Below are 521058 nucleotides of genomic sequence, written 5' to 3'. Positions count from 1 at the left end.
TTGCTGATCAGCTGCGTCTTTAATCTTCCCCCTCGACTTCCCTTCAGGGAACTTGCAGAGTCTCAGGTCTCTGATCCAACCTAAGGCGATTACAAGTTCATGCCTCCCAGTTTTTTTTTTAAATTACATTTCAGACCCTTAGGCCCAAAGAGAAGACACCTGGAAAACAGATGGTCTTAGAAACTCATTGAGCAGCTTAAAAACAATTCAAATGAGCTTCACTCTTGAGCTGAGGTGTTTATTAGCTGTATGTTCCTGCAGTCCAGAGAGCAGGTACATGGGGGCTTTCATATCAAATCATGAGAGAAACTTTGAACTGCCTCACACTTTTAAGAAAGACCTCAGCATAAATTAGCTAATCGCAATTTTGTGAGAGAAATTAGCAATAAAAAAGGAAATAGCTTTCCACAGAGTTTTCCTAGAAGCCATACATGGTAAGTCCAACCTCCTGTTTCATTTGCTCAGACCCAGAGTCACCGAGATATCACAGAGTCTTTGACCATGAAACAGAAGTCTGGTGCTCTGTAGCAGACCGACCCTCCTTCTTATGGAAAGTATGGGTGTTGGATGGCTACCGTGTCCCGGGACAAGGGCTGGGTGCTCGGGGTGGAGACGGAACTGGTTCCTCAAGTGGGGCTGGTCTCTTGTGTCACGAAGGCTTTTGTCTGCCCTGAGGCTCCACCTGCTCTCAGCCTGTTTACAGCTAAAATCATCACCCTCTTCCTTTGCCTTGCAAGCAACAGAAATGCATTAAAAGTAAACTGTAGAAAATTGGGTTACAGAGATAGAGGGAGCCTTGTCACACCCAAGGACAAGAACAGTCAAGCCTCAAGGGGGAAGAGAGCCAGAACGTGGAAATCACGCGAAACCAGGGCGGCCCAGCCCCTCTGCCACCGGCATCGCTCCACAGTCTCTCTGGAGACCCACGGCTGTTCATCCCTGGTCCTCTTCACTCCCCGTCTCTGTCTCTCTGTCTCCCCGTCTCTGTCTCTCTGTCTCTGTCTCTCCTCTCTGTCTCTGTCTCCCCATCTCTGTCTCTCTGTCTCCCTGTCTCACTCTGTCTCCCCATCTCTGTCTCCCCGTCTCTGTCTCTCTGTTTCTGTCTCCCCCTCTGTCTCTCTCACTGCCGTTTTGCTCAGCTTCTCAACCATGGGGCAGGAGATGGTTGCTCCTTTGTTCCCAGAGTTTTCTGTCCTCCCAGTTCAAGTTCTAACCGAATCTGTTCAGTGACTTCAGCTTCAATTCCAAAGTCCCAGCAGAAAATGTCTTACTGATACAGTCCAGCTGTGAATTGAATATAAACAGAAGCGTCTCCTGTGACGCCGAGCCCTGGCTCCACCAGCAATGTAGCAGATCACTGGGGGTGCTGACCAGATGTAGGACCTTGATCATGTAACCTGCCTCTGTGACTCCTTTTCTTTATCTATAGTTGCCTTCAGTTCAGTTGCTCAGTCGTGTCTGACTCTTTGTGATCCCATGAATTGCAGCATGCCAGGCTGCCCTGTCCATCACTAACTCCCGGAGTTTACTCAAACTCATGTTCATTGAGTCACTGACACCATCCAACCATCTCATCCTCTGTCGTCCCCTTCTCCTTCTGCCCCCAATCCTCCCAGCATCAGGGTCTTTCCCAATGAGTGAGTTCTTCGCATCAGGTGGCCAAAGTATTGGATTTCAGCTTCAGGATCAGTCCTTCCAATGAACACTCAGGACTGATCTCCTTCAGAATGGACTGGTTGGATCTCCTTGCAGTCCAAGGGACTCTCAAGAGTCTTCTCCAACACCACAGTTCAAAAGCATCCATTCTTCAGCACTCAACTCCCTTCATAATCCAACTCTCACATCCATACATAACCACTGGAAAAACCATAGCTTTGACTAGATGGACCTTTGTTGGCAAAGTAATATCTCTGCTTTTTAATATGCTGTCTAGGTTGGTCATAGCTTTTCTTCCAAGGAGCAAGGGTCTTTTAATTTCAAGGCTGCAGTCACTATCTGCAATGATTTTGGAGCCCCCCAAAATAAAATCTGTCACTGTTTCCATTGTTTCCCCATCTATTTGCCATGAAGTGATGGGACCAGATGCCATGATCTTAACTTTCTGAATGTTGAGTTTTAAGCCAACTTTTTCACTCTCCTCTTTCACTTTCATCAAGAGGCTTTTTAGTTCTTCTTCACTTTCTGCCATAAGGCTGGTGTCATCTGCATATCTGAGATTATTGATATTTCTCCCAGCAATCTTGATTCCAGTTTGTGCTTCTTCCAGCCCAGCGTTTCTCATGATGTACTCTGCATAGAAGTTAAATAAGCAGGGTGACAGTGTACAGCCTTGACGTACTCCTTTCCCAATTTGGAACCAGTCCATTGTTCCGTGTCTGGTTCTAACTGTTGCTTCTTGACCTGCATACAGTATCTCAGGAGGCAGGTCAGGTGGTCTGAGATGGGTAAAGAATCTGCCTGCAATGTAGGAGATGCAGGAGACTTGGGTTCAACCCCTGGGTCAGGAAGATCACTTGGAGGAGGGCATGGCCACCCACTCCAGTATTCTTGCTTGGAAAATCCCATGGACAGAGGAGCCTGGTGGGCTACAGTCCACTGGATACAGAGTCGGACGTGACTGAAGCGACGAGCACACACACACACTCACATGTATGACAGATTCTCTTTGCTGCACACTGAGCACACACACACACTCACATGTGTGACAGATTCGCTTTGCACACCAGAAACTAACTCAACATGGTCCGTCAACTACACTCCAAGAAAAACTCAAAAAACAAAAAATCATAGCAATTCTCCCAGAGTTTCTGTGAGGATTAAATGAGATGATGCAGATAAGAAATTTTCACAGCCTGGGCACAGAATACGCCTCGATAAGCTATTCCTATTCCTGCCATCCTCAGGTTATTTCGAGTCCAGCTGCCTGAGCAGGTTTTCTCAAGGAAGCATGGGTGCAGCTGTTGGGTCCCCGGGTACAGCGGGTCAGACCCTGGAAACCCAGCAGCCCATTTGTGTCAATATTCTGTCCAGCGCAGGGTCCCACCTGCACACCTGCTGCCTCATATGTTCTCTAAACTCTCCTCCAGCAAATCTTCTTGGAAGTTTCCAGAAAACAGCCTCGCCAACACCACTTTCTCGCCCATCCACCGGGGTGGATCTGAGGCCTCCTCGCTGTCGATGCACTTGTGACCCTGGAGCCGGTGCCATTGCCCTGCAGGGGCACCCTGGGGAAGAGCACTGCCCCGCGAGGAGGACAGCTGGCCATGTGCCCGCAGGACCGCTGTGCCCCCCAGGTGCTCCTGGCGCTCGTGGACACCCCCGCCGGGCTCCCTGCTCTGGAGACACCCCAGTGTCCACACCGCACAGACAGATGCCCACAGTGACCACGTCCCTGCTGTGGAATCTGGTGTCCAGCTAGAGTCCTTCCACCACTGACTTGCTGCTGACCAGCTGGTAAGTTAGTTAAACTCCTTGAGCTCCAGCACCTTCTGCAAAAGAATACTGACCCCCTTAGAGACATGGTGAAGAGTCACTGAGCTGGTGTACCCAGTCTTAGAGATTTCTGATTTCTGGAAATGGCAAAGCAGTTTACAGCAGACTGACCTGCCCGCCAGCATCGGTTATGAGCTTCAGACACAAGACAGGATGGGCTATTCTGAGGCACCAGAGCGCAGAGGCAGACGCAGAGAAGACTCAGCTCTTGAAGAGAAGAGACGCCCCGGACGGAGTGAGGAGCCACCTTTACCCAGTCTGTCCCCCTCTTCACAGGCCCTTCTTCACAGGTCCAGGGACTGGAGGCCGAGCAAGAGCAGGGGCAGTGGGGGCATCCCTGCAGAGGGCAGAGCTTGGGGCGGGCAGTGCAGGACCCGGAGGAGGAGGGAAGCCCAGGCAGAGCAGGATCACAGGGCGGGTTGGTTTCCTGCCAGGAGTTCCACTTTCATTCTTCACATCAACATTTTCAACAGGAACACAAGCCAACCTAGAATTTCTACAGCACGTCACCCACAGTGCCCTATCTAAGACGGTAAGTACTTTACATGAAAAGAACCAGGAAAATGTGACCTAGTCAATAAGGCAGATTCACTCATGACCCCAAATGAAAAAATAACAGATATGAGTGTGTGTGAGTGAGTGTGAAAGTCATTCAGTTGTGTCTGACTCTTTGCAACCCCATGGACTGTCCATGGGATTCTCCAAGCCAGAATACTGGAGTGGGTAGCCTTTCCCTTCTCCAGGGGATCTCCCCAACCCAGAGATCAAAGCCAGGTCTCCCTAATTGCAGGCGGATTCTTTACCAGCTGAGCCACCAGGGAAATAGCAGATACATTAAAACAATTTGCAGGAAAAGATACACAGATAAAAAGAAGTTTAGGAGAGAAATAGAAATTCTAAATAAATAAATATATCTCCTAGAACTGAATGTTCAATATCTGAAATTTTAAAGAAACCTCCGCAATGTGGAACATTTCAGTATCAATGACCTTGAAGACAGATAATCTCAACAGAAATTATCCAAAATGAAGAACTGGAGAAAATAATTCAAAAAAGAAAAAGATGAAAGCAATGAATAGAGTCGCAGTTACATGTGAGAGCTTCAAACAATCTAATCTGTATGTGATCTGTCTGGAGACTCTGTTTAGAGTCCTAGCAGCAAAGAAAAGAGAAAATGGGACGGAAAAAAAGTTTGAAAAAATGTTGTTCAAAATTAGTCCTAATTTGATTAAAAACCTCAGTCTCCAGATATTTAAGATGATCAAGTCCCAAGAGGGTTAAATATAATAAAACCACACCTTAGCACCTCATCCTCAAGTTGTTAAAAACTAATAAGGACGAGAAAAATAAAATAACCGGAGGAGAAAAAGTCCTAATATGCTGCGTTCTCATCACTAACATTGGAGGCCAGAATAAAGTGGAATGACATCAGTGAAGTGCTGAGAGAAAAATGTAAATTCTGAAAGTCTCAGCCCCATGAAAACACTTTCAAAAATGGAGGCAAAATAAAGATTCCATCCCACGGGCACAAGATTGTCACGCTGCATGCACATTCTAGAGAAACCCACTGGCGATTGTGCCGACCACGAGGAGGGGCCCCAGTGAGGAAGGAGACCCTCCCCACAGGCGGGTCGGAAAGAAGGGGCAGACACGTCCAGGGACCGCGAGCACAGAGCCTGCCGCCAGAGGGGCAGGGGCCTGCCGCCGCTCACCGAGAGAGGCAGGGGTTTCACAGAAGTGCGGTTTCGCTTTAATCTTATTTTTGTTCTAAGAAGATGAACTGAAAGCACTGGGTTACGTTTGAGTCCACTTGAAAGGATAAAGAGAAATGACATTTCTTTCCTGTTTGTGTTTACATTGTTAGATTCACATTTTTATTGGAATATAGTTGCCTTACGATTTGCCGCATTAGATCCCGCTGTGCAACAGCATGAATCAGCTGCAAGCATACAAGTATCCCCTCCCTGTGAGCCTCCCTTCCCCCAACCCCACTGCTCTAGGTCTCAGAGCGGCGAGCTGAGCTCCCCGTGCTATGCTGAGGCATATTGTACACACAGGCGTGTCTGCCTGTGTGTCAAAGCCGCCCTGGCAGTGTGTCTGCCCCATCGCTCCCTGCCATGTCCAGAGCCCTCGCTCTGCATCTCCGCCTCTGTGCCTGCCCTGCAAATAGGCGCGTCAGAGCTGCTCCTCTCGAGTCCGTATGTCAGAAAGTGAAGTCGCTCAGTCATGTCTGACTCTTTGCCACCCCATGGACTGTAGCTCCAGGCTCTTCCATCCCTGGGACTCTCCAGGCAGGAATGCTGGAGTGGACTGCTATTTCCTTGTCCATCCGCATATATTAATATATGTTAATATATGATGTTTGTTTTTCTCTTTGACTTCACTCTGTATGATAGGCTCTAGATACAATGGAATATTACTTGGCCATAAAAAGGAACAAAATTGAGTCAGTTGAAGTGATGTGGGTGAACCTAGACTCACTCCTGTTACAAAAATAAAGCTGATCTGGTCCCTCTGCATCCAGGACCCCCACCCCACCCCGTCTGAACCTCTCTCGCCCGTCCTCCCCAGGAGGGGGCAGGGCAGGGTGACAAGCAGGCAGGGAGGAAGATACCTTTTCACTCATTACATTGTGTTCATCTCTTTTTGAAGCTAAAAGCTTAGTGATCTGCCTTCTCCATCATCACTGGGTCAGGCTGATAAAAGTCTCTCCTCCTACACAGTGTGTTCAGTCCCCAGGGCTGCTCTAACAAGATGAACAGAAGGCGCCTTAAACAGCAGAAAAGTCCTTTCTCAAAGCCCTTCCAGCTGTCGGCAGGGCCGCTTTCTGCTGAGGCCTCTCCTTGGCTGGCAGAGGCCGCCTTCTCCCTGCGTGTCTGTGTCCTGATCTTCCCTCATGAGGACACCAGGCTCGTTGGATTAGGATCCACCCTAAAGACCTCCTTTTAGCTTCATCACCTCTGTGAAAATCCTCTACCAAACAGAACCACATGTGAGGCCGAGTGTTAGGACGGCATCCTACGGAAGGTGGGCGTGGAGCACGGTCCCACCCAAAGCACCGAGAGCAGGGCAGCTCCGCCGGACCCAGAGAGTCTGTCCATCCTCGCGAGACACGGCCCACGCCACTGGCTCAGGCCAACTCCATCTTTCAAGCTCAAGGCTCCCGATCGTACTCTCCAGACTTCTGCACGACGCAGGGGCCGCTTCAAAACTCCCAGCGTATTCGGAACGGCTCTTCTAGTTTTCCCTGTGAAAAGCCTGTGGCTCAGAGGCTGATCTTATCGAAAGGCTGTGTCAGCACAAACCTCCTGGATTTGCCCAGTGAGGCGGGGGGCGGGGGGGCTCTGGAGGAAGCCATGCGGTGTTGAGAAGAAGCTGGGCTGCAGCTCCTCTTTTTGGTACCAAGAGGATACCCAACACCCTTTATAGTCTTGTTTTGCAGCTTAAATTGTATACTCCCCAAGTCCCTAGCTGAATAAATGCATAGAATTAGGGATGGGGGTGTGTGACTTTGAATAAGGCTGGCTCTGCTCTGTGAAATTCTATATGGCTTTGTCAGGGACCTAGACAGTTGTTCTTGCCCCAAACGATGGTTTGATTCTCACATTAAACTTTTAGTTTGATAGAGGGCCAAAGAGCGCAGACTCAGGAATCTGAAATGACCCATTTCCCGGGCAGGCCCCCAGTGAAGTCAGTGGCCCGTGGGAGGTGGACAGGGCCGGGCCGCAGCATCTGGGGTCTCCTTGGGGAGCAGGCATGGTTCTCACATATGCTGTGATGCGGAAATAGGAGAGAGCCTGGAAACCACTGATGCTTTCGCGGGGGCATCACAGGGGGGCTTCTGCCCAGGTGTCCTCAGGCCTGGGACGCCTCACGGCTCAGGGAGAAAGGGCCCGGCACAAGCAGGCACTTCCGTCAGAGGCCGAGCCCCTGGGCAGCTGTTCCCAGACTGGACTCCTGCCCTGCGTGCTCAGAGCACAGAGCCTGCGGGGGGACCCTCCAGAAAACAGGAAGGACGTCCTCCCTGTGACCACAGGCCTGAGACTCCTCGGCATCCCCACGGGTGCATTCCCGAGAATTAAGATGGTACCTCGGGGAAGGGACAGAGACACTGCTCCGGCCAAGGGCCAAGACGGAGTGAGCACCTCTTGTCTGCAGGGGAGCTGTCTGTGTGCCCACTGGGGACAGAGGGAGCAGGGTGCAGGGAGGGGGGTCTCAGGCCTTCCCCATCACCAGCCCTCCCGGGGGCCCACTCCCCCCAGTTCCTCCCTCCCTGGGAACCACAGGCGGCCTCAGGCTCCCTCCTCTGCCGGTTATGGGATGTGGGCTTCCAGGCAGCTGCACGTCCTCCGCCCGTCTGCAGGGGGCTCCCCCTCTATGGCCACATAGACCGTATGAGCCAGCCTGCTGCTTCCACTGATGTCCACCTGCCCTGGGGTGGGGGCGGCCCTGCAGGGGTTCCCCCGGATGAAGCAGAGGGTCTCCAGGCCAGGGTGGTGGCCGCTGCAGTTTGAGCAGAACGTGTGGGATGCACTTGCTTTATCTCACTGCAGAGGTTTCACCTAAAGGACAAGTTTCTAAGTGAAAATCCCAGACCCACGCAAGCCTGATGTTTGCTATTTGAAGGCAAAGAAACCACAGTGAGGGCTAAATTGGCCTCTTCTCATGGAACGCACACACACGTGCTCCAGGACCTTTCAGAAGGAGCTGCAGGTGGGCCCGTGGGCCCAACATGAAGTCCTGGATTTAACGTCTACTTTAGGAGGAGGAAATCTGAGGCTTGGAATTCCAGACTCACGGACTCTTGCAGCAAGAAAGGACCTGAAGTCAAGGGACCAGCGGGCAACTCCAGGGTCCCAGGTCCCCAGTCCTGGGCTCTAGCAGCCCCGTCACTTTCCATCAGAGCCCAGGGAAAGCAGGCGGTTGCTTCTCCAGGCGTGCAGAGCTCCTGCTGGCATCGCGGGCCCGCCTGAGGGCCCCTAGGGGCTCAGTGATGGTGCTAAGGAGGATGACCTGGTTTACCCAGCACAGGGAGTCATCACCTCTCTCCTGTCTCAGAGGCCACACCCATGCCCTCGGCATCTCCTTGCCCATCCCGCAGCCTGAAGGGAACCAGGTCACCCCCATGACTTGCTCAGGGCCTCGGTCTGGCCCCTGCACTGGGTCTGGCGCCCAGACATCTGACAGTGGTGGGACGGGTCGGTCTCTTATGCACAAGGGCTCCCAGGGCACCAGACAGCAGAACCCGCCTGGAACCCAGTCCGTGCCCCTCCTTCATGCACAAACACAAGCTCCCTCAGGAGGTATCGAGCGTAGGGGAGACCAGGGCCTGCCTCCCAGGATGCCAGGGTGAGACAGGAGCCTCGGAGCCCAGGAGGCCAGGGCATCCCTGTCCCCCGCTCCTCTGTGGGTGCCTTGTGGTGAGGGGAGGGCCGAGCCTGCCCGGCTTTCCAGGCCCTGACACCAGGACCTTCGGGTGTGCTGGGGCCCCGCGTTCTGTCCCCTGACACGTGTGGGGCCATAGAGAGGCAGGAACAGGCAGGTCTCTGGCCCCCTGCCCCTCGGTAGAGCGAGAGGCGGGCCCCCAGCTCACAGGCAAACGGGCGCCTGGCACTCGAAGCCTGGATCCAGAAGCCTGAGGAGGTGGCCACTGCGGCAGTTGGATGTGGGACATCCTCCCCGGAGTGGGAACGTGGGGCCAACAGCACCCCCACCCTGCCCCCACGGCACCCCCCCTGCTGTGCTCAGGAGCCCACCCCCAGGGAGGGGCTGCTCGTGTCTCCCCGGCAGGCAGCATTGCATGACCGTCCCCTGGACAGGGCGCGAGCTGGCCGGCCCCAGGCTCGGCTCCATCCCCGAGGCCCAGCCTTAATCCAGTGCTCCTGCCACATGGCTGGGCCCCCTCGGAGCAGAGACCCTGCGGCGGTTGGGATTGGGGCTCCGGGTGCACCCTCCTCCAGGTCCAGGATCTGCCCACAGGGGTCTCCTGTCCCCGCGCAGACCCTGGGGCCGGTTACGCCAGGGCAGGTGCGAGGCAGTCCACCCTGGAGCGGACGCCTGCACCGCCGCCTTCTTGCTCCCCCAAGCCCACGGTTCCCTGGACTTGGCCACACAAACACGCTCTTCACTTTACAGCGTCCATGGCACCGGGCGTGGGGCAGCCGGCGCGGCCCCCACGGCCCCGTCTCCCGGGCAGCCGTGCATCCTGCTCCTTCGAGGTGGAATCTGCGACCCCGCCCTAAAGGCATTCACGGCCCACCCCGCCCGGGACACAGCCTCGGCAGAAAGCGGGGTGTCGTCAGGCAGGAGATCACCGGGCCCCTGTGAACCCACTCATGGCTCCCAGCTCTCCTCCCCCAGGAGTGGCTGGTGACCGGAAGGCTGGGACACACGCATCCCCCCCCCCCCCGCCGCCGCCACCAGCACAGCTCAGGCTGCGGGGGGAGGGCCCTGGAGAGACGGCCAGGAGGAAGGCCTTCCTGCCCGGGGCGCTCCTGCCCTCTCTACCCATCTCTCCCACCGAAGGTGGGGCAGCCACCTGGGCAGAGACCCCTGGGCTGAGCCCGGCGGGGCGGGTCTCTCTGCAGTGGCTGTCGGCTGCTTTGTGCGGGCTCCACCGTGCAGGGGCCTGCGGCAACCCTCCTGACAAAGGCGGCCCCCACAGCGGGGCCAGGACCCCCTTCTTGGGTTCTGTGTCTCAGCCAGGAGCCACCGCTCCTTAGAGTTCTCTTCACTTTAAGACTCCAATCCCCCTTAGTTAGTAATCCTTTACATTAAGTTTCCCTGTTCACTTTGTTAAGTGGTTTCTGCCTCCTGGTTGCATCCTGGCTGATACGTGGGCCAAATAGCTACCATTTTCCCCAGAGAAACAGCACTGGCTTTTGTCTGGACCCCAAAGTCAGACAGAGAAGGACATGGCAGCCCACTCCAGTGTTTTTGCCTGGAAACTCCCACAGACAGAGGAGCCTGGCAGGCTACAGTCCGTGGGGCGTCAGAGAGTCAGATGTGACTGACCTCAGAAGTCAGACAGAAAAGAGCAGGCAAGTGCTCCAGGGAGGAGAGGCGCTTACTCCAACTCAGCCTGCGTGAAGGGCCTTCTGGTTCCTCAGCTGCTTGGATGGACACTCAGCTTCCACTGGCCTGAGTGAGGCCGGCAGACTGGACAGGCCGGGGGAGGAGTCCCAGGGTGCTGGGGCACAACAGAGAGGACATCTAAGAATTTCTGAGTGATTTAAACCAACAGAATGCAGAGCAGAGCCTTGCAAAGACAAAACTGCTGCTGCAAAGTTGCTTCAGTCGTGTCCGACTCTGTGCGACCCCATAGACAGCCGCCCATCAGGCTCCACCATCCCTGGGGTTCTCCAGGCAAGAACACTGGAGTGGGTTGCCATTTCCTTCTCCAATGCATGAAAGTGAAAAGTGAAAGTGAAGTCGCCCAGTCGTGCCCGACTCTTAGCGACCCCATGGACTGCAGCCCACCAGGCTCCTCCATCCATGGGATTTTCCAGGCAAGAGTACTGGAGTGGGGTGCCAGTGCCTTCTCCAAGACAAAACTGGCCCCAGGTAAATAGCAGGGAGGGAACACAGCCCCACCCATCAACAGAAAATTGGATTAAACGCCCATCAGAACAAGACCCAGTTTCCCCCTCAGTCAGTCTCTCCCATCAGGAAGCTTCCATAAGCCTCTTTTCCTTCTCCATCAGAGGGCAGAGTGACTGAAAACCACAATCACAGAAAACTAACCAATCTGATCACATGGACCACAGCCTTGTCTAACTCAATGAAACTATGAGCCATGCCATGCAGGACCACCCAAGACCAATGGGTCATGGTGGAGAGTTCTGACAAAATGTGGTCCACTGGAGACGGGAATGGCAAACCACTTCAGTATTCTTGCCTTGAGAACCCCATAAACAGCATGAAAAGGCAAAAAGATAGGACACTGAAAGATGAACTCCCCAGGTCAGTAGGTGCCCAAAATGCTACTGGAAATCAGTGGAGAAATAACTCCAGAAAGAATGAAGAGGCGGAGCCAAAGCAAAAACAATACCCAGTTGTGGATGTGACTGGTGATAGAAGCAAGGTCCGATGCTGTAAAGAGCAATATTGCATAGGAACCTGGAATGTTAGATCCATGAATCAAGGCAAATTCGAAGTGGTCAAACAAGAGATGGCAAGAGTGAATGTTGACATTCTAGGAATCAGTGAACTAAAATGGACTGGAATGGGTGAATTTAACTCAGATGACAATTATATCTACTATTGTGGGGAGGAATCCCTTAGAAGAAATGGAGTAGCCATCATAGTCAACAAAAAGTCTGAAATGCAGTACTTGGATGCAATCTCAAAAATGACAGAATGATCTCTGTTTCCAAGCAAACCATTCAGTGTCACGGTAATCCAAGTCTATGCCCCAACCAGTAACGCTGAAGAAGCTGAAGTTGAACGGTTCTATGAAGACCTACAAGACCTTCTAGAACTAACACCCAAAAAAGATGTCCTTTTCATTATAGGGGACTGGAAAGCAATAGTAGGAAGTCAAGAAACACCTGGAGTAACTGGTAAATTTGGCCTTGGAGTACAGAATGAAGCAAGGCAAAGGATAATAGAGTTCTGCCAAGAGAACGCACTGGTCAGAGCAAACACCCTCATACAACAACACAAGAGAAGATTCTACACATGGACATCACCAAATGGTCAACACCGAAATCAGATTGATTATATTCTTTGCAGTCAAAGATGGAGAAGCTCTATATAGTCAGCAAAAACAAAACTGGGAGCTGACTGTAGCTCAGATCATGAACTCCTTATTGCCAAATTCAGACTTAAATTGAAGAAAGTAGGGAAAAAAACCAGACCATCCAGGTAAGACCTAAATCAAATCTCTTATGATTATACAGTGGAAGTAAAGAATAGTTTCAAGAGATCAGATCTGACAGACAGAGTGCCTGATGAACTATGGACAGAGGTTCGTGACATTGTACAGGAGACAGGGAGCAAGACCATCCTCAAGAAAAAGAAATGCAAAAAAGCAAAAGGACTGTCTGAAGAGGCCTTACAAATAGCTACAAAAGGAAGAGAAGTGAAAAGCAAAGGAGAAAAGGAAAGATAAACCCATTTGAATGCAGAGTTCCAAAGAATAGCAAGGGGAGATAAGAAAGCCTTCCTCAGTGATCAGTGCAAAGAAATAGTGGGAAACAACAGAATGGGAAAGGCTAGAGATCTCTTCAAGAAAATAGAAATACCAAGGGAACATTTCATGCAAAGATGGGCTCAATAAAGGACCTAACAGAAGCTGAAGATATTAAGAAGAGGTGGCAAGAATACACAGAAGAACTGTACAAAAAAGATCTTCGCAACAAGTGGTGCTGGGAAATCTGGTCAACCACTTGTAAAAGAATGAAACTAGACCACTTTCTAACACCATACACAAAAATAAACTCAAAATGGATTAAAGATCTAAACGTAAGACCAGAAACTATAAAACTCCTAGAGGAGAACATAGGCAAAACACTCTCCGACATACATCACAGCAGGATCCTCTATGACCCACCTCCCAGAATATTGGAAATAAAAGCAAAAATAAACAAATGGGACCTAATTAACCTTAAAAGCTTCTGCACATCAAAGGAAACTATTAGCAAGGTGAAAAGACAGCCTTCAGAATGGGAGAAAATAATAGCAAATGAAACAACCGACAAACAACTAATCTCAAAAATATACAAGCAACTCCTACAGCTCAACTCCAGAAAAATAAATGACCCAATCAAAAAATGGGCCAAAGAACTAAATAGACATTTCTCCAAATAAGACATACAGATGGCTAACAAACACATGAAAAGATGCTCAACATCACTCATTATCAGAGAAATGCAAATCAAAACCACTATGAGGTACCATTTCACACCAGTCAGAATGGCTGCGATCCAAAAGTCTACAAATAATAAATGCTGGAGAGGGTGTGGAGAAAAGGGAACCCTCTTACACTGTTGGTGGGAATGCAAACTAGTACAGCCACTATGGAGAACAGTGTGGAGATTCCTTAAAAAACTGGAAATAGAACTGCCTTATGATCCAGCAATCCCACTGCTGGGCATACACACTGAGGAAACCAGAAGGGAAAGAGACACGTGTACCCCAATGTTCATCGCAGCACTGTTTATAATAGCCAGGACATGGAAGCAACCTAGATGTCCATCAGCAGATGAATGGATAAGAAAGCTGTGGTACATATACACAATGGAGTATTACTCAGCCATTAAAAAGAATTCATTTGAATCAGTTCTAATGAGGTGGATGAAACTGGAGCCTATTATACAGAGTGAAGTAAGCCAGAAGGAAAAACACCAATACAGTATACTAACGCATATATATGGAATTTAGAAAGATGGTAACAATAACCCTGTGTACGAGACAGCAAAAGAGACACTGATGTATAGAACAGTCTTATGGACTCTGTGGGAGAGGGAGAGGGTGGGAAGATTTGGGAGAATGGCATTGAAACATGTAAAATATCATGTAAGAAACGAGTTGCCAGTCCAGGTTCGATGCACGATACTGGATGCTTGGGGCTAGTGCACTGGGACGACCCAGAGGGATGGTATGGGGAGGGAGGAGGGATGAGGGTTCAGGATGGGGAGCACATGTATACCTGTGGCGGATTCATTTTGATATTTGGCAAAACTAATACAATTATGTAAAGTTTAAAAATAAAATAAAATTTAAAAAAAAAAAAAAAAGATCTTCACGACCCAGATAATTAACAATGGTATAAAGACCTAGTGCAACCAAAAATTAATTAATTAACAAAAATAAAAGCATGGTTATGCTGGGACTCTACCTACGTTCACCCAAATGAGCAAAACAGACTTTCATCTAAAGTGAAAATACTATTGCTAGCATGGATATGTCGTATAGTTCTATATTTAATTTTTATTTGATTATAAAATTTCATTTACCGTTTTTTATCTTAGGAACCCAAGGGCTGTTTAACATAGACATTTATGGGGTCTCACAGAGTCGGACACAACTGAAGCGACTTAGCAGCAGCTGCAGCAAAGTTACTCTGAGGCCATTTAAGTAGTTGGTGTTAAGTGAGCATGAATTTACAGTTCCGTAAACATCCTCTGGAACTGCTTAGGACACAGTGCCGCAAAGCAAGCTGAGAAATTCAAGCCTCGTCGCGTCATTTTTTCCTGATCAAGAAAGAGTGCTTTTCTCTTTGCCAACCTAAGTTAGTAAGCCTGACCATTATATTAAAAAGTTCTGACGGATCAGTCTGCATCTTTTGCCAGAGACTCTGAAATGGCTTCCCTGGTGACTTGGTTGGTAAAGAATCTGCCTGCAATGCAGGAGACCCCGGTTCAATTCCTGGGTCAGTAAGATCCTCTGGAAAAGGGATGGGCTGCACACTCAGTATTCTTGGGCTTCCCTGGTGGCTCAGCTGATAAAAAACCCATGGACTTGGGGTCGCAAAGAGCCGGACACGACTGAGCGACGTGCGCTTTCACTGCAGCAGGAGAAAGATAAACATGGCCCCCGCCCTTACCGAGTGAGGGAAGCACGTCCATTATTTGAGCAGCACGGACTCTGAGAGTTGCTGGGGTGCAGGGAGGCCTGAGCTGAGGCCTGGGGCTTTTCGGGTCGGGAGAAGTCTCCTTGAGGAAGGGATACTCAGGCTGAGCTTCAAGGTTGGGCAGGAGGCGAGGGGTGGACAGAGGATAAAGGGGCTGACCCGGGGGTTCCCAGGCTCCAGCTGGGGTCACTGCTCTGCGGTGACACCAGCACTTCCATCAGGGGACACGGGGAAGGAAAGGCGGGATGGCTACCCCAAAGCGTGGTTGGGGCAGCCTGGTAATGGGAGGAGGCAGGGGGCGGGGTTCTGAAGCCTCCATCATCAGGGAAACCAGAACAGTGGGGTTTCACTTCCAGCGTCTTCCAGGGATGAGAGGGGCTGACAGGGGTGTGACAGTTAAGCTCAGTTTCAGGACCGAGAGGACCAGTGTTAGTCACTCACCCGTGTCAGAGTATCACGGATGCCAGCCCTCTGTCAGCAGGTTAATGGAAGGAGTCAGACGTAAGTGGTGAAACCTGCTGAAGTGCCCTTCCCCCATAACCCGTGTCTGACTCTGGGGAACATTTCTGAACATGGATTCTCAGATGCACAAAACACTCTGCGAAAATGCAAAGAAAAGCACTTGTCGGCCCAGTCTTCAGATCTCAGCGAGGAAGTTCTCCCGTGTTTGGGAGCATCAGCCTTCTGAGACGCTCTGAGCTCACCCTGCAAGACCAGAGCAACATTAAACCTGGAAGAAGCATGTTTCTTGGAACATTTGTTAAAATAAGAAAATCATGTGTATTCTTTTTTATTAATCTGTAATGCTTCAACCTAATTCAAAGCAAATGTATGAAAACCCAGAGCTCGTGTGTAAGGGAAAGGTCATCTCAAGGAGTCTTAGAGGTGATCCTGTATTTAAGCCAGTGGCCAGGGCGAGGATTCTTGAAACCCTTGTAGGACCGATGGGTGTGGAGCAGGCGGCCGCCGTCCTCAGCTTCCCAGGACAGCGCCGTTCCACCCTGTGGTCACCAGGTGATCGTCAGTATCACCCTTTCAGTCTGAAATGTGCCTGAGTTTAGACAGCAAAGCACGTCTTGATCTAGAGCTGGGGATTGATCTTGGGGATCTTCAAGCAACGGTTGCTCGGGGTGGCTGCAGGGAGAGCCGGGGGCCAGGTGGGCACATGCCAGCCAGCTGCCCTCTCGTCCCCCGGGCCATCCCCGTCACAGGGGCCAGGCGAGGCCAAGGGTCTGTGGGCGGCACTGAGGGTTCACGGCCCCAGAGGGGCCCCGGCGCCCCGTCCCAAGTGAGAAGCAGCGGAAGAGTCCAGCGCACGTGGGGACGCAGCTCCCGGGCCCCACGTCCCCTCAGGCCAGCACCACAGGCTCTGAGCCTCAGGCTCCCCCATCGCGGCCCTTCTGAGCCGCAGCCTGGCCCAGCCTGCAGGCGTGGAACAGAGCAGAGAGGGAGGCAGGGGAGAGCCAAATCCTCGAGATTCAGGAAGGGCGCAGGGTCCGGAGAACGCTCCTCGTGCGGAGCACCGCACTCTCCCGGGAGGAGACTTAGGGAGCAGTGGATCCGCCTGCCCCATCTGGTCCAAGTTCAGACCCTGGTCCGGGCTCCTCTGGCTGTGGCCTGCCCTGTCCTTACTCTCCTGGGGACCCGGCCCAGTGGGGCTGCGCTCGAGCTCAGTCCCAGGCCACGTGCCTGCAGCAGCACGAGGAGGGCGTTTCCTCGGCCCAGAACCGTGCAGGCGGCCATTCTGAGGGCTCCCTCCAGCCCTGCCACGCTCAGAGCCACGGGCTTGCGGCCCTCGTGGGGACTGGGATCGTGGGCGTGGACAGCACATGCACGTGCACGCAGGGACGCCTGTGCCCGTGGCCCAGGCTCAGGGGCGGCAGGGCTTTCCAGGGTGCCCTGTGCACATGTAAAATCCAGCCTTGAGCGCGTGCAGATTCAGTGTTCCTGGGCCCGTGGGGTTTGAGCAGCGGCCACTCGGGGCCACGTGGCCTCTGCCACGTGGAGAGGGGATGCTCTTCTCCTGCGGCCCCTCCCCAGGTGCCTTCTCCAGCAAATCCCAAGCGGGGCCTTTCCCAGAAGGCAGGCCAGCCCCCCATCCTCAGGAGCCCCTGCTCAGCTCCAGGGCCCAGCCCTGAAACCCAGGTGGCTCACGGGACCCCTGAACTGTGACCCCGAGTCCCAGGGTGCACACTGTCGGTGCCCCATCTTTAAGCCCAGAGGCACCTGGTCTGACCTGCAGAGCCGCCGTCCAGGCGCCGGTCCCGGCCTAGAGTCCCCAGGTCCCAGGCTCTCCTCCCCAGGCGTGTCCTCAGCCTCCCCCGGGCTCCTGTCTGGGGAAGATGTGATCATCAGTGAGTGATGACCACTTCGACCCAGGGGCCCAGGAGGAGGGGACGAGCGCACCCTCTCTGCAGGAGAAGACTGCCCCCGGGGGCCCAGGCGGAGGCGGATCGGTTCTCATGCTGTGACCTGGCGCTGGATGCGGGCCAGGCCCGTGTCTTCTCCAGGGCACCTCGGGCTGCGGTCCTCAAACACAGCTTTTCAGTCGTCGTTTCCACCGTGAAACTTCACATCGTGTGTAACCCAGAACACGGCTGTCGACCCTGTGATTCTCGGTCGCTGGCGTTTTCCAGTCCTGCCTCTATGAACGTGCACTGGACCAAGCTTTAAGGGGCACCAGCATTTTCATCACCCACTCCAGTGTTCTTGCCTGGAGAATCCCAGGGACGGGGAGCCTGGTGGCCTGCCGTCTGTGGGGTTGCACAGAGTCAGACACGACTGAAGCGGCTTAGCAGCAGCAGCGGCATTTTCCTCTGATCTGTTGTTTTCAGCCACCTCTGCTGTGGCGGAGTCCCCACCTTGTGACGCTCTGGCTCGGACCCTGTCCCATTCAGGGGGTGCGCGGGCTCACTCCCCTGACACTGGACAGTCAGACACAACTGCTTTCTTCCACAGAATTACTTCCTCGAGTTGAATTTCCACAAGTGACTCGAGTCTGCCCATAGGTATAACCGTTTTCCAACTTGGTTTTGAAAAAGCTTTTAACAATATACAACTAACGTGAGCATTTTTTACAAAAACTACAACCTTGCTAGGAGTTAAATTAGCTTTTGCTGACTTTTTTAGTAGCTAAAAAAATAACAAAAAAGATAAACTCAAAGGTCTTTCCATTTCTTTGATGATTAGTGAAGTTTTTGTTTCCCTTAAACTTCATGTGGGCTTCCCTGGTGGCTCAGAGGAAGTGTCTGCCTACAATGCAGGAAACCCAGGTTCAATCCTTGGGCAGGAACATCCTTTGGAGAAGGAAATGGCAACCCACTCCAGTATTCTTGCCTGGAGAATCCCATGGACAGAGGAGCCTGGTGGGCTACAGTCCATGGGGTTGCAAAGAGTCGGACACAACTGAGCAACTTCAGTTTCTTTCAAACTTCATGCATTTTTAAAATAGCCCATGGCTACACCTTCATGCACTTTCTCTAGGTTCTGCTTCTTCAAAGCAAAGAATTCCAGTGAGGCCCGAGGGGGTGGAGAGAATGGGGATCCCATGCACAGCCTGTGGCTAACTTCCCAGGGCCGGTGGGCACACTGCGAGCTCTCCCAGCCCAGAGACAGCAGGAGCTGGAGCCAGGAGCAGAGACGTCGCCTCCGGGGGGGGAGAGGAGGCGGGTGAACCCCTCCCTCCCTGGGTGTGGGCGGCTGTGTTGCCACCTGATCCCGCCCGCCTGCGCCTCCTGTGGTCTCCCAGGTCCCGCCAGCATGGTCCCCGTTCCTCGTCACCTGCCCCCAGACGTTAGCTCTCCCTGCACAGCCGTTTAGCCCCCAGAGGCCACACTTCCAGTGCACACCACCCGGCTCTTCCCAGGGAGTGGCTCAGGCTTACAGCCTTTCTTTTTTCCAGCTTTACAGAGATACAGTTGACATAAGACACGGGGTAAGCTGAAGGCGTAGGACGTGGTGACTCGACACCCTTATACGCTGCCTACGATTACCACTGGATCTTGTGCAGGAAGTTCCAGCTGGAGCCGGTGGGGACACTGGTGCCTGAACGCAGGCCATAACGGACTTCCGAGGGGAGGGGGGAGACCAAAGAGGAGGGGGAACCTTTAGGTTAAAAGAGACTTTAAATACATCAATCAATTCCAATGTGTGGGGCTTACTGGGATCCCGACTCAAACAAACATGCTACCAAAGATTACGACACTTTTGATACAATGAGAAATTTGAACATTTGCTGGATATATAGTCAAAGCTATGGTTTTTCCAATAGTCATATACAGGTGTGAGTTGGACCATAAAGAAGGCTGAGCACCAAAGATTTTATGCTTTCAAACTGTGGTGCTGGAGAAGACTCTTGAGAATCCCCTAGACATCAAGGAGATCAAACCAGTCAGTCTTAAAGGAAATCAACCCTGAATACTCATTGGAAGGACTGATGCTGAAGCTGAAGCTCCAGTCCTTTGGCCACCTGATGCAAAGAGCCAATTCACTGGAAAAGAGAACTTTGTTCACATGCAGTGGAACCAAATCTCGACCAAAGAGAAGAGAGAAGCTACTTGGAGTTTATTGATATTTCTGACGCAAGCTTCCACCTTCCCTGCTGTTGCTCCAGCAGAAATCTGATCTGTCTCCTGATAACCAACTGGAAAACTCCCCTCCCCCAGGGATTGCTCCTCACCCAGAACCCCGGCCTGTGGCCCCGGGTCCTCTCTGCAGGGTGTGGGTCTTCTTTCCCCGGCCAGATCCCTTACAGAGTTACTCAGCATGGCTTTTCACCACACACATTTCTGCTGTAAATTGTATTTCCATTTTCCTGCCGGCATCTCCTTTTGGGTGGGGTCTCTCACCACAAGGTCGCCACGTCACCTGGTCGTGACATTTCCTTCACCTGCCTCCCTCTTTCCCTCCATCTCTCAGGAGCTGAGTTTCCAGCAAGAGGAAGTTTCCTTCTGATTCAGTAAATTGATGTAAGAGAAGAGCTGTTTTGACTAGGATTTATTTACTTTGATGCCTTTTCCAGCTGTGATCCGAATTCAAGGGCTCCTTTTTGAGTTCCCTCTGTGTGTCAGACCCTCCAAAGAAACAATGGTCCCGTTCAAAGTGAAAATGCTTGATTCTTCTTCGTCCCAGAAATATGAGCATCTGAGGGAAAGTCCAAGAGAAGGTTTGCTTTCTTGGTTTAAGCTTGCTGTTACATAGAATGGTATGCAGATTTTAAGATTTTGAATTTTGTGTCTTATTCCTTTTGAGCTGTTATAACAAAATGCCATAGACTGAGCTACTTATAAACATCGGACATTTATCGCTCATAGTTCTGGAGGCTGGAAGGCGGGGTCAGGTGAGGCCCCACCAGAAATTCAGACTGGCGGCTTCTCACTGGATTCTCACGTGGCGGAGGGTGAGGGAGTCCGTGGGGCCTCCTGTAAGAGCATGAATCCCTCCCCTGAGGGTCTGTCCTCGGACACGGTCACCTCCAAAGGCCTCGGCTCCTTCCACCTTCACACTTGGAATTAGGTTTTCAACATAGCAAGCTTGGCGGACATAAGCATTCAGACCATAGCAAAAATATGATGGTTTACTTAGTCCTTCATCTCAGTCTCTGGAATAAGGATGAACAGATGGACGGCTGTAGATAAATAGATAATAGATAAACAGATAAAAAGGTTATAGGTGGGTAATAGCCAAATAAAAGAGAGACCCACAGAGAGACAGCTAATGGGATCATAAAATGAAAGTCTTGCTCAGTCTCCGTAAGTTACTGGTGAGGAGACTAAAGCTCAGGAAACGGGCCCCTGGTTCCCTAGTAACACCTAGACCCAGGGCTCCCGACACCCCAGGCAGGGTCCCTCGTGGCCACTCTGCCTGTTCCCACTGGAGCCAGTCCAGTTAAACTGGGACCCTGCAGGGCTGCAGCGCTGAGTCCCTGGGCCCCGGGCAGCAAAGGCAGGTCTCCGGCTCACAGCTGATTGATAGCTGGTCTACAGGAGGGCTCCTGGTTGCTGCAGCCAGTCGGGGCCACTGCCCTAGGGGCATCTCAGCGCATCCAAGCCCCTCGCTGCCAGGGAGGACTCACCCAGGCCTGGCACGGCTTGTCACACCTCCGTGGAGGAGCACTAGGGCCGCTGCCTCTCCTGCGGGGGGAGCATCCACTCATGCTTTGCTGTGTGTTACGGAGGCGGGGGCGGGACACGGACCACGGACTGTTACAAAGGTGGGGGCGGGGCAAGGACGATGCACCTGTTACAAAGGTGGGGGCAGGGCACGGACCACGCACCTGTTACAAAGGTGGGGGCGGGGCAAGGACGATGCACCTGTTACAAAGGTGGGGGCGGGGCAAGGCTGATGCACCTGTTACAAAGGTGGGGGCGGGGCACGGACCACGCACCTGTTACAAAGGTGGGGGCGGGGCAAGGACGATGCACCTGTTACAAAGGTGGGGGGGCACGGACCACGCACCTGTTACAAAGGTGGAGGCGGGGCAAGGATGATGCACCTGTTACAAAGGTGGGGGTGGGGCAAGGATGATGCACCTGTTACAAAGGTGGGGGCGGGGCATGGACCACGCAGCTGTTACAAAGGTGGGGGTGGGGCACGGACCACGCACCTGTTACAAAGGTGGGGGCGGGGCACGGACCACGCACCTGTTACAAAGGTGGGGGCGGGGCACGGACCACGCAGCTGCACTACCTTTCTCAGGATGACTCAGAGTTCGGTTCTGGGGCTGGGGCCTTGGGAAATCAAAACCCCAAGTCACAAGGAGCGCTTGGCATTTCTAGTTGCCTCTTTGTCTTCCAATCTGTGGCTTTACAACCTTAAAGCCTTCGTGCTGTGGCCATGAAGAAAAGTCTGTCTCTACATTTTTAGAGCATGCAATGTCGTCAGCTGCACGGATGGCCACAAGTCCTCCAGAGACTTCAAAAAATATGTATGTCTCTTTGTTTCAGGCTTCCCTGGTGGATCAGCGGTAAAGAACACGCCTGCCAATGCAGAAGACACGGGTTCGATCCCTGGTCGGGAAGATCCCCTGGAGAAGGAAATGCAACCCACTCCAGAGTTCTTGCCTGGACAATACCATGGACAGAGGAGCTACAGTCCATGGGGTCACAAAGAGTTCTTTGTTTGCTGTAGTCTTGGGGTCTCATAGACTCAAGCCCATTGGCTTTCAGAACTGATGCTTGGGGAGTCTCTCCCTCATTTGAATGTCTTAGAAGTTGGTGTGCTTGTTGGGAAGTGCAAACCCTTGCTCCCCCCACTGGACAGAGAGGAGCCAGGGCAGGGCTGATGGCGAGAGGGTGTCCGGCCTCCCCTGGCAGCTCAGTGGGCACCGTCTTATTCGTTCCCCGATGTGCAGGGGCACTCAGCTTGCTTCTGGGTTTCTTCTCGATGGAACTGCTCTGTGGATAGCTGTGCAGTTGAGGAAGGGGTCTTGGGAGTTTCCTCCATCGTCATCTTGGATTAGAACCCAAAACGAGTCCTATATTTTTACTGCATGGTGAATCATTCATATTCAAAAGCTGAAGTACAGGAAGAAGGGCACGATGAGAGTTGAGGTGACCGAGGCGTGCTGTGCTCTGTGCACTCAGTCACCTCGTGTCCCTGCCGACACCCTTCCCGTGTGCTGCCCTGCACCCCGGGCGCTGGGAGCTAGAGCTCTCCAATCCCCGCATCGAGTGCTCAACAGCGCTTCAGGCCCGGGCGCTGGGAGCTAGAGTTCTCCAATCCCCGCATTGAGTGCTCGATGGCGCTTCAGGCCCGGGCGCTGGGAGCTAGAGCTCTCCAATCCCCGCGTCGAGTGCTCGATGGCGCTTCAGGCCCCACCGTTTAAAACCCGAATGCGAGTTTGCAGGTCTGTTTCTAATACTTCGCCCATCGTGGGGGTGTCTGAGCCCTCGGTATCAGCAGTGCCTACTTGCTGGCATCTGGGACTTTGCAGAGCACGGCCGAGGGCACGTGTTTGGCCGGCGTGACTCTGGATCCCGCAGCACCAGCAGGATCTCCTAGGGGAGGTTCCTGGTGGCACCAGCTGGGATGGCTCAGAGCCTGCTGCCACCCTGCCCCCGCCCGGGCGAGGTCCACTGTGGCAGAGGAGGCGGCCGTGTCCTCAGTTCACAGGGTGGCTTTGGATGGCGCTTCTAGAAGGTCAGCTGGCATCTGTTCCTTGGGGATCCAGGAAGAGTCTGGAAACCACGCGCCATCCTGTAACGAGTCCCCTTCTGCTCGCACTCGCTGGAGTGAGTCCGCCGTCAGCCAGCGGACCAGGCAACACCCCGGGAAGGCCTCGTGGTGATGCCTTTTCATTCGGATCCCTCTCTGACTAAACCAAGTCCCCACACGTGGGTCGAAAATGTTTTATTCATTCTCCTCAGCCAAACCGCAGGCTTCCCCCATTACAAATGCAACTTGAGATTTACCCTCCATGAAGCCATTTTAGATGAGTTCAAAAACACATCCCATTTCCTCTGAAACTGTAACTTAGACACTTAGCAATGGCTCTCTGGGGACCCAAAGAGCATTAATCAGTTTCAGAACCAGAGTCAGCATGCCTCCCCTGGGAAGCATTTTTCACGAGAAGTAAAGAGTACTTTGACCTCAGCCGGCCAGATGAAGACTTAAAAGCTGGAGCTGAAGGCTGGGGTGGCGGAACGTGTGCAAACTCACTCCTCTGGCCTTTCAAGCTATTTCTCTTCCTGTTTCCTCATCTCTCCTCTTCCCACAGTTCTGGCAATTGGCAGCAGAACTAGATGCAAGTTAATCACACCAGTGACGGGATTTTTTTTCCCAAAAAAAAGGTCCAGATCTGTCAGCAAAGGTGTCAGGAGGCCCTGGAGTCAGAGCCGCCTCCTGAGTCAGTCTGCTCCAAGTGGCAGGTGCCGGGGCGGAGGGGGCAGGTGACCCCCCTGCGGGCACACAGCACCCCGCAGGGCCCTCTGCTTTCCCGGGAGGTGTCTCTGTCCACTTCTCAGCTGCAGACTCTCCACCTGGCCCAGAGCAGAGGCAGATAAGGATGCAGAAGCAAAGTCACCGACAGTCCTAAAGAGAAACTTGCAAAGGAAAACTAAATGGAGAGACAGCATGCCAGCAAACCAAAGAGAGACAACTTAAGATGCGTGAACTGGACTTCTCTTTGACTATGATTTCCAAAGTCACTGCCTTTTTCCTTTTAACCTGTAATTGCCTCACTCAGAAGTGATGTCATGACCCCTTGATTAACCACACTGTTGGGCTTTGGCAGTGGAACCAGCAATTGTGAAAATGAGAAGCGAGTCAGAAAGAGGAACAAACATCGTATATTAACACAAATATGTGGAATCTAAGAAAGCAGCACACGTGAACCCATTTGCAGGAACAGAGACGCAGACGTAGAGAAGGGACTTGTGGACACGCGCACGGGGAGGTGGGAGATCAGGGTAGGCATAGACAGACCATCGTGCACGGAACAGCTAGTGGGAGGCTAGTGGGAGGCGGCTGCGCAGCACGGGGGCTGTGGGGGGGGGGGAGGGGCGGGAGGAGGGAGGAGGGGGGAGGGGCGGGAGGAGGGAGAGAACGTATGTACACATATAGCTAGTGGGAGGCGGCTGTACAGCACGGGGGGCTGTGGGGCGGGGGGAGGGGCGGGAGGTGGGAGGAGGGGGGGGAGGGGCAGGAGGAGGGAGAGAACGTATGTAACATATGGCCGATTCACATCGCTGTACAGCAGAGACTAACACAACATTGTAAAGCGATTATATCCCAATAAAAAGTTTAAAAAATAAAAGAAACCATAATCCATGTAAAACCTTAAAAAGAGATAATAATTGACATTAATAATGTCATCTACAGTTTGATATATTTTACAATAATAAAGAAAAATGCAAAGCATTTTTAGTTAATTGGTTAGTTAATCCTACTTGTTTGTGGGTCCTTTTCAAAGCTGAATAGTCTTTCAATAATAAAACTAACACTTTTTCTAGCAACTCAAGAAGTAATGAAGTGCCACTAAGCCAATGTTTGGGATTTGGAACTAAACTTAATCTGTAGAGATTCCTTAATTGGAAGGTTGTCTTCCTTGCAGGGGACACTAACCTGTTCCTACTTTAATTATTCTTTCCTTTGATGAGCAGATTGTAGTACATGACTTTTTGTTCACACGTCTCACCAGGATCAACTAGATATTTAAAGATATTAAAAGAACTTAAATATTTCCAAAAACAGGCATTTTGGACATTCTCAGCACTTCTATTACTTCCCATCTATGATGTGATAACCACTGAGAAGTAGAAAGTCTCTTGGGCACTCTGGCTTGGTAATGCCCAGGGAGGTCCCCATGACAAGGACAAGCTAATGAGGCGTATGTATCAACCTGGCATCGAGGAGTCCACCACCGTCCCAAGGCGTCTGCTCTTGCAAGACGTGGTAGAAACAAAGGGTGCGTGCCATGAAAAATAAGGGCTTCACTCCTGCAACTCCATCTTCAGAAAAAAGGCAATTCCTGAGGAAGCTGTAAAAGGTGCTTGATACAAATGCCGCATCGCACAGCTGGAGCTGCGCCCAGTTACGGCCCCTTGAAGGCAAAGATCCAGATACGTGTTTTTGAATTGTCTTTAGAAGGAAAAAAAAACCCGTTGTCCTTTTTATTAAAAAAATAAAGTTTGGTAACTAACACGTATTAAACTCATATTTTGCATGCTGCACATGTGAAAGTGCATGCGTTCCTGAAATGTCTTAACACTTCTGGAAATGTGTGAGGACGCACCTCTGGAGCCTCCTTTCTCTTCATCTTCAGAGACAGAAGTTTCCCTGAAATGCGGGGAGCATCGTTTTAAAGAAAAGGCTCCTTCCCCGGGCTCTCAGGAGTGGCTGCCCGCTGCTGGGATTGTGTGGTCGTGGGTTCTCCCTCTCCGTGCAGGAGAGAGGACAGCAGTCCGGGCGGAAGTCACCTCCTCTTCAACCAGGGGACGAATCAGGGTGACAATTGTCCCCGGTGCCCATCCCCAGTGCCTGTCCCCAGCGCCTGCGAGATCGTTTCTCTGCTCACGGGGGTCCCAGGAATTAGCCATAAGTGCAGATACCTGTAGGGCTCACCCTCCATGCCAGGCCTGCCTCGCCACGTGGGACCTCATGCAGTCCTGGGAGGCAGGCCAGTCACCCCCCGTGTGCCCTGAGCACCCGAGGCTGAGGGACTGCTAACCTGCCCTCGGTGAAGCTGCCCAGGACAGCCCAGGCCTTCTGTGCCAGCCACACCACCGCCTTTGGTGATGGCCCTGACCACCGCTCGCCCACATTACTCTCCCACCAGACCAAATGCAAGCAGCACCCTGAAACGCGAAATCAGAATAATGATTACAAAGCCAAACACCACCAACATGCAAACCATGTGTTTTTAGCACTCAGCTCACACTGGAGACTTTTCTACAGTGCATTTCCTTTAAAGAGCTCTATAAGGTACTTACGAATTCAGACGGCATATCTACTTAACTCATAATCAAACACTTTCCAGCATTTATTTTTAGGTCAAGTCTACTGTATCATGAAATATTTAAACTTCCCCTGCAAATAAAAAGGAGCTACTTAATTTTACATTTGAAATATTTGAGATTTGCCATGACATATAATAAAAACATTTCCCCAGCCAAGACAGTACCTCCCAGAAAATTAAACTTATCTTTCTTCACCATAAGTATTGCCTTAAAAGCACTAAACACTGAAGAAAAACAGAGTTAAAAAGAATGGAAGAAGGAATGGATTCCTTGTTTTTATAACTGACATGACACACAAACAGGCTTCAAGTATCAATAAGAAAATCAGACAAGGTCCGCTCTATTGCTTCCTTATTTTCTTCTAGATTTGAATTGGAAATATATTAAATACAAACAAAAAGCACCCTTCACTCAATTCAATTTTCAATATTTTTATATAAACTCCCACCAAATACCCACTTCCTCCAATTACTTTGAAGTAAAAATAGGGTATATCATTTCATATAAAAATGCTCCCATGGCATTTAAAAATAGCTGTTTGGGGGGGAAAAACAGCTGCACTACAATGATCACATCTAAAGAAAAACGAGCGCCTCCTCCCGCACGGCCACACGCGCAGCCGGCGCTCGTCTCTCTGACCGTCTCAGGGCCTCTCCTCACGGCTGCTCAGTAGTGTCTGAGGTCCACACGGCGTACGGCTGACTCGTTCCACCTACAGTTTCCCCTTCTTTTTCCTTGAAGGGTCTTTGTTGAAGAAACCGGGGCTTTTGTCTTGCAGCAGCATCCATGCTGTGACTTTGCTGACTGCATGCAGTGGTGTCATTTAAATGTCCTGAACTTCGTGTAACTGGTAGTTCAATTTAGACCCTTTCTGAGATTGAGCGTTGCCCCTCCTGAGACCGTTCAGCTGTGTGATTTTTCCTTCCTTTCAAAAAGAACAAATGGATTCCGTGACCTCGATACTACGTAATGCACAGCTACTGCGAAGGAGGACTTTTTCTGGGCAAGTCTTTGTGGGGAGGATACACAGTGTCTCACATGGTCGGAAGGAAAGAGAGCCTACAGACCTTCGAGTCCAGCAGACCCCGTGGACGAGCCCCCACCTACGAGTTAGGCAACCTTGAGCCTGGTGTCTGTAACTCGGTTCTTGCTTTGTAAATAGGAACAACGATGCCTTCCCTAAAAGGCTGCTGTGAGGCTAGAGAGAGTCCCACAGCAGGCGCTGAGCGCACCTGGGTTTCTACGTGGCCGCTCTCACCGATCAGCGCTTCTGCTCCGGCGCCCGGGGCTCCCCGGCGCCCCGCCCCGCCCCGCACTGACCGCGTGCGCTCGGGGCTCCCGCCCCCGGGCCTTTCCGGGAGGCCCCGCCCCAGGCGGAGCGCCCCTAGCTAGCTCCTCCGTGCGTGCACTGCCTCTTCAGTTATCAGGACCGATCAAGCCTCGAAAACGCGAGCTACCCACAGATGAGTCCTCCGTGCTTTTATTTAATGTTGTTTTGAATAAAACTTGAAGCCGTGAGTTGCAGGAAGTGAAAACAGGACGCCAGAGAGAAGCGACCACCCCCGGGCTGACCGTAGCGGCCTGTCGAGTGCACGGCTCTGTGCGTAGTGCAGGACCCGGACGCAGTGCGGTTCTGGGGACAGGCTGTCAGGGGTCACCATGAACGGCCACGAAGGCCAAGCGCCCACAGGGCTCTACTCTACGGCCGTGAGTTGCCGAGGGGTCTAACGGCCCACGTCACCCCACATCACGGGGAGGCTTCGTTCACCTTCACGGGGACGACCTGCAGAGGGCGCGAGCACACACGGGCACGGGGTGCCCTTCGCCGCTGTTGGGACACGTCACGCTTTGTGTTAGAAACCAGCATCAGGATCGCCAGACTACTTAGAAACTTGACCACGGATGCTGTTTGAGGGAAAGAACACAGTCAGCTTCTGCCACTGCTTAGGAAGCAAAATGGAAGACCTCACAGTTTCATCATTTTCTAACCTTCCCAGCTATGGGCCTCCCACAAGCAAAGTCATCCATCTGTTCCCCAAGCAATGGAACCACCTGTGTCTCCACTAACCAGATCACTGGCAATAAAGGGGAGATGGTCCTTAGACCACTCAGACCCACTGCCTGGGGCTGAGGATGACACTGGCCTTCCCTGTGGCACAGGGCACACGGGAAGGTGGATGTCGGTGTTTAGTCCCTAGCTGTGTCTGACTCTTTGGCCATCCCACGGACTGTAGCCTGCCAGGCTCCTCTGACCATGGGATTCTGCAGCCAGGAATATTGGAGTCCGTTGTCATTTCCTCCTCCAGGGGATCTTCTGGACCCAGGGATCGAACCCACATCTCCTGCATTGTTAGGCAGGTTCTTTTTAACGCTGAGCCACCAGGAGCGGAGGCATGGAACAATCCTCATCAGACTGTTTACCCTGCCCACCACGGCCCAGGTGGCACAAGTGGTAGAGAGACCGCCTGCCAGCGCAGGAGACGTAAGAGATGTGGGTTTGATCCCTGGGTTGGGAAGGTCCCCTGGAGGAGGGCATGGCAGCCCACTCCAGTCTTCTTGCCTGGAGAATCCTATGGACAGAGGAGCCTGGTGGGCTACAGTCCGTGGGGTCTCACAGAGTCAGACAGGACTGAAGCGACTTACCACATATGCACCACGGTCTGAGTGCCCACTCCCAGTGGACGCGCCACAGGCCTCACATGGGGTGAGCCCAGCGGTGTGACCCTGGCCCTCTCCTGCCACCATGATGGGCTGAGGGCCGCAGCCTCGGCACTGGAGAGTCTCAGTCTGCATGACGGGCCTTCAACAGATGGACAGGTGGTGCTCACTGTTTTGTGGAGTGGTGGGGCCCTTCATCAGATGGACAGTCAGCAGGTCATGTTTGCTGTTCTGTTCGGAAGATTCCTCACTGGGTATAGAGGGCAGTGCCCGTGGCAGAGGGGGCAGGACCAGGACCTGGCTGGCCCAGACCCGCCCAGCCTCGAGCAGTTTCGGGGCCAGCACCACAGTCCTCCTGGCTGGTGCCCTGCCTGCAGGAAGACACCGCAAGGCGTCCCCAGGCCCCCGGGCCGCTAGAAACACAGGGCGATCCGAGCCTCCTCAGGCACCTGGACGTGCCCACCTGGTCCCGTGAGGGAGTCCTTCCCCCCCAGTTCCACCTCAGGTCTATCTCAGCACCAGCCCCACCCCCTCCGTTGCAGCTGCGTGGAGGCCCTGGGCTTGCCCCCTGTGTCCAGGCAACAACCACCCCTCATCCACGGGAGGGACGTGGGGTGACCCCACCATGGGGCTCCCACTCCTGCTCACTACCCCTCTGTGGGAGTGGAGGCTGGGTTCTGGTGACAGAACAGAGCTGGGGCCATCAGACCCCCAGGCCCTGTGTCAGCCCAGTGGTGCTGGGTCATCTCATGGCTCATGCAGATGCCGCCCTGCACTGGGGAAAGGTTCAACGGTGCATCAGGTTTCTAGGAAACAGAAGAAGCTGACAGTCCCGCCAGCCCCAGCCTGGGGCCGCGAGCAGCTCAGCGCAGGGAAAGAGCCTCCTGTTCTCACGGGCAACGATGTCTCTACCTGGGACTCCGGGAGGTTTGGGCGATGAGCATCTCCATCAGAAAGGACACCAAAGCCGCAAAGCGCCAGCCGCCCACCTGACACCGACTCCCCTGCAGTCCCGGAGGCCGAGTCTCAGGGCTTCAGCCCCTGGGTGCTCACTCTCAAGGAGGATGGAATTCCAGGATCACCGAGAGTTCTCTTTCAAAAACAACCACCCAGACGCCTCATTCTAAAGCCGTTTTCATGCCCAGAGCTCTGCCTGCCCAGGACAGGACAGCACCTCCCCGTCCAGAGTGGGTGGGGTGGGGCCTGGGGTTCCCGGGGGAGCGTTGCTGTGCTCCCCGCGATGGGAAGGAGGGGTCTTGATGAGTAAAGCGTGTGTTTCCACGGGGCTTGGAGATGCCGTTTCTGGGTGAGGTCAGAGCCATCTGTCTTGTTTTCTGTGAGCTTCTGGTCCCAGCGGGGATGGAAATGAAAACCCCACTTTTAATGCCAGTTATGATCCACACACTGCAGGGTCTCAGCCTGGGATTTAGAAACCAAACCATGGAAACAGTCTGAAATGCTGTGTTCAAGGTCAGTCTGCCAGCCTAGGGTCCCTTCTAGGACAGAGCGCTGAAGACACCAGCAGAGACAGCGACTTTCTGCACAACAGCGACGTTGCACAGTTAGGACAAGGCTGTTCACAGCCTCCAAGTCCTGGGCTGAGATCAGCACTTCCATCTGCAGACTGCCCAGCAGTTTCTACAGACTTCCTCCTCGGACTCAGACCCTCAGCTCTGAGTTTCCTACACATCATTTAGGGGCAAGCCTGTCGCTTTGGCTGTGTTTCTGTGACCAGCTGCCGGTCTCACTCAGAGCACCCGCAGTCAGTCACCCTCTCTGGTGTCCAGAGTGTTCAGTATTCGTGAGGTCCAAGGATGGGTCCAAAGGCCCAAATAAAGAAGAATATCTGAAAGCAGGAATCAAAAGAAAAAGAATAAACGGTTGTGACTCTGAGTTTTGCCATCAAAGCACTTGGAAAGGCCCCCAAATCCGATGTTATTTTTCCAAGCTGTGGTCCTCATGGTGTTGTCCGAAAAGTGTCAGAAGGATCCGGGGAGGGATGGAAGGCCCTTGGTACCGTCCGTGCCAAGATGTCCCTGGAAGAAGCGGCAGTGAGTCCGGGTGGAAAGCAGGAATTAGCCCTGGGAGGCTGGGCCGGGGGTCTGGATGCCCACGTGGGCAGTGACAGCGACCTTCGGAGGTGAAGCCCGTGTGTGGCGCAGAGCAGCCTGGCTTTCAGAGACATTAGCGGGACTCATCTCTTCATTTACGCTTTATTATTTCACATAGAAATCCCTGGTTCTGAACAACCCAAAGAGGGCAACACAAGAGGAAGCGCCGGAGCTGTGAGGAGTGAGGACTGAAAATACCACGCTTTAGAAAAGGAAACCTACCACTGTTTTCTGCATTTCTTCACTGGAATTTATTACTCATCCAAGCACAACAGATAATTGAGTGGAGTATTCTGCCATGTCTCCAAAAACAATACGGCCACATGTCCGAAATTCCACCATTTCCAAAACCTCATCTCATCCGTAAAGGTCCCTCTATGGTAACCATCTCGTACCAAATAAATCCTGCTGTTGTCACTGAATAGCATGGTTCTTTCCATTTCACATGTGGGCTCCGAACAGGCCATAAATCCATTGATGAATTAGTCAGATTCTGACCACGGTTCTTTCCACAAAGGCGAGGCGAGCTATGATGAATTTAAGCCCAGTGGCCTGCACAGGAAAAATCCCACAAACTCCCTCTTCATAAATTGAGGATGAGGCATGTGGGAGGCGGGGCGGGGCGCCCAGCGCTTCTTGCTGACACCCAGACCCTGGGGTCATTTATTAGCTGTTCGGACCAGTGGCTGGGGAAGTGTGTCCTGCCTGGGTCTGGCCCAGTCTGCCCGCAGCCGCCTGGGCCGTGGTCCAGTCACAGGGCTTCTGGGGCTCGGAGCCGGGGCCCTGAAGGAGGACCTGGGGGTCTCCTGCTGCGGGGCCCCATGGTTTTACCTTCAGTTTGCGGGAGGCAGGGGAGAAGGTGAGACAGTGTGCTGGAAGAAACAGGCAGAAAGGAAGGGAGAGAAGCTGTTTCCGGATGACAGGGGAGAGGGGCGTCTCTCCACCCTGAGGTGACTCAGCCTCTCTGGCTCCCAGGGAGATGCGGCAGGCCAGCCTGGCCCCCTGACAGCAGAGAGCCTGTGCAGTGCGCCTCCCCCGGCCGGGCCGCGAGAGCCCCGCGTTGGCTTGTCCTCACTGGGAACCCCGCGAGAGGGAGGGGAGGGGAGAGTGGCCGCATCGCTGTTCAGCTCTGCTCGCCCGACCGGCACGGAGAAACAATGGGGAGATGACTCGGAGGAAGCAGAGGTTCGGGGAGCGGCCTGGGCGCAGTGCTGAGCGGCGAGGCGCTGATAGACAGGTGAGGTCGCTGACTCACAGAAAGGGTTTTAAAAGCCTCATGCTGCCCTGGGTGTGACACTGCGCCTGACAAGGCCCTCTTTATTCCGTGGGGCCCAGCCCTTCGTACAGCCTCAGAGGAGACCGCAGACGGGCTGGAGCACCCCAAGTTCAGAGGCGCCTTGGGAACACGGGAACCCTTCCAGGAAAGAGCCGCAGAGTGAGTTACGGGCTGCGAGGGGCGCTCCACGGGGTGGGTCAGCAGCGGTGAGGAGCCCCCGAGTCAGCGCAGTGGCTCCGGGTCCTCCACGGCCAGCACAGCGGATGGTGACCACCCCCCGGCCCCGCGAAGGTGCTTCCGCCCCAGAACCGGGACTGCAGTCCACACCCGGGCTCTCCACTAAAGAGCCAGTAGTGTAATTATAACCACAGCCCCAGAGGCCACGGCTGCTCCCAGAGACAGTCCACAGAGGGGCGAGCCAGGCAGAGGGGGCCGGGTCAGTGCGGGCGCCCGGCCAGGCCTCTGAGCCCCCTCCCACCCAGGCCTTCCCCGCCGCATCGATGCTCCTGCCTCATTCACCACTTCAGCCCGGGAGGAGAGAGATGGCACAGCAGTACTCCCTCGAGGCCCGAGTGACCCTGCAGACCAGCCTCAACACCACTGGGTCCCTGAAGACGGTGCACCCTGCAGACTCCCTGCAGGTCTCAGGAGAGGCCGCGGAGGGCACTGCCTCAGCCCTGCCCACTTGCCGCCCCGCCTGGAGCGCAGACAGCAGCCAGAGTCAGAGGCCAAGGATGCGGACTTTTGGACCCCGAGTCTGTCCTCGTCCTGAGCCTGTCTTCTCCTCTTACCCCTCAGAATACAACTTCAAGATGTTCCTGAAGAACATGGAGGAAGAATTTCTAAATGGAAGGACACACCACGTGTCTGATATGAAGACTCTGCATCACAAGATGCCAACTCCAAGTTCATGCAACCAAATACGAATACATCTCGGTTTTTAAAGGGGCCTGTTTCTGGAACGAGACAAGTAAATCTAAAATCTGTATGAAGAAGAGGAAAGAGAATCAAGACAATCCCGAGCAGAAAGGTGGGGGCATTATTATTGGTTTTCTTGGACGCAATGACTGTGTAAGAAAACGTCCAGGTTTCAGGAGGGCCAAGCTGACGTGCTGTCTCACACACACACGCACGCACACTCACACACGCACGCACACTCACACACGCACGCACACTCACACACGCACGCACACTCACACACGCACACACACTCACACACGCACACACACTCACACACGCACGCATACTCACACACGCACGCACACTCACACACGCACGCACACTCACACACGCACGCACACTCACACACGCACACACACTCACACACGCACGCACACGCAGCTAGGGCAGAGGTGGAAACTGCTATCCGCTGTTGGCTTTAGCGGGTGGATACAGAGGGATACCGTCTGATCCTTCAGGGCTTCCCTGGTGGCTCAGATGGTAAAGAATCTGCCTGCAATGTAGAAGATCCATGTTTGATCCCTGGGTGGGGAAGATCCCCTGGAGGAAATGGCAACCCACTCCAGTGTTCTTGCCTGGAGAATCCCATGGACAGAGAAGCCTGGTGAGCTACAGTCCATGGGGTCACAAAGAGTTGGACACGACTGAGCGACTCACACACACACACACACACACACACACGGGTGATCAGGGCGCTATTCTTTTGATGATTTATTTATTCATAATAGAGAGTTGAAAAAAGTACACGATAAACTAAAGTCCAAAGACAAATGACAAACTGGGAAAAACTGTCTGTAACTTACCTCCTGGACAAGGTGAGTCTTACTCACACATAAAGAAGCTCTGTAAATCGTGAGGAAAAAGTTCCATAACCAGATGGGAAGTGGGCAAAGGAAAAAACCGCTCACCAAGAAACAGAAAACATGAAAAAATATTCACTCTCCTTTGAAAGAAATTTAAATTAAAACTGCACTGAGGGCTTCCCTGGTGGCTCAGTGGATAAGAATCTACCTGCCAATGTGGGGCATGTGGGTTCAATCCCTGGTCTGGGAAGATGACACATGCCACTGAGCAGCTAAGCCCGTGCACCACAACTCCTGAGGCTACGCCCCACAACTTGCAAAATCCGGGAGCCTGGAGCCCCTGCTTTGCACCAAGAGAAGCCCCCATAAAAAAGAAGCGCCCCTGTTCACCAAAACTAGAGAACACCCCACAAAGCAACAAAGACCTAGTGCAAAAAAAACACAAAACTGCACTGAGTCAACAAGCCTCGTGTATGTTGTTGGCAGACCCCCCAAGTTTAGGGACAGGGGGTGCGGCCGGCGGGGCGGGGCCTCCACACCCCTCACAGGCACTGACTCAGGCCTGACCACCTGACGTCAGGGAATCCAGCCTGTGGACGCCCCTGCACACACAGAACGAGGCTTCCAAGGGGATTGCTGAAAAGCTGTTTGTTCTAGCAGACGACTGACAACACCTCTGTGTGGGGTTAACCAACCTGGGCATGCCAGGCGCCTCTGGAGGGCGCTCCCACGCACTGAGGAGAGGTCAGCAGAACACAACAGGGAGTGAGATTAATACTACACTGTTGGGGGGGTAAAAAGAAGAAAAATAAGAACATGTTTTATTTGCTTGTATTAGATCCAACCAGTCCATTCTGAAGGAGATCAGCCCCGGGATTTCTTTGGAAGGAATGATGCTAAAGCTGAAACTCCAGTACTTTGGCCACCTCATGCGAAGAGTTGACTCATTGGAAAAGACTCTGATGCTGGGAGGGATTGGGGGCAGGAGGAGAAGGGGACGACAGAGGATGAGATGGCTGGATGGCATCACTGACTCGATGGACGTGAGTCTTAGTGAACTCCAGGAGTTGGTGTTGGACAGGGAGGCCTGGCGTGCTGTGATTCTTGGGGTCGCAAAGAGTCGGACACGACTGAGGGACTGATCTGATCTGATCTGATCTGATCTACAGTGAACTATCAGGAGGACGAGGCATCACAACCTGCCCTAGACAAACACACAAGCGAGCAGAAGCAGCTGCTCAGTTGCTGAGGTTGGGGAGGAGGCCAGCGACCTGGGCAGGAAAGAGACTTCTCCATGTCTGCCTTTTTACATCTTGGTTCTGCTTAAACCAAGCTTGAGGGTCACCTATTCAACCACACACACAAAATTAATGTAAAAGAAAAAAAAGTCTTCAAGAACTTCTGATTTTTAGGTAAGGCTTTCATAACTGCTGGAGAAACAGTTTGAAGATTCTTCCATGTGTGGTCCAGGCAACACCCGGGCCTCGGTCACCTCCTTTAAACTGTGCAGAATAACGAGCCTGCTGCCCGCCTGGTGAGCCTGGCCACTGCGGAGGACGACTGGACCATTCTCGTCTCCAGGGCCTGGAAGCGTGGAGTAGGCTCTGCAGGCTCCGTCAGCTCCCCCGGGCTCTGCGTGTGAACACACAGCCCGGCTTCTCCCAGGGCCTGGCACCACGCATGGCGCCCACAGCCTCGTTTCCTGAGAATTCCTGAACAAATATGGACGCGTGAAGACCAGGGGAGCGAGTGCATTGACTGCCCTTCGGGATGAGTGAGGAGAAGTGCCTCCACCCCTCGTGCGGCGCGCCCGCGCCCTCTGGAGCCAGCTGACGCCAGGAGGCCACACACGGCGAGCCTGGTCCTTCCCATCTTCAGGGGAGAGCTGCCGAGGGCCTGGGCTGCGAGCGGGGAGCCAGGCCCAGGGACAGCCACAGCCTCCCCTGGAGGCCGCCTGCCCGGGCTGAGGCGGACCAGAGCTGTCCTTCGGGAGGACAGCCTGGGCCGCCCTGGAGCTGACAGGGGATGGCGGGGGGACAGGGGCAGCCCTGGTCCTGATGCCCCCATGGCTCCCCGGCACGTAAAGCTCTGTCGGAAGAGAACGGCACCTGCCACGAGGCGCACGCAGCCCAGGGACATGGATGGAGGAGGAGCGGCAGGAGGCGGGGCCTTCCGATCCTCCAGGAGGAGCCCACCTGTGACCCCGAAGGTTGACCCGGGCCCCTGCTCAGCCCGCAGGATGGCCCAGAGCCCAAGCGCCCTGCATCCCTGGCCCCGCCCCCTGCCCAGGGCCGGGCCACCTTCGAGTGGACGCCCCCGTCACAGCCCAGAGCCCCCAGGGATACATCGATCTGAGTTCCTAAATACCCATCCGTCCCCCTCCTTGCCCGCAACTTCATAGCTCTTTCTGTTTTCATTTTATGAAATAACATTCTGCTGACACTATGTTATTTAAATACAGAAATTTTGAGAGTTCAGTTTTTCCAAGTCGGGAAGTGTTAGTGGGAACGTGCCGCTCCGAGGCCTTCTGGAGAGAGCTGCAGGCAGACAGGCCTCCTGGCCAGGTGCCCTTGGGACCAGGGCTCACCTAGGCCTGGCAGCCCGAGATTTCTCCAGAAGGCTGAAGGGGACGGAGCTGCTGACCAGCCACTGACCGGCACCAGCAAACCTGCAACCAGGTGGCGGGTGAGCTCAGCCCCTGGCCTCGGCTCCACTCACAGCGTCTGCCCTCCCTTCGTGACCCGGGACTCCCGCTGCTGCCCAGGACACGCGAACATGGCTCTTTGTCAGGTCAGGACCAGGACAAGACCCGCTCAGAGCATCCTGGACAGAAGAGCAAAGCTTGGGGACTGGGTGGGGAGGCACGTCTCCCATCGCGACGGAAGGGCCTAGCTCCCCCTGCTGAGTCAGAGGTGCCCCAGACTCGCCTTCTGGCTCGGACCCCTACTCCCGATCCTGAAGCAGCGAGTGTGTGCCTCGGACCACCGAGTCCTGACCGGTGAGCTTCTCCTGGCACGTAACCAAGCGGGGAGAGACGGGTTCGCACCAGCCAGACCGAGGGCCTGTGTGTGCACGGTGTGTGTCGGTGGCTGGTGTGCGAGTGTGTGAATGTGAGAGATGTACAGGGACCCAGCACCTCTTGAGTGGCTGGGTCACATTCTGAATTCCCGGTGAACCGAAGCCAAACGGGTCAGATAAAGAATCTGTTTTCACCGACTCACGGAAGGCTTAATTGCTCTGGCAGAAACTTCCCAAGAAGTTTACCTTTGGGCAGACACGGCCCAGCACCAGACAGGAGGTTTCAGTCCTGAAGAGCAGACGGTCGTGAGCAGGTGATTAAAGTGGCTGGGACACTCGGCTGCCCCCGAGGGCCCGGCCTCTGCCCGCACGTGCAAGGGGGTGGACCGCAGCCTAGGGGCATGGTCCCCGCGTCCCCGGCGGGGGGCTCGGCTCACCTGGGTTAACTCCCAGGGTTAAGTCCCAGGAAGGGGCCTGAGAGCTGAGGTGAAGCGACTGCGGGAGCAGCGGGGCAGACTTCACGATGCCCCTTCCAGACCCACCCCACGTAGGGGACCCTCCCCGATCACGATCCCGCGAGAGTCTGACCCAGACCCACCTCACGTAGGGAACCTTCCCCGATCACGATCCCGCGAGAGTCTGACACAGAGGATCGCCGTGTGGCCAAGTGCAGAGCACAAGCGCGTGATGTCCTGGAACAACTGCTGACTTGGGCCGAGAAACGGAGACACGAGGCCATTCCCAGACCTGTGGCCGCAAGAGCGCGCTTGCCAGAACCTTCCAGATGAAGCACGCAGGAAGGCTGCACTCCATGCCACCGCCGCACGGGCTCAAGTCTCCATCTCAGTTTGCACATGTCATCAGCAGAGAAAATTCCTTCTGAAAACTGAGAGCGCCCACACCTGCCGTTGGCTGAGTCGTCGCCGGCCACGTCGTCACGGCATGTCCGGGCAGAGCCAGCCTCTGGAGAGACGGCCGACCACGAGGCCAGGGCTGCCCTGCGGCCACGACCGCCAGTGACAGAGGCCGCCTGTCCTCCCCGCCTCCCTCTGGCCGGACACCGTCACACGTACCTTTTCAGCACGTTCACGTGATCCCCAACAATCAAGAGTCGACTCCACTCAGAACCCCTGTCCTGAACTCTGCCAACACCCAGCCACTGTCCGGGGTGATCCTGGCCCCGGGAACGTGTCTGAGACCCGGTGGCTGCATGGATGCCGTCCAACCATCAGTTTAGAAGTCTGCCAACCGAGCAGAAGTTCTTCTCATTCACACTGCTGCCCCATGCCCGCCAGAGCACCCAGCACGCAGGACGCGTGGATCGTACCGTTTTCAGGCTTTTCCTGTGTGCAGACACGGCCAGTGCCCGCCCTTGCGTCACACCAAGGTAGAGAGGGGCTGCCTCTCCCCCAAAAGCCCACTTTGGGGCGATGTTGTAGAGTCTCCTCTGTGGTCCAGGTCTTCCCTTGTGGCTCAGCTGGTAAAGAATCCACCTACAATGCAGGAGACTTGGGTTTGATCCCTGGGTTGGGAAGATCCTCTGGAGAAGGGAAAGGCTACCCACTCCAGGATTCTGGCTTGGAAAATCCCTTGGACAGAGGAGCCTGGCGGGCTACAGTCCATGGGGTCACAAAGAGTCAGACACGACTGAGCGACTTCACTCCTGCTTCTGTGGTCCAGCTGTGCAGGCGACCCTGACCCATAAGAAGTGCTAGGGGAGAGGGAAGCCACAGTGTTTGGGCACAGTGATTACCTGACCGCCCGTGCCCAGCTTCACTGTGCTCGAGGAGCCTGAGACACCTGTGCGTGGTGGCTGAGCTGGGACCACGGTCAGCACGGCGTGGAGACAAGACCAAAGGCACCGGGTTCCTCTCCCCTCCTGGCACCCCAGCCCCAGTCCAAGACCAAAGGCCCGGGGCTCCTCTTCCTCCTGGCACCCCCAGCCCTGTTCCACACGTTGCCCACTCCCAGCGCCTGTTTGCAGCCAGGGCTTGACAAATACTTCTGTGAGACCACCAGGCACAGTGTGCCGTCTGCCATCAGGACAGACAGATGCGGGAGAGACGGCGCTGACCATCTCAGGCAGCCTCCTTCCCCGTGGAAGCAGCCCCGGAGCCCACGCCCTGGGTCCCGCCTCTTCCCTGGACGTGCCCCGTGCAGCCGGGGTCCCACCCGGCCTCTGCAGGAGCGTTCCCCAAGAGGGAACCAGAGAACAGCAGTCTGGGAGATGCTCCACGGTTGGCCTGTGTGGGACGCACACACCTCATGGGATTCCAACCTGTGCTGGAGGCGCTGAGGAGGCCTGCAGGGGAGAGACGAGCTTGGCTCTGCACAGAGCGTCCCCAGTCACCCAGCTGCACTGCCCAGGTGACCCGAGACCTGGAGGTCTCACTTCAGGGCTGGTGCCTGATGGGGACGTGCCAGCCCGGCTCTGAGAGGAGAAGAGCGGAAGTCTCTGCTCCTGCAGCTTTTGATCTCCAGTGCCCCTCCCCTCACACATACACCAACACACAGCAACACACACAGAGCAACACACACACCAACACACATGCCAACACATATACCAACACACACACCCAGACAGCAACACACACACCAACACATACACCAACACACACATAGCAACACACACACACAGCAACACATACACTGACACACACACCCCCACACACACATTGACACACACAGCAACACACACACCTCGACACACAGAACAACACACACCAACACTCACACCAACACACACCAACACACACACCTCGACACACACCGAGCAACACACACACACCAACACACACACACACAGCAACACACAGTGCAACACACAGCAACACACTCACACCAACACTCACACACCAACACACACACTCACACCAACACACACTGACACACAGCACTACACACACACCCCAACACTCAATCACACACAGAAACACAAACACTCACACCAATGCATACACACAGCAACACACACACAGCAACATACACACACAGCAATACACACACCAGCACTCATACCAATACACACACCCCAACACACACACACAGCAACACACACACACCAACACTCACACCAATATACACACACACCTACACCCATACCAACACGCACACACCGATACACAGCAACATACCAACAGACACACACACCAACACCCACACCAACACACACACACCAACACTCACACCAATATACACACATACCTACACCCACACCAACACCCACACACCGATACACAGCAACATACCAACAGACACACACACCAACACCCACACCAACACACACACACCAACACACACACACCCAGCAAGATTTACTGTTGTTCAGTGGCTCAGTCGTTTGTGACTCTCTGCAACCCCATGGACTGTAGCACACCAGACTTCCCTGTCCATCACTATCTCCCAGAGTTTGCTAAACTCATGTCCGTCGAGTCGGTGATGCCACCCAACCATCTCCTCCTCTATCGCCCCTTTGTCCTCCTGCAAGGTTAATTTTGCTCAATCTGGTAAAAAAAAAAAAAAAAAAAAAAAAACCTACCTGCTGCTAGACTCAGCCCAGAAAGAGAAGTTCACAGCCCGATAAGTCTGACGTTCGGGCTCCTTCAGTGGAAAGTCACCCTCCAAAAGCCCTTTATGGTCAGGTACCCCTACTCCCAGGAGCCGCATGCTTCTTCCATGACGTGACGATCGTGCGGCTATAAAGAGACACGTTCCGAGTCTGAAACACATTTTTCCTTTGAACTGATGGAAAGATCCTTAGGCGATTTTGAGAGCGGGGCCCAGGATTTGCAAGGAGAAAAGTGATGCAGAAGGCTTCTCTGCTTGGCTCGTCAAACACACGTAGGAGCTCAGGAGAAACAGGCTCAGGGTCTGCTTCCCCAGACTCATCAGCCTCAGGAGAGGTCCCCCTCAGGAGAGGGTTCTGGAAGCCTGGCGGGGCTGCTCACACCAGGCGGACAGCGCTCGAGACGCCTGTGGCCCCTGTGTGTCTGCGTGCACCTCAGCCCCAGAGCAAAGGGCGCCGGGCCCTGTCAGCACCTTTGTCCAGAGAAGCCGGCCTCCGAGTCCTGCTTCCAGGGAGGAAGCCCCAGGTAGGTGCCCCTGCCAGCCCCACATCCCCACCTGCCAAACACACTCCTGCTCCTCCGGCGGCAAAGGTGGGTGTGGCAGAGGATGAGCACTTTCTCTGGGGGAGGCAGGGGAGGCAGCAGAGGGATTCTCTCTTCCTGTGGAGTGTCAGCAAAGGCTGATTCCTGGGGCCTGGGGTCCAGCTACAGGAACAAGGGGACGCCCCCGACTTGACGGCTCTTCATTCTGCTCAGTCACTGAGAGCCGCAAGATGAGTGTGGCTGAATCCAGGTCTGCGTGCGTGCGTGCGTGCATGCGTGCGTGCGTGCATGCGTGCGTGCGTGTGTGTAGATATGATTTTTTAAATGTTTTTGTGTCACTGTCTTCAAAAGAAAGCAAAAAGCAAGGTGCAGGCACAGAAACGACTGTCAGGCCCGTAAAGTCGGTGCTGCCGGGGCAGGGTCAGCAGCTACGGGCTCCCTTGCAGCCACTCAGCCTGTCCCCTGGACACCGTGTCCACCAGGAGGTCTGCCGGGGTCTCTCGCGGGCTGTGTCTGCCCCCGGCTTCCCCAGCAGCTCTCAGGTCTGTGAACCCAAGAGCGCAGAGCTGAGGCAGGGAGTGTTGAACGTCTGCACTTGAATATGGCTGAACCCTTCTGACTGACAGACATACGTGTATCATGAGTTCTACACGAGTCAACACGCTGAGGAAACCTGTCCAGAGTCGGTTCTTCGTGAAATCGGAGGAAGGTGGGAGAGCCCCGTTTTCTCTCTCTTTTCGGAAGGGCAAGAGCTCTGTGGTCTGGCAGCCTCCTCCCGAAGCCCGTGGAAGCGGGAGCAGGTAGCGAACGTTCCCAGGAGACCGACGGAGCTGAGAGCAACCTGCGGCTGGGGGAGAACAATGAGCTTTATGTTCTTCCAGGACAAATCACACACTTTCCCTGGCTCATAAAGGCTTTTTATATAACCTCGCTCTGGCACTGCCTGGGCAGAGAGAGCCCGCCGGGAGGTAACCACATCCCCAGGGCGCCAGATGCCCTCGGAACCGGTTCACCCAGCTCACAGCACCCAGGGGCGTCTGCCTGGGCTCGTCCCCACCTGGAATCAGAGCTTCACACTGGCGAGGGCCGCTGCGGCCAGGGGTGGAAGGACAGACCGCCAGGCACCCGACGCCTCGGCCACAGTGACGGCGACCTGTGCAGCCACCAGCCCAGGAGACCTTCCCGAGTGGCCGTGACCCACATGTGCTTCTGCCCACCCCATCACCGAGGGTGTTATACCACGTCCTGGCCACCTTTATGACTTAGAAGTGAAAATTCAGACCCTTCTCCCTTAGAATCTTTTTGCTGGAGATGCTGAATTAGTGGTTCCGTCTTCCTCTCGGCACAGACAGCTGTGGTCCCCACCAACACCAGGGCTGCCCACTAGGGCCTCTACCCACTGGCCGTTCCAGCAGACAGACAGTCCCCCCTGCAGAGCCCTGCTCTGGGCAAAGCAGAAGAGGAAGAAAAGGCCCGGCCAGCATGGGGATGACCCGGAGACGTGTTTCTGATGACGCTGTGAGCCAGTGTCCCGGGAAGGTGGACTCAGGGACTCAGAGGTGAGCGTGAGCCCCATGCAATTATTCCAGGAATCCTTCCAGATGGTCATGAACACCTTTGTTACGCAGATTTGTTACTACTCGTGCTAAAACAGCAATACTGTTAATTAGCATCGGGCTTCCCTGGTAGCTCAATTGGGTAAGAATCCACCTGCAATGCAGGAGATTCCTGGGTCGGGAAGATCCGCTGGAGAAGGGATAGGCTACCCACTCCACTGTCCTTGGGCTTCCCTTGTGGCTCAGCTGGTAAAGAATCCGGGGGACCTGGGTTTGATCCCTGGGTTCGATCCCTTGATTATCATCAAGTATTAATCGCCATGTTAAAACCATCACTTGAATTAACTAATCTGGCCACCATGGCCCCTGTAGTTGAGGTTTTTCCAAGGCCTGGGTTTCCAGGTAATGCATCCAGATGGTCAGCTGCCCGGAGGGCTGGTTTAGGGGATCCCCTCGGAGTGGCCCACTGAGGGGAAGGGCCCCCACAGGGTCTTTCACTGTGTCTGGAACTGCGTCGGGGGAGGGGATGACCGCCACGTGCCCCTCAGATGTCCCTGAAGAGCCTGGTGCCGTGGGGGCTGGGCCCCAGGCACAGACTTGGCAGTGGGCACCAGGGGACAGAGGGCTTGGGGGCACAGTCAGCCCCTCGTCGTTTCGAGTCTGCCTGGGCCTGGCCCCTGGGGCACAGGGACTAGAGCTGTAGGGCTGCTCTAAGGAGGCTGGCAGGGTTTGCAGGAGGTTGGGGGGGAGGGCAGAGTGCAGGAGGTAGGGCGAGTGCCCGGCACACTGCTCTAAGGAGGCTGGCAGGGTTTGCAGGAGGTCGGGGGGGAGGGGGGTGCAGAGTGCAGGAGGCAGAGCGAGTGCCCGGCACACACCTTGAGCCTGGCTGGCCTCGGCCACCTCGCACAGGTGCTCTTGGGTCTGGAGACGGATGGGCCAGGGAAGCAGGCAAAGGGCGTCCAGCTCACTCATAGATTTCCTGCACACCTTACAGAAACAGACCCACCAAAACGGACCCCAGCGTCACTTGACATTCAGCGGCCCCTTCTCCATAACGAGCTGGAGTCGGTGTAAGGACCCAGCTGCAAAGATGCCTGGACCACTGCCTGCGGAACCCCCTTGGAAGGCCTCCGGCCGGCAAACAGCCTGAAACCCCCAGCCGGCTCGGCCTACTCCCGCCCGCAGTCTCCGCGTCCGCCGCGCGGTGGCGCCAGAGCTCCACCGGCCCCGCGGCCGGACCGGAGGCCCGCAGGGAGCTGAGACCGCGGGAACCTGCGCTTATGGATCCACGAGGGAACAGTTGGCATCAGTGCACGAAAAGCCGTGATAACTGCATGTGCAAAGTGTGGCCAAAATGTGGAACCTACCGTTAGTTTTTAACTCCAGGTCCAGAACCAGGCATCACACTGGGTGTGTCTAAAGCAAGCTGGTCCTGGACTTGTAATGACCTCTCCTCCCTGTGGGCTGAAGGGCAGCAGGACAGGGCGGGCTGCTGCGCGGCTGACATCACACAGGGGCTCTTCTTCCCAGAAAACAGCTCCGGGGGGCGCTCAGCAGCCCGCCTGCCCAGAGTTGGGAGCCCCCCAAATCCTGCTTTCCCTGGGAAGCCAGAGTCATTTGCCCTGAGCCTCCCAGAGAGACACACGCACGCGTGCGCACACACACACACACCAGCCCAGAAAAACCAGAAGAGCAGCTCGGGAGCAGTGGGCCCTCCCCCAGGCTCCCCTCTCCGCCCAGCCCCCCACAAGCTCAGAGATAAGACTCAGGCAGAACCAGAGGTAAATCAATACCCTCCAGCTTCCCCCCACCACCCTCCTTGTCTGCATGTTAACTTGCAGCCCCTTCATTTGAGAATCGGCAAATGTTATATAAACGATTTACCATTTTAAAGGTGTGATAACATCAGAGCGGAGGGAGATAAAGGGCTTTACTGAAACCCTACGCCCACGGAGCTGCAGCAGCGAGGCTCTCCGCCTTCCCAGGGCTGTGGGCCTGTGTTTATCTCTCCCTCTCACCAAATGACTCTGGGCCATTTACACCTCTCACGACACCCACTTCCCCTCTTCCCACACCCCGCTGGAGGCCCTCTGCCTGCCCCACACTTGTTCCTTGGAATTTCCAGACTGGCTGACAGCAGCTTCCTTCCAGGATCGCTCCTCCTGAGGACACGACTGCCTCCATCTCGAGTCACAAACAGCCCTTTCCAGATTCCGCTTCCCCACTTCAGAGTTTAAAACCTGCATCGTCAGATGTTAAAGACACGCTGAGCTGGAAGGAAACGTCACTCCACTACTCTGGCCACCGTTTCCATTCTGCATTTTCTTTGACATTCTTTGTCCAAGGGAACCATCACCATGTCATATCTGCACGGTGCTCCTAATGATGACCTTTCACGATCCTGTTAAGTTGACGTTCTCATTCATGGGCAGCCAACTTGCTTCCAAAAGCTTTGCTTCAAAGTTTGCACTGTTGAAAAGCTTAACACCCTTAACACCCACTCGCAGTGTGGTAGCTGCGTTGTCCGTGGACGTTTACGATCGAGTATCTGCTGCAGAATACGGAGGCGTTTCCCCCTAGACTTGGGAGCTCTGTCTCCTCTGAAGCTCAGCGAGAAGGCTCAGACGCATTCCATCGCCAGCACTGGCCTTCAGGCCCCTCTGCCCGCGGTCAGTCCTCCGTGGCCAGTCAAGCTCTTCATCTGCAGAAACAGACTTGAACACACAGTCCCGTCGGTGTGCGCTGGTCGGAGCAGAAACCTGAAAGTCCAATGGCTTTAACCAGACGCTCAGAGACCCAACCGCTATTTGTAATCACCGTTCTTCGATTTCCTGTATTTACAGTTGACTTTTTCAAAGGCATTCCAAGGGTTCTCCATTGAGATCATTTGATAAAAATCTGTCTTCTAAGTAAAAGACACATGTTATTCTCCTTTGGGGACAAAGTAAACCGAGGCACAGCTCAGCACTGGTGCGGGCATTCCGCCCGCTGGGAGCCGCGGGCCTCGGCTATGTGGCCCTGCCGTCGGGGTGCTCTGGACTCCCCTCTGCGGCTGATACCCCGACTTGAAGGGGGGAAGCTTTGCTCCTCCGACAGACACGGCTCACAGGGCTCAGCCATCCGTTCCACTGAAAAAATTGGGAGAAGTTGCCTTTTTCCACAAGCATCCTGCCTGCACTTCATCATGTGTATTATTTTGGATCTGCTTCAAAAAGAAAAATGGCCTTTCATGGTGCACACCGAATGTGGGCAGAAATTGGGCCAGGCAGATGCACAGCTCCACACTGAGACGGAAACTATTCGCCAGGAACACCCACATTCGAGGCAGGAGAGGGCGTGGGCCCTGCAGACAGAGTGCGGGGGTGACCCCTGCCTAGTGGCTGCTCCCAGGTGGACCCCATTGGCCAAGTGGCCCATAGGACCCTGTCCCCAGCAGACGGCCCCGCCTTCCACCCGCAGGAAGACCCCAAAGATTCCCTGCGTTGGTGCGAACCCTGCCTTCTATGGGAGCACATATTGCTCAGAGCTCATGTCTGGCCGGGCAGCTGCCCGGGGAGCCCTGCTTCCCCTCAAATTATCTTCTGCTCCTGACAAGAGCCTGGTTCCCACTGCACCAGCTTCAGGGTGTCTGATGCCAGCGTGCTGACCTTGCCACCCGACCTGGACCTGCCGCAGGAGGTGGTGGGGGGGCTCTTTCCTCCCCTCCACGTGGGTCCCTCCATCTCCACCAGCCCCCACACCCCCGCCTGTCCCCCAGGGCACAGAGAGAAGTGGGCGCTACAGAAGCAACTTGAGGTGAAGTATTAGAGTTCACGTGTCTTTTGAAAAAAGAAAAAAAAAGGGGGGGCATGCTTGAACAAAAATACCCTTCCCCCCCCCACAAAGAAAGAAAGTCCAGCCAGCACGGAGAAGGCCAGCCCCGAACCTCCCGTCTGTCCCCTTTGTGGGGCTCAGCCAGAACCACACAGCCACAGCCGTCCTGCCTTTTAACAGAAGGTGGAACCCACAAAAAGCCCATCAAATCTCTTCCTCAACAACCTGGTCTCTAAGTCCTTCTCTGACCTCACCTCCATTCTCTCCTGCCACACTCCACCCGCAGCTAATCGCAAATGTTAAATACAATGTAAAATGGCCAGAAGTGGGCACAGAGGTGGATGATGAGCTGAATCTGCAGACATAAACTCACGTGGATTAGTCACAAGTCAGACTTTTCCCAAGGCAGAGAACAAGTGGTGTGCCCACGGCCTTTATTCTCCGCCTGATGTACACACTTGCAGCACGGGTTTATCTGCTGGACAAAACGGAAGCTATACTGACCTTGGAAAAGCAGACCCAGGCCCAGCAGAGAAAAGCGTTTTTAAAGGGACGTGACCGAGAACTTCGAAGCCAGCACTTGACCTGTGTTTAATGTAACTTTGATCTGCTAGGGGACGCTTTCCGCTTACCTACTTGGAAAACGTTTGGCAGTGCTGGAAAAGAAAGCACCACTGTCCTTTCATGAGATTTACGACAGGCTGTCAGCACCGTCTGATAATTGAACCTCCTTGAAATCAGCAAAGCTATAGAGATACCATCAGGAAGGCTGATGTTCCAGCAGTGAGAGGAGGAAAAGGAGAGTCAGAAAAGCTTGTTTACTTCATTGAACGCATAATCGAGGAACACTCGAACGCTGCCAAACGGAGGAGGAGCGTGAAACACAGATTCTTCAAGTCAAAGGCAATGGGACTGCAGTGCACTAGCCCTGTCTTTTAAAACGTCCAACGACAAGCTAGAATGGACGAAGCGCTACAGTCTGGCTGAGCCTGAGCCCGTTCCAGAAAAAACAGTTGACGTGGATGACGGTGATGTTTACTAGAAAACTCACTCACTTCCAGCAGGCAGGGGACAACGTGACCGATACGAGCCGAACTTGTGGCTGCGTTTGCCTTGATGTGAGAGGGCGCGGCCCGTTTGTTTTCCTATTATGTAAAACCCCTGCTCGACTCCTGCCAAAACATTTTCCCAGTGACATGTCTGTCTGCCTTTGGACGGGTTCCTTACTAAAACAAATATACCAAACAAACCATCTTTGATAGCTGGGACTCATAAAGGCGAACAATGAGAGCTACTATGGGCTGTTTAAGATGGCACCGGGCACCACGCAGTTACCACACAGACGGGGCACTCCACACGGCGGGCTGGGCCGGCTCCCAGGAGTCCCAGCTGTGAGCAACGTGCTCTTTCTTGGCAATAACTGAGGTTCCCCCCACCCCCACCTTGTGGGCAGTGAGTGGTCTTCTCCCTAATAAGTCACAGCGTGTATATATGTTGTCTGCTTTAGAGGAGAGATAAGTATAAAAACAAACTATTATTACAAGCACACACTCAAATGAAAAGAGAACGTCTCCTAAGACGATACTGGCACCCTATAAAAGTGTAATTTAACCTTATCTAATCTGGAGCCCATTTCATCACAGGGATGGCCAATAATGTAAACCTTTGTGTGAGAGGCTGCGGAGAGGCCTCTCCCGGGACCGGCTGCTCAAGACCGGCGGTGCAGAGCGGCGTCCCGGGACGGGAGGTGAGAAAATGATGGATGAGCCGGGGTAGCGCCGGCAAAAATGGCCGAGAGGAGCGTTTCCTCTTCCCATCTGTTCAGGAAGGACGTCAGCGAGACAGACTAAACACATGCTCTGGTGCGGGACTCTGCGTGCGCCCCTGCGCACACAGACGGCACCCGGGGGGGCAGACGCCCTCGCCGGCTGCTCGTGAAGGGAAGCAGGACCGTCCCAGGCTGTCGCCAGAGCTGGCCAGTGGTGGCTGGCGTCCCCGGGGAGTCTGGCCTAAGGTGCCCGCCCCTGCCACGGCCACTGGCTGGGGGGACGCGCCCGCCAGAGCTGGGACTGCAGGCCATTCCTGGGAAGACAGAGGGAGTCCTGCCCCAGAAGGGCCCCCAGGCACCACGGGCCCAGGACACATTGCTACCCTGTCCCCGGGAGAGCAGAGCCCCAGCGCTACAGAAGCACCTCCCCCTCCCCCTTCCCACCCCACCCCACCCCTACCCTAACCCCTCACCACCCTTATTCGCTGGGGACTCTGCAAATCTTGGCTGGGAGTTGGGGCTCACCCACTTCAGAAGCAGGTGACCCAAGCCTCAGGCTTACCCTCTGAGACGTGACAGCCAGGTAGTACCCTCATGGGGTCGTGGAGGTCTGAGGCCCTGTGCCCCTGCCTCACCCTCCCGAGTCTCCGAGGGCACAGAGTGATGGGCCGGGGTTCCCAGCAGTGCCCTGAGCTCTCCCAGCCTGCAAGGCCCTGCTGGCTGCTCCTCCTGACGGTTAGGACCAGCCATGACGGGGACTGGAAAGAGCACCTCGCCTTCCATGCGCCTGTTTCCAGGAGAATGGTCCTGGGACACCCACGTGGATGGGAGACCCAGGGGAGGAGCCAGGGCGGCCCTCGGGCACGAGAGCGCCTGTTGGCCAGCACAGGGCCATCTGTGATCGCAGCAGACACGGGACCCTGGGGTGGACGTGTTCCCCGTAGTGACCTCCACAGAGGTGTCCAGCCCAGGTGATGCATCTCTCTGCTGGGAATACTCTGAACAAGGACACCTCCGTATGTCTGCCGATTACACGGGTTAGCCCACCTACCAACGACCTGAGAAACACGCTTTAACATCTGAAATCATCAGACTTAACACAGATGAGGTTTAATAGTTTACTGTCTTCTCTCGGGGGCAGATAAGCCACATACGTTATCGCAAAGGGCACCTTAGCACCAAGAGACACAGCAGAGGGATGGCGCGCGACCCAGCAAGTCACCTAAGCCCAGCCTCCTCCCGTGAGAGGCACAGAGGACGGCACCCACGCCAGGATTCAGCGGGAATGGCACTCTCGGCCCTGGACAGGACAACCCTGAATCCCCGGCTCCCCACCCCTGACCGGGTCCACCTGCCGCCCCCGCCAGGCCTGCCGGAGGAGGCCAGCTTTGGGGCGTGGAGAGATTTTCTCATTCTGGCTGGGGTCTTTGTGATCCCAAGCAAAGCGGACCTCGGTACAAGTCAGTCACAAGTTTGTCGCCATCAAGTTTAACTCGAGTCAACCACTGGCCTTAAAAGATCCGGGAGCGACCACAGTGACTACACCTTGGCTGTTCTCCTTTCAGACGTGTGTTCCCACCCACATTCTGTGGACACTTGCCCTGATTCGCTGTAGTTTATCTTTCCTTAAATTTTCATTTCCAAACTAAACAGCCCTGACACGAGTGCATCCCTCCATGCCCAGCGTCTCGCAGGGCTCCACCCGGGCCGCATCCGCGCGCCGTCTGTGTGCGGGGCTCCGGTGGAAATTCGCACAGGGCTGGCGTCCGCGCTGAAGCCAGCGGCCCCACCACCCCCGCCCTGTTCTCCAAATCGATTCTTTGGGGGTTCAGTTTTTTGGTAATTAAGACTAAGGAGCGGTTAAAAAACAGAAGTACTTTTTCCTGGAAACCAGAGGTCTTCATTTGCAACTTTTATTGGCAAACCTGGCTGCCAGTAAATACATTCCTTGGCATCTCCCAGAATGTAGCTCACTTGCCGAAAAGGCCCTTCTTTCTCTGTAACGTGTCCATCAATTAAAGGGGCCGCTGGGAGGAATGCGGCCGGGGCTGCCAGCCTCCAGCCTGGTCGCCTAGGGTCCCTGGAACAAAGGCCCCCAGGCCTGTGCCGGGAGTCTGAGCCGGTCCCTCCAAGGGGCCTGTCGGCCGACTCTTTCCGCGGGCACGCTGGCGAGCTTACGGGGTGCGAGGGCCAGGAGCCGGGCTGGCGGGCCCTCCGCCTGGCGATGAGGCCTTCCACGGGACCCCTTCCGCAGAGACCCCTCCCTGGGCTGCGCTGAGGGGCTGGGCCGGGGCGCCGAGGCGCGTCGGGTCGCCCAGGGGCGGCCGCGGGCGGCAGGGGGCGCTCGGGGCGCGCGCAGAGCCGAGCCGGAGCCGGACGGCCAGAGCCCCGCGCAGCGGGCGGCTTGGCCGGGGGACCTGCGCCCCCCGGTTCAGAGCTCCCGCCTCAGGTGCGGACCCCCGACCCCCCTGCTTCCCTGCCCAGCGCCCTAGCGGCCACGGAGGGAAGTCTGTGGGCCCCGCCGAGCCGCACTCCCCAGTGCGGACGCACACGGCGATCCGGAGGCTGGCTGCCCGGAGCCGGTGCCGGCCGGGCCCGCCCGGAAAGTGTGGACGGCGGGCTGGGCCGAGGACCCCACGGCCGCCCGGGAGCTTGGGGAGCAGGCCGGCCGCGCCCTGGGCCGGGTGGATGGAGCGTCCCGGGTCCCTGGCCGCGGGCTCGCAGAGGGGCCGGGGAGTTGGGGCTCGGGCTCCTCAGGCCGCTCCCGAGCGGTCTGGTTCTGCGCGTGGGGCTCCCGAACCGGACTGGAGAGCAGGGGAGCCGTCCCGGGACGAGGCCCCGCCGCCAAGAGGTGCGGCCAACTCCTCCCCGCTGCGGGGCCTGCTGGCCCTCGGGTCTGTCTGCACACAGAGGCCTTTCCTCCGACACCCGGAGCCCACACGTGGGTCGGAAGGCGCCCGTGCGCCGCGTCTCTGTCGTCCGCACCGCGCACCTGGGGCCCCGCGGGTCGTCGGCCCTTGCAGGCCAGGCTGCTCCCAAGTCTCAGTGGGGACCCGGGTGGGAAGAACCTGAGTGGAGACTGGTACTTTCCGTTCATCCATGCTTAACATGTTATTTTCATCCTGGATGGCTAAGGAGAGGAGGCAGTTGTCTTCTCCACCCACCTCTGCCAGGACGAAGGAAGCCCCCAGCATGCACAGCCAGGACCGTGGGTAAAGCTCCCCTCCTGTCCTGTAGCCCCTTCTAGGCACTCAGCTCGCTCTGCGCCCCAGAAACGTTCTGGGAATCCAGCATTCTCTGCGACCAGAAGCAGGTGGGCCAAGCCCAGGCAATCCTGAGCAGGTGTGGGCACACTCCTGCAACTAAGAGTAATTAGTGGGACGGCTGTCGTGGGGACTGGGGGGCATTGAATTCCCGTCACATGAACCTCCTGTGGAGGCCGCCCTTAGGACAGCAGCTCCACAGTCCGGTCAGTCACAGGCATCACTTTGTCATCAGATTGTTTTCGATTTTTAAAATCGAAAAACAAACACACTTTTTATTTATCATAAGAATGATTTTTCTACTAAGCAGGGGACTGAGACAGGAAGACTGCATTAACAGAACAAGTACTCCGAAGCCCCCCGAAGAGAGAATTCCATCTTCCAGAAGGCTGGGAGTCTTCCCCCCCTGCCATATGCAGATGTCCAGTGCTCCCTGCCCGTCCTGCCTGTCCGAGAGTCTGATAACGAATAAGGATCACTGCCGGCGCGTATCCTCCCCCACCCCTGGACTTCAGCTCTTCCTGAAGGAGGCCATGTGGAGAACTTCCACAGGAACCTAAATAGCGTGAAGACACCCCAAAACGGACCTGGCTACAATTGCTTCAGTGACTTCAGTCTAGTGGGGCGACTTCGGGTCCCACTGTCCATGAAGTGTGCAGCGTCCCCCCATCCTGGGCTGACTGCCAACCAGCTTTTCTTGACGCCCCCTGTAACCGTCCTCAGACCAGCCCCGACCTGCACCCCCAGGGGCCAGCTTCCCCGCAGGGCACCCGCTGAGCCAGCCGGATCCGCTGGACACTGGGCGGAGGGGCCTGCTTGTGTCTGGGGAGGATCAATGTCCGGGGCTGGGGTGGGGGGGCAGGGGCGCTGGAAAGTTCCCGACAGGGTCTCTGGAGGACAATGCCAGGAACTTGGGCTGAACTTACAGCCCATTGGGAATTCTTTTCTGGGCCGGGGATCCCTGCCCCCTCCCGGATCCCTATTCCCTTTATCACGACATGAAAAGAAGCTGCCCTCCCCAGTTCCCGGTGCCCAGCAGGGGGTCACCCCTCCCCCTCTTCCTGCGGTGTCACCAGGTCCCAGTTGGGCATTTCCTGCAGGGCCAGCCCCCTCTCCCTTCCTCACGGAGTCCTGTTTTGGGGAAGGCTGTGACGCCCCTCCCCAGAGCTAAGACCCCCTCGAGGGGCCCAGGAATTGTGAAGCCCCCACCCTCCGCGCCGGCGGGTCAGGGAAGGGATGGGGCCAGGAAGGTCAGCGACCATCCGAGGAAACACATCCATTACCGCTGTCGCCCTCAGACCTGCAGGTCGCAGCCGCGAGGTGTCAGAAAAACAGCGAAGGTTTCCTGCGAAGGCATTTCTGCCAGTTAAGGTCGTGGGGACAGTGAACTATGCAGGGGGCATCAGAAACCCTGACCGAAAATAAAAAGCTTCACCCCATTCCCTGAAGACTTCGTTTCTGTGCCTTCGTGTCCACATACCACCACCACCGACAATAGTAACAGAAGTCAAGTACTTGAAATACAATCAAGCCGTTTTGTGGAGGTTTGCTTCCGAGGAAGCTTATAAAACACAAACGCAAATATCTTTTCCTGGCGAATATCCAGAGCGGGACCAGGGAAAGTTGATCTTCGTAAACCGCACCCTCCTTTATCCCCCGCGCGTCAGAAACTCATTTCACAACGGCCACTTTCATCCCCGAAGCGGCCCAGCAAGGCCGGCTGTCGGATTTGCAGTTTACGTAAGGACCTCTTTCCACCTCTCGGGCCTCGGAGCCGGGAGCAGAGAGGCCGCGCGGGCCGGGCAGTGCGCACCACGTCTCCCGCGCGAGCCGCGGGCCCCCGCGCGGGGAAACCCGCGAGTCTCCATGGCCGCGTTGGTGCCCGCGCACCGCGAGCCGTGGAAACGCAGTTTAAAGGCCGAAGTCGCCAGAGGCCGAGGCATTCGGGGCGACCGCTGACTTCCTCGGCCTCCAGGCTGCTCTGAAACCGGGGCGCCTACAAGGCCTCGGTCAAGGCAGCGGATTCCGGCGGGACGCGGGAGGGTGCTGGACACCAACCCACTGTTCGCTGCTCCTCCCTCCCCACGGGGTGTTCAGGAGCACCGAGCCTCTGCCCGTAACTCAGGGTTTCGAGGCGGCAGAGACGCGGCCTGGGGGGTGCCCGGGAAGCAGGCCTGAGCGGCCCAGGAGCTCTGCAGGCCGCGCGGCGCTGGGAGCCGGGCTTCGGGGAGGTGCCGCCGGCTCGGGAGGAGCAGATACCCCCGTTTCTCCACGTCAGGGTCCACTCGGAAAGCCAACAGTTTAACACCGCACAGGCCGGCGCCCTGATACTGAGCGCAGCTGTGGCTGGGGCTGTGGAGGAAGCCAGACTCGAGCCGGGAAGCCAAAGGGCTCCCAACACATCCTGGCAGTTCCAGACTGTCCGGAACCGGGGTGGAGGCGTGAGGGGCGCCCTGCGGCTCTTCAGAGCCCCCGAGGCGCGTAGTTCCTCAGGAGAGGGCCCGGGGGGCCGCTCCATGTTGGCCGAAGTGCAGAAAGCCCCGCAGGCCCGGAGGCCGGCTCCTTTCTGCCCTCCATCCCAGACCCCAGAAGCCGCAAGCCGCAAGTCTAGGGTCCCCCGGACCCTCGAAGGCCCTGCAGGTGCGATTCTGAACGCCCCCCCCCCCAACCCGTTAGCTTTGCAAGCGGCAGCCACGCGGGGCGGGGAAGGAGGTAGCCGTCTTTACTCGTCACCACCGGCTCTCGTCAGAGTTCGCAGCCCGAATCCTCCTTTGGGCCGAAAGGTGCCGGCCTCCCCCAGAGGCGGCCCTGTCCGTGAACCCGAGGAGCCTAGGGACGCCCAGGCTCCAGGAGCGTGCGCTGCAGACCCCCGCCGCCAAGGCGGCCCCAAGCTCTTGGCAAGGCCCCATGTCCCCCTCCCTTGTTTACTGGGGAGGGGTCGCGGGAACAGTGAGGTGGGAGCAACAACTCTGCTCCCACCCAGAACAGACTACAGTTCCGGCCGGCCTTGCTGTCGGACTCAGAACTGTGCCTTTTTGTAACCCTGCTCAGGACTGGAGAACTTCCAGGTTGGGGGGACTGGGGACTTCTGGGAACCCGGGGAGAAGGATGACCAGGAGTGGAGGGGAAGGGAGAATAGGGGAGGAGAGAATAGGGGAGGGGAGCAGAGGGGAGAATAGGATAGGAGAGGGGAGAGGAGGGGAGGGGAGGGGAGGGGAGGAAGAGTGTGGGGGGAGCAGGGGAGAATAGCGGAGGGGGGACAGATCGGGGAGAGTAGGTTTGAGGGAGTACGGAGGAGTAGAGGAGGGGGAAGAAGGGAGCGGGAGGGAGAAGAAGGAGGGGGAGGGGAAAGGAGGGGGAGGGGGAGGGGAAAGGAGGGGAGGGGAGGGGAAAGGAGGGGAGGGGAAGGAGGGGAGGGAATAAGGGAGGGGGAGGGGGAAGGAGGGGGGAGGGGGAAGGAGGGGGAGGGGGAAGGAGGGGGGAGGGGGAAGAAGGGGGGAGGGGGAAGGAGGGGGGAGGGGAGCGGGGAGGGGAGGGGGAGCGGGGAGGGGAGGAGGAGCAGCCTGGGAAACCGGGGCGCCAGGTCGGCGAGGAGGGGCCGGGAGAGTGCGGGAATGGGAGAGTCGGGGCCCCAGGACGCCGTGACATCCGGGCGCAGCGGACGAGGAAGGGTCTGCGCGGGGACAGGAGGGCCCGGCCGGGCCGCGGGAACAATGGGCGTCCAGCGCAGGGCCCGGGGCGGGGAAAGGGCCCGGCGAGGGCGGCGGGCGCGGGGGCCCACGGCCGAGGGCGCCGGCGCGGGTGCGGGCAGGGACGCGGGAGCGGGGCCGGCGGGCGGGCGCGCGTGTGGCCAGCCCGCGGTCCTCCGCGGCGGGGCGCGGGCCGGCCCGCTCGGCCTCCGGCTCCTTCGGAGGCGTTCCCGCCTCCCATTGGCCGCCGCAGCCGGGACGGGGCGGGGCCCCGCGGCCCGGAAAAAATGTAACTGCGTAAAAAAGTCCTCGCCTGGGTGACGGATGCTCAAAAGTTCAGGAGTTTTCCCAATGCTTCCTTAAGCGGCCGGCGCGCGCGAGACTGAGAAAGGTGACGCGGCCCGGGCCGGGGCCGGCGCGCTGCCCCCGCCCGCTCCTCTGGCCGCCCCGCCGGCGGCTGGGGCTCAGCCTCCGCGAGGCGCAGGCGGCGCGGCGGGCCGGGCTTCGGCTTGTTTTCCAGCCGGGGCTCCGCGCTCCCGCTCCCGCCGGGAAGCCGCGGCGCGCGATCCAGGCCGTCGGCCGCGTCCTCGTCCGGCCCTCTCTGCCGGCCCGAGGCGCCCCGGAGCCGGGCGCGCGCAGGGGAGGCGGCGGCCCGGCACCGGCCCGCGGGCCCGGACTCGGACTGGGCGGCCGGCCCGGCGAGGGCGGGGGGCGGCGGCGGCGAGCGGGGCCATGCAGGCGCGCTACTCCGTGTCCAGCCCCAACTCCCTGGGAGTGGTGCCCTACCTCGGCGGCGAGCAGAGCTACTACCGCGCTGCAGCGGCGGCAGCGGGGGGCGGCTACACGGCCATGCCGGCCCCCATGAGCGTGTACTCGCACCCGGCGCATGCTGAGCAGTACCCGGGCGGCATGGCCCGCGCCTACGGGCCCTACACGCCGCAGCCGCAGCCCAAGGACATGGTGAAGCCGCCCTACAGCTACATCGCGCTCATCACCATGGCCATCCAGAACGCGCCGGACAAGAAGATCACCCTGAACGGCATCTACCAGTTCATCATGGATCGCTTCCCCTTCTACCGGGACAACAAGCAGGGCTGGCAGAACAGCATCCGCCACAACCTCTCGCTCAACGAGTGCTTCGTCAAGGTGCCGCGCGACGACAAGAAGCCGGGCAAGGGCAGCTACTGGACGCTCGACCCGGACTCCTACAACATGTTCGAGAACGGCAGCTTCCTGCGGCGGCGGCGGCGCTTCAAGAAGAAGGACGCCGTGAAGGACAAGGAGGAGAAGGACCGGCTGCACCTCAAAGAGCCTCCGCCGCCGCCGCCGCCGCCGCCGCCGCCGGCCGGCCGCCAGCCCGCGCCTGCGCCCCCCGAGCAGGCCGACGGCGCGCCGCCCGGGGCGCAGCCCCCGCCCGTGCGCATCCAGGACATCAAGACCGAGAACGGTACGTGCCCCTCGCCGCCCCAGCCCCTGTCCCCGGCCGCCGCCCTGGGCAGCGGCAGCAGCGGCGCCGCCGCGGTGCCCAAAATCGAAAGCCCCGACAGCAGCAGCAGCAGCCTGTCCAGCGGGGGCAGCCCCCCCGGCGGCCTGCCGGCGGCGCGGCCGCTGAGCCTGGACGGCGCGGAGCCCGGCCCGCCGCCCGCGCCCGCGCCCGCGCACAGCCAGGGCTTCAGCGTGGACAACATCATGACGTCGCTGCGGGGGTCGCCGCAGGGCGCGGCCGCCGAGCTGGGATCCGGCCTCCTGGCCCCGGCCGCCGCGTCCTCGCGCGCGGGCCTCGCGCCTCCGCTGGCGCTCGGCGCCTACTCGCCAGGCCAGAGCTCGCTGTACGGCTCGCCCTGCAGCCAGAGCCCCGGCGCGGGCGGCGCGGGCGCGGGCGGCGGGGCGGGGGGCGCCGGGACCTACCACTGTAACCTGCAGGCCATGAGCCTGTACGCGGCCGGGGAGCGCGGCGGCGGCCACGTGCAGGGCGCGCCGGCGGGCGCCGGAGGCTCCTCGGTGGACGACCCTCTGCCCGACTACTCCCTGCCCCCGGCCACCAGCAGCAGCTCCTCGTCCCTGGGCCACGGCGGCGGCGGCCAGGAGGCCGGCCACCACCCCGCAGCCCACCAAGGCCGCCTGGCCTCGTGGTACCTGAACCAGGCGGGTGGGGACCTGGGGCACCTGGCCAGCGCGGCGGCGGCGGCCGCGGGCTACCCGGGCCAGCAGCAGAACTTCCACTCGGTGCGGGAGATGTTTGAGTCGCAGCGGATCGGCCTGAACAACTCGCCGGTAAATGGGAACAGCAGCTGTCAGATGGCCTTCCCTTCCGGCCAGTCCCTGTACCGCACGTCCGGGGCCTTCGTCTACGACTGCAGCAAGTTCTGACCCCCGCCTCCGCCCCGCCTGCCTCTCAGCCTGACCGAACCGAACCCCGGAGCAGGATCAGCCAAAAGGACCCTCAGCGCAAAAGCGAAACCAAAAACCCAGTGCGTAAAACGTCCACCAAACCAGCAAACAGAAGCCCTCCACACTTTCAAGTCACCAGCATGAAGAAAAGGCTTTCTTCTCTTAGAAGATGGATTCGGAGCCACCTCCACTTTGCTTTATCTAAACAAACAGAACCGTAAACTGTTTTGTACAGAGACAGCAGAGTCATGGTTTGTTAAAGGGCAGTGTTACTCCAGATAACACGTAAGTTTCTTCCTCTTTTCAGAGAACACCTCTCCTCCTCCTGCCCTGTCTCTTGTTCTCTCACCTGTAAGATATTATTTTATCCTCTATTGAAAGGAGGGAGGAAGTCCCCGTACATGGAAATGGCTTTCTTTTTATTCCTGGACTTGTTTTAAAATGTAAATTGCAACATAGTAATTTATTTTTAATTTGTAGTTGGATGTCGTGGACCAAACGCCAGAAAGTGTTTCCAAAACCTGACGTTAAATTGCCTGAAACTTTAAACTGTGCTTTTTTGATTATGAAAAGGGAAACTGTATTAATCTTATTCTATCATCTTTGCTTTCTTTTTGTTGAGCATATTCATTGTTTATTAATAAATTACCATTCAGTTTGAATGAGACCTATATGTCTGGATACTTTAATACAGCCTTAATTCTTAGGAGAAAAAGATTTCAGAGATTAAAACACTAGAAATTACCAATTCTCCTCCTAAATCTCTGAAAAAAAAAGTAGAGACATCCTCTGACTATTCCTGGTCAAATTACGCGTGTAAGTCTCTTTTTGTTTAGATTTATTTTTTTCCTGCGGCATCTTTTGCAAAAGTACTATATAGTCAGCTTGCTTTGTGGCTAGTAAAAAGAGATTTTCCTAAACATATCTGAGTTGGCATATACACAAATGCATTTTCTCAGTAATGACAACAGGATTTGGAAATTTCAAGCCCATGAATCAGCGGCAGTCTCACCACAGTGATACCTGTGTGTGGAGAGGTAGCTGTGCCTTCAGATACACATTTGAATATTTGGCTTGTGTATCACTTAAAAAACTGTCGTACATACCAGACATCCCTGTGAGCCAAATGCTGGATGAATTTTCTTCCTGTTAATTTCACTCCATTTTAAGAGGGGGATAAAAAAACCTAGCTTTTAAATGTGTGTATATAAGTCATCCACATCTACAATCCTTCATGTCCAATGTAGGATTGATTTTTATTTTAATGTACTGCGGGTTGGAAAGGGATATTTAATCTTTGGGAAAACTATTTTAGAAGATATGCTTGTAGAACAATTATTTTGGGGGAAAAGATTTAAAGCAATAAGGAGAGGGAAGGAGCGCGAAGCAGGGTGTTTTAATCCAGGCGGTTTCTTTTCAGTCCCGTTTTTCTTGTTAATTTACAGTTAAACTTATGGGGCAGCCCGCTAGCCCCTCCTTTTGTAAATAACCCAGGAAATGTAATAAATTCATTATCTTTGGGTGATCTGCCCTGTCGATCAGACTCTGGGGAGCTGCGATTTGATTCCAGACTTTCAGGGCCTTTCCGTTTGTTCTCGAGATAATACAGTTCCCTGCTATCTGCCGCTCGATCTAGGGGCAACACTTAGCAGTAATTGCTGTTGCTTGTTGTCAAAATTTGATCATTGTTAAAGGATTGCTGCAAATAAATACACTCTACTTCCAGTCAAAAACTGCTTTACACGGCCTCTGATTTGCTGGGTCCCGGGCTCAGAGTCGAGCCGGGAGGCGCGGGGCGCGGCGTCCCCGGGGGCAGGCCACGGGGACCGGCCTCCCCGCCGCGCGGCCTCCGAGTTGCAGCCCTGGGCCGGGCGGTCTGGCGCCTCCCGGGAGCCCCCGTTTGGGAGTGAAGGGGAAGGATCCGGGGGCAAACCGCCTGGCTCCCGCGTGGCCCATTCGTGGGAACCGAGAGCGGAGCCGGGCTGGCGGACAAAGGGGCCGCGGCGGCGCGGGGCCGGCCCCGAGGGAAGCGGCCGCAGGTGGCCAGCGGCCGGGTCCGCAGGACGCGGAGCGCCCCCACAGGCCCCCAGGCGGGCTTCGGGAACCGAGCCCTCCGGCCTCAGCCGCCCCGATTTTCTGAGCGGTGGGCGGCCGTGTGGACCCGGCTCTACCCGGCCTCGGGACCGGACGCTTCTCCGCTAATTAGGGGGAAGACGCGTCCCGGGCGCTCAGCGCCCACGGCCCCTCAGCGCCCACGGCCCCTCCTCTCCGCCCGGCTGGGTCGGGCGCCAGGAGAGCCGCGCAGAGGCGCCGCTGGCCGGGTCCGAGGCGGGCGGGCCCACCGCGCCTCTGTGCGTGGCGCGGGGCTGCGGTCCCGCGCCGCGCCCGCCGCTTTGTCTGGAGGACGCACGTGCGTTCGTCCAGCGCGCGGCGGCCCCGGGGCCACGGGCAGGCCCCGCCGCCGGTGCCCCGCGCGCCCTGGCCGGCCTGGCAGCCTCGGCCTGGCCTGTCGGCCGGCGCTGGGCCCGGGCGGCCTCTCCGCTGGGCCGCGTCCCCTCTTGGCGCGCGCGTCCCGTTCGCGGAGTCCGCTGGGCAGCTAGAGCCGCTCCTCGGGCAGGGGGCGTCCCCGCGGCCTCGGGGCCCGGCCTCGACCCGCCTTCGGTGCTCGGCTGCGAGGGTGGAAGAGAGCTGGCCGGCCCGGCGGCGCTTGCGACCCGGCTCGTCCTTCTCGCCCGGAGTCCCTGGGCTGGAGAGGGAGCCCGGCGCGGCGCTCTGGCTTCTGGAGGAGGCCGGCGGGCAGCCCCGGCCCAAGCAGGGGAGCGCTTGCCTGCTTGCTCCCCAGGGAAGCCTCAACAGTCCCTTCTGCCTTTTCGATCCCAGCGTTTGAAAGTTAGGGCTTTAAGACATGCGTCGAGGAAGGTGCTTGGGTTGCATTGTAGGCAGAGAAAAGAGTTTTCTCTACAGGAGTGGCCCAGGGCGTTGTTCAGAAGCTGTGTTGGCACAGAAGGGTGCAGGGCCTGGTCCTGAGGCTGATGTTAGATCCCCTTATGTGGCGTGTTCTGCTCTCGGGACATTTTGGCTTCTCGGATACAGTTTAAGGCCGACTCTGCCACCTGATCCTTGGGAGGTTGGGGCTCTTTATTCTGGAGGGACCCCGAGTTGTTCCTTAGTGCTTTGCACATTTGATTGAAACTGTTACAGCAACAAGGATAATTTTGCTGTGAGGTATTCTAAGAGAAACTCGCTCATGTTTGAACAAATAGCACAGTTTGGAATTAGCCTGGGACATCACACAGGACCCAGTGGGGGGGCTGGGCTCGTTTGGAAGCCCGTCTCTGTGGGAAGCCCGAGGAAAGTCAGTCTTCTTGTCCTGTGTGTGGCAGTGGGCACTTCTTAGCAGTTTCTACAGGGACAGGCAATTCTCGGGCGTGCTGCCTGCCACATCCAGGCTTGCATTTGGCGCGTCACACGGTGGTGGGTGCTGTTCTCCAGGGTGATGTAGGTTACAGGCCATTCCCACCAGACTGCATGCAAACAAGGACACGTTTTACAATCCATCGTGCCCGCAGCTTGTGTCGTTAGTGATGGAGGGCTGCAGGCGAATAAGGCTCGATTGTGCTGGTGGCCCTCAAGCCCTTGGCTGTTTCCTGCAGGGTCAGAAGCAAGGTCAGGAAACAAGCCTGCCTTCCAGCCCTGTGGCTCTCCTGAACTTTGATAGGTGAAGAGAGACGGGGGCCTTCGCCCCCTTCCCTGTTGCCTTTGGAGCGGTCTCGGTTCGTAAGGTGGAGAGCCCTCCGTTTTGCTGTGGATGGCACGGTGCTGGCCTGGCTGCCCGGGTGGGAGGTGGCACCCCGTGGGCCCAGGCCGTGCCCTGTTGTTGGCGGCAGTGGGAGTGATAGTTTCTTTCCACAGTCACCCCACGCCCGGAGCTTCTGGGGGGCTGTTTGCCCTGGAGCTCAGTGCCTAGCGTGGGGATGGCCTGCCTGGTGTTGCTGAGTCTTCGGGCTCCTGTGGACTCATTTTGTAGATCTGTTCCTGAAGCCATTAGGCCTTCCCACCGGGTCATAAACAAATGTCGCTTTAGGGGCAAGATTGATGGTGGACACGTAAGAAAGCGGGCGGGCGGGTGAGAATCTGATTCTGTGCGAATGGTTCTTCAGCCAGGCAGGGAGCTTTGGGGGAGGTCGAGAGAAAAAGGACCCAGAGACTGTATCAGAGTGTTCACCCCAGGAACCCCGGGGGAGGGGGGTGATGCACAGCCTGATTGATTCAGGGGATGGCCAAGGCAAAAAAAAAAAAAAAAAAAAACCCTTCGACATGTGCTTGGGGCTGAAATGCCAGTTTCAAGACCCCATTTTCCTGAAAGTTACTATTTCAATTTATAAGGAGGCCAAGAGGTTCCTTGAAAAGAGCTGTTTATTAATGGCATTTCAGTCACACCTAAACACAGCCTTCCTCTGACACCGGAGTATCGGGCCCTCTGCTCCGGGTCCCCCTTTGGTGGCGAATCCATCGTCAGCACGCAGCTCTGCTGTCTCGGTTTCTGCCCCCGCACCCCCCTCTATCCTCCCCTTCTCCCGCCCTCATCCCCCCAGGCCTCCGCAGACGCCTGGGGGCCGAAGCCCCTCCTGGGAGGGTTCCCACCCAGCAGGGCTGCCTTTCGTGTCCACCGCGCTGGGCCTGGGCCGGATGTGGCTGCCGGCTGGCGAGCAGGCCTTGGACGCCTGGCCCCAGGGAGCAGGACAGGCTGGTTCCAGGTCCAGATCTGGTTGGAAAAGGGGCGATGGTTAATCCAAGGAATTCTAGCTCCGAACCCCATTCAGAGGAATGAAAAGCGCTTCCCCATGACGTTCTCCACGGGATTAGGAGTGGAAAATTGAGCGAAATGGACCATGTCCGCCTTGTTGGAAACCAGACTACGGCCTAGGGAGCAGGAGGGCAGCCTAAGACCTTCGCTGCGCTGTTCCTTCTCACCCGGTTCCAGAGAAGTCTCTGCTTCACATTATTTTGTTGTTGTTGACTTGATTTTTTCCCTCACTGATTTCAAATTTGCAGCATATTGAGCTTATTAGAGGGGATGCCGTGGGCTCTGGGATCTCCTGGCCTACAGGCGGGAGTCTTCAGCAGGAGAGAAGGGCGGAGCTCCTGGAGGAGACCAAGACAGCTCAGAGTGGCTGGCGGGGACCCTGCGGGACTCCGGCGCCTCCCCAGGCCCACTGCTCCTCCAGGTGGCTCCCACCTCCCTCCCCCCTACAGAGCACCTCCTGTCTCTGCCTTTGGTTCCTCCAAGCCGCTGCTGTCCCCGGGGCCACTCCCAGGAAGGACCTGTGTGGGCTGCTCCTTTGCCCCCCGAGTCAGCACAGCTCAGTGCTACTTGGGTGGCCCTGGGACTGCATTTCGGGAGCCCAGGGAGTGAGTGAGCAGTGGGCAGGCAGCCAAAGCTGTGGGCCTCCTCCCTGAGCGGGTGGTGGCACCCCAGGCTTGGCCTCAGGGGCAGAGGAGGCCTCCCCTGGGCGCAGGCTGGAGGTTGGTCGCCAAGGCTCCGAGTTGGAGGCTGGGGAGTGAAGGGCTTTGCTGCAGGGCTTTGGGGACGATTTACATGACAGATGAGAGGGAGAGGAGACAGACCCTTCCCTCCGCCATCACCCACCCCTGGGAAAAGGCAGGAAAACCAACGCTTTTAGCGCCATTAACTCCTAAGGCCTCTGCTTTCCCTTCAGTATAAAGGTTGGTCCCTGGGCCCGAGGCAGCGCGGGTCCCTTAGTGGCTACACTTGGGAACATCGGGCAGGAGTGCGAATCGCGTGTTTAGGAAGCGATCGGATTCTCAAAAAAATCTGAGAGTGGAGGGAAGACGAGGACTGTGTCCCCTGCGCAGAGAGAGCCCCGCGTCCCTGGCCGCGGACACGGGAGCGAGCCGGTGCGCGAGTGCGCAGCGCCTGGATTCCCGCTGGGCGGGGGCTGCCCCAGGGTCTTCCGTGCGGCCCGAGGGCCTTTCGTCGTGGTCACCCCGCAGGAGATGCGCTGGACCTGGCATTTGGCGTTAGGTCCCAGCGGGCGGCGGCGGAGGGGCCGTGGAGGAGACGCGGAGGCCCCACTGTGGCTCCCGGGCTGGCCGTCTGGGAGCCAGACACCCCTGAGGCGTCTGCGCGCGGCGTCGGGGAGGCCGGGCCGCGGCGTCCAGCGGGTCTGGTGACTGAGAACCCGCCCGCCGCCGCAGCTTCGCAGGCTGTTCCCGGGAGAGGGTCGGGGGCCGCGGGGAGAAGCAGCGCGACAGGAAGCCCTCGCTGGACGGCCTCCTCGCCATAACAAGCCGAACTCCAGCCGGGGTCCTGCTTCCCCGCAAACGGCCCTGCCGCGCCCGGCCGCCCCTCCTGCCCCAGGGGGCCTCGCGGTGGGCCCAGGCCTCGGATCGGAGCCGCCTTCCTCGGAATCCCGTGGCGGCCGCCGCCGCGGTTCGCCGCCGCTGGGCGTTTGGGGCCTCGGCTTCTGAGCATCGCATCTCGCGCGCCTTGGGCGCTCGGCGCGGGGCTGAGCCGTGCGGTCCGTCCTTAACTGCGGTTCTCCCGCGTCCTCCACTAGGCCTGCGCTCGCGGTGCTGGGACACTGCGGGGTGTGGGGGTCCCGCCACCCGCGCTGGGGGAGGGGCGCCTGACCCCCGGCGGCCCGGCGGTAGGTGTGGCAGCCGCGGACCCCGCATCCACGTCGGGGATCCTTCGTACAGCAGCTTCCGCGCCCGGCGCCTGGTCCCCGAATCCAGAGATCAAAGAGGGGTAGCTGAGAGCGGGGCGACCCGTGCCTGCGACCCCTGACCCTGGAGGGAGGGTGGGAGCCGGGGTCGGGGGTCAGGCCGCGGTCGCTGGCCTCCCTGCGGGGCCGCTCCCCCGGCAGAGACGATGGGGCCCGGCCGTGGTGCCCGGGACGGGCCAGCGGAACATCCCGCGGCGGGCCCAGGAAACTGAACGGCTGGAGAGGCGGTCGCGGGCTGATCGTGGTGGCACTGCCCGGACCCGGGGACCGCGGGTCAGCGACGCCGGGCGCCAGGGAAGGGGCGCTGGATGCTTCGGCCCAGCCGTCACTGACGCACGAAAAAAAAACTGCCATTTTTGGAGAGGTGTGGGTGGCGTGTTTGGCTGTGGAGGTGTTTGAAAAACCCCCGTCCAGGCACACAATCCTGCAGTAAATCTGGTGACTCCCCTCCCCCAACCCGGACATCACCGACCCCAAAGGCTGCTCCTTGTGGAAAACAGATGGCTTGGGAACTTGGACTTGCACACTTCTTAAATCAGAGAATACCGGGCTGGAACTGCTGGTGCAAACCTACCTGGAGTGCTTTGAGGCTTTTTTGGGGGGCTTCAAAATGATTTGTAAACAATGCATTTATGGTTATTTTGAAACAAAAGTTGGAGATATCGCCTTCTGCTTCCCTGGTGGCTCAGATGGTAAAGAATTTGCCTGCAGTGTGGGAGACCTGGGTTCAATCCCTGGATTGGGAGGGCATGGCACCCCACTCCAGTCTTCTTGCCTGGAGAATCCCACGGACAGAGGAGCCTGGTGGGCTACAGTCCATGGGGTCGCAAAGAGTCGGACACGACTGAGCGACTAAGCACAGCACTGAGCTTTAATAACAAGCGGAAGGTCTCATTCCCCAGCAGCGCACTGACCACCCCCGAGTCTGTCATCTTGATGGCTGGCGTGTCCCAGCCTGGAGTCCAGCTCCTGAAGGACCCGCCTCAAGGGGAGGCTAACCCCCAAGCCCTCTAGTCCTTCCCTCTCAGGCCCAGCCTGTGTGTCCACATTCACCCCTGGACAGCTGGAGGGGCAAAAGGCTTTCGGGGCCGCCCTCCCTCCCTCCGTCCCGCAAGGACAGTGCACAGTCTGCCACCGTCCGGCAGGTGGGGTGGAACCGAGGCCACGGCTGTCTGGTACCCCCCGCGGGCTTCGTGGCTCATGGGGGCGCCAGTGTGGGCCTGACGCCTCTGCTCTCATATAGGAGCGTAAAGCTTAACATTCTTAGTTTCCACTTGAAAAATCAAGGTGGAAGATAATTTATCACATCTAAAATGAATACTCAAAGCTGGCAGAGGAGAGAAAAGGGGGAAAGTAAATTTGTTGAAATTGAAGCGAGACTTAAGGTAGAAGAAACCCTTTAATAAGAATTGTCTTGAAGGATGTCTAAGTGAAATTCACAGCACAGAAAGAAAGCGCAGAGATACTCAAGCAGACCTGTTCTCTTTCCACCCTCTTAAGCACACACGGGGAGGTCAGGAAGCCAGATTACCCCCTCCCCATCTAAAACACGGGAAAAGAGAGAAGGCTGCAATCCAAATACTTCTTGTGTCCTTGAAGCCCGATGCTCCAGGCCATTTTGAGAGTAATTTAACCCCAGGGCACCACCGAAGTCCTGCTAACCCCCTGCCTGGACCCCCTCCAGTGCTCACTGAGGAGCCGCTGCGTAGCAAGCCACGGAGCCCTGGGAGCCAGTGTGAGGCGGGCTGGAGGGTTCAGGGGGTCAGAGGAAGAGGAGGAGGGGGTCTGCCCACCACATCGAGGCCAAGGGCAATGTGTGTGAAGGTGTGTGTTTGTGAGATGTTTAAGACTGTGTTTGTGACAGCGGGTTTGCATTGTGTGTGTGTGTGTGTGTGTGAGCTGGCGTGTCTGTTGGTGTGTGTTTGTATTTGTGTTTGCCTGTGTGAGAGTGTGTGCGCGTGTGTGCCCACCAGCCTGCCTAGTCCTGGAGGCCCAGCTTTCCGGGGACCATCTGTTTCCAATTAGCAGAGTCCCGATTGGGAGAAGGCCTGTCCTGGGGCAGCTCCCGAGCCCAAGGCCCGGGTGGGCCGGATCAGGCCCCGGTTCTGCTCCATGGGAGCCAGGCTCTCACAACTGGAGCAGCCACACAAAGAGCCCTCTCTCCAGCCACCAGCCTGGAGCCCAGGTCCTCCCCAGATCATAAACCTGCTCGTGAAGACATTCAGAAATAGTTCAGCCCCGCTCACAAGCATGTGCAAAGGCTGGAATTCCATTTGCTGTAAAGTTTTATTTTCCTTGGAGGGGGAGTGAGGGGGAGAGGAGTCCTGACCTAATTTGTTCTGGGGCAAAATACGGCCTCTCAGGCAAAGGACCCACCCGTACACGAACGCTTGCTTGGTGCGGGTGAATTCCACACGTGTGTGTCCACCTGCCTAACGCTGTACAGACACGCTGTTCACGTCTTAGGAGCACACGTGGTGAAAGCCTGGCCGCTGAACGACGCTCTCAGCAAAACCGGATTTCTGATTAAGCTCGTGTGGTTCACGTGCATACATTAGGCACTAAATATAAACCGGCTGAATGACTAAATAAAAATTAGATTTAAAAAGTGATCTAGTACTGAGAGGAGGTTGGAAATAAGTAGTGTGTGTAAGACTCTAGACCACAAGCAAAGGCCTGGGCTCAGAGACCTCTGGGTCACCCAGGGGCCTGGCATGGAATGTTCCAGCAATATTTACCTTCCTTCAAGTTTCTTCTTCTAACTCTCCCTGTTTCTCAAGCCTTCTTTTGAGATGGTGGGAGCCCTGTGGGTTCTAATTATAGCTGTAGACCAGAGCTGCTGTGAATGCTGCCTTTCTGCAGGACCTGGCTTTCCAGACCGGCTGCACAGAGCGGCTTATTGTCACCAGGAGGGGACGGCAGTGTCGCCGCTCAGATTCAGGAGGGCGTGCGGCCCGGCGGGCTCAGGCCCGAGACCCTCCAGGGCGTGGATCTGGGTGACTTTTTGTTTGGGGTCCTTACAGGTGCTGCTTTATCACTTGGAGACAGTATCCACAGGCGCTGTGTTAATGCTGATTAAGAGAAAGGCTCTTTTTAATAAGAAAAGAGAAAAACCCTTTGAAAGCCCCACGATTTCAGTTGTCTGGGATATAATTTCAAGTGAAGCGAATAAGTGATTTAAAACATCGTGATTCCAAACCCGATCAGAGGAGGAAAGGGAATCGGCCGGGCCCTTCCCGGCTGCCGCAAACCTCGGCCAGCCCGGGTCCCGGCCCCGCCCGGCGCTCAGGCGTTGGGGTTGGTCTTCATGAGCTCCACGTCGGCCTCCACCATCTCCCGCACCAGCTCCTGCGGGCAGGGCGTGGGCGCGTGTCACGGGGAGCCCCGGCCCCCGGCCCCTGGGCCCTCCTCACCCACCCCGAACCCCCCGCCACCACCCCCGACCCTGGGGGCCCCTCCCGCCTGGCCGGAGCCCCGGAGACTCACTCACATCAAAGGCGACCCGAGGCTTCCAGCTGAGCTTCTGCCTGGCTTTGGAGCAGTCTCCCTGCAGAAAGTCCTGCGGGCGGGATGGGGGGCACACGGTCGGGCGGGCGGTGGCGGCCTCGGCCGGTCACCCACGGCCCCGCAGCCGTGCAGGCGCAGCTGGGCGGGTCCCCGCGCAGCCCCGAGTCCCGCCCCGGGGCGCTCTGAGGGCCTTCTGGGCCTCACCGAGGACAGGGGTCGTGTCCCCCGCCCCCCGCGGTGCTTGCTTCCCGGCTCCTCTCCCTTCCCGGCTCCCAGCCAAGCCCCTTCCCTCCCCCTCCCTCCTGCCCCCTCCCTCCCCCCCCTGCCTCCCCCAACTCCCCCTCCCTCCCCTCCCCTGCCTCCCCCAACTCCCTCTCCCAGCTCTCGCAGTCCCCACCCAACACCTGACCCGCAGGAATTGGGTCTCTGAGCCGCCCCCTCTTTACTGACCCCCACTGCTGCCCTCAGAGCTGAGGTCCAGGTTATTCTGTCAGTCCTGTTCCTTCCTTGGAAATGCTGATCTCAGGGCTTCTCCTCACCGCGCCCCTGCCCCAGCTCCCCCCACCCAGGGCCCCGGCTCCTCTGCCCCTTCCCCGCCCCCGGTCCCACTGCGGCTCATTTGCTCAGTGGTGAGCTTCTCTCCCCAGCTGACAGGGTCTTATCAAAATATAAAAACACATAAAAGAGGGCAAGATGACTCAACCAGTCCCGCTGGGCCTCCCTGGACAGGGAGGGGCTGGGAACCTCCGGGCTGTCCTGCTTGGCCTGCCTGGGAAGGGAACCGGGGGAGAGTCGAGAGAGCCCACCCACCCGGCCCAGCGGAGCGCCCCCTGCCCACGACTGATGGATGGGAGGATGAGAAATGAGAATGTCAAGATGCTTCCAAAAAGAAAGTGAGGGCAGAAGGAGGGAGGAGAGAGAGAGGGAAGAAAAAGGAGAGAGAGAGGCTCTGAAACAGACCAAGCTGCGTGAGCACCCCAGGCCCCAGGGAAGACATTCTCCCAGCCACATGGAGTACTAAAGGACAGCCTCAAACCACCGCAGCGAGGAGCCTAACGGATGCTCAAGCTGCAGCTGAAATGTTTCTGCCCCATGTCAGTCAACTCAGGCTCTGGAAGGTGGATCCCACAGGCAGGCCAGGGGCGGGTGGGACCTCTGTGCTCACCCCAGCCCGGCCCGACGCACTCGGCCTGGCCCCACGTCTGCACTGTCTGCCGGGGGCTGTTCCAGCATGGCCCTTCCAGCGGCTCTCCACCACCCAGCCCCACATTCAGGCTGGGCTCAAGCAAGCTCCCAAAGGGCTTCACTGAAGGGCTGCCTTGGCCTCCAGCATTAATAATAGTCAAACAAGTTACTTCTGCTGGCCCTGAAAGTCCATGTGCAGAGTCCTCAGGAAAAGTAGGGTGCAGATATTATTGATTAGCAATTTAACACAGTGCTACATGGAGCTGGAAATATATGCGGAAAAACGAGTGAATTTATTTTTCTCTCCTTTCCCCGAGTAAACGTGTCTAGACTTCGAGGCTACTTCTGTTGGAGAAGAGAGTCACACAAAGACATACATTCTGCCTGTGTCCCCAGCGGGAGCTGTGAAACGTGGCCCCTGGAAGCAGAGCCCCAGGCTCTGCGGTGGTCACGCTCGGCTTGCGGGGTGCCGCCATCCACCCCACACCTGCCATGGCCTCCAGCCTGCGAGGGTGCAGAGCCCCAAAGCCCGTGCCTCTCTGCTGGCTGCAGGCGGCTCAGAAAGGGCGCTCTGCATTGAAACTCTGTTTCCTGCATTTTCCTACAAGCAGCTCCTAATTTAAAAACAAGTAGGGGACGACAATTAAGGAAGAAGAAAAATGGCTTTCAAAAGCTCAGAAACAGACGTGCTACCGTGCAAGGGTTTCATTGAAACCAGAGACGCACCAGTAAAACTTCCCGATGCAGTTCTGAGCCCAGCTCCCACATTCCAGCCCGGCAGCTAGCTTTTGCCTTCTGCCAAGGCGCTGTCTCCCTGAAATTTAATTAGACCGAGAGATCCTGTGAAGGAAAAGGATGAGGTTCCATTAAAACAAAACGTCGGCTCTGGACGCCAGCTGCTGTGTCCGAGCTGACACCTAGACCGGCCCCTTCTACGGAAGACAGGGACACGTGGCTTGTTTTATGCTCAACCCCTCTTGAGGGGCTTTCCTGCTTGTCCCCAGTGAGTCCGTTAGGGAAAAGGTAAACAGCTGGGCCCGCAAGGTTTGGGGCCCGGGCTGGGGTACTCGAGGCTGGCCAGTGGGGAGGGAATGTGGGGCCCGGGGCTGGGGGGCAGGCCCAGCATCCTTCCCAGCCGCAAACCCTCCCCACTCGCGTGGGATCGGCTCTGAGGACAGGTGGGGAACCAGCCGTGTGCTTTGCTCTCTGCTTCTCTTCTGACAGTTCAGTCCCTCCTTTATTTATAGGCTTAAAGCCTTAGTATGACAACAGCGGCCGGAGCTGAAGGGACGTGATGATTTTATGTACAGTTTTCCCAAACGCACGCTGTGCACTGGGTGGTCTGGACCTTTTCTTTAGGAGGGAGACAGGACGGCTCTGGGAAAAATGTGAGGCGTTTCTATGTGAAGACCACGTTTCCTGAGCTCCGGCTCTGCGTGTCCTCCCGTCTCCACGGCTGTTCCTTAGGTGAGCACTGCAGTTTCAGCCTGTGATTTATTCTTGTCGGATTCAATTAGGGTTGGCTGAGCGGGTCCCAGCGGCAGGGCGGCACAGACGCCCGTGTGCAGACGCCCCTGCTCTTCCGGGTCCGCAGATTCCGGGGCCGCCTTCAGGGCTCGTCCTCCGACGGCGGGGTCCAGCCCAGAGGCCGAGGGCCCGAGTGCCCGTGGGCGGAGTAGCAGACCCACGCGGGTAGGAAGCGTGTTTTGCTGCAGTAATTTTTCTGGCTTTCCTGGTTTCTGTCCTTGTTACAGTAACGTGATAAAGGGCCAGGCCTGATCCTGGAAAAGTCATCAGGCTGGTTCCTGAGCCCCCAGCAGTCAGCACAGAGCCGGAGAGCAGGCCCGCGCTGCCGGCCGCCACCTCACCAGACCGCTTTCCGCGCCGGGGGCGTCTCTTCTCTGCCAGGATGAGGACCCACCTCCAGTGGGTGGCCTCCCCGCCTCCCCTGTGCTCCGGTCAGTGTTCAGCACACTCAGCCCTCGGCCGCCCACCCGCTTTCCTGGAAATCACCCGGGGAAAGCTGTGAGGCAGAGTCTGTCACATTTCTTTCTAAAGTTCATGCTCTCATTTCTTTTTCTTGCTCTTTCACTGAAGTTACGTTAGGAAAATTTTTAATACGAAAGTTAACATCCATTTTATTTTCAAGTGGCGCGTCTCCTTAACAGGGCTTTCCGAAGGGCATCGGTTTGGGTGGAGAACAGCCAAGGGTGGGCGCTCTTCGGGCAGGAGGCTGCTAAACGCCCACAGCGCACCCAGCAAGAGCTGGACTCCAGCCTGTGACTGAGAAGGGGCAGACGGCCCGGACCGTTGAGGCTGAGCCACCTTCCAGGACCTGAGAGCCGAGCGTGAGGACTGCTCCAGATTCATCAGCTTCCTTCCACTTTGCTTAAAAAAGCAAAACTGAGGAATGGCTGAGGCTCCCAGGGAATAAAAGAATGCCAGTGAATGTGGTTCCTCGTGTAACTCGATGCTAATGCCTTCCTCTTGGGGAAATGCTCCTTTTTAGAAAGACAAAACTGCTCACAATGACAGCAGCAATGGACAGTCAGTGGGAAACACTGGCCCAGTCCAGGCTGGAGACGCGCAGCTGAGAGTCAGCGAGAGTGAGGAAAAGGGCCGAGCGGGGACCTTCCCCCAGAAAGCCCGCAGGAGAGCCTGCCTCCTGGGGGCTGGTTCAACGCCTCCTGCTCTCATGTCCTTAGCTGTGAACCGTCCCAGAGAGGCGGGGAGCGCAGCGTGGGGAGCACCGCTCACCCCCAGGACCCCCGCCATGGGCACCCACGGAACTGAAGCCCGGCCTCCCCTCTAACAACAGGGCTGATAAGAGATGAGGAGAAAACAGCGGGTGTCTGGTCTGCTCAGGAAGCGGCCTCAGAGGGGCTGTCCGTCAGTGGGCTGCCGTCGGGCCCTGAACAATGCTGGGCTCTCCCGCGCGGAAATCCAGTCCTCAGCACCGCCCCGCCACCTCTGACCCTGGAGATACGGGGCAGCCGGTGGGGCAGAGAGAGCAGCCTGCCCAGAGACACTGGCACCTCTGCTGGGGGCTGCGGGTGGGGCCTTGGGACATGCGTCCCGGCCCCAGGGCTTGGGGGGGGCGGCACCTGAGCGGGTCCCCAGGAAGCTTCTGGGCTGGGAACCACGATTTGTCATTTGGAATGAGCTCCTGAGAGCTACCAAACCCAGGCCTGCAAGGCCACCTCCCCGTGCACCCCAGACAGGGGTGAAGGCATCTACCTAACGCGCAGCGCTTTCTAGAAAAATGAACGAGAACACAGACTTCCTGACACGTCCACTTCTAAATTCGTAAATAAAGCCTATGGTGGTAAACAGAAAAAGTGTTTGCTTTATAAATGGAGAAGCCAATTAACAGCATTTATAGTGCAGCCTACGTAGAGATGTCTGTTTTCATTTGTATTTTGAAAATACGGGTAGCAGAAAGAGAAATGTGGTTAGGACGGAGGGGAGAGGCCGTCAGACTATTGCTACAGTGGAATATGGGATGAAGCGCACCAAGTTCCTTGGAAACAGAGCTGGAGCAGACGTGGTAGAGACAGTCCTTTCAGGCTGAGGTGAGCATGGGGGCCCTCTCCTTGCGGAGTGGACACACGCCCGGGACCCAGGCTGGCTTCTGTCCCCAATGCCAGCCCCGGGCGCCCCCTCACAGCCGCATGCCCTCCCAGGGCAGAGGAGCGGGCCCCAGAGAGGCCAGCCCACCCGCCTCCGGGCCTGGCTCACCCGGGCTCAGTCTGTGCCCGGTTTCTCTCTCTTTCTTGCCTGTGCTGGCCCTCGCTGGGGTGCAGGGCCTGCCTGCTAACTGTGGTGGAGGCACCCTGCTGCAGAGCACGGCTGCGCTGTGGCGTGCAGCTTAGCTGCTCTGCGGCACGCGTGGGATCTCCCTGACCCGGGGATCGAACCCACACCTCCTGCTTCGGCAGGAGGCCCCTCTACCACCGAGCCCCCAGGGAAGCCCCTGAGCCTGCTTTCTCAAAGCTGCGCCCAGGTTGCTCTGAAGGCGCCAGTGAGGCGGGGGGTGAGCATGGCTGCACGCGCCCTGGTGAGGCGCCTCCTCCCCACCCCGGCCCGCTCCCTTCTCTGTCGGCTGTCCTCCAGGATCCGAGGTGCTTCCAGGGGATGACAGCCCCAGGAGAGCGTGGTCAGTCCTGCCGCGGGAGCCTCTGGACCCTGACGCCCTCCCTGACGATCACTCTGAGCGGTGGAGGCGGGGCCGCTGGAGGTGGCAACACAGGGCTGGTGCACGAGAGGGAGATAAGACTGTCGGTGAGCTCAGCACATCCCAGGCTTCAAAGCCAGCAGCGTCTTTGTCGGAAATGACTGGTTACTGTTAATAACTGGGTCGAGGGTGTGAAGATTACCCAGGCTGGGAGGAGGTGACACAAAGCCCGCAGAAAGGAGATAAAGCGCCTTTAAGTGGACGATTAGAGGGGCTGACTCTGCTGGCTGGCGGCCCCTGGAGCACGAGGCTGGGCGGCTCTGCCTCTGCCGTTGAGGCCCTTCTACCCTCCACGTGCTGCAGGTACACCAGCTAAGTAAACCTCGAGACGATCCAAATGCAACTCGGGAGATCCTGGATCTGCTTCAGGAGGCCCCTTTCCTGGGCACGGAAGCACCTGACAAGCACCGGGGGGCGGAGGCCAGCTCTGTGTTCGCTCACCTGCAGCCTGACGCGGGTGGGGCACCCCTCAGCAAGGAGGCCGAGGCTGGCCACCAGGGACCCGCACGTGCAGAGGAGGGCTGCTTCCTTCCCCGTTGTGAGGGGACCTGCTGGGCCCTAGACACCCACCCCCTCCCTGCCCCCGATTAGTACAATGAATACGGGCTTCCCAGGTGGCCCTAGGGGTAAAGAACCTGCCTGCTGTTGCAGGAGACGTAAGAGATACGGGTTTGATCCCTGGGTCTGGAAGATCCCCTGGAGGAGGGCATGGCAACCCACTCCAGTACTCCTGCCTGGTGGGCGACAGTCCATGGGGTCGCGGAGAATCGGACACGACTTAGCAACTGAGCACAGCACGGCATCGATGAATGTTGTGGATACAGGGAGGCACCTGGAGCACGGGAAGGAGGCTTCTTCCTTTGGGTTTTTCTCAATGTGAAGAGCACGTCAGGCTACTCGCCTTCAGGAAACCCCGCTTCCATAACCCTCCCGCCCGCCTCCTTCTCACCCCAAACAGAAATGACACGGCACTCACGCAAACACGCATTCCCTCGCTGACCTGTGAAGAAATGCTGGGGCTAGCCCGGCCACGGGCCACATCCAGATTCTTGCTTTTAGGCTGTTTCTCTGGGGAGTTTCTCGGTTGAGGGAAACTTAGGACAACTGCTTCGACACTTGTTAGTCAGGTTTCTGAGAAGCGTGGCGGAAGGCGTGCATGAGGACGGACGTCACGTCTGACCGTCCATTCTTTCGCTTTCCTGGCAGCGGGAGGTTTACCAGGTTGAGAGGCAGCCACGCTGCCCGGTTACCTGGGGTTTTCCTTTTCTGTTTTTGTAAGAGAAATAGAAGCCCTCCCTGAACACGGCCACAGAGACGCTTAGACACGACAACGTGACGGACGTCATGGAGCCCCCTGGGGGTCGGGCGCCGGACCGGAAGGCGCAGGGCCCTCAGCAGGACGAGCCCGCCCAGAAAACACAGCAAGAACGTGCTCTGTGGACAGTCGTCTGAGGGGCAGAGCGCTCTGAGCAACACAGACGAAGCTGAGCAGCGGGACCCACGGTGTGCGGCAGTGCCGGGTGACCAGATGGCCAGAAGCACGCTCACGGTCCACCGTGCGGGAGGTTCTGTCCCAGCAACGGAACTGGCGGTGCTGGGAAGGAGACGGCCACGGCCGGTGGGCGGGGAGGGCGGCGGTACAGAAGGTGTGTGCTCGCCAAAGCGCCGGTCTGCCCCCTTCGGATCCGTGCATTTCGGCTGCCTCTGCGGCTCAGCCTTGGAGCAGTGTGGCCTCGGGGGAGTCCCTCAGTGTCCCCGAGCCTCAGGGTTTCAGTCTGTGAAGCGGGGAGAACGTCGCCCGCCAGGCAAGGCCCGTGAGGGTCAGGATCCGGGTGGCGTCGGCCGGCGTGCCTCTAAGGTCGCAGTCCATGGGAGCAGCAGACCGGCTGTCATCACCGAGGTGGGGGAGCGGCGCTTCCGGCTTCCTGCAGTGACATCAGGGATGGAGCGTCCTCTCCGCGCAGGGGCTGTCTCACAGCTTTGCTTTTATAGTTCTGTCACTTTGACCTGCACCCCAACCAAACTTCTATTTTTAGATCATAATTTTTGAATAATGGTAACCGATTTTATATTTAATTTTCCCCCAGTTATTGTAACCATCTCACACGCTGTTGACTGTTACCAAACCTTTACTGCCTCAGACGCTGGGGGGGCAGTAGCGGGCATGACGAAGCCCTGTCCTGAGCCTCGGTGTCAACAGGAGGGCCCGTCAAGGGGGCGGGACGTGTGACTAAGCCCTTTGAGGCCACAGGGGGTTCAGGGCAGAAGTCTAGGAGGAGGGGGGCTTGAAGAACAGTGGGAGGTCCTCCCTGGAGCGGTGACGTTCATCAGTGATTTGATGCTGAGAGAAGCGCAAGCAGAGCCCTTGGGTCTCGGGGACGGAGAGAAGGCCCCCGACTCTGCACAGGGCGTCCAGGGGGGCAGAGCCCAGAGGAGCTGGCGACACCCTGACGTCCGGGGAATTCCCATCATGGGGCCCAGGCCCTTGGCAGCAAAGCCACGTGGTCACGTGGCTTTATTCAGTGGTCGCTGACGGCCCCTTAGAGGACGTGCAGCTATGAACTGGCCACCTCGGCGTGCTGTGGTTTGAAAGTCTGCTTTCTGATGCCCATGTGATTTTTGAAAGTAAGTATGGGGTTGACTTCTAGCTCTGTGTCTTACAAGGGTGAGTGCGTTCTTCTCCCCTGGAGACTCACACACATCCCCCTTCCCTCCTAAAATCTGCCAGTCTTTGCTGTGCTTGAGCCTCTGAACCTGGGAACATCTGGCCACTCTTGGGGGCCGAGGTCTGGACAACCGCCCTGCAGAGTCAGGACCATGCCCTACGGGTGGGCGGGTCACGTCACCCCCCAGGCCTGCCGGGCAGAGGGCAGGGCCCAGCGCTGCGCCAGCACCCACTGTGGGGGTGAGGAAGGAAGGGCTGACCCTCCCCTGGTCCAGCGAGAACACAGTGGACCTCTCCTGGGCCACGGGCTCCTCTTCTGCCAGAAGCTCTTGCAAGGACGGGACGCAGCACCGCAACCTGCTTGAGTTTGACTGTTTCCACCCCAGTTCTCTGTGAGGCTGTGATGTAAAGCTCCGCCAGCCGGTTCCACTTCAAGATTCATGGCCTTGATCAGCCTCCAGTGGAGTTCAGAGACTCTCGTTCCTCGGGCCCCGGGTCTCTGAGCACAAGCTCGCTGGTTTCTCTGACCTCAGCAGGAGCGGTGGGAGATGGTGGAGGCAGGGGGGATGGTGGGCACGCAGATGACCGTAGACGGTGGCAGCCAGGACCAGGGGGTGTGCTGAGGATGCCAGGTGGAGGGATGCAGTGGACATGACCCGCTCCCAGGGGAGAGAGACAGAAGACTCGCCAGGAACTGGGCGGGGGGTGGGGAGGGTGGGCGGGGAGGGGCGGGGGCGGGATTCGGGGAGAACACCCGTGGGAGGGGGCTCCAGTGAGCGCCTCTCACTGCTTCCAGAGAAGGCGCTACCAACGAAGTTCCAGAGTCTCGTTTTATCGGTATGCCCTGACTTCAGACAGCGCCTCTTTTTCAAGGACACGTCTCCTTTTCATGATGATGACGCAGAGGCTCTTCCAGAAGATGGCTTTTGTAAAATCACCTGTGATCGCCTCTATGGCTCTGAGGAACACACTAGCTTGTTCTGAATCTTGATTCGATGTCAGACTCTGGGTGGAGGAGGTCTGGTTCACCCCACGGGGGAAGCAGGCCCACAGCACCGTCCACACCCCACCGGCAGGCAGCCTCGCTGTGCCCAGCCCAAGCAAGCAGAGGGTTAAGCCAGCGGTGTCCACGTGTCCTACCGACACGTCCCCTCAGCCTGCGGCTGGCTGCAGCAGGAGGCGGGGGGGAACCTTTCACATGACATCATAAAAGCCTGATTTATCGCCAGCTACCAAACATCTAGAAAACCATAACATCCTTTCAGGAAAACGCAGTGGAAGATAATCAGGCTGACTTTGATGGAAGCTTTGGCGGCGACTCCGTGTGGCTGGCTGTCCTGGAATCCAGGCAGAGACTGTTTGCAGCCGCTGAGGCTGGGGTCCGAGCTGTGTGCTGCCTGCGGCCAAGAGAAAACAGGAGCCTGTGTCGCCCTCTGCCAGCGTGCCCGAGTGCTTCAGTGCGTGTGAGAGTCATTTGGAAACGCCAGCCGTGCCCACACGGGAGGAATCACGAATCACGGGTGGTGGGCACCACCTGTGTCACACGACCCCACACGTCCCTCCCGGGACCCCGCTGTGCACGCTGCGTTGTGTTCCCAGAGTGTGCACCCCATCTAAGAGGAGCTGTCATCCTTAGTAACCAAGGGGCCAAGAGGTGCTCGGAGGTGTCCAGGAAGCCCAGGGCCGGCCTCCTCCTGCATGAACGTCCGACCTCCGACTGTTGCTCCTGTGCAGTAACTGGGTCAGATCTCCAGGCAGGAGCCGTGTCTCCTCTGACGTGTCTGCAAACAGACCCCGGAAAGGCGAGCACAGGCGGGCGAGAGCCTCTCAGGGGCTGGGGTGGTCGTCCAGGACTCCGGCCACAGCAAATCCACACCACCTGTTGGCACAGACCGTGGCCCGCCTTGGCCCAGCGACGCCTCCTCTGAAGGTCGTGGGTCTCTGGGGTTTGGGAGGACGGACGGGAGGACTCTGCTCTTGCTGGTTTTGCTGCTTCCCCCACAGAGTGTAGCTTGGACTCTTTGCAGGATCACGGGCGACTGAATGGGACCATGAGAAGGTTCCTGGGAGACTGGGGCTCCGTGCGGCCCCCAGACAGGAGAGGTCAGAGGCGCTCAGCCTGGCTCCGAGCTGTCAGCCTGCAGAGGGGCCTCCGGGCACATGGAGCTGCCCTGACCCACCACTGCCAGCGCCCCCACCCCCCCACCCCCCACTTGAGTTCCTGACAAAAAAGTGCTGCCCCGACCCCCCAGGGCCAGCAGAGGATGGCCGGGTGGGCGCGGGGCCAGCCTCGCTCGCAGAGCTGGGGCAGAAACTCCCAGCTTGGGCTGTTCGCAGAGGGTGGGAGCGGCACTGGGGTCCCTCCGTCTGTGGGTGGGAACACAGGCAACTTAGAGCCAGTGTCCCGGGGGGTGAGGGGCCTGGGTGGGAGCACCCCTGTGGCTGAGACTCAGCGGTAGACACGGGGCACACAGAGTGGTCGGGACACGGGCACGCAAGCCAGCACCTGGGGTCACTCATGGGGTTGCGGGTGGGGGCCATCGGGGCTGGGGGGCCAGGGGACAGGCCGGGCTCTGCAGTCAGGGTGTCAGGGCTGAGTCCTGAAGATCAGGTGTCCCACCTCAGGCCGCAGAGGGCAGGACAAGCCCTCCCCCTTAGAGGGCTCAGCTCTCCATCCGGACCCAGCCCACCCACCTAGCCCCAGGACGCGCCGCCACAGAACCCCAGGAGCGTGGGGCTGCAGCGCCTTCGGCCTCCCCCAGGGAAAGGCAGTCTGTCTGTCCCAGCCCCGACCACAGCCTTGAATGAGTGCTTTCCCCAGTGACCGCCCAGGGGAGGCTACCTGCAAGACTAACCACACTTGCCCCCGACTTGATAACAGGCCCGGAGCGCTGAAATGCGGGCGATGGCTTGGGGCCGGTCACCTCTCCTTGCAGGTTTTCCCAGGAGCGTTCTTTAGATGGGACGACCTAAGCGGTGCTTGTTCCGAGGGGAACCTCATGTCTCTACCATCCCGCGCATCACGGCGTCCACCCCGAGCGGGGAAGGCCTCTCTCTGCGGCGTGGGGTTCTGAGTGGCTCGTGTGTTTCAGGCTGCCTGCGGAGCAGCACTCAGCACTGTGGGAGGTGCTGTGTCTTATCTTATGTCTCTCTGCAGAGCTGCTCCATGAGGCACAGTCTAACCTTATAGCTAGCGGCACCACGATTCAGATTTTATACGGGAGAAATCCACGGCAAGCGTCAGCTCTGATAACCCACGTGCCTTGCCGTTACAGTGACGTTTCGGACCCCTGGTAAGAAAACGCAGTTGGATTTTCCTCGATCCTTTATTGCCTCCTCAGTAAAAACGCAGAGCAGCCGCACAGAGTCATCAGGACTTTTAGTTTTGCGATACTTTAATTCATGGGTCGCTGAGCTAATTACCACTCCCAAATGATAAAACATCGTAACTACTGACAATTTTAAATGAAAGTGTTTTCGTGAAGCAGCTGCATTTTATAGGCCTGTGTGCAGACTGACTGTGAAACACACTGGCTGCTGCCTCTGTGTGGAGCTTCCCGCTGACGGAGGACCTAACACATGGACCGGCTTCTCAGAGTTCTCCGAATTCGCTGCTCTAAAGTCACGGCTAAGGGCTATAAAAGCAACATGGTACAAAGTCAGAAATAAGGAGATCGTGCCCTAACTTTAAGGCATCCTCTTAAAGTCTCGAAATGTAATTACAATTCTTGCTTAAAGTGTCAACTTATAGTCCTGTCTATGAAACACCACGCATGTGCAGGGGCCGGTCACCTCTGCTTGCAGGTCACGGGGCTGGGCCCCCCGGCGCGGGAGGCGTGCACCCTCCGCCTCAGAGTCCGGACCCCACGAGTCTGTGACGCCCCCTCGGCAGCAAGTGCAGGAGAGAATCACGCGCTCCTCGGGGATCGCAGCCTCGTCCTGACTCAGCCCGAGTCCCAAGGACACGCCATTCACTCCCCAACAGATGGGAGAACTCAGTTTCAGAGGTCAGCTCAGGGGTCAGAATATCTGATGACGTCTCAGCCTCTAAATGTAACAGTTACGCTAGGCCAGCAGCATCCGACCTTCCGGGAGCACGGCTGACACCGCGTTTCAGCCTTCCTGATACGATGGCCCTTCACCTACGATCCTGGAGGAGTGACTCCTGTCCTGCACCACGACGGCAGGCTGCCCCAGAGCAGGTGTGGCCGCCCGGGGCTCCTGCCTGTCTCCACACCTCCCCAGGTGGCCGGAGGGCATCTCCTGCTCAGTCAGGCCAGGGATACAGACCCGGGGATGGTCTCATCCAGGGCCACAGACCCGGGGGACCCTCTCAGCCAGGGCCACAGACCCGGGGGACCCTCTCAGCCAGGGCCGCAGACCCGGGGGACCCTCTCAGCCAGGGCCACAGACCCGCGGCAGTCTTCCCAACCACCTCTTCCTTAGACTGAAGGCAAGTTTCTCATATCCTTCCTATAAAGATATTTATGTTGCTTCAAAGATGGCCCTGATATGTCACTGTCCTGATGGCTTTTTAAGAAAATAGCTCTAAGCCGTCTTGTTTCTTTACGCGGGTTTTCTAAGAGTTTTCCCAGCTCATCTTTCAGAGAGCCCTCAAAAGCCTTTATTAAAGTAGGAACTGGCATTCTGTCCAGTCTCCTGGCCTGGGACCCTGCCCCCCTTATGGGAAGGGTCCCTGTCTGGTGCTGGCTCTGCAGTGGTCCCCTAGGCCCCAGCGTCCTTGGGGGTGCAGGAGGGACTGAGGCTGAGGGCTCTGCCCCAACCCACTCTGCAGACTCCAGGGTCACCCACACGATGAGCTGCTCCCCGGCGTCCCTCTGAGAACACCTCCCGAGCCGAGGACACCCCCAGTGACACACTCCTGTCTCTCCCTGGAAACGGAAGAGGCCCTTGGAAGCACCTGCCCTTCCCGGTGCCCCCAGGACATGGGTGCTGTGCCCCCACCATTGTGACCAGGCAGACCCAGGACTGCTCTGGAGACCCCGACACGGCCCCGGCATTTTACCTACAAGTCAGATAATACACGAGCGGAGAAAAATGCCCACCAGACTCACCATCTCTTAAAGAGATGCCTTAAAGAGCTGCCACAGTCTTGTCAGATGGAAGACCGGACACGTGAACGGAGCAGGAAAACACCCAGTGGGGGACGTGCCCCCCGGGGAGCGTGCCCTCCACGGAGCATGCTCTCCAGGGAACGTGCCCCCCGGGGAGCGTGCCCTCCGGGACAGGGCCAGGTCGGCGGGGTGGGTGGGTGGGCAGGAGGGTGGGCCCGAAGCCACTGGCCTGGCCTCTGTGGGTGAAATCCAGGCTGAGCCCTGCAGGGCGCCCCTGGGAGGGGATCTGGTCTGAGCGGTGCTGGCGGCGCTGCGCTCCTCTGTCCAGTGGGGCTGGCTGCCCCGGGCCTGTCCACGCACGCCGGTGGCCCACATCACCCCAGCCTGTCCCCACCGCATCTGCGCTCACCCCTGTCCTGCAGAGGAGGATGCCTGGTGAGAGGCCCAGGACGCCAGGCTGACGGGGGCTCCTGAGCACGGCCGACCCTGCTGCCTGCGCGGCCCCGCTGGCATTTCTGGTCTGAGCAGACGAGGGACTGACAGGCAAAGAGACGGTCTCCTGAAGGCCCCTCTGAGGTGCTCCAGGAACTCCATTCCTGGGCCCTGGGTCCCCGAAGCTCCACTGAGGGTGCACTGCTCCCCTGGGTGCAGGGGCCTCTGTCTCTGCCCATGCTAACCACAGGCGCAGACTCAGGCCTTCAGTTAGGGTCACAGGCCTGACTCAGCACCCACAATTCCAAGGAGGACCTCTGGGGCCTGCTGGTTAGCCTTCGGCGGAGCGAGGTGGGGGGCTGGATGCGACCAGGTGTCAGGAGGCCGCCCCGTGAGCCGTGTCCAGCCTTGTCCCTCTGTCCTGCACACGCTGCTGCACAGATGCCCTTCCTCCCAAGCACGCGGCGGCAGAGACCCTGCGCTGCACCGTCGCTGGCCTGCCGGCCTCTTGCCCACACCCGCCGCCTGTCCATGCCTGTGCGTTGACGATGCACAGACAGACACACACACACACGCTGCGCCGGCCGCCTCCCACAGCTGCCCAGGTCACCTGCCTGGTCTAAGCACCGCCCCCCGGCTTGTGCGTCTCACTCGAACCATCCAATCTACCTCCAGTGCACAGGCCCACCAGGCTTTTGGCTCCCGACTCCTGTGCGCTCAGGTCAGTCTCCCGGGGGCTCCAAGAGCTGCTCAGACGTGGTTTCCTCCTCTGACCCTCAAGGTATCACCTTGACTGATGCCCTCAGCTGCTGTCACTTCTCATCTCGGTTCTGACTTATTCATAAACTGTGCTTATCATTCAAACTTGGCTATAGCCCACTCTAGGAAAAGAATTTTTCCTTTGCTCTATGATCAAAGATGGTGCTGTGTTTATAACGGGGCTTCAAAAACGAGTGCAGAAGCTACAAACGTAGGGAAAGACATCCCATGCTCACGGATTGGAAGATGTAATACGTTTAGAGGAAAATACCACCAAAGAATCTACACAGCTCTATGTGATCCCTATTAGAACCCCAAGGGAAGGTTTTTTTTTTTCCCCCAGAAATAAGAATCTGTCCTAAAATTCATATGAAATTGCAAGGGTCTGGTAATAGACAAAGGACTCTTTAAAGAGAAGAACAAAGTTGCAAGTGTCCCACTCCCTGATTTCAAAACTTATTACTGAGGTATGGTAGTCTGTGCTGTGTGGTTCTGGAATAAGACAGACGGGTAAACCAACACAGTAGCGCACAGACCTCAGGGAGGAACCGCTGCATACGTGGCCGAATGACGAAATGGCCAGAAGGAAGCACAAGGGGGAAGATTTACGACCCTGGACGTGGCGACAGCTCCTTGGATATGACATCAAAATTCAAGACTTCTGGATGTCAAAGGACACCATGAACGGGGGGACACACCGCAATGGAGAAGGAATCTGCAAACTGCATCCGAGAAGGGCTCAGACCCAGAATAGACTCAGAACTCCCACAGCACAGCACCAGCGGAGCAAACACCCGACTGAAAAACGGGCAGCGGGCTTGCACAGATGTTTCTTCAAAGAAGACACACAGATGGGCAAGGAGCAAATGAAAAGATGCTCAACGTCACTGAAGTATGGAAACACAAACCAACCACACGGGACACTGCTTCACTCCCATTCAGATGGTTCCATTAAAACAAACACAGCAACTGAGCATGACAAGGGCCGGCAAGGCTGTGGGGAAACGGGCACCCTGGCACCCTGGCATCCTGCTGGTGGGAGCATAAATGGTGCAGGCACCGTGGAGAACAGTAAGGAGACGCCTTAAAAACAACAGATTCTATACATGACCCAGCGGTTCTACTTCCACTTCTGGGTGTCTATCCAAGAGAACTGAGAGCAGCGTCTTGAACAGACACTGGCACACCCATGTTCGTAGAAGCATCACCCACAATGGGCAGAAGGTGGAAGCAACCCCAATGCCCAATGAAGGAGGATGGATGAACAAGGGGTGGTCCACACACAGAGCGGAACATCACTGAGGCTTCAAGAGGGCGGGAATCCTGACCCAGGATGCACCGTGGATGGACTCTGGGGACACTGTGCTCAGAGGAACGAGCCAGATACAGAAGGTCAAATACTACCCGACTCCACGCACATGTGGTCCGTGGAGGAGTCACATGCATGGGGACAGAAACTAGGGCTGTGGGCTTCAGGGGCTGGGGCGGGGGAGTGGCAGGTGATCGCTTAGTGGGGACCGGGTGTCAGTTCTGGGGGAGGAAGGGGTTCCAGAAGCACAGAGGTGATAGCTGTGAAGGTAATTAAGGCCACAGGACTCCCACTTGAAAACGGTTAACATGGCAACGTTTAGGTATACTTAACCACAAAACTCCATCAGTACCCAATTTAAGAAACGAACAAACCACTTCTATCTAGAATCACTAAGTTGCCTTTATCATTCAGAAGCTGACACACCTGAGCCTGGGCTCCAGGTGGTACCTGAGCCTCGAGCCTTGTGTCCCCGGAGTCCAGCACGGGGCTGGGACGCCACGAGACTGGTCACTGAGCTAAAAAAGGAGCAGGACCGACATGCACAGCCTGGCCCCCTTTCCCGGGGGTCCGGCCGCTCACTGCACTATTTCATGTTCAACTGACACGTGTGTGTGTATCCTTTTAAGTGAAGAATTTCCCTACTTAAGTAAAATATTTATATTAGCTTTCTTTTAAGGTTGAAAGCCCTTAATATTTTAAACACAAAACTAGAATGAAAGCTGCGACGGTGTCTGTTCGTGCGGCCCGAGGGCGTTGGGTCTGCCCACGCGTATCAGGGCCTGGTGGCCAATGGCCACAGTCAGGGTCACAGGTCAGTGTCCGGCCGGGGCCCCCGGGGAGGGAGCGGTCTGTGCAGCCTGCGCTCTGTGCTGTCTCCCAGGGGACACAGGCGCAGGGTGCCGTGGGTGAGCACGGCCCCGTCAGCGGGCATCCCCTGAAGCCGCAGTGCCATCTGGCCCCAGGCCAGGCCCCACTGGGTGGGTGGCGCGGTCCCCACCCCGAGGACTCGTCGTGTCCTGATGCAGGTCCTAATCAGCACCTCAAGGACGTGCGTTTGCGACGCACACCCACGCTTCCCGCCTCACGAGCGGCGGCCCCGCTCAGCGTCCCGGCAGTGAGGTCCACAGCAGAGCCTCAGCCCGCCTGCCGCTGACTCCAGGGCCTAGGGGGAGTCTGAAGGTCTTCACACAGAACCGGAAGGAGCGGGGCTCATGGATCCGGAGGCTCACAGCACCCACCGCCCAGAAGAGGCAGGGCCGGTGGGACCCTGGACACCCCGCGGACACTGCGGGCACTTCTCCAGACAAGCAGAGGACGCAGGGGACGATGGTGTGTCTGTGCTGAAAGTCTGGGCGGGAAGCTGGGTAGAGGCCGGACTCTGCCTGTCTGATCCACAGCTGCCCGCTCCCCGCATCCACCCTGGAGTGTGAGAGGCAGGCGACACGACATCACAGAACAGGACAGCAAAGTGAAAGCCCAGACCCGCCGTGAAGTCCTTGTGCAACAGACACAACCACAGAGCACACACGGACGCAGCGCCTGAGCTCTCAGCGAGCTGCGTGGACACTCGGGTGTGAGCGGCCCCGTCCGTCCAGCTGGGGCCCAGGGCTGCGTGGACACTCGGGTGTGAGCGGCCCCATCCGTCCAGCTGGGGCCCAGGGCTGCGTGGACACTCGGGTGTGAGCGGCCCCGTCTGTCCAGCTGGGGCCCAGGGCTTCCTGGGGAGACTCGGGTGTGAGGGGCGCCCGTCTGTCCAGCTGGGGCCCAGGGCTTCCTGGGGACACTCAGGTGTGAGGGGCGCCCGTCTGTCCAGCCAGGCCCAGGGCTGTGTGGACACTTGGGTGTGAGCGGCCCCCATCTGTCCAGCTGGGGCCCAGGGCTTCTTGTGGACACTCGGGTATGAGCAGCCCCTGTCTGTCCATCTGGGCCCAGGGCTCCATGTGATTGGTACTGGCCATGGTGCACGGCCCTCTTCTCTCGTCTCGACCTTGAGACGTGGCCTGAGGAGACCGCAGGGCCCAGCAGGCGGTTTCCACTCTGCCCCTGAGCAGCGCCACCTGAGGAGGCAAGGTGACCCCCTGCACATGATGCAACCCCCCTGCCCACCCCGCTTCTAGGAGACTGCAGGAGCCCCTGGGTGGCCAGTGCTTGGCAGCGGCCCCACCAGCATCCCTCCAGGTCGCGAATCCACTGCAGCGGGCTGCACCGCAGGCCGAGGCTGTGAGAGCCGGTGGTCAGCAATGACCGGCCGGCCAGCGCCCAGGAGGGTCCAGCAGCCCTCGGGGATGGTCATCAGGCACCTGAACACGTGGCCAGCGTTGCGTCCTCAAAGCACCACACGCGTGGTAACTACCGAGCCTCACGGTGCCCTGCGGCATGGCCACGGTCAGCTCCACTGGACACAGGAGGAAACGGGCCGGCTGAGCGGGCTGCTGGAGGCCGCACGCCACGCCGGGAGTGGGTGGGGACGTGACTCAGGGCACCTGACCCTGGTCTCTCGGGGTACTGGGTGCCGTCAGCTGGCTCACCTCACTGGGGCCTTCCTGCCCGGCCAGGGGGCCGGGAAGCAAGAAGCAGGGCGACAGCTGACTGTCCGCGCCCGCCCCTCCTCTGGCTGGTCGGCCTGACGCGCAGGGGACCCTCTGCCACGGTGGGCCTGCGTGCAGTGGACCCCCATCAATTGAACAGAGGCTCCTGGAAGAGGGGGGAGGGGCAGGGACACGCAGCAAAGCGCCCTTCGAGAGGCCCCGGCAGCGGAGATTACACGCGGCCAGCTTTCCATGTCGTGCCACTGTGATTGCAGACAGCAGCTGCCGAGCAGTCCCAGGACGCCGGACCCTGGGGCCAGAGGCCCCTCTGGGCTGGACTCCCACCGGGGGAGTGGGGGGAGTCAGCCCGCAACGCCCCCCGCTCCTGGGGTCACAGCATCCCTGGAATCTGGCCCTGGAGGACAGTAGAGTGCAGAACAAACCTCTTCTCGACAGCATGGACCTTGGCCCCTGGTCAGTGATCCCCTGGCTGAGCCACAGTCGTCCCAGGGGCGCCCCCGGGGAAGGGCCCCAGCAGGTCAGGGCTCAGCTGGACAAGGACACACGCAGTGCCCTCGTGGGGCTAACCTCAGCCCCACCCGGAGGCCGGTCTGGGGGGCCGCCGTGTGAGGGGCAGAGCAGGAGGAAGCAGGGCTGCTCCGGCCACTGCCTGCAGGCGGCCGCCCCTCCTGATCTGCCTGGACCACCGTTCAGGACCGAGGGTTGCCCTGGGCCTCTCCGCCCACCATTAAATCCCGTTCAATCACAGAGGCGAACGCAGTCATGCTGGGCAGCCAGATGCTATCGCCGCAGACCCTCCTCGTAAACCACGGTGAAACCGGAGAGCTTGATGAGCGCGGCTAAGCAGCTGCACCTCTGACCCGACCGCGTTACCCCGGCCCCATCAATCCCGCGTCAGCATAAGCAGTGTTCCCAGGGCCCCTCGCCACGACAGCGCTGAGCCGCGGCTGACAGCCTGAACGTTTTCTAACAGCAATCGTGTCCTACAACACCAAGGGGATTTGCCCGGTATCTGGGGCTCTATAAAACCATGTGAACATGCTGAAAGAATTAGAGCCTTTAAGGATGAAACATGGATGGTGACGGTGCTTTCTGGAGGGGCTGCGACGGCAGCACAGGGTGGGCGAGGTGGGCTGCACGTCTCCGTTTCCCAGGCGACACACTGCTATCACGTTTCGCCTCCTCAGGTGTGTGTGCTCCGGCAGGTCCAGCCCTCTGTGACCCCATGGACTGCAGCCCCAGGCTCCTCTGTCCATGGGGATTCTCCAGGCAAGAACACTGGGGTGGGTGGCCATGCCCTCCTCCAGGGGATCTTCGTGACCCGGGCATCGACCCTCTGTCTCCGGCGTCTCCTGCCTTGGCAGGCGGGTTCTTCACCTCTGTGCCACCTGGGGAGCCCTGTGGGTGCTTAAGTGGCCATTCAAAAAACACATGTGTCCCACTTGTCAGGGGTTTGGACATTTCAAAAGGACGGGACGCACGTCGTCCTGGGTAGGTTCTCCTGACTGTGCGCAGACCCTGAGGAAACATCCCCGGGGTCCCCATCTCTGCTCGAGGCTGAAGCTCGGGGGAGCCAGGGCCACGTGTGCGGCCAGGACGAATGAGGAGAGGCTGCCACCTGTCACCTGTTTCCTGACATCACAAACGGGTGAGACTTGGGTTCCTGTGAGATGCGAGGGGGTAGTTACGATGTGAATGTATTTATGAATACCCTCCAGGTAATGCTATTTCAAAAGAGAACACCAACCTTGGGAATATCTGTTTACTTTTTTTTTCACTTTGAATAAAAATAGTATTTAGTCACTTTGTGGCTTAGCTTCCAAATAAGGAGGATGCTGTTGCTTTTTATTAAGATACTAAAATAGCACGTAGGTAAGCACATAAATGTAAGATTTATAAACCCTAACAGAGTGCTTTGAAAAATATGTTATCAAGATGATTTAAAAACATCTTTGCAGTTTAAATTCTAAAAAAAATAGGTAGAAAATGTGAATGTTTTCAGAGACATGGGGGGAGAAAAGGGACCCAACATCAGAGCAGAACATTACCAGTAACGCAAGTGCTATTAACCTAGAGATAAGTGGGAACGTGTGCTGCTCTTAGCAACATGCCACTGAGTTTCGCTGAGGCCCGAGCACCAGGAATCAGCCCAGGAGGACAGATCCCGAGAGGCCACGGGGTCCTCATGCTGACCCCGACGTCAGTGGGGTCACTGAGGCCCGCGGAAGCGCAGAAGCTTCGTGAGCCGCATTAAAAGAATTGTATTTTTATTTTCTCAGAAGGAGTGGACTGACTGGATGTGTACTCTGTGAGGCCAGCGTGGAGGGGGAGCCCGCTCAGCTCAGCGCCCCGGGGGACACGTCCAGGCCCTGGGGGACATGTCCAGGCTCCCAGAGGACACGTCCAGGCTCCCAGGGGACACGTCCAGGCCCCGGGGGACACGTCCAGGCTCCCAGAGGACACGTCCAGGCTCCCAGGGGACACGTCCAGGCCCCAGGGGACACGTCCGGGCCCCAGGGACACGTCTGGGCCCCTGCAGGCCCTTCTGGGCACAGGCCGTCCCTGAAGCCGCGTCAGGGTCTTCGGCCTCTGAGACTCTTCCTAGCTTTTGGATCAACGTTTGTTTGGAGGGAAAGATGGCTTTGTTATAAACCTGCTCTCTGCCACTGAAATAAACAGAAACTGCGCGGTGTGCTTGGCTGCCTAAATGAAGTGTGTGTGTGGGGTGGGTTCGGAATGACCCCAGGGAGGTGAGGAAGCCTCTGGTAGAAGGGAGGTCGGCAGCCGGGGCCGTCACAGCCTGTCTGGCGATGGCAGGGGGCTGCCGGGACCCCTGCCCCGAGAGCCAGAGGGCTCCTCAGGGGCGCCCCCAGCGTTACTATGCCCCGCAGACCCACCCGAGCCCGGGAGGATCACAGGTCCTCTCTGGTCACCGAGAGGAGCTGCTGCAGGGTGGGGGGCGGGCGGGTGTTCAGAGCTGCCCTGACCGGGAACAGGGGGCAGATGTGGGCCACTCCTCTAGCTCTTACAGACCAAGGGCTTCTGGGGCTCCTCCCACCTGATCGGGGGCTTTGGGAGACCCGTGGGTGGTCAGAGGACCCCTTCCCGGGGAACACATGCCGGAACGGGGGTCTGTCCCTCCCAAGGCATCACGGCGGGTAGCTGACGCTCGGTTTCTCTTCATGAACGAGTAGGTCGGATATCTAAATGGAACTGGTTTGTCCAGACTGGACGAGACAGAGAAAACACATATCCATATGAGAAGTTAGAACATTCTGCAGGTTGGCTTCATAATTACAAGGACATTTACAACGAGGGAAGCTATGTGGACAGAAATGCTGGATGCAGAGACCTCCGGAGGTAAGAGCCCCTCAGTGATACCGCAGATACTCATCTCCGCACGTCTCCTGTCTTCAGCTCTGTTTTTAGTCTTTGCTCTGCATTCCACTGTTCCAAAAGCCGAAGTCACCGGCGGGTCAGCCCATGGCCCGGGGTGCGTACCTCACACATCTGAACAAAACGGGTCTTTGCTCTGAACGTGAAAACTCTTGCTCTGAGGCGGGCTGCTGGGAGCCCCGCCCCCCAGCTCTGCCCTCCGGGGCGGGGGTGGCCGCTCCCCGCGGTTCTGCTGTCAGGGCCCGGCTGGCAGGCTTCTCCAAGCGAGACAATGAGTGCCTCTGCCCACGGCTCACCCCCACCCACGCGGGCCTCCAGGAGGTTTGCACAGTCGGACAAAGGTCTGAGGGCTGCCTCCTGCCCACCCCAGGCCAGCAGGCGAGGGCCCACTGCACCAGCGCCCTGAATCCACCGCTCCCCAGGCCTGTGGAGGCGCCGGGCCTGGGGTGCCCCCTGCCCTCCTCTAGGAGGTGCCTACGGGCTGCCTTGCCCTCCACACCCTGTTCAGAAGAAGCCACAACCCCAGGCCGTGTTCGCGGCCGGCGGCTCTCCTGAGAAGCCAGGGTGACCAGGAGGGATTGGGCCGAGGGCCCCCCGACTCCCTAGACCCCGGCAGGCGGTCCTGGGTCCGGGGCTTAGTCACGGGTGCGAGCCGCTGAGGAGGGGACGGAGTCCCGGGATAAGTGGCGGCAGCTCTGCTGCTCTGCTGACTCCGGAGGGAGCACTCCACGGTTCCGAGTGTGACTCCGGAGGGAGCACTCCACGGTTCCGAGTGTGACTCCGGAGGGAGCACTCCACGGTTCCGAGTGTGACTCCGGAGGGAGCACTCCACGGTTCCGAGTGTGACTCCGGAGGGAGCACTCCACGGTTCCGAGTGAGTACAGGTTACAGATGGGAGAAGCACAGCTCCAGCGCCAGCACGTGCTGCTGCTCCGTGCTTCCCCAGAAGTGTGTTCTGTCCTGGATCTGATGATGCCACGTACCGCCCATCAGGAGAAGACCCTGATGCTGAGGGCAGGAGGAGGGGGCGACAGAGGACAAGAGGGCATTTTCCAGTGCCTGGTCTCCGTGATCAGACGTGGACAAAAAATTCAGAGACGGATCCTGAGGGTCCCTGGAGACAGCAGACGCGAAGGCTGCGTGTGCAGCGGACGGGAGAGGAGAGGGCCTGTTCGGCCACCAGGCTCCGTGTCCCCAGGAGGAGCAGGCCCCTCCCCACGCCCAGGTGCGCCCCATCTCTTGCAGGCTCTCTCCCCACCTTGGGCATCTGGGGCTGGACAGAGCGCCTCCCCCAGGTCCCTCCCTGGCGAGTTGAGAGGACGGGTCGGTGCTGGCTCTGCAGCCCCCACGCCTGGCCAGACACCTTGGTGGGATTCGAAGGCACCACCCCATCCCTAACCCCGTGTTCTTAAACATGAAACGCACTGCCCATCAGCCCACAGCAGCTGACCACCCTGGTTTTGAACTTCGGCGAAAACACATGAGGTTCGGGGTTTGAGAGGGCCTCTCTGGCTTCGGGCCATCGCTAGCATCCTGACATCCGCAGTGTCCCCTTGGCCATCCCAGGCGTCAGGGCTGCGCCCCTGGACGCACCGGAGCCCCCAATGCTCCGGCCCCCTCCCGCCCACCCTCCACCGCTTCCTTGGTTCCACAAGGCTCCATGTTTCTTCCTTTGATTTCTCTTCAGCTCCGTTGTCAAAGGGCCTTTTAAAAAGTAGACTCCTTTTGAGAGCAGTTTTCATTTTGCAGAAACATGACACAGAAGGTAGACGGGGCCCCTGAGCCCCTCCTCCACCTGCCCTGCACGACCTCCCCTGCGGACATCGTACTTACAACTGGGACCAAGACCCGCGCACTGACTCCAGTCCCTGCTGGGGGCTGTGGTCCTCTGGGCTCTGACAGACGCGCGACCTCTCCTCGCCAACACACAGGCTTATACAGAGTAATCCTACCTCCTTAAAAAATAAAACCCCGCACTCCACCTAGTGTGCCACACACGCGCGTGTGCTCGGCTGTGCCCGACTCTGCCACCCCATGGACTGCAGCCCACCAGGCTCCTCTGTCCATGGGCTTCTCCAGGCAAGAATACTGGAGTGGGCTGTCCTTTCCTCCTCCAGGGGATCTTCCTGACCCAGGGCTCAAGCCCACGTCTCTAGCGTCCTGCATTGGCGGGCAGATGCTTTACCATAGGCGCCACCTGGGAAGCCAGTCTATCACACACCCTCCCTTCATCCCTGGGAACCACAGACCTCTTCACCGTGCCCACAGCTCCGCCTCTCTGGGGTGGCAGGGAGCTGGGATCGCACCCTTTCAGAGTGGCTTCGTTCACTTGACAACATGCAGTTGTTTCTTCCCCAAGGGTTTCCTTCCCGTGCTGGTTGACACTCTGCTGTGTGGATGGACCGTGATCCATCCATTCACCTACTGGAGGATGTCCTGCTTCCATCTGTGGGGATTGGCTATAAACAATGATGTGCAGCTTTTATGGGGACATAAGTTCCAACTCAGAGGGGCGACTGCCTTTTAAGGAAGTGCACACCTTCCCCAGAGTGGCCGCAGCATTCTGCTTTCCCACCAGCAGGGACTGAGGGCCCTGCCACGCCACCTTGTCAGCAGGTGATGTCTGGATGCTCAGTGTTCTCAGAGGTGTGCAGAGGCGCGTCTGGGTGGCTTTGACTTGCATTTCCCTAATGGCGTAAGATGCTGGGCCTCTTTTCATGTGCTTATTTGCTATCTGTGTATCTCCTTTGGTAAGGTGTCTGCTTGGACATTTTGCCTATTTTTAAATTGGGTTCTTCATCTCCTTATTGTTGAATGTTAAGAGTTCTTTGTATATTTTGGATATAATTTTTTAAATTATTATTATTATCAGAGATGGGTTTTGCAAAGATTCTTCCAAGTCTGTATCTTTTTTCCCCCTCAACAGTGTCTTTCACAAAGCGCAAGTTTTCACTCTTGGTGACGGCTCTTTCCTGAAGCACGAGTTTCACTCTTGGTGACGGCTCTTTCCTGCAGCACGAGTTTCACTCTTGGTGGGGCCACTGAGGAACTCTTCTTTCTTGGGCTGTGCTTTTGGTGTCAACTGAAAACTCCAAGGTCACCAAATCGTCTAGATTTTCTCCTGCATTATTGCCCAGAAGTTCCCTGGTTTTGCATTTTGCGTCGAGGTCTGCGGCCCGGCTCGGCCTGCCTTCTGTGATGGGTGCAAGGTCTGTTTAACTTGCTGTCTTTTTCTGTGGCTGTCCGGCTGTTTCTGTGCTGTCAGCTGAGAAGACCGTCCTTTCTCCACGGGGACGCCTCCCTCCGTCAGAGACGAGCTGACCGTACGTATGAGGGTCTGCTCCCGTGTGCTGGCATCACTGCGGCTGCTGGAGCTGTGACCGCTCTCTGACTGAGTTCTTCTTCAGTGCTGTGGTGGCTTTTCTGAGGGTTTAGCCTTTCTGTATAATCTTTAGAACCACTCTGTCAACACCCATAACACACATCTTATATTATTTTTCTTCTTTATGAAGAAGTTGGTTTAACTCCATTTTTTGCAAGGTATGTCTACTGGTGACAAATTCCATTAATTTCTATTTATTTGAAAAAGTCTTTATTTCTCATTTGCTTTTGACTGATAATGTCGCTACATACAGCATTCTATGCTTTTTTTTTTCCCAACTGTTTAAATATTTCACTTCAGTCGTTGCATGCATGGTTTCTGAGGAGAAATCTGACATAATTCTTGTCCTTGTTCCTCAATAGATAAGGTGTTTTTTTCCTCTCTGACTTCTTTCAAGATTTTTTCTTTGTCTTTTATTTTCTGCATTTTGAATATGACACATGCAACCACAAACATCTTGGTATTTATTTTGCTTGGTGCTCTCTGACCTTCCTGGATCTGTGGTTTGGTGTCTGTCATTACTTGTGGGAACTTCTCAGCCATCCTTGCTTCAAATACTTCTTCCATTCTCCTCTCTCTTCCTTCTCGACCTGGTTCCCAGGGCATGCACGCCGCGCCTGTTGTAACTGACCCACAACCCTTAGACACTCTGTTCCGGTTTCCCTTCTTCCTTCTCGGCCTTTTCAGCCGTGGACCTTTCCACTGATGTGTGTTCAGGCTTGCTGGTTGCTGCCTTGGTCCTGAGTCGACCTATGAGCCCATCAGAGGTGTTCTTCATTCTGTCACAGAGCCTCTGATTGCTGGCATTTCCTCTGCCTCCTTCTTAGATGCCCACCTGCCTCCTCACGTTGCTCATCTGTTCCTGTGTGGTGTCCACTCTGTCCACTACAGCCCTCAGAATGCCGATCATGGCTATCTTAATTTAAAGTCTGAGGATCCCCAGATCTCATTCATGTCTGAGACTGGTTCTGATGCTTGCTTTGCCTCTTCAGCCTGTGCTTTTCACATTTCAGCATATCCTGTAGCTGAAATCTGGACATGATGCGTTGGATGAAAGGAACTACGGTGCATGGGCCTCCAGTGTGAGGCCTGTGTGGGTCTGGCTCGGGGCAGGCTGTGTTGTCTGACGCAGCTGCGGGTACCAGAGGCCACCGCCTCCCTGGGTCCTTGGCCAAAGCCTCCCGGGTGTCTCTGGGTTTCCCTAGCGACTCCTCCTTAAGCAGGGTCCGAGCCTCGCAGTTTCTCCAGCTGTGGCCCCGTGTCGTCACACAGGGCCTGCTGGTGCGGTACAGGAAGGGCCCGTGCAGCCCGAGGCTTGGCACTCACTCTGTGTCCCTTGCTGTGCCCTTCACTAGCGGCCCTCACTTTCCTCCTCGGCTGCAGGAGACCAGAGGGCTCTCGGGCTCTCGGGGCTGAGGTGGGTGCTTCCTTCCCCCACATCGTCAGCTTCCCTGGAGGGAAGGGGCCCGAGGGCTCTGGGCACTTTGGACACTGGTGACTCTCCCCCTCTGTCCCCGCCCCACCAAAGGCCAGCCCCTCCTCTCCCATCCTGAGCACAGCGGGGCCCTCACAGGCATCTGGGCCCCACATGCTGCGTTCCTCACTCAGCCTCCAGCAACCAGCCAGTCACCCTTTTCACGTGTGGGGCTGGCCCTGTAGAAGGGTCCATCCTGGTCAGCTCTGTGTTCAAGCCCTCTCCCCTGCGTGGGGACACCATTTCGTCCTGTGACCTCACCGTCCTGATGGATCTAAGAACAGCTACAGACTTTCAGCTGGTTCAGCTTATTTCCTTCTTGTGAGGACACTTGTCGGGGTGGAAACTGGAAGTGAGTTAAGTGGAATTTTATTTATTCTCCTTCCCAACTGGACACAGCTTGGACCAAACATGGAAAGGTACCACAGAAAGGCAGGGGCAGGTAGAACATTCTAACTGAGGACTCAGTCAGAGGCAAGAAGATTAAACCAGATTTTATAATTATTTTCCCACATGACATATTTATAAATTCCTATAAGGAGGGATTTCCTTGTGCCAAAATACACTTGCAGGCATTTCTTTTGGTTATTTAAACTATCATAGAAATCACTTACAAAATCTTCATCTACACCAGCAAGGTAGCACAGCCCACAGAGCAGTGTCAGTGAGCACCACGAGGGTTTCTTTCTTTGCTTAAAACAAGCATCCATCGCAGCATTTTCTAACACCTGGAACATGGTGGCCAAGTAACACATGGCCTCAGCGGGAGCTGTTTACCAAACCACCTGAGACAAAGCAGCTTTCCAATAGATGTGCACAGCCCCCAGGGTGTGCGTGCACACTCACTGTGCACAGACACTCCTGCTCTCAGAGCAGCCAGGCTCTGCCCTGACGCCAGGACACGTGTGTCCTGGAGGAGCAGCCCCTGGGCGAAGCCCCCTGTGCACAAGGGTCCCAGACCCACCGGTGGGAGGGAGGCTGGGACACCCTCCTCACTGAGGCCGGTGAGCTGTTCCCAGTCCCGGGGTGGTTGGGAAAGAGCTCCAAAGTATAAATAGAGCCCAGGACAAGGACTATATTTACTTAGGGGTGACTACAGCACAGAATAATTTAGGTCAGCTGACGCAAGAGCTGAGAGGCTGAACCGTGACAGCAACTGCCCCAGGTCCCCGCGGTCACCCAGCCAGGCGGGGCTGCCCGCGGTTCGGTCGCTGGCCTGCGCAGCTCTGCTCTGTCCTCCCCACCCTGGCTGATGCGGGCCCGACAGGGTGAGTTTCCGGCCCGTGAGCGGCCCCCGCGGTAACGACGGGCCCTGTGGGTGAGCCTCCTGTACCTGTGCTGCGGGGCCTGGGCAGAGCCTCCGAGGGCGGGTCTGGCCACTGCCTGTTGCCGTGTTCAGTGTGACCCCTATTTTGATAATGTACAGAGTGTTTTACTGCAGTCAAATAATATATTGAGCTCTCACAACAGCAAACTGCAGGAACTTCAAAGGGATTCCAGTCCAACTGGAACCATCACTGCAAAACAAATTTCAGCCTTATCGTTAGCCAGACCACGAAGGGGCCGAGACGGTGCCAAAGAAAATGCTCTCAGAATCTCCTCTATACATCACCTTTGAGCAATTAACTGGTCTCCTGGAGACGAGGGGGAAAGAAAGGAAGGAAAACAAAATGAAAGACTGACAATGGGATATATTGTTCTTGGATGTGTGGTGTGGATAGGCCGTCGCAAATGCACAGATACCTGCCGGACTGATCACTGATTTCGTCTTGTCTGTGACTGCAGTCAAAGGCCGGTGCTGTGGATGAAACCACACTCTCTGCAGACGGCATCTGTGGCTGCTTGCGGGGCAGAGGTCCTCCTGCCTACGATCCCCAGCGCCCTCAGAGCAGGCTGCTCTTGACAGTGGGCACGGTTGCCAGGTCTCAACGTGGCCTCTGCTCAGGATGCAGTTCTCTGTGCCAATGTGAATTCCAGAACTGTGGGCCCTCTGCCACCCTGAAGCCCCCAAAGAGATATGGCATGGCTCTGGGCAGCCAGCTGCATGGGCAGGACCAGGAAGTGAGCAGTATTGGCCACACCGGGGCCTGGCCCCTCAGGACTGAATCATCCGGGGTCTCAGTTGCAGGTATTGAGGGCCTTCGGTCAGTGACAGGCCACGAGTTCTGTCCTCTTGACCCTCTGTCTTCTGCGTGCGTACAGCCCAAGGTCGTCAGACTCCAGCTCTGATTCTGACTGTGGCTCCGTGTCCCCCCTTGGGAGCCAAGTTGGGTCAGGATGTCACCTCAGTAAGGCCCGCTGAGGTCGTCGTGTTCAATGCAAGGGATCTGCCAGGGCCGCGCGGAGCCATGAGAAGCAGCGGACGGTCTCCATGCTGGTCTCTCCGAGGGAGCTCCGGCCCCGAGCCTCCCCCTCTGAACGGACACCTGCCGGGGGTGCCCGGCACACTCCTCACTCTGACACCCACACAAGCCAGCCCTGTACACGCCTCCCAGAAAGCTGCTCCTCATGCAGTTGCTGGCGAGAGGCCTCCTGAAGAAAAGCCCCGCAAGTGCACGGGAGACCATTTGACACTTGGTTTGTTCCGTCTGGTGGTTCACACTCAGGGCTGCCTCCTTGGGGCGGGGGTCGGAAAGGAGAGAAGCAAAAGACACGTGCACACACATGCACACTCACATACGTACACACACACGCATAGACACACATGCACATGCTCACATACACACACAGTCACACGCACACAGACACACGTGCAAACACATTCGAGTGCACATGCAGACACACTCAGACACACACACGCACACACAGACACCCTCTCTCACATACCCCGGGGAGATGATGGATGCAGGGCATGTGTCAGCATGGGCAGGAATGTGTGTGCGCCCGCTGCGTGGCCGTGTGCTGCCCCAAGACGGGCCGGCACTTGCCGCCGTGTGACAAGGCCTCTGCTTGACGGATGCATGCGGCCGTGCACCGCAGGGTCTGTCACGCTGTTGTACAAGCCCTCAGCCTGCCGTCGCTGAGCTGCAGCATGCAGGGCCTGATGGGGCCGGGAGACGCGGCCTGCATGTGCGGCGTCCTCATGTGGACGGAGGCCGTGGCTCTGCGGACGGGGTGCGGAGGGGAGCTGGGGCAGGGCCCCACGGGCTGCGGACTCGCAGGCCCACCTGCCTTCCGGGTCTCTGGTCACCTCAATGATGGGCTGGAAGGCGAGGAAGGTGAACCTGACGTTCAAGCACCCGTGGGGCACGGTCCCGCGGAAGAGCCTTCTCCCGACATGAAGAGGAGGGCGGTGGATGCGGACTCAGACAGCGGCTCGCGCTCCGGACGCTCACCTGCGAGGACCCAGCCTCCACCACCGCTACCTTCTGGGCTTAGGAGACGTTCTCTTCCGAAACCACCGTGCTGTCTAAACACCGACAATTTACCTTTCCAAGATGTGCAGTTGGGAGAAATGTGACGAGATTCACTTATTTATTCTCTAACTTATTCTAAGGCAGAACAAAGAAAAGGGAAGAAGCAGTCATGTCCAGAATAATCTCGGTGCACTCTAATGTCATCCACTTAGGAGAACAGCAGCGCTGAGTCAGGGTCCAGCGAGGCTGCCCCCCTGCCGCTAGGAGACGCGGGTGGCAGCACAGAAAGAGGTCATCATCAGCAGGATTTGGGGAATAGAGGCTTCAGACACGAGCACTGTTCCCACCTCACCTGGCTTGCCCTGAATGTATTTTCACTGAAGTGAAAGGTTCCTTTAATCCTTTTGATCCCGTTTCCTATGCACAGCCCATGAGGAGAAGCCAGAGACACTGGGCTTCTCAAACGTGACTAGTCCTCTTTCACTCATCCTAAACCCTCAGTTGATCCACGCAAGCATTTCCAGCTTCGACATCAGCTCACTTTACAGAAGCCTCACCAGACCCGGGGCAGCGTAAGTGGAGCTGCGAGCTCGCAGCACGCGGCCTGCATGCGTCACGCGGCCTTCCACGCCTCAGTCTCCTTGTGTGTAAAATGAGAACAGGACCTATGACGCTTGATTTATGGTGTCGTCGAGGAGGGACTGAGATAACGCATGACCAACCGGAGGTGGGGTCGAGGGAACTCTCAGACACCCTGCTGGGCAGGTGTCTCAGGGCACACACGGTGACCTGGGGCGACAGCTCGGCGGGGCCTAAGAAACACACTGCCCTCGTGAGCCCCTCCCGGGCGTCCGCCTGCCCCTCATGACCCCTCCCGGGCGTCCGCCTGCCCCTCGTGACCCCTCCCGGGCGTCCGCCTGCCCCTCGTGAGCCCCTCCTGGGCGTCTATCTGCCCCTCGTGAGCCCCTCCCGGGCATCCACCTGCCCCTGGTGACCCCTCCTGGGCGTCTATCTGCCCCTCGTGAGCCCCTCCCGGGCGTCCGCCTGCCCCTCGTGAGCCCCTCCCGGCTGTCTGCCCAACAGACACACACGGGAGCCCACAGAAGCCTCGGCGTGACGTCCACACGGGCAGCACCCCGCCCGCCCCAGAGGAAGCTGCCGGCTGTGGGGGCCCGTGGGGCGGGTGCAGGGACAGAGCCCAGGTAGACGGGGCCTCGCTCCCGCCTTCTGAGGGCCCCACAGGCAAGTTCCAGGGGAAGGCTCCCTTCTGGTGATGGTCAGAACGACGGCTGATGTGGTCAAAAAGCAGGCAAGGGACCCCGCAGAGGGGCCGTAGAAGCCCCCAGGCGGCAGACACGCTCTGCGTCTCTGTGGCGGCCACACACCCTAGTGTCACCGAAACTCAGGGGAGCAAGTGGTCTGTTTCGCTACACCTCGGGCGGCCGACCGTGGAGCTGGCCCCGAGGAGGCTGTGACGTCCCCTCTCGAGTCCTGTCTCCTGGAACCACAGCCCCATCATGCCGCGTTCCTGCCGCCAGCGCGGGCCTGCCGAGCTGACCTCAGGCCTGAGCACAGCGTCCCCCCACTTCCTTCTGACACACGCCCGCCCTCCCGTTCTTTATCTTTGACTGTTCGCCTCCATCCCCCTGCCCCACAATCAAAGTGGGCACCCCTAAGAAGTGAGGTAGGGGTGCCAAGCGTGATTCCTCTGGCTTTCGAGTGGCCCTGAGGCTCCTGGGGCTGAGGCTGGGCCCGTGGACGCAGGGCCACGAAGCTGGGGCGGACTCTGCCTATCCAGCTTAGCCTTGCACGGCTCCAGGGTCAGCTGGATACAGATAGTACAGGTCTTGGTTTGCTAAGTGAGTTTAGTAATAAGGTTAAAAAACACCCTGTTTAACCCTAGAAAGTAGTCAGAAGGCTGCTGGCGCCGTGCTCCCCGCCTGTCCTTGTGTTCAGAGGACTGGCTTGTGTCCCCCCGGGCGGCGGGCTCCGTCCCGGCCACTCTCCTCTCCACGTGGGTCTCCCCGCTTTCTTGTGGGGTGGGCCGTGGGCACAGGCAGGCCTGATGGAGCAGGTGGACAGGAGCCAAGGGCCTGGAAGTCAAGGGAGGCGTGTGGCTGCTTCACCCAACACACGGGGCTTCCTGAGGGTCAGCTTTGCAGCCTCGCCCCCGGCCGCCTGCTCCTGAACACGCCCGAGGCCCGACCCTGCATCCCGCTCTGGGTGATACTGCCACAAGGCACGGCACGGGCCACCACTCTCTCCTCAGAGCATCCCCGGGGCCTCGGCTTGAGGGGGAGCGGAGCCCCGCGACCTCAGGCTCCACAATCTGAAACCCAAAACGACGCCACTCTTTCCTGCACGCCGTGTGGAGCGTCCAGTGGGTGTTATGACTTGTCTGGTTCCCACAGAAAGAGGACTCCTGCCAAACATTTGCAATCTGCGCTGGAGTGTGCAATCAGGAAGGCCGCACCCAGTGGCCAGGGCACGGCTGCAGGGCGAGGAGGCGGCTGTTCCGAGGCCAGAGGGGCACGTTGGTCCAGGGCAGGAAGCCACGAGCTGGGCCTTGTCCTCCGGGAGCCTCCTCTCCCGAGACCCCAGCAGGCCCGCGTCTCTCTCCGCACCCGCTGCCCAGCAAGTGGCTTCCTCTCGAGTGTGGTCACCGAGGATGCGGTATTTGCATCCCTCTGGAGCATCTGGGCAGACAGGCCCCAGTTTGCTGTGTTTACATCAGAAGCCAGGCTGGGCTGCTCTGCTGTGCACACGGCCTTCTCTCTGCCCCTCAGAGAAGCGCCCCATGCTGCTCTCTAAGGCAGCACCGGCTCCGCGTGTGTGAGATGAATCGACGGCCCTGCATTCCAGGGCTGGCTTCACTGCTCAGAAGGGGTAAAACCAGTCACTACCCTGGCGTTCAGTAACATAAAGGGCTAAACAAATTAATCTATCGTCCTGGGACACAAGAGCAACTTTTTAGTGAGATTATTTTTTTAAGGTAGGAAAGCTGAATTTTACTTTTTATAGTCAGATAATAGCTACCCGCAGCGCCACCTGTTGAAACACCACAGCATTTCACTTCCTCCACCCAAAGAATATTGACTTTACAGAAGAGAAAAATGTTTGGAATCAGCGGTAGAAATGGAACTTGATGGGGTTTCAGTCCAGCCCTAGTTTCAGGCAAAGTTGTGGCTGTGATTATTTCCAAGATGAGAGGAAAACGGCTGTCTGTGAAGCCCTCCCCGCACCAGCGCCCTCCCACCTGCTGGACGATGTGGTCCCTCCGCGATGAACAACCACGGCGCTCAGTGGATCTCCGCGCGGTCCGCGGCTCTGCGGTAGGTCAGGAGGGCAGGGACAGGCAGACATGGTCTCCCGCTTCTCTGGACAACTGGAGTCGGGGCTGGGAGGCCCAGGAGCCACCCTACCGCAAGGAGGACCGGCCCGGCCTCCAGGTCCAGAGCTGGCCCCAGGTCAGAGAGGTGGTGAGCACCACGGCCATGACCGGAATCCCAGCCCAGACCCAGTGCTGCCCTGCAGTCCTGCCCTTCCACGGCAAGCAGGGCCGGCCCGCAGGCAGCGGGCCAGAGCGTCAGGCCCTGGCCAGCGCCCAGGCCGCAGAGGTGGCGGGGGGTGAGCTGCGGGGGCGCTGCTGCTTCTCGGGGGCTCCGGGGACAGATGCAGAGCCCAGGGCAGGAAGGAGCCACCCTGCCCTCGGGCGCCCTGGGGACTGGCCTGCAGCATCACGGAGGCCTGAAGCGTCAGGAGGCGGAGGGCGTGGGGCAGGGGCCTGGCTCAGCGAGGGGCGGGCCATGGGCACCTCGAGGCGCGCTCTCAGCAGGAGGGGAGGTGGGGACAGAGCCCTCCGCTCGCTTCTGGGCCAGGCTGGCTCCGGCTGTCATCTGGAGAAGCAGCTGAGGGCAGGAGTGCCCGCCCTGAGGAAGCTGCGGGGCCCAGCAGGGGCTGCGGGGAGGGGAGAGGTGAGCTGGATCCAGGTTCAGTTCCCAAAGAAAGGAGCACAGAGGGCCGTGGCTGATGGAGGAGGTGCGGATGCAAGACGGGGCCGGGCTTCAGCGAAAATAACCGCCATGTGTGTGTCAGGTGTGGGAGCCTCACCTTGGAGGTGTATGCGGTTTGGGGGCGGTGCTTTCTCCAACTTCAGGGGTCCACTCGAGAAACGCGAACTTATTAAGGCCATCAGCTCCCCATGTGGACGCAGGATGGGATGCCACGGAAGGACCCTGACTCATGGCACCCGCGCTGGAGACCACCCGCGGCAGACGCCGGGGCGGGGGGGGGGGCGGGGGGGTACCTGCGCCGCCGAGGCCGCGTCTGTGAGCATGGCTTCCTTCTAACAGCTCTGAGGGCCACGGAGACGCACGGCTGTGCGATGGGCCTCCTGCGCCCTCATCAGCTCCAGGGGCCGGTACAGCCTGAGCTGTCCAGCCAGACGCCCGCCCAGCTGTGATCCCCATCCACCCCAGGTCCCGCCCACCCCAGGCCCCGTCCGGAGCCACTGGGAGACCAGAGGAAGGGGTGACGGGCACCCAGGGGCCCCGGGGCTGGGTGGGCTGCACACACAGAGGGGTGCCCCCACCCCGTTCCTCTTCCCTTGACTGTGCCCCGCGCCCAGAGGCCGCACGCCTGAGCAAGCCAGCCCATAAAGTCACTTAACTGCAGGCCTCCGACACAACTCTGCGATGAGCCCTTAAAAGCTTTCACTGGCGGTTATACAGCGACTTCTATCTGAATGAAGTGTCTCATGACTCACGTCACTGAGCAGTGGAGCGGTCAGGACGCGCCCCCTGAGTCACGGCAGGTGGAACAGAGCGCAAGAGGGACTGAGAAGCTACCCTCCCGCTTGCATCAGAGACGAGTGCGTCCTGTGACCTATGACCCGGGGGTCGGGAAGGAAGGGGAACCCGATGCTGGGACCCGGGCAGGTGAGCTGCACGTCCGCGCCCGGCCCATCGCTCGCACAGGCAACCCCCCATCCCTTTCCAGGCGTTCTTCGGTCCCCGGTGCCTCTCCACCACCCACAAGCTGCCTGAGCATGGCACCTGTCCGCCCCAGTGTCCGGCCAGCGGGCACTCCCTAACTGACCCCTGAAAACTAACACACTTAAATTAGAGCCGAGATCTTCAGTCGGGTGGACTGGACTGGGCCTAATGAATGAGACTCAGCGTTTCTATCTGCACAGAGAGCAGAAGGCCAAGCCAGGAACTGACCACACAAGACCCGTAAGCAGACGGCTTCAGCTGCACACTCGTACACAGGTGGTTCTGCTACAGGCGTCTCCGTGCAGCCGCGGGCTGCGCCCCAGCCTTGGTGCATGTGTTCCTGCAGCGTCTACAGGGCAGGGCGGGGAGCCGCTCTGGGGCTTCACTTCACGCTCCGCGGCTCACGGCCCAGGTATACATACGGCTTCCTTGTCAGCTCTGCCCCTCGTGAGCCCTGTGACGCGTCCGCTTTTTCCCTGGCTTGTGCTACACGATCGTGAGACTCCTCTGGGCTGTTTTCTCCCTACTTCTTATGCTTGAGGTTTGTGGAGCTTTTTACATCTGTGAGCTTAGCGTTTTCATGAAATTTGAAAAAAATGTGTTATTTCTTCATGTGTTTATTTAATTCTCCTCTCTTCGCTGTGACCCCAGCTACTAGCACATCTGGGCACTTAAAGCTGCCCTGGAGAGCTGACACTGCTTGTTTCCTGGAAAATTCTTTCTGTGTTTCATCTCAAGGGTCTTCAGGGGCACTGGGCTCTTCCTCTGTAGAGCAGTCGCCCCTTAATTCCATCTGATGTGACTTTCACATCGGACATGGCGGGTTTCATCTCTGCAAGTCCAGCTGTCTTCTCCACATCCTCCGTCCAGCTTCTCGGCCTGTGGGGCAGGGTTTCACGTGGCTTAGCGTCTGGTGCCCCGGCCACAAGTGTCAACATCCGGGTCACGTCTCGTTGGTTTTGGTGGACTCTGCTCTTCACTGTGGACATACTGTCCTGCTTCTTTGCAAACCAGTGATTTTCGGTTGGATGTCATCCATCGTGAAGCTCCCCTTGTGAGGTGGTATTTCTATATTGTTACAAATACTACTGAACTTCATTTTGCGGTATATCCCTAGGTCGCCTGAAAACAGGGTGGTCCTTGGGGTCTTCCTTTTCAGATCTGTTAGGCAGGTCTGGAACGGCGCCCAGGGCGGGGCCAGTGGATCCCCCGCCTCAGAGGCGGGACCCCCGGACTCTTAGCCGCGGCCTGTGGACGCTGCACTCTCCTAGCCTGGCTGGGGGGAGCCTGTCCCCAGCCCGTGTGAACGCCTGCGCTCCCACCCTTGGGGTGGTTATTCCCAGCCTCGATGGCTTCCTCACACGTGTGCAGGTGGCTTCTGTCTGCTTCAGAGAAAACGCCAAACATAAAGTTCTGTCACCAGGAAGTACGGTCTCCCAGCGACTCCTGTTCCTCACTAGCCGAGCTCCACGCTGAGCCGGCCGTGCTGACCTCCACCACCGCACTTTCATCCTCGCAACAACTCTACAGTAAAACACGGTTCCCCCTTCACGCGTGGAGAGGTGACGGGGCTGATTAGTGTCCGGGCTGAGAGGTGAGCGTCAGCTCCTCTGATTTGCAAGCCTGCGCTCTGCTCCTGGCTCTCCTGAACAGACTGAAGAGAAGACCACGGGCCACAGGGAACGTGCGGGAGCAAGCATGGGATCATGAGGTGTGGCCCCTCCTGAGAGCGGAAAACGCAGAACGGCAGCAGCACCCTGTTTCATTCATGGAGGGGGCCTCTGGGGCTTCCCAGGCGGTGCTAAAGAGCCCGCCTGCAAGTGCGGAGACACAACACGGGATCCATCCCCGGGTCGGGAAGAGCCCCTGGAGGAGGGCACGGCAACCCGCTCCAGGATTCTTGCCTGGAGAATCCCATGGACAGAGGAGTGGGCTATAGTCCACGGGGTGGCAAAGAGTTGGACACGACTGAATGACTCACACACACAAGGGCACAAGGGCCTCTGACTGGGAGGGCCTCGTGACTTTGTCCATCCCCGAGAAAGGAAGACACTGCCCATTAAACCAGGACATGGCGCTTTACTTAGTAAAACTAAACTTTAAATGCTAAAAAATAAATTTCAGGATTTGTCAAAATTTTAATAAAAATGAAACAAAATATAAAGACTGAGACTTAATGTTGTTTAGGATCATAAGTAGTCACCTGATCTCAATTTTAGACTTGTTAAAATTTTACAAAATACACAGTAAAATCAATTACCTAGAGAGTGACATTAACTGGTACCTACCACCCACCACTGTTGCCCTGAGCCGCAACACTGAGGGGCGGCGTCCTGGTCTGCAGTTCAGAGGAACGGAGGCGCAGAGAGGCCCGGGGCCCAGCCAGGGTCACCCAGCTGGTAAAAGGTGGTGCCTGGTTTTGCTACTTCTAATATGCTTGTTTGAAATAAGTCTGTCTTATTACCTTCTGTGTTTCCTGCCGACATGTCAGTCCTGTGTGTGTGAGCACCTGTGTGTCAGCATGCACACGTATCCCGGGGGCCGTGGGAGTCAAGTGCAGTCGATGGAGACCAGTGGAAACAGCATCAACGAATGTTGGCGAGACGGGATGTCTCATCTGCCCATAGCCCAGCGAGTGAACAATCATCCACGGGCCTTACATAAACTCAGAAAGAGCCTGAAGATTGTTTACCGTGGCCATCGCCGGTTTTCACATTAGAGTACACAACTGTTCAAAGGAACAGCCTCTGCCGGTTCTGCAGACGCCACTTAGGTGCTGTTTAATCGCTCAGTCGCATCTGACTGTGACCCCGTGGACTGTATGTAGCCTGCAAGGCTCCTCTGTCCATGGGACTCTCCAGGCAGGAACCCTGGAGTGGGCTACCATGCCCTCTGCAGGGAATCCTCCCGACCCAGGGATCACAGCTGCCTCTCTGATGTCTCCTGCACTGGCAGGCAGGTTCTTTACCACTAGCCCCAACTGGGAAGCCCCAGAACCCCTCAGTTCTGCACAAACCAGGAGGGCTGGTCACCCTGTCAGTCACAAACTGAACTAGGAATCAAACAGAAAACCTGGGGCTGGCTTCTCATAAGATACTCCTAAACACAGACGATGCGCCAGCCAGAGCCGCTGCACCGCGCGTTCCCAGCCAGCAGTTCTGAATGTGGTCCCCGGGCCAGCAGCACCTACAAGCACATTAAGTAAGCGTGGGCACCAGCAGACCCCGAGTCACACTCCAGGGACGAGGCCCAGGAAGAATCTGGGCTTTACGGAGCCACAGGTCCCAAGACTGGGACAGGGACACGTCAGGGCGACCCCATCAGCTGCCTGCCTCTCAGGCCCCCGGTCCAGAAGACACAGCTTCAGCACTGTCCTCTGCTGATGGAGACGCCCCCCCGCCCCACCAAGCCAGACGCTTCCTCACCCTTTCCCACAGGGAGGCCCGCAGGTGTGTATTCTTTCACAGGGAGGCCCGCAGATGTGCACTCTTTCACAGGGAGCCCGCAGATGTGCACTCTTTCACAGGGAGGCCCGCAGGTGTGCACTCTTTCCGCAGGGAGGCCCGCAGATGTGCACTCTTTCACAGGGAGCCCGCAGATGTGCACTCTTTCACAGGGAGGCCCGCAGGTGTGCACTCTTCCCACAGGGAGGCCCGCAGGTGTGCACTCTTCCCGCAGGGAGGCCCGCAGGTGTGCACTCTTTCCACAGGGAGGCCCGCAGGTGTGCACTCTTCCCACAGGGAGGCCCGCAGGTGTGCACTCTTTCACAGGGAGGCCCGCAGGTGTGCACTCTTTCACAGGGAGGCCCACAGGTGTGCACTCTTTCCACAGGGAGGCCCGCAGGTGTGCACTCTTTCACAGGGAGGCCCGCAGGTGTGCACTCTTTCACAGGGAGGCCCACAGGTGTGCACTCTTTCCACAGGGAGGCCCACAGGTGTGCACTCTTTCACAGGGAGGCCCGCAGGTGTGCACTCTTTCACAGGGAGGCCCGCAGGTGTGCACTCTTTCACAGGGAGCCCGCAGGTGTGCACTCTTTCACAGGGAGGCCCGCAGGTGTGCACTCTTCCCACAGGGAGGCCCGCAGGTGTGCACTCTTTCACAGGGAGCCCCGCAGGTGTGCACTCTTTCACAGGGAGGCCCGCAGGTGTGCACTCTTCCCGCAGGGAGGCCCGCAGGTGTGCACTCTTCCCACAGGGAGGCCCGCAGGCGTGCACTCTTTCACAGGGAGGCCGCAGGTGTGCACTCTTCCCGCAGGGGGGCCCGCAGGTGTGCACTCTTCCCGCAGGTGTGCACTCTTCCCACAGGGAGGCCCGCAGGTGTGTACTCTTCCCACAGGGAGGCCCGCAGGTGTGCACTCTTCCCACAGGGAGGCCCGCAGGTGTGCACTCTTTCCGCAGGGAGGCCCGCAGGTGTGCACTCTTCCCGCAGGGAGGCCCGCAGGTGTGCACTCCTTTTCCACAGGGAGCCCGCAGGTGTGCCTCTCTCAGAAAAGCTGGACTGCCAGCTCATCCAGCTTGCCCGTCTATCCTAAGTCTCTCTTTGGAAGCTGGCATTTAATTCAAGACACTTTGTATTGAACAACCATGGCAGAAACTGTACCACACATAGAAGTGCAGGAAGAGGAAACTTTCTTCGGGGAAAACCTTCATGGGATTTCCTTTTCACGAAGCCTCCAGCTCCAACAGCCCCTGGCTGCATCGTCCCCCACCCCACAGAGGACCATTTCCAAACCTAAAGACAGGTCCATGCAATTTAAGGAGAAATGCTGAAATTTAGGAGACATGAACAATATGCCATTTTCTAACAGGTTCTTCGTGATGACAAAATTTAAAATAGAGTAATTTACTACATTCTATTTTTTTTAGATTACGTCATCAAACCCAAGGACACTGGCTCAGAAGTCTTCTCATTTTAAAATTACATGTAAATATTAATTATACGCAATTAATAAGTTTACTTATAAATGAGTGTCTTCCTTTCAATACTCTGTAAATGTCTCTTCCTTTCTATAAGCTTACATAAGCTCCTTAAAGTGAATTAGTTTGCTTACTAATGATGGGCATGACAAATCACTTTATTTGCAGCAAAATATGTTCTGATTCAAAGAGAACCCGTTCTTCATGTCATATATGGCTGGACTCTGCGGTCCACTGTCTCTAAATGCCCAGGACGTCATAACTTAGAGGAGACCGCTCGGCCATCTCTCAGGGCAGGAGGCAGTTGGCATCTCTTACAACTTCCTGGCTTACAACTTTCCAATGTCTCTTGCCGTCAACTGGGCACGGAAACACTTACAGCGGGTGGTTTGTGGATAAGAGAGTAGTATTTTAGCAGTTAAGTGACTCTCAAGTTTCAGTACCTCTCAAATGTTGTTTACCCAAAATTTCAATATTATTATTGGTTGGGAAGAGGGGGAATTAAAAGTACATCCCCACGCGCCACCAGAAGCACGTCTCTCTAACCACACTCCTGGTTATGAGGAAGGGGAGCCAGTCAGCGGGTTTCGAGGTCAAGACTCGGGCAGAGCCGATGGTGACCTCACGGGCCCACCCGCGTCCGCTCCCGGAGACCTCTGGGCCTTGGGATGGCCTGGGCGGGGGTGAAGCTGCCCAGGGACATGCAAGCCTCCCGGGGGCCCTCTCCTGGTCCTCACGGGGGCCTGCTGGCACCGAGGCTCTGTCCTTCCCCCACCCACTCCACAGAGAAACAGCCCTGCCCGTGTGTGGAGGCACAGCTCAGGGTTTCTGATCTGTGTTTTGGGCACGTCACTGGGACAATGGCTTTGGGTGGGCAGGGCTGGGCCCAGTGTCACTTGAAACACAGCTTCTGGGCGGAAGAGTTTCCAGGTGCCTGTCAGAGGAAGAGGGAGAAAGAGGACTCTGGGGGCCGTGCTGTGACCAGGCCTCTTCCCAACTTCCAGGCCCTGACCTACTCTGATTCTCCCCGACTCCCAGGAACGGACCCTAGGACTGAGACCAGCACCCCCGAGGGGGAGGCTGGGGCGCTGACAGGCACGGGCACAGGGCTCCGGAGGCGGTCTGAGGACTTCCCGGGAGGATAATCGCGCAATTTACACTAATGGGCGTCTTTGATGGTGAGATGGCAACACACGTCACGCACGTAAATTTCACCCCCAGCAGTCGTGTGCAGTTTGGGACAATCATCCCTCAATTAGGACGCGGGACGGCGCTGAGTCGGGAAGACGATGACGGAGCCCAAGGTGCCATTCCAGCAGCAGCCTTCTCTTAGGACGCGGGACGGCGCTGAGTCAGGGGAGATGATGACGGAGCCCAAGGTGCCATTCCAGCAGCAGCCTTCTCTTTCAGCCTCTGCATGTCTGACCCCCGGGGGGTTCCTTGTGCTGTTTACTGTCCACAAATAAACTAAAACCTCTGCCGCTGGTTTATGTAAACAATACCTGTGAAAACCACAGCCTAACCTGCCGTCCCGTGAGGGCCAGGGCACAAAAACGTCACACAGACAGACAACGGAGCAGAAGTAATGACCGACAGTCAACTCAGGTTTCAAATAAACCATCACTGTAGGGTCTGTGACACAGACCACCAAGTGTAAGGGGATCAAAAATAAAGTCCAGCTGCCTGGAAAGATTATAAAGATGAAGAAGGAAGACAGAAAAGAGGCTGAATTACTTAAAAAGAAAAAAGAGCAATATCATGAAAAATGCAGACAAGGAAAGGAGAGTGTTTTCAGTAAGCAGTGGGTGGTTCCGTTTGGATTTCAGCAGAGGTTGGGGGCAGAATCACCTAAATATTACTTAACTGAGGAGAGGAGCAACTGAGTCAGAGGACTGACATCAACCTGAGCAGGTGTGCAAAGGCGTTTCTGCTGAAAGCCACAGCCACAGGGTCTGTGTGTGTGCTCAGTCACTCAGTCGTATCTGACTCTTTGTGACCCCATGGACTGCAGCCAGCCAGGCTCCTCTGTCTATGGGATTCTCCAGGCAAGAATACTGGGGTGGTTTGCCATTTCCTCCTCCAGGGGCTCTTCCTGACCCAGGGATCAAACCCAAGCCTCCTGCATCTCCTGTATTGGCAGGTGAATTCTTCACCACTGAGCCACCTGGGAAGCCCAGGATCTGTGTTTATTCCAGAGCAGTAAGGCTGTGAACATGAGGCTTCTCAGCACCCCGGCCTGGGTGTGAGGTGGCTGGGTGGGAGGAAGGTGATAGCACTGGACGCTCTCAATGGACAGGCAGCAGCTGTGCTTCACACTCAGCCAGACGTGACAGTGACGGCCTTTTGATAAATAAATAGAGAATCCACAATCAGAACGGGGCCTCAGCCCCTGCTGTCCCGGAGGGATGAGCGCCCTGCTCTCACAGGCAGGTTCCGGTGGAGCTGTCCTTACTCCCTCGGGATCGGCGAGGGGCGGCTGGGCCCACGTGGCGACGGGGCCAGGCTCTCACAGCCCACCCTGGGCTGTCTTCTCACGTGTCTTCCCAAGGCCTCCCTGAGCAGCGGGGGCGGACACGAGGCCAGAGTGGCAGCACCCACTGCATCTGCAGGGCAGCTGGGAGGGGCTGATTCACAAAGAGAGCGAGTCACAGCCACCAACCCGAGGACCGGCTCCACATCCATGGACACACAAACCACGTGCCCGGGGACAAGCCAGGGCAGGCTCCACGGCCACGGACGTGCACGCTGCGTCCACCGAGGGGCCAGGGCAGGCTGCACACCCCCGGACAAACACGCCACGTCCACAGGTGAGCAGACGTGTGGCAAGGGCTCCTCTCTCACCTCGGTGTGTGGCAACAGCACAAGGACCTCACAGGGAATCACAACTGTTCTTTCTAATCCACACGCTCGCTCTCTCTTCGTCTCGCTGTCGTCTGATCCATGAGTCCTTAGAATTCTGGTTTCTTCACTCTGTCATTGCAAGTTAACATTTTTAGCAAGAGAGCCATCTTCAGTGAGGCCACTCCTCTTCATCTGGGAAACACGGCATTAATAAGAACTGTGTCTGGGAACTTGCTTCAGAGAGTCTATCCAAAGCCCAGTCCAATGCATCTGACTGAAATTTTCATCAAAATTGGTCACAGAGAGGAAGACACTGCAAGCGGTCACCCCGCAGCGACTGGCCAGTGGTCAGATGACCTTGTCAAAGGGGGGCCTCAGAGGAAGAGGGACTCAGTGGGGCTTAAGGATGACATGGTTTTGAGGCTCACGACAGCAGGAACAGGATGGAAGAGAGTCCAAGTGCAGGGAGGAGAGGGCGAGGCGTGAGGGGAGGAGGGTTGAGCGCTGCCCGCTGGCAGAGCACTTGCTGTGGGGGTCTGGGAGGGCCCCAGGCGCCAGCGTCTCCACGTGGGAGGAAGTGGTCCCTGCTCCAGGACACCCTCTGGGCCTCTCTGTAAAGCCACAATCGCCCCCTTGATCTTGGCCCCCGCCTGCTGTCCCTCAGAAACACCGCACGTGCAGTCTGGCCCCGCCCACGGTGGCCCACATCTGTGTTCTCCGTGTTTTCAAGGGTGTGCATGATCAAACTTTCAACTGACAGCTAACTAGAATCTTCCATTTCTTCTTTCTCCTCAAAGTGATTAACAATGTGTTTCCCAAACAACAGAAAACGCTGTGACCCAGCAATTGTTCCACATGATCAACTCAGTGTTTTCTTCCAGAACACCCAGACCCTGAAGCCCCTGGAAGGAGCACAGCTCTGTGAACGCCGTGACTTTATTCAGGCTTCTGAGCCTGGAACCACAAGGGAACAAGTGTGTGCACTGTTTGATCAGCTGCAGGAGCGCAGCAGCCCATGCAGCTTCCAGGCTGGGAGTGGTGTCGGGCCCAAGATGTGCGCAGGGACCGGTTTCTGCAGGAGCGGGTGGGGCGGGTGACAGGAAGGTGGTGGATGGCTGCCCAGCATCTCCTGTGGCAGCTGACTTCCAGCCTGCCGGCAAGGCTGCAGTTCCGGGGGTGGCCGTGGAACACGCTGGGCCCCAGGGCCTGGCACGGAGAAGAAGAGAATCAGAGTAGAAACTCATCTTTCCCCAGGACCATCGGTCCAGAAGCAGTGTGGGCAGTGAAGCAGAGCGTGACTGTTTCCGCCCTAAGCCGTCGGGCAACAAAACCAGGCACACACTACAGGAAACCTCAGGAGCCGATGGCTCAGAGAAGCCTTTGAGATGGCCTCTGATAACTAATGACTCCACGGGCGTACACGACGATGCTGACGGTGATAATTAACCATGATGACAGTAATAAAAGCGATAACAGGTGGTGCGAAGCACCTTATACTTAGACGAGCCTTTCATCCTCAGGAACTAAACGCTCTGCATCCCGCCTCGCGGGCACATCAGTTTGAAAGTAGGTCTCTGCTCAACCCTGAAATTCAGTCTGCCAGGACTGGGGCTGGGCACTGCCTGCCAGCTCACGTCACCTCTTTGGCATCAGCCCTTTATCCCTCTGAAGAGTCTGGTCTCCTGGACCTTGGACACAAATGCTTCCTCAGCTGGGTTTCTAAGACTGACCTCCTGCACCCACAGATGCCTGCCTGCAGGGGACCAACTCTTGCTCACGACCCCCTCCTCTAAATGCCACTCAACGCTCCTCGTGCACATCAGGCCCCAAACCCCCCTCCACAGCAGGCCCCTAGGCCCAGCGCCAGCTCAAGGACCTGAAATCGTGCCAGAGCTCAGCGCCCTGCACCTGCCCCACGAACGGAGTGCCTGGGTCCTCGGGGAATCCCGATGGGGTGAGGTCCCCCTCCTGCACCGCACGCCCTCATGTGCTGCCTGTCCTGTGGCACCGATCCCACCTGCTCTGGCCCCGCGATCTCTGTTTGTGAAGTCCTGGCACCTGCCACTGTCCGGCTGCCACCTCCCAGTCCAGCGAGCACCTCGCTGGCCTGCTCTGGACCAGCTTCCACTCCATCCCCTTGTCTACGGCCGAAGACCCTGCTTCATCTGCCTGGACATTCCTCATGGGCGGCGAGGACTCGCTTCCACGGCAGGGATCCAGTGAGCGTGGCTTCAGGATGAAACCTCTAAGGCCTCAGTCGGACAGAGACAGTCCACTCTACATGTGCTGCTACGTCTTCTGAGAAGCTGAAGGTGTGGATGTGGCGAGTGCACTAAGGGATCCCTATCATATAAGATCAGATCAGATCAGTCGCTCAGTCGTGTCTGACTCTTTGCGACCCCATGAATCGCAGCACACCAGGCCTCCCTGTCCATCACCAACTCCCGGAGTTCACTCAGACTCACGTCCATCAAGTCAGTGATGCCATCCAGCCATCTCATCCTCTGTCGTCCCCTTCTCCTCCTGCCCCCAATCCCTCCCAGCATCAGAGTCTTTTCCAATGAGTCAACTCTTCGCATGAGGTGGCCAAAGTACTGGAGTTTCAGCTTTAGCACCATTCCTTCCAAAGAAATCCCAGGACTGATCTCCTTCAGAATGGACTGGTTGGATCTCCTTGCAGTCCAAGGGACTCTCAAGAGTCTTCTCCAACACCACAGTTCAAAAGCATTAATTCTTCGGCGCTCAGCCTTCTTCACAGTCCAACTCTCACATCCATACATGACCACAGGAAAAACCATAGCCTTGACTAGACGAACCTTTGTTGGCAAAGTAATGTCTCTGCTTTTGAATATCCTATCTAGGTTGGTCATAACCTTCCTTCCAAGGAGTAAGCGTCTTTTAATTTCATGGCTGCAGTCACCATCTGTAGTGATTTTGGAGCCCAGAAAAACAAAGTCTGACATTGTTTCCACTGTTTCCCCATCTATATCCCATGAAGTGATGGGACTGGATGCCATGATCTTTGTTTTCTGAATGTTGAGCTTTAAGCCAACTTTTTCACTGTCCTCTTTTACTTTCATCAAGAGGCTTTTGAGTTCCTCTTCACTTTCTGCCATAAGGGTGGTGTCATCTGCATATCTGAGGTTACTGATATTTCTCCTGGCAATCTTGATTCCAGTTTGTGTTTCTTCCAGTCCAGCGTTTCTCATGATGTACTCTGCATAGAAGTTAAATAAACAGGGTGACAATATACAGCCTTGACCAACTCCTTTTCCTATTTGGAACCAGTCTGTTGTTCCATGTCCAGTTCTAACTGTTGCTTCCTGACCTGCATACAAATTTCTCAAGAGGCAGATCAGGTGGTCTGGTATTCCCATCTCTTTCAGAATTTTCCACAGTTTATTGTGATCCACACAGTCAAAGGCTTTGGCATAGTCAATAAAACAGAAATAGATGTTTTTCTGGAACTCTCTTGCTTTTTCTATGATCCAGTGGATGTTGGCAATTTGATCTCTGGTTCCTCTGCCTTTTCTAAAACCAGCTTGAATATCAGGAAGTTCACGATTCACATATTGCTGAAGCCTGGCTTGGAGAATTTTGAGCATTACTTTACTAGCGTGTGAGATGAGTGCAATTATGCGGTGGTTTGAGCATTCTTTGGCATTGCCTTTCTTTGGGATTGGAATGAAAGCTGACCTTTTCCAGTCCTGTGGTCACTGCTGAGTTTTCCAAATTTGCTGGCATATTGAGTGCAGCACTTTCACAGCACCATCTTTCAGGATTTGGAATAGCTCAACTGGAACTCCATCACCTCCACTAGCTTTGTTCGTAGTGATGCTTTCTAAGGCCCACTTGACTTCACATTCCAGGATGTCTGGCTCTAGGCCAGTGATCACACCATCGTGATTATCTGGGTCGTGAAGATCTTTTTTGTACAGTTCTTCTATGTATTCTTGCCACCTCTTCTTAATATCTTCTGCTTCTGTTAGGTCCATACCATTTCTGTCCTTTATCGAGCTCATCTTTGCATGAAATGTTCCTTTGGTATCTCTGATTTTCTTGACGAGATCCCTAGTCTTTCCCATTCTGTTGTTTTCCTCTATTTCTTTGCATTGATCGCTGAGGAAGGCTTTCTTATCTCTTCTTGCCATTCTTTGGAACTCTGCATTCAGATGTTTATGTCTTTCCTTTTCTCCTTTGCTTTTCACTTCTCTTCTTTTCACAGCTATTTGTAAGGCCTCCCCAGACAGCCATTTTGCTTTTTGCATTTCTTTTCCATGGGAATGGTCTTGATCCCTGTCTCCTGTACAATGTCACGAACCTCATTCCATAGTTCATCAGGCACTCTATCTATCAGATCTAGGCCCTTAAATCTATTTCTCACTTCCACTGTATAATCATAAGGGATTTGATTTAGGTCATACCTGAATGGTCTAGTGGTTTTCCCTACTTTCTTCACTTTCAGTCTGAATTTGGCAATAAGGAGTTCATGGTCTGAGCCACAGTCAGCTCCTGGTCTTGTTTTTGCTGACTGTATAGAGCTTCTCCATCTTTGGCTGCAAAGAATATAATCAATCTGATTTTGGTGTTGACCATCTGGTGATGTCCATGTATAGAGTCTTCTCTTGTGTTGTTGGAAGAGGGTGTTTGTTATGATCAGTGCATTTTCTTGGCAAAACTCTATTAGTCTTTGCCCTGCTTCATTCTGTACTCCAAGGCCAAATTTGCCTGTTACTCCAGGTGTTTCTTGACTTCCTACTTTTGCATTCCAGTCCCCTATAATGAAAAGGACATCTTTTTTGGGTGTTAGTTCTAAAAGGTCTTGTAGGTCTTCATAAAACCATTCAACTTCAGCTTCTTCAGCGTTACTGGTTGGGGCATAGACTTGGATTACTGTGATAGTGAACGGTTTGCCCTGAAGACAAACAGAGAGCATTCTGTTGTTTTTGAGATTGCATCCAAGTACTGCATTTCAGACTCTTTTGTTAACCATGATGGCCACTCCATTTCTTCTGAGGGATTCCTGCCCACAGTCGTAGATATAATGGTCATCTGAGTTAAATTCACCCATTCCAGTCCATTTGAGTTCGCTGATTCCTAGAATGTCGACATTCACTCTTGCCATCTCGTGTTTGACCACTTCCAATTTGCCTTGATTCATGGACCTGACATTCCAGGTTCCTATGCAATATTGCTCTTTACAGCATCGGACCTTGCTTCTATCACCAGTCACATCCACAGCTGGGTATTGTTTTTGCTTCGGCTCCATCCCTTCATTCTTTCTGGAGTTATTTCTCCACTGATCTCCAGTAGCATGTTGGGCATCTACTGACCTGGGGAATTTCTCTTTCAGTATCCTATCATTTTGCCTTTTCATACTGTTCATGGGGTTCTCAAGGCGAGAATACTGGAGTGGTTTGCCATTCCCTTCCCCAGTGGACTGCATTCTGTCAGATCTCTCCACCATGACTCGCCCATCTTGGGTTGCCCCACGGGCATGGCTTAGTTTCATTGAGTTAGACAAGGCTGTGGTCCTAGTGTGATTAGATTGACTAGTTTTCTGTGAGTATGGTTTCAGTGTGTTTGCCCTCTGATGGCCTCTTGCAACATCTACCGTCTTACTTGGGTTTCTCTTACCTTGGGCGTGCGGTATCTCTTCACGGCTGCTCCAGCAAAGCGCAGCCATTGCTCCTTACCTTGGACGAGGGGTATCTCCTCACTGCCGCCCTTCCTGACCTTCAACGTGGGATAGCTCCTCTAGGCCCTCTTGCGCCCTCACAGCCACGGCTCCTTGGACGTGGGGTTGGTCCTCCCGGCCGCCGCCCCTGGCCTCAGGCCGAGGTCAGGGGCGGCGGTCGGGAGAAGATACCCCATGCCCCAAGCCCGAGGCCAGGGGCGACGGGTAGGAGGAGCTACCCCACGCCCCTAAGCCTGAGGGATCCCTATAGTGAACCCTAAAAGCTGCAGAGCCTCTCAGCGGCTGGGTGCTGACCTGTTCCTTAGTTTAGGCGTTCTTACACCAGGTTTAGGAGGCGGACACTTCTGACTTACCTGGGAAACCTGTCATGCGTTAGGAATGTGCAGACCAGCATTCCTAATGCAGGTTGATCATTCGTTACACCAATAGGGGTTCCTCTAAAATCTGTACCTTCTTCCCCCCAAAGCTGAATGGCACCGTTCTGATCCAGGTCTAATCATGAACCCTTCAAGGAGCAACAGGAGGAAGTCGGGGGCACTGTGGTCGGGACACAACTACTATTTCATTAGATACAAACACTCTTGAGGGGTGGGCAGCCAGGGAGGAGCTCAGGCTTTAGGAGGAGTGTCCTGCCCGGGGGTCCTGCACGGAGGAGGCCAGGCGGCAGTCCGGCTGAGACTCGAGTGCAGACAGCGAGGTGCACGGCCCTCGTGGGTCCGTCCCTGGAAGGAGAGGGGCAGAGGGGCAGCGCAGTTAAGGAGGGACACAAAGCTTAGGGGGCGGAGCCTGGGAGGGCGGAGCCTGGGAGGGCGGCTTAAGTACGTAAACAGTGGTTCCGAGACATGAACTCCTTATAAACACGAGTGGTGAGAAGGTCAGGGAGTAATTACAAAGAGGAAGCTCCGTCCGAAGCGACGCACTGCTGACAGCATCCACGCCACTGCACCTGGCGGTTACGAGAGGGCGGACACTGAGCCGGGAGCCCAGCAGCTCCTCTTCTGGTCCTGGCAGAGACGGGGCTCGCCCTTCGTCCGCCAGGCCAGCTTCCTCTTCCCCGGCCCCACAAAGGGCAGGAGGGCGGCAGTGGGGGATGAGGGCCCTGGGGGTCAGAGGACCAGGACTGAGCGATGGGGGGCCTCCAGGGGGGCTGGGGAAGACGGAGCCACGGGGAAGGCAGGGTCCCGCTTCCTGCCGGGGCGGGAGCACAGACTCGGGGAAGAGGGGCCTTTTCAAGACCCCCGCTGCGGCCTGGGGTGGCTCTGGGCGAAGGTCTAACTGGTATTTATACAAGTCCTCTGATGACAGATCAGATTCCTGAGGTCTGGAAAGTGTTACCCTGCATTATTCTAAACAGGGCTACGAGATAGAACAAGCAATTATGGGCCATTTAACTTAACATCATTTACAGAAAAATATTAGGAAAAGTTTGCAGAGGGGACAACTCGACAAGCGTGTGGTAATTTGATTAGAAACAGGCCACATGTTTCTGCTGAAGGAAGGTGTTGTTTTAACTGGCTTTGCCTTCTTTGAAGTTACTGCTTTCCCAGATCTAGATTTTAACTCAGGACTTTTTTCTAATATCTATAAAGAATGGGAATAACATAATGTATCTAGGTAAAGAAAGCAAAAGCCAGTCACAGTGGCGGATGTTGGAAATACCACATCAAGAAAAGTCCATGTTAGAGACAAACAGGACAGGGAGGAAAATCCAGCTCCATCGTCAGTGGGGTTTAAAGATATTTTTTCATGAAAAATAGGTGCTTTCAAATTTGGTCTGTGAATGCATTTCCCATGACATTTCTTAAAGTGCTCTCCAGAAAAAAAAAAAAAAGGCAGTTTTTGGTTTGTTTGTTTCACTGAAAAAAAGAAAATCTTAGCTTTTCTTTAAGTGAACTGACCATTTGGTGTGATTAACAATTGCCACGTTGGGATGAATACTTCTTAATCCAATCTTTGTGAGTTTCCTAAGTTAAAAATTTTCAGACAAAAAGAAAACATCTTTGTTATTATTTTAAATTAAGTAATAAATCAATGTTAATTTTCTCATATTTACATGATAATTCTATATCCCTGAATCGCTATTGAATTTTCAGAGACAGGGTCAGAAAGGATAAAAATCAAAATAAATAAAGAATAAAGAAATCAAAGCACATAGTAAAACGTTTGCTAGAGGCCTTGATTGTATCATGTCACTGACTTGTTAGCAGTTAACATGCACAATCCTTCAGCAATGTCAGTCTGTCTTTCAAAAGGCAGTCGGCTTGAGTAACTGACCTGTTATTCCCACCTACACTCCCCATGGCGATGGGGTGTGTGTGTCGTCCATGCTCGATTCTTAGGGTCTAACACAGGGTTTGGCAAATATTTGCTGAAAGAATGACTAACACTAACAGCATCAGTGCTGGGTGTTGTGCTGGGCACCACTGTTCTAATGGGCGGTTTGTGGAACTGATTATTACTTCCACAACAATTCTTTGAAAGAAGCTTGACGATTAACTCCATTTTTAAAGACAGGCAGACAGACCCACGGAGGAGTAGCAGGCTCGAGGTCGCCTGTCCGTGATGGGCAGTTTCTGAACTCAGGCCGCCTCGCCTGCAGCCCAACACTGCTTCTTCCGGGCCACGGACGCCAGGGCTCCGCGTAGCATGCACCCAGAGAGACCAGCAGAGGAGGGGAGCCCAGTCTTCACAGGGCGGTCATCAACCCTGGGAAATGTAAAGCCCAGTTTCCAGAATCAAGTTCACCACCCGAGGCAAACAACTAAACATTCAGGGGAAGCCCAGAGAGACCCAGAACAGGACTCCGCTCAGCTCTAAGTGGACGCCAGCATCCTGAGCTCAGACACACACTTTCAGGACTTCCATGCAGAGCGGGAGCGGGACCAAGGAGCCCACCGCGGTGAGATCAACAGGGGAAGGTCCCCGGCTGGGAGTTCTGCTCCACACAGAACTGCTGGTGGGCTCCCTGGGGCTCATGCTGGGCTCTGCTGGGTAAACAGCCTTCCTTGGTCTGAATCTTATTCACAAAACGACACAAATCTGTGCCTCCCGTTAGTCTTCCTTGCGGACGCTGCTGTTCTGGGGCCTGCTGTGTCCTGACAGCCTGCCCCCATGTTTCCTGTCTGGCATTTCCCCCTGGCAGTCTCTCTGGAAGCAATGGACCCTAAGATGATCTAGTTCTGCGGTTAGCTCTGAGGTGTGTGAGGTGCTGAAGACACAGGACAAAGTGGCCAGGGGAAGGAGCTTTTCTAGAACCTGAGGAGGGAGGAGCCTGTGGCCCCCGAAGATGGACCTGACCACAGACAAGGCAGGCCACCGCCGGCCCCGGGGGGCTCCACGGCCCCCACGCCCAGTGCTTCTCAGGCCTCGTCCCAGCGACCCCCCCGGCTGCTGGTCAGGGCCCAGACCCAAGTGCAAGCTCGCGCCGCGGCTCTGGGTCTGGTCCCCTTTCACCTGGAGGAACACTGCGCCCGGGGCAGCTCTGCCTCAGCCTGTCAGACTGCTCGGTTCTGGGAAAGCTGCTGTGCTGAGGAATGAGGTGAAAAGTTGAGCCTCACTGCACATGCCCCACGGAGCCCTGAGTGGGGCGGGGAGGACAGGCTCCCGCAGCAGTCACGGGGGCCTGGGGGCGACAGATGGGCGAGAGGAGCCCACGGAGCCTGGTGGCGCCCTCAGGCTCAGACGCCCTCTGTGGACAGACCTGCAGAGCAGGTACCACCACGGCGTCCGCGGGAACAAAAGGACGGACTGACGCGGAGCTTCGGCAGGAAAGATGGCCCACGGGGGCTTCGAAAACCGACTCGTGAGCCCTAGGCTCCTCTGCTCTCTCATGCCATGTCCCCACCAAGCCCCAGGGTCCCCAGGTGAGGCTGACAGCCAAGCTGCTGGTAACGGCCTCCTGGCTTCGGAAAGAAGGCCCAGGGTGACGGTGTCACAGGCGGAGGGCTGGCCCCGTCCACTCCCACTGTGAGATGACAACTCTCGTCGCAAGCTGGGACACAGGCTGCCCGTTTAGGCTCCAGAGATACGCCAGCCTGCGGCGTCTCTGGGCCCGGGGGTGGGGGGCGGCGGGTGTGGGCTCCAGGGCAGGGCCCCCTGCTGCGTCAGCAGGGCTGCCCCGGCCCCTCCCGGCGCACATCCCCTGCCGGCACACCCACTCCCGGCACAGCGCGCCATTGTTCGCCGCCGTCAGAGGCCGCCCCGCCCGGCCGGACAGCCCTGCACACTTCCTCTCCTCGCTGTCCCGCCCAAGTGGACGGCAACGCCGCCTCTCCTTTGTCTGAAACAAGACCGTCTGACGGGTGATCACCGGAGACACGTTCACTTTCAATCTTCCTTCGCGGGGCTTTCCTGACCTCAGAAAGGTGGCGCGGCAGGCAGGAATTTGGTTCAAAACACAGGTCGAACAGGTTCCAGGGTAACGTGTTCACAGTTAACACACATTTCATTTGGGAACCACCACATTTGAACACCTCTCTCAAGACGCTGCTTTCTATCACCCCAGATCCGTCCCTTTAAAACACTGAGTTTCGGCCTGAGTGAAGGTGGCCCATGTTTAAGTGGCAACACCCAGCCAGGAATTCTTAGACAGTGGGGGAAGCGGGGCGCTGCGCCCTGACACCAACCAGCTGCTTCTCCAGACAGGAGCCCCTGCACGCAGGGACCACACACCATCCACCCACCCACCCACCAACCGGCACCGACGCTGAGTTTACAGGAGCCCCTGCACGCAGGGACCACGCACCATCCACCCACCCACCCGCCAACCGGCACCGACGCCGAGTTTACAGGAGCCCCTGCACGCAGGGACCACGCACCATCCACCCACCCACCCGCCAACCGGCACCGACGCCGAGTTTACAGGAACCCCTACGCGCAGGGACCACGCACCATCCACCCACCCACCCACCAACCGGCACCGACGCCGAGTTTACAGGAGCCCCTGCACGCAGAGACCACGCACTATCCACCCACCCACCCACCAACCGGCACCGACGCCGAGTTTGTTATCGTCTGAGATAGGAAGAGAGTCCTCCTCAAAGAGTTCACAGTTTGGAGAAAAACATGTTAAGAAATGAGTTTAACAAGCTGTTATACATGTTATAATATGGTATGTAGAGCGTATACTGTAGATCCAAGAGAAAAAATTGGAAGCTCAGTGATGGTTAGTACACTGGCCAGAAAAGGCTTCACACCCACGACTATACTTGAGCTGAGGCTCAAAAAGGCTCACACGGCTCAGGTTTGTGTGTGCACGTGTGTGTGACTGTGTGTGCATGTGTGTGTATGTGAGTGCACGTGTGTGACAGTGTGAATACATGTGGTTGTGTGCATCTGTTCATGCGAGTGTTTGAGTACATGTGTATGCAAGTGAGTGCATGTGTATGTGACTCAGTACATTTGACTGTGTGTGTGAGTGCATGCATGTGCATATGAGTGTGTGTGAGAGTGCATGTGAGTGTGTTTGTGAACGTGTGCGGGTGCGTGTGCACTGGGGCCTCCAGACCCTGCAGGTCACCGGGCACTGGGAAGGCGGACATCCCGCAGGTTCTAGGACTCAGCCATCAAGCAGGCCTAACCTTGACGGGCCTGCCTTTGACCGGAGTCTCCATTTCTGAAACCAACCCTTCCCTGGGTATGAGCTACCCCTGCTCTCCTTTATACAGCAGTGCATCCTGTGCCAAGAATAGCACCCCAAATTCGCCTCCTAGGGCTCTGGTCTGGGTAAGGCGCTAGGGTGGCAGACTGCCCAGCGCGGGGCTGGGCAGCCTGGCCGTGGCGTCCAGGGACGACCTCCCAGGAGTGGCCAGTGAAGACACGGCCGAGAGTCTTACCACTTCAGTGGGCCGGTAGTACTTGAGGTCCACAGTCACGTGAATTTTGCCGGTCTCTTTACATCTGCCCACTTCGTTTTCATTCTTCCCTTCCCACCTGGAAAGGAGATAAAGACTTAGTCATCAGCACCTGGTTGCTTGGGAGCACTGGCCAGGGTGCCCGGCGGAGCATGGAAGCGCGTTAACTCAGGAGCGCAGGCCAACGCTAACCCGCAGCCTTAGGGCCTTCCCAGATCCATTTCAAAAGTCAGGGCTTGCCCCGCCTCGTTAGAGACAATCAGAAGTGAGACCTCAGTGAAGAGATTAGCCAGAATAAGGAATTCAGCAATTTTCAGGGCTCTCAAAGACTGTGCTTCTTTAGACTATCCTTGATAAAGTCAATTATTATGAAGTAATCGCTTCTGTCTCCCCCGCCCCCCCCCTTCTTTTTTTTGAGTTTTAGGTGTATTTATTGTAATTTTAACGCATTCCAATTTGGAACAAATTTCATGTCCTAATTAACTGTTCACATCATCCCGGTATTACATACCAGTCACCTTGCTGTACCCAGGCAGCCACAGGCCCCAGTGACAAATCCCAGGTGACTAAACCTCCAAAAACTGTAACGACTCGGTCACTTCCTGCTAAGAAAGGGTCTGCCAGCCTCTCCTCCTCTTACTCAGCCGCGAGGCTCTGTGGACTCGTTTTCCTCTGTAAACACCCACAGTCACCCACCCTTCAGGGTCCCAGGCACAGCCCCCACTGTCACGAGTCCAGGAGGCAAGTGTACGCGTTTCAACATTGGCTTCTCGCTGGAGTTCCATTTTACATTCTCACTTTTACAGAAACAAAGACTCTGGCTTAGAGCTGACCTCTGCATTTCCACAAACCAATACTCAAACAACAAAAACATACTATATAATTTTAATTATTTTCACAAATGAAACTTTTTGGCAAAGAAGGGAATACGTTGCAGGGTAACGTTTGACTCCAATACTTGATCTCAGATCTTTGCTCTATCGGCGGGCAAAGAGTCCTATTACAGGGCAGTCCTGTGCCCCCGACCAGCCACAGGGGGCTTGGAGGGAAGACCAGAGTATCACACTGGCCACTGGGCCACGCGCATTATAGGTGTCGTTGAAGATGGACAGCAAACGTTGATCGCAGTTGTATTCTGGACAGAGGTCGGGTATCAGAGACATAAAGCGGCATCACAAGCTTTATTTCTGATCGACCATCCGGAGATTCTGTGTTTAAATCACTTTCTGACAGCACGGGGATCACATTTCATCGTTGGAGAAATAATCAGTTTGTGAGTACGCTGGGCTTGCCCACAGACTAAAGGCAAATATGAAAAACATCCCACAACACACAGAGAGTTACAGCAGATTATGTTGAACGAACTGGCATTTTCCATGAATTTTCTATTGATTAACTGACTCAAGAAAGGGTGTTTGGCTATTTACTTATTTGGTTTATTTTCTTACCCTTGCCTAGACTTACTTGGCAGGCTCAGAGCTAAGCCTTTGGAACACTCACCTGGACATGCTTTAGCCTAAAGGTGCCGTGAGAGGGGAAGCCTGGGACCCCAGGTGGTTGGAGACCAAGCCTCAGCCCTCAGCCAGCGTCCACAGCACGGGAGGGCAGCTGCAGACCAAGCCTCAGCCAGCGTCCACAGCACGGGAGGGCAGCTGGTGAAGTCAAGGTTCCCAAAGATCGCCTATGTAGCTCTAAAGGCGTCGTTTCCGCGGGCCCTCTCTGTGGGAGCGTTTCTAGTCAACGAAAGGACAGTTGTTCCTCACGAGCATGTTTTAGTTTTATTTTTGTTCACATTTCACACTTGCAAAGAGAAGCAAGCTCACATTCCTTCCTGACGCATCTCAGCAAGTGCTCACCCACACGTAACGTGCACGGGCCACGCTCAAGCGGGAACATGGGCACGCACGACACCACCCCCGCGTGTCTGGACCAGGGGCTGGGGGACTTTTTCTACAGAGCTAGAAACGGACTGTCTCAGACTTTGCCATAAGCTAAGGCTCTGGTACATATTATTCCTTCTTCTCTTTCCCAATACCATCTTTTTTTTTTTTTTTTAAACTACCATTTAGAACAGTAGAAACATCCTTGGAGAACAGGAGAACACAGGCCTTGCTGGGGTTCTGGCATGCAGACCAGTCGTCCGCCGGGTCCAGGGGACGAGTCAGGGACACATCCTCAGCCTCAGCCCTGGGAGGGCATCCGGTTCCGTCCACACCGGCGGGCCAACAGCAGGCTTAGGGTGACCTTCCCCGACAACATGGGCTCGCTGGGCGAGGTGTGGTCCTGGGCCAACATCAGCACTTGTTGCAGCAGCTGAAGTGGGAGCAGCTGGGGAAGGGCCTGCCTGGCAGAACCGAGCAGGCACCTCGGGCGCCTGCAGGGTGAGCTGCCCACACGGAGGTCTCCTCTGCCCCACGCTGCCGGCCGGCCTGGAGGGGCGTCCGTGGCCACGGCTAGGAGCGAAGGGCTCAGAGCAGGACGGAGCCACAGAGCCACTTTCTGGTCTGCTCCAGGCAGAGGCAGAAGCTTCGGCCAAAGGCCAGGAAGCCTTGGGTTGCAACAGTACACGGAGCGCAGCATTCACCAGCGAGACGCAAGGGCAGACCCGCCCTAACAGGTGACTCTGCGCAGAGCGGGCCTGTGCGCGGCTGGTGGGGAGTGAGGATCCCGCTGCTCGGCAGGAGCGCATCCTGCTCACTGGGATGGCGCTCACCATGTGGGATCCCGCAGACTTGAACGGTGAGGTCAACTGCTGGCTCCTAAGGAGTGCTAAGAGCCCAAGACAGCACTGAGAACAGATCTGAGCGCCACATGGCGAGACGAGGGGCAGCTCACACCTCCCTACCCAGGAGCCCCTCTGAGGAGCAGGCGGGGTGAAGCGAGCAGGGACCCCCAGAACCTACAGGGGTCCCTGCAGGAAGCGCTGCTGGAGCGGGGTGGGTGGGGCCAGGAGGTCGGCAGCAGAGGCCCCGGGTGGCTTGGGAGAGGCAGCAGCTCTGGACGGGAGGCTGGCTGCACCCTCTTCTCCTCCTTCCCGACCCACCTGCAGACATGGGTCAGTCTACAAGGGCTGGACCGCGGAGAGAAGAGATGACCTGCATCAAGCAGACAGACGAGCATGAAGGACGGGGGAGGAGCCCCGAAAACAGGCTCACGAGTGGGCAGTGGGTAGGTGGAGCCGGGCAGCCCCAGGTGCTCAGGACGGAGGGGCTCGGTTCCTCCAGAAGCAGGCTGGGGCCCAGACCCCCGGGGCCACATTACCAGGCGGCAGGCTCAGCATTCCTGTGATGGTGGCAGGAGGGACGGCCCTGCGCCCCCGAGGCGGGGTCCCCACGCAGAGAGCACATAGGTGGGCTGTACCTGAGCTCTGGGCACCTTTGGCCCCCAGGGGGTGTGGGGGTCAGGGTACCTCTTTCTAGGAGTGAGGTGGAGGTCAGGCTGGCCCCTTCTGGCGGGGAGGCTAGGGACACCCTCTGGGCTCCATTCTCCAAGCAAACAGCCCTTCAGAGCCCCCAGAGTGACCAGGAGCCCCTGAGCTCTAGGTCCTAGAAACCCCAACCAGCTTTTAGGCCCCCACTTTCAAATATGAGCCAAACACTAAGGCTTGCCAGACACGTGAGGAAAACCACACATATGGAGACAAGAGATCACAAGAGGCAAACTGAAACAGAGCAACTTGGAGGCGACAGAACAAGCGGGAGGTAAGTGACAGGAGAACAGACGGACAGGTTCCAGGCGCCCCCGAGAAGAGCCGCACAGTGACACGGTCCCAGGGGGCAAAAATAAGACACTGTATAAAATAAGGACGATTTGAAAACAAAAGATGCAGGGATTGGAAAAAATCCAGAAGAATTCAAGAAAAGATTTTGAAGACAAAATTGAGGTAATTTCTCAGAAAGTAGAGCAAAAAGACATAGTTATGAAAAAGGAAGATAAAATCAGAAGATGGCCTCAAGAGGTCAGTATAATAGGATTTTCAGAAAGAGAGTGAAGGAAATAATTGTCTTCATATAAATGAAGAAAATGGATCAGAGCAGAAGAACAGACATTTCCAGACAGAAAGGGCCCCACCGAGTACCCAGACGCCAGGTGGGACTAGCGGCCCACGGCACGGGGTTTCAGAACATGGGACAGGGTCGGGAGTGGGGCTCGGCCTCTGGAAGCAGTGCCTTCCAAGTCCTGAAAGAAGGCTGTTTCCAACCAAGAAATGAACGCCGGCCCCTCATTCATGCCGACGACAGAAGAGACATGCTTTCAGATGCTCTGGTCTCAGGAAACCAAACCACGAGGTTTTAAAAAGATGTCGGAAAACAGGGGCTGCCAAGTGTCCACCTGTCCAGGCGGGGTCAGGTGACAAGGTGGCAGAGGGGCCGCTCCAGGCGACACGCCCGGGGGAGCCCGGGGCTGATGGGGCAGGCGAGGGACGGTCCTACGGGAAACGGGGCAAATGCAGAGAAACACGACTGTCGGTCTACGACGAGTGGGTGCCAGGGGCCCCTGGAGCGCACACGGGGTCCGTCCTGACGCTGCGACGTGTCTGTCACGGCTCTGAGAGATGGGGGGGGCGGAGCGCGGGATGCGGGGTGCAAGGGACGGAGCCTCGTCCTGAGCAACAGGCCAGGACAGAAGCCGCAAGTGGAGCAGAGCACAGCCTGGAGTCACAGAAGGGAAAGGCCAGTGACGCGGTGGACGGGCTCCCAGGAAGAGGTGGCAGACACGGGCAGGGCGGAGGCAGACCCCAGACGGCCCAGGCTGGATGGGCTCCCGGGGGCACGGAGAGCAAGCGAAGGGTGGGCCGGGCGGGGACGCTGCGCGAGGAGAGCTGGGCCCTGCGCCTCTGCGAGCCGGCACGGGAGGAAGGGCCTCTCGGTGGGAGGACTGGGACGGCCTCGATGCTGGGGAAGGAGCTGAAGGCAGAGGAGGCAGGGTGGTCTGTGCGCACGGAGGCGGCAGCTGGAGCCTCTGGTCCGTGGAGCGTCCGTGCCAGACGCGGACGGGGGAAGCGGGACTCCGGAGGGCTTCGGGGCGCGAAGGGGGCTCCCAGGGCCCTTGCAGAGTCTCCCCTCCACCCCTCAGCCAGGGTCACTGCCACTGACTCTGGCTCCCGCTGCCACGCCTTGTGAACCAATAACCAACCACAACACAAGGGCTAAACTTTAACCCTCGTGCCTGGGTTCCGGAAGAGGGCTGCCATGGGACTCATCCCCGGGGCTTCCACACCAGGCTGGGTGTGGCACCCAGGCGCACAGTCTGCGGCCTGCATGGGGGGAGGCGTCTGGGGGCTGAGTGGGGAGCGGAGGCCACTGGGGAACGTGAGAGGAGAGCGAGCAGCTTCCCCTCCGTCCCCTCCCCCACTGCAGGCGTCCTCTGCCAGGGGGCGGGGGTAATTATCAGCATCTCCTCTGCATCCCTCATCACCAGCATCACTCAGCTCAGTTCAGTCTCAGTCGAGTCCAACTCTTTGTGACCCCATGGTCTGCAGCACCCCAGGCCTCCCTGTCCATCACCAACTCCCGGAGTCCACTCAAACTCTTGTCCGTCGAGTCGGTGATGCCATCCAACCATCTCATCCTCTGTCGTCCCCTCTCCTCCTGCCCCCAATCCTTCCCAGCATCAGGGTCTTTTCCAATGAGTCAGCTCTTCACATCAAGTGGCCAAAGTATTGGGGCTTCAGCTTCAGCATCAGTCCTTCCAATGAGTATTCAGGACTGATCTCCTTTGGGATGGACTGGTTGGATCTCCTTGCGTTGAAGGAACTCTCACGAGTATCACTGGCATCTATTAAATGGAGAACAGTCTCCTTTCACACTGTCCTCTGTCAGCTTCACCTGCAGGACCTCTGACGGGGGTGATTAGTTCCATGGACAGGGCCCGTGTGGTCCATTCGAGGCCGAATGAGGTGGCTCAAGAGATGAAGTGAGAGAGACTAGGGGCAGCCCCCGCAGCGTGAGCCGAGAGCGGAGGAACACTCAGACCCCCGGAGGCCTCGCTGTGCGCCGCGGGCACCTGCGCCGAGGAAGCACCTGGGCAGCGGCCTGATGGGCAGGTGGGTGGTGATCGGGAGGGGAGAGCCTTGAGCCCCTGGGCGTCCCCAGCAGCTCCTCCGCTCCCGGCCGAGATTGCTCGTCTGCCCCCCACCCCCTTGTCCTCGCCACGGGCCCTGCGTGCCGGGCACTGAGCTGAGCCGGGGCTGAGGGCCCAGGTCTCTGTCCTCCAGGGGCCTCTAGCCTGGCGGCCACACAGGGCAGCGAAAGAGCGGCGGGGTCAGAGGACCAGGCGGCACCCGGCAGGAGCAGCCACGGCCGGGCAGGGCCCTGGGAAGGTCTCCTAGCCGAGACCCCGCAGACAGGCGTGGAGCCCCGGTCCTCGCCCCTCCCCACCACTGCCCACCTGCCCGGAGCAGCCAGGCTGGTCCCGGCCACGGCTGGGTGACTGAGCGGCCTCCGCGCCGGTTCTCAGGCCTCTCCACCACATGGGGGCCTCCTCCTCAGAGCTCCCAGCCTCGTCTCCAGCGTCGACTCCACCTCCCTGCCGACAGCACTCCAATCTCGGTCACGCGGCTGTTACTTCGGAAGTGATGATACAACAGGCTTGCGTGATACCCACATCTGTTTGCATAGATTTGTAAATAATGGCTTCTCCTTATCACTGCATTAAAGCCTGCGCTTCTCAAGGGCAAGCAACGGTCTTGGTTATTTTGGGTGAGTTTGGCTCTGAGAGTAAAAAGGAAGAAGAAAACATGCTGGGAGCACGTGGGTGGAGCACCTGCTCTGTGTTCAGGTCAAAGCCCGTTTCATCAGGTAACTTACAGAGGCAGCAGTCACTCTGAGATCTGATGGATCCCTAGTTAAAGAAAGTAACTGACCTGCTATCCAGAGGATTGCATCAACCGTCCGTGAGAGTTAGCGAGGGCTGCCCCGGCCTCCAAGGCAGACAGCATCAGAGCTGCGTGCACTGCTCATTCAAACACCTGCCACTTCAGTTGAAGCTCATATCGCTTTAGCTGCTATATTTTGTTTATTTTTTTAAATGGGTTAAAACCGTAAGTATCTCAGAAGTTCATATAAACATAAAATGAGGGCTTAGCTTTCTCAAGTGAGGAGATTCCGTCTCAGCAGTGAGTGGAGGCTGGTAAGCAGGGTCCAGTCTCCACACGGACACTTCGGGAGGAGGCTCGGGTCTGCTCAGAGTGTCTCCTCCAAGTTCTCAAGGGGCCCAACCCACGCTCACTTCTCTCCCAGCTCCACAGAAGACGCCAAGTGACGCTATCTCCACCCCTCAGCGTCTGAGAGTTCACTCAACTTGGCTAGACGGTGTGAATGTCAGAGAGGGCAGCCGCAGGCCATCGCGGGGAGCTGGAGCTCCGGGGCGGGGCTGCTGAGAGGAGACGTGGGCCAGCGCGGCCCCAAACATGCGCAAACGTGCGGAACCTTCCAGAGAAAGAAGGCAGACCCCGGACGTTCCTTTGCCTGACTCCGCTCAAGTAGAACCCTAACATACAAGTGAAGAAACTTCCTCAGAAGCAACACACTGGAAGGGTGGGGTTTTCCCACAGAGCAACTTGACAGTCAAGGTTCAGTACATACAACAGGAGGGCTCACAGCAGACACCCGGCCACGGGACACGGGCTTGCTCCTGGGGCCCTGACACCCGGCCACAGGACACAGGCTCGCTCCTGGGGCCCTGACACCCGGACACGGGACACGGGCTCGCTCCTGGGGCCCTGACACCCGGCCACAGGACACAGGCTTGCTCCTGGGGCCCTGACACCCGGCCACGGGACACAGGCTCGCTCCTGGGGCCTGACACCCGGCCAAGGGACACGGGCTCGCCCCTGGGGCCTGACACCCGGCCACGGGACACGGGCTTGCTCCTGGGGCCCTGACACACAGACACGGGCTCGCCCCTGGGGCCTGACACCCGGACACGGGACACGGGCTCGCCCCTGGGGCCTGACACCCGGACATGGGACATGGGCTCGCTCCTGGGGCCTGACACCCGGACATGGGCTCGCTCCTGGGGCCTTGACACCCGGACACGGGACACGGGCTCGTCCCTGGGGCCTGACACCCAGACACGGGCTCGCTCCTGGGGCCCTGACACCTGGACATGGGACATGGGCTCGCTCCTGGGGCCCTGACACCCGGCCACGGGACACGGGCTCGCTCCTGGGGCCCTGACACCCGGACACGGGACACGGGCTCGCCCCTGGGGCCTGACACCTGGACACGGGCTCGCTCCTGGGGCCCTGACGCCCGGACACGGGCTCGCTCCTGGGGCCCTGACACCTGGACATGGGACATGGGCTCGCTCCTGGGGCCCTGACACCCGGCCACGGGACACGGGCTCGTTCCTGGGGCCCTGACACCTGGACACGGGACATGGGCTCGCTCCTGGGACCCTGACACCCAGCCACGGGACATGGGCTCGCTCCTGGGGCCCTGACACCCAGCCACGGGACATGGGCTCGCTCCTGGGGCCCTGACACCCGGCCATGGGACACGGGCTCGCTCCTGGGGCTCTGACACCCGGACACGGGCTCGCTCCTGGAGCTCTGACACCCGGACACGGGACACGGGCTTGCTCCTGGGGCCCTGACACCCGGACATGGGCTCACTCCTGGAGCTCTGACACCCGGCCACGGGACACGGGCTCGCTCCTGGGGCCCTGAGACTCAGACACGGGACATGGGCTTGCTCCTGGGACACCCCCAACCCCACCTGCCTGCAGTCCCCTCTGCGTCCTCCGAGCCCACGGGCCAGAAGCCTCACACACCAACCCACACCCCGCCTCCCCCGGCCCCATCCCCCGCCCCAAGAAACAATCCCTAATTAGGGGAAGAATGTGCACGAACACAAAATGCTTGTTATCTCAGCCAGGAGGCGCTTAGAAATGAGTTTCTTTTTAAACGTATAATAAGGGTTGCCCTTGTTGTTTTGACTGAAAATATAGATACGATACCGCAAACTATGATAAATATTTCCACTGGCGAAACGCCGCCCCCACCACAGCAGCATGCGGTGGTTTTCTCATGGTTGCAGGCTGTTTCTACAACTCTCCTCTCAAAATTTAACAAGATTAATGACAGAAAATTAGTCAAGACAAGTATTGGCCTGTTTGGTTTATGCATCACTTCAAGTGCAAGAAAAAAGCACTTCCTTTTCACGTTACTTATTACCTAATAAGTAATAAGGGGACAGGGAAGCGAGAGGCAAGACTTAACACCGACAACAACCCCGAGAACAACCCCGAGAACACAGCCTCCTCCAAATGCACACATGTACACACACAGGCACACACACACACACGCATGCACACACATGCACATAGACACATATATACACACAGACACTCACAGACGCATAGATACACACACAGACACAGACACACAGATACACAAACAGGCACAGAGATACACATATAGACACACACATACACACACTCTCAGGCATTCACATAGATACACACATACCCACACAGATGCACATACCACACTCACACACACGCACTGCACACAGACGCACACTCACACGAGGAGCGCTGCTCTGACCTGGATTACGCGTGTGGCTAGGTTTTATTAGCATGAATACTACACATTGAAAAAAATAAGAATTTATATATTTCATGCCCCACAACTTTTGGAGTTTAAGACAATGTCAATAAAATGTCAAACTTTATTCCATAAGAAAATGTAAACAAAAAGCGTACCTATTTTTAGAAAAAAGACGTGAAGTTACCTCCACTGTGGAGCGAAGGGCAGTCACTGTTTCTACAGTATTCACTCTAATAAGAACCTTGGAGGTTTATTTAAAGCAATATGGATTTTGAATTAAAAGGGTATTTAAAAACTCAATCCTGACACACGAGACCCATGATACATTTGCAAATCACCAAAGAATATGGATAATTTTCTTGAAACATGCACTATCTTCTTTAACAATGAAGTAGAGGGCATGGAGATGATCCAGATGACTCATTTGCCTGCATATTCTCTTATGTCCTCTTGCTTTTTTTTTCACTTATGTTCCAGCTCCCAGCATTGTATTTAAAATGAAAACGCCAACACATCTGCCTTCCTGTTCCTTATCTCTTCTAATGAATGTAATTAGTCTCCTGCACAATGTTTTCATGCAAAACAAATATATAAGTCTGGTAGTTAAGAAAGAAAATGCAGGTGAATTAAAAAATAATGACACCGAAGATGAGTCTATGGAATTTTTGACATAGAACGTGATTCTATGGGTGGAATTTTTGCTCCCCCTTCTACAGTCTGGAAGCATAATCACCTAAAGTCCGCTACAAACGGGGATGCTGGTCTTGGGTTTACAAACCTTCACCTTCTCTCGGGATCCAAGGGCCAAATGTTTTAAAGGCAAAGTATTACAGGAAAGCACGTGAAGTGTTTCCCAAAAGATGGGCTCCTGGATTTTCTCCCATTTCCAAGGCTGTTTTTGACAGATTGCCATTAAAAGTTTTGAGGTAAGGGAACTACTATATAGATTAAGTGGCTGGAAGAACTGACTTCTACACAACTGTGGAACCGAGTCCCCATCAGTTCAGAGATGACTGACATGTTTCTTGGGCTCCCAGGAGACTTCCATCAAAGCCTGGCTCTCCTCTCGCTCTACAGACCAGGGTTCTGGACCCCCTGGCTCTTGTGCCCTGGAGACCCCCATCAGTTCTTGGTCAATCTCTTTCCACTTTGGAAAAAAAAAACAGGTAGGGACGCCTCCAGCTGTTCAGAACTCTATGTCTCCCCAAGAGCAATCCAAAGTCACTGGAGGCAGGAACGGGGTGTGCAGAGAGTTTCTTCTGTCTCAATTTATCAGATAATAAACTCAGTCCAATGTCTGTTCAATTCAACTAGCACTTAAGCAATTGCTGGAGGCATGAGGGCAGAAAGAAAGAGAGAAGGAACCAAGCCGGTTGCAGGTGCTCCCTGGACGACAGTCCTCATGGAAAAACCTAGAGAGTCTAGGCTTTTCATTTTACAGCAATCTGCCCTCATTCCCACCCTGCATGCCACACACAGACACGCAATCCAACTCTCAACTTTCAAATATTCGTTTTCCGTTACCGACTCATGAAAATGTCGATTTATTTACCAACTGTCTGCCACTGTGCGGGGCAGGATGCAAGGTTCAGAAAGGACCCAAAGCAGGTTCGGCCTCGAGCAGAGAATGCCCAGTCCGCCAGGGAGGGTAAAGTCCCAGGTGACCTAAGATCGCGGTCAGAAGGGGCGATGGCTCGGATGTGGCGACTGTCGGGTCCACCTTGGGCCTGAGGTTCTGTGATCGCCCAGGCTCTGCTGCTCAGAGTGGGGTCCAGGGGCCAGCAGCCCCCACATCTGGCATCCTGGGGGTCCCGTTAGATGCTCAGGCCCCGCCCAGACCTACCAGATCCCCAAGTGCTTCTCAGCAGTTAGCATTGGAGGACTTGTGCTCCACGGGAGACAGGCCAGCCGAAAGATGCCCTAACTCTGATGGTAGGTGAGTTACTCCTGGAGAGCAGGGGTGTTCTCATCACAGCCACAGCCCCCCGGGGCTGGAGCTGAGGGCCTGTCCTCTCCCTCCCTGCCCGCCTCTCTGCTGAGCACGCCCGTAGGCTCCTCCTGGTCACATGAATGTGAGGCGTTGGTGGGACTCGACTGTTTGGAGTCCCAGACATAGCATCAGTTGCCCGCTCTTACTGGTTCCATGCTTTGCTGTCCCTAGCATTCACTGTAGACAAATGTCACTTTCCATCAACACCGTTTCCTCACGAACAGCAAAAACGGCAGAGCACCCGATGCTCCAGCCCGCCGTTCCGCGTGCTGACACGTTTCGCCTGCTCCCCTCCCTGAGAGGCAGGCCCTCACCTCATCTCGGGGTGGGCGGGGTGGGGGCGGTGGGGCCAGGGCCAGGCCCAGGGAGGGGGCAGTGAAGCGGGGGCCAGGCTCGGGAGCGGGGGCGGTGGAGCAGGGGCCAGGCCTGGGGCCGCGCGTGGAGCCCCTCATCCGACGCCATGGCACACTGCGTGCTGAGAGTCCTGGGAGAGGGAGCCGGTGGCGACGGGGAAGGGGCCCTCCAGGCCCAGCTCCAGCTTGGTGTTTCCCTTGCCTGTCGCTGCCTGGCGTCTGACTGTTCGGAATCCGTTCCCAAGGAGGCATGGTCGGCCCGTCAGAAGGCCAGCTGCAGCGGGGCCGGCCCGGAGCGGTCCCGACTCTCCGGCCTGCTCCAGCTGAGATTGGAATGCTGCTCATGGGGCCCGGAGACGATCCAGGGAAGGAAATTGGAAAGAAAACAAACAATTGAATGCAACTTGCAGACAGCGTTCAGAGAGCCATCGTGATTTCATTATCTGGCCCTGAGAAGGAATTCTGTGTCTCAGCCATGCTGTGAGAGCGCGCATCGCTGGCGCTCTGTTCCCACGCCCGGCCACGCGGACTCGGGGCACAGGTGGCCGCCGGGCAGGAGGCTCGGCTGGGGGCGCAGGGCGGTGCTCCGGTGTCTCGGGCCATCGGCACTCACACCCGCTCTCTTCCTGGGAGATTCGGGAAAACGTTTTGGTTTTCGACACTCAAAGGTGATGCTGAATACCACTGAAGCCTCCGCTGGTGGCTTGCTCTGTCATCTGGAACGGCGTGAAGGCCCCTCCTGAGATCTGCCGTGGGTTCTAGCGAGACTACGCCGGGCCTTCCTGCCGCCTCTGGGGATGCGGACGCAGGCTGCAGCGGGGCTCCGAGGGACAGAGGGCACTCCCAGCTGGCAGTCCACGCGGCTCTGTTGTTCAAGTAGGATTTCGATACAGGATCATCTTAAGAAGCGCTGGGTTAAACAACGCCACCCAGACTCCTCACTGGTGATTCTCCAGGAGGGGTTGTAACATCCAGATGAACTGGACACAGGCGCTCTTCTAAGGCATTTCCTCTCTGTGGAAGTCTCAGTGTGTGCAGGTCTGTTGTAGGTACTTTAAAAAAGGCGTTAGCCCAGGGGACCAGGGACAGAAGGCTGAACACAAGATGCCGTCTCCAAAGTGGGAGAACCGCACTGAATCCACAGGCTGATCCCAGGAGAGCTGCGCCTTCCCAGGCCCTGCAGCCACGGACGCGGCGCACCTCCCCACTCGCGCTTTTCTGGTCTCTCCATCGATGTCTTTTAGGTTCCAGTGTGCACGTTCTTTCATGTACTTTATTAAGTTCATCTCTATTTCATTTTTCGGATTCTACTCTAAATGGTATTGTGCTTTTTTTTTTTTAATTCAATTCCCTGTTGTTGAAGGGCAGTACACAGAAAGACAGTTGACTTCAGTACGTAGCCCTTGTATCCCGTGATGCTGCTAAATGCACTTGTTAGTTTTCCTGGCTTTTTGGGTAATTACTTATGTTTCCTATGTACTCCATCAAGCCATCTGTGAATAAGATAGATACACATCTTTCTTTCATTCCTTTTTCTTTTTTTTCTTGTGGCTAAGATCCAGGACAATGTGGAAATGGTTTGACAAAAGCAGACAGCCTTGCCCTGAGCTCCACTTTTAGAAGAAAAGCATTCAGTGTCTCCACATTAACTATGATGTTAACTGTTAGTTTTTCTCAAAGACCATTTATCAGCTTGAGGAAATTTCCTTCAATTTCTAGTGTGTTGAAATTAATTTTTAAAAATAATAGTTGTTAAATTTTATCAAATGTCTTTTCTGCCTCTATTGAAAAAAAATACGGCTTCTTTGTTTTCTTAATATGTTGAATTATGTTCATTTTCAAATGTTAAACCAACCTTGCATTCCTAGAATAAACCCCACTCTGCCGTGGTGTACCGACTTTTTATATATGGATAATTTCAATTTGCTAATATTCTGTTACTATTTTTGGTTTCTATGCTCACTGGAAATACTAGTCAGTATTTTTCTTTTCATGTAACATTTTTATTTTTAGCATCAGGGTAATATTGGCCTCATCAAATGAAGTAGGAAGTATTCTCTCTTCTAAGTGAGTGTTAGGAAGGAAGGGAGTGTTTTCTTCGTTAAACATTAAAAATTCAGTTCTTTAAATACACATGGAACTACCACAATTTATAGATTTTGAATCAGGTTTGCAATTTGTGTCTTTCATGCATTTGCCCATTTTCTCTAATTTGAAAAAGTCACTGGCAAAAATCTGTTCATAGTATTTCCTTACCATTCTGTCAACGTCTGTGGGACTTGTAGGGATGATAACTCTTTTTTTCCTACTATGCATAATTTGTCATCTCTTTTTTTCCTGGACAGAGGTTTATCCACGTTTTGGTTGTATGATTTTCCCCATTATTTTCCTGTTTTCTATTTCATTTATCTCTATTTTTATCTTTGTCGTTTCCTTCTTTCTGTTTGCGCTGGGTTTAACGTGCTGTTCTTTGTCAAGCTTAAGATGGAAGCTGGGCTAACTGGTTCGGGCTCTTTCTTGCGTTTTAACATCAGTGTTCACAGCCACACGCTGCTCTCTAAGCACTGCTTCGGCAGCGCCCCACACATTCTGGTAGGCTGCTTGCATTTTCATTTAATTCATAATCTATTCTGAATTCCCTTGGGATTTCCTTTTTTGACCTGTGAGTTATTGAGAAGCGTGTCAGGTGGTAAGCTCCAGAAATACCAGTTAGGTCAAGGAAGTTTTCTTCTGTATCTGCAGAGGCTTTGTCTACTTGTACTGCAGTTACAAAGAAAGGCGTGCTGGCGTACACAGACATAGAGTTGTCTTTTTTCCTGTCGATTCTGTCGGTATTCTGGAGCACCTATAACTCGGTGTATATACATTTAAAATCGTTATGCCTTTATGAAGAATCAACCCCTTTAAAATACGAAAGGGCTCTTTATTCCTTCTAAGTAAATGAAGTCTATTTCATCCCATATAAATACAGCCACTCCAGTTTCCTTATGGGTAGTATCTGGATGTTTTTTTTTATCTTTTTACTTTTAAGCTATCTATATGTTTATATATAAAATGTGTCTCATGTCAGTAGCATACTGCTTTTTTATCAAGTCCAACTTTATCGCTCTTTTGATTGGAGAAGCCCCGTCTGCTGTTTGCTCTCGCCCCTCTTTTCCAGCTTCTTTTAGATGAGTGGTTCCCTTGCATTTTGACTCCAGCGTTGGCTCGTGGCTATTTTTCATTTTGTTTCGTTTTAGTAGTTTCTCCAGAGTGTGCAGCACATACTTTAACTAATTGCAGTCTGTCTTCAAATAATTTCATGCCAATTCCCATCTGGTGTCAGAATCTTACAACAATATGATGATGCAATGCTTCCGTCCCGTCCCCGCTCTCAGAGCTGCTGCTGTCGCACAATTTATTTATATATGTATTAGAAACCACAAATGCATTGCTGTTATTTGTACTTTCAACAGTCAATTACTTTTCAAAGAAATTTTAAAGTGAGGGAAAAAACTTATATTTTCCCACATTTTGGCTACTTCTCCTGTTCTTCATTCTTCTGTTTTCCTTCCATCTAAATGTTTTGCTGGTGACGAACCCTCACAACCTCTGCCTATCTGGAAAGTCTTTAACTCGCCTCCATTTCCGAGATGGTGTCCCCGGGCACAGACCTCGAGGCTTAGGTTTCTTTCTGCAATTTAAGGATGCTGCTACAAGGTCTTCTTGCCTTGCATAGTTTCTGATACCAAAGCTTTCTTATTTTTGTTCCCCTCAACATAATTGTACTTTTAAAGTTTTCTCTTTAGCATTTATTTTCAGTAATTTGGGAAACTTGGGGCTGTTATTTAATTCTTTTCCTGTGCCCTCTCCCCACTTTTTCCCCAAGACTCTGATTATACACGTTAGGTTGTCTGATTTTGTCTCACAGGTTAATCAAATCAAACTCAGTTTTTTCCCTCCAGTCTGTTTCTTCCTGTGCTTCATTTTGGATTATTTCTAGTACAACATGTATAAGTTTACTAGCTTTTCTCCTGCAGCGTCTACTCTGTTCTCAATGCCAACAGTGAGGTTTCATTTCAGATACTTTATTTTTCATCTCTAAAGGTTGCATTTGGCTCTTATAAAAAATACACACATTTCCTTATCTCTCCTCACTATACTCATGTTTTTCTTAATACATTTGACCGTTGCAGTGGCTGCCTCACCTTCCCTGTGAGCTCATACCACTGTCTTCATAATCTGTCAGTCTGTTTTTGTTGATGGATTTTCCTCTTGGTTTTAGGTCATTTCCCACTTGGTGACACTCCTGCTAATTTTTGATTGAATGCTGAACGTTAAGAAAATTATGCGTCTGAGTCTAGACTTTACTGCCTTTCTTTGAAGAACACAGGGCTTTGCAGTGGTTGCAGGCTCAGTGACTTGTGAGCCCTGGAAGTCTGTGCGTCAGCTCCGCTGGCCTGGCCCTAGAGGAGCCTCCACTCAGGGTCACCCCACCTCCGAGCTCGGGCCTTCTGGGGACTCACTCCGTCCTCTGAGCAACAAGCGAGGTGGCTCGGTGGCGGCTGCAGCTCGCGAGCCTCCCGGCCTCAGGAACGCCCGGAGAAGCCTTCAGTCCCATGCCCGGGTAGTTTCCTGTCCAAGCCTGTGGAGTCTCCTCGTGTTTGGCAGGAGCTCAGCGGGATCCTGACGCACATTTCTGGAGCTCCTTTGCTTGCAGATGGCACCTTTCTAGAACCCGTCCACACCATCCACAGCCCCGGGCTCTGAGCCCTGACCCCCGTCTTCTCTGCAGGCGCGCCTCTTCCTCCCTCCCAGGTGGAGGCCATGCCTCCAGGAAGCCGGGTCCTGCAGGGCTCGCCTCGCTGGTTCCTTTCCTACCGGGGCCCACGGCCCTGCACTGCCGGTGCCGAAAGCTGTTCTATGTGTTTCATAGTCTCCTAGTTTTTCAAGGCAGAGGTTTAACCGAATTTCTGTTATTCCGTCATAGTTAGAAGTGGAAGTCCTTTCTTATATTTTAAAACTAAACCTTGGGAAAATATTTGGCAGATCCTCAAGAAGTTAAACACAGAGTTACCATAAGACCCAGAAATTCTACTCTTTAGGCTTTTACCCCCAAAGAACTGAAAGCAGGGACTCAGATACTTGTATGTTCACAGCAGCACAGCTCACAATAGCTGAAGAGGAGCAACCCAGCTGTTACAACAGATAGATGAGCAACACGTGGTCCAACCGCACAACGGAATATTACTCAGCCTTAAAAAGGAGCGACATGCTGACGCAAGTTACAACAGGGACGGACCTTGAGGACATCAGGTCCAGTGAGACGAGCTCGTCACAGAAGGACAGAAACTGTCATTCCACTTACACGAGGTCCCTGGGGTCCTCCAACTCAGAGACTGAAGCAGAACTTTTGTTGCTGGGGCTGGGGGAGGGGTGGAGAGCAGGTGTTTAATGGAGACGGAGCTTCCGGGTGGGGAGGCGGGCGGGCTCTGGGGACGGTGCTGTTGGTCGCGACTGTGAGTGCACTTAATGCCACTGACTCGTGGCCCCAAACGACGGAAATGGGAGACCCTATGCCATACACGGGCTTCCCAGGTGGCGCTGGTGGTAAAGAACCCGCCCGCCAGTGCAGGAGACACAGGAAACATGGGGTTCGATCCCTGGGTTGGGAAGATCCCCTGGAGAAGGGCATGGCCACCCACCCCAGTTTTCTCGCCTGGAGAATCCCATGGACAGAGGAGCCTGGTGAGCCACAGTCCATGGGGTCCCAGTGTCAGACACGACTGAGAGACCAGGCACGCATGCACGTTACACATACCCTCAATAAAACAATCACGGAAAAAGAGGCTTCCGTCTATAATGCTGCTGCTGCTGCTGCTGAGTCGCTTCAGTCGTGTCCGACCCCATACACGGCTGCCCCCCGGGGCTCCCCCGTCCCTGGGATTCTCCAGGTAAGAACACTGGAGTGGGTTGCCATTTCCTTCTCCAATGCATGAAAGTGAAAGGTGAAAGTGAAGTCGCTCAGTTGTGTCCGACTCTTAGCGACCTCATGGACTGCAGCCTACCAGGCTCCTCCGTCCATGGGATTTTCCAGGCAAGAGTACTGGAGTGGGGTGTCATTGCCTTCTCCGTCTATAAGACTGCCCCTAAATCTTCCAACAAAAATCTGACTTCAAGATTTGTGTAATTAACAAGTGGATGAAGTGTGTGGATTGTTCTGGTATGAGGGGTAGTGCTGGCTGAGGACCTCAGTGAGACCCACGAACTGGATGCTGCTCACAGCCCAGTGGGATCTCCCGGCCGCCCTGTGCCCACGCTCGACAGTGTCGCTGGTCACGGGGAAAGCACACGGGGTCCATGGGATGGGGCCTCGGGTCAGCAGCCCACTCTCAGTGCTTCAGAGAAAAAGGTTTTGCTGGTAGTATGTTTGAAATTGACCTGTAAAGTTTTGTGGTTTCAAAAATTTTAAATATATAGTGAAAGTATTAAAAACAGAGACTGTATAATGTTCTCACATTGATCTGTTTAGAGGAATTAGTGACAGTAAAATCCCAGTAAAGCATGTATAAACCACGGTACAAAATTTGAAGTTAAAAAATTAAAGAGCTTAAAATCATACTTAAAAATTAAAAAGATAAACTTCTGAAAGACTGAGCTTAGGCGGTGTCAGCGGGACAAAGCATCTGCTTCCTGCTCTAGAAGGGCAGGGGAGAGGCAGACTGCAGGCAGGCAGAGGGGCGCCCGTGAGGCCTACTCACACGATGGTCTTCCCGATGTGCAGAAACGACTTCTCCACGAACTCCCGCACGCTGTGGACCTCCCCCGTGGCGATGACGAAGTCCTCGGGCTCGTCCTTCTGCAGCATGAGCCACATGGCCTGAGGAGAGAGGCGGAGCGGGTGAGAGCTGCACGCTGCCCTAGAGACAGTCAGGGCAGCACGCGCACCCCCGCCGGGCCATGCCGACAACCCTCATACTGAGCCCCCAGGAAGCCCGACACACACACACATCCACGCAAGTGCGTAACTGAACCACCTTGCTGCACACCTGAAACCAAGAAAGCGGAAATCAACCTCAATAAAATGTTTTCATCACTCGCACCCACGTGTTTTTTTTTAACTTATTAATTTATTTTAATTGGAGGCTAATTACTTTATAATATTGTGGGTTTTGCCATACACTGACATGAATCAGCCATGGGCGTACATGTGTCCCCCTGTCCCGAAGCCCCTTCCCACCTCCCTCCCCATCCCAACCCTCTGGGTTGTCCCACTGTACCAGGGACCCCCATTTTAAATAAAGCAGGTAAAAGCAGTAGGCGCCCCCTTAGAACACAGAGCCCACTGGCAGGTACACTCAACTTTTGCTTTCACATTGAAAGAGAACTGTTGGTTGGTGTCTCCCTGGCTGCTGTTAGACAAGCTGACAAATACATTTCTGAGGTCAACGGAGCAGCTAATTTTCTTTTAGAAGATGCAATCAACAAAGTTCAATTCTTCTTTATCCATCTGAATTTACGGTAGCCTTCTAAAAAATACAATCGTGGTTATATCTCCTGTGCTCGAAATTTTTTCTCGCGACTATTTTGCATTTTGGGCCTACTTCCAGACTGTCTTCAATCGTATTTTTGTCCTACGGAAGAGGAGACTTCTGGCCGTTTCACATGCCGTGGCGCTGCAGCTCATGTGGCGGTAAGCGGGGTGATGGAGACAGCCCGCGTCAGGGACGCAGTGAGACGCCAGATGAGGGCGTCCTGCAGGACAGGGCTTTGTTCACGGCCACAGACTGCAGAAAGACCGGCGGTTTCATGCTGTATTATAGTTAATGAACTCAGCTGCAAGACTTTTTAAAATTTTATTTTTATTTATTTGGCTGCACTGTGTCTTATGTGAGACATGTGGGGTCTTTTCCCTGACCAAGGATCGAACCTGAGCCCCCCTGCATTAGGAGTTCAGAGTCTTAGCCACTGGAGCACAAGGGGAGTCCCAGTTGTAACACTTCAAAAATTTTATATGAGTTATATTAATAATAGAGCTTGACCGGTTTTAAAAAGGCACAGAATGCAAGCTCTTCTCTTCATCATGATGGCACGCCTGGCCTGGGAAGCTTGTGCTTCAGTGGCCCTCGCAGTGTCGGGGCTGGGGCCCCGCACCCTGGCTGTCCGCTCCTCGGGGGTGCCCTGCTCGTGGGCACCCGCGCAGGTCGGGCCCTCCTGGTGTCTCTTGCAGGAGCCTCCCAGCCTGCCTGCCTTCCTCCCGTGGCCTGACGCAGCAGTCTCCTGGGTCTCCCTGGGGCGATGGCTCCCACGCTGACTTCACTGCAGCCACCTCCCCGATGAAGGGACCATCCCGCCTCCCAAACACACGAGCTGGGGCACAGATGCAGTGAGCACACACATGCGCACACACACTTTCTTCAAAATACTTTCAAAGTTTTTAGGAAAAATCAAATTATGCTCCTGGATAGAATTTCTATTTGAACGTTTTTCTGAGGGATTAGTATATACACTTAAGTGTGTTTTACTCAAATTTCCATTCTAAAAATAACATTTCAAATGGGTCTTTCAGGACTGCTCAGCTTATTTTATTTCTTTTGAACACTATGTTGGGGCTCAAATGGTTTTGAAAAAAATCATATTTTGAATCATGTGAAAGAAAGTGAGGACAGCTAAAAACAAAAGGAGAGCACATGGTGACTGGCCGGGGCTGGGCCACGTGAAGCGTGGGTACCGGCCCCGGGGCGGGCTCGTCCCCGCCGGGAACCCGGGGTCACCAGGAGCCTGTCCCTTCGCTGGACTGAACGCCAAGAATCTGCCCTCTTCTTTTCCAGCAGACCGTCCGTGGCCTCTGACCTGCCGTCTAGGCATTTCCTGTGAAGTTCATACTGTCCCAGACTGCAGTCTGGGAATGGGAAGGGAAAGGATATACAACTCCAGATTTATTTGTTATTCCTGAGCAGTTTACTGGTCTTAACAGAGGGAAAGGGCTTTGTCTGAACTTCCACTGAGCATAGCGGATGGTCCTTGACTGGTGACGGGGGCCGGGTGACACCCGGGTCAGCAGGCGAGCGAGCTCATGTCTGGAGTGGCCGCGGTCAGCGCTCTGCCCCCAGGTCGCGGCAGGCAGCCCACAGGGATGCTCGCCCAGCCCGACACAAGGGCCCCTGAGTGGGAAGCGATGGCCCGGCCTCTGCACATAGCTGGGCACGGTGACCTGGTCCACTTCTCCCTGGACAGACGGTGCGGCTGAGCAGGGTCCACCTCCACATGCCTTCCTGATCACGGGCAGGAGGGGTGACCCGTGATCGGCCCGCGGCTTCCGACACAGAAATGCTCCAGAGGGGACAGGCTTCAGACATCAGGGTCCAGCCCCATCTCTCCAGGTACGAGGGGCCCCATGAGGATACAACAGACGTACCCACGTCCTCACACACTCATCACCTCCGCCCTGACCTGATCACCAGGGCAGATGAAAACCTCGCCTGCTTCTCACGTTTTCACCTGTCCCACGGGGAGGAAAGACGCCAGTGCAGGGGCGCACCGAGGCTGGAAATTCCTCCGCAGAGAACCGTCCCTTGATGGCAAATGGACCCTTCAGCTGTCCAGCCGCATCTCATGGCACATGGAGTCGGGGAGACCTGACCCAGGTCACTGACATCGGAGGGCCAAGTCTAGATGGTTATAGATATTCACTCCATCTGGAAGTGTGTTTTCTTATAACCATACAATTAACCTAGCTATTTTACAAATCTGATTACAGAAGTCAAAATAAAACTTTGATTTAAAAAATTTTCAAAAAAAAAAAAAGAACCCTAAAGCCCTCCTCTCCCACGCCTGCTTGTTGGATGTTCAGGTCACGGACACGTAAGTCCGGGGAGGGGCCCCGCCTCCCTGGGCGCGGGGCTCGGGCGGCTCCCACTGGGCCAGTGGAGAACAGCTACAGTGCACCGCTGGCCAGCGGCCCGATTCCGCACACGCCCTTCAGAGCGCGGGGTGTGTTTGTCTCCAGAACCTGGGTTCGGCGGTTGCTTCCACCTCGCCGTTAACCTCCGGCTTGGTATCCAAGCCACAGACACTTATTAACTGAGCTGTCATCCGTGAATAACGAGATGTGTTAATCAAGGTTCTGTTTAACTCTGTCCAGTGGACTGCTGCGTCTCAGCCTTGTGCCTGTGTGGTGTGCTTCATGGGCCCCCGTCATGGAAACGGTGTAAACATACACACATGCTTACAAACACACACGCATGTACACACATACATACACACATGTACATAAAACAGCGGAGAAAGCCCGCAAACTATTTCTACTGAAAATCAGAGTCATTTGAGAAATGGAGATAAAATTCCCCGTAGAATGTTCTAAGTGTGGAACTAGGCACATGCATTTTCTTTAAGTTCATTCAGTAGCTGTCTCCATGACGACAGCCTGGTGTTCTTAGCTTGAATCAGGACGTCGAGGAGTCCTGGGCAAGGCTGGGTCTTATGTTTGTGGGACCCACAGCGGGAGGTTGAAGGCTACCCCAGGGTCGGGGGAGCACCCCTTACTCTGACATAGTTGGGGAACAAATACAACTACGTTGAGAAAATCATTTGGCATAAAATCAAAACCTCAATCTAGTAATTTCTTCATGGGCAAAAATACTGAGGCTTGTCGAGTCCTTTGATTAAGGGCCTTTTAGACATTTTAAAGATACAAACTTACTAGACAGGAAAAAAATCATTAGATCATAAATTAAAAAAAAACCCCAAATAATAGAACAAACTTAGAAGGCTCTCTAGCTCTCGCTACGAACGGTCATTCAACACTGGTACCGACGCTCTGAAATGGACTGGGCCAGCAGTGCCCTGCCCTGGCGTTTGTTCCAGCCACACCCACGGACCTGCGAGGTCCGAGGCGGGGGAACCACAGCCTGGTCGCCCTAGTCCTAGGGAATCTCCCTGACCCGGTGTGTCTGGAGCGCCGTCTGCTCTCTGTACACGGGAGCCAGGTACCACGGCCGTCCCTCCTCTGCTCTCCGCGGACCCTCCGGCCGTCCCTCCTCTGCTCTCCGCGGACGCTCCGTCTCTGTTTTCCCGGGCGCAGCAACCACGCGCGTGCAGGGCCTCTCCTCCTCTCAGGTCTGTTGCGAGCTGCCCGGTCACATTCATGCTTGTTCTTTTCCACATTCTTTTATCTGATTTCCTTTTGCTTGTTCCTTTGATTGTTTCTAATAACATTTATTTAAATTTTCTTTCTAGTGTGGCTGCAACATCGTGAGTGATTTTCTCTTGTCCACGCCGTTCCTGACTACTTCAGCTCAGCTCTTTCGTTCATTTCATTTATTTCCTTCAAGTGTGGAATCTGCAAACATTTTCTTAAAGGGCCAGAGAGTAAACACTTGAGGTTTCTGAGCCACAGGCTGAACCACAAGCACTCAGCTCTGCGGCCGGAGCTCCGAAGGGCCACGACAGCTCAGGGACAGCCTGTGCGGCTGCACTGCTACAGAACCGGCGCCTGGCCCACCGACGCTTACCTGTCCACCTTGGCTTCTAGCAAACAGAACCGGACTGTGCTGCCTGTAGTTCCTCTGGATCCTGGTATTTTCCTCTGACGCTGCTGCTTGCGGTCAGCGTGCATGCCTGCCTGCGTGTGGGGCCCTCGTATTCCCCGGCAACCCCGTCCCCAGGCCACTCCCCTTTCCCACTGTTATTATTTGCTGCAGAACCGCATGAGGAAGAGCAGAAAAGCACAGGGTGGGCCTGCTGCCCCCTCAAGGTTCTCCCCAGACACTCTCTCCAGAACCACTACACTCCCCACTGGGGCACACTTCCCCTCTCTTCCCAGCATCGGGCTGGGGAGCGTGGCCACTGGGCAGCCTGGCCGCAAATCAGTCTGCATCCTCGGCCCAGAGGCCCAGCCTGACAGGGAACCTGGTGTCTCCTGCAGCAAACAGTGGGCACTGACTGGACATTCTCTAGCCCTCCGTAACCCTCATGGCAGAAAGTGGAGAAGAACTAAGGAGCCTCTTAATGAAACAGAAAGAGGAGAGCAAAAAAGTTGGCTTAAAACTCAACATTCAAAAGATGAAGATCATGGCATCCAGTCCCATCACTTCATGGCAAATAGATGGGGAAACAATGGCAACAGTGACAGACTTTATTTTCTTGGCTCCAAAATCATTGCAGATGGTGACTGCAGCCATGAAATTCAAAGACACTTGCTCCTTGGAAGAAAGGGTATGGCCAACCTAGCCAGCATATTAAAAAGCAGAGACATTACTTTGCCAGCAAAGGTCCATCTAGTCAAAGCTATGGTTTTTCCAGTAGACAGGTACAGATGTGACAGTTGGATTATAAAGAAAGCCGAGCTCCGAAGAATTGATGCTTTTGAACTGTGGTGTTGAAGAAGATTCTTGAGAAGACCTCAGACTGCAAGGAGATCCAACCAGTCAACCCTAAAGGAGATCAGTCCTGAATGTTCATTGGAAGGACTGTTGCTGAAGCTGAAGCTCCAGTACTCTGGCCACCTGATGCGAAGAGCTGACTCACTGGAAAAGACCTGATGCTGGGAAAGACTGAAGGTGGAAGGAGAAGGGGACGACAGAGGATGAGATGGTTAGATGGCGTTACCGACTCAATGGACATGAGTTTGAGTAAACCCCGGGAGCTGGTGATGGACAGGGAGGCCTGGTGTGCTGCACTGCATGGGGTTGTGAAGAGTCGGACTCGACTGAGCGATTGAACTGAACTGAACCATACGTAATATCATTCTGTGGGGCTTTTAGGATTGAAGACTAAGCTGAGCAAATTCTAGAGCCAGACATGCATGCCCAGCACAGCATACTCGGAGTGGGTGCATCAGGTTACGTGACCATGTAAACAGTGTAAGAAAGAACCACGACGGAAGATGCAAAACTAACAATGGCACCCTGGCCTCGAGCTGCTCAGGACTCAGAGTTCGGCAGCAGGACTGGGGCGGCGGCTGCGCCCTGCTCCCGGGCTGCGGGCCAAGTGGCCTGACCGCCTGGTCCTCGCGCTGGACACACCCGCTCTCCTGCACCTGCCCTGCCTCCGTGGCCTCCCGGCCAGTCTGCCCCCACCTCCTCAGAAAACAGAAGCTGCAAGGCCTCCTCTGGCCTTGTGAGGCCTTGGCCTGGAGTGACCCAGTGTCCCCCCACTCTGTGGACAGGCTCAGCCCAATCCCAACAAAGGGGAAACACCGCCGTGAGAAGTCAAGTTGCACAGTGAGAGGCACTCGGGGTGAGAGGGCGGTCCTGTGATGACCGGAGCTTCAGCTAGTGGGTCAGCACCGCAGTGGAACTCCGTGCTTGCCTTTAACAGCGGCATGGCTGGCTCTGCCGCCGCGTCTCTGCTCAGCACTGTTTGCCTTTAACACCCTGTCAGGCCCCCGAGAGGGACAGGAGCCCGGGAGTCAGGCTTGGCGGCCCAGCCCAGGCTCCCGGACTGTCACAACACGCTTCCCAGAAGTGCTGCTTCCTGGAGCCCAGCCGCCTACCTGGACCAGGTGCTTCCAATTACCTGCTCCCACGCGCACGGCCTGCGAGCCACCCAAACCCGCTCCTGGCTCAGCGGGGCCGCCAGGAGCTGTGGGCTCGGGGCAGGAAGTGACTCCACACCCATGGCCACCTGCCGGCCGCCCTGGCTGCCCGTGGCTCCCTCGCAGAAGCCAGCCCTGACTTCCCAGTGACCTTCCCCTCCAGCCCGTCCTGACCACCTGGCCCTGCCCCTCGGCTGACTCTGACCTCTGGAATCCAGCTTCTGGGCTGGTCCTGGGCGCCCACGAATGGCAGGCGTGAGTCTCACCACCCCAATAACCATTGTCACTGGTAAATAAACCCATAAACACATCAGGGTATGTGCACTAGGGAAATACAGATTGTACTTTCTTTACAAGCTCAGTTTCCTTAAAACAGTGCTGCCCCAACAGCAGTATGATACAAGCCACACATGCAACTTAGGTTTTTCTATGAGCTACAATGAAAAAGGTGGGAAAAGTGAAGCTTGTTTCAATGTCTTAGAACGCCCCACGCGGCACCTTGTCATTTCAGCACAGAACACCCTCAAGGTATTTCACGCTACTTGTCCACGCAGGGCCCTGGCACTCCTACTGTGGTCACAGCACCCCTGAGTTCAGACAGGCATCCCTCACATGCTCAGGCCTGGTGGGCGCCTGCTGGGCATAGGCGGCAGAGCCGTCCCGGGGGAGGAGAGCTGAGTGGGCAGCGCCTCGTCCTGCTGCTCTGCCTGCAGGCCCAGGAGGTGGCCGCCCCGCTGGCGGCACAGCTGCAGGACTGACCTCTCGTCCCTCCCTCGTCACGGCCTCCACGCCGCCTGCCTCTTCCTGGAGTGACCTCACCGGTGAAGACAGACCTTGAAAAGTCGTCCCATAGCTCCCGGCTGATGACCATCAAACACGTGAAAGCTTGCGTCGTGACTGTCAGATGGGCAGCGATTCCCTCCCCACCCACCCCGTGGGGACAGCGGGGAGTGAAGACCCAGAGGACTCTGATAGGCACGATGGCGCTGAGCGCTCAGAGAGAAGGCTGGCTGCTCGAAGCAAATCTGGGTGCCTCAGAGTCACCCAGAAGGGGCCTGTGCACCCTGTGGGCCTCCACCAGCCCCCGTGAGGCTGACCCCGCAGCCTGAACACCTGTACTTTAACAGGTTCCTGGGAGGTTGCCAGCGCCAGTGTGGGAACCACAAGGAGAATCCAGGCTTGTTGAGGGGCTCAGACGTGGAGTCAGATCACCTGGGTTAGACCCCCATTCCAGGAATCACTGGGTAACTTTTCAAAAGTTGCCTAATCTTCCAGCACTTCAGAAAAATGAGAATAAATGGTGCTGGCCTCAGAGGGCTGCTTTTAGGATTAAATTAGTTAATATCCCTGGTGGCTCAGCTGGTAAAGAATCCACCCGCAATGCGGGAGACATTGGGTTTGATCCCTTGGTTGGGAAGATCCCCTGGTGAAGGGAAAGGCTACCCACTCCAGTATTCTGACCTGGAGAATTACATGGACTGTATAGTCCGTGGGGTTGCAAAGAGTCAGACACGACTGAGCGACTTTCACTTTTCACTTTCATGAAAACTGCCGGGAACAGGGGCTGGGGAAGAGTGAGTGCTCGAGGACTGTGGTTTACCGTGACGACAATGCTGACTACATAGCTGGCGAGGGCTCCTGGTATCTGGAGACGTCAGCTCCTCTCCAGGAGGGGAGAGTAGAGGGTGGAGAGGATTTAATCCCAGTTCTGTTAGTCAGAGCCACAGACTTTCATAGCTGGAAGGGACTTCGAGGTACCGCCATTCAATTCCACTCATTTAGAAGGTGGGCTAGCAGCTGAGAGCAAGGAGGCGGGGTGACCCGTCTGAAGCCACACAGCAGTTCAGCTGGCGGCGGGACGAGAGGCTGCACCCCTGTTCATTCCTCCTCCAGGCGCACTCTGCTCCCACACGCCTTCCTGTGGGAGCGCCACACACGGCTGCTAGGAAGCCCGCGTGGGCCTCTGTGCGCCCGCCCGGGGACTCGACCTGCTGGTCGGCAAGCATTCACGGGGGCCCTCAAGGTGCCGGCCTGGAGGACGCAGGGCGGGGAGGGTGGGCAGACACGGCAGATGCCCTGTCGGGCTCAGGGACGTCCACACTTTATGCAGGAAACAGCTTCAACGGGCCGATATTTGACTTGGGGAAGGGCTTCTGAGAATAAACTCCAGGGAGCCTCCAAGAGCTGTCAGGCGTGGGGGCTTCCTCAGCCTCCGTCCTGAGCACGCCCACGGCCCGCGGCTCAGGATGCAGGGGCGTGCAGCCCGGGGGCTGTCCTGGGGTCTCCCCACCTCCCAGCCATTTTCAGTGATGGAGACAGACTCATTCTGGGTCAGTCAGGGTCTCAGAAAAACCTGTGTCCAGGGGCCCAGAGCCTGCGTGGCCGGCCCTGGGTACCACAGATGCCCAGCTGTGCTGGGGACAGCGGCTGGCTGAGGCTGGGGGGGCCTGGGGCAGGAGCGCCTAGGCCCAGGGTGGGAGACCCAGACGTGACACACGGAGGGCGGGGAGCCACAGGCCTGGGGGGCTCGGCGGGGGGCTTGGCAGGGGGCCCCCTGACCAGGCCTGGGAGGCACTGACTCCCTGGACTCTCCGAGCTGGCTTCCGGCCCCAGTGCACAGGCTGTGAGGACGATGGGGGCCCAGCCCCTGGGTGGGGGGCGGCCGCACGGAGGGCGGCATTCAGCACTCAGGAGGCACCCGGTTCAGGGCCCGTGAGGATGCCACGCGGGGTGATGGCCGGCAGGGGTGGGGGGCAGGGGCACACTTCAGTATGGGCCCCCAGAACCGGCACCTGCCTGCCCCTTCACCTCAGGACTTCAGTGCCTGCCTGTCCAGCGTCCCAGGGACCACCTGGCACTCACAGCATCCTCCTAACGGAGGCCAGTGGCCTGGCCACCTCATTCACCGAAACTCACTTCAAACGTGTTTCCCACAATGTTCCGATTCACAAAAATCAGGATTTCAGCTTAAAAGTCATCCTCCCCTCAGTACTCCTGAAGCTACGATGAATAGATTTAGATTTAATCATCCCGTCTTTAACTTTTGGTTGTTAAATATAAGACACCCCAGCACACACCGTATGTAAGCTTTGCTCTTCTGGGAGGTCAGGTCACTCATATTAGCTCGGTCCTGCCCACGAGCACAATGTTTCTGTTATAATTATTTCCTAGATGCTGACTCAGCAACGTCCTTGATTGAAAGAGATGGGAAGGGAAGCCAGTTACATTTAAGAAAACATTTCTTGTGACAGTAATATTGGAGCTGAGTGACATGGGAGGAGGGGAATTCCACTAGATAAAAAAACCCAATAGTCTACAGATGACACTCCCACGACACTGCTGAAAATTAAGCAAAAAGCTCCTTAATGTTCTCCAAATTAAAAAAGAAAAAAAAATCAAGAGAATTCCTAAAGGTTTGATTACTTTAAAAACTCATAGGACAAGAGATTTTTTTTTTTTTTGAGTCTTTATAACTTTAAATGAAGTCTGGAAAATCAGGTCTTTGATAAATTGAATTAATATTTTCAAGACAGTTAACATATCAAGTAGTTAAAAATTCTAAAATTCACCCCTTACCTCCTAGTATCAAATCAACATAAACCTCTTAGAGAAGCTTAACTCAAATTACCAGATTCTGGAGAACAAACCTTTATTTCTTGGTGACTAAAATTTTCAGTTGTTTGACCAGTACCAATGACTACTCAAGACCCAGGATTAAGAAGAAAAAGTTGTGGGATCCTATGAAACACCAGAGGTGGTTCTCCCGGCAAACGCTGTCGGCAGGGGCCATGGGGCCATCTTTTCTGTTAACACAACATTTTCACATTCATTTCATATGAATGAACAATGTCTGCACTGTCTTCCTGAACACTAATTTAGTGTTGTATTTTTTTGCAGTGTCAATGAGTGTCAAAATATTGTTCTTCTAATACATGAAAGTATTTGCATGGAGCTTTATGACTGATCTTCAGATGTTAGCCAGAGGCAAAATGAAACAGAGACACTCCAGTTGGGAAACCTCCTCAGCAACGAAAGGCAAGCTTTTAACATATTCTGCCTTTCTGCCAATTTTTTTTTTTCCAGCTGCACAATGGCTTATTTACCCTGCAACTGGTGAAATTAAAAGCATTGTCAGAAACAGCAAAACTACATTTCAACAGTAAGACCAAAGGATTCCATTTCCCTGGAAATGAAACAGAAAGTTTTCAAGGAGGAAGACAAAATTCTAAGAGCCTGACGTGAATTAAAATACAAACCACATCCACCAATTACAGAGAAGCCAAGTAACACGTGCGCTTCAACAACGAGCTGAGAGACACGTGGGCAGCTCGCCCTAAGTCACGCGTTTCCGCATCATCTCATGCTTAGATGCTCCACGGCCTGGAACCGCGTGCACTCATCCCAGTTCCTAAGGAGAACAGGGCCACTGGGCTCTCAGTCTCTTCAGACCTGAAGGCCCCGACCAGCTATCTGATGGGTTTCGATTCCGCTCTCCTCCTTCCCACTCAGGATCTGGGCATGGCGGTTCTGACGGGAAAGGCGCAATGCCTCTCACAGGAGCGCGGGTCCGGCCACAGCTTACTCACCACGAAACTGCGGTCTGGGCCGCGGCGTCGGGAGAGCGGGCCCGGGGCGGGAGCCAGGACAGGCAGTGAGGCCGCGCTCCACCACAGAGACCAGACCAGCCTTTCAAGTCAGGTGCTGGCTTGCAGACGAGCAAGCTCGTCAGCCTGCAACAACCTCCACAATGTTCTTATTGATCAGAAAGGCTCGTGACGCAAGGCTCTGGGGGGATGGGGGCGGGGGGGTGGTATGTGGAAATCGGTGCTGGCTCCCTCGGCCCAACTTTCCGAGAAGGAGGCACTTGGAGAGGTGTTTACGGAAGGCAGACGTTACCCCAGGATGAGCACCTTCCCCGGAAGATGCGCGACGCGCTGGGTCCTCGGGACCAACTGAGCCCACTGGTTGTGCACAGATGCGCAGCATCTTCACTGTCCTGCTCTTACCATGGACGGAGCCTGGTTAGAAAGCTGGCCACTGATAACTTCTCAAAACTCAATCTGAAATGACCCCTAGACGTTCTTCTTCCCTATGACACACTAGGTAACGCTGACAGTTTTTTCAAATCAATGTTGTCGATTCAAGAACAGTTACTGAACATTTGCTCCAAAAATCATAAATTAATCATAAATTAAGAGGCTGCTAACTTTCACGCAGGAGCATGTGTGTGGGTAGAACATGAAGTCACCCATCAAGGCTCTGGCAAAGGGGCCAGTGCAGCAGTCACACTTGCTGCTCAATCCACCCGGATTCTCCGGTTCCCATTTCTACTCAACTCCTCCTAAAGCCACAGGGAAAGACAATGTGGTGAGGGGATGGGAGGCCAGAGCTTTGGGACACACGCGGGGTGCTGCCTGATCAGGGCCACCCGACTAGACAGTGGACAAGGAGTCCTTCCCACCCTGCCCTCCCCATCAGCCACAGCGAAGCCTTGAGAGCAAAAACGAAGGGAAACAGGGCTTCCCAGGTGGCACAGTGGTTAAAAAAAGAAATTCCGTTCAGAGTCCAGTGAGAAGACCACGCAAGTGAGATGAAGCCTCAGTGAACTGCCTCCAAGGAAGCCCGTCTCCCCGGCAGGGAGAGGAATCCGCGTCCCCCCGTGGGCAGCCCCCAGCCTAGGGTGGGCGGAGACGAGGGTGGGCTGCAATGACCGCTGCCCCACCCCTGCCCCGCGCCTCTGAGTGCCCAACGCCAGGCCACATGGGACGGGAAGGGCACAAGCACGTGCTCTTGCAGGGGCGTGGATGGGCAGGGCTCTGGTACTGGGGGGCAGTGTGAACTCCCAGCCAGGCTGGCACAGATCCCCCACCAGGGGCCAGAAGCAGCATCTCACGGTGCCAGTCACCTTCGTCTCCGTCTCCGGCTCCGTGTTAGGTTAGAACCCTGAGCAGAGGCACAGTTTGGGGCCTTTGCTCCCAAGTGTGAGCGGTGTCCCCTGGCTGGGAACATATCACCCGTGAGGCTGCAACCTGCTTCAGCAGAGACCCCCGTCTCGTGAGGAACATGTCACCCGTGGGGCTGCAACCTGCTTCAGCAGAGACCCCCCGTCTTGCGGTAGCCCCGCTGCCCGTGGGGGGTCGGGGGGGAGCAGGGCCAGCCCCTGCTGATACCAACTCCTCCTGCTGCTGGAGGTGGAGGGCAAGGATGAAGGGAAGAGTGAGAATGGCACCCTGGCTCCCAGCGGTGCCGGGCGCGGTGGCTGAGGATCCCTCCCGCGATCGGCTGTCACCTTGTCATGGGAGGGGGGTCAGTTCCACAAGCTGAGCCTATGCCGCGAGCATCCCCCCGGAGAGCCCCTCCCGTAGCCCGGAGACAGTGGGATGTGAAGGCCTGGATGTGAAGGCACATCCCCCCAGGGACAGCGTTACAGGGAAACGGGCCATGAAGGCCAGGGCCAAGGTTACTCGGTGGGAAGAACGTGGACAGAGTCCTAGACTCCAGGCTCATCATGTCAGACATGTCACTGACTTCCTGCTCAGGTTCCCCACACGTTCCAGGGTCTACGGCTCCCATCAGAGCATCTGTTGAAAGCACTTTGTGATCCACAAGATGTTACCGCTACTGCAAATGCTGATATTATTGGAGAAAATTTCCTGGGCTAACACCTAAGAGATCAGTGACCCATAACGATCTCCCAGATACGACGTGATAATTCCACAGCCTGTTATCAGTCCTAACATGAAAACACAGCATTCTTCAGAGCGCTCATTCTTTTTAAAGATGTGTTTTAGAATGGAATCTGTGGTTTCAACATTTCCATCCTTAAGAATTTCTGAGTCCTTGACCAAGGCAGGTTGGCTACTTAAGTTTTGAACGAGCGCAAAAATCCTGGCGATTTATGTGTTTGTCTTATATGTGCGCTTCTGCTGTTTTAGGAAAATGAATCTGTGCTACACGAGTGGACAGATTTCTGGGGGGCGCTTGAACTCATTCCTTCTATAGAGTTAGCTTCAGACATCGTTGTGTGTGCCCCCTGGTGTGATACTATTCCCAAACTGTCAACAGTTGTTGAGAGAAAAACGGATGTTTTTCCAACATTTCTCAATGAAGTAGAAAAGCCTATAAACAGAGCCTAAACTGAGGCATGATTAGAAGGTTTCAACAAAATGAAATCTTAAAACAAACAAAACAAACCTTTTAAGACAGAGCAGTTAACTGGAGAGTGTGCTCTGGGGCGCTGGGCTCTAACGTAAGTGTAACGATAAATCTGATGCCATCTTTACTCGGTCGCATTGTCCTAAGTATCTTGGTCTAAACATCTCCAACCTTCACCGTTTATTTTGGCATAAGAGCTTCCCCCCCCTCCACCTCTCCTCCTGGGGCAGCGGGGGGACCAGGTGAGGCTGGGGCAGAACTGGCAGGCACGGGGTAGGAAGGCGGGTCTGAGAAGCCCCCCAACCGGAGAGGCAGGCCCAGAAGGGGACCAAGGTGGAGCCCCAAGAAACGTCCATCTGCCATCGTTTCCGTGAAGCTATCAGAAGAGTCTCCCTAGAGCTTCTCAAAAAGAACGTTAACTTTACCGTCTTATTTTACTGATGGAGAAAACAAAAAGGGCGGGAGTGGCCTTGTGAAGGTCATGGTGGCGCAAGGAGGGAGGGGCAGGCTTCCCGGCCCGGGGCCAGTGTCCACCCAGGCCGCCCCGTCCGGGCGAGCCCGCAGCGGCTGAGGGTTGGTCAGTGGCTCCCTGAAAACACCTGAGCCAGCCCCCAGCACCCACCACGGCCTGGGGGAGGCCTGGGCCTGCAGCTCCAGCCACAGGCCAGCCTGGGACTCAGCCAGGACGTGAGGGGACTCGGAGAGTCCCATCCCAGGATCAGTGGGACCCTCCTCCTTCCCCGCTCTCCAGCCTGGACACAAGGGGTCCTCCTAGACTCTGCTGGGTCCCCTCATTATTGATGCTCTTCAGACGTCACAGGCACATGTTCTCCGTCTTGGGGGTCAGACTGGCCAGACTTGCTTCATTTTATGAAGATGATGGGGATGGGGGTGGGTGTTAATCTGAAGGACCCTGTCTCTACGAGGGGGCTCTCCACACAGAAGCTGAATGTGTGCTAGACACAGCGACGTGCTTCATTCCGTGATTAGTGTTTTGGCAGAGAAGGCAGGTAATTTGGGAAGCCCAAGCTACTGCGTCTTGAATCACTGGAAACAGAAAAGCAATAAAGATCACAGAACTTTTGAGAGCTGGAAATTTTGTTTTGGGTTTTGGTGATAAGGAAACTGTCCAAAGAGACATTTCAGATGATGAGAGACGGCTTTGGTGCGGGGCCCCAGTCTGTCTACGAGGAGGGCGTCTGTCCAGGCACCCTGAGAAGCATAAGGCAGGTCACTGAAGCCGTGACTGTATTAGTCAAGCATCTGCTTTTATACAAAAGCTAGGAAGGGCTTTCCAGTGAACAGAGCACTTTACTTGGCAGAGTGATCTCTCTTTTTTAACACAGCACTGGATAAAGAGTCCAGAGGTTCACACCTCCAGTGACTTCAGGGGCACTGGTTGGCGGGGGAGGCACCCTGGTGACCTGCAGGGCATATTCCCTTGAGGAAGGGCCGGGAAACTTCCGGGACGAAGGTGTTTCTCACATGGGATGGGGAACCAGTCTTGCCAGGCCTTCTGGGTATATAAGAGAAGTTGTACATCTGAAATGCAAAAAACTGACACTTTTGTTAAAAAAAAAAAAAGACTAATTTTAAGTGATAGTTAAAAAAAACAAAATTAAACATTGCCGGGACCAAACCAGGCACAGTCACGGCCCAGCCCTGGTGTGGTCGGGAAGGACCCCAGCAGGAGTATTTTTCCCGAGGATCCGACGTGGGTGTCCCGTCCAGCTAGGACCTGCAGACTCTCCCACACGGCCACTGCCGTGCACACTCAGCTGCACTCAGTTCACGGAAAACAATGCACAAGCCAAGAAATGTGGCTTCTCGGTTTGTTTACAGTATAGAGCGCCCTTGTTCCCCACTTTTTCTGAAATCCATCATATAGGAAATGTAAACCACAAAGAGAATATAATTTTAAAACCAGAAACATATTTCCCAAACCCCCTTGCCCCAAATTTCATTAAATGTACAAGAGAAAACATCCTTTGTACGATAGCTAATATCATTACAAAATAATTAGTCGCAGAGGTCCTATAAAAAAACCCACGGCCAACAACCCTTCAATTTCATCCACCCCAAATCAGTGAATTCATTATTTGAGGAATAAAAACACCAATTCATCTAATTTAAATTGAGGGTTAAGAGAAAAGAAAATGACTTGCAGACTGCAGCCCTGCTTCCCCACGCTCTTCCCGCCTCCGTGGACGGACGTCAGATGGTGGAGACCGAAGGCCCGTCCGGGCCCCTGGCCTCGGGGGGCGGCCACCTCTCCCAGCCCCCAGACTGACCTCCCCGAGGAGCCAGACGGGCTGACAGAGACGTCAGGCAAGTGCTGAAAGGGGACTCGAGTGTCTGGCAGCGAGTCTGGAGCGAGTTTCTCTGCGAACTCTCTGGGGGCCGCCGCGCTCCAGTTTCTCAGGAATGCTTCGTGCCCCCCTCGCCCCCCAGAGGTCAGGGAAGCCTGCGACGGCCCGAGGGCACGGCCCGACTAAGTGAGCAGGAGACAACTTGGACTCTCCTCCAAACACAAAAATACAAGGGACGGAATTTCATTAAAAGCAGAAGACGAGCTGATCCAAGTTAATCCCGGCTCTGAGCTGCTGCAGAAACCGTGTTTGCGTTCCGCGCGCCTCCCCGGGACAGAGGTCACCGGCGGCCACGGCGGCCACGCCAAGCGTCCGGCGCGACCTCAGCTGACCAGACCTTAGTTTCCCGACGAAGCTCCAGCGTGGGTTTAGGGGTGTTAAAATACGTATGCAGCCTGTTTGTGTGTGACTCCATGAAGCAGTAAGACCCTGGGGTAAAAAATAAACATTTCAGGACTTCATCCTTTCACTATCTTTTAAATCGGGAAACAGAAAGCTTTACTAGGTAACGTGAGCCATTAACCATATGTGAGTGTGTAAACACGGGAATGTCTAATGTTGATTTAGCAAGGCATATACTGTCACAGACGTGCTTTCTATTATATCTACAAATATTTGAAAGAACACACGGTAAATATTTAGAATGATAGTGTAATTAATAAGACGTGCAAAAGGGCGAGGATGACATTTCATCATTTGCTTCTAAAGAATTTAATTGGAAAGATCACTCTAGAAAGGTACAATGTGGCCTGTCGATTACGTATGACCAATAAAATATTACAGAACGCAAACGTGGGTGCTCATCTTGGAACCTTCTGCTTCAGCCAATTGCTGGTGGATGCACTGTAATTCCCTGGCATTTACACCCATCACAGGCATTTTCAAGATGCCTGGTAGAAGTCAGTGAAATCCACGGCCCCAGGACCGAGCTGAGAATTCGCCAATTGGAAGGTTGAAACCCAAGTGTCAGGCTCATTAGTTTTAAGCTCTAACAAACCAAATTCAATTAGCTCAGACATGAAATGTTGATACCCTTTAGGTAACAGAGGTTAAGCCTAACGTTCTGATGATTTCTATCTCTTGTTATGAATGGTAAATAAAATCTTAAGATTTGGGGCTGTTTCATTTTTAAAAGCAGTGATTATTGGCTTTATTGGGGTCATGAACCCCTCTGAGGATGTGATGAAAAATGAGGAAGATGCCTTCTTCTCCAAAAAGCATGCCTGTGTGAGTCTGCATGGGGCACGCTTCTGCCCAAGGTTTTCGAAGACTCACAGATATCCTGGAAAGGCTGTCTGCGGACACTGGCTTAGACACCTCTGATTCACAGAGGACACACGCAGCTTCCACTCATCTCACGCTCACACGCTCACTGATGGCCACGGTGAGCTCGGGTCAGGACCTCACCTGAGTGGGGCACCAGGGAGCTGGGGAGGCGCTGGCGCGCAGCAAAGCCAGTGACCGGTGCCCCTGCCCGCGTCAGCTCAGCCTGGGGCGCTCCAGATGGCAGCTCCCGCGTCCAGGCGCGAGCCGCCGGACGGTGACCAGCTCTGGGGCCGAGACAACGCAGTGAACAGTGCCTGCTTTGTAAACGACAGACGCTGAACAAATGTTAGCTGTCAGTTTATGAAGTCAAACTCGCCTTCCTGCCTTGAGAGCCAGTCACGGATCAGGGAAGCGGAACTTACACCCGGAAAGGGAAAGCAAGAAGGAGTCAACTCATCAGAAGCGTCCAGGACGTCTTCTTACTGAGGGGAGAAGATCACTTCACCAGAAGCACCCAAGGAATTGTTCTGAAAAAAATTTTTTAATTATGATCCTTTAAGAAATAAAGCTGCCACAGCAATAAAGGAAGAAGAAAGAGCTTGCAGCACTGGACTTTGACTTACATTCTTCATTGGTTCACGAGATGTGTAAGTAAAACACACTGAAATCAAATAAGCGAAAGTGTTAGTTGCCTAGTCGTGTCCGACTCTTGTGACCCCACGGGCTGTGGCCAGGCTCCCCTGTCCATGGAATTCCCCAGGCAAGAATACTGGAGTGGGTAGCTGTTCCCTTCTCCAGGGGATCTTCCCAACCCAGGGATCGAACCCAAGTCTCCCGCATTGCAGGCAGATTCTTAACCGTTTGAGCCACCAGAGAAGCCCATATAAACAAGAGGTTTATAAGGCACAGCTGCTTTTGAAACTCACTGGCGGCTTATACCTTCTGTGCTAAGATACCTGCCTGCCGGCAGGCAAACACTTACTTCTTTTGTAGCTCAGACATCTAAGCCTGAAAACAGGGTTACACTAGACCCCTCAGCTGCCAGAGAGTCAGACCCCACACCCCACGGAGAGCATGGCACCTCTTCCTCCGCAGGCACAGTACGGGGCCCTGGCATGGGCAGGCCGGGCAGGGCTCCAGCTCTGCCGTCTCACGTTCAGGGTGCCGGGCAAGCCCTTCAGCTGTAATACGAGGGCAACAGAGCCTCTTCTGCAGGCTTTCAACAAACAAATGAGAAGATGAGTGTAAAGCGCCCATAACGATGGCCGGCCATAGAAGGAGGTCAGTGGGGCAGCTGCCGTTAACCGGCACTCTGGAGGCCACTCCCCCAGTGTCCGAGGCCCAGAGGCCCCAGTTATACAGGGAGAGAGGCTTGGTGAGCACCCACACGCTCCGTCACCTGACCCTCACAACCAACTCGGAGTAAATCAGCAGCACTAAGGTCTCTCTTTCACCCAAGAGGAGACAATGCATGAAAGGTGTTAGTGGATGGGCCAAAGTCACACAGCGGAGACGCAGAAATGGCCCAAAGGAGACTGTCAGTCATCCAGCCAGCAGCGCATCCTGCATCACCAGCACCCACGGGCCCAGCACGAGCTCTTAGTATTGCAGATGTTCAAGAAAAGGAAAAGGAGAAGCCCTGTCTGAGGGCGTGAACACATAACCAGGAGGCAACCAGTCTTGAGAAAATGGGGAGCACTGGAAAGAAGCAGGCGATCAGCAAAGAGCGGTCCCCTGACCCCCGGCACAGCCTGTGGTCCTCCGAGGGCAGGCCACCGGACAGAAGAGGGTGGGCGTGGCCCTTGGCGAGCTCTGCTCCGGCATCTCAGCGGCTGTCAGTCACTGCTCCAAAGCAAATAAAGCGGACAAGGACACCAACCTGAAGATCACGGCCAAAGCCAACATTCTCTCTCTCTCTTTAATCCCTGAGGGTAGGGTGGGAAGGGATAAGCGGAGGAAAGAGTGGCATCCTGTCCTCATACACGGGGGGCATCTGAGGGCATGCAGAGCAGGCCTGGCGGTAACTGCCCCCAGGTCTTTCATCTCACCACCAGAGAGAAAAGAAGCTTTCGCGTCTTCGGGGCAATAAGAGAAGATGCCTTTCCGATACTGAAGAGGTCTGTGAAGGGTCTCAGTGTGTGAGCACTGGGACTGTGTCCTCAGAGGTGGTTAATAAATGCTTTTTAGATTACGTTTAGCCTTTCCGATACTGAAGAGGTCTATGAAGGATCTCAGGGTGTGAGCACTGGGACTGTGTCCTCAGAGGTGGTTAATAAATGCTTTTTAGATTGTTTAGCTCTCAAAATGCAGCAGCTCTAGAAGAGACCCAGGACAGTGGCCTCACGGGGGTCCCAGGAGGCGCCCCTGTGGGTGAGGTCGCCCAGGCCCACATCCTGAAGGGCTGTCCGACACCGGGTTCATTTGTAAGAACTTTGAAAACAGGCTGGTGACTGTGGGGAAGACTGATGAGGGGAGAACCAGCAGCCAAAGATTATTGTGATCCTGGAGAGAAAACTGAAAATAAAAAGATGCAAATATTCTCTATTTCATCTCGACTTCTCTGCAGATGCAGCTTGTCAGCAACTGGTTTCTAGAAGGGGGGTTTTATTGAAAAAATTGCTTCTATGTTTCTGTTTGATATTCATCCTGTTTAAGCTGGGATGCACGTTCCAGAGCAAAACGTAAGGTAAAGATACCCCGGGAGAACACTCTGACCATCACTAGCTGGGCCTTCTTGGCAAACGGCAGAACCACGGCCCCCTGCCTGTGAGCGTGAAGCCCAAGGGCGGGGCTCAGCTGCCCCCTGGGAGAGGGAGCTCAGGGAGGAACACAGAGCAAGGACTCCACACTTTACACAGAAAGCACTGAGGATCCGCTATTTCAGGTCCAAGGTAAGTGCACCTTTGAGAGAAAATAGAAGCTACTTGGGTTAGCGAAGGACTTTCTCAACAGTGATGTGGCCCCTGGACAGTATTAGCATCTAATGAAGTAATAATTCCTGTTAGAATTCCATGCGTTTAAGGAGATGATGGTTAAAGACCCTCTGTGGCTCACAACGTCGAGGGCTCCACAGAGCCGGACTTGGCACCCCTTTTTTCTGTCGCCATTGTTCAGTTGCTCAGTCCTGTCCGACTCTTTGCGACCCCGTGAACTGCAGCACGCCAGGCTTCCCTGTCCTTCACAATCTCCCGGAGTTTACTCAGACTTATGTCCATCGAGTTGGTAACGCCATCCAACCGTCTCATCCTGTGTCCCCTCCTCCCTGTTTACACTAAAACCATCTCACAGAAGGCTTCTGGGGGCTCCAGACCACGACAAGCACAGCTGCGCAGATGCAGACCCAGCCTGCCGCTCGGCTGGCTGGGCGACAACGTCCCAGCTTCACGGCAGGAGAGGGACCTGCATGCGGGGCGGTCGGATGTGGATGGAGAGCCTGTGGTCAGCAGCTCGTGCTGCTGGGGGCTGGCCCAGGTCTCAGCTCACGACGTCTGACTGGTGAGGTGTTTTAGTGTTTATTTATGTGGCTGCTCCAGGTCTAAGCTGCAGCACTTGCGCTGTTTTGTGTTTTCGGTTGTGGAGCACAGGCTCTGCTGCCCTGACCAGGGACTGAACCTGGGGCCCTTTCTTTGGGAGTGTGGAGTCTTGGTCACTGGGCCACCAGGAGAGTCCCTGATGTGCGAATTCCAAGCGGGCAGTTCCTCTCGAGAGTGCAGGAGACAAACTTCATGGGGTTGTTACGTCTTATTCCAAGAGCGTCAAGAGTTACGTCTTATTCCAAGAGTGTCAAGTGTTACGTCTTATTCCAAGAGCGTCAAGAGTTTACGGGATTTAGACTTTAACATAAAAGGGTGCAGGTGGTTCCTCTGAAGTATCATATCCACAAACAGTTTATCTGTATCTAAGAGTTCAAGTAGTCATGATCAGGTCAAAAGCTCAACCCACTGGACATGATATGTTTACAAAGAATAGAAATGAGACTGTTTTGAATAGTGGCTTCAATTTAAAGCACAGAAATGCCTACAATCACTCAAAAACCAACACTAGAAGAACATACAGATTAATGAAAGGAACTCCTGAAAGGAGAAAGTCATGGCCGTGACTATTTCCTGCAAAATTTCCAAAAGGCTCTGGATACATCGGAGGTGAGGCCTTATAAATACATGAGTCACAGATAGGAGCACGCGGCTTCCCGGGGTCTGCTCTGCGCTCACAGAACTGAGGAATCCAGCCCCGTGTGTCGTCTGGGGTGGAGAGAGGCTGTCCGTTCGGCGTCTGCCTCTTCGCTCGGGTGTCACGGCACACCCTCCCCCTCACGTCCCTGGTGCTCAGCATCTAGCACGAGGGCTTTCTGCCAACAAGGAGGATGCCGGGTGATGAGCCGACGTGAGATAACGGCTAGATCCCATGAGCTGGAGGGGCAGGCGCGCGGATGAGTTACGAGGGTGGTCCCTCCGCGGCTGCAGAGCACCTTCAGACGCTGCCCCACCAGGCGCAATGCCATCTCTCACCAGGCTGTTAAAGCGGATTAGGGCCCATCAGCATGTCCCCGTGGTGACTGCGTGCGAACGTGCAGGCACGCACACTGTCCTGCTGCCGCCCCAGAAGTCTAGCAAAGGTATTTCAGCCAGCGGCTCACACTGAAAACACGTGTGCTGAGCGTCAGCTCAGGAAGCCCAGCAACTCCCGTCAGGGCAGAAAGCACTTGACCCACGCTGAAAAGGGAAACGCTTCTTGCAAAGCCTGCGTTGTGCTTATGAAGAAGCGGGTGCTCCTGCGTAATCACCACAGACATCTTCACCAGCCGCTGAGACAGGATCACACACATATGCGACGGAGGCCCTTCGTGTCCCCCACCGCGGGCAGGGACCCTGGCGTCAGAGCTGAAGGCAGGGCCCGGGTCAGGGGCATGGCGTTTCAGGAAGCAGACAGGTGGCTGCCTGTCCTGGGGATGTCCATTCGGAGGCCATCCGTCTCTGGCTTCTTCCGAAGGACAGGTCTTCTGGAGACAACTACCACATTAATGTCTGTAACACATACTGTGATTATGGAAATAAATAAAGTAGCTCAGAGACCCAAGCCGTCAAGAGAGGAGGTGAATTCTGCTGACATGCACACACACACCCCCGCAACCCCGCCAGGGAGACGCCAGTGCACAGGAGCCCCCGGACCGCCACGTGACGCCAGCGCACATGGGGTCCCCAGGACCGGCCAGACACCCTGCCAGCGCAGGAACCAGGGATGGGGAGGCAGCAGCCTGTGGCCCGGGATGAGAGGACAGAACAGCCCATTATTGCTTCCTCTAGAAACTCATGTTGCTGACGAGTCAAGGTGTCTCCAGGAGACAGAGATGCTCTGATACAGTTTTCAAGGGTTTCTAAGGGTTGGCATTTTTTTCTTCGAAGTTTTTCAACTTTCTAAAGCGAATTTTACTCTTTTCTGTCTTTATGCGTACATGCTAAGTCACTTTCGGAGAAGGCAATGGCACCCCACTCCAGTGTTCTTGCCTGTAAAATCCCATGGACGGAGGAGCCTGGTGGGCTGCAGTCCAGGGGGTCGCTAAGAGTCGGACACAACCAAGTGACTTCAGTTTGACTTTTCACTCTCATGCATTGGAGAAGGAAATGGCAACCCACTCCAGTGTTCTTGCCTGGAGAATCCCAGGGACGGGGAGCCTGGTAGGCTGCCGTCTATGCGGTCGCACAGAGTCGGACACGACTGAAGCGACTCAGCAGCAGCAGCAGCAGCTAAGTCACTTCAGTCATGTCCGATTCTGTGCGACCCCATGGACTGTAGCCCGCCAGGCTCCTCTGTCCATGGGATTCTCCAGGCAAGAACACTGGAGTGGGCTGCCGTTCCTTCCTCCAGGGGGTCTTCCCGACTCAGGGCTTGAACCTGTGACTTTTATGCCTCCTGCACTGGCAGGCGGGCTGTTTGCCACTTGTGCCACCAGGGAAGCCCTTCTGTCTTTATCGTGAAATGCCGGGAGGCTGGGGGCCACGACAGCTCTGCTGTGGGGCGCAGCCTGTGCTTCCCCACCTCCCCCACCGACGCGCACGGGCCTCTGTGCCCACTCGGTCCTGGGACAGCAGGGACAGGTGGGGACGCGGACGGCCGGACAAAGAGGCCCAGAAGCTCCATCCAACTGTGAACTGACCACTGGGCACAACCTGGACTCGACGACTTGTCAGGACCAACAAGACACGGTCCTGGGAGGCCAGGGAGAAGCACCACTGCTCTGTTTCCCGAGTCTCGAAGTCACAAGGCGGTGGCAGCCCTTCTGTAAGCCCCTTTCGTTAAAACAGGAGGATGCCCACTGAGGTCTGAGGTGCCGCTGCACGCATGGGGCCTCTCGGCCTGTGGGGTGCCGAGCGGTCTCGGTCCTGGCTCTCGGGAGTGGCCTGTGGCTGTGCTCTCACCGGAGTCAGCTAGCTCTCGGACTCCAGCTCTGACGGATGGGTCACAGGCTGTGCTGACCTAAGTGCCCTGAGCGTCACTCTGGTTCTTCTCTATGTGGAGACTCAACTTCCACCTCCCCTCCCCTCATCCGGGAGCCTGTTACCACAGGAACTGATCCAGGAAAGGGTGAAGACAGATGATCTTCTTCAGCAAGGACTCACGGGTCGGGGACTAGGGGAAGCAGCCACACAGAACATGAGCAGGTGGTCCCCGGGCAGGTATCAGACGACTACCCTGTGAAGCAGTGCTGAGACACCAAGTCGGGCCCCCCCCCCCCACCAGGCGGCCTGATGGTAACGAAGCCCGTCACTGTTGAGTGCCCACCAGGCCCCGTGTCTGCCCAGACCGCCCGTGAGCGCCGGCCAGGCCCCGTGTCTGCCCACAGCCCCCCGTGAGCGCCCGCCAGGGCCCGTGTCACTGTCCACATCCTCTGTGAGCACCCACCAGGGCCCGTGAGTGCCCACCAGGCCCCGTGTCTGCCCATGATCCCCGTGAGCACCCGCCAGGGCCCGTGTCTGCCCACACCCACCGAGAGCGCCCGCCAGGGCCCCTGTCTGCCCACGTCCCCCGTGAGCGCCCGCCAGGGCCCGTGTCTGCCCACGACCCTTGTGAGCGCCCGCCAGGGCCCGTGTCTGTCCACACCCCCGCCGTGAGTGCCCACCAGGGCCCGTGTCACTGCCCACATCCCCGTCCCTCATGGCGCATCTGCACAGCCTGCTCCGCTCCTACGTGAAGGCAGAAGTGAGATCAGAATGTCCTAGGCTAACAATGTAGGACCCTGATGGCCTGCTGTCTGCCCACCTCTCCACCTGATTCCTATAGCCGAGGCTGCCGGGGAAATGGGGCAACATCAAAAGTACCGATGTGGCAATTCTAGGCGGAAAAATCACCTGTGTGCATTTTTATTTTATATTATTGCTATATGTCTTTTTGACACAGCTCCAAACTTACTGCTGAAAACTGAAGTTGAAGTTGCCAGGTTTTGGGAAATTTACATACACACGTACGCACATCTACACATACACACGCGTGCACACGTGCACAGACATACGTATGCACACCCGCCGATACGTGCATGGATCAGCTCTGTCCCAGAGGCCTCACCTCACCAGTGGGCGCTACACCCGTAGCCTTAGGCCTTTTCTGAGGTCACAGTAACGTGACTATTTCTACAAAAAGGGGACTCAGGGAGCACGTGTGTGCTCCCGGAATGCGGCGTGCTGTCGGCAGCCCTGCGTGGAGGGGGCACTGGGGCGGAGGTGGAGGTGCCCCGGGTGGAGGTCACAGCAAGCACGCTCTCGGGGAGCGGGGAGCACAGACAGCAAGAGGGCGCAGAACGCCTTCCTCATTTAAAACACGGCTGGTCTCTTCAGGCAGCTCACCGTGAATAACGAACCTGGGAGTTAAAAGCTTTAAACCTGTTAAAGAAGCAATATTAGGTTTGGTATAAATATAGCTGAAATAATCCAGACAGTTTTATGACCTTACACCCCAAATAAAGGTGAAATGCTGAATTCTTTCCCTAGAAATAGTGGTAAACACAGCTAACAGATGGAAGAGCTGCATGGAAATTTCAGTAACGAGGGCCACAAAGAAGCATTTGTGAACTCAGGGGCGCACGCTTTAGAAAAAGAAGCTGAAAAATGGAGCTTTGTTTGATTTTGATAGAGTGCCAAAACAGCACTGCATTCCTTACAGGGCGAATAGAGGCTCAAGACCGGCCTCTCAACACCTCCCGAAAGGCCCCGCGGGCCCCATTTTGCCAGGACGACTATTTATACGACAGGTAAGGGAGTAGTTCTGCTGGATTCAGTTACAGCCGGGCCCCTGTGACCCCTGGGTCAAAAGAGCAGAGGCAGAAGTGACAAGGTAGATAATTGCCCGTTTAGCGTGATGGAGCAGTGGCCCGGCCCGCGACTGTAACACCTGGAAGATAAACGGGCCGCCGTGCGGGCCCTGGGGCAGCGGGCAGGGCTGGGCGGCCAGCACCCAGCGGCCAGGGCGCTGGATTCCAAGGGGAGGGGCACGCTTCCTGACCTGGAACTCGCTGCAGCCTGGCTGTTCCAGCATCTCAAATAGGTTAGTTTGTAAAACATGCCATAAAGCAGGAACTCAGCTCAATGCCCCGAACTGCAGGATTAGAGCAACATTAGTAAACGTGGCCTCCATTAATTTTCACCGTAACCTCCCAAGGCCGTGGCGCGCCCCAGATCCATTACTTCTGTCTGTCACTGGAGGGAACTTTCCCTTCCTGCCAGCCAGGAAAAAGCCTGCTGACGTCCGCACTTCAGCCCGGCGCACGGCTGCGGCCGGACCGGTGTGGGCCAGGCTTGCACCCTCGCCGCCGCAGGGCCCGGCCTCTCAGACGCTCTCGTTCCTTTCTTCCTCTGAGGCAGAAAACGCCTGAGAGTGTTTTTCCAACCCAGCACCCCCTGCCCTCCCAGTTCAGGTTTCCTTCTGCAGCCTGGCCCTCCGGGCGGGGCTGCCACGGCCGCCCAGGCTGCTCCCTGACCAGGTGGCACTGCTCACGGCCAGGCAGCCCTCCTCCGCCCGGCGTCCCTGGCAGCCTCGGCCCGGAGCCCTTCAGTCCAGATGTGTGATGCCAGTGACGGGAAACCTCAGGCGAGGTGTCCCCTGCTCAGCGCACCTCCCCACACTGCAGCCCCCTCCCCACCCAGATCCCACCCCCTTCCCACCCAGGCCCCCTCCCCACCCAGGACCCCTCCCAGACCCCCTCCTCACACTGCAGCCCCTACACTGGCCTCCCCACCCAGACCCCCTCCCCACCCAGGCCCCCTTCCCCCCGGCCCCCTCCCCACACTGCGACCCTCACGCCCCCTCCCCCCAGCCAAGCCCTGCTCTGGAGCTGCCTCCAGGCGCGTCCGCCTGTCTGTGGGCCGGACCCTCTTTCCCCGAGCCCTTCTGAGGGGGCCTGACGAGCCAGGAGCTATCTGGGAAGCCCAGGACTGGGAAGAAACCTGGGACCCAGCCACGACTTCCAGGAGAGACAGGGCACTTGGCGGTCTTAGGGTGCTGTCCAGTCCATGGGGACGGTGTCATGTGGTGGCAGGTGTCCCGAAGACACCCCTGCCCCACGGAAGAGCCGCTGTCAACGCCAGCCCAGGCAGCTGTCCCACGCCCCGCAAGGCGACAGAGGGAAGAAGCTTCACCCGGTCACGGGGGCCAGCTGACTGGAGCCTCTGCCCTGATGACTCCAGCTCCGAGGTCCACTCCTGAGGAACTTCTCCCCGAAGGGCCGAGCCGCACACCGCCCACCCCCGCAGAGCCTGACAGACCCAAAGAAGGAGAGGACGGCTGAACACGTCCCTGCAGGCGCTGACATGGGTGGAAAAGAACTTTCTGGGGCCCGCCTCTGAGGACAGGAGAAAGAGCTTTGTTTCTAAATAATCGCTCCTGCCCCCTGGAATTTGGGACCCTAGGCGAGTCCCTTCCCCTCGGGGGCCCAGGGTCCTGTCCATACAATGAGGAGGAGATCTGGGGTGGCCCTGGGGTCTCGTGAGGGTCCAGTGTCAGCACTCAGCCTGGGGGACCCGTGGACGGGACCCACAGCGGCCATACCTGCCTCCAGTCCCAAGCTCCCTGGGGGCGTCTGCACTGGCTTGGGGTGGGGCAGAAAGGCCCGTGGCCCCCTGACCCCGATCTTGGGTAACACTCAGAAACTGCCCCCTCCCAGGGAACCAGGAGCTGAGCCGTCTCCCCTAGAGTGCCCGGCCTGCCTCCTGTCTGCAGCCTGTGGGGCCGAGGCGGCTCTCCACCCTCCTGCTGGATTCCAGACGCAGCAGCGGGCAGCCTCCCATCTCTCTGCCTCGTCCTCTCCTGCGAGGGCCAGCTCGGCTGGCAGTCACTTCCCCAGGCCCCCAGGTCACACGTCACAACAGCAGCTGCAGCACCTGAGCGACGGGAGGCCCAGCAAGGACCCGCCCTGCTGTCCTGCCTTATTCCATGTTGGGGGCACGCTCCTTTCTCACTGGGGTGCTGACTGGCACCCCGAGATTTCAGTCCATGGATGACCCCGAGGCTCACCAGTCCACGTCCACGTGGCGGTCAGATGTCCTGCGCGTGTGATGACGCAGCAGCATGCGCTTCGTGTATAATTTAAAACCATCCAATCAAGAGACCGCATTTCAGGTTTTAAAAACTAAACCAGCTTTTCTTCATTCAGATCTCACTACCCACAACCTGCGTCTAAGGAGGCACCTGCGGGAAGAGGGCTTCCCTTTCAGACACGCCTACCGGCACGGTCAGACCCCCAGACTCGGCAGCCTGGCCCCGGGTGGGAAGCCCGGCTCTGCGGGGGACGCGGGACACCCCGGGGCAGCAGGGTGTGTTCAGGTCCCTCTGTGGTGTCCGAGCAGCCCCATCCCCATTCCCTGCTGTCCCCGGCCCGGGGCCACCGTGTGAGACGCAGCCACCCCAGCGGCTCAGGGAACACAGCCTGCTGCGGAAGGCCCCGGAAGGGACCTGCTGGCCACAGCGGCCTCTCCTCCACACTCAGCCCTGAAAGACGAGTCACCAGCTTCCAATACTCTTAATGGTTATGGAGCCTTTTACAATTTTATAGTATTGTAGGAATAATAATTTAGAAGTAGCACAATCCTCTCAAACCAACTTTTTTTTTTTGGCAAAAGTTGATTTTCAGAGAATCCCAGCTGTCCAGAAATATTGATGAGCGGGGTGGAAGGGGCCAACTTCAAACACGATCCCATCCCCACCCCTCGCTGCCAAGGTCAACAGCGGCACAGCACAGGCTGTTGTGCTTGGATCAGAAGGCCCCAGGGCTGCAGGCCTGAAATACAGCCGACTTTATTACGAGTAAAATTAATTCAATGGAATTCTATTGAAACTGCATGGAAGGAAGGGGAATTTGGCCTGGTGGAGTCCAGACTCACAGAACTGGGTCCAACTCTTCCATTTATTTTCTTACTCCAGCTTAGCCCCGAAGAAATTTCTAGCAAAAGACCTAGTTACATGTATTAAAAGAACAAGAAGGAAAAACAAAACACCCACACCTAAGCGTGTTCTAAGGGTCACTGTTTCTGGACGCACAGAACCAAGCATAATCAGGATCAGTTCACGCTTTGTTATCCTGATCTGGACAATGAGGCAGTTTTTACCTCACCAGAGGCTGAAGAATGCTCCAAGCCTTAATCTTGTAATAATCTCCTTCAAGGTCTGTGTCAGGACCAATAAAACCTGAATCTAGAGCAAATGGACTGTCACGAAAAGCCAGGCGGTACCACCCACAGGAAGATGGGCTTGTGGCTGAACGTCTGAGTCCCAGACTCACGAATGTGAACTCTGTCTGGCAAAGAGAGATATTAGGAACTGGTAGGAGGCCATGAATGCGGGCAAAATTGCAATGTGGATCAAAATGGAGTGAAATATTTATAAAACAACCTTACTAAAGGCCCACCCCATGCCAGCCGCCAAGCACACGCCCCCGCTCACCTCATTCCCAGGACAGCCCTGCAGAAGGGGGGCTACGGCCCCAGTCGGAAAGCGGAGGGCGGGGCAGTGAGGACACTGGCCCGGCTGGGGCGGGACCGGGGCTGCTCACCCAGCCTCCCCAGCAGCCCCTCCTGCTGGAAGGCCGGCCGCTGAGGCCACACGGGGCAGCCGCACTGGACCCTGACGTTTCAGGGGGCATGTGTGCATCCCCAGGGCGCCCCTCTCCCCACCGCACCCCTGCGCCCGACCTGCCAGACGTCAGTGAGAACTAAACGCCGAGGTCAGGAGCCCCAAGTCCAAATGACCCAAAGGGAAGGCACAGCCTCCGTGCCCTTTGGCATACAAAGTCCGCAACCAGGTCTGAGGCGAAGGACACACCGTGTGGAGCCAGCGTGTCCGTCCTCAAGAAGCACCACGGAGTCTCACAGGTGGCGGCAGTCCTGCTGGGATAAGTGCAGTTTTGGCCTCTTAAGAGGCAGCAATTCTATTACCGCTGAAAACACGCAAAAGAGAAACGTGAAAACGTTAGTACAAGCGGTGTCACCATGCGGCTCGCTCAGTCACGTCACTGCGCTGCGCACACACTAAGAGGCTACCAGGCCCTGGTGCTTAGCGACAGGCAAGATGGTAACATGTGGTCAAGCCCCTTCCCCAGGGTCTCTGGCCAGCCTGGATTTGTGATAATTAGGTAGGTGGTCAGGCCAGATGGGCTGGTCCTAAAAACAGAAACCACAAAACCCTCTCAACAGTAGTCAGGGCCTTGACATCGGTGAGACATTCAGAAGTTCAATCTGCTGTAACGGAGTCTATGTTTTGCATGTTACAGGTGGGCTATTTATGTTACCAGTTAAAAAAAATCTAAGCATAATGATATGAAGCAGAGAATAGAAAAGCTCCTTTGCAGGTTTTCACAGATCTCCCTGACCTCCCCGGCCTAGGGACGCCCGGCGTCTGTGTGACCTCGGGAGTGCCTGACCCAGGGCCTAAGGATGCCCGGCGTCTGTGTGACCTCGGGAGTGCCTGACCCAGGGCCTAAGGATGCCCGGCGTCTGTGTGACCTCGGGAGTGCCTGACCCAGGGCCTAAGGATGCCCGGCGTCTGTGTGACCTTGGGAGTGCCTGACCCAGGGCCTAAGGATGCCCGGCGTCTGTGTGACCTTGGGAGTGCCTGACCCAGGGCCTAAGGATGCCCGGCGTCTGTGTGACCTCAGGAGTGCCTGACCCAGGGCCTAAGGATGCCCGGCGTCTGTGTGACCTCGGGAGTGCCTGACCCAGGGACCAGCGTTGGTCCAGAAGAGGGAGAGGCGGGCGGGGGTGCTCAGAGGAGGTGACGTGTAGAGCACAGTCTGGAACCGAGAGGGCAGCGGGTGGGGGGAGAGGCGCCTCTGGACCCAGGCGCCAGCTCTGTCACGGGACCGGGACCCTCTGCCACCTCCGCTGCAGGAAAGAATAAAAACGCTCTTCAGCGCCTCTGCAGGGCTGGGCTCCTATTGCTTTAGGATGTGACCGACCACAGGGCAGCTTCGTTTCCTCTGCATTGCAACGTGAAACAAACCGACGTCCTTCTCTGCCCCGTCACAGTTACGCTTTCAGATCTGAATAACGGATCATGGCAACTCACAGATTAAAATGGTGTGATTATCTTTAAAATGATGTTTAAAGACTTTAAGCATCACCATTCAGAAAATATGCAGGAAGCAAGAGCTTTCCAGAGTACCTTTGATACAGAAATAATATGTGTTGCAGCGTAAGTTTTTCTTCTAATAAAGCATAAACATGGCAAGGATCAAAATAAAAACGTGCTGCAAAGCTCCAAGAATATCCGCAAATCCTAAGAAGTTGACTTATTATTTTTCATCAGAGACTGATATGAGCCAAACAAGGTTAGGAATGCAATTCATGAAGTTCCTCAGCCATAACAAATCCAGATGGTTTATTGTTGAAAAACAGGATTAGAAACATGTTTTTATTTGTACTTGTAATAAACTTCAGCATGAAGTATATAAAAGAATAAAAAAAGATCTATAGAGATGCTTGGTTAAGGGAAATTCTAACATGTAACAAGAAAAACAATTTAATCTGATGAAAGTCCTGATATTTTCTGGGATGTAACAGGCTGCATCATTAGGCCTCACTCCTTGAAGAGAGGCACTTAACCATGACCATGGCAACCGGATGCCCTGCTGATGTTTGATGGAACTGTCTCATTGCTGAAGGGCAGTACGGGAAAAGGACAGTCGGAGACGCTTCGTCTCAAGTTCGAACAATGTGGTAACACCTCATTCGGAGAAGAGCTGGCTGTCACTGTGCGGCCGTGCCCACAGGGGACACGCACACAGGGCCCTGTGATGCCCCCAGGCCCGGGCCCAGGGCACGCGCTGCTGACACACAGGTGATCACGAGGTCGCAGGACGGCCCTGTGTGCCAGAGACGCAGTGTCCCCGCCGAGGCCTCTAAATGTTTCGCAGCATCAGTAAAAAGGGAGAAATAGGTGAAATGATTTCTAATAACAAATCACAGTTGTTGTTCAGCGAGGTCATGTCTGGGTCTTTGAGACCCATGAACTGCAGCACGTCAGGCTTCCCTGTCCTTCACCATCTTCCGGAGTTTACTCAAACTCATGTCCATCGAGTCAGTGATGCCATCCAACCATCTCATCCTCTGTTGTCCCCTTCTCCTCCCCTCCAATCTTTCCCAGCATCAGGGTGTTTTCCAATGAGTCACTTCTTTCCATCAGGTGGCCGAAGTATTGGAGCTTCAGCTTCAGCATCAGTCCTTCCAATGAGTATTCAGGGTTGATTTCCTTTAGGATGGACTGGTTGGATCTCCTTGCAGTCCAAGGGACTCTCAAGAGTCTTATCCAACACCACAGTTCAAAAGCATCAATTCTTTCGCACTCAGCCTTCTTTATGGTCCAAATGTCACATCCATACAGAGGAGGCTGTCAGGCTACAGTCCATGGGGAAGCAAAGAGTCGGACATGACTGAGTGACTTTCACACACAATGATCCATTACTTAATCTAATATATCCAAAGCATTATTATCTTGACTTGCAATTCATATAAACAGTTGTTGAGATATGCTATGTTCTGCTTTTTGCCCTTGGAAATTTTGTGTCCAATTTACATTTACAACAATTTCAGGTCAGACCAGCCCTGTTCTAGGGGGATGGGCGCACTGGGGGGATGGGTGCACGAGGGGGGCACGGGGGCCATGGGGGGTGATGGGCGCACTGGGGTGGGGGAGGTGGGGGCACCGGAGGGGGGTGGGGGCACGGGGGGGATGGGCGCACCAGGGGCTAGGCGTCCCCCAAGGCCATTTTCCACGCCCCCTGGGAGGGCTGGCTCTGCTGGGGGTGCACAAGGCCTGGCCCCTCCCAAACAAGACAGTTACACGTCAAAGTCACCACAGTGAAGGAACTCTGCCCACAATTTGTGGCTTTTTGATCATTCTGAAAATCATACGTACTTCAGGAAGAAAGAGAAACAAAGCAATGCCTACCGAGTGCTCCAAGAGAAAAGGAGGAAGCGAGTGAACAGCGTCATGTAGGACGGCCTCAGGGACCCAGGGCCGCCCGCCCAGCAGACACCGCCCTGCAGCCACTCAGCACCCTCCAAACTCACGTGTGTCAAAACCAAAGTTTCCCACTTAATAAAAATGAAAGGCTGATGGATTCAAACATTTACGGCATGCTTTTTCGGGTCTGCCTTAATCTCCCCCTTGGCTAAGTTGCCATCATATAAATCAGACCCTTAAGTTATCATTGTTATAGTAGCAATAAAAATAATAATAAAAGTACTGTGAGGTCAGAAAATGTCAAAAACAGTCGGAAAAATGAGAGAGACATAAAACAAAGTAAGAAAGACGAGCTAGAACTGGAAAGACGCAGGTACTGTACCTCCGGGTGTGTGTCGGCGGGAGGCAGCTGCCTCTGCTGCTTTATTTAATGAGGCCCCACGTAACCCAGCTGCTAACCATGTGATAAGTCCATCCCCACACACCAGGGGCCCTGCTCACAGTCCGCGCTCAGGCCTGGCTGCCTCTGAAGGAACGCCACTTACAGTGAGGGGGAAACAGTTCCTGAGATGCTCTTGTAGATTTGTGTGTTTTTTTTTTTTAAATCAACATTAATTGGCTTAATTCTATCTTTTGCATCAAAATTAACATGTAAAGTCTCTAGACCCAAATATTAAAAAAGGCAGGAGAAGAAGCCCCAGATGCCTGAAATAGTTTTCATGTGGTGAAGGTGCAAATATATTCCTGAGATACCAAAGAGAGAATCTAGACCTTACGGTAGAAATAAAATGTGAAGTCAGTTTCACAAGTCGGGACTATTTCTTGTAGGACTCGCACTTCTTTAGGCCTGGTGACTGAGGCTTTGGTGCTGATGCTCAGGTGTTAAGAGCAGGGCGTGCCCAGGACTGAGACACACCCCCCTGCACCCCCAGAGCCCCGCCCTGCCCACTAGCCTGCGACCTTGGCAGATCCTTACACTTTGCCGGACTCAGTCACCGATATATCACACTGGAATATTAACACCCAGAGATTAGGACAGGCAATCCTAGAGGAAATCAATCCTGAATATTCATTGGAAGGACTGATGCTGAGGCTGAACCTCCAATACTTTGGCCACCTGATGCAAAGAACTGACTCACTGGAGAAGACCCTGATGTTGGGAAAGATTGAAGGCAGGAGGAGAGGAGATGACAGAAGATGAGGTGATTGGATGGCATCACCAACTCAATGGACATGAGTTTGAACAAACTCTAGGAGATGGTGAAGGACAGGGAAGCCTGGCATGCTGCAGTCCATGGGGTCGCAAAGAGTCGGACACGACTGAGCCACTGAGCAACAACAGAGCAGGCACCAAGAGGAGGTGGGCCAGCGGGCAAAGGCAGGAGCGGAGGAGCCACAGTCAGGGGCAGGGGCCAGGTGGCCACCAGGGCCACAGTCAGGGGAGGGGAGCAGGCAGGCTGAAGTGCCTGTAGGGACGCCCCTGGACTAGGCAAGCGCAGGGACTCACAAGGGACCCCGGGGGCCACACTTGGAGCCCCGCATCCCCAGACACAGACCCTCCCACGCGTGCGCACAGTCAGTGCCATCGGCGCTGGGGAGCCTGGGCACACAGTTAGGGCCGGGGGTCGCTGCGCGCCTGATGGACTGAATTCTTGGCTACACGGCTGAGCTTGACCTCCAGCGCCCTCCTCCGCAGAGGCCAGGAGGTGGGCTCCTCCTACGGCTCAGAGCCCCTGCCCCCAAACCCCACGGGTGGTCTTTCAGCATGGCCAGCCCCAGTGCTCATGCTGGCGTAGCCCACCGCAACGGACCAAATGCTCCTGCACTTGGGAAGTCCCAAGCGTTTATAGCCTTCATTCCAGGAATGAGGGAGAAACAACGTCAATCCTCTGTTGTACAGCGTGCATGTAAGTGGGCGGCAGGATATCCTCGGCACAGCTCGCTGTGGTGACACGGCTACCCTGAGCTCACATTTAAAAGAGGCGCACGGCCTCACTCCTGTTCAAGTAGCATCATATTTCTGCTCCTATAATCAAAATAATTTTTTACTCAGTCTGATATGTTTTCTTATTTTTCCCCAACTTGTATCCATAAAGATACTTTTTTTGGTCCTCAAATACATGACTTTGCATTTAATGCTGTTGAAGTTCTTATCGTGTGTCATGAAATGTTCCTCCCTCACTCCTTCCATGAGCAGCCTTACCAATCCTAATACTTGTCGACAAATCCAGACAGAAACGGCGTCACTCCAGCCCAACGGCTCAGGAATGATCCCTCAGGGTTTGGGGGATGTGAGACAAGCCCCTAAACTTCCTATGAATAATCACAGTAAGAGCCCCTGCATGGTCTCCGAGTGTCCTCAGAGCGCCAGGCACAGCCTGGCAACAGCCCGGTAGGGTGGAGACTCCGGGTCTTTCTGTTGCACAGACGAGGAAGCTGAGATTTAGAGAGATTTAGTGACTGGTCCCAACTCAGGCGAAAAGAGGCAGAGACAGATTTTAAGCTCAGCTTTTTGACACAAGCATCCAACAGGCAACTGCCACTGACTTCTTTACCTGTTTTAATGGAGATGAGAAAGATTTATGTATGAAATTTATTTATTTTCCAAAGGATCAAGGTTCTGTATAGTTATAGTTAAAACTGAAATTTAAGTTTTCCTCTATATTCGAATATAACCAGTAACACGTGTTTTAAACAAATGTGATTTTGCTGACAACAGCCCCGATACTTGGGGATGAAGTATAAGGAGGTCTGTCTACTCACACCTGCCGGTTCCCTTGCCCTCGTGGTAGCTGAACACTGGTCCCCGAAGAGGTCCACGCCCCAGTCCTCTAACCCGTGAGCACATGCCCTGAGTCAGCTCAAGTGACGCGGATGAAGGTTAGGGCCCTGAAGCGGGGAGGCTGTCCTGGTTACTGAGGAACCCAGTGACCAGTGTGAGTGCACGAGAGCATGGGGGTGGGGCCTGAGGAGGCAGAGGGGGCGTGGCGTGGCGTGAGTGTGCGCGGGGCCGCAGGCCGAGGGGTGCAGGTGAGCCTAGGAGCTGGGGAAGGCAGGTGCAGGCCCCCAGAGCGCCAGGAGGCAGACTCCGTGACCGCAGCCTGTGGGACCCGAGCCCCCAGAGCGCCAGGAGGCAGACTCCATGACCGCAGCCTGTGGGACCCGAGCCCCCAGAGCCGCCAGGAGGCGGACCCCGTGACCGCAGCCTGTGGGACCCGAGCCCCCAGAGCCGCCAGGAGGAGGACTCCATGACAGCAGCCTGTGTGACCTGTCCAGACTCGGACCTGAATGATCAGATGATAAATGCGCTCCTGTTTTCTCCGTCTGCCTGGCCTGCACAAAATCCCCCGCTCAGAGTTCAACAACAGACGTGATTTTCATTCTAGAGGCTGAGGTCACAGTGTGGTCAGCAGCTCGCCCCCTGGCTTGCAAATGGCCACCTTCCCACTTCTTTTCCTGACCCCATTGAAAGAGCCCCACCTCACGACCTTCTCCAAATCCAGTTACCTCCCAACGGCCCACATCCAAACCTCACTACACGCAGGAGGACACGATCCAGTCCACACGGAGCTCTTATCGATGACCAAGTTGGTGACGTGTGTCAACAACAAGAAACTATATGCTTCTTTCCCCATAAGTGGAACTAACATCTTACTCTTCTAACTATACTATGAGCTTCCCAGGTGGCAATAATGGTAAAGAATCCCCGAAGGAGACGCAGGAGACGCAGGTTTCACTCCTGGGTCGGGAAGATCCCCTAGAGAAGAAAATGGCAACCAGCTCCGGTATTCTTGCCTGGGAAATCCCATGGACAGAGGAGCCTGGTGGGTTACAGTCCAAGGGGTCACGGAGAGTCAGCCACGACTGAGCTAATAAGCACAGCACACATGCTAACGCTAGTTTATAATGCTGCACTGTATACTTGAAAGTTGTTAAGATAGATCTTAAAAAGTCCTCATCGCAAGAAACGAACTGTAACTGTGCCTTGTGATGGCTGCGAACTAGAATTAGTGCAATCATTCTGCAAGACATGCAAACGTCAAATCATTATGTTGTACCCCTGAAACAAACACAATGTTATAGACGGATTATATCACAATTAAAAACAACAGCAGAAGCCTTCCTTCCAGTTCCTAGAATGTAGGGTGGATTCGGGCTTATTAAGTAAAGATGAAAACTGAATATATTTTTAAACTTTAGTGCTGTGTACAACATATGATCAAGTTATATTTATTTCAAAATTAATTTTTAAACTAACCAAAATATGACATGTCAAAAATATAAGAGATTATAAAGTGTTCAGAGACTCATAACAAAAAATCAATCCCCTTGTTCCCTGCTCCTCCCAACTTGTCAGATCCTCTAGGGCCCCTTTTAATATTTATAACCATTTGCTAAATTATGTGTGTTTATTCTTTTATCACCTGATTAATCCACTTAAGGCCTTAAAATGTTGTCTAGTATAGCAATAGGGGATTTTTAGCACTACACACCTTTTTATCCTACTTTTTATCTACGTTACCCCTCAATTTTTGGTTAAATTCATATCATAGTTGTTGTTGCTGCTGAGTTGCTAAGTCGTGTCCAGCTCTTTGGGGTCCCATGGACTGTAGCTCACCAGGAGAATAAAGTCTGCCACTGTTTCCTCTTTCTTCCATCTATTTGTCATGAAGTGATGGGACTGGATGCCATGATCTTAGTTTTTTGAATGTTGAGTTTTAAGTCAGCTTTTTCACTCTCCTCTTTCACCCTCATCAAGAGGCTCTTTAGCTCCTCTTCACTTTCTGCCATTAGGGTGGTGTCATCTGTATATGTGATAATGTCATCTGCATTGTTGATATTTCTCCCAGCAATTACCATAGTAGCCAGTATTAATTTCTAAAGAAATGTTCTACTCCTCAGTCAGCTAGTGGATCAAGATTTCAGCTTCTGCAAAGCCCCTCCCCCAGTCTAATATCCTTGGTAACTGTCGGGCTTTCTGCAAAGCCCCTCCCCCAGTCTAATATCCTCAGTAACCGTCAGGCTTTCTGCGTTTGCTTAGCTTTGCTGTGTTTCCAAGTTTTCTCACGCCTCCGGCTCTCCGTGCCCCAGGCCTTTCAGTGTGCTTCCTGGCTCATTTCCATTTCTCTCCGGGTGACATGCCTTCCGAAACCTCCACCTTCAGTCACTGACCTTGCTCTCAACCCGCAGCTGCCTTCCTGGCTCCTCGGCCATCACCCCCAGAACGCCCTCCCCCGGTGTCTGTGCTGTACCCTGCCTCCTGAATCCTCTGCCTTCGTCTTTGTTGATTTACCTCATTGTTTTGGTGGAGCCTACGCTCCCGTATCTTTCTCAGAAAAGTACATGGAGGACAATGTCTTTTAAAATGATGCATGCTTGAAAATGCCTATAATATTTCATACAGGTTTAGAATCTCATGTTGAAGATCATTTCCAAAATTGAGAAGGCTTTTCTTCTTTGGCTTCTCATTTTTGGTGTTGGAACATCATACAACGGCATTTTCAGTCCTGCTTTTTACTCTGGGTCATTTTTAAGAAACTTGTTTTCCCTCTTAGAACTTTTAGGAACTTCTCTTTAAACCCAATGTTGAAATTCCACAGTAGTGGCCTTTGGTGTGGGGCTTTGTTCATTCACTGGGCTGGACACTCACAAAGCTTTTGCAATCCCAACATTCAGATACTTCAGTTCTGGGACACTGTCTTCAAGAAGTCATCTGATCGTTTCCTTCTACTCCCCTGCTGAGCCCCGCGTGAGGCTGTCACTTCTCAGTGCCTCCTCGGCTCCTGTATGTTTCATCTCCTTGTGGCTCCAGGGCTAGTTCTCGATCCCCTTCTCTGTCTACACTCACCGCAACAGTGATCTTTTCCAGACTTAATAAACAGCTTCCTAAGGCTTCCTCTGGGCACACACTTTCCTCAGTCATTTTACATTCCCAGACATTCCGTGGTTCATGGTAGTCTTGGGACCTGTCTTGGAACATGACTCTGCAGCTGCGATGCACTTCTCTACTCTAGAATGGTTTCAGGAACTTATGGGGCTGTTCTGGGTGTAGATATGGGTTAAGGAGAGCAAAGAGTTCCAGTTACCTTCAGAACAGTTAAAATAACTTCAGATAAACATAAATTCCTATGTTCTTTTAAAGTAGGTCTGAATCAGCATGGGGAATTATAAATGGATAAATGACCTCTTTCCAGAAGCTTCTGAGATGAAAACTCGACGTTTGCCCTTGAGATGTCCGAGGATATGGAGTTAGTCCGTGTTTAGTGACTGTAGCCAAGTCCACGAGACCCAGACGCTTCTGCACTAGGCCAGGGATGCCCCACCTGCACAGGTGGGGGGCGGAGCACACTGAGGAGGGGCCAGAGGGAGTTCAAAGCCCAGCTGCTGTCCTTCCCCTCGCTGCCCTGCAACCCTGGGTCTCTCATCCGGCTTCGTGATCCTAAATGCACACAAACTCTCTGTCTCAGGTCTCAGAGCTTCTCCCAGATACTCCAGACTTTAAAGCACAGCAAGTGTGACGGTGCAGGACCACAGAGGAAGAAACGTCTGTGCTCAGCATGAGGGACAGCATGCTGGGGTCCAGGGGGACAAGGGACCCCCAAGGACGGTGAGAAGTGCAGTGATGGGAAGTGCCTGCCTGTGTGTGGGAGCAACCGGTTTAAATGTACAGGAGATGGAGCTGGACTCCTCGAAATAAAGGGTGAGGAAGTGAGTGATTATCCCAGGAGGACATGTTTTAACGGAAGGAACATGAAACAAAAGAACAAAATCCACAAAACATGGCATTCCCTTCTTTATGGGAGCCTTATCCACACCTTTGAGGTGAATCTACTGTCACTCCCTCCAGACCATGGCCAACGCCCACTGAGTTCTTTCTCCTGCAATAAACCCATGGAGATTCTCACAGCTGAATAATTACATTTAGATCTTATTTCTTCATACTTATTTCACTGCACTCTGAGCATTTCTCAGTCTAAGATATCTTCTAAAGAATCAGTTCATTGAGGGAAAAAATAAAACCTCGGGAAACCACAACTCTGCGTAAACTGCTGAGGTCATGCACACACCAGGGTGGACACAGACACCTCTGCATCAGCAAAAATCACAGAAAGGAAACTGTGGTGTTTCATGGAGGCACTTTATGGAGAGCTCGGGGTGTGGTGGCTGAAGCCATGGGTGTGGCCAACTGTGGTGGCTGGACGCCAAGGACAGAAGCAGAGGTCAGCTGCCGGAAGTCCCCTAGCCTTGGGAAGGCTGGCCTCAGTCTGACTTCACAAGAGAAGAGGGTTGATAGGCTGTCTGAGGATGAGCAGTGACCAACAGTCTCCTACCCACACTGGCTGCTGACAGTGGTGCCCAGATGGTTTTATAGACAGATTAAAAGCCACACGTATCAACATTTAGTGAGCGGACCCCTGCATGCGGAGATACTGGACACATTTGTCATGCTTACCCTAAGGGCATAAAATTCATTTGGAGCCTTCTGAAATCTTTGAAAAGAAGCTAAAACTGTCCAATTCCAGACTGAAGGTATTGACTAATATCATAAATTTGCTGCATGAAGGCATTTTTATATAAAGATTTTTATATGCTAACCAAGACTCTGAGGCTGTGACATCTTTTGTTTTTTAGGGAACTCTCAGTTACACCAAAAGCCCATGGGGAACAAAATTACACAGATGTACATAATTCTGGGCTCACTGCTCACATGGCCGTGTGGAATGTGACCTTCCAAATGGCTCAAGCTCTTTTTCTGTATTTATATCTTTTAAATCAGCTACTAGAAAGATCTATATTTCCTCACTGGAGAACAATTAAAAGCTGCAGAAAACTTTCAGGCTTAAAGATAATAACCATGAAGTGACAAATGGGAATATTAGTAGGAACCAAGCTTTGAATTCAAATAAAAGTTGAAGATAATTATGTGCAGACACAAAGTCCATGTGAAATGCTTGGCCACATAAAGATACTGTAAATACATATGCACCTGTGTTAACAGTCACTCAAACTGTATTCTGAATTTCTGTTCAGTTACTAAGTTGAATCTGACTCTTTGTGACGCCATGGACTGCAGCATCCAGGTTCCCCTGTCCTTCACCATCTCCCAGAGCTTGCTCAAATTCATGTCCAGTGAGTCAGTGTCACTATCTAACCATCTAGCCCTCTGTCGCCCCCTTCTCTTCCTGCGCTCAATCTTTCTCAGAATCAGGGTCTTTTCCAGTGAGTCAGCTCTTCACATCAGGTGGCCAAAGTACTGGAGCTTCACCTTCAGCATTAGTCCTTCCAATGAATAGTCAGGGTTGATTTCCTTTAGGATGGACTGGTTGGATCTTCTTGCAGTCCAAGGGACTCTCAAGAGTCTTCTCCAGCAACAGAATTCAAAAGCATCAATTCTTTATCATTCAGCCTTCTTTATGGGCCCAACTCGCACATCATATATGACTACTGGAAAAACCATGGCTTTGACTCAGTTCAGTCACTCAGTCGTGTCTGACTCTTTGTGACCCCATGGGCCGCAGCATGCCAGACTTCCCTGTTCATCACCAACTCCCAGAGCTTCCTCAAACTCATGGCCATCAAGCTGGTGATGCCAACCAACCATCTCCTCCTCTGTTGTCCAATCCTTTGGCCACCTGATGTGAAGAACTGACTCATTGGAAAAGACCCTGATGCTGGGAAAGACTGAAGGCGGGGGGAGAAGGGGACGACAGAGGATGAGATAGCTTTGACCAGACAGACTTTTGTCAGCAAAGTGACGTCTCTGCTTTTTAATATGTCCAGGTTTGTCATCGCTTTCTTACAAGGAGCAAGTGTCTTTCAATTTCATGGCTGCAGGCACCATCTATGGCGATTTCGGAGCCCAGGAAAAGAAAATCTGTCACTCTTTCCACTTTCCCCATCTATCTGCCACGAAGTGATGGGACCAGATGCCATGAACTTATGTTGAGTGTCAAGCCAGCTTTTTCACCTTCATCTTGTGAATATTACAACCAATTTAAACAGCTCTTTGCTCTAAAGATATGCAGGAAACACCAGCAATGTGATCCCGAAGAAACACTGATATGAATGCTGATAGTTCATGATAAATACATCAGCTGCATTTACAGTGAGCAGTGGAGCCAGGGCAGGAGGAGGGCAGGGCCGGGCTCGTGCCCTTCTATCCTCCCTGAGCCAGCGAGAGCTGTGCAGCGAAGAGAAAGCATAACCAGAGCCAAGAGCTCAGTTGGGAGGTGTTCCCCTCCGAGTTACGAGGAAGGCTGTATGCACACGTCTCCCCAGAAGGCCTCAGAAGCTGGGCACGGTGGACCCCTGCCGCGTGGGGACCTGAAAACTTCCCCTGAGGCCCACAGAGAACTGGGGTCCCTGGTCATCTTGTGTCAAGTATAACATTTGTTATTTTTCATTAAGATAGTGCTCCATAAAAGAGGATATAAAAATGAAGCTAGTCCAGGTTATAAACTGTACTTTTTTTTTTAACCATGTGTATTTTGAATCACTTGGAGTACTTTAAAAAACACAAATTCTCAAGCCTCACTTCTGCAGATTATGATTTGGTGAGCTGGTAAGGGGCTTGGGAACGTCTAAGTTTATAAAGCTCCCCCAGAGCTCCTAACAATCAAGTTGTGTTTAGGATTTCAAATTTGATGCTATTTCGGAAAGTTTCCTTGGGGCACTAACTTCTCAAAGCACGGCCTTCCAATTTCATGCAAATTTAGTTTCCTGAACTCCCATATATATTTGCTCTTTTAGCAACATAAAAACCCACTGATGTGTCTCTTCACTTCAATTAAAAATAATGAACATAAAATATTCACTTGCTGAGTTCTCCATCCAAACGCTTACTTTAGGAGCAAAAACCTTGAGAAGCGGAGCCTGAGGTCTTCCTTTCCTCGGCACTCACTGGGACCCCCACTCCTCAAACCACGGCGACCTTGACTTGCTTGGTAGGCTTGCGGGGTCCGTTTCCCAGTTACTAATAAGAAGCTGGGGAAACGTTATCTCGCTTCCGACCAGAAATGTTTCTTCCAAAGGCTCAAGAAAGCAGAAAGAATATGTCACTAAACCCACTTGAAACGGCTGCTAGCTCGAGGTTCTGCTGTGCTGGAGGAGATTTTGAACCTTAGAGCCGGCAGGGCAAGAGCACAGGGGGACCTGGTAAGAATCCCGCCCGCCCCCTTCAGTTCAGGTGACGGACGTCGTCACAGACTCGCTCTGTGCACGTGGCCTGCTGTGGGGTTGTTCTGGGGTGCTCTGAGGTGGGTGACGATGCAAAGCACAGAGGCAAGCACCTGTTAACACCATCTCCACCAGTGTCATCACAGCTTCCCACATTTAAACACATCCACAGTCTAGAGAACTGGACATGGCCTGGCTAATGCTCGCTGGAGTCCTACGAGGTGAGAACTGTTGCTGCGTTCACTTTACAGACAGAGATACTGAAACACAAAGAGCTGGAGAGACGGGCCCAGGAAGCAGCAGAGGCAGGGTCTGAACCCAGGGGTCTGTCTCCCGCTTGGACACCCTGCTGCACCACGTGTGACCAGGCCTCCGCGTGACCAGGACAGGCGTGGTCAGTCAGACCCCTGCCCTCTGAAGACAGCCAGGGCACGCTGGCTCTGTTCCAGCCGCGTCTCTGACTCAGTTGGGGGGATTAATACTACGAATGTCACAGAGGTATTTCCTGGTTTTATACACACTCAGAACTACTCCTGGAAAACGCCCTTCTGCACTTCTTTTACCAGCAGTCAAAGGACAAGGAGCTTCCACACCTTCCCGAGTTTTGGTTTCAGTACATTTGTACCAACCTCAGAAAAACACTCATCCTATACTTCTAGGAACTTCAATTGTGGGTGCATAAGGATGGGGCCAATTGTGCCCCAATTCTGATTTGAGTTTACTTCTAAATACACAGTCATCAGACACACACACACAGACACATATACACAGAGTGCCATCAGACACACACGCACAGACTCCCCCTTAAGTGACAGTGTTCAAGGATTTCGCAGCGATTACTGGAATCGCAGCCCCGCACCGCCGTGCTATCATTTTCCAGGGAGTAACCGCAACGGGCGGCTCTGAAAGAACCCAGACTTAAAGGACGCTGGTCAACTTCCTGGGCTCAGTTCTTCCCCAGTAAGACAGTACCTACAAAACCACTGGGCTTGTGCAAGCCCATGTGGGAGGTTCTGGAACAGCCCCAGCTTTCTGGAAGCGGCCCGTGGGGGAGAAATGGGGGAGGGCAGGAGGGCTCCAGGCCCTGCTCGCAGCCAAGGGTCCTCTCCCGGCGTCCTCTCAGCGGGCGCGTGCCCCGAGCCTCCCAAGTGCCCACCCCGAGACGCCAAATGGAGCCTGAGCTCCGAAGCCCGGCTTCCCCACGCCCATCCACCCACCGGTCCCCGCACAGCCTGGGAAAGGGAAGCCAGGCCTGCTGACACCCATTCAGGGCGGGAGCTCCAGGCTGGGACATAGGCCTGCGAGCTTGGGGACGGGCTCCTGACAGGTGGGGAGCAGCCTCGGAATCCAGCGAGGCCGCGGCCAGGATGGGAACAACCCGGACAGAAAGCCCCGAGCTGACGTCTGCCCTGGGGAGGGCGGGCTAGGCTCCGCGTGTCTCCCGGGCCAGGGAGGAGGCGTCTCAGTCACCAGTGGTTATTTCCAAATACGAACTTTCCGAACCTGTGCTCCTAGCACCCAGCGAGGAGAGGGGAGACGGAGTGGGGAGCGGGGTGGCAGCTTGGCACCTTGGCAGCCAAGTCGCCTCCTTCTTGCCCTCAGTGTTCAGGTCACAGAGCACAGGTCCTCTCTACTTCTTTATTTTTAAAGGACACTTATGTGGCCACACCAGGTGTCAGGTGTGGAACGTGAACTCTTCATTCTGGTGCTTCCCCGACGAGGGGCTGAACCCCGGTCCCCGGCCCTGGGAGCGCAAGTCTTCATTACTGTCCAGGGAGGGGAGCAGGCAGGAGACCCAGAACACGGTCCTCCCGCCCTCCATCATGAGCAAGACAGACGGACATCACAGGAGCTGCACACGGAGTGGGAGGAGCATGGGGCGGGGTCAGGAGAAATGGGGTGGGGCTGGAGAAGGCAGGCCTGGGGTCCACGTGCCTGCTCTTCACTCGGGGCCACTCCTGCCAATCGCGCCCTTCGCGCCCAGCCGACCTGTGAGGGCTGATTGCCGCATCACGTCCCTCTAAACCAGAGGCAGCCCCTGGGGACACCCTCGCCGAGCTCACAGGACAACTCACCCCCCACGGCAAACACCGCCCACATGCTCACACCCGTTAGAGACGAGTTAACAACCTCCCCACGGGTTAAAGCTAGTGGTCACTTGTACCGTGGGGTCCACGTTTCTTTAGTAATTAAAATCACGACAGTTCAGGGCTGGTCTGTGGGGAAAGAGCAGGAGGCCAGGCTGCATCTCCCGCCTGGGGGCCCAGCCTGGACGACCCCCGCGGCTGCCTGCCTACCCCCGCCCCCAGCTGCCCAGGCCGTGGGACGGCGCCCACAGAGAGGCGGCCTCCTGGAGACGTCCCCCTGCTGCACACAGCAGGCTTCCCAAGTTAAAGAAGGGCCAGCTCACGCCGGTGTGCTGGAGGGGACCAGGGAGGCTTCTGCCTCCCTCAGCCTGGGTGTGAACCCCCGCAGCTCCGCACAGCACCACCCGGCCAGCACCACCGGGACTCAGGCTGCAGTGAGATGAGGTGCCTGCCTTGGATCGCCCAGCTGGGGCCGGGCCTCCGGGGACCGTCCCTCAGAAGAGGCACCGCTGCCGGGAGAACCTCGGCAGGACGGCAATGCAGCTCCTGAAAGGCGCGCCCCATTCAGGGCTGTGGACACCACGGGTCCTGGCCCCGGGCAGCGGCTTCATCCCTGGTCCGAGGCTCGTCCGCTTCCGGGCACTCTTTTAACATTCGACTCTGAACCTGGGGCCCAGGTGCTAGCATAGCCTGCCTGAGACGCAGAGGCCGTTCCCTGTAAGACGCCCCCCGCTCCTGGAGACCAGTGTTGGAATGACCCCTTAGAAGGAACAACACGCCTTCTGTCAGGACACTAGGCCTGGGGACACAGCCCCACTGTGATGGGGACACAGCAAACAGTGCTAATCTGCTCCTTCAAGTTTGAAAAACACAAGCCGTGCCACTTACATGAACAAGAACGTTCTAGTGTTGGAGGATACCACATTCCTGGATGATTGTTGCTCAAGCTGCCAGCCCTGGTAGCTAGTCGGTAGATAAGCAATTAGTAACAGTTCTGCTGGGCCATGAGCATCCGGGATCCATACCCTTTGAACAGAACCTTAATACGGCAGTAAAGGTTTATAGCTGCATAAAGCTGTCTAGCTGAGTGGAAGCAACCCACATTTTCCATACGAGCCCACCCCGTGATGCGCTCCCAGGCAGAGGTGGAGTGAACGAAGCAGATGTTTGCACGGCGATTTTCCCAGGGTTCAGTTCAGGAAGCCAAGCAGCGAGCCCACCTGAGCCCCCTGCTCCCCAAAGACGATGGTTCGGGAACCCAGGGAGCCTCAGAGGAGCCTTTCAAGTCGGGATTCCACTCATTCGCGACAATAACGCTGAACGTCACCAGCTTTCAAGAGGGGAGAGAGGAGAGCCATCATATTTTTAGCTTGTTGACGTTTTCAGTGTGTTTATATATATCTCGGAGAAAATGCCTCACCCAGTGCTGCCTGCCCCAGGAAATAAATGACGCTGGACGCCATCAGGCTGAAAGAGGCACTGACCTTAAAAAGCAATGTTGCAGGCATTGCTAGTCACAAACTTTGAATTTAGATATTTAAGCAAACTGTGTTAAACTAAGGCCTGATTTGCAAAATAGGAAAACTGAGATACAGTAAGTAGCACGTAAGGAAAGTGAAAAAGTGTGCAACAGTATCAGTTGATCATGTAAAATAAAACCTGCTTCCTAAAGTACTTTAACAAAGTAGCACAAGTCCGCCCTGAGCATTTGAATGATACAGTGATGTACACACACCAGACTCCAGTCAGCCTGGGGGCCTCGTGCACAATCGGCTCTCAATTCGTGAGGATGAGACAGAATTCTCTGAGATGGAAAAGAGAAGGTTTCTACAAAGCAAGCATTTTCCATAATAGGCATATCTCAAACTAATAGGCAGGAAGCATATTTAAAAAAATGTTTTTGCTTTAGGTCTGAAAGATTTTCCTTTCCAACTATAAAACAGCTGAAATCCTGTATCCTCAGTCCAACGTAATTTCACGCCTAATTTATGGAAATGGAATACCAAAGGGCTCTGGAAGGGAGCGGGCGGGAAGGGGGGCTGGGAGGGTGTGACAAGAGGGGAGACCTGCCACTGCTGCAGGCAGGGGGCGGGCGGCCGGCCTGGGGGGACGCAGAGAGGGCCCAGCAGAAACACGTGCAAGCAGGGAGGAGGGGAGTCGGCTGAATGAACTTACTGTTACCTTTTCCCCCCTCCCATAAGTCTTCTTTTTCCTGATACTGTCTGCATCTGAAACATCTAATTTAATCCGTTGGAGGGCCAGTGTTCCTTTTATTTCCTGTCTGCTCTGAAGCAGTCGCCTGTTTCAATTACGACTTTCCCCAGCTCCTCCGTCTCTCGCGCTCCAGCTGGCTCAAGTGCACTTCCTTGGAAGGTAAAATGCACTAACTGAGCTGATTGGAGACTGATAGCCCGAGAGCCACAATATTTAATAGCTGCACTGATAAGGAGGTTTAAAAAAAAATCCATTTTTGAGCCTAAACAAAAGGATATTATGTAGCTGTACGTTCAATTAAGATCCAGTTAAATTCTTTTTTCCCATTAGGTGGAACTTGACGCAGGCAGCCGACATAATTCAGAGGGTTATGGCAAATTTCATCGGCACTGTATGTTTGAGAAATGGCTCCCTCCTGCTTCTCCGTTAGTTACTGCTGATTTGGGACCAGCCTGGTGCAATTATTTCAAGGAACAGCACTGTGGGATTGATACGGCCTTCTTGCAAAACCTTGGCTGGCTAAAAATAAGACTGTTTTGTAGTCGGAAAAAAAAAGGCAAAAAAAAAAAAAAGTCTCTGGGCTGTAAACACCAGTCAATGTATTTCTTTTCTGCTTTATGAAACCACAATTTTTTTTTCTTCTTTTTTTCTGTCCCTCCTTACTCATAGCGGAGTTTAATTACAGTTTAATCTCTTTCAGGGAGCAGTCCTGGAGCCCTGACTGCTTAACCACAGTATTATCAAGGCCATGGCTACAATTTATGGCAGAAGGTAGGGGCTCCCCTTAGAAAACCCCAGATTCTCCCACCCCCCAAATAAATAAGTAAATACATAAATACATGCACAAATAAATAAATACACACACAGTGACTTTATTACGACTCACGCTGCACATTTTTACGAGGCCCTCGAGATGCCAGCCCAATAATTAAAGAAATGCCTGCGAGGTGTGGATCAACACTCACCCTGTTCAACTCCACTGGGTCAATAAATCTGAAGGAAAACTTTTAAGTTAACAAGACTATTTGGGCCTCCAGTTGCCGAAGTGTTGGGTTACACTGAGGGGAAACGCGGGGGAGACGGGGGGCCAGGTTCACGGGAGGGAGCGAGCCCTGCACCCCGAGGTGCCGGCAGTACGGCCAGGCCCACACGGCAAGGCCAGGCGTACACGCGGTCGGGAGGTGAGCTTTGCTGCCTGAAGCTCGCGTGCAGGTGTCTGGCTGTGGGGGCCTCTCTCTAAAGGGCGTCTGCAATGCCAGAGCTCCCTGAAGAGGGGAGGGACACTGACTTGACTGTCCACCAGGAGAAGGGGCTGAGGACCAGATCAAGCCATGACTCAAGGTCGAGCCAGACGGGCCAGCAGCGCCTGGTTAGCTGCCTTCCCTGTCTTCTTTCTGTAACTGCTTTACGGCCAGTGGGTTAAGCGGCTCATTTTCTCTGAGCAAGCAGGAACAATGAGAGCCTTTTACTCAGCTCACAGAGCAAGCTGGCTACCTGGAGGGTTTGCTTTCGCACATGAGCTTGGCTCGAATGGAAGTCTTTCCAAGCCCGCGAGCTTCCCCCCAGTCTTAAAGCGCACCCAGCAGCTGCTCCCAGACCCCTGCCATCCCGGAGGCTGGTGCCCCACCAGGAGCTGGGCCTCGGCCATGCCACTTCAGGGGCCACTCCGCTTTTCTACCATGACTTCTGAGACTTGGGGACAGACGAACAGCTTTCCGCTAACTCTGCCGGTGGGTCGGAACGTCAGGACCCACGAGTCCTTTTGGTTGGGCACAGCACCCCGAGTCTCGAGCTCCCCGGCCACCGGAGGACACACAGACTCTGACTTCTTTCTCACGAACTGTGTACACGTGCACGAGGAATTACAGAGACTCATACGGCACGAAGCCCACGCACAGATACACGTGCACGAGAAATTACAGAGACTCATGCGGCACAAAGCCCACGCACAGACAATCCTATAAACTTATTAGAAGGACGCCCTGGTGGTCCAGTGGCTAAGACTCCACACTCCCAGGGGCCAGGGTCCCAGCCCCGGTCACACGTGATCCCGTATGCTGCAACGGAGACACGGCACAGCCCAGTAACAAACACACGTAAATAAAATGCGCTAGAAATTCACTCCAGTCCTCATCAGTAGACACTTTGACACGACAGAGGTGCGTCTGTTCTATTTCGTGCTCTCTTTACTGTCACGTGCTCACCTCCACCCGCAGCAGCGATGCGCTGCTCTGATATTTTCCAGGCTAAGGTCGTCTCCACAAACTCAGAGGCACAGATCCATGTGCTTCAACAAAACTAAAGCTTTTGTTTGAGAGAGAAAAAAAATGGTCTCCAAGTTTCCTGTAACCAACCTTCTAAAGAAGTTGAGTGGCTTTCTATTTCAAAGAGAAGACAGACATCTTGCTGTCATATCAGAGGATCAACTTCCCTCCTTTTATCATCTTAAGAACTGAAGCGTCTCTTTCCTGTCTCATGGAACTTAAAGCTCCGTCTTCATACTCCTAGGTTTCCATAGGGAGCTCACTGGTCGAGGCTTTGAGATGGTTCCGCGTCATGCTGTTTGATTTTATGAAGCACTGATTTGGAAGTGGTTTGGAATGTATGCTTTCTCTTTCTCCCATTGTGTTCTATATCCACTTAGACATTCTAAGAAATAATGCTTGTTTCTAAGCAGGGAGCACACATGACCCAGCAAACGTCCCTGTGTGCTGCAGTCTGCACACCCCTGCCGCTCTGCAAGGCAGTGTGGTCAGGTGGACGGCTCTGATGCGGCCCACAGCGTTCCAGAGCACAGTTCCCAAAGTGTGATCGGGCAGCCCTGGAGGTCCCCCAAGCCTGAGACCCTGGAGCCCCGGGTCCAGCCAAAATCATTTCTCTAATAACATGAGGACACTGGGTCTTGGCCAGTCTCCTCTCACGGGTGTGCGGGGTCCCCCAGGGGCCGCCCCACTTGTGGCACTACAAGACTGTCAGCGGGCGAGAGCGCCCAGCCGCCTTCAGCACATCCGACAGCAGGGAGAATCCTCAACGTGAGTACGCTTCCTACTAATGTTCTTTGTTTATAAAGATAAGTATTTTTCATAAAATGTTTATGTTGCCATGTTATTTTTGAAGAAGTAATAAATATCTCTTAAATACCACATTTTCTAATACGGTAAATATTGGTAGATTCAGACCACAGAAGCAAAAGCAGTTTGGGATTCTCAGTTTTAAGAGTGCAAAGGGGAGGGAGTAGGGCTCCGAGGTGAGAACAGGCTGCAGAACCCTGGCTCAGGGCACCTAGCTGGTTTCGTTTGTGGCTGTTCTACCACACAGTTTCAATTCACATGAAAATGTGGCCTCTGTAACTGCGCCTGTGTACAAGCATGTACCTAGATAACCAGCTTTGTTCTGAGTCCAAATTCATCCTTGCCGTGGACAGTGACTGCAGCCATGAAATTAAAAGACATTTGCTCCTTGGAAGAAAAGCTATGACCAACCTAGAGAGCATATTAAAAAGCAGAGGCATCAGTCTGTCAGCAAAGGTCTGTACAGTCAAAGCTATGGTTTTTCCAGTAGTCATATACGGATGTGACAGTCGGACCATAAAGAAGAACTCCTGCTTTTGAACTATAGTGCTGAAGAAGACTCTTAGCATCCCTTGGACAGTAAAGAGACCAAACCAGTAATCCTAAAGACAATCAACCCTGACTATCCATTGGAAGGACTGATGCTGAAGGTGAAGCTCCAATACTTTGGCCACCTGATGTGAGGAGCCGATTCACCGGAAAAGACCCTGATGCTGGGAAAGATCTGAGGCAAAAGAGGAGGGCCACGGAGGATGAGATGGTTGGATGGCATCACTGACTCAACGGACATGAGTCTAAGCAAACTCCCAGGGATGATGAAGGACAGGGAAGCCTGGTGTGCGGCAGTCCATGGGGGTGACTCAGTGACTGAACAACAACCATAAACTTTTGAAGAAGTATTCAGGCTTTCAAAAATCAACTTTATGAGCTCTGAAGAGAGTTATTCCCTCTAGGTCCTAGCATTTGGTTAGAATGGGCCACTTAGAATACCGAAAACCACACCAGAAGTTCTTACAAGTTTAGAACTCTGTCCTTATAAATTGAGCTCTTAGTTTTGGATTTAAAAGGCAGATTTCTTTGGAACAGAGCTTGTCACACCAATTCAACTCATTAAAGGCTCTGACCTTGGGCGCGGGCGCCCATCAGGGCCAGACAAAAGCATGCGGGCCCCGCAGGCGTCAGACATGCAGACCTGCGTGGCCGCCTGCGACGTGGATGGGGCTGGGGACACCACCTCGGCTTGGTCCATCCTGGGGCTGGTATGAAAGCCTTCTGTTATTATAGCCATTGGTACGTGTTGGTGACAGAATGGATTTGAACTTGCCCAGGTTAGAATTTAGGATTCTTATATTTGAAACCAGGACAAAGGTTCTGCTGATACTTTTGCACACTGATGCCTATCATCGAAGCCGAGGGCTTTATTTAAGCAATATTTACCTTCCAAAGATAGAAACATAATAGATGCCACTCAGATTCACAAATCAGCTAACGGTTCCCAGGGAGTCTGCACATCTGCCCTTGTGCCCCCGTCAAGCCTCCAGCGCTGAGACGCTTGGTCCTGATGACAGACGCCACCCACACGTGCGGCCCTCCAGACCCGAGGGCCTCACTGTCGGGGGTGGGTGGTCCTCATCCAGACCCGAGGGCCTCACTGTTGGGGCAGGGGGTCCTCATCCAGACCCAAGGGCCTCATTGTCAGGGCGGGGGATCCTCATCCAGACCCAAGGATCTCACTGTCGGGGGTGGGTGGTCCTCATCCAGACCCGAGGGTCTCACTGTCAGGGGTGGGTGGTCCTCATCCAGACCCAAGGGTCTCACTGTTGGGGGTGGGTGGTCCTCCAGACCCAAGGGTCTCACTGTCGGGGCGGGGGATCCTCATCCAGACCCAAGGGTCTCACTGTCGGGGGTGGGGGGTCCTCACCCAGACCTGAGGGTCTGACTGTCAGGGTGGTGGGCAGAGGTCATCTGCTTGCTTTGGAAAAGCATGTTCAGTATTTCAGCTGTTTTCGTTTAGTCACAATATTTATTTTTAAAATTCAAAGAACAGATGAGAGAGCATGCAATTTACAGACAGGGATCTTCAGCCTCTGACAGTACACCTTCATTCTTCTGTAAAGTCTGTTCCTTGCTTCAGTCTAAACCGAAGGGTGAAGCTGTGGACTGTAAACCCCACGAGAGCAGGGACACATCTGTGTTTCACGCTGTTTGACAATGACTAAAACACGAATCCAGTTAAAATTCACTGTAAGAACTGTGGATCAAAGAATGAATTTCAAAACCTTGGTATCGTTCTAATTTTCAACAAAGACATCAAAGCACTTCAGTGAGGGGAAAGGGAGGTGTTTTCGGTAAAGTTCCAGAGCGATTCACTATCACACAGGAAGAACGACTCTCCACCCCAACCTCACACCACACACAAGAGCAGTCAGAGGCGGGTCACAGCGCTGCGGTGAAACCAAATCCTACAAAGTTTCCGGAAGAAACAAAGACCCATGGCGCTAACCTCGAAGGGAGAAGGATAAACCCGAACTGGACAACAGTCAAGACTGCGCCTCAGAGGAGACCAGAGAGAACAGGCAACCAGAGACGGACAGGAAACGCTCACACCGCGCGTGGCCGGCGGGACCCGGGTCTGCCCCGTGAAAATGGCTCCGACAAACGAGCACAGGGAAGCTGGGGCCCGACAGTTCTCGCCCGGAGCACCACCGCTCGTCCTGAGAAGCAGAGCGGCCAGCGGGCAGGCAGCCAGCCCAGGTTCACGCCAGGATCACCGGCGGCCTGCGTCCCCACAGGAGATGTGCGTGACAAAGGGCACGGCCAGAAGCTGCCAGTTTAACCAGAACAGTAACGGAGCCCTGGGTAGCAACGCGTGCCTCCAGGGGCCTGGCTGAACACGAGGGCAGCTCTCAAGGCCACCTGCCTGGCCTCATCTCCTCATTTTCAGCCTTACCATCCCTGGTGCCGCGCCCACACCCCCCCGCAGGTCTCACCCGTCCGTCTCTCTTCTGCACAGAGACCCCTGGCAAGGACCACGGCCAGGTGGATCATTACCCGTGGAAAGGACAGGCAGATGGAGCATCCAGAACTAACTTCCAAACGGAAGGAATGTTCCTGGAATTCTCCTGTTGATCGGTATTTGCAGTTTGGCTTTTGAAACCAGGTCTTCAGAGTCTCATGCTGGTAAGTACGTGACCAAGTTTCTCTCACCCTGGAATTGGTCAGACACACACATGTAACGTCGCGCCAGAGGAAGCACATTTCCAGCTTAAAAAGAAAACAACAGCAAAAAAAGGACTCTGTTGCCTGCTGTGGTAATTTTGAAAAAGATCAGCTTCCTTGGTTGAGAATTTCAAGATTATTCTCTTCTTCAAACATATGAAAAGCTAAAGACGGTTGGAACTAAACTGAAATCAACATTACAAAATACTAGTGATATATATATATGCATATAATGAAAATTTGAAAAAAATCCTAAGTGCTTGCTCACACCATTTGCACTAGCATATGCTGTGTCCGTGTGCTCTGTGCACTGTGCACGTGTATCCGTGTGTGTGTCTGTGTGTGCGTGTGCTGTGCGCATGTCTGTGTGTGTGTGCACGTGTGTCTGTGTGTGCTCTGTGCACGTGTGTCCGTGTGTGTGTGTGTGTGTGTGCGTGTGCTGTGCGTGTGTGTGCACGTGTGTCTGTGTGCGCGTGTGCACTGTGTATACAGGCCTACCTGCCTCTGTGTCCACATCTCTCTCTCCCTCAGGTACATGTAACCAAATTTAAGGTCCTTGTCTTTTTTCTTTTTCAAAGATGATTTTACATCAGTTATTTTCTGTGAACACATCTGGTGTTTCTTTAAAGCCTGAATTTACTAAATGTCATATCTAATGAAGGAAGAATTTATGCTTTTTCAACATAGATTCATTTTATTTTCTCCAGGCTCCTCCTTCTCTGCTCAAAGCTGATGACTTCTTAAAATGGTTGCTCAGAATCCAATCAAGAATATAAAGGCAACTGAATAAATAAGACCATGAAGTAAGTGTAAAATATTAGTGTCCAGACGTGCAAGATGTATGTGGCTACTATGAGCGTGCACAGCTGCACCAGCCCGGAGCCCACGTGGTCCCCCAGATTTAACAGAAACCATTACCAGTAAGGGTTTTATTTGCTTAATAAATTACATTCTAAAGCACAATAGCCTGGGTTCATAGCTGTAAAATTGCCAAATATTGTCAATGACCACTCTCTGGTCATAAATAACAAAATAATCTATGACTCACTGGATTTTTGATTCCCAGGGCAATTCTTTCTCACCATTACTCAAAACTGTAAAAAAGCGCCTCTCCGTGGCATTTTATGGAGGTTATAAATTACTCAGAGGAGATGACATAGGACAGATTTGTAGGCCGAGTAACAGGAACCAGACAGCCCGATGTGTAAATTAAAGAGCCAGTGACACACAAGAGGGCTAGTGAGAGGATCCTGAAACCCAAGACTAGATCAGGATGAACCACGAGAGGAGAGGAGAGGAGAGGAGGGGAGAGAAGCGCAGACCGCCCCCGGAGCCCCGCGCCCGACCACGGCCCCGGAGAGCAGGACGCCACGATACCTGGGACACAGGACCGCGGCCTTAGGGGGACGACACATGCCTGGCAGGTGCCTTGGAGATACACCTGGGAAGGTTAGCTTTTTAACTGATATCAATTTTCAAACTGGCTCAGATTGATGAATAGTTCTCCCATTTATTCCACAAAAGGAGATTGAGCAGGTGCTGTCTGCCCACCCCGTGGCTGAGGGTGCGGAGATCGATGAGGCACAACCCTGCCGTCTTGGAGGAGGAGACACGGGGAAGACCCCAGCCTTGGAGGTGCGGGCTGAAGGCTCCCAGCCCAACTCACCTGGGGTGTGGGCTGGAAGGCACCCTCAGGAGCAGCCGTGCTGGGGAGGAACACGGGGAGGAAACCGGGGAGGGCGGCTGAGGAACGGTTTTCAGGTGGACGGACCAGAGCGAATAAAGGCGCTGGGAGAGCCTGGTCTGTGCAAGGAGCAGACAGGGAGGCGACGGGGGTCTAACGGGGGCTATTTCAGGGATCTCCCTGCCCAGCGGGCCAGCAGGGCAAGGCCAAGATTAGATCTGCTTTTTGAAAGACCATCCCTTCAGCGCCACAGCCAAGTTCACAGGACACGAGAGATCAAAGTCAAGTGTTTTTCAACAATCTTGGAAAATAAAAACTGATCCGTAAACTAATCATTTTTAAAAAGTTCTTTAGAGGAAAGTTCAGATAGAAAACCCAGCTTTCAAAGGCCAGAGTGAAGTTATCGTAGGAACACTGGCACCGAAGTCATTCTTATATTCACCTGACTTAAGAAAAAGAAGGAATTCTTATGGGCTTCCTTTATCATCTGAAAACTTTGCATGATGTCCCAGGAGACACAGAGAATCATAAAATCCCAAAGACGGGCCCTTGGGAGTAATGAGTCCTAGATAGCTAACACTGGATGGTTGAGAAAACAGAGCACGCCAGCGCTTTCAATAAGAGCGTCTTCGCAAGGAGCAACAAGCGGGAGACTCTTCAGAGCTTCAAGTATGAGAGGAAAGCAATGGACTGGTCTTCCTTCAGTAACGGAGTTCTAACTCATTCTCCTCAAATAGGAGCTAAAGCAAAACTCTTTTACGATGTTTCTCAGCAGAAATCTGAACACAGAACTGGAAACTGAAATATTGGGGCAAAATCACAGAATGAATTCCATGCACTGGAACTAGTAATTAATTCCATTTAATAGTAATTAAGAGCAATCTCTGATTTCATATAAAGAAACATAAGGACTAGTTTATAAATCATAATTGCTTCTCGCAAGCACGTTTTGAAAATGTGGCATCACGGGCATGAGGCACTGGTGCAGCCCCAGGCTCCAGGGCAGCCAGAAGCCTGTCCCCCTTGTGTTTCCACTTCCATGTCAGCAGACCTCAGGTGTCACTAAGAACCAAGGTGGGCGGAGGGATTTTAAACCCGATCGGAGTATCAGTTCCGGGGTGAGTCTGACTGAACCCATCGTGGCTGCCAAGGGCTTCCAGCTCTCCAGGTCGGGAGGCTGCATTCCCTTCCTCACAGAGACAGGAATTTCTTCACCAGGGAGAAGCACCCACTTCCCAAGGGCCATGGCTGGAAGGCTTTTTCTTCCTTGTGTTGCTAAGAGAAGGGTACATTTTGGAACTAGAAAGACTATCGGAGCTTTACGACAGCAATGTTTTCAACATCAATTAATACTCAAGATAAGGGAATCCGGGAGAAAAGTGCGGCTGCAGTTGGAACAGTCGAAGACCACCCAGGCTGCGCTCTCCAAGCCCGTCCAGCACCCTCGGAGGAGGGACGAGGCTGAACGTGGGGGGCATTATGGAGACTTAGACGGTGTAAGACTTAATAATGTAAAAGCCACTTAACGTCTGTAGTTTTAAAGCATTTCGAGTTTGAGATGAGCAGATTTAATTTGAAGGCATTTAACTTTTTTCAAGGTGTGTGTGTGTGTGTGTGTGCATTTGTAGCTCACATACTGAAACAATTCTGCTTTATAATTCAGTCTCCAAATTTTGTTATACAAAACCAATTCAACGACTGGTATTTATCTTATGATTTTGTAAAAGTTCTTGATATTTCACTTTCCAATTCGAAGTGACAGGATGAAAAGCTCTGTGCTTACTTGACTCGTATTAAGAAGAAGAAAAGTGTTTATTTTAGATCAGATGGAAAAAAAGGCACATGTGGGGACAGCAGCAGGAACGCATAGGACATCGCAGACCCTGAGGCGGGACGCGCGTGGCGACGTCGCAGACCCCGAGGCGGGACGCGCGTGGCGACGTCGCAGACCCCGAGGCGGGACGCGCGTGGCGACGTCGCAGACCCCGAGGCGGGACGCGCGTGGCGGCGCCGCAGACCCCGAGGCGGGACGCGCGAGGCGGCGCCACGAACCCCCCTCTTTAAGGAGAAGTGACTCTGCTGGGCAAACCTGCCCTGCCCCTCAGGGCACGGTACATCTCCTTCACATAAGATGCTGAGACTTTCTGTATCTTGAAATGGTTTTAGATCACTGAAGACATTTTTTTCCCCAATCAGTAAAAAAAGCAATTCATCTCATTAAAAACTCCAGCACTTTACCTCAAGTTTGAGGCAAGTTTAGAGTCTCAGTCAATCCCCAAAATAATATTTTTAACTCACCAAGTTATCATATGCATACATACACACAGAAAAACTGATATTTTAACAAAATAAACCTTAGGGGACTACTTTATTTTTGGAAATAAAAGTTACGGTAGAATATTGCAGTGTCTTTGTTTTTGCTATTAAATTCTAAGAAGAGGCTACATGTGGTCTGGACTTACTGATCACCCGTGAAAATATTCCTGGACCGGGGCAGCCGCCCTGCCCGGGGGCTCGAAAGGGGACATGCACTCCACATGGTGAATGAGACCACGGAATAATCCATTTCTTGGGAAACGAAGAGAAAGTTTGCCGGAATTTTTGTTTTTCTCCTTTGTGATGACTCACATGCTTTGAACCATCCTTTATAAACAAGAGTAAGCTTGTTCAAGTGAGATTTAAACAACAAACCCATTTCCATTCATACAAGGTGAGCAACGAGCCTTTCAACTACTTTCTTCTTTCCTTCTGTCTCTTTCTTCTTTATTATTATTATTTTTTAATGACAGAGACCAGGAGTAGTAAAAAGGCCAACATAAGCTCTGCAGATAACTTCCTATTTAATTATTTAGCTGTTTGGATGGCCCTTATTTTGATGTCCAGTGTTGTTTTAACCCTGGCAAATTTAACTCACAAGAAAACCCAGACTAGCAGAATACTGCAAAGTAGAGAGAAAAAGAAAGATTTCAGCTGCAAGCGGACTTTGTCTATGACGTGAGTACATTTCCCGTCTCTGACTGGGGTCTGCAAGTTAACCCCTCCATTTGCAAACAAGCGCCCAGCCGAGAGCCCACCGTCCACAGGTGTGGGTGCCCACGAGCTGAGCGGGAGGCCTGGCCTCCCATCTGACCCCAACCCTGACCATGAGGTGGCCAGGCAAGTCCAGGACTAGCAGAAAAGTAATCATTCATTCATCGGCCCACTGGTCCCGTAGTTATGAGCACCTACTGTGCACAGGGCTGGGTTCTGGGTGGTATTTATGGGAATTCTGCCACGAGCTAGGAGCTTTAATTATCTCCCCTCATCTTTGCCATCTTAAGGGACACGGTGTTTTTATAACGTCCTTCTGGATGAGGAAGGGGCGTCCAAAGAGCTCATGAGCTGACCTAAATCACAGCAGCTAAGGCCCAAGCAGGACTGCCCCAGGCTGTCTCCTTTCCCAGCTCAAAAGCTCCTGACGGCAACATTTCGGGGAGCCCACAAAAGGCCGCCTTTGCGTCTGTCTGCGTGTGTCCACCCTCTCCTGAAGTCCAGGCGTCCAGAGGGCGGATGTCAGACCGCTGCTGGTACTCTGCAAAACCGGCGGCTTTGTCTTCTCCTTTTTACACCTTTAAAAGTAATCCATTTTCTTTGTAATAAATCAAAGAACACAGAAGTGTGTAAAGAATTTCTCCACCTCTTTCAAACAAAGTTGAATTCAACCCGTTGGCCCAGTTCAAATCCGGCCTTTTTTCTACACTGTTTCCCTGCTCAGGCTAACTGTGACAAGGAGATACACAGACACTCTTGTTTTTTTTTTTTCTTTTTTTTAAAAGTTGTGAAAGCTTTTCTTTTCACTTTTGACCACAGGATGCTGCTTCCATGGGAGTTTCAAGGGAGCAGCAGCCACACGGTTTTGGGCAACCAGCGAAACGGCCCGAGGAAAGCAGGTCTGGGAGGATTATCAGCGCCGGCACCACCCAGAAAGCCTCCTCCTCCTTCCTTCTGAGCAGCATCTGAAAGCCAGTCACTGGAGAACTGGCTGTGACCTCACAGAACAGTGGCAGGACTGGGGTCCGCACACCTGTGTCACCCACCGCTGCCCTGCACACACACAAACACTCACTCTCACACACACAGTCTCTCACACACTCACACTCTCTCACACACTCACACACACACACACACTCTCACACGCACTCATTCTCACACACACACACACACACCCTCACACACACACACTCACACACACTCACTCTCACACACACACACTCTCTCTCACACACACACACTCTCACAGGCACTCACTCTCACACACACACACTCTCTCACACACTCACACTCACACACTCACACACACACTCACACACACACACTCTCACACGCACTCATTCTCACACACACACACACACACCCTCACACACACTCTCACACACACACACTCTCTCACACACTCACACACACTCTCACACGCACTCATTCTCACACACACTCTCACATACACACACACTCTCACACACACACTCTCTCACACACTCACACACACATACTCTCATACACTCATTCACTCACACACACACACACACACTTTCACACACACACACACACACTTTCACACACACACTCACTGACACTCTCACACAGACACACATACACTCTCACATACACACACTCACACACACTCTCACTCACACACACTCTCACACACACACACTGTTGCTGCCGGCATGGGGTCTACAGCATGCCTCCCTGTCCCAGCACAAACGGGTCTGCATTTTAACTTGGCAAGGTTAAAAAACAGACTCGTCATAAGTGTGTAATGTCTTGAACCAAAATAGACTTCCTTAATGATTTGTTTTCTCCAATTTCACCACAAAATGTAACGCAGCCAACAAAAGAACTATTCTTCCCCGTGTATAATAACATGTTATTCAACAATCATGTAAGAAAGTCTATACAGGACATTGCCAAGGATCTGAAATGGAGTTTCTAGCTGAAATGTTTGAGAAGAACTCTTTTTTTTTCTTTTTCAACTTTCACTTCAAGGTTTTGAGTGAAGTGATGTAAATACCTAGGACTATACAGCTGTGCTTTACTACTGTAACATGTTTACAGAAGCAGTTACGGCTCACTTCATAACAAGGGGCACTGAAAACATCAAGCATAAAAACATATAAAAATACAAACAAGTTCTCAGCAGGCCATTTACTTTGTAGCAGAACAAACATATTAATCGCTTCGGTCCTTGTAAGGGCAAACAGATCCCTGCGAGGCTGGATTGGGAGCACCCCTTGACTTTCTGAGGAGCACACACCCAGCACGCCATTTGAGGGGCGGACCCTGGGGGAGGAAGAGGCCTGATGGACCCTAAAGGAGGTTAGAATAAAATGAAATCATGGGTTTCTTCCTTTTTTTAAAGGAGAATGAAAAAGAAAAATTATACTGCTGTAAAGAGCTAACACGGAGAAGGCAATGGCACCCCACTCCAGTACTCTTGCCTGAAAAATCCCATGGGCGGAGGAGCCTGGTGGGCTGCAGTCCATGGGGTTGCTATGAGTCAGACATGACTGAGTTACTTCACTTTCAGTTTTCACTTTCATGCATTGGAGAAGGAAATGGCAACCCATTCCAGTGTTCTTGCCTGGAGAATCCCAGGGACGGGGAGCCTGGTGGACTGCCGTCTATGGGGTCGCACAGAGTGAGATACGACTGAAGCGACTTAGCAGCAGCAGCAGCAAAGAGCTAACAAAAAGGGGAAAAAAGTGAAATCGCGCTGTCAAGTTTCCTGAAATATATAGTTGATCTTAAGGTATACCTCCTAGTCACCAGCCCATTGGAAAATTACAGCAGACGGGGAAACGTAAGAGCCTCATCTGAACGCACACTGATGCAAATTCATGGTATAAATATGTCAAGGGGTAACAATGCTACCAAAAAACTTCTGGATGTGTTACATATCCAGAAACTTAACTGGATATATTAAAACGGAACAGCTAAGAGAAAGCAGAGCTAATGAATTGAAAAACTAGAATATCAAGGACACGCTATTGTAATGACTCAACTTTGAAATGACTCAAAGTTGGGGTTTCTCTAAATGAAATTTTTCTCCCAAGTGAGAAAATAAATACTGCCTGCGGGGTGGTGATGGCACAGGGACTAGGAGAAGCACACGTGTGCACACAGACACACCGACACCCATGCGTGGACACGTATGTGCATACATATATGAACTCTCACACACACACATGCATAGACACATAGACACACACACACACACATGACATATACACACATGCACTCCCAAATATACACACGAACATTACACACATAGACACACATGGTACATACACACCACACAGGTATACAGTACACAGGAAACACCACAGGCATATGTACACACCTGTGCCCCTCACACAAATATGCACATACGTTCACGTGGTGTATGCAGGACGCACACGCACATACACAATAAATACACAGATACACACATAGACACACGTGTGTGGCACATACACACACATCCACACTAACACATACATATGCGTGGTATATGCGCAGACGACACAGGTGTATTACACACACTTCCACAGGTGTGTGCAGCGACACACACACGCACACCAGGTTATAGAAGTGATTGCATTCTGCACCTGGGATTTGCTTCAAACTCCAGATCTGCTGCTGACCCCCGACACGGGCCTGGGCAAGCCGGCTCACCTCCTTGGCCTCAGGCTGTGGCGCCAACACCCCCCCCAGGGCCCCTGAGACGTGACCAGGCAGCGCAGGGGGGCCCGGCGTCCCACCTCGTCCTGGGCAGCTGATCGCTCAGGACGCCCCGGAGAGGCTGAGTCCAGTGGGGCGCGCGCGGCAGGGGAAACTGCTGCCTGTGACCTGTGAGCCCAGGAGAGCTTCGTGGGAGAGGGCTGGTCCTTGAAAGACGCTTGCGCGTCGGGCGAGGTGTCCCCGCAGAGACACGAGGACAGGCAGAAGCTGCGGGCACGCGAGCTCACACGCACACGGTGCACACTCACAGCCTCCGAGCGGAGCAGCCCCGCCGGCAGCACCCGGAGTGCTTCCTTTGGAACGTGCACGGCAGTGAACACACACATCACACGAAACTTCCGTCTGGAGCCAATAGAAGAGCCTCTGACAGCACAACTGCGGTTCAGCGAGACTGTATTTCCTCATCTGTTGTTACCATTTACAAACTATCTTTGACTCAGCACTACTGAGACTTACACACTTAGAAACATATTTAGCATAAATTTTAAGTGGGAGGAAGAACTTAGGGTGATACCTACTGTTTATGTTGTTACTGAAAGAAGACGTATGAACTTTATTATGAAAAAAATGAAAGGTGGATAAAGAATCCCTTGGTAATAAAAACATACACATAAAAAATATTGGATTTCACAATCGAAATCTACCAAAAAAGTTTTCCCCTTTGGCAGTCAAACTAAAATTTCAGGAAAATAGTTTAAATTCCCTTCACAGAGTTCAAATGTAGCTATAACATGCAAATATAACGAAAAACATTTTCGTGTGGATACTTGATCAGCAATTGCTTATGCACCCTGTAAACTTTAGAATTTTTTTTTGCATTAAATATATTTAATATGCAATTATCATGATAACAGTCCAACATCTATTTACTTTACGTAATTCCATTCAGATGTATTATTATGTATTTAAATTTTAGGAGGAATAAGTAGCGCTCATAATTATTTTTAAGAGAGAAGAATGTTTTAAAGACAGAGATAATACACAGGCATTGAAGAATACGTTCATTTAATTCTAAAATTCTGATAAGCACTGTAATTTACACACATGTCTACAATATAAAGTCTCAGCTTTTAAAAAATATCATTCATGCCCCTAAATTCATCTTTTATAGCTCAAGTTCTCAGTGAGGATTTCACGCCTGTAAGCCTTAAGAACACCCTGGCTGGTCACTAAGCCGCCCTGCACACGTGGGTTAGGGCCTCCGCTGGGAACCTGGCCCTGGGGTCCTAGCTTAGACCCAGGGTCGTCAACTAGCTCTGTGATTTCAGTGAAGTCCCAGAACCACAGGTTCCAAACAGGAATTCACCAAAACAGCCGTGGGAAGTCCTGACAGGACAGTCTCCCTGTGCCGTCCATACGTGGGCTCTGTATATGGACACGCGTGTCACGCCCAGTTACAGCATGCCAGGGCGAGAGGGCGTCTAAAGAGAGGCAGTTACTACAGCAGAGAGACAGGACACTCTTTTTCATCACTCAAGGGAGCACAGACATTTGTTCCTTTCCTTGTCTCCTGGCAGAAATGGGAAAACTCTCCAGCATGTCAGAAGTTAGTGGGTCTCCCTGGGGCTTAGGAAAGAGGCTCCAGTAAAACTGCTGAGCTGGGTTCCTTCCTGGGGGTGCTGCCAGGCGTCCCTGCGGGCCTGGGAAACAAGCATGGGGCAGGGGCCGGGGCGCGCCAGCCTCGAGTGGGCAGACACTCCCGGAGCGTGCCTGGCAAGGGCAGGGTGGGGGAGACTGACGTTTCTTTGGTAATAAAAATGCAATTTATGTAAACTATAGGAGACGTGGTGAGAAAGTAAAAGAGGTAATTGTTCGCATTCCAAACGCTTTAATATATAAGCTGTGTGACCATCACTCAGGAGCAGAGCAGCTGCTAGCAATTTCTTCTCTTTTTTTCCCCCAGGATAAAATTCATGCTGAAGCCAAGAGATGTTTCTCTAGTGAATGATATTTTGAATCTCGGGTCAAAACAGAATTGTGACATAATAAATTTTTAAGAAGTCAGGAAAGCTTTTAGCCTGAAACTTGAAAGAAGCCCCCGTTTCTAGCCCAGCTGGGAAGGACCTCGTCGGCTTCAGGGTCCGCGGCGCGCGGGCCCGGAGGGGCTGGGGGCTTGCCCGGTGCACATCTGTTCCCAGTGCGGGGCGGGCACGCAAAGCACTGTCTACTGGAAGTGTGTGGGGCAGCGTTCGCCAGGGTTAAAGGCTGGGTCAATCTGATCAAGAAGCTAAAATTAGCTTCTGTGTGTTTTCCTGAAAAGAAAAAAAAAATACTGTAAAGCTCTTTGTTTTCCTTCAAGGGCCGTTCTCGGATTTCAGGTTCTGGTGTGTAAGCTGCCAGGAAACAGACGGCTCTGACCAGTGACTTCTTGTTTGCTGCCTCCTGTGTTGTGAGACCCCGTGACCAGCTACCTGAGCTGGACTCGCTGCCTTCTGTGTTGTGAAACCCCGCGACCGGTCCCCTGAGCTGGAGACGCCTGCAAACGCGAGCCTTCTGACCCAATCCACATCTTCCCGTTTGAAAGTATTAGCGTTATGAAATTATTCAAAGTGAATGCATTTGGAAATTCAAAACCAGAGCTATATTTTAAAGTATGTGATGGTTTGGCAAAGCCCAAACACATTAGGAAACGCATCATTCTGAGAAGTATTGGGGTGAGTTCTAGGTCACAGATTACTGGTAGGCTTGACAGTGCTCTGATTATTTTCAGAGGAAGTGAGTTCCTTCAGACAGAAAAGAGGGGGAACATTCACATCGGAACTCCACGCCAGTAGCAATCTGACAAATTCAAGGAGCAGAAAGGAACCGTGGAGACAAAGTGCGCAGTCAAGAGATAATTCAAGAAAAACATCAACATGCTTTTAGGCCTAACGACGTTCACATACACAGGAGAGAGGAGAAAAGAGAGACAAAATTCTGGGTCGTGTTGAAGGCTTTGTGATGAGGGCAGGCTTATTCAACCCTCAAAGATTACACTGGGAAAGCCAGAGCACAATGACCTAGCTTTGCTTCAGCAAAACAACTCTTTACTATTTTAACTGCTTAAACATTATTAATTTTAAAAGATCGTAATATAATAAAATGTGATTTTAAAAAGATCTGTGATGTAACAAGTAGTTTGGGGTATAGTGTTTTATTGCAGTCGTGTCTGACTCTGCGACCCCATTGACTGCAGACCGCCAAGCTCCTCTGTCCATGGGATTCTCCAGGCAAGAACACTGGAGTGGGTTGCCACGCCCTCCTCCAGGGGATCTTCCTGACCCGGGGATAGAACCCAGTCTCCCACATTGCAGGCAGATTTTTTTTTACCGTCTGAGCCACCAGGGAAGCCCAAAAATTAGATTACGATGATCTATTTTTGCTTCAGCAAGATTCCTCTTTAATATTTTAACTGCTTAAATATTATTAATTTAAAAAAATATAATAAAATATGATTTTTAAAATCCATAATATAACAAGTATTTTGGGTATATGTATTTCACTGGAGCTAAATATTTCCCTGATAAAGTGGCGTCTGAGAGAAGACAGAAACCGCTGTTCCCCTAAACACAAAGTGTTGTAAAAAAATACTTGAACCAACATGAAAATATTGTCTATTTGGGTCATTTATACCACAGGATTTCCTTTTTTCTAAACATCCTCTCAATTTCAGTGACTTTTTGTACTTTTTAAATTTAGAGCTCATTGAAAAGATCTGGCTTGTGTATCAGAAGTATGTAAAATATTTGGCAAAACTCACTCATATATAAAATTTACTTATTTGTAAAATATACAAAAATTATCTAATTTTTATCTGTAAGTGTTCTCTAGGACTCTACACAGAACGGTAGGCACCTGTAGCGTCAGTCGGTCAGTGCAGCCGCTCAGTCGTGTCCGACTTTGCGATCCCATGGACCGTGGCATGCCAGGCCTCCCTGTCCAACACCACCTCCCGCTTGATTCTTTTTTTTTGGATCAGAAATGATATATTTTGATAGACAATACAATTCCATATTATCTCCATTTCCCCACCACCCACTCTGCAGTTTATAATCAATCCTCTTTCTCACAGTTTTTTTTAGAAACGGGAACCATAATACTAAGCAACAGGAGCTGCCTGTCTGGCTCCCCTGGGGGCTCAGAAGGGAAAGAGTCTGCCTGCACTGCAGGAGACCCGGGTTTGATTCCTGGGCATGCATCGAGTCTCAGGGTCTGTGGACAGACCTTCCCAACTGCATCATCTTACACACAGCTGACCCGCCTGTCCTTGGGGGCCTTAAGACACCTTGCGGTCCAACTCCCCGTCTGTCCCACACTGATGACCGCCCCCAACACCAGGATCTGACGTTCCTAAAGTTATGACCTGGTCTTCCTGCCTTTCCTTTTACATACTGTTTTTCAGGAAATTCATCACTAACATGGTTTCAAACAGCTCTGTCCTAGTGCGGAGGTCTTGAACCTGGGTCCCTGCACGGACGTCAGGGGTATGTTAGACTCCGCAGTCAGGGTGGGAGGCGTGAATACCGAGAATCCGCACAAGACAAACCCCAACCCAACCCCATCTCCGCCCTGGCAGCGTCACCAGCACGGCCAACGCCAGCCCGTGGCGCCACCTGCCACCTCCCTGAAAGCGCTTCTCCCACGTGCTCAGGGTGGTGTCACCAGACTCCCCTCCGACTCCCCCTTCCTCCCTCTCCAGCAGCACTAATTAGCTGCCCGTCCACGGCGGCCTGTCCCACCAGCCTGGGCTGCGGCCCATCCTCCTCCACGCTCAGACTCAGGCAGAAACTTGCAGGAGGCCCCAGATGTGCCCGCAGCCAAGAGAGCCAGATACCTGCCTCCACGGCGCCCACAGCCTCTCCCCAGGTCCCCCCGAGTCCCGTCAGGCCCAGCCCCAGCCCGGGGGGCTCCACGGTGCCTCGCGTCCACCACCTGAACGCTCCACCTGACAGCCATGCTCTCCGGTGGGGGTGAGGGTCACAACCGGGCCGTGAGGATTAGATGGAATAACGCACACTGCACGCCCGAGACATTTTAATGCTCACTCTTCGCAGCTATGGTGTGAACATCCCCGCACCAAAAAGTGTGTTTGTTCTCCTGCACCCTCTGCCTCGGGCTCCGGGGCTGCCTTCTCGCCTCCCAATGGAATTTTAGCAGGAGGGGGCGGCGTCACATCACCCCCAGCAGCCAGCTCAGTGCCTTATGCATCGCAGGTGCCTACGAAACACTTTACCGTCTTCCTGAAGCCACTTTTCCTTGGGCCAGAAACTACAGAGGTGCAGGCAGAAGGAGGGAGGGGAACACGCAGGGTCATTTTTTTAAACATCTAAATCCTTTACTTGCGAAGAAATAAATTCCCTGTGGGAGTCAGTTGCCATTCAAAGCTGCCCTCCAACACAGCGCCTGAGGTTTTACATAAATCAAAGCTGAGAATAATCCTAGTAAAGTTTCACGTTAGAGTGTCCTTCAAAATACCTGACTCTTGTGAGAACATACCTGTAGGAGACACACACACACAAAAAAAAACCTAAAAAAAATCACAAAACATACATTTTCTTAACTTTAAAAAATGTACTGGACCAAACTTATTGCAAAACTTAAAATTTGCAAAACAGCAGACAAATAAATTAAAAGTTGGCTTAAGTTGAGGAAGTTGAGTAAGTAAAGCCCATCTAGTTTGAAGAACTAGCTAAAATATCTGTAGTCAGGACTTGGAGCAGTTCTCAGGAGCAAGCCTGAGATGTTTACACACGCCTGTGTCTACTTCTGTACAAATAGAGGCTCCTAAAATGATGTTAATGCTTAAAAGTTTGGTATAGGTAGGCATCATTTTCACTTTGCTTAATCTGTTAGCATGCTAAACAAATGGTTTCTACAGATATTGTAATGGTACAGTTATGAATCCAAATTAATGAGGCAAGTTAAAATAACCTGACTTTAATTATACATACTGGGTTACTTTGCAACTCTAAAATCTCATCACGGATGACCTAAGGCTGCTTGTAAGCTTCTAATTGCTATCTGAAATTAATTTACGTCAGTAACTGAATATGGCTGACCCTCCAACAGTGCTGGAGTCGGGGCACTGACGTCGTGTGGTCGGAAATCCACGCGCACCTTCACAGTTGGCCCTGTACCCTCAGGACTTTGTACAGGGGGTTCCTCATCCACAGAGTCAACCATCCTTGGACGGTGTAGTACTGGGCGTGTGTGTGTGTGTGTGTAGGTGTGTGTGTGTGCGCGCGCGCATACTCAGTCATGTCCACTTGGGACCCCGTGGACTGTAGCCCACCAGGCTCCTCTGTCCATGGGATTTCCCAGGCAAGAATAATGGAGTGGGTTGCCATGCCCTCCTCCAGGGGATCTTCCTGACCCAGGGGCCGAACCTGAGTCTCCTGCATCTTCTGCATCAGCAGGAGGGTTCTTTACCACTGTGCCACCCGCAAAGCCCACAGCAATAAAGTGTTTACTGGAAAAAAATATCCTCATAACAAGTGGACCTGAACAGTTCAAATCCATGTTGTTTGAGGGTCTACTGTCTGTATAAAATGGAGAATTCATGTAGTGATTATGTATTATAATTCAACAAATATCTACTGAATATATACTAACTTCAAGGCACTACATTATATGTTTGGGAAAGAGCCCTAAGGCAGAATCTCTGACTTTAAAAATGCTGTAAATCAGCTTTATTAAAAGATAAGGATTTATTCTATTGCTTCAACCCCCACTGGCTGAAACGGCTTCCACAAAGCCAAAGGAACAGCCGTGTGTCTTCAGATACTCAGAGACCCACATGTTCAGGAATTCAGAAAGCCACAGTGCTCAGCAGGGAAAGGCCTTAGAAGACCTTAATCCTTTCACCTTAGGCTGATCCCTGGCACAGACACACCCAACAATAATAAAGACAAAGCAAAGATAAAAACAAACCCTGGGAAGGAGAATTTGATTTCCAGAGTTAACTTTTACCCAATTTAAATGTCTAGTTTTCAACAACAAACAAGAAAGTGTGAGCTGCTCAAAGGGACAAAATAAATGCAGAGGACGAACAGCTGAGGAGGCTCAGACCTCGGGCTTGCTGAACAGAGACATGCAAAGGCTGCGGGGCGGAGTAAAGAGAGTGAGAGAGGGACAGAGACCACGAGAGGAGAGACAGGAGCTACAAAAAGGGATGACAGAGACCACGAGAGAAGAGACAGGACAGAGGAACAGAGACCACGAGAGGAGAGACAGGACCTATAAGAAGGGATGACAAAGAAAGCCGGGAGCTGAAAAGTAAATACAATAAAAGATAGATAATAAAATGAATAAATAAATAATAAAAGACATGATGGAAGGGTTCAAAAGCAGATTTGAGTAAGCAGAAGCAGCAGCAAGCTTGAAGACAAGAAATAGGAGGTTACTGAGTCGGAAAGACAAACCATGAAGAAAAGTGAGCAGAGCCTCAGTGACTCTCGGACCCCACGAGACAGGCCGACGTCTCCGCTGCGGACACCCTGGAAAGAGGACAGGGAGGAAGGGCCAGAAGAAGACTCAGAGAAACGGAGGCCGACAGCACCCCTACCTGATGGAAGGAGGACCCTACAAATCAAAGAAGCTGGACAAACAGGTGGGATCAACTCAAAGAGAGCTACGCTAAGACACGCAATCAAATTAAAAAAAAAATTAAGACAGAATCTCCGAGAGATAAATTAGGAGTTTAGGATTAACATATACACACTACTATCTATAAGAAGGGAATAACAGGACCTGCTGTAGAGCACAGAGAACTTTACTCAGTACCTCGTAATAACCTGCAATGGAAAAGACCCTGAAAAAGAGAGTGTGTGTGTATGTGTGTGCACGCGCGTGTGAGTGTGTGTGTGAGTGTGCGTGCGTGTGTGTGCGTGTGTATGTGTGTGTGTGTGTGTGTGTGTGTGTGCGCACACGTATAACTTTGATGGACACTTGAAACTAATACAATAGTGTAAATTAACTCTACTTTCATTAAAAAAAAGATGAAAAGAACAATGAAAATGCAGATTATTAAAATCTTTCAACTTTCAAATCATTAAAAAGAGAGAGAGAATCTTGAAGCAGGAGAGAGAAGAACCTCTTCAGACACGAGGGGCCTCAAAAAAGACCGTTAGCCAATTTCTCAGCAGAAACCTTAGAGTCCAGAAGCCAAAGAGCCTCTGGTTGATATATCTAAAGTGAAGAAAGGAAATCACTGTTGAATGAGAATTCTATATCCAGTAAAACTGTCCTTCAAACATGAGGAAGAAAGCAAGCCTCCCCAGATCAACAGAGGCTAAGGAAGTTGAAGGAAGCCAGAGCATAAGTCAAAGCCGTATGGAGATGTGAGGATCCCCAGTAGAGTGGTCACAGAGACGCTATAAAGTCAGTACACAGCAAGTTTGGCTGGTCACTCTGCCTTTCACTTTCTACATTATCTAACAGGCAAGTGTACGCAAGACAACCTGTGGATCTAAGTCACCGGGCACACGAGGTTCAGAGGTGCGATCCGCGACGGCAGTGACGGCAGGAGCCGCACTGGAGTGAAGCTGGAATACACTCGGTCAGATCGCTGCACCTTTCGGAGCAGTGCAATCCACACGGCAACGGCGCTTCAGATGTGCCGGCAGGGCGGTGAGAGGGAAGGCGGGGGTCTGCTTCCGCTCCGCCACCTCCTGAACGTGCAGCCCCGGGCTGGCCGCTCGGCCTCCGGGAATTTCTGTTGTTTGCTGTTGCTCTTTAGTTGCTAAGTTGTGCTCGGCTCTTTATGGCCCCATCAACAGTAGCCTGTCAGGCTTCTCGGCCCATGGGATTTCCCAGGCAGGAACACGAGTCGGTTGCCGTTCCCTTCTCCAGAAGATCTTCCCAACCCAGGGATCAAACCCACATCTCCTGCATTGGCAGGCAGATTCTTTAATGCTGAGCCACCAGGAAAGCCCTTTGGAATCTTAGCTTCTTTATTTATAATCAGGGACAATACCACATGCCCTGACCACTTCAGAGTCAGAGTGAGGAAAAATGATCTCATATGAGTAAAACACTCAGCAAACTAACTCTCCATAGAGAATTCGGGTGACTGACGCGAATATTTACTTTCTGCGAATGACTCTGTTCTGTGTGAACTTACGTTTCTGGCGTCTGTAATATACCATGCTCATTCCCCTCAGTGTGTTTATATATAAAAAGGGATGATGGGGATGCCTGACCTTTTCTGCTCCATCTACAAATAGCAGTATTAAATGTTTCATGAATGGAAGACATTCTCATGTTCTAAGTTGATAATGACAGGTTAATTTTTAGTTATGTGGACATCATGGTAGGCACTCAGAAACCTTCACACATTATGAGTATATATCTTAAAAGAAGATAAAGTATTCCTTCACCTCCATGTTCCAGCCTCTGGCACAGCCACGTGATAATGGGGTGCTCCTCAGAGGGCCCACTTTCAACCAAGGAGTTACACACCTCCAGTGGGATGTGGTAGTTTTTAGATGACTCACAAGAAACCTGTTCCCATCAATACTGCTAAAGCTTGCAGATGAGTAAAAAACCTTTGCCAACAAAGGTCCGTCTAGTCAAAGCTGTGGTTTCTCCAGTAGTCATGTATGAATGTGGGAGTTGGACCATAAAGAAGGCTGAACACCGAAGAATTGATGCTTTTGAACTGTGGTGCTGGAGAAGACTCTTGAGAGTTCCTTGGACAGCAAGGAGATCAACCCTGAATATTCACTGGAGGGACTGATGCTGAAGCTGAAGCTCCAATACTTTGGTGACCCAAAGAGTCACTGGAGTCTTTTCACTGGAAAAGATCCTGACGCTGGGAAAGATTTAGGGCTGGAGGAGAAGGGGGCGACAGAGGATGAGATGGTTGGATGGCATCACTGACTCAATGGACATGAGTTTGAGCAAGCTCCAGGAGATGGTGAAGGACAGGGAAGCCTGGCATGCTGCAGTCCACGGGGTCCCAAAGAGTCGGTCACAACTTAGCAAATGAACAATAAAAACCACAAACCCAAAACCTGAGTGTATTCAGGGCTGTCTGCTTACCTGGATATGGCCCCCTGAGTCCAGGCGGAAGGAGGCATTCCCTCACCTTGCCCACAGGGGTGCCCTTCGTGAGGTTCATTTAGAAAGCTACATAGGACCTCATATATGTCCAGACTAAAAGAAAATTTACTTTTTAAATTTTCCATTTGAGATCATTTTAAACACATGACATTAGGCAATGTAAGTAACTATCAATGGGCCCCACTGTTATCAACGTGGGTTCCATCTTGTTTAATCTACGCTTTGACCCACTTCTCTCCGCCTGGCTTATTTTTAAGGGAACCCTGGCAGGGTTCCTGTCTCAGCCCCGCCTGAGACCTGGTGCAGCTCTCAGAGGATGCACACACACAGCAGGGTCCAGAAGGTGCTATTTAGACCACAGTCCCCTCTCCTCCCCTTGGCGCTCAATCTCCTCTGTATCAGGAGCCACCACAGTCCCCTCTCTTCCCCGTGGCGCTCAATCTCCTCTGTATCAGGAACCGGGCAAGGCCACTGCTTTTCCTTGCGGTGTTCTGAGCGTGCGAACCTTTTTTCCTGTTGCCGTCCTTCTAACGGGGCATACAGTGGTGGGCCCTGCAGAAGGGAATGGCAACCCACTCCACTATTCTTGCCTACAGAATTCCCTGGACAGCAGAGCCTGGCAGGCTACAGTCCACGAGGTCACAAAGAGTCAGATACAACTGAGCGACTCACACACACACTCGAGGTAGCGGTAGAGACACGCCCACATGCTCATTCCACGTTCAGAAACACAACAGGTCAGGGAAAACTACCACGCTGCGTGGTTTCGCTGGAGCCGAGTGAACACTGGGTGCAGACCTGAGAGGCCCCTGAGAGGGCGCTTTCTTCTGCAACACTGCGCCCCGAGCATTGAGCTGACATTTTAGTCTTGAAGGGCCTGCAAACGCTACCAGGCCAGTCTGCACAGAAGACCAAGAACCACCTGCCAGAACCACACTCAGGACTCCCGGAGGGTGGGAGGAGATGAAGACCCTCTGCCCGTACAGCCGGTGGGCGACTGGGACAGCAGCCTGACTGTGAACGTCCCGGAAGCAGACTGACGGGGGCGTCTCATGTGAAAGGGCGCTCACAGGCCCGCTGGGGCAGCGCTCCTTTCCACTTCCCCCTTGAAGCTGGATTTCCTCACACGCAGGGCCTGCCAGACGTGCGGAGAGGCCGTGTGAAACCGTGGTGACCTTCACCGGGCTGGGCATCGGGGGCCAATTCCAAGCACCACGGTCAGCCCGCAGGGTGTTTGGGTGCTGGAGGTCCTGGGCTCCAGAGAGCTCTGCTGCCCTGGCCTGTGAATCGCCCACCCAGAGGACGGGAAGCAGCTGGCGCCCGGAGCCCTCTGCCCAGCAGGCCGCGCACAGCCACGGACAGCCTGCTCTGCGGCGGGGCCCCCAGGGCAGGGAGGCCCGGACCTCCGGACGCCTGGACCCTCGGCACGGGCGTCAGCGGGGGAGCCAGCCCTCCCTCGGGGCTTCCTGCCCAAACTGCACAGTCAGCAGCCCGGGGGGGGCGGGGGGGGGGGTGGGCCGGCCTGGGGCCTAGAAGGTCTCCTTTCCCTTCGGAGGGAAGCTCATTTCGGGGTCTCAAGGTGAAACATGAGGCACACCCTGGACCTCACTCCATGACCAGAAAGACACTACGAGGCGGGACCACTTGTTTCTCTGAGTTTTCCTCCTCTCCTCTCCTCTCCTCCCCTTCCTGAGGGAAATTAACACAAGGTAATTACATGGTAAATTACTTGAGAGAGACAGATGCTGAGGCTCATGACAAATCTGTGCCAAAGACAAACTTCGTGCCCCATGCGTGTTCTGATGACCTCGTTCCAGCAGCAGCAGGAGAAAACTACAACCCAGCTTGCTCAAAACAGTGTTCAGATGGAAGGGCAGTGGGCTGAAGACTCTTCATTATTCAGGAGTAAGGTAATTTACGGAGGCGGAAATTAGCACAAACCCAAGGTGCTCATTAAATAAACAAGGTGAATTAAGAGGTAGTTGGTTAGCTTTTCTGCATTTCTAGTCAACGTCTACTTGGGAAACACGACCCCCTTAAACCACGTGGCATGCATCCCTATAGAAGCCCCGTCCTGCCCGTCGAAAAGCAAGTCCTGGGCACACACACGATGGGCTCATCAAGGCAGGGCCGGGACTCCAGCTGAAAGTTCCTGCAAGTTTAAAGACATTACTAAGGGTTAATATTTTAAAATCTAGTAGTTAAAGTTGAAAAGAAGAAAGTTACTGATTTGCAGGTTAAAATGTTTGGCATGCTTTGAAATGAAGCCAGCTGATACTCAATTTCATCCAGTAGCAGGAAAATGAAGGATACTGTACAAGGTTTCGTTAGGGGTCCATCAAAGGCTGAAAACATTCAAACCTATGGTTTAAAAGGTTTAAAAACTTAAAACAGATTCTGTGTAAAACATTTATGGTCATGGAAAAAAGTTGGGTGATTTCAAGATGCTAATTTCCATCAGGGGAAGGGCTGGGCCCAGGACACCACACGGCCTGGGCTGGACAGGGGCAGGGTGAGGGGCACCGCCACCTTCTGCCACCGCCCAGCGGGGACCCATCTTTTCCTGGAGTGTGACATCCGTGTGGACACTCAGCAACTCCCTCTTTCACCAACCAGGAACACGCAACAAACCATTTATTCACAAGGCTGTTGTAAGATGAGGGTTAAACATCAGCCTGCACTTGGTTTCTGATACACTTCCAATTTGAATACAAGATTACGGCTTCCCTGGTGGCTCAGGTGGTAAAGATTCCACCTGCCAATGCAGGAGACCCAGGTTTGATCCCTGGGTCGGGAAGATCCCCTGGAGAAGGGAATGGCTACCCACTCCAGTATTTGTGCCTGGAGAATTCCCCGGACAGAGGAGCCTGGCGGGCTACAGTCCACGGGGTTGCAGAGTCGGACACGACTGAGCGACTGACACTCTGACTGCGTTCGGCTTCTGACACACTTCTAATCTGAATCTGAGATCCCACCGCCCCAGGGAGGATGGACTGAAAGGCGGGGCCTGTGGAGCTGCACCACCCCAGGAACCCCAGGTGACTCCCCTCTCTCTGCAGATCCTGCGTTCCCGTGCTGAAGATCTCGAGCTAACTGGGTGATTCCCGAGCTGCCTCCCACCAGTCCAGACCCCCCGGCGGGCAGCCAGGGGGTCCTTCTCTTGCGCTCGCCACCCGGTCAGCGCCACAGAATATGCTGCTTGACCCAGCTTTCTGTTAAGACGTCTCTCAGAGGTGCTTCCACTTCCTGGAGAACATGCCTGCTCTTCGCCACAGCTGCAAGCCAGCCGCCTGATAGCCTTATCATAACCCATTTAACTATGCTTTATGTTAGATACAAATCGGTTCGCTATTAGATGGGAATAGGCTTGCCTCCACCCCCACTTCGAAAAAAAAGAAAAGTTATTTTGGATTTTTAAATCTTATCTTGATTCTGTTCCATGGCTCTAACTAGGCACAGCTGATCATTTGAGCATAATTATTTGGTCCTTGAGTTTGATCCAAAATCAAAGCCTGTCATCTATCTATTGTAAACAATACTATGCTCTATTTTTAATTTCTGTATTTTCAGCAAGTGTTTACTAAGCATCTATTATATGTCTTTCTCTTGGCACTCACTAGGTATCGGGTGGAGGTGGCGGGGGCGGGGCGGGGGGTGGGGTGGGATTTTTAAAGCATCACCAGAGCGCCTCAGGGCTTAGACTGTCATTAACAAGACAACAGAAAAAGGGAACAGGACAGAGCTGACCAGTTGTCCAAAGAGCAGCTGCATGAGTTTAGATGTTTCTAGGTAAGTCAGTAAAGAAAAATTTTTTCAACTAAGATTGCTGCTGTCTTGGCCAGAATTATTTACGTTCTCGTGCAGACTCTGTCACTTACTGTCCACGCAGTCTTGGGCAACTTCTCTGCAGCTTCTCTGGGCCTGTTTCTCTTCCTCCTGCTTCACGGGGCCGCTAAGAGGAGTGAATGAGATTGTGCACGTTCCCTCCCCAAGAGACGAGGCTGCGGGTGTGGGCAGGGGACACAGCCCATCCTGGCCTCTGGGAGCTGGACGGCCCCTCCATAGAGCAGAAGGGGGTGATCGGGGTGGGAGGGGAAGGGCCCAGAACCGGTGCGGGTCAGAGACTGTCAGGGAGGTCTCCTAGGGGCAGGACGCCTGAGAGGCCCCTCAGTGACAGCCGGGGGACTCGAGAGTGGAGTCCAGGGCAGCCTCTCACCCCCTCCCCGCCCCCCGTCCCTGCAGCAGAGGAGTGAGACGCCCGAGGGAGCTACACTTGTGCCTCTGAGGGGAGCTCTGATGTCAAATGCTGGGAATCCTTATCCTGTTTTTACAGAAAATGATGTGAAATCAAAGGAGGCTTAACTTACAAAACCACCACCCCCTAAGTAACCTTCACCTTTAAATCACCAAATTACGCCTATGACGTTTTAATTCTGATGAATCGACTATTTTACAAGTTCTTAGACTTTCTGTATTTATAATTCAAACAGGAAGTGCAGGAGGGTGGACATAAGTAGCAACTGAACTGTTGCTGATAAGATTACATGTAGCAGGTGCTTTTTGATTACAACAATTCTTAAAGACCTTAATTTGGTAATACAGTAGAAAATAACTATCCCATCAAGGAAAGAAGAGTCTACTGATTTAACGTCCCAGAGGGTCCTTAGGGGATTTTCTTCATTCGCTCTATTTTTTAAATATGCTTTTGATTCCCTGGTGCCCCATCACCTCTAACAGGGATGAGTGTCTCTCCCCGTTGGTTCTGTGGTGTCACTGAAAGGAACACGCCTGACCCTGGGCTCAGGTATTGACACCTACTCCAGCAGACGCCAAGCGGAAGCCTCCCAGATGGGTGAGAATAAGCGAGCACGCCGGCCACCACCTTAACAACCGGAAGGCTGCCTCACTGAACTCAGGGGCACACGCGTGGCCGGCTGCAGCCTGCACTGACGGCGCGACGTCTGCGACGCTGCTGAGAAAGTCAGCTCACGGTGCCCCTGAATCGGAGGCATTTGAAGACCGCTGCTGGGTATTTTATGGTAAGACAGCTAAAGGTCTTGCTTTAGTAAAATAAAACCTGACTATTTTAGTTTGCAGAAAAATGGTTCAATATGAAAAGAACCTATAAAGGGAGGTTGGTAAAAGTGGTCAGGTTAGCCCCTGTTTCTTTGCGAATTCTGTCATGTCCTGCCTCCTCCTCTTATACAACTGCTTGGACACTTGCAAATCCCTTTCTTCTGCGGCCAAGGGCTCATTCAGCGGAGAGGACACCTGAATCACATAAATCTCATCACCACGTTACATTTCTGTGCAGAGCAAGGCTTGTCAGGAGAAAGGTAATGAAGAAGAATAGTGTGGATGGAGGGCTTAATGGTATCCAGCTGCTACTCTGTGTTGCTTGCTGATAAGACTTTGTTTTAAGTTTACAATAGAGAAAGTTTGGGAAAAAGCTAAAACTTCATGGGCAGGAAGTGCAAGTCTTTATATTTCATTTGTTCAATTTCCGCTAACTCTTGCAGTTGTGTTCAACAGCTTTAATTTCCAGCATGTTCAGCTGTGTCACCTAAGACTTTAAAAGTAAAAATTAAATTGCATGCAAAAGTGTAGAGCCACTGCACCCTGGGGAGAAGACACTTCACCTGCTGGGCTCGCCGCAGGCTCAGATGCGATGCAGCCGGGAAGGCACGCAGTGGTGAATCAATGTTCACTCTGGCTGTCCACTGTGGCTGTCCTGATTGGTCCTTCTGCACTTACAAAACGGGGTGTGTGTTGGGGGGTGGGGGGAAGCCATTTCTTCCTAACATAGAGCAAGTTTCTACAAAAGCAGAACCTGAGTCTCTGAAGACTGTTAGAACTGAAGCAAACGGCGTGATGCCGAGGATTCGGGTTCCCTGAAGTCGTGAAGCTCTGGCTTCCTGGCCTCATGACTGGTGTGCCGGCCACCCGGCTTCTCAAGCCTGAACTTTCCGAGGGCAGGAACGCATCGGGACCGTCGTCGCCTGGGGAAGGAAGTTAGCAGGGAGTTCTCTGTGTGAGCAGAGCGCTGTGACTCTCCAAAGACAGAGCCCCATCTGAGCAACGTGAGTGCTGCCCTCCTGCAGTTACTGTGGCAGGAGCCGGGAGCGAGCGGGGCAGGAAGGCGGGATGTTCTTTCAGGCTAATGAGACCTTCCTGCCCGAGTTCCTTCCCCAGCGGGTGGGCGGGACGGTGGGAATGGGAGGCCCTGGGCACTTTCCCACAGGTCTGGACAGGATCTCCTGCCCAGGTCCAGCCCAGAGGAAGCCGGTGCGGAGGGCTCCGGGACGGGGCGGGGAGGCGGGAGGGGGCAGAGACCTGACAAAGAAGAGCGCGGCCTTTCTGTTAAAGGGCAGAGGGCCCAGGTCAGCCACAGGTACCTGTGTGCAGACATTCCACGCGACTGGTGCAAACCTCCCAGAGCTGCGCCCCTGGGAGCACTCCCTCCTCGCAGGGAGCCTCCAGATCCAGGAAAAGCCCATAAAGTGAAAAGGGAGGGGCTGTGCTTTCCTTCCAGCTCCCTCTGACCAGGTCTCACATTACACATTTGCAAACTAATTACTTCGAGCCAGACATATTAAAAATCCCCCCTTACAACTAAGTGAAGGCAGGGGGAGCCAAGATCAGAGAGCGCGGCTGCAGACTGAGACGGGGCTCCGAGCTTACGTCTAATTAAGGCCGATACTGTCTGCAATGTGGTCGTTCTCTCAAACACTAGCGTTATTGAAATCACTCCTAACGACTTAATTGATTTAACCAATACCTCACGTAAAGATTAGGCAGTAATTAGTTCAGCCTGCAGAAGCTGCAGTAGTAGGAATGATGAGGTTTTCTGTAATGGCTTTGGTTATTTTTATTATTTTTTTTTTACTACATAAATTTATCTCTGTGAAATTTCAGGTTAGACAATTTTACTTTAAACAGATGTCACTCAGTATCCAAAGCAGCGCAAACTGCAGTTTGAATGGGCCGCGTTCTCCATCCGCACAGGGTTGAGTGCCGAGCGATTCCCTTTCTTTCCCTCGGAGCTCCTCCGGCGAGGAGAAAGGGAAATGGCCATATTCCGTGACTCATCCTCTGGAGCAGCATTCCAAGTGTGATTTACTTAATATAGCCTCATAAATCACCTAATGCAGAAATAATCTCAAGATCTGCATGTAAACACAGCTATTAAAATATTACAATCACTCTGTTTGCTTAGCGCTCATAAGGCATATCTCATCTCAAGGTAAGCAGCCTTTTCCCGAGGTGGGGCACGCAGGGCGGCGTCCGGATTACCTGCCCATTGAAGAATGCTGAACTTGGTAAAAGACGGGACCATCGGAGAGCCACCAGGGCGTGCCTCGCCTGGGGACGAGGACACCTGAGCAGAATGCTGAACCTGGTAAAGGACGGGGCCGTCGGAGCACCACCAGGGCGTGCCTCGCCTGGGGACGAGGACACTCGAGCTGACAGTCCTCTGCTTTCAATTTGCTGTCCTGTTTGGAAATCAAATTCATCTCGCTTCCTGATTGGCTGTGACACTCGCTGGTGATTGTTAATCACAGAAAAGAAATCCAGTTCAGGAAGAAACGTCAGCTGCCTTCTGACTACACTTGTTTTAAGGGTTTGCTCTGCGGCGGCCACACGGCATTTGTTGTTGAGCACCAGGCGAGTCAGGGGACCCGGACACTCGGTGCCTCTCGGTGATGCTCACGGTTGAGTCCCAAGACCGAGCTTTGTTCAGCGCATGATCTGTCGTGGGGAGCACTCACCCTCTGACGACTACGGGTTAACAACTGTAAACCGTCTACAACTCCTAGCGTGATCCCTAACCTCTGCGAGGTGGTAATCCGGTATCGGTTGTTAGCTGTCAAATGTGCTTCCCTTTGCTGAAATACACCCTGGGTTTAATTAGCACTCATTCTGGATGCTTTATGGAGCCGAGCCCAAGCGCCGTGGCTCTGACATTTAACCCCTGACCCTTAAATATTTACCAGCTTTTAAACTGGTTGTGTACAATTATCCCTTCACGTACATCTCAGATCCATCATCCTGGCCGCCGCATCGACCCACGTCATATGTGCTATTCCAGCTCATCCTGCACGCTCTCCCTGAAGCCAGAGGCAGAGCTGGGCTGCTGCACCTCGAGCTGTGCTTGCGTAGAAGCTTCCCAGAGGAGCGGGGGGCTCCGGCCCCAGTCTCCTACACCTGCGACCAGCAGACAGCAGGGCTGGGCGGCCGGGGAGCCCTGGGCCCTGACCTGTGTAGGGATGGCTGAGAACCGCTCATCTTGAGCTCACAACCAGGAAAGAAATCCCTAGGAAGCACTTCCGTTTGTTCCTCTGAAGTCAACGGCATCGGGAACGATGTGGCAGCCTGTTTTACTCCCTCTTAAGTTTCCAGGCAGCAGATGCCTGGACGGACACACGCTCGGCACACAGTCGGTTCCCACTATGCTCCAAGTGGGCACTGAACACACAGCCGCAGCTCCACTCAGGCAGACACGCTAACCACGGATGTCAACCAGGTTTGTGCGGACAGAACATTCTGGGTACAGAGAGTCAGAGCCAGAAACACAGGGGCAGCCGCCCACCCGAGCAGGAGGAGAGGGTGCCGCCGGCGGGGGCCCTGTGTGTGGGCAAGCTCAGTCGTGCCCATTCTTGTGCCCCATGCATGGTAGCCCACCAGGCTCCTCTGTCCGTGGGATTCTCCAGGCAAGAACGCTGGAGAGGGTTGCCATGCCCTCCTCCAGGGGCTCTTCCTGACCCAGGGATCAAACTTGGGTCTTCAGCACTGGCGGGCGGATTCCTCACCACTGAGCCACCTGGGAAGCCTGGGACCCCACAGGCTGAGTCGAAATCACAGCCGGATGCTGGGCTCTCCCCACTTTACAAAACCCACGTCTGGGTGCTTCCATGGAGGGAATGTTTTTTTTTCTTTAAGGGTCACTTTTTTTTTGCATCCTCAAACAGGTAAAACCGTTCATTTAAGATGTTTAGGAAAATCGGGAAGGGGCAGCTGCGGACGTCGGCACAGGGACGAGCACAAATGAAACGTGCTTTGCGCACACGGCCCTGCTCCGGGCACAGTGTCGCGGCCACAGTGTGAGGATGACCCAGCTCGAGGGTCACCGCGGCCCGAGGGCCCAGGACGCACCTGCTTCTCCCCCTACGCCCCCGGGGGGCTTCCTCTTAGGCCGGCCCTCCCTGTCCCGCCCTGGGTCTGCTCAGAGGCCTGCCCACATCCGGCCGAGACACCCTGAGGTCCTGGACGGCCGTGACCCCATGCCCTCCCGGTCATCCCACCACCCTCATCCTCTGCGGTCACCACGTCGGGCTCCCACCACAAGGCCCTTCAGGACTTGCTGTACAGACTGTTCCTCTACTTCAAATCTCGTCCATAACTTACTCTTCAGAGCCCAGCGCAAAGGCTGCCTCCTCCAGGAAGGCTTCTGTGGTGTGATTTCCTGCCTTCTCCCTTGCTGAGCGAAGTCTGGCACAGACTGAGTGGTAGCCGCAGTCTGTGGTGCCCGAGTCTGGGCAGTCAGAGCTGTGCTCTCAGCAGACCGCCAGGGTCCACGGCAGGGCTGGTCTCTGGGAACACGACGGGCATCACTGCTTTGCTCTTGGTGGAGGTGATGCGGCCTGAAACACCCCGGGGACCAGCCTGGGGGGTGGTGTGGGGACTGCACAGGGGGCGACCGGGCCCCGGACACCTCTGGGCACACAGCCTTCCTTACACTGCAGCCAATTTGACTCACATTTTCTGTGACTTGAAGGCAGACACATCCTGACTTGGGGGTGGGGGCAGGCCTGTGTCCCCCGGCGGCCTGCGGACATGTTGTAAGCAGAGCCCCAATCCCGCATGGCCGGGTGCTGCCCGGGGCGGCGTGGGAGGTGCGGGTGATGAGCCACATGCCAGGGTGACAGCTCCTGCCCACACCCAGGTGGGCGGCCCTTGGGCGGCGGGGTGCGGCCTCAGGCAGGCAGGCCCCTTCACGCCCCGGGCAGGCCGCGGCCACGTGGGCGGAGGAGACGGACACCACCCTCCCGGGTCTCCCGACTCCGGGGCTGGAAGGAAAGCGTCCAGGTCAATATCCATTCAGACCACGGCGACCAGCACCAGCTGTGAGGCTGGAGAGCCTGGGACCACGGGGCCCCCAGGGGCACGGGCGGGATGGGGCGCGGGGGCGACGCCAGCTCCCCGTCCAGACTGGCTCACGGCCTCACCCTCCCTGCGGAGGTGGCACGACCCCCACCGGCCACCAGGCTGGGCGGGCACCCCGTGGTCTGCGTGCAAGTTCGTCTCTAAACCTGCCGTCTCTCCAAGTGTGATGTGTGTCCAACACACAAGGAAGTCAGAACAGGCCCCCAGACTAAGGCCCAGCGCCAGCTCCACGCAGGACGAGCTCCTCCACCACCGGAGGCGAGGCCGGGCGGCCTGGAGGCAGGGGGCCGGTGGGGACGCGAACTCTCCACGGTGGGCCTCAAGACTCGTAATGGCACAGATGGCGGCCTTTCACGGGGTGCGCCTATTTCAGGATTCAACGTAAAGTTCTCACCACACCGTACTTTTTGCGTTTACCTTGAAGTTTAAACTCGTAAATGCTTGGCATATTTTTGTTGTTGCTGTTTGTTTAGTTTGAAATTTCCCCAAATCACTGACAGATAATCTTCATTATCAGAAGAAATCTTTCAAAACTTTGCACCAAGAAATACAACAAAGCACACCTTTTTCCCACCTCCTCTCCCTGGAGGGAGCAGAAAAAAAAAGTTAAGATTACAGCAGTGTTTTGTTGCTGCTGTTGCTGTTGCTTAGAAAATTTTGGTTGGCCATTTTGGGAAAGATAATGAGCATACAAGCTGGCCCAGCTGGTCTGCGAGGCAGACTTTGGTAGCGTTACTACACAGAAGTTCATTTCAAAATAACTTTGGGCACAAATCCAAACACATACTTCTTTTTATAAGTAGGCTAACTTCTCTCTTGGATAATTTTGTGTAAGTAGAAGAAATTAATAACAGAATTGCATCTGTAATCTTAAAGTAACATTTCTTCATATGAATTGATGATGATGATTACATTAAGTGGCCTCTTTATACAAAAATGGAAAGGGTGCCTCAGAAGATACCTCTGGGCCACGTTGTTCTGCTCAGTAAATGCTGCTAAACCTCAACATGTCTACATTATGTCTCCCCAGAATTTTTCTCATGTTCCATCTGAATATGAAACATGGCTCTGGTTACGGATGAAAAGTAGAAACATTTGAAAGTAACGTCAGGCAAACTGTTTTCACGTCACAGGGCATTTCACGACTGGGATGGAGGTAACGCATCAACGCCACCATCGGCCTCGACTTCTCTCTGACTCGCAGGCAGACCTCGCTCCTCTCTGCTTGTCCTCACTCTTGCCCAAAGCTTGCCCGTACTGTGTCTTTTACAAACAGCAGGTCTGTGGCAGCTCTGCACTGTCAGATGACAGTTAGCACGTTTGAGCAATAAAGTGTGTTTTAATGAAGGCACTTTCTTTGGACGTAATGCTAACTCAAGCTTAACAGACCTCAGTTCAGTGTGAGCGCTACACGCCCCGGGAAACCAAACAGTCTCGATTCGTTTTATTGCGATGCTCGCTTAATTGCGGAGGCCTGGAATCAAGCCTGCAGTATCTCTGAGGTGGGCCTCTATGGCAAATACAATAAGTGGCTTAGAGAAGGGCACAGACTGAACGGGAGGGAGCCTGACGCTTCGCATGCAGTTTACCACCCCTCACGCAAGACTGCCTGTATGCCTCGCTGGGATCCGCGGAAACCTTTCTCAGTGACGAGCACAGACACACAGTCGCACGCCTGTGGTGCGTGCACACACGGAAGCACCGCTCTTCTGGGGAAGGCACACGGGTCACGGCAGAAGGCAGTGTGGCTCGCCCTCCCCTCGCCCCGAGCCGAGCCAGCTGGTAAACCGCGCACATCGCACATCTGCCCGGCAGCATCCCTGTCCCCGGGGCTGAGCTCGGACCTGTGCCGGTCTGACCTTCACGGAGGCCGAGACAGGCGTGGCCCTGACTTGACAGACCACAGCTGAAGGGGAGGCCGGCTCTGGAGGAGCAGGGGCGTGCACGAGACTGACGGGAGCGAAGGGTCAGGACGCCAAGGGCGTGCACGAGACCGACGGGAGCGAAGGGTCAGGACGCCAAGGGTGTGCACGAGACCGACGGGAGCGAAGGGTCAGGACACCAAGGGCGTCCAGGCCAGGGCACGAGGCCGGTGAAGTGACACGTAACATTACGTCAGCTTCAGGTCTACTGCACGTGCTGCGCGAGGCCGGGCGCCGGGCGCCGGGGAGGACCTGGGGAGGCGCACACTCGAAGGACTCAAGGTGCAGGGGGGCAGGGGGTCCTGGGACTGACACTGGTTTTGTTGTTGTTTAGTCGCCACATCATGTCTCTGCGACCCCATAGACTGTAGCCCGCTAGGCTCCTCTATCTATGGGATTCTCCAGGCAAGAGCACTGGAGTGGGCTGCCATTTCCTTCTCCAGGGGATCTTCCCGACCTAGGGATGGAACCCCCATCTCCTGCATCTCCTGCATCAGCAGGCAGGTTCTCTACCACTGAGCCACCAGGAAAACCCGCACTGCTTCCTGGATCCACCCCAGTCCCACCTTCCACTCGCCAGCGCCCCACGCCTACAGAGCACACTCCTCAGCTTTGCCTCGGATTTTTCCCGGATTCAGCACCAGCCCCTCTCCCAAGCAGGCACCCCACCACCTGCTCCCAGCCTCTGGGCCAGTGCCCACCTCCCTCCACCCAGAAGCCTGGGGTCCAGATGTGGCGAAGCTCTCGGTGTCCGGCACCTCTGTCCCCTTCTAATGAACCCCAGGGCCCGGAGCCCGACCCCAGTCCGGGTCCCCTGCCCTCGGCGCAGAAGTTCCTCATGGGCGCTCGGAGCTCCTGGCACCACTTGTCCTGACAATGCCACTTTCTGCCTTGGGTCGCTCAGCGCGTTTTTTCTGCCAGCATGTGCCCAGCAGAACGGTGTCAGCAAAGGCCTGGAGGAGAGACGGTGGATTCATTTGGGAGGCTGTCCTTGGCTAGCCTCGGAGGTCCCTGGGCGGGAAAGGTCCCTCTCGAGGCCTTCAGATGACGCTCTTCACCCTTGGCACGTGGATGGCAACGCTGTCTGGACCACGACGACACAGTTTTGCGATCCCTTCTCTCAAACAAAGAACTCTTCAAAACCCTTTTCATGGAACCAGAACAGCTCAGAGAGAGTGGGTGCTCTCTGCAAGCTACGAAGCTCGTCCTTCACAATAAGGTCTTGCAGAGCTTTTGTGCCTGAAGACGTGTGTGTGAAATTCCACGTGCTTCCCTGTAAACGGCCCCTGTGCCCCGACGCAGGACACCGGACACACCCCACGTCTTCCTAATGCTCCCTGTTCACACACGCGGGCTCCCGGACCTGCTGCTCCAAACAGAGGCGTCACCGGGCAGCACACAGCAGAGCGCCCGACGGCCTCTCCCCGCGCCAGGCCGCCCCCGAGGGAAACGCGCCCTGGACTGCTTCAGGGAGGCGACCCTTTCTGGTCCCACCTCGACTTCTGCCTTCAAGCTCTCTCCTGAGAAAGTCCGTGCCGTGGACACACGTGTGGAGGCCCCTGCACGGGACGTGGCGAAGCCTCACCCAGACTCTGGGCTACGCCGTCACCCTGTCGGTTTTCAATTAACTGACGACACTGGGCTGTTTCTCGGAACTGCACCCGGGCCGGCCTGGCGCGGTGGGTGAGGCCCCCAGTCACCCGAATGCACCTGTTAATTTTGCCTCTGGGTAAACAGTTGAAAACTCCTCAGCTATTTCCTCAAATTGGGTGGAAACAAAGAAACATGAGATTTAAAAAAATGTCTAGATTAGGGAATTGGAGATGCATTAATTTAGAAAGGGAACAGGGTCAAAGCAGGGGCTCGGAGGCTAATAAGTGCAGAGCACAGAGCGGGGTAAGAGTTCACTCCATTCACCCCGAGATCTATTCCAGACGCAGCCGGCGAGGGATTATTGGATCCAGACCTGCGGCTGCTTCCTAAGACCAGCACTCACTGGTCCCCGCCCGCCCTTCAGGAGCACCGCTCCCAGCCCAGCCTGTAGGGGCTCTCTCAGCTGGCAGCCCCCCACGTCTCCATCTCCTCCTTTCGCCGCTCCAATTCCCAGCTCTGCTGTGGAAGTCAGGCAGGACAACCACCATGCAAACCGCAGGACACCCAAGTTGATCCTACTCGAGGAGATTTTTAGTACTTTATTACGCGGGAAGCCAGCCTCAGGGGTAACAGACTATCAACAATAGCAGGCGCTCGGTGGGGCAGCTGTACGAGGCTGAGGGCTCAGAGATTTCCCGGAGGGGCTGTGGGGGGAGATGACCCTTCAGATGAAGCTCTGTCTTACACATCAGATTGAAAGAGGAGAGAGGAATGGAATCCAAGACGCTGAGCTACGATGTTCAGAAATCATGTGCGTGTTCCTGACACAAGTGGAGGGCTGAGGGAGTAGCTGTAATTAAGACTGTCTTCTAAGCTTTTAATTACTATTAATGTGGAGACTTATAAGACTGAGAATATATATATATATATATTTTTTTTTTTATTGCAAAAGGAAATAAGCTTTAGGTGTTTGCTGACGTCATTTAAATATTTAAGTGCGTTTGGTGACCAACAACGTGGCACTGAGCCGTGGTGAAGGGTTTACTGGAGACAACAGACTCACTGAGGTTAGGAGCTTCAGGGCGGGAACTGGCTCCTTGGCTGCGCGAGCGCAACTATTTGCAAACACACAGCCGTGGGAAGACAGACCGCACGCTGAGTGCCAGGGCACAGGCACGGAGCCAGGAGGGGGGCCAGCAAACCAGTGCGGGGGGCCCCCCAACACCAACCCGGGGCCCCCACCCGGCGTCCCCACCAAACATACTCAAAAGACGATCACGAAACACAAGAAAAGTTGGACCGGAGAACTGCCCACAGACCACGACGGCCAATCCAAGGTGGCCAGACCGTCACCTCTGTAACGCCAGCCTCTCCCAACCTCAGGCCCCTCTTCCGTTTCTTATTCAGAAGTGCCTTTTATTTGCAGAATGAATGCTTTCAGACTAGAAAAAAGTGGTAGGCCATGGCCACGTGTGTGCGCGGTCCCCGCCAGAGCAGGTGTCAGCTGACCACCGTGCACACGGCCAGCTTCTGAACAGCGAGTGCCCGAGACGCCCAGCACCACCAGGCCGGGCCTGAAGAGCTGCTCGTGCTGTAGAAGGTCGCTTCAAGGTCATGCAGGAGACACCTGTGTGTGTGCACGGGCAGCCAGCCCTGTGGAGGGGCTGGGAAAGCTGTCCTCAGTGGCTCCGTCAGAGCCGGGGGAGGGAGGCGACTCGTTTACTAAAGAGAACACCCCTCCCTGGGCCTCCATTCCAGCAGTTCACACCCAGGGAGGAGGCTGGGAGAGGCAACCAGAGGCAGCGCCGTCGGTTTGATTTACCATGGGCGGCAAAACACGCAAATCCTGCGTGGATCACACCAGGGTATCCATTTTAGAAAGCACCCTGAGCTGAACGGGTGACCCAGGCACGGAAGGTGTGTTTTGTATTTCATTTCCCCCGCTCTGATATTAGTGCCAAAGCCCGCCCCCCGCCCTGGCCCCAGCCCCGTGCCAAGGCAGACAATGCCACCACTGTTCGCAAGGCACAGACACGGTCCAGAGTGGAGTAACGGTGTGATGCCACGGGAGGCGGGGCGCTGAGGCTGTGTCAGCATTTCCACTAAAAAATCCCTTTTTTAAGGATTAATATCCCAGTTGTAAAAGTTTACACCCCGGTAAACTTTGGTAGCAGAAACCATTCTATAAAACAGGAAAATGTACCAAAAAGTCATACTTTGAGTGCACTAATTTCTACAGGACGTGGGCAGGTGGGAAAGGGACCCTCATCTGTGCACAGGGCCAAGGCCCCCTGCGTCTGACTCTGCGGCCCCATAGACTCCCTGTCCTTCACCGTGTCCTGGAGCTGGCTCAAACTCATGCCCATCGAGTTGGTGATGCCATCCAACCATCTCATCCTCTGTCGTCCCCTTCTCATCCCACCTTCAATCTTTCCAAGCATCAAGGTCTTTTCCAATGAGTCGGTTCTTCTCATCAAGTGGCCAAAGTACTGGAGCTTCAGCTTCAGCATCAGCCCTTCCAATGAATATTCAGGGTTTATTTCCTTCAGGATGGACTGGTCTGGTCTCCTTGCTGTCCCAGGACAAAGAGACCACACACCAAATCGGGATTTCAGTTTCTGAAATTCAGCTTTTGTTGTTAGAAAAACCAGAAGACACTGCCTCATGTCATTCTCTCCTCCAGCACCATCCGTCCTTGAACAACAATGGTTCCTGAGACGAGGCCGAGGGGCTTCTCTCCCAGGGGGCTGGAGCAACGTCTGAGGACAGCTGTGGTTGATGCCCTGGATGGATGATGCCCTGGGGCTGAAGCTGGGGTGGCACTGGACGGGATGGACTGGACCCAGGGCCCGGGACTGTGGGGCGGGGAGCAAGGTAGGCCCTGCTGGGCAGTTGCCCCCGAGCCCCGGGGGCTGTCCTCGCTGGGGCCACAGTTCTGTGTCCTGGACCCAGGGCATCTGCACAAACCTCTCTTCCTGGGTCCTGAAGTGACGCCTGTGTTTTCTGTCTGCACTGACTAGAGAGGAGACTCTTCGCCATCCCGGATCAATTACTCAGACTCTTCCCTGATCGTACCTTTCTTGCTAAGGGTGGCTTTTTAAAACCACAGAGACAATCAGCGAAAGGAAGAAAGGGGGGTGAGAAAGAAGCGGCCTGTGCTGGCCTGACACCTCCTTTGTTTTCTTTGGAGGGAGGCTGCTGCTCTGCGGGGCCCGAGCCCACGGGTGTGAAAACCTTCCACTTGCTTTGCTCATCCCTGAGGGACAGAGACAACACCCTACTGTTCACCTAATGATTGATCAGAGAGCTCCGTGCCCTGTGGCAGGGAAGATGTGGGGACCCCATGTGCCCTGAGAACCCACGATGGGAAACGGGCAAGGAAGCACCGCTGAGGCTCCAAGACGGAGAAGGTCCAGCCACAGCCGCGGTGTCAGTGTCCGCTCCAGGGCCGCCCCTGGCCAAAACCATCAGCCGCGTTCTGGGGACAAACATCAAGTCCTCAAGTTCCTCACCTTCCCGCTGAGAGGAAGACCTACGTACGGAGAAAGAGGACAAGGAAGAGACTGGGGGTGGGCATAGGTGGCAGGGGTCCCGTCCAGAGGAGGGCCTGAGCCCTGGAGGTGTGGGCGCCCCACGTGTGGGGCAGCACCCCCAAAGCACCCCTGCCTGGGGAGGGCGCGGCCGCGCGCGTCTGTCATTGGGGTCGTCAGGGTGGTCAGGGTGACCCCATGAGGCCGGATGTCTCTCTTGTGTGGTGCGGGGTCTTCGCTGCTGCCCCGGCTTCCCCTAGCTGCGGCGAGCAGGGGCTGCGGTTCGTGGGCTCCTCATGGTGGCACCTCCTCTTGCTGCGGCACAGACATCTGTCTACAGTGTGTGTCCCTGTGTCCACCTCTCGACTCCAAAACCTCCCACGAGAGCCCCAGGCTGCTGGGGATCTAAAGGGCCGCGCAAGGAACACGCACTGCGGCTGTGGGCACCCTCGGGCACCCAGCCACCTTGGGGCAAGCCCGCGACTCAGAATGCGGCCACTGGGGACATGTGTCAGCTGTCGGGGGCCACAGGGAGAGCCCAGCATCTCCTGACGCCAGTGCGCACAGGGGCTGAACGTGAGAGCCTTATGCCTAATCCCCGGCTGGGCGCCCATCAGAGACAGCTGCGCCACGCCCGCCCGTGGCCGGAGCCCACGCCCACAGGGCCTACTAGTGCCCGTGTCCATGCGGCATCTGCGCTGCTGCCTGCACTGCCGTGCCAGGGCTGTCCCTCTGGCCGCCACACGTGCCAGACTCCACCCCAGGCCAGGCCGGACCAGAGCGCCTCCCGGGCCCCCCGAGCCGCAGTCGGCAGTGTCCGCCTTTCAGGGTCTGCAGCTGCAAGGACCACCCCCCGCCCCCACCTGGGCTCCGCTCAGGACGGGCCACGCTGGCAGCCGCCCAAGGGAGACACCCGCAGCCCGTCGGACAGCTCTGGCGGGGCAGAGAGACTGTCACTCCCAACGGGTCTCCGTCCCGGGCAGCCTCGAGGAGCAGACTCAGAACGGGGAAGGGCAACGCCTCTGCCCGGGGCCCGGCGCTTCCCCACGGCAGGGCGCAGGGAAGGGGCCGCTCACGCCCCGAATCTATCTTGAGCTGAAGGACAGTGATTCCTCAAAGCAATGGAGAGAGAGAGCAAAACCATTACAAACCATTCACGAGATTCTAATTCCTCTCAGAGTCTAAGGAAAGGAAGAGCTGAAAGCCGCCTGGGACGCAGACGCTGCGCCTCCCGAGGGAGCGACCATGTGCGGCCACATGCAGCACCTGTGCCCTTCGGCAGATCGTCCTCTGCAGACACAGCGTGGCATCTGCTGAGAAATCAGACTCTGCTGCTGAGCTACGGAGCAGGAGAAGGACCAGGCCTCAGGCGGAAGCAGGGAACCATACCAGGACTCGCCACCTGGGAGCCGGTTGGGTCACGCCCGTCCTCCACTCTCAAGAGATGCTGAAGCAGTCAGCAGCGCCGCTTCCTGGAGTCAGATGAGGCCTGTGGACACGCGGGGACCCTGTGTGGACACGGGGAGTCCGCAGGCATGGGGGAGCTCACGCTGGGCCTGGGCGGGGGGTGTCCAGCCACAACCTCAGTGCCTCACACTTCGGAAACTGCCATCTGGCTCCAGCTGATGCTTGATTTAGGGTCACAGGAAGAGACGTGGGTTCCATCCCTGGGTCGGGAAGATCCCCTGGAGGAGGGCATGGCAACCCAGTCCAGTATTCTTGCCTGGAGAATCCCATGGATGGAGGAGCCTGGTGGGCTACGGCCCATAGGATCACAAAGAGTCGGACACGCCTGAGCGACTGAGTCGGACACGCAGGGCTCTTTTGGCAAGTGCTCCTCCACATCCTTATACCGGGAGCGGCTTCTCAAGACGGAGCACGCTGGCGCCCCGTCTGCTGGGAGTCAGCAGCGGAGTGCAGATGCTGAGGTTGCTCGTCTCGGCCTCACCGGGAATATAATGAAATGCATCTGTAGTATTTTTTGCATTGCACAGCAGGACTGACCATGGTCCATGCGCAGAGTTGGCTTTGTTTGTGAATTAAGTTAGAAATATTCTGACAGTCTAGAGGTCACGGCTGCTGGAAACTGCATTCCTGTGATTATAAGCAAAGGACGCCGTGGTGCGCACCCTAGGAAATCCGCCGGGACGACTGAAGGATGACTTCTGCATGTGCAGCCCCGGCCTGTGTCACAGGTATGAGTCCTGCGTGTGCAGCCCCAGCCTGTGTCACATGTATGACTTCTGCGTGTGCAGCCCCGGCCTGTGTCACAGGTATGATACGTGTCTCCCTACGTAGGAGAAGAGCCACCAGGCTGAGAGTCCAAATAAGTCAGCGTGTTGGATAAAACATATTAACATGAAGTCAGACAAAAAGGATCCATAACGTGAAATCTTCAAACGAGTGAAACCTGGAGAAAACTGCTTACACGTTACCCCTCATTTCTTGCAAAGTAAGCTCATATTTGAGTTCAGATGGACTGGGTTAACAATCACTACTTCACTGTTAAAACGCCCCAGGGAAGTTATAAACGCTCCAAATGCGCTGCTAACCTTCGCTTATACCGTGCGCAGCTGTGTGGCTTTGTACCCGCGGCCAAGCCTCCTGACGCGGCCAGCAACGCGAAAGCGGCTTTTTTCCAGAAACTTTCAATAACAATGCTTTGCTTGTCACTAGGTTTCCATTTCTTTCTTTCTTTTTTTCTACGACTTCACACTACAATTTGGTTCAGATTTTACTTATTCCAATTACTTTTCGCTGAGGAGTGCGACGTATATTATTCGAAAAGGGATAAAAACAGGCAAAGAAACGTCACAAAGAGAGAATGAATTCAGACATTTATTTCCGACGGCCAGAGTGAATGCTTTCTTAACTCTCACAGGAGAATTCTCACTGGCCAGTTTACAGAGGCGTCTTTAACATTTTTGTGGACCTCCCTGGCATCAGTAATATTAAGGATTGTTGGTTGATCTTAGGAGAATTCAACAAAGATGATAGTTTTTATTCTTTTCCCTCCCTGTCTACATGGGAGGTTGAAATAGATCTAGCTTTTAAAAGAGAATTTTAATGGTTTTAGGTCATTCACAAGTGTTAGCAGGCTCCATTAAAGCAGAAACGTCAGTCGCATCTCAGGGCCCCCCGCCCCGCCCCCGACAGGACGCAGACGGAAGCAGAGGCCCTGAGAGAGGCCCTGAGGTTGGCGTCTGGGTTCCGGGGGACACGCCCTGTCTTACTGTTTCCTCTTGGTCCTCAGACCCACACAAACTGGAGATTCAGCTGTGACCCGACTAGCATATTGTCTGTGATTTTTCTCTGACAACCAACCAACCCCAGCACTGCCCAGACAGGAGGCGAGCGGCAGGCAGTGAGGCCTCCCCTGGCGCGGAAGCCCCCGCGAGCCTGTGCTGCCCCTGCCCTGTCCCCGGGAGCACGCTCCCCAAACGGCCCTGCTCACGGGAAGGCCGTTGACAAAGCGGCCTCTGAGATGTCTCATGCGAGAGACTCGAACAAACACTTCTTCAGGCAGCAGGTCAAACTAGGCTAAGCTGCAGTACACTGGATGAAAAATTTCAATTAGGAAAAAAATTCCGTTTGGCATAAACATTCTAGAGCTGACATCCACTAAGAGTGAAATGAGTGTAACTGACGTAATAAGCCCCCTCCTCCAGCTGGAGACGGGACTCCAACCTCTGTCTACCTCGTTCCGGGGCGGCACGTCCCGTCTCACTTTTGGTTTCAGTTTGTAAGTCGGAAAAACGGCGCCCAAGCCCTCCCTTCTGATCGACGCGCCCAGAGACCACGGGCTGGAGTGTCCGGGGCCTCGTAGGCCCGCCCGGACCCGAGCTTCTCTGCTCACAGTCGGGGCTGCGGAGATGACGTCTCAGCCCTCGTGACAGTCACGTGCGAACCGTGCGTCACGACACCTGACCGCACCCATGGGGCAGCGTCGCGACGTGCTTAGTAAATGCCTTCAAATACACTCATCCTCATTTTAAGAAAATAGTACTAAGTCCAAATTTTACAAACTAGAAGCGCTGGGTAATGATTGGACTAGAGTCCTACACAGCAAGTGGACGTGCACGGACTCCCGCTCGGCCCTGGTCTCCCAGACCTCACATCTAGTGAGGACGAGAGACCAGCCAAACAAGTAACAGGTAAAAGTGCCACAAGACACCTGCGTGATAATGTGCTTAAAAAGGAGGAGAGAATACACTGTAATGACCTACGATGGAAAAGAATCCAGAAGAGGATATATTAGATATATGTGTGTGTATACATGTTTAACCGAATCGGTTCGCTACAAACCTGAAGCACGACGCTGTAAGCTGACTATTCTTCAATAAATAAGGGTAATCAATGGGGGGGTGGGGGGGCAGAGGGAAGAGAGAAATTCAAAATATATCACTGACCTGACTTTAGTTATATGTATTTTAAAATACTGGGAACACGTATGATAGACATTGAGTTAAAATATGTGAGAAAGAAGCACCGCCACGCACACATGACAACACGTGAGACGCTCACGGGGCTGCCGCACAGGGCGGGGAGCTCAGCCTGGCGCTCCGTGGTCGCCTAGAGGCGTGGGGTGGGGCAGGGATTCGTGTATATTCCTACATGTATACAGTTCATATGCATATGTATTTATATAAATAAATGATTCGCATTGCTGCACGGCAGAAACCAACACAACATTGTAAAGCAATGATCCTCCAATTAAAAAGATGATTGCAATCAAACAATATCACCGCAAAACAAAAAAATTACAATGAAATTCTGTACCTTTTTTTCAGTTAAAAAAAGTCGATCCATATAATGGGCTACTACTCAACAATAAAGAAAATATGGCAACGGCAGGGCTGACTCTCAAACGCAAATGAGAAGTGAAAGCAGCCAGACTCCAAAGGCTACGGAATCACATTCACACGTTTTTCTGTAAAAGGGGAAACTTTGGGGCAGAAAACTCACTGATTCCGAGGGGTAAGAAAGGAGAGGAGAGGTGGGCAACTGACTACAGAGGAACGGGGGGCCCTTACGGGGTGTGAAAGTGTTAGTTGCTCAGTCGTGTCTGACTCTGTGTGACCCCATGGACTGCAGCCCGCCAGGCTCCTCTGTCCATGGGATTCTCCAGGCAAGAACACTGGAGCAGGTTGCCATGCCCTCCTCCAGGGGATCTTCCCCATCTAGGGATCAAACCTGGGTCTCCAGCATTGCAGGCAGGTTCTTTACCATCTGAGCCACCTGGGATGCAGGTTACTCTAACCCTGATTGTGGCGGCGGCCACAGGGCTGCATGCAGTTATGGATGCCCCAGATGCACACACCGCAAAGCGTGAGCCTCACCGTGTGCGCGCGACACAGTGAGCCTGGCTCGAAACCAAGGGGCTGACGTTTCTCCCTAATATACGGACAGCACCCCCAAAACAGAAGAAAAGAGTTTAAGGTCACAAGTTGTCACACATGGAGTGGAGTGTGGCCCACAGGTTTGGGATTTTAGGAACTTAGTTTAGAAGGTAAAAGCCTACGTTGTTTAGAGGCTTCAGCATGTCAAGTTCCCCAGCTTGCTGACTCACACACGAGCAGACGCTGCTGGGAAGGAGGCGAGGACCCGAGCAGCCCTGCTGCACTGCAGCCTCGGCCTGGGCTCCCCGCGCTTCTCGTCTGGTGCCTCCGCTCCGCCAGCTGCTGGCCAGCAGGCAGCATCTCAGCCAGAGCCCACCGCAGGGGCAGGAAACATCAGGCCTGCCCGCTCAGGAGTGTAATTTACAGAAACAAGCTCTGCCTTCCAGTGAGCGCCCTGCGGAGCTGTGTAAGGGTCTGGGGGCTGCTTTGGGCCAGGTCCCTAGAGAAAAGCTTGGCAAGTCACCTCGGCAGGCACGATGCCCACAGGATGGAGGGACTCTCAGGCCGTGAAGGACAGGGCTGGGCCGACAGCTCCCAAGCTCTGGGCTGACAACATGCATTCCAGGAGGAGCGTGTGTGAGCCCAGTGTCCGGGAAGGGGCCGGATGTATTTAAGACAACAGAGTCTGCGTGATGAACAGGAGCACGGGGAGTCCAGGGCTCCCAGAGCTGGAGGTGAACCCGGGGCTGCTGTCCGCCCCACACCTGAGCTAGCTGTTGCCACTGTTCCCAACTCAGGTAAACGGTGAAGTCAGACTCTTATAAAATGCTGTTTTGATCTTTGGAAGAATATAGCTGATTTCTATTTCCTCTACTGAACAACAGCCTTTCAAATGTGAAACTGTAGCTTTCAAGTTTCTACATTAGACCAAAGCATACTGAAAAGCATACCAAAGCATAGACCAAACTACTGAAGCAGTTTCTACGAAATGTTTAAAACTGCCGACTAAATGATGTTAACTCCTTGACCTCAGTCACCAAGAGCATTGCTCTGTCTGTCCCTCTCTGGTGGCCAACGAGTTAGCCTTGGGTCACCAGAAGCCCTGGGAGCTGAAAGGGTGGATAATCTCAAAAGACAGATGTCAGCAGGCTCTGATCGCTGCCCGGGCAATGGTATGGGGGTGGCCATCAGGGGTCTAGTTTCCCCAGAGCCAGTGGAGTAAGCAGCTTGGCGTTGTCTTCCAGGGGACCACTGGAGTCTGCCCCGTGAGAAGGGCAGCCCCCGGGGCTGGATGCCAGCGCTGCCCGGCTGATTCACAGCCTCTGATTTCAGGGCACAGAGCAGAAACGTCCGTGGCTGAAGGTCATCTCTGTAATCTCTCTGCTCGAAAAGTGAAAAGACTAGGAGGCACCCAAGGCCACGGGGAAGCTGTTGCAGCCCTTTCCTAGCAAACGCACTCCCTTCCCACCGCAGAGGGTCCAGGTGCTCATAAACACGCCTGGTCCTACCCAGCTTTTCTTCTGAAAAGGTTCATCCAGATGACAAAGTCAAAATACATCCTATCACTAGACTGACATTTAATTTTGCTAAAATTCCAACTGAAAAGCAGCTATTATGGACTGTGTTTAGGCACAGAGACATTGCACAAACCTTAAAATAATGAAAGAGGCTCAGGGAGGACATGTACATCAACCAGTCTCCCAGCTTCTACGCCTGAGTTACTTTAAACCCTGGACTATTTGAGTAGGATTTACAGAAAATAACTCGAACAGGAAGGGAGACGATGATGAAAGAACAGATACTTTCTGCACTAGAATTCCTCATTCTTCACAAATCAGACCAATAAAAATAATGTTCTGTTTGATGAGCTAAGCTCATTTATTTATTTTAGAGGCTGTGGGTGATCCAGTGGTATTGAAAGAGGAATAAAATTATTTTGTTTAATATTTCAAATAGAAATAGTGGTTCTTCCTTTACACAAACAGGCCTCGGACAGCAGACAACGGCAAGGACAAGAAGACAAGGGCTCCTGCGGGCACGGCGTAGGGCAGCCGGGGCGGTGCCGGCGAGCCGGTCCCCACGCCCAGGCCGCGTCAGGTGCAGCCCACGGCGCAGCCAGCGGGGAGGAGACCCGGCCGAGCGTTCCGAGCGTGCACCTCGGAAAAGTTCTCTGCCTTAGCCAGAACAAGGTCAACAGCATTAAAACTGCTCATAAGAGAAGTCTACGATTTATGCATTCCCACAACTTGGCAAAGCTCATGCCAGTCTGTCTCAGCCGAGGACTCTTGCCCAGCTGTGCCCAGTAAGCCTCATGGAAAACATCTAACGCTTTATTCATGTAACATTTTCCTTGGTTAAAAAAAAAAAAAAAGCTGTGGATTTATTATTTGGTACTATTGAGATATTCTTCTTTATGCTAAAATGATGGCATATGTGAAAAGCTAATGAGGAGGAGGAATAATTCCCATGCGCGCAACAACGGTGATGTTGTTAAGACCAGTCTTCCCAAGCAGGAGTCTCTCTTCCAAATATAAAACCCGCATCGATTTACACCAAACCCCGAGTGAACATCCCTAAACTAAAGAACTTAAATAGTGAAGTTACAGATCATTTATTAGACGTGGTGACTGCTCAGAAGCTAGACTACGTGCGTTTTCTACTTGTGAACATGTAAGGAACGATGCTTCTATTTTCACTCTGCGGAACAGGAAAAGAAATTTCTTAGGGAATGTGATTTTAGACATTAAACTCTAGAGCGTCTGCCTGTCCTCTGCTGCCTCAGTGGGCTCTGTCACCTGATGTGCGATGTGGTGGCAGAGCCGTCGACGGGGGCTGGGGCCGGAGGACTTATCCATGAACTCTGACTGGGGCTCACATGCACAAGCGCTGGGTTTTCTGAACACGCAGAGGAAATCTCGCCATAGGAAAGCCTCTACCAAGTCGAAGAGAAAATGTTTTCGGGCTTTACCTTAGAGGATATATTTTTCCTGTTTGCTTTAGTACGTTTTTGTGAGCAGGGCAAGTGGACTGGAAACAGTGCCCACAAGCGCTTGGCTGTAAACCCTGAAGTGTTATGTAATGTGTGTGCACACAGCAGTCCCTCACAGCAAAGTGTGTGTGTGTGTGTGTGTGTGTGTGTGTGTGTGTGTGTGTGTGAGTGTTTTCCAGGGTAAACAGGGAAGGGTGGGGAAGCCTCCTGGTGATTTTACTCAACACCTCTAAATTCACATGAAGTATCTGGGTAGCTTTTTTTTTTTTTTTTTAAACTTTTACGTAGCACGAGAATGGGCTATTTTATTATTGGTGATTTAAAGATTCTGACACCTCCTAAAAGGTTTTTAAAAAAATATTATAAATTAAAATCACTCTTAGAGATTTAGACATGCTCATGTTTGCTTCAGCTGCTGAATGTGTGTCTTAACAGTGCGGAAGTCTGCCGGTCCGCGAGCCCCTCCACCTCTGGTGTCATTGTATAATGTACGCTCATCAATACAACGCAAACGCATCACATACACGTCCCTCCCTCCACATCTGCGCCTTGTACCAGCATCACGAATCAACCTTTACAGTTATGACAAATAGAAAAAATTTTTTTTCTAGTGTATAGCCTTAAAAAGACATTGACCAATTTCAAGCAAATCAGCCAATAAACCAACAGGAAGAAAGTGGTCATTTTTGATGGATAAGATTAAACTGTCTAAGAAGAGAGGGAGGTCAGAACATTTTATTTATAAAAGAGAAATTTAAGTCACTTTTTACAAAAATAAGAAATACGTTCCCTACTTTTATTATTGGTTCAAAAACAATTCTAAGAAGATAAAATATATAGATATTAAAGAGTTATTTAGAAAACTTTTATTACTTACGGGTTTTAACACAGGAATAGCACTTTGACGAACCTTTCAGAGCAAGGCCTTAGGAAACGTAACTAACTTCTGGATTAGGAAAACAGACAGAGGATTTCAAGAGCATGTATCTTTATGTAATGTAGGTCCTAACAGTGTTTTAAAAAACAGAAGCATAAATTTAAGTGACCATGACAAAGGAAAAAACCAGTGAATAAAATAGCCCTTCACTCAGATGGGAAATAAGTCATTAATTTTTACTGTAAATAAGAACACGTGATATCAGAGAGCCCGTGAAAACCATGAAGCAGTGGCTTCACCTCCAGCGACATGGACTCTTCTCCTCACACTGGGGGTGTCGGCGCGGGGCCGGAGATGGGAACCCCGTCCCGGGCTCCTCCGTTCGGGAGTGTTTACTACACGTGCAAAGGCAGACCCGCTGGTGATGAACTCAGGATAAAATGGGGAATGTGAACCCTGACCTTCTTAGCACCACTTAAAAATCAGAACCAGGCCCTCGGCTCACCACCCCACGGCCTTCAGCTCGAAACTCGAAACCTGACCCCTCGTCCATCGAGTAGAAAGGATGCTTGTCAAAGTCCAGCCAAGCGGCAAGGGCAACATTGCTGCCCCCCACTCTGTTGCCTCCCCCACCACCGGCGCCCCTCCCCCTGCCGCCCCTCCCCTCCCCCTCTGCCGCCCCTCCCCCTCTGCCTCCTCCCAAAGCACATCATCCAGGGCATAAATCTGGACTCAACAAGAAGGGACGCTCACACTCTCATTGCTGGAGTAGAGAAGCCTCATCAAGCATGCTCACAGGTTCCCTCTTTGGCCTTACTGTCTTAAATCGACCAGAGCACCCTAATCTCATCAGTCCCCTCCCCAGACATCAACGTTCTCCAGGTTTCTTCGGGGCAGTCCTTCTCTGTTCCGTCCTTAACTACAGAAGCCCTTTACTGCACGCCTCCTCTCCCTGGTCGCCAGCTGGGAAGCTCTGCAGCAGTGGATGGAGGGGCAGCAGAGGGCCGTCTGGTCAGAAGCGGCTCAGGCACCACTGGCTGCATGTGTCCTTCCAGCACAAACGAGATGCCTGGAAATGCCTGCTGGCCTCTGCTTTCCCAAACTCGAAAACCTGAAGCTCGGCAGAAGTGAGGTGAGACTTTACAACAAACTGAGCTAAGGTGATAAAATCCACAGGGAAGAGGAGGAGGAGGAGAGTAAATGACAGTTAAAAATATCCACGTCTTCATTTGATTAACTTTAATCTAATTAGAAAAAGTCACTGCTGGGTTCCCAACCAAACAAGGAGGCCTCAGAAGGTTTATGCAGAAAGAAAAAAAAAGGTTAGAGCAGCAAAAATAACGCTGAATTAAGAGCACTCGGAGGCCGACGGCTTTGAACCTGGGCTCCAGCAGCCCCGTGGCCCGCGAGGCCGTCTGTGCGGCCGGGCTCCTGTGAACAGAGGCCTCATTGTCCCAGAGGCAGCGAGAAAAAGGCTGCTTTATATCTGCTCACACCACGGCCCTGCGGAAGGCAGCCGGGGCCGCGCAATCCCCAGGAAGGAGGAAGACGCAGTGCACACAGCCCCTCGCCGCACTGCTCCCACAAAGAGAAGCACACTGCTCAGAGACGCCGTCCCCAGGCCGCTCCTGGCGCGCAGACTGCGGTAAGGGGTGTTCTGGTGGCGCATAATTTATAACTGCAAAGTCCCAATTCATGTGGGACCTGGGCATTTCTCTGCCCTCTGCCCCTCCGCCTGCACCCCCAGCCCTGGCCGAGGGGTCGGTCTGCCCGGCAGCCAGGAGATAAACACCGCACTGGGCTGGGCTGGGTGCAGTCCTTCCACACCTGTTTAAAATGTTTATCCAGTAATTAAAGATGAACGCTCATTCCAGACCAGACAAACATTAGACAGCGGGAGTGTGGACACGCATATATGAATGTGCAACGCGGCCAGGAACAAAGGTTTCATTGTGGGAGCTGCCTCGGTGCAGGGGACATGCTTTAAAGAAGCCGGAGCTTCACAGAGTTTACATTACAGACGGGAAAAGGGCTTAGAAACGTCAAGTGCTTGGAGCTACCGCAGCCACGTGGGGCCCAGTCCTCGAGGACCGGCAGGCCTCAGGCACCTCGACAAGCGCCCTGAAGTTCAGCAGTAGGACCTGCCGTAGCGCAGCGAGGGGCACACCCGCGTGCTCCCCACCGTTCCCTGTCCCACCCGAGTGCCCCCCATCGTTCCCTGCCCCATCCAAGTGCCCCCCACCGTTCCCTGCCCAGCAAGGTGCTCCCCACCGTTCCCTGCCCCGCATGGTGTTCTCCACCGTTCCCTGCCCCACCCGAGTGCCCCCCACTGTTCCCTGCCCAGCAAGGTGCTCCCCATCGTTCCCCGCCCCATATGGTGCCCCCCACCATTCTCTGCCCTGCACGGTGCCCCCCACCATTCCCTGCCCCACCCGAGTGCCCCCTCCATTCCCTGCCCCACCCGAGTGCTCCCCAGTGTTCCCTGCCCCACACGGTGCTCCCCACCGTTCCCTGCCCTGCCCGAGTGCCCTCCACTGTTCCCTGCCCTGCATGGTGCCCCCCACCGTTCCCTGCCCCGCACAGTCCTCCCAGCTTCAGAAGAAGCAGAGTTTCGAGGTGTCCGGTCAGGTGCTGGGGCCACACACACCACCACCCCCTCCGCTGGACGCCCGGGTGGGATGGCCAGCTCAGGTCCTCTCCGGGAAGGAAAACCACTCAGCGTGGCAAACTCACAGGATGACAAGAGAAGCGCATTTTTTTGATTTATAATGCATTAATAGTTTTGGTAACTTTTGAAATAACACCCCCCTCAAAAAACAAAGTTTAACAGAGACTCCAATGTTGTCCTTCACTTTATGCAAAAATATTCTTTGGACAAACTGCATAGATATATTTAGCCATGCTTATCAGTTTATGTACAATAATTTGACAGAGATTCTGTGTTTCCTTCTGATGACTAGTTCTAGCAACTTCTTTAATACGTGGAAAAATTACTTACAACTCAAAAGTGTAAATTATGACAATGTTTAAAGTTGAGACACTGCATTTTAAAGGGCACGCTAATAGAGTCAAAGTAAGGGAAGCTATAACAGGGGTTACTTCAGGATCATAGAATTATCCGTATGCGTTTTTTAAGAAAAGGTTTTTCTCTCTGAAATGTTAATGAAGACGTATTTTATTTACACTACTATAGGGTAAGACAAGCAATTAGGCAGGAGTCCTAAAAGGGAACAGCAAGGTTACATCTGGCAGATTTGATAGCTTTTGTGCGCAAATACTGAAATAATTCTGACAAATCTAGACTCCATCCATCTGGACTTGACACCACTATGCACTCTGGCCCCCAGAGCACGTTACAGCCCAAGGCCCACTCAGCCTAAATATCACACGAGAAGGTCTCCACAGCAGCGATCTCCAGACACAAGTGGACGCAGGTCTCAGACACAGATAAAGACACAACGGGAGGCCGCCCTCTGTTGCTTGAGTAACTGAATTATTAATAACGATGACACAAAAATGCGCAAGAAAAGTAAGTCAGTAACTCAAAAGGAAACTGAGAAAACAAGCCAGAACAAAAGTTAAAATTGGCTGAGAGCTGGGACTCCAAGAACACCCCATCCAGGAGCCTCGAACACAGTGGGCAGGAGGCGGGAGGAAAGGAGCCCGCTCGGCAGGGCCTCTGCCTGGCGCGGCCGCTCCAGAGACACGGGGCACCGAGTGCTCGCCTCAGCTCCTGACAGCGGCCCTGCAGCGAGCAGTGTCCACCCGCAAACATACAGGGCCATCCATCCTGGCCGCTAACCAGGCCGCCTGGGAGGCACCGCCCTGTGCCGACCAAGGGCCACAGGGGCGGTGGGGACTCGGGCCGATGGCCCTGAGCGGGGCTCACCGCGGGGTGGCCTCGGCCCCAGGAAGGGGACAGACAGTGCAGCTCCACAGGGCACCGACGTGAGCGTCCTCACACTCCTTCCTTCGTTTAACAGTTCGAAAGGCTCTCTGAGTTCAAGACGTTTACAGGCGATGGAATTTATCTCAGAGGCATGGCGCAGCAGGGCTGGGGGTCAGTCTTGACCCCCTGGCTTCAGTGGAGGGTTTCCGAACTCTCTGCCACGAGAGTTACAAGGGTGGAAAGAATAGGAATACATGACACACAGGTGTGCTTCCGGATGCCGAGCTCCCAACAGGACCCAGGAAGCAGCAAGCGCACGAGTGCTCCTGCCAGTCGAGGGCACAGAGCGTCAGCCTCAGGACCAGGACGAGAAGCTCGGCACGGGACCCACAGGTCACAGGCTGGGTCCTGCATCTGCACGCGGCTGAGGGGCAGGCCCGCGGCCTTCATCACCTCAGTGGTGAGCGCCTCGTGGCAGGTGTGGCAGGTCTGCACACTGCACGCTTACACACGGCCGTGTCAGACCACCTCAATGAAACTGGGCAAGGCAGAAAGCAAAGGCAGATTCCTTGTACGTATTTTAAGTTTAAAACATTGGTTTTAAATCAATTCCTCATAATTTACATGCACTTTCCTGCACCAGGAAAGGGGGGATTGCATCCTGGGGCATTGGTCTGGGCTCGCCCCCTGTCCCTCTGGGGAGGCCTGGAGGGGCTGCTCCCCACGCTGCCCGGACCCCACCTGAGGCAGCCATCCTGAGCCAGGGTGTGTGGGAGAAGCATGCTCTGCGGTCACTGCCGTGTGCCTGCGCCCACCGCCCCTGCCCCCAACCAGAGGGCAGAAAAAAGGGTGCGTCCACCAACCCGGACACCAGGAAGCAACATGCACACGTGCAGAGACTCTGCAGAGCACGTGCCGACCAACCCCTATCTCTCCTCTGCCTCCCCATCTCCCCTGTGCCCCCTGCACAGCATGTCCTGAGCCTGCCCAGGAGACCCAGGCCAAACCACGGCGCCCGCCCCTGAGCTAGAAGCCCCATCCCAGCATGTTCTGCCTTCTAAGGGGAGGAGTGTACACCACTGCCGGTCACCAGGAGATAAACATCTTAAACGCCCTCTTCCATTCACACACTCTTCTTAATAGAACCATTATCCTTGCCACACCCTAGACACACCCACGAAGTTTAAAGAGTTGCTGGGGAAGAGTACTCAGAACGGGCCCGAGCTCAGTGAAGCCAGGTGAATAGCTTTATTTCACTTGATATCACCTCGCACAGAAGCAGACAAGATGAACTGGACCAAGCCACTGATTTCTGCAAACAAACTCGATGGGCCAGAGCCAAGAGCCACCTGCCGCACAAGGGGATGACCGGCCGGTGCCCGGCAGAGGGGGCCCACTGCCCCGAGGACGACACAGCAGAAGCGGGGACTCCTGCTCGTGTCCCCACCCCACACTCCCCCCGTTATCTAACTGTGCTCTGAATGCCCAGCCCAGAGGCCTGCGTGCCCGAGGCTGACGGGGGCGGGGCCTCCTCCAGCTGCAGCCGCTCCGACCCCTCGGCCTCACTGTTTGAGACGTTCTGGCGTTTTTATTGCCTGTTGTCTCAGTGATAATGTGCAAGCATAGAGATATATTAGAACCCTAAGTAAACATATTCAAAGAGGGAGAAAGAATAGGTCATTAGAGAAAACGGCTCAAGAACATCAATTCTGAAGCAGCATGCACAGAGAAGGAGGTCTTTTTAATTTTTGAAATTGCCATAAAAGTGTTAGTAAAGGCAGTTATTATTTCAATTGGGTGCTTTGGGGAGCGCAGACAAATAAATAAATTATAAATGGTCGTCCATGAACTGAAAAAGCTGAAAGGAAGCCCCGGTGAGCTGGGCTGTCCCTGTCCTGTTCTGCTGCAGAAACACTTTGTGAAACTGTGAAAAGACTCATCCACCAGAGAAAAGCATGACCACCTTCACTTGGGAGGTACCTGTTCCACCCTAAACATGATAAAATCACGCTGTCAGGTGGCCATTGCTGACAACAGGCAGAGTCAATCAGGACTTGCTCTTCCAAAGATTTTTTAAAAGTAGTTACAAATAAGCTCAATTCTTTTCTTATTAGTCACATAACACTTTCTGCAAGAGCACAGTCAAGACTAAGATTAACGGCACGGCAAGAAATTTGCCCTCCGCCCCCTTTTTACCCTGAATGTGAACAAATACACGATACCGAGCTGAGAGCCAGGCAACCCAGAGCTGCTGGGACGTCACGTTTCCGGAGGTGAAAGGACTCTGGCCCCGAGTGAGGGACTACCCTCAAGTCCACACTGGGCCTGCTCCTCCCCTCCTAGACGACCCCCTCCCTGGCCACGTCCTGTCTCCTCCCCTCGCAGTCCCCTGTCACTCCCTGCGGACGGAGCTCCATGCCTGCAGCGGCAGTGGGGCCCGCGTGCGGCAAGAGGGGACACAGGACGCGGGGCTGCGAGCAGGACAGCCTCCTCCCCAGTTTGACTGCAGTTGCCGGACCCACACCTACGACAGCTCAGCCTATGCCTGCATGGCGTGTGATACGGATGCCTAATAACCGAGATAAACAATGATTGATGCCTTGTGGAAAGGCTGAAGCAGAAGTGAACGCATTTGTTTGTAACTAGACTCTTCTGAATTCTTCCCCTAGTTGCGCCGTCAGGAACTACTCTTTTTGCAGGAAAAGATGGTCCTGGGGATAAAAGAGCCCCATTTGCTGGCTACGTGTGACAACACCCAAAAGGGGTGCAATATATCACCCAGGCAGCCCACAGACCAGCCGGCCACATTATTTATTACGAGCCACACATGTGACAAATTATTTAACTCAGTTGATCCTAATAAGTCAAAGAGCAAGCAATTAGCTGGCGCAGTCAGAGGGCTGTTTGTGGAATTTATGGATGCGCTCAAGCTGCCCTGCACTTCAAAGCCCCATTAAGGGGAACCTTTTAATGACTCACTGGAGATGACAAGCATTACACAGCGCACATGGCAGCCCAGAGCCGGCCGCCGGCTGGGTCACCCCTGCCTTGCTGCACCCTGCCCCCAGCTATGAACCGTCTCCCCACTGGGGCTGCAGACTCAGGGGCCTGGAACCCGCTGACACCCCACACTGCTCTGGGGCTCGGCGACCTCGTTCACAGGTGAGGGGGAACAGAAGGCTCACAGCTGGGGCGGTTCAGGAAGTGGCTCTGTCCCAGGCCTTCAGAGGCAGAGGGACAGCGAGAGCCCCTCCTCCAGGCCGGGAGGGGGTGGTGATGTACTGGGGGGCCTGGGGGGGCCTGAGAAACGCCACATGAAAGTGAGCAGCGTCAGCGGCCTGCACTTCGCCCTCCTCCCTGCACTCGCCCTTCGGAGGTGGTCGCTCGGGGGGTCCACACCCCCGTCTTGGGCTGCCCTGTAGCATCCCCACCCCGCCCACCCCGGGGGCGAGTCGAGCACAAGGCCAGGGCTCCCCTGTGCAGGGGGAGGGAGTCTGGGCTACCACCTCCCACAGGACATGGACAGCAGGGCCCCTGTGTCCCTGGAGATGGGCACCCGCTGGCCCTGGGCAGAGGGATGGGGAGACCAGGCCCCAGACAGGCGGCCTGGGAGCAGGGCCCGGGCCCAGGGCTCTGGCTTTAAGTGGTAGCCATGTCAGCTCCTCACCAGTTCCAGGGACTTGGCGAGGCCGGCCGGGTGGATGGGGGAGCTGCTGGCAGCAGCAGACACGCCCCCTGAACTGCTGGGAGCAGGAGGCAGGCGCCAGGAGCCCTGCTGCAGCCGCCTCCTGCAGGAAGCCCCCACCGCTGCGTGCTGGGCCCCGGGGCCACGCCAGAGCTGAGCTGCAGCGCGGCTCGTGGGAGGCGGCGATCCAGGGAGGGGGGACCCCGGGAACAGCGGTCCCTCTGTTCCTGACTCCAGATTTCCACTTGGGCCTGATGCAATTTCAAGTTTGAGACTTGGTTTATACAGAAAATCTCATAGAAGTGTGAAATTTGATACAGAAAGACAGGGACGTTTCTTCTGCGGTGTGGGGACGTCGCTCCCAGCGCACCTCTGTCCACGTCCTGAGAGGGCCCCAGGGGCCGGTGTGGGGACGTTGCCCACAGGGCACCTCTGTCCACATCCTGAGAGGGCCCCAGGGGCCCTGGGTGATACAGAAAGACAGGGACGTTTCTTCCACTGTGTGGGACGTTGCCCCCAGCGCACCTCTGTCCGCGTCCTGGGAGCATCCCAGAAGCCCTGGGCGGCCTCTCAATTACACCGTTTCAGACACTAAGCACCATGTCGGGGGCGGCGGGCGAGAGGGAGGACATTCACTGGAAATGACATCGGTCGCTCCTAGTTTCCACGCTTCCCGGGCCGCGTGACCATGATTCCCAGGGCCGTGTGAAAGAGTCTGCTTAGAGACGAGGCACCAAAGGAGCTGTAATCATCGCGAGCACGGTCTCATCACCGAAGAGTCTGATGTCGACGAAAACACTGGAATGCTCTACAAAGCAGGATGTTCGGGTCGAGGAGCACAACGGCCTGTCCTTGCAACGGAGGAAGCAGCTCGTCCCCGCCAAGTCCCGAGGCCTCAGACTGGTGCCCCGACTTGGGGCCAGCAGTGGAGGGGGGGGGGCTCTGGGGAAACGGCTGGTTGAAAGATGCCAAAGACGCATTTGAGGGGATTGGATAAAACAGTTTATAAAGTGCAAGAAGAAAAAACTCCAATATTTCTAAACATCCTCAGTTCAGTTGCTCAGTCATGTCTGAATCTTTGCAACCCCATGGACGCAGCATGCCAGGCTTCCCTGTCCACTGCCAACTCCTAAACACTGAAACATCCTAATGTTATTTAAAATATGAATATGTACTTAATTTAGCAAATTAAATATTTATAGTCACTTAACCGTTCTGTCCACATTTCTAAAGGTTAAAATATTTGGTTGGCTTAGCGCATTCTCTGTTTCTTCCCTGTGGACAATATGGGATGGCCTCATATTTGAGGTTACCTATTTTTGGGCACATATAATTCAAAATAAAAAGAATACAAAACTGTAAGATACTGTAAAAATATCCAAAAGAAAACTCTTTCAAATGAATGACTATGAACAAATGTAAAGGAACATCATTTTTGATGTTTATGATTCAAATTTTAAAGACAATATCTGAATATCTTTTATTAAGCAAATTTATTTTCAATCTTTTTTTTTCTATTTAAAAGTTACATAACTACATATACACATAACACACAGAGAGACTGGAAGAGTTTGTGCCAACACAATCTCTATTAAGATTTAAAGGACTTCTGAAAGTATGTCAGTGCGACAAGAGAGACACACTGTAACAATATTTCCGTTGTTTAACACACATGTGCACACAAAATGAAACCCATGGCGCTCTGCTACCGTCTCCAAACCATTAAACACCATAATTACACAGGTAGGTTAGACATCTTAGGAGATTTTCCATAGAATCTTAAAGTCCTCACTGAGCTTTTCACCCTGTTTATTTAACTTATGCAGAGTACATCATGAGAAACGCTGGACTGGAAGAAACACAAGCTGGAATCAAGATTGCCGGGAGAAATATCAATAACCTCAGATATGCAGATGACACCACCCTTATGGCAGAAAGTGAAGAGGAACTCAAAAGCCTCTTGATGAAAGTGGAGAGTGAAAAAGTTGGCTTAAAGCTCAACATTCAGAAAACAAAGATCATGGCATCCGGTCCCACCACTTCATGGGAAATAGATGGGCAAACAGTGGAAACAGTGTCAGACTTTATTTTTCTGGGCTCCAAAATCACTACAGATGGTGACTGCAGCCATGAAATTAAAAGACGCTTACTCCTTGGAAGGAAAGTTATGACCAACCCAGATAGCATATTCAAAAGCAGAGACATTACTTTGCCAACAAAGATTCGTCTAGTCAAGGCTATGGTTTTTCCTGTGGTCATGTATGGATGTGAGAGTTGGACTGTGAAGAAAGCTGAGTGCCAAAGAATTGATGCTTTTGAACTGTGGTGTTGGAGAAGACTCTTGAGAGTGCCTTGGACTGCAAGGAGATCCAACCAGTCCATTCTGAAGGAGATCAGCCCTGGGATTTCTTTGGAAGGAATGATGCTAAAGCTGAAACTCCAGTACTTTGGCCACCTCATGCGAAGAATTTACTCATTGGAAAAGAGTCTGATGCTGGGAGGGATTGGGGGCAGGAGGAGAAGGGGACGACAGAGGATGAGATGGCTGGATGGCATCACTGACTCGATGGACCTAAGTCTGGGTGAACTCCGGGAGTTGATGACGGACAGGGAGGCCTGGCGTGCTGTGATTCATGGGGTCACAAAGAGTCAGACACGACTGAGCGACTGATCTGATTTGATTGCCAAATATATTCACAACTTCTATTTGCCAAATATTATGCCAAAGTACACTTGACAAAGTAAAAATTGCCCAGAAGAAGATGATTGCTAATCTCATGTTCTAAAACATGCAAGCAAAATGACGTAATGCCGTCTCCGACCGCATCCTCATTAAAGAACACGCATGATATAATGAACACACTGAAAACAAACGTGAAACTTCTGAAGGAAGCTCAGCTGTGCACAGGCTGTGGGGAGGCAGTGGGCGGGGCTGGGGAAGGGGCGGGGCTGGAGGAGGGGCGGGGCTGGGAACAGAGACCCAGGTTCACAGGGGCTTTTGGACAATTTCTGAGCTTCTGGGACGCAACTCCATCCCACCTAACTGGGGACAAGCACCCTGCCCAGGGCTATCAGGAACACTGATGAAACAAGGTGATGCTTCCTGAAAACTCTGACACGAAGTGAACGTCAGGCATGGACAATGACGCTCCTGTTTGTCTCTTCAGTGAAAGCTCACCTGGAATATATCGTGAAGTAAAAGTCTTCCCTTCTGTCCTGATTTACAGGGAAAGATAAGATGGTTGATTCCCTATGGACAGAGTTCTCTGGTCATCTTTACCTCTCTGGTGGCGGGCAAGCCAGGAGGAGTGAACATGCAGGAAAATCTACCTTGGGGCCCAGCCAAGGCTAAATTGCCCGAGTAAGCCCACTGCCGGCTGCAGCTCAGTGTCCAAGCCCTGGTGCTTCCGGGGAGGAGAGGAGGGTCTCATGGGATGATGGACACAATCCCAAGGGGTCACCTCGGTGAGGCTGTGCTGCTGAAACTGTCACCTCCAAGCCCTTTGGTCACAGGACATTTCTGAAGTCTCAAGTCAGACCACACGGGAGTGGTCTCAATTTGCAGAGGATTCCCAGATGTCAGTAGAACCACGGACTGGAAAGGGAAGGGGCTTCAAGGCAGGGCGTGGAAGGCCTGTGACCCCACCAACGGCTGTGTCCTCTGCAGACCTGGGACGCCCCCCTAAAGCAGTCGGGACACGGCCGAGGCCGCTGCCACAAGCCCCGGGATAGACGCCAAGGCCAGCCCGGCGGGTGCACTGCTGCTCCCTCGGCCCCCGGCCCGCACACCCTCATCGTGTGCACCCAGGAGGTGGGCTGGGGAGGCTTCCCCTGCGGAGTAAATTCACAGCCTACAAGATCAAGAGTGAAATGCTCTCTGAGGCAAACACCAGGATTCAGAGGTCAGCCAACCTGCCGACGTCCTCCAGCTCACCTGGTTCAGCTGTGACAGGCAACAGAAGCCCACAGCCTCCCATCTCCCCAGAAAGCCCTCCAGTCAGTGATGCAAACCAGTCCCGTTACTTGGCTCCTCAGGGACAGGCTCCCACTTTACAACCCTGGGGTGATGCAGTGCCACCAGCAAGCCCGGCGCCTCCGCTAGACTGCGGTGCCCAGCCCCATGGTGCTCCACGGGCCCCCTTCACAGAAGTGTGACAAGTGAGGGCTGAGAAATGCCCACTGATGTACACACGGCTGCTGGGGACAGGTTTTATTTATTTAATCCGAGAAAAGGGAACTGAAGTGCCAATGAACCCAGTGCCCTTTCTGGGAATCCAGTGGAGAGCAAGGCCAATGATTAGATATTTGCAAAAACAGCACTTAAAAATAAAGTTCGGGAGACTCTAATAAAGGGGTGGCTTTTCCCCGATAGAAAGGCACTCCAGAGTGAATGCAGGGAGTGGAGTTGGGAACAGCCCTCACTTCTCTCCACATTCCTTCCTGGGCCCAGAGCCCCCGCCACACCCGCCAGGTACCAGGACCCATTTCCAGGACCGTGTGGCTCTGGATGGGGTGCCGGGTTCCCTGAGGTCAGAGGCTGCGTCGTATTCACCACACAGTCAATCCCAGTGCAAAACACATACAGCGCAATAGATGCTGGGTATTCAGTAAATATTCCCTAAATAAGTTATTATAGAAAGAGGGGGACAAAAGAATTCAAAGATTATTTCTAAAATTTAGTTATAAGCATGGCAAAGACAGTAATTAACTGGCGATTTTCTATTTAAACAGGTAGTGGGCACAAAATACATTTTAAAAATACACTTCTAAAATATATTTAGCCTGGCAGGCTACAGTCCATGGGGTCACAAAATATATTTAGGTTCAGGTGAGAAGGACAACTTGGCTGCAAGAGGAACAATCTCAGAGCCTGCCAAGGCGGGAGGCAGAACCATCAGAGTCCTCGCAAGTCCAAGACGCAGCCCAGGACGCTGCGCTGTTGACTTGCTCAGGAAGGCGGCCGGCAGTGAGCCAACCCCAGGTGACCACAGGTTTAGGGTCCTGGAGGCACCTTTATGCTAAATAAAAGACTATTCCTTGAAAAGAGAAATTTATCCTTATTTCTCAGCACGTTACCCCAGTTTTTACATTGAGATGATAACAGACAAGTTCTCTTTCACGACAGACTTTCCTCTTTACTCCTCTGTGTTTCAGCAGCAGAAAGTCTAGGACTTGAAGGTAAACGTCCTGACAGATGATCCACTAACTGCCGGGCCACACACATGACGCAGGACCTCCAAGGGTCGCTCTGGAAATGCACTGTGTCCCTAAGACATCTCTTAGGAACTGCCTTCAGGCACTGAACTCTGATCTGGGCACAGCAAGGAGACCGGAGAGGGTCCCCGAGGGCAGCTGGCCCCCCAGCCTGGATAGCACGGCCCTCCAGGAGACAAGACCCTCCGAGGGTCTGGATGGATGGGCTCGGGGGGTGGGGGGCTGCTTGTCTTGCTTCGGGAACACAGGACCTCATTCCACATCAGGGGCGTGCAGAGCTCTGTGGTGAGCAGGAGGAGACCCTGGATAGGTTTTACTCTCCCACAGATAACCGGTGTGCGATCTGCTGGTGTGTGAACAACAGAGAGGGACGCTGTGTGTTCTAAGTGGAGCTGGATACGGGGGCAGAAGCCGGAGCAAGACAACAAGAAGGAAGGGAAGGGGGACTCGCACAAGGACCCCACTGTTGGATGGAAACCTTCAGAGCGTCGCCGGGCTGACGTGCGTCTCCCGTCCTGGCTTTGCCCAGTACTATACCTGTAAACGGCTGCCCAGGTGGTGCGGGTTAAAGAACCACCTGCCAACGGAGGAGACGTCGGAGACGCAGGTTCAGGCCCTGGAGAAAGGAATGGCAACCCTCTTCAGTATTCTCACCTGGAGAATCCCACGCACAGAGGAGCCTAGGGGCCTGCAGTCTCTGGGGTCGCAAAGAGTCAGACGCAAGTGAGCGACTGCGCACCCATGCTTGTAACTATCAACGTGCTGCTTGGACCCAAGCCATCCAGTTAACTTGCAAACGGCTGCTAGAGGCATCATCGCTGCAGGGTGATCAGAAAGTGCACACTTACAAGGCATCTCTCAGCACAAACCAATACAGTTGGCTCAGGATTTTCCCAATTCCAACCAAATCCCATTAGTATGTTATTAGTGAGACAATTATCGGAAACAAAGACAACTTCTGGCAGCAGAAAGGATGCCCGTCATCCACTGGAGATCTCAGCTGCCGCCCACCCACCACGAGGGCTCTGCCTGTCTTCTGGTGACAGTGAGGTCAGCAGGAGAATTGACACCCCCATTACAGCACTAGGTACTAGCAGAAAAATCAAACTGGAAATAAGGACATGTGTTGATGAGATATGAGAGAAGAAATCAAGGATAAAGAAATAAAAGAACACCTTGTTAACTGTGTAACTTTTAGATGAACCAAAGTTGAAATAATGCTGAGGTATAAACTCTAGGGGAAAAATAAGACACTTTCGGAAAGAATATTTTTGTAAAGAAGACATCCATCTATTAAAAAACAAAAACAGGCAGGATGAAAAGGAGGCACAGAGAAACCAAAGAAGCTGGAAAAGAAGGTTTTCTTGCAGAAGTGGAAGCAGTGACACAAGGGATCCACCCGGACAGACGTCCAGGACACGGACGGAAGGAACGGACAAGAAGGCTGAGCGGAGGAGGAGGAGCGGTGAGACAGCGGAGCCTGCCCGCGGCCACGCCCCCGGGCTCGGACACCCACCGTGAGCGTCAGACCAAATAAAAAATCAGTAAGCAATTAAAAAGAAGAAAAAATAACTGAGATTAGAAACTGATCGTTTACTTTCTAGGAAAAGAGAAGGCTGAGTACAGGTTCAAGGACAGTGAGTCCGAATGAATCCCTGGAGCGCACCATCGCCGAGCTCTGCCAGGCAGCCTCCCCAGGGCAGCATCGATCAAGCCACAAGAAGCAGATCTGAAGAAAGAGCACAGTCCTAACACGGCAGAGACGCGATTAAAACAAGAGCCACGTACAGGAGACAGACTTGTCTGCCCCAAACGTCCGCTCCGCTTTTCCCCAAGCCGCCCACCTCTCATCTCAGGGTGCCGCAGGACTGACTGCCCCAGCTCTCAGCCCAGAAACCCCACCGTGTGCACGGGAAGTAAGCGCCTCTGCTCTCCCGCAGGACGCACCGCGGGGGGAAGAGGAGACGCCCCCAGCCCCGTGCGCCCGCCGCCCTCAGAGGAGCCGGGCCAAATGCGGGGAGGCTGGGAGAAGCACCGGGGGCAGGGAGTCCAGTCCGTGTGGCCACAGAGGCTCAACGTCTCCTCCTGGGTGAGGCCCGACGTCAAGGAACCTCCATCCACCAAACACTGTCGAAAGGATTCTTTTCAAACGCACATGTAAGTAGGTTTATGTGTGCTCACTATTTTATTTTTAGAACTTCCTTTCTAAATCAACCAAGGGCGGCGCAGGCTCACAACCATGGGCAGCATTTCCAAACTGAGGCGCCAGTTTAGCTGCTAAGTTAGACGTTTTTACCAGGCATCTTGGGGGACAACTCTCTGCAGCCCTTGGTCCCTCAGAACTAGTGGCAGAGAAAACTGAAGCCCAGGGCTCTCTGTGAGACTCCCTAATCGGCTTTTCTACTGAAAATAAATATTACTTAGAAACAGAAATAATGGTTGTAGTTAAACCACCATTTACTTGAGCATATATAAGTATGTATGTGCATGTGAGCATAAGTGCATGCGCGTGCACACACACACACACACACGGCTGGAAGGAGATAAGTCAGCCTGCGATTTCAAGTGCTCCCAGGGTAGGAGGACAAGTTGACCCTAAATTCCCTATTTTGCACTTAGAATGATCACAACTTTTAGGACCACTTAGAAGAGAGAGAAATAATGAAGAAACTCCACATGTAGACTCAGGAGGGGAAAAACTCTAAAATTAATCCAGACACCACTAGCAATATCCAGCACATGACCCAGAGTCATAGAAAGTCACTGACCACGAGACTCCTAACAACGTCTGTTGCTGATTATTACGAGCACTAGCATGGCTACAGATGGGACCTTCCGAGCCCCCAGCTCTTGAACTCATTGCACGATGATGTCCACGCGTGGATGTACACGGATGTGGCCACAGGATGTAACAGAAGAGCGTGCTGGTTATCCCGTTCAGAATTCCCGTTTCTCTAGTTACACACCTCAGGCTGAGCTCCAGTTTTTCCACCTGTGGAACAGTTACTGAGCCAAGTCCGCGTAGCGGCTGAGGATTGGAGGAAAACGGGCGTGTCCTGTATCCCGGTCAGAGCAGCTCAGGAAACAGCACATGCCTCTGCCAGGAGCAAAGGACCTCACGTGCGGCATTCAAAATACACACAGATGTTAGGCCTCCTGCCTTTAACATAATTTTACAGAATTAATCAACTGTCCGTTGACCTACTTTTTATATACAGATCAATGGATTTTAACAGTTGGCAGTGAAAACGAAATGCGAAGTAAACATGTGAAAGACTATTTTAGGAAGCGTCTTTCCACATGTTTACAAAACAGATTTCAAAATTTGAAGGAGCCCTCAGATATACCATCTGTCTATCCTAAAACTCTGTATTACCTACCGAGAACACCTTTGTATGTGACTCGCACAGAGACGCAGCTTAAAGAGCAGATGCGCGTCTAACGCCAGCCAGCACCCCTGGTGCCCACCTACCGTTCCTTCTACAACTGAACACCTACTCATTACCCTGGACACTAAGCCAAGTGACTAAAAACTTCATCAATAAAATATTAACATTTAAATGTCAATGTTAACTTAAATATCAATAACCTCAGATATGCAGATAATACTATCCTCATGGCAGCAAGTGAAGAGAAACTAAAGAGCCTCTTGATGAAGGTGAAAGAGGAGAGTGAAAAAACCAGCTTAAAACTCAACATTCAAAAAACGAAGATCAGGGCATCATCACTTCATGATGCATGGTACCACCACAGTCCCATCACTTCATGGCAAATAGATGGGGAAACAATGGAAACAGTGAGAGACTTTATTTTCTTGGGCTCCAAAATCACTGCAGATAGTGACTGCAGCCATGAAATTAAAAGATGCTTGCTCTTTCAAAGAAAAGCTATGACCAACCTAGACAGCATAGTAAAAAGCAGAGACATTACATTGCCATCAAAGGTCAAGGCTATGGTTTTTCCAGTGGTCATGTATGAATGTGAAAGTTGAACTATAAAGAAAGCTGAGCGCCGCAGAATTGACGCTTTTGAACTGTGGTGTTGGAGAAGATGCTTGAGAGTCCCTTGGACTGCAAGGAGATCCAACCAGTCAATCCTAAAGGAGATCAGTCCTGAATATTCACTCTAAGGACTGATGCTGAAGCTCAATACCTTGTCCACTTGATTTGAAGAGCCGACTCACTGGGAAAGACCCTGATGCTGGGAAAAACTGGAGGCAGCAGAAGGAGACGCCAGAGGCTGAGATGGTTGGACAGCATCACCGACTCAGTGAACATGAGTTTGAGCAAACTCTGGGAGTTGGTGATGGACAGGGAGGCCTGGCGTGCTGCAGCCCATGGGGCCACAGAGTCGGACAAGACTGAGTGACTGAACAACAACAAATTAAATACAAAATATATCAGAAAGGAAGATGTGTTTTATGTTTCCTTATTGTAAGAATACATACAAACACATTGTTCCATATTTTTGTAATCAAATCTAATTTTCTTTAATCATTACAAAATGTATTACATAGTTTTACTTCTGGTTCATTTAGACTTCATGTGTGGAGCACAGTCACCTCAGCAATATTTAGCATATAATTTTCAGCTGGCCAAGACTCTGATATAATGGAACTATGATTAGGGTAAGAGGCCTCAGTGGAAAAGGGCAGGAATCGACCTCCACATGGGGACCTGAGTTTGTCACTGTCTTTCGACCTATGTATCTACTTTTTTACCTACAGGTCCTAAGTGCCCAACTAAACATCCTTGCACAAAACAGATCAATACAACCATTCATTAACTCATACACTCAAGGGCTTCCGTTATTATCCAAAGATCGAAACTCTGCCAACGAAGGAAAATGCAATCAGGAGGGCGATTTACATACAACTCAAATCATCGCTGTAACAAAAAGCACAAACCCGAGTCCTAGGGAGGAAAGGATGCAGGTCCCACTGCGGAAAGCCAGCAAACAGGACCAGTGGTCAGCATGTCTTCAGCAAAGTGGCAGTTTTTGCTAGCCAGACTCTTGGCAGCCCTCAGGGGGCTCGGCGAGCACAATTCACCAAATATGGTGGGGAATGTGAAAACACTGCAGATATTAGCATTTATTTCTGAGGCTAACATAACGCAGTCCTCACGCTCGCCACCGGAGCCGGCAGCCACTAAGCGATAAGTGAGGCAGTGGAATTCAAATAATCCATCGGTTCACACTGGAGTCACGCTGGCCTGTAAATGTTCCCAGTCCCCTCTGGCCCTCGGGGCACCACACTTGCTTTTTAGGGGCATAACTCACGGGCAGTATATTAAAAAGGGAGTTAAATTATGAGAGCACCAGTTAGCCATGATTTACTCATTAAAAAGTGCATTAAGCCCCAGTGCCCTGAGCGGCCGACCTCGCAGCTGATCGCTCCTAAGTGGCTTGAATACAAGTTCGTTATTTACCTACTGGCAGGGCCCCAAGATTTATCTCTTTGAGCCATAGAGTTCCATCATTTATCTGTAAGCTCCCTACTTCACGTTAAATTTTAAAATGCTGATTTAATTATAGGAGGAAACCATGCTGAAATAAGTGAAAAAGGAATACAGAACTCGGATAAAACAGGAAATATTTAAGCACTCTGGCACCTCTCTTCCAAGAAGTTAAAAGGATGTTTCAAATAATTTATGGATTGAAGGGGATAACACCCTTGTTATAAAGAAACAGGGGCAGGAGGCTCAGAGCACTTGACCCAGAAACATCTTATTAGACTTCTGATTCTGGAAAAGAGTGAAACTGTAATTTACAGGAGAGCCTGCATGGAAATTAATTTACAGCCTCGTTATCTCCATGCTGCAGAGATAAACATAATTATTTCTCATTTCGAAGTTGAAAAAGAAAAGCTATCTCAGAATAAGTGGATTCTCCCACTCGTCCTCTCTCTGCTTGTTTATCTTTGTCATTTATCAAACTAATGTGTCTGCACATCCAGGCACAGAAGGCAAGCGTTTAATCTGAGCTTCACTTTACTTTCTCAGAGCAAGGACGAGCAGGAGACACGGGGGAACACATCTGAGCTGATGCTGGCTGGAGAGCATAAAGGCACAGGGACAGGGCAATGACCTCTCGGTGCCGAAAACACTCTGGAGCTTTGGTTTATAAAGATCATCACGGAAAGGGACAAGGAGACACCACGGCTGTTCCTCGGCTGCAGAGGCATCCCAGGTATCAAGGGGCAGACACAGTCTGTCTCCACAGGCCACCTGCTTCCTTCCAGGGTTCCCATCCTCCCGCCTCCTGCATTACCGCCCACCTGCCATCCTCGCAGGACACAGCCCGTGGGTCTGGAGGCTGAATTAAACCAGTCCTCGGGCCAGCCCGGGGTGCAGCACAGTGTGGCCTCAGGCAGAGGCCAGCTGTGCCCTTTCTTTCTGTTCTACACCCCAACACAGAGCCTTCTGAACTCCCTGGCCGCACAGACAAACCAGGGCACGTGGTCCTCCCGCCGCCTTGGGGGCTGTTGTCCGCAGAACTGCCGCAAACTCAGAACCCCAGCGACTAAGCCGGGACTCACAGCGGCTCTGCAAAGTGAGTGTCTGTAATATATAAAAAATCTCCTGCTGGGTTGTTTGTCTGAGAAAAGAAGAAAAGTCATGATGTTTCTCCTTGCCTCCTCCCAAATGGGAAAGGCAATTTCAAGAATGTCTCCTAAAAATACAACACGAATTTCCGACTTCAAGAACTTAACATACTGCCATTGAGTTCAGTCTCCATCAGAAAACTTTCAGGACCTACTGGATCATTCTTTCTTGGTTGTGTAATTCTGCTGGAATTTTACTGTAACAAGCCCTAAAATATCAATGGGAAAAGGATATCGACCAGAAATGGCACAGACTTTGCTCTGTGATAAGTCAAACAACTCCATCACATCCCAGAGACAGACAGAGAGACATGATTCCAGGCCCTGCTGTGTGGGCGCGAGTGGGCTCCCCGTTACCAGGACGTTGCGCCTGCCACGCCTGCAGCGCCAGCGGCGACTTGGTTATCAGTCTCCGGGATGAGGATGCACATGAGTGTGACCTGGGAGGGAGAGGACCCTCTGACCCCAGAGCTCTGCAGGGCAGCGAACGGGGCCCACCCGACATCGTGTTTTATCCGCCTCATTTCAATTAATTATACTTTTCAAAAACCAAGAACAAAACCAACATTTATCTCATTACATTCATCTACACCAGGGGCTGGGGGTGAAGACAACTGAAGGGAGTAGCACTGTTTGGTCGTAAGAGATCAGATCTGTAATTTGCATAAATGATTAAACCAGCAGAGGTCCTTCTTATTGATGAGCTCTCACTGACAATCGCAGAAAACTACTCTTTCTTCTGTCTGTTCTGAAGACTTATACTCTAAGAGGCGGTGTCGGCAGTGGCTGCTGCTGCCACTTCACACTATGGAGCCTTTCCGATGTGCCGGGCTCTGCGCAGACACGCGTGCTGTCTTTCACTCATCACGACAGTCGCAGGAGATTAACATCTGTGTTGTACCCACGCCACAGATGAACAAACGGAGTCACAGAGAGGGCGAGGAACTTGCCCTGAACTGGAATGGGTGACGGTCTGTTCTGGGGCTTTATTCTTTGCCAATTATTCAGCAGCTATATTTTCAACAATACATTTAAAATAATCCTATCAGAAATGTTGCAAGTGGGCAGTATTATTTCCATTTTGGAGCAGGGACCACATCCTTGGGGAGATTTTTGTAGCAGTTCTACAAGTCCTTTTCACCCATCCTTCCCTCCACTCCCTTCAGCGACACAGACCCAAAACGAATGCTCTCCACCCTGGCAGAAAGTCACCTCTACCCAGGCTGTCTGACCTCCAAGTCCAAGCACTACCCCTCTGAAGGTCAAAGAGAGATCTCTAACATGCGGGGCAGAGCAGAGAGGGCGGCTGTGTCCTGCCATCCTTGGCCTGTCCCTCAACTTCCAGAAAAGATAAAGCTAATTTGGAAACATCCCGGGATGGTCCTGGATGATAGAAAACTTATGACTATTTTAAAGCAACGGTCAACTTACGATAAACATTTGAGCTTCTAATCTGGCTCGACACGCTCACTTTCTACAGCTTCACTGCCGCACAGCTGACAGGGTCTGCACGTATGCGAGGTGCCCACGTGACAAGCTGGCGTGCGTGAACACTGCACAACAACCTCCAGCACCTGCAGCCACCTTCTCTTTTCCTTCTTTTCACTGTGGGGCACTGAAGGCCTGCCCTCTCTGCAAATTTCAGGTACTCAGTATATCAGTAACCACGGGCACCATGCTTTTCATTAGAAATCCAGAGCTGCTGCCTTTTAAAGCTCGGTCCCCACTTCGTTGCTGCTGAGTCAGAATGTGGGTGAGCGGCTGGCGCAGTGCAGGATCACCTGGGGAAATTTAGAAATGTGCATTCTCGGGGCCCATTCAGACCTGCTGTGTGGGAAACCAGGGGGACAGGGGACCCACGTCTGTGCTTTAAGCAAACTTCCAAGGCATCCTCCTGCAGCCAGAAGGCTGAGCACCTCTGAGCGAGGCTAGCAGAGAGGAGGAGCCTGACCCTGGGAGACGGGACGGGTGTCAGAGGTCACATGACGTCATCAGTATCTATTCCAGATGCTGAAGTAGCCTCTGAAACCAGAGAGCCCCGTGGAGTCAACTGACCACCAGCGGCACTGGTTATGGATAAACGATCAGCTACACACACAGCTCGTGAGGGGCAGCTGTAAACTCTGAAGTGGTGGTGGTGTTCAGTCGTTCAGTCGTGTCTGACTCTTTGCAACTTCACGGACCTTAGCCCGACAGGCTCCTCTGTCCATGAGATTCTCCAGGCAATAATGCTGGAGTGGGGTGCCATGCCCTCCTCCAGGGGATCTTCCCGACCCAGGGATTGAACTGGAATCTCCTGCATTGGCAGATGGATTCTTTACTGATGAGCCGCCAGGGAAGCCCTCTGAAGGTATTAGGCTTTTGAAATTATTCAAAATCCAGTGTCCTCTGCAGAAGAAGCTATGAGTAATAACCTCGCTTATTTTGACATCACAGATTCTGTGGGACAGAAGGAACACGGTAGAGCTTAAGCAGCAGCTACGACTGAGCCACACACGTTCAAACACACTTCTTCTCTCTTGCGAGAGACTGAGGTTTATGTACAAAGAGAAAAGCAATGACACACACTCACAGTCCCTGCCCACCAGCCTCTGACATCAGCCAGCCTTCGGAACCTAGAACCTGCCTGCATGCATCTCAATAGCACACCCTTCACCAAAGCCCACAATAAACCCACTTTTAGGCACCTTTTACGCCCTATATGGATTACTTGCATGTAATTTTGGACCTAACAGAGCCACGCTTGGCAGGTGGCTTAGGTGCAACGGTGTGTGTGTGCGATGGGGCGTGTCACTCTTTCAGCCCCGCGAGTCACGTGCCGTCACTCCAGCCTCGGCCGCTGTGCTGAGACCTGTCCCCACTCAGCTGCAGCACCTCCTGGGTCCCGGCCACCTGCACACCACGGGTGACCGTGGCCCTGCTGGGCCTCCCCACCCGCCGCCCCCAGTGACCGCAGAGCCGCGCTTAGGCCCGAGGCCAGGAGGGGACTAGCAGAGACAGCAGCCCAGCCCGAGCCTGACTCCGCCTGCACCTCCAGGTGAGAAGGGGCACCGTCCCAGAGGCGCTCCTGGGGGGCCGCCCCGGGGTGAGGGGCCCCTCCTCACCCCCACCCCCCACCCTGACGGCCTCGCCCCGCCTCCCCCACCTCCCTGCCAAGTTCAGTTGCCATTTCGGGCCTTCCTCACAAATTGAACCCTGTTTTCCAAATTGGCCGGAGAAACGTTTTTGCCATGCTGAAATCATTTCCAGAGCTAAATTGGGAAGCCTGAGGCCGCCGGGCAGCAGGACAGCTGGCGGGAAGGGCAGCCTGAAGCCGCTGAATAAGGTGCATTGAGGCTAAATTGGATTCACGTGAAGGGCCTTGCATGCGGTGGGGGTGGGGGCGGATGACAGGAATTAATGAAGATAAGCAACTGCGGGAGCTCAGGCCGCCTGTACAAAACACCGGCGAACAAATGCCCTGCTCTGAACCTTGTACAAACCCGAGGCCCTCGGTGTCCAGCGAGGAAGCTGGGCAGGGGCTGCGGGCAGGCAGAGGGTGGAGGCTGGTCCTGAAAGCTGGAGACCAGGGTCAGCACAGCCACGAAAATCTTCAGTGAACTCATCACCAAGTACCTGACAGGAAAGCAAACTCGGCTTCTGCTCGGCTCGCGGCCCCTCCCAGGACAGGAAAGGACCAGGGCTCATCGTGTTCGTGAAAATGTATCCTTCAATTTACGAGCCTAATGCTTCAGTTGACCATGATAATATTTTACTCGCACTTCTAATTTGACCTTCCTGCCCTAGGAGCTCCCCGGGAAGAACCAACTCAGTTCCCAGCCAAGGGTTTTAAAGACATGTGCTCCTGTCCCATGAAATGCCTGCTGTGGGAAAACGGCCCTTCCTTAAATAATCATCTTGATAAACCTGTATGCGGGTCAGGAAGCAAAAGTTCAAACTGGACATGGAACAAAAGACTGGTTCCAAATAAGAAAAGGAATATGTCAAGGCTGTATATTGTCACCCTGCTCATTGAACTTATATGCAGAGTACATCATGAGAAATGCTGGGCTGGAAGAAACACAAGCTGGAATCAAGATTGCCGGGAGAAATATCAATAACCTCAGATATGCAAATGACACCACCCTTATAGCAGAAAGTAAAGAGGAACTAAAAAGCCTCTCAATGAAAGTGAAAGAGAAGAGTGAAGAAGTTGGCTTAAAGCTCAACATTCAGAAAACTAAGATCATGGCATCTGGTCCCATCACTTCATGGGAAATAGATGGGCAAACAGTGGAAAGAGTGTCAGACTTTATTTTGGGGGGCTCCAAAATCACTGCAGATGGTGACTGCAGCCATGAAATTAAAAGACGCTTACTCCTTGGAAGGAAAGTTATGACCAACCTAGGTAGCATATTCAAAAGCAGACATTACTTTGCCAACAAAGGTCCGTCTAGTCAAGGCTATGGTTTTTCCAGTAGTCATGTAAGGATGTGTGAATTGGACTGTGAAGAAAGCTGAGCACTGAAGAACTGATGTTTTTGAACTGTGGTGTTGGAGAAGACTCTTGAGAGTCTCTGGGACAAGGAGATCCAACCAGTCCATCCTAAAGGAGATCAGTCCTGGGTGTTCTTTGAAGGAATGATGCTAAAGCTGAAACTCCAGTATTTTGGCCACCTCATGCGAAGAGTTGATTCATTGGAAAAGACTCTGATGCTGGGAGGGATTGGGGGCAGGAGGAGAAGGGGACGACAGAGGATGAGATGGCTGGATGGCATCACTGACTCGATGGACATGAGTTTGAGTGAACTCTGGGAGTTGGTGATGGACAGGGAGGCCTGGCATGCTGCGATTCATGGGGTCACAAATAGTCAGACACAACTGAGCGACTGAACTTAACTTTAATAGCAAAACATCTAATAATCTTAAAACATTAATAGAAGAGAACAGATTAAATTTCTTAAATACCAGTTAGTGCCTTCTTTACAGTTTCGAAGTGAACACACACTTCTCCTGGTCACCTAAATCTTTCTTCTCTTGGAACGATGTTACCTCCATTGCTGTTTCTACAAAACCGTCCAGTAAGACTCCTGTCCTCGGGCGGATGCTCTCCATCTAACACTCAGGGGCTCCCAGTCTTTCTCCAAAGAGCAGTAGCTCCTCACGCCTGACCCCGCCTGACCCCGTGTGCAGGCCAGGAGGCCGGGGAGTCTATAGACACGCACGTGAGCAATGGGCGCGGGCACCCCAGCAGGTCCAAGTCACCTGTGAGCTCCATTCTCTCTTCTTGCCACACATCCGTCCGGAGCACGGCAGGGCCGGGCTGGAGGGAGGCACACAGGCCAAGAGGCCGCCCCCGCTGAGTGCCGCGTGCCGTCCACGCTGGCCCGGCCCCCCGGCTTGGTCCGGCAGGACGGCAGCACCCGGCTCCGCTCGGCGTTTGCTCCGCTGTCCCTTTAGTAAACACGGGCCATGTCAGCGTGGCTGGTGCCAGCTAGGCCCGAGGGCGCGGCAACAGCGACGCCCTGCCGGCAAAAAGGACCACACTGCCTTTGAGGGTGAGTGAAGGGCAGGACGAAGGGCCCGCGGACAGGGCTTCCGACGGGCCCGAGGCAGCATCGGGAGACCTGCGGATGGTGCTTCCCGGGGGGCCCCTGCGCACGGAGCGGCGGGAGCACCCGGCCTCATCACCCGCCCTCTGAACAAACATCCACACCCCCGGCGGGTGGGCAGGGGTCAGGGGCAAGTGGGACGCGCAGCGGAGGGCAGGAGGAAGGTGAGCCCAGGTCACAGCGAGGGGGTCCCAGCTGTGGCAGCCGCCACCAGAGAAGAGAACGGAAGCGAGGCCACCGAGATGCCTCATCAGCCGTCACATCCGTCATCCACGCTCATCTCGCGGGGAAGGCCCGAGTAGCGGCAGGAAGGAGGCTTCCTCTCCACTTGCCCGCCTCTCTCTGCCCACCCACCCTGCTTGTGGAGACATCTACTTAGGACAGCAGTGTCAGGCTTAAACGTCACCAGTGCCACCGTGTTTCTGAGGGCTTGGATCTAAAACTTAGGAACCGGCATACTGAACGATATCTACCTTCATTTCTAGGAGGAAATTTGAGAGCAGGGTTTCCCTGCACAGTGAGCGATTCTCCGTGTAGCACAGCGGGCACATGCAACTGGAGAGACCTGCGAGGAGTCAGGAGCCACTTCAGGAGAGAGACAAGACCTCACTAAGGAAGCCCAGGGCAGAAGCTGCAAGGAACCAAGAGAGAAGACCCCTTCGGACCATTCCAGGAAATGAAGGAAAAAAGCAGACATTTTAGTAAGTTTACTATAAAAGATGTTAAATATCAAAGCCAAAGAACAATCTCCTAAGGCTTTAGCAGGACCGTAGCTCAGGCTGTTTGGTAAACATGGCTGAATGTTAAGTGAAGGGGCATCGGCTGGGGTCTGGCAGCGTGGATGCTGGCCCAGGGGGACAGTCACCTGGGGTGGGGCGTGCCCACTGCCACGCACACTGTGAGCCCAGGGGCACAGTCACCTGGGGTGGGGCGTGCCCACTGCCATCCACACTGTGAGCCAGCACGTAAGGTGCGAGCCACGGGTTTTCCAAACAAACCGACCCTTCCCTGGGAAGGGGGCCAGTGAGCAGCAGGAAACACCACAGGAGGGGTCACTGGGAGAGGGCGACACCCTTAGGGGCTGATGTGGGGGGACGCCCACCCTAGAGGAGGTGGTTCCCAAGCAGATACAGTGGCATCTGCTCACCTTGAACTATCCAAGGCTTCAATCACGTGCAGCCCACAAGGACAGTGCCAGCGACACAGGAAGGAGCCACCTGGTACCTTAACAGGTGCAGAGCAACCACCGCCCCACCTTCATATGCTTACCCCTTGATTTGAAGAGCTAAGTATTTACTCTCATCAAAAATACCCTCAGAAAGAACCCATGCTGGTAAGTATGGTGTAAAATTTCATAAATCATGATGTTTTAAAGATAATTTATGTTGAAATATAACGTTGTTGTTCAGCCATGTCAGACTCTTTGCAACCCCGTGGACTGCAGCATGCCAGGCCTCCCTGTCCCTCGCTATCTTCTAGAGTTTGCTCAGACTCATGTCCATCGAGTCTGTGATGCCATCCAACCATCTCATTCTCTGTTGCCCTCTTCTCCTCCTGCCCTCAGTCTTTCCCAGCATCAGGGTCTTTTCCAATGAGTCCGCTCTCCACATCAGGTGGCCAGAGTATTGTAGCTTCAGCTTCAGCATCATTCCTTCCAAAGAACACCCAGGGCTGAACTCCTTTAGAATGTACTGGTTTGATTTCCTTGCAGTCCAAGGGACTCTCAAGAGTCTTCTCCAGTGCCGCAGTGTGAAAGCATCAGTCCTTTGGCACTCAGCTTTCTTTATGGTCCAACTTTCACATCTGTACACAGCTACAGAAAAACGTAGCTCTGACTAAACGGACTTTTGTCAGCAAAGTGACGTCTCTGCTTTTTAATGCTCTGTCTCGGTTGGTCATAGCTTTTCTTCCAAGGAGCAAGTGTCTTTTAATTTCATGAAGTACATAATATACAGGTTAAAAGAAAAAACACATATAACCGAATGGATAAATGTGTTTTCACAAACTAATCATAACAGTTGATGGTCAGCATCTACCAACCTTTAAAATAATGAGAAAATACGAGACAGCATTGGGAAGAAGAAACACTGGCCACGCAGCTAACAGCTCTGGCTGGACAGCCCTGGACGCACCCCTGACTTCTGCTGGCCTTCATGTCTACGTCTAATCAAAGCGGACAACTTCCGAGTGAACCTTCTCGTCTAAAATGTTATACGCTGAAATGGAGGCTGCCTAACTTCAGAGCAGTGCATCTGGACGCCATCATCCGGGAGTGTTCCGGAAACTCCCTCAGCCAGTCTGCTGCACTCAGATACTATGTGAGGGAGGACAGGCCAGGCGTGGGCTCGCCTCCCTCCCAGGCCACTTCCCAGCAGGGAGATTCCCGGCTGAGCTGATGGGTCTGCACCCTCTGCGCCCGGCCCAGCCCCAAGGGCAGGTGGGCCTGGCGCCCACCCACTGCCCAGCACCCCGGGCAGCAGACAGCCTGCATTAAACAAGGACATTTCCCCTCTCAACTGCGGGATGTGAATCTGATTTCTGACTACAGCAAGTGCTTTAGTCTTTTCTGATGGTGTTAATCCTCGGGCTTGGGAATGAGACCTCCTCGCTGGTGCTGGTGGTGTGCACACGCTCACTTAGCACAATCACACCAGGTCTGTTACATTAGCTGTTCGCCTCAATGCGATTAGAAACACAGAAGGGAAAATACACAAGGAGTATTTATGAAGATTATTCCAGGAGCTAGGCTGCCTGGTTTGGGGAAATGCAATGACTTCTTCAGATCAGTTTCTGCTCTGGAGCCACTGACTTGGGCCTTTCAGCCTGTGCAGAGCTACTGAAATTTAAATGCAGGACCAGAAGCAATGATAAATGTGAAGTCATTCATGGGCTAAGCCAAGAAAGCATGCAGTGGCAATCCTCCTAAAAACATCAAATATCTGGGCTAACAGAAATGGAACTTTGCAGTAAACTATTTTCCCCCCAGATAAGTGACTACTCTAAGCCAAGGAAGGGTCCTTGAGGAAAGCCTTGGAAAGCCAACGAACATGCTGTGAGACCCATGATAACTCCTAAAGACTGACCAGTCCTCAGTAATCTCAACAGAAGCACAGAATTTGATCATTTGGAAGACAGCTGAAATTGTTGTTTCTGAGAAATTGCACAGGTATGCTAAAAAGTCTATTCAGATTATTACTTCAGTCACAATCATCAGATTATAGGATGAAAACAGTAAGTCATATACGACCACATATAATGTGGCTATTAAAAGTTTATTAGATTTTAAAAAATCCTTAAAATTGGATATGTTTGTATATTTAAATACCTGGGTCACATAACAGGTATAGAAACCTTCAGATCACTCCCACTGACATCACCGTGCTTTTCTCTGGAATTTGTTTAAGGTTTATGCTATTTCATTATTTAAGTTCATAAAAAACAAGTGTTCACATCCAGAAAGTAAGCATCAATATAGCACTGTGAGAAAACCCCATGTGCTGGGGAAAGCCAAACTTTCTGTTGATAAAAGCCTCAGGTAAACAGAAAGATGTGCTATACAAAATAGCAAGCTCTGTTTGGCACAAAGAGCCTTGCTTTACACTATCAGAGCTTTCCAACTGTCATCTCTGATTATCTATTTGCATGGATCGTGTAGCAATCGGGAGTCTCCGTTTTGTTTATGAAGTTTCTAAATAGCCGATTTTCAGATCCTCAGTAAGGGAAGTAAACATATTACCACAGGAAAAAGATGTTTGGTTTTTATTAGTCTTTCATGGTGTCTTTTTTCCCCCAACTTCATAATCAAATTTCTACACTGGTTAATATTAAGGCTAAAGTTGTACAAAAACATGGTTGTGGTGCATGGTTTTCTATTACAAGCTCTTTCTTGTTTTCTGTTTCTAATGCAGTATTTTGCTAGGATACGTCGAGAACTGGTTCACGCTGCACATTCCCTTTCGTGTACATTCAACCAAGCACCCTTTTCTGGATGGTTCCACGCTCTCATTCATCACTGAAGGAAGGACTGAGCAACTGCTGAGGCGAGAGCCGCTCCCGAGGAGCCCAGCTCTCCTGAGCACAGGCGCCGCAGACTCGGGCATCATGGGTTCCTTGGCCTCACATGGACACTGGTTTCAGGACAGCTTTTTCTGCGTTGAGAGCGTCTTGACTGTCCCTTTTCTTCCGTCTTCCTCGGTTAAAGCGCAGCCTCTGCCTGACTGCAGGCCCTGCAGGCAGAGGCTGGGCACGCAGAGCCCGATGCCCGGAGCGCGCGCGCGCATCCTGCAAACCAGGTGGAGTCCGCTCGGACTCGCGCGCGCCCGCGCTCCCCCCGCGCTCCTGGGTGGGCAGAGACCCGGGAGACGCAGCCACCAGGCAGCACATCTGGGCTTTCTATCAGGCCTTTAATTAATCCTCAGTGAGAGCCGAGCTATGACATTTCGACTGGGCAGGCTCCAGCTCTGGACAGGCCTTGATTTATGGCGACGGAGTCTCCACCGACTGTGATTTATTCCAGCTCTGGGGCGAGGGTGAGCTCGGAACAGAGCCGTGCTGTTGAGCGCGGAACACGTGACGCGGGGACAGGCCCTCCAGGCTTCGGGACAAAGGAGCAGACAGGAATGGCCTCGGGGAAAGCCATTTCCAAAAAAGCTAAGATTCAAGTAATGCGCAGTTGCATGAAACAAAACAAACACCATCGTGGATGAGAGAGACGGGCTCCTGGAAGAGTTGGCTGACCTAGCCGGGTGGGGCTGCGGCCTCATCTTGGGGAGTAGGGGGACGCGGCCAGAGGCCTCTGCTGGACCACTTGGCCCTCCCCCAACCCCTCTGCAGAAAAGCCTCCTCGTGGATGGAGGTGGGGAAGGTCTCCCGCGCTGACTGTCTCAGGCAGACACAGTAAGTCAAGAAAAGGCGTATCTGTGTGACGAAACAAAGGAGTCACCAGATTTAACAAATGACTTTGCATCTCTTGTGGGAAGACCGCGCCCCTGGCTGCCACCACCTGCTTGAGCTCAGCCACGGTGACCCAAGTGCCAGCGAAATGCCCGCCTGGCCTGGCACAGCACCCAGTCCACGGTGGGAGCCTCACCACAGGGGCTCTGCCCCGAGGCCCCTGCTCCCCAGCTGGCGGGAGACAGCCTGGAGCACGCGGGGTCCAGGCCAAGTGTCACAGGGAACGCACGGTTGACAAAGCAAGGGCGTCAGAGACCCATCAGAGGCAGTTACCGTGCGGCTCGAGGGGCCACAACGTAGGAAGCTGGGCTGGGAGCAGAGGGAAGGCCCCAGAGGTGTGGGGGCGGGACCTGAGTGCGCGCACGCCTGCGAGAGACACCTGCCTGCGGAGTCCGGGCTGGTGCTGCCACGCGCTCTGGGGAAGTCACCTGGCCACACTGCACCTCCTCTTCATCACCAAAACGGGGATAAAAACACTTGCTCTGTGGGGCTGGGCTTTGTCCAACTCCCCCATGCTGGACGTGGGGCACTCCTGATGCTGACGACAGGTGTGGGGCTGCCAGAGACAGGATACCAGAGCCCAAGGGCTGCCAGTGCGCCTGCCTTCAGCGCCGCGCTCTGCTCTGGTGCGGGGGGGTGGGCGGACCCGCCAGAGCCGATGGGGACCGTGTGCAGGGAGGAAGGGGGCTGCGAGTGCGCCCGCCGCCAGCTCCCAGGAGCACCTGGAGACAGTGCTCCTCACCCGGGGCTGCCGGGGGACAGCGCTGGGCCTGCAGGCGGGTGACACCGATGGACGGTGCCATGCCGTGAGCAGAACACCGGGAACTTCCAGCCAGAGTGGCTTCCCAGAGGCTCGCTGGGAGGGGGCCGTGTGGGTGCGGGTCCCCCTCCTGCTAGGGGTTCCACTGGGCTGGGATAACCGAAGAACCCCCAGCTTCTCAGGGACGATTTAGGCCAAACCAGAACCCTAAGTGCTGTAAGTCAAACAGCCAGACATGCATTTTGTCATTGAAGCCTATTCTAATTTTTACGACTCCTTAAAAAAATCTATAGTGAAAGTTTTACCTGAACATGTCTGTTCACCAATGCTGGGAGTCTCCGCATCTCAAGGACATGCTGGTCTGAGGAGGTTGGGGGTTGCAGAGCTGGGCCAGGCGATGCTGCCGATCCTCCAGACCTGCGAGCTCTGGCCCCCACAGGTGCATGCGTCGGGGTTCGTATGACCCGAAAGTGCGTATTCCGGGATTCCCCTCCTCCCTCCTCCCCCTCCCTGCTCCACCCCCCGGCTGTTCTGGGGAACAGGGGGCTCTGTCCTGCAGGAGCCCCTCTTGGTCACAGCAGGCCAGCAGGTCCAGCCTTCAGGTCTGGGGCTCCCTGAAGCATGGCCACAGGGCCCCTGTTACTCAGCAGCCATGTGTCCAGCTGCACCCGGGAAGGGGGGCCAAGCGGGGCAAGCCTGCAGCTGGTGGGGGAGTGGACTGGCAGGGGAGTGCGACCCTTGGCCCGACCCCTGACCCTGGACGGTGCAGAGCGGTTCTTGGCACTGGCACTGAAGAGCAGGAAGACGCAGCCACGGTGCTAGGTCCACATGCCAGGGCCGCGCCCGTGCAGGAGCGCTTCCTTCTGCGCACGTGGTTTCTCTACCCCAGGATCCCAGGCTTCTAGGGGGAGATGCCCCTTACCTCTGCACTAACTTAACTCTGCTCCCCCGGCCCCAGGTGGCTTAAAGCTCCATATGTTTGGGGATGGATGGCAAGTCTAGGGCCACAGAGTCCCACAGCCCAGTTTCCAAAGCTGGATTTAACAAACGAAGGTGGCACAAGGCAATATATTGTGACCTATCAACAGAGAGAGCTTTCTAAAATAGCTTGAGTTTAAGAAACCAATAAAAAAGTAGTAAAGTGTTAGTCGCGTCCAACTTTTTGCGATGCTAGGGACTGCAGCCCGGCAAGGCTCCTCTGTCCATGGGATTCTCTAGGCAAAAATACTGGAGTGGGTTGCCATTTCCTCCTCCAGGGTAAAAAACCAATAACCGTGGATAAAAAAGGTCTGTTTATCACAAGGAATTATAGTCAATACCCTGTGATAAACCACGACGGAAGAGAACATGGAAAAGAGCACACATGCGCATAACCGAGTCACCTGCTGGACAGCAGGAACGAAGACAACGTTGGAATCGACTCTACTTCACTAAGACAAACCTGAAAGAGAGAGAAACCAGAGGCTGAATACCCACTTTGGGCCATATGGCAACGAAACAAGGAAGTCAAACAAACTCTCTGGGGAACGGTCTGCCTTAAAGGGGCTTCTGACTAAACCAGGAGAACACTTTCCTTATGGAACTTTCCCCAGTGAACAGGCCAGAGAGCTTGCAGAGCACATGCCCGTGACCTGCTCCAGCGTACAAAGCAGGATGGCCCAGGACGGGTGTCAAAGTCCCTCCCTGGGGCCACTGTGACCTCAGGGGGCTACACACACAAAAACACAAGCAAGCTAAAATTGATACGCATCACAAATGATATGTCACGTGCCTACATGTTAGTGCCCTCCCCACCAATAAGAAGACAGCACAATTTTGTATACATTTCTTGTATGTATTTCTAGACAGTATATTAAAAAAGCAAAGTCATCACTCTGCTGACAAAGGTCTGTATAGTCAAAGCTGTGGTTTTCCAGTGGTCATGTAGGGATGTGAGTTGGACCATAAAAAAGGCTGAGTGCCAAAGAACTGATGCTTTCAAACTGTGCTGGAGAAGGCTCTTAAGAGTCCCTTGGACTGCATGGAGATCAAACCAGTCCATCCTAAAGTTAATCAACCCCGAATATACATTGGAAGGACTGATGCTGAAGCTGAAGCTCCAATACTTTAGGCACCTGTGTGAAAAGCTGACTCACTGGAGAAGACCCCAATGCTGGGAAAGATTGAAGGCTCGGGAGGGGAAGGGGGCGACAGAGGATGAGATGGTTGGATGGCATCACCGACTCAATGGACATGAGTTTGAGAAAACTCTGGGAGACGGTGAAGGACAGGGAAGCCTGGCATGCTGCAGTCCATGGGGCTGCAAAGAGACAGACACGACTTAGTGACTGAACAACACCAAAATACATTACTTATATTTTCACTTACATGTTTCATCTAAGGGTTCTCTTTGCCAATTAGTTGATAAGTTGACCAGTTTTGTTTGGAATTTCCTTTGGTAAAAACATGTATTTGAATGAAAAGCTCTCTGTGAGACACATGTGATGTGAGCTAAGATACAGACCTCAACCAAGGCTGTGTCACGCCGTCCCGCGGATGGCGACCACCGGCCAGCAGCTGGGGTCCTGGAGGTGCGCCCAGCATCTGCTCAGTCGCGCCTCCCCTTCCTGACCTCCTCTCCCTGCTCATCACTCTGACCCTCCAACAAGTGCCCGGTAAAGCTGCGTGTGCCCCTGGGCTCTGAGGCTGCAGGAGATGGATGGAACGGGTGGGCTGGGCAGGGGCTGTGGGCTCACACACGGCTGGACATGGGTTGTAATGAGCAGCAGTGTCCTGTCTCTTCATATTTTTAAAGAACTAAAACTTTGAGCAGAAATTCAAGAATCAGGAGTCCTGGGTTAAATCCCAGGTTTGCCCCCAGACTCCTGGCTGACCCTAAAAGCAAGCCATTTTGACCCCGGGGGGCGGGGGTAAAATATCCACATCTCTGTAATTAGAAAACTATACCAACTTCTACCCAAACATGGCTTGAGAGGCTTACTAAAAAAGATGTGGTGTGGATGGAAAGAATGACACGGATTCACTGAAAACCTAGGAGATTAGTCACACGAGGAAAGTTACAAGTGCTTACATTATTTGTATCGCTGCCCCTATGAAAAAAGAGCACCCCAGGAGCTTGTGATGTTCCCTCTAAACAGACGTTTTGAGTTTGTAACCAGGGAAGTTTGGCAGTCTTCAAAACCATACAGAAAGGTGCAGCTGAAACGCTCTCCAGAGTTAAATGGACGCTTAGTTTGAAGTTAAAGCACTTAAGCAGAGTAAATTAAGTCAGCCCCGAATTCCACTTGACAACTGGGACTCCACCCACTGCTGAACTGCCTGTCTGAAAGAACAGAGTCACAATGAATCTGTCTGGTCTGAATCAAAGCCCCAAAGATATATACTCTGTTCTTACGGTTAATCCTGTGTCAACAACTACTTTCTTTCTAAGGTCCTTTACTTAAAAAATTCTGGGATTCTCTGGATTGCAAAAGGATCTGCTCTGAGGCTTTTCACGGGTGGCCTGGTGTGGCTTCTGTCCCCAGGAAGGCCGGCGGTGTGTGCTGTAACCTTGCCGGTGCTGGCTGCAGCCACTCTGGGGGAAGACTGAGGACAGGGTCTCAGCAGCACAGGTCGCTGGGCGGGGGCCCCATCAGCTTCCCAGGGGGACAGGACAAGCCACCAACCGCCGAGTCACCCGGTCACTACAGAGAAGAAGAGCCACGTGTTCAGCATACAAGCACCCAGGCTTTCTCTTCCAGAGATGCCCTTCTTCAGGACTGTGTGTATGTAAGAGCTGGTTTTAAAATATGCAGCTCTGAGCGCGAGGGCAGACCATGACTCTACACACCTGCAGAGCCCCCGTGCAGCGACTGCTGTGGGCTCGAGGGCTCACAAACGTGGGCAACCCAGAAAGTGGATTGCCTGTGCACAGTGCGCACTGGGCTGGGAGCCTTGGCACCAAGCAGCGAAGGGGTAAAGTGTCTCGATGACTGTGTGGGCACCGAGCAGCGAACAGGTGAAGTGTCTCAATGACTGTGTGTTTTAAACACATCTAAGTGGTATTTTGGATGCGATGGGTTAGATAAAATATTAAAATTAATCTCTTCTTTTTTTTATTTTCTCAAATGCGGCTACTAGAAAATTTTAAATTACTTAAAATGAAATGGCTCACATGTGTGGCTTGAATTACTACTATTATCCAATTATTTCTATTGGATAGCCATGTTCTATAACATCTCTTTCCAGAAACAATAAGAGAAATTATTATTAAGAGAAATAAATGTTAGCTTAAATGTGTCTAAATTAACTCATGAAAGTTGAAGAAAATGACATTGGGCTGTGTAAATTGTTTCATTTAGGGATTTCACAGTGTCAGAACAGGAAGGCATAGTCTGCATCATTAAAACCAATATACATTGTATACTAGATGGTCTCTAGGCTTTCAGGGAAAAGTGTTTATCAGTCTGGAATCACAGCCTCAGATTCTGAACCTTACAGTACACGTGACTCCAGCCCCTCACACTGAAGATGAGAAAACCAAGACTCGGAGTGTCTGCAGCCCCTGGGTCAGAGTCAGCAGCTCGGGGCTGAGGGGCACACGGCCCTGCATGTCAGGCCACACGGGCCGAGCCACACGGACCAAGAGACGGCAGGTACAAACACTCAGGATTTCACGCTCCATCCAGAGATAAATTCCAGAAGCACATATTTTATTTTAATAAAAACAGCTCATGAGGTGAAGGCCCTCTAGGAAATATGATACAAGTATTTCTCTGAATAATTATTAGCTTTAAAAAACTTGTTATGGGAAAAATGGTATCCTGCTTTTCAGAAAAATCACTAATAACTCTGGAGAAAGGGCAAGTGATTAATTTTACCACAAGAAAGCTCACAACATTAGCCATCACCTAGAACTGTCCCACATCGTTCCTTTCCCTGCGTGCAGATTCGCGTAACCAAAGCTGGACACCGTCTCCAGGGACTCGCTGGTGTCCCCCGCGCGGCCTGTCAGAAAGCCCAGCTGCACTGTCTCTGGGCCGTTAACACTAGATGTGCAGTCAGGTAAATGCCCCACATCCCTACCACGGAAAGTTAACTTTTTCTCAAACGAAAACTGGAGTATTAACTGTGCCTGCTGGGTTTGGAGAACGTTTCCCATCCCAAAATAAGCTTCTAAGCAGAGAGACAGGAATGGTCACTCTGCTGATAACTGTTTTACCACCGTCTGTCAAATTAGGGAAAATGGCAGGGGGAAAAAAAAAAAACCCAACCTTTATATTGTCATTTCTGTGTGCCTGTTCTTTTCACCATTGAAAATGACGGTGGAGCTGGCCAGAAAGTGAGCCACAGGCAGGGGGGCGACACAGCCTCGTGTCTCACTGGCTCCTTTTCCAGGGGGCAGAGTTGCACCTGACGAGGGAAGGTGCCACACACGCCGTTAACAGCATAGCCCATCCACTAAAGGGTGTCACTGCTCCTCGTTAACCTGCCTTGGTCTCCATTTTTAGCTTTTATCCTTCTCTTGAAATAAAAAATGAGCATCCCTTCACGTCTGTGTACCTTCGAGCCGTGGCAGTCAGGCTCAGCGAGGTCGGGAAAACACCACGAACAGCAATGCTCGGTGCAGGCTTTCTGAGTCGCTCAGGCGTGTCCAGCTCTTGGTGATCCCATGGACTGCAGCACGCCAGGCCTCCCTGTCCTTCACAATCTAAGAAATCCTAGACTGGGGGCGAGGATCAGGGCGTCACAGCCCTGTTCCTCCAGTGCTGGCCGTTCCTAGGCACTAAAAAGAAGTCACTTAAAGAATCCTGCAGAAGACTCTAAATCCCGGTCCTGCCCACATGCTGGGCATTACTTCACACATTGCTCTTATGCACTGAAGTCTGGGACAAAAACTACAAAAAGAGACAAAAAGACGCCCAGGCTGTCTTCTCTCCATAGCTTGTGGATCTGAGCTGCCAGGTGATATGGGGGCAGGGGAGATGCACGAAACTATTATTTTGTAAAAAAAAAAAAAAAAAAAAAGTTTGTTTCTAAAAACAGTGATTTCATATGAAAAAGTAGCATTTTAGAAAATGAAAACTAAGTGCACATTTGCTCAAAGCATTTTAGAAACAGGACTGTTACAGCATACAGATACAGTATTTCACCTCCGCTGTGCACGCATCTGTGGAAACACATTCACTGCCCAGTGACCTCTGCCTGCACTGAAGAGACCAGCCTTTAAAAGCAGATTCACCTTCTCCACTATCGCAGGAAACAGGAACCGAGTGGGAAGTCTCCTCCAGTCTAACACTTACTGTTATTATTTATTGTTAATTTGAGTCTTTATTGTTGCTATATGATCCTCTTAGAAAACTGGCTAATATATATATTATAGTTCATGTATATATTTATTCTTGTTTGGCTGCTAAGTCGTGCCCAACTCTCTGTGACCCTGTGGAATGTAGCCTGCCAGGCTCCTGTCCATGGGATTCTGCAGGCAAGAATACTGGTGTGGGTTCCATTCCTTTCTCCAAGGGATCTTCCCAACCCAGGGGTTGAACCCGTGTCTCCTGCGTTGCAGGCAGATTCTTTACCACCCAGCCGCACAGGAGCTCTTGTGCGTATATACATGTACATGCAAACAAAACCCAGAACATTTTCTAGCCACAACAAGGAATGAAATCTTGCTGTTTGCAGCAACACGGATGGATGTGGAGGGCGTGACGCTGAGTGAGCGAGTCAGAGAAAGACACATGGTGTCTGCCCTCACGCAATGGGAAAAGACACGGCAAGCAAAAAAAGGGACCGACAGGTACAGAGCGCAGGCTGCTGGTTGCCAGGTGGGGGGAGGAGTGAGGATAAAGGCGACAGCAACAGGTGAGGGCGGTCAAGAGCCACCCAGCAGGAAGACAGGGGAGGCGGGGGGTGCGGCGGACAGCGGGTGAGGACGGTCAACACGCAGCTGCTGCAGCCTTGAAAGATGCTCAGAGCAGATCTCAGATGTTCTCATCATAAGATAAAAAACACTATACCTAGGCTTATCATGGTGATCATTCTGCAACATGTACAAACATCAAATCATGATGCTGCACATATATGCCGGAGAAGGCGATGGTACCCCACTCCAGCACTCTTGCCTGGAAAATCCCATGGATGGAGGAGCCTGGTGGGCTGCAGTCCATGGGGTCGCTAAGAGTTGGACACGACTGAGCGACTTCACTTTCACTTTTCACTTTCATGCATTGGAGAAGGAAATGGCAACCCACTCCAGTGTTCTTACCTGGAGAATCCCAGGGACGGGGGAGCCTGGTGGGCTGCCGTCTATGGGGTCGCACAGAGTCGGACACGACTGAAGCGACTTAGCAGCTATATGCCAACTAGCTTGCAATTTTTTTTAAAAAGCAACAATAACAAAAAACTATTTCTACCTGACCCTAACTTTAAGAAAACTTGTACTGCTGTAAACGTGTCCAGTCCATCCACAGTCACCTCAGGCGGCTGACATGCAAACTTGGTAGCTCCGTATCTAAAAGAAATTTTAGAAGCAAGGTTTCTTCCTCAAAGAATAGAATGCTGTAATTCTTTTTAAAAGACTATATTTTAGTTACAGGAAAAAATAATAATACTATGTCAAAAATGACAACAATATGCACTTTTTTCCACCTTGGAAACTTTAGACTTGAAAGCCGCCCATAGTGTAACTCTTCCAGCGTTCCAGTTGAGTCCTGAGACCACCAGAGTAACAGCAGCGCTCGGAAACCGCAGGGCCGGCCTGGCTGGAGTACACACACGGCCGCCGGGGACCGGAAACGCAGCCAGATGGTTCTGCTGAGGGAGGCACTTTTCTTTATAAAACCAAAAAGGCAGTAATAGGTCAAACACAAAAATGCAGATACGGTAAAACCGAAAGCTAGTGTGGAGACTGATGTCAACAAGACAAGCACAGCTCTCTGCGGTGTTCCCATCGACAGCAGTCAGTGGAAGCAGGGAGACAAAGGAAGGAAAAGCAACCCCGTCGGTCCAGACCAGAGACTGGAGTGGTTCAGTGGGGCCACCAAGGCCTGGAAACCAATCACACGTGAGGGTGTTAGACTGGGCACTTACGAAGGATCACAAAAACAGCGGAAACGGACCCACGTCCCAAGTCTGCGCATGGGTTGCTGGCCTGTCCATCTCACCCCACTGTCAGGACCCCAAGAAGCCCTCCTGGGAAGGCACTGGACACGGGTCTGGGGGCAGGGGGCACGGCGGGGACGGCAGGGTGCTGGGCCGAGAGCTTGGAACCGCCCAGGCTGGTCAGAGCCAGGCCTCCCGCGAGCAGGCACGCGGCCCAGGCAGGCCCTCCGGGGAGAGTCTTGGGAGGGGAAGACCTGCCCCCACGAGCCCCAGCAGAGCAGAGCAGGGCAGGGCGGCCACAGGTCAGAGCTCACCTGAGGGTCTGCGGCCTTGTCTTCTGGGCAAGGGCACAGGGCACGGGCCAGGGGTGGGGGTAACTCGGGGGCGGGTGGGGCCACCGCCAACCTGGGGTCACTGGAGGGGCAAGGATCTGAGAAGTGTGGACTTCCGGCCAAGAGGAGTGACTGGACTGAGAGGGGACAGGAGCTGCAAAACCCCTCCCTTCATGTTTAACACAAGAGCGCATGGCTGTCATGGTTTCCATGGAAGGTGGGAGACTGCGGGTCACAGGTGCCCAGTGGGTCCAGGGCTGGGGCCCCAGGGGCTCTTGCGGCTGCAGAGGCCTTCGGGGCCCAAGGCCAGGGCCTCGCCCTCAGACATTGAGACCCCATCATAGATGCACTCAGGTGAGGGTTCAGGAGCTGCCGCTTCACTGGAGAGAGAGAGGGAAGGGAGAGAGGGGAGGGAGCGGGGAGGAGGGGGTCAGTGTGCTGGGGAGAAGAGACCCCCGAAACACCCCCTGAGCCGCACAGCCACTTGGAGCCTGCAGAGGTTGTAAGCCGTGGGCAGCTGAGCTGGACCGGGCTCGCGGGGCTCAGGTTACTGGTGACTCACGGCCCCGCCGCCTGCTGACGCCGGTTCCGGAGCCGCCTGCGGACGGTTCACTACAGTGAGGCCTTCAGCAGCCGCTGACAACAAGCAGTGGAATTCAAGCCACCTCGGCCCTTGCTTCCAACTTCTCACTTCAGAGTTTCTGAAGATAAGGATCAAATGAAGTGATTTCTGTTAAACCTGTATTTCCTGTACGGAGCTGATACCTTCCCCAGATGACACAATGGTGCAAGCACTGAGCTAACATGCTGCAGTGGAAGCCGCAGCTCGGAGCCGCAGGCCGCCTCCCCCCCTGCACAGCTGCTGCGGCTTCTTTCTGACCCGGGTCCTCGGGCCTGGGCTCGGTCTCTCGGGGTGGGGCCGTGGCGGGGGATGGCCCAAGCCAGCAGCACAAACGCTGTCTCATCCGTGATTCCCGGGGAGGGTCGATGCTGGGGGTCAGTGCAAAACACGGCTTCCACATCTCATAAGAAGGTCTAAAGGCGCCAAGAACCCACCCTAAAGGCCACGCGGCATCACAGTCAGGCCAGGCCTGCGGGCCAGGGCGTCTCCATTCAAAGCCAGCCTTGCCCTGTGAAAAATGCACACAGTAATTCCTGCTCTCCTAACCACGGTCTGACATTTGTCAGGAGAATCAAAGATGGAACTGATAAAGCACCATGCAAACACAAGAGGACAACCTTCGGGGCTTCAAAAACAAAAAGGTCCGCTGAAAGCACTTTTTATTTTGTTTTCAATCTGCCTGAAAGCACTTTTTGTTTCCAAACTTGAAATTTAAGATTCAGTGAAAGTCAGCAAGTAATTCTTAAGCCATAGGAGACACCGTAAGAAAAAAGCACGTGAAACCACGGTGACGCCCAGGCCCCTGATCTTTGTGCCACCACGGGCAGCACGGCAGTGCCTCTGCCACCCCGAGAAGGGCCTGGGGACCGCGGACACGGCCCCAGGCTGGTCAGGTCACGGTCAAGGCCAGGAATGTGCCCCGCCTCCCAGGCTCTGCCTGGCGGCCCCCAGCCCGCCCACAGGGGAGACAGCAGCAGTACAGGCCCTAGCTCCAGCGCCGGAGCTCTGATCACAGGAGGAGAGGAAGGGACTCTCGGAGAACACAAGGTCCTGCAGGATGGCCTCCTTCTCACCACAGTTCAGAGGTTCCTATCTCCGCTTCTGCCAAAGAGCTGCCTGAGAGTCATGAAGTCAACCTTTACACATCTTGAGAAACAAAGACAAATCGTTAGAAAGTGAGCCCCTCGTCTGTGTGTGTGGCAGGAGGTGGGGGGGCTGGAATGGAGAGAAAGTTTCCATCACAGAATCTGTGATGGAAATCTTGCTCTATCGAAGAATCCTGCATCGGTGACGCGCTTGGAACCCGAGAGGACACACACCGTGGATCCCACAGACCCGGAGGCCTCTAAGGGCCGGGTGCCGTGTTACCAGTCATGCCGCGGGCAGCTGGTCTATAACTAACTCTGTGACTTTCAAATTCTGTCTTGTAAATCAGGGCCAATGTACCATTCTATGTTTTCCATCTGCTCAGATACCCTTCTTTTAAAACTAGGAATCACGTCTAGTGACAGTACTGATAGAAACCAGCGGTCCTCGGGAGACTGACCCAAAACGAGAACGCGTGAGCGCTGCTCCGCGATCCTTCGTGGCCAGCGTGCAGTAAGAGAGAAGCCGGCCTAAGTGCGTTTGGCTGGGGTCAAGAAAACCCACCACAACTAAAACCTACATGTGCTAAGGGTGTGCTCTGTGGAAACGCCTTACGCTAAGTATAGGAAACGACGCTCGAAACGCTGTACAAGTGAGAGAAATCCAGCACATCCCGTTTTTTTATAAATCCATTTTTATACGCGTGATGAAGAAACCTGACAGGGAGGGCCCGTTCCTTCCACACACTTACCGGGCACCTGCTCTGCACCCGGCGTCTGCAAGGCACGATGGCGAGTGAGAGGGGCAGACCCCAGTCCGTGGGGGGTGGCCCAGGTGGCCAACCTCATCCTTCCTGTGTTTGTGGAGCAGGGACTTCATTCTCCGAGATTTCAGGTCTCAGATTCTGCATGAAGTGATGGACAACGAGGGAGGCTCAACCATTTTCTTTATGGAATGAGAAAGTGCAGCAAAAGCAACCTCAAATATTTTGCATAACTCAGAGGTAGTGGGGGAAGCGATAGCACACAGCAGTTTTGTGTCTTTCTTTAGGGTCTTCCTTAGGGTCTTTCATGCAGAGTAACATCTGCATGAGGCTTCGTCAGCAACACCGACCGTTCCACAAACGGTTTCTGGATTTTGCCTTCAGGTAATTCTGCTTCTGTAAAACTTCGCTTGTGAGCATTCGGGCTTTGTGGAACATCCATGATTTTCTTTGCTGAAGTGATAAGGGGTCTTGCCTTAGTCCCCCGGCTCATCCCCGGGGCACCGTGAATGTGTGAGCAGGGCACAACTACGGCCTCTGGAGCCGCGTGAAAGGCCACACGTAAAACCTGCTGGAAGTTTGGTTTCAAGAGGATGATGGCTCCTGCAGACACGTGAACCACAATAAGGGTTCAAGAACTCGGAATAAAGTCAATATGTTATCCTGAAACTATTTAACTAGCAAGTCAGAGTGTCAACCACTCTCTCTCTGCACAACCAGAGTGCCCAGCACTGCCACCTCCTTAACACCATCACCAAGGGCAGGTGATGTCAGCCTTGTGAGAGGCAATTACATCCACATAGCAGGAAGAGTCTTGTCATTGCAATTAAAGAGCCAGTTCTCATCGTGGGCGGAAGCAGACAGGAAGCGGGTGCCAGCAGGGACAGACGGGAAGGGAAGGAGTAGACACGGGACAGAGTCCGCCGGCGAGGGGGCAACAGAGGCGGGGCAGCTGAGGGCCGCAGCCCAGCGGCGGGGGAGCCACCCAGGGACCCTCATCAGACCCTTGAAATAAGAGTGAGTGAGCCTCACCTTTTACACGGTCATCTTCAGGAACACACCCATGACTCTCTTGGGGACGCGGGGTCACCTGGTGACCCAAGGTGTGCCAATGCTGTGCGGGGGTGGGGCAGTGGGCAGGTCCCAGGCCGCTGCTGAAGGCGGGTAATTCTGCCCCTGAGCAGGTGCAGGGCGTGTGCTCGGTGTGGCATCTGCTGAGCCGGCAACCCCACCTAGACGCGCTTTCCTCCTCTCCATGCACATGTGCACACGCGGGCGCGCACACACACGTACCCCTTGGCCAAGAACTGCTCTTCCAATGCAAGGTCAGATGTTCCATTCTACTTTTGTACAATACAACTGAAAATCTGATCTTGCAACGTCTCTAATCTCCATGCTGGGACTTACCTGTGGATAAAAACTTAAGGAGTAATCCAACCCATCCTAGAAGCTTCATTTGTCAACATGATGACATAGACAGGACCTACAGTTTATGGGGTGTGGGGACCATGGCCACTCCTGGGGTGTCACCCCCAACCAATCAAGACCTGGCCAAGGAAATCTGGCTATGGTGACCTTCAGAATCTCTGCCGGGTATGGCCTGGCTAGCGACCCGGTTCAGAGACCACCGACTCTCAGAGACTCAACCCTGGCAAGAAATCAACTCCTCTCCTGAACACGAAGAAGAGATGCTGCAATGAGCCAGCTTGCCTTTAACAGTCTCAGGGCGCTCACACAGCATCCTCTCCCAGATCTGTGTGAATGAGCACAGGGCAGAAATGCCTGCAGCAGCCTGCACGCGGGGTGAGGGGCCTGCGGAGAGCAGACAGCTCCCCCAGGTTGGCCGCCGGGCTCCCGTCCTGCCGGAGGCCTCCGCTCTGCTGGGTCCCCGTCACCTGCGAGCACGGCCCTCGTGCTCTCGTGAACTCGAGGTGCGGCTCCGACGCGCACGTGGGGAGCCAGGCCTGAGAACAGGCTGTGCTGAGGGCATCTACACAGCTAAGAAGACGAGAGCATTTTACAGTTTGAATTGTCAGCTGACCTTATCCCGACAGAAACGCGCGTTCACAGAGCCTGGGTGATGGATGTATGCGGCTGTTCATGGTAAAATCCATTCAACAATTCTGCACCTTTAACAATGTTTCCAATAAAATAATGAAAAAAGGTGTAATTGCACACGACTTATTTACTCTAAAGTACAATATAGTTTAATATAGAATTTATATTCTTCATTTCAAGTTGAAATACCTCTTACCCACTCAAATAATGTTTTAATCATCTTGATCTCAGAAACAAGACTATGAAACAGAAGTTAACGGATCTGAATCAGCAACAGGAAATGGCTTTGTATTAACTGTCGGGAAAACATTTACAAGACAGAGAGATTCCCATCATGGATGTACAGCACGTGAAGGTGAAGGCTAATTCTTAACAGGACTGCTATTATGTCCTTTTCAAAGATCAATAATTGATACGTAAACCTTGTTGAGACTGAGGCAAAAATCATTAGCCCAGGTGGGATCAACTACACCCAGTCCGGCAAACGCTCTCTACTCCTCTTCTCTGAAATCCATCCACAAATAAAAAGTATAAATTGCTTAACCTAAAGACTTATTGATATATTTATGTACGAATGAGAGGGATTCTATAATTGAAGCGTGTGTAAACCAGATGCTATTGTGACTCGTTTGATCTGTGCTGGCTGAGGCTTCTCCACTCTAAGACTGATTAGAGTGCCAGGATCTAGATATGGGTTAATTAAACAAAGCTTCTGTTTTTTCATTCTTAGGCTTGTTGATTCTAATTTTGGCCACACCCACCTTGATTCGTAAGTCTGTGCAGTAGCCTCATTTTAAAATAGAACTGCAAAGGATGGTCCTATTTCTTAAAATGGGGATAAAAGTTATGAATTTTATTTAATGATGACACTTTTTTGGAAATCTTGAAATGTCAATCTCTTTCAGAACCCGTGAATGAGAAAATGGTTTAGGAGCAGTACTCTGTGTTACTGTCAGAGCCCCAGGACCCTCAGCACGCAAAGCCCACCCGTGTCGGGGCACAGGCTAGGCCATGGACACCCAGGGATGCCTGGCTCTGAGCGTGCATCTCTGGAATCCAAAAACATGACACTGTCCTGAGAAGCCAGGCCTCCTGCTCTCATGCCTTACTGTCCCGGGCACTTTAGCACCTGGGGTTGCTGGACTGACACGTCTCGTCAAGGCATCCTAAAAATGACATCATTCGGGAAGACCTTTTGAAGTCTTTGAGCCAACATGTTTCTTAAATGCTTCCCTGCTACACGAACACAGACAGGGGTCCTTTACACCAAGATCCGCGTGAGCCCCGGAGCCGAGGTGCGCTTGGCATTTGGGGATGACACGACCCCATGGTCCCCATGCAGACCCACTGAGCTCCCAGAGGGGTTTTCATGACTTCTGTATTTACCGAATGGTCTCATGCATTTTTTTGGGTTTTTCTGGCGTGTTTTCCAAATGTCATTTATTTTCTTCCCGGATTGAAAAAGTTTATATATACTTGTTTCAATACATGGAAAATACAGAAGTCTACAGAAGAAAATAAACATAACCAAAAATAAGTATTACTAACATTTTGATATACTGTTTATTGCATTATCAGATCTGTTTCTGAGTTCCAACACAAACTTCTTTTGCATCCCAGTGCAAAAACATAAAATAGAATGATATTTGATCTATCTGGTTCCAAAACTGCAGAACAAGACTTTGGATAAAGATGGATACTTTCACAGCCTTCTAAGTAGCTGCAGGTATTTGCAGAGAGCTAGAAGGTTATACACCAAAATGACAGTATTGAAAAAACAATTATTTTTACAAAACTTGCCTCATATTCTTAAGAAGGTGAGGCCATATAGGTTAGACGAAAGAAAGTCTCAGGTTCTTTTACATCACCTTTGCCCACTGTCTCATGTTTTTTAAAAGTGTGGACTTCCGTACTTTTTTAATGCAGTGTTCTTAAAATATATCCAAGGGCTACCATCACAAAAAGCTTCTTGTGTTTATAGCTTAGAAGAACACATGTAAATGATCTAAATGTCTCACTGCTATGCAAAATATTAAATCAGAAATTTTTTTGGCCATAATATAAATCAAAATTTAGGTGTTCAAGTACGCAACATTCTTAACTGTTACACACAAAAACGTTACCACAGTGGGGCTGACCTCTGTGTTGGCAAGTGAACCCGTGTTTGCTTTCTTTTGTAAACGGTCAAGTTTCTTTCTGAACCGCATCAATGAACAAGGAAGCCAGATCCGGTTTCCCAGAGGCATCACTGGGGACAGAAATAGTCCTGAGTGCAGGAAATCAGTGAGTACCTAAACAGGCACCACGGGCTCTGGGGCAAACACCCCGTCATCAACACGCTCCTTCACGTCTCGCCACGGAAACTCCAGACATCAGCAAGCACGCTCATCCCGGCGAGGCAAAAGCTAACAATTCGTTCACAGAAAAACCATGCTACTTACATGTACATTAAGTAATGTATGTGACCCAAACCGGAACTTAACGTGCACGTAAATCCCGAGACGGAAGCCAGAATCCCCTCTAACGCCACCCGCTGCTCCCCAGCAGCATCCTTGCTGGCACCTCTCTCGTGTTCTCTCTTTAGTGGACAGGTGCACGGGTGGGAGTCACAGCTGCCCAGGGCAGGGGGTGAGCACAGTCTGAAGCAGCAGACACCAGGCTCTCTGAGGACAGCACTCGGGAGCGAGCGGGCGTGGCCACGCCAGCTGAAGGGCGCGCTCACGGACTGGTGGCAGCATCAGCGCCAGTCGTGTTTCTGGGAGGTCTGAACACTAGTTCTGTTCACCAACAGATCCCTTTGCAGGTCATCACTCGTATCCTGGATGGAGTGAGGGAGGAGGCATGCAGAAGACACTCCAGAAAGGAAAGAACCATCCAGCCCACTGGCCGGCATCCTTGTTTTCAATAATTAAAACAACACCTGTGAGGTACTCCCCCTTCCAGACTGTGCAGAACGGCCTCACACACCGCTGAGCGTGGGCCAGCAGGGGACACAGTGTGAGCTGAGAGACAGCTGCATGAGCACGGCTGACCCACTGCCCCCTCCAGGCAGCCCTCCCAGGAGGCCTGGCACTTGGACATGCAGACGCAGATACTTAGAAACCAGAACGCATCGGTTCCTACCTCCACATAGTCCTTGGCGTGGCCCCAATCTCGTTTGGCATCCAGATTCCCCAAACTGAAACATTCCAGTTGTCCGAGGTGAATCTTAGCTACTGAGCGGCTAATTTTTCGAGTAACAAAATTAGCTCCTAAAAGAGACAAAAGATGTATTATCAGTTGAGTGATTTTGACATTTAACAGTTTGGTGAACCAAACACAATCTGAGCCTCTGGGCATTTCTTCCACCCCCTGCCCCTCTAAAATAATAACAAAAGTAAACGACAGAGGCCACTGGCCGTCACTTAGGCAAGATCAGGAGCCCCACTCGAGCGTCACTCCAGCTCTGCGGCCGTGGCGAACACTGTGGGGCTGTCTTGCCATGCCCCGTGTGCTGCAGCGACACACGAGCAGGCCCCAGGCCAGAGAGCAGCTCTTGGAAGGCCAGTCTTTACACAGAAGAGTCAACAGGGTTGGACAAAGGGAAATGCCAGAATCTGTAATAAGACCATCCTGACTTTTAAGAACATAAACATCGTGTATTCCTATGAATAAGACTATTTCGGGGTTCATGAGAAGAGAGAGGAGACTAATCTGCCTCCCAGGTGTGACCACAGGAAACAAACCAGAAGTGCATATGGCTGCTGGAAGGGGGTGGTCCATCCTTCTTTATCTAAAGAAGGTGGAGCGCCAAAGAATTGATGCTTTTGAACTGTGGTGCTGGAGAAGATCCTTGAGAGTCCCTTGGACAGCAAGGAGATCAAACTAGTCCATCCTAAAGGAAATCAACCCTGAATATTCATTGGAAGGACTGATGATGAAGCTGAAGCTCTGATACTTTGGCCACCTGATATGAAGAGCCAGCTCACTGGAAAAGTCCCTGATGGTGGGAAAGACTTAGGGCAGGAGAAGGGGGTGACAGAGGATGAGATGGTTGGATGGCATCACTGACTCAATGGACATGAATTTGGGGAAACTCCAGGAGATAGTGAAGGACGGGGAAGCCTGGTGTGCTGCAGTCCATGGGGTCGCAGAGTCAGACACAACTTAGCGACTGAACAACAGCGATGGGCTCTCCAGGGCTAAGCGTGAGGTCTGAAGACTCTGTACTTACTACAACGTCACCTTCTAAATTCACGAAAGTGTTATCTGCAGGACAGCATTTCTGAATTCTCTATAAATATTTTGAAATGATCGGATGAAACGTATCATACCCGAAAGGAGTGAAACTGTTTTAATGTTCTCTGGTCTTTAATGAAAGCCTCTATCCACTATTAAAAGATCACAAAGAAGGAGAAAATTAAAAGGCACTTCTGAGGCAGCTTTATCTATGCCCCCGCATCTAAGCAAGGTTATCACAAAGCTACCAAAATCTCAAGGTAATTAACAGGCACGTGAGCTGGTCAGTGGTGGCGTCTCACAGTGTAGACAGATTGCCATCACAACTTATCACATTTCAGTAGCTTCAGCTTTGTTCTTCTGCAGAAGAAACAGGGAGGTGAGTGTTATGACAAAAGCGTGGGCTTCTAGACAAACCGACACAGAGATAAGGGGAGTTCTTATAAACAGGTTTTCTCAACTTTGGCTGGAAAAGCCCAGCACAAGTTCAAAAACACAGCAGACTCACTGCACAAACGTTGCAGGCACACTTATACCAACGCCCCACCACGAGTGACAGCGAGAATCTGAATCTTCAGCCTCTCTTGGCCGTTAACAGAGCACTTTCAGAAATCCAGCTTCAACTCTGCAGGGCACTGTATAATACACACAAGAGCTCCTTCAAAAAAGAGCCTTTGAATATGAAGTATTTATCAGGCACAACCCTTTTCAATCTACTATCAATTAGCAGCTTTTAATTTACTATTGATTTAAAGTGACAATTAAATTCAGGCTTGATGTCTATCTTTGTATTTTAGTGTCAGGACTCTGCTTCATCCTGAAGTTCCGTGGATAAATCTGTGATGTCAACTCACCTATGTTACATGAGTTAGTACTTCTTCTCTGTGGCCCAGTGGACACGGACACTGGGCCGTTCCCACCTCTCGGCTGTTGTGAACGGTGCTGTAGTGAACGCGGGTGCACCCCTTTCCATGTGGGGATCAAGTGTTCATCTCCCCTGGAATCACTGCAGATGGTGACTGCAGCCATGAAATTAAAAGACGCTTACTCCTTGGAAGGAAAGTTATGACCAACCTAGACAGCATATTCAAAAGCAGAGACATTACTTTTCCAACAAAGGTCGGTCTAGTCAAGGCTATGGTTATTCCAGTGGTCATGTATGGATGTGAGAGTTGGACTGTGAAGAAAGCTGAGTGCCAAAGAATTGATGCTTTTGAACTGTGGTGTTGGAGAAGACTCTTGAGAGTCCCTTGGACTGCAAGGAGATCCAACCAGTCCATTCTGAAGGAGATCAGTCCTGGGTGTTCTTTGGAAGGACTGATGCTAAAGCTGAAACTCCAGTACTTTGGCCACCTCATGCGAAGAGTTGACTCACTGGAAAAGACTCTGATGCTGGGAGGGATTGGGGGCAGGAGGAGAAGGGGACGACAGAGGATGAGATGGCTGGATGGCATCACCGACTCTATGGACATGAGTTTGAGTGAACTCTGGGAGTTGGTGATGGACAGGGAGGCCTGGCGTGCTGTGATCCATGGGGTCGCAAAGAGTCGGACACGACTGAGCGACTGAACTGACGGCAGCTCCGTGGAGCTTCCCTGGTGGCTCAGCACTAAACAATCTGCCTGCAATGCATGAGACACAGGTTCACTCCCTGGGTTGGGAAGACCCCCTGGAGAAGGAAACGGCAGCCCACTCCAGTACTCTTGCCTGGGAAAGCCCATGGACAGAGGAGCCTGTTGGGCTACACTCCACGGGGCTGTAAAGAGTCAGACACGACGTAGCGCTCGCGCGCAGGGCAGCTCCACAGCTAACCCACTGATCAGCCGCCAGCTGCGTGCTCACCAGCAGCGACTGGATTCTCATTCCTCCACATCCTCCCCAACAACTGTACGGTTTTATCTTTTTAATGGCAGTCACCCTTGTGGGTACTTAAGTGTTATCTCCTTGGGGTTTTGACTTGCATTTCTCTGACAACTAATGACATTAAGCACCTCCATTTTCATGTACGTATCAGCCACTGTGTATCTTCTTTGATGATATGTCTAATCAGGTTTTTTGTCCAATTTTTAAAGGACAATGTCACTGGTCTTTTTAATCTTGAATTGTAAGAATTCTTTATATATTATGGGACCGAGTCCTTTATCAGACATGATTTACAAACATTTTCTCTCATTGTATAAGTTATATTTTAATTTTCTTCATGGTGTCCTTTCACACACAATTTTTTTAGTTTTTTATGAAGTTCAATTTGTCTTTTTTTTTTTTTTTTTGACTGTATGAGCTTTTGGTGTCACATCCAAAAGGACAGTCTTGAAGATTTTCTCCCGTATGTTTAACGCCTTGGGTTGATTTGGTTCTTAAATGTAGGTATCTGACCTGGTTCCAGTTCATCTGTGTATGGTGAGGAGAAAAGGGCCCAGCTTGAGGCCCCTGCATGTGGCTATAGGGCTGCTCTGGTACGGCGTGTGTGCTGGAAAAGCTATGCTTTCTCCCACCTGAATGGCCTTTCACCTTCTGCTGAAAATCAGTTACCCATGGACACACGGGCTTATCACTGACCTTCAGTCCTGCTCCGTGGATCTAACACCTGCTGGCATGCGAGAACCACACACGTGATCAGCACAGGTCTGCGGGGACCGTCACAGCCCGGAAGTGCGAGTCTTCCGACTGCTCTTTCTGACTATTTTACCTTTTCTCAGTCCCTTGAATTTCCGTGTGAATTTTAGGACCAGCCTGTTAATTCTGCACAAAAGGGGCTGAACTTTTGCAGGAATGGTGTTGAATGTGCAGATCGGGGTGGGAGGGGGGCACTGTCCATCCTGACAGCACCTCATCTTTCTGCTCACCCGACGGGGGAGGGGCTCCCGCTGCTCTGGGCTTACCCAGCTGCTCTCAGCGATGCTGAGCAGTTTCCCGAGAGCACAGTCCCACTTTCGGTGAATTTGTTCCTGAGTGGTTTACCCCCTGTGATGTTGTTATAAGCGTAACTTCTCGGGATTTCATTTCCAGGTTCATTTTCAACATTTTTATTGCCACCATGTTTCACTAGTTAATTCTTGGGAGAGGCTTAAAGCGATTGTTTTTTTTTTTCAATTTGTTCTTTCCATAGAGCTGAGTGCCTGGATCTCAGTGGTAAGGAATCTGCCTGCAATGCCAGGAGACACAGGTTCGATCCCTGGGTCGGGAAGATCCCCTGGAGGAGGAGACGGCAACCCACTCCAGTATCCTTGCCTGGGAAATCCCATGGACAGAGGAGCCTGGTGGGCTCCAGTCCATGTGGTCACAGAGAGTGGGACACGTCTGAGCGGCCGAGCACACACGCATGCACTTCATTTTCACTCATTACACAAGCTTCTTGTTTTCTGGAGAGAACTATATGAAACCACTCACCTGAGGGCTGAGGCCTGGAGGGCACAATGTCCAGCCAGGCCCACCATGCAGATGGAGGAGGAGAGGCCCACGGGCCGGCCTGAGCCGCCCCCTGGCTCCTGCCACTGCTGCTGGCACCAGCCTGCCACGAGGCAGGAGGCGCCCTGCCTGGACGGGGTCGCTGGTGTGGCTGTGCTGGTAGAGCACACAGAGAATGGAACTTCTGTAAGTGTGCACATACATGCTTGATTTCCAACAGCCTTCACTACAAGACCTCAGCCAGGATGAAGACCAAGAAACGGAAAGTCGGCCCAGCGAACTGACAACTGAAGGCCGCTGGCCGCTGGCCCTGCCACCCAGACCACGTGGCACTCTGGACAGGCACACCTGCCAGGCCACGCCTTGGGCGCCCACCCGGGCACATGGCGCTGCAGACCGTGAGCCATCACAGACGCAGGCGCGTCAGGCCCGTCGCGTCCGGTCTGTAAAACGGGGACAGCAACAGTGCTGCCCGTGCAGGTCGATGCTTCGGAAATTCCGGGTGAATGTGACTAACGCAGTCTCAATGTGTCGCCTACTACCACAATTACTACATTACAAAGTCGACGGTACCTGTAATTCAACCTCAACGAGAGGTCCAGATTTCTTAGTTTGTTCATGACTAAGTCCCTTAACTCTCTGATTTTGGAAGTCTGAGAATGAGAATAGATCTAAGTAAACAGCCAGAGGCAGGCGGGTGGACTTACACACCCAAAGCACCGATAAACATCTCTTATATTGTATGTTGTAGGTTACTTTTTCAAGATAAATTCATTAGCCAAGGAAAAACAGAATACACACAAAAGTGTATACTAATAAGAAGGAAACCAATCAAAATGAGTTTTAGTCCAAATATTAGCTGAGATTGAGATCAGGAGCTTTTCTAGCATTGACGGAACGAAAAGTTCAGAACTTTTATTGTGGCAAATAGCAGACAAAAAACTCCATTAAAACCCCATTTCGCCCCATTAAAAAACACCAAACTATGCTGGATAAAATATGACGACCATTCACTGAATTTCAAAGCTGAGTCTGCACATACCGCCCGGGTCACAGGTGGGCCCCGAGGGGTCAGGCTGGGAGTGGGTGGGACATCACCTGAGGCCCCGGAAAGAGCTTCAGCTCTCAGCTCCAACTGGAGGCAAAGGGTGAGGCTTCCAGAGAGGTCCACACGCCCTGGGAGTCACTCTTAATTCTGTCACTTTTATCAGTGCCTGGTAAGTCACTTCAGTCACATCAGACTCTGTGCAACCCTATGGACCATAGCTGGCCAGGCTCCCCTGTCCGTGGGATTCTCCAGCCAAGGACACTGGCGTGGGTTACCATTCCTCCTCCAGGGGATCTTCCGACCCAGGGACTGAACCTGTCTCCTGCGCTGCGGCACATCCTTCACTGCTGAGCCACTGGTAAGGGTGATCACGTACCTTTCCTGAGCAAAAGTGCCTAACAGTCTCCAGCTGTACTAGGTTGGAGGTGATAAAGTCAGGTTCCTCTCAGCTTTAACTCTGCAGGTTTCTTGACTGCTCTGAATAGCTCCCAGGGTCTCTTTTCAGAGAAGACAGGTCTGTTTATAATTTTGAACTGGAAAGGCTGTGCATATTCCCATCTGTACCAATTTTCCTTCTCATCCTACCTTCTTGAATCTCTCTTCTGGCATCCTTTCCTTTCTTCTTAAAATGTATACTTTAAAATTTCCTTCAAAGTGGAGAACTGTCTGGCTTGATTCTGAGAGTCCTCACAACCCCAAGTTGAAGGCTGCTCCTCCCAGCAGTGCGGGCACTAACACACGCCTTCTGGCGCTGGTCTGTCCTGGATGAGAGTGCGGCCAGCGCGAGCGCCCTTCCCCTTTCTCGTCCGGGGAGACTAACGACGCCCTCTCCCTCTTCAGCCCTTGGAGTCCAGGCGTCCAGATGCGGCTTCTGCTCGGTGCCCGCGGAGCCTTCCCGTGTCTGTGCGACACTTGGGCCTCCTCGTGCACTGCCTCCTCTTCACTCTATTTTCTTCTTTCTGTTTCCTTCTGGGAAAGAACACTAGACCCTCCCATGTTACCTTACAATCTCTTCACTTCTTTTTAAAATAATTTTCCTCCTTCTGCCTGTCTCTGCAACATCCAGGGTAACTTCCTTAGAGCCATGTCATTCTCCTCGGTGTCTAGTATTTAAGTCAAACATTTAACTCTTTGTTTAAATAGTCTTTTACATCTAAAGTCCTCTCTGCTTCTTTGCAGATCTACTAGGTATTTTTCATATTCTGATCTTGTTTCTTTTTTTATGATTTTTCATTTTACGATTTTTCATTTAAACACACCCTGGAGTTCTATATTCTGATTTAACAGTTCTGAGTTCACTGGTGACTGATCTCGTCTCCTCTGTGGATTCGGACTCACTTGCTTCCTGGCACACTTGGTGGCACTCCCAGTTCTTGGTGAGCAATAATCTGCTGGAAGCCAGGGGCACGTCTGACAAGGACAGTCGTCTCCGGGGAAGGTCTGCTTGCTTCCGGTCGAGGGTGCACAGAGATACCGCCCTGCCATCTCCCCTCACCTTCTCCAGCCCCAGGGGCACAGGGTTCTGTCCCCACTTCCACGGGAAGGTCCAGACTGAGCCCCCCCAGAGGCTGGGTGGTGAGAGGCCTCCTGGGTCACCACTCCTGGGTGGGCGGAACCAGCGGGCGCTTTGCTGTCCCTCACGCCCCCCGCCTGCCAGTGGGCAGGGCTGCTGGGAAGACCAGCCAGACCTGAAGGGAGAACCTGCTGCTCCACACACCTGGGCACAACGCGAGCAACCAGCCACGCTGGACACACTTAGTTCTACTTTACACATTCAGAAAACTGATTTTACTGTTTTATTTCGTATGGAGTTTGTCTGTACATTGACTACATGTACTTAAAAAATACGTAAAAACCTGAAATCGGTCTATTTTGCTCACGCTATTTTTCTGGCTCAAATACACTTATCTGTAATGATTTTTTCACGCACAGGCAAACTCATGAAATTCAAGAGGACTCTGTTTTTCTGGGCCTTTCCCTCCTGCCAGGCCTCACGTCCTGTGAGGCCTGATGACCAGGACCCACTGAGAAGCTGGGGAGCAGGACACTCAGGCTCAGGGGGGAGCCCAAGCCAGACCCCAAATCCCTGGCTCTGTTCCCGTGTTTGATCCTTGAGCATGTGTGTGCGGACATCCAAGCCCTTGTTCTATTAAACTTTCTAATCTCATCTCACAAAGCACCCACATAACACCCCCCAAGTCAAATACCTTCAAGACAAAACTTGAAGGAAAAGAAGACGGGACAAAATTCACAAAGCACACACCTTTAACTGCCAGTAGTAAACCGGAAGACGTGAAGACCACACACTTAGTGAGAATCACAGAACTAGATTATCTGGTGAAGCGCACTCTCTCCCACAGAGCACCACTCCAACAAGCCTTTTTAACAATGCCACAGTGGACAGCATAAGGAGACTGAGCGGCTCTGAGGGACGACGTGCCAGGGAGCCCCCAGGTCCCCGGGACAGCTCTTCCATCGTTCACAAGACAAAGTCATCTCTTCTCTGGCCGAGCACTTGTCGCAAGCCCTGCAGCTCTGAGTGTGGGGGACTGGAGCAGGCCGCCTGCCCGTGCCCGGGGCTGTGTGAGCACACACACACACGCGTGTGAGCCGTCCCCATCGGCACCAGGCAGCAGGAGAAGCGACCACGGTACCTCCAGTAAAATTCTACCCCGCTGCCCGGCACTGTATCCAGACGCTCTTGATTGAGAGGCTTTTGGAATTAGATAAAGCATAGAGACAGCTTGGATGACGTTCTTCGGCAAACAGAAATCGTTCCAATGTTCCTTGAACCCCTGGCAACCTCCGCGGAGCCCACGTCCCACCCCGCAGGGATCCGGGCTGCCCCGCCAGGCAGGGCCCGGGCCAGGCGCGGTGCAGACGGGGTGGAGAAAGAGGAGACGCGGGAAGGTCACGGCCAGCGGCGCAGACCGCGGAGATCAGAGGGCCCGTACCTCCTGTGCTGCGAGCCCGGCCAAGAGCAACAGCGTCTGACTGCGGGGACCCGGTGGACAAGAGGCCCATTCACGGCGTGAGCTACCAGCTCCAGGCAGCTCGTCATAAATGTGGGCTGAAGAGAGAGGCGCGGGCTGCTCTGCTGTTTGTTCCAGCGCTCGCTGCCCTTCCCGGGGAGCCGGCTCCTCACGTGCCTGCATGCTCACCCTCCTGTCCTGGGCTGCCCTGGGCACTCAACCCTCGGGGCGACCGCCCCGGAGACGCAGTGTTCCCAGGAGGAAACACGCCTTGGAGCCACACAGGGACTTGCACACCATCCTTTGAAACCCTGTACAAAATCCTTTGTACTGAAATGATCTGTTAACGTTAAAAGACGACTCCTCTCCTGTGGACCTGGGTCGCGTCCGGGCTGCGCCCAGGAAGGGGCACGTGGTGCATCAGGAAGGCAGTGCCTCTCCCCGGCCAGGGTCGCTCGTGACCACGGAGATTCCATCTCGGCTCAGAACCATCCTGACCACTGAGACGCGGAGCACAGCCACTTCACGGAAATGTCACGTTCAAGGTAACTTTAAAAAGCCAGCATCTGCTTATAGGCATTCCAGTGCAGAGACTGCAAAGTGAGAAAACCTCCCAAAGGCTTTGCTTCAAGCCCTTCACTGATGGGCAACAGGAACAAGACAAAGGTTCACACGTGGAGGCCACGCGCCCCTTTGTAGGGTCATCTCCCTCTGTGCTTGGGGTCCAGTTCCTATATAGAACAGTGAGCAAACGTGGGCCCCAGCAAACAGCGGAGAGCAAGCGACATCTCTGCACGGCAGGCTGGCACAAGCCCCGGGGCAGGTGCCGTCCACTCCCACGGACGTGGCCACTCCACTGCTCACCGCCCATTCCAGGAAGCAAGCTCACGTTCATGACCACTGAACTTCATTAACTAGCAGTATTTGCCTGCGTTGTTCAGTTAGAGGGGCATTTATGTGTCATTTTTTCACAATGGTGTATTATTAGCTCACGACTGCGCTGGGCCCAGAAGTTTGTTGTTCAGTCACTAAGTCACGTCCGATTCTGTGACCCCGTGGACAGCAGCCCGCCAGGCTCCCCTGTCCTTAACTATCTCCCAAAGTTTGCCCAGATTCAAGTCCATTGAGTCGGTGGGCCCAGCAGAGTAGATGATACTTGTTATTAAGGATATTTTCAGTTACTGCCTGATTTTCTTTCTTACAAGAAGATGCCGTGTCTGCAGGCTTAGGAAACACTTCAGCTGCATCGTCCACCGGGCCCTCCTGTGAGCACCATCCCAGGGCCGTGCACGCGGCCTCACATCCACGCTGAGGTTCGCAGCAACCACGTTCAGCCCGGCTTCCTCCAACAGAAACCTCACAGCTCCTCTGAGGATCACCTCCGTCTTCTTTACGAGGTTTGCTCCTTCTGCACAAATCCATTGTTAGGGTTTTAAGAGGGACCTGGGGCCAGGCTGAGACGTTTCCTGTGGACTTCACCGCAGCCTCCTCAACGTCTTGTGGGCACAGGGGCTTCCCCTTCTCCACTGGTAAGATGCTGCTGAGCACCCACCTTCCTCACGGCCAGGAAGTGCTCTCTGCGGTCGGACTGTGGTCGCACTTCCTCAACTGCGGCCGTTATGGGCTACTTATCCTTCTGCACATCCTCTTTGGTGCCTTTTCAGACACCCCGAACTTACTAGACGTTCAGCAAGTGTTATTGCAATGATACGCCTATTCTGGCCGGAGAAGGCAATGGCACCCCACTCCAGTACTCTTGCCTGGAAAATCCCATGGGCGGAGGAGCCTGGTAGGCTGCAGTCCATGGGGTCGCGAAGAGTGGGACACGACTGAGCAACTTCACTTTCACTTTTCACCTTCATGCTTCAGAGAAGGAAATGGCAACCCACTCCAGTGTTCTTGCCTGGAGAATCCCAGGGATGGGGGAGCCTGGTGGGCTGCCATCTATGGGGTCACACAGAGTCAGACACGACTGAAGTGACTTAGCAGCAGCCTGTTCTGGCAGAAATAAGCCTTCTTCAACATCAACTTTGGCCCACTCTGGGAGTTTTGATGTGACCCATCAATCAGGTCCATGCAGACCACGAATGTCTGTGTAACAACACCTGGGAGTGTCCGTTCAGCCAGGGCTGTAGGAAGACGGGAAGGGTCTGCTGAGAGGTTGAGCCTAAGCTCTAACTTCCTGAACGGACCCAGGACCGGAAGCCTAGGGGTCCATCAGCCAGTAACTACCAAGATCAGAGAAGCAGTTGGGCCGACTTCCACTGACCCAGTGGGAAATGCTGAATATTCTCAAAGCCTCCTGTCTGAAGTTCTCACCGTCCTGGCATTAACAGCTTGAGGGAGGAACCACAGGCACCACACCCTGCCCCAGAGCTCAGCTGGCCCCAAAGCTGCAGGAGCAGCACGCCCTCCCCGAGGACAGCGCTCCCCATGAGCGTGGGGAGGGGCCCCGCCCCAGCTCCTGGCATCAGAGTGGAGCCCCGTGGGCGCGCTCTCAGGCCCCCGGCCCGGACTCACAGGCCCCTCCTGTTTTAACAGCCCGAAGCTGGTGCCGCCCTCAGCCCTCCTGGGTCAGACCGGCTGTGCGTCTCGGCTCTCAGCGAGGGCGCCGCCAGCCGGCTCCGCACCTGCGCGTGGGCTAAGCCCGCACCGCGTGCCGCGCGCGTGGGCAAGCGTCTGACCAAGCGGAAAGGACGTCAGTGGCTCAGGCAAAGCCCCCAGCGCGCCTCGCCCTCACGCCCGGGCCACAGCCTCAGGAGCCGCGCTGTGCCGTGGGCTCTCCGCCGCGCCCCTCACGGGCGGGCGGGCGGCCGGCTGCCACGATGCTTCGGGACCGCGGACGCCCAGGCCAGAGGCCGCCATCGAGCCCCGAGTCGTCCTCGGCTGGCTGCACGCAATGCTCCGCTTCCTCCGGCTGCTTACTGCAGCTCCTTCCCCACCCTCCTTTTCTTTCTTTACCACCAGTATTTTCTACAGAAAGAGTTTTCCTCTGCGAAGGATGAGCTAAGGAGAGTAACGTGGCTTTAGAAGAATCATTTCTGCTCAGAGTTTGGTCTCTAACTGAACTCTGGGAATTGAAAATAAACGCGTACGGGACACTTCCCACCGCAACGTGGTGTCCGGTATTCTGGAAATTACTGACACTTCACCACATCTCGCCTACCTTAATCACCCCTTAACAAGGTCTGAGAGCTGAACTTCTCCAACTTATTCAGGAAAGACAAGTCACCTCTCCCTTCATGAGTCTCCCCCATTCCTTCATGATTATTGCATTTGAATGTGAGGTGGCCACAGATGGGCGTCCCTTCTCCAGAGCACCTTCAGCAGCGGTGATGTAACGGTGTGCTAATAACCCTACTTATAGAGCTTCCTCCCAAGATCACAGTCCCTTAAGTGAAGACAGTCATCCTTCCATTTCACAGGTGAGAAAACTGAGGCTCAGACAGATGACAGGACTTGCCGAAGTTGCCCCTGTCATAAGTGGAGGAGGCTGGCTTGGATCTAAGCGGTTGATGACTCCTGGGTCCTCCCCTGAATCCAAGCCAATGAAAAAGGGGAGCAAAGCCTTTTTTGCTCAAAACAAAACAGGAAAAAGAAAGCTTTGGCTCAAACTAAATTTTGGGGAAAATGCCATTTGACAAAAAATTTGCAATGTATCTTATAATAAAATTTAAACAATAATTGTATTTTTTTTTCTTAGTATCACCAAAATGTATAGCAGGTTTGTTTTTTGTTTTTTTTTTTCTGGTTTGCATTTCTTTGACAAAACATTTTGCACTTCACAGGACCATTAATGAAAATATGTGAACCGTTTTTAAAAATACTTAAAAGGTTTCATTAATTTTCCCCAGGGTCTCACACAGGCCTTTGGTGTTTATCCATAATTCTTCCATATTCATCATCATCTGTTTTTGGCTTCCCTAATTCAAACGTTCACTGGCTTAACTTCCAGAATCTCACTTGCAAATAGCTTTTCCTGTGGTTCCAGTGATTCTCCAGGACCTCCTCCATCTCTTCTTTCTGCAACGCACGGACGCCTCGGCGGCCACTCTAAGCCATCTGTAAACATCACGATCGGTTCTCAGTGTTTGGCTCAAACACACTTCTGGCTGGCAGCCCCGCGGGATGTACGCTCTTCAGGCCGCGGCTGCCAGGGCCCCGCTCCGAGGGCCACTCCCTCAGACAGGGTCTGGGGGTGGTCGGTGTCCAGAGTCCAGCCTCCAGGACTCAGCAAGGGAAGCACGGGAGGAGGGAAGAGAAGGGAGGGGCAGGGAGGCGCACAAAGGCTCTCGGTGCACTGGAACCGAGCTCCTGTGTCACACCTGCGCCCCGCTTCTCCCCTGCACGGCCCCCACGCGTACGCAGCACGGTCAGCTCAGCGGTCCTCACAAGACAGCCTGAGCTGGACGTGGTCCCGACACGGAAGAGGACCGAGGGCTGCCCGAGTCCCTGCCACGTGGCCCCGGCCCGTGCCTGGCTCTGCGTGGCCTGCGGCCCCGCGGACACTGCCAGCTTACAGGTGGGGGGCGTGCTACGTGAGACCCAACAGTCATCAGTTTGGTTTCAAATGTAAATGCCACAGAAATCGCAAAAAATTAAAAAAAAAAAATCAGTGTTAACAATCCTGGAAATGTCCTCTCAGCGGGTGAGAAGGGACTTGACTTTCTTGAGTGGTGATAACCGCTCGCTGAGACCAAGCCTCACCTCAGGCGTCCTTCGTGCGCTCTGCTGGTGGCTCGGTGGCGCCCGCCAGTGCTGAACACAGGTGCAGTCCCCGGTCCTGAAGGCCCCACGAGCCGTGGGGCAGCTGGGCCCGTGCACCACGGCTTCTGGGCTTGTGCTCCGGAGCCTGCAGGCTGCAGCCGCTGAGACCCGCACACCCTGGAGGCCGCGCACCACAGCCAGAGCAGCCCCACAGGGAGAGGCGCACGCACTGCAACTAAAGAAAAGCCCCCGGAGCCCCAGAGCCGGCACAGCCGGAAGTAAAGGGACGGTAACATTCTAAAGTCTTAAAAAGAAAAAACAGTCCAGCGTGTCCGATCAGTTACACCGCATCTTCTGCAGAAAAGAACAGGCAGACAGCTCTGTGACGTTCAAGTGTCACAGTCCACAGGGGTGACAGGGGCCCAGAGGACTAGTCAGAGGCCACCAGGAGCCTGGTAGGGCCACAGTGAGCAGCCAGCAACCTCATCATGAACGCAGGTGGAATGGGTCGGCATTGCGCCTGCAGGCCTGGGCTGGGCCCTCGTGTGGGCTTCAGGCAGTGACCTCATCGTGAACGCAGGTAGAATGGGTCGGCGTTGCGCCTGCAGGCCTGGGCTGGGCCCCCGTGTGGCTACTCATGCCTGGATTTCACAACACGTGGCTGCGCTATTTTTGGTAATTCAGGCTGTGATGCTCACCCAAAACCGCAGAGCACTCGTAATGCACAACTATACAGATACATAGTTGGCTGATGTGACAATGGTTTCCATGTTTCTTAGTATGTCTATAGCGCTGCAATTCAAATTTACCAGCCAGGTTGACAAATACTAACTTAAGTCATTTTTTAAAAAGATTACCTTATTTACAAATAGACATCCACATACAGAAAGGGGAGTGCTTTCTGCCCATCAGGATTAAATACAAGCCAGTTCCAACTATTGAATGTACACCATGCATCCTCTTATCCCCTAGGGCATTAAACAGCTGTGAGTTTGAATCATTTCAAAGGAAAACTCTCATACTCAGGGAGCCTCTACAGAAACGTTACTATGGCCCTACGCACTGAGGGATGGCCTAGGACATGGATCCACAGTTTATTCCCAAAGGAAAGCTGTGCTCTGATTTACAACGAAAGATAAAAATGCTCATGTACTTCGGAGGTGGAGGGAGTGCAATGGACCCACTCTGGACGTGGGCTGTGGAAATGGGCCCCTATGAAGTGAGAGCTCATCCCCAGCTGATCAGAAGAGCCGTGAAGAAACTCCTCTGGTCTCAGGCTTCCCTGACTCAGGCCTGACCTCCAAGACCTAAGGCCTAAACAGTTTTACAGGGAACTATTTAAATCAGATTTCTTTTCTCCTGTGTTTAGGTGAACATTTGCTAAACTCTAGGAAGGAACTTCACGTTCACTTTTCACTTTCATGCATTGGAGAAGGAAATGGCAACCACTCCAGTGTTCTTGCCCGGAGAATCCCAGGAACCGCAGGGCCTGGTGGGCTGCCGTCTCTGGGGTTGCAGAGTCGGATACGACTGAAGCGACACAGCAGCAACAGAAGCAGCAGGAAGGACTGACCACAAAGTAAAAGTGCTACATTAAGAAAAAGAAGCTGCTGGTCTTGAGAGGACACTCGTCTAGATTTGGTGACAACCTCTGGGGCCGTCACCCCGACACGCGCCCGGGGACTCTTGCCCGGGGGGTACCTGTGCTTGTAGGCTGTTCAGGAGCATCCCTGCCCAGCCAAGGTGCTGGCAGCAAGCACCCAGCACGCCTCCCACCGGGAGTGAGAGCCAAAAGCGTCTTCAGGTGAATCACATGTCCTCTGGGGGCAGGTCACATTCTCCCCACCTCGCTCCCATCCCAGTGGAGAACCTCTAGTCTGGAGGGTTAATCTTATATTTACAGCAATGAATAAAGAACAATCTTTAGAAAACTAAAGGGGAAAACTCTAAAATTTTACTATGGTTTGAGTAGTTAATTCTCGCAATTATAGTTTTTAAAAATCTGAAGATTAACATGTTAATATAGTTAAGACATTTTAAAAAGCAAAATACTTGGCAAAAAAAAAAAAAAAAAGCTCAAGTCTAAACCTTAAAACTACAAGTTCACGAACCTTCCAGAGTCTCCCAGTCAGGTGAATACTGTGTTTAGATATATATATGATTTCTTACGCAGCCTGTGTTTAGAGGAATGTGCTGTAGCATCTAAAAGGTCTCCGCTCCTAAGCAGTCGCTGGACACCACGCACGTGCGGAGTCGAGCTGCTAACCGTGGGCGTACTTAAGGCGCTTTACCACTGCGCACTGTCGCACGGGGTTGTAACGCATTTTGCACGAGCTCTGCTTTTCCTCCAGGCCAGCTCAAGGTCAGTTTTTTACTTTAAGTCACATTTGTATTTTACTGTCATAAATCTAATGTTTCATTATGATCATTTCTACTAAACATCTGAAAGGCACACGGCATTTAACCAAAAGAATTCACATCTTTCACCAAAGATATGAGCCATTGCTTCATTCCATTTTGAAGCCCAGCTCTGCTTCTGGGGGTGACCTGCTCCAATGCCAACTCCAAAGCGTCACCACGGGTGATTTCTACAGATACAAGCAATGTGGAGGTCGACCCTCCATCCCCAGGGCTGTGCCAGCCCCGCACCGGCATCAGTCAGTGCCGAGAACCTTGAACACCTCACCCTCATGCCGACCCTCCATCCCAGGGCCGTGCCAGCCCCGCACCGGCATCAGTCAGTGCCGAGAACCTTGAACACCTCACCCTCATGCCGCTTCAGCTTCTTCAGTAATGAGACAAATGGGATGAGAAGACTACACTCCTCCTCCTCAAGGATCCTGAGCGCCTCTGGGGGGAGCACACGCAGGTGGGCGGCCGCTGTTTGCCCCCTGAAAGCTCTTTCAGAGAAACAGTGTCACCTCATGGGCCACTATGTACTTTTACATTAAGAAATCTTAAAAAACAGAAGTGTGTATGCATTACCACATACACAGAGAGAAATGTGTAAGTTTAACAAGTCTGTCAAAATATGTCCACAAGTATCTTTAGAGTATTGAATGAACATGTCAGCTGCAGCAAAAACAGCTCATGAGTACAATGACCTTCCCAGTGGGCTTGCTTTCAATGTTCTAATCTATAGAATAGTCTCATATTTTATCATGATAACCGATATATTTGAAAAGAAGCTACTTTCTCTTCACAAGCTACTTTAAAGTAATTTTAAAACTTCTCAGCATTTTTTACATAGTCTAATTTCTACAGTTAACAGCTCTGTGACATCAGTCTCTGATTAGCTTTCCAAAGAAAGAGCAACAAAAACAAAAAGATTCTTTGCATGTGATATTTTCCTCACAGAAATGTAATAGTTCTAGACAATAAGCACGGCCTTTACTTCCTAAAGAGGGAACATATAAACCTGTGTCTTCAGGAGTAAGGTGGTACCACTGCCACACGTGTGGCAGTCAGAACACGTAGAAATACGTAAGTAAAACAGACGCCGAAGCTCAAGTCTAGAAAAACAAAAGAAGTAGAAGGTTTTCAGGTGCGTGTCCAGTTTTGTGGCATTTCTCCACCAAGTAAACCAACTCTTCTTTTAATTTAAAAAAAATAGTCCATTTTTACTTCAAAGGGCTGAGTGCGTACGAGTGACAGCTTGTGCTGCTGTCTGAGCATCACTGCACGATGCGAGCACGCGGTGATGCGCTGCCACCCTTTTGTGGCACACACTGATAGACAGTGAACTATCACTCGCTGTGAATGTGCTGTGAATGATACTCAAGGGCCTCCGCTTTCTTACAAGCAAACCTGAAGCATGAGCCATGTGGCACCTCTGAAAAGCGAGCAGGGGGAGGCCCGCCTCTGATCACAGGTGTCTCCAGCAGATCAGGGACTCTAAGCAGTCACTTCTGCGCCAATGAGAACAACCCCACCCACCTTCAGAGCTACTGTGAGCTCACCACATGACCAAGTAAATAAGCGTCCTTCCAGAGAACCACCAGGACTGCGAGGAAGCAAACACACATGGTGCAGGGGAAGCCAGAGGCCGTGTGCCCGGCAGGACCAGCCCAGCCGCCAGGTCGCCTGGGGGCCTCTCAGTGCCCAGCTGACAACATGCTGCAGGAATCCTGCTGCAGGTGGGTTAACCACAGACTCAACGCGATTCATGTTTATTGGAAGCCTTTCTATAAAACTACCTTGCTGCCTTGGGAGAAGCCCATACTATACACAGTTGAATGTTTCTTACTATTGAGGCTTCAGCTGTTCCCAGGGGGTGGAAAGTGGGGGAACAGCAGATGTTTTCTTAAAGGGTCAGAGAGTCAACTCTCGGGGCTTTGCAGGCCCCAGGCCTCCACCGTGGACACAGCCGCTGATGATGTGCGAGTCCTGGGCATGGCCAGGCTCCCGTGACCCTTCACTCAAGAACACCAGCAGGTGGGCAGGACCGGGCGCACCAGCCAGAGCTGGCCAATCTCTGGTCCAGAATATCTCTATACGAAAAATACCTCTTCCATAAAGTCAGAGATTCTCATGGACTGTTATGCAAGCAGTCAAAAAGGGCCTTGTCAATTAGCTTCTGTTAGAGAAAAAGCAGAAAGTAGCCCCCGTTTCAGCTGCACCTAACAGGCCTTCGTGACGCTGTACCTTCACTGACACTGAGCTTCCCCACTGCAGCAACGAAGCAAAAGTGGCCCAGAGATGACGGGGCAGGACGGACGGACACACGCGCTCAAGCTGCTTAAGAAGACAGACTCGAAGCACCAGAGTATCGCCGGCGAGCAAACGACAGGCAGTTTTAAAGAGGAGCTCTGTGTGTTTACTAAGGTGTATCAGAGAGAGTCTTCTACATCGTTTCCTACCAACAACTATGCACACAGCAAATAAGCTAGAAGGATGCACTGTCCAGCACAGGGAACAGAACCAAGGCTTGACAGTAACTACAAATGGAGAACAGTCTTTACAAAATATCAGTCACTATGCTGTACACCTGAAACTAATATAACATTTAGTAAATGTTTAACAGCAGGTAGGCACTGTTTAACAGCAGGTAGGCTAGAAAAATTTTTTCATGTTTAATATGAAAATCACTGCAGATGGTGACTGCAGCCATGAAATTAAAAGACGCTTACTCCTTGGAAGGAAAGTTATGACCAACCTAGATAGCATATTCAAAAGCAGAGACATTGCCTTGCCAACAAAGGTTCATCTAGTCAAGGCTATGGTTTTTCCTGTGGTCATGTATGGATGTAAGAGTTGGACTGTGAAGAAGGCTGAGCGCCCAAGAATTGATGCTTTTGAACTGTGGTGTTGGAGAAGACTCTTGAGAGTCCCTTGGACTGCAAGGAGATCCAACCAGTCCATTCTGAAGGAGATCAGCCCTGGGATTTCTTTGAAGGAATGATGCTAAAGCTGAAACTCATGCGAAGAGTTGACTCATTGGAAAAGACTCTGATGCTGGGAGGGATTGGGGGCAGGAGGAGAAGGGGACGACAGAGGATGAGATGGCTGGATGGCATCACTGACTCGATGGACGTGAGTCTGAGTGAACTCCGGGAGTTGGTGATGGACAGGGAGGCCTGGCGTGCTGCGATTCATGGGGTCGCAAAGAGTTGGACACAACTGAACGACTGAACTGAACTGAACTGAGGCACTGTTTTAGATGCTAAAGATGAAAGACTATAACACACTCCCTACCATGAAGGAATTCTCAGTCTGCTAAAGAATCTCAAAAAATTAACAATTAACTGTGACAAAACAACAACAGTATTATCAGCTTAATTTAATATGAAGATTAATTTCCAAGTTTCAAGAAATGCTGTGGGTATTCACTATTAGATATCTTATCAAGCAAGTATCACATCATTTTCACACATACCACTATTTTAATCATTTTCCATTATTCAATTACATGGATGAAATAAGAACTATGATGTCAGAGGCTTTCAGAACAAGACCAGGTGGTGTGCGTTGCAGGTCCACCTCTGTGCGTGACGGTGAGGAGCGCTGTGTGCACGCGGCGCCACGTCTGTGCTGAGGTGGGGCCTCTGGGCTGTTTCTGCAGGAGAGTCAGCCGAGGCCCGAGGGTGGGGCTGGCGCCTGGTGAGAAAGGGGGCTTCTCTCCCCATAACCTCCCTCTACGGTTTACTTTTCTTTAAACTAAAAAAGAAGTATTAGTTTCCATTTTGATTGGCATTTCTCTAATAATTAGTGATGGTGAACATCTTTTCATGAGCCTATTAACTATCTGTGTCTTCTCTGGAGAAATGTCTATTTAGATCATCTGCCCATTTTTTGACTGGAGTTCTGATTGGGTGTTTTGTGGTATTTGTTTGTTTGTTTGTTTGTTTTGATACTGAGCTGTATGAGTTACTTGTATATTTTGGAGATTAATCCCTTGTCTATTGCATCATTTCTAAATATTTCCTCACATTCTGCACATTGTCTTTTCATTTTGTTTATGGCTTCCTTTGCTGCGCAAAAGGTTTTAAGTTTAATTAGCTTTTATTTGGTATCACCACACCAGTCAGAATGGCCATCACCAAAAAGTCTACAAACAATAAATGCTGCAAGGGGTATGATGGAAAGGGACCCTCCCACACTGGTGGTGGGAGTGTGAGCTGGTGCAGTCACTGTGGAGAGCAGCATGGAGCTTCCGTAAAACAGCAGCCCCGGCCTTTTTGTCACCAGGGACCTGTTTCATGGAATACAGGTTTTCCATGGACTGGGGGTGGGAGAGATGGTTTCAGGACGACTCAAGTGCCTGACATTTATTGTGACTTTATTTCTATTATTACATCAGCTCCACCTCAGATCATCAGGCATTATTAGATCCCTGAGGCTAGAGACCCCTGCATTAAAAAACTAACAGAACCAGCATATTACTTAGCAATCCTACTCTTAGACATACACCTGGAGGAAAAACAAAACTGGAGAAGGCACGTGCACCCAGCGTTCACTGCAGCACTGTATGCAACAGCCAAGGCACGGGAGGGACATAAATGCTCACCAACGGAGAATGGACGCAGACGACGGGGTAGACGCACAACGGGATACTTACTCAGCGGTAAGAAAGAACAAAACAATGCCACTTGCAGCAACATGGATGGGCCTAGAGACTGTCCTACCCAGTGAAGCCAGAGACAAGTGCCACGTGACACCACTTATTGCAGAGGCTTTAATGTTACAAATGAACGTATTTACGGAACAGAAAGAGACTCACAGACACAGAAAACAAACTATGGTCACCCGTGGAGAAAGGCTGGGGGAGGAGTAACTTATGAGTTTAGGAGTGTCACGTGCGCCCTACTGCACGAAGAGCGGGTAAACAGGAAGGCCCTGCTGCACTGCATGGGGAGCTCCGCTCGTTCTGTAGTAACTTATATGGGAAAAACGTCTGTGTGTGTGTGTGTGTGTGTATACATACATATATATATTCAGTTCTATTATATACAAATCACTTAATTATACACCGGAAACTAACACACCATTACGAACCAACCATACCTTAATAAAAAATAAAGATTCCTTTTAAAAATAAACAGTTTTAAACAGTCGCTGACATCAGTGCAGACAAACGGTTCTCACTGGGAGGCGCACACGGAGGCCTGAGGGGGGTTTACATTTAAAACTGTAAATCTCCTTATTCCACAACTAAGAATGTTTTTCCCTACCCTAACCTAACCCCAAACAATTGAGTTTGCTTTTTGGCCAGTGGAAAAGTTGAGGGGAGAAGCACAGCAGACAAGACGCACTGATGGGTTTCAGCCTGGGAGGCTGGACGGTCAGTCCTCAGCACCCCAACCCGGGCATAGGCGGGGACGGCCGGGCGCCCCCTCTCCCGGCTGCTCGGGGCGCCCCGCAGCACGGCGCTGAGCCTGCTCACTGGCTCTCCCTTCAGAGTCAGAGACGGCCGCCGGGCTCTGATGCTCCAGCAGTCCATCGTCGGAAGTTTTAACTGAAGCAATTATAAAATTAAATGCACTGCCACTAAACATACCAGTGCAAACGCCACTCCAGCCTTTCCTCTGACTTGCTGGTTTAATTACGTGGCTACACAGTCACATAAAGACCCACTGACCGAGTTACAAGCATCACTAACTGCTGGGCACGGAACACCTACAGCGCTGGCTTCTCATTCGTTTTCAAGCTGAAAGCCTGAATGACAGTGAGATTTAATAAAACTTCTCAGAGCTAAACAGATGACTTTCACTTTGTAGGTGTACATGTTTTGTTAAAGATTTCTCATGCTTTAGTAAACCAGAAATAATGAAAGGAGTACACACTTTCTTATTTAAAGCCTAATATTTGGAAGAGGAGAGTTGGCACGTTGCTCACAGTCTCAAAGGCAACAAGCCAACGCAAACAAATGTGATTCTCTGAAAAAGAAAATACATGAAGATTCTAAGTATAAGCAGTGATTTCAAATGTACCTTAAGACACACTCTAGAAGCACAGAAACGTCTGGGTATTTGTTGAATGGAACGTAAAGACGGAATATTGAGTACACAGCTGATTCAAAGTGAGGAAGGGGAGACTCCACAGTGGAGGCTCCGGAGCAACAGCGCCATGGGGAAGAGGCCCCGGCTCCCGCCCGGCCCCTCGTACTCCAAGGACACCTCCTGACGCCCAGGCTCAAGCACGCGCGGCGAGCGCTTCCGATGGGAATGGTAAACCTGGGACACGCTCAGCTCCATGCTGAATAAAACCGCTATCAAAGCTAGTAGGCAACCAAGGCTGGATTCCCATGTCTTCATCGACTGCTTCTGACACTCGCATCATTAAAAACAGATGTGAAGCGGCCCCAGTCTGCACAGCACATGTGTAGAACCCATGCACACACACGCGCGCACGCACACACACACACGTGTCCCTGCCTGGAGCCAGGCGCTCTCCTCCCATCGGCACCTGTACTGACCTCTCCGGGGGCTCTCGTGGTTGAAGAGGATGCCGTTCACTGCGAACAGGTTGTATGCCTCCCGGAAGTTCACCACGATCCAGTACGCGTAGAGCTTCGCTGCCCCTGGTGGGATAAATGTTTAAAAGCAAATCAAAGACAGCTTACTGTCTTACTGTAAACAGATTTTCACTCAAACAAGTAACAACTTGCAGAATTTACAGCTCACGATGTATCAAGATAGGGAAAAAATGAATCAAAAGCCAAGGACAAAATAAAGGTTCCTTTGCCAGTTAGTCATGAAACAAGGAAATACTTAAGTCTCTTCCCTCTGTAACGGCCACAGCCCATGCCTTCACAGCCTAACTCAGCTGTAGTGTGCGCGGCACAGCAAACCGACCTTTCCTAGGCCTCATCCCCTGTTTCTTTAAGGGAGTAGTAAGTGAAAAACCTGAATCTTAATATTCTAGCTGCTTTAAATTTTATCACTAAAGTCTTCTGTGAATATTCTTTTTATAAATATATTAGATGCAATAGATTTGTCTATCTGTTTTAGGGTTTCCCTGCTGGCTCAGATGGCAAAGAATTTGCCTGCAATGCAGGAGATCGATTCGATCCCTGGGTTGGGAAGACCCCCCTGGAGAAGGGAATGGTAACCCATGCCAGTATTCTTGCCTGGAGAATCCCATGGACAGAGGAGCCTGGCAGGCTACAGTCCACGGGGTCACAAAGAGTCAGGCACGACTGAGTGACTAACACTTTCACTTAAGGGTTTGAGCTCAGGGAGAATTTAAACTGGGAAATGGAATAAATACCAGACATATCACTTCAGCTCGACCCACAACAGTCCAGTACAAGGAATCTTGGAGGAAGCAACTTCCCTCTCACAGCGCTCTGTCTGGAGGGTGCGGTGAGTCAGCAATTGCACCCCAGGGGCAAGGGCAGCAGGACCCCCTGCCTGCGCACAGGCGTCTGGCCGGCAAGTCACGCACCTTGGTCCGTCTGCGTAGCCACCGCCCACCACGTGTCGCCAGCCCTCGAGCAGGACGGGGCCACACGTTCTCACCGTAAGGGGAGCGCGGGTAGAAGGGCGTGGTCTCCTTCTGAGGTATCTCCTGCACCTTCCCGTAGAGCTCGCTTGTCGAGGCTTGGTAGAACCGCACCGAGCTGATAAGGCCGCAGGTCTTCACCGCGTCCAGGAGCCGCAAGGTGCCCACGCCATCCACGTCGGCCGTGTACTCCGCCAGGTCGAACGAGATCTGGAGACAGCAGGTGCCGATGAGGCCACGTTAGTGCAGGCCAGCAGCAAAGACCCTCAGAGGTAACGGCCGCAACTGCTACTCGGAAGGGCTCTGTTTGTGGGAAAATATTATTTTCCAGCAGCAGAGTAAGAGTGTGGATGTCATCTGTTTCTAACATCAGGTGGATGAAAAAATACCTTAAGAAAGTGGTATCAATTCCCTGTGGTAACACAGGGAATGCCTGAACCACATACATCGCCTGCTAACTCCAGGCTGGAGGCCCTGGAGCTGGGCTTCTCAAAACGCAAGCCTCTGCTCCACAGAATCATCGGGGTGCCTGGGTGTCCCCGAAAAATTCAGCTGGAACCAATCTCTGGGTGGGGGGTGGCTAGGAATCCACATTTTCAGTGAGCCCCGTTTAATTTTTATGCACAGATTAAGTTCAGGAACGTGTGATTAGAACACAGTTGATTGTTAAAAGAACTGTTTTATCTTCTATTTTTAATTAAGCTACAAGCATGACTTTTTAGTACCTTATATTATATACATAATGATGTTGAAGCTGAAACTCCAGTACTTCGGCCACCTCATGCGAAGAGTTGACTCATTAGAAAAGACTCTGATGCTGGGAGGGATTGGGGGCAGGAGGAGAAGAGGACAACAGAGGATGAGATGGCTGGATGGCATCGCTGACTCGATGGACGTGAGTCTCAGTGAACTCCGGGAGTTGGTGATGGACAGGGAGGCCTAGCGTGCTGCGATTCATGGGGTCGCGAAGAGTCGGACACGACTGAGCGACTGATCTGATCTGATCCATAATCATATAGGCTTCCCAGGTGGCTTAGTGGTAAAGAACCTTCTTGCCAATGCAGGAGATGTGGGTTCAATCCTGGGTTGGGAAGATCCCCTGGAGAAGGAAATCCTCCAATATTCTTGCCTGGAGGATCCCATGGACAGAGGAGCCTGGTGGGCTCCAGTCCATGGGGTTGCAAAGTCGGTCATGATTTAACGACTAAAATCACACATATCTTTTAATTATAAGACACACTGAATACAGAAAGATGCTAATGCATGTTGAGTTGATGGGCTTTGAAGAAGAGGGTGTTAAGGAATCACTCAGTACTCTGCAGCTCTCACATGTTTTATTTAAAAATAAATGTGACCAATGTGCTTTTTACTTCAATTAACTGTAAATATAATAAATTAACCTAATATTAAAATCTCCTAAACCAATAAAAACCATTGTCTGAAAATCGCTGTCCTGGCGTACTCACAGGCACACACACCCAGGCAGGTGCGCACGCAGTCAGCCTCGCGCTGCACACAGTGTGCCCCATCCTGGGGGCCTGCCCTGCCCTCCTCTCTGCCCACAAAGCCCAGAGGCCCGCACCTCCGTCCACCCAGCCTTCACTCACTGTCCAGCTTCTCCATTAAAACGAGGCTCCTGAGGGCAGAGTTTCCTTGTGTTGAGCGGGAGCCCTGGGCCTGAAACATGGCTTTTGCTAGTGTTTGGGGGATGAATGAAGACAGCATGTGAACCACTGAGATTTAAATGTGGAACACAGAAATATCAAAACTACAAAGACTAAGAGAAAACACAGGCTACCAGAAGACGGAAGAAGGTTGATAACCCAATCTTACTGAAATAGGTACAATTAACAAGAAACTCTGTCAATTTCAAAGCTTCGGCGTAACAGTTACAACAAGGGCCGCACAGTCCCGCTGCACAAAGATGCGGAGCTCAGAGCAGAGGGCCATCTGAGGCTGCAGCCAGAGAGCAGGAGCAGGAGGAGCAGGTGCCGCCCCCGACACGCTCACCGCCAGGCCCATCAGGACAGTGGCAAGGCCACCAGGACCCAGGGCTTTAGCTTAAAGTCAAAGGAAAATAGGAAACGTAAGTTCAAATATAGAGCAGATTGCTCTGATCAACATTCAAAGATATAAACATGTATCCCAGAGTTATCCTCATTCAGAGAGGAGTGGAATTCTGAGCCTCCCACCCAGAGCGCTGTGGGGACACAGATGAAGGAGCTGGAGGCCTGCCCTGCACCCCGCATGACCAAGCAACGCGTGAGCAAGGATTCTGGAAGCGTGCTTACTGGACCAGCCCGGCTCTCGGCACGGGGCTCACGCCACACAGGCCCAGTAAGGTCGGCAGTCACGCCACCCTCACACCCCTCCCGGGCAGCATCTCCTCCTGGCGTCACCTCTGACCTCAGAGCCCTAGTCGCCCACTGTATAGTGGCCCAGAGCCCCCAGGCCAGGAGCCGTGTGTGTGTGCGTGCGTGCTTGTTTTTCCTGTTTTTGCACCAGTGGGAACCTGAACACAGAGGATGGCATGGAGTCTGAAGTGCAGGCAGGTAACTTCTAAGTGACCTGAGCATACAGTTAATAAGGGAGTGGACTTTACGCGGGAAGCAAACTTGATTTCTGAAATCTCAAGGAAGGAGCCAGTGTTTCCTGAGTACAGATGTTGCCTCAGACCCTCAGAGGCTGCTGCTGCAGGAGAACTCCGTGTGGGAAGAGGCAGCCGGGCCCCGGGCGCTGCCTCTGCCTCCGGGAGACGTGGGACCACACAGGCAGCCGCCCGCTGCCGCGCCTCCTCAGAGCTGGAATCTGCAAGTGAGGTTATTAACCAAGGAGAGCAACAATAAAACACCCGTCTCCACGGACATGGCGCTTGGTGGGCAGCGCTCAGTGGGCAGCCACCTCCCGCATCTGGGACGAGAGGAGATCAGAGCAGGGCGGGGGGGCCGGCAGGGGGCTGGCCCAGGGGGCTGCAGCCTGGCAGAGGGGCTTCCTGGCCGATCTGGGGTGAGGGGCAGCACTGTTTATGGGGCGTCCACCCTGAGCAGCAGGGCACCCATCCTAAGTGCAGGACATGCAAAGGTGAAGGAGTCCCCCCGCCTGCCTCCGGGTACAGAACAGCGAGGAAAGTGGAGGGGCCCTCAAGGCTGAGGCTACTGGAACTGAGGGGGTGGGGCTGAGACGGCTGCAGGGTCTGGGGACCACGGCGGGTAGGGGCCCAGAAACTCAGAGGAGGGGAGAGGGCATGGACAGAGGAGAGAAGGCTCAGGGAGGAGACACCCACGCAGAGAGTGGAGACAGGGTGGGAGGCCCCCTGATGGGGGGTCACCCTGGCTGTGCTGGGAACCAGAAGGCTCCAGCTCAGACGGGAAAAGCCAAGGACAGAGGCGGGCCACACTGGGGGAGGCGGGGGTGCAGTCTTGCTCAGTGGGCACTGGGGAGCCAGTGATGGTGCCAGAATAGAGGAGGGGCGTTGTTTCAACCGGGCCTTTGCACTGTGGACTCACTCCCGGCCTTGGCTCTCTGTGCCCCTGCACCAGAACCTCCTGACACTCACAAGCCCAGTTTTATATGATCTTTTCCTTACTTCACTATAATTATATTTATATTCAAAAACATTTACAATGATAACTTGAAACATCTAACAATCATAAGGTTATTAGTCCGTCAGCGTGTCGAATTCTACCCAGACTAAACAAAGGGGACTGCTGCTGCTGCTGCTAAGTCGCTTCAGTTGTGTTCGACTCGGTGCGACCCCATAGACGGCAGCTCACCAGGCTCACCAGGCTCCCCGTCCCTGGGATTCTCCAGGCAAGAACACCGGGTTGCCATTTCCTCCTCCAATGAGTGAAAGTGAAAAGTGAAAAGTGAAAGTGAAGTCGCTCAGTCATGTCTGACTCTGTGCGACCCCATGGACTGCAGCCCACCAGGCTCCTCCGTCCACGGGATTTTCCAGGTAAGAGTACTGGAGTGGGGTGCCATCTCTGTGCAACTCTACACACCCAACGCAGTTTCCATTGGAAGTGCAAATCGCTCAGTCGTGTCTGTCTCTTTGCGACCCCATGGACTACACATCCCTGGAATTCTCCAGGCGAGAACACTGGAGTGGGGAGCCTTTCCCTTTAGGTTTTTTAAAAAATACTCCCACCCATCTGATCAGCATGCAGCAGGACACGAAACCGTTTGTGGAACAGACAAAGGACAAGTTTCGATTTCTCTCCGATTCCACTTTTCATCCATAAAGACGAACAGAAACGCTGACTAATCAGAACCTCGGCCCAGTCTCTCAGAACCCACACCCGCTCCTGACGCACACAACCACACGGCACATCGCTGCATCTTCGATTATTCTACGGTCTGAATCACGGCAGACTCCTGACCTCGGTAACTAGTCCCAAAACCACATAGGTGTATGAAGGCATTAATGTGACACTGTTTTTGGACAGATAATAAAAAAGTGAATGACCAATCTAGCTCTGAGCCCTAGCTGATAAAGTTCACAACTTCAGTCTTCCGCATGGCTCTGACCACACACACACGGAGGCTCTAACTGCCCTGAAGCCTGGGGCCAGGAGGCCTGGGAGTGACTGGAGGGATTATCTGCATCAGGGGGACTCAGCCAAGAGCCTTAAACACTTAAGCAAGGGATTAAACTGTCTGTTGAAGACAGTCCAGAGGTGACCACAGGATTTGACTCTTGTCACCCGTCACCGCGCAGGCAGTGGGGACTCGGGGAGCCTTCGGGACAGACCGAGTCTGAGCAGTGGCTCGGTAATGCACAGGATGACCGAAACGGTGTCCAATCTTAGCATAAAGCATCCCTTTCTCTTCCAACCACTGTCATGGCAGCTGGAGTGGCCACTACTACACACTGGAGTAGGAATTCGGCATTTCCCTTTGCATCTAAACAGCTAACTGTTCTTTAGCCCACAGACCATCAGGACAGCAACCAGAAAACGAGAACTGCTGGGAACGCCAGGTGGCCCCGAGAAGCCACAAAGTGCACAGCTGCAGGGACGCGGGTGCCGTTTGTGAGGGAAGAGAGTTTCATTAAGACGAAGAGGAGCCAGAGCTCCTGGCAGGAAGCTAACAGCTCAGGGGGATTTAGCCTCACGGCAAGTGGTGTGTCCGAGTGTCCCGGCTCAAGACAGACCACAGCAGCAGCGCGGCGTGTGGGCACAAATGGTTTTCTGTCCTTTTTGCCTCCATTTCTCTTGAGGTGCTTTTTCTTCCAAAAATAGCACATAAGCATATAATGTACCAATTTTAGAAGAAATAATATACTAAGCCATTGGGGGAAAGGAACAAAACACGTCAGGACACTGAAAACTGGACCGAGGAGGCCGTGCATTTAGATGAGAGAGAGAGAGGTGACGGCAGCCACACCCTCAGACCCCGTGTCCCCCACAGAGCTCAGACTGAGAATCAGAAAGGAGCAGTCTCACTGTGAAGAGCAGACACGCAGAACAGAAGGCAGTGCCCCCGCCTGTGCGTGGGGAGGCCTCCGGTCACCACCCTCCAGGAGCGCCTTCTGCAGGCACAGAGTCCGAGAGTCCAGAGGACTCAGAGCAGCCGTTACGCGGGCAGAGGGCTCGAGAGGTGAGATTTCTTTCCATTGTGAGCTCTGAGACAGGAAGTGGGTGCAGTGACTCAGGCGCTGCTAAATAATAGAGGATATGAATAGAAAGATGATAAACCTGCTCATTAGGATCGAGAAGACCTGAACGGGGCACACCCTTCACTGAAGTCTGATTAGGCACTAAATTAACAAAACAGAAGTCCGTCTTCAGCTGAGCGGTGTTTTGAAAAACAATCTGCTTAATATGCTCCCTCTGGAGCAACCCACGCTCTTGAGAAGCAGGTTGTGCATAAAAGAAACCACGGTCTTAGGGGTAGGCACACGCCTCTATCTGCTCTCCGTCATGCCCAGTGCAGGGTGATATTCCGTGAGGACACGAATAAAAAGGAGCCAAGTATTCCAATACCTCCAAACACGGCAGATCTCCTCAGAAAGGAGAGGGACATTGAAATCGCTCCTTCCTCTCAGAACGCCTTTCTCTAAACCCCAGTGTCCGTTCTAGACCGGAGTCACTCCCACAGGAGCAAAATGATGTGAAAACCTGGGGCAGCCCTAAGGCTGAGGCAGCTCAGCGACTGCAGGCTCTAGGGGAAAGCATCATTACCAACAGCGTTGCTGCTATTAACGCTTTGAGTATGTGTTTAGTGCTATTAAATGGCGTTTTAAAAGTGGTATTTTCTATAACAAAAAAGTGCAGAAGCAGGTATTAGCCATACGCTTTCAAAATGTGAAAAAAAATTCTGTGTTTTCATGGGGTTTTTTCCACATTGAAACTGCTGTGTGGTACAAAATTTAGATTTTACAGGAAAACGGAGGTCACGCTGGACAGGATATATGTCTTACTCTCTTTTGAACACCATCCAGTGGGATGCTTGCCCACATGTGTCTCCCTGGGGTCTGTGAGCTGATGTGACTGAGCAGAGACAGGAGGCCGGGTGGGGGGACAGATGGCCACACAGACTGCACGTCAGGCCAACAGACACGAGACCAAGAGGAAACTGAGTTCAGAGCAAACAGGGAAATAACAGCATCCAAGTCAGAGCTGAGCAGGGAAAGAAAGCACTAGAATGAGTGTGTGAGTTCTCAGAAGAAGGAAACGCAGCTTGCTGTGACAGCAGCTTCCTTGGGTGAGGCAGAGATGCCTCTGGGTGTGTGACGGGTGGTGACAAGTGAGGAGAAGGTGCCGCAGGAGGTGCTGACGACGACTGGTCAAAACTCTCGGCTTTCCTCCTCGTTTTGTCAACAACCTAAGCCTCAGTCCCTTTCTCCCACATACAGTCCTTTCCAGGCTTATTCCTCTGTATATCTGAGGACACCACACACGTGTCCAGCAACCATCCTCTTGACTGACATGATGGTCAGTGGAAGCAAGGGAAACAAAGGCTCCACGTTCTATTCCAAGCAGCCAGTGAGTAACGTGGCCAGAGGTGCAGCAGGAAAGAGGGCTGGCCTTGAAGGAGAAGGGCGTCCAGGCAGCCTGGGCACCCCACCCTGCACAACGCAGCTGCTCCTCGTGACCCCTATGTCCATGCTGAGTCTACCCCCGAACACCCGGGTCTCTCATCATGACCTTTGCACAGACTCAATGTTCCAAACACATCTCCCAGCCTCTGGTCCTGGCCTTTCTACACTCCATCTTCCACGCTACCAGAATGATCTTCCCAAAATGTAAAATCTAATCAGGCAACATTCTTCTTGAAGTAGAATGGCTCCTCACAGCGTTCAGATGAAGTTCAAACACCTTAGTTTAAATAATTCAAAAACAATTATTTACTCATGCTAAACAGAGAACCAACAAGATCTACAATTCAAGAGAGAATTTACACAAGAGGAAATGAAAATAATAGCACATTCTGAAAATGACCTTAAATATTTCCCCTTAATATCTCTTTAATGTTGACTTCATATATATCCCAAAGAGACCAAAAAATTAATAACATCAGCTAAAAAGAGGAAAAAAATTTTGAAAACAGGCAAAATGAAACAATAACAGAGTGAAAAAGACTGAAAATACTGGAAATAAGCAGTCAGTGAAATCTAAACTGTGGCGACTGAAGACAGGCAAAGTTTTTAGAAAAGACGCCGAGAAACACCACAGCAAAAGTACACACGAAAGAACGGCCACATTTTGTGAGACTTGGGTTTCTTCAATCTTCAACAGCTAGCACAGAGCCAGGAATGTCGCCCCAAACACACAGATGCAGTGAAGGGAGGGAGAGAGGTGGGGAAGGCTGATGGACCAGGGAACGAGAGCTGGATACAAGCCAGGTCCCCGGAGTCAGAGGCGGCCTGAGTTCGCTGCCCTGAGCCTGCCCTGGCAGGAGCAGGGGGCTCAGCAAGTGCACGCGGCCCGGGGCGCACGCAGGGCTGTATTCCGAGCAGAACTGCTTTGTGTCTGCATGCAGAAAGCTTAGGCATATTTATGACGCCTTGAAAAGTGGATGACCTAGAAAACTAGTGAGTGCCAGTAATTTCAAGTTTCAGCATTTCTGTTATTCAAAAGAACATCACTTTCCTCTAAGATTTATTACAGTAAGACAAGGTCTTAAATCATAGGTAATCTGCAAATGATGTTCTTTGTGTTCTTAAAAACGTCTGAGAAAATGACCTTCCCTGGGAGTTCTCTGAGTAAGATGAGATGTTGGTACCTGCTCTGCCTCCCTGAAATATTACAGGTGCCCTGGAGATTAACTGCCTGGGCAGTGCCAGTGCGGTCTGGGCAGGTCCAGCCTGAGCAGGGGCACCTCCCGCGATGCCAGACACTGCAGCCTGGGCGCTGCTAAGCTCGCCACCCTCAGCGACCCTGGCGTTCATCTGCAGGCAGTGCCAACAGTCTCCCCTATGAAGCCAGGCTTTCACTGCCGTAAAGAGAGCAGAGTACACACTACTAACTAAGCAGCAAAGCCAGGTGAATTAAGTTCATAAGGATGCAGTGCAGCATGGCCACAATGGTTTAACATCAGCTTATCTTCAAACTTCTACACAAAGGTTTAGAATTCACAGAAAGACAACGGCAATATGAAGATGCCCCGAGGGCGAAGGACAGGCCTCCCGAGACCCTGCGAAGCACCAGGGTTCTGACCCCAACAGGAAACTTGAGTCTGGCCTGAGTTTTACTTGTCACTCCCCTCACTGCTGTTAATTTAATGACCCGGGCAGCTGTCAGGGAGACTTGGTAAGAGCAATTCATCTTCCAGGGTCGTCTCCAAACCACGCTGCCAAAGTGCCAGGTTCAGACCACACAGGGTTTGAGAGTGAGGGTCGGGGTGGGGACAGAAGGAGGGAACAAGTGAAGAAGCCCTGGGCCCCGATTCACGGAGGCGATGCTGAGCCTCTTCTGTGACAGCACAGGAAACCAAGGGCTGAGCCTGAGACTGTGCTGCTGTCTGAACCAACACCGCCCTCCACGGAGAGGGACACACGGCGCCCTGGCCGTCTGCTCACACAGCACAGGCCAGGCCGGGCCGGGCCAGCATCGTCACTGCGGCGTGGACGCGGAGACGCAAAGCAGGGACTCGGGAAACCGCCGGGGAGTCGGGTACAAAGATGTGCAAGGAGAGCCCATTCATTCCCCTTACTTGTGCCAGGAGGAAGGAGAATAGAGAATGTGGGAAAGGAATGTTTAAAACCTGCTTTCATCTGGTTTTCATTCTTTTCTACATATTAATACGTCCAGATAAAATACCCTCAAAACGTAAAATCCACTGGAAGTTGTAGTGTCTCTCTGACGGGCAAGTTTCTCACGTTTTATTTTACTTTCACTTTTTGCTTCAGATACACTGAGTCATGCTATTTGCAAAACTAGCATCCGATCCACTTTAAGTCCTCTTACTGTTTATTCAGTTAAGTATTACAGAGCAACTCTTGAGGCCCTGTCCAGACTCAAACGAAACATACAAAGGTCTCTGCCCTTGCGGGGCTCACTCTCCGGTGACAGGAGAAGAGGAGAGACAATATGAAGAAGAAGGCCCGCAGCAAGTCCCAGGAGGTGAGAGGTGTGCGGGGAAAGCAGGGCATGGTGACACGGATGCCGTGAGGCTCCCTGAGCAAAGGGGCGAGCGCAGGGACAGACGCGCGCAGCCCCCGCAGCTCAGCTGCGTGAGGCTCCGGGGCCGGCTGGGCGCTGGGCGCCTGCCCAGTGCTCTTCCAGTGCTCAGTCATCTGTGAGTCAGAAACTACTCTTGTATCTATTTTACATCTGGAAAAAATGAGGCTCAGGGCAATGAAGGAGCTTGCCTAGGTCACAGCCAGTAAGCAGCAGAGCTTGAATTAACACGAGGGGAAGAATAATAATAACGGGAAACAACCAAAGTGCCACCAACGCCCCGGGTGTGCCTTCACATGAGTGCTTCCTCAGCACAAGCCAGACACAGAGCCGGTGCCCCTGTTTCTCTCTGCAATTTAATACCAGGACGATGCTTCCCTTTTTCTAAAAACTGGCTGGCTGTGATTTAGAATCCGCTTGCCTATGGCAGTACATATTTAGGCCATTTCCACCATTCGGAATGTATTTCCCCATAGGTGTAGGATTGCAAACAGTGGCCTAGTTTTCATACAAGCCTGTTTCATTCAGAATGCAGCTAAAAAACACATGGATTCAGTTTTTAAAAGGAGGGAATAATTCTGGTCTTCCCATGAGGTAAACGAGGCACTATGTTCCATAACTTGTAGCTTATAATTTTCACAAAGCATCTACCAAGCAAAGCAAACATCACTCTTCAGCAAACACGGAGGGCATGCTTCCAAGCCTGGGTACCGAGCAGAGTCTGGGGACAGAAAGATGAATTAGGCTCTGCCTCTGTTGTGCAGGAGCCCACGATACATCAGGACACACACACACACACACACACACACACACACAGTGACATAGAAACACTGAAACCTCTTTAAAAACAATCAGAGCTTCGGCAAGCGATGACAACACTTGCAAGGGAGGGAGTGAATAAACAGGCCCGAGGAGCCAGGCTGCCGAGGATCCGTGGCACTGAGGTGAGCCAGGGCCGATGGCCAGCCCTCGCTGCCAGGCGGGGAGGACGTCCCCCTTGCTGGACAGACAAGGAAGGCGCAGGGGGAGCCCATGCGCTCAGAGACAAGGAGGACTTCCCCTGTGAAGAAGCAATCACCTTGAAATCACCCTATGTCATTTGCTGCTTAACTGCCTGCGGCCACAGCTTCCAGCTTCTTCCTCTTCTCCACTCTTGCACCGAACAACCAGCTGGGTCACACGGTGGTTGATGAACAGAAGCTGGTTCTGGCATAACTTGTGGGGGTGAATTCTTCAGGATGCCTAGGCGGGGGCAGCAGTACCTCTGCCCAGCTCCCAGCAGGAGAAATCAGGCTCTGGGCTGACCACTCTGTGACAGGCTTCCTCCCCATGGAGTCTCACTGCTGGGGTCCCTGCTGGGGCCCAGCCTTGCAGACCAGCAAGAGGGGGCTACTCGCAGCTGCCCTTTCTGCCATTTCTCCAGTTCTCCTCGTCCCTGCTCCAAGAAACTGCCTCCATCAGCTGGGACTGGGCTCACATCAAAGTGAAAGAAAAGCTCAAAAAGAGAAGCTGACACAAGTTGAAAGTTCCCCTTCCCCTTGTGTAAGTCTGCCTGTGGTAGCACCACAATCACTAAGGATGCCAGTTCTCTCCATGGCTCTGCTATCCACTTCATAAAGCTTCCAAGCCCTGGGCCAAAAGGGCTGCCAAGATTCCTGCCACCACACCCACCCTCCCACCAAGAAGATTCTTCCCCTTCCCCTCTGTGCACACACACACACGCACACACACACACACACACACATTTTATAGACTGTAGCAGATGTCATGTCCATTTGAAAGTAATTTCATAGAATGCAGTCACATGCCCAAACAAATTATAAAGGGAGTTGGGAATGTAATTATTATAGAAGACGATATACTCAGATAAAAACTCAGAACTGTACCCATGAGGAGAAAACGGAAGCTGAGGGACAAACCAAGCACTTCTGCCACACTCGCTAAGCAGACCTCCAGTCAAGGAGCGAGACGCCAGCCTTTCTGGAAGCTGCACCAATTCCCCAGTAATTCCTGCAATGTCCCCAACCCTGAGCTTGGGAAGAGGCACCCACAACACCCCAGGAGGCTGGTGCTCATGCCTGATGACCCATCCCCTCTTCCTGCCCATCTGCTCTGATGGCTGGGGAGAGGCCACTACAGGGTGGAGGGGGGAAGTGCCCAGAGAGGACAGAGCTGGCCCAGAGGCTGCTCCTGAGCCCAAGGAAGGGCAGCGAGAGGCTGCCGACTCCTTGAGCACGTGAGGCGACGTCACCCTGGGGCCTCCATCTCAGGCTCAAGTCACAGGCCCCTCAGCACCCACCCACTGCGGTCTTCCTAGAAGAGGCTGACTCTCTGCTTCATTCCCAGGCGATGCACCTGGAGGGGAGGGCCCCCCTTTTGGCCTGCGGACCCCTTCGGGGTTTGTCCCCACTGGCCATTTGGTGGGCAGAGGCCCCCTGGGAGAGCAGAGACCCACAGTGCTGTGGGGCCTCTCCAACCAGCAGCGCTGGGGGGTTCACACCTCGCTCCATAAGGAGCATGCGGCACCCTGTGGGGGGCAGAGCATCCAAATCAGAGGGGGCAGGCCCCAAAGCAGCAGGCTCAGGAAGCTCTGAAGACACGTCACCTCCAAGCAGGACAAGAGCCATGTGAAATTACACAGAGAAATGGAGGACCCAGAAAGCGTGAGGAAAGTGAGAATACGGCTACTCAGCTGAGATGCCTAGTGGAGACATGCGACCTAATAAAACACTTAAGAAAACCAAAGTCTCGGTTTGAATTCCAAGTCAATAATCTCCCCAAACATACAGGAATAGCTGCGCACACCAGAGAAGCATAACGTGGCGGCCAGGGGCACCCACAGCTGCGAGCTGACAGGGAGGAGCTGGAGCCGTCGCCGGGTCAGGGAGACCCTCTGAGCATCAGGCCCCCGGGTGCTGACCAGACCCCAGACCTGGGGGGTTCTCATTGCAAAACCAAGGAGAAAGTCGCCATGAGCCCCCAGCAGGAGAAGAGGAGGGCAGGGAAGGAGGAAACCCATGGGGAGCGGAGACGATCCTGAATGCTAAACACAGATGAGGGAGAGGACCGTGACCCCCGAGCTGGAACAAGATGCCACAGTAACCGTGAAGATAAGAGAAAACCGTTTTTCTGAATGAAAAGACTTGGAAAGCGTGCCAACGCATTCTTCTCAGGAAACATACTACCTGAGGATGTACTTCAGAGAAAATAATGGTGATGAATAATGCAAGCAGTGAGTGGCAAACTAGGAAGATAATAAGAATCTCAATCGGCCCAAACCCTGTCCAACAAGGCAGCTGTGGGATAAACTGCAATTGCTCAGAAAGACAGTAAAATAAAAAAGACATGATAAAAAAAGCTGACCCAGTATTTAAAATATAGATTATTTCTTTAAAAAACCCTAGGATTCAAGTAGGAAAGAGGACCTAAGCAAAAAGCATGCACAAGATTTCCTTTCATCTTTGGCAAAGATGCAGTAACATGCAGATGCTATTAAATTCTTGGAATTCATACTTTCAAATATTCTTATGAGAAACAACCAGCAAAGTATAGTTGGAATGCAGAACTTCTAAACAGCTTGGGGGTGGACTATAACTTAAAGAAAATTAGATAAATAAGAGACGTCAGAAACAGAAGGAAAGAAATAAAGGAAAAAAGTGATAATTTTTTTTAAAAAACATAAAATACAATGGCAGGGATTAGGACAAATTAGGACAAACAGATCAATAATTAAAATAGATGTGAATGCCTTGAACCTTCCAATCAAGACTCAAAGGTTCTTTAAAAGCATTTTAAAAAGCTTAATTAGAAGTTATTTTCAAGACATCTAAACCCGAAACATGAAAGAAAAAGATTGAAAAAAATGCTATAAACAAATGCTAATAAAGTAAAAGTGGTAATACTAACATCAAATAAAGAATAAATCCAGAAAATAGCAAAAAAAGATACTTTGTACAGTTTTTTTAAAGTAGGCTAGCAACACAAAGCAACATTCCAGCTTCTAAATGTATAAAGTGAAAATAGGAATGCAACAGAATTAGACAATACACTTGTACTGGGGGGTTTCTATATGTCTCAGAATTTGAAAGATAAAGTCCTGAGAAACACATCAATGAAGGGAATGAGGAGGGGGAGAGAGGGAGAGAAACGGGGGAGCTGGGGTGTGGGAAGCCAGGACATGGGGTGTCTCCGGGCAGACGGAGGGCACAGGCTCCCTGGCTGGAGTGGAGAGAGGCAAGGGCTTGGAAGGCTGCGGGGACCAGACCAAAGAGCGGGGGACAGGAGGGGCGGTGCGCAGAGCCCTCCGCTGGGTGCACCTGACTCCCTCGGTGCAGAGGGGACCTGGCGAAGGAGTGGGGGCGCCCAGGGGCTCCAGGGGCAGCAGAGGAAGGAGCACGGCCGGGCCCCACCCCTGCTGGCAGAGCCACCTCGCACGCTCCAGGCCTCCAGGAACCGCGGCCACAGGGCGCCAGTGGAGACGCCTGCCGAACTGGCAGCGCGAGGAGCACACACGCGGCGCTGGACTTGCAGCCCGGCTGCACCAGCGCAAGGACACACGGTTCTAGCCACGGACACAACAGGTCAGGAGGGAACCCAGTGGCTCCTTCTGTGCCCACACACAGAAATGAAAGGCTGTCAGATACACATTAATAGCTTAATATTTTGGTATAGATATTTTATGAGGACAATTATTTGCAAACATTTAAACCAGTTATGAATCCCTGTGCCTCTCTCTGAGGTCCTCCGGTCTAACCAGTGGTCCACCTTCCCCTCGTCTCTGCCCGGGCCCGGCTTCCTTCACTCAAGACCCCGCAGAGGCTCCCAGATGCTGATGCACTTCAGGCAGCTTTGCACAGCCTTCCGCCAGCGGGCTCCAACTTGACTTTTCCACCTGTTTCCCGCCGCAGCCCCGCGGATTCCCATGAGCGTCACCACAGGCCCCTTTCATCACCCACAAACCCCAAGACCACGGAGCCTTTTCCTCCCTTGAAGCAGTGTCTCCTCTCCCGTCCATATTCGCTGTCACTCCCACGTGTGAACCGCTGGATACAGAACTGCGGGGCACAGCCCCGCCCCGCCCCGCACGGTTGGCTACTGACATCACAGAGCAGCAGGTAAGCGCCTGGTTCCAGTGGGACCACACGCACCTCCCTCTCACTGACTCAGCACCAAGGCCATGTCCACAGCACCTTTTATCCAGGGGGCTCCCGTGGGTCAGAGAGCCCAAGGACTCGCCCAAGATCGTAGCACTGATAAGCCGATGTGCCAGGATTCAAACCAATCATACACCCCCCACCACGTGCTTCTGTGGCGCTAGAAATCTAGGGCAGTGACAGAGGACAGGCTGAGCTGACGCTGACACACTCCTCTGGTCAGCAAGCACCAGAAACAGAAACATCAACCAGTGTTTAAATTGACGCTTTTCTTGGGATTTCCCTGGTGGTTCAGTGGTTAAGAATCCCTTGCCAATGCAGGGGACACAGGTTTGATCCCTGGTCCGGAAAATCCCACATGCCAAGGGGCATCTCAGCCTGTGCCCCACAGTGACTGAAGCCCGAGCCCTAGAGCCTGGGCTCTGCAACATCAGAAGCCACCGCTGTGAGAATCTATGAGAGAGAAGCTCCTGAAACTAGAGAAAGCCCGAGCGCAGCGACAGAGACCCAGCATAGTTGAAAATAAATAATTTTTTAATGTTAAAAAAAAAAAAAGATTTGAAGCTCCCAAAGCAGGGGGTGTGGGTTCAATCCCTGGTTGGGGAACTAAGATCCTTCATGATGTGCAGCAATGTGGTTTAAAAAAAAAAGATGAACATTTCTCTCATTTTCAGATCAGATCAGATCAGTCGCTCAGTCGTGTCCGACTCTTTGCGACCCCATGAATCGCAGCACGCCAGGCCTCCCTGTCCATCACCAACTCCCGGAGTTCACTGAGACTCACGTCCCTCGAGTCAGTGATGCCATCCAGCCATCTCATCCTCTGTCGTCCTTCCAAATGATAGAAGATATTATCCCAGGGAACTCTGACAGCCTCTGAGCCGCTGGACACTGAAGACTTGACGGAAGGACTCCCTCCTCTGGGGCTGGTCCAGTGCTGTCACTGACTGCGGCTTTCCCAACCATCACTGCCTCAAGGCTGACAGGAAAGCTCCAGACTCGTGCTCGGTGAGTCAGGAAGCAGGAAAAGACCCCCTGAGCCGGGCATCCACTGACATTTCTCACAGTCCTGCAGGGAGAGGGCGGGGCTGACGGAAATAAAGACTGTGGGTAGAAGAGCGAGGGACACAAAGGCAGAGCCTGGCTTTCAGCAAGGTCTAAGTGGGTTTCTGGTATTTGGATTTAATGCTGCTCTTTAGACAATTATTTGAGCTGATGTTTGACATTAGCTGCTGAAAACTGTCTATAAAATACAGCAACTGGAATTAAACTAATAAAATCTTACCCAGTATCAATCCATAGATGTAATAACTAGATAAGAGTGGTTAGCAGTGAGCTAGCAGATACTTTATGAGTGGGGGCCTCTGAAGGACTTAAGAAGTACTTACGACCACTTATAAACAAAGCCCCGCTCTAAGTAGTCGGAACATTCCTGCTACAATCGTGTTTGCGCTATGAGTTTGCTTAGTGGAACCTTTTCTAGGCGACCGTTACGGTGAGTTTTAACAAGCCTGCGTCTGGAATTGCTCAAATCCTGACTCAATGGGGCCCGGATTAATAAGGTTTTAAATTACCTCAAAACACTGGGCCTTGTGCAATATGTGAGGGATCACTGGGGCTCAGGGCGCCCAGCGCGGGGCCCGACCTCGGACCAGAAGGCTCGGTCAGCAGTCCTGCGGGTTCCCTGACGCCAGCTCTGGAAAGGGAGAGGCCTCGAGCGGGCAGACACGCGGCTCCCCTCTACGCAGCCGGGGTCTCGGAGTCTGAACTCAAGCGTCCCCGCTTTCCTTTCCGTCAGCTCGGGCCGTGAGAAACTGGTGATGCCGGGGGAAGCCTGGACCCCGCCTCGCAGGGCTCGCCTCACCTGTCGGGGTCACCGCCGCCTCTACCCGAGGCACCTCGTGCTCCCAAGGGTCCCTTTCATCCCTCCCCCACGGCAGACTCACACTCATCACCCCTGCCCTCCTTTCCAACGCGACCACCTGAGTCCAGAAGGCCGCCCGGCTGCACCAGAACAGCTCTGCCCGAAGGACCTGCCCCACTGCCCCACGTCCCGCCCCTGCCCCTCAATGCCCCGCCCACTTCTCCACGCCCCGCCCCCTGCCCCATCCACGCCCCGCCCACTTCTCCACGCCCCGCCCCCTGCCCCCCACCCCAACGCCCTCCCACCCCCGTGACAGAAAAGCAGAAGTCATCCAATCGTTTGGATTCAGAGATAAAGGACAAGAAGTGGGTGCTGAATCATTGTTCACAGCCATGCATTTTAAACAACTCTAAATAGAATCTTAATTATCAATAACTAAACCTAAAAATGAATATTTTACATGTTGTTTTCATTGTCTTATGTATTTTCTGCATTAACTAAAAACACACTTTTCAACATCATTCTACCCTGTCTGCCCACCAGTAATTTTTCACCACCTTTTCCATTCTGTAACTAAAAAGCTAGTGAAGTACTTAACTTTTCCCCCAAATAAATCAATCATCACAAAATTACTTTACATCAATTTGACCTTTAAATTCATTTACATGTATCCAAAGTGCATAAAGTTTTCAATCACAGTGTTCAAAGCAGTGAGGGGCACAACTCCCAGGGTGCACTGCAGATATTTTGCCCTTGAGTGTAGAAATGGTTTGAGTAATACCCTGAGTGTAAGTTCTTCCTAAAAGGGGAACACCGATCTGCTGTGATATAATTTCCTGTCTTATAATTCTTCCTTGAGGTTGAGAAAAAGTGACAGAAAAGAGAGTTTTACACAGAGCAGTCTTTGTACTCTTTAAAACAGAATAGAAACTAACAAGAGGCTTTAAAAAAACCCAGATTGATCTGAGCAATTTGTGATTGGTGAGTCACTTATCCTTTGACAGCTTCAAGGAATGAAATTTGGGGCCTCAGGGCCCCTCAAATCATCCTTGAGGTAGAGTCCTTTTTATTTGTTTGTGGGGAATAAAAAGCTCACCTAAGGAAAACTGAGGTAAAAGCAAATGATGCCTTTATAATGCACCAGGAACTGCCCTCTAATTGGAAAAAAAAAAAATGACACAATTCGAAGCACATGAACCTCTGGGGAATGTTATCTTCCTGGTTACTTATAATGAAAAGTTCTGTGAGGAATGTGCCTCTCAGGTTAACAAATGTCCTCTTGCCACTCCCCTTCTCTCACTCACTTTCTCTTGAATGTGAGATTCAGGTTAACGAATGCCCTCTTGCCACTGCCCCTTCTCTCACTCACTTTCTCTTGAGTGTGAGACTATATAGCTCAGGGCTCTGTTTACTCACTATGTTCTCAAATTTACTAGGTTTTCCCAAAAAAGGGTCTAAACTTCTCATTTCTTGGTTTTTGGAGTTTAAAGCCATCTGCACCATTGAAAACATCCTCTAGCTTTTCAGAGTTAAGTTGATGACATTTTAGGAGAAAAATATGTTCCAATGACTGTAGGATTCTCAGGAAAGCAGTGAATCTGGCTATGCCAATGGGCATATTCTCATGTCTTGTGTATTTGGTTACACAAATCTTTTCTGGTCGTCCATAAATGAAACATCAGCACTTAAATGCAGAGCAGCATGTTTTACGACGACTGTGTGCTATGGCTTCATTTTATAATTAATTTCAGAATATTTTTAAAATTATAATTTCTACCCCGTTACTTCTGAAATACAAACTCCAACATTTGTAATTCTAATCTTGTTTACATCTAAAACTGCTGTGGAAATAAGAGGCACTAACTATGCGGGAAACCGTATCATCTTTTCTCATTGTTTGAAGAGAGTGTACACCAGTTTTTTATCACACAGAAACATTTTCCTGGCACTAAATCTCAGAAGAAAACTATTTTCAACATCATTTTTATTGAATACAGAAGATTCTTCTTATTTCTCCTATTCATTCTTGATTTAAAAAATTAAAGTACAGCTTAATTTCTAACTATTTACATCCATACTTCTTGTTTATGACAGGGTCCCTCTTCAATGCCTATGGGGTCCATACGTCACAGGGTGGGCTTGAACTCGCCCAGGCCGCCTCTGCCAGCCCCCTCTGCCAGCCCCACACAGCTCCCCTGCTGCTGAGACAGCTCCCCTGCTCCCGACACAGCTCCCCTGCTCCCTCCCTGAGCTCAGTAGCTGACAGCTCACCCGAGCATGTGGATGTACGGCTCAGATGCTAGTATTCTACACTGCCGGGCAAAAACAGAAGCGCATCCTATAGATACCGGGATAGAACCTAACTTAGCTTACCATTTCCTCAAGCCACATCTATACGCCATTATCAGAAAAAAGGCCAAAATACATTCGATTTTGAATGAATCTTAGACCAAGGAGTACTTCCTGATCTTCCCAGGAACCTGCCAAAAATACTCTTTTAAAAACTCCTTTGAAGTTGTTTAAACCAAAAATAACAATAGATTGTAAGATTTAAAAGATGCATGAGAAGAAAATCTATGAAAATAACTGCAGCACAAAGACCAGGATGAGAAAACGGAAGTATACTGCTGTCAGCTCCTTGCGTTATATGGGAAGTGGTCTAATACCGTGTACAAGGACAGGTGGAGCTTCCAGGGGCTCAGTGGTAAAGAATCTGCCTGCCAAACAGGAGATGTAGTTTCAGTCCCTGGGTCTGGAAGTTCCCCTGGAGGAGGAAATGGCAACCCACTCCAGTGTTCTTGCCTGGGAAATCCCATGGACAGAAGAGCCGGGTGGGCTACAGTCCATGGGATGGATCTCAAGAGTTGGACACGACTTAGTCAACTAAACCACCACCCTCACCAAGTACAGGTAGAGAGAGATGAGACAAAAGCGCGTATGAAAAACGCACTAAAGCACTCACTAAGAATTTAAACAAAGACGTATAGACAAATACAATGAAGATTTGATTTTCTAAAACTTTAAAATACCCAACTCAACACAAAGAAAGAAAGATAAGGCCAAGAACACATGCGGCAAATAAACACAGAAGATTTAGACTCCAGCACTCACCCGTCACCACGAAGACGCACAGACAGCAAGCAGGCACGTGAAAAGATGCTGCACACAGTGTGTTATTACAGAGACGCAAATGGAACAAGCGGATACGCCTGCAGGTCTCTTAGAATGACCAAGTCTACACCGACACCGCCAAGTGCTGGCGGAGAGGGAAAGGACTGAGTTCCCTCCCACTGCTGGTGGGAGGAACACCAGAGAGAAAAGACAGGGCGCTCAACAGCAAGGCTTAGACTCTAGTACAAAAATCTTAATTTTTAACAATTTCTCAGTTCTACAGTTTAAGTTAGGTCGGTGGAATGTTTCCAATTTTCTAAAAATTTATTTTTAGAGAAGCAAGAGTTTTAGCTTAACTTCATAAAAATATTAAAATAACTACAGACAACATTTTGCAATGCCTTAATAATCATGAGAAAATACAACAATGAACTCAGATGTATATATTTTTTTAAAAAATCGAAATCATCAGAGAACCCTTTAATGGGAAACAATAAAAACTGAAACTCAATAGGGAGGAATCATTGACTATAAGTGAAGAAGAGTGGCTGTTTTAATAGCTGCAACAAATGCCTGAAGAGGATGCTTGCAAACCTAGGATAACAGAACTGCCTGAAAATGACACGTCTAACTCGCGTAGGAAGACATTTTGCTTAAATCACACGTAGATTCGTTTTCCTTAAATCAGAGATGGAATGTTACTGAAAAATGCAAAGCTTGAAACTGTGCCTCTCTGTTATGCATATCTGGAAAAATTAAACAAATGGAGAAGGTTTCGTGAAAGCCCCTCCTCCTCGTGCCCTGGGCTTCCTCCCGCAGCCGAGCCGCGCGCCCGCCTTTAATCGGGTGCAGAGCAGGAACCCACATCCTGCTGGCGCGCTCTGATCAGGAGGATCACATTCTACAGCCTGGCAGGCTTCTGCTTCTGGCGATTTTACTTGATGAATCTTTTGCTTTTAAGTATTTGGAAAGGGCCATCACCGAAGCGGTGGCCCCCTTGTTCTTGTCCAGTCTATTTATAACCAGACACTCCAAGGACCCAAATGCTGACCCTCTTCAACTCAAGACCCAAAATATAGGGGAAAGAATGGACACACTGCCTCATCTTAAATACCAGTCATGAACAAAGTCGAGATGCTGGCTACAGAGGTCTTAGGACCATTAAAATACTAAGTTAGCTGACAAAGACCACGGTGCCTTCTCCTTAACAACCAAGAGAGAGAAAGGCTGAGCGCAAAACTCAAGGATTCAGTGTCTAGAAACAGTACATACAGACTTAAAGATATAAACAGAGAAAAAGAGCCAAAAATATAACGAGCAATATATCGACGTCACCAGATCTCATCTCCACTCTGACTCCTAAGCCCTGGTCCCGGCTGTGAGACGGCACGCACACCAGCATCTTGGGGTGGCAGAACCTAGCTGTCACCCCCACTGGGACCACGTTCCAAACAGGCTCCCACCCCACACGTGCATGGCAACAGCTCCCACCGTGGCACCACACACAGCCCACATGGTGAGAGGCACACAGCCCCCCGCCGGGAGGGTGGCAAGCAGCCAGGCTTCCTCAGCTGTACTGCCTTGACTCCCAGGCTGTGAAATGGTAGAGTCGCACTAACACACAGCCAGTCTCTCAACATCTTCACGACGCTAACGTGGCGGCCCTGGACGTCAGGTGACCTTGCTATAGTCCTAGGAGGCCAAAGGGTGACGAGAGCTGGACTTGAGGATGAGGGAATGCTTTCCACTGTAACCTGAATTTCTTCTCTGTTTTGGGATTGACAGGCTCCCTACCCCAAGCAAGGCAGCAGAGTATAGAAAAGTGCAGACATGTGAGTTATACCAAAACCAGGAAGGGGCAGCGCCAAATGGACAGAAAACACAGTCTAAAGGGCCTTCCTAGGTGGCGTGAGTGGTAAAGAACGTGCCGGCAGAAGCAGGAGACATAAAAGACGCGGGTTCCATCCTTGGGTTGGGAAGACCCCCTGGAGGGCATGGCAGCCCACTCCAGTGTTCTTGCCTGGAGAGTCCCATGGACAGAGGAGCCTGGCGGGCTGCAGTCCATGGGGTCGCTAAGAGTCGGACACAACTCAAGTGACTGAGCACGCACAGGGTCTAAAGAAACCAGAGTGGAGCAAAAAATATTTTTAATTTCACAGGGGCACTGAAGAAGAGCAGAGCAAAGAGATGGGCCAGAGTAAGGAGGCAGAGCTTCGCGGTGTGAAGGCTGAGTGAGCACACGCTCCACTCGTGCACAGGAGAGAGGCTCCTGGCCCCCGGGCGGCAACAACGTGTGTTCTGAAAACCAGCGGGTGGTTCTGCAGCTGCTTCCTGGTTTCTCTTTACAACTGTGAGATCCATGAGGTAAAGAGAACATGGTGATGCTACACATGATTCAAAATATCACAGAGATTCCATCATTCTTAAAATTCAAACTTTAAAAGGAGGGAAGAAATCACAAGTGAAATGGCCTGTTAAGTCTGCTGGTAATTATGCAGATTACAAAAATGAAAATCACCACATTTAACACAGGACGGCCCTGAGCCTCTGAGAACACAATGTGTGTGTTATGTATACACCACAGGTGCACAAGGCACTCAGGCTGAAACGTGTGTTTCTGAACTTCACTGTACGTTTAACTATACAGGAGACAACATTCCTAAAAAATAAGGTTTTGCTTTATATATATGTAAGTTATTTGGAAATCAGTCAATTGGAGCATTCCAGGCAAATCTTTAGAACACGCTAAGAAAACCCCCCTAAAAGTCTGATCAGCTTTCCTTCTGAAGAAGAATAAAAATATTCATGTACTTTAAGAAACTTTTAAGAAACTAGGTGTTCTCAAGACATAATTAAGATTTTAAAAAGTATTCATTAGTTGACTTGTATAATTGATTTCCTTAAATATGCAGATCCTGGGCCTACTTAGCAAACCATGTCAGTTAATATTGAGGCAAGTCCTGGAATCTAGGTGACTGGCAGGCAAACTGTATTCCCAGAGGCGTTCCAGGCATTTTTCAAATAGCCAATTTGAATTTCATCTTAAATTATACTGAAAACTATACTCAAACTTACATGTAAATCACACTAACATTCAGAACAGTGGCAACCACTTCCATATGTACTTATGCTATCAAGTGACACTCATTTTAACCTGGATTTTAGCATAAAGCCTCTCCTGTCCTATTCACATAGACTTGAAATTCATAAATGTGTCATCAGTTAGGGTGGTGACAAGCTGCAAAAGGATAGGACATCTGTCCCTTCCTAGTACTATCTGCTATACGGACAAACTGTTCTGTGCCACAGTTTTCAGATTTCAAAGAACTTGGCTGGCGCTGGGAACCTGAGACGGGACCGCACAGACGTGATGCCCCTCTGCAGGGAGCCGCCCACACCCAGGGCCCACAGACACCCCACAGAGAGCAGGGGTGCACACCCAGGAGAGTCCTCACCCCCAGAACGAAAAATAAGGGGATGTGAAAGCCTCTAAACTAAGCACATCTGAAACAGTCAAGCAGATGAAAGAAGTAAAGGCACAGAGCAAGAACGGTGAGCCTGAGGAAAGCCCTGAGCAGGCTGAAGTAAAGACACAGAGCAAGAACGGTGGGCCTGAGGAAAGCCCTGAGCAGGCTGCACAGAGCTGGTGACAGAGCAACAAGAGGCAGCGACGGACAGTGGAGCGGCGCACAGAAGCACTCAAGAGCGAGCCAGGCCACCGCTCAGGAACTTGGGCAAAATCAAAATCTTTTCAGGCGAAGGCAGCGTGTTTGTAACCCACACACCTGCACTGAAACACCACTGAGGGATCCACTGAAACAAGAAGAAACTTAAACGAAAAAGCAGGAGCAGGATGGAGGAAGCAGGAGGGAGCAAAGTAACTGTAAAACACACAGATAAATCTAAAAATTATGAAGTATATGGAAAACAACAGAATAACGGTAACGATTACTGGAAAGACATGCAGACAGGATTAAAATATCTGGACAGCAGTCCACGGCCCTGGGAAGCAGCAAATGGACTAGTGTTCTGAGGCAGTGAGAACTATAAATCAGATTTAGAGTTTATAAAATATGTGTGTTGAAATTAAGCACAGCAGCAAAAACAATACAAGTTGACAGTATACAAATTAAAAGTTTAACTTCTGAACTGGTAGCTGAGGAAAAAGAAATTACAAAAAAATATCAAAGTAACCAAAGGCAACAAGGAAGAAAAAAGAGTGGCAAAGAGAAAGTAGAAAGCGCACACTGAGATAGAAATAAGCATCTACATATCAGCCGTAACAATAAATATTAGAAAAAGAAATCCCAGGCAAGTACTTGTAAAAAGAAAGTTGATTCAGTAATATGAATTCTTTTTTTTGATTTAAAATATTAACAATAATGAGCATACTACATATTGGTAAAACCATGCACCCCAAAAGATATGATAACCATAAACAAGGAAAGACAAATAAATCCACAATGATAGGGATTTTAATACTTTGTGGGAATACTATCAAATTCAATGCAATCATTCAGGAAAAAAAATTAAAATAAACGAACTTGAGATTATATAGAAGAAAAAGAACAACGTAGCCAAAGAAAGTAGATGACACTAAAGTTGATTTTTAAAATTTTGACTTTGACAACAAATCTAACTTGTTTCTAATTTATTTAACATGTATCCACGTGTTGGGAAATCCATAAATTAAGGTCTAACAGAAAAAGATACTGAAAGAATGCAAAACTTAAACAATTAGTTCTCTCAACCTAATGAGGTGTGTGTGAGTGTATCTGTGTGACTGATACGCATTTAATGAGTACTGACTAAATGGCCAGGATAAGATGAGCTTTGAACCTACTGAATAAAGACTTAGACTCAGTGTGTGCGTGTGCACATGACCACACACATACACGTGAGAATTTCTTTCTTTTTGAACTTGAAAAATTTCAAATCAAGAAATTTATTAACTTGATACATTCATAATAAGAATTAGCCAAGTAAATTCAACCCACATACTGTATGAATAAAGATTATACCAGCTCAAAAACCCCTACTTTCCACCTCATACCTTAATCTCTTGGTCTATAAGTGAATGAATAACGATGTTCCCACATAGCCAGCAGCTCTGGCGATCTGAACACGTTTCAAGCTTGAAGTAAGATTTGGGGGAAAAAAAGAAGTTCAAGTTCTTTCTGAATCCCAAGGGACCTGTGCAGGAATTGGGCTTGACTGAGAAATTAGTTAGCTAGGTCTGTGAGGAAGGTTCACAACTAACCAAACAGTTGGTTAACCAGCTCTGTGAAGAAGATTCACAGCTGACTGAACAGTTGGTTAGCCAGCTCTGTGAACATTCACAGCTGACTGAAGAGTTGGTTAACCAGCTCTGTGAAGAAGATTCACATTGACTGAACAGTTGGTTAATCAGCTCTGTGAAGAAGATTCACAGCTGACTGAATAGTTGCTTAACCAGCTCTGTGAAGAAGATTCACAGCTGACCAAATAGTTGGTTAACCAGCTCTGTGAAGAAGATTCATGTTGACCGAACAGTTGGTTAACCAGCTCTGTGAAGAAGATTCACGTTGACTGAACAGTTGGTTAACCAGCTCTGTGAGGAAGATTCACAGTTGACTAAACACTTGGTTAACCAGCTCTGTGAAGAAGATTCACGTTGACTGAACAGTTGGTTAACCAGCTCTGTGAAGGAGATTCACGTTGACTGAACAGTTGGTTAACCAGCTCTGTGAAAAAGATTCACATTGACCGAACAGTTGGTTAACCAGCTCTGTGAAGAAGATTCACAGCTGACTGAATAGTTGCTTAACCAGCTCTGTGAAGACGATTCATAGCTGACTGAACAGTTGGTTAGCCAGCTCTGTGAAGAAGATTCACAGCTGACTGAACAGTTGGTTAGCTAGCTCTGTGAAGAAGATTCACAGGTCACATGGGAAGAGATCAGTCTCCCTCACTCGTGGTGTTAGCTTAAGAAAAAAAAGGTTAAAAAAAAAAAAAAAAGGTTTTAAACTGCTAGAGGGCCCTTAGAGATTTTTCAACACAACAAAATAACTCTTTAAATTAATTTTAAGGTTGCTTAGCACCTTTTGCTCAAATGCTCGAGGTTTGTATTGTATCTTTAACTTAGCAGTTCAACCCTCAGAACAATCACTGTAGTTCAAGAAGCTGCATTTGTCTGTTAAGTAAAAACTGCTCCATAGGCAGAAGGGGTCAAAGGGTAACCACCTGGTCCCGGGCCATAGAGCCCCTGGGCTTTCTGGCCGTGTGGCTTTCTTTATGTCCGGATGCAGAAAGCTGCCCAGCTTCTCTAAACTCAGAGTCAGGAGGCTCCATCGGGGCTCCCACGCACACACCTTCACTCCACAGCCGCGGGCTCGGTGTGTCGCCCTGTCAGCCCCAGGCACGGCCTGTCCAGCCCTGATGCAAACACACTGGGTTTAAGGATGTGGCAAGTAGGGCCATAAGCAAGTAGGACTTTACAAACACAAAGTTGTACTGAAAAGACCTCTGCAATTTATACATAAAACATAAAAATTAGATTTAATAGTAAGATCATTTTTCTTGGCAAACGAGAAGCTGCTGTTCGAAATCACCATCATAACCACCTCAGGTGCAACCTTGTTGTGAAAGACAGTTAGTGCTGCCCTTTGTGCGATACACGCATTCTCAGCAGTTTAATTTCAGTGACAACACTGAAACCGCTCGATGACTCTCAGCGTCTCCAGGAATTCTTCACCAGCGCTGGTTTTGGTGGTGCCCACGGGTACCCTGCAGGGGGAGCTCACAGAGCCCCACGGGGGTGGATGAGGCCATGGATGACATAGCTCCCAGGCCACTGGGATCCTGGCACACAGGAAATCCAAGGTCACCACCTTATAAAATCAACGTTGCAGCTCCATTAGTTTACCGCGTGTTGCCTATGGAAGAGCTTTGTACTAACTCTGAGATGTTATCAAGAAACAGGAAATGAGTCAAAAATATCTTTCCAAAGGATACAGATCATATAAGAAATAAGACAACAATAAGGTTAAAGAAAAGCAGACTAAAAACTACAACAAAACCCCCAGAACCTATGAAATACGTACTAATGTGCATACAAGCAAAATGGTCACGGTAACCCGGGAGCTGAAGCCAGGGACTGGTGGTGTGGGACGCGCACTCAGCCTACAGTGGCTCCGGGAAGGGGCGGGCGGGCCCTTTGGTCCTTGTAAAGCGGGAGGTTCTGACCTGGCACCTCACAGCTGAAGTGGGTGGCTGTGGTGTGTGACCTCCCAGGTCACGTGGGGGGACACAGAGGCGACCCCATGGGGACAGGAGCAGGCAGACCTTGACACCCAGGGCGACCCCTGTTCCCTTTCCTTTGCCTTGCGGTTTGCTCAGGAAGGGGCTTAGGTGATTTTTCCTTAGAGTGTGAGATTCAGAAAGATGACTTTTACTTGGATATACCAGATATGCAGAAATAGAGGTGGAATAGCAAACGAGAGACAGGATTCTTCCAGAAACAAATTCATAGTATCAGAGGACAGCAAATGACATCGTAGTTACCAGAAGAAAAGGCAAATGGCATGTCAAAACACAGACTAAGACAAGAGGTCGTAAATTTGTGTCTCATAAAGTTTGGGGAAAGTCCTTTTATTACAAATAAATCATAAATGAAAAGTGAAAACTTTAGGAAGTTGTCTGCATAATCAAATCGGCTCTCTATACTGTTACTATTAATAAACATATTGCCACGGAACAGTCCTCTTCTGGTGTTAAGACTGAAAAAAAAATTCTAGCGTTTATAGTTCATTGAACAAAGGTTTAAAATAACTTTGACTAGTTAAAGAAAAACAAAAAATTCTCGGCAGAAGAACAGCCTTGAAAAGAGCAACTATGAAAGGGTGTGATGAGGTCTCATGTATAAAACGGCTTCTGACCCGTCTGATAAGCTCTGATGTGGCTCCTTAGTTCAGCGTCCCTTAACATTTAAGAGTAAAAAGCACTTCCATTCAAGCAGAGCCTCATTCTGTTTAGTGTACCTAGTAAGGATATGTGCGCTCAGCATGGCATGCATATAAACACCCTGATGGGTGGGAAGAAACACAGATAATTTAATTGAAGTTAAATGTGTTTCATGTTTCTCTCAGTCGAGAAAAGGTGTACATATTTTTAAACCCTCTGAAATTATCTCATCTCCCAGAACTCCAAAATCAATTGGCTGGACTTTCATTTCTGCTTTATAATAGGAAAAAATGACACATTTCCAAATTTAATTAACCAAAACAAATACTCCTAGGACACCCCGTGTAATTCTGAGTGGACTAAACAATACATCTTAGCTGCTCAGGACAAAAGGTCATTTGGAAGGGATGTGCCTTTAAGGGTTGACAAAGGCTCGGTCTTCAGTCCTGTAATAAAGAGGAAGCACCTCTCAGTGAAGGAAGGATGCCCACTTTAAATAAGGAAATGGGTCTGCAGGATGCACACAGGCTGCTTTCTATTAACGATAAGGACCGTCTACAAAAAGAGCCCGGCCTGCCTTAGCTTTCATGTGGATCGCCTGCAGAGAATGCCTAACGTAAACAGAATGACAAGTCAAGTGTCCCCTCGCCATTTTATGAAGTGATTTATGTGTTCATAATGAAGGCTAGTAAATACTGACGACTGAACTCCTTTGAAGACCTGTAATTACTGGTGTGATGACTGTATGCCAGGATCAACGCCAGTGACATTGTGGGAGAGAAGCGTTCCTTGGAAGTTTATAAGGATAATTATACAAGGTAGATGGCTCTGCCGTGTGACTTTTTTTTTTTTTAATTAGGGGCATGAGGAGGCAGAGATGTCTTAAGACCTTTACCATAACTTAAAAAATATATGTTGAATTGTATGTTTTTAAGGAATGCAAAGCATTATGTTAAAGTTTGACTTCCTTCAAGACAAAATAAATCCAAATGATATCATAACAAATACCGATTTATGTTTGGACATCACTTCTGGGCTTCTTCCATTCTCTGCCTCTGTCTCCCCTCCACCCTTTCTGTCTCTCACACACCCTAATCAGATATTTTCCAACTACAATAAAAAAAATTTACAATCCTACTTAATGACTCAGCTGATGATGATCCAATTGTCAGCTTGCCCTGCCTCTGACCCCTCATCTTCTTTCTCACTATCGGGCGTGCGAAAGCGGATGAATTACCCACCCAGCAAAAACCCATTACAACTGGTCCAGGGTACTGGGGCTTCCAAGAACTGTCCTGATGACGAAGGAGGACCAGGTTAAGAACTGCACCGACGGTCCAGCTCAGCGTCAGCGGGCGAGGGCAGCGGAGGACGTCAGTGGCAGGAAGCACGTGTCCCCTCTCAGGCCTGTGTGGGCATCACTCCCACCGTGAACGTTCCTGAGCGTCCTCTGTTGGGGGCAGGCCCGACCCACCGCGGGCTCACAGAGCAGGCTGCCTGAGAACACGCTTGGAGTTCCCACATGTCATCCCAAAGGAGAAAAAGCTCATCCTCAATGAAGTTTCCTAGCATCTTGACATCAAAATATTTCAAAGAACCCACATGAATTTAAATCTTGTGTCATGTGGAACTACATATCAGAGTGTGGAAGAGGCACCATGAAATATTGTTTTCCAGCTCTGAGATCCTTCGGGATGTTAATCTGGTCCTGAGCAAACCTCTGCTGTCAAACAGATGACATACATTTTATCTGCTGGGCTGTTTCTCCCCATGAGATAATGAGCGTTTCAGGTCAGTATGGACAGTGGACAGGCCGTGGAGGAGGAAAGAGTGCCCCCTCCGGAGCCCCCTGCCCATAGCATCTCCTGCACCGCCAGCCATGGCTCCCAGTCCCCGTGGGTACTCCTCCAGAAGGGCTTGTGCCTTTGGTCTGGACTTTTTAAAAAGATTTTTTCAAAATAGAGGGTGAACAAGAATATCCATATATCCACAATTTCTTGAAATATTTTGAGGGTTGGTACATTTGAACACCTGCATCAAATTTGTGAGGTTGGAAAGTCAGTAAAAACATGAGTAAGGCAAACTTTAATTTGGTGTTTTTTATTTCAGCATCTGAGAATCTGCAGAGAGAGGAAGCACAATTTCAAATGTTATCCCAATTTTTATTTTACATGGACCTGGTTCCATACATAAAATGAATACAAAATGTTTTCTTATCTAAGATTCCCCCGAGGATCTGCGGCAAGCAGAGTTTGTGCAGCAGACTTGACCGCAATGAGTCTCAGAGGCTCCCCTGCTCTCCAGGGATAGAGGACATGTGTGCAGAGAAGAAATTTTAAAACTCGTTGTAACAGTTCCCTGGGAACTATTACTTTCTGGTGAAGAAAGTAATAGATGTTTTTTAAAAGTAGCGCACTTGCCAAAATACTTGTTGGTTCCAAACAAGGCCGTGTGCAGTGGACAAGCACAGCAAAGCGGCTGCAAGTGCCTCACTGAGCGTGGGCACACGGCAGGGCAGCAGACGGCCTGGAGGCGGGGCGGTGCAGCCCACAGGCCCCTGAGGCGTGACGAGCCGGGGACGTGAGTCTCATCCCCAGGACTCAGTACAGACACACAGCAAGCCTGCTCCCCAACTCCTTTACTACAAACAAAATCAGCTGTGAACGTGTCAGTTCTCTCACACGTAAAAATGACCACCTTATTCCCTACCAGATCACAGATGCCCACGGGGTGGGCCTGTCCCGTAGTAACTCAGGTGGGTCAGGTGAGGCTGCGGTCAACCCATGAGGGCTTCTCAGACTGCCATGGGTCAAGTTCAGGGGTTGCAGGAGCACCCAAGACCCCTATTTCTCACAAGCTCCTTGAGAAGCAACGGCCTGGAGACCTCTTCGCACTTCCTGCTACTCTGCCTCAGACAACAGCCTCCACACAGAAATGCAACCAGGCCCAGTGCTGACCCATTTCTCTGAAGAAGTCGGAAATTCATTCATCCAACAAATACAACCTGGTCTGTGTTCACGCACTGTCGGCTCGGAAGGTCCAGCAGTGAGCAGACAGACCAGGATGCGCCGGAGAGACGCCTGGCAAGATACTCACAGATAGCGTGCAAGTCTGTGGCCAGTGCTGTGGAAAAGAGAGGGAAAGATGGGGAGAGTGTGTGTGTGTGTACGCATGTATGTGTGCATGTGCAGAGGCGTGTGTATATGTATGAGTGTGCACGTGCAATGCACATGACCGTGTATGTGTGTATACATGTGTACACATGTGTGTCTGACCTATGTGTATGCATGTATGCATACCTGTGTGATCAGGGACACTCTCACTGAGAACAAGGCAGGTGAGACTCTTGAAGAATAAGAAGAAGATGAAGAAGACTCTTGAAGACCTCTGGGGAGACAGCAAAGCCCAGCTGTGAAAACCGGGCCGGCGTGTCCAGGGTCTGTTAAACTGGGCCAGCCTGGGGGTCGGGGGGCTGAGGAGGAGACACCCGGAAAAGACGGGCACCTTCCTTAAACACTAAAGCTTCTCTTCTGACATAAAAGTAGAGAAACCTAGTTATGTATTTGGGAGATATCAAGATATAGCTGTCAGTTCAGCTCAGTTCAGTCTCTCAGTCGTGTCCAACTCTTTGCGACCCCATGAATTGCAGCACGCCAGGCCTCCCTGTCCATTACCAACTCCCGAAGTTCACTCAAACTCATGTCCATCAAGTCGGTGATGCCATCCAGCCATCTCATCCTCTGTTGACCCCTTCTCCTCTTGTCCCCAATCCCTCCCAGCATCAGGGTCTTTTCCAATGAGTCAACTCTTCGCATGAGGTGGCCAAAGTACTGGAGTTTCAGCTTCAGCATCAGTCCTTCCAATGAACACCCAGGACTGATCTCCTTTAGGATGGACTGGTTGGATCTCCTTGCAGTCCAAGGGACTCTCAAGAGTCTTCTCCAACACCACAGTTCAAAAGCATCAATTCTTTGGCACTCAGCTTTCTTCATAGTCCAACTCTCACACCCATACATAACCACAGGAAAAACCATAGCCTTGACTAGACGGACCTTTGTTGGCAAAGTAACGTCTCTGCTTTTGAATATGCTATCTAGGTTGGTTATAACTGTCCTTTCAAGGAGTAAGCGTCTTTTAATTTCATGGCTGCAATCACCATCTGCAGTGATTTTGGAGCTTCAAAAAATAAAGTCTGACACTGTTTCCACTGTTTCCCCATCTATTTCCCATGAAGTGAGGGGACCAGATGCCATGATCTTCGTTTTCTGAATGTTGAGCTTTAAACCAACTTTTTCACTCTCCTCTTTCACTTTCATCAAGAGGCTTTTTAGTTCCTCTTCACTTTCTGCCATAACGGTGGTGTCATCTGCATATCTGAGGTTATTGATATTTCTCCCGGCAATCTTGATTCTAGCTTGTGCTTCTTCCAGCCCAGCATTTCTCATGATGTACTCTGCATATAAGTTCAATAAGCAGGGTGACAATATACAGCCTTGACGTACTCCTTTTCCTATTTGGAACCAGTCTGTTGTTCCATGTCCAGTTCCAACTGTTGCTTCCTGACCTACATATAGGTTTCTTAAGAGGCAGGTCAGGTGGTCTGGTATTCCCATCTCTTTCAGAATTTCCCACAGTTTATTGTGATCCACACAGTCAAAGGCTTTGGCATAGTCAATAAAGCAGAAACAGATGTTTTTCTGAAACTCTCTTCCTTTTTCCATGATCCAGCAGATGTTGGCAATTTGATCTCTGGTTCCTCTGCCTTTTCTAAAACCGGCTTGAACATCTGGAAGTTCACGGTTCACGTATTGCTGAAGGCTGGCTTGGAGAATTTTGAGCATTATTTTACTAGTGTGTGAGATGAGTGCAATTGTGCGGTAGTTTGAGCATTATTTTACTAGTGTGTGAGATGAGTGCAATTGTGCGGTAGTTTGAGCATTATTTTACTAGTGTGTGAGATGAGTGCAATTGTGCAGTAGTTTGAGCATTCTTTGGCATTGCCTTTCTTTGGGACTGAAATGAGAATTGACCTTTTCCAGTCCTGTGGCCACTGCTGAGTTTTCCAGATTTGCTGGCATATTGAGTGCAACACTTTCACAGCATCATCTTCCAGGATTTGAAATAGCTCAACTGGAATTCCATCACCTCCACTAGCTTTGTTCATAGTGATGCTTTCTAAGGCCCACTTGACTTCACATTCCAGGATGTCTGGCTCTAGATCAGTGATCACACCATCGTGATTATCTGGGTCGTGAAGATCTTTTTTGTACAGTTCTTCTGTGTATTCTCGCCACCTCTTCTTAATATCTTCTACTTCTGTTAGGTCCATACCATTTCTGTCCTTTATCGAGCCCATCTTTGCATGAAATGTTCCCTTGGTATCTCTAATTTTCTTGAAGAGATCTCTAGTCTTTCCCATTCTGTTGTTTTCCTCTATTTCTTTGCATTGATCGCTGAGGAAGGCTTTCTTATCTCTCCTTGCTATTCTTTGGAACTCTGCATTCAGATGTTTAATCTTTCCTTTTCTCCTTTGCTTTTCGTTTCTCTTCTTTTCACAGCTATTTGTAAGGCCTCCTCAGACAGCCATTTTGCTTTTTTGCATTTCTTTTCCATGGGGATGATCTTGATCCAGTTTGCAAATACATGTAATATTTTAGTAATATGCTTTATGAAAAAAATAAATAGCCACTTTTCTCACAGCCTCCTTTCTCCTGAACTCGAGTACATTGAAAGCATGCAATCTTACAATCAGAACTTATTATTGAAGGTGCACACACAAAGATCCACAAGGAGCCAGGACAGACGTGGGAATCTCTCAATGATCAAAGGGTGGAATAAAATCCCAGCAAAAGGGGACACTCTGCCGTCCTCCGTCTGTGGATCTGCTGCCCCCGTCCATCATCTGGAAGACACATACATGCTGTGAGCCACGTCTCTGGGGGCAGGGCCGGGCCGGCCCTGCACACACACATCTATCCCTAGGTTGCTCTGTGATCAACGTCAAGCCTCTGACAGGCAAGCAGCCAGGTCAAGGATGCCCACAGAGACAGTAAATCTACATAGCCTTTTATCCTCCTGATACACAATCCTGTGCAGCTGGGCATCCCAGTGTCGAATGCACAGCCTTCGCCGGGCGTCCGCAGAAGGCCCCATCTGTGAGCTGCACTCTGATCTCATCCTCAGGACTGTCATCCTTCGCTTTTTTCCCACCGTCTCAGTTTCTTCCTTAGCAATACCGAATTTATTTTCTCTTGGCATACTGTACATATCATCACACGTGTCCGTATTTCTGAAAATCCTCTTCAAAATAAGTTCTGGAGTCCATTCATTCACTAAATTCTTACTGAAGGTAGACATTAGTAGGTTCTAGGCATATACCAGAGAACGATGATCCTTGCCCTTAGGGAGCACACCAAAGTATATGTATATATATATATCTATGTATTTTATAAATACACACACACACACACACACATATATACACACATGCAAACAAGAAAAGCAGTGACTTGTTCACAAGGAGTCTGGTTTAATCATCAGCATCATTAGTAGTAAGATCTCCACTCATTATTGTAAAACTGCTAATCCACCGCTAGTTGCAATGTCTTCCACAAGGTCACAGTAGAAATATCTGTCAGCATTTGGAATACAACTCATCCTGACATATACGGAGCACTTCCTCTTAGTGATCTGCTATATACTCACTCTTGGAGAAGGCAATGGCACCCCACTCCAGTACTCTTGCCTGGAAAATTCCACGGATGGAGGAGCCTGGTGGGCTGCAGCCCATGGGGTCCCTAAGAGTCCGACATGACTGAACGACTTCACTTTCACTTTTCACTTTCATGCATTGGAGAAGGAAATGGCAACCCACTCCAGTGTTCTTGCCTGGAGAATCCCAGGGACAGGGGAGCCTGGTGGGCTGCAGTCTATGGGGTCGCACAGGGTCGGACACAACTGAAGCGACTTAGTAGCAGCAGCAGCAGCAGCAGCAGCATATACTCACTCTACCAAGAAGAAGAAGGTGCTAAGAAAAAATTTTAACAATTTGGGGTTTTTCAAATCTCATTTTTAACATTTTTGAATTAAAAGCCACAAAAATGAAAGTAAAATTAAAATTCATCTTACATGTGGGTAAACTATGTTACTGGCATTTATTCAAAGGGAAGAGCATATTAACTCTCATAATCAGCTGAGTCACACAGGAAAGGATAGACTGAGGCCCTCAGAATTCTGGCCGTTTCATTTCCTGGATTATTTTAAATTGATTATTTTCTTCACTTGTCACTTGAGCCAGACCACAAGATCAGAGGAGTAATAACTGCACACTCACTGAGTCGCGGACTCACTCATCAGTGGAGAACCACTGCTGACAGGAGCCGGACGCGCCCTCATGCAGTTGATAGTGAAAGAGCTCCGTGAGAAGGTCCCACAGCATCTCTTTATTCTGCTCCTGAATCAATAAATGAGAGCAGTATCTACTTCCCTCAAAAATCACCAGGCTGTTTGCTGGGAGGCGGGAAGGACAGTCTCATTATTTGTGTCCAAGGAAACCGTTACGGACGTTCTGGAAACACGCACGTTGGAACCCGTCAGGTGTGGACAAATTCTTCGCTGCATCACCGGTCCGAGGTTGCTCCCCGTCCCCTCTCCTGAAGTCTCTTATGGCGCACCCCGAGGGGCAAGTGGCAACGTTTGATTCCTAAGAGGAAACTTAAAAGGCTGCTCTCATGACATAAAAGTCCCTGGAAACCCACTTTCTAAAGGAGCGCAGCATCTGAGGCTCCGTACCATGGCCTTTGCTGCGCCGGCTTCCCACACCTTGAGCCAGGGGCCTGGAGGCACACAGCCGTGGCGCCCGACCCAGACCCCATCAGAGTCACTGGGGCTTCCTATCAAAATGCAGGGTCCTGGGTTCAATTTCTTTAAAAAAAAAAATTATCTGGCTGCACTGGGTCTTAGTAGCATCACGCAGGCTCTTTCTTCGTGGTGCAGGGGCTTAGTTTAAGTTCCACAGCATGTAGGATCTTAGTTTCCTGACCAGGGATTGAACCCACGTCCCCTGCATTGCAAGGCAGATTCTTAACCACTGGACCACCAGGAAGTCCCAGGACTCAACTACTAAAGAGTCTGTTTCAGTAGCTCTGAGGTGGAGGGAGGTCTGGATAGTGTATTTTTGACAAACGCCAGCATGCCTCTAATGCAGTCTATTTAGAAATAGATATTTTGGCACCACCAATCCTGAACATAGTATGTGCCCCTTGAGAGGAATATATAATGGCTCACAAAGATAAGGAAAAACATTTTAGCTTTTATATTTATCTTTCATTTTTGAGTTGAATGATTTATAACATACAAATATGTGGTACAGGATTAAGCATATATAATCCATAAATATATGTCCTTGCGTAAATGCATGTGGTGTGTATACAGGATATTCATGCTTAAAAACTTATTTCTGATCAGAAATGCACATTGATCTGTAACAGGGGTCGGCAGGCGTTTCTGTTAAAGGTCAGATGGTCAATCGTTTAAGCTTCACAGGCCACAGACAGTCTCTGTCGTCTATTCTCTGTGTGTCTTTTACAACCTTTAAAAAATGCAATAACTGCCAGTTACAGAAGAGCACATATTCTAGGATCCACTTATTTGCAATGTCCAGAGCAGAAGCGACGTGGAGAGGTGCCAGGGGCTTGAGGGGCTTGGAGTGAACAGTGACCCTAACAGGTGTGGGGGTGCCTCCTGGGGTGACAGCGCCGTCCTGGAGCCAGCCGTGCCGATGGCCACAAGGCCTGCGAGGGGATGGAACCCAGCGCCCGGCACGCTCACCTGGGTTCTCTCCCTGAGGCTGTCAGGGAGAGGGAGACAGCCTCTCCTATCTCAGTGCTGAGCCCAGGGGCCACAGTCTGCAACCAGGTACCTAGAGCTGCAGTTCTCCAAGTGCCATGTGGGAACCCCTGCCCAAGCGAGGAGACACCCCGAGACCGAGAGAGGAGACGTGTGTGGGCGCTGCGGGGAGCAGGAGGAGCCGCCCACCCCTGGTGGCACCAGGAACAGACAGAGACATCACTGGTCTGGCCTTTCCAACCCTCCCGCCTCATGAGAAAAGCACACTTATTTAAGCGGTTTTCCAGGATTCCCCATAACCGGCAGCTGAACAAAATTCTTTATGTGCACAGCATCGCATCGCCCCAAATTCACACCCAGCGCAGGGCCTGGTCCCGCTGGCCCGCCGGGTCATCCCGTGGAGGGCAGGCCTGGCTGTGGGACAGCGGCAGGCAGGTCTGCCCTCTGCAGCTGGCTTGCCTCAGTCGGTGCTTCTGATCAGAGCACCCCTCCTCCTCATCTCCCGAGGCTTGAAGCCCTCCATCCTTCAGGGCTAGCCCAGTGAGTCAGCCCTGCACCTGTGTCTCCCTCCATCTCCCCAGGAATCGTCCGTTGTTCTTCCCCCACAGTCAGGGCTCTTGGTCTTAGCACCACAGTCACGTTCTTAAGGAAACAGAAAACGCCAGCGGGTGGAACAAGGTTCCCCAAACCCCTCCCCACAAGTAAGTCCGCGTCTGCAGCCAGTGGTCGAGGGGGCCTCAGCCTTCATCTGTCCTGCTGCTGCAGGAAACAGACAGTGCTTTCCTGCCACCCAAGTTTAGTTTAATATTTGTATTTTTTGCCTAATGAAAATCAGGAATCCCTCCACTCCCTTTTAGAGTCAATGAAGGAAATCGGAGATTTAATTAAAGGGTAAAAAAAAGCCCTCTTAAGGAGGATTTATGACCCTTCTGTGTAAAGTATTTAAGATATCAAGGTGTTGATAAATTAGGATCTGACTGGATAAAGATCTAAATACACCAGCATCACAGATTACCAAGCTGTCTTTTACAAACTCACATGGCATGAATAAACCAGTTTATTGATCCCTTAATATGTTTGCTAACTGGAAACAAACCATCACTCTTCACTGCTCCAGGGAGAGCACCAGGCTGGTCAGCGGTTGGTGCCGAGAAATCCGTGCGACGCCACGTGGGCAGGTGTGTCTCAGGGACCCTCAGAGCTCCCACCGCCCAGCTTTGCTGTCCACAAAAACTGAGCACACAGCACTTCCCGGCTACTCAGTAGCGTGTGTGTCCACTCCAGACAAGTGGGGCTCCAGGCAAAACGCCAGAGTTTTAAACAATAGAATTATATATGCTGATTCATGATACTTTTCTTCCCATAAACGTCAGGAAGCAAATACAGTATATACCGAGGGTAAGCAGTTTACCCACGACGAGTGTTCTGTAGGAAAAACACACCGTGAAGAAGGCTGCTGTGGGAAGGCCGGAGCGCCGCCAGCGCTCTGGACGTCCTTGCGAAGGCCGGGAAGCAGAGCTCCCCAGCCGAGTGTGGACACACGACCTCGTGTGTCCGAAAGGCACTCTCAGAAGTAACATTTAGAATAAACTCTACGTACGCTCCACTTGGAACTGTTTTACGGAGGCAGGAAGCAGGTAAGAACTTGAACGTGGGGGATACAGGGCAAGAGCGGGGACGGCACGCTCCAGCAGAGGCGTCTCCACCCGCAGCCCACCGGGCGAAACCGAGCGCCTGCACTGCGCAGGCCCGGAGCCCGCGCCGGGCGGGCGGCACCCGCTAGGCGTGCTGTGCTGTGAAGAGAGGAGACAAGGAAGCACACTGCGTCCCCAGCACCCGAGCCTGCAAGCCCCAACTTTCAAAGACGCGAACGTGCGTCCATCAGCGTCAGGCGTGACGCTGCAGCCCGCCTCCCGGTCCCTGTGACGGACGCCCCTCCAGCTCCACCGTTCCCCGCGCCCCTGCCCTCCTCAGTCAGGAGCTCGTCCTGCCTGGTCACTTAGGGCAGCCCCGGCTGCCAGCACTGCGCCACCCTAGTTCTCAAGGCCCCGTGCTCCCTTCCTTTTTCACATTTGTTCGTACGCAGCGTTTCTGTGAGAAGTCCTCTAAACCTATTGCAGTCCTACACAGCCAGCGGCGCGTGGGTTCCTAGGCTCCCTGAGTTGAACTTGCGGATGCGCTCTGAGAACGGAACTCGTCCATGTGTGGGGGACGTGCCGGGGGGAGAGACAGAAATCCTGGCGGAGCCTCACAAAGGGTCCACGAGGAAAGCACAGCAGCCTCGCTTCCAGCCTGTGAATCCGTCAGAACTGTGTTTTCCTGCAGTACCAAGAGCCTCAAATGAACGCCCCCCTGCAGCAAGTCTCGTGACACGCCACAGGGCTGCGCTCACCCTGGGCCCCGGAACGGGGGCTGTGTCCTGGCAGCTTCCACGAGCGGTGACGGGGCAGTGAAGGGAGCTGACGAGGAGGGGCAGAGATCCCGGGGGCAGGAGGACTGGACCCGGCCCTGTGTCCAGGAGGAGGAACCTGAGTGGCTGTCCTCCCTGTCCAGCGACGCACAGAGCAGCTTCTACAGATGAGGCCGGGCTGGGAGCCCCCGCGTCCTGAACAGAGACTCTGTCCTGGGATTTGCTTCTGCTGCTCCCTGGGGTCTACAAACACCAGGGCTGGGCTTCCTGACACATGTGCCTGCTGCTACGTGGCACATTGTCTCTCAAGTTGCCCGAGATGGCCACAGGAGGATGAGGAGTGAATGAAGGCAGTAGGGGGAAGGAGCAGGAAAAGTGGCCAAGAAGGCGCTGCCACACGCAGCACGAACGTCCGCAGGGACTCTGTCCCACGCTCTCTCTGCCACAGTGTACCTGCGGTTGGCCTGCTTTTAAAGTTAACCTTGAACCTTGAAATGAAGAGGGAAAGACCTGCTCACCCAAGACGCCCTCCCAAAGCGGGAACTCGCCCCTCTCCCCGAAGCCCACCCCCCACCCTCCACACGGGACACAAAGCGGGTTTTGTCCCCAGCTCTGTGCGGGCGGGCGGCACGGCGTGCTTGCTGAGAAGCAGCTGTTTGCTGACAGCCAGACAGAGAGCCAGGGAGCCAGGGAGCCAGAGCCCAGTGCAGTGCTTAACCCACATCCCCTCCCAGCGATAAAGTGCTTTGATAAGCGAACTCCGCGGGCAGCCGCGGCAAGAATGCAGGCCTGTCTGCTGGACCCCAGCGCTTCTCCAGCCTGGCCTCCAGCAGGCCGGACCCGGCGTCCTCCCGCGGGCAGCGGGGCCTCGGGTTTGAAATGGCAGAGCAACATCCCATTCACACAGGGAATGCAGACACACCAAATCTAAGTCCTGCAAGAAAACGCCTCTCCTCAGGCTCTGCTAACTCAAAGCCCTCCCAGAAGGGAGCCCAGCACCAAAGCAAACACCCCCCAGAAACACCATCCCTCAGTGGCTGCTCAGAAACACAGGCACCCAACGCTTTCTCCAACTCTTATTCACAAAATAAAATGTGAAGGTAATGAACGTGATTAATTCAGAGTCTCACTTCCTAAGTACCTCTGGTCTCAGAAAGTGAAAGAAGTGAAAGTGTTGGTTGCTCAGTCGTGTCTGATTCTTTGTTACCCCATGGACTTGTAGCCCACCAGGCTCCTCTGTCCATGGGATTCTCCAGGCAAGAACACTGGAGTGGGTTGCCATGCCCTCTCCAGAGGATCTTCCTGACCCAGGGATAGAACCCAAGTCTCCTGAATTGGCAGGTGGATTCTTTGCTGTCTGAGCCACCAGGGAAGCCCTCGGTGTTACCTAAACACAGAGTGCCGGGAGCCTGTATCTCACGCGAACCCAGAGGACACTCCTCTGAGAGGAGGGCAAGGCCGTTACCTAAACACAGAGTGCCGGGAGCCTGTATCTCACGCGACCCCAGGGGACACTCCTCTGAGAAGAGAGCAAGGCCGCACCTGAGCATGCAGGGTGCAGTCCCAGGTGCGCAGCCTCCCACCCAAGCAGAGGACTCTTGCACCATCTCTCTACAGAAGGAGACACAATGCAGAGGAGGGCGGGCCCCACGGCCTGCTCACAGGGGCGCCGAATCAGGGCTCAGAGGGGCCGCTGGCCCAGCCGGGACGCTCACCAGCGTCAGCATGAGTTGTGGGGTACCATGCATTTGACTGAAGCCCTTCTGAAGTAAGAAGCACTATATAAGCTCAGTGTTCAGAGACAGAGTCCACAAGCGTGTGAAGGCAGAGACTGGGGGGACTCCCAGAGCTTGTGTGACAGGAAACAGTTGTGTGACCTGCTGGACTCATCTACGTCAGAAAGGACTTACTTCACAGCAAACGAGCTAGTAGCACAGCATGACCCCACCTTCACTCCTCATGTGTAAAGTAAAACGGTGCGTGCGTCGGCACTGGTGGCTGCAGAGGCCACTGCGGCGGAAGTGGACAGGAGCACGTTCACCGGCAGGGCCCAGGCTCCAAGGTAACAAGCCTGCAGGAGGGCCTCGCGCTGTTTACAAGGACATGGGCTCAAACACACAGATGTGCACACGCGTGTATATACAGGCAAAACTCATGATGGCAAAGCCTTCTAGAAAAGGTGAAAAAAATCAGAGAGACAGTCCCTGAAAGAGTACAACAAAATAAATGAAAACACAAATCCCGAGACTGTAACTGGCTCAGCTGCGTGGAGAGCCCGGTGGGCTCAGCAGAGAGCAGCTGGCAGTGCAGCAGCACGGCACCACCTCAGACCTGGCCTAAGAGAGCACAGCACCAGGCGTCCAGCATTTAAAGTGCTATCGTTGCCCACAAGCAGGAGCTGCGGACAGTCGGTCCCACCCCTGACCCATACCCTCCCGTCCTGGGCTTGGGAGAGGGGCGAGCAGACGGGGGTCTGCAGGGCCGCTGGGGCTCCAGCTGTCTGCTGAACACAGCGCTCAACACGTGTTGCTGAATTCTGGCGGCATGGGGTCTTTGTTTCCAGGTTTTCTCTAGCAGTGGTGGCTGGGCTTCTCTCTGTGGGGCCTCTTGCTGCAGAGCATGAGCTCTAGAGCAAAGACTCAGTAGTTGTGCACGGGCTTGGTTGCTACATGGCATGTGGAGTCTTCCCAAACCACGAATTGAACCTGTGTACCCTGCATTGGCAGAGAAGGCAATGGCACCCCACTCCAGTCCTCTTGCCTGGAAAATCCCATGGATGGAGGAGCCTGGTAGGCTGCAGTCTATGGGGTCGCTCAGAGTTGGACACGACTGAGTGACTTCACTTTCACTTTTCACTTTCATGCATTGGAGAAGGAAATGGCAACCCACTCCAGTGTTCTTGCCTAGAGAATCCCAGGGACGGGGAGCCTAGTGGGCCGCCGTCTATGGGGTCGCACAGGGTCGGACAAGACTGAAGCGACTTAGCAGCAGCAGCAGCAGCAGCAGCAGCACCCTGCATTGGCAGGTGTATTTCAAACCACTGGACCACCAGGGAAGTCCTTAATACAGACTTTAAACCACAATTTTTGGACTTCCCTGGTGCTCCAGTGGCTAAGAATCTGCCTGGCAACGCAGGAAACATGGGTTTTATCCCTGGTCAGGGAACTAAGATCCCATATGCCTCGGAGCAACTAAGCCATGAGCCACAACTAGAGAGTTCATGTACTGCAACTTAGATTGGATGCAACCAACCAAGCAAACCACCAAGCAAACCACCAAGCAACTAAACAAACAACTAATCAACCAACCAACTAAACAAACAAACAAGCAACTAAACAACCAAATAAACAACCAATCAACCAACAAACCAACCAACCAACTAAACAAACAAGCAACTAAATAACCAAACAAACAACTAACCAAACAAGCAAACAACCAAACAAATAACCAATTAAGCAACTAACTAACCAAACAACTAACCAACCAACCAAACAACCAACTAAATAACCAACCAACCAACCAAGCTTCTAAACAACCAACCAACCAACCAACTAAACAAATAAGCAACTAAATAACCAAACAACTAACCAAACAAATAACCAATTAAGCAACTAAACAACCAACCAACCAACCAAACCACCAGGCAACTAAACAAACTAATCAACCAACCAACCAAACAACCAAACAAGCAACTAAACAACCAAACAATAAAACAACTAATCAACCAACCAACCAAACCAACCTAGCATCTAAACAACCAACCAACCAACCAACTAAACAAACAAACAAGCAACTAAACAACCAACCAACCAACTAAACAAACAACCAATCAACCAACAAACCAACCAACCAACTAAACAACCAAGCAACTAAACAACCAAACAATAAAACAACTAATCAACCAACCAACCAAACAACCAACCAACTAAACAAACAAACAAGCAACTAAACAACCAACCAACCAACCAACCAAGCAACTAAACAACCAATCAATCAACCAAGCATATAAACAACCAAACAAACAAGCAACTAAATAACCAAACAACTAACCAAACAACCAACCAACTAAATAACCAGCCAAACAACCAACCAATCAACAAACCAACAACAAATAAGCGAACAATCAAACAACCAAATAACCAACCAAACAACTAAAAAACCAACCAACCAACTAACCAATCAACCAAACAAACCAATTAACAACCAACCAACCAAACAAGCAACCAACCAACACACCAAACAAGCAAATATTTACAAGAAAACAAACCACAACTTTACATCAAAATATGACTTTGCAAAAATATATACATTTGGAAGCTACTAGAAAAGGTCCAGGCTTCCCTGCTAGCTCAGCTGGTAAAGAGTCTGTCTGCAATATGGGAGACCCAGTTCGATTCCTGGATCAGGAAGATCCCCTGGAGTAGGGATTGGCTATCCACTCCAGTATTCTTGGGCTTCCCTGGTGGCTCAGATGGTAAAGAATCAGCCTGCAAAGCAGGAGACCTGGATTCAGTTTCTGGGTTGGGAAGAGCCCCTGGAAAAGGGCATGGCAACCCACTCCAGTGTTCTGGCCTGGAGAATCCCCATGGACAGAGGAGTCTGGTGGGCTACTTTGGTGTCGCAAAGAATCGGACACGACTGAGCACAGCATAGCACAGCAAAGTTTAGACGTGCAGGCAGAAAGCACACTACACCTGCCAGTATGCAGACAGAGGACTGATGCCATGTCATGGGTTTTCCCATCGCCTGGCGTATCACGTGAAATAAAGGAACTGAGTAAAGCAGCAGCGGCCAACTCTTCTGAGTCTCCCACTCGCCAGTTGACAGTGACAGAGACACACCAGCAGTGATTGCAATACTAAAAGTGGCCCCCCAATCCATCATATTCCTTAAACTAAGTGGTGGTTTGAGGAGTCGGTTTTCCACACAAGCAAAACCATGTTTCTACTGTGTATACTCAGGGCTGCGTGCAGCACAGAAGTGTGCTCACACACATGCAGGAATTACTAGAAACGCGGACTATATTGAGTACAAATTTCACTTTTCAGTTATGCTTGGATAAATTCCAGACACTAAAAAGTCAGAAGCAGGCTGAATATATACTGAAACCAATACCCAATTCACACACTAGATTAGATTCTCATTGTAATGGACATCTGATATAATCCATGAGAACACAAATCTTCTGGCAATTCTCTTTAGAGAATCTTGCACAGTTTGATTTGGATTAAAATTTGAGCACAGAGTTCCTCACAAACATAAACCGCCTAAATTCACAAAACAGTGACTCAGAGGAGCGGTAGCAAGGGCATGATGACAGGGTCCCAGAGGGTGCTCGGCCTTTGGAGAGCAAATTCAGCTGAGAAGTCCTCGCAAGTAGTAAGCCGCCTGGCAGGATTTTGGTTTTTTTCCCCCAACTAATTCACAGAATTTTTAGGAATAAAATCACATAAAGAAATATGATGCAGAGTGAATGTTTTTAAGTGCACCGTCTCCCTATAAAGAACATTCCACCTGGTCCTGATGGTGGGATGAGTGTCCTCAGAGAGCAGACCTTGCAAATTCTGTGTCCTCTGCCCTCCCCGCCATGTGTTACCACCTTAGGACAAGGTGGAAAGCCAGCCACCTACAAGCCAGAAAGAGAGCTCTCACCAAACCCAACCAGGTTGACACCTTGATCTTGGATTTCTAACCTTCAGAACTATGAGAAAATAAATTTCTATTGTTTAAGCCACCCAGATGATGCTATTTGGTTATGAGGGGCCAGGCTAAGCCAACTCCTAAAATTAGTCATTAACTTGAACAATTTCTCTATCAATTTTGGGATTTTCCTTTGTGCACAGTCATTTTGTTGCTCAGTCAGTAAGGGGTGTCCCACTCTTTACAACCCCATGGACTGCAGCATGCCAGGCTTCCCTGGCCTTCACTCTCTCCCAGAGTTTGCTCACACTCCTGTCCATTGAGTCAGTGATGCCATCCAACCATCTCATCCTCTGTCGCCCCCTTCTCCTCCTGCCTTCAATCTTTCCCAGCATCAGGGTCTTTTCTAATGAGTTGGCTCTTCTCCTCAGGTGATCAAAGTACTGGAGCTTCAGCATCAGTCCTTCCAATGAATATTCAGGGTTGATTTCCTTTTGGATGGACTAGTCTGATCTCCTTGCTATCCAAGGGACCCTCAAGAGTCTTCTCCAGGACCCCAGTTCGAAAGCATCATTTCTTCGTTTCTCAGCCTTCGCTATGGTCAAACTCTCACATCCATGCATGACTACTGGAAACACCATAGCTTTGACTATATGCATTTTTGCTGGCAAAGTGATGTCTTTGTTTTTTCATATGCCATCTAGGTTTGTCATAGCTCTCCTTCCAAAGAGCAAATGTCTTTTAATTTCATGACTGCAGTCACCGTCCTCAGTGATTTTGGACCTAAGAAAAGAAAATATGTCATTGTTTCCACTTTTTCCCCATCTATTTGCTATGAAGTGATGGGACCAGATGCCATAGTTTTTGGAATGTTGAGTTTTAAGCAAACTTTTTCACTCTCCTTTTTCACTTTTATCAAGAGATCCTTTAGTTTCTCTTAACTTTCTGCCATTAGAGTGATATCATATTTGAGGTTGTTGATATTTCAGTCTTGGTTCCAGTTTGTGATTCATCCAGCCCAGGATTTCACATGATGTACTCTGCACATAAGTTAAATAGAGTGACAATATACAGTTTTAACACATTCCTTTCCCAATTTTGAACCAGTCTGTTGTTCTATATATTGTTCTAACTGTTGCTTCTTGATCTGTATACAGGTTTCTCAGGAGACAGGTAAGGTGGTCTGGTATTCCTACAGTTTATTGTGATCCACATAATCAAAGATTTTTGTATAGTCAATGAAGCAGAAGTAGATGTTTTTCTGGAATTCCCTTGCTTTCTCTATGATCCAACAAATGTTGGAAATTTGATTTCTGGTTCCTCTGCCTTTTCTAAACTCAACATGTACATCTGGAAGTTCTTGGTTCACATACTGCTTAACCCTGGCTTTACGGACTTTGAGCATGACCTTCCTAGCACACGGAATGAACACAACTGTGCAGCAGTCGGAGCGTTCCCTGGCACTGCCCTTCTTTGGGACTGTGATAAACACTGACCTCTTCCAGTCCTGTGGCCACTGCTGAGTTTCCCAAATTTGCTGACATATTGAGTGCAGCACTTTAACAGCATCATCTTTTAGGATTTGAAATAGCTCAGCTGGAATTCCCTCACCTCCACTAGCTTTGTTCATAGTGATGCTTCCTAGGGCCCATTTGACTTCACATTCCAGGATGTCTGACTCTAGATGAGTGACCACACGATTATGGTTATCCAGGTCATTAAGACCTTTGTTGTAAATTTCTTCTGTGTATTCTTACCACCTCTCCTTAAGCTCTTCTGCTTCTGTTTGGTCCTTACCATTTCTGTCCTTTATCATGCCCATCCTTGCATGAAATGTTCCCTTGCTATCTCCAGTTTTCTTGATGAGATCTCTAGTCTTTCCCATTCTATTGTTTTCCTCTACTTCTTTGCAGTACTCATTTAAGAAGGCCTAATTTCTCCTTGTTATTCTCTGGAACTCTGCATTCAGCTGGGTATATCTTTCCCTTTCTCCCTTGCTTTCTGCTTGTCTTCTTTCCTCAGCTGTGTGTACAGCCTCTTCAGACAACCACTTTGCCACCACACATTTCTTTCTCTTTGGGATGGTTTTTGTGACTACCTCCTGTACAATGTTACAAACCTCTATCCATAGTTCTTCAGGCATTCCGCCTAGCGGATCTAATCCCTTGAATCTATTTGTCACTTTCACTGTATAATCACAAGGGATTCGATTGAGGTCATACCTGTATGCCCTACCAGTTTTCCCTACTTTCTTCTATTTAAGCTTGAGTTTTTCAATCAGGAACTGATGATCTGAGCCACAGTCAGCTCCAGGTCTTGGTTTTGTTGACTCTACAGAGCTTCTCCATCTTCTCCACCTGTAAATAATAAGGGATATTTCCTCCTTTCCAAACTTCTATTTTAAGTTCTTCTTTTGGTTTACATATTCGCCTAATCGCATCAGATCTGTGCCCCATCAGGAGGTCAAATGGATACGTGCTGAAAGCAGCGTCCTCATACCCACATCAGAAGTATCTTCATGATTAAGCACAACTGTTTTTGCACACCTTTTAAACCACACAGTGCTAGGCACACTAACACCCCCACCCCCACCAGGTTCCTCTGTCCATGGGATGGTCCAGGCAACAACACTGGAGTGGGTTGCCGTGCCCTCCTCCAGGGGACTGTCCTGACCCAGGGTTCGAACACACGTCTCTCATGTCTCCTGCACTGGCAGGCAGGTTCTTTACCACTAGCGCCACCTGGGAAGCCCCACTTATACTACTTACGTTAGCTTCTACTGATTCCTACAGTGAGGTGGGAGGGTGCCGCTCCTTTTGTGTTCCCCGGAAGAAACTGACGCCATGTAACCCGACCTAAGTGCATATCAAGCCATGTGATATATTACTTGCTTGGCTCAAGTGAGTTAATCTTGTTGTTCAGTTCTATATATATATATATATATATATATATAGTCTGCTTCTAGTAATTATAAGAAAAGTAGGCTAAAATCTCCTACTATGTCTGCGTGAACTCCAGGAGTTGGTGATGGATAGGGAGACCTGGCGTGCTGTGATTCATGGGGTCGCAAAGAGTCGGACACGACTGCGCGACTGATCTGATCTGATCTGATGGTTAAAATTTGTCTACTTCCCCATTTACTTAGTCAAGTTCTGCAATTGTTATACTATTTCATACTATACAATTTTATACTATAGCTTGACTTAGGTTGCTAAGTGTGGACATATATAGAATTGTTATCACTTCTTGGGGACACAACCTTTATCATTATAAAGGTAATTTATCTGTAACAGTGCTTTGCTTTAAAGTCTCCTTTTTTTTTTTTTTTTATCATATTTAGAGAGACTTCCCCAAAGAAGCTATATCCAAGTTCGGAGTTAAAAGAGGAGAAAGAATCTATTAGGAGTAGATTCCAGACAGCAAGAAGAAGGTCCTAAAAGCAGGAGAAAATATGGCTCTTTTAAGGAACTGAAGAATCTTTGGTTATCTAAAATCTGCTTATAAGAACACAACCTCTACCCTATACCCCTCCCTTGCTGGCCACCCAAGTCCTAGCTTTGTTCCAGTATTCACTGTGCTGTGTGGTCAGGAAACACATGGTCTAGTCTGGGAAGGTAAATCATGGTTGCTGCTTACCAATTATGATAATTCCATTTCTATGATCAAGGAGATATGAGGAAACACCAGGAAAAGGTTTTCCCCTCTAATAACACATTCATGGAAGGAAACCTGGACGTCTGGAGCTATAGCAACCATTTTGTGACAATGAGGGGACTCACCCTAGGACCAAGCTAATGTGATAAGGCTGCTGGACCAAAAAGATGGAAGGAGCATCTATCCACAGTGACCCCAGTGACCTGGCCCTGTGCCCAGACTTCCTGTTATGCAAGTTTAAAACCTCTGCATTGTTTAGGGGACTTTTGGTTGGGCTTTCTGCTCTTTAGAGCAGAAGCATCCTGTTATACCACCTCTTGATATTTTTATCTCCAGTTTTAAATGACAATAGATTGCTGAAAAATAGCTAATTTCAAAATGGAATAATCTTTGTAAGAGAATATATTTTTTACTTTTCCCCCAAACATTGATATAAGTATATATTTCATGACAGTCTAAAATATTGATAAATTTAATTTTTAAAACATTACCATTCTATAATCCTTAAAAACTAATGGTATTACAGGTATTCTTTTTGAAAATAAAGTTCCCAGGTCTGGCCACGATAAGGTAAAAATACAAAGAATTAAGAAATAACCCATAAAAATGAATAAAGTTTAGTTCCACAAACACACACACATTTACATATAGATGTAGGATAGCATTAGGCATTTCATAAGAGTCTGGGCTCTACTGGACTTTTCTGTGATTTTCAACAAATTAGGAAATACAAAAACAAATTTAAATTTCTTAATTTTTCATATCCTTTTATAGACACCAGATTAAATACTTGTATCAAAGTAGTTCAAATTTGAGGAAAGTATAGAAGAAAGTGGTGTACATTTCTAAGTCAATAACATACTTATTCAGCAGACTAAAAGTGCACATAATTTTAAGAAATAAGAAATTAAACATGCTGAGAAAATTAATTTCTAGGTTTAACATGACCAAGCCCCCCCCCCAAAAAAAACCCACATTTATTTCATTTTATAATCACAGCATAACTCAAATTAAAATGTTTCTATCGATGAATGTGCTGTGCTGTGCTTAGTTGCTCAGTCGTGTCCAACTCTTTGTGACCCCGTGGACTGCAGCCCACCAGGCTCCTCTGTCCATGGGGATTCTCCAGGCCTGAATACTGGAGTGGGTTGCCATGCCCTCCTCCAGGAGATCTTCCCAACCCAGGGATCGAACCCAGGTCTTCCACATTGCAGGGGGATTCTTTACCATCTGAGCCACCAGGAAAGCCCAAATCAGTAGGGTAGTAGCCCCACGACTGAACCCGCATCTCTAACATCTCCTGCATTGTCAGGTGGGTTCTTTACTACTAGCACCTTGCACTGCCAATTATCAAAGCAAAATCATCAGAGTGCCTTTTTTCTATAATTAAACATAGAATTTAAACAAGAGTTAATTACTTATATTTCTGTCCTCCATTCATAAATCACTTCACTAATCAAAGCGCTTATACTTGATTTGTAAAAACTAGCATCTTCTTATTTATTAGCAAAGCAAAAGTTTCCATATAGTAAAAAAAATTTCTATTTCTCCAAGAAACATACCAAATGTGCTCATTCAGAATTCAGAATAAATTATACTCACGAAAGAAACCAAAATGCAAAAAGAGTACATTCAGTTATCACGCAAAGTGAAGCAATAGCTCTAAACCTCCATTCTAACATGTTAAAAAACAGAAGTCATTGTTCTTCCCAAGCAAAATATAACCTTCACACATCTTCATCACAAGAAACATTTGTGATTATTAAAATGTAAGTAGTCCAGAAGAAGCCTCTGACAAAAGAAGAAAAAATGCCTGTTTTTCTGAACTGCCTGCAGATAATAACTACAAACCTCGGACAACACAACACCACTGCCAAGATATTTAAGAGCATCCCAGTGAAGAGTCTGGAGAGGAGATGATACTCAAGTGACTTTCCTGCTTTTCGTGAACTTTAGCCTGAGGGCAGGCTCCCACGTGGACCAAACAGAGGCAGCAACATGAAGAAACAAAGGACTAAGTTTAGGGCAACAGCAGCAACTGGGGATGAGGTTGGCAGGGATGGGTGACTCCAGTAAAGACAGACAAGAAGATGGCATGCCCATCTGTGTGTGAACTGTGCCCAAACCTCTAGCTGACCCGGACACCAGGACAGAACTGAAAGAAACGACGGTGACTGGAGCTACTGCCCACACTCAAACCACTGCTGCCAGCTTGAGTCAGCCAATCTTTGCCAAAGAAAAAAATCAACACCATTAGGAGGGATGCAATGTGTCTCAGAAATGAGAACCTGCGCCATCTCAAAAGGTAAGATAATCAAGGAAGGCTGATACCGAGATAATCCTGGATGTCAGCATGAGCTGCGACTGCCACCCACATCGTGGACACTTGAAAAAGCACGCTCAGGATGGATAAAAAGAATCTCATCAGAGAAAGAGAACTTTTAAAAAAGAAGGAAAAAAGAACCAAATGAAAGTCCTAGAACTGAAAAGCATCTTACTGAAATGAAATGGACTTACCAGCAGACAGGTGATGACAGAGAAGGCTGAGGAGAGCTGGAGACACGGCAGAGGGAACTATGGACCCTGAGGATGAAGTTCCTGAACAAAATGATACGAACGTAGGGATCTACAGAATAATACTAAAACATCCGTGTAACTGAGCTCCCGAGAGAAAGAAAAAGAGTGCAGAAAAAATAAATTTCCCCATCAGGGCAAAAGTCATTACGCCACAGATTCGTAAAGGTCACCAACACCAAGCAGACAAATACAAAGACAAGCACGCAGAGACAGTCGGTCTACCCACGGAAAGCGGACAATGGAGACCTGCCCAACTGTCCCCTGGCTCACTGCTGGCAGCTGGCAGCCCTGCTGCTCGCATGTCCGCATACAGCCTGGTACCTGCACTGGCCAGGGCTCCAGCCCGCCACCCACGCTGCTGCTGAGGCGGCACCAAGCCACGACCAGCCCAGCTGCCTGCAGGACACTGCATGTCCCCCTCGCACACCCCACGACTCTCACCGCCAGCCCCCCACACCCAGGTGAGAAAGCGCTCTGAGGCAGAAGTAGAAGAGAAATTTAATGTTCTCTAATTTCTGAGGTGACGGTAAAGGCAGGCAGAGTATTATAAGCACGGGAAGAGTTTTCAAACACGGTCGCCTGGAGGCACCAGGAGTCCTGGCCCCCAGAGAGTCTCTGGGGCATCTCAAGGCCTCCCTGGTGTCACCAGAAAGGAATCTGGGTGTGGGGGGTGGGGTGGAGAAGCTGAGTCCCAGCCCACACGTCCAGGGGGAGACCGACACCCTCTGGAGGGCTGGCGCTTCCCTGACGCGGTCGTGTGGATCCAACGTGCCCCCGGCATTCGAACCCCTGGCCTGCTCCCGGCAGGAGAAGAGTAGCTGCAGAGGCTCCGCGTCCCCCTGCCGGCGATGGCCCATTACACACGCCCTCCTGCCCGGTGTCTGGACGAAGCCAACAGAGAGCACCAGGTGAGAACACAGAACTACACAGAACTACTATTTTCTTTGAATTTGAGACAGGTTGAAAAGCTGATCATTAATATGAAAAATATTATTAAATATATCATGGTTTTGTTTGTAATTTCATTATCATTCCCTTTCTAGAAATGATAAATATTATTAAATATATCATGGTTTTGTTTGTAATTTCATTATCATTCCCTTTCTAGAAATGATAGAAAGGGAAAATCATTTCTTTGGGAAAGCTTAAAAATGCACTACTGCTCAAATCCTATGGTGGGAGGAGACTGTACTTCATCCCTGAATAGTTTTTAAGTTCATCAACCCCAGATACATGATAAATAATTCTGACAGAACAAAGCTTAGAGGCAAGGACCTAAAAATCTTATAGAATAAAAAGTATGAATTACATTAAAAATGGAAATAGAATTGGTCCATTTTCAGCACTGGTATTACAGTCTGTCTTTTGAATTTTTTAATTTATAAAATAAGCTTTCTAATTGAAATGATAATAAATAATACAACCACACTTTCAAAATAAAAGAACAAAAAGTACATCAGCGAATACGAGCCTCCCTCACTCTCACGTGACTACTGGGTCACTCACTAGTTTGCAATTTTCTGAACTGCTCTCTGGTCAATAAACTATAGGGGACATGATGACATAAACACCCTCATTTCACAGATGGAAAATTAACAGAGGTCACACAACCACTCCCGCGAACACAAGTACTGCTTGTGCGTCCTGCCTTCCAGACCCCAGGGCTCCCTGCCCCCTGTGGTCATCTCAACCACCGCCCAAATGGCCCTCATCGGGCCAAGGGAGAGGCCTCCACCAGGGCCACCCCTCCTCAAGTCTCCAACAGGAAGCGATCTTAATGATCTGTATCTTACTTTCAGGTTTTTGTTAAACACTGGTGAAAAACTAACAGCCAAACAAAATGAAGCCAGATTCTAAGCTCCGTGACCGCTTAAAGCATCTTCACCACTTTACTGAAAAAGCATGAACTGAGCAGCTACAATGGGCCACATCCAGCTGTGCCCACGACCCAGTCCCCGAGCTTCAGGTGGCAAGGCACTAGCGTCGTCTCCAGAACCGGTCAGGAGCACGTGTCTAAAACCTGTACTGAGAGATCCAAGAGCAGTAATCAGCTGGAACAGAAAGACTGCGGTTTAAATTCCCAGCATCAACGTCCTCGAGTGAAGCAGCAAGTTTCCCAGACTCCGTTTTCTCACCTATAAAATGAAGACAGAACACGCTCCTGTGAAGGCAGAGCTATCACACACAAAGCCTGCACCTCTGGGTCTGCTTCAGGGTCTGCTTCAGGTCAGATCCTAGGAACATGGTGTTCATCCCATGAGCCACAGACACGAGCCCAGGACCAGATGACAGGGGACAGAGCCTCTGTCTGACCACTGATCATCCCCCGGCAGAGCACAGTGCAGTGAACTTAAAACACCGAGGACGCATCTTTTCTGACTGGAAGGAAGGAAGCAAGAGTGTTTAACAGACCTCGAAGTCGGCATCAGCCTTAACTTCTGCATCAGCTCCTGCTCTAAGAACAGATACTCAATCATCAATAAGGAAGATCTTTAACTTCTTAAAGAATAAGTCACTTGTCTAAAGTGCTAGACATTCCTTGCAAGTTTTTTTTTTTTTTAATTTGCAAGTAAACACATATCCATCCTTGAAATTCAAAAGGCCCCAAACCCAAAATGCACAAGTCCTCACAAACACAACCACGACAGCTGTGTTTCTCATAATGGGAAACTACGTGAACACAAACGAAGACAAACACCACACGTGGTTCTAGTAGTGCAAATGAAACCAAACTACGTAACTATTAACACGTAAAACGCCCACCCTACAGCTGAAACCTCCTTTAAGGCTCTGGCAGGCACGTTTCAAGCTCAATAAAGGCGCCTCCTGCCACGAGGGCAGCCAGGAACATGCGAGTCGAACACAATCCCAAGGGAACAAAGCGTGTGGAGCCCAGCGTTTCAGCGGCCCTGAATAATACCCCACCTGTCGTTAGGTCAAACGATTTGGCCCACTTCCATAAAGGAACAAAAGACACTTTTGTTGCAGTCGGGGAAGCTGTTTGAAGGTGAGAAGTACTCTGAGTGGTTAGAAAAGAGCCAGCAATAAATAAACCTTGTTTCTGCCCCTCACCTTACTGCTCAGAAATAGCTATGAATTAACAGATGTTACCAGCTGAGCTACATACCCAGATGATAGACGAATTGAGTGATATAAATAGGGACCTACAAATAAAGATATGGAGAATGAATAATTAACGACAGACCACGTGGAAAAGCGATCTCACGAATTTAGAACGTCAACAAATAGCACCTAATGAAACGGTTTTCAAAACACAAAGAGGAGATCTCATATTTTCCATCACCTGAAAAGTAGATCTGGTCATAAATTATGTTTTTGCACATCAAACGGATGCTAAAAGGTAACTCAAGCTCAGGGAACCTCTAGAGCAGTCTACATCTTTAAACATTATCAGTTAACAATCACAATCGTATACCTGTAATTATTGTATTTTTCAGTTTGTCAAAATTGAGTCAAAGTATTTCGGAAGGAGGATAAAAGGTAGCAAGGCTGAGAGATGAAAAGAAACAGGCAGAGGAGAAGCTGATGTTCCTCCAGATGTCAAGTCTGTCTTCCTCTTTCCTGGGCCCGGGTCGCCTGCTCCCATGCCGCCCGCTGGCACCTCTTTCTGGCCCCATTCCCCCTTTCCCGCCGGGGGGTCCTAGGGGTCCAGCCCCGGCGCCGGCACACCAGGGGCGGAGGCTCCGCGCTGGGTAGTGCAGCTGGCATGAAAGCAGGGGCTCAGGCCTCCCCAGCTTCCAGGAAGGGCAGGCAACTCCACGGTGGGCTGTCCTTCGGGAGCCCCAGGGCACGCCACTTGCAGGGCACCCTCGCTGGAGGAGGAGGCCTTCGAAGCACTGCACTCACATTCCTATAAACCTCACAACAACCCTCGGGAGGCCATACCACTGTTACTTCTGTGTACAGATTAGGAGACAGGCACGCAGAGATCAGGGACTTGTTAAAAATCACAAATGCTGTGGTATAAACCATTTGTGAGAAGTCTTCTGATACCTACTGAATTACTGAAGGACATGGAGGTGGCAGGACATGTCACCCCAAAATATGCCACTTTGGCTCAAGGATTATTTTGAGCCAAAGGTACTGGAAGAACAGCAGAAGAAGGGAGGGTACCCTGACCTCTACCTTCTGTCCTGGGAGCAGGAAGGAAACCCCCACGTGAAAGATGCCCTCACGATGCCCAAGGACAGACACTGTGGCCCGCAGACAACTGGGTGGAGGCCGAGGGCTGGGGACGCAGCCCAGGGGCCGCTGCTCCCCACGTGCTCCGGCTGCATCTCCACCACGTGTCTCTGCTCACCCTGTGTGTGAACCCGGGCCTCGCATGTCTCTAGGTCTGCAGGGCCTGCGGGGCCCCCAGGACAGGCCCCCGTCTGCACACTGTCCTCCTGTTCGTCTGTCTGTGTCAGCTTAACTCTCAAGCCCAGCTCCCACCCTGAGGGGGTGGAGTCCTGCCTTCCCTACAGTGCAAATCTCATAATAAATGGATGACAGGAAAGCAAACCAAATTCAAAATAGTAAAATTCTAAATTCATGAAGAATCCAGGCCCTTGAAGAGAAGACAGCTGTGGGGCTCTCATGTCTCTGGGTTTCTGAGCGGGCCAGGAAACCAAGCAATCAAACAATTCAAATAGCTTCTGGATCAAAATAAGGAAGAGAAAATGTAACATCTGACATACACGATGATATAAATTTCCACCTCCAGGAAAGCAGAGAAATGACTTGAGAGCAGTTAAGCTGTTAATGTGTTCAAGACCAGAGAAGTTGGGTCTCTTCAGGGTGGTGTAAAAAATCTAAAGGGCTAAAGAGAGGTCAGGCCACCCAAGGCGAGGAATCCTTGCCGGATCAGGGCGGTGTCTGCACTCGGGGCGCTCAGCGGCCAGCCTGCCTGAGCAGAAGGACAGGGTGCCCAGGGGAGGGCGGGCACCTGGAGAAGGACGAGGAGTGGGCAAGGTGGCCCCGGGACCTGGTGCACACCGGGCGAGGGAGGAGGAAAGACTTGGGTTTAAAAGAGAAAAGTTCTTCTCCGCTTCTCCAGAATTAAGACTTGTAAGTGTCCCATGCACGTCTCAATTTAACACACACACAAATTCTCCAAGATAAAAAAGGGCTCAACTGGTAAAGAATCCGCCTGCAATGCAGGAGACCCTGGCTTGATTCCTGGGTCAGGAAGATCCCCTGGAGAAGGGATAGGCTACCGACTCCAGTATTCTTGGGCTTCCCTGGTGGCTCAGCTGGTAAATAATCCGCCTGCCTGCAATACGGGAGACCTGGGTTTGATCCCTGGGTTGGGAAGATCCCCTGGAGAAGGGAAAGGCTACCCACTCCAGTATTCTGGCCGGGAGAATTCCATGGACTAGTTCATGGGGTCCCAAAGAATCGGACACAACTGAGAGACTTTCACTTTCACAATATCAGGGACTGTATGTAGAGTCGAAAGCCTGTAACTAGAAAAGTCTATCATATTGTAGATTGCACCTCCCTTGAAACACCAGTGGCCTCCATAGTCTAGGCACTGAAGAATGTTTGATGAGAAATGTATCTACTCTGTTCACCTGGGACAGGAAGCTCAGATTCTACCTCGTTAAGCACGTGACTTACAGCACTCACAGTGTGACACTGTAACCACTGTACTCACAGCACGAACAACGCGCTGCAGCCGCTCAAGCCAGGCCCGCAGAGGGCACAGGGGCGCGAGGGCGCGGCTGCAGCCGGGAGCCAAGATGACGCGGGAGGGCCTCTCCCGCCACGTCGTCTCTGAAGAGGCGGTCGCTGTGTGAGTAAAAGCATATTTGCCGTCAGCAGGCAGCAGGCAGCGTCCCCGGCCACCACCTCACGCTGCTCGGAAACAGGCTCAAGGCTCAGCAAGTTAATCTGGAAAGGCGTGGCTCTGGCGCTGTTACCCACAATTCAAGCAGAGGCAGTCTTTATACCTGACACTGATTCTACTGCCATAAAGCTAAGAGATTCTACAGAGAGATGGAAAGTAAAGAAAAAGTATCGATACCTGCAAGCATCTTTGTTTATTTCCAGTCCTTTTGGCACAAGCGCCTACATCATCATGGTGCGTCTCAAGTGCTATATCCTTTTCCATCATCGTCTTGTGTTACAGAAAACTACAGCATCCAAGACCACATCTGGGCACTCACATGGGGAGGTCCCGCACCCCACGCCCCACACTGGCTGCGGGGATGAGAGGAGCCGGTCACACAGACTGTCTGCCTGCCAAGTCCCGGGACGGGGCCGGATGGATGCTGAGACCCCAGGGGAGGAGGCTGGTCCACGGCCCAGGCCTCGTGTCCAGACGTCCGCCCAGGGCCCATGTGGAGACACTGCTGGGGACCCAGGAGCACAGGACGCGTGGTCCAGCCTGCATCCTGGACCGTGTTTGTGCTGTGCATGAAGCTGAGGGGCATTTTCTCAGAATAATGCATTTAAAGATACAAAGAAAACTACAATTACAAAAGTAAAATTACAAAGGAAACAAGTTCCGTATGATAAGGTAACATATGTCCTTGGTTTAGGACCTAGCCTTGTGATGAAGGAAGACACTAATGTGGAGGCTGGAAAGATAGTAAACTAAAATCATAAAATATAATGAGTTGATATAATAATCATAAATTAATCATAAAATAAATAAAATAAAATAACCCAAATCACATTTTTATATATGCTCATAGACATCGTTAACACTATGGCCCCTCTAAAGAGGCTAATGGAGGGAAGGACAGGCCAGGCCAGAAGTCAGACACCTCAGAGGCTGCTCTGAGGTCTCCCCAGGATCCCCCCATCAGAGGCATCCGTGGCCCCCCATCCAAGGTCTCCCTGGGCCCCCCCATCAGAGGCGTCTGTGGCCCCCCATCTGAGGTCTCCCTGGGCCCCCCATCCTAGGAGTGCCTGGGCACCCCCATCCTTCTCCCCCACCCCTCCTCCTCTGCTCCCTCCACTAACTCCCCTGCTGGTGTCTGACACCACATGCAAAGCAGGCATGGCAGATCCAAACCTCATGGACACACCGTGGCAGCCTCAGCACCGACCCTCTCATTCACATCGCCCAGGACCACACATCACCTTCCTCTAAACAGCTCCCTCGGCCACAGACAACAGATGCCTGCCAAGCGGGGACCAAGCTCCCTGTCTTCTCCAGCACCTTCCTGCATCCTGTCGCACACAGCTGCCCTTCAGCGCCTGTCTTTCCAGCAAGTGCAACCAAGTAAGCCCACTCCCAGGAGCTAACTGGGCCCACACCCTCACTCCATCACCTGCAACAGAGACTGCTGAAACAGCCCTCGGGGGCTCAGGGCTCCTCTGTTCTTGCGTCCTTTCCGGCCCCGGCAAGCCGACCTTCACTCGGAAATCCCAAGGAGCCCTTATTCCTTCAGCACAAGCGCAGGAGAAGCAGACCTGAGTGTCTTTCTATCAGCTCATCTGCTCTGAGCACAAAAACAGGCTGTGTTCCTTTACACCTGACACGGCTGCCGCAAAAGTGAAAGGAGCTCATTAAATGCTGGAAGGGCAGACAGACACGGAAGGAGATGTGGAGACGGAAGACGGGCCAGAGGCTGGGTCCCCAGCAAGGGTAAGCACTCTGTGATCCTTTAGGGCAAAACTGGAGGCTGAAAAAGCCGTGAAAGACAGGCTACTTCACGTAAAAAGAGAGAGAAGGCACTAAAGCTCTGAACCCTCAAACCCTAAACCCCCATCCAGCCACCTACGGCTGCCATGTTATACCTTCCAAGACAGCAGAAGGGCAGACGACACAGGAAGACTGGATGCCAGCCCTCACACGCCCCCACTGAGCTGTCTATGCCAAGTTTTGACTTTGAATGTGACCCCGGACAGGTCACACCGCACACCCAGGCCTGGGGTTCCTAGCCTCTAACTGTGAACACTACCGTTTAAGTCCTTCCAAGGAAGAAGGAGCAAAAACGATGGGAAAGCCTTCTGTCGGCGTGTGGATCACCTCTTCACTGATGCACAGCCCATCCCTGGGCCAGAGCAGGTATGCCAGGGGGCTGGGGCACGAGCAGGGTGTGTTTGGCCAGGAACATATTTCACAAGTTTCATTTGTCCTTTACACAACAGGAAACGCATGCCATAGGACAAAGCTGGTATTAATTTACTTAAAAAAAACAACTTACTCTGTTTCTACAATTTAGATGCCCTAAAATGTCTAAGATCTGAAAGGATAGGGGAGGCCTCCTTTCTCCAAATCAACACGCTCCCCAGGTTCCAAGAGCTGCTCTTTAGGACACAGATGAGAAAAGGCAAGGAGATCCAACCAGTCTATCCTAAAGGAGATCAGTCCTGGGTGTTCATTGGAAGGACTGATGTTGAAACTGAAACTCCAATACTTTGGCCACCTGATGCGAAGAGCTGACTCATCTGAAAAGACCCTGATGCTGGGAAAGATTGAGGGCAGGAGGAGAAGGGGACGACAGAGGATGAGATGGTTGGATGGCATCACCGGCTCAATGGTCATGGGTTTGGGTAGACTCTAGCAGTTGGTGATGGACAGGGAGGCCTGGCGTGCTGCGGTTCATGGGGTCGCAAAGAGTCAGACACGACTGAGCGACTGAACTGAACTGAGAAAAGGCAGGGCATTGGGAGGCTCTGGAATGCTCTCCCCTTTTATTTTCTATTTTTCAATGGAACCCACTGAATGTGGTGGCACTTCTGCTGCAAAAGAGGCTGGAATCTCAGTTCTCTCAAAGCTGCTGCTGCTGCTTTTGGTCACTCAGCCGTGCCTGAGTCTCCGCAGCTCCATGGACAGCAGCCCACCAGGCTCCTCTGTCCGTGGGATTCTCCAGGCAAGAACACTGGAGTGGGTTGCCATTTTATTCTCCAGGGGATCTTCCCAACCCAGGGATTGAACCTGTGCCTCCTGCATTGACAGGCGGATTCTTTACCACTGAGCCGCCTGGGAAGCCCTCTCTCAAAGCTACTAGACACATAAACTGTAGATTCTTGATTCACAGCAGTAGGGAGTGGACTGTGGGAGTTGGGGCTTTGATTCTGAGTGACCAATTCTTGCAAACTCAAGTTTAAGGAAAGATACTGGAAGTCATCCAAAATCAATCTTCTCTCAATTTCATTATTTCAGGACAAGCAGTGGAGCCTTCGCACCGTACGGAACAAAATCAATAAAAGCCAAGAACAACAGGCTACACTCTTTGGAGATCATCTCGTCAAGACTCCGCGGAGGCAAACACAATGAGGGATCTGTGAGCTGCTAGAATAACACCATTTTCACTTTGTTATTCACAGGGCCCTAATCTGAACCCCATCTTCCTGTTTCAAATGCCGTTTCAATATTTGAAATCTCCACAGCTGGTAAAATCACAAACACATCTGTGAATTTCTATCCCCCTAAATCAGATGAGCAAGTGGCCTTCCTCTGTCTCAGGTTCAGATATTCTGCATTAACATACTGCTTTCTTTCTGCGTGTATTTTTTGTGTCCATCTGAGGCTCAGTGACCCTTCCCTGGAAACATCAGCTCTCGGTGTTGTGTTCAGCATTGGAATGTTTACATTAGACAGTCAGTGCAGAGGGGAAACGAACACAGCTCCCACCTGCCTTGCCTCCTGGGAGCTCTGCAGGGGCCACCCCTGTGCTGACCACAGAGCATCCAGGGGACAGCTCTGGGCCGGCGGGGAGGCACCTTTCTAAACATATTTGGTTGTCTCCATCATCCGGCATCCCGGGGAGGGGGTGCCAGCTCAGGGTACGGAGAAGTCACCAGCGGTCACAAGGCGCATGGAGAAGACCACGGTCAGTTCCGAAGAGACTGTGTCGGCCACGGATGCCCAGCCAAGGACAAGACACGCTCACCTTCAGGAAGTAAAGAGCGCAGAAATGACTGCACTGGGGACCTGCAGTCACCCTTCACTCCCGACGCCTAAATAGTGCCTTTTTCAGAACAAAGGTGGTTGGGACGCCCCCTGACCTCCGGGCCCACTGTCTGGTCCCGACCGAGACGGTGTTTCGGGCTTGTGCAGCACGACGGGACGCCTCAGGCTTCTCTGCGGTTTGTTTAGTGACCTTTAAAATGCGGCAAATTCCGCACAGAATAGTAGGGAAAAGGAGACGGGCTTTGGGTCATCGGAGGCCAATCAGAATGCCATCGGCTGGGCACATAACCTTTGGTGAGTTACCGGGTTGAACAATCTCATGAGGCTGACTCTTCAACTGTTTGGAGGCTACAAAATGGCAACTTCACACACGACGAGACTAAAGCACAGCAGCCTCCATTTTCAGCAAAGCTGAGCTGACTCCCGGGCTGTGTGGGAGCAGCCCCGCAGCCTCGAGGAGCCGCCTCAGTGTCCTCGCTGGAGCTCTGTTTACAGGCCTGAAGAGGCCCAGCGCCGCTCACCCGGCCCCAGGCCCCAGGCCCCGCACGGCCGCCCCTCATTCTGCTGGGACCGCAGCGCGTCACTACCAAAAACTCACTGGCGTTTCTAGTCAAAAATCATAAAATCGATTTTGCGTGTTCACTTTAAAGTCCTAACACCGGTGGGGCTGAGGGCAGCCCATCCAGTGTTTTCCAAACAGGGGTGAGGATGCAGGGTCCTGGAGTCAGTCCACAACACACGCAAGGAGCACACTGAACCCCGTGAGGACACACGCCACTCTGCACCACGTGCGCTCAGCACACACACATGCACACACACGCACGTGTGCACCAGGATTTTTCACAAGAATACTTCTCACTGTGCCCTTGAGTGGACAAAAAGGTTTAAAAACACTGATCTGACATAATAGCTTTAGCTGACAGATACTACAATTGAGCCCCAAAAGATGAAAAGACTTACCCACAATTACACAGCCCGTTGCTGGCAGGTATTCAACCTTAACTGTTCTTTATGTCTTAAAAAACAAAAATCTTCATTTTCTGGAGACATGTTAAATAACATGGGCAAAAAGACAAGAGGTGTAACAACTATTTAGGAAGTAACAATTGAATCAGAAACACTCAGTCCGAAATGCCAGTTCAGAGGGCGCCTGCTACCCCTCTGACATGGCGGTGACTCTGAGAGGTCAGGGGTCGAAGGTCACATGGGTGCTCGGAAAGCAGGCTTGCCTGAACGGACGGCAAGGTCTCCCTTTCGCATCCATCTTCACGCTCTGAGGGTTCTTAAATGTAACTGCCGTCTATCAGGCAAGCCCCTCATCAAGTAATTTTAAAATTATGGTGTATTTATCATCTGCCAGTGATTCCTGACAGATACACCACTTGGAGGTCTATTTTCACCAAAACATCCCAGTTAATTGGGGGGCAGGCCTTTCAGTGTCCCACATTAACAGAAATTATTTCCACTTGAAGAGAAAGTAACAACTAATGCTAAAATAAACAGTATTCAAGATACTATGAATCATAAGTCAGTTGGTCAAAATTATATGTCTCAAGGACAGTTCTGGGTAGAGAAAACCAAACTAAAAAGTATTTTATCAAATGCCCACTATATGTGAAACACAGTGCTAGACTCTGTGTTTCAGGCGAATGCAGGTAACTTACTCTTCCAGATTAAGTCTCTGGAGGATGCAAGTTACTCTCGATCTCCTCAGCCTCCCCCTCCTTCCTCGTGGGTTCTCTCCACAGAAGCGGCTCCACCCGAGTGTAGAGGGCCCTGCACCTGTGGGTCTTGCAGGTCTGAGGGAAGGGAGATATCTTCTAAATCACACTGACCGTGACAGACCAGCAAACCAGGGGCAGCTCTGCAAATACCCACTGGGAGTGAGCCAGGGGCCGAGCGCTGGAGAAGCTGCTTATTTGTTCAAGTGGCAGATGGAGACCTAATTTCCAGCATCTAAAATTGTTACCAGATCTTAGTTGATGACCCGTCATTTCACAGCAAGTAGCTGTAATAAAATAATCCAAATAAAATTCTTGAATTCAACTTTCCAGAAGTAAGAGTACAGGCTTACACGTAGATTGTACCTATTACATGGAGAACAGGTCAGTGGCCATCCCCTTCATCAGAGACTGTCTAAAGGGACTAAAGTGAGAGAACCAGCCTGGCAATTAGTCCTACGGGAGCATAACCAAATTCAGGAGTCAACACAAAGTCTAGCTGCTGCTGCTGCTGCTAAGTCGCTTCAGTCGTGTCTGACTCTGTGCGACCCCATAGCCGGCAGCCCACCAGGCTCCCCGGTCCCTGGGATTCTCCAGGCAAGAACACTGGAGTGGCTTGCCATTTCCTTCTCCAATGCATGAAAGTGAAAAGTGCAAGTCAAGTCGCTCAGTCATTTCCGACTCTTAGCAACGCCATGGTCTGCAGCCTACCAGGCTCCTCCGTCCATGGGATTTTCCAGGAAAGAGTACTGGAGTGGGGTGCCATTGCCTTCTCCGACAAAGTCTAGCAGCCCTGGTCATTTTTCAAGATTTTACCAGTTTCTCCAGGTAAGCCACCGAAGCCTGGGAAACACCCTGAACTAGCCCATCCACACCTGGAAATGTTTGCTGCTTCTTTTTTTGTTTGTTTGTTTGCTGCTTCTACAACCATGATTCACCAGTCGGGGGAGCCTTTAGGAAAGTACTCTCTCTTCCTTGGAAAAACCAAAACACCTTTTCCTTACCTTAGACAAGCCCAAGCCCACCCCGCGTCCCACCTTTCCCTCTCCTCGTCACCCCAGGGTCTGTAACAGGTTCATTCCATGTTCATTCCTCGCTTACTTCTTTTTTTTCACTACAGCTCTTCAGTCTCCTGACTCAATCAAGCTTGCTTTCTCACCAACTCAAGTAAAGAAGTGAAGGCCGATGTCCTCAGTCCAAGAGGAGAGGCCGGTGCCTGCGCACCTGCGGCTGTACCTGCGTCTTCAGCGGCCGCAGCCTCTCACTCCTGACCTCTCACTCCTGACCTCTCACTCCTGACCCTCTCACTCCTGACCTCTCACTCCTGACCTCTCCTGGTGTTTTACATGCCAGTCTCATCAGAAGAAAAAATATCTACCGTGAAATTCAGTCATCTAAGGAAATATTCGAATCCAGGACCTGCTCTACCTAGCCAGGTGTGGTTGATCCATGTGGGTGAGAACCGGCCGGCTTTCTCTTCTTGCAGCGTTGACCCCTGGGGTCACCCCGCTGGTGGAATCTAGAACCACCTGTGCCGGCTGCTTCGCCAGCAGTTCTGGGTCTTGAGGCGACCGCTCTGTCCATCTGAGCACCAGCCTTCCCTCCGAGTCGCAGAATCTACGAAACCCTTCCCATCCCTCTAGGAGAAGCCACACTTCTTTGATTCTAAGACACAGTTCAAAGAAGCACAAAAACAGTCACGCTCCACACCCCTCGGTTCGCACCATCCTGACACAATGGGCACCCCTCCCTCAGGGGGCGGGCGGCGTCTCCACCGAGGCCTCCAGAAACAGGCAGCCAGAAAAGCAGGGGTGCCCCTCAAAGCCACGCCCCACAGCCCCCTGGGGCTCCAGCCAGGAGCGGGTGGGGCTGCCGCCCAGCGCCGACATGCTTCTCCATTACTACCACAGGCGTTTTGCAGAGAGCTGTCGATGGCCGGTGCATCAGTTCCGTGGGCTTCACTGCCCTCCAGGCCGCGGGCTGGCCGAGAGCCACAGAGCGGCGCGGCGGGCCTTCCGGGCCCTTCTGGTTGAGGCTGTGAGAGGTGGGCTTTGACAGGAGCCCTCTCCTAACTGTACTGGTTCTCCTTTCAGGACCTTATTGTTGCCATGTGCTCGCTGCTGTCTCGAGCAATAAAAAAGCCCTGAAATATCTGTATCCATCTTTCGTGGACTCGGGAGTTTCCATGAGAGAAATCACTTGGAAAATTACAATACTGCTCCAAATAAAATATTAACATAAAAACCCTGTTGAAATGTTGAGCTAAAATACCAAGATGTGATTTATGAGGATCTGAGGGCCCCGGCCCCACAAAAGCTTTTCCACCCCTGCAAGCCCATGTCTGGGACAGTTCCCACAGCCCCGCGGGCACAGGATGCCCGGGCGCTCGGACAGCACGGGTCAGGGCAAAGATGGAAGGGCGGTCTCTCACTCCATCCTGAACAGGGGTGCGTTTAATAACCAAGAGCCAATCATCACACTTGTATCTATAGACATTTAACTTCTTTCTTCCTTCTGCATGAAAAATAGAGACACTTCTTCCCTCCTTACATCATCCTCATTCTAGATGGACTTCCTCCAGTCGAAGGGCTTGGCCTTGCCACTACAACCAGTTACCAGAAGTAATCATTACCTACAGGAGGGGCAGGCAGAGCAGCACTGGTGGAATAAATCATCTTTCAGTAACCGTCTCTCAAACTTAACCCCAGTGGAAATCTCACGAAGAACTTGCCTTCGGGCCCATCATTTCCCCTTCGCTTTTCAGATTTAAGGACAGATGTTGGATCCTTGCTACCTGGAGTCCGCAGGCACTCAGTAAACGCTGCACCAGCACTTAGCCACCATAGCATCCCTGGGTTCCCACCACGACTGCCTCTCCTCTGGAACGGAAAACAAGCTCAGTGTCGTGAACTTTTAATGATCCCAAGAGCTATCACAGTTTGACTCTTTGTTCTAAAATATCATCAGCATCAAAGAAGCTGCTATTTTTGCCAACGTTTTAGATTGAGTGAAGTCTCTATCATCAGGTAGATTATCTACGTCACCCAAGTTTGGGTCCTAAGAGTCTCGTTGGCATCTCTGCATGTAATCTGTTGGCATATTTTGTTTACACAAGTAAGATCTTTGTTTTTCCTCACCCCACGAGAGCTGAAAAAGGAACTTTGGACATAACAATTAATTCAGTGTTTATCTACTTTACTTGTCTGCAAAGTAATATAATACATTCATACACTGGAATGGAGGAAAGAGAGGTGGTTAAAAAGGTCAAAAGGCGAAATAGAAGCTATTCAATATAATAAAACATTGTGACATGGAGTATTAATTTTACAGATGAAAATGCTTTGGAAGAAAAAGGCCAAGTGTCTTGCCAAGGTTACAAGGCCAAATTAGTGATTGCAGCAGGGGTCACAGCTAAAAAAAAAAAAAAACAAACCTGCAGTCAAGAGCAGAAGGTGGGAGTGTGGTGTTTAGTTGAAGTTTCTAGAAGTGAACCAAGTACCTCATCTGCAACAAGAAAGTCTGGCTGTAGGTGAGCTTTTCTGCACAAACGGCAGTAACAAGGATCTGAGCTGCCTGCACTGCAAGGTCAGCTCAAAGATAAAGGCGGCGGAAAACCCACGGGAAATGTCCTGCAAACCCAAGAGCTCCAGTGTGGGCAGTGTCTCCCCAACCTGCCCCCCTCCCCTCCTGCCTAACAGCTCAGGACTTCTTTCAGCAAAGCTGTCACCTGCTTTCTCACAGCCCAGATTCACCGGGTGAGCGTTCACTAGACAACTGCGCGCATAAACCTCTCTGTGAACAGCCACTGCCAAGAGCAAAACAAGAGACCTCTCCCCCTTCAGAGAGCATCCAGGTTAGCCTGAGCCCCTAGCACGCGAGGCATCCTGGAAACAGAGGGCGCTCTCAGCAGGGCCCTGGCCCTCCAGACAGTGAAGGATGGACTAGCTGAGGCCAGACCAGGGGGAAATCAGGTGGAAGCTCCACTCAGACACACCTAAGGATTTCAAAAAGGAACCTAATTAGCCCGAACTCAGTTTACCATTGAATTTGGGAAGAAAAAAACAAAACTGAAGCCAACGAGAAGACTCTAAGCTCAGACTGTGAGTGCGATGGTAAGGACGAGCCTGCCTGGAGCAACAGGCGCAAAAGCGGGTCAGAGAGTGGGGTCCGGGGGGCTCTGAGCCAGGAGGGGGCGAGGCTGGGAGGGGGCGAGAAGGGGCGCAGAGAACAGAGAGCGGCAGGGAGAAGCGTGCACGGGGCAGAGAGAGGACGGTCGCGGGGGAAGCGCTGCTCCCGGTGCCTGGTCATTTCGCAGCGCGTGCTGCTCATTGCCTTTGTAAAGCCGTTTGTGGTAGTTCCCCCAGAGAGGAATTTTATCAGCCTCTGTGAGGAGCCTAAGGGTTCTGCACACGTGCGTATTCCTAAAGCCAGACTCCGGGCTTACAGCTTTCTAGATGTGATGTGACTTTGGGTGACAGCTTGCTCGAGGGGCCCCCTGGGGTGACACCTTCTCAGGAATTTCCCTCCACTCGCCTCTGCTGAGACCAACCTTCCTGGGGAAGTCGCTGGAGGTGGAGCCAGGGTTTCTGTCTGATTCATCCCAAGCCTGGTGCTGCAGCCGTTAGGTCTCCATCTTTCTCATCACACGAGACCTCAGAACGACGCTTCTGTTGGCCAAACAGGCAAGCACTTCCAGGATTAAAGCAGCATGAGTGTGTGGTTACACCCCTGCTTTTCCGATAACCGCTTATGATCTTATTCACTCAAGTTATTTTCAGGAGACTTAAGATATTCTTTACCCTGCATTTTTAGTTGTTTTCCATAGAAGATTTGATCCAAGTAATCTAGCCTACAATATCCCTGTATATAGAACAAAACAATAAATGCAAATTTCCATACACGGGAAGTATTGTAGTAAACTAGGAAATTATCTGGCCCCAAATCTCCTGGCAATAAGTATAAAAAGTTTCTATACTTAGAGAAAAAAAAAAGTATTTACAAAACTGAGATTAATGTATTTACTTGATACTTATAAACAAAGTTATTTACCACCGAAAAACAAATGATTTTATTAGGCCAGGCACCAGCAAATACATAGAAAATATTCCTAATGATATACATCCCCAAGATCAACACATCTCTTAAAATTTCAAAGCAGCATTCAGCCCAGATAAACAAGAATAGACTTTTTTAAAGTCCTAAGTTTATGAAATGGCCTGTTGTGCACGGCTTTCCAGGATTTCAGTCACAAGCTAGAACAACAAAACCAAAAAACCTTGTTTCTTTATTTTAATTATAATGGCATAAAACCCCAAACTTTGTGGAATAGCATTTTGATTTATACTGATACTGGTTCAAATTAAAATACATATTTTAAAATGTTTGAACTCTTACTATGCTTATAACGGCATAAAATAATTAGAACAAGTCCTCTACAACCAAAGTGGAATATGTACTTTAGAGTATCAAAGAAGGATTTAGCTGAAGTTTCAAGGTCTCATCACTTGTTAGTTCGGACTATCAGCCTAACAGAACTGAAAGGAAAAATGACACTAAGTTCATTATGTGATTTAAGAATAAGCTCTGCCATGATAAATATTTGGAAATTCCAAGCCTTCATAAAAGCACACTCTGTGCACAGCCCCTGCAGCCATCCCTTCAGGGTGTGCACTGTGAACCACCCGGGGGATTTATCTCATTTCATTCTCGCGCTGCTCTGCACTTCTGAGTTGCCAGCTAAATTGCTTCTCGGTTTACAGTACAGGAGGCTTCATCGTGTTTAGTCAGAATTGCTTACTTTTAAAGTACGCTGATAGGGAGCCCAACGTGGTCTGAAATGGCCTCACCAGATGTTTGGATGGATGAGGAAACAACACATCTCAAAAGGTGACCCCCAAATACCATTAACTACATAATATGTCCCCATACATTAAATAAGTTCAAGTGATCAGAACACATTAAAATATTTTCAGGGGAACTGAACCTGGTTGGCTCTTATATGTTTCCATTGCTAGGTATTTAATTTCTATTCAAGTGTTCATTTTCCGTGTCCCCCTCCCCTCCTTTCAGGATCTCCATCATTGTCAAGCCATAATGAGCGTAAGTACGGTCGAAGTCCACTTAACACGACTATAACGGACAGCTGATACGCTGAGCAAAACAGTCTTCACAATCTTGGTCGGATAAACGAAGTTTAGTCACTAGATCAAAGACAATTGTAGACTCATCTCTTTCCACACCACTGGGGCCACAGCCTAGTATGAAAACTTCAAGCATTTATCTGAGGAAGGACCAAGGCAGGTGGGAGAGGCTGGGCAGTTGAGAATCAGGACCTGGGACCTTGAGTGCAACAGGAAGCACGGCTCCAGGAGGCGGGCTGTGGGCCCGAGGGGCGGCAGGAAGGCTGAGCCGGTTTGGGGTGGGGGCTCTGCGGGCAATAAACGCCCTTTCCCAACTAAGAGAGGAGACACGTAAGGTAACCTTTTGTGCATTTCCCAAGGGAGACAGCAGAAACAACACTGTAAAACCTGCCATGGAGGAAGATAAGATCCTCAGACAGAGCAGCCTGAGGGCGAGGGGGGCTGCCACAGCCAGCATCACCGCAAGCGTCTAACCCAGGTTCCCCAGTCGCCCGCCCGCCCGGCACCCCCGCCGTGGTCACGCCTCGGCTGCACCGCAAGCGCCTAAACCAGGTTCCCAGTCGCCCGCCTGCCCGGCACCCCCGCAGTGGTCACGCCTCGGCTGGCACTGCCGGCTCTGAACCCGCACCCTTCTCTGACTACCTGGCAGAATCCGGCTTCAATCTTCCTCGCTCAGATGTAGCCCCCTTTCTGCGACTTCCCCTGACACCACCCTTTCCTCCAGACAGCCCTCAACCTCAGAGAGCACGCACACCGCTGGTCCTTCTGCTGCAGTGACCACTTACACTGAGGTGTGGGGCAGGAGAGGGGCTCTGCGTGACTCTCTTTAATTCTCCAGGTACCCGGGCAGGACCCAGGCTGGGCTCAGCACCATCATCTTGTTGGCAACAGGTGTGTTTTGAAATGCAGAGAAGAGTCAAGTACCACACGCAGAGTCAGGCTAGGCGGCCTTTTAGACCCTGCGTCGAGGTTTGTAGGAAACTTGGAGATAAGCTCACAGCCTCTTCCCAGCGAACAGAGAAGATGCTCGCCCACAGGTACCCACATCAGAGAGCAGCAAAGAAAGAGATTCTGCAAACATGCCCATGAAACACAGAGGGGCTCAGGGCCTGGAGTGCTCTTCCAGAGAGCAAAAACAAACAGCTCATCCAGAACTCCACAGGTAGAAGCTGGGCACATTAGACACTCCAGAAAAAAAGAACAACTGTTAACTTACTGGCAACATAAATGATGATCTAAATACAGCAGAAGGCCTGATAGATAAGCAGAGATCTGGAGGCTGTCAGGAAATATACAGAGCTGTGTGTATTAGGCCAATCATAATGGTTATATAACTTTACAGAATAAAAATTATTCATTATTCCATTTTCTGGGCTGTACTTGCCCATCAGAATATGGCAAAACTATAAAAATATGACGAAGCAAGAAATCTGTAGTCTCACCACCAACTAAGCTTACAGGGTTACCAGGCTTTCCAGATGTAACTAAATGAACTGAGAGTCAAGTTCAAGCACATTTCACCTCTACCAGTCCTGTCGGGCATTTTGAAATCTCTATTTTAAACAGAAGATAGGTCAACATTTTTTCATATTTCAAAGAAGACAAAAAAGAAAAAAATCCACTTGAAAAAAATACAAATAAACAGACCAAAAACCTGTTTTTTGCATTACATGCTCTACTTTTTATAAAATAAGAAAGAAAATGATAAGAAGACAAAATCATAGATTTGTCTTAAAACATAATGTCCAAGGCATTTCATACAGTCAGCACAGATTCAACTAATCCCCCAGAGAGGAGAATAGTTAACGACTCTAATAGCACATTATTAGAGACATCAGGGAGCAGACCCAAGCAAATGAGAAAAATGCATGAGGGCGCGCTTTAATTATAATGTTCCATTAAATGTAAAGTTAAAAGTCATTCTGTGTGAGCCTTCAAACTGAAAGACATGCAAGATTACACAGCTATTGAAGTGATGCTTATTATTTTAAAAAGAATCATTTTATAAAATTTTATTTCTAAAAATGACACAAAGTTGAATGCATATTACAAGTCCATGGAATTCAACAGGCTAGAAAGGAAAACATTAAAAACAAAAGTAAAATATAGGTTCCGGTGTTAAGATTTTAAAGAATTTTTTTTTTAATATTCCAAATTTGCTCTTATTTTGCTGCCTTTGTAATTTAAAAACAGAATTTCATTAAAAAATTTTCAAAGACCTGATATAATGGAAAAATAGTGCTTACAGTAGAAGGCACTTCTCAAGAAACAGATTTGTGCTAATGCCCAACAGTCTTCTGGCCTAAATAAAGTCTTCACGATCCTCTTGTCATTAGGATGATGAAAGGCTGGCCCTGTGAGAAAACAGGGAGATCCTGAACTGCCTGCCCTCCCAGGGGGCTAAAGGCCAACACAGATGCTCAGCTGCAGGGATCCTCCTGCTGGACGCATCAAAGCTCTGCTCCACGTACCAGTCAGGGAGTGGACACAGGCTTGGAAACATGCAGAGTGCATCCGCAGTGCTAATGCTGGAGGCTCCAGCGGTATCACAGAAGAAAACTTTCAAGTTGTTAAATCATGGCAGACAGAATATTCACTGAGATCTGTAAGATGTAAACTGAAATCCAAAGTCTCCCAGGAGTCTCAGGTCCAACTACTGAATTATAAAAGCAAGGCAGGGACTTCCCTGGTGTCCAGGGGCTAAGCCTCCACATCCCCAGTGCAGGGGATCCGGGTTCAATCCCGGGTCCGGGAATTAGATCACGCATGCCACAACTGAGACCACATGCAGCCAAATAAACCGATAAAGGGGGCTTCCCTGGCGGCTCGCGGTGAAGGGCCGCCCGCCATTCAGGAGACATGGGCCCTGGCGGCTCGCGGTGAAGGGCCCGCCATTCAGGAGACATGGGCCCTGGCGGCTCGCGGTGAAGGGCCGCCCGCCATTCAGGAGACATGGGTTCCACCCCTGGGTTGGGGAGATGCCCTGGAGAAGGGACTGGCAACCCACTCCAGTATTCTTGCCTGGGAAATCTCATGGACAGCAGAGCCTGGCGGGCTACAGTCCATGGGGTCACAAAGAGTAGGACATGACTTCGCGACTAAACAACAGTAATAAACAAATTTAGGGCCGAGGGAAACACAGCTAATGGGCTAAACATCTGTGAAAAACTTGGGCATTTTAGCTGTCACTCAAGAGCACAGTATGACTCCAATAAAGCAAGTGAGAGTCCACTCTGCACAGAGGAGCAGATGGGGGCCCTGGAATGCCACCTGCTTAACCAAGCCCACATTTTACAAAGAACTTCAATAAAATAAGCGCTCAGGGAAAACACGGCAGATTTAAGGCTTCTGGTAAACATTTTAAGTGTAAGTTATGGATGTATAAGAAGAGAGGTGGATGCTTTGGTAGAGTTCGGTGGTTTGGGGACAGCTAGAACAAATGGCACGGAGACTAGAAAGAAGCTGGTTTGGGTTTAGACCATGACCTTCTGACCAGTCCAAAGGCAGAGCCGGCACTGGGGAAGGCGTCAGCGCAAGGCTGAGTGCCAGGAGGACGCACAGATGCGAGACAGCAAGGACACCGCATGCATGCCCGAGGAGGAGGACATCCTATGAAGGTCCAGGAGGCGGTAAGCCAGCTAAGGGATGGAACAGGCACAGCTATGCCAACACCAAAGACGTGGTCTGTATGGATTTTCTTCTTACAGATAAGACAAGTGGCTCCTCTTTCCTAACGGAACATAAAATAACAATGCCTCTGAAAACCAGTGGTGTCTTGGATTCAATGAAATATAATGTGTTTCTTGCAAATCTGGTATATATTTTAGACTTCACAGCCCTTCATTTTGACTCTGTCTGCAACAGAATGGAATTCTAGAATCGTGGAGGTGGAAGGAAGCTCAGCAGTCATTTGGTCAAACATAGTCCAGTGTGTGAGCCCTTCCAACAACACATCCCAGGTGGCAACGTCCAAAGCCGCAGACAGGCGCCCCATCAGTTGTGGAGCCCATCAGAGAGAGCGTGCGATCCCCAAGAGGGCTTCTCCAGCAAACCCCACAGCGCCCCCACCAGAAAGGTCTGACCTCAGAAAATGAAGATTTACGTTCAGAGGACACCACAAAGTTAGCACAGAACTGACAAACTAGAATAATGCATTTGCAACATATTTAACTGATAAAAGATTTACAGGAATTCCTATAAATCAGCAATGAAAACGGCAGAAGAACCGAATGGACAAAGACTAGGAAAAGGCATTTCACAGAAGGAAATACCAGAAAACCTAAATGACCACATAAAAAGAGTTCAACCCTACTATCAATCAGAGATAAAGCTATGACATGATATAATTGTCCTTAAATTTACTGGGTAAATATACAGAGATTTTAATATTCAGTAAAGTGACACAGAAAGCTTATTAGAAAGAAGCCCCAGATGAAATAATTTATAAAGTAAGTGGTCACATGACGATTTACAGTGGCAATCCTACTTGTTTTCTAAATGAGGATTTATACACATCAGCTTGTTTTAAAGCAGCATAATACGTTTGCAGAGAAATAAGGTATATTTTATGATTTCCAAGTATATATACATACATATATGTATATATAAACTCGTATTTCTTTTATTACTAGGATTTGGTTATGTTTTAAGAAAACACAACAGATTTGTAAATGTGAGCACAGTTTAAGTGTAACCCAGTAGGGAAAACAGTCAGTGTCTATTTCAGAAATAAAGTCTTCATGCTAACTGATGTTAACTGAGGCAGTGGAAATCACTACATCACCGATTTGCCGTTTGAAAAATGACAAGTTGTGTGACAGCTGTTACTAGGTCAAGTGCAATTCAAATCATTAAGGACATGGTAAGGTTAGTTCTAGAAAACATTTCAATAGTCTCTCAGGCTGAGAAGGTCAAGTATTGCTCAAACCTCCCAGGACTTATCAAAAGCAAGGGGAAAGCAATTCTCACCAGCCTGGGAACAATAAAAGCCTCCTCAACCTATCAGCAAGGAGGTCCCCCACTCAAACATCAGGGTGTCAGCCCTGAGTTACAGGGAGCTCAGCAGAGTTCTAAGCAAGCCCCGAGGTCCTGCTAGAGAGGCCGAGTTCAGCGTGTACCTCGGGTGTCTGTACACACATCTAAGAGGCCGCTTTAGTGGAGGAGTGCAGGTTTCTTTTTTTTAAGTGTCCATATATTTAAGAGGCCAAGAATAAGTTTTTGTCTTTTCTTAAAAGATAGTTTCCAAACATAGATATCTACTGTGCATATATTGATGGCCAACGTGAATCTATTCAAGAGGTTTTATCTTAAAGTTATCACGCTGTGCACAATACAAAGAAAATAATGCTATTTGAAAGGAAAAGGAAAAATAAACCAGGCAAGTTTCCAAGTTGCAGAATAAATGAATGGAAGAATCACAAGAACACCCAGAAGTCCAAGAGAGACGGTTCCAGACCATGAGATTTTCAGAATCTGAAAATTTTGTATTTTATTTTACGAAATTATTTTTTCATTTCTATTCTGTAAATCATGAAAGTATGATAACACATTTACAGGAGACTTGCAAAATACAGAACAAAGTTAATTATAATTCCACCATATATTATAATTATTTTTAAGTAAATTAAGATTTTTACTTGTAGTTTTAATATCAAACTTTTAAAAATGAACAGAATGAATATACAGAGAAATAGAAGGATACAGTAGTCCTGAAGAGCACTATGACCAGTTCAACATAATTAAGATTTAAACAATTTTCACTCAACAGCAGGATACAAATTCTATTCAAGTTTCCACAGACTGTCAACTAGGAGACACTGGAACATATCCAGGGACATAAAATAAGGTGCAGAAGTTTCATGTCTAAAGGTATTGAAATCATAGAGATTCTGTTCTCTTACCCCTGTGGAATTATGTTAGAGATCAATACCAAAAGATATGAAAATAGCCCACATATTTTCAAGCGCAATGCAACATTTACCAAGACAGCTCTTTGACTTAGCTACTGAAAGCCTCAGTGAAGTTAAGACTGAAAAAACGCAGGGTGGTCGCAGAGAAGAAAGCGCTTAAACGAGAAGCATTTCCTCACTATTACAGGGTACATGCACACACCACCCCCACAGAAGACCGCCTGCCGAGCGTGTCTGAGGGCCAGGGCAGCAGATGGTTCTAGTCAGGGCCTTTCCCAGCTCCTCGCCCGCTATCTGCGGAGGGTGGCGGCGTGGGGGCGGCGGGAGGAAGATGGATGCCGTGGGGAGCGGGGCGGTTTAAATCAGAACTGACAGGTAGAGCAGCAAGGGGCGGGGCTGGACGTGAATTCTGTTCGGCTTTAAATATAAGAGTTTTACTGTCTCATTGGTAATAAATCCACCTCCCCCCCCCCCACTTAAACTGCTGTCACAACATGTATTAGTGGCCCCTGACAAATGTCTGCAACCTCTGCCATCATGATTACACAGGAAAGGCTCTGCAAGAATTCCAAGCAATCTATCCACGTCATGCTCTGACAAAGCAGAGAAGATTCTGGAGAAGATTCTGGAGAAACAGCAAGGAAGCCTTAACACGCCCTGGTTCTGCTGCTCAGCACCCAGCTGGTGGACCTGGGGGCCCCAAGGCAAGGAGCGGAAGTTCTTTGAGATTTAGTTATCTGGTACATAAACAGAAGGAATCCTCCAGGTATACGAAGGTAGTCAGCAGTCTAGATGGCTAGAGTGGAGACGACAAAGGAACTGGCAAGTACACACACTGCGGCCAATGCTACACTCCCAAGTGAGCTGTCGAGTATCTTCTAGTTAGTGCCACAGCTTTAAAAGGAAAAAAGAAAAGATGAGAAAACAGTATAAAAAGCTGATTAAATATTTCCTTATGTTACTAAAACCAAATAAGCTAGGATGCTATTTTTTAAATTACACATAAGTTATTTTTATAATTGTTCTTCAAATAAGGAAAATTTGGTCACAAAGAAAGCAATCTATTTAAAAATTTTAAAGCTTTTATTGTAGCTAGCAAAAAACAAAGAACAATGTAAGAGTTTGCATGCAATATATAACCAGCTACAAACAAATTCTTAAATACTTAAAGTAACTGCAAAGGAGAAAGGTGGGAAGGTTTTTACATGATTATTTGGGTTATAGGAATCTCTACAGAAAACTTTTAAAATTTCCACAAGTCGTATAAGGAAACTATAAAAAGCTCAGAGTAATTATTTTTAGGAATGTCCTGATTGGGATTAAAATAAGATGATACTAAGCTTCAGAAAACAACCTTAAAAAACAGTTTGCTACCTTGAACTTGTGAAATGCCACTAAATGGAAAAAGAATCGGGATGACTTAAAAATAATTGAACCTCTGCTAGTTATAATGCTGGAATCTTTTACTTGGGAAATCAGTATTTAAATACAATAATAGCTAAGAGGAAAAGACATATTTTTATTAGCATGAGGTATCTTTCTCTGATATTTATAAGCTCTCGGAATAAATAATAATTCCTTTCCAAATAAAAAATGAACAATAAAAATATTTTGGAAATTAAAACTTTTAATTATTATTATTTTTTTTTCTGCCAGGTGATGAATTTGGTCTGTGCTAGTAAAAACTCAGGGAGACAGTGAAGGACAGGGACGCCTGGCGTGCTGCGGTTCACAGGGACGCAAAGAGCTGGACACAACTTAGCGTCTGAACAACAACAAGTAAAATTATAATGTTCCCTTCGTTGCCTTTTAAAGATAATTGTTTTAAATTTCAGTTTGTTTTCTAAAATCATTGTCTACATTTAGCCACCACATTTCTCATCATAAACTCCCATTTAGCATAATTTAGTAGTGTGACAAACTCATTATTCCACAGATCAAACACCTAGTCCCCACTCTTCTGTATCACATTTTAAAAAGACAGGCGTCTACTCTAAATCAGGATTTCAAATATTTCCTAAGAAAACCATTATATATGAAAATCTATCAACTGATTCTTCCCAAAAATATGGTTTTGAAAAAAGACTGACGTTTTCATCCTCAGCTTTTCTTACACCTAACATTTATATTAGATAAAACGTGGCTAACACCGATACGCATAGCAGCATGGCAAACACCTGTTATATCATCGTAGAATTTTAGGGTGGAAGAGATTTCAGAGAGCACCTAACCTAACCCTCAGTCCCCAAAGCCTCACACCCCATTTCACAGATGTGCAAACTGAGGCCCAGAGAAGTTACAGGTTTGGTTTCTGAGTTCTGCTTTTCATGACTAAAAAGACTCCAGCTAGCCTAAGTCCTTCTGTTTCTCATCATGAAAAAAAAAATAATACCCTGTGCTAGTATTTAGGATGTTTTACATTTCAGTATATTGATCACAAACATAAGATCAATGAGGCTTAAATCATAAATAATTATACAATTAAAGCTGAGCTAAATAAATATGCATCTATAAATTTTCAATATAGTGAAATTCTCTGTTATCTTTTAGATTTATCACAAATTTCTAAGAGATAAACAACAAACTTTCAGCCATTAACTACATTTAAATATGTGTTTTCTTAATGTTTTAATTGTCCCAACAACCAGCATTGTCATTACAGTGCTGTTTCATGAACATGTCTGTACATGCAATAAACTGTTTTACTTAATTTTATGAAGCTCCATTGATAAAGGCCTAAACTCTCAATACAACTTAAATGAAGTACAGATTCTTCATAATGGGTCTGATGGTTGGCAACAATCATGTCTTTCGTTTAACACAGATGGAAGACTGCAAATAAAAAGTAACAGCAATAAAATCTGCAACACTGAGAAATCACGGCACTACACACAGCGTCAGGTCGCCGGACAAACACGAGACAGACAGACAGGACTGAGCACCGTGCGCCAGCACCTGGGACGCAGACGTGCTGCGGGGGGAAGGGGACGCCCCTGGAAGCGCAGGAGGCGCTGGAGCCCTGCCCTTCACGGTCGCGGTCTTACACAGAGAACCGTAGTTGTCATCCCCGTGAAAGCTCTCAGCTGCGTCAGTAATTGCAAAACAGTGAGTAAGCTGAGTCAAAGCGCTTTGTAAACTTCTATTTTATTATGAAAAACGATAAAATTAACTTGCAATGCTCCTATTAAATATTTCATGAGCATATGAGCTGACATTGAGATTTCTTTTCTTTTTAAATGTATCAAAATTCTAGTGAAATGCTTTTACTAAAAGCAGTAAATGCAATTTATGCTACACTATAAATAACAAATTTTCATGGTTTGAAATTTATCAATAAAATCTCTGACCAGAAAACTACATAACCAAGATATTTATGTTGTCAGTTAAAATACACATTTTCCTAAATGATATATCTATACATTCTTTCAGAATCAGGATGGCAGAATATGTTTGAAAAACAAAAAGAAAATTCAACAAAGCTTGTCAAAAGAGAAAATGGGAGAAAAAATGACAAGCTAATATTTTACACCTTAGAGACTTTTCAAACTGTATTATGGATTAGTCTCTGGATTCTGTGCCAATAAAGTTGCAGCAGCAAGACTCATCACAATAAAAGATGTTCAACTGGAGAAGTAGAACCCTTGAGAGGAAACCGAGAGAGAAGGAAGCGGGCAGAGAAACAAACTAGAGACGTGAAGGAGCCCCCACATCAAATCCACGTGGGACCGTCCCTCAAAGAACGTAATTAGGAACGGAAGCGTTCAGTCCAAAACTAAGGGTGCAACCTGTACAAAAGAAAAAGGGATTTTTAAAAGGAGAAATTTTCAGCCAAAATTGGACTTTGGGCATTTAAATTTACTAAATTTTCCACAGATTATGAGTACTTCACAAAGAACAATAGTTATGTGAGAAAGTGTGTTTTAGGATTCAAGTCTCTCTTGTCTATCAATACACACAATTTAAAAATGCTTACATATTTTAAAATATATCAGATTTTTTAAAAGCACAATTTAGGCATAGTCAGAATGAAAAGCTAAGCATTAAAAGAACAAATATTTTTACAGTATAACCCTAAACTGTGTACTCCATTTTACTGATCAACTAAAATGCCACCTAGTTAATTATACAGAAGATAACACAATTAAAAACAAACACTCAAGAGAAGCAGTACACAAGCTATACTTCATTATAGTACAAACTTTCAAATATCTAAGGTTTTGCAAGATTGATTTTACAAATGTAAAACCATTATGAATTATAATTAGTTATGATTCCAATAAAATTTTTAAAAACCTCTATCACTCACATAAAATCTGTTTCTCTATTTTGAAAGTCATCAAAAATTATTTATAGAAAGCATCTTTTCTAAAATCCATTTGAAAAATTGTAAGCAAACTGAAATTTTTTAATTGTTCTACATTTAATTATTTGCATAAAATATTCACAACATTTTATCAAGGAAAACTAATGTGCTGATGCTAACCTAAAAATATATATATACAGGTTTAAAAAGTTTTAAAACAGTGTTATTCTGTGGGATTTGCCTACACTAGACACGATTCTTAGAAATCAAGTAGTCAGAGGAAGTGGAGTTTGCAATATTGTCCTTTTTTTTGAAAAAGGTCACATAAATAATCTGCCAGGTACTCTCCCACCAAGAAAAAGCACATGCTCTAAATCTAATGATGGCCGCAGAGGGACAAACGTGTAAGATAAAGTGTGCAGGCGCCTGCAGATCGTGTTATATTCCGGCCCAAAGCTGTCTGCAAAGGGTACAGGTCCATCTAAGGCGAAGCACACACACTTCTGTCTAACCCTGAAACAAGCGTTCACGCACTGATCATGACTCATAAGAAATTTACACACAGTTGTAACTAATTCAAACAACACAGACTTTGATGTTAAGGATTGTACAGTGGTGAAAGTTTCATCTTGTAAAATTCCATTTCATTAAATTGAAAGCTCACAAAATTCTAAAATAACTACATGTTTAGGATCAAACTCAAATTTGGATTAGTTCAAATGTTTCTTAGTTCTTACATTTACAGAGCTCACACTATGAAAAAAGTGAGAATAACACAGACCGAGCTGTGCAAAGTGAAGTTAACACAATGGCTTGCTGAGCTCAGAAAAACAGAGCCCACGTGTCAGTGAGTGTCCTGTCCCACCCGCGTGTGACAGGGCAGAGCCCCTTCATCACTAACGAGCAACAAGCGGCAACTGTGTCAGAGCAGCTCCGAGGCCGTGGCGGTGCCCGGCGTGGGCCTGGCTGCTCGGCCACAGCCGTCCCCGGTACAGCAGCTACGCTCGAGTGAGCCTTTGTGAGGCTGAGAAATAAATTATATTAAGTGCTGCGTTTTGAACCCAGAAATGAGGGAAGGGGCTGTTAAGATATCAAATTTACTAAAAAAATAATTATGTGAGAAATAAGTTGCTGTCACAGAGAGACTTGCCAGGCCCACAGTGTCGGAGCGGGTGGTCACACACACCTTTGGGATCAGTGTTGTGACACGGAGATGAGGCTGGGGGTCTGGTGCGCCTGGGGCAGAGGGGAGAACAGAGGGGCACGCAGGCAGCTTCCTGGACAGCCGCACGGTCGGCGCTCCGAGGAGCCCTTCCGACGCCCACGAGGAGCGAGCCGCCGGCCTGATCCAGCAGCTCGGGACACGCCGCAGACCGCCCTTTTATAACCTGCTTCCACGTCTCACATTTCTAATGAACACAGCTTCACTTCTGCAGACCTTCCTGCCTGTGCTCTCACCAAACTCAAATCTGAAACTCGAAAACTACCTTGGAAATTTGCGGGCAGCCACAGAAAGGCCCCGGAGAAGCAGACACATATTAAATATTAATTGTAAGGATGAGTGTCACCTTTTATGGTGATGATGTCATTATTCAGGAATGCTAATTAAGACATTAAATGACTTGCTGATTGCAGATGCATTCTGAAGGAATCTATTTGTCCTCGTATGCTGAACAGCAAATCCAGCGTGGGGACGGGGCCATGAGAGACTGCAGTTCCCGTTTCTGAAATGCTGCCTTTGAGTGAATGTTCCCATGGACTGTTTGCCTGATTTCTGGGCTGACACTTCCTCCTGGGAACCGGCTCGAGTGAGCAGGCGGCGGCGGGCTGTCCCTGGCCGCGCTGCTGGGTCTGGTCTCTCCCTGGCTGTCCCCGCCCGCCGCCCCCAGCCCTCGGCCGGCTCTGGGCCGTGACATGCCTGCTGTCTTAGCTGAGTCCTGTCGTCTTCCAGGACTGCGTGACATACCTTCAAAGATTAAGCTTTCCCACCTGGGATCTGTCCAGAGAGCCAGTGTATTACAGCTTCTCACGGCCTTCTTCATCCTCCTACACCCTGGTGTTATCAACGGTGGCTTTCTTTCCTATTTTGTGTTTAACTACAGGACACAGGCGCCCACGCTGATAGAAGTCGGTTCTCACTGTCACTCACGTCTGTTCTAACTGCCAGGCTGACTTCCGCAGTCTGCGACACTCTGCCGCCATCTATGTGTAGAAAAGGGCACAGCACTGCCCACCCCCTCAGCTCCCCTTGCTCCAGAAACAACCCTGTTTCTGATCTGGACAGATGAGAAGGGAAGCTTCAGGAATAATCCGCTTTTCCACAAAAAAAATGTAGCAGCTTCCCAGGAACCTCTGTTTACTTCTCTATGAAGCAACCTTCTAAAACTAGAAGGGGACTACAATGCATTATTTAACATAAACCAAAACCAACAGTCTTTTCCATTACTGCTGTTGACAAATTTTAGCAAAAATGGCCATTTCCACAGAATTATGACAGAAAAAAAAGAGGTGACAGGAAGTTGAAGCTTTAAGTCACTTAAACAACTGCAATATAAATAATTTTGCAAAACTGCCAAATGACATTATATGGTCACTTTTATAATATTAATATTTAATATAAAGGAAATATAAAAAAAACGTATTAAAAAAGTATCTACTCACATTATTTCAACTAGCAACAGCACAGATATAATCACCTAGTCTTTATCAGATGCCCAAATGCTTTCTTTCTAGGGAAGACAGAGAAACATGTCAGAACCCTAGACAGCCCTCAGCCTTTCCTAAGGTGCGGACTACACAGGCTCTCAAGTGTCCCAGTAGATGTCAACATCGAGAATGCAAACAAATAAGAAAACCACGCCAGGGTGAGTCACACAAGATCCTTAAGCAAAACAAACACAAAAACAAATAAAACCTTTCCTCTACTGAACTTTTAAACAATAATTAATCTACGCAGTAAAGGCAGACATTGGTATTTCCGATCAGGACTAAGGAGGCTGTCAATAGTCCAGGAGAACAAGCCTCAAAGGTTTAGCTTGTCAACACTACTCACTTCTAAAAGACTTTCTACTGATACAACAAGTGGCACCAATGAAACGCACAGGGGAGGGCAGGAGAGGAGACTCGGGAGAAGGGAGCCTGGGTTTACCCGACAAACCAGGAGCGTGCCCTGGCCGCCCCCACAGTGACCTTCCACTCTCGGGAGCCGCACAGCTGCCGTCAGCACGACACGTCGCCCAGCAAGCACTCCATTTAATCATCAACACGCTGACCGTGTGCAGGGCGCTCTGGTGGCTCAGCTGGTGAAGAACTCGCCCGCAGTCAGGAGACCCCAAGTGGATTCCTGGGTCAGGAAGAGCCCCTGGAGAAGGGACAGGCTACCCACTCCAGTGTTCTTGGGCTCCCTGGTGGCTAGATGGTAAAGAATCCACCTGCAAAGCAGGTGACCTGGGTGTGATCCCTGGGTCAGGAAGAGCCCCTGGAGAGGGGAACGGTTGCCCACTCCAGTATCCTGGCCTGGAGGACTGAGACTGTATACTGGTTGAGTTCATCATTGAAATCAACATTCTCTAAGGAACTATCAAAGTGATTTCGAGCTAAACATAGTTTAACAAGCCAAACCGAGCCTATACGTGTATTTCTTTGTAAATAGAGCACATTTAAATTCATCATGAATGATTTGTTAATTGACATTCCTAAACAACATACACTTCATGTGAACGTTAGAAGAAGGATAAAATGATGAAACCTACTAATAAAGTGGAAATCTAAATTAAATAAGTCTTGATACAATTTATTACTTGCACTGGTAAAGTATCCAATTAATGATTTTCAAAAAAAAATATATTAAAAAGATATCACATGTTAAGTTTCTTTGAAGTAGAAAACATTTCATTTTATCTTACTATACATACCAACTTCAAGGATCCAACTTTAACAAAGAGAATTTGTATTAAATTCTATTGGTACTAAAAGGATAAAGTAGAAATCTTGTTTGACAGACACCAAGCTCTATTTTGTGCTTCAAAAGAAAAGTTAAGTTTAAATTCTTAAATTTCCAGGATCTATGGTATTAAACATAAATTCAGTGGTGGCTCAGGTAGTAAAGAATCTGCCTGTACTGTAGGATAACTGGGTTTGATCCCCGAGTCAGGAAGATCCCCTGGAAGAGGAAATGGCAACCCATTCCAGTATTCTTGCTTGGAGAATCCCATGGACAGAGGAGCCCGGTGGGCTACAGTCCTTGGGCTCGCAAGGGTTAGACACAACTTAGAGACTAACCCACCACCAAACACAGGTATTATTTATGTGTACCTCTTATCTGCACATTTATTAAACAAAGATCCAGATACCATATCTATGGCATTAAATAAGGCATTATTTTTGTGTACATTTTAGTTTATGCAAATTATGTACTCCAATTTAATCAGGAATCCAGAGAAAATTCTTCATTCATCATCAAAAGTCTAAAACAAAGTGTTTCACTCACAGTACCTTCACTGACTTACTTCCTCTTTACTGCTTGTGTGTATAGATACATCTAGAAATTAGTATTATGATACAGATGTACATTTAGTTATCTGAACTAATTTTGGCTTAACTGTGCAAAGGTAAATTAATACTTTGGATTTAATTTAGTAAGTCACTGTTGGGAGTGAATTAAGAGTACCAAACTCAACAAACGTACCTTTGTGTGGTCCCCCAATCACCAGAAAAAATCCAAACATTATTAACTGTTATCAAAATTACAATACCAACTCGGGCTAGCAAAACAGGACAATCTGCCTGAATAGGGGGAGGAGAGCTTTCATGGAGTGTTTCCTCATATACATTCTTAAATTCTTAGTGGAAAGGACTTTTAAGTGGTTTTAGATTTGAATTCAATTGTTCAGGCCTGTAACAGGCTTCCAAGGGGAGTCTGAGCCATAGGACACCTACGGACCCAAACACAGCGCACTGTCCACAGAAGACAAGACCCTCAGCAACCCCCTGAGGACCGCAGGCACCGACCAGCCACACACACATTAGGGGGTCGAGCGCCATCTGCACAAACATTACATCGTAAGTGAAAAGGGCTTTTGTGCCACAACTTCACCTCGTAACAAACTAAAGAGGTTAAACATCACAGGGACTGAGTCGCAACAGGACCCGTCAGCAAGAAGTGAAGACGAGAACAAAAGCAGAAAAACACAGCCTGCCCAGGTCACGGGGGCTCAGCATCGCCCAGGCCGCGGGGGGCTCAGTATCGCCCAGGTCACGGAGGGCTCAGCATCGCCCAGGTCACGGGGGGCTCAGCATCGCCCAGGTCACGGGGGGCTCAGCATCGCCCAGGTCACGGGGGGCTCAGCATCGCCCAGGTCACGGGGGGCTCAGCATCGCCCAGGTCACGGGGGGCTCAGCATCGCCCAGGTCACGGGGGGCTCAGTATCGCCCAGGCCGCGGGGGCTCAGCATCGCCCAGGTCACGGGGGGCTCAGCATCGCCCAGGTCATGGAGGGCTCAGTATCGCCCAGGCCGCGGGGGCTCAGCATCGCCCAGGTCATGGAGGGCTCAGCATCGCCCAAGTCATGGAGGGCTCAGCATCGCCCAGGCCGCGGGGGCTCAGCATCGCCCAGGTCATGGAGGGCTCAGCATCGCCCAGGCCGCGGGGGGCTCAGCACCACCCAGGCCGCGACTCTGTGCGCCTGGCCCTCTCCTCTGTCTCCTCCCTCCTCCCATTTTTCCAGAAATAGACACGTTATGTCCGTGTGGACGTCAGGTCAACGCGTGACGCACCTCACTCATTCTTAGGGTCTCACGGCCACATCAAGGAAAGCCCCCACCAACAGACACCTTCTCAATTGCAGGGCTAACAATTTGCTGGCATCCCGGAGTGATTTTATGTCACACTAAGTACATATGAGAGTTATACATGAAAATATAAAAATTAATTTTAAACCTTATAAAATATACAACGCTATATCAATTTGTATATCTACCAATCAAAATAAGTTATCTTCAGAGACCCAACATGGAATTACGATCTGTATATGCTAAAATAGTGGGGCTTCCCTGATGGCTCAGCGGTAAAGAAGCCACCTACAATGCAGGAGATGCAGGTTCAATCCCTGGGTCAGGAAGATACCCTGGAGAAGGAAATGGCAACCCACTCCCATATTCTTGCCTGGGAAATCCCATGGACAGAGGAGCCTGGCTGACTACAGTCCACTGGGTTGCAAAACAGTCTGATACTACTGACCTGGCTTAAAACTCAACGTTAAAAAAAATAAGACCATGACATCAAGTCCATCACTTCATGGCAAATAGAAGTGGAAAAAGTAACAGATTTTATTTTCATGGGCTCCAAAATCACTGTGGATGGTGACAGCAGCCATGAAATCAAAAGCTTCTCCTTGGAAGGAAAGCTATGACAAACCCAGACAGGGTGTTAGAAAGCAGAGACACAGCTTTGTTGACAAAGCTCTGTAGAGTCAAAGCTACAGTTTTTTTCTAGGAGTCATGTAAGGCCACGACTGAGAGACTTCCACTTTCACTTCTCACTTTCAATGATTTCAGAGCTGGCCCATAAAGAAGGCTGAGCACCAAAGAACGACGCTTTCAAATTGTGGTGCTGGAGAAGACTCCCGAGAGTCCCTGGGACTGCAAGCAGATCAAATCAGTCAATCCTAAAGGAAATCAACCCTGAGTATTCACTGGAAGGACTGATGCTGAAGCTTAAGCTCCAATACTTTGGCCACCTGATGCGAAGAGCCAACTCCCGGTACATATACACAATGGAGTATTACTCAGCCATTAAAAAGAATACATTTGAATCAGTTCTAATGAGGTGGATGAAACTGGAGCCTATTATAGAGAGTGAAGTAAGCCAGAAAGAAAAACACCAATACAGTATACTACCACGATATATATGGACTTTAGAAAGATGGTAACGATAACCCTGTATGCAAGACAGCAAAAGAGACACAGATGTATAGAACAATCTTTTGGACTCTCTGGGAGAGGGAGAGGGGGGTATGATTTCGGAGAATGGCACTGAAACATGTATAATATCATATAAGAAACGAATCGCCAGTCCAGGTTTGATGCAAGATACAGGATGCTTGGGGCTGGTGCACTGGGATGACCCAGAGGGATGGTACGGGGAAGGAGGTGGGAGGGGGGGTTCAGGATGGGGAGCACATGTACACCCGTGGCGGATTCATGTTGATATATGGCAAAACCAGTACAATATTGTAAAGTAATTAGCCTCCAATTAAAATAAATAAATTTAAATTAAAAAAAAAAAAAGACGAGCCAACTTCCTGGAAAAGACCCTGATGTTGGGAAAGATTGAGGGCAGGAGGAGAAGGGGACGACAGAGGATGAGACTAGATGGCACACCGACTCAACGGACATGAGTTTGAGCAAGCTCCGGGAGACGCTCAAGAACAGGGGAGCCAGGTGTGCTGCAGTCGATGGGGTCGCAGCAAGTCAGACGCAACCCAGCGACTGAACAAGGACAACAAAAGAGGAGCATCAGGAAGAAGCCCTGGAGAGGGCAGGTCTGTCACTGCCTGTCGCCCAGCCCACCCCTGCCGCACCCCTCTTCACCCCCAGCCTCACCCCTGCACTGGCCGCTCTGTCTCCTGGACCCCGACTGGCTGCCTGGCTGCTCCGCCAGCCCCTTGGCTCACAATCAGCCCTGCTTCCTGCCCACTTCCTGGGCTGGACGTCCACCAGGAGGACAATCGGACTCAGCCTTTTGCTCCCATGTTCAGCTCTGCTCCCCAGGCCCGCACAGCTGGACGAGGAAATCCTGCCCCCCAGACCCCCGGGCCCCAGGCACCTTCAGGCACGTAGGCCTCCTGGCTGTCAGCAGACAGAATCAAACAAATGACCCATAGAGCCGAAAAGGAAATAATAAAGATAATTCAGGAGTTAGAAAACAAGCAAAACGGATGGAACTATTCAATGTGAATAAGAGAAAGTCAAAGAAAGACTTCATAATGGTCTTGAACACTGAGAAGGGATTTGAAAATACTTCCCAAAACTAAAAAGAGAAGAGTCAAATGACTTTGTCTCTACAAACACACAAGAAAAAAAAAGTTTAAGAAGAAACTTCTGTACATGGGGCAAGAAAGTCTTTAAGGTGAGGACTATTTTACATTAGAATTATCACTAATGGAGATCATCACTGTCTTTGATGGTCTTTAAAATAAATTACCAAATATGAAGATCTGAGTTTTGTCCAAGCAGAGCAGCAAGTAGCTTCAGTTATAAAATGAAAATCTTATTAAATTATTTCTAAAGCTCCTTTCAGCTCTAACATTCCATAATTGTGTAATTTTAATTTTTAAACAATAATAAAGGCAATTCCAACATGACATTGTGAGATCACAGGGCCACACTGGGCTAGACTCCCTGTGGAAAGATCCCATCCAACAGAGTGGCTTCAAGAATGAACTGGGATTATCAAAAAAGCTGCAAGGAATGGTGGAAAAACCCCAAGTCACAGCAGTAATGGATGTTGAGTAGATGAGAAATTCAAGACAAAAGTTACTGAAACATATTATTTATATGGCAAAAATTTAAGAATAATAACGCAGGCTCCTAAACACCCTCCCCCACCCCCAAGATGGGCAGGCCTGTGCTGGGTCATTTGATCCTACTGGGGTGATGTCACCACACTGGGTTTAACTACTTTTAATAACTAGTACATTTTGGTCGTCTCTCACTTTGTCCTGCATTAGATCAAATCAGCCTCTCGATGACCTACACCACATGAGTCATAATTTTTCTGTTTATGATTCAGAAAACTGTCTTCAGTCAGTATTTCCCAGCCTACTGTGGGTTTCTTCCAAGAACCAATTTCATCCTCATTGGTTTCCTACAGGAAACCAGACCAACTTCCTATTATTTTATTTTCCTTACTTTTAGCATACCATAGCCCACATCAAATTACCTGGAAGTGAGAGCGAGAGCAGACTCTGTCCTGCACAAAGAGAGGCCCCCGCAAACAATGCCCAGTCCAGAGGTCACGGATTCAGAATGAAACAGCGCGTGCTGATATCAGAGCTTTCTGCGGAACTCCAAACCAAGTGAGAGAAGTACTCTAATCAACTTCTTACAAACATTAAACTCCCAGAAAGAACTTCTGTTTAAAAACTATTGTCCATGAATACAATAAATTCTACAAAATTGGTTCATACGGAGAAATTATTATGAGGAACAAAACACGTGCTTTCCATCCCAACCCAGAAACACGCTGCTGGGAGAGCAGGGAGGCAGCTGAAGACCGAAACACAGAGCCTTGGCGTGGGCAACGGGCGGGCACAGGAGCCACCACTATGCTGGTTGTTACCAGCTGCCGCCAGGCGAGCCCTCCCCACACCCACTCTGTCCATCATTAATAATCCATCTGACGTGAGATCACAGAAGGAAGAATGCGTGGAACATGGGCTTTCCAAGGACACTGTGACCATGGCCTGCTCTCACCTACTCCTCCAGAGCACCTGGGGTGCCAGGAAGTAAGCGCTGTCACCTGTCATACACGGCTCAGTAGAACACGTCTGAATATGGAGGATTCTGGTGTGAACATACGTCAGATTCTCCTTAGACCCCCTCCATCCTCCTCATTTCTGAGGGAAAGTACCATTTCAGGCTTTACAAGTTCGTACCATCATTATCTGACAGAGAATTTATACCAAATCCAAAACCTATGCGCCACCAAAGGAAGAATGCATTTAAGGTGCGTATCACACAGAGAGACACCAAGAGCAGCGGTTCTCAAAGGGACGCCCCGACCAGGTCAGCATTGCCAGGACACGTCCTGGAAGAGGAGGCCCCTGCAGGTCAGACTCTGTGGCTGATGCTGCGGTGGGCCCTCCTCAGGCAGGAAACTTCTAGAGAAGAAGCCACTCAGTGTGAATCCCTCCTGACCCTTCATCTTCACATCACTGAGCCACCCCTACATCTTCGCATCACTGAGCCACCCCTACGTCACAAACCGCTCGTAACCTAACGGCCAAGGCCTCGTGTCTGGCCCTCACTCGGCCTGCAGACGCCACTCCTGCCTCAGAGGGCCTAATCTGCTGACTGGCTCACACAGTTCCACTCTCCTGCCTCCCCATCCCGTGCCCTTGTCATCCCTGACTCCCACCCTCCCCAGGCTAAGCGCTCCCCTCCCTGAGGATCAGTCTTCATCCTCTGTCTCCACCTGCTGCCTTGGCTTCAGCCTCTCCAGAATCCTTAGAACTGAACTCCAAATCTTTCTCCAACCTCACAACATGCTTTAAATTACCTTTGCCCTGCATTACCTGAGTGTCCCTCAAGTCCTGTTGATAAAACGTGTCCAGGGGGACCCCTCACACCCCACCCAGCTCAGCAGTCCTTCCTCCAACACCAGCTTCCAGCCTTGGGACCACCAGGCCCCCAGTCCTGACAGCAGCGGGCCAGCCCCACCAGGCCCCCCACTTCATCCACTCACGCCCAGTTCGGCGGCCACCACCTTCACCCAACAGCTTCCTGCACTTCTGAAGCCCCACCTCCACTCACCTCTGAATCTGTCTCCTGTTCAGAAACAAGACAAGGAGCTCATTCATGCTGCTTTTATTCAACATAATTCTGGAAGTCCTAGCCACAGCAATCAGAGAAGAAAAAGAAATAAAAGGAATCTAGATGGGAAAGGAAGAAGTAAAACTGTCACTGTTTGCAGATGACATGATGCTATCACAGAAAATCCTAAAGATGCCACCAGTAAACTCCTAAAGCTCATTAAGGAATTGAGCGAAGCTGCAGGAAACAAATCCGTCGCATTCCTACACACTAACAATGGAATATCAAAAAGAGAAATTAAGGAAACAAGCCCATTTACCATCATGTCAAAAAGAATTAAATGCCTAGAATAAGCCTGCCTGAGGAGGCAAAGGGCCTGTGCTCTGACAACTGCAAGGCGCTTATGAAAGAGTAAAGACAACACAGGCAGATGGAGAGATGTATTCTTGGGCTGGAGAAACTATACTGTCAAAATAACTATACTACCCACGGCAATCTACAAATCCAATGTGGTCCCTATCAGATTACCAGTGGTGTTTGTCACAGAAATGAATTTTTTAAATTTGTATGGAAACACTAAAGACTCTGAACAGCCAAAGCAATCACGCAAAAGAACAGAGCTGAAGGAATCACGTTGGGCAAAAGATGCTCAACATCACTAAGTATCAGGGAAATGCAAATCAAAACTACAAGGAGGTATCAGCTCACAACAGCCAGAATCGCCATCATCGAAAAGTCCACAAAGAGCAAATGCTGGAGAAGCTGCGGAGGAGAGAGAACCTGGGACACACTGGTGGGACGAAATTAGTGCAGCCAATAAGGAAACTAGTGTGGAGGTTCATAAACCAAAACAAGAGTGAGTGGCCCCGTGACCCCACTCCTGGGCGTATGCTCAGGAAAGACGAAAACTCTACTTCTTTTGAAATAGATACATGCACCCCAATGCTCACTGTAGTGCTGTTTACAACAGCCAAGACTGGGAAGCAACCTGTGGCCATCAACAGACGAATGCATAGACAAGATGTGCTATGTATATACAGTGGAATATCAGACATAAAAAAGTGAAGTAATGCCATTTGCAGAAACATGGATGATCCTACAGAGTGTCGTATTAAGTGAAGACGGCCAGAGACAGGCAGGAATCGTATGATAGAAACATGGATGTGGAATCTAAAAAAATGATACAAATGAACGTCTTGACCAAAAAAATAGACTCACAGACAGAGAAAACAGATTTATGGCTACCAACAGGGATAGCAGGGTGGCAAGGTGAGAGATAAATTAGGAGTTTAGGGAATTAATTATGGAATGAATTAATAAGTATGGAATTAACATACACACACACACTACATATAAAATAGATAAACAACAAAAATCTGCTGTGCAGCACAGGGAACCACATTCCATTGTAAATTAACTACTTCAATTTCAAAAGTGGCTAATTTAAAAACACACACACACAGAGGCCGCTCAAATCCAGCCCAGCGCCCCACCTGCCCATTCCTCCCAGCACACTTCTCATTCAGCTCACGTGGGACACGCATCATGTCACAAACATGTTCCATGTCTCCTCGTTTCTGACTCTCAGCCTTGTATTTTTACCTCAATTTCAACTACCCGCTCCCACTAACAGCGTCTGTAAACTCCTCCCTGAACCTCCCTGACACCATGCACGCTTTCCCGAGACTGAGATCACCTGTCTCTAAAGACCCAAGGACATCAGCGCCTGCCTCTGCCATCCGTGAGAAAGCCAAGACCCCCTGTGGCGGAGGTGGGTGCTCCACTCTGCCATGCACGCAAATGCCATTGAAGGGCTAACCTATCTTACAAACCAAAATTCATCTCCAATTAAGCACCATTTCTGCCCATTAGCTGGCCTTTAGGCGAAGCAGACAAAACCCAATAAAAACAGATAAACTTCGCATGGAGCCACTTAGAGGAAATCAGCTAAGCTCCTGCGGTCTCTGTTCGCACAGCCCGGCCACTCTGGGGTGCTAACCAGACGCAGCAGGACATGCACGTACGGAAAGCACGGTGGACCTTCTAAACCAATTACAAAGCATTCTGGAGAAAGGAGAGGACTGGCTCACTTAACGCTAAAACGACAGGGGAAGCCCTCATATACACAAGTCTATAAAGCGCCCGCATCTCCCCACCATTCCACCTATGGCTCCAGAGGTGATAAACCATCTACCAAACACCACCACAGAGGAAACGTCCTAATCCAGAGGAAGCTGAGTAACAGAGCGCTCATCCAAAACATTCTGTTTTGTCTGGAGACAGCAAGAAGCCTAGAGATAAATTACAACGTGAAGATGGACAGGCTGCCTCAATCCAGGATAAAGTCTTCACTCCTGGAGTGGCAGTTACTGCTTCTCCAGAGGAGAGGGGACAGGCCCTCAAGGCACAGCATGCCGGAGACACCTTTTCAGATGGAAAATACATTCAGAATCACTTAGAAAAATAACTCTGTTCTCACCAAAAGACAAGACCCTGACACCTTCACCCAACCCAGAGCTTAAGCGTGGATACAGAACAGAATCATCAGAAACTAAGAAAGGAAACAAGCACCTCCCGCGACAGCACAGACGGCACAGAGGTCTCCTTGCTGGTGGGCCGGTCGCCGTCCTCCAAAGTTAGCGTCGGAGAAAATGTGCTGTGAGGGTTTAATTGTGGCATCAATAATGAGACTGGGCTTTCTACTTGCTTCTCTTGCCATGTTCTACCCTTGGTTTCATTGATCCAGTCTATAATTTCTTCCTTAAACTGGCAGAGAATATAAAACAGGCATCTAGTTTCCATTTCGCCCCAAGCTGGGGGTGTGGAGAAACAGCAACCACCTCAAATACTTTCTGAAGCCAGAATGCCAGGTTTACTGATGAAACAGCCAAAAATGCTGATACAGTTTCTGTTCTCTTTAGTTTGGGGGTGGGGGCTGTTTTAACTTGGAATTAGTTGCTTGTATTTCCAAGCTCCACTAATTACCCTGATTAAACATGTATCTAAAAGGATTCATACCATCCCTGGCTTCGAATCTCACTCGGACACAGCAGCAGAAACTGGAGTCAAGCAGACTGCCAGAACTCTGGGGGTAGTTCCTTAGGTTCCAGAAAGACCCTGCTCTAAGGAGAGGTAGACAGACCCCCGGAGAATCTGCCTGAATCAATGGAAGGAAGTCAGCATGAGCTACGTGTGTCACAACACTGCGGGAACAAGAGTCCAAACAGAGTTTTTCTCCCATTGATTTTTACTACTCACAAGAAAACGTTAATTCCATTAATTCTGACATATTGGCACCCAAAAATACTATTTTCTCAGCCAGTAATATCATCACTACCAAAAATTAATATTAAAAGTTTTATTGACTTAATTTTCCAACATTTGAACAAAAGACTTCATTCACAATGCGAGTTAAGGTAGCAGAAAATACATCCAAGTGGGGTTTGTGACTGTAAGATCAACCCCAAAGAAACGAATACTCTTATTCTAATGTCATCAGTAAGATTTAATACACTGTTCACCAACAGAGAATATACTTTTAAAAAATGTATCAGCATTTCTGTTGGGATTCTTAATACCCAAACTAGCGTGAAGAATTAAATTCGAGGACTAGAACTAGCAGTTAGTGCTGTATCAGGACCGCCGCTCATCTGCCTCGTTGCGCTGCAGAGACCAACACAACGGTGTAAAGCAATTTCCCCCCAATTAACAGTGAATTTAAAAATAATTTAAAAAACAGATTAAAAGACACAGAAGAAAAAAAAAAGAAGCAAAAGTAAAATGCAGAACTCAGGGCAGAGCAGAGAAAGCATGCTACGCCGGACGGCTCACCTTGACGTGGCTCTGGGCTCCGAGGTTGTAGATCTCGGTGGGCTTCACCTCGTTGATGATCTTCACGAGGCAGGTGCTGTCGGTGAGGTCACCGTAGTGCAGCTTCATGTCTGCAGAATTGAAACACACACCGTGAGCGGGAAGGGAACAGTAATGTGCATTCTGAACACCTGAACCCAGACTGGCTCTGGGGTGGTGTCCGTGACTGCCACCTGAAAAGAGACTAAGCAGCAGAGCTCACACTTGCTGCCACGTCTACAGAGGACCTGTGAAAACTCCGACGAGCCTGCCGCAGAAACAGAATCACCACAGGGTTACACGATTAATGTAGCTTATGGCGCCCAGGTGACGGTAAGACATGCCACAAAAGAATGGATTCAAAGAAAACCTGGAAATAAAATGTACACTCTCCAAAGAAATCTGTAACGTACTGGTAGTGGTGAGGATGGCTCTATTCAGAAACTTTTCTCCAGTCCTTCATAAACAGTCCTGAAGCCACTGTGGAGTGCCTGACATGGGCCACGGCTGATCAAAAGACATCTAAAGTGTTCTGATCCCAAATCTCAGCCAATCCCCACACGGACTTCCCTGCTGTAACAGGTGACACAGGCCAGTGGGCAGCCTACTAACTTGCTATTTTCATTACTTTTACATTTTGGTCTACAGCTAAATACAGTGGCAGTACCTTTCTGCATTTTGCACAAAACGATGGTAATTTGCAGGGAGGCTTCACTGAAAAACCTAAGTATTAAAGGTGGAAAGACAACCAGCAGGTCATCTTCCTGATGACATCACTGCCTGTGCGATGGACCCGAGCCTTCCAATATTCAGGGCCTTGAAGTGAGTAGAGGCTCCTGGACGGTCTCTGCTGGCGGGAAGTACCCATGTCCTCGTCCCGCCTATGTCTCCTAGGTGTTGCGGGCCGCGATAGAGTCAACCTCTCTCTGCCTCCACCAGCAAAACGGACTCCTTCATGACCTCAGGAACTGCTGCCGAGGTCACAGAAGAAAACTGGGATGTCAACTTGCAAGTGCGTCACCAAAAACAACACACAACAGCAGAGACTGACAACTGCCTGTAAAGAGATTTACATATATTTTTGACTGCCGTCTGCTTTTGGACCTGTACTCCCTGATTATTTTTAATATTAATGTACAAAGACTGCTTGACTTGATTAAATTAGACCAAATGTGCAAAGCAGAGGTTGGCTCTGTGTGGAGCTGATCTGGCTCCAGGGCACGGGGACACCTGGAGAAGGAGATCAAAGGCTGGCCTGCTGAGGGCTCTCAGGCAGCGTCGTCACCTGCCAGGCCCCTGGGCACAGCCTCAGCACGATGACTCCACGGCCCAGGGCCACAGGCAGGCAGGGAAAGGCTTCAGAGTGTGCAGACAGCAGTCAGGGCAGGTAACTCAGGGGTAAGTAACTGGGGTGTGATGGGCTTTGAAGAGAATGACACTTGAAAATGCCTTATCATAATACAGGAAGTTACACAGAAAGAGAGTTTAGAGACAGAAAATGGCTTACTTCCTTCAATGTGAGCCTGGGGGTTCTTATACAGATGCTCGATTCGGCCAGTATTGAACGAACTGGATCGCCGTACAATTCCATGGACCTGCATTTTTATCATGTGGAAGGAAAAGGATAAATTATAAATCAGCAATGAAGACTGATTAGAAATTCAGCGGTTATTCTGCTAACATTCAGCTTTTCCAAACAACATGTAACTGTGATACACAGACGTTATTTTGAATTAGTAGAAATAATTCGACACTTGCTCTTCCCCAGCCCCTGGCCGCCACCTGCAGGCACCTCCCTCCATCCCTTCCCTGTGTTTTCACTGCCAATCTCAACCCAAGTATTTAGATAGTAACACAACTTCACAGTGAGAGCTTAGTTGTAGATACTCAAGTGTCTCCTTTTCCAAACTCACACACACACACTTAGTCCTGCCACTGACGAAACTCTCTTCCATTTGGAACTGAAGACAGGCCCTGTGCGGCCGCATCCATCGCAAGCCTGGCCCGTCTCGCAGACTGGGACACGAGGTCAGGGCTCTATGCCTCCCGCCCAGCCCGGCCCCCCCGAGCTCTGCAGCAGGCACTGGGTGTCTAAAGAAACACGTCTCTCCATCCATGAGAGAACTGGGGAGCAGCTGCTATTATGCAGTCATGTGGAAAAGCTAAGAAGGTGAAGTAGTTCAGGGCAGGGACAAGACTGAGGTCCTATGAGATTTAAGACATGAAGGAAACTCAAAGGAAGGGAGGATTTTTTTCTTTCAATCTTTATCTTTGACTTAACCATGACAAGTGTGAAGGGGAAAAAAAGTAGTTGGAACCAGAACGCATACCTGTCCGACACTGAAGAAAAGACTATTTGTGTCAGACACATTAGAGAAATTGTTCAAGACCTGCTCTCACTTCCTCCTCCGTGTTGCCAATGCTAATACCAGCTTATGTCACCGGCTGCCCATGTTCCAGTTCTCCTGGTGGCAGTTTTAATCCTTCTCTTATTTTAGAAGAGTTCCTCCTACGTTGGGTAGTTTCATTTGCAGCTGAATACACTTCTATATTTTAACTCAATCGTTTTCTGTCTATTTCGAACAAAAATTAATCCTTGGCATGACTCAAATATTCCTAGTGGGGGGGGTGGGGAGTTATAAGCACATAAGACTTTCTTTCAAAGAGAAAGAAATGTCATCGTCATTCTACGTGGCATACATGAGAAACTGGCTTCCGCAAAGGGTACAACACATCCACAATTAATAATTCTGCTGGTCAGATGCTTCATCCAAAGACCTAAAACCACATTATTTCCCAAAAGAGCTAAAACCAGAACAAGTTTGTAAACATGAGAATATTTTAAGACAGGACCATCACAAACTTGGTTGCCATTTCGGGAAGCCAAGAGTAAAATATAGGAAACATTACATTGAGATTTGGGTATACAAACCCCTTACTTAAGGGCTTCTCAGGTGGGGTTAGTGGTAAAGAACCTGCCTGCCAATGCAGAAGACATAAGAGATGCAGGTTTGATTCCTGGGTTGGGAAGATCCCCTGGAGGAGGGCATGGAAACCCACTCCAGTATTCTTGCCTAAAGAATCCTATGGACAGAGGAGCCTGGTGGGCTACAGTCCATGGGGCTGCAAAGAATCAGACATGACTGAAGTGACCTAGTACACACACACACATACACACACACACACCCATTACTTAATTTAAAAGTAGAGAAAATTCTTACATTAAACTTTGAATTAACTCAACCTCATAGTCTCCAGTTTTTCAAGTTGCTAATGACAAAGTTCAGCTACTCTATAAATTTAATAAACTTTAATAAAAACCAAGTTCACATGTATACTTATACATATCAAAACTGGTATTTACTACCAAAGTTACTTCTGAAATACAGAGATCTCAGATGTAAGTTGAGCTTTATTTAACAGGATAGAGGGAAATTTTTAAGTTCTAAAAACAGATAATTTAGTTTTGACAATGAAAAACTATAAATAATATGATTTAGTCTTTTTCTCTTGAAGGCTGGTCTCTGGATAAGTCACATATCCCAACAGCCCAAAGCAAAGGGAAATGCTATATACATACACATTTTATATTAACATGAAGTGAAAGTGAAAGTCGCTCAGTTGTGTCTGACTCTTTGTGACCCCAGGGACTATACAGTCCATGGAATTCTCCAGGCCAGAATACTGGAGTGAGTAGCCTAACCCTTCTCCAGCAGATCTTCCTGACCCAGGAATTGAACCGGGGTCTCCTGCATTGCAGGCAGATTCTTTACCAGCTGAGCCACCAGGGAAGGCCTTTGTATCAACATAAAGGACTGTTACAAATAGTCAACGACATTGATGGACCCGTATGAAATCAGACAATTACACGAAGTCACAGCAAGTAAAGAATTTAGGACTTTACTGCCACACTCACAACCAAAAGCATTAAGCACTAGTTTGGGGCCTTTAAAAAAAAAAATTTGTGTTTTAATTTCCCCTCACTCCCAACTCTTGGTATGTGTATATAGGGGAAGAAAGACTGCCAAATGTTTAATCCATGACAGCAGGTATTATTCTAAGAACTAATGAAAGCTGAGTCTGTCTCCTTCTGAGACAGGTGAAATGCAAACTTTAAGACAAGCCAAAATGTGTGCACGTTGGATAATCTAGTTAAGAATTTGAGATTAGCAGCTTTTTCTTACAGAAGGGATGTATTTAATAGGTAGGATTTTCTGTTTGTTTTTATAAGGATCTTTGGAGAAAAAGAAATGAGCGAGGAAACCAAAGTGAAGAGATGAATGAGCTAACTTCGAATAAATTTAACCAAAATTATTATTAAATTACAGAAGTTGGAAAACAAAATTTCTGAAAATCTGAGGGTGTTAAATGGAAGTGAGCATTTCTGAAAAGCAACAGTGATGAAAACGAAAATTTCAAGTTCTCACAATGTCAGAACAAAGCCAGTTTGACTTCAAAACCAAGAGTCAGATTAGGCTGTATAACACAGAAATGCTGATTAACTGATCACAGTCGATTGACTGACCACAGTGAAGAAAACAGAAAGCCATCACCACCGGATTTTTAAATTCTCCACGTCGCGGTTTCTCCTGGAGTCAAGAGTCCTCCAGAGGCTGCTTGAGGCACGTGCCTCTGAGAAGCCGGATGACGGGTTTCCGTCAACGGCCAGCACGCACGGGCCGTACCCGCGCACGCACGAGCGGCAGCCTGCACGCACGGGCCGTGCCCGCGCACAGACTGTCCTGTGTGAGTGAAAGCACAGCACCCTCACAGCCCCTCCGACCGTGACTCCCATCCATAGGCCAGGGTGCTGCCGAGACCACGCAGCCAGCACGTTGGCCTATGGAGGGCAAACGTGGCCATCAGGCCAACAGCCAGCGTTGCAGAGTGAAAGCCACAGAAAGCTTGGTCTCTTTGCACGGAGGCCTCGAGGATTTCCAGCAACTCAGAAGGAAGGACCCACAGCTGAGGAACCGACGATCGGGAGCTGGTCCTCGCAGACAGCCCCCAGGGCCTGCACAGCCCACGCCAGCTCTTCTCTCTCTCAGGCAGGGACACCGCGCTCACCTCTCCTCTGTTTATATTCTGAGTCCCTGTGCCCCTGTCACCGAGTGGAGCAACATAGGTTGTCCACATACTCCCAAATACAGCTTTTAAAGGGTTTGACCGTGTCCTTCATTTTTCTGGTTTCTCTCTGTATTTTTGCACAAATAGGTACAAAAGCATATTGTTGGCTTATCTGCTAACGACGATACCAGGAAGCCAGCTGAAACCAGAGGTACCTTCACAGGAAGCTTCCCTCCTCTGGTTTCCTTTTCCCTCGCGATGAAAAGAAGCAGGTGCAGGGGCAGGGCTTGGGCAACATCACACACCCGCCCTTCCCCGGTGCGAGTGACAGGCGGGACTAAGGGCCTCCTGCACAGTCTGCATCCCTCAGCTGGTCAGCACCGAGCTGCACCCCCTGCCTCTCCTATAAGGGTCAGCCCCTGGGGCCCCCGGGCTCCTCTGCACTGTTGCCCACATGCATCTCACCTGCTCCTCACCATGATCTGGGGGACACGGGTACGCAGTTCCTAAGTCTCCGAGAGGCCGTGGAGCTGGCAAAGGATAAGGACACAGTCCTGCGTGGGGATGGCCAAGGGCTGCCTCGGAAGCACCCTGCCTGCTCACCCCCTGCTCCAAGTTGGCTGGCACACTACAACGGGGCAAATTGCCCTCTGCACTTTAACAGTGTGTAGAATTAAATCCATAAAGGTTAAAGGGAGATTTTCTACAAAACCTGAGAATTATTGGCTTTTCTCATCACAAGATGACACCTGCAGACATTCTGTAAATAATGAACACAGGCTAGACCTCTCTTTATGACCACTCAGTGTGCGTGTGTGCATGTGTGTGTGTGTGTGTGTGTGTCTGCGTGCTCACTCGTGTCTGACTCTGTGCGACCCCATGGACTGTAGCCTGCCAGGCTCCCCTGTCCATGGGATTCTCCAGGCAAGAATACTGGAGTGGGCCTGTTCCAAGGGGCTTGCCATTTCCTTCTCTAATGATATCATATATAACATAACTCTAAAGTTCTCTGCTTTGCAGAATACATATTGATCACCCAATTATTACAGGAATCCATGTATATGAACATGTGTGTATATTTCTATAATTACATTTTACCTATCTTGATGGCATTACAAGATGTAGAACTAGTTATTATTTGATAAGGGCACAGAAGGTTTAATCATACCTGCTCCTAATTAAAGTCTAAGAGTCAAAGTTCTCAAAAATTATGAGTCACAGTAAAAAAAAACCAAAAACTACATCCTTTTCTTCCAGTCCTGCTGGCGCTCAGCTGCCAGATCCCTTGCTATTGCTTTTCCGCTGGTCCCTGTGCACGTTTTTTAAGCAGCGCACCTGCCACCGGAAGAATGTGGCACCCCATGTTATTCAGCAAACACCGCCGCATCAGGAGGAACACGTGGGCCGCTGCTCGGGATTCTGTTCACTGCAGAGCACAAGTCTCTAGAGAGGCGCGTATCCAAACACCGTTCTTAAAAAGGGTAAGGTGCACACACAGAGCTACACCCATTTCATACATAAAACTCTCGTTTGTACTGGGGAAAGCAGTAAACTTGGAAGGAGGAGAAAAAGCAGGAAAGGAAGATGAGGGCAAGGGCAGCAAACGCAGCTGCTGCACCGGCCGCCCCGACCCACCGGCCAAGGGCTGGAAAGCCAGCGTCCTGAGGTCAGCTCTGCCGCTCAGGCTGGAGGGCAGTGTAGCTGTTACTGCTCGGTGCAAATCAAGGGACTTCACTGGGAGCGGGACTTTTTTGTGTAGCCACGACCTCATAAAGTCACCCAAGAAGGGCACGGTGGCTGCTGGTTTATCTGAGAATGTGGGGAGCATGCAGAGCCAGGAGCAGGGAGGGGGGCCGCCCGCGTTCGCCAGCAGATAAACTGCACAATGGGCTGGCGCGGGGACAGGCCCGGGGGCTCATTCCGCCCCTGCCTCCTTATCAGAGTTTCCGTGGAAAACACGCACAGAGGAAGCGGAGGAAGCAGGAGGCCGCGCAGGCCGCGGGATTCCACCGGCTCGGGGACTCACCTCGTAGCCCTTCTCCAGCAGGAACTCGGCCAGGTAGGAGCCGTCCTGGAAGACAAGGAAGAGGGACAAGGTCAGACCACCGCAGCCACGCCCGAGGCTTGAGAACAGCCTTTCAGGGGCTCTGTGGGCGTAAACAAGGCCCACAGCAACCGACAGGAAAAACGGTTCAGACGACACCCGACGTGAGCGCCGCGCACTGCTCTGCTGTCCTCCTTTCCACAGGCGGGAGCTCATCTGAGCCCACAGGGGGACGAGGCAGGGGGCGCTGGCACCACCACCCGCACAGGGAGAGTGCTGAGGTCCAGGGACCCTGGGGGCAACGGGCAGAACGTGAGGCTTCAGAGGCTGGTGGATCTGGGTCAGGTTTGGCCACTTGTAAGCCGTGTGAAAACACAGAACGTGTGGGCCTCACAGAAGGCCTTGGTGCTGCTGGGACATAAAACAGGACCCTGACAACATCGGGGGTGGGGGTCACTGGGGGAGGGATGAGACAGGAGCTGCAGGGGCTGGGGAGAGTGCAGGGCGAGGACGGGGAGGGGGCCGAGAATACGGGGTGCTGACATCCCTGGGAAAAGCCAGCACGTGGAGAAGAGGCCCTCCAGGCTTCGAACCCAAGGGTCCGGAAAGTCACGAGAAAGCGTTTAGGGGTTTTGAGGTGGGGTGGAGGTGGGGGCAGTGACGTGATCAGGTCTGTATCATCCCTGCAGGCACACGTGAATGGATCACAACAGAAGGAGCACACTTATTTTATATAGAATATTAAGAGCTTCATCTGTATGCACCTTAAGTCATGCTTTCTCTACGATCAAGGTGTTGGACTAAACACAGAGATTCGCAACTTGTTTTTTATTTTTTTTAATTTTATTTATTTAGGCTGTGAGGGGCCTCCGTTGCTGCCAGGCCCTTCTCTAGCTGTGACAGGCGGGGGCCCTTGTCCAGTTGCACTGTGGGCCTTCTCCTTGTGGCATCTTCTCTCGTTGAGGCTCCTGAGCTCCAGAGCTCAGGCTCAGTAGCTGTGCTGCACAGGCTAAGCTGCTCCATGGCACGTGGGATCTTCCCAGACCAGGATCGATCCCATGTCTCCTGCGTGGGCAGGCAGATTCTTCACCACTGAGCCACCAGGGAATCCCCTCCCAACTTATTTTCTAAAATTCTTTTATAAATGCCTAAGTAAGGATAGGGGTCTGTGTATTTTATGTGCCAATTTCAGGGAAAGAAGGTACAAGAGTCATCTAACCGAAGCACTAACAAGCCGCACGGCACAAAATCACAGTTCCAGAGACAGCGATGGTGCAGACCACCCCAGCCCCGCCAGGGTGACCAGGCGCTGCACAGCCAGCCCGTAGCTGCGTTTCTGCTCCCAGCCCAGGCAGGCCCCTCACCCATCCAGGCTTCACAACTGCTGGGGCTCTGTGCGCAAATCTGGTTGGGAGCACTTGGGTTTTCTTTGGTTTCCTAAGTTTGAAAAAATCTTAAAATATCCTTTTGAGCTTCAAAGGTAGACACTCCAGGAATAAGAAAAATGAAGTGGGCTTTATTCCTATCATTGCTGGACTCAAAAGCTGGGACTGGAGACACCCTGCGGGTCCTGGAAATGGCGCAGTTGCCTCGAGGGTGTTCACGCTTTAGCGCAGAAGTCAGGACGGACTCAGGCAGGACCGCTCGGCAAGGGTACCAGGGACACGTTTTGTGGTTCATTGAAACATGCAGCAAATTTTCTTCTGACTCCTTGACATAAATATTCCTGTATATAGACTCATGTGGAGAAGAAGACAGATGGTCTGGCATATTCCTTTTCCTCTCCCTCTCATGATATACACACGGCTGCTTGGTTTCACACACCCAACATGCAAAGTAAATCAGACAAGACTGCTGAACAATGCGCACTCCGACAAGCCAGGCTGATCGACAGGACCCCAAAGCCTTATCAATCAACCAATCAATCAGAAAATAGCCTAGCAGAGAAGCATCTATGACCGCACCGCAGCCGGTCAGACCGCCCTGGAGAGACGTGTCTTCTTGTCTGTGCTGTCGCCACTCTGAAGTGCTCCACACTACGCTTTGCACACTTTTTGTGTCTCTTGGAATAAAAAGTTAAAATGCACTGTACTTCACCACAGTTGCCCAGAATATTTTAAAAAGGAAAAAAGGCAGCGGTGAGACCCTGGGGGAGGGGCGAGCTGTGATTATCCGGACGCTGATGCGACGCAGGCCTGCCGGGACTGGACGCTGTCAATAGGTCTTGTTCTTCTCACCGGGCCCTCCTCAGACTTTCCAGCCGCCTGGAACATTCTGCACCAGCGGTGGCACCCGCTTCCTCCCCACTTCCTTGCCAGGCCTCCCGAGCGATAGGGCCAGCAACACAGTGTGGGAACGGAGCTGCAGGGCCCCAGGCCCCGGCCTCCCCAGCCCCCGACCCTGCGCCGAAGCCCCTCCAGCAGGACGGGTGGAAGACTGACCCGTCACGCCCCCGAGGCCGCAGCCAGCGCCGCAACTGGACACCCGACTCTGCAAATCCGAGGGGCTAAGGGACTAAGAGCCCAGCTCACTCACCACAAGCACACTGACTCTGGGACAGGTTCCAGCCTGGGCTCAGTCCTCGTCACAGAAATGTTTTCACTGGAGAGCTGATACTCCAACTGTGACTCTTTCCATCTGACTTTGCACACATCTATTAAAAGAATCTCCTTTCCATATTAAAGGCCATACAGCTTGAAGCAAGCACTGCGGCTTTGACGTTTTCAAAACACAGAAGTATTTTCTATCTTATTCTCGCAGGAACACCCCTGGAGCGCAAGCAGCCACTTGGCCTGTGAGCTACGGAGGCAGCTGGAGGTCAGCTGCCCACCTGGTCCCCACCGTGAGAGGGGAGGCAGGACTAGAGCCCGGGGCTCCCACCACTGTCACCCAGAAAACACGGTCCACCCCTGGGACCCACCAGCCCATGTCAAAACCCAACACGGTAATAAAAACTCCAAAATGGATTCATTGGTAAATCAAATTGCTTTTGTTGCTTTGCCATCATGACAGGGCAATGGTGCTTCTTGTTTTACCCAAGTGACCCAAACGCAGAGGTCCCATAACTTCAGGACCACCTGGAGCTCAGAGGACTGGGCAGGACACAGGGCCTCAGGTGGGCACCAGAGCCTCTGGGGAAGTGCCACAGGGCTGTCTGGAGGTGGACTTGGGTTGGTAGTGGATGTTCGTTCTGGGCTGTAAAGCCCAGGAGCCAGAGCCACTGGCTAGAATCCAAAACAGGCAGATTTCGGTGCCTGGGGCCGCAGCTGTGTCCCTGAGTAGTTCTGTCCTTCACCTCCATGGATTGTTCCAGATATAAACCCATAAAATTCACAGCAACTCTAGAAGTTAACTGAATCGTATTTTGATTGTAGGATAAAAATTATCTAAAATTTCACATCTATGAAAAGCTGAAGGAAGTGGAGGAAGGTCCCCCATTCTCCTGATGTCCAAAGAAGGCTGAAATAGCCCTGAAGACCCTCATGCCCACCCACGACCACACACGAACGTGCCTGGACATCCACCTTCCCACAGAGAGGAGGGGCCATTTCTCCTCTCTTTTCAAACATGGACCCTCTTCTAGCCCAGAGGATGAATGAGGACAGTGCTGTCTCAGATGCAGCCTGAGCACGTGGCCGCTCTGAAATGCACCTGAATCAGACCATACATTTCTGCCAGGCATTGCAGGAAGCTTCTTCACACAGAGGAAGACAAGCAGAATTGGGTGAAGAACAGATCACTGATAAAATGAACTCCCTTGTTTACATCACCTGGAACACCAAGAAGTAAAACACCCCTCCTGCAAGAAAAGAGCCTCACCAACACTGCCTGCCATGTGCTTTAACTCTAGGTGTGCCGGTCGCTCTACAGCGAGTCTAGGTGTGCCGGTCACTCTACAGCGAGTCTAGGTGTGCAAAACACTCTACAGCGAGTCTACGTGTGCCGGTCGCTCTACAGCAAGTCTAGGTGTGCCGGTCACTCTACGGCGAGTCTAGGTGTGCAAAGCACTCTACAGCGAGTCTAGGTGTGCCGGTCGCTCTACAGCGAGTCTACGTGTGCCGGTCGCTCTACAGCGAGTCTACGTGTGCCGGTCGCTCTACAGCGAGTCTAGGTGTGCAAAGCACTCTACAGCGAGTCTAGGTGTGCCGGTCACTCTACAGCGAGTCTAGGTGTGCAAAGCACTCTACAGCGAGTCTAGGTGTGCAAAGCACTCTACAGCGAGTCTAGGTGTGCCGGTCACTTTACAGCGAGTCTAGGTGTGCCGGTCGCTCTACAGCGAGTCTAGGTGTGCCCGTCGCTCTACAGCGAGTCTAGGTGTGCCGGTTGCTCTACAGTGAGTCTAGGTGTGCCGGTCACTCTACAGTGAGTCTAGGTGTGCAAAGCACTCTACAGCGAGTCTAGGTGTGCCGGTCGCTCTACAGCGAGTCTAGGTGTGCAAAGCACTCTACAGCGAGTCTAGGTGTGCCCGTCGCTCTACAGCGAGTCTACGTGTGCCGGTTGCTCTACAGTGAGTCTAGGTGTGCCGGTCACTCTACAGTGAGTCTAGGTGTGCAAAGCACTCTACAGCGAGTCTAGGTGTGCCGGTCGCTCTACAGTGAGTCTAGGTGTGCAAAGCACTCTACAGCGAGTCTAGGTGTGCTAGTCGCTCTACAGCGAGTCTAGGTGTGCCGGTCGCTCTACAGTGAGTCTAGGTGTGCCGGTCACTCTACAGCATGTCTAGGTGTGCAAAGCACTCTACAGCGAGTCTAGGTGTGCCAGTCGCTCTACAGCGAGTCTAGGTGTGCCAGTCACTCTACAGCGAGTCTAGGTGTGCAAAGCACTCTACAGCGAGTCTAGGCGTGCCGGTCGCTCTACAGCGAGTCTAGGCGTGCCGGTCGCTCTACAGCGAGTCTAGGCGTGCCGGTCGCTCTACAGCGAGTCTAGGCGTGCCCGTCGCTCTACAGCGAGTCTAGGCGTGCCGGTCGCTCTACAGCGAGTCTAGGCGTGCCCGTCGCTCTACAGCGAGTCTAGGTGTGCCGGTCGCTCTACATCAAGTCTAGGTGTGCCGGTCGCTCTACAGCGAGTCTAGGTGTGCAAAGCACTCTACAGCAAGTCTAGGCGTGCCCGTGGCTCTACAGCAAGTCTAGGTGTGCTGGTCACTCTACAGCGAGTCTAGGTGTGCAAAGCACTCTACAGCGAGTCTAGGTGTGCCGGCTGCTCTACAGTGAGTCTAGGTGTGCAAAGCACTCTACAGCAAGTCTACGTGTGCCGGTCGCTCTACAGCGAGTCTAGGCGTGCCGGTCGCTCTACAGTGAGTCTACGTGTGCAAAGCACTCTACAGCGAGTCTACATGTACCGGTCACTCTACAGCGAGTCTACATGTGCCAGTCGCTCTACTGCAAGTCTAGGCGTGCCGGTCGCTCTACAGAGAGTCTAGGTGTGCAAAGCACTCTACAGCGAGTCTAGGTGTGCCGATCACTCTACAGCAAGTCTAGGCGTGCCTGTCGCTCTACAGAGAGTCTAGGCGTGCCAGTCACTCTATAGCGAGTCTAGGTGTGCAAAGCACTCTACAGCGAGTCTACGTGTGCCGGTCGCTCTACAGCGAGTCTACGTGTGCCAGTCGCTCACAGCGAGTCTAGGCGTGCCCGTCGCTCTACATAGAGTCTATGTGTGCAAAGCACTCTATAGCGAGTCTAGATGTGCAAAGCACTCTACAGCAAGTCTAGGTGTGCCAGTCACTCTACAACATGTCTAGATGTGCTAATCACTCTACAACAAGCATTTTCAGCTAACCGCAGTTACAATAGCAAAGTCATCTGTACCTCCAGCGACAGAAGCACAGACACCTCACAGGTGAACAGAAGACGCTGCTGTGAACAGGAACGAGAACTGCCCTTGGGAAGACGAGCTCTGGCAGTGTGAGAAATCCAGAGGCAGAATGTCCAGGGAAAGCATTTTCACCAGGCACATGGCTGCAACACAAATCACTGGACAAAATCTCCGTCAAAAACAGATTTCAAAAGCCCAAAGGGATTAATTAATCCCACTGTCTCATTTCACAGATCAGGAAATGGAGACTGAAAACGCTAAATGTTCAGTGTCCAGTCGCACGTTAGGAAGTAGCAGAATGTTACAAAAAGAGGGGGGGAAAAGGAAAGAAAGAGAGAAAAGAAAAAAAAATAGATATCCAGAATCTCAGATCTCAGAATTTTCCACTAAAAGGTATTGTAAAAAGAACTAAAATGAAGATACTGGACTGATGCCTACAGCTGAGAAGCAGAGGGAAGAGCAAGACAGAGCCCACAAGGGTTGGGAGGGCAAATACAAACTGACAGATGGGTCAACAGGACTCAGGACACCGTCAGTACATAAAACATACAAATAATCCCACTCCTGCAGTCTTTAGAGTTGAAAATTATTTCCCCACAAAAGCTGAGGTCGCCAAAGGGCAGATTCTCACTCCATGATTTACCTCCTTATACAGAGAAGTGGGGGAGAAGGCCATGGCACCCCACTCCAGTACTCTTGCCTGGAAAATCCCATGGGCAGAGGAGCCTGGTAGGCTGCAGTCCATGGGGTTGCTAAGAGTTGGACACGACTGAGCAACTTCACTTTCACTTTTCACCTTCCTGCATTGGAGAAGGAAATGGCAACCCACTCCAGTGTTCTTGCCTGGAGAATCCCAGGGACGGGGAGCCTGGTGGGCTGCCGTCTATGGGGTCACAGAGAGTTGGACACGACTGAAGTGACTTAGCAGCAGCAGCAGCAGCAGAGAGAAGTGGTATCCCTGATGGCTCAGATGGTAAAGAATCTGCCTGACATGCAGGAGACCTGGGTTCAATCCCTGGGTGGGGAAGATCCCCTGGAGAAGGGAATGGCCTAGAGAACCCCATGGACAGAGGAGCCTGGTGGGCTACAGTCCATGGGGTCACAAAGGGTCGGACACGACTGTGCAACATTCATTTTCAGAGACAAGTGATCAGCGGTCGCTGCACAACCAAGAATGAGGAACACTCCTCTCTGACATGGACCCTCTGCTGGGTAAGAGCCGCTGCACACACACCTCACAAAAGCACAATTCACGCGTGCACGCCTCACACGGACATGCCTGATACACATACGCCACACACACACACTGCACACCTCATACACACACGCATGCCACATGCCTCACATGCACATCATACATACAGTGGTAACACTGGCTCTGCTGCTGATCCAGGGCCTCCCAGGAAACCATGATGAGCTGGAAGTCCAGTTCAGTCGCTTAGTCGTGTCCAACTCTCTGCGACCCCATGAATCGCAGCACACCAGGCCTCCCTGTCCATCACCAACTCCCGGAGTTCACTCAGACTCATGTCCATCAAGTCAGTGATGCCATCCAGCCATCTCATCCTCTGTCGTCCCCTTCTCCTCCTGCCCCCAATCCCTCCCAGCATCAGAGTCTTTTCCAATGAGTCAACTCTTCGCATGAGGTGGCCAAAGTATTGGAGTTTCAGCTTCAGCATCATTCCTTCCAAAGAACACCCAAGACCGATCTCCTTTAGAATGGACTGGTTGGATCTTCTTGCAGTCCAACAGACTCTCAAGAGTCTTCTCCAAGACCACAGTTCAAAAGCATCAATTCTTCGGCGCTCAGCTTTCTTCACAGTCCAACTCTCACATCCATATATGGCCACTGGAAAAACCACAGCCTTGACTATGGGCAGCCTTTCAGAAAGAGGCTGGACATCCCCCACCACTGTCAGCCTAACATCACTCCATCTTCAGTTCTTTCCCACAAGCATTCTCAAAATTTTGTAATGCTAATTTCAAATTAACATTCAGTTTCAAAAGATTCTAATATTAAGTCCTGTGTCTAATGGTAAACTTAATATAAAATATCATAGAGGAAAGAAATTATCTAAAAAGTTAATTTTAGAAAATATTTTATTTTCAGCTTGATAAGTTAAAAAATGATGTTTTTCTTTCCATTTTTTGATTAGGATAATATTAAGATTTACAAGGTTTTTGTGTTTATGACTGTGTGCCCTATTTCTTCCAGAAATTATTTATTCTTACCTTTAATATTTCTTATACATTTTTCTAGTAGGCTGTATTTCCTCAATTAGTTTGTTTCTCTAAGCATCTAGAACATATATAAAACCTAATTTCTATCTCCAATAAAAGACACTCAAAAAATATTTGGAAATAGGTGAGCAGAGATTTTTAGTGGTAGAACGAACCCCCATGATAACTGGTTTAAAATTCATTCCTTTCAAACTGCAAATGATTATTGTAAACTCTTGGTTTAATGAGCAAAGAATGAAAACACAAAACCCTGAACCCCAGGAGCATCAACACAACGCAGCACTCGGGCAGCACCTCGGACTCCAGAGGCTACAACATTTAGGGAACTGTTGTAAGAAAAGTGGGCTTAGAGGGAAGAGCTGCTAATAAGGCACAGAAGGATCACTTCTAATCACACGGTTAGAAGGACAACTCACGCAGGGCAGCACAGCCCCAGAACTCCGTACAAAGCCCCAGAAGCACGTCTAGAGGCACTCAGCACACACGTGCCTGGGTGGGTGTGACACCTGTGCGATGCATGGATGCATCCCGTGGGAGCTGGCTGCCCACCTCCTGCCCACCTCCCTTCCCGTTTAAAACATAAGCCCCTTCGGTCTGAACCCTGTGCCTTCTCTGTCTCCCGTCGTGAAGCTCGTGCTGAACTTCCTGCCCTTCCCAGGGAAGCAGAGGTCCCCATGCGCCCTGGTGTGACTGCAGGTAACAGCGACAGCGGTGCCAGCGGCAGGCGGGAGCACTGCTCAGCACGCGGCTACGCGGCCGTGCTCCCGGTGCTGCACGGCCACTAGCTTTATGTCTTCACAACAACCTGTGCAGTTGACAGTTGACACTGGTATTATATCCATTTTACAGGTGAGCAAACTGAAGCGAACTGAGATCCCGCCACGTGCAGGAGAGCCCAGCTAGAAAGCAGAGAAAGGATCACACTGCAGAGACTTGTGACAAATGACGTGTGTGGCACCTGCTTCACTAAATAGGGTCAATCCCTCGGCAAGGACGGGTCCACAGATATTGGGACATAAAATCCAGTCTCTACAGAACTTGTTAACAAAGCAAAGTGTCACAGACTAGTGAATATCAAACCCTCACCGGGCCATGGGTGTCAGGGGACAGAGGACAGAGAGGAAACCAGGGCCTCAGTCCCTCGCTCCAGTCCTGAGAGTATCTGGGAAGCCAGGCACTTCCCGCGCGAGATAGGACCAGACGCCCACGCCACGTGGACGGTGAGCCAGGGAAGCTGCACAGCTGTCACAGTCTCCTCTGTTGGTGTGCCAGGAGACGCAGGAGTTCCAGGCAGAGGCAGGCAGGGATAAAAGGAAGGCCAAGAAACACTCAGACCAGTCCACCCTAGAGGAAATCAACCCTGAATATTGATTGGAAGGACTGCTGCTGAAGCTGAAGCTCCAGTACTTTGGCCACCTGATGGGAAGAACTGACTCACTGAAAAGATCCCGATGCTGAAAAAATTGGAGGCAGGAGGAGAAGGGGATGACAGACGATGAGATGGTTGGATGGCATCACCGACTCAATGGACATGAGTCTGAGAAAACTCTGGATAGTGAAGGACAGAGAAGCCTGGCGTGGTGCAGTCCACGGTGTCACAGAGTCGGACACGACTTAGCGACTGAACAAGATGCACTTCCCCAGGACGCCATCTGTGCTGGACAGCATAGTGCTCTGAAAAAATCCATCACCACCCTCCAGCACAAAATCAAGGTGGGAGAAAACCGAGGAAATACAAGAGGCATATCCCGTCAAAACCCCCTGAAAGGTCTGCCTAACTGGCCAGTTCAGTGCCACTGTGAATAGCCGCTTTCAAGTTTAGAACAATATTCTAACTGAAAGTCTTCATAACTCAGGGCTCCAGATACATCGATAAAGATTGGTTCAGATCTGTAGAAAGGTTAATAATAAATTACAGGTAAACTTCATGCTTAAAATAATCTCTTTGTAATAAATATGCACATACATTAAAACTGTACAAAAATGGAAAACAGTTTCTCTTTCCTCTTCCTTTTCTTGTTATCGCTCAGAGTGACGGTCCACACAACTAAAGGCTGTTTCTTTGCAAAGCACATACTTGCACAGCTCCAATCACCCAAGTGATTTACGGAGGAAATGACTTTGTGCAGGTACTCTAACCAAAACAGAGCCTCACTTTGTCCAGTGTTCAAGGCCATGCTTAATGAAAACTTCAAATTTGGAAGAAAAAAAAAAAGTAGTACTGAAAAGAGAAGAATTATTAAATTTTAGTATTTACCTGATTTATTAACATTTCCTCGTGCATTTCTTTTTATAATTTGTGCCCTGCCTAATGGAGGAAGAAAAAACAAGTGTCCTTTTATTTACCGGCTTTGAAAAGGTCATGAGAATAAGAAAAGGATACACATACATTGATGGCTGTCTCAGTTTCCATTTTACTGCACATTCAGTTATGAGGTTGTTACTTCAATGTCACCGCTGGTGGTAAGTAGAGTTTAGCGATTTGCAAACATTCTCGCTCTTTTTAACCTGATTTCTTTCAGGGATAAAAGCACGTGGCACAGTCAGGTGAGACTCCTCCTGTCACAGGTACAGCCGTGACAGAAATGCCACCTGGGGAGCCCTGGGACGTTGCAGATCTGCTCTGCAAGCACGGAGTCCCCAGGAAGCTGGAGACACTGCAAATAATAGAAGAGACACACAGGGCGAGAGCTGGGGCTCGTGGGACCTAGAACCATTGGAAGATGATGGAAGTCGAGCACACGCACGCAGGCGTCACGGAGTGTGTCAGCGTCTACCCAGAAAGCTGCCCGTCATCAAATGACCCAAGATGACGCTCGGGGGGTAAGGGCGTCCTGGCAAGGCGAGGACAGGCAAGAGCGGCACACCTCCCAGTCACCAGGACAGGCTGATCTCAGCGGGCACGCGGCCTGCGGGCCAGTCACTGTAGGACACCACTATGTGGACAAGGATATCCCTTGCTTACTTGCTGGGTGGTGCTGTTATGAGTGAAGGTCCTGCCACTCAGACGAGGGGCCAAAAAGCACTTTGGGGGGACTTCACACGTTGAAAAGCACGCACCTCCACCCAGCCGGCAGCCGTCTCTGCAGTCACTGGCTCCAAGGCCCTGCAGGTGGGGGCGTCCATCCCCGCCCAGCCCCTCCCAGACACAGGGAGAGGACAGGCTCCCGGACTCCGACGGGGCAGCTTCTGCAGGCGCCCGCTGTTGGCCATGTTCATCTCGCCGCTGTGCCCTCCCTCGCCAACAGCAACGGGGCTCAGCCTGCATGCAACCACACCCTTCTGTTTTTCAGGATCTTCTCGGTTGCATTTTTCAATGTGTCCGGTATAAGAACACACTGGGGGTCCCTGACAAAGCCTGGGAAAATCCAGACCCAAGACGATTCTGGAAGGCGCATAATTCAGGCAGCTAAGTCTGGACTGTACACGAACAAACCGCACAGAACCACTGCAGGGTTCTGAGAAACGCTGGAGTTTACCCTGGGACGACCCAAGCCTGGATTCTGGTGATGTCAGAGTGGCAGAAAACATGGCTTCGGAAACGCCCCATGTGACGGTACAGCAGGCTCCCCTCAGCCACCCCAGTGACCCCACCACCTCCAGGCAGCGGCCCGGGTCTCAGGAGGGACACGGGCCAGCTGAGGTGGCTCTGGAAGGTGGCAAGTGAGACACGGCACAGAAGGAGCAAAGGAGCGTGGTTTCCAAGAAAATATCCCACGGGGAACAAAATAGCAGTGCCTGCAAGTAACTCAAAAACTAACACAAAACAGAGAAGAAGGCACGCGAGGATTCCATACAAGCCAGCACTGAAGTACCCCGGGGAGGGGGCCAGAACCCACAGGAAGCCCCCGGCCCTTCAGAGACTCTCTCGGGAACCGGCAGCCCACACCGGGGAGGAAGTGGGCCCGGAAAAGCCACAGCTTCCCGGACGCTCAGGCCCCAGGCCCCGAGCTGGTCCCAGGCCTCGGTCACAGCCGCATGTGCAGCTGGGATAATCACTGCGAGAAAAACACTGCCAAGTGAGGGGTCAGATTCCAAGTCTTCAGTAAGCCATAAGCTCGGCACTAACCCACCAGAGCCCACCCAGGTCCTGTGCCCACAGGCGGGAACCCACTGTGCACCCGCCTTCGGAGAACTGCTGACATGACCTGCAGCTGAAAACAAACTCAGAAAAGGCAGGAAGAGAGGGAGGAGGGGAAAATGAACACCACGCAACACCGTCCTGTGAGCCGACAAAGGTCCCCAGGCTGAGGAGGCCACTGGACGGGAGGGGAAGACGGCCAGGTAGGCAGGGGCCGCTCTCCATTCGCCAGCCAGCTGACCACAGGGCCCAGTGGCCACACACGGGGCACCGCGGGCTCCAAGTGTCCGCTTGGCACCTCCTGTGAAAGCTAATTACAGGCCAGGGCGTCTGGGTGTAGCTCTGGTTGCGTTCTCTGTCTCCGTCTCCGTATGTCTGTCTGTCTCTGCCCCGGCTCTCCGTCTCCGACTCCCTCTCCCCTTCTCCCCGCGCTCCTAGAGCACAAACGCAGGTCCCGCTGGTCTCAGGCTCAGGCACCCACTCGGCAGCAGAGTCACACAGGTCAGTGCCCAACATCGGGCACGTGTGTTCTGTTACAAGGCGGAGGCAAACTACAGCACCTAACAAAGACCTCCTATGGAACCTTCACGGCACGTTTACCACAAGCCACTTTCAACTGCGTGTTTCTGTCTCTAGGCCTTGAGACAAAGGGGCGAGAAAGTTCATTCACATATCCGAAGGGGCTATTTACTAAAAGCGTAACATCAGTCTAAAAATAGGACCTGTTATGAGTTGAACATTGTCCCCTAAAAATTCATCTGTTGAAGCCCTAATTCCCAGGGCCTCAGAAATTATTTGAATTTGAATAACTGAGTTATTTGCAACCTTATTTGAAATAGGGTCATTGCGGATGAAATTAATTAAGATGACATCATATTAGAATCAGTTCAGTTCAGTTCAGTTCAGTCGCTCAGTCGTGTCCAACTCTTTGTGACCCCATGAATCGCAGCACGCCAGGCCTCCCTGTCCATCACCAACTCCCAGAGTTCACTCAAACTCACATCCATTGAGTCGGTGATTCCATCCAGCCATCTCATCCTCTGTCGACCCCTTCTCCTCCTGCCCCCAATCCTTCCCAGCATCAGTCTTTTCCAATGAGTCAACTCTTCACATGAGGTGGCCAAAGTATTGGAGTTTCAGCTTTAGCATCAGTCCTTCCGAAGAACACCCAGGACTGATCTCCTTTAGAATGGACTGGTTGGATCTCCTTGCAGTCCAAGGGACTCTCAAGAGTCTTCTCCAACACCACAGTTCAAAAGCATCAATTCTTTAGCACTCAGCTTTCTTCACAGTCCAGCTCTCACATCCATACATGACCACAGGAAAAACCATAGCCTTGACTAGACGGACCTTTGTTGGCAAAGTAATGTCTCTGCTTTTCAATATGGTATCTAGGTTGGTCATAACTTTCCTTCCAAGGAGTAAGAGTCTTTTAATTTCATGGCTGAAATCACCATCTGCAGTGATTTTGGAGCTCAGAAAAATAAATTCTGACACTGTTTCCACTGTTTCCCCATCTATTTCCCATGAAGTGATGGGACCGGATGCCATGATCTTTGTTTTCTGAATGTTGAGCTTTAAGCCAACTTTTTCACTTTCCTCTTTCACTTTCATCAGGAGGCTTTTTAGTTCCTCTTCACTTTCTGCCTCTTCACTTTAGTTCCTCTTCACTTTCTGGTTGTGACTCAGGCGGTAAAGCATCTGCCTACAATGCAGGAGACCCGGGTTCGATCCCTGGATCGGGAAGCTCCCCTGGAGAAGGAAATGGCAACCCACTCCAGTATTCTTGCCTGGAAAATCCCATGGACGGAGGAGCCCGGTAGGCTAAGAGTTGGGGGGTCTCAAAGAGTTGCACACGACTGAGCAGCTTCACTTCACTTCATTCTGATATGAGGGCTTCCCAGGTGGCTCAGTGGTAACAGAACCTGCCCACAAGCAGGAGACTCGGGTTCAGTCCCTGCCTCAGGAAGCTCCACTGCAGGAGGCAACGGCAGCCCACTCCAGTATTGTTGCCTGGGAAATCCCATGGACAGAGGGGCCTGGCGGGCTAGAGTCCATGGGGTCACAGAGTCGGATGCGACTTCGCAACGGAAACAACAGGTTCTGATGTGACCAGGGTCCTGACAAAGAGGGGAGTTTGGACGCGGAGACATAGGGAGACACCGTGTGAAGACGGAAGCAAAGGCCAAGCTGACACTGCAGAAGCCAAAATATCAACTACAACAGCACTAGCCCGGAGTGGAGGCCGGGAGCCAGTCCACCCTCCAGCCCGGAGGGGAGGCCGGGCCGGTCCACCCGCCAGGCCGGAGGGGAGGCGGGAGCCGGTCCATCCGCCAGGCCGGAGGAGAGGCGGAAGCCGGTCCATCCGCCAGGCCAGAGGGGAGGCCGGGGCTGGTCCACCCGCCAGGCCAGAGGGGAGACCGGGGCCGGTCCACCCGCCAGCGGGGCTGGTCCACCCTCTAGCCCGGAGGGGAGGCCGGGGCCAGTCCACCCGCCAGGCCTGAAGAAGGGGCCACTGTGTGGACGACTCGACCCCGGACATCTGGAGCAGGGAGAAAATAGGCCCCCGACCTGCAATGCCGTGTGACGGGACCGGGGACGAGCAGCAGACGCAGGACAGGGAGCCGGTGCTGCCGAGACCGGCTCCCAGGGCACCACCTGCCCCAGCGCTCTCACCCGGCCTGGCCCTTGCCTCCAGCCCTGCAGGGATCACCAGGAGTTCCCCAACTTGTGATCCCGAAAAGTTTTACACCTACAAAAAAGTGATGAAACACCCATTAACCTTGCATGCAGACTCACCTGTTGATGGGTTTTCACATCTGTCTCATCTTTGTCTTGCACGTGCCTGCACTCACTTTGCTGTTGGCAGGAGACTCATGTGGGAGCACACTGCAGCCTCAGTGACAGAGCGGCACTCCGCCCTTCTCGAGCTTCCTCGCCTCGAGGTTCCCAGGGGCCTGGAAGCTCTCCTCTGACCTCAGCACGGTTAACGTAGTCAATTCCTAACTTTCCCAGTTAATCAGTTCAGTTGCTCAGTCGTGTAACGACTCTTTGGGACCCCACGGACCACAGGCTTCCCTGTCCGTCACCAACTCCTGGAGTTTGCTCAAACTCATGTCCATCGAGTTGGTGATGCCATCCAACCACCTCATCCTAGGGCAACTTTCCCGATTGCCCTCAAAATGTTTTAATAACGGTTTATTTTTTTTAATCCAAGACCCAGTCATGGTCTGTACATTGTGTGTGTGTGTGTGCTCAGTTGCTCAGTTATGACTGACTCTTTGTGACCCCATGGACTGTAGCCCACCAGGCTCCTCTGTCCATGGGATTCTCCAGGCAAGACTGCTGGAGAGGGTTGCCATTTCCTCCCCCAGGGGATCTTTCCAACCCAGGGATCAAGCCCATGTCTCCTGTGTCTCCTGCATTGGCAGGTGGGTTCTTTACCAATACTTAAATCAGTAAACTTTACGTCTGTGGAAGCAGTGCCTCGGGGTCCGCAGGGGTAAGCAGGGCCGACCAGAAGCTGGAAGAGCAGCTAAGGAGGGAGACAAATAGAAAACCACCCGAGTCCAGGAAAGGGGGTGAGTCCCCAAACATGGGTGGTGATGATGACCACGTAAGGGATGGGCAGAGTGGGCAGTTAGAGGGCAGAAGAGAGGAAGAGTTTTCAGCTGCCCAGAGGAAGGGTGCATACTGGGTGGCGTGGTTAAGGGGCACAGGTGATGCTCCGTCTCAGACATTCTGAGCACCAGGCAGTCACGGCGGACGGACGTGTCCAGCAGGTGATTCACGGCAGGAGAAGACGAGACGTGATTAAATTATATCATCACGAATGGTCCTTGTGGCTCTTGAAGAGCGAGGGTTCCATGATAATATCAGATGAAGCCAGGCTTCACGGCTCCTTCGGGTGTTCTGCTGGGAGTGACTTCTTCCCTAACTTGACACTCAGACCTGCTTCTCAACCACCTCCCGAGCAAGGGGGGCGGAGGGAGGGGGCGCGGGGGGAAGCTATCTTTACGACGCGGATGTGTGATTTTCCTCTTCAACTGGACAGCAGGTCCCAGAAGGGCTGCGCACCCAGCCATCCTCCTCCTCAGAGAACCTTCTATGGCAGCGCTGTTCACACAGAGCATGTGACCTACCTTCTAAACGTCTATATCCAGGACGGTGACCTTGTCAGGTAGAAGCAGACAGGCAAATTCATGACGATGAATTCGGGGCCAGCCTCTACAAGATGTCAAGGAACTTAACAAAGTGAGACGAAGAAGACCACCCCTGGGTGCAGGGTACGAAGATGCGAAGGACGGAGTCACTGCTGACCCTGCCCCAGGGACCGGGGCTGCAGGACCTCAAGGCAGGAGCAGGCAGGAGTCCACTCTGACTGAGCTTATTCTGTTCATTCTTAAATTCAGAATGTCTACAGTCTTTTAATTTTTAAAAAACTGATAGACTAGTTTTTAAAATATTCATTTACTTGGCTGTGTTGGGTCCTCGTTGCAATAAGAAGGATCTTCTGTCACGATGCTCGGACTTTCTAGTTGCACACACGCACCCCAGCACATGGGATCTTAGTTTCCAGACCAGAGATTGAACCCGCTTCCCCTGCAGTGGAGGGCGAATTCTTAACCACTGGACCACCAGGGAAGTCTCTATAGTCTTTTGATATGTTCGCCAAAGATGGTATTTTGGAGCAAAGAATAAAAATAAAACAATCAGAAAGCTATTCAGTTTTGACAAAACCTAAAAAACGTTACCAGTTGGCCAAAAAGCTGACCAGTGGCGCTCTGACACAAAGCATGAAGACAGTCAAGACAGAAATCCTTAACCTCTGGCCCAGCGGACTCCACCGAGACACGAAACCAACCCCACACACACGTCCAAAGCCCCTCATTTCAGAGCCATGTGACGTGGGCTACAGCTGAGACGGAGGCAGGCGATTCTGAGCCTACACTTTCCAGTGACTCGGTCCAACAGTTTAAGATATTTTGATAATATTCCAAAGCGGGGAGGAAAGACCCAGATTCAGACTGCTGTAAGTTTGAAGCCCTGAGTTATTTCTCTCTCGTCTGGCGTTCGGACACTGGAGACCCTTGCACGGTGCCCGGTCCTCACTCTGGAGCCCCCGCGTTATCAGCGCGGCTCCGCCCGGAACACATCTCCGCGGCCAAGCACCAGGCTGGGACTTTCCACAGAGGCTCAACTCTTGCTGACAGCGCAGATCACGCTACAAAATGGGGCTTTTCTTCAGGTCCTCAAGAGAATGCAGAGATATCTCCAAGCCTAGTAAAATGCTGCAGAAAAATTCCCCTGAGCATACTAGATAATTTAGCAACTTAGAAACTAAAAGTCCTTAGATGTTATGCATAATGAAATAGATGTGTTGCTGACAAGATGTCTTAACAAAATATTTATATATTGACTCACATTTAAAATATGTTAGGAGTATCCCTTTTTAAAAGACGCCTGTGTGAAGCCTCTTGAAAGGTGGCATGTTAGATGTTCTCAAAGCGGGGCCCCCACACCGTACAACTAAGCCCCCTGTTCCAGTCCAGCATTTGGAAACACATTTTTACTATTCCTGGAAGCACTTTCACATTTTTGTCAGATGTTGAGTGAGCAACAGGGTAAATAACGTTTCAAAAGCATTTCTCGAGCAGTAAAACCTTCAGTTCCCAGCTAACAGGACTGATCCAAAGTAAATGAAAGGCTGGTGTGACTCAGCGAGTGTGTGAAAACCTCCAGTTAATGGATCTATTCAGGGACTCGGCACGCACTTGGGAGTCATAAGTCGGGCAGCCGGGCATCAACGCCAGCCTGGGCGCCTGCCCACACCTGAGGCGGGGGCGGCAGGGGTTCTCGGGGACCCGGGTCCCACCAGTTCTGGGGGAGAGACGGCGCCCAGGGGGCAGAGAGGGTCCAGGAACCCGCAGGAGAGAAGGGAGAGACAGCTCCTGTGGATTCCTCTGGAAGCCCTCAGGTGCATCCGCGGAGGTACCACCGCCTGGCTGGGCTCCCAGAGCACCGTCGACAAGGTCATGAGTTACTAATCAGAGGTGGAGACGGCCTCAGAGGTCAAGAACTTCAATCACCCCACCAGGGAGGAAACCGAGGCCTTGACGATGAAACGGACGAAAACAAATGGAAACTGCTTTCCTGCTTATCCAAGGCTGCCTCAGACAGCTTAGGAAGGACAGGCTTTACCAGGGAGAAAGTAAGAGGGAAAAGGTAGACAATGATTTTCCGATTAGCTGGGAAGGATCACCGGAGTGCCAGTAGTTTGGCTGGAAGAAACCATCCGTTCAGTGGGCGCCATTAAAAGGCGAATAAGGACGAGATGGGTTCCCTTCTCACGTATTAACCTGCTACCGAGTTCGGGGTCATCTGCACGCCTCCTGCTCTTTGGAAACCTAACAGGTGGACAGTACAGAGCTCTGAGGGACTGACGAGCGATGAACGTGCACCTACGGACTAAGGGGTGTGTCGCACCTGAATGCAGGTCCCTTAAAAGAGAAGGGAGGGAAGAAGCGCGGCAGAGCGGAGGGGCGGCCGGCCCGCGCTCCCAGGCCAGGCGGGGGCCCAGCCGGCTCTGCGGCCCTGCTTGGACTCAAGGACGCAGAGCACTGCTTAAAAGCGCGCCGACAAAGACGCCTTTAAGAAGCGTCAAAATAAATTACTTTGGAGTGTTTTTCACCAGCACGCCTCCAGCTTTCCCTTCTCTTCCTATTTGCTGTTCCCCAGAACCAGCTGAGGCTATATTTAACCCACTTTACAAGCTGTGGGCAGACGGGCACAAGCGCACCCCAGCCCAGGCCGTGTGCGTTCACTGAGCCCAGGCCTTTCGGGTTGGGAGTTTTCTTCTTCCTTTTTTCCTTCTTGTTTTTTTTTTTTTTCCCCTAAGTGTCTTAAAAATACCTCATACGTCTTGGAAACAAGAAAAAAATACTTAGAAGCCCCTCCATGTTGGCTTGTTATGTAGATTTAGTCCTGAAGTTAATTTTTTTTTTAATTAATAACAAGACAGTCTTATGGCTAAAGTTGCCATGATACCGGATTCTTGGTTACGGTGTGCACTGTATTACTTCTACCAGAAAATGCTTGTCCCACCCAGGACGCAGCACTGGGGAAGGACCACCCTGGTCAGTGACGCTCCTTGGAGGAGCCGGTGCACAGAGACGAACAGCACTAGGAAGTGACAGGATGAATACGTGACCCAGACAGACAAGTAAACCCCGTCTCACCGAGAGGGAGCCGGCAGCTGAGACTGCTTCTCTAACACAAAGCCGTCTCCCTGGAATTCCAGGACAGGGACCCCAGCACCCAACAGGCTTTGTCATTTATTACACTGTCCTGGGGAAACCACTGGTTTGGTTTTAGCTTTCTCATCTACAAAATTAGAAATTGAACTCAAAAATAATCTCTGAAATTATTTTTCACCTAAAAGAAGCAATTGTTTCAGATTAATAACGCACAATAATTAAAACAAAATGCCATTCAGTGCACTGGATGTTTCTGCAGTACCTACCCCGTGATCTTCAGGATTATTACTCTTACTATTATTATTTAATAAGCACTGTTACTAACAAAATGCACAGAAAACTGCTCCTGATCTCAAAAGAGATATGTACAATATTAATATAAAAAATTTGATTTTCCAAGTTTCAATCTCTCTCACTCTTTAAGAGAGTTTTATGACATTTATGTACTAATTTACTTTTTTCTCTGGATCATTTTGTTTTGTCTTTGATACCATTCTAAACAAATGTTAACCATGAAAACACACGTTACAAATGGAGTAAACACTTTGTTCCCCAAAAGGTCAAACAATCTTAGACTATTCATTTAAAATGTACTCAAAATATTTCATGTTATCTTACCAGTGGTTTTCAGAAACACTGTTCTACACTGGCATTTGCTAATCTGCGTGTTGCGGTGAAGTCCACCACACGGATGGGCCGCACACGAGCTGAGAGGCCCCCGCGGAAACACAGACCCTCCTCTGACATGAGAGCGTCAGTGCTACGGAGAAACGTCCAGGCCCACACTGTCATCTCCTTATACTCGACTTCACTTGCTTATTGACAGTGTGCGAATACCCTTTATTAGATAGAAAACTAAATTCAAGCCTTTTAACATCCTTAAAAGGCTATTTATACTCAAACTAAATTCACTCCAAATATTTTATTGGCCAATGTGGAAAGTATTTAAATTCAGAAGAATTTCTTCCTGCTGTTAGTGAATGCAATTAGATGAGAAAGAACACAAAAATGGTCATTTTGCAGATGATGCAACTGTATACTTAAAAACAAGCATCTATTAAATTACCTGGTTACAAAATTATTAATCAAAATCAAGAGCTTTCCAATTAATAAACAATAAAATTATACTGAGGGAAAATATTCTATCTATACTAGCAAGGAAAGTTGAACACCTAAAAATAGAGCTAATAAGATCTTATTAATAACAGGAATCATACAAAGAAAACTTTAAACACATCAAAGATGTATAAAAAGAGATATTTTAAAATAGTCAAGGACGATCTTTATTCTTGGATTAGAAGATTCAGCATTATGAAGATATCCACTACACCCTAATTAACCTTAAATTCGATTCAATGCCAGATTATCGGGTTTGGGACAGAAAGTGACAAAATTATATGCTAGAGTCAAACAAACATGCAAGAGTAAACTGGAAATCCTGAAAAAGATTAGCAGGGCTTGACTCATGTTGGTCATGAAAGTCACACATCATGAAAACATAATGAAGGAGAGAGGCATCGTGACGCACTCAGAACCTCAATGCAGCCCCAGAGGCAGGCCAGGCCCGGTGAGCACGCTGCAACCAATGTGCAGAAGATGGATCTTAAATGATGCTGAGGAACCAGTGCTTTAGGAAAAAAATAAAGTTACAGCCCTGCCTCTGTCCTGATACTGAACTGTATTCCAAGCCCAACAAAGCTGACAAACAAAACCTTAAATACACTAGAATGGATAAATGTATTTATAACTTCAGAGCAAGGACCATATTTAACAAGACACAATACCCAGATCATAGAGGAAACGACTGATGACTGACTAGAGAAAAATTAAAAATATCTTTAGGGCCAAAAAAATACCAAATACTTATAAGGCAAATGAGAAAATGGAAGGGGGAACTTATCTTCAACATGACAAAAAGAGCTACAGTCCCCACATAGAAAGAACATGTCTGAGAAGAAAAATCATTCAGCATGAAAAGGAGACACAGCTATGAACAGGTAATTAACATAAAACATACATATAAATAGATAATAAATACATATGCAATGACACTGACCCCTACGCAAAATGAAGATGTCAACAGCATGCTTTTTACCCAGTTGTACATTCGTACTTAAACAAGAATGTCTAGTCCAGCATGTGGCAGACTTTATGCAGAATACAACATTCATGCAAATTCTAAAGGATATGTATAGGCTTATGCGTTAAAATATTCTTAAAAGATGCAACAAAACCTGTATTCTGAGGCAAGAAGAGTGGGCTGGGGAAGAATGTGATGACAGAGACTTTCTGCCTCGTTCATCAACACTTTTGTATAAAAAGTAAGAAAGTATTTAGTCAGGCTACTTCTATGTCCTCATATGTAAGTATTCTCTGTTCTTCCTGATGACACCTACAACTCCAAGTCATAATCACATTTACTAAAAATTCAAAGAAAAGGATTTGATATTTATGGTAGATTTTAGAGACAAAGTGGATATAAATCATACAGAATATTTAGTCTTTCCTCTTGAGATGTTGGCCCACTGCAGTTTTTCCGGACCTAAAAGGAAAATGGCTGTGAATACAAACAATGATCCTATTTGAGAAATCTTTAACGTCTATTTCAGAAATTCTATTCAATATCAAAATGACACATTAAATAAATGTTCTGTTCAGATTTCTGTTAATGACTTTCATTAACTAACACACAAAAACAATGTTTGAAAAGCACTCTTATCCTCAAAATTAAATTAAGGTCCTGGGAAGTGGTTAGGATCTCTAATTCTGATCTTGGCACACAGGATAGGAAAGAAAGCCGATGACCACAAGTATGCACCCGCTCTACTTCCAACTCAAATTCAGCAAAGGATTTTTTCCACCTAAACTTGGGCCACTCAACATGCAGATATTCCCTGTCTGTTGCCACTCAAAACTCGTTCTTACAACTAATTCTAAGTTTATAGTATTTGAGCAACAACGTGCCGAAAAGAGCACACACTGAGACATAATTACATGAACGATCAGAGTGAAAACAGAATTTTTCAAACTATTTATCACTAAGGACCTAAGCCCCTGGCCAAACCTAATCTTGTGTTGAGCTTTATCTGGCTAAAGGCAAGTTAGATAAAAGCTTCCTATTGAGAAGACACAAAAAGAAAACAAAATTTTTTTAATTCTTTTAGAAGTTTCGCTTAGACCAAACTGGCGATTCCAAAGAATACTGCAATAGGTTGAACCAAACGAAATGCAGTCCATGGTTTACCTAGAGCTTTTTACCTATTTCACATGCTCAACCTGATAGAAAAACTTAAAGAGACTAATGAATTCTCATAGCATTTCTTTATTTTTTTCAAAGCATAATGTATGTAACCATGCTTTATTTTTTAAGTACTTTCCCAAACCAGACGGGAGGCTCTTCCTGAAAGGATGCTCATCCCCAGGTCCTCCCACAACACTGGCACAAGTTCTCCATAAATGTTGGCAACTTAAAGAAATGGACTAACTTCTTTAAGTGAGACTTCACGTGCCCAGTGTGATATAACGCAGATGATTCAAACCATAGGGGATATGTTATCACCCATTGAAAGGTTACGTATAACCAGGTTAATCTCTACTGTTTCTCAATAATTGTATTTAAAGACAAAATACAAAAGGAGATGAGAAAGCAGAAAAAAGACAATGATGTTTTGCCTCCTGATTTGACAATTAACAAAGAAATCAGAAAAGTGGACAGTTTCCAAAAACTCAGTCAATTCACAGACAGACTCGAAAGGCAATTACCACTCAGGTGTGTATCTTCTGTGGCCAAGCCCTGTGACCAAATGGCCCAGATTGATTCTGGGTGTCTCTCGTGAAAGGAACCACTTGACTTCTGGCTGCCCACGGATGACGGCTCAGTGTTTCAGCCTAACGTCTCCTGACGGACAGAAGACTAGGGTGTCCCAGGCGGAAGATAAGAAGAACACAACTGCTCTAAAAGTTTTCAATTCGGGCACTGTGTGCACAGGCGTTCCTATTACCGAGCCCTTACGAAAACCAGACCCTTAAGAAAAATGAAGTGCGAGGAAGAGCTGTGATGCCAGCTTCCTCCCGAGCAAGAGCTCCATCCAACCGTCCCCGGCCACAGCGGCGGGTGAGGAGCCGGGTGGCTGCTAACGGGCGTTTTTGTGAAGATTTTACAAACGTATGTGAAACCAAAAACAATGGCCACAAGGTGAAAAAGTCAGAAAAAGCACTTTAGACCAATCTACTTACAAAATCAAACAGCCATAAGGAATAACCAACGACAAAAGAAAAGCGAGACTTTTTGGCCTGAAGTGTTGGGATCGCTTTTCTCTAAAGACCTAAGGAAGGGAGGGTCCTTACAAGTTATTGCTAAACGTTAAGGTAAACCTGAATGGATGCTGTAGTGGTCTTTCTTTAAATCTTTTCACCCACTACCACTTCTTGCCCCTGGCTTTAGAAAACCAAATATATTATTCAGTACTTTAAGAACCGGTCCCCCCATAATTGTGAGTGGTGTTACAACTTCCTTTCAAGGCAAAGTGTGAATCACGATAAATACTAGAGGCAGAAAATGTCAATCACCTGAAATGAATTCAGAGGTAATTTATTTATATGTACGTTCCTATTACTGCATTCTGAAAAAAAATGTTCTTACTCATAAAATAGTATTGATTTTTTTTTTATTAAGAAATTCTAAGTCCTAGAAGGGAGCAGCCCATGCCTCGAAGTATTATCCCATGGCAAATGCTCATCAAATAAACCATGAAATAAACTAGTGAACGAATAAGAATTGGGCACACAACCAAGACTGATTTTCACAGTAAACTAAAAAGTCTTTGGTTTTTAAAAATATGTTCTTAAAACACATCTCTGATAACTATTAAAATGAGATTGTATTGATAACTTTATTTTTTCATAATAAAAAAATTTAAATTTCACAACGTGACAAACAAAATGAACAGCCTCCTCCTTTTCTTAAAGTCAGGTAAGGAGCAGAGGCTGTGATTCGAAAATGAGCGTAAAAAACGTATGTAAGAGCAAATGTCATTTCATCTCTCAGCAGGGGCGCTTCCTCATTGCCACACTGAAGATGTTCCTGTTTATTTTCTTTCCACCAAACGGCAACCTGCAGTTTCTCCCATGTCCTAGTAAAAAGAGAAGAAAGCCAAAGGCACTGAGCTTTAAAGAAGGGCCAAACACCGTAGTTATGCCCACATAACTCAACTTGCAGAGAGAACAGTTACCAGCGGATTGTGATTATTAAAGAGACACACAGGACTCATTTAGAATTCTTTCCCTCCTGTGCACACACGCGTGCCTGTGCGCTCTGCTGCTTCAGTCTGCCTTTTCACATCCGTGTGGGCTGTACCCCAGCAGGCTCCTCTGTCCCTGGGCTTCTCCCTGCACACGGTAAAGTTTATTTCCTTGTATTTCAGAGGAGTTCTGCTTCCGTGTCAAGTGCAGAAGTGAGTGAACCATGACAGCTCCGTCTGGAACAGCAGCAGAGCCCAGGTTGTCTTACAGCCTCAGGACGGCCCAGAACAGAGCCGCTCAGACGTTACTGTGCATCCAAATGGCACAACATGTGGTCAAAAGCCAGTCCTGAGCCCGCGGAGCTGGGCAGGGCCCAGACTGCCTGGCTGAAGACCGGGCTTCAGGCAGCAAGGTTCTGGAGAGCACGCCGCAGGACGAACGCCCGGGGGCACAAGCACGCCTCTTTCTGAACGAGGACCCCCGGCTCGGTGGATTCCGAGCTGGGGAAGGCGCTGGCGGTCTCTGGCTCGTTTCTCGTGGTCAAGCCCCGCGCCTCCACCCGCCGACCCAGGACGGCTGACCGGGTGCCCGGGACCCGCGAGCTGGCCCGGCTCACGGTGCATCTCAGCACCGAGGAGGCCAGAGTTCATCTTATCGTGTGAGTAAATACTTCTGCTGCCAAGAGGAAGCCTGCAGACAGAGGACAGACTTGCCAAGGAACTCAGGGCCTCGGTAATTAGGAAACCGCAAGCCACTACGCGTCTTGCGTCAGTCGCAGATGAAGGGGAGCGCTTGCAAAAGGGTTTCACCGCTGGCCTGCTTTGTGGAAGGAAAAAAAAAGGAATTTTTGAATTCCTCTCTTACCCAATACAATTACGTGTTTCAGCCTACACCGAAGCTGGCTCCCATCGCGGGATTGCTGTGCTTGGTGAGGGCGAGGTGAGGAGCAGAACACACACCCGTCCGGGCAGGCCTGGCCCCGGTGCGGCCGCAGAGACGCCGCCGCGGGGACACGGCCCGCCTGACGCGGCTCTGACCCCCGTCTCTGAGCGGAGCACAAACCCCAGCCTCGAACGCGTCCACACCGCCGTCCTCCGAAGGCGCCTCCTCTCACGCACGGCTCTCCAGTGCCTCCTCGCCACCTCGCTGGTCCCCAGTCTTGTTTTCCCTTCATAGTACTGATGCTAGGAATGTGACAGACACAGAAAAAAACACACGACTCTTCAACACACGACGCTTCACAGTATTGACGCTAGCAAGGTTACAGACAAACCCAAAGAGAACACACACACACACACACACACACACACACACACACACACGACTCTTCACAGCACCGATACTCGGAACACTACAGAACAAACACAAAGAAAAATGCACAGGACTCAAAGAGACAGAAACCAAATCTGTGTCAGGTCACACTCAAGTAACTCCCCTGAGAGGGGTTTAACTTACAGGAAGAAAACACCTCCTAGGGTCTCGTAAGACTGGAACAGATGTCCCGGGACAACTGTTCGGGGTGTTTTCTCTTAAAAAGTGAAGAAAGATGAATCAAGATTTCCAATCCACCTCAAATACATACCATCTTGATTTCAAACTAAAATGGTGCTTCCCACGTGACACTGCCTCAGAGGACCTTGCAGGTTTGGTGAGAGTCACAGGTCACAGCTGGTCACTCTTCAGTAGACGTGCCCCCAGACACCTGCTGACTGTGAGACTGCGCCACAGCCGTCACCTGCCTGCCCTTCCTTCACGGGGGGGACATGGGCTGGGCTGGGCAGCACCCCTCTCGAGCCGTCCCTCCCGCCTGGACACTCGGATATGGTCACTGAGGCTCTTCCTTTTCCAGCCGCAACAGACAGTTGCAAGCTCCCTCTCAGTGTCTGTCCTAGCAAACCCGTCCCGCCAACAGAGCACCAGGGCCCTTCCCAGTCCTCAGATGCCCGTGACAAACGCAGCCACGTACAGTGAGACTCCACAAGGCTAACTCTGCAGGGGCAGACGGAAGGCCGGTACTGAAAACCCGTCCTGCCAACAGAGCACCAGGGCCCTTCCCAGTCCTCAGATGCCCGTGACAAACGCAGCCACGTACAGTGAGACTCCACAAGGCTAACTCTGCAGGGGCAGACGGAAGGCCGGTACTGATGGATGGGGGAGGCATCACAGACAAAGGGACTCGGCAGATGAGAGAAGGACTGAGCGCGCGTCCACTCAACACTCTGGGACTTTGACACTTTACAAAATGCAACCAGAATCTCTCCACTGCCTGTTACATTAAACCAATTTATCGGGCTTAACATAACAGGCGATGGAGAGATTTTGGTTGCATTTTCCTTATGATTATACAGTGGAAGTGAGAAATAGATTTAAGGGACTAGATCTGATAGATAAAGTGCCTGATGAACTATAGACTGAGGTTCGTGACATTGTACAGGAGACAGGGATCAAGACCATTCCATGGAAAAGAAATGCAAAAAAGCAAAATAGCTGTCTGGGGAGGCCTTACAAAGAGCTGTGAAAAGAAGAGAAGAGAAAAGCAAAGGAGAAAAGGAAAGATATAAGCATCTGAATGCAGAGTTCCAAAGAATAGCAAGAAGAGATAAGAAAGCCTTCCTCAGCAATCAGTGCAAAGAAATAGAGGAAAACAACAGAATGGGAAAGACTAGAGATCTTTTCAAGAAAATTAGAGATACCAAGGGAACATTTCATGCAAAGATGGGCTCAATAAAGGACAGAAATGGTATGGACCTAACAGAAGCAGAAGATATCAAGAAGAGGTAGCAAGAATACACAGAAGAACTGTACAATAAAGATCTTCACGACCCAGATAATCACGATGGTGTGATCACTGACCTAGAGCCAGACATCCTGGCATGTGAAGTCAAGTGGGCCTTAGAAAGCATCACTACGAACAAAGCTAGTGGAGGTGATGGAATTCCAGTTGAGCTATTTCAAATCCTGAAAGATGATGCTGTGAAAGTGCTGCACTCAATATGCCAGGAAATTTGGAAAACTCAGCAGTGGCCACAGGACTGGAAAAGCTCAGTTTTCATTCCAATCCCAAAGAAAGGCAATGCCAAAGAATGCTTAGACTACCACACAGTTGCACTCATCTCACACGCTAGTAAAGTAACGCTCAAAATTCTCCAAGCCAGGCTTCAGCAATACGTGAACTGTGAACTTCCTGATGTTCAAGCTGGTTTTAGAAAGGCAGAGGAACCAGAGATCAAATTGCCAACATCTGCTAGATCATGAAAAAAGCAAGAGAGTTCCAGAAAAACATCTATTTCTATTGACTATGCCAAAGCCTTTGACTGTATGGATCACAATAAACTGTGGAAAATTCTGAAAGAGATGGGAATACCAGACCACCTGACTTGCCTCTTGAGAAACCTATATGCAGGTCAGGAAGCAACGGTTAGAACTGGACATGGAACAACAGACTGGTTCCAAATAGGAAAAGGAGTACGCCACGGCTGTATATTGTCACCCTGCTTATTTAACTTCTATGCAGAGTACATCATGAGAAACGCTGGGCTAGAAGAAGTACAAGCTGGAATCAAGATTGCCGGGAGAAATATCAATAACCTCAGATATGCAGATGACACCACCCTTATGACACAAAGTGAAGAGGAACTAAAAAGCCTCTTGATGAAAGTGAAAGAGGAGAGTGAAAAAGTTGGCTTAAAGCTCAACATTCAGAAAACGAAGATCATGGCATCTGGTCCCATCATTTCATGGGAAGTAGATGGGGAAACAGTGGAAACAGTGGCAGACTTTATTTTTGGGGACTCCAAGATCAATGCAGATGGTGACTGCAGCCATGAAATTAAAAGACGCTTACTCCTTGGAAGGAAAGTTATGACCAACCTAGATAGCATATTCAAAAGCAGAGACATTACTTTGCCAACAAAGGTCCGTCTAGTCAAGGCTATGGTTCTTCCAGTGGTCATGTATGGATGTGAGAGTTGGACTGTGAAGAAGGCTGAGCGCCGAAGAATTGATGCTTCTGAACTGTGATGTTGGAGAAGACTCTTAAGAGTCCCTTGTGGGAGAATGGCAATGAAACATGTAAAATATCATGTAGGAAACGAGTTGCCAGTCCAGGTTCGATGCATGATGCTGGATGCTTGGGGCTGGTGCACTGGGACGGCCCAGAGGGATGGTATGGGGAGGGAGGAGGGAGGAGGGTTCGGGATGGGGAACACATGTATACCTGTGGAGGATTCATTTTGATATTTGGCAAAACTAATACAATTATGTAAAGTTTAAAAATAAAATTGGAAGAATAAAAAAATAAATAAATAAAAATAAAAATGAAAAAAAAAAAAAAAGAGTCCCTTGGACTGCAAGGAGATCCAACCAGTCCATTCTAAAGGAGATCAGTCTTGGGTGTTCACTGGAAGGACTGATGCTAAAGCTGAAACTCCAATACTTTGGCCACCTCATGCGAAGAGTTGACTCATTGGAAAAGACTCTGATGCTGGGAGGGATTGGGGGCAGGAGGAGAAGGGGACGACAGATGATGAGATGCTGGATGGCATCATCGACTCGATGGACGAGTTTGGGTGAACTCCGGGAGTTGGTGATGGACAGGGAGGCCTGGCGTGCTGCGATTCATGGGGTTGCAAAGAGTCGGACACAACTGAGCGACTGAACTGAACTGATATATATATATATGTGTGTATATTTATACACACACACACACACACACACACACACACTTTTAGTAAGCCAAAAATTATTTTTTAAAAGCCTTTGTAAATAATATGTACAAATATGCAGTTTGGTGTCACAATAGATTAGTACCATGCATTGGAGTATAAATGAACAAGGAAGCCAGTGAAACATCACTTGCCTACATATATAATATAAATCTGTTACGGTCAATGGAAGCAACATTGATCTATTTAAGCCTAAAATTAATGTATGTTAAAATAAATTTTAAAATTTAAATGTAAATTTTGCTCCCTATAAAAACAAGTCGTACTGTATTTTCCAATAGATTATTACAATAGTTTTTTTTAATTGCAATTTATAAACTAGTTTATAGACAATTCATTTATAAATTGCAGCTTATGCCACACCCGACATCTGAACTGAGAGAAGGGTAGGCTCCGGACAGTGATCCTTCCCCAGGGGTAGAAGCCTACCCCGGGTGTCACAGACTCAGCCTCCCTGCAGGAGCCTGGAGGGTGAGGCTTTGATGACCCTGCTTGATTTGGAAACCACCTCAGACAGAAAGCTCTCAACCAGGGTCTGATGTCCAATTCCAAACAACTAATTTGGATAGGTATCTTTAAATTAGTTCTGGAAAGACAGCTGTTTCCTCAGCCCACACGGACGGCAAACATGCTCACTCACGGCGCGCTCCTGAACCCGCTGTGACTCTTGCCACACGGCGCAGCGCTCCAGGACGCCTGCAGGGGCGCGAACGTTGTCAGGAGCACTCTGCTAGGGCTGTTTTAGGGTCTGACCTCTAAGTCTACGTGTGAGGTCCACTCGTCAGCTGAAGCAAGCTCTTCACTCAGCGCTGAGCTGAGAGGCAGCAAGCGTCCACAGAGCACCTCCTGAGGCCACAGGCGGAACGTCTTGGGGACAGGGGCTCCAGTCAGAGTCGGGGACAGGACCCAGCAAGGACCCACAAGGCCCCAGGGGCTTCCACGTGCTTCTCTGAGGGCTTGGTTTCCATCTGGGGGTAACTGGAGATTCACTTTCAGCCTTGTAACAGAGCGGTACCATGAAGCGCTGACCCAGAGGCGGCCGGGGAGACCCCGGGTGCCCCGCCCGTGACCCATGGACGGCTTCTCTGGGACAGAGTGAGCTCTCACACCAGGTGAGGGAAGAAACGGAGGAAAGAGGAAGCCAAACCAAAGCACCTTTTAAGCAGAGTTACCATTTCCCAAATTCTCCCGGAAACACAAATAAGGGTTTGGTTTCAAAGGACTTCCTGGCTGTGACTCAGGCTTTTAGGGAAAAAAAAAAAAGCAGAATAAAAAGAAAGCCAAGACCTCAACCAAGCGGGTCACTAATGACAGGAGGCCCTGTCGATGAAGTCGAAAGCAAGGCCTGCCACAGATAAGTGACGATACAGCAAACTCACTCGGGAAAACAGAGGGCTGGCTCTGCCTGCGCGTCCTGCACCACGACACAGTCACCAAGAAAAATAACGTTCTGCCAAGGAGCATCATAATGACGCAGGAAACTGCCTATGCCTGATAAGGTCACTGCTCTCAGAGGAAAACCTCTCGAGACCACACTGGCCCCAGAACCACACCAGGGTACATATTCTAGCGCCTATTAAAGAAACGCGGCCCCTCGTCTGAAACTGGGACGCACGGCTGACAGCATGGGCGTCTGAGCTCCAGTCCTGGCTCTGCCTGCCGCTACGTGACCTTGAAATCTTGAGTAAGACGTGGGGCACGGCGGCCAGGTTTCGCTCCAGTGAACTGATCAGACGAGTTCAGTGGTTCTCAAATTCTCCTCCCATGGAACACCAGTGCTCCGCAAATTAAGACTGTGGTTTTCTCAGCTAACATCAAATAATGGGCATCTGTGCACACAGTTCTTTCCCATCAAGCTTTTCTTAGGCCTCTGGGGCTGGGAACCACGTGTCTGAATGAGCAAGCAGAAACTGACTACCCAACAGAAAAGAGATTTGTTTTTGTGCTTCCAGGTTGGAATGTTAAACTTCATACTTTTAAAATAGTTACATTTCTTGCTAGTAAAATTATTCCTGGTGCAACTGACAGAATCAAAGTTACTAGGGTTTTATGTCTCTCTCTCTCACACAGGCACACACACAAGCCCTTCCTGGAGCTTTGTGGCATGGCCACATTTGAGACCTACTGGGTCAGATGTGTCTAAAGCAGGGCCCTGGGCTGAGGAGACAGCGTGCACGACCCCCCGCTCCTCCCGCCTCACATGGCTTCCCCAGGGCACGGAGCCCCACCTGGCCCCTGGGTGCTGGGCGCCCGCAGTCTCCCTCCATCCCGACCCCTCTGCATGCCCGCAGTCACTCTTCTCCACCACCCCACCTGCTCTGTGACCATCTAAGGATAAAGGTTAGGAAGCAACAGCCCGTCAACTGAGAAAAAGCTCTGATTTTCTGGCCCTCCGCTGGCACGAAGGCTGATGTGACGCCCACAGGAGACTGGGGGGGCACCCAGGACGTCTGCTCTGGACGGATAGCGCGCCCTGGAGCCGCTGCTGGTGACCCTGAATGATGGCACGTGTGTGGCTCAGAGGACAGGGAGAAACTTTCCCAGCAGGGAGTGGCACTAGAGAAACCTCCAGGGCAGGGGCGGAAAGCCATGTCATCTGCCATCTCAGACGAAACCTGAAAAAGCATCTGACATCCGACATCTCAGGGAGAGAGGAATCACCAGTGAAGACTCAGACGCCCAACCAGCCACCTGCAGCTGGGTTCTCGTGTCAGGAGAGCTTGAACGCCCTGGACGCCCTGTCCCAACCAGAGTGCCCTGGGGAAGCAGGGCCAGCTGGATGCCACGCAGAGTGTGAGCAAAGAGATTTACCACGCGGAGCTGGTCTGACCAGCACCGTCTTGGTTGTTCTGGGTCCAGTTCATCTTCAGTCCCAGGGCCAGTTTGTTCCCGTGTCCTTGAGGTCCATCCTCAGAATGGTGGCGGCTCTTGTCCTGGCTACAGTCTGGGCTTCATGCAGCTGACTCCTCCACCTGGAGCGGGTTCAGCATAAGACAGCTCACAGGACACGGCTCAGAGTATCACCTGTAGCTCTCGAGGAGGAACTAAAGGCCTTTGACTTTGCTTAATGACTAAACTATTATTAGTCTTGTTGGACTGTCTTCCTTTGTTTCTATAGTCTCTCATTTCTCTAATTAAACTTATGCTTTGGCTAAAGTTTTTCCAAGGACAAAAGGCAGGTGAAGGACATGCGGGGGGGCAGGACCACAGAGTCCTGCTCCACTTCAAGCAGAAGAAATAGAGGGAAGCAGAGAGTCACTCGCTGCTGACAAAGTGCGAGCCCCAACATGCAGGGCCAGCGATACGGCATGGTTTAAGGCCTCGTCCATTCCCAGCGTCAGACAGCTGACACCCTGGGCTTGTACACTGTTCAGAGAGAGAAGGCTGGGTGGAAAAACCCCTAACTATACTTTAGTTCACAGGCCACAAGCTGAGACTCCACGATGCTCTTTCTCTTCTCTTTGCTGTTTTGGAAACTGAATGAATCGGTTACATTTTTCAAATACTAGCCAGAACACATCAGCTGCTTCTTTTAAAATAAACTTCCAAAATGGGGCAAAGTCAATGCCAAGTAAGGACTCTGCTTCTAAATATAAACTTACTACAAGCACCGCAGGCAAAAGTGAAATCATTCAAGAAACCTGAGTGCTGAATATTTAGAGGGAGAAAGTGTGCTTTTCATGGATTTCTGAGTCTTTGTAGTCAACAGGAGAACACAAATAATAACTGATATTTTAAACCCCATCTGGATATATCATACTGACAAAACACAATGAAGAGATTAGGAAGCACATTTTGTGAATGCTTAGTTTCAGTGGTAGACAGCGTGCTTGAAAAAAGATACTGAGGTTGAGAGAGAATTTGTAGATTTCACTTTGGATCCATCATCAACTTCCTACAGGAAAAGCCAAAGATCATTTCCTTTCTCAATATCGAGGATATCGTCAAGCACAGGCAGCACTATGGTCACCAGACCTAAGTCAGGGACAGGCCAGGAACTGCAAGGTCCTTGGAGAGACAGAAGAGTGGGCTGCCGTCTATGGGGTCGCACAGAGTCGGACACGACTGAAGTGACTTAGCAGCAGCAGCAGGCACGTTTCTATCAAGGTAGCTCTAACTGAAGTCCAGGTGTTTAAAAAAAACAGCTGAAAATTCCTCAGAGGGAACAATGGCTCAGTCTACAACACGACATGGAACAGTCTGAAGCAACCAGGCAGGCCCCCAGGCTCCCGCCAGAAAAGCGGACCCAGTTTTACATCTGCTGGGAAAAGAGAGGCACCAAGAACTTAATGATCACAATTATAGTTCGATGAGGCCGTTGAGAGTAACTTACTTTCCCCTTTACTTTCGTAAAATAGTTGCCAGGACCTGGGATCTTTAACTCACACCCTCCTCCAGCAGAACAGCATGCCCAGATACAGACCCGGAGCGGGACAGACACACAGAGAGAAGGCAGCCGGGTCAAGGACAGCAGTTGCCTGCCTGGACGGAGCATGCCGTGCCGCGGACTCGCCGGACGTGGTGGGCCCCCTGTGCTTGGTGTGACTTTAACAATGCCTTGTTACTTCCAGCTTGCTTGAAGTCCTTTATCCCTGTCACTGCAGAGTCTAAACTAAGTGTTTAAAAAAAAAAACAGCACAGCTACAGTAGAGACTCACCCATCTGTCTGTTTGGAAGACTTAAAACTCTGAAAACCAATACACATCAGACTCACAGAAATCACTGCCAGTGGGCTTCCCTGGTGGTGCAGTGGGCGACAGGGGTCCATCCCTGGTCCGGGAAGATGCCACACGCCGCGGGGCCACTAAACCTGAGCACCACAGCTACTGAAGCCCAAGCACCTGGAGCCCGTGCCTCGCGACAAGAGAAGCCCCCGCCACGAGAAGCCGTGCACCGCAACTCAAGAGCAGACCCCGCTCGCTGCGGCAGAAAAGCCCTCACATGAGCGAAGACCCAGCACAGGCAAATTAAATAAGTAAATAAATGATCTGAAAAGATCACTACCCGTGAGTATCTACCAACCTGAACGACAGCATCACAAGTGACAAACCTAGGCTGCGAAGGGGACTCGGCGCTCACGAGCCTGCGCTCAGGAGTCCGCACTCCTAACCTGAGGAGTAAAGTGGGAGATTGTTGCACAAGTTTCCAGGGTCTCATGAACTTAATAAAACAGAGCAGTGAGCCCTTAGCCAGATTCAAATGACAATACGAGAAACAAGACCAACAGGGAACGGAGGAGAAATTTAGCCTGTTCAATATGGAGCCCCTTCGGCAAGGCAGAGCGGCCTGTGTCACACGACCTGCCAGACACATTTACGAAAACGTGGAAGAAACGGGGAAGGCTGGGAAGGGGAGGGGAGAAAAAGAACATCGGGGGGAGAGAGAGAGAAAGAGAGAAGCAGATGTGCTCAGCTACACCCCTTTCGAAAAAAAAAAAAAAAATCACAGAAAGGATTACTGCAGAGTAAGGGCCATGATTTAGTACACGCATGCGCGCACACACATATATATACACACACACAGCTTAAAATTAATAAGTAACCAAAATTAAGTCAAATCGTGATGAAAGTGCCAGAAACCACAAAATACACACCCAGGAGTCTTGAAACAAAAGCTGGGAAGACAGGATTGAATACGGATTAGGTGAAGGCAGCAGAAAGAAGCCTCTTATGCTCAGTCTGGGACAGGACCGAAGGTGACCGTCACCAACCCCTCACGACCAGTCTTTGCCGACAACACCAGTCAGGGCTTTTTGCTGGGAAACAAGGCTCCACAGGCCTCCGTGCTTCTGCACATCTTAAAGCAGGAGGACCGACTGTCCTGCGTCCTGAACTGCCTTTTCAAGGAGGTCTGGACAGTGACTGCTTTGAAGATAAACCATTTCCCTCCACAAAAAGCCTGCTTACCGCCCATCACAAAAGACTCAGGTTCCCTAAGCTCGGGGTTCCCTTCCCGCACGCACGGACCTCTCCCTCTGTCTCCATATCGCCCCGTGAAAGCAGGGGGTCCGGAAGGACAGCAGGGACACGGGGCTCCCTGGCTGCTGCTACTGCTGTAGGTCGTGAGGCCTCCTGTCTCTGACCCCAGACTCTGAAGTCTTCCACCAGCTCCCAGGAAACCCACCAACTTGTCAGCTTGTAAGGAGCTAAAATCTCAGACGCCTCCCAGTTCTTGCAGCAATAAGCATTTCGTGAACATGACCCGAGTATCCCATTGCCCTGTAGGAGAGCACCCCCGTTAGCTTCATTTCACAGATACAGTCACTGAACAGTTACCAAGTGCCAGGTACATGTCAGGCCCTGTTCTAGACGCTCAGGACAGAGCTGTGAAAATACCGAGCAAGTCCTTAACTCCACAGAACTCAGTCCCTAGCGGTGACCCTGGCCTGCCTCGACTGAGCAGTGCCCTAAGTGGAGGAGAGAGGCTGCCTGGGTGCAGGGCCCCCGAGCCCGCACACTCCTGCCCACTGCACCACCAACCCTGCGCTGTGGTGGAAGGGGGCCCAGCCTCCAGGCTTCCTCGGCAGTGTGCTCAGAATCGCCTGGCCCGACACCCCACTGAACAGACAGGACTCCCGCGAGAAAGCCCTGACTGTGGGTCTGTGTTGGGGGCCAGCGTGAGGCACTCCGCCCGTGGCAAAGGTCATGAGGAAGTTGGCTCGGCATGCGCAAAGGCGGGATCGAGCCTCAGGAGTCCCCCTGGAAATCCTCGAGCATCTACCCCCATAACCAGAGCGTGCCTACTTCACTACTTTGTGCTCTCACTTACACCTCTGACTTTACAGGGGGCTGTCCCCCACCACCTCTTTCGGAGAAGGAGTTAACTTAGAGCTCCAGTTAATAATAATTCCTTGGCGTGACAGGAGTATTTCAACCTACAAACTCCTCTGAAGGTTCTCTAGCCTGCCTGACAGGCTTGTCCAGCCACATGTGATTGCTCACAGCCTCCCAACCGTGAGAGGCACAAGATGCTTTAAACCTTCTAAAAACAGGTTCTTTAGAGAAGTTAGAAAACTATTAGTATAAGTACAGTGGGCTGATTAGAAATTGTATTGGTGAAGGGTTTTCATTTGTTGAGCCAATGTCTACTGCTAAGTCTCCACATCCCCTGCCCTTACACACATTAATGAATATATAGAAGAAATAAGTATTAACCTTTGATATAAATCACGTTAGACCTTAGGCTAAGTAAACTCTTTCCTTAATTAAAACCCACTACACCCTCACCCTATAGGAATGTAACTTTATTTGGGTGGTGTCTGTTTTAAGAATAATCACCCCTGGAGAAATAAGTGTTGACTGACCGCTGTCACAAGGAGAGGGTCATAAATTGTCAGCAGGCCCCCCTGGCCAGAAGATGATATAACACCCCTAAGACCTCTGTATACATTTGTATGAAGCACCTGACTTTAATAAAAGTCAGGACTGCTGTCCCCGCGTGACTTCTGTATAACATCTCAGTGTATAAAAACAGACTCTGGAAAATAAAGAATTGGGATCACTTCCTCGAAATACTGGTCTCCCCATGTCTCTCTCTCTCTCTCAAACTCTGGCTGAGTCTCCATCTGGAGCGCAGAGCCCGCCAAGCTTACTAAGTTTGCCTGGGCTTCTAAGATCCGACCGGGGAGGCCTCAGTGTCTCCTCTCCTCCGGGAGAACGGAAGGACGCCTGCGGCCTACGTAAGTGGTGCAAGCTTCTTGTCTTGAAGTTGTATTGGTTTCCCGCGTAAACCAAGCTACTCAGCCTCTTTTCTCCACTGAATTTTCCTGCTGAGCTATCCTCATTCTATTACTCTTTATATCTCTAATTAATACCTAATTGAAGCTATTGTATCCTGATCCTCGCCGACACCATCCCTGCTTCAAACTCCCTGGATCAGCCGGGGCCGGACCCCGGCAGGTCTGGGCGGCAAGACAGGTGCAGTAGGACAAAAGAAGCGAGCGCGTCCGGGACACCAGGGTCGCCTCTGAAGCGTCCGGGACGCCAGGGTCGCCTCTGAAGGACTCTGAGTAACACAGCCCCCGAGAGGACAAATGGGTATCGCTGATGATCACTGCCGTGAACTGAGACACAGGGCGTGTGTCCATCACGACACTGCTGAAAACTCCACCTTATCCACGTGTCAAAGTCCCAGCCGTCCACGAGACGAGGGGACAAGGGAGCCCTGGGCGTGGGACCGGCCCGGCGGCTTCGAGCTCAGACTTCTCACCTCAGGAACTGGGAGACAGGCAGCGAAGGGCAAGACCTCAGCAGACAGGGCGGAGGAACAACTCAAGAGGCAGACAGACGCAAGATGTTTCTCAGACTGTGGACTTGAAACAGATACCTTCCCAATGCGGCAGAGACACCAAGGAACAGAAAGTGTACACAACAAAAACAAAGCTCCCAAGCCCCACGTGAGGCAGGAATACGTTAAAAACAACAAAAATAAGAAGGCAGAATTATATCCAAACTCACTTGCGATGCTGCTGCTGCTGCTGCTAAGTCGCTTCAGTCGTGTCCAACTCTGTGCAACCCCATAGACGGCAGCCTACCAGGCTCCTCCGTCCATGGGATTTTCCAGGCAAGAGTACTGGAGTGGGATGCCACTGCCTTCTCCGTTGCAATGCTGGTCATTGTAAATTAATTTAACCCCCTCTATTAAAGATAAAGTCTCTCAGATTAAGGGGAAAAAATAAGATACCACCTCTCAAAATAACCCGATCTGGTATATATCCAGCAGATAAAAACAAAAGAGAGGGAGCAGCAATGTTAATACAAGACAAAGCAGGCCTCAGGCAGAAGAATTAAGTAGAACAACGATTACGAGGTAACAGTCGTGAATCTCTGCGCATCAAACATCACTGACCTGAGAGACCAAGAAGGCCAGGAAGAGGAAGAGGCACAAGCTCTGACCAGCATGGAGAACAGGCCCACAGAACCTAAAAGCACCGAGAGAGCAATCTGCTCGTCCAGAAAGAGGAAGAGGCACAAGCTGACCAGCATGGAGAACAGGCCCACAAAACCTAAAAGCACCGGGACAGCAATCTGCTCGTCCAGAAAGAGGAAGAGGCACAAGCTCTGACTAGCATGGAAAACAGGCCCACAAAACCTAAAAGCACCGAGAGAGCAATCTGCTCGTCCGACGTTCTCTGTAGGAAAAACCAGCCCAGAGCATGGAGGATGCAATCATACGCTGGATACGGGTGATGGGTCTGCATCAGACTGTCGTCACATACGTCTTCCTTTTAAGCATTAATGGAACATTTATAAAAATTGATGATATATCAGAAGACAAAAGTTCCTAACAAATATAAACAGCACAAAGCCACTGTCTCAATTTCCAAAGCAATAAAATTCATAACCAATCTTAAATTTAAAATGTTAGAACTTTTTAAATACTACATTAAGTAATACATAGACAAAAAGAAAGCCAAATTTGCAATTATTGGTTATTGAAAGAACTACTACTTATGAATACTTGGGAAATAAAAGCAGATACACTGCAAATAAATTGTATTACTTTGTCAACAAAGGTCCTTCTAGTAAAGGCTATGGTTTTTCCAGTGGTCATGTATGGATGTGAGAGCTGGACTGTGAAGAAAGCTGAGCACTGAAGAATTGATGCTTTTGAACTGTGGTGTTGGAAAAGACTCTTGAGAGTCCCTTGGACAGCAAGGAGGTCCAACCAGTCCATCCTAAAGGAACTCAGTCCTGAATATTCATTGGAAGGACTGATGCTAAAGCTGAAACTCCAATACTTTGGCCACCTGATGCGAAGGACCAACCCATTGGAAAAGACCCTGATCCTGGGAAAGATTGAAGGCGGGAGGAAAAGGGGATGACAGAGGATGAAATGGCTGGATGGTCACCGACTCGATGGACATGAGATTGAGCAAGCTCCAGGAGTTGGTGATGGACAGGGAGGCCTGGCGGGCTGCAGTCCATGGGGTCGCAAAGAGTTGGACACGACTGAGCGACTGAACTGAACTGAACAGCCTCTTATTATCATACAAACTAATAAAAATCTTACTGTCCACTTGCTGGTACCTATAGTTTCTTCCCCAAAATGGGGAGTGGGGTGGAAACTTTCATTCACACTGAGAAATGAAACAAGTTAGACCACGAGTCCACAACTGAGGACGACAGGCTTCCGAACGAACGTCTCAGAACCTGCACCGGAGGCAGGATTGACAGAACCGACCCCAGATGCTGCCCGGCTGGGGCAGGGTGTGGAGGGAAAGAAGGCAGGACGCAGGCAGGCCCAAGATCGGAAAGGTCCAGGCAGAGGCCAAGGACGCAGCAGAGGGTCTGGCGTGGATGCCCTGCTCTCAGTGCAACGACTCCGGGCCCAACCAGGCGGCGCAAGCAGAAGCCACACAGACAGGCAGGGCACCCAGGAAGGTCGACCTGGCCTCAGTCGGTGGGAAGAATGAGACCACGTGAAGGCAGGTGAGGCTGCCAGCACTTCTCATGACCAAGAACAAAGGGGAGCTTCCAGGTGTGGGCCATCCAGTAGCAGTTTCCATCCGGGATACACCCTGCTTCTGAGATTGTAAAACAGACACGCCCATAACCACTGAGTATTCTGACATCTCATTCGCTCAGCGTTGGGAACCACAGGGGCGCCTCAGGCTCCTGGTGTGTCAAGAACTGGGTAACCCCCCACCCCCCACCCTAAGGACCAGACAGGGCAGGCAGGCATCACCAGGGTCCCCAGGAGCGACCTGAGCTCCACGCAGCCAAAGACCGTGCCACCAGCAAGGACGCAGGTCGGATGTCAGCACCTCCTGACTATTACAGAGACCGTGAGGCTGAGTGTCCGGTTCTAAACCAATTACAGGTTCCCGGCAAACACAGACGGGTCACGGACCTTGGACACCCTCCCTCGTTCGGTAAATACTCGCTGAGCATCTTCTGTGGGGTGGAAGGTTCCGTGCTTTGATGCTGGAGGCTCAGAGTTCTCAACTCTCCCACAGTGTGAACAGACTCACCACCCACTTTGAAAAGTTTGGGGGATTAGGTGAGTAAATGCTCGCAAGTGTACTTTTAAAAAAGGACAAAGCCTTTTCTCCCACTCCTTCCTGTTATGGTATTTTCAGATCTTACACAGAAAAATGAAATCCATGTTCAAACTCACCAATTTCACTTCTTTTAAAACCATGCCTGCAGAATCTCTCACACTTTTCTGGATAAAGGAAATTCTTCTGTTTTACAGGTACAATCGTCCTAACTGTTTTTTCATTTCATTTTCATCTCAAATGCTGTTCAGATGGTAGCAGAACGAGATGATGGGTGAGGACAGCATGGAAAGGTGCCCGCCCTTGGAAGGCTCCACGGCAGACTCAGAAGACCCAGACCCAGGAAGCAGAGTAGCCCGGGAGGCAGCTCCAGGAGGCAGCCCCACTGTCCTCCTGCAGAGCGGGCGGGGCCTCCCCAGGCCGGTCATGGTCGGGGGACCGGCGACTGAACCCCCGGTCGGGGGGCCGGCGACTGAACCCCCGAACAGTAGGACTGTTTCACCCCACACCTCAGGAATCTCAGGGTTGGCCAGATTTGGGAACCTAATAAATCTTCACATTTTTGCTTCTTGAAAAGGATATTTCAGTTAATTAACATGAGTCAACTTAAAAAGCACTAATTCAAAAAGGGAACAGCACTTCTTCAGCAGTGTAATAATGGCAACTCTTTTTAGAGATTTAAAAAAAAATACCTTTTAAATACTAAATTTTATTAGGAGTGAATGAGGTGGTTAGATGGCTTCACCGACTCGATGGACATGAGTTTGAGCAAGCTCTGGGAGTTGGTGATGGACACGGAGGCCTGGCGTGCTGCAGTCCATGGGGTCGCAAAGAGTCAGACACGACTGAGCAACTGAACTGAATTGAACTGAACTTCTTCTCTGAGTAAAAAAAAAAAAAAGTTAAAATGAATTTCATAACAAAAGAAACGGCTCAACTGAATGTGTGCAAGCTAGGGATCCAAACGGGCACAGTCTGTATTATCTGTCACTTGATCAAATAGAAATGGGCAGTAAACTGGATGTAAATATATACATACAAGAACAGATGGTATCGCGCCAAAGGGCCAGTAAAGGAATGGTAAGTTTAAGGCGACTAAAACATCACCAGCCCTTAAAAAGACTCAGCCAATTTAAGGAGCTTGAGAATTAAAAAAATTGTGTTTCCTGGGCTGGACAGAACTAAATCAAAGTATCGTAGAACTCAAAGAACTTGCCACCTTGGCCTGGCGGACCATCTGTCCGCTCCACGGCCCCGCAGACCCTCCCAAGGGAATCAGCAGGGTACACGCGGAGGGCGGCCCGGCTCCCTCGGGCCCACGAGGTTCCGAGCCAGCGGGGGTAACCCTCCCAGCACATGCCCACCCAGACACTCAAACCTCAAGGAGTGAATCTGCTGCGTTTCAACACACAAGGGCAGGCACACGCCCTTCAAACTGCCGCAGATGAAACATCCACTGAGTCTCTGTTAATAGTAACAGTACGGGTCAGTTTATATCCAACACTTACATGGCCCCTGAAGCGTGTTGTGACCCTGTACCCCTATCACTCCGAGTCCACGTACACAGTGTGGACCATGCCCACCTCATAAGGGGGCACTGCTTCTACACCGGCCTTACAGACCAGGAAACAGGCAGTTTCTGAACACACATATGCTGATGTCCCCCACAAACAAGGATGCTCCGATGCCAAAGCACGTCACTGGAAACACATTCCAAGTAGACAAGATAATCTCCACGGCGTACGGAAACAGGGCTGCCGTGAGCAGAGCACAGAAATTTGGAATCCCTCAGCATCCTTTCATCGAGCAGCTACTCTGTGCAAGAGACAACTCTATTCTCTTCGTGGAATGTAACAAGGACCAGAAGCGCCACCTGCCTTCGAGAACACCGCCATTTAGCCCAAGAGAGGAGAAGTAAACGCAAAACACCGCAGGACACACAGGAAAGCGTCAAGACCACAAAACACGGCAGAAACAACTCCAAGTTAAGTCGAGTCTAAGATAACGCCTTTCTTTAAAAAAAGGCAATTGGTATTCACAATAAAAAATTCTAAAGTAGCTTTAAACTTGATTGAAGAAGTTGCTGTATCAATCCACAGGTGTTTGAAAGGGTTATGCCAAAAAAAAAATCATTTTAAGTTTCTCTATTTTGAAATTTGGATTGACTGCCGAAGTCAATAAGATCAATAGAATTCTCACTTAAAAACAGAAATGAAATTTCAGATGCTATACCAATCGGATCATACTAGAGATGAAAAAGATACAAGATGGGAACAGGCAATTTCTTGACAAGGGCCAGCTACAAAGTACAGGTCCCCCACAGGGAGACTAAGTAATTCTCGGTCTGTGGTCTGAGCAGCACCACCTGGGCGTGTGCGGACCACTCAGGGGTACAGGACTGAACCAACGGCGGCCTGAGAACAGGCGAAGATGCCCACTGGCACTGGCCGAGACGCCAGAGGCTGGGCAACGTCACAGCGTATTTCGAAACAGCAAAGGCCCTCTCTCAGGGAAAGAAAAGAATAGGAGCGTCAGGGTCTCACCTCACAGAGCCCAGACCAAATCAAAGACCCCCGGAGCTTTCTGGGAAGACCTGAAGGCTACAGGAGAGGCATGCTCCAGAGCCACCCTGTTTTCTCAGTCCTCTGGGCGGAGGGCAGCTCTGGTGTGATAGTCACAAGTGTGGTCTGAGTCTTGATCTTTTTTGTCACTGAACTTACCAAAGGAAAAAAAAAAAGGGGGGGTAGGGGGTGGGGACAGGTATTACCAAACACACAAATGGTTTGCAAAATAGAGTTCAGGAGCTAAAAGCTAATATAAAGGTTGCATTTTTCCTTTCCTCTTTTCTCATTGTCTTGAGAACAGGACACTGTGTCAGATCCAGCTGGAGGGCGGCCCACAGCTCCGCCCCGCCTCGTGAGGAGCTGTTCTTCGTGGGACGAGTTGAGACAGAATCACAGGCCAATTAAGCACACACGGAGCAGGATGCCACTCAGGAATCAGTAACAGCTAACGTGGACAAGTCCTCCCAGTCGTCCCAAAGAATTTTTCTGAGAGTTTCCAAAATATTTGAGCAACAAAAAGATTTCTTTCTCTGCTGTTCTGAAGGCATGAAACCAGCTGGACACTGCCAGAGGCCTCCTGCACGAGGCATTTCCTCTCCGGGTCCTCTGTAACAATAGCACAGAAGTCAGAACTGTGAAGTTCCACTTTTAAAAGGATTTACAAGGAGGCTCACAGGAACAAGGAAGGCAACACTTCTCACATCTCAATCCCCGCCCACCCCTCTCTTCAAACTACTTCTTCCTGTCGATAACCGGCGTCTCTATTTACCCAATCAGGACACACACTCAGAAGTCACCCCTGCTGCCCTTCCCACTCCCCAAATCCAATCTGTCAGCAAGTCCTACCAGTTCAACTTCAAAACATCCCACAGACCAGCCTACTCTCTCCATTGTCCCACAACACTCCCATCTACACCACCACCACCTCCAGGCGGGACCACCCCACATCACCTCCTGCCTGGACTACCCCACCACCACCTCCACGCTGGGCCACTCCACCAGCCTCCTAACTCGTTCAGTTCAGTTCAGTCACTCAGTCGTGTCCGACTCTTTGCGACCCCATGAACTGCAGCACGCCAGGCCTCCCTGTCCATCGCCAACTCCCGGAGTTTACCCAAACCCATGTCCATTGAGTGGGTGATGCCATCCAGCCATCTCATCCTCTGTCGTCCCCTTCTCCTCCTGCCTTCAGTCTTTCCCAGCATCAGGGTGTTTTCCAATGAGTCAGCTCTTCGCATCAGGTGGCCAAAGTATTGGAGTTTCAGCCTTAGCATGAGTCCTTCCAATGAACACCCAGGATGATCTCCTCTACGATGGTCTCCTAATTCGTACCTCCCCACTTTCTTGAACCCTAATATCCATGCTGCCAAAGTGATCTGCTTCAACTCTGAAGACTTCAGAGAAGTCACTGGATAAAATCAGCATTCTAGACAAAACGCAGCCTTGCTGTCAGAGTCAGGAAGCCCTGCCCACCCGTCAGCTGCCTCCTGCCACCCCCTCCTTCCCACCGTGCCCCCAGCCTCCTGTCACCCACTCCTTCCCACCATGCCCCCAGCCTCCTGTCACCCCCTCCTTCCCACCGTGCCCCCAGCCTCCTGCCACCCGCTCCTTCTCACCGTGCCCCCAGCCTCTCTCTGTTCCTAGGACCACCCGTCAGCTGCCTCCTGTCACCCCCTCCTTCCCACCGTGCCCCCAGCCTCTCTCTGCTCCTAGGACCACCCGTCAGCTGCCTCCTGTCACCCCCTCCTTCCCACTGTGACCCCAGCCTCCTGCCACCCCCTCCTTCCCACCATGCCCCCAGCCTCTCTCTGCTCCTAGGACATTCAAACTCAGCTTGTTGTCACCTTGAGGCCTGTCAAGATGAGCCCCAGCATCTTCAGATTTCAGCACAAACCTCACAGCAGCCTTCCCTGACCAGAACCTACACCCCATCTTCACCTGCTGGCCTGGAGCACAGGGCTTCTCAAACTACCTCTGATGAAAGGAGCCCCCACTTTTTTTTTCATTTTCAATTTATCACAGAACTGATCTAAAATACAGTAAAATTATTTTCTTTAAAGATAGAGTCAACAAAGACACAGAGAACATGCGCTAGAGATTTTAGTTAACAGCGGTGATGGTCTAAACCCCGCTCCATCACAGCCCTGAGCCTCAGCCCTGCGCTCCTCCCGCTGAGCCGGCAGCCCGGGCCTGGGCACTGCCTGCGCTGCCACCAGGGTGACCGCCAGCCACTGCTGCCAGATGCTGTGCTGGGCTCTGGAGCGCAGCGACGGACGGGCGCAGGGCCCTGCCCTCTCAGGGCTGTGTGCTCCAGGGAGGCCCGAGAGGCTGGGTCCTCGTCAAGAGCACAAGGCGGAACCAGGATCTGAACTCCGGGGTGACTCCGCGGCGTTTCCCGGGTGCCGAGCAACGCTAATCACTTCTCCTCAGTGCTGTGGGAAAGCACACATCCCAGCAGGGGAGGAAATGCTCCAGAACAGCCTTAAGACTTCACGTGGGTCAAGAGCAACGGTAACCTCCTGCAGAGCACGCTGCCTGCCGGCACGGCAGACCAACAAGTCTGGACCAGGGTGGCCCGGTCCACACAAGGCACCGTCTGCTCCTGAAAACACCGCCTCGCGTGACCGCATACTCCTTACATTACACGGCAGTCAGAGACTTTGATCAAAGTCACCACTTCTAAATGTGTGTCCGTTGGGATATCAACTTGGAGGATCCAACCATGTGGAAGAACTCAACTACATCCTTAGCCAGTGTCTGGAGCCGTCAGCAACGGTCCCTAACAGCCATTCCACTCCTCAGCTAAACTGCCAACCCTCGCCCTGTCTGCCCTGCAAGCATCAGTCTACCGGACATGTGAGTTCCTTCACCCACTCCCCAGGTCAGTAATAGAGACACTCAGAATTTCTCCCAAGACAGAATCAATGTCTCAGCAGAAAACCCCAGCTGCCACCCTCGGGCCATCTTAAAGAAATGGGGCCAAGATGATGCTAATACATATTAAACACAGAACTCAGCTTCCTAAGATCTCATCAGCTTGTGATAAAACATGAAGCCCCACTCAGGTGCAGGCACCCTGGCCCACATGCTCCACCAGCAGGTCTGAACCTGCATCCTGAGGGCGGGCGCGTCACAGGTGCTCTTTCTCTCCACGCCCATCCATCACACCCTCTCCCTCAAGCTCCCCACACCATCACCATTCCGTTTCACAGATGAGAAAACGGCGAACTAGGGATGTTTAGTAAATGCCTGTCAAAGAATGAATCAAGGAACACATATTTGCTAAAATTTTATTGTTAAATACAGCATTTCTTTCTTGGCAATGACTCTCAAATTTGGCTAGGCTTCAGGTCACCAAGCTGCCATGATCGAAGCCACCAGCTGGTTCTCATACAGCCAAACTGGCCCTGGAAATAAGTGACCTTCACCACGTGAAAACCAAGGATGCATGTGGACAAAAACACGCAGGGAAAGCAGGAACATGCCAGCTGCTCATTTTCAAGACTTGCTGGGCCTGCCGTAATGTTTTACTGTACAGTGTTACTAAAGTATTAATTGTGCGGCAGTTCAAAAAGCACGTGTTTATGTTACCGCAGCGGAGGCCTGGGCCCATCCCTTAAAAATAGCAAAGGCACCAATCAACGAAACCTGGCGTAAGTCTACCTGCTCGGCTTACCTGATTCCTAAAAGAAGGCCAAGGGCACTGCTTAAAGATTTCCACTGAAGCATCAGAACGTGTGCGACAACTGGGATGACGGGCAACGAGCCCCTGCGGCCGCTGCGCAGGAGCGGTGTGCCGGCTGGCTCTCCTGTAACAAGGCAGCCCCGCATCCCCTGCAGGGACCTTCCAGCCTTTGCTCCAATACACACTGAACACCATTGTTTAGCTGTGTTTACTAATTTCAAGGAAAAAAAATCTATTCTATCAAGCAAGGACTGAAAACCACATAATCGCCTACACAGATTCACTTATCAAGATCTGAGTAATCAAGGCGAAGGGCTGAAAGTACTGGTGGATACATACTAACACCCTCCAGCTGCTGGGGTTCCGACCCAAACGGGCACCAACGAGAAGTCTCTACTTGAGTATTTGCCACGCTTCAGAAATAAATGCATACAAGGATATATATTTATACATAATGTCACATATGTGATACATTTGATACTTTCAACTGAAGTGAAGTCTACTGTTAAATGTTACTCTATATTTCAAAAATAATAAATGCTTTAAAAGCTTTGCCAAATCATTAAAGTACCCGCAACAATCCCTTCTCTTTGGGCAACCACTCTTTAGATATCAGGTCTGCTCTCTGATTTTGCAATGGCATCATTTAGGACCCGCCACAGTCTTTGTTCAAAGTTCATAAAATAAACAGATGAAAGGACCAGGTTCCCCGGTCCTTCCTGTGCTGGGGCAGAGAGGACGTGCCCCTCTCCGGTCAGCTGACTCTGGCCAAGTAGGGCCTTTCCCCACCTTCAGATTCTGCTTCAGCTCTGCTCTGTCAGTCTGGGCAGAAGTCAGTGACCAGCAGGATCCACACCACGCTTGGGAAAGACATCCCATTCCTTTGCTCCTCACCAACAATGGCACCCCACTCCAGTACTCTTGCCTGGAAAATTCCATGGATGGAGGAGCCTGGTGGGCTGCAGTCCATGGGGTCACTAAGGGTCAGACACGACTGAGCGACTTCACTTTCACTTTTTTCACTTTCATGCATTGGAGAAGGAAATGGCAACCCACTCCAGTGTTCTTGCCTGAAGAATCCCAGGGACGGTGGAGCCTGGTGGGCTGCCGTCCATGGGGTCACACAGAGTCGGACACAACTGAAGTGACTTAGCAGCAGCAAGAAGAATTCTCAGCTCTCTGGCTGTGATTTACCTGTGGCCCCATTAGTCACAGCCACAAGCTTGACTCTTATCTCAGGAGACCTAAGCTCCTCCTTGGAAAGGGACCAAGCTCTGAGACAAAATACGGAATGGGAGCACCAGACTGCCTCGTGGGGTCCCGCGGGGAAAGCATCACCTTGTGGAGACGCCCTGCTCCCCATCTCACCCGCCGGCCAGCCTGCGAGGCAGACCCACACTACTCTCGCTTTTCAAAAGAGAACACCGAGGTTTAAAATGAAACGAAGAAGCTTTGCCTAAGATGACACCCCAGGTAAAACAGTGAAGAATAATAGCCTGGCTGTGCCGTGATCTGCCATTCTTTCACCGTAAGAGATCATTTAAAACAGGACCCACATTATGAGGAAACAGTGACAGTTTTCAAGCTGGAACTGCTTTATTCAAAGGGAGAGTTACTTTTACATGTTTTCAATACAGTCAATTCCTGAAAAGCAGAAAATGACAGATTTAAACCAGCACTCTCGCCTGAGAATCAAATAATTCAATTCCTACTGCTGAAACACTAAGACGACACCCAGGGGTCAGCTCCACAGAAGGGGAGAGGTGGAGTCTCCAGGCTCCTGCAGAGCCGTCAGCTCCTTGAGGATATGACCAGCGCCTCCCCCCCACTCCTGCCAGGCCCCCAACAGGGACAAATTGACTGCCCACACCTCAGGCACCCCCTGCCCTCAGAAGCAAGGTGCCCATTCCCACAGAGGAGGGGGGTTTAGTGTCAGGGTTGCGGGGGAGCACAGGTCCTCCTGCACAGAACAGGACTATGGATTTGATTATTTTACTCAATCTCAGAATTCTCTCCTTGGATACAAAGTCCAGTTTAGCTAAAACTCATCAATGGTCAGTCAAAAGAAATTTTAGCTTTTCCACAGTCAATATTTTCAAAACCAAAGGCAAAACTGCCTACAAAAACAGTATCAAGAGCTTCTTTTAAGAGCTTTACTGGTGGCTCAATGGGTAAAGAATCTGCCTGCCGATGCAGGAGACGCAGGTTCGGTCCCCAGTCCAGGAAGATCCCACATGCCTCCGAGCAACTAATCCCACGGGCCACAACTACTGAGTCTGTGCTCTAGCACCAGGAGCCACAAGTGCAGAGCCTGCACGCCGCAGCTCTCGAAGCTCGGGCACCCTGTGCTCGCAAGAGAAGCCACCAGAAAGCAGCAGGCTTTCCACAACCTTCCCCCACTCACTACAACCAGAGAAAGCCTGCGTGCAGCAGTGAGGACCCAGCCCAGACAGAAGTAAACAAATCTAATTACTTTGTAAAAAAAAAAAAAAAAAAGACTCAGTCTCTCTAGCTGCTTCACTGAAATGTCTGAAACTGAACAGTCACAGAATCAGCTCGTCCTGGAGCTCGCCAACTGCCCTCATCTGACGTGAACTGGGTTCATCGCTGCAGCAGGAAAGGCAGAAAGAGGCTTCCATGCTCCACCTCTGCCGCAGAGGGACGTGTCACAGGCAAGTCCAGCTCTAAAGGGTCCAACCAGCAGCTACTGCCTCACATACAGCGTCTGCGTTCTCCACTAGCTGCTGCGGGGTGTCACCAGGAGCCAGTCTCGGTTCCCAAGGAGCTTACCGTGTGGTCGTCAGGACAAGGCGACAACCAATGACCTCGCACGCCACACAGGCTCAGAGACAGACTCGGGCCTGTCCCGCAAGGACGGGCCGGGAAGCCGGCCTCCAGGACCGACATGGGAGCTCCGTCAGGACACACAATGCAGCCGATGAGCAGACGCCCCTGGGAAAGGACAGCGTCCGCTGTGCCCTGCAACCACACCCCCGTGATACCCACGACAGGGACAGGCTGCGGGGCTTGTGGCAGGGCCCGCACGCCAGGCATTAACTCACCCGTCAGTGACGACCCTCGAAGAAAACAGACCCTGTACTTCTGCGAACGGTGGGGTGGGAGGGACAGCAGGCCCGGCAGACGCGGCCCGCGCACGCCGCAGGCTCTGAGCCTCTACACTCTGTTCCTGGCTCAGAGGCTTGCTCCTACCTTCTACCTTCATTCCCGTCCCTTCTTTCTTTTCTTCACCCCAGGAGGCCTGTGTGGCCGACAAGCACTGACCCTTGACTCCCGACTTGCAGCTGGACCAGCCCCCGCTCACTGCTAACGCCGCTGGGGACACCTCTGTACCGTGTGCTCGTTTGTTTGCGGCACCTGTTCAGGCACTGACACCTGGCTGGGAGACCATCTTGGAAGGGGCAGCACCCAAAATCCCAAAGGCAAACCCTCACCAAGCTGTGAGGTGGATTTGACAGGAAGAGTGGAACTTGTGGGTAGCACAGGAGTTAGAGACGTCACTCCAGGCTTGGGTCTGAAATGGGTCAGGTCGCCTCCATCCCAACTAATACCCCTCTGGGCCATACACTCTGGGACTAGGAAAAGTTCGGACAACAGGAATTAAGAAAGAAAAAATCTTATTAGGTTATGTAATCAGCTTTGGCCACAGTATGAGTTAGAAAGCCAAGAAAAGTGGCCACTAAACGGACCCCTGAGTTATGACCCCAGGTTGTAGTTAAACTTGTATTACAGAAGGAAGTTAAAAACGGACTGGGGCACCGTATGCTCAACTTCCCAGGGCCACACATCCAGGAAACGAGACCCCAAAGGAAGGCAGGATATGAGGAGCCCAGAGGAGTGACTCCAGGAAGGACACAGAGGACATGCCAACTGGGCCCCCAGGGGGTCACCAGCACCCTGGGCCCCTGAGGCAGACAGGCCCTCAGCGGAATCACCAGGGGAAGTGTACTGACACGGAACCGTGTCACCAGACGGTACCAGATCGCCTACCTAACAGAGGACGGGAAGACACTTACAGTGAAACCGTCAGCTGTGCAGAGGTGAAAGAGGTCAACGGGGACAGGGCGACGACCTTGCAGCCTTCCCAGGCGGCCCAGAGGAGGCTCTCGGGAAGCAGGACAGCATGGAGCCCACCCCCAACCTCAAGAGACAGGCCCTTTAGGCCGTGCGTTTTCCAGCCCAGTCTGCTGGTCCCCACGCTGACATCAGGCACGATACTCAGAAAGCGACAGCTGGTCCTCAGATGCCAAAAACTGTTTGCTTCAATTGGTTTATTCAGTCTCCAGTCATAGGGATTTGGCAAAAGGGCTGGAGGCACCCAGAGAGCTCCGCAAAGGCCCAGACGATGGCACGGCTCTGTCCATCCAGAGACTGCCCAGGGGGATCCCGCTTCTCTGGGCCAATCTGAGCCTGGTGGACCCCTAGGCTCGTGGCTACCCAGACGGGGCCCGGGTTCTGCAGGGGACAAAGGGGGCGCTGGGGGGAAGATCGCAATCCATGAGTCCTTTGCAAAGACCCAGGGCACTGGTGGAGGGGATGCCCAGATGCCAGAGCGATGGGGGCCCCTCGGCCATTGATGGTTTTGCCATCAGAAGATGGACAGGGCCTGAGGCCAACAGGGGCTCTGCCTAGAGATGCCCTCTGCGTAACTGAGGATGAGCCGTGCATGGTCACTGATGGGGCAGCCAGCTGACAGAATTTCTTACAGACACTGGTGCAACCTTCCTTAACCCCAACGACTGGAAGTCTTAGCAACCGTAAGGGGTATGTGATGGGGCGGCAGGGCGAGGCGGGGACACGCTGTCTTGCGGCCCCTTCTGTGCAACGTCAATGGCCAGCTGTTTCCACATTCCTTTTTGTGCCTGACCGTCCCATCCCTTTAATGGGAAGAGGCGTATTAACTAATGAGGGCCGCTGCTTCTCAAGGGGCAACGAAACCACCCTCAACACCAGGCTTCTAACAGGAAGTGGGAAGGAGCAGAGGAAACCTAGAGCTAAAACAGAAGACACCAGAGACCCTGGAGTGTGGACTGCAGAGGCCCCAGACGTGGCCAAAGATATCCAGCTGGTGATTATTAAGTTCAAAAGGGCCACAGAGTCTCCAAATCTAAGGCACATATTTCTTAAACCCAGGGAGGATCCTCAAGAGTGTTTATGAATAACCAAAATGGGAGGCCACTGCTCTGACTAACCAACCTTGGCTGATAGGAATTTGAGAGCAGGCAGGGGTGGGGCGGGTGCTTCCTAACACAGATGAAGGAAGTCTGTTACTACGTTACCATGCCAGCACAGGTAAACTGGTGTATCAGGCATGCAGCATCCCTGAGGCGATCTCTCAATTCTTTGAGACGGAAAAAAAAATTCTGGCCTTAAGGGAACAAAGTCATCCTAGGAGAAACTAGCCTTTCCGTGCCTTTGAGATGCAAATATTCCACTTGGTCTTCTCCAGGAACCCATCATCTTTTTAAAACAAAAATTCTGAAAACGAGGTTGGTGATCTAGAAGCTGACTTGTTGAGGACAAATAGAAATCCTGTGTCTTTTTCCCTAAAAAGGGTTTTCACCATCTAGACAGGTGACCTTGATTCGTTCCATCTACTGCAAACCCAACGTGAACCAACCTCCTTTGTAACTGATGGGTTTTACATTGTTGTAGCCGATTCCTGGCAGAAATTCTGGAATGGGAGCTATGAGGTCTGTGTGTGTGAATCTATCTATATGTCTGTTGTACGTGCATGGTATTGCCAAAAGCACTTTGTAAATAGAAGAGCTCTATTTAACTGGCTTAAAAGAAATTAAGTGCTTATATAAACATTTAGAAATATAAAAGAAGCCAGTCTGAGCAAATTTCAGGTTCATGTGATCTGAAGAAATATTCGGTATTAAACCAATGTCTGGTATTGAAGGTGAGCTGTCTTGTAATTTGGTTAAGGAATAAGTATTGTCTCACAGTGACTTACAATCTCATTTGACTAAGTGTTTTGAAACTTTTTGACAAACTTCCCAAATACAAATGTTAAAATCCTCTTGACTTTCAGCTGCCTTTGGGATGCTTTACAGGGCCCCCGAGGCATCTGAGAGAGAAATATTTAACTAGTATTATTTGGAATGTAAAATTACCTGGAAAGCATTATCGCACGGGTGGCAAACCTACTTAGAATGCACGCAATGGATGAATGCTGTTAATGTAGAAATCTGGCTGTGTCCTAGTACAGCGCTACAGTTCTGGCTCTTACCATAAAATGTACGTAGCAGCAACTCGGTCAAGTTCCTTTGTCAGAAACATCATAATCTGGTGTTTAAGCTGCCTTCTTAAGTCTTCTTTTATGGTTGGTTATCGTGCTCGGATCCTGCCGCAAAGGGCCTCGTCAAGGACGTTATAGGAAGGTTGTGGAAGCAGTTACAAGAGCTCCACATCCGGACAACGGGGGTGAGGACTCAGCCCACCGCCTTAAGACAAGGAGCCGTCCTGCCCGGCCCAGGGGCCAGGCACCCAGGACTTTGAGTCGCTCACAGGCAGGTTCTACTGTATTTATATTGTACTGAGTTATACTGTATTTATCTAAAGAAAATAATCAGGAAGGGAAAAAAGCAAGTGTGGAATGAAACCCTGACAGGACAAACCATGGGGTTTTATTTATTTCTCAATTTAACTTTTACTTTTTTGTTAGTTTTTCTGTTTTTTTAATGTTTTTTATTGTGGTAAAAGTCACATAATATAAAACAGTATTTTAACCATATTTAACTGTACAGCTGAGTGGCACTAAGTACATTCACATCGGAAAATCTATTTAGTGTTCGTAGTAAAAGAGCAAACATGAGTAGCCTTAACCCCGTCTGTTGCCAGTTTTCTCTTTTGTTAAAAAACAGTAAAAGACACGCTTTTACACACTGGTCTCCTCCTAGTTCTCTCTCCATTCTCCCATTATCTCACCGCGCAGCTAATCCCATTGTCCCGGCTTCTGCAGAGAAGGAAGCTGCCCCCGGGACAGGCCGCCTCTGGTTCCAGGCGCACTTCCTGCGTGGGGCACGGCCGGCCCGGCCACAACGGGGGGCGGCGCAGGCGGGGGACCGCTGGGCCGGATCGCCCCGCGCGCGCGTGCTTCCTGGACCCCGGCTGTGACCGGCCCCCTCGCTTCCCTACACGGCACGTCTCCGTGCTCCCGCAGAGGCTGGGCCTCAGCAAGGAAACAGGGGGCCCTCACCCCCAGGGCCCCAGCGCCCGCGGCTGCCCGCCGCAAAGGTGGCCGCCGCCAGAGCTGCGGAGGACCAGGCCACGGGGCCTGCGGGCTTTCCCACGGGCTCTCGCGGCCCACGTCACAGAGCCCAGAGGGGCCTGGAAATGCCGGTCACCGGGGAATGCGGCCGGCCTCGGGGTGGAGAGCGGGAACGCCAGGACAGCCCGCACGCCAAAGCCTGTCCTGCGACCCTCCAGGCTTTCAGAGGTCCTGCTGGGTATTCCTGTGCAGAGAAGAAAAGGAAAGAAATGCTTATGATTATCTCAGTACAGAACCTACCTGGTTTCTGCATAGGCACCAAGCCGGCACTACAAAGAATGTTGAGGAAAACTACTACTTTATGGCAAATTTAACCAAATTAAATTTAATTAATTCAAAAACAGTGACACCAACAGCATGGTGGTAGTGTTTGCTGGCTTGCCGCGGCCGACACGTCAGGACGCACGCCTGGGCCGTCACGGCGCACGCCGCGGCCGTCACGTCAGGACGCACACTGGGGCCGTCACGGCGCACACCGCGGCCGTCACGTCAGGACGCACACTGGGGCCGTCACGGCGCACACCGCGGCCATCATGTCAGGACGCACACTGGGGCCGTCACGGCGCACGCCGCAGCCGTCACGTCAGGACGCACACTGGGGCCGTCACGGCGCATGCCGCGGCTGTCACATAGGACGCACACCGCGGCCGTCACGGCACACACCCGCGAGGCACGCCGGGGCAGGTGTCCAGGGGCCCCATGCTGTGTCCCGTGCAGCAGCGCCTCACGTGTACACACGGAACAGACTTTCCTCACAAACTACTTCCCCTTCCTTTTCTTGGTTATAATGAAAACATTATATGGACTTAAAAAAACATAATGTGTGCCGTTAAGATATGTTATCCATGAATTTCATTCTAAGATTGTACAGGCGTCAACTATACATGAAATGGCCACATGGACCCCTGAAAGAGTGGAAGCTTAGTGAAAGGGCTATTTTCTAAAAAGGCATATAAATATTACCTGTCTTTCTCAATTCAGCACAACGCAAGTCAAGCTAGGTAGTTTCCCATGCCTCAGGAAATCCTGACTTAATCTCAGCTCTGCCATCAGTCTGGACAATGTGCGTGAGGGGAGGCACCGGCAGATCAATGCACTTTTGTGCCCTGCACATGCCAGAGCTCAATTTTTAAATTCACTGTGATTTTTGAAGCAACATACAAAATAAAACTAATTTAAAACAATTTCAAAGTAGGAGGAAATGGGATTATTAAAATATTCACAGTGAAAATTAAAAAAAAAAAACCTTATAAAGAACATGAAAAAGTTTGGGAAGCGTGCTTCTTGACTCATAAGGTCAATTCGTTATGCGATATTTTTTAAAGATACACACACATAAAACTGTTTAAACCCAACAGACAAACATCACATCTAAAAGCACGTGCTCAGCCACTCAGTTGTGCCCAACTCTTTGCAACCCCATGGACTGCAGCCCGCCAGGCTCCTCTGTCCATGGGACTCTCCAGGCCAGAACACTGGAGTGGTTAGCCTTTCCCTTCTCCCGAGGGTCTTCCCGACCCCGGGATCGAACCCCCGATGAGCCACCTGGAAAGCTCTACACCTGAGTCGACTCTCAGCGACCGGATGGACTGCAGCCTACCAGGCTCCTCCATCCATGGGATTTTCCAGGCAAGAGTGCTGGAGTGGGGTGCCATTGCTTTCTCCCCCTGAAGTATTATGGAACTCAATTATATCTTCAGCCACTTTCTAGCAATGTTACTTCCTCATCAACTTGCTTTATCGTCACAACAAATGATTCCATTTTATACCAAGCCACCAAGTTAAATAAAAGATAAGCGGAATTAAACAGTGCTACACACAAACACACACACACACTTTTCTGTTGCTTTATTTTCCCGATCATGGGGGTGGGGCAGCACCCACACCACGCTGTCCACACTCTTCACACGCAGGAACAGCAGTTTTAAAATCTCATCAATGGCCTTAACAGAGATGAATCCCTTAACAAAGACTTGCTGTTGAAGACTCCTGGCGGCACACGGCTACCTGCGTGCAGAGGGGCGAGTCCGCCTGCCGGCGGGCAGAGGCCCAGCCCCTCAGACGGCGGCGGGGCCAGGCGCTGCAGTTATCAGCCTCGGCTTCACGAAAAAGGACACGAGAACTTAACCTTTAATAATAGCAGTAAAGACTCTGGTTTCCTTTCTGAGGTAATTATACTTACATGAAATTATTAAAACAAGGGTATATAAACCCATGGTAATTTTAAAACATGCTTTTTAAAATTTATTTTTAACTGAAATTAGTACAAAGGCTGGGGGGAGCGGAACCTGATTTGACTTTCACCTTCTCTTCCCTTTTCCCACTACGTAGGAGAGGTGACGGAGAAGGCGAGGGCGCCCACTCCAGTGCTCCCTCCTGGGGAGTCCCAGGACGGAGGGGCCTGGTGGGCTGCAGTCCACGGGTCGCTAGAGTCGGACACGACTGAGCGACTTCACTTTCACTTCTCACTTTCATGCATTGGAGAAGGAAATGGCAACCCACTCGTGTTCTTGCCTGGAGAGTCCCAGGGACGGCGGAGCCTGGTGGGCTGCCGTCCATGGGGTCGCACAGAGTCGGACACGACTGAAGCGACTTAGCAGCAGCAAGAGAAGTGACAATACCTAAGGACTCTGTCCAAAAACACTGAAGCAAAAAGAAAAAGACCCACATAAATAGGAAACTGAACATTAAATTTTTGAATAACTTTTATTTTCTAAGATGCCTTAAGTGTATCAGAAAAAAATCCTAATTCCAGAAAATCTGTGGTTGAAAAATAAACCAAAATTAAGACGCTATGTCATGATCTGCTAAAAAAATAAGCAAGTCTCCCAAGGGTTAATTTGAACTTTACTACTTTACTGCACGTATTCCTAAAACAAAGGAAATACTTTGGCATTTTAATGCTTCTTGTCTAATGTTAGTGGGAAGCTACACAGTGACGTCCTTCTCATGGAATAAGGTAGGTTTTTAAATTCTTCATGAGAAATAATAAGTCCACAAAAATTTTGTGCTCGTTGTTTAGGTACTGTGTGTCTCTTCATTTCTCAAAGAACAGAAGCATAAACTAAAACCATATAAACCATGTATGACAGTCTAAATTTCTATATCTATTCATTTTACTTGTAACTACGGAATGTATATGTCAAAATAAACACATAAATTATTACAACATTCTAAATCAACAATGGGGGGGGGGCCCTCACTTCAGCCAAAAACAGAAATAAATGTTCAAGCTTTTTATAAATCTAAGCAAAACACAGTATATGGGTCCAAAGTCTTGTAAATACTAATGAATGACACAATTCAAGAAGGTAATCTTCTGCTGCAAGAGTCTAAGATGGTGTTAAATTAACTCTCGGGACGGTTTCTCTGAACTGGTCTCTGAAGTGAAACCAACTGGAAGATGCAGGGGAGGCATCAAGGACTAGAGTGCTACGGACTTGAGCCACCTGGTGGCTTGCTGCCCTCACTGCACCGAGAAACACCTGGGGGCCGGCACAGGCCCACGCTGGACTCACCTCGGCTCTCCTGCTGGAGCCGAGACCACAGGGAGCCCACACACCCAGCACCGGGAGTGCCGGCCGAGCGGTGCAGCCCCACAGAGAAGCGCCTGATAAACGCGGCCATTGCCAGCGCAGGACCCACTGCTGACGGCTCACCACTGCAGTCTCTCATTGTTCCCAGGTCTTTTCAACAGCGCTTGACGCCTACACTAGGTGCCAAATTCAAAACAAGTTCAAAGACACGACAGCTCACGCGGAGGCCTGCCCAGGCTCTGCTGACCTCTTGCCTGAGTCTGGGCAGCTCAGAACAGAGCAAACAGAACTCCTAACAGGACACAGTCTTCACCTCCAGCAAGGCGGCAACAGGTGGTCAGAGACGTGGGTAAAAAAACACAGAAAAAAAGTCAATGAGGTCCAATCTGCCGACAAGAGGAAAGTTACAGAATGGCAGTCTTTATGACTCTGCTTGACGCCAAAAGAGGTCCCAAAGAGATGCCTCGGGTGCTCAAACTTTTATAAAAGCAACACCTTCATCTTAAAATAGAAAGGCCTGGGAGGCAGAGGGCATTAGACAACCCTGGTGGTGGTGGAGGAGAGGATTATACAGAACTTGGCTGTACGTGGATGCCTGCCACGGAGCCAGGGAGAATGAGCCCTTCGCCCAGGAAGCGGGTGGGGAGATGGACCCACTTCCAGCAGCAGCAGTACCCGGGAGCTTCAGCAGTCTCGCCAACGGAGACGCACAAAGCTCAGCACCAGGAACCACGAGCAGCCAGCCTACCCGCTCCACAGCGCTGCGGCCACGGCCGGCTCCCCGGGAGCGGTCCCAGACCCCCACGAGGGCGCCCTGCGCTCCTGGCCCGTCCCAGGAGGGAAGGCCACACGTCTCGCCCCTTGGAGACGCGGAGTGGAGAGAAGCTCCCCAAGGGTGGCTCTGTCCATCCTCCAGGCCAGGTTCTCGGCGGAGGCAAGGCTGCTATTAAAAGACTCGTTTCCTGAGGAAGGTAGACAGTTTTAGGAAAAGAATTCGGCGGGAAGGCGGAGGCCCCTTGGCCAGCCGTTTCTCCCCTCCCTGTGTGGTCCTGAGAAAGCGGCTCACCCCGACAACGTCGATGGCCAGGCCTATAAAACTGACCACACTTCCCGTCAGAGGCTGCCTTGCTCTGCACCGTGCACCTTCATGGGGAGCCCCGGCTGCAGAGTCTGCTTCGCGTGAGCAGCTTCGGGGGGCTCAGACGCCGCCTGCCTCAGCGCAGTCGGAGGGCCTCACTCCCCGGCCGGGTAACACGGCTCCAGGTCAGAGCTCCCCGGGGCCCGGCTGCCGCGCAGAGCTTGGGCCTGCGAGCGGGGGGCCGCGGCGGGGGCAGCTGACAGAGGGAGGCGCCCTCAGGAAGCCGGGCCTCCCGACCGCTCGGGCTGCAGGGCCAAAGGCAGATCTAAGTGCAGCCCTTCAGCCACTTCTGGAAGAAATCACTACCAGGGAGCAGCAAGGGCGTTCGCGGGACGTGAGCCTGAGGAGCAGGTCAGGGCTCAGATCCCAGCTGGGTCACTCAAGGGCACTGTCCCCAGCCCCGCGCCCCTGGGCCGGACCCCCAAGGGCTGGTGGGGGAGGAAGGCAGGGGGCACCTCCCGTGACGACCAGGGGCGTGGACACAGGAGCACCCACATGCACAAGTACACGGGCTCTGAGACCACCGTCTCCTCGGGAAGAGGCCTCCCTGTCAGCTGCTATCCCATCACTGCCATCTCACAGCAGGAAAAGCAGCCTGTTAGGAAACGAGATATGTCCAAAATGCCGAGAGGCTCTGTGGGTCCTGCTAAACCACTGCGCTTGCTTCTCCTTCAGTGACACAGCTTTCAATCTGCTTGCTTCCCTTCTCCACCGTGTGAGAGCTAGGACTCCCAATGACTGCGAGGTCCAAGGTTACATCAATAATTTCTAATCATGCCCCAGAGACCCCTGGATCAGAAAGAAAGGAGGAGGGAACTGAGCGATGAAGAAAAGTGAGCTGCAGACAGAACCGAGCAAGGGGATTTATCTTTCCCAGAGATGAGGCTTTTCACAGAATCAGAAAGTTAGGACTGGGAAACCGGGAAAGGTGAGAAACGTCGTTAACTTCTGCAGCACATCAGACTTCTACAAGCTGGAGCAAAAGCAAGCCGCGGGCACATCCTGGCGTCTGGAGCACGGGCACCAGAGTCCAGGGAGCCTGACCAGTGACATCACACCTGCACGCCCAGGCCTCACCAGGACCGGAAGAGAGAAGCCGGCGTTCGGAGCAGGCGAGCGCGGCCACCGCACCCGAGACAGCTCCGAGCCCTGGTTCATGAAGCTGAGCCTCTAACTTCTAACAGTCTGTTCACTCAAAATGCAACTTCAATAGTGAAATATTTAAAAACGCAATTTCCTATTTCACCATATAACAGACTGCATCATCCAGTACTGCTCACTTTTTGTCACAGTGGTATACACGTTTAGTCTAATTTACTGTGTTTTTAACTCTCTTCGACAGATAAAATCCTCCGACACCAGTGTGCCTGAAGGTCTGGTGTCGCCTCAAAGGCTTTTCCGGACGCTGCACTTCTCTCTGTGCCCTGGGACCGGGAGGAGGGGCTGGCTGCCCGCATAGGGATGGAGCCGATCAATGACACCAGGTGAGGGGAGCCGTCCCGACGGCCCACAGGCTCTGCCCGAGGCTGGGCCATGACCCGCATGCCGGCAAAGGAAGGGAGGCCCAGGGGTGGGATCCGATCTAACCTGGCACCACGGCTGCTAGGTTATCTCCACAGAGCACGCTGCTCCTGACCTGACGCCCCTCACTCTGACCATAGTGGACAGTGTCTGCAGCAGAGGAGCAGAGGAAGGAGGTCCCCAGGCCCCAGGCCCAGAGCAGCAGTCCTTTTCCACTTGCCAGGCTCTGCGGAAATTCAGCCTGCGACACCAGCAACGGCCCGGGGGGCGGGGGGCGCCCCGAGCCACGAGCACCCTGCCGCCTCTCCATCTGAAAGGCTCCTCAGAGCTCTGCTTGGTGTGTCTTGAATGGTTCATACTTGTTAGTTTTACAGGAATGCGTGTTCGTGGGTAGCCTGTTAATCAAACTGCCAACACAAATTACTTTTCCTCATTTTTGAAGGCCTGTCCAATTAATAAAACGCTGATGCTTATGTGCTCAAGTTCTTTGAGGCCACTGGGTTGGGGGGGGCTGGAAGGAGCAACATTTATTGATTCAGTGTAGGCTCTCCTGTCACTTTGAAGACATTTATTCAATTTTGAAATGAAAAATGATGGTAAAATTGGAAAAGAATATGTAAGAAAAGAGATTTCTGAGGAACAGTTCCCCAATTTAGAAATAATGCAGCCTCCCTGTCAGGCCACGCTGCCGGCTGCTATTTAAACGCGAGCTCCTGCCAGCCCGAGGGGGCTCCGGCGGGCCACAGCGGCAGGAAACCAGGGCATTTATGACTGAGTTCCTGTTATTGACTTACTCGCAGACGAAACGCCAAGTTTCTCAGACACAGCGCAGCAGCCCCAGTGTGCAAGCCCCGTGTGTGCCGCTGTGGCGTTAGGCTGCAGTTTCTGTTTCACGTGTCAGGACTTTTTTAAGATGACTTTTAAAACGTCCCTCCACGTTTTCTGTAGTGGTTTAGGGGAAGTCGTTGACTCTAAAATGAATGTTTTGTGTTTGTTCACTTACATGCAGAGTACATCAGGTGAAATCGGGCTAGATGAAACACAAGCTGGAATCAAGATTGCTGGGAGAAATATTAACAACCTTAGATATGCAGATGACACTACTCTAAAGGCAGAAAGTGAAGAAGAACTAAAGACCTTCTTGACGAGAGTGAAAAAGCTGGCTTAAAACTCAACATTCAAAAAACTAATATCATGGCATCTGGTCCCATCACTTCATAGCAAATAGACAGGGATAAAGTGGAAGCAGTGACAGATTTTATTTTCTTGGGTTCTGAAATCACTGTGGACAGCAATTGCAGCCATGAAATTAAAAGACGCTTGCTCCTTGGAAGGAAACCTATTCCAAACCTAGACGGCATATTAAAAAGCAGAGACATCACTTTGCCAGCAAAGGTCTGCATATTCCAAGCTATGGTTTTTCCAGTAGTCATGTATGGGTGTGAGAGTTGGACAGTGAAGAAGGCTGAGCACCAAAGAATTGATGCTTTTGAACTGTGGAGCTGGAGAAGACTCTTCAGAGTCCCTTGGACTGCAAGGAGATCAAACCAGTCAATCCTAAAGGAAATCAGTCCTGAACATACATTGGAAGGACTGATGCTGAAGCTGAAGCTCCAATACTTTGGCCACCTGATGTGGAGAGCCTACTCATTGGAAAAGGCCCTGATGCTGGGAAACATTGAGGGCAGCGGGAGGAGAAGGGGACAACAGAGGATGAGATGGTTGGATGGCATCACCGACTCGATGGACATGAGTTTGTGTAAACTCCAGGAGATAGTGGAGGACAGAGGAGCCTGGTGTGCTGCAGGCCATGGGGTCACAAAGAGTTGGACACGACTTAGCGACTAAACGACAACTAACCACGTGCCCAAGTCACACACGGCGACAGTGGCCTCCGGTGCTGGCTTCCCCAGTGGCACACTTTGACAGACGGCCTCTGGCACCCTTCTGGGCCAAGGATGGAAGGCTGGGGGCTGAGCAGACACCTTCACAACACGACAAGAAATGAACAACCTTAAATGGCTGCGCAACTTGTTAGGGAAACTAATCCGCTTTGAACAAATAAAAATAATCAGTAAGATGCAATTAGAATGGACCAAGATGTACCAGTATTTAACACTCTTCTTCAAGGGGGCGGCAGGGCAGGGGTTGAGGTGAGGCTGAGATGCCTCTGAAGAGCCTGGCATTCAAACGTCCTTAGTTGGTGACACGCGTCCAGAAAGGAAGCTGCTTCACGCAGTGATGAGGCTGGGGCCTGGGCCAGCTTTGCTCCAGTGGTGCCCAATGTGCCTCGTGTGGGGCTCCTGTCGCAGAGCCACGGCCAGCCCGACTGTAGGCAGGCGGGGGGATGTCTGTGCTGACGGTCTGGGACTGGGGCAGAAGACCAGGGGCCGCCACGCCATCTGTCGCTACTCTGCTGCACATGCTGGCAGGGCCCTTGGGTCCGCAGCTTGGCCACAGCCCTCCCCCTAGGCCCAGTGTGCGGCCGGTGCTGTCATCTGCCCTCTCCTACAGCTACTTCAAGGCCGAAAGCCAAGACCACCAGTTTCCAAAACAAAAGTCCATGTGTAGTACGTGTGTTTTGACAAAGCTTTACCTAACACTGGTTTTTTTTGTGTGAAAAGTTTTACAGAGGCTTCCCGGGCAGCTCAGCTCAACTGGTAAAGAATCATCTGCAAAGCAGGAGACTCCGGTTCGATTCCTGGGTCGGGAAGATCTGCTGGAGAAGGGATAGGCTACCCACTCCAGTATTCTGGCCTGGAGAATTCCATGGACTGTGCAGTCCATGGGGTTGCAAAGAGCGACTTCCACTTTTCAACACTGGCTTTTTATGTGAAAAGTTTTACAAAGGAAGATAGTAATGACTGATATGTATTGACTATTTACTATCTGACGTGTATTGCTCTCCACACTTGAACATACTTTTCCTCACTTGCTTTTCCCAGTTATCTCCACCCTGCAAATGAGGAGGCTGAAGGTAGGAGAGGGGCCTCGATACCTGCTCCCCAGGCCCCCGGCACTCTGCTCCCCAGATCCTGCCCGGCCGCCTCCTTTTCACTGTTCTGTCCACAGCGCCAGGGTCTTTGCTTGCTTTGCAGGGCTTCCGCACGCGTAGAGAGAGAAGGGCTTTGATCATACCGTCAATTTCCCCGTAGTCACACTGCCACACATGTGCTCTGTTTCATCATGTGTCAGTTTTCACATACAGTTTTTTTTCCAAGCAATCTGTCCATTTTTCATTGAAATAGTCTGATAATAGAACAGAGAACATAATAAAAAGTACAGATATCCAAATGTGAAATCAGATGTCCCCATTCAAACAAACTGCTGTTTCCTCTGCCACCAGGTGGCTCTGGGTTCTCACCACAGCTGGCGGGGCCAGGCGTGCCTCGGGGCAACTCTGGCAGACATCAGAAGCCCGGCTGCACTGATCTCTGCGTCTCCTTACGGGCTCCTCTGCCAGCTCCTCGGTAAGCAAGGGAACACAATGCGAGCAGGACCCAAACAGCCGCACCAGCAACTCCAGACCCAGCCGCCCCCAGCCTCAGCTGCGTGTGCCCGTCTGTCTGTCTGAGTGACAAGATGCAGGTCACAAAGCCGCGATCTCAGACCACCGTCTGCATCTGAGCCACGTGTCAAATCTCAGACAGCCAGACCTCCCTCCAGAGCTTCATTCAGAGTGCCGAGGCAAGGCCTGGTGACCACAAACACCCACTTGATGCCAGACCTGCTGATGTGGGGAGCGCTCTGAGAACCTCCGTGGAAAGTTTTCCAGGCATACTTGTTCAGGACCAGTGCAATTAATATTCCTTAATCTGAGGATTTCCTTACTTGCAATCTGGAATGATTGCTTCCAGGTGCCACAAGGCAGGACAAGCGCACTGCTGAAGCCCCCGTGGCCGCTCAGTGTGGTGTTCGCGGTCATGCCACTGAAGCTGACGATGAGCATGGAAACCTAAGTTACTCAAAATAATTAACTGCAGCTGCATGTAAGTTAAACCCTAACACACATCACATAAAAAGAGTATGGCGGTAGTCAGTCCAGAGATGGTATAGCTGTTCATCACTAGCTCAGTAGTAATCAGGGACCCAGGCGCCTCCCGTCCTTCTGGCTTCCGTCTTCAAGGCTACCTCATCATCCAGAACTGCTGCTGGAGCTCCAGACATCACATCCACATACCAGGTGTAGGAAAGAGGAAGGTAACGGCCAAGGGGGCACTTTTCCCAGTGCCTCTTACACATCCCTTCCTGCTGGCCAACACAGCATTTCCACTCACACTCAGCCAGAATTCAGTAGGGTCAGAGTGTCTGCTGTGCAAGCTGGAAAATGCCGTCTTTTAACTAAGCACACAGTTGATCCAAATAACACAGGAATTGTGTTCGTAAGGAAGAGAAGAATGGCAGTCAGCTAACTGGCTGTCTGTGTCACAATGAAAACAAAACACTAGGTTTTATGACAGGCTTGGGACTGCAGTAAAACTCAGCAAGTCTGTATCAGATCCGAATTGTCCAGTAGCTCATCTATCTACATTGTTCCTAGAAGCGTTTTGTTCATAGAAGATGGTCAACAAATATTTGCTGAAGGAATGGATACCACCCACAAGAGCAACTTGCACCCCACCATTAAATAAAAGCAAACAGGGTTCTTATGGTAGACCCCCGCTCTTCTGCCCTGGAAGGCTTCTCATGTGAAGGTTATCCTGGGAAGACTGCGAGACGAGCCTGCCAGAGCAGTTTTCTGAAGGACTATGGGGTTACTCATGTGAATTCCCCTGGGCCAGAAAAACTGAGATCATTTCTCTAAAACAGCATCCTGGGAACCAAGAAGTAAAGCACGTGTGTGTATACATGTGCCCTTAACACGGGATGCGCACTCACGTCCCTCAACACTCACTGGGCCTCAAACAACTGCTTAGTCCGTGCATCTTAAATGCTCCCAGGGAACTGGCCATGTGATTACTCAAAACACTCAGACAGTAGACGGGCTCGGTGCTGCTGAAACTCCCAGGGGAAGGGAAAGCACTTTAGAAAATAGCATGCCCAAGACGTAATTTGAGAGTGCAGAATTTTAGAAAGACCTTTTTCTTTTTTTTTTTTTTTTAACCATTTTCTTCAAGTAAAACTGGCACGATTTTGTTAAATCACCGAATCCTAAGGCCTGCAGAGTGGACTGCATTGGGAAAGCTCTGAAACTGCCGTCTGGACACCGCTAACCGTCCCCATCCCTGATGGAAGGGAAGATGGGAACGCCTCAGGTTCACAGGCCCTAATCTCAGCGGGCACAGGCATAGCCTGCAGGCCCGTGTGGGCACAGCAGGGACGCGGCTGAAAAGACCCCACGCTCGGCTCCACACACCCCCCGCCACTCCGAAGCTGCCATCCCTGTTACGGAGGGTCCCTGAGTGAGTGTTCCCCGGGCCGCTGCACAGAAAGAAGGGTTTGGGATAAGGTCAGAGAAACCCTGCTCAACACTTCTCCCGGGACCTCTGCTCTCGAGGTGACCTCCTGAGCACTCTGCTGCGGACTGTCCTTTATTTTAAATGATGGCAAGATTCAGTATTAAGTGTGTGACATGGTTTTTCTTCTGTCAAAACCTAGAAGGTAAGAGCTCTGGGGGCCCCACACACAACCCAGAATTAACACCTCTGGTGCTCCCAACGTTCCCTTCCAGAGGGTCCCTCAGCTCAGGGCTGACTTCTCAGTGCCCTCCCCTCTGGGGGACGCAGTCCTACACAGCACCGCCCCGTCCAGAACCTTCTCCCCAACACGCAGGCTTGCACCTGCCCTCTGGGACTTCACAGGTGCCAAGTGAGAAAACAAAATCCACGCTCAAATCCTGAAGTGTGATGGAGCTTTAACACACACACACGGGCTTCCCTGATAGCTCAGTTGGTAAAGAATCTGCCTACAATGCAGGAGACCCTGGTTTGATTCCTGGGTCAGGAAGATCCCCTGGAGAAGGGATAGGCTACCCACTCTTCTGGCCTGGAAAATTCCATGGACTGTATAGTCCAGGGAGTTGCAAAGAGTAGGACAGGACTGAGCAACTTTCACTCTTCACTTTCAGCTGAAGAACTGAACTGGAGAAGGATGTCCACAGCTTATTGTCCTTAAGTTTAGCATTATCCAACATGAGCATTTACTAAAAAACACGCTGAAAATCAGGCAAGTGGTCCTAGAAACAAACACAGACAGACAGACTAAGCCTTAAATTAAGGGGAAATCTATCTTGGGAATCTTAGCTCATGATTTATCACAATGGCTAACAGGAGACTGAAGACTGATCTCAAGCCGCTTTGGTGAAACGAGGGCTCCCAAGTGGGTGGCCAGCTGAGCACAAGTGCCATGGGCGGTGAGCACCCATGGAACCCACTTCTCACCCCCAGGACTGAGAACCGAGCTGATTCCGTCTAAACAAGACAGCCCGGGCACGCACGGGGTACACAGTGCTGTGTGCAGAAGAGTGGAAAGACTCCCTTTCCCACACGGCAGAGGAGCAGGGGGTGTCACATAAATGGAGTTTTCTAGCTACTGAATGTTGATCAATTTAGAGTTTCTATTCTAAGTAACAAATGTGCCTAGGATGGTTCAGAAACACATCTCTCTTCCTAGGTGGCACTGTGGGAAGGCGAGGCAGGGGCTGGCCCACCTCGGGGAGCTGGCGGGACTGGGCTGGCACACCCGGGCCCGAGGACACATGGCCTGCAGTGCACTCACCACCGGGGTTCACGCAGTCCCAGGTGGGTTTCCCCAGCCCTCCCAGTGCAAGCGGGCCGTGGGCGGGTCAGGGGAGCACTCGAGGGTCAGCAACGACCCCAAGACATAGACGAGGTTGCTGGGGGCTTCCTTCTGGGCAAGGGTGTCTTACTCTGAAGAGACAAAGTCAGGCAGAAAGCTCCTCTCCAGCCCCATACTCTCTCTCAGCACGAGGCTCATCTCTGAGCCCGTGGGGACTTCCTCCCACCCAGCCACTCTCCCATAGCGGCCTCGCTGTCTCCTCGAGGTCACATCCGCCTGCCCCACACGACACCGGGGCCGGGGGACAGGTGTGGGTGCCGCATCAGACCCCACGCGGGCGCTGAACCCCAAGGCCTGGCCTCCTCTGCCTGCCAGCCCATCTCAGCTCTGGGTCACCAAACTTTTGTTGAATAAGTAATTAAAGTAATCTTATTTCTCCCCGCAGGTATCTGTTTTTCAAAGGACTTCTGAGCACTCTGAGTGTGTTCTGATGGCATTCTCAATGGCTCTTTCTCCTGTAATCCTCTAACTTGCCTTTGAAACTTTAGATAAGACCAGATAAGACAGTGCTATCTGTGCTGCTCTCCAACAATGCTCCTTTCTGAAGTTCCTCCCTCAGAAAAGCAGTAGGCATTGACTGATTTGCAGATATTGAAGAATCCTTGCATCCCTGGGATAAAGCCCACTTGGTCATGATGGATGATCTTTTAAATGTGTTACTGGATTCTGTTTGCTAGAATTTTGTTAAGGATTTTTGCATATGATTATCTCAATAGATGCAGAGAAAGCCTTTGACAAAATTCAACATCCATTTATGATAAAAACCCTCCAGAAAGCAGAAATAGAAGGAACATACCTCAACATAATAAAAGCTATATATGACAAATCCACAGCAAACATTATCCTCAATGGTGACAAATTGAAAGCATTTCCCCTAAAGTCAGGACAAGACAAGGGAGCTCACTCTCACCACTACTATTCAACATAGTTTTGGAAGTTTTGGCCACAGCAATCAGAGCAGAAAAAGAAATAAAAGGAATCCAGATTGGAAAAGAAGAAGTAAAACTCTCACTATTTGCAGATAACATGATCCTCTACATCATTCAGATCAGATCAGATCAGTCGCTCAGTCGTGTCCGACTCTTTACGACCCCATGAACCGCAGGAGCACGCCAGGCCTCCCTGTCCATCACCAACTCCCAGAGTTCACTGAGACCCACGTCTATCGAGTCAGTGATGCCATCCAGCCATCTCATCCTCTGTCATCCCCTTCTCCTCCTGCCCCCAATCCCTCCCAGCATCAGAGTCTTTTCCAATGAGTCAACTCTTCGCATGAGGTGGCCAAAGTACTGGAGTTTCAGCTTTAGCATCATTCCTTCCAAAGAAATCCCAGGGCTGATCTTCAGAATGGACTGGTTGGATCTCCTTGCAGTCCAAGGGACTCTCAAAAGTCTTCTCCAACACCACAGTTCAAAAGCATCAATTCTTCGGCGCTCAGCCTTCTTCACAGTCCAACTCTCACATCCATACATGACCACAGGAAAAACCATAGCTTTGACTAGACGAACCTTTGTTGGCAAAGTAATGTCTCTGCTTTTAAATATGCTATCTAGGTTGGTTATAACCTTCCTTCCAAGGAGTAAGCATCTTTTAATTTCATGGCTGCAGTCACCATCTGTAGTAGTGATTTTGGAGCCCAGAAAAATAAAGTCTGACACTGTTTCCACTGTTTCCCCATCTATTTCCCATGAAGTGGTGGGACCGGATGCCATGATCGTTGTTTTCTGAATGTTGAGCTTTAAGCCAACTTTTTCACTCTCCACTTTCACTTTCATCAAGAGGCTTTTTAGTTCCTCTTCACTTTCTGCCATAAGGGTGGTGTCATCTGCATATCTGAGGTTGTTGGTATTTCTCCCCGCAATCTTGATTCCAGCTTGTGTTTCTTCTAGTCCAGCGTTTCTCATGATGTACTCTGCATAGAAGTTAAATAAGCAGTGTGACAATATACAGCCTTGACGTACTCCTTTTCCTATTTGGAACCAGTCTGTTGTTCCATGTCGAGTTCTAACCGTTGCTTCCTGACCTGCATATAGGTTTCTCAAGAGGCAAGTCAGGTGGTCTGGTATTCCCATCTCTTTCAGAATTTTCCGCAGTTTATTGTGATGCACACAGTCAAAGGCTTTGGTATAGTCAATAAAGCAGAAATAGATGTTTTTCTGGAACTCTCTTGCTTTTTCTATGATCCATTGGATGTTGGCAATTTGATCTCTGGTTCCTCTGCCTTTTCTAAAACCAGCTTGAACATCAGGAAGTTCGTGGTTCACATATTGCTGAAGCCTGGCTTGGAGAATTTTGAGCATTACTTTACTAGTGTGTGAGATGAGTGCAATTGTGCGGTAGTTTGAGCATTCTTTGGCCTTGCCTTTCTTTGGGATTGGAATGAAAACTGACCTTTTCCAGTCCTGTGGCCACTGCTGAGTTTTCCAAATTTCCTGGCATATTGAGTGCAACACTTTCACAGCATCATCTTTCAGGATTTGAAATAGCTCAACTGGAATTCCATCACCTCCACTAGCTTTGTTCATAGTGATGCTTTCTAAGGCCCACTTGACTTCACATTCCAGGATGTCTGGCTCTAGGTCAGTGATCACACCATCGTGATTATCTGGGTCATGAAGAAAACCCTAAAGACTCAACCAGAAAATTACTAGAGCTAGTCAATGAATATAGTAAAGTTGCAGGATATAAAATCAATCCCTTGCATTCCTATACACTGAGAAACTGAGAAACAGTGAGAAAACAGAAAGAGAAACTAAGGAAACAATTCCATTTACCACTGCAATGAAAAGAATCAAATAGGAATAAATCTGCCTAAAGAAACAAAAGACCTATATATAGAAAACTATAAAACACTGGTGAAAGAAATCAAAGAGGACACAAATAGATGGAGAAATATACCGTGTTCATGGATTGGAAGAATCAATATACTGAAAATGAGTATACTATCCAAAGCAATCTATAGATTCAATACAATCCCTATCAAGCTGCCAGTGGTATTTTTCAGAGAACTAGAACAAATAATTTCACAATTTGTATAGAAATTAAAAAAAACTCAAAAAGCCAAAGCAATCTTGAGAAAGAAGAATGGAAGTGGAGGAATCAACCTGCCTGACTCAGCCTCTACTATAGAGCCACAGACATCAAGACAGTATGGTACTGGCACAAAGACAGAAATAGAGATCAATGGAACAAAATAGAAAGCCCAGAGATAAATCCACACACCTATGGACACCTTATCTTTGACAAAGGTGGCAAGAATATACAATGGAGAAAAGACAATCTCTTTAACAAGTGGTGCTGGGAAAACTGGTCAACCACTTGTAAAAGAATGAAACTAGATCACTTTCTAACACCATACACAAAAATAAACTCAAAATGGATTAAAGATCTAAATGTAAGACCAGAAACTATAAAACTCCTAGAGGAAAACATAGGCAAAACACTCTCCAACATAAACCACAGCAGGATCCTCTATGACCCACCTCCCAGAATATTGGAAATAAAAGCAAAAATAAACAAATGGGACCTAATTAAAATTAAAAGCTTCTGCACAATGAAGGAAACTATAAGCAAGGTGAAAAGACAGCCTTCAGAACAGGAGAAAATAATAGCAAATGAAGCAACTGACAAAGAATGAACCTCAAAAATATACAAGCAACTCCTGCAGCTCAATTCCAGAAAAATAAATGACCCAATCAAAAAGTGGCCCAAAGAACTAAACAGACATTTCTCCAAAGAAGACATACAGATGGCTAACAAACACATGAAAAGATGCTCAACATCACTCATTATCAGAGAAATGCAAATCAAAACCACAGTGAGGTACCATTTCACACCAGTCAGAATGGCTGCTATCCAAAAGTCTACAAGCAATAAATGCTGGAGAGGGTGTGGAGAAAAGGGAACCCTCTTACACTGTTGGTGGGAATGCAAACTAGTACAGCCACTATGGAGAACAGTGTGGAGATTCCTTAAAAAACTGGAAAGAGAACTGCCATACAACCCAGCAATCCCACTGCTGAGCATACACACTGAGGAAACCAGAATTGAAAGAGACACGTGTACCCCAATGTTCATCACAGCACTGTTTATAATAGCCAAGACCTGGAAGCAACCTAGATGTCCATCAGCAGATAAATGAATAAGAAAGCTGTGGTACATATACACAATGGACTATTACTTAGAATGCATTTGAATCAGTTCTAATGAGGTGGATGGAACTGGAGCTTATTATACAGAGTGAAGTAAGCCAGAAAGAAAAACACCAATATAGTATACTAATGCATATATATGGAATTTATAAAGATGGTAACGATAATCCTGTATGCGAGACAGCAAAAGAGACACAGATATATAGAACAGTCTTTTGGACTCTGCGGGAGAGGGCGAGGGCGGGATGATATGGGAGAATGGCATTCAAACATGTAAATTATCACATGTGAAACGAATCATCAGTCCAGGTTCGATGCATGATACAGGATGCTCAGGGCTGGTGCACTGGGATGACCCAGAGGGATGGTATGGGGAGGGAGGTGAGGGGGGGGTTCAGGATGGGGAACACGTGTACACCTGTGGCGGATTCATGTCCATGTATTGCAAAACCAATACAATATTGTAAAGTAAAAAAATAATTAATTTAAAAAAAAGCAGTAGGCAATTTTTTTAAACTCCCAAAGGCCCTATAGGCAAAATAATAATAATTTTTTTCATGTTAGTATTCTTAAAATCTTCTATGCTACAGGATCAGAAAACATTAATGATAAAGAATCTATAAAATTACTGCAGAATTTTAAGTCCCCATAAATATGTATTCCATTTGGAAACAAAACTTCTAATCTGTCAGGTAAGCTTTTGTAAGCCATAATACATAAGCAACTTTCCTATCACTTAGCCCAGTTCAATCACCAAAAATTTCATTAAACTTTCAACAATTGACAATTTAACCCATCCCTTCTGAATTATAGTTCATTCAATTAAATAAATATGGCAGAATTGTGTGGAGAATTTTCTAGTACTTCCTTGTTTTTCATTTAGAATCTGTGTTAAATTTCACTGTAATTGAATTGATTAAAAAGACAACTAGATGTGATATTTTGTGATGTGATAAAGAAAAGTTATAGTACCTCTGACATGAACTTTTTTAAACATCTGGATTCAATTATAAAACAGCAACACCTCAACTCACTCACTCCTGAAGTGACGTGGATGTTATTCTCTACTTGAAAAAGCTGGGCTCAAGCAGCTCTTCCACGATGACTTAAAGAGACAAGCACGAGAGCACACTGGCAGCTTGGAACCTCCCCAAACTGAGACCCAATGCCGAGCAGCAGGGCACTTGCAGGACTGTGATTCCAAAGGGTGTGCATGACAGGAAAAGAAAGGGGAAAATCAAAGGGACAAAAGTTCAAGGCTATCACAACAACTGTGAGAACATAATGCAAGTGACAGGATACTCCTTACAGAGCTAAACCGTAAACATCCAAACTCTCTGAAAATTGCAGAGCCCAGAACTCATGTTCCTATAAAATTGACATGGAGTGTAACTGCTGGAAAAACACCTTTGGTAGCCGCTGCATTAGAAAGCACCTGAGAACACGTCTCCTCTTAGCGGTCCCCTTTGTTGGTATACCAAAGTTCCGCGAACTTTTTAAAGAACTCAAAAAATTGAGTTTACTACTTGACAATGACCTCAAGAAAACTCTCACACTTGTGTAGCCTGACACGGACTCTGACCTCAAAGGGGCAAACTATTATCTTCCTAGAAAGTTAAAACAGAAGTTATTTTCTAAATAGTTATCTTGGTTTAAAAAAAAACACTGCTTACTTTTTTAACAGAAAAGCATCATCTTTTCCTATCATTTCTTCTGTGTGTTCTTCTCCAAGGTCACTCCCTCTCCAGGTGACTTAAGAACCTCAGGGTCAGGAAGACAAAAAATACTCCCCACTGAACCTTATTTCCCGTATTTTTTAACTCACTGAAGGGAGCACAGGCTCTCCCTATAAATTCCTGTTTGCAGTATGTACTGGAAATTATAAAACTCTGATGCAAAGCAAAAGCTCGACCTCAGGGAGCAAACAGCTCTCAGGAAAGCCCCGGAGACATCCTAACCCAGGGATACCTGACTCGTGCACGGGGAGCCCCGCGGACACCTCTGCAGCTGAGTCCTGACTCTGCCACCCGTCACTCTGAGGTCACACAGGGACCGAGGCCGGGAGGCCGTCTGCCTTCCACTCCCTTCATTCCTAAAATGAGAACAATGCAGGCCCGCCAGGCTCGAAAGAGCAGCTGTGGAAATTCAATAAGATTCTCACCTGAACTCACTTTGAAAAGAGAGCAAATAAAATACAAATCAACTTTGTCACAAAGGTGCAGAAGGCGATTCTATTCTCGTGGCGGGGACGGGCTGGGGCACAGGTAAACCGCACCGTGAACCCCACCCAGGTCCGGAAGGGCAGGCCTGGGGCCAGCTGCTCAGAGGCGGCCAGCAGAGGCCAGGGGCTGCCTCCCCATGGAGCGGCTGCAGGCATACCCCAAGGCGCAGGCCTGGCCCACCCGAAGTGGAGGACGGTGAGCATGGGACTGCAGGGGATGACGGAGGAGCCCCTGGAGGTGGGAGGCGCCAGGCACACAGATGAGGGTGGCCAGGACCCCTCAAGGTGGAGAAGGACCAAACCGTCACCACTCATGGAGCTAGTCGAGTACAACTAGATTGCACGACAATCTGGCAAACACGGACGCAGCCCCATCACGCCCGACACACCGCGCAACCGCAGACCGAGGGCGGGCAGGAAGCTCCCGATGCTGCGGACCTTCCACCAAAACCACTGCCTCAGCAGCAGCAGAAACACAGTAAAGGCTGCTCATTTCTTAAAGACTTTCAAAATTAAAATAAACCTGCCCCTGAGCTCCTTGGAAAAATAACTGATACCAGATTTGGAGCAGAAACACACAGGGACTGTCCCATCCCCCTAGAGAGCAAAGGAAGCCGGGATCACCAAGGTTGGCCCTGAGGGACATGGAGGCCGAACGGAAGGTTCTCCAGGCCACAGACGAGGCCACGGGAGCGTCAACAGACCGAGAAGAAGATTTAATTCCGTGAGTTCATAAAGAGCCAAAAAAGTTGGCCCTTACAGGATGCTACAGACCAAGTCAGTAAGAACTGATAGAAGAGGAAGAATGGATGATTCGCCGTGAATCTCCTGTACCTCAGGGTAACCAAGTACTTGCAAGCTTCTCTTTCAGGAAGCATTTCAGCTAATCAGTGAAAAAGGAATTACAGAATTCAATTATCACCACTTTGCAGCCTCTAATGAAAAAATGAACCTTGATGATGACCCTCAGTGTCTACCGACGTTATAAGAAGAAGAACAAGACCGTGCGCTCCTCCTGATGGGAGCACACAGGACCAGATGGGAGCGACTCCTGCCCTCACCCACCCCCAGACCAAGAATAAACTTGATCACATCTGTAAACCTGAACATGTGAAGACGGGACACGGAGGAATGAAAGAAAGAGCACCACGCAGGGAAACAGCCAGTCATTTGGTACAAATAAACGAATTATTAAAAACAGCTAGGAGACAACTGGGGCAGTCGGAATACGGACAGATATCTGATTGTACTAACTATTATTAAGTTGATAAATACAATATTGATAGCACAGCATTTTGTAAGATAATCATTTACAGGTAAATACGATGCTAAATACAGCTATGATACTGTGCACAGAGTTTACTGTTAAAAACTGGGATGGGGCGGGGGGTGGGGTCATGGAAAAATACAGCGCTACACATGAAATGAACTTTGCTGCAAACTAGTAACTGCTGTCCGTAAAGTTCCTCTGACAGCCACTTTGCCTTCCTGTATTTCTTCTTGGAGAGTTTTGGTCACTCCTGTACAATGTTATGGACTTCTGTCCATAGTTCTCCAAGCACTCTGTCTACCAGATCTAATCCCTTGAATCTATTTGCCACCTCCACTGTATAATCATAAGGAACTTGATTTAGATCGTACCTGAATGGCCTAGTGGTTTTCTCTGCTTTCTTCAATTAAAGCCTGAATTTTGCAGTAAGCAGCTCATGATCTGAGCCACAGTCAGCTCCAGAACTCGCTTTTGCTGACTATATAGCTTTTCCATCTTTGGCTACAAATAATATAATCAATCTGATTCCAGTATTGACCATCTGGTGATGCCCATGTGTACAGTTGGCTCTTGTGTTATTGGAAGAGGGTGCTTGCTATGACCACTGCGTTCTCGGCAAAACTCTGTTAGACTTTGCCCTGCTTCATTTTGTACTCCAAGCCAAACTTGCTTGTTACTCTGCTTTTGCATCGCAATCCCCTATGATGGAAAGGATCTTTTGTTGGTGTTAGTTCCAGAAGGTCTTGTAGGTCTTCACAGAACCAGTCACCTTCAGCTTCTTCGGCATCAGTGGTTGGGACACAGACCTGGATTACTATGGTGCTGAATGGTTTGCCTGAAACTAACTATAACTTAATCAGAGGAACACGCATGTGTTTCAGGAGACCCTCAGGCCTCTGTGATACACAGAGGGCTCTGTGTGTGTGAGCGAGTGTGTTTGAGCATGTAGATATACGTGTGCACACACTTATTGCACTTTTCTATAGAGAAAGATTGAGGATTTAGTCAGAAAGGTCTACCATCCAAGGACAGTTACAAAAACTAAAAAACCCTGCCTCCCTGAGACCTGCTGCTGTCAATCCTCACACAGCGAAGTGTGATCTCTACAAATAAACAGAACCGCCAGGATCAGGCGACCCCTTCCCACCACACACCACACGCTTGCACTGCACACCTGACTGTCCTCCAGCAGCCGCCCACCTGCCAGGACCCCCACCCACCACGTCCACTTTAAAGGACCTGAACTCAGCCGTCACCACTGGGCGGGGGGAGCCCTCCTGCCACCCACCGTGCCCCTGGGGCCGGAGCCCGTGGTTCAGTCCTGGCCACTGTGACGGGGCCATGTGGCAGTGGTCCCTGCAGAGGGAGGTGTGTGTTCTGAGGAGGGAGAGGCCCGGGGCTGCCCTCTGTCCTCACGGGGTGGGGGGCAGGAGGGGGGTCGGGCCTCAGGCCGGTCTCCCTGCAGCCCGGGCCATGATGTCCTGGAATCTGCTTAAGCCTCCCGAGCCCCGCGACATCCCGCCGCCCACCCTCCTCTCTTCCTTCCCCACCAACCACCCCAACTCCACCTCTAGGAGCCCTGACCCCCATCAGCCTGCTCTCCTCTCTTCCTTTCCCACCGCGGGAACCCTGCACCGCCCACCCCCGGCCTGCTCTCCTCTCTGGGGTCTTTGCTCCCCGTCCCTCCCCGAGGCAGGAGAGCTGGGGGGCGGCTACACGGGCCTTCCTGGGATACAGGACTACGGGATATTTTTAATATACTCTAATGTCGCTACAATACAATATGACATTTACGTAATAAAATATAATAGCATATCAGATAAAATATTTTAATATTAGGTGAAGGTTTATATTTGTGGTTTGCTGTTTAATTTTAAAGGAGATATATATAATTTCACCAACTTGCTTTTGAACTCAAGTATTTTACTGAGGTATAAGGTGGATAAAAAGGTCCCCCAACCCTGTTTTGAATAGTAAATACCCCTGTGCTTAGAATAATTTTGTAAATGGCTTTAAAAGTGATGGTACCCTTGTGGGGATTAAACATGCAAATACCCGAGCACACACGGGGCTGGACACATACAAGCACTGGGTGTTTTAGCTGCTGTTATTAATGATAATCCTGCTGCTGCTGCTGCTAAGTCACTTCAGTCGTGTCCAACTCTGTGTGACCCCATAGACGGCAGCCCACTAGGCTCCTCTGTCCCCGGGATTCTCCAGGCAAGAATACTGGAGTGGGTTGCCATTTCCTTCTCCAATGCACGAAAGTGAAAAGTCAAAGTGAAGTCGCTCAGTCGTACCTGACTCTTAGCAACCCCATGAACTGTAGCCTACCAGGCTCCTCCGTCCATGGGATTTTCCAGGCAAGAGTACTGGAGTGGGGTGCCATTGCCTTCTCCGATGATAATCCTAGTACTACCTAAATTATAAGTATAATGGCTTTGATGTGAGTAACTGAGCTCCAGGCATTTTAATACAAGTAACCACCTTGCAGGCAAGGTGGTTCTTTCTCACCCTCTCACCCCTCTCTGACCTTCCCAGCCCCACGGGGCCCTGTGCACACAGCCTGTGTGGGGGAGCCCTTCTTGCGGGTGTGCCATCAGGAAACAACCGTCCTCCGAAAGAAGACAAGATGGGCTATGCTTCAGAGAGCAAAAAGCCAGGCCGGGTTTTAATCAAATTCATTTAAGCTCTGGAATTACTCCAGCTGCATCTGAAAGAAATGCTGACAGAAAGCAGACGCAGAGGAGCTAAGAAATGGCTGGCACTGATAGCACCACAGGGGCCGTGGGCATGGCCTGAGGGCCTCACACCCTCCTGCGGGCAAGACAGGCACTCCATCCCAAGCCTGGCAAGGCACTTTCTCACTCACCCCTTTCTAAAAACCATCTGAGAGTTGTAACGAGAATCTCAGGAAACAAGAGGAAAAGAAAGCTGAAGGGTCACAAAGAACTCATCTGAAAACCAAGATGCCCAGAAACCCCTCTGGAAGCTGGGAGGTCAAAGGAAAGTGATAAAGGACAAAACAAACCCCAGCCTTCTGTGCCCAAACCACCTCCAGTCCCCGCTCCCCCAGGGACAGAGGAAAGTGATGGGACGGAAACCCCGTCCCCCAGGAAAGGCAGGATGGAGGCCCGGCCGCAGGTCGGAGCTCAGGGGCCACTGGGCACTTGCATTTATGACCGTTTCCTGGACCAAAAGTCTGTCTCGCCAGAAGTTAAGGGATTCACTTTTGCAACATGCTTTCACATCCTGCAGGGGAAAGCAGGTGCTGACTTTACTCACCTCCGAGACGAGAGCACATTGACATACTTTAACTTCTATCCTCCCCACCTGATAATGCTTCAATAACCTCAAGTATGTATGGTTTTAATTTTGGATACTTGATATACTTTAATGTGTGTGTATTTTAAAGTGTTTCAGATTACAAATGCCACACCACTTACCGTAAACTAGCCTACGGACCAACAACCCTGCAATTAAGGGTGAATTATCCTCATTCAATAGATTAAGACTCCAAGGTTCCCAGAGGGGAAAGCCCGAGTTGCAAAGCCCCAAAACTGGACCGGAGCCTTTGCTCGCGCATCCCCGGGGGCTCCTTCTAAACCGCCTTGCCCCGGGCCCACGCACATGCAGGCAGCCCCTCTGGGCCACTCCTGGCAATGCTGACTCATCAGCAGCCCTCCGACTTCCCCGTCTGCATCTGGATCCCTGTGTTTGCTACAGACCCACACTAAAGATCAATATCACAGCAGAAAGGGAATAGCAGAACACCTGCAATCACACACTAAGCTGGAGACCAGAAGGGAGTGACTGCAAAGCGCCAGGAGGGCAGAATAAGGAAACGCTTAGAGGAGACAGGAGCGGGGTGGACGGAGGCCAGCGCCCCTTCCACCCGGACCAAGACCTGCACACATCCTGACTGCCCCTTCCAGGACTGTTTAAATAAGAACCCACTGTTTGCTTTCTCAGCTCTCTGGGCACAGTCACCACCCACAAGGCAATCAGGGGGCCAGAGTCCTGCCCCTACAGCACTGCGTTCTCGGGCAGGTGACCTCTGTCCCTCATGATAAGCTGCTCTACTGCAGGCCTTAAGGCCTCTGCTGAAGAAGAGGGTGTGTGTGTGGGTGTGTGTGGGTGTGTGTGGGTGTGTGTGGGTGTGTGTGGGTGTGTGTCGGAAAAGACGACTGTAAGGAGAAGAAATGGGGGAGGGAGAAAACTACAGGAGGGAGAGAAAAAACAGATAATCAAGCCAGGACCTTTTGTAAAAGGTGACCCAGGTTGGCAGCCAAGACTTTTCAACAGTTCACCACGTCTCCACACAGCCAGTCTCAAGAAAATCCAGGAGAAATCCTGACAGTGCCTGGTGGTCCTCGCCCAGGTGGGCCCTCTGCCTGGTGGGCCCTCAGGCTGCTGGTCCTTGGCCAGGTGGGCCCTCTGCCTGGTGGGCCCTCGGCCTGGTGGTCCTCGGCCAGGTGGGACCTCGGCCAGGTGGGCCCTCCACCACCACCTTCCCAGTGTGAGGAGCCATCCTGGTGCGTGCCCTGCTGCACACAAGCTTGTCTTTCCTTGGGACTGGCCTTGGGTGCAGAACCCGGGCTCCTGGGCAGAAAAATAGAAAACCTGGGAAGTGAGAGTCTGCTCTACAGAGGGGCCAGGATGCAGGCTCCAAACTCTGACAGAATTCGTCAGAGCTGCGGGAGACCACCATGGAATATAAGAGTTAGATTTATAGATGAAAACTGTGTGTAAGAATAAAAATAAAACCAACTCCTGGCATTGCTATGTGTTATAATTAAATTTAAATGTTAATGAATCAAGTTAATCAAGTACTCTCGTGGAACACACCATTAACAAAAGTGAACTGAAAAGCATACCCAGAGCAACAGTCGCGACACCAAAGGTACAGAAACGTCTCTGAATGTGTCTGAGTCTCTGAAACCGCAATCTTCAAGACATAACAGTGAGTTTTCTTTGAAGGTTTTGCCTTTAACATGTCAAAATTAACGAACTCTGATCCTACTCGCATGTATTCCCCTAAATTACATAATCTCACTGAAAACAGAAAACCATACAAACGACTTAACGTGTAAGCCAAAATCTACAAGCAGAGTCTGTGACGGCTGTAGCACAGGCAAGAAGGCGTCGCATGGGCCGTGGGGTGAGGAACCTTAAGATGGGGTCCCTCACCCCGGAACGGCCCTACCCATCCTCGCTGACTCCTACGGAAGATCCGCGGGAGTCCACAGCTGCCGCGAGAGCCTGTCCCACTCTAGGCAGTAAGGTTTGCTGAAAGGCAGGGAAGCAATTCAGAAACAGAAAGACGAAAGCAAGCGGTGAGATCGGGCTCCGACTGCTGTCATCACGGTGGTGCACTTTCCCCTGATACTTTATACCCTCTTAAACTTCACAATTTTTCTACAGTATGCACATAATACTCTTTTTAAAACTGGGGAAAGTGTTCAGGAAAAGACAAGCTGTATCTCCAAGTCGCCGCCGCCACCACCCGTTCAGCTCCAGCTCACTCCTGAGTCACTGGGATACGGCTCCAGCTCACTCCTGAGTCACTGGGACTGTTCCACAAGCAGCCAAGGGTGAGTCCCACCCCAAGGCCAGCAGACTGAAGGGGGAGGACCCGAGACTGTCCACGCTGAGAGCTGTCCACGCTGCCCAGCTGGTTCCTACTGCAGCTGCAGAACCTGGGCATCTTCGAGGAGGACTGGAATCGAAGGTCAAACGCCAAGGAGAAAATCAAAGCCTTCTTTTGGAACAAGCCCCAAATCTAGAGAATTGCTGATGCTGGCAGAATGTCAGTAATTCCTAGAGAGTGAGCCGGAGCTGTGGAGACGAGAGCAGGGGGTGAGACGGGGTGGGCTGGAGGACGGAGTGGACAGGCGAGGACTGCCTCCTTGGGGTTCTGGAACAAAGGGTGTGTCTGCACAGGTGCACCTCGGGCCGCAGGGGTGGTGCTCTTAGCGGCCAGGCCCACTCCCCTGGGCCGGCCACGTGCAGGCTGCCCAGAGCTCCCCTGCGCCCTTCAAGCAGGGGCTCCCACACCTGCCCCCAGTGGCTCAGCTCCAGGCATGTAGGGACACAAGACCATCCTTCAGTGAAACCCAGGCATCGGTCCCCAGGCCACCCCTTCCCCAGCGAAGGGCCCCAGCTACCCAGAGACCCCCTAAAGAGCCTGGCCGGAGGCTGTTCCCCAAGTCCTCCTCGAGTCCAAGCCACACCGGATGTCACCCAGATTGACCAGCCCTCCTCAAGTCCGGTTTCCATTACACGCGCTGGAAACTCCAGCCAGGAAACGAGGGGAGGCATCCAGGCCTTCACTCCCTGCGTGGATCTCCCTCTTCCAGAAAGTGTATTTAAAGAGAAGAAAATCAGTGCAAGCAGGAGAAGCAGCCCGTGTGGCTCAGAAAGCCCAGAGGGAACCCCAGGCTTCCTGGACACAAGCCAAGCCGCCACCGAGCACGGGACCCCCACAGGGGCTTCTGGCCCCCAGCCGGGCCCCAGCCATTGGCCTGCTTGCCATAAAGGGTTCCTTCTAAGACACCCCGTTTTTTCTAGGAATTAAAACCAAAATCTCCAAAATAACAGTATGGTAATAGAATAAACTTAAAATCTATATGCTCGAACATTACTAAAGACTAAAACACAATTCAATGGAAAAAAAAAAAATACTACATAAATTGAAATAATTCAAAAGTTCCTAAACAGTCAAAACAGCAAAATGGATGTGGGGGGAGGGGGTGAAATGAAAAACCACTACAGTCCACAAAAAAGCTAAAAGAAAACAATAGAAATGGTTCAGTATTTGTTCTAACTTCTATGTTTCCTTCCCAAGGTTTACATTAAAAAGCAAAACTTTCTGAAAAACCCACCATGTATTATCACCTCCCCTGAAAACCAACCCCTCCCAAAGTCTTCCTATTCACCCCTGAGAAATTCACTCAGTACCCACCCTGCAGGGCGTACCCAGGTTTGACCAATGTCATAAAGCCAAGTCAAAACCAGTCAGAACCGCCCCAAACCTGATTTCAGTTTCAGGTTCCCAAGTTAGACCTGAAACAGCAAGAATCTGCACCTTCCCTCCCGCGCCCTAGGAGGCAGCCCAGGTCCAGAGCTGTCAGAGGGGCGGGGGTCCTGGCCCCAAGGCTGCTGCGGTACTCTCTGTGAAGTGGGCTCTGCCCAGCGTGCCAGGGAATGTGGCGACAAACGAAATCTCCAGCAGGCAGCTCCTCGTGCTCACAAGTACTGTGCACGGTGCCCAGAGGTCGGCAGGCACCAGCTGGACACGGCGGGCATGGTGGGCAGGCCCTGCACGCCCTTCCCAACATCCTGGTTTCCAGGACACGGCCTGCTCCAGGGCATAAGTCATGGGACGTGTCCTACCCTGCCGTCCAGAAAAAGCAGTCATCGCAGGCCCGGAGACTTATACTTGAGCCCTGAGAATCAGACAAGTAACTCTTTTTTAATAAAGCAGTATTCAGCGGAGGGCCAAATGCCACCAACAGACCAATACCAATCCATGACACAGTTACAGCCCACTCTTCTACAGAACGAGAAGAAGAGACAGACTAATACAAAAGTAGGTCCCACAGCCCAGAGGGTGTGATTTGGTGATTGTTCTTTACTCTGACAACACATCCTTGTTACACTTCAGTGTGCAAGATGGCTGGGACCACAGAGGAATTTGCTTAAAGTTCCCACATTCAAGATAAAACTTGGCCACTGCATATCATTCTCAAGTTTTTCTCAGTCTATGAAATCTGGGATGGGCTGATACTCAGGACTCCTCCTAGCTCATCCCCCCAGACCCAACACAGGGCATGGCAGGAGCACCTTCTCCTTATTCCCCGCATCATTTCTGAGACAGCAAGCCAGGACACCGACTTCTCAGTGTGCCCACACGATGAGAACTAAACCACAGCAGTCCCGCCGCAGGCCCACCCAGGCGTCCTCGCGTGCGAACGGCCACGGCGTGTTACACGCATGCCGCAGTGACTTATTTATTCTGATCACAGAAATTAACATGCTGTGTTACACGTATGCCGCAGTGACTTATTTATTCTGATCACAGAAATTAACATGCTGTTACACGCATGCCGCAGTGACTTATTTATTCTGATCACAGAAATTAACATGCCGTGTTACACGCATGCTGCAGTGACTTATTTATTCTGATCACAGAAACTAACATGCGTGTTACACGCGTGCCGCAGTGACTTATTTATTCTGATCACAGAAATTAACACGCTGTGAAGTTACCTGTCAAACTACGTGCGCCCCCAGACGACCAGTTCCTTGAGAAACGTCCCAGCCATCGCGCTGGTGGCCACGTCCCCAGCACCTAACTCAGCACAGGACAAACCTCAGCAGGTATTTGTTTTTGTGTTCAGTCGCTAAGTCGTGTCCAACTCTTTGTGACCCCATGGACTGCAGGACATCAGGCTTCCCTATCTTCACTATCTCCGAGACTTTGTTCAAACTCATTTCCATTGAGTTAGAGATGCTATCTAACCATCTCATTCTCTGCAGCTCCCTACTCCTTTTGACCTCAATCTTTCCCAGCATCAGTCTTTTTCCATGAGTTGGCTCTTCACATCAGTGGCCAAAGTACTGGAGCATCAACTTCAGCATCAGTCTCTCTAATGAATATTCAGGGTTGATTTCCTTTAGGGTTAACTGGTTGGATCTCCTTGCAGGTCAAGGGACTCTCAAGAGTCTTCTCCAACACCACAGTTCAAAGGCATCAGTTCTTCAGTGCTCAGCCTTCTTTATGGTCTAACTCTCACATCCGTATATGACTACTGGAAAAACCACAGCTTTGACTAAAATGACCTTTGTCAGCAAAGTAATGTCTCTGCTTTTTAATATGCTGTCTAGGTCGGTCATAGCTGTTCTTCCAAGGAGCAAGTGTCTTTTAATTTCATGGCTGCAGTCACCATCTGCAGTGATTTTAAAGCCCCCCAAAATAAAGTCTCTCAGTGCTTCCACTTTTTCCCCCATCTATTTGCCATGAAGTGATGGCACCAGACACCATGATCTTAGTTTTTTGAAAGTTGAGTTTCAAGCCAGCTTTTTCACTCTCCTTTTTTACCCTCATCAAGAGTCTATTTAGTTCCTCTTCACTTTCTGCCATTAGAGTGTTATTATCTGCATATCTGAGGTTGTTGATATTTCTCCCAGCAATCTTGACTCCAATTTGTGAGTCTTCCAGCCAAGCGTTTCGCATGATGTACTCTGCATATAAGTTAAATAAGTAGGGTGATAATATACAGCTTCAACATACTCCTTTCTCAAATTCAAACCAGTCCGTTGTTCCACGTCCGGTTCTAACCATTGCTTCTTGACCTGCATACAGGTTTCTCAGGAGGCAGGTTAAGGTGGTCTGGTATTCCCATCTCTTTAAGAATTTTCCAGATTGTTGTCATCCACACCGTCTAAGGCTTCCACATAGTCAACGAAGCAGAAGTAGATATTTTTCTGGAATTCCCTCGCTTTCTCCATGACCCAACAAATGTTGGCAATTTGATCTGGTTCCCATGGAACCTGACTCGTCCACCACTGAGCATCCTTCCCACTGTGGCGCAGATGCTTTGTTCTTCCTGGAGCTATTACTAATTGCTCTCCGACCTTCCCCAGCAGCACACTGGACGAGTTCTGACCTGGGGGGCTCGTGCTCTGGTGTTACATCTTTCTGCCTTATCATACTGTTCACAAGGTTCTTGCGGCAAGAATACTGGGGTGGTTGGCCATTCCCTCCCCAGCAGACGTTTTGTCAGGACTCTCCACTACAGCCCGTTCGTCTTGGGTGGCCCCGCACGGCACGGCTCAGACCCTCACTGAGTTGGGCAAGGCCCTCTGCCATGACAAGGCTGTGATCGTGAAGGGGCTGGCAGACACTTACTGCATGAATAGACATTCCACTATTAAACACGAAGCACAAAATATAGATGCTTATATCTTTTAACATTTCAATCCAAAAAAACAAATAGCAGGAATTTAAAAGCCTTCTTCACCAAAAAATCACTTCATTTGGTAAAACCTACCATGGCAGACAGCTCAGATTTTCTGCTTTTAACCCTATAAAGTGAAAGTGAAGTCGCTCAGTCATGTCCAACTCTTTGCGACCCCATGGACTGTAGCCTGCCAGGCTCCTCTGTCCATGGGATTTTCCATTTAACTCTATAATTTCTAGCAAAATACCAACTCATCTCTTTCCAGTGTACACATTTAATTATAAATTCACTACAGTTAATTTTGAGCAAACTCCAGGAGATAGTGAAGGACAGAGGAGCCTAGGGTGCTACCTCCATGGGGTCAAAAGAGCTGGATATGACTTAGCCACTGAGCAACTACAGATAATAGTCACTTTTTAAATTCTCCTATTGGACTTATCTTTAAAACTGATATTCAATGACTGCGCTGCTTAAATACAAGATGTTTTGCCCTCAATAGATTACAATCAGCATTCAGTCCTGTAGTCACAGCGCATGTCACTCTCAACAGACTTCAGAGGTCGCCAGGTGACCCCTTCGCATGACAGAGTCAGAAAAAAAATCACAGCTATACACTTAATCGGTGTCAAAACCCAGCCTCTGATTCTCACTCAAGTCCACTGTCTTTCCTCAGTTAATCAATTAACTACGTGTAATGTAAATACATAAAAAACTCCCACCAGGTAACAGTCTCTGACCAAAGCAGGACCTGCCATCCTGGAGCACTCACGCTACACAGGATTAGCGTCCGACCATGGCCAGCAATCCTCTCGCCCCGGAGGATAAGCCCAGCTCCCAGATCTGCTTGCCTATAAGACCCACCGGACGGCAAAGCGGTTTACAGCCTGCAGCTGATCCAAATCCCATGGAACCTGCTGCCTGCACAAAGCGAGGCAGACTACTGTACCCTCCACGTGCAATGCCCTCTCCTCATACGCAAGAGCGCTTTCTATCTGGCTGCTCTATGAAGAGAAAGTCCATCCTAGTAAGCTCTCTATTTCATGCCAGATTTCTTTTCTTGTTGTTCAGTTGCTAAGTCATGTCTGACTCTTTGCGACCCCACAGATTGCAGTATGCAAGATCTCCCTGTCCCTTACCATCTCTCAGAATTTGTTCAAACTCATGTCCTTTGACTTGGTGATGCCATCCAACCATCTCATCCTCTGTCGTCCCCTTCTCCTCCCGCCTTCAATCTTTCCCAGCATCATGGTCTTTTCCAATGAGTCGGCTCTTTGCATCAGGTGGCCAAAGTATTGGAGCTTCAGCTTAGCATCAGTCCTTCCAATGAATATTCAGGGTTGATTTCCTTTAGGACTGACTGGTTTGATCTGCTTGCTGCCCAAGGGACTCTAAAGAGTCTTCTCCAGCACCACCGTTCAAAGGCATCAATTATTCGGCGCTCTGCCTTTTTTATTGTCCAGCTCTCACATCCTTACATGACTACTGGAAAAACCATAGCTTTGACTCTACAGATCTTTGTAGGCAAAGTAATCTCTCTGCTTTTTAACATGCTGTCTAGGTTTGTCACTGCTGGTTTGTCATTGCTAAGACCTCTTTTCTATCTGGTAGGAATATCTGTTCCAACAGGGCAGCAATTGCAAACACCATGCCCAAACTGACACAGCACTTAAGGGGTTAAGCAGTAGCTCAAACCCACACTGGCCAAGAAATCCAAATCTTCTTCCACCGCCCCAAGACAGAGTTCCAGCCTCCAGAGAGTTCACAAGATAAACTGCCAAGAAAGTATGACCCAAATGACAGCGAAGAAAAAAAAAGAAAAAAAATGAGCAGCACAGAACATAGTGATGGATACAGATTTGCCTTACTGCTGTAATCTACATCCTTTCACAACTGCAAAACAAAAAAAAACTCTTGAATATGCTTTATTTCAAATGTGACAATTTATCCACCTCCCCTTAAAAGTTATTTACCTGTTCTTAGAATTAGTTAATACTAGTTAAAAACTTCAGAGAAGGCAATGGCACCCCACTCTAGTACTCTTGCCTGGAAAATCCCATGGACGGAGGAGCCTGGTAGGCTTCAATCCATGGGGTTGCTAAGAGTCGGGCACGACTGAGCGACTTCACTTTCAGTTTTCACTTTCATGCATTGGAGAAGGCAATGGCAACCCACTCCTGTGTTCTTGCCTGGAGAATCCCAGGGACGGGGGAGCCTGGTGGGCTGCCATCTATGGGGTCGCACAGAGTTGGACAGGACTGAAGTTACTTACCAGCAGCAGCAGTTAAAAACTTGATAGGAAATAAAATTGCTGGGATTTATATTTCACACCTGACTTTGTAAACAAGGATGGGAGTCACCTCTGGGCAAAGTGTTTAACCTCTGCCTTTCCCAGGGGCGACAAGAAAGCTGCCTCACAGGAGGGCTCCCTGCTCCGAAAGGGAAACAGAGGCAGAGCCCACTGGGCGACGCTCGGCACACAGTGGACGCCCGCGCGGCTCAGTCACCGTCGCCGCCCCTCGTCACCGCCACGTCACCATCGGGAACATCGGGGCCATGAGCAGGCTCCCCCTGGGCTGCCTGTTCCGTCGCAGCCCCAGGGCGGGACACGCGGCTGGCGCTCAAGCGCCTGCGGACGCTGACTGCACCACGGTTACTGGCACGTCTATGACTGAATAGAGGACGGTCAGCCCCCAGGTGTGACTGCCTCCAGGAGGAGACCAATTAAGCGTGAAAAAAATTGCTCCTAGAAATTCAGGAGATATGAAATGGAGAACCGCTCTCAGCCTGAACACAAGGCTTGTTGGGGGAGAGAAGCGGGAGGGCTCTCTTAAGTGAGGGAAGCATCTGTGCAGAGCCAACCCCCATCAGGGCAAAGGCAAGTCAGCAGTGCGTGTCCAGAGCAGGCTTACATGTCAGGGCACAGGAGACTGGAATGGGGGGCTACCAGTCTCCTCAGAAACGCGGGCCTGTCAGCGAGGACAGACCCCAACCTTCAGGGAGCAGAGAAGCACAGGAAGAATGGCTCTCGCTGCCAGTCCTCAGCTGCCACCTCCTGGCCTCTGCATCCACCTCAGAAGCAGGTGAGGCCTGTGAGAGCCGCCCATGTCCAGGGAACCTGGGCACCTGCTCTATGTATGTTCCCTCTAAAGGCTACGGGGGACCTACAGCAGCTAGAACACAATCAAATCAGTAAAAACAAGAAACAAGGCCATAAAAATGCAATTCCAAGACAAAATATTATAGCTTAAATAATCGGACCTCGACAACTCAAACAGTTCATCTCTTTGCTCTACACAAGACTCAGCACAAACGTGCGGTCTCCCAGCAAGCTAAGTCCTCTTGGCCAGGACTGCCTTTCCAACCGCGCACAGAGGAACGCTGTGTCTCCCGCGTGTCATGGCCAGGACTCTGGAACTCGGGCCTGCTGAGATGTCCGAGCACATCGAAACCGCTTCGTAAGGCAAACCCAGGGTACCTGTGGGTATGAAGGACTCACTGGTGCAACTCCTCCATATTTAAAACACCAACGTCCTACCAAGCAGACCCGACAAAACAATCTGAGTTCCAGCCTGCCTACGCTCCCGGCTGAGACTAGCCTGACATAACCCAGGAAGGCCAGGACACGTCTACAAACGCTGACCGTTCACCCACCCACCCGGTGTGCTCCCCGGGCCCGTCAGGGGGACGACTCTACTGAGCTCCTCGTGTGTCGTTCTGCTCTACGTCCCCCTGAGAGCTCAGGGCTAACAAAGCCTCACCCGCCCACCCATTCTGTCTCGACTGTCAGGGAGCCCAAAGCTGAGTCTCATGCCCGCCTGACGCTGTCCTTGGCGCTGGGGACACAATCTCCATTCTTCTACAGCCCACACTGCAGACTCCTACTTCTTTCATTCTCCTTAGGATGGTCCAATGATGTGATTTTCATTGAAGCCACCTCAGAATCTTTTTGGAAAGGAGCAAGGAGAATGAAATTTCATAAATTATTACATATGTGTTAGTCACTCAGTCATGTCTAACTCTGCAACTCCCTGGACGGTAGCCCACCAGGCTCCTCTGTCCATGGAATTCTCCAGGCAAGAACACTGGAATGGGCTTTCATTTCCTTCTCCGGGATAAATTATTACATATCCTCCCATTATTACTACATTTGACCCTCACTGTCCCCCACCGCCCTCCCCGCGACCCCCCGCACTCCTGTACCCACTGCTCACCCAGAACACAGTCAGAGCTACTTCCAGCAGTCAGTGGCTTCTCCCAGAGTCCTGAGGCTGGATGAACCAGTCACAGGGCCTCTAATTCTTGAACAACACAAAGTTTGTCACGTGCATTAAGTCCCTGCACAGCTGTGCAGCTCTGGAGGGCAGAGTACACCCTACGTACCCTCATGTTCCCAGAGGCATCAAAGCAAGCCGTTCATCCTGCAGACACACAGTAAAGACACGCTCCATTAATAAGAAGAGTAAGTCAACATTCTGGAAGCCTACGCGGAGAAGTCATGTGAGGCGTAACAGGTCAAAAAAGGGTTTCTATCTTAAAGGTGTTTACAAACCAAAGAAAGTTAAAAAAAAAAAAAAAAAAAAAACTAAGGCATGTACACGACCAATGTAACCAACAGAGACTCTACTTGTGTAAATACAAAGAAATGAAAATACAAACCCTGGAATGGCTGCACCTGGCTGGATGCGTGCAGGCACAGAGGCTTTTAGTTAAGAGGAGGGAGATCTGGGAGGGCATTCAGCCACAAATAACGACCCTGAAGAGGTACAGGCAGCAATATTCCAGCAGGAACATTCCCTGGAGCAGTAAAGAAGGGCAGGTGCAGTCACACCACAGGGTGAGCCCGGGGGTGGGGGCAGAGCGCTTGGAGGCGGCAACACAGAGCAGGGCCTCCGCTCCCCCCGGCCAGTCAGTAAGAAAAATCCCCGGTAAACCATTCAGGGCTGCTGTCAGGAGAGATGGGAGGGAGGAAGCTGGGGTGGCTGTGACAGTGAAGACGAGAGACCACGGCAGACAGGCACCTGAAGTGCGCGCTTGGAACAACCCGTTTTAGAGCCCACGCCGGCCCAGGGACCACGGCAGCCCTAAGGGCCAGAGCAGCGGTTTCCACCTCTCCTCTAAGAAGAGATCCCTTCTTAGAGTAAAGAATCCCTTTGCCCACCCCATCTCTCTCTCTCACACACACACAGAGCTGTAATTTCACATGGGTGGCTCGCTACAGAGGCAATGTAACAAGATGCCTTAGAGCAATTCTTGGGCTCAGATCTCAGCCCTGACCCTCAGGAGGTATGCACCCGCAGGGAACATAACCTTGCTAAGCCAGGTGTAAAATGGGGACAGAAAACATATCTGCCTCTTACACAGAGACAAAACAAATGTTTAGCAAAGTGAGCCCTTCAGTAAGCTCTCACCCAAAGTGATGAAGAAAATGGACCGCGGGTGTGTATCTCCAGACCCTTCCCATTGACCTCACGGCTCTCCCAGACCCGGGATACCCAGGGCAGGAGCCACTGTCCTGGAAGTTAAGTGCAGAGCAGACCAGTCACCTCCACCAGGAGGGGTTTACGTAGCCCTCAGAGTTCAGCACAGGCCAGGGCTGCAGAAGCCAACGACACCACCCAACAAGTGAGGGGACAACACAGAGGGTGGGTGCTGGGGGCAAGCGGGAAACACTGGTGAAGAGATGAAGAGGCGGGCCTTAAAGGTGGAAGTGCTCCTCCGAGGGCGGAGGTGCCCACTGGCACCTCCAGCCCACTGCTCTCAGGGCTGTGAGCAGGGTTCCTTTCTAACCCGGTGGATTCACACTGCTGGCACTTAGCTTGCCATGAGCCATACGAACAGAGTTACAAGAACAGCTTAACTGACTTCTCCCCGATACTGAAAGCATGCAGTCTCTTGAATGAATTCAAGAGTTCTCTTCCTCAACCTCGCAGCTCCAGCCCGCCCACCTCTGCCACCAGTTTTCAAACCCGCATTTACTGTAATTAACGTAAACCCAGTGAGAGAGGTACCATTAACCAGGAAGTTATCAGGTAGCCAGCAGTCAGCATTGCCTAAGGCTCTAGACGGTTTCTACTTTCAGCCCCAGAGAGGCTGAGGGCAGTGTGAATCCCGCTGGACACCTCCTAGTCCACGATCGCTGCCTCAGTTGCCCCGTCTGTGAAGTGGGGGTCCTAAGAGCACCCCCTGGAAAAACAGCTGGGAAACCAAACGAGATGCATCAGCAGGTGACCGGCCGCAGTGGGCAGAGCAGCAGGCGCCTTGGAGTCACCACCTTTACTCGCGCCGCCCATCATTTCCTGAGCGCCGGGGTCTGCGGGGTGGGGGGACCCGAAAGGGCAGGCCCCGCCCGCCGCCACCTAGGCCGGGCTCGGACACTCCTCTGGGCCCGGCGGGAAGGGGACCGGCTGCCCCACGTGCATATGCGGCCGCGGACACGGAACTGCCGGCGCTCACAGCAGCTCCTGCGAGGCGGGCTTTCATGTTTAAAAAGCACAAAACAGGCGCACATTTCCTGGTCTGCAGCCGCACAGCCCGGCTCCCTCTCGTTTCCTCCGCGACCGGGGGACCGGCGAGGGGCCGCGGCGGCAGAGAAGCCCCCGCGCGCGGACCCCGGCGGGGCGACCCCGGCGCCCACCCCTGGACCCCGGCCCCGAGCGCGCACGGGGGCGCCCCAAGCCCCTGGCCCCAGAGACCCCGGTCCCCGGCGCGGACCCCCAGCCCGCTCACCTGGCCCGTGATGCCCGTGATGAGCGCCACCTTCCTGGGCTTTCCCGTCTCGGCGTCCCCGGCGCCGCAGGCGCCGGGGCAGTGCGCCGCCGCCTGGGCCATATCCGCGCTCTGACCGGAGGCGCCGACAGCCGGGGGTGTGCCGCGGAGCCGGCTGCAGGGACCAGCAACGCGCGGCCGGCCGCCACACTGACAGGCCGCCCGAAGGCCGGCGGGGCGGGCCGGGGGCGGGGCGGCCGGGATGCTGCCCGGCGGGCGCCGCGTGGTCGCGTCACCGCGCGACGCTCCGCGCAGCCCGCCGGGCCCCGCCCTCCCCGGCCTCCCCGCCAGGGCCGCGTCAGCTCGCGCAGCTCCCCGCTGCCCGCCGGGACCCGCCCACCCGGCCGGGGCTCCGCCCCCCAGCCCACAAACCCCGCCCCACCCCGCCGGCGCCCCTCCCACCCCACAGGGGCCGCGCTCGCCGGGAGGGGCGGGGCTTAGGGCGGGGTCTACACCCAGGGGCGGGGCGTTGGGCGGGCCCGCGCGGGCTGGTCCAGATTGCTGGCAGACGCTAGGATGCTGGGTCTTCGCGCCAGGCCTGCCCCTCGTAAGGGCCGGCAGTGGACCGGGCGGGCTGTCAGCCACCTGGACTTGCCCATCTCACGCTGCTCGTCCTCCCCTCCACCCTCCCGAATCTCCCAGAATCATTGTACCGAGGGTGCCGAGTTGAGCTACGGGCTGACCTTTACCTTGGGAGAAGGCCCTTAATTCTGAATCCAGGGGTCACGGCCCTGGATCATCGGCTTTGACAAGTAAATCCTGGAGAAAGAAAGATAGAGCTAAGTCGTGTCCGACTCTTACGATCCCATGGCCTGTAGCCTGCCAGGCTCCTCTGTCCATGGAGTTCTCCAGGCAAGAATACTGGAGTGGGTTGCCATTTCATTCTCCAGGGAAACTTCCCGACCCAGAAATTGAACCCAGGTCTCCCGCATTGCAGGCACATGCTTTACAGGCTAAGCTACGCGGGAAGCTATGTGTAATTTCTGGAAACCTGCTGTAATACCTTTTGAGGAGTCTGGTTCTCTGCTTCCTGAAGGGCCCTGAATGGGGTCACACATGTGGGCAATGACCAGCCTCACTTCCACTCTGCTTTTGGGCTCTTCTCACGTTTCTCTGAGGCTTGGAACCAGGCAAGAGGTTCCAAGTAACTCGATTCAAAATGCTGTAGTCAGGGGACTGGCAGAGCAGGACAAGAGTCTCTGGCCTCACCCATGTGCAGTGTAACGAATTCTTGAAAAGACTGCACAGGTCAGTAACCTTGGACATGTCCACTTTCAAAAAATAATTCTGATGCAAGGTAGGGTCCTAGCTTGAGGCCTGCTGAATGTGGCTTCCACCTGGCAGTGGCAGGTAGAGCAGGGAAAGGAGTGGAGGTGACTCAGACCCTGGCGAGGCAGGAGGTGTGTGTACCTGAACCCCGGCGGGAATCCAGGGCGGAAATGGAACTTCCCAGTCCCCTTGCTCTGCCTCCCAGCATTGTGCATATTCCTCTCCCCAACAGACCCGCACAGACCAGCTTCACATGACACGCTGGGTGACTTGGAGGTGCCCGCCTAAACTGCCGGACCCCTGCAGACCTCAAATCCTCAAATAGAAAAGCTCGGGATTTAATGAAAAATCTCTCCGTCCCCTAAAGTCATCAGGAATACTCCTTAGCTTTGTGGATAGACTCATCTTTGGGTTCACTTGCCTCACTCCTGTCCGTTCTACACAGAGAATGGCTGAAGGCAGGTCTGTGGCGCACCTCCTTGGTGAACACAGAGGCCTGAAGCAGAGAGAGGGAACCCTGTCATTGGAGGAACGTGCTATAAGCAAGAAATGTCTGTGAAATCTACTAGAGTCCACGAAAAACATGTTTGTCTTGAAATAAATATGCTTTGAATTAATTTGCAGATAAATTATTTAACATTTCCCTGAAATTGCTGGGAAAAAACGGATACTTAGGGAGGATGTGCCAAGTTTATCTGCAGCTGAGACCCCCATCACATCTCTGACCTGTCCTGCTAAGAAGCCTGATGGTGGAAGACCCCCAGACAGAAGATCGACTATATTTTAGGGCCTGTAAACAATAAAAAAATTGAGGGAAAAGGTAGTTCCGAGATACAGTGGGAGATTTAAAAGGAAGGATATTTCCCTAGAAAATGTCTCTGAAAAAAGGGGATGAAACAGCAAGACGAGTACAGCCATTTTGGAAAAGGACGGAAGAACGGCCTTAAGTAAGCAGGCTCAGTAAAACAGAGCACCTACAGGGTTGGGCTTCTGAAAGATTCTCTCTGTTCCCTGATGTATGTACACAGTTTCCAAAGAACAAAAGCGGGATTGTAAAGCCCCACCCAACAGAACTGCCAGTTCCCTGAAAGCTACAGATAAAGACCTGACAGGTGTTCCCAAGCTGTTCTGCAGGAAGCAGACCCCCATCCGATGAAAATGCTGGAAACTGCCAAGAACAAGCACGTGGCCCCCAGCCCTGCTGAAATCAGATGGTTGATGATGCTTGAAACTTCACCTCGACGCCAACCAGTCAGACAACTGAGCACAAGGTAATCAGGTTTCTGTGGTCCTCACCCTCAAGTGGCCTTTAAAACCCCTTCCCTGAACGTCTCCGGCAGCTGGTATTTGTTTCTGCCTTCTCCCTTGTACACAAGCTCTCCTTCCAGTATAAAATTTTGCCTACCAAAGAGCCTTGCAGGAGCGATACACATTTCTGTGGCCTTGTTGTCCCCAGATCTGGAGGAGACCAGGAACAGCAGCAGGCTAGCACACTGGTTTGCACAGACCGCCGCAGATGAAGGGCTTACACAACAGAAATCTGTTTCCTCACAATTCTGGAGGCTGGAGTCCGAGATCAGGTGTCTGCAGGGCTGGTTCCTTCTGCGGCCTCTCTTCTTGGCTCACCTCTGGGTGAGAAGTGTCAGAACTGAGCTGTACTGGAGGACACCCAGCTGATGTGGGAGAGTTGTTCCTTGGTGCTATGGGAAATCCACCCCAAAACACACATTGATTGGAATTGTGTCCAGAACCTTGTAACATGTCATCTAAGAATGATGACTGCACTTGTAAAAAGCTGTTGCCGAGATCACATAGCTAGTAGCTGGTAATGGTAAAAATCATTCTTGGTTCTCCAATCCCATTCCATATTCTATCTGGGAAAAAAAAAAAGAAGACTGAGCGCCGAAGAATTGATGCTTTCAAATTGTGGTGCTGGAGAAGACTCTTGAGAGTCCCTTGGACTGCAAGGAGAGCCAACCAGTCAATCCTAAAGGAAATTACTCCTGAATATCCATTGGAAAGACTAATGCTGAAGCTGAAGCTCCAGTACTTTAGCCATCTGATGGAAAGAGCCGACTCATTGGAAAAGACACTAATGCTGGGAAAGATTGAGGGCAGGAGGAGAAGGGGATGACAGAGGATGAGATGATTAGATAGCATCACTGCTCAATGCACGTAAGTTTGAGCAAACTCTGGAAGATAGTGGAGGCATCTGGCATGGGGTCACATAGAGTCAGACATGACTCAGCAACTGAACAACAGCAGAAACCCACATTTCCCAGATTATTTTGCATCTAAAGTTTTAGAAATTGAGTTCCACCAGTCAGACTGTGACAGGTGGAAGGGAAACGGGCGCCGTCTTTCTCCTTGCTGGTCACACAGTGGAAAGATTCTTGGCAACTGGACTCCAAGTTTAGGTCTGTTACCAGTTTCGCCAGGAGCCAGGGGGAGTGGCGTCAGCAGCAGCTTCCCGAATTCTGGTTTGGAGCAAGGTGACGGTATACCCTTGACGTCAGCAGCCCAGTGACAGCCCTCCAGCTTCTGTTCCTCCACTCCTTACAAAGATTTCTTTTTGAACCAATGTTTTTACTGAAATGATTGTAGATTAAAATGTATTTGTAGGAAATAATGCGGGAACCTGCCATGTGCCCTTTACCCGATCTCCCTCGTGGTCCCTCGGAAGCTGCAGTGCAGCGTCAGAAGCAGGGTCCTGACGCCGAGACCAGACGCCGACACCGTGTAGGTTTCCCCAGTTCTGCTTGTACTCGCCTGTGCATGCTTGCCTTCAGTTCCACACCACTTTATTGCACCTATGGGTCTGTTTATCTACCAGCTCGAAGTACAGAACAGTTCTAACAGCACAAGGACCCGCCTGCTGCCCTGTCCCAGCCCATCCCTCGTCCCTGGGAACTGCTACTCTGTCCTTGACTTCTGCAGCGGTCCCTTCACAAAGTTGTAAATGAACTCCTCCAGCTTTCAGTCTCTGTGGATCAGCTTTTCTCACTGAGCCTGAGTTTCCCCAGGGATCCATGTCCCAATGCTGTATATCAACCCATCCATGGTGTGGGTGCCCCATAGTTTATGCAGTCCCAACCCTAACCGGCTGAAGGATATTTGGATGGTTTCTAGTCTGTGCGTAGGAACACGTACATGTTACGTGTACACGATTCATATACATGTTTTTGTGTGGCCATAATTTTCATTTAGCCCAAGAGTATAATTGCTGGGCCACGTGGAAATTGCACACTTAGTTCTTTTGTTTTTTAAACTTCCAAACTGTTGTCTTGCAAAGAGTTTGTAAACAGAATATCTTGCTCTAAAACCCCTTTCCACTTGAATTGCCTTCCGTGGTTCCTGTGTCCCACCCTGAACTCTTACGAGCAAAGCGATGCAGACGAGATAGAAACTCCAAACCTGGGCCCTTGAATCCCCACTGAAAGGCCAGTGAAATGGTGTGTGTGTGTGTGTGTGTGACTGAGTGAGAAGGACTGGAGCACGGCAAACATATAGGGGGAAAGAAAAGACCGTTTTCTTTTTACTTTCCCTCTATTTCAGGATTTACACCAGTTTTCCGGAAAATAAAGCAGGATAGAAGTAGTGAATTTTTAAGTCAAATCTTATAAGTTCCACTGAAGAAGAGGCAGCTCAGACCCCTGTCTTTCACTGCATTTCTCTTCAGAATAAAATTACCTTGGGCAAGTCTCCTGTCCTGGGATTTGTGGCAGGAGCAGCAGAGTTTTAGAAGCAAAACTGGAAAATGATAAGACATCCCTGGGCTTTATGAGGACTTCCTGAAATCTGTCACCTCTGCTTTGGGTTTCTCCTTTGACAAATGAGATCTCACTGCAGCAAGTTGTTCAGATCATGTTTTCATAAAACGGAAGATGTAACCGAAATAGTTGAAGACCTGTATTTCCCACATTCTCACACATCCAGTTGCCTCAGACTCCGCTCTGGCTCCAGGCAGATGAGCAGAGAAGGATGCTTTCTGGGCCTGTCAGACACACACTGTCTCTAGTGGAGCGAGTGGGCCGACTGCCACCTCACCTCTGCCTCCTTTGTTTTTAAATTTCCAAAGTTTTTAGTTGCGCTAATAGCTTTCACGGTAGAAGAGCTATTCATTGGGAAAGGTTTCCCCTCTGGTAATCTTAGTTTCTTAATTCACTAAAGTCCCAGGGAGCAGGGCCGTGGGTCCCTCCTGGACTGTCTAACTAGAATCTCCACTCAAGGCACACAGTATGGCTTTTCCATAGTTACTGGCGGCAAACCCAGGGGGAAACAGCTGATGCTTTCAGCCTCCCTGGGCCCTGATTTTCAGCCTTCCCTCTGGACATGAGGATGCACACAGGCTCACTCCGCTCCTCGTGATGTTTCCCAAAGCCGTGCCCAACAAAAAGTGACTCTCCAATAACTTGAAACACTGGAATTGGAGTAATATATTATTCTTTAAATTAGATGAGGTAATAAAACACCCTTGACTGCCGAGAGGACCCTTCCAGTTCCTGGCTGCTAGTCTGATCCCTATAAAATGTCTAACTTGCCTCAAGGTTATGATATAGGTCTCACATTTAATGGTAAGGATTCTGATTCCAGAAAACTTTATGCTGACATGTTCAGCACATTCGAGATGCTGTCATAAATCTCCAGCTCCTCCAGGCTGAGTCCACCTCTGTTTCCGATCTTGTCTCCAGTACCTGTGTGCCTAGAAAGTTCTTGGCTCAGGCCCCGTGTGTGCAGGTAACAGAGGAACTTTAGGATTATAAAGGCTCACACCAGAAATCCTGTGCATTAGAGAATCTGCTAGACCAGCTGGGAGAGATGGTAAGAAAAATTAGGATCCTAGTAAATTTTCTTAGTGGCCCCCTCCTCCCCACCAAGAGAGAGCTTCCTTCAACCTCTGGGAGACATGCCTGAAGGAATCTTCTCCAGGACGAGAAGTGAGACAGGCTGGGACCGGGATCCTTGCCGCAGTGCCTGCACCTGGACTAACGTCTCCTCGAGCAACAAAATATAATACGAAGAAACAATAACGGACTCAAAACAACTATGCACAGTGGGGGCAAATTATGAACAAAAAGCTATCAGAAGCGCAAAAAACCCATGGCCAAAGAGCAGTGTTGGGAGCAAAAGCAGGGTATGGTGCATGCCCCCTGCTCCCAACACCACCAAAGGGGTGGGCACACCTCCTAAGCTCCCCTCCAGCTGATCCCCAGACCCACCCTACCCTCACTCCATGTGAGGAACCAGCTCACTCCTCGGAGAGTGAGCAAGGGAAGCTGTTTGTTCCCTCTGCCTCCTGCTGCAGCAGGGGCCCCATAAAGCCTGGCCTAAATTTCTCATCGGGCCTCCGATCAGTTTCTGTGGATTGGGGAGGACCAAGCACACGGGTTGGTCATTGCAGGAGGGCTGAAGTGTACCGGGCTCTGTCCCTGATTGTGTCCTAATCATCCATATAAAGATTCACTTGTGACGTTACAGTTGATGGAGATGCCCAGTGATCCTCAGGGCAGCTCTGCAGAAACTCGTCCCGAGTTCCTACAGCAAACCTCAGCCCCGAGGATATAAGCTGCCCCTCCGGGAACCTCAGTGGAGAGGTGGGGCAGGGGGGCAGAGAGGGTCAGCGTGGGCACTGAGGCCGCAGACAGACAGACAGACCCTCGGCAGACACGGGGCTGGGCTTCTAGTATGGGTACTGAGCAGCAAGTGTGGGGAGAGGGGCCCCTGGGGGAGCCAAACAGAATTCACCATGGTGATCGCGCCCCCTCGTCAGGACGGACTGACACCCTCCTGTCGGTCAGCCCTGTCCCACGAGATGTGCTGGTGACGTGCCTCTGCTGCTGTGCCCCCAGAACCCCCGCCTCCCGTGGATGCCCCGGCGGCAGCAGAAAGGAGCCCGGCAGCCCCAGAAGCCCCAGACGACCACTGCGCACCAGCCCTCCGGCACGCAGCCAGGGAAGTGGGGGCCTTCAGGCTCCTTGTCGGGAACCCGCCCCTGGAGCCCTCTCTCCTGAGGCTAACCTTGCTTGTTGCTTTGTCTCCTTAGAATTTTTTTTAGCCCATCTAGTCCTTAAATCGGAGAAGGCAATGGCACCCCACTCTAGTACTCTTGCCTGGAAAATCCCATGGATGGAGGAGCCTGGTGGGCTGCAGTCCATGGGGTCGCTAAGAGTCGGACACGACTGAGCGACTTCACTTTCACCTTTCACTTTCATGCATTGGAGAAGGAAATGGCAACCCACTCCAGTGTTCTTGCCTGGAGAATCCCAGGGACCGGGGAGCCTGGTGGGCTGCCGTCTATGGAGTTGCACAGAGTAGGACATGACTGAAGCGACTTAGCAGCAGCAGCAGTCCTTAAATACACTCCCCTTTTCTAAGCCCGGCTTCCCGTTGGAACATCAAGACTATATAATCTGGGATTTATCCAGAACTGTCAAAACCGGGAACCACCTCCATCTGAGTCACAGATGATGACGGAGTCAAAACTGGAGCCCATTGACCTCGGGGGCAGCGTGTCAGTCTCCTCGGGCTTCTCACCAAAGTACCAGGGACTCCGTGGAGCAGACTCATCCGCTCCTGGCTCCGGAGGCTGGCAGTCTGGAGGAGAGGCGTCCATGGGGCTGTGCTCCCTCGGGCGCTCTGAGAGGAGCCTCCCCCTGGCTCCTGAGTTGCCAGCCAACGTTGGGATTCCTTGGCTTGGAGATGCTTCCCTCTGACCCCTGCCTCCACCAGCACTTGGCGTTCCCCCGGTGTGATCTCAGATCCAAACTTCTCTTTTTATAAGGACACCGAGTCACAGTGGGTTCAGGGCCCTCTTCACCCCAGTGAACTCTGACCAGTCTGACCTCATCTCAACTCGATTGCATCTGCAAAGACCTTCCTTCTAAATAAGATGACATTCCCAAGAGCCTGGTGTAGGACTCGAACACATCTTTTTGGGGACACAATACAACCCACAAAACGCAGTGTTTGTGAGTCTACTAAAAAGCTAAAGTGCTGGTGATAAGTCATCGCAACTGGAAGATGTGACTAAACCGTGGGCAGCGTAAAAGGGCAGAGCTGGGGAGGCCGGATTTAAAACCAATAGAGAGGTGCTCAGACGGCCAGGAAGGAGACTGTGAAGAGAGCCCGGGTCAGATTTTCTGAGGGTATGGAATTCTCTTGCATGGCCAGGGAAATTAAGAGCAAATAAATTCTTCCATTTACCAAGCAAATAAACTGGGCAGCCCCTAGATGAAGCCCAGCCTGGGTTATCTCATTATATGTCAATTGTAAAAGGTCGGAAGTAGCTCCATTTTATAGAAAGGGAAGTTGGAGCATAAAGAAGCTAAGTAAATGGCTTAAAGTTTGCTTAGTAAATAAATGGCAGGGCCAGGAAAAAATTCTGCTTTGTCTGACAGCAAAGTCCATGCTCCTTCAGAAAAGTAATCTTGCATTAGGTCAACAAACCATTATCTTATGCCTACCTTATGCCATGTACCAGACCACACCTCCTTCCTCAAGGTAATTCCACTCAGTTCAGTTCAGTTCAGTCGCTCAGTCATGTCCGACTCTTTGCGACCCCATGAATCGCAGCACACCAGGCCTCCCTGTCCATCACCAACTCCCGGAGTTCACTCAGATTCACGTCCATCAAGTCAGTGATGCCATCCAGCCATCACATCCTCTGTCATCCCCTTCTCCTCCTGCCCCCAATCCCTCCCAGCATCAGAGTCTTTTCCAATGAGTCAACTCTTCGCATGAGGTGGCCAAAGTACTGGAGTTTCAGCTTTAGCATCATTCCTTCCAAAGAAATCCCAGGGCTGATCTCCTTTAGAATGGACTGGTTGGATCTCCTTGCAGTCCAAGGGACTCTCAAGAGTCTTCTCCAACACCACAGTTCAAAAGCATCAAATCTTTGGTGCTCAGTCTTCTTCACAGTCCAACTCTTACATCCATACATGACCACTGGAAAAACCATAGCCTTGACTAGACAGACCTTTGTGGGCAAAGTAATGTCTCTGATTTTGAATATGCTATCTAGGTTGGACATAACTTTCTTTCCAAGGAGTAAGCGTCTTTTAATTTCATGGCTGTAGTCACCATCTGCAGTGATTTTGGAGCCCAAAAAAATAAGGCCTGACACTGTTTCCACTGTTTCCCCACCTATTTCCCATGAAGTGATGGGACCAGATGCCATGATCTTCGTTTTCTGAATGTTGAGCTTTAAGCCAACTTCTTCACTCTCCACTTTCACTTTCATCAAGAGGCTTTTTAGTTCCTCTTCACTTTCTGCCATAAGGGTAGTATCATCTGCATATCTGAGGTTATTGATATTTCTCCCGGCAATCTTGATTTCAGCTTGTGTTTCTTCCAGTCCAGTATTTCTCATGATGTACTCTGCATATAAGTTAAATAAACAGGGTGACAATATACAGCCTTGAAGTACTCCTTTTCCTATTTGGAACCAGTCTGTTGTTCCATCTCCTGTTCTAACTGTTGCTTCCTGACCTGCATATAGGTTTCTCAAGAGGCAGGTCAGGTGGTCTGGTATTCCCATCTCTTTCAGAATTTTCCACAGTTTATTGTGATGCACACAGTCAAAGGCTTTGGTATAGTCAATAAAGCAGAAATAGATGTTTTTCTGGAACTCTCTTGCTTTTTCTATGATCCATTGGATGTTGGCAATTTGATCTCTGGTTCCTCTGCCTTTTCTAAAACCAGCTTGAACATCAGGAAGTTCGTGGTTCACATATTGCTGAAGCCTGGCTTGGAGAATTTTGAGCATTACTTTACTAGTGTGTGAGATGAGTGCAATTGTGCGGTAGTTTGAGCATTCTTTGGCCTTGCCTTTCTTTGGGATCGGAATGAAAACTGACCTTTTCCAGTCCTGTGGCCACTGCTGAGTTTTCCAAATTTCCTGGCATATTGAGTGCAACACTTTCACAGCATCATCTTTCAGGATTTGAAACTGCTCAACTGGAATTCCATCACCTCCACTAGCTTTGTTCATAGTGATGCTTTCTAAGGCCCACTTGACTTCACATTCCAGGATGTCTGGCTCTAGGTCAGTGATCACACCATCGTGATTATCTGGGACATGAAGATCTTTTTTGTACAGTTCTTCTGTGTATTCTTGCCACCTCTTCTTGATATCTTCTGCTTCTGTAAGGTCCATACCATTTCTGTCCTTTATCGAGCCCATCTTTGCATGAAATGTCCCCTTGGTATCTCTAATTTTCTTGAAGAGATCTCTAATCTTTCCCATTCTGTTGTTTTCCTCTATTTCTTTGCATTGATCTCGAGGAAGGCTTTCTTATCTCTTCTTGCTATTCTTTGGAGCTCTGTATTCAGATGCTTATATCTTTCCTTTTCTCCTTTGCTTTTTGCTTCTCTTCTTTTCACAGCTATTTGTAAGGCCTCCTCAGACAGCTATTTTGCTTTTTTGCATTTCTTTTCCATGGGGATGGTCTTGATCCCTGTCTCCTGTACAGTGTCACGAACCTCATTCCATAGTTCATCAGGCACTCTATCTATCAGACCTAGGCCCTTAAATCTATTTCCCACTTCCACTGTATAATCATAAGGGATTTGATTTAGGTCATACCTGAATGGTCTAGTGGTTTTCCCTACTTTCTTCAATTTCAGTCTGAATTTGGCAATAAGGAGTTCATGATCTGAGCCACAGTCAGCTCCCAGTCTTGTTTTTGTTGACTGTATAGAGCTTCTCCATCTTTGGCTGCAAAGAATATAATCAATCTGATTTCGGTGTTGACCATCTGGTGATGTCCATGTGTAGACTCTTCTCTTGTGTTGTTGAAAAAGGGTGTTTGCTATGACCAGTGCATTTTCTTGGCAAAACTCTATTAGTCTTTGCCCTGCTTCATTCCGTATTCCAAGGCCAAATTTGCCTGTTACTCCAGGTGTTTCTTGACTTCCTACTTTTGCATTCCAGTCCCCTATAATGAAAAGGACATCTTTTTTGGGTGTTAGTTCTAAAAGGTTTTGTAGGTCTTCATAGAACCATTCAACTTCAGCTTCTTCAGTGTTACTGGTTGGGGCATAGACTTGGATTACTGTGATATTGAATGGTTTGCCTTGGAAACGAGCAGAGATCATTCTGTTGTTTTTGAGATTGCATCCAAGTACTGCATTTTGGACTCTTTTGTTGACCATGATGGCTACTCCATTTCTTCTGAGGGATTCCTGCCTGCAGTAGTAGATATAATGGTCATCTGAGTTAAATTCACCCATTCCAGTCCATTTTAGTTCGCTGATAGCTAGAATGTCAACATTCACTCATGCCATCTCTTGTTTCCCCACTTCCAAATTCCACTAACAGTAATTCCACTAACGGTACTTAAAAGTACTCAATTCTCCAGCCTATTCACCAAACTGTGTATTCAATCTAGAACTCTTTAAAATCTGATGGCATACGTATATCTTGTTTTAATTTATATGTTTTTGATTATGAGTAATGTTGAGCATCTCTTCAAATTTATTGTATCATTTTTGTTTATTTTTCTGTAAATCACCACATCACGCGCTCTGTCCATTTCTGTTGGTTTGCCTGCTTCTTGCAGATTTCCTGGAGCTTTCGTGTGTGATGACCAGCACCACTCCATTATTATGTGTTACAAATGCTCACTCCCTTCAGGTTGCTTTTCATTTCCCTTTCTTTCTAGGACTTACTTAGAAAGATATTCCCCACAGCAGTATTACACAACTGTTCGCTGTTTTTTCCTGTGTTTGTATTTTTATTTAAAATGTAATAAAATGTGTTTTTTCTCAAATGATAGCCAATTACCTCAAAGCCAACTATTGATCACTCTGGTTTTCCTTCATAGTATCTTAAATTACAGTTTACATATGAATTTTATGCCAGCATCTTATTTGTTGCAACACCTCTCTTTCTGGAAAAGCATCCTGCTATACATACAGTCATGGTTTGGTGACCCACCAAACGAAACTCCCCCAGTGCTTGTTACGCTTCTCCCAAGTCAATACTGAAAAGTTCATAAACTCATTCATGGGGGAAGGCTCGGGCAAGATCGAGCCCAGGTCTCCCGCATTGCAGTCAAATTCTTTACCATTTGAGCCACTCAGTTCAGTTCAGTTCAGTCGCTCCGTCGTGTCCAATTCTTTTCGACCCCATGGACTGCAGCATGCCAGGCTGCCCTGTCCATCACCAAATTCTGGAGCTTACTCAAACTCATGTCCATTGAGTCGATGATGCCATCCAGCTATCTCATCCTCTGTCGTCCCCTTCTCCCCCCGCCTTCAATCTTTCCCACTATCAGGGTCTTTTCCAATGAGTCAGTTCTTTGCAAAGGTGGCCAAAGTATTGGAGTTTCAGCTTCAGCATCAGTCCTTCCAATGAATATTCAGTACTGATTTCCTTTAGGATGGACTGGTTGGATCTCCTTGCAGTCCAGGGGACTCTCAAGAGTCTTCTTCAACATCACAGTTCAAAAGCATCAATTCTTCGGTGCTCAGCTTTCTTTATAGTCCAAATCTCACATCTGTACATGACTACTGGAAAAACCATAGCTTTGACTAGACAGACCTTTGTTGGCAAAGTAATGTTTCTGCCTTTTAATATGCTGTCTAAGTTGGTCATAACTTTTCTATCAAGGAGCAAGCATCTTTTAATTTCATGGCTGAGATCAGCATCTGCAGTGATTTTGGAGCCCCCCAAAATAAAGTCTATCACTGTTTCCATTGTTTCCCCATCTATTTGCCATGAAGTGATGGGACCAGATGCCATGATCTTAGTTTTCTGAATGTTGAGTTTTAAGCCAACTTTTTCACTCTCCTCTTTCACTTTCATCAATAGGCTCTTTAGTTCTTCTTCACTTTCTGCCATAAGGGTTATGTTTTCTACATATCTGAGGTTATTGATATTTCTCCCAGCAATCTTGATTCCAGCTTGTGCTTCATCCACCCTGGCATTTCACATGATGTACTCTGCATATAAGTTAAATAAGCAGGGTGACAATATACAGCCTTGACGTACTCCTTTCCCTACTTGGAACCAGTCTATTATTCTATGTCCAGTTCTAACTGTTGCTTCTTTATCTGCATACAGATTTCTCAGAAGGCAGGTCAGGTGGTCTGGTATTCCTATCTCTTAAAGAATTTTCCACAGTTTATTATGATCCACACAGTCAAAGGCTTTGGCATAGTCAATAAAGCAAAAGTAGATGTTTTTTTCTGGAACTCTCTTGCTTTTTGGATGATCCAGTGGATGTTGGTAATTTGATTTCTGGTTCCTTTGCCTTTCCTAAATCCAGCTTGAACATATGGAAGTTCATGGTTCACATACTGCTGAAACCTGGCTTGGAGAATTTTGAGCATTACTTTACTAGCGTGTGAAATGAGTGCAATTGTGTGGTAGTTTGAGCATTCTTTGGCATTGCCTTTCTTTGGGATCAGAATGAAAACTGACCTTTTCCAGTCCTGTGGCCACTGCTTGAGTTTTCCAGATTTGCTGGCATACTGAGTGCAGCACTTTCACAGCATCATCTTTCAGGATTTGAAATAGCTCAACTGGAATTCCATCATAGTTATGCTTCCTAAGGCCCACTTGACTTCACATTCCAGGATGTCTGGCTCTAGGTGAATGATCACACCATCCTGATTATCTGGGTCATGAAGATATTTCTTGTATAGTTATTTTGTGTATTCTTGCCACCTCTTCTTAATATCTTCTGCTTCTATTAGGTCCATATCATTTCTGTCCTTTATTGTGTTCATCTTTGCATGAAATGTTCCCTTGGTATCTCTAATTTTCTTGAAGAGATCTTTAGTCTGTACCATTCTATTGTTTTCCTCCATTTCTTTGCATTGATCACTGAGGAAGGCTTTCTTATATCTCCTTGCTATTCTTTGGAACTCTGCATTCAAATAGATATATCTTTCCTTTTCTCCTTTGCCTTTAGCTTCTCTTCTTTTCTCAGCTACTTGTAAGGCCTCCTCGGACAACCATTTTGCCTTTTTTCATTTCTTTTTCTTGGGTATGGTCTTGATCACTGCCTCCTGTACAATGTCACGAACCTCCATCCATAGTTCTTCAGGCACTCTATCTATCAGATCTCATCCCTTGAATCTATTTGTCACTTCCACTGTATAACCCTGGATTTCCCTGGTGGCTCAGACGGTAAAAGCATCTGCCTACAATGCAGGAGACCCGGGTTCAATCCCAGGTTGGGAAGATCCCCTGGATAAGGAAATGGCAACCCACTCCAGTATTCTTGCCTGGAAAATCCCATGGACAGAGAAGCCTAGAAGGCTGCAGTCCGTGGGGTCACAAAGAGTTGGACATGACTGAGTGACTTCACTTTCACTTTCTGTGTAACCCTAAGGGATTTGGTGTAGGTCATACCTGAATGGTCTAGTGGTTTTCCCTACTTTCTTCAATTTAAGTCTGAATTTGGTAACAAGGAGTTCATGATCTGAGCCACAGTCAGCTCCCGGTCTTGTTTTTGCTGACTGTATAGAGCTTCTCCATTTTTGGCTGCAAAGAATATAATCAATTTGATTTCTGTATTGACCATCTGGTGATGTCCATGTGTAGAATCTTCTCTTGTGTTGTTGGAAGAGAGTGTTTGCTATGACCAGTGCATTCTCTTGACAAAACTCTGTTAGCCTTTGACCTGCTTCGTTCTGTACTCCAAGGCCAAATTTTCCTGTTACTCCAGGTGTTTCTTGACTTCCTACTTTTGCATTCCAGTCCCCTATAATGAAAAGGACATCTTTTGGGGGTGTTAGTCTAGAAGGTCCTGTAGGTCTTCATAGAACTGTTCAACTTCAGCTTCTTGAGCATTCCTGGTCAGGGCATAGCCTTGGATTACTGTGATATTCAATGGTTTACCTTGGAAATAAACAGAGATCATTCTGTCGTTTTTAAGATTGCATCCAAGTACTGCATTTTGGACTCTTTTGTTGACCATGATGGCTACTCCACTTCTTCTAAGGGATTCTTGCCCACAGTTGGGCAAGTAGATACAATGGTCATCTAAGTTAAATTCACCCATTCCAGTCCATTTTAGTTCACTGATTCCTAAAATGTTGATGTTCACTCTTGCCATTTCCTGTTTGACCACTTCTAATTTGCCTTGATTCATGGACCTAACATTCCAGGTTCCTATGTAATATTGCTGTTTACAGCATCGGACCTTGCTTCTATCACCAGTCACATCCACAACTGGGTATTGTTTTTGCTTTGGCTCCGTCTCTTCATTCTTTCTGGAGTTATTTCTCCACTGATTTCCAGTAGCATTTTGGGCACCTACTGACCTGGGGAGTTCATCTTTCAGTGTCCTATCTTTTTGCCTTTTCATGCTGTTTATGGGGTTCTCAAGGCAAGAATACTGAAGTGGTTTGCCATTCCCTTCTCCAGTGGACCACATTTTGTCAGAATTCTCCACGATGACCCATCGGTCTTGGGTGGTCCTGCATGGCATGGCTCATAGTTTCATTGAGTTAGACAAGGCTGTGGTCCATGTGATCAGATTGGTTAGTTTTCTGTGATTGTAGTTTTCAGTCACTCTGCCCTCTGATGGAGAGGGATAAGAGGCTTATGGAAGCTTCCTGATGGGAGAGACTGACTGAGGGGGAAACTGGGTCTTGTTCTGATGGGTGGGGCTGAGCTCAGTAAATCTTTAATCCAATTTTCTGTTGATGGGTGGGGCTGTGTTCCCTCCCTGTTGCTTGGCCTGAGGCCACCTATGGTGGAGTCATGAGGATAATGGTGACCTCCTTCCAAAGGTCCCATGTGCAGTGCTGAGCTCAGTGCCCCCACCCTGCAGCAGGCCACCTCCGACCCTCACCTGCACCAGAGCCTCCTGGACACTCATGGTCACGTCTGGGTCAGTCCCTCCGACCCTCACCTCCACCAGAGTCTCCTGGACACTCGTGGGCACGTCTGGGTCAGTCCCTCCGACCCTCACCTGCACCAGAGCCTCCTGGACACTCATGGGCACGTCTGGGTCAGTCTCCTGTGGGGTCACTGGTCCACTCTCCTGGGCCACTGGGAAAGCCCAAATAAACAATATCGTTGATTAAATAACATTAGATAATAATAAATCTGGTAAAATATTAAAAACGGATACTTTTTAAATGTTTTTATTTTGAGTTTCTGGTTTAATGTGTGCAGTACTATTGTTACGGGAAGCACACTGACTGAAACCGCCCACCCTGGTCAGACCCTTTTGTAACCATCTGCATGAGTTGTTTTATGACAGGAGGTCCTAGTAAGGAATACGGAACTAATAAGCCACCACCAACTGGAAGAGTTCGGGAAAGGTCGAAAGGAGACACCGCGTGTCTGTCCACTTCCCAGAATCCCTCTCGCTAGCATCCATCTTGGCTGAGTGATGCTCCACCAGGAAAGACTCTGAGTCAGAATGATTGGCCAAAGACCACCCCGAAACTAATCCCATCACCATAAACCTGAGGCTGGCAGAGCCTTGGGTTCTCCTGGGTTCCCTTACCCTCCTGCTCTCCTCCCAGGAGCCATTTCCCAATAAAATCTCTTACTATGTCAGCACATGTGTCTCCTTGGACAATTCATTTCCGAGTGTTAGACAAGAGCCCAGTTTCAGGCCTGGAAGGGGTCCCCCTTCCTGCAACATTATGACCTATAATAAATATTTATCTAATCACTCAGGTCACCAGCATATATTTCTCATATATATTTGGCTTTTGTCCACATATCCCGGCTCACATTTCCCCCCAAACCTTTGGAATTCCATGGGCAACTCGAGAACAGGAATACCTTTTATCAATGTATTTGCTCTCTTATCCTCAGTCCTGAAATTGCTTCAAAGTCATAAAGGTGAACTGGGTGTCTTGGCACTCATAACAAGCCCATACCCCCACATTAACTGAGATTTTGTTAATGAGATGACTTTGGAAGCATCTGAGGGGGTCGGGGGTGGGCGGGAGGGGGAGGTGCAGACAGGGCTGGTTGCCAGGGAACCAGCCATGTAAACAGGTTGGAACTTCAGGGCTACCTCCTGATTTCCAGGCAGGGGAGGCTGAATGTTCCATCAGTTACCAATGGTTAGTTATTTAATCACTGATTTCGTCACGGAGACTCCATAAAACCTGGAAGATAAAGGTTCTGAGAGCTTCCGTGTTGAACACATGTCATCAGGGGAGCAGGTGGAACCTGTGGAGGGCGTGGAATCCCCACCCCTTCCCACACCTGCCCTGTCTTACACCAGCTATTCCTGAGCTATAATCTTTCAGGACAAACCAATAATCCAGTAAATAAAGTCCGAGTTCCACGAGCTGCTCTAGCAAATTAATTGAACCCAAGGAGGGGATCCTGGAAGCCACTGATTTATTGCTGGTTGGTCAGAAGCACGGGTAACAGCCCGGGCTTGTGTTTGGTGTCTCGGGTGGAAGGCAGCTCGTGGGACTGAGCCCCTAAGTGTGGGATCCGATGCTGTCCCCAGATACACGGCGTCAGAGCTGAGTTGACTGTAGGACAGACACTCAGCTGCAGTGGCTCTGGTGATAAAGAACCTGCCTGCCAGTGCAGGAGACATAAAAGATGCGAGTTTGATACCTGGGTCAGGAAGATCCCCTGGAGAAGGAAATGGCAGCCCACTCCAGTGTTCTTGTCCATGGGTAATTCCATGGACAGAGGAGCCTGGCAGGCTACAGTCCATGGGATTGCAAAGAGTCGGGCACAACTGAAGTGACTGAGCACACACACACAATTGCCCCTGGGTGGTGTGGGAACACTCCCCCAAAATACAGTTTGCAGTTGGGTCCAAAACCTTATAGTGAATGGTTCATGCAACCTGTAAAAAGCTGTTGCCTGTGTTTTAAAACATCTCCAGAAAAAATTTCACATAAAGGGCTAATTGATGGAGTTGTGAAGGGCATTGAAAATAAACCAAAGGAAAAGTCATAAAGCGTTTACTCACAACAGCACACTTCCCACTCTGCTGTGCTGGGAACTCCACTTATATACGCAAAGTCTGGGGCGTCCCTGGTGGCTCAGCTGGTAAAGCATTCGCCTGCAATACAGGAAACCCTGGCCCGATTCCTGGGTTGGAAAGGTCACCTGGAGAAGGAATAGGCTACCCACTCCAGTATTCTTGCCTGGAGAATCCCATGGACAGAGGAGCGTGGAGGGCTACAGTCCAGGGGGTCACAAAGAGTTGGACCCGACTGAGCAATTAAGCACAATACATGCAAAATTTATATGAGCATCTTTGGAATCCAATATGAAGCTTTGATCCTGTTTAGAAAAAAAGAAAAACAAGCAAACAAAACATGACATAGCTAAAAGAAAAGAGAGAATTCGAAGTGGATGGAAACTTCTGGTCGGTCAAAAAATCTCTCAGCTCCCTCATTCTTTCTCTGCCTTCTGATTCAAAAATCTAAGTCATGTCAGGACTAGAAATTAGTGTTTCCTGAAAAAGCCTTCTCAGAGTATATAAAATCGAAACAGAGTTCTTAATGAATCAAGAAACTATTAGGATGACCCAGCGCCTCTGGACTCACCAGCTCCTCTAAAGCAGGACTTGCACTTTCTTTCTCTCAACCTCCCAGCGCACGTTGGAAAGATGTTCAGTGAATGCTGACTGACTTGAGTCCTGATGAGAAACAGAGAGCGCTGTTCCTCTATTGGCTGCACTTTATCAGGGTGGCTTACAAATCAATCCAGGGAGATGGTGACCTTCAAGGTCAGGAATGCCCTCCTTCCTCTTCCTCAGGAGCCTGGCGAAGCCGTCTCAGCTTATTGTATCCACTGTTTTCCCCTAAAATACAGAGACTGGTCGCCAGAATTACCATGCAAAATTACAAATAAAAACATGTGTTCCTATTAAAAGTTTTTTAAAAAATCACTTCGTCCAGAAAGAAGACTTCAGTGTTCTGTTCAAGTCCAATAAAGGGCTTTGAGGAAAACCCTGAGCAGTTTTCTCTTTGCTCAGTTCTGAGAGAGACAAAAGGGACTTAGCCTGAGGCTGAACGTTATACTTGGTCAGCTTTCATCAGAAAATAGTTCTCAGTGCCGACTGCTTGCCAGGCAATGTGTTGCTAGCAGTTCACGCTGGGCTATCTGGAAAGGGGTCTGATGTGAATCACTGCAGATCTTTGATCAATAGCAGGGAGGTACTTCTTGTTCTGGCTGGGGTCGGGGGGTTACAGGAAATAAGACACGGTATCAGGTGTCTTCTGTCACTCTATCTCACTCTATGCTTATCATGAACAAATGGGGAAATCCCAGACGTTCTGACTCAGCAGGTGCTAACAGATCACAAAGTTCGACAGGGCAGAAGAAAGCCAGGGGCGCCATGCTGTTACCTAAACTTCCAGGAATGAAGTTAAGTGAAATGAAACTTAGTGAATAACGTGATTTGGCTCAGTGAATCACCGATTACTGCTACTCCACAACCACAATGAACCAAGTGGTGACATTTTTCTGCCACTTGAAAACCCATGATGTACAAAACTAGATCGAGAGCATTCCATTCTTGAGGAACTAGGAGAGTCTGGCTGAAAGACATTTCTAGACCCACTGGCTTCCTTAAGGATCTCCAGATGTTTGTACCCTCTCAGACCGCCACGTGGACCCCCAGGGCTCCTGGAGGACCATTCTCAGGAGTGGATCTTGGAGTTAGGGGAGGTAAGTAAAGGGTTATTTATCCTTTTTGCTATTCTGAATTTAATCTGGAATGACAGAATTAGGGTCTAAAAACAAACAAGCAAAATGGCAT

At 51.5% G+C, this 521058-nt stretch overlaps 2 protein-coding genes and 1 long non-coding RNA gene across 4 annotated transcripts; 1 reads left to right on the top strand and 2 right to left on the bottom strand.

Moving 5' to 3' along the window:
* The first annotated feature begins 55873 nt into the window (after positions 1-55873).
* Positions 55874-59671, top strand: FOXC1 (forkhead box C1). Its single transcript, XM_061399006.1, has one exon. It carries the CDS (start codon positions 56280-56282, stop codon positions 57915-57917), a length of 1638 nt encoding a protein of 545 aa, XP_061254990.1. The 5' UTR covers positions 55874-56279; the 3' UTR covers positions 57918-59671.
* Positions 59672-67752: 8081 nt separating this feature from the next.
* GMDS (GDP-mannose 4,6-dehydratase) lies at positions 67753-501307 on the bottom strand. 2 transcript variants are annotated; one of them, XM_061399004.1, is made up of 11 exons: positions 501035-501307; positions 409798-409842; positions 404212-404299; positions 402687-402796; positions 309574-309766; positions 308529-308633; positions 286385-286512; positions 140951-141069; positions 122297-122393; positions 68178-68246; positions 67753-68035 (listed from the first exon to the last, which is right to left on the bottom strand). In XM_061399004.1, exons 1-11 carry the CDS (start codon positions 501134-501136, stop codon positions 67973-67975), a joined length of 1119 nt encoding a protein of 372 aa, XP_061254988.1. In that variant the 5' UTR covers positions 501137-501307; the 3' UTR covers positions 67753-67972. The 2 variants fall into 2 exon arrangements, with proteins under 2 accessions (XP_061254988.1, XP_061254989.1); XM_061399005.1 differs by lacking the exon at positions 67753-68035 and adding an exon at positions 117040-117184 and having other exon boundaries at positions 501035-501252.
* On the bottom strand, positions 327296-351424 carry LOC133236806 (uncharacterized). The gene is made up of 2 exons (XR_009733048.1): positions 327547-351424; positions 327296-327481 (listed from the first exon to the last, which is right to left on the bottom strand). It is a non-coding gene; the product is annotated as an uncharacterized LOC133236806 (long non-coding RNA).
* Positions 501308-521058: the final 19751 nt, after the last annotated feature.

This window comes from Bos javanicus, chromosome 23 (assembly GCF_032452875.1).
Source record: "Bos javanicus breed banteng chromosome 23, ARS-OSU_banteng_1.0, whole genome shotgun sequence".
NCBI lineage: Eukaryota > Metazoa > Chordata > Mammalia > Artiodactyla > Bovidae > Bos > Bos javanicus.
The sequence above is the reverse complement of the archived record's forward strand: the minus strand, read 5'-3'. Positions and strand labels throughout refer to the sequence as shown.

What these genes read in the sequence shown, in the direction of transcription:
- GMDS (XM_061399004.1), bottom strand. Translation starts at nt 501,136, where the DNA reads ATGGCCCAGGCGGCGGCGCACTGCCCCGGCGCCTGCGGCGCCGGGGAC. An exon ending in CTACCCGCGCTCCCCTTACG is followed by an intron (nt 308,634 to 309,573) that starts GTGAGAACGTGT and finishes TTATCCCACCAG; the next exon opens with GGGCAGCGAAGCTCTACGCG. An exon ending in CACATCGGGAAGACCATCGT is followed by an intron (nt 122,394 to 140,950) that starts GTGAGTAGGCCT and finishes TCTCCTTTCCAG; the next exon opens with GTGGGAAGGGAAGAATGAAA.
- FOXC1 (XM_061399006.1), top strand. Translation starts at nt 56,280, where the DNA reads ATGCAGGCGCGCTACTCCGTGTCCAGCCCCAACTCCCTGGGAGTGGTG.